Source organism: Nyctereutes procyonoides, unplaced genomic scaffold, assembly GCF_905146905.1.
Source record: "Nyctereutes procyonoides isolate TBG_1078 unplaced genomic scaffold, NYPRO_anot_genome, whole genome shotgun sequence".
Taxonomy (NCBI): Eukaryota; Metazoa; Chordata; class Mammalia; order Carnivora; family Canidae; genus Nyctereutes; species Nyctereutes procyonoides.
In genome coordinates this window covers 20,544,387-21,117,643 of record NW_026575034.1, presented here as the reverse complement: position 1 = coordinate 21,117,643, position 573,257 = coordinate 20,544,387, and the positions used below count along the sequence as shown (strand labels likewise).

Genomic DNA, 573,257 nt, shown 5'->3' with positions numbered 1-573,257 from the left:
TGGGGGAATCTCCAGATCATATCCACCCTAGTCACAACTTTAGCTCCTCCAGGGCCTGGCCAGTCTTTGGTCTAAGCTGTGCCAGGTGGTGTTTTAAAACGTACCTTGGATTTAATTCATCAGTATGACTGAGTGATGACACATAGTGGTCAATGCCACTGAAAGAAGAATTTATTACTTACAGTCCCCAAGAGGAAGGGGCACACCACCATGCAGGGCCACCCAGGGAAGCATTAGGGTGATGAGAAAGCAGAAGGAGCAAGGGAAAAAAAAAAACGGGTAAAAAACTTTTTGCTAGTTCTGGAAAGTTTTTAGGTGGGGACATCCACTTCCTGGGCAGGAAGATTTGGGAGCTTATGGTTGGATAGCTAGTAATACAATTTTCAAAAACCCATGAAAGTGAGACCATAGATCAGGTTGGCCCATGATTACAGAATTTCAAGAATTATTATTACAGGTAGTACAAGAGAATGGAGGGTAGGACCCTTAGTGCTGACAGGGCAGGAGGTGTGGGAGTATCTGCTGATGTTTAGTCATGGAGACATTCCCTCAGAACTGTTGGTGTCCTCAAAACTGAACAACCTTTTGGATATGGTGGATGCAGATAACACAGATGCACCCAGACATGAGAGACTGGGAACAAAGAGGCTGTGGCTGGAGTCCAGGTGTCAGAAGGCACTACAAGAGTCATTGCATTAATTCTTTTAAAAATATGGGGTTATTTGTCATCTCTTCCTCACAAAATATGAAGGCTGGCACTAAGTCTGTCTTGTTCATCTCTGTATCTTCAGGGCCAAAACTGTGCCTGACACATAGTATGTCCACAACTATGTACTTGACAACCAAAGAGATAGGAGTTGAAACAGATAAAGGCCCAAAGTTGGAGAAAGATGCATGTCGATTTCTTAAGAGATGTACCTACCATCTCTGCCCTCAAATTGTGTTGAGCTAGAATGGGTGGATATATTATACAGGCCATTTTCGTGTACCTGATGGATTTAGGGAGCTGAGAATAAGCTTTCCATTGAGACACTACATTATGCACACTTGTCCCAAGAAAAGGAAGGCTCTCTTAGAACAGGTGGCTCCTACCACCCCCCATAGAATCCTGTCTACAGCACGAGGAGGGTGGTAACTGACCATCTTCCCTGTCCCAGATGGAGAAACAAAACTCTTCTGGGGCCAGATGTGCATCTAGCTCTGCCTCTGCTATTTCAGGATGAGGAGGGTTCCTCAGGGTGGAGCCACCATGCCAAAAGACATCTTGAATATCAGCAACTCCAAGCTGGCATCCTCTTAATGCTGGAGTGATTTCCATCACTGCATGACAGACACTGTTTTGACAACTTGGGATCAAACTGGGTTGAATTAGGTCATAACAGACGGAATATTAATATTAGTTACTGTGTATTAGATACCAGGGTAAGAGTATATGTGGCAGGAAACTTTATTGAGATACTCATTTGGGTTTTGTCCATTTCATCCTTCCTCCCATCATAAGAAAGTATCAAAATCTTTGTATCCTCTAGACTTAAAGCTTTTTTTTTAAGTAGGCCCCACGCCTAGCATCGAGCCCAATGCGGGCCTCGAACTCACAACCCCAAGTTGAAGACCTGAGCTGAGACCAAGAGTCGAATGCTTAGCCAAATAAGCCCCCCGGATGCCAAAAGCTTGTTGAATTACAGAGTCAAAAATAGAGATTTTCAGAAACTCCCTGCCATATCTTTTGTTGGTGACAACCAGGATTCTAGGTGAATTGTGCCCAATTGTCTGTGAGACCTTTAGAGTTGAAGAAGCAGGAGCTTCTGAGCCTAAAGAGAGGGGATTCCCCAAGACTAAGAAAAGGAATGGGATTCTTGAGCATTATATTAGTTTTCTTTTGCTGCTATAACATGCTACCATGAGTTGAACAGCTTCAAACAACACTTGTTTATATTTCAAAATTCTGGCACAGTGTGGCTCAACTAGGCCTTCTATTCAGGACCTCCAAGGCAAAATCAAGGTGTTGGGTGAGCTGGTCTCTTTTCTGGAGGCTCTGGGAAAAAATCTGCTTCCTGGATCACTGAGGTTATTAGCAGAATACAATTCCTTTTTGGTTATAAAACTGAGACCTGTTTCTTTGACACATGGCCCCTTCATCTTCAAGCCAACAAAGTTGTTCTTGTAAAACTTCCTCACTCTTCAAATCTCTTACTTCCCCTTCTATTGCAAGGCTGAGAAAGATGTCTGTTTTTTAGAGCTCATATAGTTAGACTAGGTCCACCTAGATAACCTAGGATAATCTCTCTAATTTAAGGTCAGCTGATTATTAATCTTATTTATACCCACAAAGTCCTTTTTTGCCATAAGCCAGGAGTAACACCAGAGGACAAGGAAAGGGAAGCCAAAATTCCACCTATCACAGGGTTTCTGGGGAGGAAAACACCCTGGACCCCACTTTCACCGGGGCCCAGAATAAGGAACAATACAAACTGAGTCCTTGAAACTGGAGAAAGATTACACTGGCTCAGTGGCCCTGGAGCCTCAAAGCAGCACCACCTAGAGGGAACCCAGCCTTGAGCAAGGTACATTCTCTGCATAACCCAGTACGGTCTCTAAGCCCAGGCCTTCCTCTCCCCCAGAGATTCTGTCCAACAGAAAACCCACAGAGACTGTTTGCAAGAAGCTAAACTGTGGGAAAAGAGAGTGGAAAGAAAGTCAGAAAACACAGAGTGAGATTAAAACTTCCATAAGCTGGGTGGTTAAAAGCTTAGATGAGAATTGTCTGATTTGGGGAATCAAGGAAAGATTCAATTTTTTTTACATACTATTATGGAATCATTTGTAACTGCTATCTCATACATTACCTCATTATCTCTTATAACAACGTTAGGAAGCTTAAATTATTATTAGGCTTGTTTTTCCAGATCAGGAAACTGAAGTCCATAGAGCAACTAAAAATATTAGATATGACTTATTGAGAAGCTATTATATTCCAGGTCCTGGATGAAGTGCATTGTCTCAACTAATCCGCACAACTACATGAGAAAGATGAGACTACTGCCACCTCTTAAAATGAGGAAACCAAGGCTCTGGGAGATCAGAAGATCTGCCCAATATCACAGGGGTCCCAAGTCACATGGAATACAAAACCTAGGTCTGCCTTACTGTTTCCTTTAGGGAGATAAGTAAAGGGACCACCTCAGCTGAGACTGAGGCCAGGCAAGCTCCTACCTTTCTTAAGAATGACTACTGCGAGCAGTAGCAGTATTGGGGGTAATCAAGAGAGAAGAAGCCAGTAGTGCAGAGCAAAGCTTGTGAATCACCAACAAGCCTGCCCAATGTGCCGAAGTGTTGGTATCAGGGCTGCAGCCAAAGACAAAGGACCACCCAGTGCTCTGGAGAAGAGCACAGCTCTCGCATCTGCACACATGGAGCTGTGGGAGGAGGGCAGAACTTTTGGAATGGCTGCTAGATTCCTACAAGGGTGAGCTGTAATTCTCCTATACGAACGGTCCAAGGACCTGCTGCTGAGACCCCAGAGGCTTCTTGCTTAGCGCTTGTCTCTCCCACAGAATCTAGGCCTCACCCACTTCTCTCCTGGGATCATGACCTCAGGACACCTTGGCCTGGCTAAGATTTGAAATGTGCACTTCTCCTCAACATTCCCAGTTAGCTACACCTACACCCACCCACCCCACCCACACACACACAGAGGCTTCTTCAGCCTCCCCACTTTATCTTTTTCTTTCTGAGAGCTTGGCTGCTCGCCCAAGAGACAGATGGAAATTAAGTATCAAGCTTGGGAGGAAATCAGATTCATAGGGAAAAGGGCCATCCAACCCAAGGAAAGATCTGGTGCAAACACTAGGTGCCAGGAGCAGAAGGCAAGGTGGGTGGATTCGAGCTTGAGGCTGAAGCTAGGGTTTGGCCTGAATCTCTGATCAGAGAAGGATGGTTAAGCCGAGTTAGAGCTGGGGTCAGAGTCAAGGCTCAAGACAGGACAGGTATTAGGCTGGCCTAAAAGCACAACAGATGGGAAAGAGCTTGGAACCAATCCAAGTCAGATTTTAGTTCTGAAATATCAATTACTTGCTGGGGGACTCAGCCTCCTGCACAATCGTTTAGTGTTGTTGAAAGAAATGCTTGGAGAATTAAAATGTAAATGAGATAATGACTGTAAACTTCCTGCTGATGCCTGACAAATAGCAACTGCTTAATAATGAACAGTGGCTATGATGTTTATTCCTACCCCTCTAGCAGAGGCAAGAGGGGCACACAGGTTGTCTGGCCCGGCTCAGCCCGGGGCCTCTGGCCTGTACTGGCAATGCCAGGTCTGGACAGCAGAGGGCGCAGGGCTCCCCTTCCCTCCCTCCTACCTCCTGCCCTGGCCTCCTAAAGCTGGCAGAACTAGAATCTTAGGGACAGAGAAATGGGATCTTAGGGACAGAATTGTGATCTTAACTGGTTTGTTAAAACTCTTGATTTTTTTTAGCAAAGCCTAAGATGCAGCAGTGATGATGCCGAAAGCCATTACAAAGTTGTGCCAAGGCAGAGGCTGAGGCAGCCCTGCTAGGGGCCGCCCTACTGAATGGCTGAGAGCATTCAGGATGCCCTCTCCTACAGGGTGGAAAATCCTCGTGTTTTTCATCAAACACACATGGGCCCTCTCTGTGTCTGGCATTGTTATTCCAGTTTGAGTATCTTCGCTTGTTGTCCTCAACCTTGCTGTTCACCAACAGGTGTCCGAGGGCCCCACCAGCTAATAACTCAGGTGTGTTCATAGAAGCCCTCTCTCTGGTGAGTGAGCCTTCCTGTGGCTTTTTTTAGCTTTCAAATGAGGCCCTGACCCAAGAGATTCAGGCCCCTCTTGGCCTACTCACGAGAGCCCATGTCTGAAGCCAAGTGTAACCATCAGTGAGAGCCAGCCCCTGTGTGTGCGCTCTGCTCTCCCTAGGACAAGCCCCGGGCTCCAGAAGGGGGTACTTTCTGTCATTTCTTTCCTCTGACCAACATCTCTGCCTCCTCTGGCTCCAGTCGGTCTGTCTTCTCTGCCTGTTCCCTCTTTAATTATCCCAAGAGAAGAGCCTCCTACGTGGGCAGGGAGTGTGTGGGCAGCAGCACAGCACAGAAACATATCTGCACATCACAGAAATGCAGACAAGAGAAGGCCTTGAAAGATGTGGAGAGAAGGCAACTTAATGAGCCACAGAGGGAGGGACTGAGCCAGTGGGCGAGTGGGCATCTCAAGGACTAATCTGTGACTGGTTCCGCTCCTAGCACTGGATTCCAGCTCCGGGCGGGGCCGGGGGGGGGTGCTGCAGTGTGTGTCAAAGCCAGAGGTGCTGGAGGCAGACCTATCCCACCACCCTCACACCACTCTGTGTGTGAATACTGGGTTTCCTGGGTAAAAGCACTGATAAATTTTGTGGGCCTGCAAGATCCCTAGAATAAGCAATACCTTATAAAGCAGGTTATCGGACTGTACATTAGGCTCTATATTCTCCTCTCTTTAGTTGTTTCCCCAGAACATTTACTGAAGTGTTGTTTAAACGTTCCCCTCTTATCTCAATTGTGATATAGAATATTGAAAGAAGGATCATGTGCCCACACTTGAGCCGTGTCGCAGTAGCTAGGTGATTGAGACTTCCCCAAGGGAAAGGTAAATTATTCTAGCTATAAGAGTCAAACTAGGTGGGCCAGCACTCCCCTTCAAAACACACACACACACACACACACACAGAGAGAGAGAGAGAGAAACCAAAAAACCTGACAACGTTGGCAGATCAAGGCTTGAGTCACAATACCAACTTCCCTCAGAACTGATCTTGGCCCTATGTCAGGACATCTTCCACTTGCTTCCTTGACCTCTTAGGTTTCTGACTTGCTCTGGGATAAGGGTCAAGGACTCTTTCCTCTTGGCACCCATGTTGAGTTTGCAGTTCCCTCCTTGCTCTGATCCTGAGCAATCCCAATCTCCCTAAATGCTGACTTAATCCCTGGCATAGATGGAATTTCCCAGTTTCGAGAAATGAACTTCCACCCTCTCAGCACCTCATTTTCATACCCTCCTCTGCACACTTTATTCTCCCTTCTCCACTCTGCCTATCCCTTGGAAGTGTTGTTTTTTTTTTCCTCTAATGAACCATCTTCTTGAAACAATCTATATTCACCACCTCTCCTCCATCACCCATCTGCATTTAGAGGGGACAGTATGAGCGAGGTACAAGGGTGATGAACAACATGGAACACACCATGAAACAATAAGCAATTCAAGGTTCTTTGAGCATAAAGACAGGAAACAAGTAATGAGAATAGTGTGGAGAGTGGTTTGAGAACCTGTTGGAGGAAATGGCAGGAGCCAGGGCCTTGGAATACAGGCAAGCAAAAGGACAATTATAAGACCTGTTTTGGGGATTCCTGGGTGGCTCAGTGGTCTAGTGCCTGCCTTTGGCCCGGGGCGTGATCCTGGAGTCCCAGGATCGAGTCCCACATCCGGCTCTTTGCATGGAGCCTGCTTCTCCCTCTGCCTGTGTCTCTGCCTCACTCTCTCTCTCTCTCTCTCTCTCTCTCTCTGTCTCTCATGAATAAATTAAAAAATAAATAATATAAAAAATAAAAAAATAAAACCTGTCATTGTAAGAATTACCATAATGAGAGGTACAAGGTGTTACAGAAGTCCATAGGAGAGGTGCCTAGCCCCGGAAAGCTTCTCAGAGAATTTTCATCCTCAGTAACCATCTTTCAACATCAGCTTCTTTGGACATTCTCCCAAGTCCCATGTTAACTAAAGACAGCAATCCTCTAAGGGATGGTACACCCTCTACAGAAAGGCGTGGCTCCTCTTCCTTTCACAACCCGGTGCACAGATTTGGGGCCCTCTGCACTCACCGATGCAGCTGCTTCACTCTCAATACACCCCTGCTCCTCGTCACTCCTTGATATGTTCTTTGCACTACTCTCTTTCCTTTCTCACTGCTGACAACTCCAACTTTCTGAAGCCGACTTATTTATTACTCATGCTAGACTTTGTTACTTACTTTATAGTTCTGTCTTTTTAATGTCCCGCTAAGATTTCATGGCCCATCATTGTGCCTTGGTCCCTTTGTTTTTCTATCCCACCCAACTGGCAAAATCTCAACTTTGGATGAACCGAACAATCAACATCCTTCATGCTTGCATCCCTCTGAGCTCTGCTGGAAAAACTGATACCACTAGAAATTCACAGTCACTAACTCTTAGGTCGGTCCTCAATACTTTCCCAGTTATCTTATTATATTCCTCCAGCATCTATTTCTCCTTTCCCATTTTATACAAGTTTCCTAAACCACCTTGACTACTAGAATTTCAGTCCTCTACACACACACAGACACACACACACACACACACACACAAACACACCATACACACACCACTCACTGATAACCAGATCTCCAACTCCACAGAGAAAATAGAAAAATATAAGACAGCAGCTCCCATTAAATCTATGCATCTACTATGTTAATTAAGATGCAGAACAAGTTGTTATGACAAGAAGAGAAAATATGTAGGGCCTTAAGATTGCAGGTTCTTTTTCATACAAGAAAACGTGGGGTAGTAAAATGGCTTGAGTATAGGAGACCCAGGCTCCTACCATCTTATCACTCCGCCATCCCTAGTGTGTCACCCTCATGGCATGACTGAAGATGGCTTGCCCTCACATTCACATTCAACCTACAGGAAAGGACAATGAGGAAGAAGCAGTCCACTCCTCTCCTGTAAAAGCTTGATCTTGAAGCTGTACTTATAACTTTTGCCCATAACCACTGTCCAGAACGTGGTCATAAAGCCACACTTAGCTGCCATGGTGTCTAGAAAATAATAATTGTTAGCTGGTTGGCAGTGACTTATTTTCCATCTATGATTATTCTCTTCTAACTTCCTCTTACAATTGAGTCTTTACCCCTATTGAAAGATAGAACCTTCCACACGTGCTGTGGATTCCATACCTCCCCTGCCTTCTTAGAAATCTTGCATTAAAAATTAATTAACTTCTCATTCTCTCTCCTCCCCTTCCTTTCTCTCTCCATTTCTCTCCTCTTCTCCTTCTCCCTCATCCTTCTTTCTCTTTTATTAGTTTTCCTTTCTTTTTTATGATGGCTGTTCCCCTTCTTTTCCTCCCACCTCTGTCTACTCTGCTTGATCTCTTTCCCAGGCTGGCCTTTCTCAATTCAACCTTTAAATATGGTTTTTTTTCCCAGACTTCTGACCTGGCTTCTCATTTCTTCTTATTTAACACACTATCATTAATTCTATGGTTTGCATTATTTCCTATGCAACCTGTATATTCAGCTTCCTACTGGAATTCCTACTTAGATGTCTAATAAGCATCTGAAACTTACCATGTCCAAAATGGAACAGATTCGCTGGTGGGAGTTGCTGTCTGATAGTTGCTATTTTCTCTGTGAAGTGGGAGGACCGGGTTATTTATTGTGAGTGAAGGATGGTATATGAGCATGGAGGGGTGGGGAGAGGACATGAGAGATTTTACGAGCCCAAAAACATTGGAAAAAAATATTGTGTACAATGAGAGAAAGAAGGTAGTCAGAGAAACTCAGTAAAACTTTTGCTCATTCTTAGAAGCATCATAGTATGAGCACCTGAATTCTAATGCCCCAAATCCCTGGCTTTGAATTGTAACTTTTTCACCTAGTAATTTTGTGGCTTTGGGCAAGTTTCCTAAACCCTCTTAAAGCCACAGTTTTTTCAGCTAAAATAGTGATCAGTCATATTGTACTTAAATGTACAGTGCTTGGTGAGGATTAAAACTAATGTGCTTTGAACAGAGTAGGTGATCATCAAACATTTCCTATCCAGTTACCAGAAAACTTATGCATGTTAAGTGGCATCCTTCTCCTTCACCCTCCACATGGAAGCATCCTCTAAATTCTGCCTACATCCTAAGTAGCTCCTGGGTCCCTCTTATCCACTACTTTCATGACTTTAAACTGAAGCTTTGAAGCTTCATTGAAACTGCTATTATATGTCACCTGAGTTATGTCATGGACTATCAACTGGTCCCACCCCTTATTGTGCCCTCCATCTCAGCTGCCATAGCAGTTACTCCAAGTCTTTCTAAATCCTAACAAATTTCCAGTGCTTCCACTTCTTCCTTGCATCGCTTGCAAATGTGTTAGTTTTCTATTGCGACTATAGCAAATTACCCTGAATCTGGAAGCTTAAAACAACATCAATTTATTAGGTTGCAGACATGTGGGCCAGAAGTCTGGTAGAGTACGGCTGAGGATCCTCTGCTCAGGGCATCACCAGGCTGAAGTCAAAGTGTCAACCAGATGAAATTCTTTTCTGGAGGCTCAGGGATTGGTGGGGGGATACCCTTTTCTAAGCTCATTTTTGTCATTAGCAGAATCTTGTTCCCTGTGGTTGTAAGACTAAAGTGCCTATTTTCTGGCTGGCTGTCAGCCAGAGACTGCTCTCAGCTAGAGGCCACTCTCAGGTACCTGCTCTGCCCCCTGCTCCTTCATCAAGCCAGCCACAGCCCTTTGCATTCCTTGCCGAGTGGCCCCCTCCATCTTCAAACCAGCAACAGTGTGTGAATTCTTCTTCAAATCTCTCTGACCTCCTCTTTTGCTGCATATCAGAGTAAATTCTTGTGATTTGGCTAGGACGAGTTGGATAATCTCTTTACCTTGAGGTCAACTGATTAGTAACATTAATTACATCTGCAAAATCTCTTTTGTCATATAACATAATCATGGAAGTAGCATCTCATCATATTTACAGATTCTACCCACACTCTAGGGAAGAAGATTATACAAAAGTGAAAATCCTTTGGTGCCATTTCATAATTCCACCTACCACAGGAGGGGAAGCCAGGAAAAACATCCCTGAGAAATTCTGATACCTTGAGCTGAGATGAGAAAGATGAGCAGGAGTTAATTAGATAAGGAAGGAAAGTTTTTAGAGACCATGTGCAAAAGTCATATAACTGGCAGACATAAACTCAAAAAAAATGGACTCAAGAAAGGCCAGTGTGTCTACAATGGAGAGAACAAGATGCATAGGGACTTGAAATAAGGTGGTTAGAGAGGTCAGGAGGAGCCAGATCACACAGCCTTCAGGGACTGTGAAAAGATTTTCTCTATCCCCAAGGCAAAGGTCAGAAGAGTGGCACAATCAGATTTGTGCTCTGCACATATCACTCTGGCTATAAGGTGGAGGATGGATGTAAGGAGGCATCTGTAAATGTGGTGGACCACTGAAGAAGCTAGGAAAGCAGTGCAAGAAGCAATGGGATAGTGTCAGCGCAGATATAAGCAGATGGATTCAAGGAACACTCAGTGGCTAAAATCAACAGGACTTCATGATTGATTGACTACGGGAGGGAGGCAGTTATGTTCCCCAGGAAGCAGAGTCTAAGACAGAGATTACTGTGGAGGATGTTTACTAAGGAGTGCTCTTGGAGTCAACACCTGTGCAAGAGCAAGGATGAAAGAAGGACCGGGTGAAGGGAGAAGGGGAGCAGTGACTCAGTCCCCACAATGGCCTAGGTCAAACCCTTGAGGCACTGTGCTGAGCAGTCACTGGATGCAGGATGCTTCAGGAAGGGAACATGACCTCGCCTGAACAGGCTTTTCCTCGGCTCAGCCAACTCCCACAGGGGCTGGAAGGTGCAAGCTGACTTCCCGAAGCACTCTCAGCAGCTGCAGAATAAATCCCTCACATTTGGAGAGGAGTCTGGGCTTTTTGTCATAGCCTCTGCTCCGGTGGAGCATAAGGGAGTAAGGCAGCCAGGCTGATTCCTAAATTTCTGACTGGTGCATCTTCGCAGATGTACATCCAACCATATGTCATAATGGTTGGCTTACCTGTCACTTTCTCCCCCAGGAGAGCTGGAGCTACTGGGGCACAGAATGCAAGAGACAGCTAGTAAACAGCCCTATAGTTGGCACATGCTTTGCTGAATAAGTGAATGCCCATCTCCTCCTATTTCCACTCCTCTCTCCCTCCTACATTTCCTTTACTCCCCGCCCCCACACCCTGCCGTCATCCAATGTGGGAAAAGTCCAGCAGGTTATCTGAGGTGCCACCTGTGCTGGAGCTGAACAAACAGCAAATCAGGCTCTTCTGGTCCAGGGCACTCTGATGGGGAAGGCAACCAGTGCCAGGAGGAGGGGAGTGGGGGGGAGACAGGTGACAACATCCCCACCCACCCCAGGCTTAAATCCTCCTTATAAACTCCGTGCTAGCTGGAACAGGTCCTCTCCAAAATATAGATTGGATAGGGCTCTCTGAATTCCCCAGAAACTCAGACCTCATGCACAGTCTAATCTGCTCTTTGACGGGTGCCCCCACCTCCAACAGATACTGCTGGGAGCCCATGAGTGGAATTTCAAGGTCATATTGGAGTTTCCTTGGAATGAAGAATGGAAAGCCAGCACGCCTGCAATATTAGTGGAGGCAGGTCCTGCCAGAGGAACTGAGGCCACCACCTCAGGCCTGTGCTTGTCCCCTTAAGCTTTGCTCCCGCTGCACCCCAGGGATCTGGCCCCTTTCCGGTCCCCTCTCCTGGGAACCTGACCCCACCCCCACCCCCCCACCCCACCCCACCCCCGCACATGGCTGCTCCACCTGCACTGGGAGCAAACAGGGAGGGCCAGTGTGTCGGTGAGGGTGGGCGAGGGTGGGCGCTGCCTGGAGACCTTGAGAGCCAGCCTCCCCCTTTCCTCTTGTGCCCAGGGCTGGGCCGGGATTGGAACCAAGCCCCACCATGAGCGGCCCCCCCCCCCCCCCCGTTTATTCTAAGCTGTTCTCACTGCTACCCAGGCGGCCCTGACACCCAAGTCAGACTCTTCCTCCGCGCAGCCTTTTTGCGGGCCAAGATTGCCCGAGGACAAGTGCTGCCCGCCAACACCCCCGCACACACCCCGCCCCGCCGGCGTCCTTGCCCCCGGGGCGGAGGGTTCCTTGGGAGCCTGGGTGTTGCGCCCCAAGATAGGAGGCGGAGGGTGTGCGGGCAGATGCAGGGGCAGATGCAGGGGCCGCCCCAGCCCCTTGGCGAAGAGATTCAGGGAACTATGAGAGCGATAGTGTCACGGTCACTGGGGCCACTGCAGCACAGGACAGTAACCCGCGGCTGATGCCACCGTGTTAAGTGCCACCTCCACGTCCCCTGACCCACCAGGGGGAAATGCCGGATCCCACGGCAGCCGCGCCCTAACTCCTCTTACCCTCTCCCCCTCCCGCACCTCCCTCCCCGCCACCCCTCCATCCACCCGTAACCCCCACCGCTACCCTCGTCCATACACGCACACACGCGCACACACACGCGCACACACACACGCACACTCCCAAGAATTCCACCGAGGGACGGTGGCGAAGGGGAGTGGGCGGGAAGGAAATCTCTAGGAGAAAACCCGGGAGCCCGGGGAGGGCGCGAGCCTGAAGGCCAGTCGGGGGGCGGGGAGCGCGAGTCCTGAGCGTGGGAGGGGGGCGGGGAGTCACCTGGCGGGACCGCGGCGGCCGAGCCCGGCGGGGAGGCGAGCCTAGGCGGGGCGCGCAGAGGAGGAGCGGCGGGGCAGGGGCCAAGGCTGGGGGCGGGGACCAGGCGGGGCGGGAGCCTCCGCCCGAGCCGAGGCGCGAGCAGGTGGAGCCGCAGCGGGAGCCCGCCCGGCCGAGCGGAGGGAGGCGGTGGCTGGGCCGGGGCCATGGAGCTGCTAAAGCTGAACCGGAGCGCGCAGGGGTCCGGAGCCGGGCCGGGGGCTTCCCTGTGCCGCGCGGGGGGCGCCCTCCTCAACAGCAGCGGTGCGGGCAATCTCAGCTGCGAGCCGCCTCGCCTCCGCGGAGCCGGGACACGAGGTGGGTGCCTCCCTAAACCCCCTCCACCAGCTCCTTCTCGCTGCACCCCACACCGGTAGAGGCCCCCACTGCCTCCCCGGACGCCTGCACCATCCCCTCAGTACTCCCTCAGTCCCCAAACAGCTCCCCCGACACTTCTGCCCCCCGCCCCGTGCCCTCCCCAGCTCATTAAAAACTCCATCACAGCTTCACACCACCTGATGGGAGCCCCCTCACACCGGGGGCTCCCGGCCGCACCCAACACAGAGCACCCTTCTAGACACAGACGGTCGGGGGCCAGGACCTCCTCTTCCCTCCAGGTCTCTCTTCCTTTTAAATCCAGTTCACAGAGCCACAATGGGGAAGGAAAGAAAAGAAAAGAAGGCAAGACTGGGGAAAGAAGAGGGTTGGAGGAGGGAGGGAGCACTATGGAAGGCTTAAATGGGAAGTCAGAGTTATAATCTCCTGTGTCCCCCACCCCAACCCCCAGCCTCGCCAGAAGAGAGCCTCAAACCTGAGTTAGGCTGGACATTGGGGGCTGCTCCCTAGAGCTGCCTGTCTCCATTTCACTCCTCAAATCCTCCAGCCTCCCAAGGTAGAATTCTAATCAAGACTCTGTCCCCTCTCTCTTCTGTCTCCCAGGCCCTTCCAAGGCCCCTCTCCAGCCTGCCTCTCCTTAGGTCTCATCTTCTTACAGCCTGGCTTCGCCCTTCATCTCCTATCCATTGTGCCACCATCTCTTCCCCACCCCCAGTGGTTCCACTTACTCAGTCCCCAAAATGACTTTCACTCCTCCCACGGGCCAACAGCCGCATTTTCTTGATAACCCAGCTCACAATATATGTTTTCCCTTCCTAAACCTTTTCTCTTTCCTTAAATGTCTCCTGAACACCTGCTGTTGTAGTTGAGCAAGTGCTGGGGACATAGGGATGAAACAGACCCAGTCTAGACCCTCTTCTGTCCACAGTCAAGTGCAAAGGGAGACAAACCAGTGAGAAAAAAACAGCGTGAGAAGTCCCAGGAAAGGGTCTGAATTGTGGGCACCCAAAGGAGATGGAAACCAAGAACTTCATAGACGAGGTGAACCTGGGAGCTTGGTCTTGAAGTCAGCCTCCTGAGAAGTAACTGAATAAAAATTAAAAAGATGAAGGAAAGCCAAACAAGTGAAGGGGCAGGAATGGCAAAAAAAAAAAAAAAAAAAAAAAAAAAAAAAAAAACAGCATTCTAAGCCGAGGAACAATATGATTAAGTGCCCAAAGTTTAAATCTATGGCACGTTCGTTCGCTGTGTCAATTTCTGAGTGCCTGAAACATACACTATAAGAGAGGGAAAATGAGCACTCGGGATGAAGACCAGCCTAGAGGGTTTATGAAGAGCCTCATGGACCAGGCTAAGGAGTGGGGATTTTTTTTTTAAGATTTTATTTATTTATTTATTTATTTATTTATTTATTTATTTATTTGAGAGAATGAGCATGAGCCAGGGGGAGGAGCAAAGGGAAAGGGAGAAGCAGACTCCCCGCTGAGCAGGGAGCCAGTGCAACCAACCTGGGGCTCAATCCCAAGACCCTGGGATCATGACCTGAACTGAAAGCAGATACTTAACCCACTGAGCTGCCAAGGTACCCCAGGAGTGTGGATTTTTTATTATGAGGGTAATGGCAACTACTGAAAGGCTCCACAGTACAGCCAGGATTAGTTCTATAGTGTAGAGGATGGACTGGAGTACAAGATAGGAAAGGTTGGGGCTTGGGACGCCTGGGTGGCTCAGTGGTTAATCGCCTGCCTTCAACCCAGGGCGTGATCCTGGAGTCCTAGGATCGAATCCTGTATCGGACTCCCTGCATGGAGCCTGCCTCTCTCTGCCTCTCTTTCTCTGTCTCTCATGAATAAATTAATAAAAATCTTTTTAAAAAATGAAAGGTGGGGGCTGGGGGACACTTTAGAAGGCTATTATATTACTCTGGTGAAAGATGATGGGGGCTTAGACTAAGGTATTCACAGTGGGGATGGGGAGAAGTGGGTGGATTTGAGAAGCACTTCTGGAAGGAATCAACAGAATTTGGTGATTCATTAGAAATGGAGAGGGAGGAAGAGGTCAGGGGATGACATCTAGGTCTCTGGCTTGGACAAATAGATGGATGTTGGTGCTATATCATGAAGAAAACAAAGGAACAGAAACAAGTTTGAAGGAGAAGATTATAAATTCAGCTTGGAACCCACTGAGTTTAAATGCTGGTGAGATGCCCAGGTGTGGTTAGCCAGTGAACTGTTGAACCTGGTCAGGATCTTAGGGGAGAGGTATCAGCTGAAAATACAGATTTAAAAATGTCTTTGCCTACAGGATTTAATGGAAGCCACGGGAATAGATAAAATCATACAAAGATTATATAGGATAAAAAGAAAAGAGGTCCTGGGGCAGAACCCCAAAGGAAATTGATATTTTTTTCAAGATTTTATTTATTTATTCATGAGAGACACACACACACACAGAGAGAGAGAGAGAGAGAGAGAGAGAGAGAGAGAGGCAGAGACACAGGCAGAGGGAGAAGCAGGCTCCATGCAGGGAGTCTGACGTGGGACTTGATCCCAGGTGTCCAGGATCAGACCCTGGGCCAAAGGTGGCACTAAACCGCTGAGCCACCTGGGCTGCCCAGGAGACTGGTATTTAAAAGCCAAGCAAAGGAAGGAGAGTTCATGATGAAGCCATCAGAGAGATAAGAAGGCAAGGAAAAGAGTTCAAGCAGGGTGGGATACATGATGTCAAATGCTGCTGACGTAAGTCAATAAGGACAGAACAGCATCCTTCAGATCCAGTAAGGAGGAAGTCCTAACAAGGAGGAGTTATGGGTGTTAAGGCCTGACTTACAGTAGGTTGAGGTTTGGGACAGTGGGGGAGGGGCTTATGAGAAATGAACCAGGTATGTAGACAAGACTTCTGGAAGAAATAGGATAGTGTCTAGAAATAGCACGGGGTTGAGGAATGTTGTGTGTAGTAAGGGAATTGTCTTTGTGTGTGTGTGTGTGTGTGTGTGTGTGTGTGTGTACACAGTAAAGGCACGAGTCTTTTTAAAATGTTGATGAAGAATGGGCCAAGAGAGAGAAAGGCTGAAGGTGTAGCAGAGAGCAGGGATAGTCATCAGAGCAGGGGACCCTGAGAAAGCAGAACATGAAGTGATTCAGAGCACAGGTGCAAGAATTGCCCTTCCTCATCTGGATGTTGTCGTCTACACAGAACTGTATGTTACGCAGGCAGTTAGAAGTTACCCACGAAGACCCTTAGCCACTCACTCAGATATTAAATACCCCCACAGATGCATGTTAGCCAGGCTCACTCCAGTGTTACCAGTAGAAATGTGGATGTTACCCACATTAGTCTTATATGTTATCCACACAGACCTGAGTGCTAATGTTCACTTGGATGCTATCCACAGAACAACAGCTGTCACCCACAGTTACTTTAACATTGCCCACAGATATTTAGATGTCAGTCATCCATCAAACACACTTGCTTTCATTTTATTATCCACACATAGATATTGCCCATGCTCACTTAAGCAACCTTTCCAGATATTACTCATAAAATCATAGATGTTACCCGCATACATTCAGATATTCCACAAAGACTCAAATATTACCTGTGTTCGCTCAGGTACTCAGTTATTTTACTCAGTCAGATTAGTATCTCACTTAACATCTTAACATGTTAGCATCTCACATCCATACCCACTTAAATATAGCCCACACATACTTGGATATTACTTCTGCTTTCTCTGCTACTACCATCATACTTAGATATTCCCCCAATTACATTCAGACCTCTGAATGTAATCCACGTTTCCTGAAAGCTGTTATCTACAAAATGAGATGTTATCCACAAACATATCTACAGATATTACCTTTGCTCACTCAGATGTTACAATTGCTCTTGCTCACTTCAGCAGCACCTATACTAAAATTGGAACAAGTGTTACAGCACTTGCTCGGATATTATCTAAATCTACATGTAACCCACACTCAATCAGGCATTGCCTACAGACACATAGCTGTTACCCACCTCAGACCTTGTCCACAAAAAGAAGCATTACTCTCACCCACCCAGATATTATCTCAAAGACTAGTTTTATCCAATTTTCACTCTGATATTGCCTATACATCCTTCTATACTATTCCTGCTCCCTCAGGTAGTGCCCATTAACATTCAGATATCCCCATTTTCCCAGCTATTACCCACAATCAATTGGATGCTATCCACGCTCACCACAGCATTACCTTGACATCTGTGTTCATGAGTGACCAGATCCAATATACCTGTGGAAGGTAGGATTTGAGGCATCAGCAGCTTCAGTGTTATTTCTTATAAAGTACTGATTTTTGTTTTATGGCACATTATCTGGATTTTTGTGCTCATACTTCTCTGTCATCATATGGACAGAACAAATGCAGATCCTCTAGACCCCAGAAGCAGAAATGAACTGCCAAAGTCTTCTGAATTCCCTGGCTCAGCAGGATGATGCCCACAGGTAATCAAGGCACTCATATTAAAAAAAAATGCCTCTCCCATTCTTCTACCCCTACATCAAGTTCCTAGTTGTTGAAGCCACTGTGATCACTCCCGTTACACCATACAAATGCACACAGATGCATACACGTAGACAGAAGCACACACACAAATCTTCATTCCAGTTGCTTTTTTGTGACTTTTGAGAAAACGAATAGACATTTATTTATTTATGTATTTATTTACTTACTTACTTACTTAAGTAGGTTCCATGTCTAGCATGGAGCCACAGGACTTGAACTCATGGCCCTGAGATCAAGACCTGAACTGAAATCAAGAGTCAGATGCTTAACAGACCGAGTCACCCAGGCACCCACTAATAGATTACTTTTACAGTAGTTTCAGATTTACAGAAAAAATGAATGGAAAGCACAGGAAGTTCTCTCTCTCACACACACACTCATTCCCCTATTTTTAATATCTTATATTAATGCAATACATTTGTTACAATTGATAACCCAGTATTGATATATTATTAGCTAAATTCCATAGTTTACATTAGGGCTCATTCTTTTTGTTATATATTCTATGGGTTTTAACAAATATATAATAACATCTATCTACCTTAGTACCATACAGAACAGTTTCACTGCCCTAAAAACCCTGTGATCTACCTTTTCATCTTTCCTCCCTCCCCCCAGACTTCTAGCTCTAAGATTTTTTTTTCACATCTCCTAACTGCTCAACAGTAAAGACTAGGAAAGATAGTGGTGGCTGGAAATAAGGGAATGCCCAGCAAAACAAAAAAGTGATGGGCAATTTTACTGAGACTCTAGTTTTTTGGAGTCCCCATGCAGATTGAGAACTTCGTAAAAGTGGGCATAGTTTCATCTTTGCTCCACCAACTTCAGGGATATACATGGGATACATCTGTTGGATGAATGAATGAGAAATGTGCTTTCCATACTCAGAGTGCTATACCAACTTGAAGTGTGGTTTTTGATTCAAAAACTAGTTAAAGGGGTGCCTGGGTTGCTCAGTTGGTTAAGGGGCCGGCTCTTGATTTCAGCTCAGGTCATGATCTCAGGGTCTTGAGATCAAGCCCCACATCAAGTTTCTTACTCAGTCTGCTTAAGATTTTCTTTCCTTCTCCTTCTGCTCCTCCCCCATTCTCTCTCTCTCTCTTTCTCTCTCAAATAAATAAAACTTTTTTGAAAAAAGAACTAGTTGAAAAGAGACATGCAGAGGAGGATCTGAGAAAAATTGATAGAACTAGAGAGATTAAGAAAAGGGTGGGGGGAGAGGAGACACAAAATGTGCAGAATAGACTACCAGCTCTTTTTCTGGGTCCAAGGACCTCTCTGACAGAGCTCTCCCTCCTAGATGTTCTTTATTTACACACACACACACACACACACACACACACACACACATCAAATTTGCTATGCATAAGCCTTCCTTGCAGAGAAGGAGACATGTGTCTCCAGAGAAACAGAGGGAGAAAGGGGCATGCTGGAGCTTTAGAGGCACAGAGGGGAAGCAAGAATGGGGAAGGACAAAGCAGGTGCATTTGTGTGGAAAGTGACAGAGATTCATTCAAAATTCATTAGCCAGCATGTGTGAACATGGGCACATGTTTTATGGGCAGGGCATTATGCTAAATGCTAGGAATAAGCTGAAGAACAAGATGGGCTTTGCCCCTGTCCTCAAGAAGCTCACAGTCCAGTGGAGGAGATAGAGGGCTAAACATAATACAGTGAGCAATGCCACCCTGGAGTACAGAGAGGCAGAAGGAGGCACAGAGATTGAGATTTGATTGGGAGAAGGAGGCAGCGTGATGAATGACAGAGGGGTGAGGAAGTAGTAGGAGGCAAAGCATTTTAGAGATCTGGAGACTCGGCTGCCATTCTGATTCAGCAGCACCTTACTTGGCTTGTGATCTGAGCAAGTAATGTCTCTGCTGGGTTCTGTTCAGGAATCTTTTGTAAATAGCATTCACTAGATGCCTACACCCATTTCAAATAAATTGGTTATTGTTATGAAAACAGTTTAATTCAGAACCTAAGGCAAAAGTCAATGTATGGGACTGCAGAAGGGGGTTGCCCCTCTGGGCCCTTCCTTCCCCCACAACCTTGAAGGCTCTGTCCCTGCCCTCTCTCCCTTCAAGCTCTGGTCTTCCTCATGCTGAGGCCATGGTTTGGGTGACTGAGACCAGTTTAATTCAATTCAATTTTCCTTTGATCTGCCTGGCTGTGATATAGAGGCCCAAAGACGAATCCATCTCCCAATAGACAATGACACAAATGAATGGGGTCAGCCCTCTGTCTCGCCCAGCAACACTAGTCTTCCTCCTGTGAGCTCCTACAGCACTTTGTATAATCCTCAACTTCACTCCTTATCACACTGTGTGGCAATTATCTGTTTATAAATCCAAGTTTCCCTCTACACTGTGAGCTTTCACATGGCAGAGAATTTGTCATGTTCATCTCTTTGTCCCCAGTGCCTAGCACAAAGGGAGTCCTCTGTAAATGTTTGTTTAGTGAGAATGAATGTTTGGAGATAATTAAAATACAAGGCAGAAAAGAAAAAGCATTCTAATAGATATGTAAGGAACATGCATGGGTCAGAGGAAGAGGAGATTAGCTCCAAATGAGGTGTCTAGAAAAGCCTTACAAAAGGGGGGGCAGTTAATCTGAATCTTGGAGGGCAGTGGTGATTAAGAATTTACCAGATACAGGAAACAAGTTTGTGATGGGGGGAGGGTATTAGTGGGGGATGGTGAAAGAACATTCCAGGCTGAGAAATCAATGTTAGCAAGGGGGGAAGGCATGAGCGTGCATGAAGCCTTCAAGAAACTGAGTCATCCAGTGGCTTAAGTGGGTGCATTGCAAGAGGAGGAGGGAGGTGGAAGAGGACAGTTCGCAGAGAATCTGGAAAACATGCAGAGGGTTGCAGACAGAACAGAGCAGGTAAAGGGGTTGTTGTTGTTGTTGTTGTTTTAGACAAGTAGGACATGACCTCACCTGTGTTTCAAAAGGTAATGGGGTGGTCAACAGTGTCAAATGCTACAGGGGGATCAAGTAGAACAGTCTGAGAAGAGAACTTTGGATTTGGCAGTTAAAGCTTCGTGATCTTGGGGAGAAATGTCCAAATGGTGATGGAGGAGATAGGGCACTGGACTGTCATGGACTTAGGGGTGAATGAGAAGATGTAAATAACCCTTTCAAGAAGTTTAGCTGTAAAGAGAAACAAGAATTTGGAACAAAGCTTGAGAAGAGACAGACTTTCTCAAGAAGAGGAGGAGGCAAGCCAATTTCCCTAAGCCTCAATGGGTTAGCAGCCTGAAGGAGTCAAGTTCACCATCCACTGCGTGGGAGGAGGTGCTCCTGGGATGCAGAGGGATCTAGCTGGGTAGCAGAGGTGAGGAATGAGTGGGCTTGGAGGGTCTGGCTGAGTGGGACCCAGACTCCCTACTGCCACCTCTTCCTTTTCCTACCCAGAATTGGAGCTGGCCATTAGGGTCACCCTTTATGCAGTGATCTTTCTGATGAGTGTTGGAGGAAATGTGCTCATCATCGTGGTCCTGGGACTGAGTCGCCGGCTGAGGACTGTCACCAACGCCTTCCTGCTCTCACTGGCAGTCAGCGACCTCCTGCTGGCTGTGGCTTGCATGCCCTTCACCCTCCTGCCCAATCTCATGGGCACGTTCATCTTTGGCACAGTCGTCTGTAAGGCAGTTTCCTACCTCATGGGTAGGTGAGACACCCCCCCCATCCTAAAGTCCTTGGCGTACATGGGGATCTTTCCCAGTGGGGCCTGAGAAAATCACACTGGTTGAGTGTGTAATACAAGTTTCCTAGGTGACCCCTTCCTCTTCCCTTGCTTAGGGGTGTCTGTGAGTGTGTCCACACTAAGCCTTGTGGCCATCGCCCTGGAGCGATACAGTGCCATCTGCCGGCCGCTACAAGCACGCGTGTGGCAGACGCGTTCCCATGCGGCTCGTGTGATCATCGCCACTTGGATGCTCTCTGGACTGCTCATGGTGCCCTACCCGGTGTACACCGCCGTACAGCCCGCAGGAGGGGCCCGGGCGCTGCAGTGCGTGCATCGTTGGCCCAGTGCGCGTGTCCGCCAAACCTGGTGAGGGTGCCCATTACCTATTCCTGGGAATTCCTTTCTCCATCTCCATCAGGGGTTTACTCCCATTCCCCAGAATCTTCCTCCAATTCCCTTTCCGCACCCACCACCCTGGAATACCCATGTGGGGCTGCTCCCCAGTTCTCTAGCCCTTCCCAGCCGCACCCAAAAAAACCACTTCCTCCTCAGGGGCCTGGTCACCAGCGCTAGAAACAAGCCCTGGCTCTTCCTCCATCTGTGATTATAGGTGGACGGTTACCATGTGATTGATCTGCTCTGTCTCCAGGTCGGTACTGCTGCTCCTGCTTTTGTTCTTCGTCCCAGGCGTGGTTATGGCCGTGGCCTACGGGCTCATCTCCCGCGAGCTCTACTTAGGGCTTCGCTTCGACGAGGACAGTGACAGCGAAGGCCGAGTCCGAAGCCAAGGAGGGCTGCGGAGTGGGGCGGGACCAGGTGGGTGAGATCCAGCCCGCTGCGCCCTCCCCACCCCGGTCCCGGCCCCGCCCCCGCCCCCCCCCGGCCTTGGGAAGGGGCGGGGCCTAGGGTGGGTGGGCCAGGAAGGAGCGTGAGTAGGCGGGGGCTGGAGGCAGGGGGTGTGGTGGGGTGGGGCTGGAGGCCGAGAGGACTCAGCCGGCTCTGACCGCCGGCTCTGTGCTCAGGTCCTGCCCCCCGCAATGGGAGTTGCCGGCCGGAGGGCGGGCTGGCTGGCGAGGATGGCGACGGCTGTTACGTGCAGCTTCCGCGCTCGCGTCAGACCCTGGAGCTGTCCGCGCTGACCGCGCCCACTCCTGGGCCCGGAGGTGGCCCCCGGCCCTACCAGGCCAAGCTGTTGGCCAAGAAGCGCGTGGTGCGGATGTTGCTGGTGATCGTCGTGCTTTTTTTCCTGTGTTGGTTGCCACTGTATAGTGCCAACACGTGGCGTGCCTTCGACAGCTCTGGTGCACACCGCGCACTTTCAGGAGCGCCAATCTCTTTCATCCACTTGCTGAGCTACGCCTCAGCCTGCGTCAACCCCCTGGTCTACTGCTTCATGCACCGTCGCTTCCGCCAGGCCTGCCTTGAGACGTGTGCCCGCTGCTGCCCCAGGCCTCCACGAGCTCGCCCCCGGCCCCTTCCAGACGAGGACCCTCCCACCCCTTCCATTGCTTCACTGTCCAGACTGAGCTACACCACCATCAGCACGCTAGGGCCTGGCTGAGGGGTAGGGGGAGAGTGGAGGCTGAGACGGGACACACCCATTCCTACAGGCAGGGACCCACCCAGACACACAAGAGAGGTAGATCCACTGACAAAGGAGACTACACCCCAAAGCATGGACTAATCCCAAAGCACACACAAACACACACACATATACACAAGTGGCTTACTTGACACAAAAGAAACAAACCAGACTCGCACACAGGAAATAAAGCACACTGTTGATATGGAACTGAGCCTGGCACGTGGAAACATGGCCCTGAACTTAGACACACACACAGCAGCATTCCTAGCAGTGGACTATCCATACATAGTGGAAACTCTAAGAGAATCTGGGCTGCCTCTCATATACACATAGTAATGGCACTGATTCTTTAGGGCTCTGGAGCCTGGCACAGTACTGACTCCTGAGATGCTCCAGGGTGCCCCCAGTTTGACCTCACAGTGCCCTTCCCCATTTCAGCACTGAAAATATTAACTAACCTAATCTCACACCTCCCTGACCAACAGCCTATTTTGCACTGAAAAGGCCCTTAATTCGTTTCCAGTTAAACAGTATGGCCCTGCCCCTCATCCCTCACCCAAACTCAAGAAATAAAAATGACTTGGCTTCCTTCCTGAACTTCCTTTCTGGACTTTTTCTGGGGGGCAGGTGAGGAGTGCAGGATTTTGTAGACTCCTCCCTGCCAGGTCTCTCTTTTCGCTGCTCACTCTTGTGCATGACCTCCTGCCAAAAAGCCCACAGTCTGAGGCTCAATGGGGATGTGGGTATTCTCCTGGGTTGTCATCCTGGACCCACGTAAAGGCCAGGGTCATACTGGGTGCTGGGGATGGGGATGGGGGTGGGAAGTCAGATATCCATGATTCATCACGATTCCTCAGCACATTCTCCTGAAATAGTGCCATTGCTATATTAATAGATACTAAAATTTTATTGAAATGATAAGAGGAAGCACTGTATAAAAAGACCCAGTTTGCAACACCAGGGTTCAGATCATGATAGCTATACAGAAGCTAAAGAGTGGGGCCTCTTTAATGCACTCTTCTCTGGTGTCAGAATCTGGCCAAGCTTCTGCCCCATGGAATCATCTTTACTGGCCAGCAACAAAGGGGGAGGCAAATGCTGGATCTGAATAGGAAGAGTCCCAGAGCCTAACCCCCTTTTGACTGTAACACAGATCCAGCTCCAGAAAGAGGCAGAGACAGCAACATCACCCCTCCCCACACATAATGACAAGCAAGAACAGATGACCTCACCAAGGAACATACTTGGATATTCAGAAGTATGATATGTTGGGAGGCTTTCTTGATACTTCATCTTGTAACAGATGGGAAAACTGAGACTGAGAGAGCAGGAAATAAAGCTGTTCAAGGTCATACAATAAATTAGAACATGACAGGAAAAATCCAAGTGAAGTAGACACAGAGCTGGAGTTGGGAAAAAAGCCATACTCATCAGGAGGCAGACCCAAGTTTTATGGGGCCTGGAGCTTATAAAATTGGGTGCCCTTTTTTTTATGAAAAAGACTACAAAATTACAGATACAAAATTGCCAGGACCTTGGAAGGTGCCTGTGTAGTGAAAATCCCTGAAATTTAACCTCGTTAAGCTCACAGCCAGTACCACCTCTAACTCCACCCGCTAACTGGGCTGGACAAAGTCTGAGTAGAGTGGAGGACAGTGAGAAAGGAGAGTGGTCTTCTGTTTACCAGTGCTGAGGCTGCTCCCATCCATCCTTTCTACAGGGCCCTGGGCTGCAAGAGGCAGGACGCGCAGGAAGAAAAGGAGGGAGAAGGCGTTCCAAGCTGTCAACTACAACAGTACTGGTTAAAAATAGAATCCCAGCTGGTCTGACTTGCTGAAGACAAGATATTGGGCCTTTCTCTCTCATGCCAACTTTTCCAGGGGGTGGAAATAGGGTTGCTCACAGGCTTTGCCACACTCAAAGGGGGATTGCCTTGATGAGGCTGCTCTACTGTCAGCCCCTCCAGCTGGGGCCTGGGCTCCTGATGACCACCAGATGGCAGTGGGAAGCTCCCTGGGGGTAGTGCTCCAAGTCAATTTCAGCCTAGAGTGTGAGCCTAAGTACTGTGGCCCAGCCTAGTCTAGAACCTAGCGTGGCCTGAATAACACTATTTCACACACAGCAGCCCTTTGGTCTATGAGGTACTTACATGTCCATCACCCCCTAACCCCAGCCCTGTCTAGTTACTCGAATGTGGAATCTATGGGACTTCTCATCCATTTTCTATCTCTTGAGATCTGTTGAACATTTCAGGTCTGGATTTAATATTGCTGTCTCCACAAAGTCCTCCTTGGTCATCCTCACAAAGCTTGTTGGCTCCTATAGTACTTACTGCTTTCTCTCTTCTATCATATTTATTTGTGTTCCTGCCCAATTTCCCATACTGGGCTGGGAACAGCATGATGTGGTGGGAAGATGACAGAGCCTGGGCTAGAAGTTGGGGTGATGAGAGGGTGGGAAATTCAGCACTTCTCAATGCCACGTGACAAGCATCTTACAAATACCAATTCACTTCATTCTCAGAGCTCTCCTGCAGCATATTTCTCTTTATTCGACAGAAGAGGAGGGTGAAGCTGAGAAAGCTTAGTGGACATGAGGTCCTACAGTTGTAATGTAGGCAACACTGAGCTCAGGTGCCTGCCCCCAACACCTTTTCTCTCTCCAGGCATGCTGTGTTGTCTTTTAAGCCTTAAAGACCTGGGTTCCGATGGGCCTGACCTGCCTTTTAAAATTTGTGTGATTTTGTACAAGTTATCTCAGTGAACTCAGTCTCAGCTATAAAACAGGAATGATTACATTAACTTCTGTGATATGTGATTTATAGTAAGACATACATATTCGGCCTTTATCCTCTTTCCTGCCACAGAGCCCCTATAACCCATGGAATTTCCTAAGTGATGAAAGCCAAAAAGGTGCCTTTTGACATGTTAATGAGCTGACTTTCCCAGAGCCGATAGGTCACTTTAAGAAAGGGCTGGTTGCAGTGACTATTCTGATAAAGAATTAGTATCCAAAGTCTAAAGAACTTACCAAACTCAACACCCAAAAAATAAATAGTTCAGTTAATGAGCAGAAAACATGAACAGACATTTTTCCAAAGAAGACATACAGATGGCTAACAGACACATGAAAAAGAGGTTCAATATCACTTGTCGTTAGGGAAATACAAATCAAATCCACAATGAGATACCATTTCACACCTGTCAGAATGGCTAAAATTAACAACACAGGAAACAACAGATGTTGGTGAGGATGTGGAGAAAGGGGAATCCTCTTAGACTGTGGGTGGGAATGCAAACTGGTGCAGCCACTATGGAAAACAATGTGGAGATTCCTCAAAAAGTTAAAAATAGAGCTACTCTATTACCCAGCAATTGCACTACTAGCTATTTATCCAAAGGGTACAAAAATACTAATTCAAAGGGGCGCGTAACACCTTGATATTTATAACATTATCAGCAATAGCCAAATTACGGAAAGAGCCCAAATATCCATCAACTGATGAATGGATAAAGAAGATGTGATATATATATATGATATTACTCAGCCATTAAAAAGAATAAAATCTTCCCATTTGCAATGACATGGATGGAGCTAAAGGGTATTATGCTAAGCAAAATAAGTCAGTCAGAGAAAGACAAATACCATATGATTTCACTCATATGTGGAATTTAAGAAATAAAACAAATGAACATAGGGGAAGGGAGAAAAAGAAAGGGGGACGCAAACGATAAGAGACTCAACTATAGAGAACAGTTGATAGAGGGAGGCAGGTGGGGGATGGGCTATATGAGTGATGAGTATTAAGGAGGGCACTTGTGTTGAGCACTGGGTATTATATGTAAGTGATGAATCATCACTAAATTCTACACCTGAAATCAATTTTACCATGTATGTTAACTAACTAGGATTTAAATAAAAACATGGGGAAAAAGTGGGCTCGTTGTCAAGGAACCAATCAGGTGATGGCGGGTTAGACCTTTAAGCCCTAACCCCTCTCCTTCAAGGAGGGGAAAGGGTCTGGGAATTCAGTTCAAGCACCAAAATGGTTTAATCAATCATGCCTACATAATAAGGCCTCCATAAAAACAAAAAGGACAGGTTTTGAAGAGCCTCAAGGTTGGTGAACACATAGAGATTGGGGAGAGTGGCATAGAAAACTTGGAGACATCATGGAAGTTCCATCCCCTTTGCCCACACCTTGCCCTATGCATCTCTTCCACCTGGCTGTTCCAGAGTTATATTCTTTTATAATAAACTGATGATCTAGCAAGTAAAATGTCTCTCTTGAGTTCTGTGAATGCTCTAGCAAATTAACTGAACTCAAGGAAGGGATTTTGGAACCTCCAATCTATAGCCAGTTAGGAGCACAAGTGAAAATTTGGACTCACAATTGGCACCCAAAGTAAGGGGGCCATTGTGTGACTGAGCCCTGAATCTGTGGGATCCAACACTATCTCTAGGTAGATAATGTCACAGTTAAGTTGTAAGATATCTAGCTGGTGTAAGAGCTTTGCTTGGTGGTGTGGGAAAAAATACATCATAACTGGTGTCAGAATCGTAATTCACACTGCCATTTTGAGAATTATATAAAACAATGCTCAAAGTGCTTATCACAGTACCAGGCACATAGCATAAGAAGGGTTAGACTCAAGATTGCTTGAGGATCAGCATGCAGAAGAGCACCAGGAAACAAGGTCCTCTGCAGAGACCACTCCTAACTCAGGGGAGGAGAACACTGGGTCCAATAGGAGGCTCGGGGCCTGCTAAGAGATGGTATTAGAATATGGTGGAGTCAGGCAGAATTTAAATCCTGATCTGCTTGACCCTAAAGCCCACGCATCCTGAGCCCATGCATCATCACTATGAATCCTAACTCTGATGTCCTAGAGGGGTCATTCAGGGATGGGGAGTTAGGAGCAATTGGGAACCACTCAGGACTCTTCTCAGGACTCAAAGTAGAAAAACGGGCAAGTTTATAACTCCCTGCAGACCTAGATCCTTCAGCAAGCCCCACTTCTCACATCACCATTCCTAGAGGAAAGCCCCTGAAGATTCATTTTCCCAAAACAAGAGGGGGGCAACTGTCCTGAAAATCTTACCCCCTCAAACTTTACAAGAAAGCAGGTTTCCTGGCTAACCCTTAGATCTGGGGTCAAACCAGAGAAGAAGAAGCATCACAGTGAACATGAACAAAGGAGGACCTTAGGCAAAAGCTGGCCCCTTTCCTAGACAACTCAAACCAGAGTCTTGGATGATCATACGCTCTAGTTAGTCAGGTCTGATTAGTGAGAAGCAAAGGATGTTTTATGGAAGGACTTTGTTCCTTCAAGTTATTTCTGGGATAAAACAAGTGAGAGGGGAGGAAAGCAAGTACAAAGATTGAAGAAGAAAACAGGCCCCAGCTGTAGTCAAAGTTCTGTTGCTGATATAATGCCTAGAGGAGGGACCTCCTGGAAATGATGCCCCTTGTAGATTCTAGCAACATTCCTTTAGCTGTTTCCTGTTCTCTGAGCTTTACTTACTATCCCCCAACCTACAGAGGCACTTGGTCAGACACATTCTTGGTCCATCACTAGCACCATGCACAAAGATCAGTACCTTCCCCTTAGTAAAGCCTGATCTTTTGGAAACAGAATCTAGCCCAGCCACATAGCCACATTTTGAGGGAAGAAAATAGTTTACCAAATAGGCCTACTGAAGGAGCACTTTGTCTTAATCAAACAGTTTTGAGCCCCAGAACCCACCTAGGCATGTAAGTAATAAAAGATAAGACGTGTAAATATGTATTCGAGGAATATATATTTGAATGATTATGCTGGTTTGAGTGATAAGGCTGTCCAATTTCCGGGGTGAAACAAGTAAGCTTTGAGCAACGTGGGAAAGGCAGAAGCACAGGACATTCCCAGCCATATACATGATCCTATCTATCTACAAGAAGCAGGGCCACATCTTATGTGTAGGCGGGGAGAGGCAGGTGCAAAGGCCCCTCCTGAAGACAGGCAGAGCCTTTGAGGTGGGACTCAGTTTGTGAGCAGGGAGAAAAATCCCTTTTTCTCAAACCAGAAGTAATTCCCCAGTCCTTCCAAATTTAGTAATGGATGACCCTTTGGGGCATTTGAAGGCCAGCCCCAGGCTGCCTAGATGGACCTGTAGGTCAGCCCAGAAAAGGCAAGAGCAAGAGCAATGGGGTGGTTGAAGCAGAAAAGTCTGGCCTTAAGCATGGAATGTTTAGTTACTCCAGCCAGAGAGATGGTGGGCCCTCCACACATGTCAGGGAAGAGCTGCCCCACCAACGTGGAATGGTAATGCTGCAGGTCCAGTGAGAACTAAACAGCAAATATGGGAATCTAACGAGAGGACACCAAAAAGCAGCAACAGTATAGGGAGGTAATGCCTGTTTCCTGGTATGAAAACTGGTCTCACTGGAAGGATCTGGTTATCCAGTCTACCTCAATGCTACTTACTAACTGTGGAACGATTAGTTTTGACTGGTAACTCCCTTTCTGAGCCTCAGTTTCCCTCATCTGCAAGTATCCTTGACCTGGGGATATCTTATGCCTTGCCATGTAGTTGTGAGGGTCACATAAGATGGAGCAGCTATCTCCCCTGGAAAATGTACAAGCCCAGGAAGATTGTTAGAAGCCCTCACACTGAGGTAATTCTAGCACCCACCTCCACGTGTAACCCAAAGTGAAAATAATACTGAATCATATAACATCACATGATGAAGTCCAATAAAATTCTGCCTTCCCCATGATGAGTACTTCAGAGACTTTTATTTGAGATGCCAAAAACGGATTTACTTATAATTTTTTATTAGTCTTATATGCACACAACTTAAAGAGTCAACTAGTTCTACAACATTAAGACAATTAGCAGTCCCTGCCCAGCCCCCTGCCTTGCTCCTTTTCACTACTCTTTCCCCAGAAGGAATCACTGTCAAATCTTTTATCTTTTTTTTTAAGTATTTATCCCCATATCTTTTAATAACATGCTAACATTACTTCTTGGTTCTCCTGGTTGGTAGTATTATCTACTGACTACCCACCATGGAAGATAAGGGTTTCCTACTTCTACCACCAGCCCACCAGAAATATAACACTCCTATACCCCCCTTTCCACCCAATAAAATCATAACTTTTGTTATCGTGATAACTAGCCTCCAAAGTGATCTTGAATGATGCTCACCTCCTTGTATTCACAGTCCTCTCTCACGTAAAGTAGAATTGACTTGCATCACCAACAAAATACCAGAATGTTTAAAAAGGCAGGACCCATACCTGCACTTGTGGGACTTGGCCTCATTCTCCTCACCACAATCACAGTCCTGTTGGGTCCTATCTTTATTTTACATTCTTATGTTTCATTCATCATGGATTTATTTTGCACTAATTTTTATTTTTCTTAATATTGCATTAAAATACTCCTTATCCTAATCACTAAATTTTCTGGTGCCTTTTAAATTTTGCACCCAAGACCAGAAAGCACCTCACTCACTTGACCTTAGTCCCAACCATAACATATTGTAATAGCTTCTAGAGAAAGGATGCCTGGAAGATAAATTGGTTTAAACTTGATTGTCTATATATGCCTAATTCTACCTCACACTAGATTCATAGTTTGGCTAGGTATCTGATTTTAGGTCGGGAATTTTTTTACCAATATTTTGAAGATGGTGTTCTTATGAAGTTCAAAGTCATTTGACTTCTGATCTTTTGCTTTACATAGTGACTGTCAACTTTGGAATTTTGTTGGCTATACATGTCAGTCCTATTCACAGTAGGACAAGATTTAATAGCGAAGGACTAACAGCCAATGGGAAGTTCTAGGCAGTGGATGGAGCTTGTCAAGTTGGAGCTTCATTGAAGGGTGATCTAGTTGGGCTGTTGGAGGACTCTAGATGCTGGGATATTTAATTCTTTCTTCTTGGGCTGGTCAGATCTCCCAGAGAAAATTTTTCATATTTTCTGGATAGAGAATAAAGGTGTGGGTCCCATCATCTGAGGAACCAATGGGAGAAGACAGCAGGGTGGAGTAGGGTGGGCTACAAGGTCTATACTGTGCTCGTGTGCTCTTGAGCATCCAAGTGTTTTGTGGTATCCCTGGCCTTCAGCTGTTCCTGAAGGATCTTCAGTCTTATCTTCTCCAGCCAGATCTCCTGTTTCTGTCTGGTAAGAAAAGCAGTATCTTCTTCTCAAAAGCTTTCAACTAATCTTCTTTTATTTTCCCTCTACCCCCATTTTCAAAGATACCTTGAACATCAATTTCTAGACCTTTTGAGGGTTCTATCATTCAGCTGTGGCAGTTCTTTGCTTACATGTACCTTACATACTGTTGTAGGTTCTATTTAGCCATTAGACACCTGTCCATTTTTCAGGTTCCAAAATGTTGTCATCTCCTCTTTCCTTACCATTTCTGAGGATTTATGCCTTTAAAAATCCCTTTAAAGTCAGTTGCCTGGGTGGCTCACTGGTTGAGCATCTGCCTTCAGCTCAGGACATGATCCCAGGGTCCCAGGATTGAGTCCCACATGGGGTCCCTGATGGGAGCCTGCTTCTCCCTCTGCCTGTCTTGTCTCTCTTCTTCTCTGTGTCTCTCATGAATAAATAAAATCTTTAAAAAATAAATAAAGTCAGTTAAGGGATCAGGCAATGCTCAGCATGGTGCCAGAGAGTAACAAAGCATAGGAAATGGGGGATGTGTTCTACACTTTGGCCTAGGATAGATGAGGAAATCCTATTTCCTAGCTCCTTCTCACTTTCACTCATATTTCAAACAATGCATTAGGAGGGAGGGGAAATCCCTTTACAATAGTTTTAGTGGGATTTAAAAGGATAGCAAAATAGAATGCCTGTGTTCAAAGTATAATGTTTCCTGGGCCTCTGCTTAGTTTTTCTACGGAATTACCCAGCTTGGATGGATTGCTTCTGGAGGTGAAGTCTGGCCTTCAAAGAAGCAAATGCTGCAGGTGCTTATGGAGGTACAATTTCATTATCAGATTTAGTGTGTTCCTCAAATAATCACTTGAATTTTAACAGTTACAATTTAACAGGAAAACAATGACAACATCCATTATTTTATCCAGAGGGCTCCCATGGACCGGTACTGGGTTCTGCTGGTCTGGTCTTTGCCTCGGGTAAGTCTGTAAGTCATCTCAAGGGCAAGGCCTGAAGGAGAGACGGACCCAAGCCAGTTCAGGAGGAGCCGCAGAGATACGAGGTGTGCTTAGGGGACGTGATTCGGTGCCAGGCCCTGCCACACACTTCGGGTTCCCGCATTCCCGTTGTTAAGGGACCTGCAGGTCACTTGGCCCGGCGGCCGGCTGGAGGGATCAAGGCCCCGCCCCCGGACCGCCACCCACCCGCGGGCGCTGGAAAGCGTTGAACTTCCAACGTCTGGAGGTGAGAAGTGGGACCACGCGAGGAAAACGGCTGAGGCCAGGACGGTTGAAAGGAGAGGGAGAGAGGCTGATGCACAGAGGGGTCGCTGGCTGAAACGGGCTTTGGGGACAGGGAAGCAGCAGAAAGGAGAGGAGGGTGAGGGCAAGGAATGGGACCCCAGGAGGGGATGGGGGGGGCGGTGTAAGTGAGTGATCCACAGGGGAGGGGGACAGATGGGCAAGCAGCAGAGGAAAGCCAGAGAATGGGAAGATCTCCTGGGGGCGGGGGGGGGGGGGGGGGGGGGGGGGGCTGGGTAGGATTTAGGAGCTAAGCCACTGTGCTCACTCACTCCAGGGGAGGGGCCCTCACCAGGGACAGGAAAGACACGTGTTGCTGTGGAGTCCAGAAGTAGCTGCCTGGGTAAGTCTTGATTCTAATATGTTTTGATGACTGGCAGGCCTCTCACTCAGCAGGACTTGGAAGACACTGCTGTAACTATTGGGTTGTAATTGTTGGGAGCTGGCAAAATGCAGATAGCTGTAATCATAATCCTACCTCCTAATCACATAATGTGTCCTTAAACCTTTCAAAGTGCTTTACCCTATTCTAATCCCGCCCCTGCAATGACCCTGGTAATGTTAGGGGATGGTTTTGCCTTGTCCCCTTTTTACAGGCAAAGAAGTTAAAACTTGGGTGAAATGATTCGCCCAGAGTCCTAGATCAAGTAAATGACTGAGAAGAAACAACAGATTGGTTGAGATTTTAGTGAAGCCAGTATTGGCCAGTCTGGAATAAAGATAATTATAGCAGGATGTGACTCTGTAACAAAAGGTAACAGAGGTGATAGCTTGATGAGCCCACAAAATAAAGTCCCCAGACTCAAAAATCATCCCCTCCTCACTGGTAAGTCCAGGAAGCAGATGCTCCTCAACCTGGGCCTGAAGTTTCCAGATCCCTCTATAGTATCTCTGAGGTCCCTCTACTGGGCACTGCCTTGACTCAGACTAATAGTCAATTTAGAAATTGGGAACCCTACTCTGTTTGGGCTGCTATACCAGAATACGGTAGACTGGGTGGCATATAAACAACAGAAATTTATTTCTTACAGTTCTGGAGGCCGGGAAGTCCAAGACCAAGGTGCTAACAGGTTTGGTATCTGGTGAGAGCCTGCTTCCTCAATGGCCATCTTTTTCTGTAATGTCACAAGGTGGAAGGGCCAAAGGAGCTTCCTCAAGCTTCTTTAATAAAGGCATTAATTCTATGCATGAGGGTTCTGCCCAAATGATCTAATCACCGTCAAAAGCCCCCCCCCATCTCCTAATACCATCACCTTGGGGGTTAGGTTTCAGCATATGAATTTGGGGGGAACACATTCAGACCATAGTAGACTTAGAAAGGACTCACTTTGGTTGGTAATATCAAATGTGCATAGGCAAAATGGTTACTCCTTTGTTTTTAGGAATGAAGCAGTGCTACAGCCTCCTACCTTGTGTCTCAGACTGGCATGCCTGCCCTCCCTGTTGTTTTATAAAGTGCTTAACCTTTCCTCTGTCTGATGTGCAGGATCTACATAACTTAGATTTTTAATCAATTTAATCTATTGATGCTGAACCCAGGAGAGGATTCGGGGATTCTGGGATGGTGGGTAGAAACCAGCTACAAGAAGGTCTAGAGAAAGAGCTTTCCAGGTAGACTGAATAGAGAAGGAAAGGTTCTAGGGTAGGAATGACCTTGGTAAATTCAGGAGACAGAGGCCCCAGGAGACCAAAGCGCAATAACCAGGGGGAAAAAATGGCTTAAAATGAAGTCAGGGAGTAAGGCAGGTATGCAACTGCCGTTGTAGGGAAGAGAGCTTGGAGTCTAGGGCATTAAATCTGGGGAAGGGTGGGTTCCATCAAGTCTCCAATTAAATACTGCAGAACAGAAGAAGAGGTGAAACAAGAAAAGCCAGGCCAACCTGACTGAGCCACCTAAATGAAGATGATGTGGGGTGAATGGAAGGAAACAGAAAGACCACTAGTCTGCAACACAGTGCCAGTGACCTCAAGAACCGTACTCAGAACCATACCAACTTCTCAAAGCTAGAAAATGAAGGGTGGCTGAGGGGATATTTAAACCACAAATCCAACTCAAAGCTGCAGACCCTTGTTAAGTGACTCCTCTCTGGAGGACTCTGTGGGGCATCCACCTCTGAGGCTGGAGATGCACCTCCCCACTGTACTCTCTATAGAAAAATGGGAAATCTTTTATATTGTCAATGGTGGGACAATATAAAAGTTTATTATTCACTAGCTCAGGGGTTGTCCTCTAAAGAAATTTTTTTTAAGATTTTATTTATTCATGAGAGACACAGAGAGGCAGAAACACAGGCAGAGGGAGAAGCAGGCTCCATGCAGGGAGCCTGACATGGGACTTGATCCTAGGTCTCCAGGATCACACCCTGGGCTGAACGCCGTGCTAAACCGCTGAGCCACCTGGGCTGCTCCCTATAAAAATTTACAACCAGACTATAGAGAGGAGTTTTAACTGATTTTCTGGTGGTAGGTATGGTTGCAGTGGAGTATAATAAGCAGTGGAGGGATAAAAAAAAGGTACTGGAATGTAACACCACCTGGTGATTCCAGAGTCCTGATGAGCTTCTATACAGCCCTCACCTTCAGTTACACTTCAGAGAAAATGATATGACTCTCTTAAATGTTTTTTAAATGTTTGTGTTACCCCTTCTGCCTGAGGTTTCTGTACTGTTACCACCTTATATCAAGCCACCATTCTCTCTCACCTGGGTTATTAAAATAACTATCTTTATGCTTCCACACTTGCATCCTTACAGACAATTCCTCAAACTGCAGTCTGAGTGGATCTTCTAAACACTGAATCAGGACTTCTTTTTCCCAGTAAGGTGGACTAAGTTATTTGGATCAACTCTCTGGCTGAAAATAACTTGAGAGAGAAAAAACTGGACAAAACATAAACATTTTCTTAAAGTCAACGAAGGGATGACAAAACAATAAGGAATTATCAAGCCCAAAGTGAGTGGTAAGAAGGCACGGGAACCCACTTTTGCCTTAAAGGCACTCATACATTCCCCAAATTAGACAGTTTTGACTGCATTGTGAGTCCCACTGTACAAAAATCAAAGGCAGGGATGGGCAAAGTAGGGAGTCTAATAGGAGACTGTGGTCAACAGGTTCTAAGGTATCTCCCACCCCACCCCCAAGTGTAGGGAAAGGGACTTCTGCCTTTAATCTTAACAATAGAATATGGCAAAGTGATGGAATATCATTTCCATGATTATTATGAAAGTATCAGTCTTGAGACATGGACTTCTGTAGACACGTGGAAGGGGACTTAGGGCAGCTTCTAGCAAGAAACTAAAGCTGCAGATTCAAAAAACCCTGTGAATCCCAACAAATAAAAAGGGGATCAATATCTAGTGTCATTGTAATCAAACTAGAAAACCAAAAAAAAAAAAAAAAAAAAGGAGGAGAAAAACTTAAAAGCTGCTAGATAAAAGGATAGACTATGGTTTAAGAAAGGTGCTTTGTATATAGGAGACAAATATTTGTTAAATGAATACACAATCACATGTAATTTGGGAGCTTTTATGCTTACTAGCTGTATGACTTAAACATCCCTTGACCTCTTTGTAACTCGGTCTCTTAATCTGTACAATGTAGATAATAAAACCTACTTAATAAGGACAATTGTGAGGGTTACATTCCTGGTGTAATTAGGTATTCCTGTTCTGCACAGACTCTTTCCCAGATTTTGGTTTCTGGTCTATTCTGTGCAAATTTACTCTCTAATCTTGGTCTCCAGTCCATGTTCTCTTCCCAGTTCCAAACATCCATCCTGAAATACTTCTACATCTAAAACATATTTCCTTCATTCCCTTTTAAAGGGCTAGAGGCTTCAGAAAAACAAGTCCTATTGCAATAACATCTGTTCAGTTACAGGGGGGAAAAAGGTGAATGAACAAACATTTAGCTCAGGGTATATAATTCCCTGACTTAAATAATACACAGTAGTACTTTCCCAAATTCTGTCATGATAAGAATTACCTGTTGCAGTTGTTTGTAATATAATTTTTTTATTCTCTTCCCCCTGAACAATATGACTCGTTAGGTTTAGGGTAGAATCCAGAAATCTGACTTTTTAGCAAGCACCCAGGTGACTCTCACCCTCAGAGAAGAGTGAGAATATAACTAGATGGTGAGGACTTTAAAAAGTAAACAAGCTACTGATTAATATGAACAGGTATTTCCTACCATAAGAAAGAGAAGGAAGCACAAGAGGCTGGGCCTGTCAAGGTATGGATATAATATGGCTCATGTCTGGACAGGCTCACTAACTTTTGGAAGACATAAGTGCGTAAAATATAGTAAGGCAAGCAGACTATACTACCATCAGATGGGCGGTAATGGACAAAATAGGAGCTCTGATTGTAGGGACGTGGGCAAGCTTTGTGAAGGAAGTGCACTCTGAGCTAGACTTCCAGAATTCTTTCAGGTGAATATAAATAGGAAAGGGAATTGCAGGAAAGGAAAAGTTTTAAGCAAAGGAATAAAGGCAGAAAATGCACAAGTTGGTTCCAGTTAAGACAAGAAAACTGAGCTATTCCTTCCATACGTACAGGGGAAATGCCTGGATGGGGAGGTAGAACAGGGCCAGGTGGAAATGAATGGGCAGTCTGAAAACGCAGTGCAGACCTGACCAGAGGAGGGGTTGAAGGGTGGGTGAGAACAGGGAGCAGAAACCTGAGGACTCTACCACGAGACTAGGAGCCTCTGAGACAGAGAAAGCCCAAGATGAGTTCCTGCCTCAGGATCCCTGATCCTCACCCCTTCAGAGAGCACTTTCTGATTCCATATCTGACTAGCAAATCCTGAAGCTTTAGCCCCCAAATGCCAAAACTCTCACATTCATCTATCCCAGTAGTGGATGGAGACTCTGTGATCCGCAAGTGAGACTTGAAATGTGCCCCAGCCTGTTCCAATCCCTACCCCCAAAAAGTCCTGGAATACTTTTTTTTTTTTAAGATTTCTTTATTTATTCATGAAAGACACACACAGAATGAGAGAGGGAGAGAGGCAGAGACACAGCCATGCAGGGAGCCTGACATGGGACTTGATCCCGGGCCTTCAGAATCAGGCCCTGGGCTGAAGGTGGCACTAAACCACTGAGCCACCCGGGCTCCCCCTTTTTTTCACCAGCAATTTCCTCTGCCCAAAAGATTTTTCCTCACTTCATCTGACTAATGTACTCATTTGTCAGGTCTCTGTTTAGACACTTCTTACTCAGAGAACCCTGTTCTCCCTGCTTGGTCTAAATTGTTCTCCACCTGTTACCTTGTAGATGCCCCTTTGGATTTTTCTTCATAGTTTACACAAATATTGAAGATGACATTCTATTTTTTTTTAAGATTTTATTTATTTATCCATGAGAGACACACACACAGAGAGACACAGAGGGAGAAGCAGGCTCCATGCAGGAAGTCTGATGTGGGACTCAATCCTGGGACTCCAGAATCATGCCCTGGGCTGAAGGTGGCGCTAAACCGCTGAGCCACCCGGGCTGCCCAGAAGATGACATTCTTATTTGTGTTTGAGGTTCTCTTCCTTCACACAGTAAGCTCTGTGGGCCCATCTGTCTCCCTCACCACTCTCTGCCCAGTACCTAACCCAAGGCAGTCTCTCACCGTTAATATTTGTTTGGGGGGGGGGGCGGTAAGGGATTGTGGCCTTCTCCAAGATCCTCTGCATTCTCCAGAACCTCATGCCTTTCCTGCATCCTTCTCCAGAGCTTGTGCCTGGATTCAAATCCTGATGTCAGTATTCACCAGCTGGGGTGTACTGAACAAGTGGTCTACACTGCTTAAACCTCAGTTTCCTTTTCCTGTAAATTTGAGACGATGACAGTTCCTACCTCACAGAGTCATGAGGAGGATTATAATAAGAGATTCCATGTAAAACAGCCAACAGAGTATTTGGAAAATAGCAGTTGATAAAGGTTAGCTGCCATCATTATTGTTGCTAATAACGAATCACCTCTCAGATTCAAGGTATCAGGCTTTTTTTCCACAAGAAAGTTCTCATTTTATTAATATACTTAGATCTTATAAATCAAGAAAATGCAGTAGAAACATGGGTTCTAAGGATGAAAATCCACAGAAAACTTTAAAATTTTTCTGAATATCTAAATATGATCAGAGTAGAGAGGAGGAAAGGGGTCACAGTCTGGGTCTCAGGTACTCCCATATCTTCTTCCCTCTAGTGTTAAGGAAGAAGGAAAAGCAAACAGGCAAGTGCCCCTTCCTGGGAGGGGAGGGTTGGGGAGGTGACTTTAGGCTCCCTTCTCTGTGGGAGGTTTCTGCTTCTCTGGCTGACACAGCCTGCCATGACGCCCTCCCTGAATGCCAACTCTTACAGAGCACACGTGTAGTTCTTTGGAGGTCACATATCTATTATCATACCCCTTAACACACCCCTCACCAGAAGTTTTTTTCTGGGACTTAACCAGTGAAGTCTCATGCACGCAGTCCAAGAATTCCTGTGTGGCTCTCGCCATTGTTTCCTCCATTCCACACCTTGGAGTACTTCCCCTGTCCTAGGACACTGCTGTCACTGCTGCTATGGTTTCACTACCTGGGAGCCATGACGTTTTCCTCCAAATGTAAGGGGGACACCCCACTCCCCACTCCATGCCACACAGATCCAAGATAAGTGGGGTGGTACTGTTCTCATACGGGGATTTTACAATGGGATCCTCCAGGGAGATTTAGCTGCTAAAGAATCTAAAGGGCCTCCCCGGAAGTGGTCTCAGAGCATGAGCAGGGGTGAGTATTGGGCTTACGATCCTCTATTCCACAGTCAGTCCCATTTTCCCCCCTCTTTTCTACCTTTTCTTCAATGTATTCCCTTCTTCGGGTGTCAACAGGGCCAACATCCCCTGGAAAGTTGTTAGAAATGAAGACTCTCAGGCCCATCCCCAGACCTTCTAAATCAGAACCGGCATTTTAACAAAATCCCCAGGTAATTACTAAAGTTTGAGAAATACTGATACATAGGACACAATTTTTGAATTCTCCCAAAGGGGAATTTTAGCCAAAGGAGCTGAATTTCCCCCCATTTTACATATGCTGATTATTGTACAGGCATTCGTTGGCATTAGCCCATGGGGTCTGCCACAGTCATTCTGCGGAGATTTCACATAAGCAGCCCCACACCTGTTCTTTAGAGATACCCTAGTAGTTTAAAAAAAAAAAAAAAACCCACCCAGCCCAGAATGATAGGTTATCTTCTTCTTTTTAAAAAAAAAAAAAAAAGATTTTATTTATTCATGAAAGACACACCGAGAGAGAGGCAGAAACACAGAGAGAGAAGCAGGCTCCATGCAGGGAGCCTGATGTGGGACTCGAGCCCAGGACTGTGGGATCACACCTGGGGCTGAAGTCAGGCGCTCAACCGCTAAGCCACGCAGGCGTCCCAATGATAGGTTATCATACACAGGTAAATGGTAAATCTTGAAGGAATGTTGAAATAATTCGATAATGCCTTCTTCACATATGTCTTATGATACTTCAGTATATTAGGGAAGGAAAATTATTGTAATGTACCTGTTTTGTTAGTGATGTACACATTCACTGTGCTTAGAAATACACAGCACAGCTTACACTGAAATTGTAAATTCACATGATCCTTGAAGGTAATTCTCTCCTCGAGAGCTTGTATAACTTGTATCAGAGATTGGTCTGAGGACATGATTGCTCTCCGAAGAAAGGTTGAAAAGGGCTCTAGCTGGTGTCCACCTGCCACCCCAAGGTGCAGTGTTTCTAGAATTCATCCAGAGGTTCTTTGGCATGCTTCCTAGGATATAAGTCTCATAAAATACAAAGAACTGTCTTGTGAATGAGTTCTTAGAATTTGTTGCATCCTCTGGTTTGATTTCTCCCTGATTCTGACCAACTAACTGGATGAGCTGGCATTGTTGTTTTTCCTCCTCTGATAAACCGAGCTCTAGAACTTGCTGTCTGAGGAATCTCGTGGAATATTCAAAACAAGAAGATACCCCCCCCCCAAAAAAAAGAACATGTGAAATCATGCTGTTATTTTCCTGCTTGGCTCCTGTGTCTATGTGGTTGACAAGTTTCTGAAAACCTGCAGGGTCTTTTTCTGGCTTGGATATGCTGGGGATGGAAATTTCTGAAGTCCTGTAGAACTATTTTAGGGCAACAGTGGTTGGCTTACTAGAAAATCCGGAAAGAGGCGGTCTTCTTTGGAGCAAACTGGTTTATCCATTATGTTAAAAAGGGTAGCCTCGATAGGATGTGATCATAAAGCAACTTCATTTCCGTCCCTGCTCCCTCTACTCGGAGGCTGGTTCTTCAGGTGGGTACCTGTAGTTCTTGCAGACACTTAGAAAAAAGATCCTCCAGTCAATTTTAGTCATGAAGTAGTCTCAGTCGTTAAAACGTCCAGTCCCATGTAATAGTTAAAACTCCGAATTTCATTTAAGGCAAGTATTTCTCCTTCCTCCACTTCCCCAGTTCAGGTTGCTTCAGGCTGGAAGCCTGCCGTTGTGGAAAGCGAAGTAGGGGCCAGAGGAGCTGGGTAGCACAGCTGGCTTCTTTGCTTTCCCACCTAATGCTTCTACTGCTCCTTTCCCACTCCCTCTAGGGTGTGGGTCCTACAAGGACTTCCGGGCTTCTGGTGGAGGTGGACTGAGGAAGGAGGGGGAGGTGGAGGGGGCTTCCTTTAGGGGAACTGAAGCGCTTGGTGGTGGTGTTCCAGGACCTCGGTACATGTTCAAAGTGGACTCCTCTTACACCGCTCTTCGGTAGGGGTGGCAAGGTGGAGGGAGGGTTGTGGAGGGGTGAAGGGCTTGGGGATGGCTCCACTGAAAACACTGGACAACAGCACCTCCTCTGCTGGCCACTTGCTCCACTGGCTTCTGCATTTGATTCCAGGCCCCTGTTGCCTAGCAGCCTCTGGCAGGCAGCCCACTTGTGCAGGGGCTCCTTAAAAACAACCCTCACGTTCATTTTCTCCCTTCCCCCATGTGACCCACGGGGTGCATGTGCTTTTCTGTTCTGCATTAAGTAGTGTACACACTCCTCCTCCTACCCTGACTCCAGCCGTGGCCTTCTGCTTTTAATTTTCTCTGGCATGCATCCAGTACCAGTCGATCTGGTCCTCTGGATTCTAAGGAGCACGGTTTGCCAACTAATCTTTGAAAACTCCTTCTGAGACTTGAGAGGAGGAGGAGCTCAGCCTCCCCAAGAGGGAGGAGGTGAGAGGGGAAAGGCCACAGTGCTGCGACTATGTTTCCCAAAGTCTTTTTTCAAATTCCTCAAACCTCACTTGAAGGATTGAGGAGTGAGTGTTAATCTCAGGGTCACAAGGTGTCTCCAACAAGCAACCTTGCAAATCCTCGCAGGTGGTCTCTCAACCTGCCTTTGAAGTAAGGGGAATTGTCACTTACGTTTTCTCCTTTTCTCTGGATCTTGTCTGCGTCCAAGACATCTCTCATTTTAACAGGTGCTTTCTAGCTCCACTATGCACCCATAGGATTTCATTTTAAATCCCCTCTAGGAGAAGGAAGCATCTTTATCTTTTTCAACATATGAATGACAGATTGCCTTCCTTTTTGTCTTTCTGTCCTTATTAACTGTTTATTACACTATATTTTTGTGAGAATGCCTTTTTTCCTTTTTTTTTAGCCGTTTAGAAATGAAATTGGACAATTCACCATAACTCAGAGTCGTGCTTCAGAGAAGTAAGGGAATCCTTCTGTTTTTCTTACTGAAAGTAGTCGAAGGCAAATTCTTTTAGCTTTATGGGTGTTTACATTAGAAACTGAAGTTAGGGAGATTTTTAAACAAATTCAAGCTTAAAATATACTTTTTAATTTTTAGCTTTTCACATCAGGATTCAGACATATTGGAGAAAGGTTGAAACATAGGAGAAAGGTCGTTTTTTTTCCCCATGTGGGTGGCCAAGCTGAGGATAATGTGGATGCTAAGTGGGAGTTCCTGGCTTGATTGGATGAAAGCTGTGGGGCTGGTTGGGCTTAGGGGAAAGAGATAAACATTATCCTGGAGTAATGAATTGGGCCTGGGAGTGGCTGAATTATAGGCAGTTCCAGTAGCACCATATCTTCCTGGCCCAGGGAATGGCACCAGCATCTTCATGATAACCTTATGTAGGAAAAATTTTGAGCTTCAATAACACTATGTATTATCTATAATATCCTCTTCTCATTATCTGATTCTGATTTTCCTAGAACTTATTTTACAGCTCAGAGTTGTAGGTAGCAGCAATGCAAAACACCTGACCCTGACACTACTCCCCACTTTCTACCACATACACAATAAACTAACTTCGGATCCATAATGCATATGCATTTCAGTATTCCTAATCCATAAATATGTCTGTTCTTTAGATTCCCCTTTAAACTGGTTATAACACCTTATCTACTTCCTCATTAGTGAAGATTTTAAATAAAATCTTTTATATGTATATGTGCAGGAGAGTCATGCTTTTTTCTTATTTTGAAAATGACCTTTTTTCAGCTTTAGACTTCTTTCCCCAAGATGCCCAATGGATTTATCTGACAGAGGCAGGTAAACTTTGCCATCAGAGAAGTGCATCTCCTATAGGCTGCTTATACCTGAGTACAGCTCTTGGCACCTGCAGGTGAATCCAAAGTGACAAAGCATCTTTGCTATTTTTCTAATTTTAATTTTCCTCTCTGCTAATTTGATATTTTGGTTTTGGTTCATTTATAGCCACTACTCATTAGTAGCAGCAGTGATGAAGAATTTGCTTTTAGAGTTTGACCCTGTGGTGATCTTTAGAAATGGCTTAATGGATTACAGAGATCTATGCTGAGTGAGAAACAATGGAGAATCCGGATGTTAGTCCTTTTTGTTTGTCTGTTTTGAGCCCAAATCAATTAAGAGTTCTGTGCCCATTGGGAAGGAAACGTTCATACCAGGGCTGGTGGAATTTGGGGTTTCTGGTCCTACTCTTAACTGCAATTGCAGAATTGAAGCAATAAGCTCTCTTTATGTGTCTCTCTGTCTATGTGCCTGTAGTTCAGAAAAGCTTTCAACTCTTTATTTTGTGATTAGATAATATTTTCCTACCACCAGAGGATATTAATACATTTGATTACCAAGAACTCTATTCTGATTGGCTGATAGGAATAAATAAGTGCTTATATATAAAGCAAATATTCCCAAAATTCCCAGAAAGCAATAAAATTGGACTTCTAATATTTTAAATGTGCTACATTATGGGATCCCTGGGTGGCGCAGCGGTTTGGCGCCTGCCTTTGGCCCAGGGCGCGATCCTGGAGACCCGGGATCGAATCCCACATCGGGCTCCCAGTGCATGGAGCCTGCTTCTCCCTCTGCCTGTGTCTCTGCCCCTCTCTCTCTCTCTGTGACTATCATAAATAAATAAAAAAATTTAAAAAAAAATAAATGTGCTACATTAAAAAAAATTCTTACAGAAACCAACTCAATAACATTTTAAGACTTCAAGTACCTAAATTTAATCTTCAGAAAATAAAACTAGTTTAATATTTGGGGTTTAATAATAACAGCTATGTTTTCTCTGATTTATTAGTGTTAAGTATAATTCCTAACAACATTCTACTTTGGTATTCTTTTTTGTAGATCTTACTGATCAAAATAAGTTAACATTCTTCATAATGTTTAAGATTATGAAAAAAATGAAAATTGTGCTTAACTAAATTGAATCATTATTCTTAAAAACTTTTTATTTCAATGGTAATTTTTTTTTATACTATGTCAGCTTAAAGGTAACTTCCAAGTTATCTTTAAGGTAACTTAAAACCTTTGTGTATGTGTATATTGAAAACTGCAAGCTGGGGGAGTGGGGGTCTTAACTCTGACATTTACCATATTAGAAATTGAAATTGAGAAAGGTTTATAATTCTTATTTATTGAATCACTTGAAAATAGCAACAATGAATGCATTGCATATTAATATTCTTAGGAATCTTGTACAACTAGTTCCAACATTGCAAATGCCCTGACATGGGTCTTAGAATAACAGATAAGTTTGTTCCAGAATATAAAATGAAGGACAAAACTTGGAAATAATTTATCATTTTAACATGCACAGTTCAGTAGCATAAAGTATACTCACATTGTTGTGCAACCATGACTACTATCCATCCCCAGAAATGTTTGATCTTCCCAAGCTGAAATTCTGTAATTACCCAATCCCCCCAGTTCCCAAGATCCTAGCAGCCACCATTCCACTTTCTGTCTAGAAATACATTTTAATTGTCTTGGTTTATAAAACCTGAGTCTGTGGGATCCCTGGGTGGCGCAGCGGTTTGGCGCCTGCCTTTGGCCCAGGGTGCGATCCTGGAGACCCGGGATCGAATCCCACATCGGGCTCCCGGTGCGTGGAGCCTGCTTCTCCCTCTGCCTGTGTCTCTGCCTCTCTCTCTCTGTGTGTGTGTAACTATCATAAATAAATTAAAAAAATTAAAAAAAAAAAAACCTGAGTCTGAAAAGCTACAAAATGTGTTAAAGTCTTTGCAAAGTTTGCTTGGTTTTGATGGTCTTGTTTCCTTGGTTTACTGTTTACCCCCTTTTCCTGTAATATGAAGTTCTCTCTTCTGTGTAAACTGTCTAGATTACAAAATATTGTCTAACCAGAATAATTTTATGTGCTTTATGTTAACTTTATTATGCTCTTGATTATTTTTATAAAGCAAACAATGTTTCTTTGCTTATGAAAGAACTAAGGTTCTTTATAGTCCTGCCTATTTTTAGGTGTTTTGTTGTCACTTTCAGATGGAGCCAACCGTTGTTCCTTAGGTACCCATGGTACTATGTCAACTGTTCATATCTCTTGACAACTTTGGGGGTTTACCTTCCTAAAATCCAATGATTTTTTCTTTTACCCTATAAAAGAAAGGTGTTAAAAATAATTAGAGTTTATTTGTTATGTTACTGTTGATGATTTTCATGGAAAGAGTCGTTCAAATTAGAAAAGATGCTCAGCCTTCCCTAAGTTAAATTTATATAGGTAAAATATTATTAATGTAAATATTTTAGAGCCTAAATGCTTATGGGAATACCCTGACAATTTGTCAATGTTTCTAGTTATCAGTGTCCTGATATGCTTCGCCTCATGTTAGCAACAAGAATGTGGTATGACCAATATAAATTTCAGTTATTATTTTAAGTGTTTGCTTGGTTGGAATCTTCTTTAATTTGGACCTTGCATCTTCTTTAATTTGGACCTCTGGTTTTCATTTGGGGATAAACATCAGACTTAAATCTATAGGGTTTTATTAAAATGCTGATGTTTAAGACCTACTCTAAGTCTCTTTACTTGATATTGTCGATATATTTTTGGTATATTCTTAGTATATTAGTATATATATTATACCTCAGGAATTTTGTACATCTCAAGAATTTTTCCTCTGTAAAAAGTGTGCTCATCCATTATTATAAATCAGATTTCATATTCAATGTATTTTTGGAAAATGGCCTTAATTATCTGTATAGACATGTTGACTAAAGCTTTATATTTCTTTTGGATCATCTTTGTTTTGCATGACATAGAAATAACCAAAATTCTTTGTCAGTTGTATCAGTCTTGTTATGAACACTCCAGTAATTGTCACAGTCATTTTAAGTCTCTGGCATCTACAGATAGTGTTGGTATTACTTGGATGTTTCCCCTGAAGGCTCTATAATCATCTACAGGCCAGGGTTCACATCTTCAACAAAGAAGCATGATCCCAGAGTCCATGGAAAAGGACTGTGCCAGATACTTTAAAGAATAGATCTTGGGTACAGGTTTCTGATGTCATTGCCTAAACAACTTTAAGACTGTACAGTGGGCTAAGTCAAGATTTCCAGAAACTTTTTTGATCAAGAAGCCAATGGGTTCATGATACTGCCAACCTAAGATCCAGCTGAACAAGACTTGATTACACAGGACTGAATGAACTGAAGAGAGATTATTGTAGCCATTTGTTTGAATGTTGTTGATGTCATTTTAATGTTCTATTTTCTGGCTATAAAAGGAAACTCTTTCTCTTTCTTATTAAGGTTATCTATAACCCATAACAATTTAGTAGATTCTGGTTATGTGAACTGAAATGGAATATTCTTTTTTTAAACTTTTTAAAAGATTTTATTTATTTATTCATGACAGACAGAGAGAGGCAGAGACATAGGCAAAGGGAGAAGCAGGCTCCCTGCAGGGAGCCTGATGCAGGACTTGATCCCGGGACCTGAGCCAAAGGCAGACGCTCAACCACTGAGCAACCCAGGTGCCCCTGAAATGTAATATTCTTGAATGATATTCTCCCTGCCTGACTGCCCCTCCCAAATTCAGAAACTTTTTTTATGTGTTCTTACTTCTAATTGTAATAGAGTTATTTACATAGGTTCAATAAGAATCTACCTATCTTTTTACTGAATATAATTGGAAAAATTGTTATGCAACCAAGGCCTTGTCTGGAATGTCATACTTGAGAATGATGCTTAGTTAATTGGGTACTGCCAGCCACAATATCTTCCCCAAGAGAATAGTTTAAAATATTGCTTTCAACTGTTCACCCCAAATTATGGAGTACGAACCAGCCATTTACACTTTTTCCTTTGTAAAATGTCTCTCCCTACAAAATATTTTTCTTAATAATATTGTCAACAGACTACTCATTTCCTGTACTTGAGACACAACATTCAAAATTAGTTGTATTCCATCTCTTGATTCTTCTGGATTTCTCCAACTTTCCTCCATGCTTCTTACATAGGAAGCAAAAAACTTTAACCAAAAATACTTTTTTACATTTTAATTAGTCTGTTATTTATGAAGATTAGCTTTTCAAAGCAGTACTGTTATTCCTGTCATCTTTCTTAATATCCATCATTATAGACACAAAGTCCAGTTCTAAATTTAAAACATCTTCCCCATCTCTGCAAACTATATCCCAGGATGGACAAGCTGGACTGAATAATGATTTGTGATACAGTGTGAAGATCTAGTCTATCAAGTGCACATCTGGCTTAAGACCATAACACATTTTTTTGCCTTTATATACTCTTTATTGCCAATAGTTTAAAATGATCAACATAAAAAAGAAATATTTTAATAATAAATATTGATCTTTTGGCTGTAATAGTTTATGCATAAGGAATGCACTTTTCCAGCCACAAGGATCTTCAAAAATTAACAACAACAAAAAATTATAGATGGCCATCGTTCACAGCTGAGCATCCAAAACCTGCTCTGATTACAGCCTTTAAACAACATGGGAGCTTCCTCCCTTCTGCCTCCTCTTTGGGAAGTCTTCTATCTGAAATGCTCTCAACAGAGAGAAGAGACAATGCACCTTTCTGTGAAGTTGTCTGAAAAACCTTTCAAAACAGGTATGTCAAGAAAAACTGCATTCTGGTTCACTCTCAGATTGTCCAACGTTAAGAACTGTATGCCTCAGCCTGGTCTGATTCCATCCAGTCCAGCAGGCCATAGAGGAATTGTTTTCGTACCACCACCGGTCCATTTTTTTCAACATGCCATAAATCATCTGACTGGCTTCCCTGTAGAAAAGAGGAGTCCCATAGGGTCCAAGAAGTCTTTTAGTTACATCTCTGTAAGAGCATTTTCAGAGCATATTCCATTTGATTTTTTGATTCTGATGAACAGCCAGACATCAGCAGAGTTGTCAGTCTGAATGTTGTAGATATCCTGTCCTCATTAATGTAGTGAGCAGATATTCTTCATTTTGGCTACAGATGATTATCTTCGTTTGATCGTGGTAGAAATTCACCTGAAAGGTGCCATCATTGAAGAAACAGTTTGAGGAGACTGTCCTCAAAGAATACTTCAAACGTTCAATATCTTGCTGTAACCTGCACAGAAAAAGGGCAACTGGCATGGCTTAATTCATGAAACATTCAAATGCAATGAAGGCAACTATCTCTTCCAAATTGAGAATGGGCATTGCCTCAGTGAAGGACATCCCTTGGACATAACATCAGGTCTATAACCTGAATATACTCCTAAGGTACTATGTAAAACACGATGACTTGGACTTTCTGAAAGAGGTAGAGGTGGAAATGCATAGGATATGCCTAGCTTAATTCCAGATGAGCATCTGGATTATCAACAGATACACACCTTCTGTATCATGTTTACGGAGAATCTGTTTCACCAAAGCCTTTCCACTGTTCCTTTCCTCTGGAGAGAAATATAAAGTTCAGGAGCAATATTTGGATCACTTCTTACAGCTAGACTCTTTTACCATGAACAGTAGGGGGCAATCTCTATACCCCAACTCTCAAATGTTTCTTTTACTGTGCATTACTTCCCAGTTGGAACAGTATTTCACCAGTCCAAATCACCACTGAATTTGTAATATACTTTTTCTCCTTAAATTGTTCTTTTTCCCTTTTTTTAAAGATTTTATTTATTCATGAGAGACAGACAGAGAGGCAGAGAGACAGAGGGAGGAGCAGACTCCATACAGGGAGCCCAACGTGGGACTGGATTCCAGGTCTCCAGGATCATGACCTGGACTGAAGGTGGCGCTAAACTGCTGAGCCATGGGGGCTGCCCCCGTTGTTTTTTTTTTTTTTTTTTTTTTTTTTTAAGTACTGCTTTACTTGCTCAATTTTGAGATTCAGCCAAATGGTCTAATGTTTTTTTCAAGTAAGGTAAAGCTTACTCCTCCACAGATTTGACAGGAAGATTTCCCTGGAGTATGCAAAGTTTACTAAACAGGACACAAAAGCAATCCTCAATCACATGATGGCCCATACTCAAGAATCAGAATGGTGGAAGAATCAAATTCAAAATTCTCATTTCCTAAAAACTGAAGTGGTTATTTATACGTCCACCCTATTCATGTTTCATATTCCTGCTGAATGATTTTTGGAAATTTTCTGAAGATTCTCTCTGGGAGGGTCCTTACCACACAATTTCCACCAGAACCACTATGGACAACTGATCTGAGCTCCTTTTGTCCTTTTTGGAAAAAGTTTCAGATGACCAGGGGCAGGTGGAGGAGCGCTCTGGCTGGGGACCCTCCTCAGACCCTCTTAAGGCCAACTCCTGGCTGCTCCAAGTCTATGTTTTTGGATCCACAGCCACCAGGCAGCAGTACTATGGAGGACAAGCTGCCTATGTCATCAACCACTGCATTGCCAGGCTCCTTCAGGTGGGCATGACTCCCAGGACAAAGGAGGAGAGGCTCCTTGCTGACCTGGGGAAGTTGTCAGCTCCTGACTCGTCACTTTTATGGAACTAAGGTTGACTTTATGGAAACTGGTTTAAAAGTTCCAGCCTTAAAGCTGGTAAAGGAGGTTACTTTTATGGCAGGGCAGAAACCTATAGATTCTTTAAGTACTTTGAGAAGAGACGAAGTCACCCAGAACAGATGGGTACTGCAGATGTAATCTGGTGGATAAAGTTTCGTGGACTTGGCCTCCTAGCCTCAGGATAGCAAGTAATCAAGGCTTTCAGAAGTCCAACTGAGATTCCTTATGGAAACATCTAGCAGAGCAAAATGTAACAAGGTCTTTTGGTAAACATTCTTACTGCACCTATGTAAATAATTAGGCCAAGAGTAATGAGGCAAACTCACTTTGTAATCAAGAATCTTTGAGGTATTTTTTGATCAGAAGTGGGCAAACTGTAGGGAAAAATTTGTGCTCAGATGGAAAATTATGTGTGGTCATTCTAATTACACCTGGGTTGTCTGATTCTGATTCTGTAAACTATTGAGAACTAATAATAATGCCAATGAATTTTTGTCCATAGACATGCAAACAAATTATGTTCCGGAATTAAAGAACTGTAAAATCAATTTTGGCTCTATTTGCACATCCCTTACAATATCCCAAACCTATAGCTGTGTCTGTCCTCGGGATTCTCCTTTGTCCAGGTTGTAACACATCACTAGTTTATTCATGAATGAGTTAAATAAAAATTTCATATCTGTATGAAAGTCACGATTTTACCCGCTTTTAAAAATTAACTTTTAATGTCTACTTGGAACTAAATTGCCATTTAATGGTTGATCACGTGTGCCTGAGTCTTTGCTTCAACCACAAAGGGCCTAGAGACTTTCAGACAAGTGTCAAGAGACTTTTGAGGCAACCCAGTTTGCTGATTTTGCAAGCAACCTAGCACAGGAACTTTCTAGAAGCTTTATGGTGGCAACCCTGTTCAGAACCCACTTGTTTTTTCTGTTTTACCAGTTAAAGTGGGCTGAGACTTCTTAGCAATCATTGTTCTGGTCATTCAGCTCTTCTTCAAGGGCTGCTCACACTCCAAAAGTATACTTAAGAGGAAAAATACAAATTAAATATCCTCATATTCTCTCAAAGACAAGAGCAAGATAGTGCTGAAGCAACTGCCACATGAAGATTTATAAGCTTGTTTAAATCAAAGTCATGTAAAACTTCATTCTTGTATCCAGATGGCAGGTAGAAAGTATGGTCATATAGTCCTCAAAGAGGGCTGACCTATTCTTTACTACTTTTTGATGACAGAGTACTACTTCCTCACACACTTTGTTAGAGGCTGGCCAAAAATCTCCTGACCTAGAATGCAGCAACAGTCAGCTGGGCCCCGGGAAATCATCACCTACTTAGTTATCTCTTGATCATAAGGGCAACTCTCTTATTTTCCATTTATTTGCTTTTTTTTAGAGACAGAGCAGGAAGGAGCAGAAGGAGAGGAGGAAATCCCAAGCAGGCTCCACATCCAGTACGGAGCTCCAAGTAGGGCTCAATTTTACAACCCTGGGATTATGACCTGAGCTAAAATCAAGAGTCAGATACTTAACCAACTGAGCCACCCAGGGGCCCCTCCATTTTTTAAAAATCAACTCTTGCACTCTCTATAAAACAGTGTATCAAAAGAGAAATATATCCCTTCAGCAACTGAGGAAAATCTTTAAGAACCATAAGTAACATATGGTAAGGACTTTTGTTGTCATGGGGATGGTTTTATAAGTAATTCTAGTAGGTCCAAGTTACTCTACTTCGGTGCTTGACAGCAGTGTCCTGAAATATTACACTCCTTTCATGCTTCCTTGAGTATATGAGATGTGCATAGCCTGCAAAGCATTTGTATAAGACTCCTTCTAAAGCAATACTTGTCAGGGAGGAATTTTTAAGTCTATTAAGATGATATTTTGTAGAGGTTCTTAGTGTTATACTTCTGGAAAAAAAGATGACAGAATGAAGGTATATCCGTTGAGCCAACATGGTTATAATTAGTCATGGTAGTTGTTTAAAAGAACTATTTAGAATTCATAGTTTTATGGTGTGGTTTCTCTTTTCCCTCACAGGACACATTTTGAACAATGTTTACAGAATCCCTTAGGATTCTGGAATTCTTGACATAGAGAGCATTGTTCAATTATACTCTTGTCACAGGCTCTGTCCATTAACACCCACACTCCAATCCATAGGAATTGGTTCATATAATTTTCTATAGCTGTTTCCTAATTTGAACATTAGATAAACTGCATTGCACTCCCTGTACAAAGACTGCCAGAAGTGAGCACTCCCAAGTACAGTTTTATAAAGAAACTTTGATAATAAATATTGGGATATTAGAAGGCCCAAAACATGGCATCTCTTTTCCATGTTTCTTCTAACTTTTGAAGAAGTAAGGCAGATAGAGGTGAAAAGCCACTTTCACTAACAAAACTTGTTTGGAAGTACATGGCTTATGGATGACAAAAGTAAACTTCCCAACCCCAAACTCTAGAATTAGACAAACTTACCTATAGTCCATCCTAAAAATCCACAAGGTTGGAAAGTGGGTGGGAGATGGGCTAGATGGGTGATGGATGGATATTAAAGAGGGCACTTACTGTGATGAGCACTAGGTGTTGTATGTAAGTGATGAATCACTAAATTCTAATTCTGAAACCAATTTTGCACTGTGTCTTCACTGACTAAAATCAACAACATCATCCATGGGGTCAAATACAATCAGCAAGGCTTTCCACCAACAGGCAGGCTCCCAGAGTGAAAGGGATATCAGGGCTGTGTGTACAAGCCCAGAAGGGAGAAATCCTTCTCATGAATACCAGAGGCATGGGAAAGAAATCTTCCCCCACTAACAATATTTTTTTCTCAATTTTCTGGAAGTTTATTTTCCTACTGTGAAATAGCTTTGTCTCAAATTAGATGATCCAGAAACAAAGGACTCAGTCATGATAGGTTGTATGGCAAACTGTTAATGTCATTCTTGCAATACAACTTCTCGTCTTTTTTTCCCATTTATTTTGACTCACCTGTTAGAGAAGCCTTGTGCAAAACACAGATGCTTCAGGGGGTTTCTTCCCTGTGCTATAATTAAATCTTCCAAATTGTGAAAATTGTGTCACCATGCTTTTAGTCTTGACGGTGGATTTGCCAACTGCTGACTTAGGGCTTTATAACTATCAGCCTTTACTTGCTCCCAAGGTAGCATTCACTTGTGGGTTTGCTTGGTAATACTCTGATATTTAAGGACATATTAGGAGGACCCCCGAGGGTTCCAACTCTCTACTGTTAAGAATGCATGTTTTGGTAATGACATTGGTCACACAAGTCCTAAAGACCCAGCGGGGCACATACTGTGGTGAAACTGGTGTGTGAAGATGCAGGTGCTCTGAGCTGTACAGGTATTCTTTTGCATTCTAACAGAAGCCACTATCACATCATCTATGAACTGACATAGCATGTATTAGCCATCTCTAAAGTTGAATGCACACATTTCAAGGGTGGCTCAAGACAGTCTTTTTTTTTTTAAGATTTTATTTATTCATGAGAGACAGACAGACAGAGAGAGAGAGAGAGAGAGAGAGAGAGAGGTAGAAGGAGAAGCAGGCTCCATGCAGGGAGCCCGATGCGGGACTTGATCCCAGGACTCCAGGATCACGCCCTGGGCCGAAGGCAGGCACTAAACTGCTGAGCCACCCAGGGATCCTCCAGTCTTTATTTTCTATTTTTTGTGTATCTGTTTATTAGTACAGTAGAACATGTATATAATTTGTAAATATACAGATATTGAGGTTTCATGTCCAACATTGTTCTTATAGGATGTGCAGTCAAGATGAGAAAATAATAGGATATATCATCAAAATATGAAAATATCTTGCTAATGGGTTTCCCAGGTATCTTCACCAAATTGTTAATAGGCAAGTTTGCCCATTATGCTCACTTATCCTACAATTCATTCAGAAGATGCATGTCAACCTGCTTCTGATTATATGCCTGAAAACTTGTTCTCTGAAAGGACCTTTTTCTGCTTACCTATTTCTAATACTCAGAAAAGTGCTTGGCGTATAGTATGTACTCAATATTTGTTGAATGAATCTTGTAGTGGTTTAATTCAGTATCCTATTTTAAGCAATCATTTCTCACAATATAGCCTTCCATAGTTTAGAAATGTCTCATTTTTATAGCATGGGTTGCTGATGAACATATTCACTTAGAGTTACATGAAAGTTTCTTTAAAATGCAGACCATGCACACACACACACACACACACACACACACACACGAATATTACTCCACCATCAAAAAGAATGAAATCTTGCCATTTGCAACAACATGGATGGAACTAGAGGTATTGTGCTAAGTGAAATAAATCAGAGAAAGACAAATACATGATCTTACTCATATATGGAATTCAAGAAACAAAACGAGCATAGAGGAATGAAAGGAAAAATAAGATGAAAACAGGGAGACAAACTGTAACAGGCTCTTACTATAGGAAACAAACTGAGGGTTGTTGGAGGGGAGGTGGGTGGGGGATGGGATAACAGGGTGATGGGCATTAAGGAGGGCATTTGATGGAATGAGCACTGGGTGTTCTATGCAACTGATGGAATCACTAAACTTTACTTTTGAAATGAATATGATATATGTTAGTTAATTTGAATTTAAAATTAAAAAAATGTTTTTAAAAATGCTAGACCTCATAAATCTTATTGGTTCCATCCACTTTGACCAGAGCCATATTCAGTTTTATTTGTTCAGCATGGGTAACCAACTATCTTGATTTGCCTGAGACTGAAGAGTTTCCTGGGTGAAGACTTTTAGTGTTAAAATAGGCACAGTCCTGGGCAGACCAGGATGAATCAGTCACTTCAGTTCCACTGGACACAAAACCTCTATAAGGACTGTTACTTTACTTTTTTCATACAATGGACAAGACCTGAGCAGGAGCATCTGGACATCAGTTTTCTATGCATCCTAGAAAGCAGGACAAGGCAAAATAGCCCCAGGGTAGGAATACACTTATACTTTCCTCAGTGCAAAATAGCATTGCTTAAAATCAACACTGTCAATCAATTTTCACTAACCCACTACAGCAGTTCACCTTGTTCACAAGGATAATACTTGTGAAGACATGACTGTTTTATCCTCTCCCCAGGCTGAAACAAGGTGTAGGTTAAGCACATGTTTACAACAACCCACCAACAAAAGAGCATCCCAACGGTTCCAGAGGCGATGGGCAAATGCCATATCCGAAAAAGAACTGAAGCAAGAATTGTCCCTTCTTGGTTTTCTTTTTTTGTAATGGGTGACACCCAAATGAACAATATACTCAAGACCTGAGGCCTTCCACAAGGCAGAACTAACCAAAGGTCCACTGCGATGTTGCTCAAAGGTGATTTGTTTCACAAAGTTGTGGTTTCCTTACAGTCATGAGGGGCTGGGAAAGAACAACCATTGAATTCAAAGGCAACTTGGCTCCTCTGATCACGGCAAAGCCATCCAGGAAGTAGTACTTAACAGGACCCTTGGCAGGGATGGCATGCTTGACAACCCTCTACTATAAGCCAAAAAAGCATAATCTTTGATGGAAGAGGAGTGCCAATGAGGGGATGATAGAAGAGCTATTTTTCTGGTTTAAAAGCTTATATAGATCCATAAGGACAGACCAGCCTAGGGACACCTGGGTGGCTCATTGGTTGAGCATCTGACTTTTGTTCAGGCCCTGAACTCAGGGTCCTGGGATCGAGTCCGCATCAGAGTCCCCACAGGGAGCCTGGTTCTCCCTTTATTTCTCTGCCCATCTCTATGTCTCTTATGAATAAAATAAAATATTTTTTTAGAAAAAGGATGGAGCAGCATAACACAATAAAAGGAGTCAGTATCTTATGTTTGTTCTCGTTAGCTCAGGACCATCTTATTAAGAGCTAGCCTAGGACACACATAATATTGACCCAGGGCCTTGTTAAACGATGTGAGTGAGAGGGAGGTTGGGGTGACTGGGTGACGGGCACTGAGGGGGGGCACTTGACAGGATGAGAACTGGGTGATATGCTATATGTTGGCAAATTGAACTCCAATAATAAATAAATAAATAAATAAATAAATAAATAAATAAATAAATAAAAATTAAAAAAAACATGTGAGTGATATCCCCTTATTCACCTGAAAGGTCTTAGCTTTTGGCACCTTCAGTGAAGATTAAGGGTCATATGCCCAACAGCTTCACACTCACACCCTGAGGTAACCTTCACACTAGGTCACATGTTAGCCACCCCTAATCCCCACTCTGGACACAGAGGTGTTTGGTGTTTACTACCTGGCCAAAAAAATATTTTTATTTGTTCTCTGCTCACCCCCATCCTTCCCAACAGTCCCTGCTAAGTTTGAGAACATGTCTGCAACAAGCAATGAGTTACTCTAACATGTTTGAAATGTGTGATGGAGGGCAGCCCGGGTGGCTCAGCGGTTTAGCGCCGCCTTCAGCCCAGGCCATGATTGGAGACCCGGAATCGAGTCCCATGTCAGGCTCCCTGCATGGAGCCTGCTTCTCCTTCTGCCTGTGTCTCTGCCTCTCTCCCTCTCCCTCTCTCTCTCTCTCTCTCTCTCTCTCGCTCTCTCTCTCTCTCTCATTAATAAATAAATAAAATATTTTTAAAAATCTGTGATGGATAAGTTTCCACATGCAGCTCAACTGCCATCCCCACATAAGAACAAAGACTTGTTTGGCCCTCTCCAATCCATTGGAGCTGAATGTAATATTCAGGACTTATTTCCTTGTGGTTTTGTTTTATCTCTACCCCTCTTGGCCATCTTCTGGGAAGTTAAACAGGAAATTCACCGAAATATTCAGTAGCCCCAGTATGATCCATAAGCCTATTCCAGTGCTTAATGCTTTCCAGAAATACATCTACCTCCAGACATCATTCTTTGTAGTCCCAGGCACTAGCAAGCTTCCCCTAAGCATTTCAGTACTTTCCCATCTCAGAAGGCCTCTCTGTTTCCTCCTCTGAGTCTTGGTTGAGCTGGACAATCCAGCAAACCATGCACTGTGACAGTAAGGTGGCTTCTCTGACACAACTATGATTATAAGAAGCACAACTCTCAGGTCGGCATGAGGCTCTGTCTTAAAGTCCTCCTTGTTACAGGGATGCCTGGGTAGCTCAGTCGGCTAAGCATTCGACTTTTTCAGCTCAAGTCATGAATTCAGAGTCATGAAATTGAGCCCTACACAGGGTTCTATGGTCAGCAGAAAGTCTGCTTGAGATTCTCTCTCTCCTTCTCCTTCTGCCTCCCCCCCCCAAAAAAAAATAAATCTTTAAAAAAAATCCTCTTTACAGTCAAACTGCTGACAAACCTGGTCACATACACTGGCCTTAGTGCTCTTTTCTACATCATTAAGCCTCCTTTACCTTCCTGTGATGACGGTTATGTGTATCTGCCCTAGATTTACACGGTCTCCTTCTGCGTACTGTGTAATCACACCTAAATCACAATAAACATTTTAAAATAATTCTTAAATACCTTTGACAATGCATACATATATATATATACATACTCTTGTCCTCTTCCTAAAAACCACTTCTTGCAAATAATCTTATATACATTTGCTCACTTTCTTTTTAAAGATTTTATTTATTTATTCATGAGAGACACAGAGAGATAAGTAGAGACACGGGCAGAGGAAGAAGCAGGCTCCCTGCGGGAGGGGAGCCTGATGCAGGACTCCATCCCAGGACCCCGGGATCACACCCTCAGCTGAAGGCAGATGTTCAACCACTAAGCCACCCAAGGATCACTACATTTGTTTTTATTTTGCCTTGTTGCTGGTTCTGATATTATTTGTTCACTGGTGCCTTTTTGATGACAAATCCCAGAACCCCGTAGCATTATAACAAAGACTCAAAGACCAGGTGTCTTGGTAAAGTGTGCTAGCATTTCTGAAAAGAAAAACAACAAAATTTCCCCCAAATTCTTATGAAAATACTTACACACACTGAGTTTTTTTGTTGTTGTGGTTGTTGTTGTTGTTGTTGTTAACATCACTGGGAGCAAAAGTTTACCCTAAATTAACACATCTTTTCCATCATGCACCATAGGCAGAGAATTAGACAATAGAGTCGTTGCAACTGAAATAGCTGGTTTTGGATTACTGGATGCCAGACTGAGTAAGGGATTCATTATGACTGATATTAAAAACTGTACAGTTAACACTTCAACACAGTCTCTTATATTGAATGTTGTGGAGAAAGAGCCTTAAGGAAAAAAAATAAATAAACCAAACCCTTTCTCTAAAAAACAATTTATCTGAATTATGACATCTTATTATAATGTTTTTGTGAATTCTAGGCAATGTCTTTTCTCTGACTCAAGAATAAGTAAAACTTAAAGTTCCCCCATCTCACCATCACTTATCAGGGGAATGTTTTTCAACCAATTTTTTAAATTAATTTTTTAATAATTTTATTTATTTATTTGAGAGGTGGGAGGGGCAGAAAGAGAGGGAGAGAGAGAATTCCAAGCAGACTACCTGCTGAGCAGGGAGCCAGATGCTGGGCTCAATCTCATGACCCTGAGGTTATAACCTGAGCCCAAACCATGGGTGGAACACTTAACCAACTGAGCTACCTAGGGACCCCTCATCTAACTTTTAATTGTACATACCCATATGAGGAACAGTCTGGGTAAGGCCCAAACCAGGGATCAGTCAACTGTGAAGTTTATCAATCTCAGTACTATTGACACTTTGGACAGGCTAATTCCGTCGTAGGGGGTTTTCCTGTGAATTGTGAGATGTTTAGCAGCATTCCTGACCTCTCTACCTACCCGATGCCAGTTGTGACACTCAAAAGTGTCTCCAGACTTTGCCAAATGTCCCCTGGGGGCAAAATCATGTCTAGTTGAGAACCAGTGGGTCTAGCGAAAGGACTGTGATGGACCCAGCTTGGATGTAAGGCTTAGTCCTAGGCCATTCAGCTGTGACCAGGGAAAACAGGGATCAGTAAGTTAGAACATAATTCTAGCTGGATCTATGTGGCTGCCTCCTTAAGGGGTGCTGAAAGATACAACCACTCAGTGCCTACCACACTGCAGAGATTCCCTCTAGGGTTTGGCTTTTGCAGATTTGGTCTTTGCAAATGTTTGCAGATGGTGTTAAGCTCTTTAATTTATCATTATACTTGCACTTTACTTTTGACTATAGGTACTGAAATTTCTTGTCTTCTTTTGAAAGCTTTTCTTGTTTTGGAAGCTTTTCTTCTGTTTTCAGGTATTTCTAGTATTCTTATAGTTTTTGTATTGTACCATCTTCAAATAAGCTTTAAGTTGACTTTTGTTTCACCTAGTTCAGAGCTCCATTTTTCCTACTCAACTCCCTCTCATTAGTATAGCCTGCAAAGTACTAGGCAAACGGATGGGTCTAATTGTGCCAGTCCTCCAAGAAGGAAAAAAAAAAAAGGACAGAAAGATGGTCATAACTAAAAATCCTGTATTTACTTGCTTATAGCCCTTGGAAGTCTGGGACTATATTAATGGCTAAAAGCAAAAGCTTAGAGGAACAAACGCCCTCACACACACTATGTTAATGTTTAGAGTATTTAATGGTCTGAGTAAATTGCTTGAAAATCAAAGAGCTGGGCACCCCGGTGGCTCAGCAGTTTAGCACCGCCTTCAGCCCAGGGCCTGATCCTGGAGGCTGGGGATCCAGTCCCACGTTGGGCTCCTTGCATGGAGCCTGCTTCTCCCTCTGCCTGTGTCTCTGCCTCTCTCTCTGTCTCTCATGAATAAATAAATAAAACCTTTAAAAAAAAAAAAAGAAAAGAAAATCAAAGAGCCATAAGTCTATTTGAGGCACTCTGTTAGATCCCTCAACTCACTGGCCCAGAGAAAAGATGAAAATCCCAGCCCTTCTCTTGAGAGAAAGGTTGCACTGAGTTTTTCATAGGACAGAAAAATTCTATAACACAGGACCTTCCTTCTGAAATAAGAATACTTAAGTGCTGCCCGGGTGGCTCAGTTGGTTAAGCATCTGACTTTGGCTCAGGGTCATGATCTCAGGGTTCTGGGATCAAACCCCATCTTAGGCTCCTCACCCAGCGAGGAGTCTGCTTCTCCCTTTCCCTCTACCTCTCCCCTCAACCTGTGCTCTCTCTCTCTCTCTCGCTTTCTCCCAAATAAATAAAATATTTGAAAAAAAAAAAGAATACTTGAAAGAATGAGCTTCCAGGGGCATGGTGAGAGCACCCCTAACCATGGCTGGAGCAAAGGCAGAGAGGTTCGACTTTATTGCAGAATACTGGAGCACTGGCAATGGTAGAGTGGAAGAGAGCATGAGGAACAGAGATTCCCAGCAACAGAGCAAAGAGCTTTTAGGAAAGTAGGTAGAGCATCCTTCATGGTGGTGACAGTGTAACAGCAATCAGTCCTGAACTATATGCAATTAAGAACTTGTGTCTATCAAAGTGGAGGAGCTGCATCTACTTGTGCCTAGTAGTAAACACTTTATGGGCAACAATCCCTAACAGAGATAGAGGTGCCAACACCTACCAGCAAACAGGTAGTTGTGGAAAAATGATGATAACCTCAGTATTTTTGACAGACTGCACATTAATGTATTTCCACCACTGACTGAGGATATGGGAGGCAACAGATGCTCAGGAAGTAGTTTTGTGGTTCAGAGAGGAAGCATCAGCCCCATTTCTCTCATCTAAGGCATGCTTTAAGAAGGAGCTCCTTGGAACTGAGGTAAGAGGGTAATGAAGCTAAGTTAATAATTATGTATCAAGGGCCCACGATTATATGAAACAAGCACTGTTATGACTTTTAAATACATGTAGCATTGAGAAGGACTGAAAAATAAATTCAATGTAACCTTGCTCTCAAAAAGTTTACAGTAGAGCAGGGAATGGAACAATTATACAAATAGAATATAACAAAGTATCACACAAGAATGCAACCTTGGCTAAGAGGAAGAAATCAAAAGTTTTTGAGAAAATCAATAATAACATTTTGATCAACCGATTATATCACCTAGATTTGAGTAGGGCATTTAAGAGATAATTTCAAGAGCTCATATGAGAAGCAATGAGATTCTAAGTGAGGATAATGGCAATGTAACAGAAATAAGGTACTAGATTTGTGAAATGTTGCATACTTGTTGCATACTTGTTGAAGATTTGTTGACTAATTGTATATAGGAGATGACTGCAGAGAAGACAAAATGAACATTGGGAATTGGGACAGTGGAGGTCAGGTTAACAGAAGTTTAAATGACAAAGTGAAGCATATTAAAGTTTTCTAAAAGATTTATTTATTTATTTGAGAAAGAGCTAGAAAAAGTGGGTGGGGAGAGAAAGAGAATCTCAAGTGGGATACTCACTGAGCATGGAGCCCTAGGCAAGGCTGTACCTGGAGATTCATGTGGGGTTCCACTCAGGGCTGGAGGCTGAGCTCCATCTCAGACCCTGAGATCTTGACCTGAGCTGAAACCAAGAATCCCAAGGTTCAACCACCTGCACCACCAGGCACCCCAAGTATATTAAAGTTTTTAAGTTTATTTAAGCATTTATTCATTCCAACCAGATAGCACCTAGTAGGAAGTAGCTAGGATCACAGGAATCAGGGTAAAGACTTATACAGAGAGAGTACAGAAGCAAGATAGGGAAATAGACTGGCTATTGCTTAAAGCCTAGCTGGCCATTTGGGACTGGTTGTCCTTATGTTTCAATTTTTTAACTTCAAGGCATTTACAGGTTTAGAGTTCGGTTTGCTTAGATGGGCTGCCCCAGCATTAGAGCTACCTCCGTCTAATGGCCTTCTTTATTTTTATTTTTTTAGATTTTATTTGTTTGAGAGAGAGTGAGTGAGAGAGCACAAGCAGGGGGAGGGGCAGAGTAAGGAGAAGCAGGCTCCCCACCGAAAAGGGAGTCCTAATGCAGGGGTTGATTCCAGGACCTCAGGACCACAGAATCATGAGCTGAGACAAAGGCAAACACTAACCCAACTGACTGAGCTACCCAAGTGTCCCTAATGGCCTCCTTCTTTAATTAACAGAACATAAATAAGGGAGAAAAAAGGAGATGAAATGGATGATGACAAGCTTACTTTTTGAAATGCTGCTTTAAATGCAGTATATATAAGAGGTTGCAAATTATATAGGGTGTGGCCATCTTTTCTTAGTTTTCCCTAGCAAAGACTCCTGTCTTTCCATGCTGTCTGTTCAGTTAACATTCCCAGTTTGTAGATACTCTGTGCACCATAAGTATTTATGCCTTGAAAGCCGTGCTTAGGATCCATGCCATCACCACCCACCTCCACCCTGTCGCCTCTTTTTTTAGCTTTAGCTCCCTATGAGTAACTCAGATGCCTGCAGTTTTATTTTCTTCTATGTGCTGACAAGATGGAGATGAGCCTGCTCAGCTGGACCACAGGAGCACACCACTACTGAAGCTCTGTCAAGAAAGGAATGGCTGCCTGCAGAGATTTGGGCTCTAACGAAAGATTATCTATCCTCTGCATTTTTTTGGCTTCTCAGCACAATATGAAAGTTCCTGATTTGGATACTGAAAAAATAAATGTACAAGATCAAGACACTATTCTCTATAAACCAAATGAGGTCATCTTACTAAATAGAGTCTCTTCAGCTCTTCGTATTCTCCATGTGTCAGCATAGAATTGCTTCTATCTTCCTACTTCTGCTTCACGCTCATAAATTCCATTCTCATTTCTGACAGCTTTTACTTATTTGAATCTATATTTTACTGTTTAACATTTTTAAAGTATTGATTTTTTCCTATTGACAAAAATAAGATGTACTCATTCAACTTGACTTGGAAACTAAAGAAAAAATATAAAGAAGAAAATATGTGACCTGTCCTCTCACCACTGTTAATATTTTGGTCTATCTTCTTCCTCCTAGGCACATTTTAATTTTAAGATGTAGCTGGGATCACGCTGCATAAATTATTTGGTTTTCTCATATTTTAAATCATTGTATTTTGAAATTTTTCTCATATAATTAAAGTTTTAAATTTTTTTTAGATTTTATTTATTTATTTATTTGAGAGAGAAAGAAAACAAGCAGGAAAGAGGGACAGAGAGAGAGAGAGAGAGGGAGGAGCAGACTCCCCGCTGAGCATGGAGCCTGATGTGGGGCTTGATCCCAGGACTCTGAGATCATGACCTGAGCCAAAGATAGATACTTAACTAAATGAGCCACCCAGGCACCCCTAATTAAAATTCTTTTAAGCCATTATTTTGATAACTGCATGAAATTTCATTACTGTGAATGAATCTTCTATGCTGATTCCTTAACTCTTCATAATGGAATTTTCCTGGGTTACAAATATTCCTATTACAAGAGAAAAAGGAAAGAATAAAAGCCAACATTTATATAAAGAAAAAAGTTACAGAACTCTTAATTCAAGATTTCTGCTCATTCTGCTGTGAAAGATATATACAGAGTGTTTAAGAAATACACAAATTTTCTGACAGTGATTGTATGAAATATAGAAAAATAGAAAAGTTAGAAAAATAGAGCTATTTTCCTTGTAGCCTAAGGACTTTTTTTCTTAAGAGAGAAGGTAGGCAGAGGGAGAGAGAGAAAATCTTAAGCAGGCTCCACACCCAGCACAGAGCCCAATGCAGAGCTCAATGTGGGGCTAGACCTAACAACCCTGAGATCATGACCTAACCCAAAATCAAGAGTGAGACACTTAAAAGAAGATGTGGTATTCACACACACACACACACACACAGAGGAATATTACTTAACCATCAAAAAGGATGAATACCTACTATTTACATTGATGTGGATGGAACTGGAGGGTATTATGCTAAGTGAAATAAGTCAATTGGAAAAAGACGATTATCATATTGTTTCACTCGTACGTGCAATATAAGAACTAGTGAAAGGGACCATAAGGGAAGGGAGGGAAACTGAGTGGGGCAAAATTAGAGAGGAAGACAAACCATGAGAGACTCCTAACTCTGGGAAACAAACAAAGGGTTGCAAAAGGGGAGGTGGGTTGAGGGATAGGGTAACAGATGATGAGCCTTAAGGAGGTGCATGATGAGATGAGCACTGGATGTTATACTATATGTTGGCAAATTGAATTTAAATAAAAAAAAGAAAAAGAGTGAGACACTTATCTGGCTGAGCAACCCAGGTACTTCTAGCCTAAGGACCTCTGAATTAGGTAGAGTTTTCCATTTTTATTACCAAAATTAATACACATTCACAAGTGCAAACAATTGAAGACGAATAGAAAACAAAAAAATATAAGTATTGTTACCAAAAAGTAAGTCCTTTTTGTTTTTTTAAGATTTGTTTATTTGAGAGAGAGAGAAAGAGCAAGCACAACTAAGCATAGAGCCCAATGCAGGGCTCAATCTCACAGTACTGAGGTCATGACCTGAACCAAAATCAAGTGTCAGATGCTTACTGACTGAGTCACTCAGGTGCCCCAAAAAGTAAATCATTTTCTTTGATATAATTATACACATATTTTAATGGAATCACACAATTCATATTATCCTACATTTGTTAATATTAATGACATCTTTTTACATTTTATTCTTTTTTCTTATCCTATTACATAGGGTAGAATTCCTAGAATAATTTTGAATCATAACAATCATAATGAACATTTTTGTGTAGATATGCAGAGGGTCCTTTTCACTAGTAGGCACTATAAGTAGTTCATCTGTTCACTGAACTAACAGGAGGATTCTTTGGTAGTGGGAAGCAGTTTCCATTCCCCTCTACAAATGCATCTCATGCCTGCCACAGTTTTCACCATGGCCTCTGTTAAATCTACAGCATCATTTAGGGATCAGCAATTTCCTAGTACCAAAGCTTGTTCTTACATGAGATTGCCCAGTCTTTTACAGGCTTCCCTTAATGGATGCTATTTGGGTTTTTTCCCTTTTGCCAATGCCTCTATCCTCTGATCCTCTTGCATACCCCTGGGCACATCAACTACTTGAGATCCACAAAATGTTCTGCAAGTTTTCAAAGCAAATTCTACTAAATCAAGAAGGTAATAATCCCCACATTATGTAAAATGCCTTCTACATGTCAACTTTACAATAGAGAGGATCTAAAATAATGAAAAATTTTAACTCAGCAAAGTAAATTCAATAGAAGTCAAGGTTTTAAATATATGGATAGATAATAGTGTAGATAGATATAGTCTCCAAATTCATTGACCCTTAAAAGTAGTTATTAAATTTCCATTCACAAATATGAGAAACTCCTTTCTGAAACTTATTTTTGATGAGTATGTTTTCACCAGGATTAATGTATGATTTATATGTGTGAGAAATTGAGAAATTGTAAGTCTTATCAGTTCTCATTAAATGTGTGATTTGCCCGTGAAAGCAATTTTTAAAACTACTAGTTTTGTGTATTCTAGGATGATCAATGGTTCTCAAGTATACTGAAGTAAGGTGGAATCCATTTAAGGAAAGTAAAATGCCACGATGATCTAAATCATCCCTAAAGTCATTACTTTTCCAGAATGAATTTTTCTTGAATTTTTCCTTTCAGCGATAACTATGATCTTGATAGACTGAATCAAGTAACATATCAGGGAGAAAAATACAGGTACTTAAAATGAAATATACCCAGAAAATTATCAAGATGTTTTTCCCATATAGAGATTCTAGAGGGAGAAACAAGGATAGAGGGGGTTCTTTTGAGCCAGTTAATAATTCTGCCTTAAGAGCTGCTTCAGAATCAAGAAGGGAAAGGAATCTATCACAACTCCTACTTTAGTAAAATTCCTTTATGAAGTTTCTTAATTTGCACAACTCCAATTTTGGTAACTTTTATTCTAAATGTTTTGTTTAGCCCAAAAATACCGTGGCAAAAGTATATAACAGAACTGAAAGATGTGTTATCACTCAAGTGGGTATTTATTTGATGTTAATTAAAATAGAAAAATGTTTGTTGGTGAAATAAGTTATCTATGAACCTTAATTCTTAAAGATGGTCACATGCTTTCTCTCTGTCATAATTATGAAAATTACAGAATAATCCACTTGGAGGATATTCCATACAAAGAATCAGTTACGATTTATGCCAGAACTGAAGTGCCTGAAATTTTTTATGACTTCAGTTTTCTAAATGTTCTCTATTTATATAAAAAAATTATAACATCTGGCTTGATACTTGAGAAAAATAAATGTAAATGATATCATGAGATAAAATCTATAATGTCCTTTGTGAATTGATTTTGTTAAAATTAGCTGAATTTACAGATACTGTTCTACACAAACTTGCTTAAAGTCTTCAAAAATGTAATTTTATTTCTTTATTAAGTTTCATTTTATTTTAATGTTATATTAATTTAGTTGTAATTTGGCATTCTTAACTGGTTTTGGAAATTTATGAAATATAATGACATTTTTAAAATATTTATGAAATATTTTATGAGTTAGAAAATATACACATTTGTATATATGTGTTTAATTGTATATATATTTATGATATATAAGTGTATGTGAGTGTATTCATACATACGTATATGGGTATGTATGCACATGGGTATATAGATAGAGAGGTGTTTTCAAAGGTCTTCCAAGAAATTGAATTTAAGGTAAATATTGAAATGTTTTAAAATCTCTATGTAAGTGTGTCTATATGTGTGTATGAAAAAGTAAGTTTCAAGTTTAACTCTAAGGAAAAATTAAGTCCATAATTTAATCCCCCCTCCTAAATTCTAAGGACTGGAAATTTTTAGATAAAATTCCATCAATAAGTGTTTGTATGTGTTATCTATTAATTACTAGTCTCTATTAAATGTAGGAGGACGCTATATGAGAAACTAGGTATTCTAGTTTCTGGAGTAATTAGTAATTCTTGCTTCGTGTTCCCCAGTCTTCCCTGGATGAGTTTCGAGTTTCCTTTAATTTTCAGAAACGTTTGTGTTACGTTCAGATGATTCTAACATCTTCTTTGGATCTATATTCTATAAAATCAATTTTAAGTTTCTTAAACTGTCAGGGGGATGAAATGGTACATACTTATTATACCCATAACTGTTCTACCTATATATTTTTCTTATCATCTTATCACCCTGGAAAAAAATCATAAAGTAGGAAAGAGGAACATAAATGCAAATTCTGTCCATCTTTGATGAAACTAGGAAACATGTGAAAGCCCTAACCACAAATAGGAAGTGCTGCTAAAAGCAGTGAAGATCAAAGTAAGGATGATCCCAACTTCAAATCACAGAAGATACACATGTGCAGAACTAGCAGAATGTAGTTCTCCACGGTGAGCTACATTGCACACCCTCAAGTACAGAAGACACAAAATTTAGTTTATAGCAATGAGACTAGAGTCCATAGGCTGCTGGCCTGAGGAGCTTCCTTAAAATGAGTAGTTTCCTTCTTATAGGAGTAGAGTTTGCAGAGCTGAACACGAAATCAAACAATCATCTTGCAGCAAGTAATTCCAGGAAGCAGAAGAGAAATTTTGCATTGTTAATTGCTAAAGAAAAGGAAAAATCCATACTACCAACTCTGTGGTAGTATGGTAATGTGGTAATAAGAATTCCTGCTAGCCTGGACAACTGCCCTGGCTCATTCACCATGTAATAAGCATCCTCCAAGTATAATCCATAAGAAATCATCTTTTTCAATGATAAGCAAAGTTTAAAAACTTGTACGAAACTTAAATAAAGTTACTTGGAGGGAGGAAAGGGGAGGAAAAGAACTGGCAAAATAAATGGCAGATGAAAAATATTTTTAAAATGTTGCTATATAGAAGATGAAAATTGTGATCTAATATTTCTTCATCAATTTTAAAGACTTGGCAGTTCAAACTACAGCATAGAGATGCAAAACATGGGAATACCAATGTGCTGTGGTACTTCAGGTCTTCCATTAGTTTTTATAGGCTATCAATTATAAACATTTAAAGATCCAGAGGGTCTTGAATTGGGAATTATCTAAATCAATAATCAAATGCAATACATAACTTGTGACATTAGGCCTGATTTTCTTTATTTGTAAAAATGACATGATAGTGATCCCTACTTTATAGGGCCAACATGGAAATCCAATGCAAAAGTTTAGGATAGAGCTTGGCATACAGGAAGTCTTAATAAATGTAACCTATTTGTGACCAGTTCTTGGGGAGTGCAATCTCAGGAAAGCAAGAGTGAGGTCAAAGGAAGAATTGAGACCTCCCCAGAAGAGGAAGGAAATGAGGCCCAAAAAAGGAGGGAAAACAAACACAAGATGGTACTATAGGAGAGCGGACTATAGCGTCTCAAAAAATGTTGATAGATGGACCACATGACACCACTTCAACCTGAGAATAGTCCCTTTGGGCAGCTGCTTGGTTGGACCTGAGTGCTAGACATGCTGCAGGTTGCTCCCACAGTGCCTGGTGCAATGGACCTCAAACCAAAGCCTGGCCCTTGCCCCCAGATAGCCAGATCAGCAGTCAGTCTTAGGTGATGAGACGATGAGACAAATGTGGCAACTCTCAGGGCTTTGCCTCCTCAGCCAAGAAGCCAGGCTGGTGGCTGAGGGCCTGGGGGCAGCATGGGTATGGCTACATGGATCAAGAAAGGACATAAAGCAACAAGCGTTGGCAAGGATGTGGGTAAAAAGGAACCCTAGTGCACTCTTGATGGGAATGCAAACTGGTGTGACCACTTGGAAACCAATATGGAAGTTCCTCAAAAAGTAAAAAATATAACTACCCTATGATCTAGTAATCACACTACTTGGTATTTGCTCAAAAAAGCCCCACAAAAAAACAAATTCAAAGGGATACATGAACCTGTAAATTTATAGCAGCATTATTTATAATAGCAAAGCTATGGAAGCAGCTCAAGTGTTTATCAATTGATGAATGTAAAGATACAATGGAGTATTAGCCAGCAAAAAGAATGAAATCTTGCCATTTGCAACAATATGGATAGAACTATAATGCTAAGTCAGTCAGAGAAAGACAAATATCACATGATTTCACTCATATGCAGAATTTAAGAAACAAAACACAGGAAAATAAAAAGAAAAAAACAAAACAAACTCTTAACTATAGAGAACAGATAGTCATCAGAGAGGAGGTGAGTGGGAGGATGGGTGAAATGGGTGAAATAGGTGAAGGGGATTAAGAGTATACTTATTATGATGAGCACTAAGTAATGTATAGAATTATTGAATCACTGTATTATATACCTAAAACTAATATAAACTGTATGTTAATTATACTGGAATTAAAACTTGATTGATAGATGATAGATAGATAGATAGATAGATAGATAGATAGATAGATAGATAGATGATAGATCTCTCCCTTAAAAAAAAAAAAAGGTCATGGGGTGTCTGGCTGGCTCTGTCAGTAGAGCATGCAACTCTTGGTCTTGGGGTTGTGAGTTTGAGCCCCATACTGAGTGTAGAGATTAGTTAAAAATAAAATCTTTTAGACAGAGGTAAACAAACCAAAAAGGACTCTTAATAATAGAGAACAAACTGAGGGTTGATAGAGGGAGATAGATGGCGGATGGGCTAGATGAGGAATGGGTATTAAGGAGGGTGCTTGTGATGAGCAATGGGTGTTATATGTAAATGATGAGTCACTGTATTCTACTCTTAAAACCAATATTGCACTGCATGTTAACTAATAGAATTTAAATAAAAATTTAAAAATAAATAAATAAATAATAGAGGCACCTGGGTGGCTCATTTGGCTAAAGATTCAACTCTTGGTTTCGGCTCAGGTTGTGATCTCAGGGTCATGAGATTGAACCCCAAGCTGGGCCAGCTCAAGCTCAGCATGGAGTCTCTTTGAGATTTTCTCCCTCTCCCTCAGCCCCTCCCCCTCTTCTCATGTACTCTCTCTCTCTCAAATAAATAAATAATCTTTTAAAAAATAATAAAATAAAATAATTTTTAAAAATAAATAAGGACATAAAGTGGGCCTAGAGTATTTTTAATAAAAAATATTTGACATTAATTATAAATAATAGCCAAAGAACATATAGAAATAATGTGTCAGATCAAAGAGAAAATTAAAATCAAATTAAAGGACTGAGTATGTGAGAATGAGTGTGAAGGGAAAAAAAAATGAAAACTCTAAGGAGAAAGAAGACAAAGAACAGACAAAGGAAGCAAGACTGCATTGTGGCTTCCATGGACTCTAGGCACTTTTGCCTTCATGGACTCCTTCACCCATTAAAAAATAATAATAATGAATAATAATAATAATAATACAAATACATACACACACATATATATTTTATGATTGCATTGGTATAAAAGCCAATATAATATTAAAACATTTCATTTTTTTACCTAAAAGTTCATTTTTTTCTTCTGATTAAAAAAAAATTTTAAATACTCTTATGACCCAGAAAGGATTGTGGGCCCCAGCCATTGTCTCTATTGTGCTTTAATGGGCCCTGAGAGGAAACAACAGAGCTCCAAAAACAATTAACAGGGCTCCCTCCAAAAGCCAACTCCTTCAGGCAGGTTCTTGTTTATCCTTGTGTTCCCAGCACCTCCTGGAATAAATTTGCCTATTTTCCAAGTATTCAGCTAATGCCTACTCCATGCCAGGTGCTGTGCTAGATGCTGGGGATACGAAGAGAAATAAGATGTTGCCCTTGCCTTCTGTGTTGGTTACAGTGTCAATGGGACTATGTCTATGAAGATTTATATATTTCCAGGAGAAAACCAAATATACACACTAAAAAGCTAAAGCTGGGGCTAAACAAAAAGTATGTTTATTAGCTCACATAAATGAAAATGTTTGTGGCAAGTGCTGGATTCCTGCCTGACTGAATTTAAGGATCAAGTGTGATCATAACAAAACCACCATGACCTGTAAGCTCTCATGGGCCTGGCACCATCCTGAGCACTTTACACATATCCACTCATTTAATTCACAACAAACCTACAAAGTAGGTAGTGGGGTTTTTTGGTTCTGCTTTGGTTTGGTTTTTTGGTATATAGCCATGTAATAGAATGTTACTAAGCAGTGAAAAGGAATGTAGTTCTGATACACTGCATAGTGTGGATGAACCTTGACAATAGTGTGCTAAGTGAAAGATGCCCATCACAAAAGGGCGTATATTGTATCATTCACTTTATATGAAATGTCCAGAATAGACAAATCTGTAGAACCATGAAGTACATTAGTGATTGCCAGCCTTGAGGGAGGCAGGAATGGGGTACTGGGTTTCTTTTGAAAGTGATGAAAATGTTCTAGGATTAAGAGTATTGATGCTTGCACAATTTGTGAATAGACAAAAATCATTGAATTGTATACTTTAAAAAGGTGAATTTTATGGTACATGTGTTATATCTCAATAAAGCTGTTATTAAGAAAGAAAAATGTCATCCCAACATTCTGTCAGGTTGGTGGCTTTGGGATGGTGAAGTGAGCAATGGGACCAGTGTATCCTGTGTTCATGTGCCGGCACCTCTTTTGCTATAGTGGGTTCCTTGATCCCATAACAAAGTAGGCAGTGTTATTAACTCCATTTTGGCCAAAAGCAAAGTGTGATACTCAATGTCTCTCCATTTCTCAGCTCTGCCTTCCAGTGGACAGTCTCTTAAGTCTTCATAGTGGCCCAAACTTATTGGTTATTTATGAGAGAAAAATTCACAAGAATTCTTTATAAAGAATCTACAGGATTTGGTAACTCATTGGATGTAGGGATTGGGATGGTGTGGGGGCAAAGAGACAGATCTTTAGTTGTAACACTTTCTAAGGTAAATACAGAAGAGAATCTTGACTTTTGAGAAAAGATGCACACAGTTTGGCATATGTTGGATTTAGCGTTTCAATAAGATACTCAGATGAATATACTTTTTTATTTTTTTTACTATATCTCAGGTCCTTCTAAAAAGTCACTTGAGAAACTTACATAAAAATAAATAATACGGGGCTTCTGGGTGGCTCAGTCGGTCAAGTGTCCAACTCTTGGTTTCAGCTCATGTAATGATCTGCGGTCATGGGACTGAGCCCCACGTCGAGCTCTGTGTTCCATGCAGAATCTGCTTCAGATTCTTTCTCTCTGCCCCTCCCTGCTTGCTCTCTCTCTCTCTTTTATCTCTCTCTCTCTAGCTCTCTCAAATAAATAAAATCTTAAGAAAAAAAAGAGAGATACTACAACAACATAAATAATAAATAGAAATCAGCGGGCACTGGGGTGGCTCAGTTGGTTAATGGACTGACTCTTGATTTTGGCTCAGGTCATGAACTTGGGACTGTGAGATAAAGCCCTGCACTGGGTTCTGCACTGAGCTGGAAATCTGTTTGATATTCTTTCTCTCCATCCACCCCCCCACCCCTCTCTTCCCTCTCTCTCTCAAATAAATAAATAAAATTTAAAAAAATAAATAAATAGAAATTAGGTTGGAGGGAAGATCATTTCTCCTCAGGAAACCTCCCCTATAATTACTACCACCCCTGCTGTGTTAGAAGCCCTATTTGTATGCTCCCATAGCACCTTATATTTCTCTCAGCATAGCATTTATTTAAAACTTTATTATTACTGTCATTTTAATATAAGTTCTATGATGGTTCTATTACAGTCCTATTACATCTCTATCCATGTAATATACCATCCATCTTCATTATGTAGCATAAGAAAGAGAAAATGGATGAATGAATAAATTAAAAATCTTATTTAATCCTTCTAAGACAGCTGGAAAAGGAAATTATCATTCACCAGTAATGAAGGTTGGATGTCTTTGACTATGAAAGCCATGTTTCTTTCCATGTACCTTGACACATCCCTATTCAAAATGGATATGAGTAAACTAAAACAATACACAAAAGAATGGCCAAGATTTGGGGTGCTGGTTAAAGCGTCTACCCTAGGGCATGATTCTGGAGCCCTGGAATCGAGTCCCACTAGGGCTACCTGCATGGAACCTACTTTTCCCTCTGCCTGTGTTTCTGCTTCTCTCTTTCTCTCTCTCTCTCTCTCTCTCTCTGTCTCTTATGAATAAATGAGTAAAATCTTTAAAAAAAAAAAAAAAGAATGGCCAAAATTTGATAACAGATCCCAAGGAATGGCTGGATAAACCAGCAATGTTTGGCCTGAGGAAGATATTATGGAAGAAATTTTAGATGGGCCTGTCTTGTATGTCCTGCTGGAGCTGGACTCCAAAGATATACACATCATAAAAATAAATTTTGTTTTACAGATGTTGCTGAAGGGAAGCCAACCACCACATAGGAGAAACCATAAAGACAGATTTTGATCTTAGTATAAAGAAGTCTCCTATCAATCAAAGTTGCCCAAAAATAGAGATGCCTGAGAGGTAGTGAGTTCCTTGTCATCCAGCTTTTTCAAGCACAGGCCAACTAAGGATAAAGATGGTAGTGGATGTTGTGTTGGAAATGCAGAGGGATTGGATGGCTTTTGGTTCCCTTCAATGCTGAAGTTATGTGATCCAATTTTCAATAAAGAAAAGTCAAAAGGGTCTCCTGTACTTAACAGGGAAAGAAATTTCCTACCATGAACTTATATATTTTTACCCATGTAGGAGGAATGCCACAAAAGAAAATGGTCATCGCAGTTACCTGGATAATCATGTCAATTATCTTCATCCCATTTCCACCATTCTATTTTCTTACACTTTAAGATCTTACTTTGGTTACCCATGTTGCAGAATGGAAAATGTTCTGACTAGCTAGCTAAATTAAATTAAAATTAAATTCATTTAGCATTTGGATTTATCAGGGAAATTAATGAATCCAGCACTTCTGTGTTCAGTTATTGCCTCTCTCAGCCAAATCATGCTGGGACGCATAATAAATGTGTGCTTCTGGTCTGAAGAACTGAGAACCAAACTCTGAATTTTGGTAAGCCACCAGTGTGCCTCCATCCTGCTTAAAGCGGCCATCTAAATGCTACATATGCTAGAAGACAACTTGGTACTTTGTGTCAATCTCCACTACTTTTTTTTTTTTTTTGCCTTTTAAAAAAAGTTTTATTTATTTATTTGAGACAGAGATACAGCAAGAGAGAGCATATGCAAGGGAGAAGGGCAGAGTAAAGGGGAGAAACACAACCCCGCGGAGCAGGGTGCCCAAAGAGGAGATGGAATCCAGGACCTGGGACCTTGGCCTGAGCCAAGGTTTCTCCTCATCCACCAATGAGGATGGCCTAGCAATAGCTCATTTTATGCTTATTATCCAGTAATTACCATCCAGTCTTCCCCTGGATTCATATATACATTGATCTCACTAATATCTGAGAACCACCACTCAGGCAGTGATACTTATTCTGTGTCCTCCTAGATGTTGCCAAGGCTGTGGTGCCAGATTTTGTCCACCAAAACTCAGTGAATGACTCTCCACCCACTTCTATGATAAGCCTGTCCCATTTTCCCTGAATTAGAAATTCTGCTCTCTTGGTTTTCCTCTTTTTGAAGTGAATACATGTAAGGTAATGAACAGTGTATTTTTTTCGGTTAAGGACCATTTTGGTGGAGTGTTGGAAGGGGAGGATGTTAACTGTGCAGTAGGCGACATTACTCAGAAGCACTTTTCTGCCTTGAATTCTGAATTTGGAATTGCTGCTTCAATCAACTAGAGATATCTATCCCCCCAGGAAAAGCTCATGCTTTCTCCATGGGTGCAATATGTGCTTTCTTTGGGGGCCTTTGACACTACTATTGTTGCTCATTGGTACCAGAGGAACCAATGACAAAGTACACACATGAACTGACCTCCATATTATCCTCTTTTATGTAACTGCAGGCCATCTCAGAAAGTACTAAAACTGGTATGTATTCTGGAATCAGTGTCTTGCTTAGGAAAAACTATATATAGTAAGGCATATGGGGCAACCTTGCTGTCCTCAGTCTGGAGAGTCACCTAGATTCCATGTTCCTTAGGCTTGGGAGTGTGTGAGATAGGCAGCTTTTTTCCCAGGTGAGAAAATAGGTCCATGTTACTACACTCCTAGGAAGTCAATGTACTCTCTGTGCAAGGAGTGAGTATGAGTGCAACAGGCTTGGAGGAGGTGACTTGTTGACTCCGTGCAGTGTGTGAGAGTGTGACTGTGTGTGTGTGTCTGTGTGTGAGAGAGAAACAGAGGAAAAGTGAGACAGAGAGAGGATGGAGACAGATAAACAGAGAAATAAGAGAAAATGAGGAGAGACACAGCCTGAGGTAGACCCCCCAGCAGATATGTCCCAATGACACCACAAGACGGACTCAGTCAACATTCTCAAAAGAACAAAAAACCAAAACCTCCTCACACAGTACATTTTAGAGTCCTAAGACCATGGGTGGTCAACAGTGCAGATGCTTGGTAACCAAGAGTCTCCATATTATCTAGGCCTCCATTCATAATAAGCAACAGTTCCAAAATTAGTATTTAGTATGGAGGTAGCTAAAACTTCCAGTTCATTGTGAAACAGAAGTGGTGAAAGCAGTCATCTTTGTCTTCTTCTTGATCTTAAGGGAAAGCTTTCAATCCTTTTTTTTTTCTTTTTTAAGCTTTCAATCCATCATTGAGTATGATTCTATAAGCCTTGGGGGCCTTGAATCTGTCCACTCTGTACCCTCGTTTGTAGTTCTTGCACCTTCTAGCCATTTGCTTGGACCACCACAACCACCTTCTAAAGTGAGTTTCCAGGAACCCTGAGTGGCTCAGTGGATGAACCTCTGCCTTCAGATTAGTACGTGATCCCAGGTCCTGGGATTGAGTCCCGCATCGGGCTTCCTGCTGGGAGCCAGTCTCCACTACTTTTAGTTTATAACATTAATAATAATAGCAATAGTGGTATGATTGAACACGTATGTAACAAAGAGAACTATTAAGCAATTAAGCTAGTTTTAACTTGATGTTTATTATTTCTCCTGTAGAAGCATCAAGAAGGAATAAAAAGTAACACTCACCCCCAAGTTAACCAAGACTTTAGGTTCCTAGAGGTCAGAGTCTAGGCTCTGAGCCTTCACGTGCTACCCAGTGAGTTATCAAGACACTTTATGTAAGAAATGTGCAGTTGGGTTCTTAATTTTGTCTATGAGTTGAAAGGAAATTGGAACTGTGTATACTTCCAAGGATTTGGAAAAAGAACAAGAACTTGTTTTACCTTCGGGATAGAGAACTGAGCCTGCTCAGACCAGCCCCTCTTTGACGGCAAAACCTTGAAAGGAGTCGCTGCCAGGTAACTGATACAGGCTACATACTAAGGCTTAGAAGCCTACAGGGATAAGCCCTGAATTTCTCCAGGAGAAACAGAGCTACCACAGAGCCAGCCTCCAGGGAAGGACCCCTGGGCACAGAGCTGAACAAGGAGACCTCTGGCTTGAGGCGTCAGCCAGGACACCAATACCCCAACAGTGGCATCTTGTGGACATAAGAAGCAATAGCAGCAGAGACATTGAAGGTCTGAGAGACAAGGAGATGGTATGAACTTCCTGGTATAACTGTACAATCTAAGGAAGGAGAGGAGCCCTAAAGTGATTTTTTTAAAAGATTTTATTTATTCATGAGAGACATACAGAGAGAGAGAGAAGCAGAGACACAGGCAGAGGGAGGAGCAGGCTCCATGCACTCGATCCTCGGTCTCCAGGATCACGCCCTGGACCGAAGGTGGTGCTAAACCGCTGAGCCACCAGGGCTGCCCTAAAGTGATTGATAATAGAATTCCTGCCAATCATGGGCAGTGGGGGCTTAGATTCTTCTAGTTGAATCCATTAAAAAAAATTTTTTTTAATTTAAAAAAATTAAGTCAACTATGGAATTCTCCCATTTTTTTTTTAACATTTTTATTCATCTATTTGAGAGAGAGAGAGAGCACATAAGCAGGGGCGGGGGGAAGGCCAGAGGGAGAGGGAGAAATGGACTCCTGGCTGAGTGCAGAGCCCTACACTGGGTGGATCCCAGGACCCCAAGATCATGACCTATCTACTCCCATTTTAAATCCCCTCATCTAAAGTACTCCCCTGCCCCACCACCATCTGTATCCTTACTCCTTTCTTTCCTTCAGAGCCCATTACCAGAAAGCCCTTCTAGTTCATATGTTTGCTTGTTTTTATCTGTCTCATAAGTATACTTATTTATTCCTGGTCTTCCCCTACATAATCCACAAAGGCAGGGATCTTGTATTCCTTATGTGCCACTGTATCCCCAGCTCTTTTTTTTTTTTTTTTTTTTAGATTTTATTTATTCATGAGAGACAGAGAGAAAGAGAGAGCCAAAGACATAAGCAGGCTCCATGCAGGAAGCCCGATGTGGGACTCAATCCCAGGACCACGCCCCAGGCCGAAGGCAGGCGCCAGAGCGCTGAGCCACCCAGGGATCACCTCCGCAGCTCTTAAAACAGTGCCTGGCAAAAACACCAAGTTCAGTAAATTTTTTTTTTTTTTTTTTTTTTTTTAGTTCATGAGAGACACAGAGGCGGAGCCACAGGCAGAAGGAGAAGCAGGCTCCTCGCAGGAAACCCAATGCAGGACTCGATCCTGGGACTCCAGGATCATGCCCTGAGCCGAAGGCAGACGCTCAACCGCTGAACCACCCAGGCGTCCCTAAATTCAGTAAATATTTGTTGAATAATTGGATGAAATGAATTATACCCTTGAAACAAACTCTGCTCCAGGCACTGTGCTAGACATTTATGTAACTTAATCATCACAACTGCCCAATTAATAGGGGCTATCATTATCCCATGTAATAGATGAACAGAGAAATCAAACTAGAACTACTGAACTCTCCTGCCACTCACCATTCCTGTTTTCCATCTCACTATTTACTTTTCCCAAGAATACTGCCTCAAATATCCCCCACTTCTCCTTCAGGTTAGGTTGTGTCCCTTCTGTCTTTCCTCTGAAAATAACATATGTATAACAATTACTACACCTACATCATTCATGTTTGAATCTCCCTAAACTCTGAAGTCCTTGAAGGCTTCAGGATTGTCATTTTGGTGTTCACAAGAGTTCAGCTAGAGCCTGGAATACATTAGATACTCAAAAATGTTTTTGTATGACAACTGAATGAATGGGCTGACGACCATGCTCCCAGCCCTAATGAATTCCCTCACACTTCTCACTTCTTCTGTGATGCTCTTGCTTCATGAGGGCCTACTGTGGGCCAGGCACGGTATGTGGTATGGGAAATACAGAAATTAAAAGAACAATCCCTACAGCAGAAGAGCCACCATCTAATGGAACTGGGTGGGGGGAGTAACTACAATCACAATCAGCAGTTAGTACGGTGTACAGGTGGTGCTTTGGGAGCAAGGAAGAGAAGCAGCTAGCCCTGAAACAGGGGTCCCTTGCTGAGTTTTGCAGGAGAGTAGAGATTAGAAGGACAGCACATAGGTCAGTGTAATTCAACAGAATGACGGGAAGTGGTGCAAGCAGCGAGGCTACAAAAATAGGCAGGAACCAGATCAAGAGAGGTTATAAAGATGTTGAAAGAATAATCAAGAACTCAGACTTTATTCCAAAGGTGATGGATAGGCCTGAATCAGGAGGATGATGGAATCAGATCGGCAGTTCAAATAACAGGGAAGTGAAAGATAAGGCCTAAAGTAGAGCAGCGGTCATGGGTCTTTAAAAAGTAGTCAGACTGCAGAGGACAAAGCAATAGGATAACTGTTTCTGAGTGGGAGTGGGGGAGAGAGAAAGACAGGGAGCAGCCAAGGAGGACTTCCAGGTTTCTGTGCTGATGATGGTGCCATTCCTTGGTAAACAAAACAAAACATATAGTTATCTAGTTTGCATTAAAAAAATAAAAAAATAAAAACAAACAAAACAAGAGGAGGAGCAATTTTTACTGATATACCGTAAGTGCTCAATAAATATCTGTAAAATTGAAATTGGACTTAATTAAAAGGTAGATTGCTTGCTTCGGACAGACTGAGTTGAAGTACATTTCAACTGCAGCTCAGGACAGTGATTTTAGGGTGTGTGTGATTGGTGGGAAATACCTGGAATAAATGTTCACAGAATATCCAGAATGAGAAGAGGGCTGAGAACAAAAGAAAATCCAACTTTTATGAGGTGCAAGAGGAAAGAGAAACTAAGAGGAAAATCACTTGTTGACATTTATTGAGCACCTACGGCAAGAGACTATACTGGATGCTTCTCCACTAATAAAGTACTCAAGAAGCAAGAGGCCAACAGGTGATTTCTATGTACCACTAACCAGAGACCAAGATTCATTGGGAACCTGAGAAATGACACAATAATCTTTTCGAAATTGAGCCACACTGCAGGTTCCAACATTTATCTTATGCCCGGGGAGCCTTTTCCTCCCGCCCCCTTCACATGGGAGTCTGGATTAGGTGACTTTTATTGACGGTGACTGCAAACAGGTGTGAGTGGCAGCTCCTCTTTCAGAGGACACAGGCTGGCCTGAAGGAACTGGGAAAGGCAGGCCAGAGCTGGGCTGTGGATGCAGGATTCACTCCTTATTTGGGCGTGAATGCTGCATTCTGAGAGGGAGATTTATTTTAGGATTAGGCATGGAGTCTGGATTAGGTGACATTACTTTTATTGACGGTGACTGCAAGCAGGTGTGAGTGGTGCTCCTCTTTCAGAGGACACAGGCCAGCCTGAAGGAACTGGGAGAGGCAGGCCAGAGGTGGGCTGTGGATGCAGGATTCACTCCTTATTTGGGCGTGAATGCTGCATTCTGAGAGGGAGATTTCTTTTGGGGTTAGGCATAGATAGGCACAGGAGAGGCGGCCAGCACCAGCCATCAGGCTGCACTCTCTATTTGAAGCACTGCGGCTTCTTCGGCAGCCCCAGGTCTCCCAGGATCTTCCTTGGTGTCCTGTGGGGGTTCTGACTCCGGCTTGGGCTCCAGCGCAGGCCCGGCCTCCGCGGGCTGGCCGTCAGCGCTCCGGCCGGGCCCAAGGCGGGGCGGCTTGACCGGCGTGGGTGTCGGCGCTGCCGGGCCTCTGCGGCCGGACAAGGCCCTTCGCAGGCTCTGTACCTTCTGCAACCCGGTGCGCCGCAGCCGCCGGGCCCGGGACTCCACCGGCTCCTCGTCCGAGCTCTCCCCGGCTGCGGCCTCCGGCTGCTCTGGGGCGGGCTCCGACTGGTCTGCCGCGCCCAAGGGCTCGGGCCCCTTGTGGAAGGCGCTGGCTGGGATTTCAGCCTCGTCCTGCAAGTGATGGACACAGCTCTGACCCCGGCAGCCCTGCCCCGCGGCGGGCGGCCTGGCCCCCACCCCTTCATGACACCGGGGCGGGGGGGGGGGGCCGCCCCACCCCTGGCCTCGGCGGGCCCAGGGCCTAATAGAAAGGGCAGACCGTGGGAAAGTCGGGGGGGGAGAGGGGAGGGGGAAGAGGGGGAGAAGGGGGAGAGGGGGAGAGGGGGGAGGGGGGAGAGGGGGAGAGGGGGGAGAGGGGGAGAGGGGGAGAGGGGGGAGGGGGGAGAGGGGGAGAGGGGGGAGAGCTACCGGGCGAGCTGCACAAGTTGGCAGAGCAGGTGGGGCCTGCTCAGGCAGGGCGGAGGTCGCAGGGGCAAGGACCGGAGGCAGGGTACAGCCGCGCGGGGCGCTTCTGCCGCCGTCACTTCCATTCGGGGACGGGCTGGGACTTGGAGCAGACTCGGCGGACGTGGCCCGAGCTCGAGCGGGGCGAGGGGCGAGGGCGGAGGGCCCGGCCGGCCGGCGCGGCGAGAAGCGGGGGCGGCTGCGCAGTCCGCGCCTCCGGGAGGGGCCAGGAATGCGGGTGTGGCAGGCGGGCGCGGGCCGAGGGAGGCGGGGGGGGGGGCGGAGGGGACCCGGGGGGGGGGGGGGGGCGGGAAGTCACTGACCTTGAAGAGCAGAACGTGGAGCTTCCCGCGCGCCACCAGCAGCCCGTGGTTGGCCTCCAGCCGCTGCACCTGGGCGGCGCGGCGCACGGCGCGCTCCTGGGCGGCATCCGCGTGCGAGCCCACGCGCTCCGCCTTGGCCAGCAGCTGCGCCAGCGCGTCGCTCGTCGTGTCGTGGCTGCGGCTCAGCGCGCCCAGGCCGCTCTGGATGCGGCGCACCGAGCCCGCCAGGCCGCCCTGCCTCCGGGCCAGGCCCCCCTGCCGCTCGCGCAGGGCCTCCAGCATGGTGGCCAGCTTCTCCAGCAGCGTCACCACCGTCACGGCGTGCACCGGGCCCCCCGCCGGCGCGGCGGGCCCAGGCCCAGGCCCCGGCTGCAGAGCGCTCTCCCCCATGAGCCCCGACCGCCCTGCCCTGCTTGCTGTCCCCGCGGCCGCCGGCTGCGCTCTGGGCCGGGGCCTCCCTTCCCGGCTCCTCCCCAGCTCCAGCCGTGACTCAGGCAGGCGGAGCGGGCCCTCCCGGAGGCGGGAAAGAGGGCGGGGGGGGGGGGGTCCTTCGGCGGCGCTGCCCCCTGTGCCGCCCCGCCCCGGGGGCCTCCGCGGGGAAGCAGGCCGGCCTCGTATCCGCCCCCCTTCCCTAAACTCTCTCCCTGGAAGTTTGAGTTCCCCTCCCCCCCGCTGCAGTTCCCTGCTGTGCCTCTTTCTGAACGTACTCCCACCATCGCAAAGGGTGAGCCCTGGAAAATTCTGTCGTGCCCATGGAGTGGGCAGAGAAACTATGTAAGTGCGGCCCAGGGTAACCCGAAGGGCTTCCAGAGCCTCGGCCTTCGGCCTCCCACGCGTCCGAGGACTGTACTTGTGCGCCGGGGCTGGGGGTAGGTAGGCAGAGAGGCTCTGGGATGCGCCGCTCAGGGACCCAAGACTGTTTAGGCCTAAGGCCTCGCTTGCTGACCACACAGACTGCTCAGTGCGCACTTGCAGGCGGCAGGCGGGGCGTCCCCTGGTATTTTCCTGATAGTCATCGCCGGGGTTTAGCCACAGGCCTCCTAGTATTACTGCCTCTCCAGTTCTGACTGTTGGGTAGCATTACCCTGTTTTCTTTCTTCTAGTTCTCTCACCTTCTTTTCTTTATGCTTCAGGGGTAAAGCCCAGCTACACCTAGCTCTTAGACTTTAAGCCTGGAGGGCCGGCAAAACACCTCTTCCTTTGAAACCCTTGAAAGAGTTATTGTAAGTGCTGGTATGTCTTTGTTTCCGCAGAGGTTGGCTGTGGCTCCTGCCTGATTTTTTTTTTTCTAGAAATAGCTGAGAATAACTGCAACGAGTGAGAAAGATTTGAAATTGCTGCTGTAGAGGGGGAAGGAGTGCACATGGAGGGTCCAGTTACTGTGGATCATGATTCTGTAATGTCATCAGTTTGGAAAACGCCTTGTCTTGTCTTTAGCAGTACTTGGTAAACTGATTGTAGGCTCAGGAGTCCAAGCAATCCTTTGATCCTGATCCCTCTCCTCACCCAATCTGTGACGGCCACTTGATAACTGTGGAAGAAACTGTAACTCACTCTGCAAGTTACATGGGAAGGACCCACAGTCTGACACTTAAGTACCTCAGAGGATGGTAGCTATTGCCAGATTTCCGGGGATGCTAAGTTGATGATTGACTTCTACAAACATGAGGCTATGGAGCCTGAGCCCCCCTAACACAGAAGAAAGACTCCCTTGGGACCCTGTTGGAATCACTGTCTTCCATTGGTCTGTATTTGCTCAAAGAGATGCATCAGGATGTGCCAGATAAAATGCTTTCAAACCAAGGTAACAGAAAACCCAATTCAGTTCTTAAAACAAGAAATCCAATCTAAAGGTAATTGTAAAAGACCATAGAGTGATGATAAATTGTGGGTCAGTCACAGCATCAAATCTAGTTCTTTATACTGCTCCAACTGTGCAGCTTCATTCCCAGGTGTCAGCTTCATTCCCAAACCAGGCACAAGGTGGCTAAAATACTTTCAGGCCTCATATAAACACACAAGGTCAAGAGGATAAAATGGACCGTCTTTTTTTTTTATTATAAACTTATTTTTTATTGCTGTTCAATTTGCCAACATACAGTATAACACCAGTGCTCATCCCATCAGGTGCCCTCCTCAGTGCCCGTCACCCAGTCACCCCCACCCCCCACCCACCTCCCCTTCCACCACCCCTAGTTCATTTCCCAGAGTTAGGAGTCTCTCATGTTCTGTCTCCCTTTCTGATATTTCCCACTCATTTTTTCTCCTTTCCCCTTTATTTCCTTTCACTATTTTTTTTATATTCCCCAAATGAATGAGACTATATAATGTTTGTCCTTCTCCGATTGACTTACTTCACTCAGCATAATACCCTCCAGTTCCATCCACGTTGAAGCAAATGGTGGGTATTTGTCGTTTCTAATGGCTGAGTAATATTCCCTTGTATACATAAACCACACCTTCTTTATCCATTCATCTTTCGATGGACACCGAGGCTCCTTCCGCAGTTTGGCTATTGTGGACATTGCTGCTAGAAACGTCAGGGTGCAGGTGTCCTGGCGTTTCATTGCATCTGAATCTTTGGGGTAAATCCCCAGCAGTGCAATGGCTGGGTCTTAGAGCAGTTCTATTTTTAACTCTGAGGAACCTCCACACAGATTTCCAGAGTGGCTGCACTAGTTCACATTCCCACCAACAGTGTAAGAGGGTTCCCTTTTCTCCGCATCCTCTCCAACATTTGTGGTTTCCTGCCTTGTTAATTTTCCCCATTCTCACTGGTGTGAGGTGGTATCTCATTGTGGTTTTGATTTGTATTTCCCTGATGGCAAGTGATGCGGAGCATTTTCTCATGTCCCTGTTGGCCATGTCTGTGTCTTCCTCTGTGAAATTTCTGTTCATGTCTTTTGCCCATTTCATGATTGGATTGTTTGTTTCTTTGGTGTTGAGTTTAATAAGTTCTTTATAGATCTTGGAAGCTAGCCCTTTATCTGATACGTCATTTGCAAATATCTTCTCCCATTCTGTAGGTTGTCTTTGAGTTTTGTTGACTGTATCCTTTGCTGTGCAAAAGCTTCTTATCTTGATGAAGTCCCAGTAGTTCATTTTTGCTTTTGTTGCTTTTGCCTTCGTGGACATATCTTGCAAGAAGTTACTGTGGCCAAGTTCAAAAAGGGTGTTGCCTGTGTTCTCCTCTAGGATTTTGATGGAATCTTGTCTCACATTAAGATCTTTCATCCATTTTGAGTTTATCTTTGTGTATGGTGCAAGAGAGTGGTCTAGTTTCATTCTTCTGCATGTGGATGTCCAATTTTCCCAGCACCACTTATTGAAGGGACTTGTCTTTTTTCCAGTGGATAGTCTTTCCTCCTTTGTCAAATATTAGTTGACCATAAAGTTGAGGGTCCACTTCTGGATTCTCTATTCTGTTCCATTGATCTGTGTCTGTTTTTGTGCCAGTACTACACTGTCTTGATGACCACCGCTTTGTAGTACAACGTGAAATCTGGCATTGTGATGCCCCCAGCTATGGTTTTCTTTTTTAAAATTCCCCTGGCTATTCAGGGTCTTTTCTGATTCCACACAAATCTTAAGATGATTTGTCCTAACTCTCTGAAGAAAGTCCATGGTATTTTGATAGGGATTGCATTAAACATATAAGTTGCCCTGGGTAACATTGACATTTTCACAATATTAATTCTTCCAATCCATGAGCATGGAATAGTTTCCCATCTCTTTGTGTCTTCCTCAATTTCTTTCAGAAGTGTTCTGTAGTTTTTAGGGTATAGATCCTTTACCTCTAAAAGGGACCATCTTAAAATTTAGGACATTTCCCAGAAGTCCCCCGGAATCCACTTGCCTTCCACTGGGTTACATGACCTTTCCAGAACCAAATTCTTGTGCTCACTTCGGCAGTACATATACCAGAACCAAATTCTACGGCTAGGAAATTGTTATGCATTGATAGGCTTTAGCTTCACCCATCTGTGACAAGAGAGCTGATAATTACGTTTTGACAAATTAGGGCCACTTCTTAAGCTTCACCAGAAACATGGATGGTATGGGAAGAAAAGTGGATATCTGTATTAAAAAAAAAAAAATCTCAGCACTGCTAGAATTAGTCAAAATATCTATTAGAGGAAGCGTATGAAAAAAAATGACCAGCTTTGAGGAGTAATGCTAAGGGAGTCCAATGCAGTTGGAAGCAAGATGACATGGGTAGGTTCTCTTATAAGAAGAGAACATAAGGAGAATACCATGTAATGATAGAGGCAGAGATTGGAGCTAAGCTGCCAGAAGCCAAGGAATGCCTGAAGCACCAGAAGCTGAAAGAGGCATGGAAAGGTTCTTCCCTAGAAGCTTTAGAGGGAGCATGGCCCAGGAACACCTTGATTTCAGACTTCCAGCCTCCAGAACTCTGAGAGAATAAGTTTCTGTTGTTTTAAGCCATAGTTTGTGGTAATTTACTTTGATAACTATGGGAAACTAATATATCTATTAATTAATCACCATCATTATCATAGTATCCCTTTACATAGGTTGCCCCCTCAATGACATCACCAGGTAATTCTGTGGAAGTATGAAGTTCTCCGTAGGAAAAATTAATAGAGCTTGAAGACTCCTGGTAGCTCATAAACAAATTAACATTTGCCCAAGTATAATGAATCTTGCAAAAAATAGTGGAATGCTATGGTGATGGAGCCAACACACCCTTTAAAAAACTAAAACAAAGGTATTGCCCACTCTACTTGTCAAGGTTTCCTTTTATACACTGGCCCATCCTCTTCCTAGAATTTCACATACTATGAGGAAAGGTTGGCTTTATTTAAAAAAAAAAAAATCCACTACACCTTTCAACAGGGTTAAATCTGTGGAATATGTCTGCCTAACAAAAGATATGCTCACGGATGGCCCTCTGTCTCTGTTCCCTTTACTTTCAATGAGAGGAGGGTAAAGGAAACCTCTGAGAGAATAGACCAGGTTACAGTGCCTTAGGTGGTATAATTTGTAACCTTGTTTTCTTCCTTCTTTTCTCAGTGGTCAGGTGCCCCACTATATGATGTTGCAAAGATCCTCTGAAACAAAAGTGGCAGTACCACTGCAGTTCTTAACAGCACACCTGAGGGGATGAGTATGGGCCATCAGTTCTGGGGACCAGTGACATGAATCCAGCAGACAGGGGTTAAGAAGTAGTGGTACTTAAGCCTGTGACAGGTAGTGAAGCATATGTAATACCTCCCACCAACAAAGAATAGCTGCAAATGGGGGGTGTTTGGGTTTTAGAGTTGGCATATGCTCCACCCTGGGATTCTTACACATTCCATCTCTTGGATTATCCAGAAGGCCACATACTTTGCATAGGGTTCAGAGGAACCTCAGTGACTGGCCTTGGCCAGGTTACAAATCACATTCTGGTCAGCTCTACCTCTTGTGCCCTATACATCAGAAAGAAAGATATGCCTTGAGATCTCTGTGATTTCTGCCTCTCTCACAGATGATTTGGTGGGGAGGGGAAGAAGGGAAGGGGGCAGATCCTAGCAGGAAAAATACAGCAGAAGTATTCTGGGTTTTAGATTAGGGCAATGCTTCCAGCCTTTGAGAATTATCCTGTTTTTGAAAAAAAAATTGATAGCTAGCTTACCACAAAAGCTAGTGGTGAGATTTCACCAGAGGTTGCAGGGTTGTTTTGCAAATTGGAATGCTCTGTCTCACATAGCAAAACAGACTAACAGTCTTTGATTATTAAATGGCGGCGGCGGGGGGGGGGGGGGGAGGGTCCTAAGAAAACATGAGGTATGGCTATATGAGTTAATTGTACAAGAAGCATCCCTGGCCCTGAACCTCACCTTCAGCTGCCCAGACAAACTGGGGCATCCTCCAGGGACTTAACCCTTGAATCAAAAGTAACAATGTGCAACACAAGCAGAACCGTGCATTTAACAGGGAATAAGCCCCAGTGGACAGGCACTACCTTCCACCTTTTGTCATAGACATCCTGTCTACGGAAGGGGTAAGGCCATTCCACACAATGACAGAGCTCTGTGTCACTGGTGATTAAGAGAGCTGTAAATTTGGGGCAACAGGAAATAAGAATCTGAATTGACTCCAGAAATCAAAATCACCAAATGGATAGAAGATCCTGGAATGGTATGCTATAACCAAGAGGCCTGAGGATGCCTTTTTATAAAAATCAGGCATACTATTAAACCAAACCACTATCTTTTTATCTCATATTTTTAGTGAGTTGAATAGTGTTCCCAAAAAAAGATATGTCCAAATTCTAACCCCTGATACCTGTGAATGTATCTTATCAGATATAATTACGGTAGTAGCGTCTTATCAGATGTAATTCTGTTAAGGACAATGAGATGAGATCATCCTAGTTTAAAATGGGTCCTAAATCCAATGAATGGTGCCCATGTAATGGAGAAAACCGAGACACAGAAAAAGGTGATACACAGATTGAGACAGAGATCAGAGAGTAGCCACGAGACCAGTAATACAGAGGATCACCAGCAGCCTCAGAAGCTAGGAGAGCAGCATGGAATGGATTCTCCTGAACTTTCAATGCAGAAGTGCCTGAGTGGCTCAGTCGGTTAAGCATCTGCCTTTGGCTCAGGTCATGATCTCAGGGTCCTTGGATTGAGCCCCTGAATTGGGCTTCCTGCTCAATGAGGAGCCTGCTTCTCCCTCTGCTGCTCCCCCTGCTTGTGGCCTCTTGTTTGGACTCTGTCTCAAATAAATAAAATAGTAAAAAACAAAAAAAAACAAACAAAAACCTTCCAATGGTGGGTGGCCCTACCAACACTGACTTGTACTTCTGCCCTCCAGAACTGGAAGTGAATAAATCTCTTGTTTTAAGCATTAAATTTATGGCAATTTGTTATGGCAGCCCTAGGAAACCATTACACAGAAAGACACCTACCAAAAGGATTAGGGGGAGAAAAAACTATTTTGACAATGAAGTAAATTAATATTCCATGGATGGACGTTTTGGCTGAGGCACATGGGAGCATCATGTACCTGAGATGAGACCAAGGTTGGCAAGAGCCCACAATTTTGGAGCATGTAATTGTCCCTGGAGCTACCAGTCAAGACGTGGGAGCTGAGTTTTTCTTACAAAAATGTCCTGGGACATTCCAAAAGGCAAAAAGCCTGGAACACTTACTGAATAGACTCTATTGAACCTCCTTCTGTAATCTGAGGAACTCAGTGGACTCTGACATGGAGGGCCTTAGCCTCGCCTGGATTTGAGCTTGCATTCTTAGGCAAATAACCAAGGAGCCACCATCAAAGCCACTGCAGACCTCTACTGTGTGCTAATATGGCATTTCTCAACTACAGCCTCTGATCCAGGACCATATTTTGCCATCCACATAACAAAGGACAGGGCCAATCATTAGGAAATGGTGTGCCCTACCACTCATAGGGCAGCCCCCTGTACGGAGAGACAGAATGGGGCATGGAAGACAGACTTGACCAGGATGCCATGGGCAGTGACTCCAGACCAGTGGTGACTAACGGGAAATTGTATATAGCTAGAGTCCTGCAGCTACATTCATCTTAGTACAAAGAGCCCCCTGTATATCTCAGGCTGGGCCCAAGGAAGGATAAGTTGTTATGAGCCACCCAGTATCTATCACAACTGGGAAATAATGTGACTTATAAGATTTAACACTACATTAGTTGGATGGTATTTAGTTGTAAGATTTTGTTTGAAAAATAACTCATTTGTTTGGTGTCTTAAAAAAAGAGATGGTTGCTAATCAATTCAACTAGAGAAGTGGGGGAAGTAAGCTTTACCCTGGCAGAGAAAAGCTTTGGCTCTGTCATCCCATCCCACTCTCAGGCAATTGGCATGGTTTAGCAATACTGCACAACACAAAATACCGTATTAAATATTTCTTATTCTATTTGAATTCAGTGGATTTTGGAAGCAAAAGAGAAAGCTCTCAGAATCAGACCATATGAATAATCATTCACTAAGCCCGCCAGGTATGGCAGTTGAAAGGCTTTGAAAAGGGTAACAATGTTTTAATAGGTCTGCAAGTTTACCCATTTAATCCAAGATTGAGAATGATCCCTATGACTGATGGAATGGTCCTTGAGTCTGGTACCCCAGCTTTTTAGTATCAGACCCTTTCCCGTCAAATGGGGTGGTATCACATTAATCCACTGAATCTCATGGAAGTAATATACTATATAAAATCAGTCTACTGCAAGCTAGTTAATTTGCTTGTTTGTGGGAGCTGCAGATTAATCATGACTCCTCCTTATTGTGGGGAGTTGGATGAAGGAAGTATTAATTGAAACACTCAAAACATAAGGTTTAAGACACCCTTGCTGTCACCAAGTTGCATCTAAGCCACACAATGATTGGGCCAGAGAGCAATAAACGAGGCACTCCTGCCCCATAGGAGTACACAGGGTTGTTTCCGTGCCTGGACCAAGGAGAAAGACCAGGGGGAGGAGGTGTTGCTGGTCCTGGAGGCATGAGATTCAGGCAAAGGTCAGTTTGCTTGGAAGCTAATGTAGATGGGGGAATGTAGGAGAGAGCTGGAGCCATCCTACTGATGTGGGCTAGAAATTTATGTTAAAAAAAGAGAGAGAGAAAGAAGGGAAGAAGGAAGTCCATGGAGGGGGGGACAGAGAGGAAAGAAGGAAGGAAGGAAAGGAGGGAGGAAGGGAGGAAGAAAATAAAGAAAAAGGAAAAGATAGATATTTACTGATTTATATTTCCACGACTGGAAAATTTGTGCAATACGTTAAGGAAACCATGTACTTACATGGTTCCAATTAGAATATGAAAGCTTATAAAGATAGAAAATTATAATGTCCAGATGCTGCTGAATTTATAAAGGTTGTAAAATTACAACATAAATCCTCAAACAAAGAATGGAAATTACTCTTTGCAATTAAGCTAGGATCCTTGGGAAGTCAGATTACAGTGCTACCTGGTAAAGCCTAATACAAGCGGTGTGATCCAAAACCCAATTTCCTAAATTTGTCTGAGGATTTCTCTAGCCTGACACTGTCCAATAATCATAGCTACTAGCTTGTGGCTATTTAAATTTAAATTACAATTAAAGGGGGCTCCTGGGCAGCTCAGTTGGTTGATAAGCATCCAACTCTTGATCTCAGCTCAGGTCTTTTTTTTTTTTTCCTAAGATTTTATTTATTTATTTATTCACAAGAGACACAGAGAGGCAGAGATATAGGCAGAAAGCAGGCTCCTCATGGGGATCCTGATACAGGACTTAATCCCAGGACCCTGGGATCACAACCTGAGCCGAAGGCAAGACACTCAACCACTAAACCACCCAGATGTCCCTCAACTCAGGTCTTGATCTCAGAGTGGTGAGTTCAAGCCCCACTCCCAGAGTGGAGCCTACTTAAAAATATATACAAAATAAATTATAATTACAATGAAATCCTCATTCACACAATCCACATTTCAAAAGCTTAACAGTCAGGTATGGCAAGTGGCTATCCTACTAACCCACACACCCCTAGTTAATTAACTACTAGTAGTTAATTTGAGCCACCCCAAATGTTAACAATAACAATAACACAGGTTTTTCTGAGAAATGAGACAAAGAAATCTTCCATTTCATCTGAAAGCCACATTTTGACAGGAAATGATCAGTATGAATGAAATCACAAGCAATTAATGAAGAAGTGATTTCTTCCATCAAATTTAAAATTTGTAGATAAGGATACAGGAAAATAGTTTCTAAAATGTTTTAGGACCTGGATCAGCACCCTCTAAAAAATTTATATACCTTCCAACATGATTTACCTTGATTGTGGGAGTATTATTAGGGTTTTTTTAAGATTTTTTTTTTTTTAAGATTTTATTTACTTATTCATGAAAGACACAAAAAGAGGCAGAGACAGGCAGAGGGAGAAGCAGGTTCCCTGCAGGAAGTCTGATGTGGGACTTGATCCCAGGACCCCAGAATCACAACCTGAGCTGAAGGCAGACACTCAACCACTGAGCAACCCAAGTGCCCCCAAGATTGATTGATTGATTGATTTGAGAGAGAGAAAGAAAGAGCATGAGTGGGAGGGGCAGAGGGAGAGAGAACCTCAAGCAGACTCTAGACCTGAGTGTGGAGCCCAACTCAGGGCTTGATCTCATGACCCTGAGATCACGACCTGAGCTGAAACCAAGACTCGGACTTGTAACTTACTGCACCACTCAGGTACCCCTATTATTGTTGATTTTATCCTTTTGGGGAAGTAATGAAGAACTGTCTGTTGAAGTTAATAAGATCTCTTCTGTCTATATAGTAAAAATGATCGAGATGTTCACTGCAAGCCTGCCTCACCCTGGAAGAGGGATGTGAGTGTTATGAGAAGGATGAGCATGTTTAGATTGGAGCATACAGGGGCACCTGGATTCTCAGTGGTTGAGCATCTCCCTTTGGGTCGTGATCCCAGGGTTCTGAGATTGAGTCCCACATCGGGCTCCACGTGGGGAGCCTGCTTCTCCCTCTGCCTATGTTTCTGCCTCTCTCTATGTATTTCTCATGAATAAAGAAATAAAATCTTTAAAAAGAAATAAAATCTTTTAAAAGAAAGATTGAGCATGCAGTTTTGAGTAAAAAAGTAAGTATAACTTTACACCTACCTACAACAGATATTTTAGTTCTTAGTTTTAATAACAAATGTTAAGTACACAAGAGCCTAGAACATGAGGGCACCCAATACAAATTTGTTAATTGAAAAAAAAAAACAAAAAATTTGCTTTGCTAAGCAAGGTAGATCATGCTTACAATGACAGCCTTCGGAGTAAATGTGTTAATAAGAATTAACCCCTGCTTCTGATTGGCAACCTTGGGAGAGAGAGATAGCAAGGATGGGAGTAGGGGAAACACCACACATGAGCTGGGTTTGGTCATGGGCCAGGACTACAATATTTGGAGTAGTGAACCCTGCTAGTGTCACTGAGGCTCCTTAGCTTTCCCTGAAGCCAGCTCACCTGTCAAAGAGGAGTCACCATTATATTCATTGCCAGATGTCCCCACCCTGAAGGAGATCCTGTAGACTATGGTGATATCTTGGCAACAAAAGTTGAGAAAGGAAAGGAAGGAATACACTGCTTTGCTTTGTGTCTATTCCCTTCCCTTAAATAACCCTCTGCTTAGGCTCTTCACAGGACTTGCTTTGTTTTAGCTACACAAATGAGTGAAGGGGAGGCAAAAATAAGCTTTTTGTACAACTGAACAATTTAAGCCCCCCACCCCACCCCATGATCCCAGGCTCGATCTAGGACCTGAGCCTCTATAAGATGCCTCAAGAGGCCAACACATAGTGTATTGGTTGAAACTGAAAGCAATAGCCATAGGGAAACCCTTTGCTTACCTATGTAGTGCACAAACCTTGGGGACCTGGATCTTAGGGAAGGTGCTGCAGAAAGACCTGACACAACTCTCAGAAAGTGGCCTGCACTACAGAGTCCTTGACTGAAGCTTGTGTTTGCCAAGTCAAGGACTCTCTCTCACATCCTTACAGTCAATCAGGGACCATTAGAATGAGAGGGCAAAATAATCTGGGAAGACTTTAAATGTCAAATACTATGAGAAAGAGGGAAAGAAAGAGAGAAGATGAAGTTGGTTAAGACTAGAGTTAAAAGTTCAGAAAACAGATTGAGTTAAACATATACAAGGGCACCTGGATGGCTGAGTCAGGTAAGCGTTAGACTCTTGGTTTTGGCTTAGGTCATGATCTCAGGGTCCTAGGATCGAGCCCAGCATCAGAAGACCATCAAGGGATGCGTGGGTGGCTCAGTGGTTGAGCATCTGCCTTTGGTTCAGGTTGTGATCCCGGGGTCCTGGGATCGAGTCCTGCTTCGGGCTCCCCACAGGAAGCCTGCTTCTCCCTCTGCCCATGTGTCTGCCTTTCTCTGTGTGTCTCTCATGAATAAAAAAATAAAAATCTTTTTAAAAAAAGATCATTGAGCCCAGCATCAGGAAATGAGCTGTGCCTCAGTGTCCATGTTCAGCGGGGAGTCTAGTTCCCTCTCTCTCCGCCCCTCCCCCTGCCGTGCACACACACACACTCTCTCTCTCTCTAAAATAAAAATTTTTTAAATCTTTAAAAAGTATATATAAAATAAAATAAATATAAGCTAAATATAAATTCAAATTAAAATCCATCCCAATTGGATGATAAACTGATGGTTGAATTTTAAAAGTAAAACTGATCTTTATTTTGTCCATCTTCTTCTACATTGCATCTCATGTTGCCTAGGCTCTTAACCAGTACCTACATTGGCTAGAGTTTCTTTACTAGGTGAATTGACCCAAACCTTCATACCAGAAGAGTCTGAACCCTTAATGAATTAGCCTAGAATTGTGCTAATATTTTAATTTGCTTTTACTACCAGACATGGCAGGATAAGAAGTCATGCTAGGTGTTCCTCACATTCTACCCATATTTCTCCAGACTTCTGTTATATTGGATCCTATGCAGGCCTCACCTTTTTTTTTTTTTTTTTCAATAAACAAAAGCCCACTCAAGCTGGCCAGGCTTCACCAAACTGCTCTTCTCAGGATGAAAGAATCTTTACCACTTGACAACATGTGGCAATGCTGGAGACAGTATCCACATTGTTTTGAGGCTCTACCGCTTGCAAACCTACTTGTCAGAACCCCTTTCTCTGGTTGCAAGGAACAGAAACTATCCTGGTTAATTTAAATGAAGGTGGGTTTATTATTTAAAAAAAAAAAAATTGGCAGCTACCCCAGCTCCCAAAGCAGACTATTGAAACAATTTATTGAGTCTGGAGCCCTTCCTGAATTAACAAAAGGGAGGAGCCATTAAAGGATAATATAGCTTATTTATTCTTTCAATAGCTTCCCAGGCAGAGCAGGAAAGAAACCAGACCTCTTTTCTGAACAATAATGGGGCCCACTAACTCTGGGAAAAAGGCGAGATGTCCTTCTAATTGAGGAAATATATCCTTTTTCAATATGAGTCTAGATTGTACTCTCTAAAAATTAATGTCTGTTCCTGGGAGCAGTGGATGAGCTAATATAACAATTCTATTAATCAAATGAACTGACACAATTCCTGCTCACACATGTAGGAATATGGAAAAGGAAATCTGGCAGGAAGATCTAAATCCACAACTAACTACAGACCCAGAAGCTCTTCTGCTCCCCTCCTTCCCCCCGCCCCCACCACCCTGCCACAAGTTCTCCTCCCCTATATGCACAAATTCTGCAAGACCTGGGTGACAGCGGCCATTATTTTGAACTGGCTTAACATCCTAGGGGCTTACCTCAAATTGGCACATTGAGACTTGGGATGTTGGGGGTGGGAGAAGGATGGTGAATTTGGAGAAAGAAAAGATCCAAGAAGTGATTGGATTTTCCTATGATTGGTGTGGAAACTGGTGGGTTTTCAAATGGGACACATTTTAAAAGAAGATCCATGAAGAAGAAAAAGTTGTCCAGCTAAAATTCAGGGAGCCTGAAGGATCTAGATTTGTACATACCATCCCTCTGAGAACTAAAGAAAAAGTTTCATAAAAGGTTCGGAGCAGGGGATCCCTGGGTGGCGCAGCGGTTTGGTGCCTGCCTTTGGCCCAGGGTGTGATCCTGGAGACCCGGGATCGAATCCCACGTTCGGGCTCCCGGTGCATGGAGCCTGCTTCTCCCTCTGCCTGTGTCTCTGCCTCTCTCTCTCTCTCTGTGAGTATCATAAAAAAAAAAAAAAAAAAAAAAAAAAAAAAGGTTCGGAGCACTTTATCCTTCCCCTCTTTAACACTGTCTCTCCCTTCTGAAATTGCTTCAACTCTTCAGTGAAGAAACCTGCATTGAACTATTTATGCTGTTGGTAATTTGGGAGAGATGAGAGGAAAAGATCTGTGAGGGGAAAAAGGGAAAAAGATCTGCCCCAAACACCTCTTCCTTTAATGTACTGGAAAGAGACCTAAAATGGGCTGTAATGAGGAGCTCCTGGTAGTGACAGGCTATGCTGAGGGCAGGGAGAAATAACCATCATGATAGAATAGCCTGGCAGAAATGACAAATTTGAGCAGCAATATGACCAAAGCTCTGGGGTCTTTGTGTAGATTACAGGACTCTGCCCTCTAAAAGAAGTAAAGGAGGCTCACATTCCAAGAGACCCAATATCATCCAGTTACAATCGGTTCTAAACCTTGATTTCAAGCCCAAAGTTCTATACACTCTGATTCACTTCTACCCCCCTACCCTCCCCCCATCTACACACACACAGAGTCAGGGCTCCTACACTCCCTTGTGCTGCCTTGATTCTTCCAAATGACACTGGGTGTCAAGTACAGCCTCTTCATCAATTTTCTTTTTTTTATTATTATTAATTTTTTTAAACTTATTTATGATAGAGAGAGAGAGAGAGAGAGGCAGAGACATAGGCAGAGGGAGAAGCAGGCTCCATGCACTGGGAGCCCGACGCGGGATTCGATCCCGGGTCTCCAGGATCGCGCCCTGGGCCAAAGGCAGGCCCTAAACCGCTGCACCACCCAGGGATCCCTCTTCATCAATTTTCACTATGAACATTGAAAATTCCTATTTCAAAAGATCAGAACTCTGAAGTTTTGGAGGGTTGGTCATGGAAAGTGTCACATCAATGTCACAGACTACCCTCTCCCCCACCACACACACACACACATATGCACTCTTACTCTCTCCAGAGTAAGCAAATGTTCTTCCTAGCTCCAGCAGATGTTTTGTTCATACTGAGACTCCTTGCCTTCTGCCTCAAGTGAGTCTGTCCTGACAGTTCTTCTAGAAAACTACAGTGTTGTCTCTTCAGCAAATCCAATGAGTATAATTCCCTCCATCTCATCAACATAGGGTGAAGTAAACATCTCACAGACTCTAAGAAAAAAAAAAAAAACCTTCAGGACTAGAATCAGGAGGTCAGAGAGCCAGTCTTCTCCCTCTGATTCTCAAAGGTCTCCTGATCTCTTAACCTCCAATCCTCTCTGTGTGCCTACTCCATGCTGCTTCCTTGAAGCTGACTCTCTGTGCCTACTCTCAGCAATGCACAGGGCCAGAAAATGGCTCTCCCAATCCAGCTCGAGTGCCTACTATCAAATTATTAAAGTCACTGTGTCTTAGTAGAATTTCCTGAAAGATAAAGAGAATGAGCATCTAACTGGTAGCTTTGGGTCTGATCCAATCAGCTATTGCCCAAGGGTGAGTAAGATGAATACAGTAAATATAGCCAACACTTATAGGACCTGTGGGCAAGGCAGGCATAAAGCTTGTCTAACACAGGTAGCTAGTCTATTTATCCCTGGTAGTGGTTGTAGATTCTAGAGGTTCCAATAAATAATACCCACCCTGTTCTCTGCCCGAGTTCTGAATCAGTTGAGAAATAATCCAAAAGAATAAGGTAAATGAGAGGTCAAAATAACAACACTACTGATAAAGTTGATACTGACAGATGTGGCTTTATCACTTAGTAATTGGGCTTCTTGATCCTAAACCCCAGGATTAGAGAAACTAGCCCACTCATTCATAGATTGTGCAAGAAAACTATAGCTCTCCCTGCTCCCCACTCCATCCTCCACTCCATCTAAGGAAGACCCCTTTGAATTTCACTTCATGGAAGAGGACAGCAGAATGTATATATCCTGGGGAAGTCTGGCTAAAAAGAGCCAGAGGAGTTGTGTTGAGCATACCCAATTCATTCTTTCCAAATTTACCAGAGAAATGACCACTGTGCCCCAAGGGGTCAAATCAAAAATCAAATCTGAATCTCATCAAGTCTCTAGATCTAACTACTAATTCATCAGCAATATATGAGACAAACATTGCCAATGATACTTAAGCAATTCATGCATACTGTGAGACATTATGCAGGATAAATGACTCAGGTTCCTCAGCCAATAAATTTCAAAGAGAAGAAAGATGGAAGGTAAATACATAGATGAAAAGAGATCTAAGAAACTTATAAACTAATACTAATGATTGGATCTTATTTGGACTCTGATTCTAAAAAGAAGTTAAAAAAGATTATGACATAATCTGGGAAATTTGAACGCTAAATTAATTTTTTAATGCCGGGCAGCCCGGGTGGCTCAGGGGTTTAGCGCTGCCTTCAGCCAAGGGTGTGATCCTGGAGACCCAGGATAAAGTCCCACGCCAGGCTCCTTGCATGGAGCCTGCCTCTCCCTCTGCCTGCCTCTCTCCTTCTCTGTGTCTCTCATGAATAAATAAATAAATAATCTTTAAATAAATAAATAAAAATTTTAATGCTAACTGAACATTAAATAATATCAAAGAAATAAGTTTGAGTGCCATAATGGCATTGTGGTTATGCTGGTTTTTTGTTTCTTTAAAGTGTTTTGAATTCCCATGCAGTTGAGGGTACTATAGTCAAAAACTCATGGAGGTGATTTGGAATATTCTTGGCTACTAATCTCTAGATAAACTGATAAAGTCAATAGAATACTGCCAGCACACAAAAATAGTAAACTACAACTTTATAATTTGCTTATACTATGATCCCTCTCATTTTGAGAAGCTTCCTGTTAATGGTTTCCTAATTTTAGAATCCTTTTGAGGGAGTCCTTCCAGTTAGCTCTGAAATCTAGACTTTTTTCTCTTTCTAGATTTACTTAGGATCTAATCTAATCTAACTTCTGAGCTAATAAAAATTCAGACATCTTACTCTGTTCTTATACCTTCTTTAAGAGTAATTAGACCTAGATGCATCCTCCTTTTCCCATTTTTATTCATCCATTCTGGTCTTCTCAACATGTGGTAAGAGGAGGTTCATCTCTCCATGGTTCCCCTTCTTGGGTGAGACAAGTTCAAAACAGCATTGTTTCGGATCAAGTTTGGAACAGTCTGATAAATAACACAACCAGTAAACAATTGTGCACCCTCCCCATGCCTAAAAGGCTCATATACAGAAGGCCTCTCCACAAATGAAGCTTTGCTTCAGCCACTTCTGTTAAAGCACTGCAGCCCATGAGCATCTCTGCGTGGCCCCTATGTGGCCCATGCACAAATGCTAAGTCTAAAAGCTGTGTAGTTGAAGGGTAAACTGCAACCATTATACCCAAGGCTCTCACTTTTACTGTGGCCATGCCTTTTCTGAGAGCAATGTGGCCAGCACATGCTTGCTAGATTCTGTGTAGCAGGCATCTGCTGAGGCTGGTGTCAGCTGAGCCATTCCCACCTGCCCCACTCCCCTAGCACCCTGGCCCAGGGTGGTGTCTGCCTCAATCTTACCCTTACAAATGTTGAGGCCCACCTACATGCACTGAGACAGAGGCATTTTGGCTGAAGGCAGGAAAGGCCTGCCCCTGTCCTAAAGCCAACCCCCAGCCTTGCATCAATAAAAACAGATCCTCACTTGTGGATAAAGTCCCAAGAGTTGTGAAGATCCACCAAGGAGAAAATCCCCCATACCTAGCACTAAAAACCTGAAGTTGCCTATCCAGTTACAACTGATAAAAACCAATTCCATCCATAAACAAGCCTGCTGCATGTCTCCATGTAAGCCACCACAAATCACGCAGTCACAAATACAAATACATGCTTACTAAGGTCCATACCTAAAGCTATGGATCCTGGCCTCACCAAAAGCCTCTTCACATGTTAGTTGGATCCCCAAATTCTACTCCCTGTTTTTTTCTTTAGGCCTCTGATCCAGTGAATTGGATGTTGAGGTTCTGTGGATCCTAAGTAAATAGCCCCCGCTTTCCCTCTCCTCAGTTCAAAACCAATTAAAAGGTAGAAGTCAATATACTATTTTTATTACAATATAAATATATTGAAGAAGGTGATTTATATAATTGGATAAACTTTCTAATCATGAACCCTAGAAATAGAGGCTTACCTACCCAGTGACATCCTGGAAAACTAAGGTCTCCCTGCTGGGGCAAGTCCCTTGAAAACATCCTACAGAATACACGAGACTGTGGTCAGTCTGATTGTCAAAGAGAAACATGGAGGAGCTGAACCAATGTGCCCAGTTTGTTTTTCTCACATTTTCAGATAAGTTATTGACTTCTCTTCTGTGGAGAGAGACCAAGAGTGTTACTCCAAAGGAACTCCTTCCAGATGAAACAAATGCCTGAGAGGGAGGGAAAACCACTTTTTCTCCAATAGCTATGTTAAAAAGAAAACCATAGGCACACACCACTTGCCTGAGGATTTCTACCCCAGTCCACCTGCTCCACACTTTCATCAATACTTATATACTGGGGAGTACCCTCTGCTCAGCCTCTAGCTCACCTTTCCTGCTGGCTGACCAACTGAGAATATTCTATATCTTGACAGAAGTATATATATATAAAAAAAAAAGAAGTACAGGTTACATAGGTGTGTGCATTTGTCAGAATGCATTGAACTATACACTTTAGATCATTGTTCATGTGTGGATCATGTTCAATCACCACTGTGTTGATGTTTACACAATCCTATGGATTTGCTAAAACCTATATAACTGTATACCATAAAGAGTTAATATTACTGTAAATTTGAAGGGAAAAATTAATACCTCAGGTAGTGAAGTGAATACAAATTAAAATACAAACTGTAGCAAATGAACCTATCAGTTTAACAAATAAATATCATATCTACAATGAAAGAGATGTGAAAGAAACTAAATTTACTTTGGAAAACTCTATTTTGAACAGATACTATAAGACTGAATACAAAAGTACTGTCCATAAATTATTCTATATTTTTTTAAAGATTTTATTTATTTATTTGAGAGAGGAAGAGAGAGCATGGATGGGGGAAGGGTGGATGGAGGGGGAAAAGCAGACTCCCCACTGAGCAGGGAGCCTGAAAATGACCAACCCTAGGGCTCAATCCCAGGACCCTGGGATTATGACCCAAGCTGGAGGCAGATACTCAACCAACTGAGCCACCCATGGGCCCTATTCTGTATTTCTAAGATTTGTTCCTCATAATGATATTGATTACCAGTTCTGAAATGATGTGTATATTAAGGTTGATCAATTATGTATCTATAATGTGGATAACGAGAGCAGTTTCTCCTGTCGAAGAAATATGTTACAAACAAGGAAAAAGAGAAGGATGGATAGAATAAACACTGTGGCATTAGACTGGAGAAAAGAAGAGAAAAAAAAAGAAAAAAGAAAAAAAACCCACAGGACCAAAATGGAGTCACTTAAGCCAAGTCACCAAATCAGGTCTTAACAGTAACCTAATTGTGTTAGCCAGGATGCAATGAGAAGTTACTCAAATAAGAGGGCTGAAAGCTATCAGCAGAAGGGAGGAGGGGAAGGGAAAAAGCAGAGAAAGAACTATTTTGTTTTGCAGAACCTACAGTTTCAGCCAAGGAGGTGCCCAACTAGGTGTTTCACCTGATAACCCCTTGCAAGGTGTGTCTCGCCTGGTATCTCCTTTCTGAGCCAGTTTGAGCCGGATTGGAGCTGAGGACCTGTACAAAAGACCCCCTGAGTTGTCCTGAAGTTGACCTCTAGTTCATTATAATACTAGGATCTCTTTCTACAGCAGTTTTCCACCATTTTTAAAATGTATGTTGTATGATGTACGCACTAGAATGTTGCCATGCTAGGCATGTCCAGTTGAACCAGAAGGGCCTAAGTTCTGTCCTGCCCACTAACACGCTGAATAAAAACTTCCTGTGCTAACCCCACAGGGAGACAGTGCTCTAAGAGCTATCTCCTGTCTCCGTACTTGTAACAAGTAATGAAAAGTTCTTTGCTTACACATTTCCTTGGGTTATGTTCAGTTTGATGCCCCCCAACTGGCAAACCCCTGGAATTCAGTTACAATTGCAATTTCAATCTCCCATAGAAATGTAATTTTAACCAGCCAGCCAGAAATTTTCTGGTCAGCACCAAGGAAATATTGGTCACATGGATTCCCTCAATTCCCCCACATACACCCCCCATGCTCCCACACACAGGAAGACAGCTAATCCACAGGGTAAGACCCCCTGTCATTCCCCCTAAGGGAAGGTGACTCTCCCTAAAACAATCCTTTCTTTTCTTTCTGCTAATAATGTCTTGCCACACCTTCTTTCCTATACAAATCTTGTATTTTTGTACAACTTCTCAGAGGATCTCTCTAACACTTGCTAGATGGGGTACTATGGGATTCATGAATCACTTAATAAGGCCAATTAGATCTTCAGATTCACTCAGTTGAATTTTTGTTCTTTAATGGTCATCAAGATCAATCATCCTAGACAACACTAGGACGCTTTTTGTTCCCTTTCTGTTGTGTGTCATTAGAAATGTAAAATGACCAATTTCCAGTTTCCAATTTAGTGAAATTATTACTACAACTCCCTGGCGGAAATGTTCCTGACTTGGGTAGTAAAAGAATCTTGGTATCAGGAAGCCAACATTTTGAAAATGGTTATTAAAATATAATTATGAGTAAGGACACTCCCATCTTCCAAAGGACATCTGTATCTTTTGCAGAGCTTTCTGCAAGTCAGGCATTTTTGTTGTCACAAAAAAAGCTGCAATTAATTCCTGTTAGGGCCATCCTGTTAAAGAGCCTGAGGGTCTAGTGGAAGAGACTAATATTATATCAATAGTTATGAAAATAATTACTTAATTATCATTGTGATAAATGTTATGAAATGCTGGGACAGGACATTATGCAAGGTCCTAACCTCATGGGGTTGAGGGTGAGTCATAAAAGGCTAAGAAGTCACTAAGGAAGTGACATTTAAGCTGAGACTTGGAGGCTAAGTAGGAGCTGGTCAGGCAACAGGGTAGAGATAGGTACAGATGAGGCAGAGGGTCAGTATACCTTAGGTTTCCATGTGAAGTGTGCACCCCCAACACACCACATATACAAGTGCATATAGGCAAGAGAGGTAGGCCCTTTAGGGAGTTAGTTACCAGCAGCCCAGTCTGCTTGATCCTTAGAATGGGTGTGGAAAGGTTGATGGTGGCCGGGACTGGATAGACAAGGACTTTATATACAACTGTGAAGTGCTTTGTCTAATTTATCCTATACACAGTAGAGGGCTACCAGAGGGTTTTCAGGAAGGATTTTCTGAAGCTCTATCTTGTGGCAGTGTGAAGGGTGGTCTGTAGAGGGACAAGGCTGAAGACAGGAAAACCAGGCTGGGGACATAACCAGCTGTGACCTTCGGCAAATCACATAGCCTCACTGAGTTCATTTCTCCATCTGAAAATGCGGATAATTATTCCTACTTTATGAGCATTGTCATGATGGCTGAGATAGTGTTACATGCTCAGTAAATATTCACACTTATTATTTTCCTAATTCCTCATTCTTCCTAACTTTTCACATCTACTTTGGCACAAAATCTTATTCATCCTCCCTCCTAAATACCCTAAATCTGTTTTCTCCTCCCTATCTCCCTTCTTCACTTAACCCTCATAAATTCTAACTTGGTTGCCTACCTGGATTCCTGCATGCAGTCTTTTCCTCCTCTAAGCCACCCCACATCTTGGCCACTAGGGAATTAAACAGAAACCTGAAATTCATCTGCCTACTTGAAAACTCTCCTGATTCTTCATGCATTGAACAGCCATAACCCATAACTAAATATAGGATATAAGGTTCTTAATGATCCCCCCCACCTATGTATCTGTCATCCCTACTATTTACCACCCTCTCTGCCCATCCTCACCCTGTTTTCTCTACTGTAGAAATTTGGAGTGCACTATGATCCTCAACATCCCATGGTCTTTCACACCTCACGTCTTTATTCACATGTTTGCTTCTACTCCACCAACCTTCCCCCATTGGTGCCTCACAATCAAAAACACTGATCATACTTTGAGACCCTGGTTTAATGTCATTTCTTTATTCCCTTACATTCACAAACTCCCCAAATTCTATATTCTTTCCTTCCCTGGACTTTTACAGCATTGGGTACATTCTTATTGCAGTCCTTATTATATGTGTTACAATTAGTTTGTTTATATTAATGTTTCACTTCCAATATTATGGGTTTCTCAACAAGAGCAATCTGCTTTAATCACCCTTGTATCCTCCCTCAGTGCCCAGCACAAACTCTATCAGGTACTAGACCTGCTGAACAAATGAATGTATAAATGAATCAAATGTAAAAAGTCACAGGGCATTTAGTTGGCCTGGTGATTAAGACGATTTGGCCTCTAGGTGGCCTATGTTTAGGGGATTGCTTGGGCCATCATAGCCTGGTTCCTCCCTGCCTCCAGAGAATGTGGTCAGAGGAGCAACTAATTCCCTGTCTCTTGTCTCACCTGCTTGCACCTGGACCCCACCTTGGGACTCCAGCCACAGCCCTGTCCTCGTGTGAAGCTGCAGTGCCATCTACTGGTGACTGGAAGATCTGCAGATCAAGCTGAAGGAGGAAGGTGAAGAGGAATTAAGGGCCACATTGGCTTAATCTGGCCATAGAAGCTGTTACTGGACCCCACAGTGGGAAGTTTTCCCCTATACAAGTCCATACTTGATTGAGGCCTTATTTATATTTCCTATTGGCCAAAGACACTCAGCTGTATCTCATTAATCAGAGCTCTTTCTTCAAACCTCTCAAAGCCAGGATGCCCAATCCACCGTTGCAGGGCATTGAAGGCAGAGACCCTAATTTCATGACCCAAACATCCTCCTTGGTCCCCTCAGGGAGTAGAGATTCTCACTTAGGGCCCATGGACCACACTCAGGAATTTATGACAGAAGACTCTCCTTTAGGCTCTGGTAACTAGATGCCTGCATCAAAAGCTTCAGTAAGCAGGGCTACTGAGAGACACCTCAGAGATTAGGAACCTTTCCTCAGGTCTTCACTGACCAAGGCACTTTGTTACACCCCTCACTGACTAAAGCCCACCACTGGCACTGTCAGGGACTGGGGACCCTCACTCAGGCCTCAGTGGCAACATCCCAGGCCAACCCCATGGGTGGCTAGAACCCTCAGAGATGTTTCACTCAGTCAAGCTTTTCCTTCCATGCCCTTAGCCCCTTGCTCAGCCTCTCAGTGACAGGCCTCTCTCCCTCACATTCCTCATCAGGGGTGATGTTACTGAAGTAGAACCACCAAAACACGGGCAGCCTGGGTGGCTCAGCGGTTTAGCACTGCCTTTGGCCCAGGGCCTGATCCTAGAGACCCGGGATCGAGTCCCATGTCAGGCTCCCTGCATGGGGCCTGCTTGTGTCTCTGCCTCTCTCTCTCTCTCTCATGAATAAATAAATATTTTTTAAAAAAAGAACCACCAAAACAAAACTGAAAAAAGTTTTTAAAAAGAATTTGATATTTGCAGAAAAGCATCAATATGACCATCACAGGATAAACCTGACCTGTATTACTGAACTTATTTTATGATTTAACTGTTTTACTTTGAATGACATATGGAGACCAACCACAATCTTTAATGTGTTTAGACCTTTCACAGTCTTGATTCAGCTCCATTCCCTTAGGGGCCTAGTGCCCATCACTCAGGGCTCAGAGATCAAGGGGCCTTAATTAAAGTCTAGTAAGCATAGCAAGAGCTAGGCAGTCCCTTCAGACTGCCCATCTACTTTCTGCTTCCCTCTGGTCCCCCGAAGAAGCTGTCAAAGCCCCCCGCCTCTAAGATTTCTGCCTCCTGCTCTGTCCCTGGATCCTTTGTCCAGACAGGGACCACAGCTGGACCAAGGTCTCATGAGGAAGTGTAAGCCTGCTGGGCTAATTGGTAAATCCCAGGTATAATCTCCCCAAAGGCCAACTGTGGCCATCTCTGCCCCAGCCCACATGTATCAGAAGTGATTAGCAATAACCCTCCTTGAAACACTGCCGCCAAACACTAATTCACATGAACAGTGTAACAAATAAACAAACCAACTTCTACTTTTACCCTAGATCTCCTGGGAACATAGTACGTGCTCCAAAGTAAATATGATCATGGAAGACACTGGTGAGATGGATATAGGAAACTGTGACTCACCAATCCCACTCCCATTCCCAACCCTCCCAGAACCTTTTGTTCCCTCTATTTTGGCCCAAGCAGGCTCCCCAGCACTTGGCCAAATTGCCCATGGAGTCACTTTAAGCATTCATCACTGCCCTTCGTCACCAACTGCCCCAAGGCCTGTTTTCCCCTTCCACAAACAGATCCTTCAACAAACATTAAGCCTTCTTTTCAAAGAAACAGAACCATCCCCTGTTTATCAAAGTCATTGTGGGTCAATTCAATTCACTCATTCATTCATTCCTATCATGCATCTTTTTTTTTTTAAGATTGTATTTATTTATTGGGAGGGTGGGGGGACACAGGCAGGGAGGAGAGGGAGAAGCAGGCTTCCCACAAGCAGGGATCCCAGCACAGGTCTTAATTGCAGGACCCCAGGACCATGACCTGAGTATCATGGCCTGATGTTTAACTGAATGAGCCACCCAGGCACCCCCTCTATCATACATCTTTATTGAACTCTACTATGTACTGGGCCTGTGCTAGATGTTCGGGATACAGCAGTGACTAGAACAGTCAGAATTTCTGTCCTTATGGATTTTACCTCCAAATAGGAGACAGAGATGTTAGATAAACTATACAGTTACTTACTTAATAAGCAGTATGATATATACTGCAAAGGGATGGGCCTAACATATATCGAGGCCTGTGCTACACGCTCTGGGTGATCATAAAAGAAGTGGAAAAAGCATAAGTATACGGTCAGTGAGTTAAAATGTAGGTGGAGAGCCAACCTAGAGCTCCTGCTAGGGGAAGAAGGTTAGAGAAATCTTGCACTCTAAATAAAGCCCCTAATAATATCTCCAGGGCTCCTGATGACTGGAAAAGACAAAATGTGGGTAAAGGAGCCCAGGAAATAGGGTCAACAACTCAGGGCTGGAATACAAGACTTGTGCCAACAGGCCAAACAAGAAAGCAAACTAAGTTTAGAAAATGTAGCCCGAGCTGCTGGTAGTACCAGCTGGGTGGGGAGAGAGGAACAAAGGGAAGACTGGGTTTCTTAGAGTCAGGGCAAGAGGACTTCACTTATCTGTTCAATCATTGTGCACCGATCAATGTCATTGTGCTGGGTACAAGGGATACAACAACTAACAAAAAAGTTTAATGTGGAAAATGCACACACAGTGCAACACAAGAATTGCTATAAAATATATGCATGAGGCTCAGTGGTAACCCACTATTAAGGCTAACCCTATAATAATGTCATCCTCACTAATTTGGGAGAAAAAGAGGTGGTGTCACAGCCAGTACCCAGGAATTTCTTCTCCAGGGCCTGTGCCAGATGCACAGTAGCCAGGAGTGGGCAGATTGCTAACATACCAACAGTCATGCCAATTTCAAGTCATCGTATTGCATTGAGATGTAATAGTTATTTTTACCACCAACTTTCATTTCCTGCAAAAATCCTGTCCAGGTTTCGATAAAATTGGGTTTAACCTTTGAGAGCGTGTATGAATATGGATGCCATCCATCACACGTGGTGGGTGGAGAAAAGATTGAGAATGGCTGATGCACATGGCTAAGAATGAGTCTAGTTCCTTAGACTGGGAAGACAGCTGAGTGGGAGGCCAGAGGGAAAGAGCTGCAAGTATGAATCAGGGTTTTGTGTCCTGGAGGAAACAATGACATCAGGAGACCCCTCCCATGTAAAGGAATGGAGGTGCCCAAAGCTAGGCAGGTCTGGAACTGGGAGGAGAGGAAGCCAGCCCAGGTGCCTGGAAAGCCTCATGGCAGAGCAGCATCTCCTTACTGCGGGACCAGCATGCTGTCCTTGGAAATCTAACTGGTGGTGAACTATTTCTGTTTTCTATTTTCTCTTCCCCTTTATTCTTCAGAAGAACTCTCAGAAATGCCAGCTATATTTGTACTTTCTCAAATGAATATGTATTGCCTGCATAATTTTTTAAAATATATTTATTAAAAGTCATATAATGAAAAGACTCTAAAATTATAATGCTAGTTGAGTTATACTCAGAGGAATTAAAGAAAGTTTTGCCTACATTTCCAGAAGAGTTGTAAAAAAACAAAACAAAACCAAAATATCCAAGCCGTTCAACCCCAGTTAGGAGCTGGGGTAGAGGTAAGCAAGCAGCTGGTTTTTAGGTCAGAACGCTCCAAGACTGTAGAGAGGATAGGACAGGACAGAGTCCTTGGCCAGCTCCCTACCCTCATGGACACAGAATTCTCCTTCTAGAACACCCCTCTGCTAGACCTCCCCGAGGTTCCACAGTGGTCTGTCCCCATGAAGAAAGCTGTTTCCATTACAGATGGGTAATGGTGGCTGGAGAGACACTAGGGAGATTATCCAGCTCTAGGTCTCAAAACCCCTGCAAATTAAGAGGGAAGCCAGGATAGTCTAGTGAGCAGGAAATGCCACCCAAATGTGTGGCATCTCTTCCTTCCAGCTCTGACAATCCATATCTGTATGAATAAACCCACACTCCACCTCACCTGTCAAGTTTTCCCAGACTCTTTTGACCACTAAGGACCTCTCCTTCCAGGGGTTGGTGATCTTTAACTATGCAGATTAAGCACCACAGAATGGTGCTTAATCTATCTGCTATATACTCTGTTTATTCACTGGGGCCTCAGTATATTCTTTTAAAATAAATTTATGGAAGTTCTTGTGGCAGCTGACTACGAATATTTCCCTAGTTTGCCTTTTTATTTGGGTTGCCTTTTTTTTTTTTAACATGCGAAAGTTTAAAATACTTCTATAGTCAAGACAATTAACCTTTCCCTTGCTGTTTGCTTCTTTTGCTTCTAAGATGGAAATTTACTTCCTTCCAGAGATGTGATAAATAGTTTAGTGTTTCTGAGGTTTTTAAAGCTCTTCAGTTCATCTGGAAAGTTTTTGTTATACAATGTGAGGAAAAGGTGATTTTTCTTTGATGGTATCCGGTTTTCCCAGACCATGTATAGAATAATCTGTTCCTTTAACTGTGATTCCTGATTCCACCTTTATCGTATATTGAACTCATATGTATCAGAGCCATCTTTTTTCCAGGCAACCTTTTCAATTCCAAGCAACAATTATTTTGACACTCAACAGTGCATTCTCTATTACTCCCTGTTAATTCCGCTTGAAATTGTTTAAAGAAATCACATATTTTCCTCACAATTATTCATTCAACAAATACTGGTCAAATGTTGACTATGGGCCAGCATTTGCTGGGTGCTGGAAACAGAGTGGATAAAAAGACAGGCAGGGTTTCTGCCACTGTTGTTCTCACAATCAAATAAGCAATGATGATAAAGTGTGGAAAGTGGTTAGCAGCAACCCGTGTATATTGGAGGTGATGGAGGGAAGGCATAGAGAGGGCGCCTGGGGGCTTTCTCCTGACACCTGAGAGATGAGTGGTACTAACGCAAAGAGGAGGAGGTAGGAAGAATCTGGGATGTGATTGGACCTGGGCTAGACCACCCCTACTAGAACTTTGATTCCAACTCCTAGAGGAAAAGGAAAAGGTGAAGATAGGAAACTGATGACTCTAGCTGGCTGTGCTGAACAGAGGGAAAAGGGAGCTCCAGCTCCATGCAGGTGTCAAGACATTTCCATTTCCTCTAAGAACCATTTCTCATTTCCTTCTCAGAACCCTCCCAGAGGTTGCATTCTTTATTTACCTCACTGCCTATAAGGGGAGACAAACGCTCAAGTGTTTACCCTTGCTGGGGGCCCAGATCACAACACATTCAGGATGAACGGAGGCCCTGAAGCAAGGGGAAAGCCACTTTGTCCTGGTATCTTCCTTCCTCGGGGGAAATGCAGCCATCCCTGGACCCTTGAGCTTCCTGGTCTCCTGTCATGATCCTACACCTGAGTCTTCCTAACCCTATACAGACTCACCAGAGTCCATAGACTGGCAGGGGCCTGGATCAGACCTTGGAATCCCTGGGACCATACACATCATTGTCTTTTCAAGTCCTACATTCTCTACCCAGACACATTTATAGCTCAGTGAGCTCACACGTAGTCATCAGGACCTGCTGCTTGCTGCAGACATTTACACTGAAGCTTCAGTGCAATGCACAGAAATGCAGAACCACAGCCTTACTGGTCTTTTGGGATTTCTTTCCCAAAAGCATACCATTCCCACCATCTTGTTCAAAGCAGGCCATGCGCAAGGCCCACCTATATGGCTGCCATCTTCCTTTGTACCCTCTGCTCTAACTTCATGCCAGTTGCCTCCTACCCTTCTCACTCCCCTGCTGTGCCACTGTAAATATAGTAACTATTCTTCATACTAGTGCTGTCAAGTGTGGCCTATGGACCAGTGCCATGCCACAGATTCTTTGTACCAGCCCATGAGGAGATAAGTTCAGAAATTAAGAATAAGTGCTTAGAAACTTGTATAGCAATTTGACAGAATGATTATTGAATCCAATAATAAAACGTGCACTAAATGTAGTGTAGTAATATTGGCTTGGATCCTGAAACAGAGAAAGCAGGAAAACTGCTAAAATCTGAAGAGTCTATAGTTTAGTTAATTATACTATACTGATGTTAATTTGTTAATTTTGACAAATGTACCTGGGTTATCCAAGATGGTAGTTTAGCGGAAGCTGGGTGAAGGCTACATAGCATCTACACTCTCTTGGCAACTTTCTGCAAAACTAAAATTATTTCAAAATGAAACTTAGATTTTTTTAAAGTGTGGGCTTACATTTTGTGTTTTTTTCTCCAATTTCATTTTTTGAGCAATTTAACTCTATTTTACAAAAGTGTCTGTCAGTCCACAATAGATCCAAAGTGGAGATTTTAAAAAACAAAACTGGTCTTTCCCCACAGATAGCTGGAGGAGAACTACTTTATCTGTATCCTCCATAGCAATTGTCACCATGATGGCTATGAACGCTGGTCACGAATACTTGCTGACGGTGGCCAAACTCAAAGGTGCAAGTCTGTGGCCTACTTACCATACACCGTGGCTATAGTCACAGCCCAGGGCTCTGTATCACTCAAATTCAGGCACATTTCAGGGCTCAGTCACATACCCAGTACTGTCACAGCTCAAGGCCAAGCATGGGCTGTGACAGGACTGGCAAAGTGCTGACAGGACAGGCTCTGTGTTGTTAACAAGATCCTAGGATGTACCCTTATTCAAAGATGACAAGCCCTGCTCTATTGACTATATCTGAGGTATAACAAAGCCCTGACATGTGACATGGTTCTGGAATGTGACTGGTCCTGGAATATGCAGTACTGATGAGTTCTGGGCTGTGACAAGTCTGGCTATGGCAAGGAACAGACTCTAATTCTCTCTGGGTTTCACAAGGCACCGGATGTTCTGAGAAACAATAGCGCTAATGTTCAGGGTGGATTCTGGTGTGTCTTAGATCTGTGGACTGGGACAGCTTAGCCAATTCAGAGGTGAAAGTGCATCTGAGTGTGTTAGGCCAGATATCAGATTTTTGTTCTGTACTCCAGAACTACTAACCAAGCTTGTCCTGGTTGCTGGGGTTTGGAACAGGCACAGCACGGAATTATTTGCCTCCAGGGGATCTGCCTTGGGCCATCACCCCAGGGAGTTTGGTTGGAATCCACCTAATGCCCCCCCGCCCCCAGGTCTTGCAGCTCCCAAAGCTGGTGGAGGCTGCCGCTGAGCCTGTCTCAGCTGAGCTTCACCCCAAGGACTGCTTGCCAGCTGCCCCTCTCCGAGTCCAGGCTGCATGGGGCCACAGTGCCATCTGCTGGCTACTGTGACTCATGCTCGTCAGACCCAGAACATACAGAGTGCGCTGGGTAGATTGGGGGCACTAGGAAGCCTTCCCCAAGTACCTCAGCTCAAGGTTAATGGAGTGGCCTCCCCCTTAAGAACCCAGCTACCAAAGTCCTCACTAAGACTGCAGTGAGGACCCTTCTCATATCCCTTAATGGCCATGGCCCCCCGGTCCCAGGGATCAAGCCCTTCACTCAACCCCTAATTCCAGTCCCCAGTAACCAGGGCCTTTCACTCAGGCCCCATAATGACTAGAAACCTTCACTTTGGCTTCAATGACCAGAACCTCTTGCTCAAGTCTCACAGTGACCATGGCATCTCACATAGGTTCCCTCAGTGACCTGGCCTTACATTCAGGCTACTCAATGACCAGGACCTATAGCTTATGACTCCCAGAGACCAGGGCCCCTCAGTGACCCAGAACCCCCCCATTCAGGACTCTCTGCATGTCATTATCTAGAGACCCTTACTCAGAGCCCACTGGGCATATCGAGTGGCATTTTGGGAAGCTGCTGGCTCCCCAAAAGCCAGGCAGGTCCTATCTGCTTCCCTCATCTATCTTCCTTCCTTCTGCAGTCTCCAAAACAGAGGCTTCTGGTCACCAGGGCTTTCTATCTTTTTTTTGCCATTGCTCCTGGCCCCTGCTTCAGATGTGGCCACAGCTATGCCCTGGTCTCATGAGGATATTGGACTCTGCAGGGGTAATGAATCCCATCCCAGACACTCAGGCCTGAGAAGACTAGAGTCCATAGCAGGGCAGCCTATCCATTATCACCTGAAGCTCACTTCTACTGGCCCCTCAACACCAGGCCACATATATATGTGTCGCTTCACACACACACACACACACACACACACACACACAGACCCATCATAGACAAGGCCCCCGTCACCTCTGTCACCTCATGGTCCTGCCATAGAGAGGCCAGCATCCCACCAGCCTGACACCTACCCCAGGCTCTAGCACTGACTCTTCCATCCTCCCTTTCTTCCATTCTCCAACACGAGTCAGGCCTTTCCTTCCTTGGTCTTTATCCCACTCAAGTTCATCTCTTCATTCAAACAAGCATTAAATGAGCCTCTACATGTGTTGGGAATCACCTAAAGGAGGGGTTAGGAGTTTGCATGCAGGAGACAGCAGCACAGAAGGGGCATTTGGGCTGAGGTGTGAAGGATAAATAGGAGTCTTCCAGAAGGTCAAAGGATAGGAAGGTATTTGAAAAAGGAACTGATGTATACAGTGCACAGAGAGCCAGGCTATTGAGAGAACTCCATACCCATCTGGTGGGGCACAACACGAACAGTAGGCAAAGACAGGGAGAAAATAGACTTGGACAGAGTTGGCTATAGAAAGTAGACTACGGGGTTGGGGGCAAGGGTGGATGAAGGGAAACCAGTTAGGAAAACTTAAAGTCATCTACACAACAGATGATACAGCTTTGGCTAAAACAGTAACTGCAGAGATGATTAGCAGCACAGCAGGATTTAGGATAGATTTTGGAAGAGAAATAGATGTGACTTGGTGACGAATAAAATTTAGAGATAAGAGAGATGAATGTCAAAGATGACTTCAAGTCTCTGGTACAAATAATTACATAGATTGGGGCACCTAATCCCAAGTTGCGAAGACTGGAGCAGTACCAAATTCAGGAAGAAAGATCTCAAATTCCATTTTAGAGATAGTTAAGTCAGAGATACCTGTGCTTGGAGGTGAGAACTGGAGATATAAATCTGGAACTCATCAACACATAAGAAGTATGTGAGGCTGTGGGCATAGACAAGATCACCTGCCTCTCAGGAGAGGCAGAGATGCCTGGCTCTGGGTCAAGCTGGCTCCCAAAATTCCCAGAATAGCCAGCAGATCTTCCTTATCACTTTGTAGACAGCTAGATTTCCCTTATCTTATTTTTTTCCTCCTTGGTGAGAAGTGAATCTCCACATTCCAGTAAGGCCTTCAGACTTCTATAAGCAAGGCCCCTGCTCTGACCCAACAATTCGGGGGATCAAAGTTTTCTGTGTCCTCTGGTGCCTGGGACTGGCTGGGGTCGGCAGTGCTGCCAGTGGGTCTGTGTCCAGATCCACGTGGCCATGGTCCCTACTTCCTCCCTTCAGAAAAAAAAAAGCACAGAATTTTTGCAAAAAATATCTTGGAGGATGGAAGATCTTTCTAAGTAGGTACCAAAATTCATAACCCATAAAAGAAAAGATCAAAATTTTAACAACAGAAAATTGAGATTCTGCATTTTAAAAAAACTACCAGGAAAGAAAAGACAAACTGGGGGGGAAAAAACATACTCATATTAATGACAAATGCCTAATTTCTCTAATATGTTAAAAACTCCTAGAAATCTATCATAATAATACCAACAGAATAATAATCCAACAGAAAAATGGGCAAGGGAAAGGGTTCCAATAAAAGTATATATGGATGGCCCTAAATATGAAATGATCAACTTTATAAAAAGAAAAAACACAAACTAAAACAACTCTGAAATATCATTTTTTATCTGATCCTATTAGAAAATATAATGCTTTGCTATGGTAATATTGTTAGGAGACAGGCAATCCAAGTATTTATTTTTATATGCACAAAAGATCTCTGGAGAGATACCAGATCTTTGTCTTCAAACTTGCTTGGAATGTACTGCTCCTCTACTCAGCCCATCCAAATCCTATATAAACTGTATGGCCCAGTTCAGGTACTACTTTCCTCTGGAGGCTTTCTTGATCATTTTAGCCCACACTGACCTCTCCCTTCCCTGAACAGTCCCCTTCTATAATCTGAGTCAAGTAAATACAGGTGGTAAAGAACACCAAACTAAAAATTAGAATCCTGAATTCTTATGTAAGCTCTAGCACTAAGTCATTCAACAATTCCACATAGTCTCTGAGCTTCTATGGGGAAGACACTGAACAGGTGAGAGCAAGGAGGGAATGTCAAGATAAGTTTAAGCAGCCCGGGCAGCCCTGGTGGCTGAGCGGATTAACGCTGCCTCCGGCCCAGGGCCTGATCGTGGAGACCCTGGATCGAGTCCCAGGTCAGGCTCCCTGCATGGAGCCTACTTCTCCCTCTGCCTGTGTCTCTCTTTCTGTCTCTAATAAATAAAATCTTTTAAAAAAAATTAAGCAGCCCCGGCACTGAAGGGTTACATATTTAACAGAGACTATAATACTCTGCAAGATCCCTGTTTTCCTCTCCTTCTTTAGTCCACAGACTCCCTGGGCCTCCTCTTTGCCCCACTTTCTGCCAAGGGAATCTAAGCAGTAGCAGCAGGCACTATTCCAGGCTGGTGCCTCATGAAAACTGCTTCCAAGCCTAGATCATCTGCATGATCATCTCTCTCTCTCTCTCTCTCTTCCTACTCCTACTACCCACATCCCCAGCTGCTGCCTGGATTTCAATATCCAGGCAATTCTAGGAGTCATGAGCTGAAAGTAATAGAAACTCTGTCTACCTACATCCCCCTCACCTCTCTTTCACTGCAGATCCACACTGGACAGTGACAAAAGCCAAAAGTAAATCCATATTGGGTTAAGTCGCTGATATTTTAAGACTGTTTCTTAAAGCAGCTAATATTACTTATCCTAATATATAAGTATGGAAATAGAATAATAGTCCTATAAATCCAAAATTGTCCCACATTATTAACTATATTTCTCTAATCAATTGGCTTTTGTGCTGTCCATAGCACAACGTTCTCATTTTCCTCAAATCACCAACTGCCAACCACATTCTTCACGTATGTCTTCATACTACAGTGATAGGGATCTGTCTGAAAAACTGAAACTAAAGTTCCATTTTTAAGCTAAGTTTTCAGACTACCTCCTTTGTCATTTATTACAACTCCAGCTATCTTCTTACCCAGCCAAGGAGTAGAAAAAAAGGCCTTTTTTGTTTGCTTGTATTAATGTTACTCATTTTGTTCTTGGTAGACATTGGAATACCACATACATTTCCCATCTTTTCAATGATGTCCAGTCCCAGGGCACACTCTCTCATAGGTTTACGTGGCATCCTGATATCTACAACTATTTTCTAAATGGGAGGAAAGCTTGACATTTTATGGCCTGTCTCTAGCTGGCAAGATTTTCACAATGGAATATGGACACAGAGAGGCATGCATTAGAACTTTGAGAGCATGGCCAGGGGTTTGGACACCTGGAAGCAAGTCCCAAGTTTTGATTCTACTGGTCAGTTTAAATCTCTCCAAGCCTAAGTTTCCTGGAAACTGGGGATGATAACACTACCTGCCTCAGGGTCGTGTTGTGATAATTTGATTAAATTCTCTACTTTGGGGGATCCCTGGGTGGCTCGGTGGTTTAGCGCCTACCTTTGGCCCATGGTGTGATCCTGGAGTCCCAGGATCGAGTCCCACATCAGGCTCCCTGCATGGAGCCTGCTTGTGTCTCTGCCTCTCTCTCTCTCATAAATAAATAAAATCTTTAAAATAAATAAATAAATTCTCTACTTCAAGGCATCTTCCTTCCATTCTTAGTCGCTAAGATACTAGAGCTCAGCTCCAGAATCTGATTTTACTCCCCACTCCCTCCAAACTGTGTGCATTAAATTCTGACTGCAGTAAGTGAAAATAAGAATTTGAATATTTCCAATCCAAAGAAATGGCATGAGGGACAAAGAAGATTTCAACATAAAGGATATGACAGGCCTGGCAAATTCTAGTCAGTCACCTGCCCTGCCCATACTGCACAGCTGTGCAGGACTTGGAAAGCAACCAACTTTCCAGTGAGGCGGGACATACTGACCTCAGCTCCAGTGATTTCCATGAGTCTTTGAGTAGTTGAAGTATCTACTTTAGCACACAAAAGTTAAAGCAGGAAAGTTAAAGCAGGAGGCTTGCCTTTAGCTGGAGCTCTGCAGCAGATAAAAAGCAAAAGAAAGTCCATTACTGGCTACTGTTAACATTGCATACAGTGTCACAAGGGAGGAATAGATAAGAGGTATTAAAAAAAAAAAAACTTCTTTTAAGAAAGAAGAAAACTGTTGCAGAAAATAATATACTTGCCTTGCCTCTTGGTGTAGATTTAAGCAAGACAAGAAAATAGGGGAAATAAAGGTCTGAGCCAGGCAGGCAGGAGGCCCAGTTATGGGATATATCCTTATGTTAGACAATGACTTCACATACTTTTAGGTGATAGAGGCTGAAATTAGCTGCCTTAGTTAAGAGGAAGCTCCCTCTTGCACCCCCACTAAGGGCAAAATGCGAGTATATTACAGGTTGCTTATGTGTTCTAAGGGGAAAGAGCATAAAGCCAGGAAGGCCATCTCAATAAAGGGCAATACTAGGAACTGAGTGTTCAGATAGGATCTAGAGTTTTTGATGCTATTTGAAGCTAAGAGCAGAACCATGTTTTGCTTTTCAGCCCAGATTACTTTCCTTGCATCTTGAACCCTCTACTGATTGTAGGCTGGGTTAGCAGGTGGCTTCTACAACCAAGCTTCTTCTATCTCTCAGTAATATCAGATAATGGGTGAAAAGCATATGTTACCACATCACTTCATGTTTGCAGCACCTAGAGGAAGTCAACATTGCAAGGGACTGAGAAGGAACAGAGAGAGGGAGGGGTGGGAAAGACCAGCTAAAACTGAAGTGTCAAAGAAGCAAAGAGAAGGGAATGCATGAAGACAGAGTAATCACATAAGTCCAGATCCAGAAAAGAAAGACAGAAAAGTGTCCACTAGATCTATTAATGTGGAGGTCATAAGTGCCTTAGTTGTTCTGGTAGATTGGTGGGGTCAAGACGAGCTAGGAATGTTTTGAAGTACAAATAGGTGAGGAAGTGGAGACAGCACATGTGGAGAGCTCTTTTGAGATGCTCCCTGTTTAAGAGAGCAGAGAAATGGGGATAATTGGACATCAGTTTAGGTCCAGACAGGGGATTGCATTTGTTTTCTCTTGCTTATATTTGCTTCACTTTTAAAGAAGGAGTGTCAATTGGACTTTCAAGTTGAACAGGAGAGGTTGAAGATGCCAGAGAGGGAGAGAACACTAAGATTGTTAATGTCCTCAAATAGCCTTTCTCCCATTTTCTGTGCTAGTTGAATCTATGAATTTCAACTAGGTAAATGGCCTCCTGAGGATAGTAGGAGAGGCTGCTCAGCCACTTGATGCTGACCCTGACATAACAGTTCCCCCCCAGTCTGACTTTCTCCTCCAGACTCCCAGTCCATCTTTTACCACCAACTGCTCACTATCAGAAGTCCCAAAAGTCCTTTTCTGGTTTCTCCAGAGCAAGAAGGGGGGAATTAAATTACCTGCCTTGTTCTGTTCTCTATGACTGTAATGACATAAAGTCTATGCCTTGATTTCCTTTTCCATTTTATTCTCAAAAACTTAATTGAGGGGATCCCTGGGTAGCGCAGCGGTTTGGCGCCTGCCTTTGGCCCAGGGCGCGATCCTGGAGACCCGGGATCGAGTCCCACGTCGGGCTCCCGGTGCATGGAGCCTGCTTCTCCCTCTGCCTGTGTGTGTCTCTCTCTCTCTCTCTCTCTGTGTGTGACTATCATAAATAAATAAATAAACTTTAAAAAAAAACTTAATTGAAAATAAACATATATACCAGATTCAAACATACCACTCTTAACAGCAGCCCTTTACTTCCATTTGCATTCCTACTATTACAACAACCCTAATTTTCCTTGAAATAATATGGCTATTCTCACTGTCTAGCACAGGGCTCAGCAAACATTTCCTGTAAAAGGCCAGATGGCAAATACTTTGGGTTTGAGGGTCATAGGGTTTCTGTTGTGATGACTCAGCTCTACCATTCTGTTGTAACATAAGCCACAGACAATAGATAAATAAGTAAGGGTAGCTGTTTCCCAATAAAACTTTATGGATATTGAAATTTGAATTTCCTATAATTTTCATATGTCCTAATATACCACTCTTCTGTTGGTTTTTCTTTAATCATTTAAAAATGTAAAAAATAATTCTTATCTCATAGTCTGTCCCAATAAAAGGCAACAAGTCAGATTTGCCCACCCCAGTCTAAAGCTGGAACACACAGAAAGGAAAAAAACACATACACAAAAATATTCCCAGATAGCTCACGATAGTGGATACTACACTAACTTTAAGTTTCAAAAGTTGCTTATTACCTCATTCTTTAAGTTTTAAGTTTTCATGGAGAGGAAGGATTCTGCTCCATTCTCCAAGATAAAACTCTACCAGAAGAATACTTCTGGTCTCTTTCTCCCCTCACCGAACTCATAACTCAGTTGGTGAGATGTGATGAAGTGTCTGCCAAACCACAGTCCAGTCTCTTCTCTCCTAGGACTTGCAGGCCCACATGGAGCACACTCCTTCTCCACTTCTGTTTTCAAGTCAGACCTAGATTCTTCTTCTAGGGTAGCAGAGTATACACATCACAGGCCAATCTACTGAGATAGAAGAATAAGATATTAGAACTGTTATTTATTTTTATTTCATTCTCAAATTTATATCTTAAGTTGTTAAAGAAAAACTGACTGTAAGTTTATATGTAATTTGTAATGAAGGAACATTTGAGGATGAGTAATCAAAAATCATTTATTCATAGGGATTTCTAAATAAAAAGCTTGGGTATTATGATTTTAGAGACAGTAATGAAAATGTGTAGATGGGCCTCATGCCAGGCTGTGATCCCGGATGAGGACCCATCCCAGAGTCTAAATCTAACTGAAGGATGGCCAGGGGAGAAGATGCATAGGAAGTCTTGCTGTGGCCTCAGGCCCAAGCATCCTTCTCAGTACAGTACCAAGTTGAAGCAGATGGAGCACCTCAACCCTCATCTGCTTCTGGGCATTTACCCTCCATTCAGAATACAGTGACAAGCCCATGTGACTCATTGGCTCCCTGGAACTCTCCAGAAGTTAGCTCTCTGCCTGTTGATATGAAAAGATACCTTACTAAGCAAAAGAAACAATGTACTGTTTTCTCCTTTGTGAATTTTGCAACTATAGCCTATGAATACAGAAGTAATGGATGATTTACCTAATGAACTGAATTCAGTGGAGCACAAATATGCCTCAGCTTTCTTTCTGAACACAGCCTTCACACATGCTGTACTAAAACCGCTTCTCACACCACCCCTCCCATGATAATCTTGAGCTAATCCCACAGACTGACAGTGTACTTTCAGATAGAAAAACACTTTTGAATTGATCATTACAACTAAGCTCACTTCCGTGTATTAAAATGATTCAGTCTTGCCTAAATCAAACAGAAAAACATTTCCAATTCAAAATTTCCCCCTGAGCCTTGGATATGCAGCTCAGGCCAGCACTGTGGCTTGGGAACTTTTAATAATGAAAGGAGGTGTGAACAGTGCTTCCATTTTCCATCCATCCTCCTTCACCTCTGGTAATTGGCTCCTCTGGAGTTCACATGGGGCGTCTGGGTATGAGTTTATAGGAGTGGTGCTAGCCTGTTGTAACTGAGCTCTATACAGAAGGTATTCTGTATAGAGGTGTCTAAATTTGGCTCTCTCCTGGGGACATGTGCAGATTGCCGAGACCCTGTAGGGATATGGACAATATACAGTTAGTTCCCTGACCTGGAGGATGAGGAAGAAGTAGACAGGAAGGGGTATGCACCCTCCAGCTAATCTCCTGAGTCCCCACCTCCCCACTGAAGTACACTCTATACTCTCTTTTTGCCACTACCAAGTACCCCCCCTTGGACAAGTTTCCTTCAGGTTCAGCTCTCTTCCTTGGTACTCACTTGACTTAGACACATCATACTCTGAGCACACAGACTTCTCTCCTTGCTCTAACACTGAAGCTACTCCAGCCAGCCTCCACCTGAAACTTACATAGGTAGAAAGGAGGCAGCAGGTTCCATGTTCCATATGAAGCTCTTCTCAAGAACTCTCTCCATCATACTTTGCTCTGGTAGCTATCCTGGGATTGTGTTGGGTACATGTATCTGCAACTCCCCAAGCCTTTCTCCCCAGGAAAGATACCAGATTCCCAATCACTCTTAGTGGTTTTCTTAGCAGCCTACCCCCTGTTCCCCCCAAACATGTACACAAACATAAACATACATAGAAAAATCATAGCACTTGCCCCTATTCTTTAAATGCCATAGAAGGGGATCCCTGGGTGGCTCAGCAGTTTAGCGCCTTCCTTTGACCCAGGGCATGATCCTGGAGTCCCAGGATCCAGTCCTGCATCGGGCTCCCCACATGGAGCCTGCTTCTCCCTCTGCCTGAGTCTCTGCCTCTCTCTCTATGTGTCTCTCATGAATAAATAAATAAAATCTTTAAAAATAAACAAACAAACAAACAAATAAATGTCATAGAATTTTTAGACTTTTTTTATACAGACAAAAGGTGGATGTTAGGATGAGGGTCAAAGGATCTGTTCAGCCAACCCTTTTTTTTTTTAAGTGGGCTCCACACCTACCATGGAGTCCAGTGTGGGGCTTGAACTCACAATCACAACCATGAGTTCAAGCCCTGAGCTAAGATCAAGAGTCGGACACGTAAATGACTGAGCCACCCAGGCACTCCTGTTCAGCCAACTTTTAAGTAATCTTTTGGGCATATATATTGTCTAACCTTAGAGCTTTGGTCAAAATATTAAGGCATCAGAAGTCCCATTCCATGTTCTATTATACACACACACACACACACACACACACACTTACTATAGTAGAAACATTCTAGAAATATTCTAAAAACACACAAATAAAGAAGCTATGTTTCTCCAGAGAAAGGCTCAGGAATTTGTAGTAGGAAGAAGCATTCTCTATTTAAAGCATACCTTTTAGGGGCATCTGGGTGGCTCTGTCAGTTGGGCATCTGACTTCTGCTGACTTCGCCTCAGGCCATGATCTCTGTCTGGGTCCGTGGATCCAACCCACATTTGGCTGCCTGCTAAGCAGGGAGCCTGCTTCTCCCTTTTCCTCCACCCCTCCCCCTGCTTGTGCCTTTCCTCTCTCTCTCTCAGAAATAAATAAATAAAATACATACTTTTTAAGCATACCCTTTAAGTACTTGAAAAAAATTTTTAACATGTGCATATAGTACTCTTCTGGTTTTAATAAAACTGGCTTTTTTTAAAATTTATTCATGAGAGACACAGAGAGAGGCAGAGACATGGGCAGAGGGAGAAGCAGGCTTTTGCACGGAACCTGATTCAGGACTCGATCCCAGGACCCTGGGAACACACCCTGAGCCAAAGGCAGATGCTCAACCACGGAGCCACCCAGGTGCCCCAGAAAATTGGCTTTTAAGATGAAATACCTTACTGGGGTGTGGTCCTCACACTGATGTAATAAAAAAGTGTGGGTGTTATTACTCACAAAGAAGCAAAGTAAGGGCTTTGTTAAAGCAACTTAGACAAGTTGATTTCAAACAAGGGTTAAAGTTTTATTTCAAAGTTCCCCTCAAGGAAGCTAAGCTTCCAAGAAAAAATTTCTTTGGGGGAAAGAAGTTTTAAGGGGGGAGAAGGGGTTGTGTATATAAAATTATTAGATTAGATACAAGAACACCACTCCTTTCTCTTTGAACAAATAAACAGTGACAGTGTGCCTTTACTATGCCCCAGATGCTGTGCCAAGGACTGGGGATGAATGGAGACACTGAAGGTCTTGTCCCCTAGCCCCCAGCCCTATCACTCATAATCTGGTGGGGAAATCACTGAGTAATTGTCTAGTGTTAAATGTCAGATGAGTGTGCTGCGGGTGGAGCATGGGGAGGGCGCCCTGTGTGTGCTACAGTGGCTGAGCTGAAACCTGATGGACAAGAAGTTAGCCAGATGGAAGAGGAAGCAGGTCATGAGGGCCCGCATGACCTCAATTCCTGAAAGATCAACTGTCTTTGAAAACCTGTGGTCTTTTATCCTCCTCCTACCCCAAACTTCAGCCTCAGGGGAAGCTATATCCCTTTTCCTGTGCCAGTCCAGCTTTTAACACGTATGCTCCACTTCCTGTCAACTAAACCAGAGACCTTGGTGTCTTTAACTCAAGTGTTCCTTTTGTTCCTCTATTTAGTTAGAGATGTGAGATGGCCACTTGGCAGGTATCAGGGTAGTTCTGTGGACGCTGGTTTTCTTGTATCTCTTCGATCTATTTCCACTGCTGGACACCCGTCATCAATCCCACTTTTCAGAATTCATCTCTAATCTCACCTATTACAAGCTGACATCTCTGGCTCTCCTCACTGAAGCTCCATAGCTGAGTCAAGACGAACTCCAATAAAATCCTTTAATGACTCAGTTGGCCAGATTTGCAACCAAATTCTTCAAGATCTGAGCCCGGCCTACCTCCCTGCATCTCTCCCCACAACAAGCCTTCATTTAAACTTTTGGAAATTCCCCCTTTTGCATAGTGTTTCATGCCTTTGGCCCTTTGCTTATACTCTCACTTCTAATTTATTCAAGTAGCCCATCTTATGGAGGTACTGGCAGACATTGTAGAGAGTACTGGGGACATGATGGGAACAAAACCAGACATGGTCCCCACCCTCATGAAGTATACAGTCTACTGGATAAGTCAAGCATTAATTAAATAAAGACAGAAACAAATACAAAATTATAACTGCAATGAAAAACTATGGTGGGAGATGAAGAAGAAGGAGGAGGAAAAGGATGGGCAGGAGAGGAGGGAAGAAAGATGAGGAGGTGGAGAAGAGGGGAAAGAGGAAGAAAAAGAAAAAATAGATCAGGGAAAATGTCTCCAAGGAAATCACAACTGAGCTAAAGAATGAGTAGCAGTTAATTAAGTGCAAGGAGAGGGAAGATCTTTTTAGGCAGAAAGAACAGCAGGTGCAAAGGCCCTGAGAAAGCCAGGAGCATGTTGTACAGGCTCTAAAAGAATGTTAGTGCATCTCAAGCATTGAAAATGGAGAAACCCCTTCCCAATCTTGTCTTCCAGGCAAATACTAACTCATATTTCAAGACTGGCCCCCTGGAAAAATTTTTCTTATCCCTATCAACCTCTACTCTCAGGCCAGTAGGAATCAACCACTTCTTCTTTGACCCCTACAGTACCAAATAAACATGTCACCGAAAGCCCTTTCCTGTAGGTCTATGTTTCATGTCTGTTTTTCCCCACAGGTCCATGAGTTGTCTGAGGGAGGTGCTGGTGCACAGTCATCTCTGCATCAAGGTCCCTAGCACAACACTTGGCACAGAATAGACTTCTCAGTGTGTGCCATCTGAATGGGTGGGTGGAGGGATGGATAAATGAACAAAATTAATATTAAATGCATCCATTCCTTTGGAGATTAAGACTAAACACTGATATAATCCTCCTACTCTGGCCAGTGCCAGTCTCCAGTCTCAGCCTCATACACCATCCAACTCCCTCCCAGGGTTTCAGGGGTCATACCGTCCTCCCTCAGTCCTCAAACTTGCCAGCCCTTCCCTGCCACAGGATTATGTGTGTAGTCCCCTCTGTGGAGACATTAATCTCACCCCACCTGGGCATTCTTCAAGCCTGGCACAGACATAACTCACTTCCTGGGGAACCTGTGCTAAGGCCCTCAGCTCCAAGTGACATGACTTCTCTCTGCTCCCACAACTGCCCACACATCCCCCATGGAAGTTCCTACTGGACTGATTAGAACTGCTCAGGTACTAGTATAACAATATAGGGAAATTTCTAAATTATATTTCTCTTAGATGTAAAATTTCACTCTTTCCCCTCTAAAGGGAATTGTTGTTATTGAAAGAATCCTTTCATAGGGAATTTTGTGTAGGGAGATGAGGCTGCATGAATAACAGTAGATGACTATAAGGCTTTTCTAGGGACACTGAATTCTGTGAGGGTTTTGTTTAGACAAGTCAGTGTGTGTGTGTGTGTGTGTGTGTGTGTGTGTGTGTGTGTGTGTTGAGCAAATGAATGTATGACTACTTGGCAATAAAAGGAGCCAAGTCGCTGTCTACTAAGTCAATTCTCCACATCTTCCATGGGTGATTAAGGGAGGTGGGTCAGGGAAAAAAATTTTCAGTTTCCCCACATTCTCTCCTTTGGCCCTCACCTCACTACAGTGAATTTCTCTTCCCTGGCAATGGACGCTACGAATGGGACTTGCGGAGCTGGGAGCTCTGGGAGCTGGACCTCATTAAATCAATGATGGTCAATACAGATGGGTGATACATCTTAAAAGGATGGCATCAGATACTAAACACTTCCTCCGCACTACATACTGCCCTAAACATTCTGGATCTCACTGAATCCTCACGATAACCTTGTGCCATTGTTATCTCCATGTCATCTAGGAAGAAAATGAAGCTCAGAAAGTGATGTCTTGTCTAGGTCACGCAACTAGTAAGTGGCAGAGCCAGAATTCTAATACAGGAGGCTGAATCTAATGCCTAACCCCTTAGCCACTGTCCCTACCACTGAGGGTTTGGGACACACTGTTGGAATTGCCTCTCAGAAGATTCAATTTTTTCAGGGTCCATGCCCTTAAATTCATAGATTCCTAGCTCTGGTACTCCCAAAAAAATCCACAAGAGGGGGACCTCTTCCCATCAGTTCTAGACTGCTGCGGGGGAATTATGTATTTAGTTTGTGGTTCCACAGGCAGCTGGGGAGTTGGCTCATTACCTGTATAGAATTTGAACAGGTTTCCTGACAACGATGGAGCATAGGTACCCTAAGTGGGTGCCTGATCCAATCAGCCCAAATTAACTAGGAAGTTCTATGTCCCAACCAGGCAGCCCATATTATGGGCTCTGTCAATCACTCTCCAAGCGTGACACTCAATATTGCTATTGACACAGGAGCTATGTGAGCCTTAGATCTTTAAACCCCAGGCTCCTCTCCCCTTCTCCAAGTTTTACCCATTGTCTAGTAGCCTAGGAGCCTCCAAAATAGGTTTCAGATGTTCTAATATCCAGAGAAAATAAAGAATAAAGTTGTCTTTACCACTCTCCCTCCTAGGCCCACAGAGCTCTGCTCATCATAACTCTTAGGCCAGAGCATACCCAAGTTGTGTCTATGCCCTTTCTTAAGGACCCTAGGAATAGGAGTGCAGTGGACACTGCTCTGGGTCACCCAGGTTCCCTTTAGGAATAAAAGACTTGGTCCCACAGCTACTAGGGGTGCTTCTGGAAAATAGCCCTTAATGATGAGCCCACATAGGAGCCTCTGCCTAAGAAAGCCACCTCTCCCAGGCCCGTACCCTCCTTCTCAGGCCTCCTGTGACTGATCAGTTTGGGAGGAAACAAAGGCCCAGTCCCCTTGAATCAGCCTTGAACACTTCTGAAAGGTCATCTCAGCTTCAGAACTCACTGTAGGGTCAGCTGAGGCCTCTGTGGAGACTGCATTAAAGTTCATCCTCTGCCTCTGCCCAATTCTACATGCTTCTTTTCCTTCACAGATAGCGATCCTGAGAGTACTCCCTAATAAACCTCAGACAAGTTCATCTCCATCTGAAGGTCTGCTTTTGGGTAATGCAACCTGCAGAAGTTGGTGCCAGGCTGCTCTAAGAAAGCAGATGGAAGATAGGGTTTTAGAGCTGGATCCTGTGCCACCCAGTCGACAAGGATACCAGCACCAGTGAGGTAGAGTTGAAGAGTCTCTGGTGAACCGAGATGGTATGCTGGTGGAAAGAAATGCCCTGGCTGGGTCATTGCATAAGGCTTTTGAGAAACATGACAGAAATTGTAACTATAAGAATAAGGGAATTGAGTGATTGTATGAAGTTCAACTGATGCTCTAGAAAAAAGTAATGAAAAGCTTTAAATAATCAGAAATGAGAAGCATGGAAAAAGTGATGGCCTGCACCAAGTGAGGCAGAAAAGCCATAACTGGCAGGAAGGATAAAAAGGCTCAGAAAGTGGGTATCAAGAATGGATATATTATATAAGGCTAGAAAACCCATGAAATAACTGTGTTCCCTGGGATACACAATTTTCCAAAGCAATAAGGAATGGAATAAGAGGAGCACCAGCAACACCAAGAAATTCCATAATGGCTCTCCTTTACATGCCAAGGTGATGGTAGGAAACACTACTGCTGAGCTGGGCTTACTGATAGTAATAGAAATGATAGGACTTTCCTCCCAAAATAGAGGATAGGGGGCCAATAGTGTGGGCTCCATCTACCAAAGCTTGTATAGATTTCTGTCAAATATCAAATGTCTAACCTACTAACAGCAAAAACAGAAGCCAAATCTCCAATATGGCACCACACCTTGATGAGACCAACTAGCCTCTTGGTGGCAAGTTGACTACACTGGATTCCTTCCACTCCTAAAAATGAAGCAATTTGTTTTGTCAGGAATAAACACATACTTCAGGCATGGTTTTGCCTTTCCTGCCCACTGAGACTCAACCATCACCACCCTCCAAGAGCTTACTTACAGTGTTTGAACAACAGGCTTGGGATCCCATCACATCAGACCAAGGATCCAGTCCTTAGCAAAGGAGGTGTAAAGTGAGCACATGACTAGTCACTGGTCACATTACATATCACATCACCCAGAAACTGCCAGCCTGATACAGTGATGGAGTGGGCTGGTAAAGGCACCACTAAAGCATAAACTTGAAAGTGACACCTAGAGAAGACAAGGTGCCTTCTTCCATCATGCAATGTCCACTTTAAAATATCAACCTTTATATGGTGCTATGTGCCCAACAGATAGAACTCATGAGTCCAGAAACAAAGGAGGAGGCAGGAATGGTCTTCTTACCATTACTTCTATGATATACCTGGAAAATCTGTGCTTTCTGCCTCTACAACTCTGGGCTCCCCAGGTTTAGAGGTCCTGATTCCTTAAAAGGAAAATGTATCCAACAGGGGACAGAGTATGGCTCCTACCCAGGAACTTTGGGCTCCTTGTGTGAAAGGACAACTTGGCAAGAAGAGGCATCTTGGTTGGCCACAAAGTGGATCCTGATTACAAGAGCAGAGGAGGCAGGGCAGCTACCACACAAAAGAGATGAAGGGGAAATAGTCTGGCACCAGCTCATCCACTTGAGAGCCTCTTGATACCCTCCTCCTCTATTCCGATGGTAAAATAAAAAATGCAGTAGCAATGGCTTGAGGAAGGCATGGATACCAGGTGCCCCAGGTACCTCTAGAGTAAAAGTCTGGGTCACACCATGAGGTAAACCACTGAAATCAGCACAGGTGCTAGCTGAGCGTGAAAGAAATCTAGAATGTGTAGTAGAAAAGGAAAGTGATGGGTATCTGTTGCTGATACTGTCCTGATATCAGCTACAGTAACTGTAACTCTTCCCACTAGCTTTCCTTTCCTAAGTTTCCACCATGAAGGGAGACTCACCAGAATGCTGAAGGGGCTGCTCCCAGATCTTATATGAAGAAATGGATCCAGGTGGCACATGAGATAGATGGACTGTGGTGGATGCTGTCCTTGCCACCTGGCCTCCCTTCAGGAATGAAGGACTCATTTTCCCATTGTTAGGAGTGCTCTCAACAGAAAGCCCTCAGCTATCACCCCCCTAGAGTGATTTTCCAAATGAAGCAGGTCCCCTCATGCCATTTCAGGACAACTCTAAAGGTCATCCCAGCTTCAGAACTCCCAGAGGGTCCACTGAGGCCTCCACTGAGACAGCATCAAAGCTCAACTTGTCCCTCTGCTCAATCCTGCTACCTTTCCCTTCCTTCCACAGCTGTAGATTCTAAGATCACTTCCTAAGAAATCTCTTGCATGTTCATCTCTATCTCAGAATCTAATTCCTGGAGAACAACATCATCCACATAAGGGAAAGAGGGGCTTTTGATCACCCACCCAGAAGGATACGTGCGTGTGATATGCAGCAACAATGGTGCCACCAAAAGCAACTATATGAAACACTGTGAGAAAGAGAACTGGGCAAATAAGCAAGGAGGGGATGGCAAGAAAGATGTTGTGAAGGAGATGGGATGCAAGCAAAGGAAAGAACCTCCTGGGATAAGGTCTTGGAGAATAGATAGAATTTGGGCCCTGACGATCATCAATGTCCTCTTATATAGGAAGGACAGAGACGGAGAACAGTAACAGTTAGGGAGAAATGGGGCTATTTGAAATGCCCTTCTTAATAACCATCTAAAGATATCCATCCTGCTGTCCATCAAGATGGATCTTGACTCTCCCCTTTGTGTCTCCCCATTCTCTTATTAATCTAATGTTTTTATTAGCATCTATAAGACCCATGAGGGGAAGCTAAGACAACAAATTTGATAAAGCTTCTTGGACTGTTGCTTGATTTTGCAGCAGAAAAGGTGCCTATGACAAGTAAACTCAAAATGGATGAACGATTTAAAATGTGGAGACAAGACTCATCAAAAATTAGAGGAGAACACAGGAACACCCTTTTTTGAACTTGGCACAGTAACTTTCTTGCAAGATACATCCACGCAAAACAAACAAGGACACCAAGCAAAAATGACACTATTGGGGACTTCATCAAGTAAGACGCTTTTGCACAGCAAAGGATACAGTCAACAAAACTCAAAGAAACCTACAGAATGGGAGACGATATGCATAAAAACTTAATCAGATAAAAGGGCTAGTTTCAAAATTCTATAAAGAACTTATTAAATCAACACAAAGAACAAACAATCCAATAGAAATGGGCAAAAGACATGAAGAGAAATCTCACAGAGGAAGACATTAGACATGGCCAACATGCACATGAGAAACTGTTGCATATTGCCCTTCGAAGTCCAAATCAAAACCCAATGAGATAACACCTACACAGAGAGAATGGGAAATTACAATGGCTAGGAACCACAAATGTTGGAGAGGTATGCGGAGAAAAGGGAACCCCTCTTCACTGTTGGTGGGACTGTGAACTGGTGCAGCACTCTGGAAAACTTGTGTGGAGTTCTCAAGAATTAAAAATAGACCTCCTACGACCCAGCAATTGCACGTTAGGGATTTACCGCAAGATCAGATGCAATGAAACGCCGGGGCACCTTGCACCCGAGTTTCTAGCAGCCATTGTATCACCTAGCCAAACTGTGGCAGGAGCCGCGGTGCCCATCGAAAGATGAATGGATAAAGAGATGTGGTTTATGTATACATGGAATATTACTCAGCATTAGAAACAACAAATACACCATTTGCTTCAACGTGGATGGAAACTGGAGGGTATTTATGCTGAGTGAAGTAGTCAATCGGAGGAAGGACAAACAGTGTAGTTCTCACTATTTGGGGAATATTGAATTAATAGTGACGGGGAATATAAGGGAAGGGAGAAGAATGTGTGGGAGATATCAGAAAAAGGGACACGAACCTAAAGACTTTCATTGGAAATGCAACTAGGGTGGTGGAAGGGGAGGAGGGCGGGGTGGGGTGGGACTGGGTGACGGGGGGGGCAGGAGGGGGCCACTTGGCCCCCCCCCCCTCCCCCGAGGATGAGCACTGGGTGTTTTTCTGTATGTTGGTAAATTGAACACCAATAAAAATTAATTTATAAAAATAACAAAAAAAGAAAAGGTGCATGGGCGGTGGGGGGGGGGGGGTATTGTAAAAGTGGTCTGCTTAACCATAGTGCTTACCATGACTTGGGTAATGGGCATAGTCAGTGGGTGAATATAAAGCCAGGGTCATCATAAAACCAGCCCCACCTGGCTTGCATACGAAACAGATCAGCTGCCTGATATAGGGCATTTCACTTGGCATTTTTAGGGATTGTATATAGTCTCCCTTGTCAGGGTAAACAGATCTCACAGTGGCTTTTATCCAATCCAGCAAGCTGGCCATTTTCTCAGGAATAATCCTCTGTCTCTCTGGATCATGTATAGCCATCTGTGGTTGTTCCATAGTAAGCTATGGGTCCTGTAACAACCCACACTGAAGCATGTAAAAACAAAGACACTGCCCCTAAATTAGTCATGCTCACAGTCCATTTCAGTAATAGTTCTTCAGGAAGTTGATGATAGTGATCTACAAAATAAAACAATTCCCTCGCATTATATCTCCTGATTTCAGGAGTCTCTTGGCTTTGTCCTCTCCCCCATGTGTCCTATCTTCTTGTGACCAGAGTCTTAGAAATACTCTCAGTTTTCCCCACAGGGGTAGATTTGAGACTAGTGGCAAAAACTTAAGACCAACCAAAATTTGAGCTTGGTCCAGCATCAAGGTCTCCCCCATCACTCTCCTCCCCTTTCGTTTTAGCTATTACAAATAACAATAACTAAAAGGTTATATAGTTTGCTTTTTTCATATTAGTTTCCATTGCCTTAAGCATCCAGTGAATCAATTCCCCAAGAGTTGGATCCACCTCTAAATTCCATTGGTAAATGTTACCTTTAGTAATTGATTATGGCACAACTACTATTCCATACTTTGAGTGACTCTGTGGCCATGGCCACCCTGGAAGCAAAGGTTCCTCATCCTCTCCTCTGCCCTTTCATCCTCTCTTTTCCCAAACTACATGTTTCCATGAGTTAGGGCCTGGCTAGCAAACCCTAATTTTTTTTTTTTTTTAAGCAAATCCTATTTCTGACATGACTTCTGATGACTTCAGGCAATTCTCCAATTCTCCAAAACAAACTGGCTATACAACAACTCATTTAAATTCTGACACTAGGGGCGCCTGGGTAACTCAGTGGTTGAGCATCTGCCATTGGCTCAGGTCTTGATCCCGCGGATCCCACCCCCCACCCCACCCCACCCCCAGACACAAACACACACATCCGGCTCCCTGTGGGGAGCTTCTTCCTCTGCCTCTGTCTCTGCCTCTCTGTGTCTCTCATGAATAAATAAATGAAAAAATATTTAAAAAAATAAAATAAATTCTGACACTACCCGGAGTTAGCATCAGATCCCACAAATTAAAGGACTCAGTCCCACAAGATTGCCCAGCTTCAGATGCCATTTCAAAGCTCCAGGTTGCTTTCTGTGCTTCTGATCAACCAGCTACAAATTCTGGGGTTCCATGACACTCTCCTCAGGTTTGATATTGGAACACAGAACTTAGAAAATACTTTGCTTACATTTACCAGTTTATCATAAAAGGTACAAATCAGGGATCCTTGGGTGGCTCAGAGGTTTAGTGCCTACCTTTGGCCCAGGGCGTGATCCTGCAGTCCCAGGATCAAGTCCCATGTCGGGCTCCCTGCATGGAGCCTGCTTCTCCCTCTGCCTCTCTCTCCCTCTCTCTGTGTATCTCATGAATGGATAAATAAAATCTTTAAAAAAAAAAAAAAGGTACAAGACAGGAATAGCCAAATGGAGGAAGTACATGGGACAAGGCATAAAGGGGAGTGATGTCATGGAGCTGCCATGTGCTCTCCAGGTGTGCCACCTATTAGCAACTCAACAAACTCACCAACAGGAAACTCTCAAAGAGATAGAGAGTTCAATCTCTAGTCTTCCTCCCTTCCTTGTAGATTGAGGGTGGAGCTGAAATTTCTCACCCTGTAATCATTTAAGTCACCAGCCCCATCCAGAGGCTATCTTGGGGGCCCAGCAGATACCATCCCTCATTAGCATAAATTTAGGTGTGATTGAAAAGGGCTTGTATAAATAACAAGAAAATTTAAAAGATTTTAGGAGCTTTGTGCTGGGAATAGAAACTGGAGACAGGGGATCCCTGGGTGGCTCAGCGGTTTAGCGCCTGCCTTTGGCCCAGGGCGCGATCCTAGAGTCCCGGGATGGAGTCCCGGGATCGAGTCCCGCATCGGGCTCCCGGCATGGAGCCTGCCTCTCCCTCCTCCTGTGTCTCTGCCTCTCTCTCACTGAGTCACTTGAAAGAAATTCTTAAAGAACTGACAAGACTTAGTAGTTCTGCCCCTCCCCCTTGGAGAAGCACGCTAGGAATTAAAGAGCTCAGGTTTTGTGTGTGTGTGTGTGTTTAAGATTTTATTTATTTATTCATGAGAGACAGAGAGAGGCAGAGACACAGGCAGAGGGAGAAGCAGGCTCCTCACAGGGAGCACGACGTGGGGCTCGATCCCTGGACCCTGGGATCAGGCCCTGAGTCAAAGGCAGAGCTCAACCGCTGGGCCACCCAGGCTGCCCCAAGGGACCTGGGTTTTTGTTGTTGTTGTTGTTTTATTCATGAGAGACAGAGAGGCAGAGACACAGGCAGAGGGAGAAGCAGGCTCCATGCAGGGAGCCCGATGCGGGACTGGATTCCGGGTCTCCAGGATCAGGCCCTGGGCTGAAGGTGGCGCTAAACCGCTGGTCCACCCAGGGATCCCCAAGGACCTAGTTTTAATTGCTATTCTGCTACTTAATTTCCCCATGCTTCATTTTCCCCATCTGCAAAATGGACTGTTAGTATTACATACTTACTTCTTAGGGTTGTTCCAACTGAAGATAGTAATATAGTGTCTGGATCCGTGTGGGAACATGAACAGAGCTCAATAAATGTTATTTTCCAGCATCATGGATCCACGGAGATGAGACACCCAAGTTCTAGTCCATGTTCCTGGCCTTCCTGGCTGTTTGACTCTACCCCTCCTTAGTCACTTCACCATCTCTGAGCCAGTGTCCTTATCCGTAGAGTGAATGTGTGACTGTCCGCACAAGTTCAGGGTCCCTTCCATTAGGAAGAGTCCGCGTCAAATGGGACCCAAAGACTCTCAGTCAGGGCGACTCGAGGGTGCCAGTGCCAGTGGCAGAGCGCGGGAGACGTAGGGGCCCAGGTAACAGACGCAGAGACCTGCGGGGCCGTGCCCGTCCCCAGCCAAGTGGAGGGCCAGGTGGGCTTGGCAGTTCAGCTCTTCCAGGAATTGCATCCAGGTGTGGAGAGCGGGGGCGCCTGGGAGCCTCGGCGGGCCTCTCGCCAGCCGCACCAGGGCTGCACCACCACCGGAGAGAGGGCGGCGGCAGCAGGCGTCCGAGGTTAGCACTGCGGGCAACTTCTCCCCGCCGGGCGGGCGGCGCAGTCGCAGTCGGGGGGGGGGGGGCGGGGGGCGGGGCCCGGGGCGGTGGGCGGGGCCCGGGGCGGGGGCGGGGCCCGGGGCCGGGGGCGGGGCCGGGGCGCCCCTCCCACTCCACCTCCCCCGCCCAGACAGGAGGGCTCCTGACAGCAGCCGCGGCGATCAGCTGCTGGCGAACAGAGGAAGAGGAAGGGGCGGAGCTGTCTTGCGGCCAGACGCGGAGCAGTCAGCCGACTGCCGCGGGGGCTAGCCAGCTGTCCCGGGCGCTGTCCGGTCCCTGAGAGCCGGCTCCGAGACGGCGGGGTCCGGGCAGCGAAGCAGCCTGCCTAGGAGCTCGCGCAATGCCCCGCCACGCAGTATCGCCCGGCCAGGGCCACCCCAGGTCCGGACGGGAGCCGGAATCGGACCGGTCCCGGGGCTCCCCCAGACTGAGGCTCCTGTGGATAGGCCTGGCGCTGGCCCTGCCGCACGCCCTGGTTCTCTGGGCCCCCGCCGGGGCGCACCCGCTCCCCCCCCAAAGCCATCCCGCCAGGTTCGGGCGCTTAGTGCCCCAGCTCCGCAACGCCTTTGGGTGGTGGAACCTCACCTGCCCAGTCTGCAAAGGCTTGTTCACCGCCATCGACTTCGGGCTGAAGGTGAGCGCTTACGGGGGCTGCCTTGGAGAAGCCAAGGGGAGCGCTGGCGGGGGCAGGGGCGAGAGAGGGGCTGGGCGTGGAGTCTGGAAGAGCAAACCTGACCGGGAGGCTGGCACCCGCTAGCCTTCACTGGGTTTGCTGCCCTACATGTAGGGACACCCATGACTACAACTCCACCTCTACCTCCATCGTGACCTTGTGAAGAAAGGAGAGCTCAGATTGTTTGCCGGGCACTGTGCTAGCCATTTTATGCTGGTTAAATCAAACCCGTGAGGTGTTTTCATTATGGTTGTTCTCTCCACTTTACGAATGACTAGAGGTTGGGAGAGGTGAAGTCGCTTGCCCAAGGGCAGACAGTTGGCGGCTAGGGGAAGGGCTGGGTCTCCTTTCCTTGTATATCTGACTCTGAACCCCCTTTGCCTTAAACTTGGCATCTCTAGTCCAGAGCACCAGGCCTTGTACCAGGGACTTGAATTCAGAAGCATCCAAGGGTATGGGACTCGATAGGGGTGCCTTGACCCTGATGGATTATGATGAGTGCTAGTTGGTAGGTGAGATTTGCAGTGCTCTCCAGGGCCTGCCCCTGTGTGTGTCCCCAAACTATGGACAGCCAAACTTCCCAGCCCAAGTTTCAGGGCACTGTGCAGAAGCCAGCTGGACAAGCAAAAGACCTGAAATGCCACTGCCTACTGAGCTGAAGAAGTACTGGCCCGCTGCTGCCTGAGTCACTGGGCAATCTCTGTGGGAGGCAGGGAGTGCATTGAGGTCTCTTCACCAGGGTGGCACTGAGTCCAGCCTGGCCCCCCAGTTTAAGATAGAGGCACAAAGGGTGGTAACCAGGGGTTGACTTGGTCTCTGTGGCTATCTCCGACCTCTCTCATCACTGGTTCTTCTCACCACAGAAGGAGCCTAGTGTGGCCTGGGTGGGCTCTATGGCCACCAAGATCTGCAAAGTGCTGAAAATAGCACCGCCCACTGTGTGCCAGTCAGCTGTCCAGCTCTTTGAAGGTGACATGGTGGAAGTGTGGACACGCTCGGTGCTGAGGCCATCTGAGGCCTGTGGTCTGCTCCTGGGCTCCACCTGTGGGCACTGGGACATCTTCTCATCTTGGAACATCTCTTTGCCAGCTGTACCAAAACCTTCCCCACAGCCACCCAAGCCCCCAGCCCCAGGTGCCCCCGTTAGTCGCATCCTCTTCCTCACTGACCTGCACTGGGATCATGACTACCTGGAGGGCACAGACCCTAACTGTGAGAACCCACTGTGTTGCCGCCGGGATTCTGGCCTGCCACCTGCCTCCCGCCCAGGTGCTGGATACTGGGGAGAGTACAGCAAGTGTGACCTGCCCCTGCGGACACTGGAGAGCCTGTTGAGTGGGCTGGGCCCTGCTGGCCCCTTTGATATGGTGTACTGGACAGGAGACATCCCAGCCCACAATGTCTGGCACCAGTCACGTCAGGACCAGCTTCGGGCCCTAACCACCGTCACAGCCCTTGTGAAGAAGTTCTTGGGGCCAGTGCCTGTGTACCCTGCTGTGGGCAACCACGAGACCACCCCTGTCAATGGCTTCCCTCCTCCCTTCATAGAGGGCAATTTCTCTTCCAGCTGGCTCTATGAAGCAATGGCCAAGGCATGGGAGTCCTGGCTGCCTGCTGAAGCCCTTCACACCCTCAGGTAGTTGAGGTCCCTGGAAACTCAGGAAGAGAAAAGGTGGATGATAGTGAAGGGAGCAGGGGACCTGGGCATTACCTGTGACTGTGTTAGTATGAGTCAGCTCTCCTCACTGACCTTCCTGATCGACCCTAACTTCCACCTCTACCCTTATAGCCAGCCACTCTCTCTCACAGGGCTGACAGCATGTCTTCTCCATGCTGGTCTGTGTCTTTGCTCATGTTGGCCCTCTCTAAAATGCACCCCCCACTCTAACATCCCAGCTTTCCCATACCCAGATCATATTCGTTGTGAAGGGCCTTTGCTTCCTGTTCTAGCTCACTTTTATCTTTCCCCTGAACTCCTAGAGCCCTTAGTCTTCTGAGCCATTCACCTCAGTCACACCGGCCCTATAATTAGTGCTGTTTGGTCTTCAGCTAGAATGTGAGCTCCTTGATAGGAGGATGTCCTGTATGCCTCTGCCTCCACCCAAATGCTTAGCACAGGACTGGGCATGCAGGACCAGATTATGAATGAGTGGTGACCCTTCATGTTCACTTTGTTTCAGAATTGGGGGGTTCTATGCCCTCTCCCCACGCCCTGGCCTCCGTCTCATCTCTCTCAATATGAATTTTTGTTCTCGTGAGAACTTCTGGCTCTTGATCAACTCTACAGATCCCGCTGGACAGCTCCAGTGGCTAGTGGGGGAGCTTCAGGCTGCTGAGGATCGAGGAGACAAGGTGAGGGAAGGCAGTGAGAACATGATGGAGTATGCACTGACAGGGGTTGGAGGAGAAGCAGGCCCCTCATGACCAGACTCCTATCTGGAGCCAGAGAAACTTGGTCTTCTGGAGTTTCCAACAACAGTGTTCCCTGGTTGTTCAGCTCCTGGTCCGCCTTTGAAGCCCTTTCATTCACTCCCCCTCTCTGGCCAGCAATGCTGGCCATTGTAGGAGATGAGTACCACCTCTTCCTGGCCAGGCTGTCTGGACCTCTCCTTGTCCTGATACCCTTCCTCTTATTTGTTTTTAAAATTTGAAGCTCTAATTGGCTTTATTGAAAAATTCATTAATCAGGCAGCTTCCCATCTAGCAAATAGAAGGCATTCTATTCTCCCTGATAACATTCCTTAACTCTCCCTGCAGGTACATATAATTGGCCACATACCCCCAGGGCACTGCCTGAAGAGCTGGAGCTGGAATTATTACCGGATTGTAGCCAGGTAGGAGGGAGGTGGGGAGAGGGGTAGATGAAGAGTCTGAAGGTTGGAAATTCCTTTGAGCATCTTATCATTGCTGCCACCCCATTGGGGTAGAGAGGCATTTACTTCAACATGTGGAGAAGGAAAGCATCCCATCTCTCCAGGTTGCCTCTCCCTTCCTAGAACCTTCTGAATAAAATCAGTGTCCTCCAACCAGGTATGAGAACACCTTGGCTGGTCAGTTCTTTGGCCACACCCACATGGATGAGTTTGAGGTCTTCTATGACGAGGAGACCCTGAGCCGGCCGCTATCTGTAGCCTTCCTGGCGCCCAGTGCCACCACCTACATCGGCCTTAATCCTGGTGAGTGAGGTGGGAGGGAGTCATTGGGATAGAGGAAGCTGGTGGGATAGAAGAAGCAGAAACAGAGCCAAGGCTGGCAAGGGGCAGGTAGGACATGTGACCCCTCCCTGGAGTTGCCTTGGCTCCTTCCCTCTCCAGTCAGCCCTCCTTTCTTGCAGGCTACCGTGTCTACGAGATAGATGGCAACTACCCGGGGAGCTCTCATGTGGTCCTGGATCATGAGACCTACATCCTGAATCTGACACAGGCTAATGAACCAGGAGCCGTGCCACGTTGGCAGCGTCTCTACAGGGCTCGAGAAACCTACGGACTGCCCAATGCACTGCCTGCCGCCTGGCATGACCTAGTGTACCGCATGCGGGGTGACACGCAACTATTCCAGACCTTCTGGTTTCTCTACCATAAGGGCCACCCGCCCTCAGAGCCCTGTGGCATGCCCTGTCGCCTGACTACTCTGTGCGCCCAGCTCTCAGCTCGCTCAGACAGCCCTGCTCTATGTCGCCATCTGGTGCCGGATGGAAGCTTCCCTGATGACCAGAGCCTGCAGCCAAGGCCACCTCTCTGTTAGGAGCCCCAGAGCCCACAGTTGGCAAAGTACAAATCTTCAGAAAGGAGCAAAAACCCCAGAGGATAGCTGTGGTAAGAAGAGTGGTGGAAGACCCCACCTCTGGGCCCCAAGAACACCAGGGAAATAGGACCTTCTTTCATGGAGCTCTGTCCGGGGCTCTGCCTCTGCCCAGCATCTAAGCTGCTCTGGGACTACTGTCTTTCATGGCTGTGGAGCAAAGGTCTAAGTTGGTATGCCCCAGCAGACCAGACAGAAGCCGTCACTTCAGGCCTGTGCTGGCCAGCCAGGAACCCTGTACTGCTGCTGTTGCCTGGTTGCCAGGCTGTTAAAATAAAGATAAGAGACTTGGACTCCAGACCCCTCTGTGACTGTCCCACTTTATTAAGCTGGGAGGGTGAGATGCCTGGGTGGCTCAGTTGGTTAAGACTCTGACTCTTGATTTCAGCTGGGGTCACTGATCTCAGGGTCCTGGGATCAAGCCTCGGGTGGGGCTCCATGCTCAGCTCAGAGTCTGCTTGAGATTCTCTTTCTGCCTGCCCCTGCTCTCTCTCGCTCTTGATCTTTCTCTCTCAAATAAATTAATAAAATATTTTTAAAATAATAATAAACAAATCAGGGAGGACAAGGTGGCTTTGTGAATATGATCTGAACGAGGGATCGGGGTACTGCAGGTGATGGTGTGATGTAGGCACAGGAAGGCACACAGCTTAGCAGGGCAGACAGACTTTATTAGTGATATCAGTACAGCAGAGGTGCCCATGGAACAGGGGGGAGGGGACCCATGCCTGAACCAGTCCCCTCCTACTGCCCCTGCCGGACCCTACCAAGATGGGGCCTGGCCTAGACCAGTTCCTCCTGTTCCACCTGAAACATGGGGGTGGAGAGCCCGGGGCTGGCCTTGCTTCTTGCTCCTCTTATCAATCCAGTATTGTCACTTCATTGCAGGGATGAGGTCTCTCTCTCCCCAGCCCCTAGGCAGGGAACCCCAGCTACTGGAGTGGGGCAACTTTGGGGGGGACCTGAGGCCTAATGCTAGCCTCTAGGGCCCCTCCCTGCTCTACACCCTTGAGTTCCCTGGGGCTCAATGCAAGCAGGTGGAGGGAGGACTGAGGGCTTCAAGGGGTATGGGCCCCCAGGCGTTTGGGCTTGAGCGAACCCCACAGCGACTGAACGCCCCTGCGGACAGTCCACCCTACACGCCGGGCAACGGACTCAGCAGGGGGTGCTGGGAGGCAGGAGGTGGAGGCCTGGGAACGTGCATCCAGACACTTCTGATAGCGGAGCTGCAAAGAGGCAGGTGGGGCAGTCAGTCTCCAGCCTGCCCCATGTGGAGTGGGCGTCATCACTCCACCACCCTACATGCTTACCATGCACGCAGCCTGCACAGCCTCTGAAAGGCTGGCAGCATTGGGCTCGCACCAGAACATGTGGCAGCAGAAGGAGGCTGGGCCGGCAGCCATGATGAATGCAAATGTGTGGACATCTCTGCCCACAGCCAGGAAGGAGAGGAAACGCACCCGACATTCCCCCAGCACTGCTTCCGTCTAGAGGGACAGAACCCAGTTAGGAAGGAACAGCCCAACCCTCTCTTCTACTGGCATATCCACTTACTGGCAGCTCTTCCTCAACCACCCCAGGCTCCCCTCCATGGCAAGGCATAGCCAAGCCTTCTCCCACCCTGGTCTTTACCTGCTGATGCAAGATGGTAAGAGTAGCAGGAGCCACGCTGACGTGACTTGGGGTCCACTGCTCACGGCTACTGGAGGACAGGACTGACTCCAGGGCCCCGTTTATCACATCTACCCCTGGAAGATATGGACACAAACATGACACCACTAGGGATGGGGAGAGGATGCCCCAGGGCCTTTGCTCCATCCCCACCTCACCAGTCAACAGCCCTGGATGATGCTGCACAGATACCCCTTCCTGGGTGCCCTCCTCCTTGGCTTCAGTGATTTAGCACTTTCCTGGTTTCTTCCATATTGAATCCTAGGCTTGGTTTTTCTTATTTGACTCTGCCTCTTCCTTCAGCCTCCAAAATAAACTGATTCCCCAAAACTCTGACCTCCCCACATCCTGGCTCTTGGTGTTTGCCCACATTCAGACATTACCCTGCATCATACAACAAGGACTCCCAAATCAGCCCCTATAAGCCACTCCTCTCCCATGACCCAATCTTTGTTTTGTTTTCTATCCACTTATGTTGACTTTTGTATCCCACTGTGCATGCCAGTCATTACAGTGCACAATTTCATTTACACCTTACAACAATCTCCCAACTGATTCTTTAACCACCATTTTAGATAAGGAAACCGAAGCTTACAGTTCCTCTGCTTCTTCTCTATATTTCTAGTTTTCAGAACTAGGACTGTCAAATCTTCGTTAGGTTCAGTAATTTTGGTAATTTCTACAATGTATTAAGAGGACAAGGAACAGAAGGTTCCTAGCTTTTAGATCAATCAATCAATATCCCCCTGTAACACAGTGGTTCCCTCCACTCAAACTGCTATTAAACAGTTCACTCTTGCATCCCACTTTTGCTTGCACTCAGCAGAGATGCAAGGCAGAGGAAGCACACGGCACAGTGGAGGCATGGGTTCCAGTCCCACGCTTCTCATGAATGGGCTGTGATCTACCATGTCTTCACCTTCACAACTAAGAGGTTAAACAGTGCCAACATGAAAGCATGCAGCTCTGCGGCCCACTCCAGGGCCCTCTTGCCCCTTTCAGTGCCTCTGGGTTCCCACAGGAGCAGACCACATGGACCCTTTGTGGGCAGACAAGGAAGAGGACAAATGTCTTCCTTGAAAGTCTTCCCTCATCTTGGCCTTGTTCATCTTACCTTTGGCTGGATCAAGGCCTAATTCCTCTCCTAATTATGTAAGTCCTCCAAAAACTGGCCTCATCTGAGCTGTCAAGCCTCATATTTTACTACTCCCTGAGCTTCAAATGATTTATGTAGCATTTATTAACATCTAATCTTGGCAAATGCCCTGCTAGGCAGATTGGGAATACAAAGTAAGAGAAGAATATGCCCTCAAGGGACACAGGCTGTAACTGTGGAAAAGCCTCTGTCTAGAGTGCCCTTTCCCTCTTGATTGTGTGAGAAACTCCTGATTCTCATCCTTCAAGGTTCACCCAAGACCCATCCAGGAAGCCTTCCCTGCTGCAGGGCAGAGTGAGGATGCTGCTGGGACAACTATTAGCACATCTTGTAACTCCTGGAAAACCTTTTTCCACCCTGGGCTGTGGCCATCTCAAGGAGGGAAGGCAAGTTTAATTCATCTCTGTGTCCCCAATCCTAGCACAGGGCTTATCTATTATCTACTTAAGGAATTCCAGATGCTTGAGCAAATCACCCTCAAGGCAACATGGGCAAATGCAACCAAACTGGTATAACCAAGTAACCTAGGAGCCCACAGAAGGGTGAAAACACAGGCAGTTCCTGAGTGGGTCAGGTCAATTGACAAGGGCTATGGTGTTTTTGCCGTTTATTCCAGTCTATGGAAAAATCTCGAAGACCATGAGTGTGGACAAGATATCAAAGCTCATGGGGCCATGGGGATGGGGCCTGACCTTGGAGTGTGGGGAGAATTGGTGTGGAGGTAGGGAAAATAGTGGAGCAATGTGGCCTACAAACAGTCTTCCATATTTGGTAACAACTCAGGATTAAAACCTATACCCTGTCCCCCAGTCCTGCACTCCCAATCCCCTTTATCCTACTGTGCATTTTTCCCCATATCATGTTGCCTTCCAACATATTACATAATTTCATTATTGTCTGTCTCTCCTGCCTAAATTGTCAGCTACCTGAAGGCAAGAATCTGTCAGTTTGGTTCATTAATGTGAACCAAGAACTGAGAATAGTGCCTCACACAGATAGGCATCCTACAGATACTTGTTAAATAAATGAATGATTTATGAATGAATGCTGCAGCTTTAGGAGGAGCCAATGTTAAACTCCTGGAGGTTAAAAAGGGAGCAAAAGACAAAGCAGGAAGTGAGTTTAGAGAGTTTAGGGAGCTGACCATTGAAGTGACGGGCAGCAGAGGGGCAGTCAAGGATCGTAGACAGTTGCTTCATCGTCGTGAGAACCTATGTAAGGTGGATAGAGAAGGGGGGTAGGGACAGTAACTGGAAGAAGCAACAAGGGTTTGGAAGTTGAGGGTGAAAAACAGAAAGAAATGAAAGCAAAGATTTAGGAGTCAGTCAAGCTTCCTTCCTGCTCCCCACACATTATTTTCTCACCTCTGGCTCCCTGTCTGTGGCACTGCCACTGAATCCAAGTGGAATACCAACTACCCTCTGTAAAGACAGGCCCCCTTTCAAACCCTAGCTCAATTTCCATTCTTTCTAAGAAGGGTTTCCTTATTGGATCTAAGGTGCTCGTCATTAAAGTCAGTATGGTTTGAGGGAAAGAGCAGAGAATTGAAGATGACCAGGTTTGAGCCCTAGGCCTCCCACTTCCTGGCCATGTCATTTGAGGTAAGTCTCATTCATTGTTTCATGTGTTCATTTATCCATTCATCAAACAGTTGAGTTCTTCCTAAGTATCTTTTGATGTGACACTTGACCGCCTCTTGAAGCAGTCTTTTTGCCTCCCACTTCTCTTCTTCTGCTCCCACAATCCTTGTCAATTTCATCCTCCTCTGCCCATTAAATGCTGAGGGTCTAAAAGCTAGGCCTAGCCTCATTTCTCTTTTCACTGTGGGCTGCTTATTTTCAGGGATCAGTCTCCTCTACACTCATGGCTTTGATTACCTCTATAACCCAATAATGCCACATTTGAATCTGCAACCCAGACCTCTCCTCTGTGAATCCAACTGCCAACCTGAGTTTGTCACTCAGCTTCCCCATCAAATTTGGCATATCTGAAACCAAACTCCAATCTCCATACCAAAACTGGCCTCTTCCAATGTCTACTACCTTTACAGAATGGCATCACCATCCAGTTAGTTTCCAAAGCCAGGAAGCCAGGAGTCAGCCTGAATGCCTCTGTCCCTTGTCCTACATTCAGTCAATCACCAAGATCTGTTGATTCTAATTGTTTAAACGTCTCTTCAATCTGCATACTCTTCTTCAGCTCCACCATAGTCCATGATACTCTTCTTACCAGCCATAACTACTCCAAGATCCTCCTAATTGATTCCTCACATCCACCTCCACCTGCTAAACATTTTATTCCATGGTATAACCAAAGCCAACTTTTACAGAATTCAAATTTGATTATGCAAAGTATTTTCCTGAAAATTCAACTATAGCTCCATACTGATTTTAGGATAAAGAACAAATCATTAATGTGGTCCATAAGGTCTGACTTGTGACCCAACTCCCAAGCCTCATCTGGTACCAATGGCCTTCTCTCAATGCCTTTGAAGTACCAAAGTGCCCTCCACTGTGGATCCACTTCTACACTGTTTAACCTGCCTGGAATGATATTCCCCTGCTTTATTCCTATCTCCATCCCACTTTACCACATTAGCCTCAATTGATTTTTTTGATCTCAGTTTAAATGTCACTTTCTCAAGGAAGTCTTTTCTGACTAAATGAAGTTCCTCTCTCACATAGTTTTATAGTACCTTGCTACTTTCTTTCAATGAATGACTCAATTTGTAATTACACATTTATTATTAATATGATTATTTGACTACTTCCTGTTTTGTTTTGTTTTTCTCTGCTGCAACCTTCTGTAACCTCCATGAAAGCTATGATCATTGTTCTCCCAGGACCCAGCACATGGTAAGTTTCATAGGTATTTGTTAAACGAATGAAAAATAAATAACAAGTACTGTGAAAGCACTAGAAATATAAGACAGTATCAGATAGTCTCTACCTCAGTTTCCTTATCTACAAAATGGATATTAACATAATCCCAACCTCATAGGAACATCAAAAATTAAACGACATATAAGGAAGTACTTCATAAGCAATAAAGCATGTCACAATTATGCTCACTGCTTCCTCTTTGGATGCTCACAGCTCATGGTTAGTGCTGTAATACCCAACCCAGCTCCCAGCTGCTATCTGGTATTTCTAGTCATCTAAGACCCACCTCCTAACCCAATCAAAGCTTCTCTGTGAGATGCAAGAGTGGGTCTCCTATGTGCCTAGTTCAATGGTTCAAACTCAGTGAAGGCAGGCCAACTGCTGGTATAAGGCAGGACACAGAATGCAGATAGGACAGAGGTACAGGAGGTGGGATGCATTTTAAAGAGCAGGGGGACATCAAGCATGAGGGAGGTCTGGTAAAAAAAGGTTTTAGAAGGCAGAGGGTGGGGGCATAGCTTTGGGATCAGGATGGTGGTCCCTGGGTGAAGAAGAACATACATACCAACAGGTTTAGCAACAGGCACATTCCCCAGGTAATAGACTTGGAACTTTTGTACCAACTCATTCTTAGGCGCTGGAAATTCCACTGTGGAAAAGAAAAGGAGGATCAGCCATGGTGGCAGACCTTGCTCACTCCCAGGCCCCACCACCAGGGCATAAGCTGGATATGCACCCATCCAAGGCCCTACCTCCAGCCCTTCCCCACCTCCCTTTAACCAAAGTCCCTCCACTTATTTGATCCAAAGAATTTAGTCTCTATGTGCCCATTTTTTTATCATGTCCATGTAGTAGCTTATGCCTCTTCTTGGGTCACCTCACCTTTCTAACAAAGCTGAGCTGGATCTGGCAGGGTTGTGGCACTGACCTTGGAAAGGGACATCCACCAGTTTAGAGTGGTCCAGGGAGAGTCCGTTTACCAAGCAGCGGGCATTACGCCTTTCGGCCATGATCTGAGGAGAGGAGGGGAGGAGCGAGAGAGAGTCCATTAGGGCTTCATTGCCCCAGAGTCCCCCACCCCCATTCAATGACCCCACCCACATCCTTGTAGAGCAAAGGTGCCAACTAGTCCAGGGAGCGGAGGGGGCCGTGCCTTAGAGCAGATCTCATGCAGGCTGGTGGCGATGTTCTTGGCAGGTGCCTCACAGCGAAACACGTGGCACTTGAGCATCTGGGTCAGCTTATCGCGAGCTACGTAGGCAAAGTCCCTGTTGGGGGAGGGGCACCTCAGTGTCTCCCAGTGCCATCCAGTGGGAGGCATCATCCCTACCCCACCCATGCCCTCCCTGTCCATCACAGCTCCTTCAGGGCTTCTGCCCTCAGGATGGTGTCCTGTGGGTGCTGCCTTCTGGCTGGTGGGTAGACAGGCAAGCATGCCGAGGTGGAGGAAAATGGGCGAGCACAGCGGGCAAGAAGGGGCAGGGCGGAATAGGGGAACTTGGGTGCTTTGAGGTATCTGGTCCTGGTGTGGGAGGAGGAATGGTCAGGGTAAATTAGGTATAAGTACCTCTCTCTGGTTCCGGCAGCATAAGAGAGGCAAAGAATAGAGTCAGGAAGGAGGGCCCCCAATCTGACTGCCAGATGAGCCCCCACCCTAGGGTCCCAGGCACAGCTCCCACCTTCCACTGTCCCGCCCGACGCCCCAAACTCGAATGCTGACGATGGGCTGGGCATGCAGTAGGGCCTGACTCTGCGGCTCCACCAGCTTTAGTGTCTCGTCCTCCAGTTGTAGCAGCAAGTCCTTTCCCTGTGGGCCCAGGAAGCAGGCACTCAGTGGAGCCCCAGCTGGGGAGGTGACTCATCTCTGCCACCTCCAGCTCAGGGGAGGTCAGCCACAGCTGTGGGGTCCTGGCCTTGGTGGTGGATCACCCACCTTGCAGGCTTCACTCTAGTAGAGGTCACATCTGTCATCCCTTACATGACTCCCTTTATCATCTGGTCATTGCTAGAAACCATCTCCCAAGGCCCCAACCTGGGATCACACAACAATCTCACTAAGCTGTCACTTGCAAGGGGTTGACACCTCCCTCCCCCAGCCACTGCTCGGGCAGCCCAGCTCTCCTCTCTGTCACAGCTCCCTTCACTTCTCCACTGAACCATACCCACCAGCTCAGCCCTCACCTCCCCCCAACCCCCAGACATGGGGTCGTGCAGATTGTTTTTGTGGTAGGAAAGCTGACGGATGCAGTTGTTGACTGCCACACTGCTGCGTCCAGGGGCCAGCTCCTCCTCGGTCATCTCCACCCAGCCTAGGGAGCGCACGGCGAAACACTGCCAGACAGAGAAGAGGGGGTGGGAGGTATAGGGTCTGAGCTAGAACCAGAGGACCTCCAACACAGGACACTCTCTGCTAAGAGCAGAGGAGTTCCTGACTCAGAACATGGCAGCTGGGAGGATGCTCTGAGCTAAGACTGAAAAGCTCTCCAACAGGATATAGTTGGCGGGAGGGGGATGGTCTCAGAGGAGACCCTGCTAGCCCCTGCTAGCACAAGGAAGCATCTGAGTCAAGCCTGGATGGAGCCCCTGCCAAGCCACTGGGCTGCTTGAGTGAAACACTGATGTGCCTCTGGCTCAGAAACAGGGATCTATGCTAAGACTGGAAAAACTCCTAACTCAGGACCTGGAGAGGTTACTAAGACCAGAGATGCCCCCCAGAACATGACACAGGGGGTCTCCTGCACATAGAGGAGCCCCAGCCTGAGGAATGGGCATTGGTCTTAAACAAACCTTGATCCCTGGGTTGGCATTCCGTGGGGGCAGCTTCTCCTCCTCTTGGGGTAATGGCTCTGGGCTGGAAGAAGATGGTAACATTTGGTACAGGTGCTCAAACGTGGAGCTGTCCTAATGCCCCTCCCAGAGAGGTCTATCCCCCCTGCCAGCCCACTGTATCATGCCTTCCCAGTCACCTGAGGCTCTGAGCTGGGAAGGGCAATGCCCCCTCCTCAGCGTCCTTCAGTCCCAAATCCATAGGAGCCTCCTCACTGGGTTCATCCTTGGAAAGGGGAGAGAGGAGTCAGGACCAAAATGATGCCCCTTCTCCAGCTCCCCCATTGTAGAGCAGGTCCCCTCACCTTCCAAAATTCTCCATCCTCAAAGCCTTCTCTATGGGCAAAGCCTGTCCAAGTGAGCTATGAAGAGGGATAGGAGCAATAAGTGGGTAGCTTGTCTTGTTCTGGCAGCAACACCCCTCCACCCCTGTACAAAAAACAACAGGCCTGTGAGCTTACCTGAGACTCCTCTTGGGGGCTGCTCCCCTGTGAGGGAGAGGCCCGGCCTGGGGGCTCCCACTGGGTGGTCCCTGTTGGGATGTGCCAGTAGTAGGTCCCTGAGGTATCCTGGACCCTCATCCATCCAGCTGGCAGGTCGGAATCCGTCTCGAAGGCGTTGGGGTTCCAGAAGGAATCTGCTGGGTGGGTGGGGGGACTGATGAGGGTCTACCCACCCAACAAGCAGACAGTGGGTACTTATGCCAATCCCTTCGTGGAGATCCCATGGTGGACAGGAAGGGATGGGGGAAGGGTTCCAGCACAAAGTTCCTGCTTCCTCCTAGAGCTTGCAGTCGGGAGCCACAACATGGGGGGACCACCAGCAGGGGACATGACTCAGGTCTCCTCCTGGACCCTGCTCCTGGCTAATGTGCCCACATAGAGGGAAGGAGGAAGACAGAGAGAGAAGGAGGCTGGGTGACCCTAACTGACCTCCTATCATATATGCCCATATCTCAGGCGCACACACACTTGTCAGCTCTTGCACACACACGTGCACTCAAACACACAACACATACAAGCCCTACTACACACCTGTGCAGCCACCACAAACACAAGGGTGTACATACACAGAAAATACCAGCAGAGACGGTGGGTATCACAGGTGCACACACATGTGCAGGGGCAAACACACACACAACCCAACTCCAGCCATACCTTAACGCAATCACCACATACAGAGGTATGCACACACACGGTTATATGTATCAGCTCCTACCACATGTGTACAGAGACCACACCCACAACAACCCCCAACACATGTGTGGGTACCACACAGATAGTGAATGCACAGTCAGTCAACCTCTGCCTCGTGTGTGCAGATACCACACACACTCACACCTTGACCCCTGCTACACACAGATGCAGGCAAACGTCTTATGCACATGCACGTATACCTGTGACATACACCCCTCTTCTTCCAGCAGAGCCACACCACTCCAGCCCTGTAACCCAGCTTATGCCTCCTCTGCCTCTCCTCCCTACCCAGCCCCACCTCATATTCTGCCCAGCCTCATGCTACCCCTCACCTGGGCTGCTGTCCTGAAGGATGATGGCCAGGAAAAAGTCCTGGGAGAACATGGCGCTGGTTCCCAGCCCCTCCTGCCTCCACCCTCCCTCCTCACAGCCCCTCCAGCCCAGCCAGCTGGGCTCACAGCCTGGTGCTGGGCTGCAGAGAAAAGCTCATCCCGCCCCCTTCTCACCAGGGCAGAGCGCCTGCCAGGCAAGATCCTCCCCCGCCTGGCGCTCACTAAGGAGGGGCCAGGACCACCATGGGAGGGGACCTCCGTGGGGGGGGGTGGGGAATAGAGGGTCCTCATAAGACCGTAGCCCTTCCTGCCCACATTTCTTCTTTCTAATCCTGACTCCCCTCCCCCAATTCTGAATCTCCATCCCACCCCGTAATGGGCATCAGAGTGCCACAGTCAAACCCAGTCTGGAGGACACCAGGAAACTCAGCCCCTCAGGAATACCTCAGCCACCTGGGGCCCTGCAAAGACTAGCTCTCAGCACAAAAAGGGTGTGGCTTCAGAGCTCACGGGGATCCCTCCCCTGCCCAGGACCTGCCCTGCAGTTTGAGCCCAAAAGTGGGCCTTGAAGGCTGGGCCCCAGCAAGCTTGAGGCTGGGCTTGGGGCTTCCCTGCACAGCCCCCCTCACCTGCCAGGGCCCAGCTAGGCTGCAGCGTCTCCTCGGCAACCGCAGCACCAGGACGGTTGGGAGCGCCCAGACTGCTGACGTGCTTCCCGTTACCAGGGAAACCAGGAATCCTGACTGGTCCAAGAGGCAGCACAGAGGATACAGGCAGTCCCCAGACCCAGGCTGCTGGGCAACCAGGCACACAGAGGGGCTGGGAGCAGGTGTGGTCACTCAAGGTGGCCGCACACCTGATGCAAACAAGATTCCTCACCACCCTCTTTGCAAATGAGGTAGGCCCATGGAGGAGGGGCTCTTGCCTGTTCAGCCTTCTAGGTAGCCATTATCACCTCTTCTCTCTCCACCCTGCCTTCATCTCAGACCCCAGGGAATTAAAATGCCTGCTCTTCCCCAGGGACCCTCCAGTGCCTTTAGGGCTCTCCTGTGGAACCTTTCAGGAGCACCAACAGCAAGAGCAACCGTGCCCTCCACAGACATACCCTTCTTCATGAAGGGTCACACACCTCTTGAATCTGGGGACCAATTCACCATCTTCTGACTGAGTCACACACCAATCCATCTGCCATCCCTGTTAGCCTGTACCTTCCTGCTTCAAAGAGCTTCATCCTTCCGATCTGTCCTGGAGGGGCGGGCTGCTCTCCCCCTCTGACCATCTGGGAGGCCCTTCTGGAGCCTGGCACATCTCCCTCCAAGCACAGCCCCACTAAGGCCTTTGCCGCACCACATGCACACATTTATTCAGGAATGTACATCTTCACTCCTGCATCGACTCATTCAGGCACTGACGCACGAATTCAAAGGTTTGTGCATCATTCATTCATTCATCCGTGCATGCCGTCATGGTGAAACAGGTATAGCCATTTGCTCGGGAGTCAGTGAGTCACATAATGCTCTTTCCTCTTCTCTATCCCCATGTCACTACAGTAGTTCAAGCTTCTCCCTTTTACCTGGAATTCTTACCTGGATCACAGCAACAGCCTCACAGGTGGGCTCCCTCCTCCAGCCTAGTCTCCTCCAATGTGGACTGCACACTACAGCCCACATGATTGTTTCAAAATGCTGAACTATTCTCTACTTTAGTAATCTTAATTATTTTCTCTTGCCCTCAGGATAGAACTCAAACTCCTCCCGGGGTGTGTGTGCTGTTATGAGCCTCTAACCTTCTGCCTTCGAGCCTTATTTCTGATCACCAGCCCCCACGCCCCTTGTCTCTCTCTCCCTGCTCTTCATGCCCCTCATCCTCTACAAGCCCAGCCTCCTTCCCTCAAGTTTCACCTGACTATCACCCACTCCTTCTTCAGGCCTACATGTAAAGGTCACGTATCAAAACTGACCCACCCCCTCACCCCCATGCACACAGGCTGAATGCCCTCCTGCACATCTTCCATCCCAGTGCTCACCATGCTGATCAGAGCTGCCTGTCTCTCTCTGTACCCCCCTAGACGGTGAGCACCATGAGGACAGGAACCTCTGTCCCTTGTGCTATGCCTTCTCAGCATTTAGGACAAGGTCTGGCACTGAGTATGAACTCAACACAGGTAGTAAATTTCATTCACTCTTCCATTCATTCATTTATTCAATCAACAACTCTGTGGAGATCCTAGGCTGGGAAGGACAAAATAACTTTTGCCCAATGCTACTCCATTCCTACAGGAACCCAGACCTCCTCCATGGCCTTCATGATCACAGCACCACAATTACAAAAGAGTAAGCAGTGACTCAACCCTTTCCGAGGCTGGCCCCACCCCATTCCCTCCACTTTCCATAGCCTCCACCAGAGCTTGATCCTTGGCTGTCCTCTCTCGCTGAGGTTGATGCCCATGCCCAGCAGGCCCTTCCCACTTCTTCGGCAGTTCTGGTCTCCTTCTCCCAGACGGTTCACATGTGCAGCTACTACAGTGACCACCCCAGCAGCCCCTGGACCAATCAGGCTCTCCAGTATCTGGCCTCTGTCTCATACCCCACAGCTAGGGCAGAAGTTCCAAACTAGCAACCTACAGACAAATACAAGACTCAGATTTTGTGTGGCCTGCATGGTACTTTGTAAAAAAACGGAACTGGCTGCTAACATTTAGAAATTGGGCTATTTCACATCAATGTCCAGTTTTTGGTTTTCCTTGAAAAGTGGCATGAACTGACTGGATGACATTTCCCCCCCCATGCAACCCTATAGATAACCGGCTGGAATGAAGTAGCAGCTGCTCCTTTAAAAGGAGGTCCAAGCAATGACCATTGAAGGCTACTAACATCACAGAAAAGAGAAGCAACCAGACTTTGCCTTTGATAAAAGTACTCAATACCACCTATGAAACGTTCTTGCAAAAGCAAAACACACACACACAAAAAAACCTCTCAAATCCAAATCTGATCAAGGCTCTAGAACTCACTACCAAATCTGCAGGAAATCTAAGGGAAGAGAAACCTGCTCAATGCCACCACATGGAGAGTCTACAAATCCAGACTCTGGAAAACCCAAGATAAATAACATGTGTCTCTAATTTAAAACAACACTCTGCAAGCAAAAATAAAGAGAGACAGACGGAGGAATGGAAGCATGACATACAGACCCAAAGAAACTTTAAGATACACATCCACCACGGAAAGGTCTCCAACTAACTGGTTATTGATCCAAATAATCAAAACTTTAAATAGCAGGATGTGTGTGTGTGTGGGGGGGGTCATTTATTAAACAATTAGGAAATTATAAATATTGACTGGATATTTGATAATATTAAGAAGTTATTGCTGAATTTTTGTACTAATGATAATGGTTTTGTGAAAATTTTTAGAAGAATTTTGTTGTTTAGAAATGCATGAGTAAACAAACACTTATGGATTTGAGCATCTGCTTTGAAATAGGCTAGGACCCAAGAGTAGGTCAGGGTATAGATGCAGCAAAATTAGTCATATGTTGGTCACTGTTAAAACGGAGTTATGGATAAATTGGGCTCATTATTCTATTCTCTCTACTTTTCTAGATGTTTGAAAATATCCATGTTAAGTTTTTGGAAAGGGGATGCTGTACTGCCTTTGGCTCACCTGCATGAACTACATGGTCCCCTGCAAAGGCTCCACAGTTTGGGGTCTGGTATGGTGCCTGCTGCCAGGTGCACACCCGAGTCCTTCCTAATCTTTACTTGTCTTCCAATCCAGAAAACTCTGGGCTTGTAGCTACAACCCATTATCTCTATCCTCTGTTGCTCAGCTCTGTCTGCATCTCTATGTGACATCAGGAAATACAGAAATTCAATTTATTTAACTGGGACACATTTAATGATCAGTCCTTGGAGTCCAATACCTATTGTCCCCTCTTGCCCACCCCACAAAGATGGATATATTCATTCTTTCTTCTTTTATTTCCTAACTTTTAGTTAGTATTCTATTCCTGATACAAAGAATACAAAATGGTATCCTTACAACACCCAGAGTAGTGCTCTGCACACAACCGATCTCAGTCTTTCCAAGTAGACATCTGTGGGGAGGTGCTGCTGTTGCCTCCAGATCTGGCCTGTTAAAAGCTGACTTAAGTATACCTGGCTCATCATGCTGTGTGCATCAGTGGCAGGATAAGCAAGGACAAGAGCTCAGGTCTAGACTCAGTTCTACTATGATCCCAGACTGTCTGTGACTTGGGAAAGCTACTTAACCTCTCCAGGCCTACTATGTATGAAGTATGGGCATCATAATAGCATCTAACTCACAGTATGACTCTGAGGATGGAATACAATTAATGATAAGCATAGGGCAGTACCTGGTAAGTGCTCCATAAATGCACCTAAGTCCACCATCCATCAGTGTGTGCATGATGGATGGACCTAGCAACTTGTGCAAACACTCTGAATATCAGGAATGGTTTCATCCAGGAAAACCTGGATATGGCCTGCTGAGGACTATGAGGACACCAGCTCTGTGGCTCATGTCTAGGCTGGCCCTAACATTGATTTGGAGAGGCCTGACCCCTGTCCACTTGCCCTCCCGGATCCCCCATGTCAAGCTCCATAAGGTACCTGTGTCCTCTGGGGAGCCGTAGGAGGGGCTGCCCTGGGATAAGGTAGCCCAGCTGGAGTCCTCGTCACTGGCTGCACTGTTCCGCATGCCAAACAGGAGGCTGGCACTCTTGCTGTGTTCTCGGGGACCGTCTGCAAGGGCCTGGGGTCTGGGGGGCACCTCCACACTCTCCGGGGGCTCGGGCAGCCCTTGGGGAGAAGACAAGTCCTCCTCCTCCTCCTCTTCGTCCTCTTCCTCATCATCCTCCTCAGCCTCCCCTGCCGCCTTCTCCTCTCCTTCATCCGGCCCGTGCTCTTGGGTGCTGATGATCAGGCCAGATCCTCGGAGCCCTCTGTTGGCTGCATTGTGGGCGGAGAGCTCCAGCTCAGAGTACAGGTGCATCAGGCCTTTGGGGCCCAAGGGTGCCATCTCAGGCTCCTGACTGGCCTCCTCTGCCAGGGTCAAGGTCACGTTGCGGTTCTGGTCACGATGGGCTGTGGCAGCCCGCCGGAGCTGGTTCTGGCCCTCCTTTAGCCACTTGGCATTGGCAGGGCCTGGCTCAGGCCCACCACCCTCCCCCATGGCACTGCGCAGGTCCTTGGGTCCCACAGCCGTGGCCTGCAGCTTGGAGTTGAGCAGCTGGTTGTGGGCAGTGTGCAGGGGCAGGGGTAGGCTCAGGGCAGGGCCTCCGTGGCTGTTGGCATTAATGGCCGACTGGCTCAGTGACGATGGAACAGACATGGCCTTGGCAGATCCTGTGGGGTGAGGATAGGAGACTGTGGTTGAGCCTCCAGGTCAAGACAGCAGCACCCCTGCTTCTGCCTGGGGCTGTGCTCCGTACCTCGTCATCTCCCTTATGCTCAGCAGACTAGCACCCACTGCTGTGTCCTGTGAGCTATTTTCCCATGACAATGACTAGGCTCAACTCCTGTCCCCCCACACCACCACCCACTCAACCACCATCTCCACCAAAGGCTAGGGCCAGGCCTACAATCCACCCCAGCCCCAAATCCCCAGCCCTGAGCTTTCTGAGACAGCACAGCCAGCCCCTGCTTTGCCCTCAATCTCAACAGCAGAGCTTCCACACAATGGCTCTCTGTGCATCCCCACCCCCACTTATCTGACCAGGGCTTACTGTGCCAGGGACCCAGCTGGTGTGGGACTGGCTCATGTGTTCTGGGACTGGACACACTCTGCCCCCTTCCTCTTGCCACGTTGCTATCCACAACTTCCTACTGTGAGCTCCCTAGGCAATGTTCCTATCATCAACCAGCCCTGAAGCCCAGGCCTACTAGGGACTGTGAGAATAGGAGAGAATGAGCTATAGACCATCAAGGGCATGGACCTGGGAAGGAAGGTCACAAAGGAAAGACCTTCAGCCTCAGTTCATGAATTGAATTGGCCAGTTGAAGCTACATCTTGATGACTGTTACTATAAAATATCTTACTTTGGACACCACTCCATCTGCCAGGCCCTATAATGCCTCATGCCTCAATCAACAGGAGCTTTTGACCTGTACCCTCCAGCCCTTTATGTCTTGATCCAAATGTCATCTTCTCAGTGAGGCTTTCCCTGACACCCTTTTAAAACTGCAAGCCACCATGCCCTCTCTCAGCAACACGCAAACCTTCCCTAGTGCCTAGCACCATCTGTCAAGCTATTTATCAATATTATTTCCACTATTTGTTTAATCATTGTCTCCCCATGACTGCAATTTCAGTTCCATGGTGGAAGATTTTGGTTTTTTTTTTTTTTCTTTTCAATACAATATGCCTAGACGGTAACAAACCCTGACACAGAACAGGAATTCAATAAATATTTGTTGAATGAATGTGTAAGTCTGCTCTCCTATCTCCTCCAGGCCCGATTTTAGCATCTCCTCTGCCAGTTGCAGGAAACACATTTTGGTCATGTCACTGTGTCTCAACCACTGCTCGTGGTGGCCCAAACAAATCCCACCTGCCGCAGGTGAGGGGATCTCCTTTTCCACAGTGACAGCCCTCCCCCACTTCCTGCCCCTTGACCCCTCTCTCATTACAACCTCTTTGTGGAACACCTTCACTGCCTAAATATCCTTACCCAGTGATCCCATCAAGGCCTCCTTCCATCCTCACCTTCTACTGCTCTAGTGTCCTCCTTCCCTGACCACCACTATAAAGTGCTTACTCCCTGGACCCTCACTGTCACCACTTCACAGGCCATCCTCCCTGACCAAGTCTTTCTCATCCTGGCCCTCTTAGCTCCGTGTCGCCTTCCACTTCCCCCATCCCCTCTCTGAGTCCTCTCTTCCTCCTCAACCCTTCTCTTCAGCACACAACTCTGTCTCACTGGCTGCCCCTCACTGCATACCTCTCTCTCTGACTCCCACCGTGTGGTTCCTTCTCCCCCATTTCTCACCTGAGCGTTCTCTCTCCCCCCTAGCCCCCACTGAAGAGTTCCATCTCCCCTGACCCCCTGTCCTGGTTCTCCCTGCACCTCGGGGTAGCTCTCAGTTCTGAACACACATTGCCAGTGAGGTGCTTTAGGCTGTCTGACCAAGGCTCTGCTGTGCCTCAGGTACAGCACATGGTCCTGGGGCAGGAGCCATAGCTTGCTTTTCCATCATGCCTAGCTCCTCAAACCCTAGCACAACACTGTGCACACATCGTGACCTGGATGAAAAAATGTTCCTGTGTGTCTGCCTCATGTGGAACTGCAGACCTGCCTGGTGTGGCTCCACCTGGGTAATAAGCAAACTCATGGTCACTGGCATAAACAAGAAAAATAAACAGCTCTGCCACTACCTAGAACCACAGTAATCTTCCAAAAATGGAAACCAGATTGTGTCACTCCCCAGTTGGAAAGTTTAGATGGCTCACTGCTACCTTCAGAATAAGATCTGTGCTCACTAGCAGGACATCGAGAGCCTCCTTGAGCCAATCCCTATGACCTCTCAGACCTCCTCCCCCTTCCCTGCCTCTTTCACACTTTACATTTCAGCTTCACAAAATATGGCAGATTCTAGAACATGTCACACCCTGACAGCCCTGGCTCTTTGTTTACAGTGCTCCCCCCGCTTGGAATCCTGTCTCCCTGAGTGAGAACCTCTGCTCATGTTTCAAAACTTGGCTCGGCAGGCACAGCTCCTGAGCAGTGAGGCTTTCCTGTTCCGTTCTCTTTTTTGCTCAGAGGACCATTCCCTCCTCCATGTCTCATGATACCCAATGCCCCATTCCATCCAAACACCCGAGACTGTCTTATTCGACTTCACGTTCCCATTACCAAGGAGTGTGCGTGGTGTGTGTGCCACACAGTGGAGCCTCGATGTGGACAGAAGGGAAGGATGGAGGGAACAGACAACGTGTGCCTAGAGCTGAGAGCTACCCTGAGGTGCTCTCAGGGGGTAAGAGGGATTTGGAGGCTGAGGCTAGTGGGAGCAGACACTGAGACAAACCTTGTGCAGCCCCATGGGCTGCAAGTGGGCAATAGGAGTATTAGAGAGGCTTCTGGAGAATGATGAAGGGTACCTGAGAAGGCAGGAGGTCCCAGAGCAGTGAGGACCAAGATCTGGGACAAAGGGAGGGAGGGAATTAGTGTACACTGACGTCTTGACTTGAAGGCTGTTCCACAGTGGCATCCTCACTCAGTTTCAGGACCCTGTGACTATGGCAAGCTGAGAGGATCACAGAGACGATGAGTCCTTCTCTGAAGCAGCAGTGTATGGAGCCAGGTTTTTAAGAGGTCAGCATGGTATTGACCTCCTTAGCACTTGGAGGTGTGATCTGGGAAAGGCACATACACTGTGAGGCTGGGACAGTGAAGAGCCAGATCAACTCCAAGGCAGCCCTGTCCCTCTGGTCAGCAGGGCAGAAAGTACTGGGGGAGAAATGCAGAAGCTCTGTTGTGAACAAGCACTGAAACCTAAGCTCCTGGTTCAAGGCATTCTATGGCACCATCACCTAACTTTTTGAGATCAAAGGATAACCAGCGACCCAGGATCCTCAAGAAGGGGCACACATTTTGGGGTTAGGTGTACCTGAAGCCTCTCAAAGGACGGAAAGAGCCACATGGATTCTGGCTCAAGGCAAGGAGCTAAGAGTGGCCACTAAGTGTGAAGGGGCTCAGATTGACTACAGGGATGGGGGTACATCCTACTCAAGGTCAAGAGTCCTCTAACCTGACAGCTTACTATTTGCAAGGCACTGTGCTAGGCATGGGGAAGAGTGACGAATTATGAAGAAATGGTCCCTCCCCAGTGGAGCACACAGTATAGCAGGGAAACCACCCCTTACAATGCAGTGCAGTGCCAGGGTCTGGACGGTCCCTGGCACCGATAAGCACTCCCTATTTGTTGAATAAATGATGGAGTATGATGGGGGGAGGAACAGAGCACTACAGGAGTCTGAGTTGTACTCTAGCCCAGACATCAGCAAGGAGCTGCTCAAGGAAAGACTTTTAAGTTGAGACAAGAGCACAACTCTCCTTGGACCACCTGGTGCACCACCCCTCCCTCCCAGAGGAAGATCTCCCCCTCCTCCTTCCCAGAGGAAATGGAATGGATTGGGGAATGTCCACAAACATTAATTTGCTGACCTCGGCACCTATCCTTTTATCCTTCTTCCTAAGACCAACTGCTTCATCTCTTAATTGGTTCCTTCCTTTCATGCCTTTCCAGGAATTTTATACCACTGTTCACCCATTTTCTCTTCTAAATAATCAACCTCTCCTTCTCAATGGGATCTACTATCTACCAACTTAAAAGCAGAATGTGTCTTGACCAATGGTCTTCCAGGGCCACTAGCTGCTCTTTCTCTCTCCCCATCCAGCTCAAGCAAACCTCTTGAAAGAGCTGTCTCTACTCACTGTTGTCATTTCCTCACCTCGCACTCAATGCTCAACCTCTCCAATCCTGCTTTCACTCCCAGAATGTCTCAGCAACAGCTCTCGCCAAGGTCAGCAGGACCCTGTGTCATCTAATCCAACCCGCACATCATCTTGGTTCTACTCTCAGCACTACTTGACAGCCTGCCTCCCATCCAACTTTCACTCGTGGCTTCCCGGTTTTCTACATCTCCCGGTTTTCTTCCTACATACTCTAGTTCCTGTCCAGTGGCTTCTTAGACCCTTATGCTGGCTCACCTTCCTCTATCAGCTGTTACATGCTGATATTTCTCATGGCTTGTTCTTAGGCCCTTTTCTCTTTCTCATTGAATATTCAAGATAAATATTTATTTGTGCCCACAGCTTCCGGTGCCGCCTATACACTGCTTATTTCAAAATTTACATCTCCATTTCAGACCCCTCATCCAAGCTCCAGACGTGTACATTCAACTTCCTATTCAGCATCTCCGCCTGGATGTCTCAAAGGCCTCTCAAACAAACATGCCTGCTTATGTTTCTCTCTCCCCATACATTTACTGGTCCTCTTTCAGGATCCTGGTTTATGGACTAATATAACCACCCATCCCGTTGTGCAAAACAGAAGCAGGGGGTAGCATCCTTAACGCTACTGCCTCCCTGCCTCCCTCACTCCCCACATTTAATCCATCCCCAGATACTGAAAATTTCCTCTCTGAGGAAAACGTCTGAACTTCATCTATTCTCCACATCCACTACCATCACAATCTTCACCAAGGACAAAGATCTTAAGATCAAAATTATTAACATGGCCTAAACTGTCATGCTCAGTGTGGCCTCTGCCAGCTCCAGCACTCTGCTCTCCAGCCTTACTGGCCTTCTCTTGATTCCTAGAAGACATCACGCTCTCTCCTTCCACAAGGCGTTTTGCAGGTGATTCTTTTCCCTTCTGCCTTTTTCCCTTCTGCTCTTCCCTTCTGCTAACCCGCAGAAATAACTCGAACTTACCCTTTACATCTTAGTTCAAATGTCAGGTTCTCAGAGAAGCTTTCCCTGGCCCTCTCTCTCTACACCTCCCAGACCAATTTAGCTTGTGCTCTTATGTAGTCTCAAGGCACTATTCACCATCCGCTTCATGGTATTTATTACACTTGTCATTTTATTCTTATCTGATTCCCTCCTGGATTATGGGACAAGATCTCAGTCTATTTTGTTCATAGTTATATCTTCAGTGCCTAGCACAGTATCTAGTATATGAAAGGTGCTCAAAGTATATTCGTTGAATGAATAAATGGTCAGATAGAAGCATTTTTTTTTTTAAAAAAAGATCACATTGTGTTGAGAGTATTTAAGGGGAGGTAGACAAGAGAGTATGATGTTAGAGCAATGAGGGAAAAAAAGAATTTTGGCTTAGGTTAAATTTGGTAGCAGTCAGGATGGAGCACAACGAATGGATTTGAAAAATACTTAGGTAGCGGATGTGACAAAATTTGGTGACATGAGATGGAGAGTGTGAGGGAGAGAGGTTAATCTAAAATGTTGCCCAGGATTCCAGCTTGGATAACTGATTGGAAAGTAGCCATTTCCGAGAGCTGAAGGAAGAACAGATTTGGAAGGGTAGGGAGGGAATGCAGGGACGGTAATTCAGCTTGGGATCTGTAGGTATGGAATTTCTGTTGAACTTCAATGGAGATGTCATGAGGGCAGCTGAATCTGGAGTTCAGAAAAGAGGTCTGAGCCAGATATATACATATACATATACATTACATATACATATACATATACATATACACGTATATATACATGTATATATATGTATATATATCTGAGAATCACTAACAGGTATATATGAAATTTGAAGGCTTGGGAGTGAACAAAATACCAGAGGAGAAAGTACAGAATGAAAGAGCACAGCTCAGGATGGAAATAAGAGCTTTACCAACATCTAAAGGGAGGGGAAGGAGGTAGCAAATGAGACCACGAAGGAGCAGACAATGCCAATGCCGGACAAGAGAAACCAGAAAAAATGCTTCCAGGAGCGTTAACACACACCACCGAATACTACTAAAAGGAAAGGGGGATACCAGGAAGGTGTCCATTGGAGTCGGACACATGGAGGTCTCCGGTGACCTTGGCTCCAGCAGTGTCAGTGGGTGTCAGGGACAGAGACCAAATGAAGTGGTTTCAAGAATGAATGGGAAGTGAGGACATGACAGCAAGTGCAGGCAAGGTCTGGGCTTTGAAAGAGTAGAGGGAGATGGGACTATGCTGGGGAGGCTGGGAATGCGAGAAATGCACAGGCAGATGCAAAACGGGATTCGGAATAACCTCTGAATTGGCGGTTGGAAAACTGCTCTCCAGGAGTGCTTCTGCTAGCGCTGGGCCTCCTGGCTAGGCCGGGGACACAGTGGGCCCCAGGGCACACCCCTCGGTCGCCGAGGGCAACTGAATGCGGCAACTGGACGGATTGATTCCAGGCCCGGGACCCTGCAGAAATCCGCGAGGGCCCTGCCTACCCCACCCCACGTCCCACTGCCAGCCCCTGCCCCCTCCCCCATCGCCCCTCGCTGCGTGGCCCCCAGACTCGCCCCGCTCCAGCCCCGAGGGGCAAGAGGTAAATAAAGGTCGGGGAGGGGGTCTTGTGAGGACCGAGGTGGCGCCTACAAGGTGGGGGGTGGGGGCCTGGGCGACGGTCCGAACGCGCGCGGCGGGAGCACCGCCCGCGGGGATGTGGCCTGACCAGGGGCCCCCCAGGCCGCCGCGGGGAAGGGGCTGCGGGGTCCGCTGCCCGCAGAGGGGGGTCGGGATCGGCCTCCGGGGCTAGCCCCGGGGCTGGGGCAGCTCCTACCTGCGCGGGGAGGCCCCAGGCCCAGGTGGCGGAGGTGGCTCAGGCTGCGGGGCTCCGGCTCCGCGGCGCCTTCTCCATCACAACATCCCCCGCCCTGGAGCGCGCGGGCCGCGGGGCCGCGCCCCGAGCCGCGGAGGCGCGCGCCGGGCGGCGGCGGCGGGGGGGGGAGGGGGGCGGGGAGGGGGCGGAGGGCCGCCATCTTGGGCCGCGCGCGGGCGCGAGCGCGCGAGCCCGTCGCAGAGGGCGCTTGCCGCAGCTCCCCCGAGGGCCCCACCCTGCGGGACCCCGGCCCTCAGCCCCCGGTGCCAGAGCGCGGCCGCCGCCCGGCCCGGCCCGGCCCCGCCCTCCGCCGCGAGGCCGCGGACTGAGCGAGCGCGCCCCGCAGGGCCCTGGGCCCGCACCCCGGCGCGCGCGCCGCAGCGGCGGGGCTGGACGGAGCGCGAGCGGCTGTGGCGGTGGCCGGGCCGGGCCGCGGCCGCGTGAGGAGGGGCTCTGAGGCGGCGGCCGCAGTCCCCGGCGGCCTGCTGGAGAGGCGAGGACGCCGCGAGGCTGACTGACGGTAGTAGAGCGAGCCTACTGCCCGCTCGCGCTGTGCCCGGCTCCGTGTTAAACCGTCTGCAGGCACCGTCCTCACATCAGCCGTGTGGGTGGAGACGCCACCGTTCCCCTTATTTTTTTTCAGAGACAGATGCTGAGATTCAGAAAGGTAAAGCGACTTGCCTGCAGTCACAAGTAAGTGGCGAAAGCAGACCGAGACCCCGAGGTTTCGTAGCCCTCTACCCCTGCCGCTGGAGGCGAAGCTGTGTGACACCAGGGTCTCTCGTCCGTGCCTAGAATAAATCCTCCCCTGGTGGAATTCACCAGACGGGAGGAAAAAGGGAAAGTGTGGAGGAAGAGTGTGAAGGAGGGAGTGGAGGGGCGCCATGCTGCGCAGACTACTCCCCGGATGGTGTGGATGGTGTGTTAATTCCCAGGGGTCGGCTCAGTGGATGAGAGGCCATCCAGGTTATGAGGGGAAGTGTGTTCCCATCCAGAAACCTTCTAGTGGTTCACGCCTCTAAGACAGAGGTTTCAATTTATTGTAAATGCTAACCGTGGAGCAACTGACTGGAGAAGCCCTCAAAGTACCCAAAACTAAAGGTGTCCAAATCTAAATTCCTTATTTCATCTGTTTTATTTGGCCTCCTAAGAAGTTTCACTGGGATGAAAAAGAATCCTCCCAACACACACACACACACACACACACACACTGCGCTGGATGCAAGTCCACTTTGTCCATGGCACTATCACCTACTGGATTACCCAAGCCAGAAGCCTCAAGCTCATCCTTGACTACGCTTTCACTTAACTTGAGGTGAATATAAATGTTTTAAGTTTATTTATTATGGAAAACTTCAGTATATATAAAAGGACACTGACAGTTTAATGAACCTTCATATACCCATCATTCATTTTCAATAATTATCAACTCCTGGCCAAGAGTTTATTAGGATTTGACAAACATCTATGATGTGGGAACCATGTACGAGGTCCCAACCTAGAATCGAAGGAATCAAAGATAAATCAGATTTAACTGTAACCCAACCTGAAGGATATAACATCTGACCTTCATTCTTTAAAGATGAGTAATTACCCAAAAGTGGAAAGGTATCTTCATTCATCCATTAATTTTCTTTCAACAAATTGTTATTAAGTGTGAGGCACTGTCCTTGGTACTAGGAACAGGTAAAGAAACAAGATTCAGTCCCTATCTTCATGAAACTTGAATAACAGGGGAGAGATATTAAACATGGGGTTAGAAATGTGGTGAGTATCTTGAGAGATGCTATGGGTGGACTAAAATTGACCTGGGAGGTTTGGAAAGGCTTTCATAAGGAAATGGCACTTATGTGAGGGGAAGGGGTAAAGGAGGTGGAGGTCAGCCAGAAGAAGAGATTATTCCAACTCCAAGGAGAAGTACAAGAAGGCCGGTATGGATGTGATTATGGCAAATTATTCTTATTTGAAGTATTTTCATCACATTAGATGAGCTGGAAAGGTGGGTAAGTACCAAAACAAAGAGGGCCTTATGTATTACATTATTTTAAGGGGAATGGAAAACCACCAAAGTGTTTGAGGCAGAAGAGTGGCATGTTCCCCCTTGAGTTTTAGATCACTTCCAGCTGCTAATGGAGAATAGATAAGAGAAGAGCAAAATTGGTAGTGTGGGGGCCAGTTAGGAGGTAATTGATGTAGTCTAGGTAGCAGATGATTGTAGTGGTAGGAATAGGGATGGAGAAAGTTGCATAGGTTTAATAAATATTCAATAGGTGGAATTCACAAAAAAATAGTGATCATTTGATTGATTGGCTGTGGAAGTATGAATAAAGAGATGACTTCCAGATTTCTTCAGGAGCAAATGAAAAATAAATCCAGAAATATCACCTATTTACAAAGTAGATACTTGTCTTCCCAACCCCATTGAGTAGGGTGTCTTCAATATTCAGGGAAATCTCTTCTGATAATCAAAAGCACACATTGGGGGAGGGGTGAGGAAAGAAGTCTAATTAGCTAAGATGTAAGAAGGAAATTGTGCAGTTCACATGTAGTGCAGTTTGACCCACACGCAGTCTTCTTGAATCCCTGACCTCTTCCTAGGTCTGCAAAGCTTTCTGATCAAGGGGAGTCAACCTGTGCCCTTCATCCATCCTCTCTCTAGTGTATCTCTTTCCCCTTTCTGATGTTCTCCATGGCCTAGGAGCAAAAAATAACCTAAGAACTGCCTCAGATGTTCAATGTGTGGTTCTGACCAATGTAGGTCCCTCTGAGGCAACAATCTTTTAAAATTATTACCTTGAACCTATTTAGGAAAAACCTGAATTGGAAGCAAATCTATCCAGAATCATTTACCAAGAGTACTGGCTTTACACTATTTGGATTAATAGATCAGCCATTTAGCATTACCGGGCAGTTGGCACCATATATGGGAGAATAGATCTTTCATCTCTATTAGCAACGAAGACAGTAAAGCAAAGCAGCCTTTTCTACCACTATCTTGATACTGCAGTCTTTCTTGTAGTCAATCCAACAAATCTCCTTCCTTCTGGGTGTTATCATTTGAAAATCTGTAAGGAGTAAAATCTTTCCAAGTATTATATGGAGTAGAATTCATAAGTCCCATGGTAGACCTGGCAAGGGCTTGCTCAACACCCTTCTTCAACAGGACTATTCTAATACATTCCCAGGATGAGCATATAGGATGAGAAGAGAAAAAGACTGAGGCCTGAATCTACTGGAAGTACCAGCATTTCGGATGCCAGCAAAGAGGAAGACAGCTAAGAAGAAAATTGAGAAGAAACAGTAAGAGAAGAATCAGCAGAGAGTAATGTCATGGAAGAAATCCAGGGGAGGAAAGACTTTCAAGGAGGAAGAAGTGGTCAACAGCACCAAATGCAGCAAAGATTTCCAATAAGTTCAAGGCAAAAAAAAAAAAAGTATCCTTTGAGTTTGGCAACATTGAATGCCTAGATCCCCATGATATGGTCTGTGTCAGCAGAAAACAAGGGCAGATGCCACAATGCAGTGAATTGAACAAATGAAAATGAAGAAGTAGAATGAAAAAGTGCAGACCCCCTCTTTTGAAAAATTTGGAGGGAGGAATAGACTATAGCTGAAGAGTGATAGTAAGTTAAAGATTCTGATTTTGTCTTTTTAAAGATGATAGAGACTTAAACATAGGTATAAACTACAAAAAGATACCTGTAGAGAAGATGAATTTAAAAGTAAAGAAAAAAGGTGATGAGAGATGGAGGGAGATCTGGGAGGCAACAAGTGGAAGTAGGACCAAGGACTCATGGAGAAGAATCAGACCCCTTAACTTTATAGGCTGAAGGGATAGGGGTGAGGCCAAGGATATAGGTAGGGTAATTAATAAAGTGGAACAGGCAAGAGCTTGTGGGATTTCATGCCTAGTAATAGCAACATTGTCAACGTCTTTAGCTAAGGAAGAGAAGAAGTTTGGAGGGAGAACAACAACAAAAACATGCAAGGGATTATCCTGTTATGAATATATAATTGCCTTTGTTGTCTGCACAACATGCACCCACCCCCTTCTTATTGGTAACAGCACATCAGTGTTCTTTGAAGGTCCAGCCCACCCCATTCTAAATCTATGAGCTTCAGACAGGAATCATCCTAGTCCCATACCCACATCAGTGCTGGGTTCCTAACCCACAATCAGGTCAAAGTGACAAATTCAGAAATGGGAACATGTTGAAATTCGATCCAGGAATTTTCCTGCAACTGTTGAGCAAGAGGTGCTCATAGAAGGCAAACCTGGTGGACATCTTGCCACAGGGAAGAATGAGCCTGCCTGAGAACAAAGCTAACTCAAAGAAAGCAGAGCTCAGGGTTGGAGAGAGACTGATCCCTGGTAACATCAATTTAACGTGTATATTTACCTCTGCCTGAAGTCAAATATGTCAGTAAACTTCCTTTGTGCTTAACACTAATTTGAGTTGAGTTTTATTACTTGCAACCAAGAGTTATGATGAATCTGTGTTGGAGATATTGCCTGCTGGAACTCATCCGCACACCCATTCTTCTATAATCTCCCCTATACCAACAGGACTAGAAGTCTGAAAACCACATTTCTCAGATGCCTTTGTCACTTAATTCCAGCTAGGTTCTACCAGTGGGAACCCTCACATGAGGAAGGTGAGAGGAAGGCAGACATCCTCCTGCTCTTGTCAGTGCTTCTGGCAACATCAGCAGCAGCGGTTCCTGCCTAGCAAAAGTGGAAGTAGTTCCAGTAGCATCAGCAATATAAACTCCAGGTGCATCAACAGCTAGTGCAGATTTGTAGATTCCAGCTCCTTGATCTTTGGGCAGTAACTTTTCTCCGTTTTGCTCCTCTAAACCAAGATTGGTGGTAGTTTCCTGGTCTCTGGGTAACTGCTTTTGTTTTTATGCTTCTCCAGGCTTCCCTTACAACGTTGTTGTTGTTGTTGTTGTTGTTGTTGTTGTTGTTGTTTTTAAGTAAACTCTGTGCCCAACACGAGGCTTAACCTCACAACCCTGACATCAAGAGTTGCATTCTCTACCAACTAAACCAGCCAGGCACTCCCCTCCATTACAACTTTGTAGCAAATTCTTTGCATTAAACTCTTCTCTGCTTGGAATATCTGGAGTGATTTCTGTATGCTTACTGAACAGTCATTGATACAATACACATTCCTATTTTGATTACATGCATGAATGTACACATACCTACACCACCACAAGGCTCAGAGAGGCTAAATTTCTCAAACATACTAAATTAGTAAGTGACCTAGCTGGGATTGGAATTCAAACATGTCTGATTCTAAAGTTCCCACTCTTTCTCTATCTAACAATGGTTTTTCTATTTCTTTTTTTTTTAAGATTTTATTTATTTATTCATGACAGAGAGAGAGAGGCAGAGACACAGGCAGAGGGAGAAGCAGGATCCATGCAAAGAGCCGGATGTGGAACTCATTAGCCAGGACTCTGGGATCACACCCTCAGCTGAAGGCTGATATTCAACCATTGAGCCACCCAGGCGTCCCTGTATTTCTTTTCTTTCTTTATGGCTTGATTAAATAGAAGTTAAAGGAGACAAAGACATAAAAGTATTGTTAAGGAAGTTGATTGACCTTGATGTTTAATTTGGATAGGAAGAGAATGGCTTTGAGGGAATGGAGGACTGGGAGATAATATAGGGATCAGGCGTTTCTAAACCCAAGGAGCAAGAGAAGATTGAAGTTGTGCAAGAAGCAGAAGGATAAGAAGTTGTCACAAATGGATGGGATGGTGGAACTTAAGGAAATTTTTCAAAGATGGAGCAATTGTGAATAATGGCTAGGGTCAGAGTTTGGCCATACTAATTGGATGGCTTTACCAATTGAGAGGACATAGGCAGGAGGTTGGTAGACAATGGCCATAAGAATGGTATGGCTCTGGATGCCTAGGTGGCTCAGTGGTTGAATGTCTGCCTTTGGCTCAGGTCGTGATCCCGGAGTCCTGAGATTGAGTCCAGTATCAGGCTCCTTGCGGGGAGGCCTGCTTCTCCCTCTGCCTGTGTCTCTGCCTCTCTTTCTGTGTCTGTCTCTCATGAATAAATAGGTAAATAATCTTTTTTAAAAAAATGGTATGGCTCACTTGCATGATGCCAAAGAAGGAGAAATTTAATCTGCATAGAAAGAGGAAGAGAAATGGTACAGATGTGTATGGGAGTCATCCTAATGCTAATACTGTTGTTCATCTATTGGGACAGCTATAGGGAAAGGAGGAGGGACCATAGGGGTAGAGCCTGATTTCGGTTAAAGCTGAAGATAAAGAGATAGAGATGTGTACTAACTATGGAGTGTGTAAAGAATATAGAGAAACGTATTAACCATGGAGTGAATTACAAGAGGGTGCCATGGAAAATTCCCAAAATTTCCAAACAAACATGCAATTATGAATAGGGAAAAGGGGCAATGGAGCAGTTTGGAGGAGATATCTCACTTTCCCCCACCCCTCTATCCAATCTATCAGCAAGTCTTGTAGACTGTCTTCTAGATATTTTTAATCTGCCTATTTCTCTTCTTCTTCATTGCCATCCAGTTTCCAGGCTGATGTGGTTTCCCACCTAAGCCACAGCATCAACCTCCTCAGTGGTCTCCTCACATCCACTGTGACCTCCTTTTACTCAGTATCCTCTCTGTCACAGAGTGATCTCTCTAAAATGCAAACCTCAGCAAGCCATGCCCATGTCTAAAATCCCTTAGGTCTTCATTGCCCCAAAGACAGACAAAATCCATGTTTCTTAGTCTGACATGAGCTGACAAGCCCCTGCCTCCTTCTCCAACCTCACCTCCCACCAGCCCCTCATTCAGCCCTCCTGAGTAGCTGTGGTTCCCAATCCTGGCTATTTCTTCTACTCTGGCTTTTCTTTGCTCATGTTGCCTCCTCTACCTATAATGTTCCTGGCATGATAGTACATAGTAGGTAGTGTGTATAAAGGACTTCCATACATTCTACTCATCCATTAAAATTCAGATTAGGGAAACCTGGGTGGCTCAGTGGTTGAGCGTCTGCCTTTGGCTCAGCGCATCATCCCGGAGTCCTGGAATCGAGTCCCGCATCTGGCTTCCTGCATGGAGCCTGCTTCTCCCTCTGCCTATGTTTCTGCACCTCTCTCTCTCTCTCTCTCTCTCTCTCTCTTTCTCTCTGTCTTTCATAAATAAATAAATAAAATATTGAAAAAAAATCAGATTAAGTGTTACATATGAAGCCTTTCCTAACCCCTCCAACCTCCACTCTCCTTTGTATATAGGCTCTTCCATCTTAATATCTATCTCACTTTACTGCATTTATCTAATGCCTTGTCTGGGGTCCCCTGTTGTTGGTTTTTTTTTTTTAAGATTTTATTTATTTATTTATTTATTTGTTTGTTTGTTTGTTTGTTTATTTATTCATGAGAGACACACCCCAAGTGCCCCTAGGGTCCCCTCTTGATTGTAATATAGAGTTGGAGATTCTTGAGGGGAGAGATTGTGTGATTCACTGAATGACACATTGTTCTACACATTATGAGGTGCTAAGTGAATGGATGAAAGAAGCATGAGTGGGACCTTTTCTGGGAGTTCCTTGAAGACTCTGTCAGAGCAGGTGGGAGAAGAGAAGACAAATTTACTCCTTCGATAGAGAGGAAGAGATTAATCTTGAGTGCCAGAGTTGCTGGATTACTGTATAAACACCTTCAAGCTCTCTGGCATGATGCATTGATGGCTCCAGATGTAGCACATCAACTATATAAGGCCCAGATCTGAGACTCTGGCCTTATACCTACCTCTCAGACTGAAGGAGAGGCACCCAGCCCTATGTGAATCATCCAGACACATTAAAAAAAAAAAATCCAGACACCATCCAGAATGAAGGGGAAAGCTCAGGATACTTCTTGAGAGTAGACCCCACAGCTCTGGTGCCTCACCCCTGACCTCTGTTCCCAGCCCCAGCCAATCTCAAACCCTGGGTACATCCTGATCTAAGAAGCCGAGATTCATCTCCTTCCCTCCTTCCCAGCCAGTGAGATGGGTGAAGGAATCTTAGGCAGTTCTCCTGGTCCAGTGGAACCTGGAGCCTGTCAGGAGCCACTCTATGGCCTGGCCTTCCATTACAAAGCCCTGTGTAGCAGTTGGAGCTTGTCAGTCTACTCTTCTACCCATCAAATTCCCACAAAGCAAGGTGCCAACACGTCAGGATAAGTTGGCCTTAAACTAGATGAGGCCATGGTGCAGAGTATGGGTCTACAGGGAAATTTTCCCTCAGCCCTCCCCTCCCTTGCTTCTTGCAGCCTCATCTGAACTTGACACCCTCCAAAGAGGCTCTCAATTCAAAGAAAGAAATGAGACTCTTCCACAACCAGGGCACCTTAAGTCCAGCAAAGTAGCACTGTGGTTTTTATTGTGAGGAAAACAGAGAGAAGGGGCTGGGCCAGAATCATCTCAAGAGCCCTCCTCTCAATGATTGCAGCCCAGGAGGCTCTTCACTCTCTGGGGCTGTGGAAGGGACTTGGCTGTGCTCAGTTTCTCCACATCACTGTAGCAGTACAAATCGGAGCCATGGATGAGATATAAGCCGGGACCATTGGCAGAACATGAGTTGGGGCCGAGGGACTTTTCTACACACAGGGCCCCGTCAACCTTCTCATGTGGCCAAGGAACCTCCGTCCATGTGGCTTGAGCTCCTAACTTCAGGTCCAGCCACCACAGATGTCGTCCTGGGAAGAAGGTACCAAACAAAACATGGCTTCTACATCATGGGATCCTGGCCTTGCCCTTCTCAAACCCTGATGGGAATCTATGCCATGGAGAAGTAGCAGAACAAGCCACCCTTTAGTACCCAGATGCCCCTCACCTGCTGCAATGTGGAGCCGAGAAGTCCCAGGACAAGTAAAGGCTGCATCCACAGTCTCAAGGTTGATCCCATGAGGGCTCCCAAATTCCTTCTCCAGCCTCTTCGGATAACCATCTACTAGAGTATAGCCTCCCTTTGTCAGGAAGATATATACCTGAGTGCCCTGGAGAACAAAAGACATTAATCAGCATAGAGTTGGATATTCTCCTAGTTTCCATTTCAAGCCTCTCTTCCAACACATACTTGGATTAGGTAGACTTTATTGTCCCAGGAAAAGGCAGCATCCACTGTTGAAGGACCCTGGGGCCACTGATGGACAATGGGCCAGCTGTGCCACCCATCCCGACTGGTGTCCAGACGCCAGTAGTGGGACCCTGTGGGATATGAGATAACTCTAGTGCTGACGGAAAAGGCCAGACAATGAATAGGAAAGGAACATGTGCAGGGATAGGTCTTGAGAGGGAGAGGAGAATACATCCAGAGGCCAAGAGGGAAGAGACCAGGTGAGAGGAGATAGGGCAGGACTTGATCAGTGGTGACCTGGTCATGGTAACCTGCTTCTAGAGTTGGAGTTACTAGGGCCCTGGCAGAAGGGCAGGCATGGAGAACAGTGGCTAACGTGCCAAGGGAGGCTAATGTCATGCGGTTTGACAGGGGCTCCCTATGCATCTCAGACATCCATATGCAGAGATACTAAAAATAATGAGGGATAGTGACCAGAAGTTAAAAGGGAAGCACCACAGCATGCTCCCACCAAGTGTTCTCACCTAGCTGTGTTCTCTAATCCCTGGAAGTGGCAGGAGAATGAGAGTAGCCAGACAAGCCCTGACCTTCTTCTCCCCTTCTCATAACAATTTATTAAAGGAATTGTCTATGTTCCCACTTACCTTTCCTTCCCCAACCCATTCCACTTATACTTGTTTCCCTCCCATTGAAACTGTCCTTTTCAAGGTCATCAGTGTCCTCCAACTTGCCAGATCTAATCATCAATTCTCTCCATCCTGCTCTACCTCTCAGCTGCATTGGATTGCTCACAACTCTCTTCTTGAAATATCTGCTTTTTGGACCTTGGCTCCTGTGATACCAGCCTCTTCCAGTGTTCCTCTTATTTTTAAATTTTTATTTATTTTTTTACTACTCTTCTCTTCAGCGTGATATCTTATATCAAAATCCTCTAGTTTGGACCTCTTCACTACCTATACTTACTCTCTTGATGATTTCACCTAGTCTGGGGCTTTAAATATCATTTACATGCTAATGACTTTATATCTGTTCTCTTCAGCTTTCATGGACCTCTCCTTTGAGTATCAGGCTCAAAGGAGAGGCTTAATTGCCTACCCAACATGTTCATTTGGGGCCATTAGGCACCAAAGCTTACAGTGTCCAAGCTGATTTCTGCCCCTTGCCATACACAGACACATACACAGACACACACAAATACTCTTTTCCTGATTTTAGAAAAAAGAACCACCAATCACCCAGTTGCCTAGTCCCCAAAAGCTAAGTCATTCTTAAAAACCTTTCTTTTCCCTTCCCCACTCCAACCAGTATTCAATCTATTGGTTAATGCTGTCACTTTGACCTCCAAAATGTATCAAGATGACTCCTCACCATTTCTGCTGCTATTATCTTAGTCTAAGCTATCATTGTCCCTAATCCAGACAACTGCAAGAACTACTAGCTGGATTCCTTGCTTACACAATTGTGTTTCCTATAGTTAGGAATCTCTTATGGTTTGTCTCCCTCTCTGATTTCATCTTATTTTTTTTATTTCATCTTATTTTTTTTACCTAATGCCTTTTTATTATTGAAATCTCAGCTCTAATAGCATCTCTTCAAAGATGCTTTTTTTTAGAGCAACAGAAGATCTTTTATTAACCATGTGAGCAAAAATACAGAATATATTTATTAATTAATTTTCCCCTAAAGAGAATATACTTTGTATTTAGAGAAGTAAAAGATTAGTTGTCAGGGTTTGCTTTTGGAGAATAATCAATCAGGACCTTCTCAACAGCTGGATACTAATAGCAGGGACCATCACCTCTCGCACAGCTCATTTTCCTCACCTCTATCTCATTATCCTGTCTTAATTTCGTCACAGCTTTTTTGGACAGCTAACATTTTTATTTTATATTTTAAAACATGAATAATTTTTAAATCCATTTATACTACCTCCAAATGCTGTTTGAGGATAAGAAACATTCTGATATTCCCAGAACACTTCACAATGACCTAAAAGTACTCTCTTCTTTCTCTAGATTACAGTCCTCTTTCCCTCTGTCAGGCTTTATGAGGGCATGTGTCTCATCTGCCACATTGGCTACTGTATCCCAGTGCCTAGAACTATGTCCATTGTTTCTCAGATGCTCAATAAATATGTGTTACATAAACAGCCAATGTTCTCACTATAGCCACAAATTCTATAGTTGTTTACTGGGCATGTTATAGTGACTACATATAGAACTTCACCTCCTGCTGAAATTGCCCTGCTATGACCCCTGTTTTAAGAATGAGCTGTGGTGGGGATCCCTGGGTGCCTCAGCAGTTTGGCACCTGCCTTTGGCCCAGGGTGTGATCCTGGGGTCCCGGGATCAAGTCCCACGTCAGGCTCCTGGCATGGAGCCTGCTTCTCCCTCTGCCTTGTGTCTCTGCCTCTCTCCCTCTCTATGTCTATCGTGAATAAATAAATAAAATCTTTAAAAAAAAAAGAATGAGCTGTGGTTCTCTTTGTGCAGAGGAAATAAGTGATGGGTCCCTAATGCATCACTAGGAAATGCACAGAGTGCAGAGTACACTTCAGTGTGGTCTAGAATACAAATAAGAGCTGGGTCTGTCAGATTTCCTCTCTGGCAACCCAGTTGGAAAAAGAGAACAACTGAGGCAGTCTCCCGTTGGAACTGAGGCTGAAAGATCATGAATATGGAGAAGGGCCAGGGCATGATGGGCCTTGTGCAAGCCAACATTGTGAAAAAGCAGAAAGAATGGGTAAGAAATTAGGAGGCAGAGAAAAAAAGAAAGATCTACCAGAAAAAGTAGAAGACCAGCCCTATGCTGAGGACCTGGTCACACTAGTTTTTTCATCAAGAGACTGAGCTCTCACCTCAGCTGGAGAATTTTAGCAAAACAGTGTTCCTCCATATCTGAGTGCTCTTTCATCAGCTAAGGAACGTAGCTAACATTTTTTATTTAGGAGTTCAGTTGCATTCTATTCATGGCCATGTTGCCTGCAAGTTCTGTGATCTCTCCATGGCTGGGTATTCTCTCTACATCTCTGTGTGGTCCCCTTTGACCCTGTTTTCTCAATATCTCTACCTATCTACATACCTACCTCTATCTCTGTCTCACCTTTTCTGTCTATCCTCCTGATGGTCCCATGCACTCACCATCGCTGCATGTTCTGGTAATTATGTGTTCTTACTATGGCATATATTCAGTACAAGTCTATATTTGCACTACAAGTGTGTGTGTTTCATCATGGATGAATGCTCTCCTTCAGCATGCATTCTTGTTGTGTAGATATACTCTCCTCATGACTGTGTCTTTTTCATTATAGTTTGATAGTCATATCTGATCAGATTTGTCCAGGGGTTAGGAGCAAAAAAAGATTTTCACTGTTCTACGTTCTCACTCCTATTTTACATTTGTATCTGATCATATGTATGTCTTAAACTGAGTATTGTTTACTCCTTCTCTTGGGGTTATTCTCAAGTGTGGATCAAGACTCATCACTTGGAAGGGGAGGAGGGTGGGGGGTGGGGGTGAATGGGTGACGGGCACTGAGGGGGGCACTTGACGGGATGAGCACTGGGTGTTATTCTGTATGTTGGCAAATTGAACACCAATAAAAAATAAATTTATTATTAAAAAAAAAGACTCATCACTGTCTGCCTGACTAATGCCAGAACATCCCGAGGTATCATTACATGACTTCTACCTATTAATGCCACAGGTCTGGAGAAAAGTGTCTCTCTGGTCACTAAAAGAAGAAACCTCAAACCAGCAAAGCTATCTCCTAAAGTTCTAAGGGACCCAAAATTTATTGGCTTATTCTCAGCAATAGGAACATCTTATCCCCAGGTAATTCTTTTTTTTTTAAGATTTTTAAAAAATTTATTCGTTGAGAGACACACAGAGAGAGGCAGAGACACAGGCAGAGGGAGAGAAGCAGGCTCCCTGTGGAGAGCCTGATGTAGGACTCAATCCCAGGACTCTGGGCTCACGCCCTGAGCCTAAGGCAGACACTCAACCATTGAGCCACCCAGGTATCCCTTCCCAGGTAATTCTGTATCCAAAGCCTGAACTAAGAACCAGGCACTTGGAAAAATATGGAGCTCCTGAGAATATGCTTAAGGGGAGCTAGAGGACCTGGCAAGACATGCAAGAGCAAAAGGAATATGAGGAGTCATAGAGATCCAAAGAGGGCACAGACCTGAGAGTAGATGGTATTATAGGACAGACAGATAAATGAAGTTAGAGGCCTGGGGAATGAGAGACAAGGTTGAACAATATGAATCAGAGGAGATGAGAGATAAAAAACCACATGCCAATGATGCTAAGCATAGGGCCCAAGGGGACAAAAGAAGGGATGCAGTGATGAAAATAGAGGAAGTATATCAGAGATGGGAGACACATGAAAGAGATGGGAGGTATGAAGGGCAGAGATGGGGAGTCAGGGAGGCATCTCTCACCACTGAAGGCATATGTGGCACCATGGTTGTCAGTCAGCAGTGCAGACAAGACTGGAAATGTGCTACAGCGCATATCCTCATGGCCATGATGGGTATCATTCCCATGGCCTGTCCCATTCCTGTGTCCATGACCTGGGGAGAGAATTAGGTGAGGGGGAAAACAGAGGGAAGCAGAATGAAGTCTGATTGGAATGAAGTCTGAGGTGGAAGAGATGGCTATGGTTAGTGGGGATGTGGACTTCTCCCTTAGGAGGACAACTGGGAAGGTCCAGAATGGAGATGGGGCTAGGGCAAGGGCCAAGGTGCTATACCACAGAATTAAGGTAGGAGCTGGGGTATGTGGGGTCTGCAAACTCAGGGAAGGTAGATGAATTCTAGTAGATTTCAGGGGCTCAGACTTTCTCACCTCTGCCAGGGCAGGGTATGAAGTAGTCTCGAACATCCAGAGGGTACTTTGGAAGCACCTCTCCTGTGACAGGGTTGAACCGCAGGAATTGGTTACCCCGGAAGCAGTAGTAACGGCTGAGCCATCGTAAGGCAGAGGAGCAGTGCCCAACAGCTGGCCAGGAACGTTCCTTTTTGGTTCCCGTTGTCAAGTCCCAGAACCATGTTTGGTTACCTTTGTCCAGTCAATCAACAAGCATTCAGTGAGGCCAGGCTATGCCCTCTCTTTTGCTAGCACTGGGCCCCAGGATGGGCCAGGTATGATCCTGGCCACATGGAGCTCACACCCAGCAGGGACACAGGTGAAGAGAGTGATCATATAATAAAATTCAGCAGCAAAATGCACATGATTGGCTCAGCAAGTGCAGTGAGGAAAGACAGGGAAAGGTTTCCAGAGAAAGTAATATTTAAACTAATACCTGAAGCCGGAGTTTCAAGGCAGAAAAGGGGAGGAGATGGAACTTAAAAGAAAGGAAAGTCTGAAGCATGAAGCAAATGGGGTGTACAAGGAACATCATAGAGTTTTAGGAGCTTCATATTCAAGGTAAAGGCATGATGAATGTTGAGGCTGGAGGGTCAGTAGGAATTTGGTGATGGAAAACTTTGTATATAAGACTAAGGGACATAGATTTATCCTAAAGATCATGGGGAGCAGTGAAGAACTTTTAGCAGAATTACACCCAGTTACCTCACCCAGGATGACTTCCTCTCCTTACCCTATTTGACCTCTAGACCATAACTGACTTCTCTATTTCTTCCCTTCCTTGGGAAGCCACATGGTGTTCCCTCACCACCATCATCCTTGCCACAACCTCAATCACCACCAACCCATCATGACTCCAGGCTCTCTTATTCCAGCCTGGGCTGACCTTTGAAGAAGAGGACACCTTCATCTTGGCATTCCCCACGGTGACATTCTACAGCTGCATCCACAGGGGATGGGATTCCAGGAAACTCTTCTTGGAGCAACTTTGGATATCCTTGTTCTTTCTTCTCAGGAGGATACACCCAGACTTTGTCTCCCTGCATACAAATCACTCAATTTTTTTAACTGTTTACCCACATACTGCCACCTGCATTCACACACAACATCTTTGATCTATTGCATGTATACAGTATTCCCCCTGTGGCCCTACACACTTTTGATCTACCTGTGGACAGCAATGTGTTACCCCTTGCACAAGTACATACCTTAGTTTGTGCAAATCCCACCACCGTTACTATAACATTTGCACACATCTGACTATGTACAACCAGACACTCTTATGACACACTTATCTATAATACTATTAGTCTTGGCAAACATATCCACAAATAAAATAGTCATCCTGCAATCATCCATCCATTCATATATTCATTTGGTCATCTATCTATTTATTGATTCATCTATTCACTCGAGAAATAGTTGCTGACTACTATATACCAGATATTGTGAAAAGCACTGAGGATAAAGGGATGATAAGAGTGTCTCTGCCTTCAAGAAGTTCAGTGTAGAAAAGCAGAAAATCCTACAGTCCTAGCCATGCAACCACCAAAGTGGAAACACGTGAAGTGCATTGGAATACAGGGGAAATGCTTAAGCCTACCTAGAGAATTCCTGAAAGGCTTCACAGAGGAGGAAGCATTGGGGCCAAGAGTTGAAAACTGAGTAGGAATTCAGTAGGACAATTGTGGAAAGGGTGTTACCAGCAGAGGGAGCAACAGATACAGAGCATGCTCAGAGTACTATATTTGGTCTCATGTAACTGACACACAGTGAGTGTGATGGGGGAGAAGATAAGCCCAGAAAGATCACCAGAGGCCAAATCTTGAAATTCATGTGTACCTGTCTTGCAGGAAATGGGACAGGGTGGTGCCACTTAATGAAATAGGGGACACAACAGGATGGGTGGGTTGGGTTTGTGAGAAAGATACTAAGTTCAGTTTGAGGGATACTGGATTTGAGGTGCCCACAAAACATCTAAGCCAAAGATGTCTGCCAGGAAATGGGAAAGAGATGTCTGGAGCTCTGGGAGAGATACAGATCTGGTGTCCACAATAGAGTCCTCAGAGCCAACCACTAGTTAAGATCACCCAGGGAAGGTGTATTGAAATGGCTGGAGCAGCTCTCCAAGGAACATTCAGGGACTGGCTGAGGATGGGAAGCTGGAAACGAGCAGGAAAGAGGCAAGAAGGGAAATAAAGCTGGCAGTGAGGGCCACCCCCAGGACACATGGCCTTGTGCAAGTTAGAAGATTCCCTTCCTCCAAGTGGACACAGCCTTGGCCAGAGCATGGGACTCAGTGAGCACAGCAGGCTGGATTTCATCTTCCCCTCACCCCTCAGCCAGGTGCCATTGTTATGAACAGCCTGGCCACCATATGAAAAGTACATGATGCAGAGTCTTGGAGACCAAGGGAAGAGATTACCAAAAAGGATGGCCAAAGGCATGAGGGGTAGCAGAGAGGTCTGGACAAAGATTGGGCCTGAAGAATAGCCACTGGATGCTGGGCCTGCTAGGCCCACATGCACATACACTCCCTTAGCATAAGCTTTTTCAGGAAAGGAAGGCACAGGGGAAGGAAACCTGGAACCTATTGTAAGGGGTCCATGCTAGGGCCACCCAAGGGAGTGTCTAACGTGTCCATTCCAGCACTTCCTGGCCCAGCCCTGACCTTGACCAAGCAGTACCTTGAGGAGGAAGACACTGTTGTGACCACGGCGGAAGGCTGCATCCACGGGGCTGGTTAAATTCTTCCACCTCTCTGAGATTAGCTCCCGGACCCATCTGTGACTCTTCCACACAAACTCCCCTGAAAAACACATACTCACTGAGGGACCCAGAATAAACTTTTGGCCTACTGAGATAGTTACAGAGAAACTGTGGGTGGTGCCCTCAGATAATTCCTAAGATCTCCCACAGATAGATACACCCTCAGAGAATGGGACCAAGTCTGAAGTCCCAAACGGCCCAACACCAGCACCTCCTACCTTTAAAAAACAGCATGGCCCCATGTTCATCCAGGGTGGTAGCATCAAAGCTCCAGCCATCCAAGCAGAGTTCTGGGGTGGAGGTGGGGGATGCAAGTAAAAGACCAGTCAGGTAATACAGTGCAGAGACACAGCCAGACAGACAGACTCAAGAAGTCAGGGCCTCACCGGTCACATCTGGCTTCACTCTGGCCCCACTCCCACCTTCAGTTCCATTCCCATGGGTACCGTCCCTAGAGAGAAGACAGACAGTTGCTGGATCCACTGGGCCCACTGCCTCTCCCTTAGCTCCTATCTTCAAACTTGCCCAGGCCTAAAAAATGTCCCTAGCCCACTCTAGCCCATTCCCTAGTCCTTCCCCAGCTCCAGTTTTACTCACGGAGAAAGAGGGTGGGCAACAACCAGAGACCAGCACAGGCCCAACAACCCCAGTGCCCAAGCCATGTTGAGATGCCACAGGAGAGCTCTGGATGCCTGGCTGAGTTCCCTATATAGAGATGGCAGCAGCAGCACCACCCCCACCACGAGGCTGCTGAACCTCCAAGTCCTGTCTCTCAGAACTATGCCAATATTTGCTGATTACATCACTGCAAATAAGGTCAGGGTCTGGACAGAAATCTGAGTCCAAGACTAACTCTTCCCGGCAAGAGGCTCCATCCCCCTTCGAGGACTTTTGAGCAGTAACTAGCCCAATGCCATTGATGCTCAGTTCATCAACTTGGTGATGGGTCCAGGTGCCCATAAGGTCAAGGAAGGATGTAGATTGATTGAGGATCACCTTTTGTGGTTGGATTTATCTCTACAATGGGGGGAAAAAGGTAGAGGAAACTATCATTTTTGTGTAATGACTGTCAAGCCCTGCTCTAAGACAGCTAAAGACACCAATACTCCTATCTATTTAGCAAACACACTTAGAACTACTCAGAGAAAAGCTCTTTCCAAGCTTCTTCAAGGGTCTTCCTGGGGCATTCCCAAACCTGTTCAGCTTTGCCCTTGATGGGTCAATAATATATCACTGTCACCAAATGTCAAAGTCCCACCCACAACACCACTCCTGCTGGCAAAGTGCTTAGATAAATCACCTGGGAGGGAAGGGCTGAATGGGGCAGAAAGAGGTGTCTCTCTCGCAGATTGCATTTCCAGTAATTAATCTTTCTTGGTACTTTCCACCTTAAGGGAAAAGTGCTTTATTTACCCATCACAGGATAAACAGAACTATAACTGGGGTTTCACAATATTTATTGCTGAGTCTTGCCTAAATGCTAACTTCCCAATCAAGCCTTTCTTGACCACCTTATCTAGCCATTTCAGACACTTTCGTATTTCCTTCCTGTTTCTTATCAAAACATGAAATCATTTCACCTATCTGTTTATTTGTTGCTTTTTTTCTTTGTTTTGCCCATCTTGTTTACTATTACATTCTCTCCACCTAAAATAGTACCTCACACATAACAGGTGCTCAATAACAGTTTGTTGAATGAAAAAAAAAGTGGATTTCAACTACTGACTGGTGTTGCTAATGTTGCAGTTGAATTCCTTATAACCTTCTTTCCCTCTGGGGTGAGGGGAATATTAGGAATTGGGGGTGTGTCAATGATGGGAGACATATTGTGATCTAGGGGTCACTGGTCCCCTTGTCATTGCCCTTCATCTGATAGTCTTGTTTTTCTCTCCAGTGTCCCACCTGCACATCCCTTTCTTCCTCCAGCCCTGGGATCTTACCTGCTATCACTAGTATCTGCTATCTTCAGTACTCCCCAAATCTGCCTCATCTCCATCTCAGAAGACAGATGTGTGCAGTCAGCAATGGGCCAGGTTGAGATTCTAGGACACCTAATCCCCAGCCTAGCCCTAAAGGGCCCTGATCCCTCTCAGATGGCTCCATGCCCCTGGCATTCCCCTATACAACCTTAGCAAGAGTCTCAGATTTGTTTTCTATTCTGCAAAGTTTCCTTCTAACAGGAAAACAAAGATTTGTGGGACCTCTGGAACATGTCACTGGGTCTTTGCCATCAAGACCAATGTTCTTCCTTGATTTACAAATAAAAATGTGCCTCTTTAATATCTTTCCTCCCAGTTGGTTAGTGGGCAAAGCTGGACTCCCTAAGCCCTTGGCAGCATGGGCAAATGCCAGGGCTCCTGTGGCAGATACCTGACACCCACTTTCTTCCCACCGCAGGGCATCCCTGACTGACCTTGCCCCACTCCAGTTTCTGGGCACCAGGAGCACCACCCTCAGACTCACTCTCACCTGCTTTTTTGCCTCTCAGTCTCTAAACCCTGATATAACCTTCCTGGGGTTCTTCCTATTGAGCACATAGTAACTACCTCAACCACTGTCTCTAGCTCCAGACCTGCACTAAGCCTGCCGGGGGAGATGCAGATTTTCACACTGAGTCACAAACACGGCTCAAGAAATCCACAGTGAGCATCTTCGACAGCTGTAGTATCAGGAGGCTGCATGGCTCTGCTGGTCCAGGGAAGCAGCCTCCTCTGGCCTAGCAGGACTCCGAGCACATATACTAGTGGTCAGTTTTCAGCTTAGCCTCTTTTTTCTCCACATAGCACTGGTTCCCTCCACTGCACCCCTGAGTCTATCTATCCTAGAAGAGTGATTTGTGCCATGTTTTCACTATTGTTTCCTAATCCTCTTTTCTACCCTAAGGGAACTTAAATAGCATGATAGGAGACTTCCCCTTCCCTCCCTGCTCCCCAACCTCCCCATCAGGCCCTCCATCCCTATCCCCGCCCCCCCCCCCCATATCCCCTGCTCTACTTTCCCAAGGAGTAGACTAGCAGTCATCTGCATGGTACACAGTGCTGTTGAAGCTCAAGTTCTGAGCAAGAGCTAAGAGGTAGAGGACTAGGTCCATTTGGCAACCCAGGCTGTGGATATGTTGGCCATTCTGGTGCTGGTGATGGCACAAGCCACCTCTTCTCAGGGGACCCAATAAGGCTGGCCTTTCCTCTCTGCTTCCTTGAGGTGGCCATTTCTGCTTCTCCAGAGTCGTCCCACCCCGCTGGCCTAGGCTGAGAAAGTTCTTGTCCATACTTGATCCTGAGCGCCCCCTGGAGGCCACAGGGCTCAGTGCGCACCCACCTTTCAACCAGAGGCCAGAGTTTTTCCTCCTGGAAACTGGCTCTCCATAGCCTTTCCTCACTCCTCTCAGCCTGGCTATGGGCTTTAGTGGTACCCCTTCCTCTGCAAACCTCTGCTGTCCAGAGCAGGTTTGGGGATCTCAGTCTCTTGCCTGATTTCCTGAGGAATTCAACCCCAGAAAAAGCCAACTATCCCTTTTCCTGTGGTCTTCTCTCAATCCTATCCAGCAACTTTCCACCTTCCTCCCAAGGGGGTCTGAATGTCTTCATGGACAGAGCTTCCTCTTGCATTGCTATGGACTACATTTAAACGACACTGACTCACTGTCCCTTGGAATGGCTGTGTCCAGCCCCCTGACACTCACCCCCCATCCCTGGTCTGAGTTCTCTGATCTCAGTCATTTCTCCTGGGGCCCACTGAGTGCTGGATGTGCTACGCTTGCAGCCTGTAGCTATGAACTTCCAGGAGCAGAGCCTGGGTTCCTTTTCTGTGACTTAGAAGGCTTGGGGTAAAGCTCCAGGCACCAAAAAGAGCTAGCTGCTCCCAATTGACTCCTCCAACATGCACATTTGCTTTTGTTCTGCCTATAATGGGCCTTCCTGCATAGTCCATGCTTGCTTCTCTATGAATATACTAATAATTTGCTCATATCTATTGGGCACTTGTATATGCCTGGCACTATGCTTAATATGGATTATCTTATTAATTCATAAATAAATATTATGTGTGTATATATGTATATGTGTGTATATATATATTATCTATATTATTAGTCTCATTTTACAAATGAGGAAACTGATATTAGGTATCATAACCAAATCCCATTGTTAGCAAGGGGTAGAACTATGATTAAGTTCTGGCTATCTGACTTCTAGGGGTGTGCTCATTACACTATAAAGGGTACATTTTTAACAGCCAGCACTCCAGAAGGGAAAAAGCCCCAATTTGTAGCATTTGCTAATTTCTGTGGTGTAAATCTTCTATTATGACCATTATCAAGCTACAAACAACACATAATCAAAGTGGAACCAGGAAGAAATATACAGTAATGTACTACTTACTATATGGTATTTCTACCACGCAGATACTCAAGAACACAGGTAATAGTAAAATGCAGTAAAAGAATTAAGAAGTGATGAGTTTTGAGTATTTACTATATTTGATTTTAATAAAATGTACTTAACTTCAAATTTACATAACTTATTTTTTAATAAAGGCTGAATTTCAAGAACCAGCTATCAAAAATCCTGAAAACTTAACCATGAGCCCTTGTGAGCCAGTATGAACCAGCTCCTGCACCCCATTGCCCACCAGACTGCCTTAGTGAATGGAACAAGGATGTCATCTGCTTTATTCACCACTATCTCTACAGTTCTTCAAGCAGTGCCTGAAATGTTGTGTGTTAATATTGACCTCTTTTGTTCCTACTTTCTAGTTAGACCTAAAATTTATCCACTTTTCTCTGCCTCCTGCAAAATGCAAACCCATCATCTCCTTTGGCCACTGAAATAGGCTCTCCTTCCCTGCTTCTCCTGCCCCTCTGCAATACATTCTTTATAGCAAGTCCAGTTTTCGAAAATGTGTCTGAAACCACTGTAAGCTCCTGCTTAAAAGTTTTTTTTCCTTGAAAGACAAAAATCAACTTTAATTCTACTAACCAGAGAGCACCACTATTAACATTTTATCTATTCCAGCCTTTTTCTATTCTTCCAACATCCCTTCTGAAACAGGGAATTTTATAAAAACTTTTCCTTCCTTAGTGTATCTCAGATATTGGCATTTTAAAAGGATGCCTATAATTCTATTAAATATTTAAGCAAAACTTATAGAGCTATTCTCTGCTGAGGGATACTTTGGGTTTTCTAGGATTATTTTTTCCTATTATGAATAAAGCTGTGAGAAACATTGGTGCTTACACCTCTTTGAGCCTTTACCCAGTTTTTTTTTTCTTTTTTTTTTAAGCTTTTATTTATGATAGTCACACAGATAGAGAGAGAGAGACAGAGACACAGGCAGAGGGAGAAGCAGGCTCCATGCACTGGGAGCCCGACGTGGGACTCGATTCCGGGTCTCCAGGATCATGCCCTGGGCCAAAGGCAGGCGCCAAACCGCTGCACCACCCAGGGATCCCTGCCCAGTTTTTTTCTTAGAAAACATCCCTAGAACTGAAAGACTAGATGATTTTAAGATGTCTATGGTCTTCAAGGAGAGCAGTTTAGAGATGCTGGATTTTCTTTTTATTCTCACTTTTCTTTTCACTCTACGGAATCACTGTCCAGCTGCCAGTTCATCCCATAAAGCATCCTCTCTGGCACTTCAACCTTTCTGTGGTTTACTAGGAGAGTTCAGATCAAATCCAAACTCTGATTTAAATGATCCAATGCAGGCCTGACTCTCCAAACTTGTTTCTTTCCTCTCCCCCTCTGCCTTCCTTCCTCCCCATCGCCCAGGCCTTCTTTCAGGTTTTCCAATACACTGAGATCTTGACCCCTCAGGAAATTTGTACCTGCTCTTCCTTTGTCTGGAAATCTCTAACTCCTCTGCTTAACACAAATGGTTCCCCACTTACTTCCTCATCCCAGCCTGCAGGTCACTGCTCAAGAGGCCTTCCTTGCCCACCCTATTTAACATTGTATTCTTCTATTTATTGCTTTCTATTCATTTCCATCACAGCTTTAACACAAACTGTCATTACACACTTACGTCCTTGTGTTTACTTGTTTGCCTGCCTTCCACAATAAACTATAAGCTCCATAAGGGCAAAGAACATTTCTGTCTGTATTTCCAGGGCCCACCACTCTGACCAAAAGTGTGCAGAAGTACTTGTCGAATGAATAAATGAGCCAGCTGGCCATATATGGCCACAGGGCTGTTCTGATCACCTGAATGCCCTATATAAACCAGGTGTGAGCCCTTGTGGGACCACAAAATAACTTTCCAACCTGCCCCAGTAGGGCTCCTGCTGTAATCTCCAAGTCTGTAAAGATTAGTTAAGATTGATGCCAACTAAGTCAAGGCATAGCCTCTACTGCCAGGTACCACTTCCACCTACTTCTGGGCCTGAGGCCTGAATTGGAGGAAAAAGGCCCACTGTGATCAGGTCAAGAGGAAGTGAATAACCCCACCTTGAGACACCTTCTGCATGACTTAGGCAGACAACCTAAACTGGTATCTATGGAAATCAGCCCAGCAACCTGTTCTCCATCTGGTAGGAAAGCCATCTGGGGCTTCCCACCCAAGGAAGTTTATTTTTATTGCCATTTTATTCCCCTGCTACTTTTAGATGTCAAGAACGTGAGTGTGTGAGAAGCTGAGGGCTGGGAACTTTGAGCTTGCATCCTCAGAGCCACTGTTTGTGCTCTGTCACAAAGGGAGTACATATCCCTTAAATTAATTTAACATTATGTGTCAGCCATACTTCAATAAAAAACTAAATATAAAGAAGGGAGTGCAGGGAAGGAATAGACTACCCACCTGTGAGCTCCCAAGGATAATTGAGCATACCCATCTCTGGTGCCCAGGGCATGGGTTTAGGCAATCCTACTCATAATTGGAGCCAGAAGTGCAGACCCTATAAAAACACCTGCCCTAGAATTTCAGGGAATTCATCTGTCCCTACATCTGCCTACCAGATCCCAAACAGTGGAAACAGAGGATCAGGGAGGTGAATATTACCAAGACTTCCAGTGGTCCACGTGGTGCCTCCTTGATTTCTGCACGGTCCTCCATAGGTCTGTGGACAGGCCCTCCCATCCTAGCTCCAGGAATCATGCCACACAAGGACAATGTCTTGAGCTTTCCCATGACCTCTCATAACTAACTTTCCCAGATCCATCATTCCCCAGATCTTGTTGAGTGCCTTCTCTGCCAGTTACCATGCCAGGTGCAAAAGGTATAATGAGTAAGGTGCAACAACTTTCAGATTAGGAGTACGACAGCTATAGATTCAAGTCCAGGCTCTGCTTTTTATCAGTCATATGCCCTATTCATCTGAGCCTTAGCCTTTTGTAGAGGGAGAAGTCATAGACCCTGCTTTCCAAATCACTGAGTGCTGGTTGTAATTATCTCTGGAATTGGCAGTCAAACCCTGGCCCACTAGAACTCAGGAGGGATGCTAGGACCCCCATTCCACTGTGGAGAATGGGCAACTGTAGAATGGAAAACAGGAGGATTAAGTGGGGCTCCAGGGCTTCAGCACTGAGCTTTAAAATTGGCTACAGAGTCTCTCACATGTGGCTTCCATCTGGGCTTAGCCCCAAGGTACCTTACCTGGGCTTCAAGGATTGCTATCATATCCTCAAACTGTTGTCCCTGCAGCTACTGGTTGTATTCTGGGCAAGGGTCATTTTTTCCCCAGGCTCCTTCTTAGCTGTAGGGCAATCTGCCAAAGGACTTACTATTTCTGCAGGAAATGAGGGCCTAGGGACAGGGATCTGGCAGGTGGCTAAGAGTCCCAGGGGTTCACCCTTTTTTGCACTCCACTCCTGAAACTTTAACGTATCAGGGCTCTTTGGGAATCTGGATTCTCTGCCTACCTCCTTGCTCATCTTTTAGTTCAGAATGAGTCCCAAACTCTGGTACCCTCACAGCCCCTCCCCACAAGAAAGCAACAAAACCATCTTGGTGAACACATTTACTTAATATGGGGGGTGGGGTATTGCTGTCTCTGTCACTGTGTATAGGGTGGTAGGGAGACAACCAGAGGGACTTCTGCCCTGGAGTAAGAGGCTGTTCTGGCCCCAGGATGGGGGGTGGGGAGCAGACTGAGGGGACCGGGCAGGTGTGTATGGGGTGGGGGGTAGGGTGAAGCTCTGCACACATCCTTGGGACCACAGTCCAGGCCCACCCAGTCACCAAAGCAAGAACCGAATAAATAAAGTGCAACCGTGGGGTTGGGAGACAGGGAGAGGGAGGGCACTGGGCACACCCATGCCCACGGCCCACATTCAGTGCTGCCAGGTCTGGCCTGCCTCCTGGCCAGACCCTCTTGTCCAATCCCCCCATGTCTGTGCCTCCATGAGCCAGGCAGGGCCCCGATGCAGCTACTGGAGGTAGCGATAAGCTTTAAAGCAGTGGTTGCCAGCATCGGCCACCACCACGTGTCCATCTGAGGTCAGTGCCAGGCCCTGGGGGCCATACAGTGGCTCTGCAGACGTGTTGATGTAGGACAGGAAGGAGCCAGAGCTGTCGAATACCTGGGGAATGAGTGGACAATGGAGGGAGAGGTGAGACGGGGCAGATAGCAGGCATTTGCAGGGGGGAAGGGGAAGGGTGCATGGAGCACAGCAAGCAGCCTCACCCCCATGCCATCCCTGGGCCTCACCTGGATGCGGCTGTTGCCCCAGTCAGCCACGATGATGTTCCCATTGGAGTCCACTGCTACTCCCGTGGGGGCGTTGAACTGCCCATTGCCCTCACCGTGGGAGCCAAACTTGAAGAGGAACTCTCCGTCGGCACTGTACACCTGGCAGGGGAAAGGGCTGGGGGCTGGGGACCCGGCCTCAGGCACAGGGCAGGGCCTTAGAGGAGGCGGGGTGAAGCCCCAGGGCTGAGGACCCCCCAGATCTGCAGCTCCAGCCCCCTTCTTCCCTTCACATCCATGCTTCCCACCGCCTACAAAACATCTCCAGCTGATGTCCCCTGGGCTTATCAAGCCTAACAGCTCTACTTCCCCAAGCTCTCTTTCTCGGTGAATGGCAACACCCATTTGGCCCAGGAGGCATCCTCAACTCCACCTCCTCCTCTGCATGACAACCAGCAAATTCACACAACCAGCTGATTCTATCTCAAATCTGCACCCTCCTGTATCTATGGCCACTGTAGTGGTCCTCAACATTTCTCATCTAGATTACTACAAAAGACTGATCTTCCTGACACTAATCTCGCCCCAGCCAGAGTGATCTTTCCAAGACACAGGACTGCACTGCCCTGCTCCTTGCAACCCTTCGGTGATTCCTCACGGCTCTCAGGAAGAAAGCAAGTCCCCTAACAGGGCACCAAGGCTCATCAGTACTGGAACCACTCCCCTCTTCAAACACAGTCAGAACTACTTGTGGTTTCTTGAGCATGCTGAAGGGTTTCTGCTTCCAGTTCTTGGCTGCTCTGGTCCCCCTTGCCTCAAATCCTTTCCTTCTCTCCCTCCTAGTTAATTCCCCTGCTCCTTTAGGTGGTTCTCCTCTCACCTGAATCAAATGTTTCAGCTATGCCCTCACACAGTTCCCTGCACTTCCCTACCACATAACTGTAACATAATAATACACTGTAATATGCTCCTTTACCTCTTCCCTACTAGACTATTAGCAAAAAGACAGTGTATTTGCCTTATTCATCACCGTATCCCCAGCTTCTAGCATAGTGCCCAGGACAAAGTAGCCATGCCATAAATGTTTATTATTCCAATGAATGATCTCAAGGAGGGGGAAAATGTGAGAGAGAGAGGAGTCTTGTGAAAGAGAAAAGGATGTTGGGACAGCTGTCATGGAGGAAAGGAGGACACTGACCTTCACTGAATGGTTATGGAAATCCGTCACTACAATCTCGTTCTTGTTGTTCACAGCCACAAAATGAGGCCCTGAAAATACAAAGTGGTCTCTAGGGCAGTGAGCTGGGATACTGACTGGGATGGAGAAGAGTGTCTGGGATGACAGAGCTGGGGTGTTAGAAAAGAGGTGGGGTCTCAGAGGCTGACAGGTTATCTCTGGGATAATGGTCCTAAGGTATAGTGAAGGCAGGGCATCCTTTAAGGCTCAGATCTAGGAGGAGGGGTGGTTAAGTCTGGGGTGCCCAAGGTAGTTCTCTGGGGCTGGGGTGTCAGGATAGATCTCTGAATTGTTCTGCAATACCTGCAAAGTGGCGGTCAGTGGCCCCACGGCCCCCAAAACGGCCAACCAGCTTGCCATTGGGCTGGAAGGTAAAGACGCAGCAAGACTTGTTGTCTACCACAATGATATGTCCGTTCCGGTCTACGGCTACTCCTTTGGGGCCCATGAGGCGGCCAGCTCCGATCTTGGTCTGGAGGAAGAGGATATCATTAGGGGCTTTCTCCTGCCTTGTGGGGAGAGTAGTCCCAGCCTGCCACTAAAGGAGAACATGGGGCTAGGGATGGACCATTCTGGGCCCTGACCACCAGGAGGCGCTAAAATGGTCACCTCGGCAGGCCATCTGAAGTACAGAGCACAGTGACAGCAGTAGGCCTCTTACCTTGAATTTGCCCTCAGGGGAGAAGATGCTGACCCAACGGTTGTCATAGTCTGCCACAATAATGTCTCCATTGGTGTCCACTGCCACACCTGTGGGACGCTGCAGCTGCCCTGGTGAGCGCCCTCGGACCCCAAAGCGGAATTTGAACTGGCCTTCATTGGAGAAAACCTGGAGCAGAGGAGCAAGGGAAGGAGCGGGAAGGAGGGGAGAGACTGTGGGCACAGAGGGAAGGGAGCAAGATCCTGAGGGAGGAAACCCCCCCCCCATTCATTCAGTCATTCAATGAGCACTTACTGACACCATGCTGGGGGGCACAGGGAAGAATCAGACACAGCTGCAGACCTGAGGTCACATGCAGCACAGATATGAAGGAGAGAGACTGTAGGAAGAGGACAGGGGTGAGGGGGAATGGCCAGGGAAGGTTCCAAGAGAGGTATGTCTGAGTTAGCCTAATAAGGAGGCCAAGAGACAAACCAACACTGGCCAGTAAAGGAGGAGGAAAGGCATTTAGGCAGAGTGAACAGTAGGTAAAAGGCACAGGGTGCAGTATGGGCACTGCTCATCCAGTGTGGCTGGACTGCAGGGAGCACTCCCATGAACAGAAGGAACAAGGTTTTCTCCTGGGTGTAATGAGGATTCACTGAAAATTTCTGGGCAGGGGAGTGACAAGATGAGATCTGCTTTTGTGGTATAACAAGAAATATACTTGGTCTTTGTCCCTAGTGCCTGACACAGAGCTCCTCAAAGCCTTGGAATTTCCTGATTAATAGGAGTGTCTTTTGCCATTCACAAGGAGCCCCTTTTGAGCTCATGATAATGAGGTGACTCAGGATGGGGCCCCTACACGGCTTCAGGATGGGGCTGGTCACCAGAAAGACCAAATCATTAAAGGGTTGGAGCTTTCAGCCCCACCCACTCATCTCTGGGAAGAAGAGAAGAATGGTACAGATTTGATGTGCTTCCAGGTTGGTGCTAGGAGGGTGGTATGCCCCAGTTCTACAGGGACCAAGTTCCTACATTAGAGATTCTTCTAGACCTCACCCTATGTACTTCTTCATCTGGCTGTTCATCTGTATCCTTTATAGTAAACTGGTAAACATAATTAAATGTTCCTCTGAATTCTATGAGTCACTGTAGCAAATTAACCAAACCTGAGGAGGGGGTCGTATGACCCTCCAATTTATAGCTGGTCAGTCAGAAGCACAAGGAACAACCTGGACTTGTGACTGGCATCTGAGGTGGGGACAGTCTTATGGGAAGTGATGCTATCTCTAGGTAGACAGTGTCAAAATTCAGTTAAATCTGCAGGGCACCTGGTTAGTGTCCACTGATAGTTGCTTGGTACTGTTGGAAAAAACACATGGGAGCTTTTAGGAAAGAATACTCAGGCTGCAGGGAGGAGTCTAAACTGGACACTAGCTGGGCAGTTAGAGGTGATGTATTAGTCCAGGTGAGAAGTGATGACGGCTTGTTCCAGGGTAGTTGCTGGTGCAAAGATAGACTCAGGAGACATAGGAGGAAGACAATAATACTTGACAGCAGACAAGAAAAGGTGGGGTGGTGGACAAGGGTGAGTATGTCCAGGCTAAGAGGCTGACAAGGAGCCTTCTTCCCAGACAGAGCAATCCTTCCAAACTTTTCCCCTCTCCTACCTCCTCCTTTAGGTGTGCAACATGCTCAGGTCTCCCCATCCTAAAAGCACCTCCTTTAATGCTCCTTCCCTCTATAGCCAAGCCTTCTTATTTCTCCTTCACAGCCAAAATATCACTCACATACTCGGCTTTGTTACAGGCTCTAGGGACAGAAGATGAGCCAGGAGCAGCCTTGGGGAGCTCAAGTTCTGGGTCTTGGCTTTGCTCCTTCCTTAGTGGCCTAGGCCCCCTGCCCCTGCCCCATCCCCATCTCTTAGGCCTGCAGGGCTATTTGAACTGGACCCACCAGCAGACCTCAATCCCTCCTGATGTGGACTTCCAGCATGCCCTCAGCTGGCTGGCCAGCCCAGCGGCTGGGGTCTGCCCTGGTCTCTTGTGGCAGGCCAGCATTAGCCAGCATGACAGGGAGGCACCGCGAGTGGAAGAGTTGATGTCAGAGGGGCTAAAAGGTCCTGCTAGATCAGCAGCAAGGCTGCAATTCTTCCCCCTCTGGTCTAGGCAGCTTGGTCCAACTCAACACTGAGGCTTGGTGGAGGTGATGGTGTCTCGCTCTTCCCTTCCTATCCTATCCACCTCTGACACCTGGCCAACTCCTACTCATCTTTTGATTCTCAGACATTTCCAGGTCACTTCTTCAGAGAAATTTCTCTTGACCAACTCCAGCTCTTGAGTCAATATATACACATAAAGGTAAGCCTATGCCATATGCTTCACAGTTCTCCTATTAACAACTGTCACTCCTGCAAACTAACTGCTAAATACCCTTGTCTCCCAAGGAGGTAAGCTTCAGGTGGGACAGAGACCGTCTGCCTGGCTTGCTGCTGCATTTGCACTGCTGGCACAGCAACGGGCACACAGCAGTCAGTCAACAAATGTACAAATTCCTTGGCTCAGCCTCACACAGAACTGGGCATCTCCAGTCCTGCTGCACAGCCGCTCAACATGTACAGAAGGGAAATCACCAATTGATACCCAGGCCTGCTCCTGAATGGCAGCACCAGCTATGTAGGGCACCAAGTCTTGCTATTCTTGATCTCTTCTTCTCTCTTGACATCTGATGGCTCATCAAAACCTGCCATATTTGCTTTCTTTTTTTTTTTTTTTTAGATTTTATTTATTTGACAGAGAGAGAGAGAGAGAATGAGCACAAGCATGAGGAGGAGGAGCAGCAGCAGGCAGAGGGAGAGAGAGAAGTAAGCTCCCCTATGAGCAAGAAACCCAACATGGGGCTTGATCCTAGGACCCTGGGATCATGACCTGAGCTGAAAGCAGACACTTAACCAACTGAGCCATGCAGGTGCCTCCATATTTGCCCTCTTAACGTCTCCAGAATCTGCTGGTGCCTTAGTTTGGTCCTTAACACCTCTCTCCTACACGATAGTAGCACTAAGTAACTTCAGGATCTGAGTCTAGAGGCAAGGTGGGGGTGGGGCAGAGAGACTAAAAAGAAACAACAGGACAAACCAATGATTCTAATAAAGAATGAAAAGTGCTGTAGCAAAGGCCGAGGGAACTCAGAGAAGAATGTGATTAATCTTCTGCCTGAAGGAAATGAGGAAGTTTTCACAGAAAAGCTGATAACATTTCTGGACTAAAACTATTACACAGGAATATAATATATACAAATAAAATTCTTCATTCAAAAATCACAAAATGTTTTTCCTCTTTTGTCAGCTGATGCTGATTAGGCACTACGAGGGGATTTGCCTCGGCTGTCACCATAGACAGGCCAAAGGAGGAAAAGTTCACAAGGTCACCAAACGTCATGAACAGGGTGGGGAGGCAACATCTATATGGGAGCCTGGCCCATATGAAGCTGGAGGACCCCAAAATAAAAGAAACCCCAGTAACTCAGCTCTGGAATCTGAGAGCCCAGGTCCTAGCAGTTATGAATTTGGGGTACAGGTGGAGTAGGAGCAAGGAGGCCTGCTGTAGGAGTAGCAGGTGTCTGGAGAGGAAAGGGGGCTGCCCCAGGCCCTCTCTCTCAACTCCTCAGTCCTTCATTAAGGAGACAAAGTAGCAAACATCTTTGTGTGCATGTGAACGTCCATGTGTGTGCACATCAGGGACAGTTTCCCAAATTTCAGCTTTTGGGGCCAGAAGGCATCTCTGGCATAAGGAGGAGAAAAGGAGTTGGAAGGTGGAGGGTGGGACTGAGTAGGGCCTTGGCACCACCTCCACCCCCCATCCCCTCACTATCTTGGCTGGACCCAAAAGCTTCCATGTGCTGCCCTGCACCTCTCCATTCCTCTCCCCTCAAGAATAAGGTAGGAATAAAAGCAAGCTGGACAGGACTGGGACAATGGTTGTTGAAGAGTTCCTGGCACCTTCAGCCTGCTAACCTGGAAGGCAGGGAGTGGGAGGAGCTGACACTGAGGTGACAGACCTGTGGCACGGGTATTCAGGCAGGGTGAGGAAGAGCTTTAAATTTATAGGTGTTGTGAAGCAAGGATCTTCAAGAAAGGTTTGGTCACCTGATAAAATGTTTCCAAGAACTGAAGTGCCTGGTAGTTAGAAACAATCCTGCACAGGATAAAATAAAAATTCCACAGCACCCTCTCCAAAACTGTTTACAATATAACCTCAGCTACTCGGCTCCTAATAGTAATCCACCTCCAGCTGGCTAGGATTCTTCCAGTTCCCTGAACAACCCCCCTCCGGCACTTTCCTACCTCCTGGCTTTTGTTTACTGTCTCCACCTGGACAATGATATTTTTAACAATACCTAACATTAGAAGAAGGTTCACCAGGTGTCAGGTAACGTGCATTATGTCATTTTAATGCTCCCAGCAACTCCACAAGGTATTCTTTTCCCAATTTTAACATGAGCTAACTGAAGCTCAGAGAGGTCACATGACTTGTCAGTAAGTGGCAGACTAGGATTCAAGCCCAGGTGTCTGGTTTCAGAGCCTAAGCTTTTAACTGCTATCTGCTCTATCAAGCTGATGCCTGTCACTAGGCTCTGGGCTCACTACAAGGAATACAGAGAGAAAATCATGCTTCCTGGCTTTAAGGAGCTCAAAGTGCAGAGTGAGGCCACGCCCACTGGTGTAGCAGATGTTTTCATCAGGCATGTGAGGGGCTGGGAGTGCTGGGTGCAGGACCATGTTTGAGGCTGCACTATAGTTTAGCCTCTGGAAGACACCTCTCTTCATCAGTCGCTCCCACTTGACTATCTAGCCAACCAGATGTTTGCAGAGACCAGCATGGACAAGAGACACTCTAGGGCCAGGCTGGTATGATGAAAGAAAGCAGGAGAGGGCAATGCCTGCATCCTGACCACGTGGGGATAGGGGAGCAAGTAAGCCAGTCAGGTGGATGCTCCAATGGAGACAGAGGGGTATGCAGAATCAGCCAGATCCTTGGAGTCCAGGAGCTCACATGGACAGAGGCTCCGCCTGGGAGATAGAGGCTGCAAGCACAGGAAAACGCTGGCGCCTAACTGCGAAGGTGCTGGATAGAGTTGTGGCCACTGGAAGTGGATGGCAAGTGGGTGGGTGAGGGATGGTGCTGCGATTCATTGCTCTTTAAGGACTGGTACTATCTTCAGGTCCAGATTGGCTCATCTTTCAAGAGGTGACTGGTACACTCTGTTTTTTTTTTTCAGGCGCTCTAGTTTGAGAACCTTCACCGGTGTCAGGGGAGAACTGGCAGGGCGCTTACCTGGATACATTGGTTGTTGCTGTCTGCTACCACTATGCGGCCGCTGCTAGCTGCCGACACTCCCTGTAAATTGGTGAATTCGCCCTTCTCCCTTCCTCGACTGCCTGTGGGGAGGGCAGGAGGAAAACGGAACAACTGGCTGAGGTCATTTTGAGTGGTGCTGGAGAACCGCCCAGCCCACTGCCCGCCCCCGCCCCCGCCTGGCTGGGCCCTCCACCCTCCACCCTCCACCCCCGCGTACCAACGCGGAAGACAAGCTCGTCCTCGATGGGGTTGTCCTTCCGTTTGCCACCGGTGCTGTACATGGAGCTGGGCCTCCGCACTGCCTTCTGGCGCACGTGGCTGCCGGGGCCGCCGGGGGACTTGACGCGGCGCTTGACGTCGTCGGGGGAAGGGGGCAGGTCCCCGGGGCGCAGGGCCCGCACGCGGAAGGGGCTGCCGCGCACCGGCTGTCCGTAGAGCAGCACCGAGAGGAGCAGCTCGCCCTCCGCGCGAGCCGTATACACGAGCTCGTACGTGCCGTTCTTGTGGTCCACCACCGGCACCGGGAGGCGCGTGCCGTCGGGGCCCGTGATCTCGGCGCGCAGCTCGGCGCTGCCCGTGCGCACCAGCCTCCCGTCCTTGTCTTTGGTAGTGACGGTGAGCGAGGCGGGCTGGCCCACAAGAGCCTGGCGCAGGCCCTCGCCCGTGGCCACGGTCTCGTGGGCCGTGGCGCTCGTGGTGAGCAGCGCGCCGAGATTGAGCACCGAGCGCCGCAGCCCGTCGACCTCGAGGACCAGTTCCAGCTGCGCGTTCTCGTGCGGCCGCTCGGGGAAGGCCTGCGCCGCCAACGCGGCCAGCCGCTCTCGCATGTGCTTGCGCACTAACAGCACCTCCGGGGCCGAGCCCAGGCGCAGCGCCTGCTCCGCGAAGCTGCAGCTGCTGCCGATGTGCTCCTGACCCTGGCGCAGTGTGTCTAACTGGGTCTGCAACACCTGAGGAGGGGTGAGGGGCGGGTTGGGTGCGCAGACTGGCACGGAAGGGGTCTCTGTGATTCCTTACGAACTTATAGTACTACAGCATGAAAGAAATGCAAGAGGCTGAGTATGGACAAGGGACACGGGTATTGCCCTCCCTACGGGGCCAGGTCAGAAGGCAGAAAGGGTGCCCAGACGTGGAAAGCAGGGAAGGCACGGTGGTAACAAAGCCATCTCACAAGGGACAGTGGTAGGGAAGGGTGAACAGACGCACCTTCTGCTTGGCCCCACAAATGGCCTCCAGGTCGCTGACCAGAGCCTGCTTGCGCTGCTGCAGCGCTTGCTCCAGGTCCTCGAAGGCTGCGCTGATCTGGGCCAGGGCCTCTGCTTTGCGCTCCTGCAGCTGCTGGCTGATGCCCCCCACTAAGGCGATAGCTGCAGACAGCTGTGGCAGTCTAGGGAGGGGAAACATCTCATACCGCGGTTGCTTGAGGATGCTTTCACCAAACCATTCCTTCTCAGGGGGTCTCCACTGTGCCCTCGAGGAGATCCCCTACCTGAGACCTCCCCGCCCTCCCTAAAAATTTTATTTCTAAGCCTCCCCAGGGTCCCTCCCCTGCCCCACCAGCCCAGGCCCCGCCAGCCCCGGTTCCCACCAGGCTCCTACCGGCCGCGCACCGCCTCGAGCTGGCGCTGCAGGGCCGCCTTGTGCTGCTCCACCACGTCGCGCAGCAGCACGGTGCCGTGCTCGCGGTGCTCCCCCGCGCGGCACTCGCCGCACATGGCCGTCTCACAGGCCTCACAGTAAAACTCCATCGTCTGGCGGCAGAAGCACTTCAGTCAGGCAATGGCTAGACACCAGACTTCTTTGTCTCCTCCCCGCCAGCTCTGCCCTCCTCGCCCCTCACCTTCCAAGTGCATCCCCCTACCTGGACCACTTATCCAACAAAACGCCCTCTCACCCTCAGCCCCTCAGCCCCTCTCCCAGCCTCTCCTTGCCCTCCACCCCAAGTCCTGGCCTCACTGGGCCTGCTTGGGCCCACCTTGCCTTCATGGTTGGGGCAGGAGAGGGGGCGGCCAGCCACTGCGCTGAGGGGGTGGGGGTCCTCGGGGTCGTGGGCCCCATCAGGTGCCTGTTGCATCGCCTCCATGAGGCTGCTGATGAAGAAGTTGTTCTGCAGTGCAGAGACGCCCTGCTCCGGGAGGATGGACGTCTGCCGACATACTGGACATGACAGAGTCAGGCTCTGGGCAGGGATGTAGTTCTGGAGGCATCTGGCCAGGGAGGAGGGGGAGTCAAAAGGATGAGGGGTGGGCAAAATCAGTGCACCCCTCCTCACGTCTTCCAGGGATGCCAATCCTTCTCACAGGTGTACACTTCATTTTGAAATCTCTCTGGTTGGCACACAAATCTTGTCCTGCCAGCAGGTGTAAAAGGCCTCACCTTTCACAAGTGAGTAAAACACATCCCTGATCTCTCTCAGAAAAGCAGACAGATCTGCATTCTTCACAGTGTGTACAAACACAGGCTCACCTTTCAAGGTGTTTACAAACCGTTCTCATAGAAAATGTGCAACTAGCCCCATTAATTCATTAAACATTTACCGACTGCCTACTCTTGCCAAATTTGTGCCAAGCTCTTGGGATAAACAGATAAAGCGCAGTACCCATCACTAAAATACTTCCAAGTCTACAGAGGAAAAAAGTCAGAGTTTATAGAAGTAAATAGTATAATGATAAGGGCATGGGTCTGGAGTTAGGCTGCCTGGGTTCAATTTCTAGGTCAGTCATCTATTATACTATGTGACCCCTGATAAGTTACTTAACTTTTATGAGCCAAGTGTCCTTCCTGTGTAAAATGGAGACAGCACAGACTTCACAGGGTTTTGGAGGGAGGATTAAATGTAAAGTGCTTTGGGGAGCCCTGGGTGGTTCAGCAGTTTAGTGCCTGCCTTTGGCCCAGGGCATTACCCTGGAGTTCCGGGATCGAGTCCCACATCCGGCTCCCTGCATTGAGCCTGCTTCTTCCTCTGCCTGTGTCTCTGCCTCTCTCTCTCTCTGTGCCTCTCATGAATAAATAAATAAAATCTTAAAAAAAAAAAAAAGTAAAGAGCTTACATGCCAACTCAGAGCAAGCATTATATATTGTAGGGTATTAGTATTATTTATTACTAGCAAAAGACTACTATACATACAGTGATAAGGAAATGCATAGAAAGGGCATCTGGCCCCAGGTGCAAGTGGAGAGAAAAGCCAGGAAAAGCTTCAGAGGGTGTAGGCTAAATCTTCCTGGATAAATCATTGTTAGCCTAACCAAAGAAAAGTGCAGGGAGAAGAGGAAGGGTGTTCCAGACATAGAAGGTAGCCAGAAACAGCATCATGTAAGCAGGGAAGCAGTCTGGGGTGGGTGGAGATCAAGTCCAAGGCAAGAAATGGTAAGAGAAGTCTAAGAGAGAGACAGGGGCCAGTTATGCAAGGTAACATGGCCCACACTAGGAGCTTTGAAATGATCCCAGGGGTGCCTGGGTGGCTCAGTTGGTTAAGCGTCTATCTTGAGCTCAGGTCATGGTCTCAGGGCCCTAGGATTGGCCCCTGCTTCAGGCTCCCTGCTCAGCAGGAAGTCGGCTTCTCCTTCTACCTCTGCCCCTCCCCCACCTCCACTTGCTCTTTCTCTTACTTGCTCTTTCTTTCCCAAATAAATTAAAATCGAAAGAAAGAAAGAAAGAAAGAAAGAAAGAAAGAAAGAAAGAAAGAAAGAAAGAAAAAGAAAGAAAGAAAAAGAAATTATCCCAATAGCAACAGGGAACACTGGGAGCATGGTATAGCCACTTTTACATTTTATCCTCTTCATTGCCTCTGTGTGGAACATGAATTTGAATGTGATGAGACAGCAGATAGCAGCAGCAGCAGCATCCAGCTACTGTTTATTAAGTACTATGTGCCAGGTGCCTTGCTCTGTGCCTTATGTTTATGTTAATGGACTCAGAAAGGGTAAGTCATCCAAGGTAACAGGCTAGTGAGCACTGGAGCCTGGACTCAAATCCAAGGCAAAACATGTGCTTAGCCAAGATGCTCTCACAATAGTCTTGTAAGAGATCTTGCAGTGGATGAGAAGAACCTGGAATTAGGCAGTAGCAATGTAGACTAGGAGCTGGAACAAATTTGAGAAGCATTTAAGAAGTACAGCAGTGGGAGGTGTTAGGTCTGAGTAGATATGGGGAGTGAGAGATGAGTCTTGGTTGACTCCCAGATTCCTAGCTTAGATGATGGATTGGATGGTGGTGACAGTCACTAAGATGAGAAACACAGACAGAGGAGTGGTTTATAAAGGCGTTCAGCTTTGACCTGGCTGAGTTTACTGGAACAGCAGGACATCTGGGTAGTAGGACAGGTGGGGAACAGGCAGAGAGAGATGGGGTACCATCAACATTGAGGTAGCCTCTGTAGCCACAGGGGAGGATATCAACCCAAAAGGCATAGTCAGTGACAAGAGCAGGGCAGAACAAATACTGAATGAGGAGAGCAAAGAGGAACCAGCAGAGAAGTAGGAGGAGAGGCACTGATAAGGCATCAAAGTAAGTAGTGCATTTCCAGAAGGAGGTGAAGGATCCTGATCAGTGTGAAAGCGCCTGAGGAGTCAGGGGAGGTAAGGACTGGGGAAAGGCCCCCTGAACTTGCCCAGTGTGAGAGTAGTTTTGTCTGTAAGGAAAATTGTGTGTGTGTGTGTGGTGGGGAGGCGGTGCCACAGGAAAGAAAGCTTGACTGCTGCTGGTTGAAGAGTGAATGGGAGGTTGGGGGTTTGAGGAAGAAGGGGCTTGGCATGAGGGACTGCATGGCAGCTCGCAGGAGATGAAGGGACACAGGAGAGTTCTTATCTGTTTGTAATGGGAGCCTGAACATGTTTATAAATTGAGGAGCCAGCAGAGACAAGAAGAAACACGGACAGGACTCTGGGAGGGGGTAATGGCTCCAGGTGGCCTGAGGAGAAGGAGTGGACCCCATTCTCTGCGTGGGGGAAGGGGGAAAGAGAGATGGATGTACCTGAGCGCAGGGGTGAAGTTAGAGAGGATGCCTCGCTTCCCTCAGGCAAGATTGGCTGCCAAGAGCAAAGGAGGGGTTCCGGAGACTGGTAAAGGCTGGGATTAGTCACTGAAGGGAGGAGGAGATGAAGCTTTCTAGAAACACAACCCCTGGCTGTGTTTGGAGACCATGAATCTATAGAGGGGAGATCTATCTGCATGGTGTATACTTTCCCATATCCTCAATTTCTTCTCTTAATGTTCTCTACACCTCTGGATCTGCATTAATTAATTTTTATTTATTTAATAAACACTGTGTGCCAGGCACGATTCTAAGTGCTTCACAAATATTAACTAATTTGTGACCTAGTTTTGCCAGCAGTCGTGTCAAGTAGAGAGTGGTTTTGTCTCACACTCCACATTCCTTAGGGCCAGAAGGTGGGGTTGAATTCTCCTCGCTCACAGCTGGAACATTTCTGTTCTTCTACAGCTCCTTGGAAGCTCATGTGTTCTGTCTATACCACCCTCCTGTTATCATCTCCAGTGGCCTCATGGTGGCTTGCCCAATGACTTTCTTCTGGCTCACTCTCTTCTTCTGTTACTGCCACCCAAGACCGCCCCCACCAGCACTACCCTACCCCACCCCACCCCCCTATGCGTGCGCCTACGTGCACACACACACACATACACACAAACTCCTGTTGTCACTCTCAAGGGCTCTGACATCCGCAAGGTGACCCATCCACCATCAGAATCTCAATTCTTTGACCTTCGCACAACCAGTGATCTTTTCTTCCACTTCACCTCAGCTGTCCTCTCCCATGCTACCCCTACTCCCGTTTCTCATTGCCAATCTCTGCATCAACCCTACTATCTGAATTTCAGCCATTAAAATCTGTCTCCCTGCAGCTCTCTGCCCAGCTCACTGAATCTGGGGTTTCCTCAGCAAAATACTTGCAAACTCATCGAGATCTCCTTCCTATGTGTTGAGCATACCTGGCTTATACTACCTTCCTAACTGGTTTCCTCTTTCCATTCTTGCACCTCTGTAATCCATTCTCCACACAGCAGCCACAGGGAGCTTTAAAATCTAATTTATGTCATGTTATTTCCTTGCCTAAACAAAAAACAAAAACAAAAACCCTCCTCCAATGGTTTCCCGTTGTGTTTAGAATAAAATCTAAACACTTTCCTAAAACCACCAAGTTCCTCTACAAACTATCCTGATGCTTTTGGACCTCACTTCATCCTCCTCATTCAGCTATACTCCCTTCTTTTGAGTATAGCCCAGATCTCTACCCCTTCCCAAAGGCCTTGGCACGGGCTTTTCCCATTACATGGGCCAATCTGCAAGTGTATCTCCTCATCCTCAGGCCTCAGGTCAAATGTCACCTCCTCAGGGAAGCCTTCCCTGATGATTCTATGTAGAGTAGCCCCTGGCCCAACCATCCCCACTCAATCCCTCTTTATTTCCTGCAAAGAACTTTGCTGCACCTCTCCTGTTTGATTATTTGCTTGCTTACTGTCAGTCACCACCCACTAGAGTAAAGCTCTTTGACAGCAGGGCCTGAGGGATAAATGAATGAGTAGTAGTTAAGAGTGAAGACCCTGAAGTCAAACCTGGATTCAGACATTCAGACCTCAGCTATTTACTTACTGTGGAGCCTCAGAAACATTTCTAATTACTCAGTGACTCTTAACCCTAGTTTACTCCCCTCTAAAATGAGGATAACAAAGTATCTATTGTGAGGATTAAGCAGTTCAATACATGTATTTCACTTAGCCAGTCCCTGGCAGATACTAAGCAATTGATATATTGTAGTTACTGTTATAATTTCTCAGGCACTTATTTTCTCCATGAGAGCTCAGTGAACTGGGCCTAGGAGGAGGTACAGAGATGTCCAATTACAGTTCTGATCCAGGGTTGAGCATCGGCTGCGGCTGCGTGGGTTCAGAAAAGAACAAAGACCTGAGGAAATTATGGCAGCCAGTCAGGTGGTCAGCCACAGGGCCTGGCATGGGTAAGAAAGGATGGAGCTGGTGGCTGGGAGAGGGAGCAGTTGAGGGGGCTGGGCATCTATACCCAGTCAAAGCTGCTAGAGTGGGAATGGGGTAATGGGAGCAGGAAGGGGATACCAGAGTTTATGACCACAGAGGTGATATTATTCTGGGTAATGGCAAGTTCCAGACACAGTTGGGAGAGAGTAGACTGAGGTGGTCTGGAGGATGTCCCTGGAGAAACAGTCGAGAACCAAGAGGCCTAAGTGAGTAGTGAAGTCATCAGGTTGATGGAAGAGCTTGGAATAGACCAGAAGGCTGAGACTGTTTCCAGTTGATGATGGGGTGAGAGAGTAGAGCTGAAATCTTAAAGAGCAGTGGGGTTGGAAGAAAAGCGTGTCCCTGTGACAGAGGCAGCTTTCAGTGAAGGCAGGAGGCAGTGGGAAGGCTTGGGTGGAGGCAATGGCAAGAAGACCCAGGGGCCAAAGGCTTCATGGGGACCTCAGGGTAAAGGCAAAATTCTCTAACATGTCTACCAAGCCTCCTGTGGTGAGGGCCTCACCTGCCTCTCTAGCTTCACCCCTACCACCTCAATCACAAAGCTCTGCTCCAGCCTCAGCAGACTTCCTCCAGGCCCTCTTACCTGACACACTCCCTCATTCCACATGCCTTTTCCCATTTCTGCCTAGAATGCTTGTACCACTTGTTAACTTGCTAACATCACTTACTGCATCCTCCAGGTCGCATCTCAGGGAAGCCTTCCCTCATTCTCTAAACCATAAACTCTTGTAGCTTACCATTTTATTTGCAGCCTTATGAAGGGGGCAATATTTATCTGCAGTCTGGCTGTAGGACCGTTTGATAACTCTTTCTCCTTAACTACACTGTAAACTGTCTAAGAGCAAGTATTACATCAGTGTGCTTAACATACCCAATGCCTGGGACAGTCTGGAACATAGTAGATGCTCAATAAATAAATATCTGTAGAATGAATAAATAACGGATAAAAGCCTAAAGGTGGGGAGTGATGCCTTTCATTCAGGGCCTCAGAACAACCATGAAGACAAGCAGGGAAGGAAAGACCCTCATCTGTCCTCCCACGGGTGCTGCAGCTCGTGGAGAGTCTCCTCCGCTCTGTCTGATTTCTCTGGCAGTGTTGAAAGCTGCCTTGAGGTCTGGCAAAGGGCAGGTACTATGACCCAGGGTCAGCAGCTTCTGGCCTCTCACACATTCTTGCACCAAAACCTCATCTCCTGCAGGTTAGGGTCCATCTGCTCCCCTCCATGTGTATGCACTTCCCTTATCTCCTATAGGTTTACACATGCCACCCCTCTTAGGGGGGCCTGCAAGGTCCTCATCCCTCCCCAGTACACACACACCCTCACCTCTCACAAAAGGTATGCAGGCAAGGCAGAACCTTGGGGCACCGGTACCGATCCAGACAGATGCTGCACACCAGGAACTGCTTGTCCATCGGCTGGACCTCTGGGCCAGGGCTGTCCTCCCTCTTCGCCATGGTGCCCACGGAGGGTTCCTGCCACTCACACCAGCCTGCATACAGAGAGATGGTCAGCCCCAGAGAAGCCCACGCTCCCTCTCCCCACCCGATCCCCACCACTCAAATCCCCCTGCAGAGAACTAACCCCTTTTCTTCCCTGCCAGAGGCAGGACAGGCAGAGATCAGGAGGGAACAGGGTGAAGTAGGTGGGCCCAGTGACCTCCGAGCATGGTGCTCTGGTTAAAACCAGACTTAGGGTTAGATTGTGTTTCAAAGCCTCTTACCAGGTATGTAACCTCAGACAATTCATATAACCTCTCTGAGCCTCAGTTTCCTAATTTGCAATTGTGGGAATAGTGCATACCTCAAACGGATGTTTTGAGAATTTGCAATAGTGCACGCTGACTGCACAGTACAGGGATGCCCATTTTGAAGGACACCCACCCTTCACTTCCTCTGCCTTCCCCAAATCTTCCTCCAGGGGGCTCTCTTCATGGAGGGTCTCTCCCGCAGCTCTTCTTCCTAAGCTCTGACCCAGCCCTCAGCAGGACTGCCTGGGATCACATTCAATATCAGTATCCACATCCAGTCAGTATCAGGTCTTGTGGAGTCTGCCTCCCGAATATCTTATGCCCTTTTTTCCAACCACACATCTCCTGCCCTCAGTTCAGGTTGCCACCAAATCTGTCCTGTGATATAGTGACAGCCTTCTAACTGGTACCCTTGTTTCTTCACTTGTGCCTCTTATCCATCTAATATCCATCTCCCTCGCAACTAAACTGAGGCTCCTAAGACACAGGTTCCACCTTGTCACCTCCTCCCTATTAAAATCCTTCAATGGTTCTTTTCTATTGTCCAGGGGACAATGTCCAAACTCGTTGGAGTGGCCAACAAGGCTTAGCTGTGTCTGGCCCATACCTCCCTCTACTACCTCATGTCTCATGATTCTATAATCAGTCACACTGGTGTCTCTTCAGTTCCCAGAAAACTCCTTGTTCTCTTTTGCTTCTGGGCAGTCACACATTCTGTTCTCTTTGCCTGAGATCCTCTTCCAAGCTCCCCTTTGCCTAGCTGGCTCCCACTTACCTTTCAGGTCTCCACATAAATGTCACTTCCTCCAGAAGGCCCTCCCTAATTTCCTGAAGTCTGGGTTAGGTATCCCACCTTTAAGTCCCTCTGCACCCTGTACTCTTCCATTCTAGCCTGGTTATGCTCTACTGCAATTTCCTTGTTACTTCTCTGTTTTCCTCCACTACATGCAGAGTTCTTGAAGGCAGACATTATATCTTATTCTTTTAATCCTAACACTTAGTACAGAGCCCAACATAAGGATTGATCAATATTTACTGAATTAATTCCATAATTCAACAAATATTTGTTAAGTGCCTACTTTGTGTAGGCGCTGGGGAAAGAGTGATAAACAAAACAGATATGGTCACTGTCCTTGCGGTGGGGAGGTGGTGACATTTATTTTATTGTTTATTTATTTGTTAAACGTTTATTTATCTTAGAGAGAGACAGCGACAGCATAAACTAGCAGGAGAGACAGAGGGAGAGGGAAAGAGAAAATCCCAAGCAGACTCCATGCTGAGCAAGAAGCCCAAAGTGGGGCTTGATCTCACCACCATGAGACCACAATCTGAGCTGAAACCAACTGTTGGATGCTTAACTGAATGCACCACACAGATGCCCTGACATATATTTTAAAAGTAAATTTTAAAACTACATATTTACAAATTGTAGGGGAGGAGAGTGCGCTATAAAGAAGAAAGGATCCTATGAGGAAGAATATTTTTTTTTTGTTTGGGTAATCAGAGAGGGCCTCTCCCAGCAAGGTAACTTTTAAGCTGAGCTCTGAAGAATGGAAGTCAAATGGTAGGGATGAGGATGGGGCATCAAAGACTGATGGAGGGGAATCATTCTGGGCTGAAGGAATGGCAGGAATGAAAGTTCTTATGTAGAAGGTTCACTGGGAACCCAAAAGGACTATTTGGTCAGTGCAAAGTGAATAAAAGGCAAGAGGTGAATTAGGGAAGGTAGGATAAAATGAGAGCACCAAGAACCTTGACTTTAAAATTTTGGACTTTACACTAGGGGAGGAAGGGGGATGGTGTAATTTACAAAAAAAAAAATAATAATAATAATAAAATAAATTTAAAAGCTCCTCTGGTAGCTAAGAGGATTGAGGAGGAGCCAGAGTGGAATCAGGGAGACCAGTGAGGAAGCTACCTCAGTTCTTCCTGTCAGATGATGTTTGGTATTAGCAGAGATATAGGCAAAAAGGTAGACTAATTTGAGAAATACTCATGAGGCTGAATCAAAAAGACCTCATGAAGGGGTGCCTGGGTGGCTCAGTTGTTGAGTATCTGCCTTTGGCTCAGGGTATGATCCCAGGGTCCTGGGATAGAGTCCTGCATTGGGCTCTCCACCAGGAGCCTGCTTCTCCCTCTGCCTATGTCTCTGCCTCTCTCTCTCTCATGAATAAATAAATATTTTTTTAAAAAGACATCACGATGGATTGGGTGTGAGAGGGAAAAAAGAATGCCAATAATGACTCCCTTGAGCAAATGGTGGGCCATGCTCAGAGACAGTGAAAGCTGAGGAACTGTTGTGGAGCACTCTGCTTTCAGCATGTGAAGTTTGACGTTCTATATGATGTCCAGGTAGAGATGTCAAGTAAGGAATAGAATATAAGCTGAGTAGAACAGAATCTGGCTGGTTACCATTTGAGAAGGATTGGCATATTAATGACACTTAAAACGATGAGAACAGATGAGGCCACCTAGGGACAGAGAGTAGAGTGGAGAGTGAAGAACCCAAAGGGGTGGAAGAAAACCAAGAGACTGTGGAACCAAATAAATCCAAGGAAGAGAGTGATTCAAGAATGAAGGGATGATGAAGGCAGATGAAGACTGGGATGCCCACCAGTTTGGCTACATGGCACAGTAGGGGAAGCAATGGCATTAGAGTAGCTGAGTGATGAGTAAAGATGAAGACTTGAACAATAGTGGCTGTAGACAATTCACGAGAGAAACGTGGCCATGAAGGGAGGCAGAACTGGACTACTTCAAAACAGGCAGTGGCTACGATCATAACAACTATCTGTGCCCAGCTAGATGCATCATGGGCTTCTGTAAGGACAAGTGAGTGAGTGAATGAATGAATGAATGAATGCATGTCTGTCTGCTGTGGGGGCCAGTCCAGAACCCTCTTCAGGTTTGGGGAGGAGCAGAAGAAGGGCTGAACTGCATATGTCTTATATTTGTATAAGGGTGGGCATGAGTAGGATTGGAATAGGAAGGGCATCCCTGAGAGCATCCTCTCCTGATGTGAGCACTGGGATTCTGAGGTTCTCTCTCCAGAGAGACCTAACACCAGGACAACAGAGCAGGAGGAGGACAGACTGAGGGTTGGTGGAAGGTTAGGAGGTGGGAGCCAAGCTGAAGCTTCTGTCTGGTGAAGGGGAGGGCTAGGAGAAAAAGTAGGAGTGGCTGGGAGGAAGAGTAGGAGTAGCCTACTGGGTACTGCTGGGGCAGCTGGACAGCAGGCTCCGCCTCTCTCCAATCCCAAAGGGCTCTCTCAGCCTGTCACACAGGGGCGGGGACTGGGCTACATCCAAGGACAGGCAGCTCCTCCCTCCCTTCCCCTTCCTGCTTCAGTTCCCCACCCAGCCTTGCTGGGCATGCAACTGCTAAGGCCATACCCCAGCCTGAATCACTAAGATTCCCTTCTTGTCTTGGGTTCCCACTCCCACCTCTCCCATCCCACCATGTCTTAGAGATCTGCCCCCAAAGTCCTTCATGTAATGGTTTAGGTGGACTGTTTTTCACAGTGGAAAGTTGGAAGATCTTGAACTCAGAGCTGAGGGTTCACACTCCTTCCTCAGGCTGCCCACTGCCATCCCTGCATCCTTTACCCCACCCATCTTTTATGGCTCAGTTCTAAAGGCACCTCATTTCCTCATTCAGCATTCACTCAACAACTCTGCTAGGACTGGGAATACAAAGATAAATAGTCACAGTGCAGCCTTCATGGATTCTGCAATCTAATAAATAGATTACTGCAATGCAACATAGAAGACTATGTGGGAAAGCAGTTTGCTACAGGAGCACAGAACTCACCCAATCTAGAGCTGGGGCAGGGGAAGGGGGTTTCTGGAGGTTGGGGGTCAAGAGAGTTCTCCTAAAGAAAGTGACACTCACACTGAGAGCTCCAGGATGAGTAAGTTACAGAGGATGGTGCCTTCTACATCAGGAGACTGAGTCACATACTGTGACAGAGGAGGGCTAACAAATGAGGTAGAGGGCACCTGGGTGGGTCAGTCAGTTAAGCATCTACCTTCAGCTCAGGTCATGATCCCGGGGTCCTGGGATCGAGTCCCACATTAGGCTCCCTCTTCGGTGGAGAGCCTACTTCTCCCTCTTCCTCTGCCTGCCGTTTCCCCCTGCTTGTGCTCTCCCTTTCTCTCAAATTAATAAATGAAATCTTAAAAAAAAAAAAAAAAGAAATGAGGTGGAGTGGTAGGCAGGGGCTAGATCACACAATGCTTGGTTGGCCTTACTAAGGAGTTTAGACTTTACTCTTCCCTGCTTGGGAATTAAGGCTTTATCCAAAGAGCAAAGGAAATGTTGGGTTACGTGGGTTGGGAAAGATGAGTAGAGAGGGTTTACATATAAAGTGATAGAGGCACAAGAGTCACTTTTTTTTACTTCTGTGTGAAAATTAGTTTAGGGGCGTCACCAGGACAAAGGTGAGACTGCATGATATTCCACTGGAGAGCTGATGGTGGCCTTGACTAGGGGAGTAGCCAAGGGGAGATGCAGAGAAGTTGATTTCATAGGGAAGAATCAACAGAACTTGGCGACTGATTGGTGTCATGTGAAAAGTAGATGGACAAGAAAGAATTAGAGATGATTTCTTGTTTTCTGGCTTGGAAATTCTGGAAGAGGAGCCGCTGAATGAAAGGATGATAAGTTCAGTGTTTCCCTAAGACAAATCTGAGGTGCCTATGGAACATTTGAATGGAGAAGTTCAGCTGGCGGTGGGAAAGATAGGCCGGAGCCTAGGAAAGAGATCCGCCCCGAGATAGAGATTCTGGAGTCACTGGTGTAGAGATGGTGCCTAAAGCCATGGAATTGGCTGACATCACTCAGAGTATAAGGAGAGAAAGGAGAGCCTGGGACCGTGCCCCGAGGAATCTCAACATTTAAGGGATAGGCCCAGAAAACAAAGCTTGTTTGTAAAGAAACTGAAAAGGTGTGGCCAGAGAAACTAGGAGAAACAGGAAGGAGAGATATCATGAAGACCAAGGGAGAAGAAGCTTCATGGATAAGGCAACAGTGAAATGCTGCAGAGAGGCCCTAGGATCTAAAGCCAAAAAGAAACTGTCATTAGCTTTAAGGATTATGGTTTCCAGAGGCTGGAGGAGAGGAAGCCAGATCCAGAGGGCTGAGAAGGAAGTTAACTGTGAGTAAATGAAGAAAGCCAGTGCTGACTCCACCAGATCCTTGGCATCTGCAAAGGATACGTTTCAAGGCTTTTCAGTTTCTCCAAATTCTCAAACAGCATCCAATTTTCCCGATGACTTTCTCCTACAACCTCACGAGAGTCCCAGTACACATGATTTACACAGCTGTGGCTAGAGGTAGGTGACCAAGGCATTGTTAAAAAAAAAAAAAAATGATGCAAGAGGTCAGCGAGGCTCACTTGCTTCTTAAAATGACTCACTCCTGTACACTAGCCCCCAAGTGTATTTGATCATTTGAGACCTCAACAAAATGACAATGACTGCAGGTTACAGTTTTGGGGGTTTCTCAGGAACAGATAAAGCTCTGGAGGAAGTAAAGTCCTGAAAACCAAGGAATCCTTTCAGTAAGATTGGCAGGGATGGAAAGTGATGAAATCCACAGTGCCATCACCCCCACAACTGCCAGACGGAGCAGGTGGGTGAACGGTCCAATCAGCTGATCAACCTATCAAAGAATCAGACTTCCCTGGGCATACTCTGGACCAGGTTCCTAAACTGGAAACTGGAGACACAAAACTGAAACAGATGCCCTCCTTGTCCCTCACAAGTCTCAGACTGTGTGGGAAAGAGACACGGAAATACATGACTATAATGTGGTGTCATGATACTGACATATTCAAACTGTTATGGCCAGAAAAAGGAGGAAGTATCTAACTCTGAAAGTGGTGAAGGAGAATAAAAAAGGCTTCCAGAGGAAGGGATATATGAGCAGACTCTTGTAGCAGCTTGATAGGTACACTGGGAAAACAGTGAGTAAAGGAACAGAAACATGAAAAATTAAGAAACATGGACCAGTTGGGGCAAGATAGCAAGACTCAAAAGGGCAGAGGTTATACTAGATGTTTTCATGATCCACTTGATACACGTTCTCCAACTGCCTCTCGGGCTGTGCCTTCACTGCCCATTCCTTAAATGTCTAACTCCCCAGGGCTTTGATCCAGGACCTCTTCTCTTAGTTTCATACTCTGCCTGGGAAATATCACCTCCCATGGTTTCAGCTACTATCCTCTTGACTCCCAAAACTTTATCTCCTGTGGAGAAAACTGTCTTGAACACCAGGCCCATATATCAAACATAGCTTGGACATCTCTACATAGATGATGGGAATCTTCTCCATTCTCCCCGTTCTTTTACCTTTCAGATACCTATACCTACCTTTCAGATAACTATATCCTTGATTCTGCCTCTAAAATCTATCTCAGTTAAAAGGTCAGGAGATTTAGGAGCTAGTCTTGACTCTGTTACTAATGTCACTAATGCCAAGGTTAGACTCTGGGCAAGTTTCTATTCCATCTCCTTACTTGTAAATTGGGATGGGGGGCGATGTCTTTTTGTTTCCCAAATCTGCGATTCCCAAGGTTCTCTTTCTAGCCAAAGGTCCCTACAGACTATAATATGTGCCATGATTAAATCCCGTCTTCAGGATTTGATTGCTGATTCCTATGGTACGGCTAGCTGTGTTGGAGGGTGATTGCAGTTGCCCCCACCTCCCTTCCAAAACAAATGTTTGCTAAGTTTAGGGCACCCATAACACTCCCCCTGGGCACCCTATACCCTAGCCATATGGTTTTGCTCTGTTTTTCTGAACCCAGGCTGTGTTCACTATGGGCCTTTACTCAAGCTCTTCTCTCAGCAAGAATGTCATTGTCCCCTAAGTGGCTGAGGCAGCACCTGGCACACAGAGGGTGCTCAGTATATGTTGGTGACAGGAGAGCCATGTTTAAATCACTGCAGTTCCCTCTCACCAGACAGAGAGGCAAAAGCACAGGCAATAACAAGACAAGTAAACAAAGTTCCAAGGAAAAAGACCTCTACTTAACATAAAGAAGCTCTTCCACAGCAGAAGGTAGTTAAGTGCTCTGTCACTGGAGGCATGCAAGCCAAGAGAGGCAGGGCACCTGTCAGGCCTGCAGCTCTGACTCCAATTCTGCAGCAAACCAGAGCCCTACTTAGGGGATGAATGGGCCGTGGCGAGCTGGACAGACAAACAGGGAAAGACCTGTGAAAAAGACCTCTGCACCCACTCCAGCCTCCCAGATCTCACCTTCCTACTGGTGCTAGTCCTGGGTTTATGCTGTCCACATCAGAGACCCCCACACCAGGAACAAGCCCAGGACCTGCCCGCAGTCAGACCGACCTCCCTGGGTGTAGCCTGCCCCTCCAACCTGCAACCATCTGTCCCTGCAGGTTTGCAGCCCAAGATCTGAAGCCAAGTCCAGAAGGGAGGAGGCTAGGACCAGGGAGGGGCCTGGGGTCCTCCTAGCGGGGCCCAGGCTGAAGGGGAACCAGAGGGGTCCTTTCCTACAACAAGCAGCCTCCGGATGAGGCTTCCCGTCCAGGGACCAGTGCTAGAGGAGGAAGAGTGTCCTCCACCCTGGCTGGTGGGCTTCTTGGTGCCTGAGGAGGATGGAGCGGGGAGCCAGGGGCGGAGGTGTCTGCACCAGGGAGAAAGGAACCCTTCAGTCGAGCTGGGCCACAAGATTCCAGAGTCCCATTCAGCAACCCCACCCGCCACACCGCCGCCACCCTCGGCCGCAGCCTCCGACACCCTCCGCCAACACACACAAGCTCCCAAACCCCGCGCCCCAAGGAGCCATCACCCATCCACCCGCGCCTCCCCCTAACACGGACCTCACGTGAGCAGCCACAGCCCGAGGAATCCCCCGCTGCTCGCGCGGACGCGGACACGGACACGCCTCACGTGGACCGAGACAGACACAGCTTCTGAAAAGCATCTGTGCCCCCACCCACAGACGCTCGGACAGACACACCGCCGCTCGGGCTCGGACCCGGGGCCGGGCAGACAGGGACACAAACGCACCCCGGGGGCCGCCGTCGCACTCACCGCGGCGGAGCAGGAAGGGAGGACCGAGGCCCAGACTGCGGCCACTCGGAGCGGCCCGCGGCGCTGCCCCCGCTGCCAGCGCCCGACCGCCCGGCCCTGCCCGCGGCGCCGCCCCACGCCCCGCGCCTCCGCCTGTCCCCGCGCCGGCGCCGCCGCCGGACCCGCCGCACAGGCCGGAGGGAGGGGCCGGGGCGGGGCTGCGGACCCGCCGGGGGAGGGGGCGGTCCGCCGGGGGAGGGGGCGGCTCGCGCGCCGAGGCCCCACCCACGCCCCGCCCGCCGCCGCCGAGGCCCCGCCCGCCCCTGCCCGCCGCCTCCCCCCCCCCGCCCCCCCCCGGGGCGCCTGCGGGAGCTGCCGCGGCCGGCGGGCTGGGGAGCGCGAGAGCCGGATCCCGGATCCCGACCCGGATCCCCGACCCCGGATCCCCGGCCCCGGCCAGCGGCTCCTGGGGCCCGGGCGGCGTAGTAGGGCTCGGGGCTGGGCTGAGGCTCGGCCAAGGCGCCGCCGCCGCCGGACGGCAGAGATTGCGGACTCGGGGAGCCGGTCCGGGCCCTCCCGGGGGCTCCCTCGGAATCCGTAGTGGGCCCTCCACTGCGCGGGGCGGCGGGGCGGCGGGGCGGCGGGGCGGCGGGGCGGCGGGGCGGCGGGGCGGCGGGCACGGGCCCTCGGGCGGCCAGAGGCCCCCCAGGTGGAAGGGCAGTCAGTACCCGAGCGCTAGAGGGGGCGCGGGGCGAAAGGGGGCAGGACCTGACTTGGCTCTGTGCGCCCGACTCTCCCTCAGGAGCCCCCTCGCGAGCCCCCTCGCGAGGAGATTATGGCTCAGACCGTCCAGCAATTCCCCTCCACACTCCAAAAACCAGAGCAATTCAGGATCATCACATTGTGGAAAAGCAGCCCCAGTGGAAAATTATAATAACAGTTAACGGGGACTGAGTGCTTATTATGTGCCAGAAACCTAACGAATCACTTTACATATATTGTCTCCTTTAATACTCATGATCTTAATAGGTATCTTCTTTTATTAGCTGTTTTACGGAGGAAGCACTGAGGGCCCCTGGCTTCCCAGACATGAGCCCTGATCAGCTAACTCGGCTAGGAAGTGGTGTAACCAGGGTTTGGGCTCTGCTTCAGCGCCTGCCTCCAGTCACCTGGAGATTCAGTACCTTTCTGGTTGAAAGTCCCCTGGGTGGGGGGAATCTATCTGTATGTGAACCACCCAATCTAATAATCAAGCTCCAGTCCGACGGCTGCAGGCTGACTGAAACCCAGAAAGCCTGCCTGGGAGCTGCAGTATCTGTGACAAAGAGCAAAATCAGGCTGCAGGGATCTCAGTGCTAGGAGAACCTGCTGACTGGGTTGTCCTCCTCCTCCAGTCCTCCAGAGAGGTAGCAGAGAATTTTGAAAGATTCTGGAACTCTCCTCCTCCAGGGAGCACAGAAGTGACGGTACCTGGGCGCGGACTGAATCAAAGTGCTGTTAGGGAGCTTTCTTGCCTCAAACAAGGTTGATATGGGCTCAACATCTGGGTGTACCCTCAAGCTCTCATGCACCTGAGGAGCTCTGGGACCCAGTACAGGTGCTCCAATGCTTGTGAATAAGCTCGCTTTGGGGTTTGGGGCCAGGGTTACTTACTAGACTACTGGCCAATGTGAGGGAGCTCAGGTCTGTGCAACACTATTTCAAGCCTGAGGATGACTTTCCTCAACTTCAGATTTCTCCCACGCTACAAAACTCGTGCTTGAAAAAGCTTTACAGCTCCCTTTCTCCTAAGGGCAGAAGTCCTTCATCATAAGCCTGAACAGCCCAGTGTGACCCAGGGCTGCCTCAGCTCTGTAGTCCTTCTCTAAGCCACTCCCCTTCCACTTTTCATTCCAAACTGAATTCCTCACAAGTCCTCTCAGGGCTTTCCACAAATGCTGGCCTCTCTGCCTAGCTAGCTCTTCTCCCTATTTTTTGCCTGCCTGTTTCTACTTGCCATTCCAGTCTTGGTTTTCAGGGTGATAGCCCATCTCCACTCCAGTCTGGGCTAGATGCCCCTCCTCTGGATTCCCATAGCTCCCTGAACTTCTGTATCCTAGTACTCATCACTGCATTGTAGTTGCCTGGTTACTTGTCTCTATCCCCCACTAGGCCATAAGCAATGTGGGAAGGGACTGTGTTTTATTCACTGATGTATCCCCAGGGTCTAGAGCAGTGCCTGGCAAATAAAAGCACTCAGTAAATATTTGCTGTATGAATGAATGGATGATGAAGGCCAGGGGGCCCAACCCCCTCCAGGTCCTGGGCTCTTAAGATCATAGCTATCTCGAGTGCTGGCCTAAAGAGCAAATAAGCTTTGGCTCCAGCTGGGGCTGGGGGAGGAGCAGGCTCTCAGACTGCTCCTGAAACCTGTAACTTTGGTTATCTGGCCTCTGCTCTTCTGGCTTGATAGGATTTGGGTGTATGATTAGACTGAGCATTTCTCCACCCAGCCCACCCTCCTAGAGCCCCCCACAAATTGACCTCACTGGGCCTGCTTTTATGAAAGGTTTATTCCTAGTGCTAGGTCCCAATCTTCCAGGGCTCTAAGCACGATTAAACTGGGTGGGTAGGAGAGGGGAAGCCCATTCAGATGCAGGGCCAGAAATGGGGCTCCCCATTCTCCCCACCCCTTTGGTCCCAGTCCCCCCTTCTCTGCAATGGGGACGCATAGAGGAGGGACAAAGGGTACTGGAGGCAACGTCATTGGCCCAGGGGAGCCCGAGAAGAGCTGCCATTGGCTGACAGGGCCTTTGAGGCTCTGCCATTGGTCAGGGAGCACACCCCAGGAGCTGGGGACAGGCCTGAGGAGTGATGCCATTGGCCAGGGAGTGGTTTTGTCATAGCCTTTGGCTGTGGAGTGGAAGGAAAAGATCTGGGAATGAAGCCCAGAGGCCAGGAAGATAAAGGACAGGGCAACAGCTGCTGGCCCTGCAAGCCCCCTCCCTACCCACAGCAGTGTGGGCAAAACTGGGTGTCAGGCCCCAGCCAGGGAAACGGAACCCAAGCCAGAGGGCAGGTGGCAAGGGAGGTCCCATGTCCAATCTCCCCCACCCTGGGACTGCCTCTCCCAATGTCCTTCTTGATAGCCAGGGTTGGTTAGGAGCAGCTCACTGCTCCTCTAGCCAGGAGGGCTTCTCAGCTCCTGGAGGCCGCAGCTTGATGTTGAACTGCTGCAGGGTCTGCTCCAGTTGTTTCTGATTCCCAGCAAAGTAGGCTGACACGGCATTGTGGAAGAGCAGCAGCTGCTTGTGCATCACCTTGATCTGGGGGTCCAGCAGGGTCAGCTGAGACTGAACTCAGATGCCCTTCTTGAGCCTGAGCCCAGACCAGGGGTAAATGGACTCTGCTCTGATGGTGCTTTAAGGGTGGGGGCTGACCTCCACTCAGGGAGTCAAAGGATAAGGGTCAGTCTGATGGGAGAAACCTGATTTGATTTGCCCGGGCCTGGGGTTCTGGTACCTCAGCTCAAGGGACGATTTTTTCCCAGTTATGTTCCTGGGACCAGCAGTAAAATCCTCCAACAGAAAAGGGCCAGGGACTAGAGGGTGGGTAACTAGAAAGGTCCAGGAATTAAAGGGGTTGGGGGAAGATCCCACCCGTAAGCCAGGCTGCATTTCCCCATCCAGTGACGGGGAGGGTCTTAGGGGTAGAAGGTCAGAGTTACAAATGGGAAGGCGGGCTAGGGTCAAAGGGGTGGGGTTGGCACCTTGTTTTCTTCCAGGAACTTGAGCTTGATGGCCACATCTCCCCGCAGCTTCTCGTATTTGTCCCGATGGGCCTGGAAAGTGGCCTGGGCACTCTCGAGTCGACCACGCGTCCCTGCATCCCGGGGGCCTAGGCTCAGCTCCTCTAAGTCTGTTCGGTAGGCATCATATTCCAGCCTGGGGAAGGGGTGATACAGGCTGGTCTCCACCCCTGTGTCCTCCACACATACTCTCCTTTCCTTCCACAATTCTTATGACCTCAAACTTCCACCCATGCCAGCCAACTCCCAAAACCCTGGGTCCTGCTGGTGCCCACACCTGGCAGCCTCATACTGTTTGACAGTCATGAGAGTGTCTTCCATGGTCTTGGTGACCAAAGTGTTGATGCTAGAGACAAAGAAGTTCACAGCCCCTAGCAGTGTCTCTCCATTCTTGCACAGCAGCTTCTGTGTCTCTGCATTGTAGCCAAATTCCTCCTGAGGGCAGAAGGGGAGGACAGGCCTTGAGCAACAATTCCTACCTAACTAAAGCTATAGGGCCCTCGTTCCCCTCCTCCCCCAGGAGGAAAGAGCCATCAAAACTGGAACAACCAAGGACTGCTCCAGCAAGGCTCTCTTAGCCAGAAAGTTATTGGGGCCACCCCGGGGATGGCTGGGGTAGGAGTATGGGAGTGGGTTCTCAGATAAGTTCACAGGACGAGAACAGGGAAAGCTAGTGCAGCAGGCAAGGGGCGGGGAGGGGGGCTCTGATTAGGCCGAGCACCGATGCAGAGAAGGGTTACTTGTGAGGCATCTAGTGTGCCGCCTCCCCCACCCCTCCAACTTCTGAACCTCCGTACAAACCCTTAGGCTGCCTCCACAGGTGAGTGCTGCTGGGGGTAGGGCTGGGCCTACCCTGGAGGGGTTCTCCCTCTGGGCTGCAGGAGGGAGGGAGGGAGGCTGAGGGCTGACTGCCTGGGAGGGCCCGGGCCCAGTCCCCCCACCCTCTTTGGCCTGACCAAGGCACCTGAAGCTCTGGGGACTTCTGGCTGAGGTCAGCAAAGGCGTCACCTAGTGCATGCTGGGTCTGCAGCAGGCTGTAGAGGTGGGCTGTCAGTGCCCGGCCCAGCTGCAGGACACTCTCATACTTGCGCTTCGTCTCACGCAGCAACTCAATCTGCAGCTCTAGCTCCAGGTCCACAGTCCGGGAGCCTCGGCCAAATCGCTCTGATAACAGCTGCTTTGTGCACTGATTGGGAAGTGGGGGAATAGGTCAGAGACCCTAGCACCCTGCCCCCCCAACAGGTATCTACCCTAGCATCCCAAGGCTCCTCATCTCAGACAAGGATGGGAGAGTGGAATCTGGAAGATGGGGAAAAGGTACCCAGGGGAAGTCTGGGGAAAGGGAAAGGTGCTTAAATCCCACCTTATATGTGTTGATGCCCCATTTCTTGACGATGTCAAACTTTTCTCCAGCGATGCCCCGAGCCACCTCATCTCCCGGGCCAGCAGGAGTGGTACTGTGAGATGGATGGCGGCCAGACCCTAAAGAACCAAGTTCTTTGACACCAGCCTCTCTGATATAACCAGACGTCTCTGTGGCTCCACCCATACTTCCCACCGACCCCACCATGAAATGACTTTCCACCGACTTCCCACCATGAAAATGACTTCTCTGAAGTAGCAGAAACTAGAAATTCTCCTACTCACTAGGAAGAACTCATACCTTGTGCCCTGAAACCCAAATCCCAATATACATCTGGCCTCTTTCTGAGGTGGTGATGGGGGCTGGAGTGGGGGGAGGGAGGGAGTTGCTGATGTACAGGGGCAGAGAAAACAGAAGAAAATATGCTGAGTATTGGGTGGCAGGTCAAGGATGGTGGGTCCTGACAATAGGAAATCTCACTGACGTTCTCATGTGGAATCCTAGTCAGTGTGAAATTCAGGGCTATTTGCTTCTCTGAACTTGAGAGTCTGAAGCAAAACTCTGAGAAGCTTCAGAGTTCCAAATAAATCTCAAGCTCCAAAGCAGGAGAACTTCTGCAAAACAGTTCTTAATGTGATTCATGTGGTGGCAGCAGAGAAAGGACAAATGGACACATCTCAGGGCTAAATGGCAAACAGGAACAGTTGGACAGCCCTAGGCTCTAGCCTTGGGCTGAGTAGAGTCCATTGGGCTCGTACTAGCAAGAGTTCCCAAAATCTCCAGACATAGTTCAAGCTATCTTAGGCATATCCTATACTCCCCAGAACCATTCCACTCCCTCTGTCCATTCAAGCTTCCTGTCCTGTTCTGATCATTCATACCTGTGGGGATGAGTCCATCACCAGAGCCCCCATAGCCACCAGACACAATGCTGGTTTCATTGAGGTTGGGTCCTGACACCATCACCTGCTGGAGGTCCTATAGGCCAGAGAAGAGGGGGGCTTCAGGAACATTGGGGCAGCTGAAGCATTTGGGGGGTGAGAACAAGCTTGGATTGAAGCATCACAGAGAGAGCACACAAGGGAAGTCTGCATAGAATCAGAATGAAGATATGTAAAGATTGGAGGGAGTTAGATAAGTTAGGGGAAAACTCCTGGAATGGGGTGAGAGCCCAGGACTTATGATTTTGGACTCCTAAATTGAAACAATATGGAGAAGAATCAAACAGAAGCACCTGCTCCAGCCCATCATCCTCAGGAAGCTGCCCAGCTTCACCGTTCCCGTGGATGGGGATCTCCATTGTGGCTGCCTTCCCTAGGATCCCGTCCGTCATGGCTAGGGAAGGGATTGGAGTCAAAGTCTCCACCCCAGCGCCCTGCAAAGCCCAACACAGACAGTTCTGGAAACTAGCCAGTACTCCCGAAAGAAAGGTCTCCCCCACCATTTCAGAGATTTTAGAGGTTGTCCCAAGACTTGAGTATCCTGGGGTTCGGCCACCACTCCTTTCTTCTCATGGATATGTATTTCTCCCCTCCATGGTGTGTATCTTTCCACATGCACACCCAGGTCCCCAGTATCTTCTCACGGACCCCCAACCCCACCAGGACTCAGGTGAGCACGCATGCATTCAACAGACTACTATTTGAGGTCACAGCAGAGGCCAAGGGAGAGAAAGTCTGCCCTGTTTTGGAACTTACCCCCATGCAGCTGTTTCCTCCCATCAGATTAACCCCTTTCCAGGGCTCAGGAGCCTACTCCTCCCGCTCTGGTATGTTCTCCATTGCTTGGCCTCTCACACTCCCTTAGGGCTGCTTCCCCTTTCCTTCAGGTGGTCTCTCCCTCCTCCATCCCATGCACCCCCTCCTCCTGAAGCCCTCCCCCTGAAGGCCCTAGTTGAATCAGTTGGTGTCCGTTCTTGGCCTCTGGGAAAAGCCTCATTTTCCCAGCACATAGTGATCCCTTCCAAAGTCAGTTATGTCCCCCAGGTGTGTTAGTCCCCGCCCCCCCCCCCACACCTGGGCATCAGGTGTGTCCTCATCCTTCCCCAGGGCTCTGTAGCATCTTTCCCTCGGGGCAGGCTCGTGCATTCAACTTCCCCTTGCCCAAGTATGTCCTTCTCACCTCGGGCCGGGCCGCTCTTCCCCTCAGGGCGCCAGGCCCGGGCCGCGCGGGGACCTCGGGCTCCAGTTCCCGTCGCGATCCTAGCAGCAGGTCAGGGACTCGGCGGAAGTGACGTCCCCTCCCGGGCAGAAGAAGCCGGCCACGTCGCAGACTATAAGGGCGGAGATGACGTTAAAGCCAGGGGCGGGGCGATCTTTGAGTCAACCCCTCAGTCCCCGGGGAGCCAGGAGAAGTCACTTCCGGGGCGTTACCAAGAGGCTGTGCGGAAGTGACGTGCGTGCGCCGGTGGCGCGATGGAGCCCCAGCAGCAGCAGCAGCAGCAGCAGCAGCTGAGGAACGTGAGTGGGTGCTAAGTCGCGACGGGGCCGTCAGTTCAGCTGGCATCCTTGTCCGTTTGGCTGGAGGGCGGAGGGCTGGGAACGTCGCGCTGTGGCGCGCCGTCCTGGGAAACCTCGGGGGCGCGGCCTCGAGGTGCCCCCTTATCGCTGGGCTCTTTGTCCCCTTCTGTCCTAGCTGCGGGACTTCCTGTTGGTCTACAATCGGATGACGGAACTCTGCTTCCAGCGCTGCGTGCCCAGCTTGCACCACCGAGCTCTGGACGCCGAAGAGGTTAGGTGGGGAACCCTGTAGGGAGGTTCGCCGTAGACTGTCCCCAACCTCCACCAACCCCTACCTCTGGCCCGGGCCTTTCCATGACCCTTGCCCCTGGGCTAGGGATGGGACGGACACCAATGGACACCAATGCATCACCCTGTCTTCCTTCCAGGAGGCCTGTCTGCACAGCTGTGCTGGGAAGCTGATCCATTCCAACCACCGCCTCATGGCCGCTTACGTGCAGCTCATGCCGGCTCTGGTACAGCGCCGCATCGCAGACTACGAGGCTGCCTCAGCTGGGCCAGGTGTTGCTGCAGAACAGCCCGGAACCTCACCATCAGGCAGCTAGGGAGGGAGGCGCTGGATGGACCCTCAAACTGAAGGAGCCAGTGGACCTTGGGCTGGATGCAGCCCATATATAGAGTGAGGGGTTGTCTGACAGCTGGGTACTATTGCTCCTTTTCTTGGAGCCAATAAACCCACTTTTGCACTGTTTGATTTATGTTCTGGGCAAGGAAGCTTTGCCCGCTTTATTGGCCCCATCCTTTATCCTGTCAGCGCATATCTGTTGGCTTCAGCCCTGGCAGTGGAGAAATTGGCTTCTATGTGTAGAAGGAAAACCTCAACATTTCCTGGCACCTGGTTAAAACAAGGCCTGTGGGTACAATTTTTTCTTTTTTAAAGAGTTTATTTATTCACGAGACACACAGAGAGCGGCAGAGACCTAGGCAGAGGGAGAAGCAGAGGCTCCCTGTGGGGAGCCCGATGCTGGACTTGATCCCAGAACCCCAGGATCCTGCCCTGAGCCAAAAGCAGACGCTCAATGGCTGAGCCACCCAGGTGCATCTTATTTAATTCTTTTTTTTTTTTTTTTAAGATTTTGTTTATTTATTTATTTGAGAGAGAGAGAATGAGCAGGGGGAGGTGCAGAGGGAAAAGCAGACTCCAGGCCAAGCAGGGAGCCAGATGCAGGGCTTGATCCCAGGGCCCTGGGATTGACTTGAGCCAAAGACAGACGCTTAACCAACTGCACCCAGGCACCCCTGTGGTACAATTTTAATGTTAGTAATAGCAATAGGAAGTTGGTTCCTGCCCAGATGGCAGAGAAAATAAGAGCTCTTCTTGTTGTCCTTCACTTAAATCTGATTTAATGGTTTATTTGTGAGCTGGGTGTGCATTCATTTATAACTCTTTTCATGGGCTCTAAAGAATTCTACTAAATTTAGGGGAAGGAGGAGATACCCAAGAATAACAGATCAAGAAATCACAGGGTTTTTGTATGCGGTGCCTCCTGGAAAGTCAGTAGCCCCATAACTGAAATGAAACCTGTAAGATTTCGGGGTGTTCTGGAACTTCAGCCATTTTCCCAAGTTGTTATTTTCTTATTATTTTCTGTCTTCCCCAGGATGAGCAGTAAAGCTTTTACACAAGAAGGTCTGTGTGCTTGTCTTCAGGAGCAGTCAGAAAGGGGGAACTTGGAGGACCATATTCTACAATATAGCCAGACCCAAGGAACAAAAGCTCAGGGGAGAAATAGATGATGATGGTTATGGGGAAAAAGATAAAGCAAATCCTTGGGACCTCTTTATTGTTACCTGCAAGTCTATAATCTAATTCCAGCTCTTCTGTCCTCTACCCTACATTGTTTTCATTGTCCCGATTTTGTTATTTCCATGCTGAGCCTCTCTATCTTTCTCTCATTTATTGCCCTCATAAAATTTACTTGTGTCCAGCATTCTAAATGGCCTATCACCCCATCACCAGATTTTCTTGCTTCCCTTGTGTCCTTTTTGTATCATTCCAGCTATTTTACCTTTTCTGTTCTTCCGTTCAGACTGCTAGACAAAAACACAGCTGTGTAATGAGCGGCACTAACCATTCAAGGTCTCCAGCGTCAACCAACAAGCAACCCTTTGTGGCTTTCTGGTATATTTTGTCTCCTAATCACCAAGGCAGTTAGTTTACACCTTCACTGCTCTTATCCCCCATTTCACATTCAGCTACCCCCATCAGGGGACCGTGTTTCATTTTTTACAGAAATGGAAGCTCTTAGACATTGGCTCCCATAAAACTCCTTACAACTACCCACAAAGCAGACATTTTTTCCCCTATGTGGATCAGGAAGTTGAAATTCTCTAGTAGCAGACCCTGTATTAAGATACAGATCTGACTTTAAAATCCATGCACTTTTGGGCAGCCCCAGGGGCTCAGTGGTTTAGTGCCACCTTCAGTCCAGGGCGTGATCCTGGAGACTGGGGATCGAGTCCTGCGTCAGGCTCCCTGTGTGGAGCCTGCTTCTCCCTCTGCCTGTGTCTCTGCCTCTCTCTCTCTTTGTCTCTCATGAATGAATGAATGAATGAATGAATGAATAAATAAATAAATAATCTTTTTAAAAAAAATAAATCCATGCACTTTTTATTACACCAGGCTGCCTCTCCAAATATCCATTGAGCCATCCGATTTGTATGGGTTCCAGTGCTGGTATATGTCCTGCTTTATCTCAGCCTTTTTTTTTTTTTTTTTAAGATTTTATTTATTCATGAGAGATGCAGAGACAGAAGAGAAGCAGGCTCCCTAGGCTGCTGCAGGACCCTGGGGTCACACCCTGAGCTGAAGGCAAATGCTCAACCACTGAGTCACCCAGGCATCCCTATTTTAATCTATAGCAAAACTACAAGTAAGAGATATTATCCCCCGCTTAATGGATGAGGAAGCAAGAATCCAGAATGTATCAGAGCCCCGTGTTTACATAGTTACCTCTTGAGAAAAGTTGCTCCAAATAGCTTTTCATCTCTTTAGTTCCTATATCTTCAACAGATGGTTGCTAGGAATGTACAAGCTGCTGACCAGGAACTTCCCTACTGAATGGGTTTGTGTCTACCCATTAAAATTTTCTCCTTGGAACGTAAAACTTCAGCTAAAGCAGTTTGTGAACTTAACCAGTTCCAAGACAGGAATGGAGACCTTGAATACTGTGCTGCTGGTGGAAGGACTCTTCCGTGGACATTTACGTGTATCCTTGCAGTAAATTTCCATTGCGAATCATCTGTTTCCATGTCACATAATTACTACTTGCTGGAGAAGGGCTGAGAACAAGATCTGTCTTGACTCTAGAGGCTATGTTCTTTGAATTTCCAGAATTTATATTTGTTTGCTCATGTGCACCCAGCCTGTCCCTAGGGATGAAAAAACAAGTATCCATCAATTAATCCCTTAAGTTTTTAACCTCTTCTTTCCTCTCTGTTTATAAATACGTTCAGTACGTAGAAGAACTCTACTGTTGCTACCTATCTCCTGTAGTCATCGACATCTTCCTCAGGTCTCATCATAAAGTGACGTCCATTGGTGTAATGAAAGCAGTGTGATGTTACAAGCATAACACAAGAATTTTTTTTTTTAAGATTTTATTTATTTATTCATGAGAGACACAGAGAGGGAGAGGCAGAGACACAGGCAGAGGGAGAAACAGGCTCCATGCAGGGAGCCTGACATGGGACTTGATCTCGGGTCTCCAGGATCAGGCCCTGGGCTGAAGGCGGCACTAAACTGCTGAGCCACCCAGGTTGCCCACGACACAAGAATGTTAACAAAGCTTTATCCCTTATCACATCATTTTGGAGACAGAGTTGATGTTCTTGCCATTGTGACTTCAGAACTTAACTGCCTATTCCTTTGCAAAATCAGATTCCTTTGAGCCTATTGAAATATACTACCCTTTCTCATTACTGGTCCTTAGGAACCACTGCTCTCCTACTATCTTCAAAATGGCTAGCCCTTGGTTTTCCTATCAGCCCCTTGGTACTTTAATGTTACTGGATAGTCCATTAAGTATTTTGGTTTCTCAGTCCCTTTTCTCAGTCTTCAATAATTTCCACTCTGTCTTATCCACCCACTCCCTTAGCTATGTCCTAGCCATTGTCATTTCCCCCAAACTGCTCCATCTTTAATACACTATTTACTGACTATTCCTTCCACTTTGTTTATTGATTTATTCCTTTACTATTATTCTTTGGTTTTGCTGGAGCATTCAAACCATTGATTCTACCTTCATTCCATTAACACCTCTGTCTTTAGATTCCTATCCAGCTTAAATTCCAATCATTCTCTTGGAACAGGCTACTCCTGTTTTTTTGTCATCTCTTTGTTGGACTCAGATAAAATGAGGTATTTGTCTGCCTGCATTTGGACAGCTAAAAGCCCAAGGAAATCACTACAGAGCAGATTTATGTCACTGAATTTATGGTTACCAGCATCAAATGGAGTCTCAACCCCTATAATCCCACTAGATTTTTCCAGTCTCCGCTGCTCCCTGCAATGACTTTTTTGAATCAATATTCTTAAGCCTCTTATTACCCTAACTATTCTCTTCAGTTTTGTGCAGGTAACTTTATTTTTTAATTCATAGGTTAAAAAAAAAAAAAGCTGTCAGTTGGGAGCTACCACAAAATCTCACAACAAAACTTGGTCACCCACCTGTATCTGCATCTTTCTCTCATTCCCTCCATCTAAGCAGGGCAAACATGCCAATGCCTATTCCTGCTCTGAATTCTAGTCCTTCCTTCTTTGGGAATCTCTGACTTTTTCCTATTTCACTCTATTCTCACCATCGTTCAAACATGCTAAAAACTCCCCTGTTACAACAAACAAACCACTTCCTTTATTCCTCTCTAGGTACTATCTATTATTTTCCACCTTACAGTTTAACTTCCTAAAACAGTTGGATACTGTGGCTCTTCCCATTCCCATTCCTCCACCCAGTCTATTTTGACATCAATTTTTATTCTATTGAAATTGTTCTTGATGAGGTCACCCTGGCCCACCAAATGACTTTCATATCCCTGAATTCAGTGATGATTTCCCAGTCCTCACTTCATTTCTCAGTAGCATCTGGTACAATGGACTAGTTCCATTGTCAGTCTTTCACTGGCGTCTGATTCCACTCATGGTTCTAGTACTTTCACCACAGCTTTATAGCCTCCTTTGAGGATCACCTGCTTCCAGCCTTTACATCTAAAGGTTTCTCTAGGGCCTGTTAGACGTTTTTCTAGGACAGTGTCCTCCCCACTCAGCTTCAGTTATTCATGCCTCCCAGATCTCTCCTCTGAGCAACTTGATTGACATCCCCACTTAGATATCTCAAAAACATCCCCAACTCAAAGGTTTTCCTCATCAGCTTTCCTCCAATACCTAGTACTTTTCCAGTTGCAGAAGGTAGAAACCTCACTCAGTTGCCAAATTCCATCTGTTTACATTTTACATTTCTAAATATCCCCCTTAATTTGGTCTGCTTCTCCCCATTTTTATAATCTTCCAACAGGGTCACTGCAATTGCTACTTTACCTCACATCCACTTCTGTGTCTCTCCAATTTATTCTCCAAACATAGGTCAGAAAACTGATGCTTAAAACCTCACAGTAGCTTCCCATTCTTAAGATAAAAATACATTCTACACATGATCTTTGAGACCCTGCATGATCCGGCCCCTGCCCACCTCAGCTTTATCTCATCATTGATTATCAAACACGAGACTCTCAGTACTGTTTGTTGTACTGAATTGCACCACACCTCACTTGCTCCCTCCCTCTCTGTGCTCTAACCACATTGCCTCCAAAGTTCTTCTGTCACGTACTAATCATTCTCAGGGCCTTCGCACCATTTCCTGGCTTGCAGTGCTTTCCCCTCACTTTACCTACTTAACTTCTAACGCATTCTTAATGAGTACTTAGTGTGAATGCTCTTTCCTCAAATAACTTCTCAGACTCCAGATCCCATAATTCCTCATGTTTGTGGCAGGTAGCAGTTCTAACAGTTGATAGTTACATACCTCATGAGGTCACAGTTCATGGCTGAATTGCTCACTGTTGTATCCTTATCACAGTGGCAGCACATAATATGTGCTTGGCAAATATTTATTGAATGAACATCTTTCAGTTTCCTCCCAGCTCAGTCTGGGAGGAAGAGAAAGGCTTTATATTGGAATAGACAGAAATGATTCTGCATTTAACTTTTGACCGTTTGCCAATGATTTAGAAGTTTTTCATTCCTAGTCTTACTGGTTGATATCTTCTGTCCTTAACATTCACAGATCAAAGAAAGGGATATTATCTGGGTTGGTCTAACCTAACCACATGAACTTTTTAAAAGCAGAGAGATTTCTCTGGCTGGTTGCAGAAAGAGTCCAAGCTTGAGGGGCACCTGGGTGGGTGGCTCAGTCAGTTAAGTATCTGCCTTCAGCTCAGGTCATGATCCCAGTGTCCTGGGATTGAGTCCCATATTAGGCTCCCTCTTCCTGGAGAGCCTGCTTCTCCCTCTCCTTCCCACTTGTGCTCTCTCATGATCTCTCTTTCAAATAAATAAATAAAATCTAAAAAAATATATATTCCAAGCTTGAGAAGGTTTTGATTCACTGTTGATGGCCTGAGGATGAATGTGCCATATGGCCAGGAAGGTGGGTGGCTTCTAGGGCCTGAACATGGCCCCCAGTTGATGGCCAGGAAATAAACCAGGACCTAGTCCTACAACTGCAATGACTCGAATCCTGCCATCAAGAATAATCTTGGAAGAGGATTCTTCTCCAGGGTCTCCCAATAAGAACTCAACCCAGCCAACACCTCGATTTCAGGTTTATGATATCCTGAGCAGAGAACCCAACCAAGCCATGCTGGACATCGATCTACAGAACTGTGATAAATTGGTGTTTGTTTTTAAGCTGCTTTGTTTATGGTAATTTGTTACACAAGCACAGAAAACTTGTATGTGTCCAACTTTGGCTTTTATATGAGGGAATGAGATGTAAGGCATTAGTGAGTTTTGAGCAGAGGAGTGACAAGAGCTGCCTATATTTGAAAAGGGTCACTGGCTGCTCTGAAAAGAGCAGATAGGAGGGGCAAGGGTGGAAGGAAGGAGTTCAGTTAGAAGGCTATGGAATAATCCAGGTGAGAAGTGATACTGACAGGCAAAGGTGATGAGAAATAGTTGGATTCCACATAGATTTTGAAGCTATAAGCCAACAGAATTTGCTAAAGGATTCAACATGGGATATAGGGTGAAGTGGGAAGGAAGAGAGGGAGAGAGAAATCTAAGATGACTCTAAGGTTTGACCCCAGTAACTAGAAAAATGGACTTGTCATTTTGGGGGACGCAGTGAAAGCAGATTTAATTTGCCCTGGGGAGAGGGGTGGTAGTTAGGAGGCTGGTTTGGATATTTTAAGATTTTAAGTTTGAGATATTTATCAGATATCCAAGTAGAGCCAATAACCAGGCAGATGGGTATACAAATCTGAATTGCATGGGGATCCCCCGGTGGCTCAGTGGTTTAGCGCCTGCCTTCAGCCCAGGTCATGGTCCTGGAGTCCCGGGATGGAGTCCCACATCGGGTTCCAGTCCCACATTGGGCTCCCTGCATGGAACCTCCTTTTCCCTCTGCCTGTGTCTCTGTCTCTCATGAATAAGTAAATAAAATCTTAAAAAAACAAGGCTGGATTGCAAAACAGAGGTAAGACCCTATCATACACTGAATTTTTTCCCTTTTTCTTTACCTCTCTCCCTCCCTTCCTTCCTCTTTCTTTTCCTTGTTTCATCATTCAGACCTTCCCACCCCCGATTTTGGCTTCCTATGATCAAGGATTTTGTCTTATTGTGGGTTTTCTTGAGGGGGACAGTGAGGTGGGGTTGGTGGATATGTGGATGGCGTTTGGGTAGGGTCCCAAAGACTTAGCTTGTTGGTACCTGGTGCTAGCGTAGACGCTCAATGAATAGATAGGCACATGGATTATATCTTCCCACGATGCCCTCAGGGTTGTTACTTCCCCAAATCAACCGTGTCATTCGTTTTCATACCCCGCCAGGCTGATCGCCTATGCCCAAGTTGAGTGGGCAGCCAGCGGGTTTGGCCGCGCCGCCGCCCTTCCCTGCCTCCGCCCTAGCCCCTCGCCCCGCCTGTGTGTGACCCCCGCCAACAAGGATGCCGATCCCTCCCCTTTCCGGCTCCTCGGGTGTCCCAGCGGCTGTTGGTGGGTAGAGGCTCGGGCCTTTCCGGACCGGACCGGTCGGTCTAACCGTTCTAACAGCCGTAAAGGGATGATGGAGCTGCGGGTGAGTCCACAGCTTGCAATCCGCTTCTCTTTGCCTGGAGACCACCCTTGCCACCGCTGCCAGAAGATCCTCTCCTCCCACACTCCCATGCCCCCCCTTCCCCCTCTCCTCCCATTCCTCCTACCCTACCTCCTCCTCCTCCCAGTTTTGTTTGTCCTTTGCCACTTTTTCCTCTCGGCACTTCCCCCAACCTCATCTCGACCAAATAGTCCTCAACAGCCCCCCACAGCCCATGGGCAGATGGGACAGGGCTTTGTTGCCTCTGAGTGACGACCTGTTTCTCCCCTTCAGGCCATTGCCAGGCTCCACTCCCAGTGATGGCTCCTTGCTGTTACAAGGTTGTTTGAGTGAGCCCTTTCTGGGTGCTTGTCACTTTGTCTCTGCAAGTGATCACTCCTATGAATGCCAGTCTCTGTGTGGGCAGCTGTGAGTAGAGTGAGCCTCTGCTGGGGACCCAAGTCCTGGTTCACCAATTTCTCCAACAGGCAATTGGGATGAAACCTCACCAGCACCTCAGTCTCTCTTCATTTCCATTGCCTACTGTACCCCTTAGGCCAGGTGAGAGGGATTGTATCCTGGGTGGCGGGAAGGAACTCTTGCGCAAAGTGGGCTGCCACCTCTGCCCTGGGCCTGCTTCTTGCCAGTCTTTGGGGAAGCTGTAGGGAGAGTTGTCTTCGCTGTTCTGGCTCTGCCTGCAGCTCCATCCATTTTCCCGTCCTAAGTCACTCCCTCCCCCTTTCTCCTTCCCCCTAACCCCTTAAACCCTGACCATCCCTGGTCCAGAGCCTAAGGCCCCTTCTCTTACTCCTTTCCTGGGCTGGGCCAAGCAGGTGAGACCCAGCAGCCAGGAGCCTGGAACTGGCAATCAGAGCCTGAGCAGTGGGCAAGGTCAGTTCGACAGCAGTTGAATGCCCAGCTCCTCTTGGCCTCAGAGCCAAAGAGAGGTTCATCTCCTGAAGAGGCATTATCTGAAGACCTTGAATCCCAGCATTCCATCTATGTTCCAGACGAAGAAAAGCAGCCCTGGGACGGTCAGAGGAAACAGAGGCAGTTCTTAAAGGCAGTGACCCAGTCACAGCAGCCCACAGTGCTGGAGCTCCTGGTAGCTGAGCTCCAAAATCTGTTCTCAGCTGTGCTGAAGGATGGCAGTCCTGCAGCTTGGCACTACCTGCATGCAGTGTTGCGTCTACTGCCTCCATATCGTGCATTACTTGTTGGTCGCCTTGATTTGCTGCCCTTCCTGGAACAGTTGTCCCACTGGGCCCCCTGGGTCCAATCCCAGCTCCAGCTAGACCTGCTAGATGCCATAGAGCAGGCCTTTCCCCCAGATACCTCTTTGTTAGAAAGTGCCTCTCATATTGAGTGCTGTCCCCAGAAGCAGAAGTTCCATCATGGGCCCCCACACCCAGCCTGCCCTTTTGTACAGGCCCGGTGGGGTGGGCAGCAAGTAGGGGAGGAGTTGGCTACGTGGCTGCGACCATTGACACTGCCTGAACTACAGCACAGCCTGGGTATTGTTGGTGCTCAGGTGGCCCTGACAGAGACCTGGTGGCTAGATGGCCTAAGCCTTCTGCCCTTGGCACTGGCAACAGACATCCCTGTACAGTATGAAAGCCAAGGCACTGACAACACATCGGAGGAACCTGTTGGAAGAAAAGAGACTAAGTAAGTGAGGGGCCCAGACTGGGGCTTTAAGCAGAGGATAAAAAGAAGTCAGTGTATGGGTGTTTCTAGGACTTGGATGTCCAGAACCAGCTCAGCTCCCTGTTGATTTAAGCATTAGCCTGACCACAAGCCATGCTGGTTGAAGCTGCTTCTCTCTTCCTTTTTGTCTGCTAATAAACCGAGTGATCTTAGTGTTCATCCCCATTGGGCAGTGCAGAAATTTATGAAAATCAAAAGTCAGCAATAAGGAAGCCAAGCTTCAGAAAACAGCTTGAGTTTCCAGAGTGTCATTCTTTCTCAGATGGTGCTAGAAGCTTCCTGAGTTCTTTCTCTTTCATAAACACTGAGCCTTGTCTCTGGGCCTGCCTAATGTTGGGTGCTGGCTTTTGGGTACAGGTCCTTCTCTCAGGGTGCCTTTAGGTGATTGGTGATCTAAAGGCCTTCCCACTCATGTCTATGTGAGGTAAGCCGGCCCCAAAGCAGATTAGAGTTGGCAACACTGCCAAATGGGACTTTCATTCTGACCCTTCCAGAGTCTTCCTGCTGTGCCAGTGTAGGTATCCTGGCCCCTTGAATGCTGATTGTTTCCCCCAATCTGGCTCTTGTCACTCCTTTCAGAATTTCAGAATGCCTGCAGAGACCTCCTCTTCTGAGAGTTCTAAACTCTAGCATGAGACTTTCCCCCCATCCTCTGGCCTGATTTTCTAAGTGCTTTCCAGCTTGTCTAGGACATTCATTGTCTGGGAAGAATGGTAGCTTTACCTTTAAACTAGGTTGGCTTCCTCAGTTTTTGCTTTAAGTTTATGTATGGGTCAAAGTTTTCCTAAAGACTTGGAGCCATAATGGTAGACAGATAGATAGGCTCCTAAGGCCCTGATGGAACAATTTATCTCTTCAATACTATCAGCAGACTCTTTAAAAAGACCTGCCATGTGCTCTGAGTATGGTTCCTTTCCTGGGAGAATGTAAGTAAAATGATAATGGGCTGAGATGTTGAGAGGGGTTAAGTTCTAAGCCTTCTCTTTGGACTTGGTGATAGGCCTCTGAGGCCCAGCTAATGTGGCTTAATTTGCACAAAGTTCTCCAGGCCTGTTCCCCTAGGCATCTGTTCATTCAATAAGTATTATTGGATCCCCAGTATATTTCAGGAACCGCAAGATGCTGGAGATACAGAAGTGAACAAGACAGACTCAATCTCTTTCTTTGGGGGTTTTACAGTTTAGTTAGGGGAACAGATATTAAGTAAGTTGGTACCAGGAAAATATAATTACAAATTGTAATAAGTGCTGTAAAACAGAGAACACTGCCTTTCCCCTGGCTGCTCCTCCGGGTGCATGCATGCATGTGTGTGTGTGTGTGTGTGCGCGCGCGCGCGTGTGTACAGGTAGGGGAAAGCACATCAGAAGTGTTTGAGTTTAGATTGGAGTTGTTAACAAAATATTATGCAGGTTATAAGGTGAAATAAGAGGAAAATTTCAAGAAAAGGAAGCAGTCAGTAGTATTAAATGCTACTGAGGCAAGTAAGACAAATCTGAAAAATGTTCATTTGTTTTAGTAACAAGAAGTTGATGAGAGTGATTTATTTCAGGGGAGTTTTTTGAGGCAGAAGCCAGATTTTAGTGTATTCAGGAGCAAATGAGAGATGAGGAAGTAGAAATCACATATTATTCTTTCATGAAGCTTGGCTTGAAAGGGAGAGAGATAATAGGATAATAGTGGTGTCTGGATAGGACTCTTAAAAAAAATGGAGAGATGTTCATAGCCCTTCAGGCAGTGCTTGAGAAGTGGGTGTTCAATCATTATTTGTACAGTGAATGAGTAAATATAAGCTAATAGTAAGAAAAGGAAGAGATTGAAATACATCATGAAGAGGTGATCAGAGATCCATAGCACAAATGGAGGAATAAGTCTCGGAGGGAAGAAAGGACATTGTTTCCTCTCAGGTTGATTAGGATGGGATTAGGATGGGAGTCTGTGCAGATAAATGTGTGGGAAGGCAGCTGAATTGAAGGATGTTAGTTCATGGCCAAGAGCCTCAGTTTTCTCTGGGCAGAGAAGGAGGCAGAAAAGGGGATAGAAAGAGGCCTGGCAGGGCTGGGCATGAGGGTAGGTAGAAGCCTGGAATAGCAGCCGAGGAGTCTGAAAGAGAAAGCTGCCTGAGGACTCATATGAAGACATCAGAGCAGAGTAAGCCCATAGTTGAGATTAGATACCAGGAATCCATAGAGGCGCTGATATTTCTGGTTCATCAGTCTTCTGAGCCAATTTAGACCATGTAGCACTTTAATTGTTGAGGAAATGAAGCTTTAGTAGCTATTATCCATTAAAATATCCTGATCTAACATCAAAGGTAAAAACCCTATCATTGATATGAATTTTAAAATAGGATTACACTGTTATCCCCGGGGTTACTTGTTCTGTTGCTCTAAGTTTGAGTCACATTGTTATACTTGACTAGTTAATTCTAAGTTTAATTATGCAGATTTTTTGTTTGTTTGTTTTGTTCTCTGAGGTCACTCCAACCGAAATTATTAGTCTAGGTGATTGGTTTTTGGTTTCTTGGATAATTAATTTTCATACCAGTTTTGTTGGCTGGTATTGTGGAAAGGTGAGAAGATTGAGAGTACTGGTGCAGGCTTGAAAGGGTCAAAGGATGCATCATTGGATTCTAGCTAGAAAGCAAAAGATGTGAAACTAGAAGTTAGGTGGTGATGAGGGAAGAGCAAGAGTCACAAGCATGGGGATCATGCAGAATTGGAAAGCAGGCATAATAGGGGCAAAGATAGATCTAGAAGGTTAGGAAGGTTGCCACTGAGGAGAAATCCAGAACTGTGGGCTTGGAAGGTAAGGAGTTGGGAAAACAAAGTATTCCCATTACTTTTACTTAGTATTAAGTAATACTGACTTCATAGTTATTACAATAAATCCAGAATGATTATTCACTTATCAGAAAGGGAAGGGTTGCTCATATATATAAAGGGAAGGGTTGTGTGAATGTAGCTGTTTGACTATATTTGCTCAGTATGTGAACACCTTTGGGTATAGATGGTAGACAGGCTCTGAGAATACCACATCATATCCTCTTAGGTACCTGATCTAGCTCCTCTTTTCACCACTAACAGTGGCAACTTGGTCTCTTTTCTCCTGATTTTTTATTGTACAGGTCTCAGCTTGATCCAGAAGTTCCTGGGAAGAAGACCTTCCAGAAGAGAAGCACTGGCTTCTCACTTCAGACTTCCCTCCTGGGTAGCCAGGTGATGACCATTCTGAAGACTGAGAGATACCTGAAGAAGATCCACTTCCTCTATCTCAATGTAGCTCCCAGCCGGTACTTTAGGTAAGAGCCTATGTCAGACCCTTCCTTCTCTGGCCACTCCCTGGTTTCTGCCTGTGCTCTCTTCCCACACATTTATCTGCACAGACTCCCATCCTAATCAACCTGAGAGGAAGCAGTGTCCTCCTCTCCATACGAATTCCTCTCTGGCTGCTTCTCTGTCTTCTAGTTTCCCTCTTTCTTCCCTTCTCAGCCTCCTCCTTTCCATTCTGCACCTCTGCTTTGCTCCCCTTTGCCTTCACGGTCTTTGGTCTTAGTCATCCTCTTCTACTTTTGGCTCTGTCTTCTTTATTCTGTCCTAAAATGATAGAAACATTTGGTCATTGCCTCCGGAGGGAGTTTAATGGTGCTCTCTTCCAACTCCAATGCAGGAATCAGGTGTTTGAATCTTTACAGTGAGGGGAAGCTTTGAGTTTGCCAAGGTATCTCATTCCTTAGACTGAACCAAAATCTGCTTTCTTTTAACTTCTATCTTCTGGTCCTAGTTTTATCTCTGGGACTATAAAAACAAGTCTCCTTCCATATGACTCAGGAGGCATTAATTTTCTTCTGTTAGTTCTAAAATTTATATATTTTTAAAAGCCCTATTCAAGTCCCATCTCTTCCCAGGAATAATAATAATAATTACCATTAAGTAAGTTTTCCAGGCATTGTGCTAATAAATACATGATGTATTGTTTAACCTTCACCTACCAGGTAGATGCTATTATTATTTCCATGCATGAGATGAGTACCCTGATGCATCAAGAGGTTAAATAACTTGTCACATAGTAAGTGGTAGAAACAGGCAAACCTAGGACTATCTTAACCCAAAAGTCCACGGTCTTTTTTTTTTAATAATAAATTTATTTTTTATTGGTGTTTAATTTGCCAACATACAGAATAACACCCAGTGCTCATCCCGTCAAGTGCCCCTCTCAGTGCCCGCCACCCAGTCACCCCCACCCCCCGCCCTCCTCCCCTTCCACCACCCCTAGTTCGTTTCCCAGAGTTAGGAGTCTTTATGTTCTGTCTCCCTATCTGATATTTCCTACCCATTTCTTCTCCCTTCCCTTCTATTCCCTTTCACTATTATTTCTATTCCCCAAATGCATGAGACCATATACTGTTTGTCCTTCTCCAATTGACTTATTTCACTCAGCATAATACCCTCCAGTTCCATCCACTTTGAAGCAAATGGTGGGTATTTGTCATTTCTAATGGCTGAGTAATATTCCATTGTATACATAGACCACATCTTCTTTATCCATTCATCTTTCGATGGACACTGAAACTCCTTCCACAGTTTGGCTATTGTGGACATTGCTGCTAGAAACATCGGGGTGCAGGTGTCCCAGCGTTTCATTGCATCTGTATCTTTGGGGTAAATCCCCAACAGTGCAATTGCTGGGTGGTAGGGCAGGTCTATTTTTCACTCTTTGAGGAACCTCCACACAGTTTTCCAGAGTGGCTGCACCAGTTCACATTCTCAACGGTGTAAGAGGGTTCCCTTTTCTCCACATCCTCTCCAACATTTGTGGTTTCCTGCCTTGTTAATTTTCCCCATTCTCACTGGTGTGAGGTGGTATCTCATTGTGGTTTTGATTTGTATTTCCCTGATGGCAAGTGATGCAGAGGATTTTCTCATGTGCTTGTTGGCCATGTCTATGTCTTCCTCTGTGAGATTTCTCTTCATGTCTTTTGCCCATTTCATGATTGGATTGTTTGTTTCTTTGCTCTTGAGTTTAATAAGTTCTTTATAGATCTTGGAAACTAGCCCTTTATCTGATACGTCATTCGCAAATATCTTCTCCCATTCTGTAGGTTTTCTTTTAGTTTTGTTGAAAAGTCCACAGTCTTAAGCAGTATGTCATATATCCTCCCAGAAAGCTTTATTTCCTGCGTACACTGCTCTCTTTCTCCTGAGCATTTATTAATGTAGCACTAATGATCCATATCATCCATGCATTTACTGATCAATTAATTAACACATTTTCACTGAGAGCACTGTGCCAGTTATTAATCAATTGTCTTTTGGCTCTAACTCTCCTCTCTCTGCATGGTATTGGGGCTGAGACTTTTTGGTCTGGCCTCCTATTAGATTTGATTAGTAGGGGGTGCTAGAAGGAGACTGGGTAGCAAGATAAAAGAAGGACATTTCTCTTCCCCTTTCTTCCTCTGTCAGCATTGGTTCTTTACCTTGGCGGCTGCAGGCACCTTCTGAATTAGCTTCTTCATGATTCTGAGCTGGGTGGCACCTTCCCATCAGAGTTCTGCATCTTGACTACACGGCCCTTCCTCCAAACTCAGTAGCAGCCTAGCTGTGTCTCTTAAAAAGTCCAGGTCCACACTCTACAAGCCCTTTTTCCAGGCTCAGAGCTTCTGAGAATCCAGTTACCTTCCCTTTGTTTCTTTAGTTCTGGGACTGGCATCCATTATTGTATGTGTGCTGTCTTAGTGTTCCCTTTTGGTTTTTCATTTCTTTGACATCTTAAAAAATATATATATACTCTCTATTAAATTCACTTTGTTGAAATGCCCAGTTTGGTTTCTGTTTTCCTGACTGGACCCTTACTGGTATCATGAAAGAAACTGAGCCTCAAATATGGGATTCTGATATTGATTTGGTAATGTCATTGGCTTTGAACAGTACTGAGCTCTCTGCTGATGGGATATAGGATACTAGTAATCCATGACACATAGTGACATAACGATTAATTTTTTTAATATATTTTTTATTTATTTATGAGAGACACAGAGACAGAGAGGTAGAGACCCCGGCAGAGGGAGAAGCAGGCCCCACACAGGGAGCCCGATGCAGGACTTGATCCCGGGTCCCCAGGATCAGGCCCTGGGCCGAAGGCGGTGCTAAACAGCCGAGCCACTGGGGCTGCCCGACATAACGATTAATTAAACTATCACTTGTGGCTGAATGTGATGAACTACCTACTGATACCCAGTGGCCACCACACTTGATTGACTGGCAGGAATGGTAGTAATGGTGGCAGTGTGGGATGGGACACTTACTGACTGTGGCAGAGAGCTTACACAAAGAAAATTAGAATCTTCGAACTTAAAAAACTATCAGCTCAGAGAACCAGCACAAACAAAAATAATTAGGCACATAGAGAGACAAGAAGCCATAATCAAGAGAACTAAAAAGGCAGTGAATAATTATAGAATCAACATCTGCCAAAGAAGGGAACTGACTGAAGTGAGCTTAGCATTTGGTGGTGCTTTTCCCCAAACAGAGATGCATGTCGATTCCAGTATCAGCAATTGTGTGTCAGTCTTACTATCTGTTCCTAAAAGACTGAGAAGAGGAGCTGAGCTTTTTGGACAGGTGCAGACAGCCAAAGGATCAGGAGGTGGTGGTTTGGGGTACACACCCAGGAGGGGCATGTTTTCTGCTTCAACCTATAATGTGGCCAGGGTCCCAACCCAGAGCCTGGGGCATTTAACTTTTAGTTCTCTGATGTGTTCATACAGATTATTTTCCTATATTATCCACTTATTTTGCCTTTTTCTAGTTGTCCTCAAGTAAGAGTGTTACTTCCAAACTTCTAGTGCACCATCAATAAAAGTAGAACTCTGGCATTTATTGTTTCATTTTGTTTATTTGTCATGTAACAGGTTTTTTTTTTTTCCAATGGTTTGAATTTATCAAATTTTTCTTGCACTTATCCTAGAATTTTTAAAATTCTAATATATTTAAGATACAGTGTCATATGGGTTTTTGTCCTAAGTGTTGATTCATACTCAGAAAGGAATTTATTCCTTCACTTCCTTAGAGCCTTTGCTCAATTGTCACTTCTTCACCCTTTGTCCTCCCCTGGCACTGCCATTCTCCTTTTCCTGTGCTTTTCTTCCCCTCTCATTTATTGCATTTATCATTTTTCTTCTTTAGTATAATGAAAGCTCTAACATGGCAGAGATGTTTGTTTGTTTTGTTTAACAATGTACCCCAAGGGTGTAGAACAGTTTGGTGTAGAGACTCAATGTTTGTTGAATGAATGAATGAATTATCCAGAGTAGGAACAGATTTAGAGGCAGTAAATTATGAGTTCAGTATAGAACTTGCTGTTTCATTAAGGCATAGAGTTTGAGATGTTTTGGAAGTAGTTAAATACTCTCTAGCATCATTTAATACTCTGATCCAAGCCCTTTGAGAGCAAAAATTATGAAGTAGTTATTTCTATGTCCTCATCTCCAATCACAGTACTTGGACAGAAGGGAAACATGATCAATGGTTTAACTAAACTCCATGAAGGCATTAAAAAAGGGGAAGGAGAAGGAACTTTTAAAGAAAGGAAAAAAGAAAGAGAAGCATTCATTAAGAAGGTCATAGGGGAAGGAATGACTCCTTGGGAGAGCCCGGGATCAGTTAGGATAGGAGGCTATTCTATGGGAAGCTAAGCAGCCCAGTGGTTAAAAGGGGTGGCTTCAATCAGATAGATTTTGCTTTAAATCCTATATTTTTCCCTTAACTACCTTAGGTGAAGTTATAACTACTCTTTGTTTAAGAAGAAATAGTTTGGGAGAAAGAATACTTGGGAAAATCAAATCACTTTGTCAGAAAAGAAACAAAGTTTTTATATAACTTGATTTAGTGAGTTCATTCTGAAATCTATCTAAATGCTCTTTTTTTTTTTTTTGCTTGTTTTAAAGATTTTATTTATTTTTACGAGAGAGAATGAGCAAGCATGAGGTAGGGGGAGCAGGAAAAGGAGAAGCAGACTCCCGGCTGATCAGGAAGCCCAATGAGGGACTCATCCCAGGACCCTAGGATCATGATCTGAGCAGAAGGCAGACGCTTGGGATCCCTGGGTGGCTCAGCAGTTTAGCATCTGCCTTCAGCCCAGGGCGTGGTCCTGGAGACCCGGGATCGAGTCCCACATTGGGCTTCCTGAGTGGAGCCTGCTTCTCCCTCTGCCTGTGTCTCTGCCTCTCTCTCTCTCTCTCTCTCTCGTGTGTCTCTCATGAATAAATAAATAAAATCTTAAAAAAAAAAAAGGCAGACACTTAACCGACTGAGCCAGGAGCCCTAAATGCTTTTTTTTTTTAATAGATTTTATTTATTTATTTTGGGAGAGAGAGAGGGTACATGAGAGAGTGTGAGCCAGGGGAGGCATAGAGGAAGAGGGAGAGAGAGAGGATCCTCAAGCAGACTCTCCGCTAAGCTGAGAGCCTGACATAGGGCTTGGTCACACAATTCTTGAGATCATGACCTGAGCTGAAATCAAGAATTGGATTCTTAACTGACTGAGCCACCCAAGCACTTCTCTAAGTTCCCTTAAGTCATTTGCTTAATAATATATTCTAGAAAATTGAGAGAAGAGATAGAAGAGGGCCATTTTATCTCTTAGACATTATAGGCGTAGGACTTGGGACATAATAGCTTTTAAAGGATTCTAAAATATATTTAATGCTTAAAAATGTTATTGGTTCCAAGTTATGAAAATAAAACTGTAAAATAAAAACTTATAAATGCTCTACTGAATGTGCCCAAACATAGCATTATGCTAACTAGTCTCCTGCAACTAGATACAACTATTGTATAGTTCCATATAAATGGCATTTAGTGTGGGATGTAGATGCATTGCACTGAAGTAAGAGAACTTAGTAGGATTTTAAGATGACTCTGGAGGTACTTGTCCAGTGCTCTAGGGTACAGTTTTCCTCTTAATTTGCATGTGTCTAGTCTTCTAGTTGCCCCCTGCTTTTCCCCATTCTCAGTTACTCCAAACAGCACCCCCTAATGATCTCTCTGTGTTATTTCAGTACCTAGAGATAAACATGTTTTATCATTTCCAGGATGTACTTTTTTTCATATTTTAACATCTCTGAAGTTGTGATGCATCTTACAAATTCATGAAGTATCACATTGGCAGCATTTTAAATTTTAGTGTTTAATTTTTTTTTAAATGCTGGAGCTTACAACTAATGGAATCTTAGATTTGATGGTATGTAAAGTATCTGGATCTGGAGATATGAACTCCTTAGAACTGGCTAGGTGCCTTTTTATTTTTTTCTTCTCTATCTTTGGCTTCCATTTCTTCTTTTTTTTTTAAGAATTATTTATTTATTTGAGAGAGAAAGAAAGAGAGCAGGCATGCACATGAGTGAATGACAAAGGGGAGGGGTAGAGGGAAAGGGAGAGTGAAACTCAAGTGGTCTCCACATTGAGAAAAGAGCCCATGCTGAGGCTCGATGCTGGACTCCATCTCAACCCAGAGATCAGGACCTGAGCCAAAACCAAGAATTGGGCACTTAACCGACTCTGCCACCCAGGTGCCCTTGGCTTCCATTTATTCTTAATAATATTTGTTTCCTCTTTTTAGTTTGAACATCATTCTACTGTTTCCCCTCTTCCAACCTTCCTCTGCCTTCATTTCTGCTTCCATGTTTTCCATCTCCAACCTTCTTTTGTCCCTTCCTGAAGCCTGCACAAGTTCCCAGGGCTCCTGCTGATCAGAGCTCTTTTTAAAAGGCCCTATAACCTGGTCGTGGTGCCACCAAAGAAGGTGAACCCTGAGCACTACATCTTCTCTCCCTTTGGGATCCTGCATATACATCCTGTGGAGGGCAGTGAGACAATAACGCTGGGTACCTGGCACCGCCACTCCGTCCTCTGGCAGCAGCTCCAGTTCATTCCATTCTTCAAATATTGCCTCTTATACAAGGCCTTGGCTCGGTAGGTGATGATGGTCTGGGATTTGGGGACCAGTGTTGCAGGGAGCAAGAGCATGTTATCACTGCCCTCTGATTTGTAGTTGGAAGAGGAGTGTGAAGTTACAGGGACTGCAGCGGTGTCGAACTTTCCTAGAGAAGCATCTGCTCTTGGCTGTGCCCCACTTTGGAGCTGGGCTTCTGCATATTAGCAGGTAAGGTCTGCAAACACAATGTCAATGAATGTTTTGAAATTATTTTTACAAAAAGTAGTAACATGGTCCTTGTAGAAATTTTGGAAAATACAAAAAGACACAAAGGGACAAAATCTTTAATCTGACCACGTATAAATAACCAAGACAAACATTTTGTTAGTCTTTTTTTCTATCACATATACAAATTTAGTCATACTTGACATATTGTTAAGTAACCAGTTTTTTTCTGAATAATGTATTCTAAGCATATCTTCATATAATTATGTATTCCTACATCAACTTGCCCCAGATCATACAATTATTAAGTATTGCATCTGGGGATATAACTCAGGTATTTGAATTCAAATTCTTTGCTTTTTCCATACTCTCTTTTCTCTTGGAATCTTTCTCTTTCTTTCTTTCTTTCTTTTTCTTTCTTTCTTTCTTTCTTTCTTTCTTTCTTTCTTTCTTTCTTTTTTGGAGTGGGGGGGGGACTTAGTGATTCCTATTTTCAGTACTTTTTTCTTTTTCCTGTACTTCTTAGCCCCTTCTAATTATTTTCTGTGAGAGAAGTTGTAAATTCAAACATCTACAGGGCCCAAACAAAGGCTTTGGAAGAAAGACAGTGGATTAGGTGCAAGACATTAGGGGGTGTGGGGAATGCAATCTGGAGACTACATCTAAATAGGACAATCACTACTCAGTTCCAGTTCACTGTTGCCTCTGGGAATATGGGTATAGCATGCCAGCCACCTTATCTTTTTTAGGATTTCCTGGAAATCCACATTTTGTTTTAAAGTGTCTTAATTTTACCTAATTAACTCAGATTTTTATTAAAACAGTGTGCTGGACAACTCTTAGTGGAATATATGAAAGCATGTTCAGTCTGAATTTGACCCATGGGCTACCAGTTTACAACCTTAACTCTAGGAATCCTCTAGTCTAGCCTAATTATCATGGTATACTTAAAAGCATGATGGCTTGGAGGCTGGACAGATCTGAATTTAAATCTTGAATACTAGCAAGGGACTTTATTCTCTGAGCCTCATTTCCTGATATGAAAACTAGGGATGAAGATTTCTTCAATGCCTCTAAATAGGTACTAAATAAAATGACACCCATTATGATCATCCTCTGCTTATTGGGTGTCTTTTGGCTTGAGGTATTTTTAGAGATGTGAAGTTTTTGGGGAGTGTGGGGAGAGTAGATAACAGAGGCAGATTTTTCTCAGGGATGCTCAGTCCATGTTAGATAAGTTGGAGGTTCATCACCTTTGATCCTAAAACTCATCTGTCCATCTAGACTTTTAGAGCCCTTAGCTTCCTCTATTCTAAGGAAGAAGCCTCTGTGGTTTCTCCTTCTAAGTCAGACCTTGGGATCTATCTGACCCTCTCCTAGCAGAAAGGTCACTTAGTACAAACATTTGCACAAATCCCAGGCCTTTCCCAAAGAATTCCCTAGCCAGCAACTTCCTCAGCTTGAATTCTTCCAAAGAACAATCAAGAGGAAGCTGTCACTGTAGGTCACTAGGAATATTATAATCTTTCTAAACTTTTGCTTATTCTAAAGTGGGCTAGGCTGGAAAGAAGTCAAAGGTGTTCAAGGAAAGAGGGCTGAGGGGGGCAGCTGGGTGGCTCAGTGGTTGAGCATCTGCCTTTAGCTCAGGTTATGGTCCCAGAGTCCTGGGATCAAGGTCTGCATCAGGCTCCTTGCAGGGAGCCTGCTTCTCCCTCTGCCTATGTCTCTGCCTTTCTCTGTGTCTCTCATGAATAAATAAATAAAATCTTTAAAAAAAAAAAAAAAGGTAAGAGGGCTGAGATGCTGGCTCTGACCAGCTTAGCCCTTGATCCCAGGCTTCTGCAGGAGCTGCGCTCTGTACCGTGGCTTCCCCAAGAGCCCAATCGAAGCTACAAGCTGCTGGACCTGCAGCAGGCTCTAGCCAAGGAGAACCACAAGGCTCTGCGGCTGCTCCATCGCTGCCTGCACCTCTGCACATCCATCCTTCAACTGGTAAGAGGCTCCAACTTATTGTGAACCTTTTCTCCAAGGTAAGCTTGTCAGAATTTCAGCGTCGTCTTGGCTTAAACTTCTCCTGGGATCCCATGTGTGGCCTGGATGTTGCATTTGGCTCAGAGCCATTGTCCTGTCCAGCAGGACAGCGGAGTGGATGGATCAGTTATATAGATGGGCAAAGGCTTGGACTCAACCTTTTCTCTAAGGGTTGGTCATGGCCTTGAGCAGGGAGGGAGGGAACATAACAATAATTTTTCTTCAGTTGTTTGTGCCAGGGGCATTAGGGAATTTGAAAGTTGAAATCTGGATCTTTTGTGCTGCTGGGCTTATCTTTGAACCCATCTTGAACCTTTGGCAGGCCACTGTGGCTGTTAGTGGCTGTTAGAAGCATCCAGTGATGATGTCCTTCCTAATTATGCCTACTTTGCATTTTTGGGACATGCCCCCCGCTTAGGGTTCCTGGAGGTCCTGGTGTGTTTGTTTTCATCACTATAGTTTGTTGTCTGTCAGGTGGGCCTGGATATTTTCACAGTTCTCTGGTTGATCCCCACCTGCAGTTAGTCTAGTTCTGAGAGAAGGGGCCCAGCCAGATTTTGTGAACATGGGAAATAATGGAAAGAAGGCCCCCTGTAGATTGATACAGGGAGATGGCTTTTAGCCTCCGGACAATAACAGGCTGACCTGCCATTGCACTAAGCTCAAGGGGACAGAACATGGGGGCGAACTGTTCCATGGCCTTTCTCTATCTCCTAGTTCCTAAATCCCACCTTTGTTTTAATGTCACAAAACTATAATTTTTGTAATGGTCAGTAGTTTTTGTTAATTAAGGTATAATTTACATGCACTAAGGAAAACAAATTTTAAGAGTTCAGTTTGTTGAAATATTTGCATATATATATCTCCATGTAACCAAACCCAGATCAAGATATAGAATATTTCCAGCACCTCAGCAAGCTCCCTGGTACTTCTCCTGTCAATAACCCCACAAAGGTAACCACTACTATCATCTCTGTCACCATAGATGCATTTAGTCTGATTTTGAGTTCAATATAAATGAAATCAGCATGTCTGGCTTTTTTTTCCACTCAACATTTTGTTAGTGGGATTTATCCATAATCTTCTAGGTAACAGTGGTTCACTTTTTTGTATGCTATGTAATATTTCCCTCTATGAATGTACCACAATTTATTCTTCTATTGATGGACATTGGAGTTTGTTCCAGTTTTTGCCATCATGGGTAATGCTGATAAGAACATTCTTGGACATGTCTTGATGGACATAAGCATCCATTAGTTTGGAGCATGTATTCCAGGAGTAAAATTTCTGGAATAATATATATGTTTTGCAGTACCAGACGGTTTTCTAGAATTGTTTTACCAGGTTTATATTCTCCAATGTAGGAGATTTCCAGTTGCCCTATGTTCTCATAAACTCTTGGTATTACCAGGGGTTTTGATTTTAGCCATACTGGCATACAGTGGTATCTCACAGTAGTTTTAATTTGTATTTCTATGATCACCAAGGTTGTTAAGCGTCTTTTCATGTATATTGGTTGTTTTGGTACCCACTTCTGTGAAGTGTCTTAATTCTCTTGCTCATTTTTAATTGGGTTATCTTTTTTTCCTATTAATATGTAGGAGTTCTTAATATATTCTAGATGAGTCCCATATCAAATATATGTATTATAGATATTTTCTCCCAGTCTGTGGCTTGCCCTTTTCCTATTTTAATGTTATCTTTTGATTAACAGTTCTTAATTTATTTGAAGTTCATTTTATCAATCTTTTCTGAGTGGTGCTTTTGAGTCCTGGTTTAAGGAATCTTTGCCCACCCCAAAGTCATGTAGATATTTTCCTGTTTTCTTCTAGAACTTTTATTATCTTTTCTTTCACATTAGGTTTTTGGTACATTTCAAATTAATTTTTATGTATGGTGTGAGGTAAGAATCAAGTTTTATTTTTCCCATTTATTGAAAAAACTATCCTTTATTCACTTAATTACAATAGTGTCTTCTTTTTTTTTTATTTATGATAGTCACAGAGAGAGAGAGAGAGAGAGAGAGAGAGAGAGAGAGAGGCAGAGACACAGGCAGAGGGAGAAGCAGACTCCATGCACCGGGAGCCCGACGTGGGATTCGATCCCGGGTCTCCAGGATCGCTCCCTGGGCCAAAGGCAGGCGCCAAACCGCTGCGCCACCCAGGGATCTCACAATAGTGTCTTCTTAAATAAAAGACTATATGTGTGGATCTGTTTCTAGACTCTCTTCTGTCCCATTAATCTATTTATCTGTCTTTTTAAAAATTATTTTAATTTAAATTCAATTTAGTTAACATACACTTATTAATAAATTCAGGGGTAAAATTTAGTGATTCATCAGTTGCATATAGCACCCAGTGCTCATTACATCACATGCCCTCCCTAATGTCCATCACCCAGTTACCCCATCCCCCCCACCCATCTCTCCTCCAGTAACTCTGTTTATTTCCTAGAGTTAAGAGACTCTTATGGTTTGCCTCCTTCTCTCTTTTCATCTTATTTCATTTTTCCTTCCCTTCTCCTATGATCTCTTTTTGTTTCTTAAATTCCACATGATTGGAATCATATGATACTTGTCTTTCTCTGACTTATTTCGCTTAGCATAATTCCCTCTAGTTCCATTCACATTGTTGCAGATGTCTTTTTGTCAGTGTCACATCATCTTAATTATTGTAGCTTTATGGTATGTCTTGATATCTGGTATTATAAGTCCCATTACTTTTTATTATACAAGATTTCCCTGGCTATGCTAGGTTCTTTAAATTTCCATATAAAGTTTAGAATCGGCTTATTAATTTCCACAAAATAATTTTGCTGGGATTTTTTTATTGCCTTGCTTTTTTAAAAAAGATTTTATTTATTTATTTGACAGAACACACACACAAGCAGAGGGAGTGGTGGGCAGAGGGAGAAGCAGGCTCGCTGATGAACAGGAAACCCGAATGGGGCTCTATCCTGGGACCCTGGGATCATGACTTGAGCCGAAGGCAGCCGCTTCACCCACTGAGCCACCTTGGTGCCCCTATTACTTTGCTTTAAATTTGTAGGTCAATTTGAAGGAGAATTGATATCTTAATAATATTTTGATTTCCAAGTCATAAACATGGATTTCTTCATTTATTTTGATTTCTTTAATTTCTTCTACTAAGGTTTTATAGGTTTCCTGTAGAGGTCTTGAACATATGTCATTAAATGTATTACTAGATATTTGATATTTTTTGTTGCTATTATAAATGTTTTAAAATATTATTGTTTCTGGGATCTCTGGGTGGCTCACTGGTTTGGTGCCTGCCTTTGGCCCAGGGCGCGATCCTGGAGTCCCGGGATCAAGTCCCACGACGCGCTCCCGGCATGGAGCCTGCTTCTCCCTCCTCCTGTGTTTCTCCTTTCTCTCTCTCTACGTCTATCATAAATAAATAAATAAATCTTTTAAAAAATATATTATTGTTTTTAATAGTTGCTACACCATACACAAAAATTGATTCATGATTGATAAAAGACATAAGCGTGAAAAGAAAATCCAGAAAGCCTTCAGGGATCCCTGGGTGGCTCAGCAGTTTGGCGCCTGCCTTCGGCCCGGGGCGTGATCCCGGAGTTCTGGGATCGAGTCCCACATCAGGCTCCCTGCATGGAGCCTGCTTCTCCCTCTGCCTGTGTCTCTGCCTCTCTCTCTCTCTCTCTCTCTCTCTCTCTCTCTCTCTCAATCTCATTCTCTCTCTCTCTCTCTCATAAATAGATAAATAAATTCTTAAAAAAAAAGCCTTAAGAAGGCAATTTTTATTAATAATTTTTATTATCTCAGGGCTTCTTAAACAAAATATAAAAATGTAAACCATAAAAGAGTCAAGACATTTATCTATATTAAAATTAACTTTTTAAAAAGCACCATAGAATGAAAAGACAAGCAAAGGTAGAATGTAGAGCCACTTCCTATGCTGCTGTGTGGAATGGAGTGGAACTTGTCCCTGTTGGCAGTCACCCCAGAAAGGGGGGGTGATATAGGGGAAGGGAGGATGGGTCATCATCCCAACTGGTAACTGAATTGTTTCAGAAGCAGGCTTGTACTCTGTGCTCAATAAAAGCATGCTGCTGCCCATTAAATTGTAGCATTACTAAATAACTAAAATAGATTTGAAACATTAAATAATGATATAAAATATGAGCATTTGGTGGATAACCTTTATCAATTTTTAAGGATGTTTCCATCAATTTTTTGTGTGCTAAGAGGTTTTATCATGAATAGATCTTGAAATTTGTCCAGTGATTGTTTTTCTGCTTCTATTTAAATGATGAGAATTATTCTCCTTTAGTCTAGTATGCTGAACTGTCAGTGTTAGACAACCTCTGTATTATTGGGATAAACCTATTTTCTTTCTCTCCTATATAACTTTTTATTTCGATGTAAATTCAAATATATTAGGAGAGTTGCAAGGATAGTATAATAAACTCTCATCTACTTTTTACCCAGATAGTTTGTCTCATTTATCATTTATGCTTTTTCTTTCTCTATGAATGAATACATTGTTTTCCTGAACCATTTGAGAGTTTTAGGTTGGAGATACTGAGTTCCTCTACCCTTAAATATGACAGTGTGTTTCTCTGAAGAGCAAGGACATTTTTTTTCCATAACTCTAGTCTGATGCTCAAAAAATAGGAAATTTCACTTTGATACAATTTTGTTATCTAACCCACAGTCCTTGTTAAAAATCTGCAAATTATTCCAAGAATGTCCTTTATTACTATTTTTTTTTCTTGCTTCAGGATTCAGAATCCATGTAGTGGTCATTCCCCCTTAGCCTGTTTCATACGTTACAATTTCTCTGCCTGCTTTTTGGTTCCTTGTCTCTTAGTGGGACAGCTCTTCAATAGGGTCTTCATTCCAAAGCTGCTTCTCTCACCACGTCAGACCAAGAAAAGCCTTAGCCTTTTTCTGGGCAATTTCCTCTTTTCTCTTTTGCTTCCCTCTCTCCCTTAGATGTTTGTTTCCTGAAGATCATTCCTCCAGTAAACCACATTTTCCTAAATTCCTGATCTGGGGAACCTAGTCTAAGAAAATTATATTAGATCAAGTTCTTTCATCCTTTTATGCAAATATTCTACAGCCACAATAACTTTTCTTATCTACTTTATCTTTCAGTTTCAGAGAAATACATGTTAAAACGCCCTCCTGTGACTATAGATTTGTTAATTACTCCTTGATATTCTTTTGCTTTGCAACATGTATTTCAAAATCATGTTATTGTGCATGCAGGTTCATAAAGATATTTTTTGGTGACTTTATTGTTATGAAAAGGTCTTCATTCTTGTTATTTCTTTTCTAGTAGAGTTCTCTTTTGTTTGATGTTAGCAGTATCAAATTTTTGCTACATCTCTTTGTTTCAACCTTTGTTATTTTATGTGGATCTTTTAAAAATAGTTGGAAAACATTTAGTCTGAGAGTCTATGTCTTGCAATAGGTTTATCTCATTTATTATGATTACTGATAGGCTTGACTTATTTTTCCCATTTTTTAAAAAGATTTTATTTATTTATTCATGAGAGACACACAGAAAGAGGCAGAGACACAGGCAGAGGGAGAAGCAGGCTCCATGCAGGGAGCCTGATGTGGGACTCGATCCTGGGCCTCCAGGATCAGGCCCTTGGCCTCCAGGATCAGGCCTTTGGTTGGAGGTGGCGCTAAACTGCTGAGCTACCCGGGCTGCCCTATTTTTCCCCATCTTATTTTGGTGTTTTCTACCTTCTATGGTTTCTGGTTAATTCTTCCTTATGTTTCTTGTCGTTTGTTGGATTGCTTATGTTTTTGTTGTCATCTAATTGTTTCAATGTTAGACATTTCATTTCTCTCATGGTCACCCAGGAACCCCTCAATGCCTATTGATTCTCCTTAGTTTTAGAATCTTGACTTTGTTTCTTTTTGTAGACTGGTAGCTGGAGGAAGCCATGTAACTCAGTTCTGGGCAATGAAACATAAGTGAAAGTCACCGTGAAAACTTTTCAAAAGAGGCAGATATCTAATTGGAATGTCTTTTTGGGCATTTACTTTTGTCTTATTGCCTGACCCTTGGATGAAATTTCTGGTGTTAGAGCAGCTATAAAACTATCACACCACAAAAGGACAAAAGTCATATTTAAAAAGATGGAGGAGCAGGACCATAAAAAGAGCTTTGTTCTGATTGATACTGTTGGGCCAATATGTCATCCACGGATTTCTTATTGCATTAAATAAATCAATAAATCTTTTACTTGCTTAAACTATACTGCATATGTAAGATATTTAAACTAATGCATATGTACGATGTTTATACACCTGCCCAACAGGTGTAGCTGTTCTACTTACATTTTTTTAAAGATCTTATTTATTTACTCATGAGACAGGCACAGAGAGAGGCAGAAACATAGGCAGAGAAGCAGGCTCCCTGTGGGGATCCTGATGTGGGACTGGATCCCAGAACCCGGGGATCATGACCTGAGCCAAAGGCAGACGCTCAACCCCTGAGTAACCCAGGTGCCCTTGCTCCACTTACATTTTTATAACAATGTTTTTTTCATCTCTTTTTCTAAAAACTCTTAATTGTAAACCCCCACTATGACCAACATACCTGGTCTCTTTTTCCCTACTCTGTGTTTTTTTTCCCTATAGCCCTTATCATCTTTTTACATACAATATACATTACTTATTTATTAAGTTTATTGTATTTCTCCCACCCCACTCCCGCCTCCAAAAGTATAGGGATATTTATTTGTTTCATTCACTGCTCTACCTCTAGTGCTCATTACAAGTTATGCCATATAGTAGGAGCTCAGTGAGTGTTTTGAGTGAATGAATGTCAAGTGTAGATTTGCGTCCATGTCTTTCTCCCAAGCAAAATAAGAACCTTACCACTCTTCTGGCTTCCTTTCTCACCTCTCTTCCTTTCCTCAGCCTCCACCTCTCCTAGTATGCTTATGTTAAGATTTCCTAGAATTTAATTCTGAATTGTTGTGAACATTCTTGTTTCCCAGCCTACTCATTTAGACTTGACAATATGTTTTACAAATGTCTTTGCTCATCAAAGCTTCTTGTACTTCTGGTATTCATTTTCCTTTCTCAGAGATATACTCTTGATGGGTTTTTTTTGTTTTGTTTTGTTTTGTTTTGTTTTTTTACAGAGAGAATCTGTGTAGGCTAAATTTTTGGAGTCTTTGTATATCTTAAAATGTCTTTATTCATCTCCAAAACTTCTATAATATACTGTGGCTAGATACAGAATTCCAGGTTTAAAAAATTTCCTCAGAACTTTGAAGATATTGCCCCTTCGTGGTGAGGTTTTAAAAATGTATACTGATTATATCCTGGTGTAGTAATTATTGTTGTTTGTATGATTTTATTCTAACTGGCACTCATAAGCCCTTTCAGTGTGAGTGATACATTCTTTTTATAAACAGTTGCTGTGGAACTACCTGTACCAGACACGGTGTTAAGCAAAGAGAAATGAAATAACATGTGCCAGAGGCCTCTTCCTCAAAGAATTTACAGTGTAGTGGAAGAGTCACATGAGTAAGCAGATAGTGGTGATGCACTGGACTAAGGGCTATGAAGTGGGAAGCACTGAGTATGGAGGGTATTTCTAGAGCATGGAAGCAAGTCAGAGGGCAAGTTTGTGCATGATGTATAGTGTAGTCCTCAAGTGCCTTATGTCTGGATTTCAGAAGACTGGGATTTGAACTCAGAGTGAGTAGAATATAATCCACGTGCCCCAGTTCTAATCACAGGCTCTACCAAACATCAGAAAGGATAGGAGAGCATCAGGGACAGTAGGTCCATCTGGCAAACCATATCTTCCTGGTGTCTCCCCTCTGTTGTTGTTGTTCTTCTTCTTCTTTTTAAGATTTTATTTATTTTTTTCATGAGAGACACAGAGAGAGAGGCAGAGACACAGGCAAAGGGAGATGCAGGCTCCTTGTGGGGAGCTCAGTATGGGACTCGATCTCAGGACCCTGGGTTCACGACCTGAGCCAAAGGCAGACGCTCAACCCCTGAGCCGCCCAGGTACCCTCCTCTCTGTTCTTCAACAGGACAAGTCCAGAGAGGTGGCAACTCTCAGCACCCCATGTAGGCTCAGAAGCCTCCCAGATGTGAGAAGGACCCACAAAGAGGCTCTTAGACTTTTATCCCACATTCCCCACCCCTGATAGAAAGTGTCAGTACCGAGACAGCTTCCACTGTCACATAAGGAGTATTATGCTAGTCAGCAGGCCATGCCTCCCAGGCCTAGTGATTGGAATCCATGTCCTGGAATTATTGCTGGGCCTTACTTAGCCAATCCTTCTCTTTCTCTGTGTGATTTCTGCATTGTGAACCTCTCCATTGACACATGCATAAATTTTCTATTTGAGTTCTACCCTGGGGGCTTTTGGTACACAGGCCTGGCTTATCAAATTAGCAGTGTAGCCTCTCAATGTGTGTTCTCCATTTTACAACTTCTCTGGGCACTAAAAGATTTCAGAGGCTAATCTAAAAAGCATCCCTCCATGTGTATATCTAGGTACTAGTTTTCATGCTCTGAGACCTGAAAGTTTTACACAGGCCAGTAGGTGGCCAGTTTGTTCTCCATCCCCCTTCAGTTAGTTGTCCATTCTCTGTTCCGACAGGTTCACGAGGATATGTATCACATGCAACAGGGCCTACAGGAGCGAGTGAAAAACTGCAAGAGGATAAGGACAGACCAGCGCTCCATATACCTTCAGAGGGTACAGTGCCAGCAGCTGGAGCAGAAGCTGAAGCAGGCAGAGTCCTGGTTGCTGCGGCTGGGACATTTGGCCCGCCTAGTAGACTACATGATTTGCCAGAGCCTTGTGTCTATCATAGAGGAGGAGATAACCTCCTTTGTGGCCAACATCCTACAAGTGAGGTGGTGGGTGGCATGTGTGGAGGTGGGCAGGCAGTCAAGGCCAGGTGGCTGGCAGCAGATACTGACATGTAGCCCCACAACCTCTCCTGACCCTTCTTTACAGGCCCCAAGGCAGAAACCCTTTCTCTCAGCCCGGCTGGTCTTTGACAATTGTGGCCAGCTGTCCCATGAGCCATGTATTGAAAATATGATTCAGATTCTAACTGGGGGCCTGCAATCTGTCAAGGCCTCTGTCCTGAAGGTATTCTGGATTGGGCAGGGGGCTGGATGTAGGAATTCCCAGTTCCTATCTGTGTAATTAGACATTCTCAATCTGGTCTGAACCCTCACTGGTTTCCATTTCTGCCTCCTCTACATACCTTGGCATGAAGGTAATGCAGTCTACAGACCTGAAGACCCCCTGGGACTCCTTGTATTCTGAAGGTATTTAAGTAAAGAGACTTAGGCAGGGGGGTAGGAAGAGTGGAAGGAGGGGGAAGGGCATGTGCAGAGTGCCAATGGCATGGGCCATCAAGTCAAGCCTTGGGTGTAGATGGAACAGCTGTAACCTGGGTAGTACACACAGGTATTGGGGGCGGGGGTTAGAGGTGCGGGTATGTGTCTTTGCTCACTCATGCATGTGCCTGTGTGTATGTGTATGCATGCAACTGAGTGGAATGAGAGGTGTATGAAAGAATGTGAGTGAGTGCATTGTCCTTCTTCTGGTTCATCCAGACTCTGTGAGGCTTTTCTCTAATGTAATGGCATTTTGTTTCCTGTTAAATTTGATTTCTAAGTTAATTTTGTACTTGGTTGAAGAACTCTGCTCATTTGATATTTGCTTTATTTCATACAACTCTTTTTCATTTCGTATAGGATAATCCATTAATATTATTGAGCCATTACGGTTACCAGTTATTACTGGTTATCAGTCCTCAAACTTGTTAACCATCAGGAAGGAAATACATCTTCACATTTCCTTTATTTGGAATACTAACCCAGTTATAAACAAAATCATTATATGCATTCAGTCACATCTGACATGTAGGTGGTCCCCCGGCCCCTTGATTCAACTAGCGTTTTCATTAAGATGATTAAAAGACATGAAGTCAATTTTAGGAAGTAGATGACAAGGGCAAAAAAGGTTCATTGAAAGGAGCCCATGTCTTTTACAGAATACACCAGTTGGGGCACATTATTTTCTCATATGAATCTATGTAAATTAATGCAGACTACTGATATTTGTTTTTCATGGTACAATGGAAAGAGAAAGGGCTCTGGAACCAAACACATTAGTTTGCTAACCTGTAAAATGGGAATAACAAAGTCACTTAACTTGCAGGATTAAAAGAGGTAAATTGTCTAGTATAGTGCTCAACACATAATGATACATGCAATAGATAGTAACTTCTTATTGTTACTAGTATTAAAGACTGAGACGAATGAGATATTTCACATTATTCTCTCATTTTATACTAATTTATATCTTGGTATGCTGTAGTATTTTCTTTTGATCGGCAAAATAAACAAAAACCTTAAAACTTTTATTCTAAATTCTAATGAAAGTAAAAAATGTTTACCTGCAGTGTCTTGGGTTGTCCCTTCTACTTTTAAAAGAGCACCATGACTAATGTATTTGAGGTAAAATGTCCTGATGCTTGTAATCTTATTTTCAAATGTTTTAGGGGATAGAGAGAAGGAAAAACAAAGTAATGTGGCAAAATGCCAATAATTATTGAATCAAAGTGGATGGATAAAGGGGTTTGTAATTCTTTTAAACTTTTCTACATATTTGAATTTTTTCAATATCAAAATTTGAAGGGAAAAAAAAGATTAGCACAGAAAATCAGAGTAATGGTTCATGGAAGAACCAGAACCAAAGTTCTGATTTAATGTTTTTCATAAGTTTTTTTTAATGAAAACGGTGTACTATTTAATAAAAGCAAATATCTAGCAGTTAAAACACAACAAATAGTTTTTACGAAATGTGCATCTATCTGAGAAATCCTATATGAGGCAAAATTTGTATGGCATTTTAACCAAATTACAAAACAATTTCAGTGCCTTTATATATACACCAAAATATGAGAAATCAGCCCCTTACAGTAGAAACTTACACACTGACTAGATTTTGGTCCCTAGAAGAAGACCCAATCTATTACTAACAAAACAGTTGCAGCATATTCTGCAGTCTTAGGCTGCATTCTCCAACATTTTCCAGAGAATGGTCTTAGTACTAGAACATTTTGTACCCAAAAAGAGATGATCAGTATTGTTACCTGATGGCCTTACAATCTTATCAGGAATTTTCTGCAGTTTAAAACTGGGAAATCACAATCAGATAATGATTTTTCTCATCTGGCAGGCGTCAAGTTCAGGAATTTAAAGGTCTTACATTAACTTTACCAAGATCAGTGTATCTTTTTGATATTTGTGTTACATTGAGAAGGAACAAAGGATTGCCCCATAAACTCTTTTGTGTATATTTTGGTTGAGATGGTGTTGAAGTTAGCTGAGAGATATAATGCAGAGAAGGAAACTGTCATTACTTTTTTTTTTGCCAGGGGGCTGCATGTGGCAGGGAGGGTGTATTGGCAGTGTGAGGTATGAACAGTATGACCAACAAGAGGAAGAATAGAGGTAAGCAGTATAACAGTGAGTGGATTCATAGATGAAGGAGAAGAAAGACTTTTTCTTGCCGCCCTGTGAATAAGAAATTCTCAAGAGATGAAAAGTTGTATAAATATGTCTGACAAGAAACTTTGCTACTCTAGGTAAAATGTCTGAGCAACCCATTCAAGGAAACCTACAGTAAAGGTCTATATTATTTGGTTTTTCACAGTTAGGTCAGTACTTAAATATGCAGCTCCAGGGATGCCTGGGTGGCTCAGTGGTTTAGCGCCTGCCTTCAGCCCAGGACGTTATCCTGGAGACCCGGGATTGAGTCCTGCATTGGGCTCCCTGCATGGAGCCTGCTTCTCCCTCTGCCTGTGTCTCTGCCTCTCTCTCTCTCTCTCTGTTTCTCATGAATAAATAGATAAATAAATCTTTTAAAAAATGCAGCTCCAGTTGACTTTTATGTTTCTTTGATTTAGTTGATACCAAACTTCTTATCATAAACAAGGTTTATTTTACTCTTACGTTGGCTATGAAGTTAATTAGCGATTTCTGTTTTGCTTTGTTGGGATATTACAGTCACCAAGTTGCATTAAAAATATGCCAGGTTAAAAAATACATATACCAGGTTTTCTTTCCATTGCTCAGAATCACACATGAATCGACTGTACTGCATCATATTGCTTGAGTGTTCCTGTAGGTCTTGGCGCCTTGAATCACAGTTCTTCAACCTCATCTTGTGTTTAGGAGCTCACAAACCAGAAAGTTACCAAATTCAAAGGCAGCAAAGATGTAGCAGCACCACGCTTCACTGAAATGGAAACTAGAAAGTCAGGGGCCTTGCCTCTCAAATTGCTGCCTATCCTTTTATCTCTACTTCTCTCTCTGTTGCTTCCCAGTTTCCCTAATTCACTCCTAAAACTAGCTGTCTCTGTTTCCTTTGATCTTTCTGCTCCCTTATAGCTTGCTTCCAAATGACTTTCTATATGGTACTAACTCCATCCTTGACTCTATGTGATCTTTTAGTTAAGTTTTCCTATATATGTGACTGACTTATTTCAAATTTTCGAGATGAGGAATATGATTGATTCAGCCTGTCCTCTGGAGAGAACCACATATCCATAAGCTCTGGCAAGGGGAATGGGTGATGGTACAGATTACTTGGTTTTAGCCATAGGTAAAAGCAGATCCTCTTAGAAGGTCATGTGTGGTGGAGGAGGCTCCAATCTTCAGTTATGCTTGTATTGGCTATAAACATTATGTAAGCCTAAGTGTGCAAGTTGGCTTTGGATAACATTTCTAACTCAGAACTAGCAAGCAAAAGTGAGAACTGACTGACTCTCATAACTAAGAAATACATGGATGCAGATGGATTTAGGGTTAGCTGATTTAAGGCTCAGGAGATGTCTGTCATCAAGGCCTTATTACTCTTTTGTAGTCTTTTGACCTTGCTTGTGTATTTGAATTCTGAGTCACTGAGAATGCTTTCAGCTGGAAGTAAGAAGACCTAAAAGTAGCCTAACAACAACAACAACAACAATAAAACAATTATCTCCCATAACAAGAAGTTTCCAGATAGACGCTCCCAGGGTTCATTCAGTGGCTCAAAAATGTCTTCAAGAACCAGGCTCCTTACATACTTCCCCAAATCCTTTCTGGGTTTAGCTGTAGGTAAAGGCAGATTCTCTTAGAGGTATGTGTATGGTAGGGGAGGCTGAATAGAAAGGTTTTTTTCATCCCAAGGCTTATTGCCTCATACTTGTAAGACAGGCTCTGGCTCCAAGCATCCAATTCTTAAGGAAGATCAAGGAAAAGGGGAGGAACATTGGAGGGAGCGCTCTCCTTGCCTGACTCTTACATTTTATCAGGAAAGGAAATCTTCCAGAAACTCTCCCAGCAGACTCACTTTTACATCTCACTGTAAACATCTAGGTCATGTGGCTACCTCCAGAAGCAAGAAGGGCTTAGAAATCAAATGGCAAACATTTCTAGTTTCTCACAGAAGATGGGCTCTACCACTGAGAAGAAGGGAGAAGGGAATAGCTATTGAGTAGTCAGCAATACGCCTTCCCTGGTGCCTTCTTCCATTCTCAAAACCTGGCAAGCAAGAGAATTACCAGCATTCTTTACAGCATCATTTCACACTATATTCTTTCCCTTCTAAAAATTTATATTTAAAAAAACCTTATTTAATTATAGTTCTACAAATGACAATATATTTAAGCTAACCAGCAGTCTTTATGTTGATCAGTCTCTCAGCAATTTTGTCTGAAGCTCATTCTCTATTTAGATTCTTTAGGAAGGGCTTGTGGGAGCAAAATTTTATTTCCCTTTTTTCCTGGATGACTGAAACATTTTTTTCTTTTTTTCCTAAATTCAGTAATTTCAGTAGACTATGTCTTGTTATTGAACACTGTTAGCAGTATTCTCAAGTATGCTGTCTCAAAATGTAGTTTTTGTTTTTGTCTTTTAAAGATTGTTTGAGAGAGAGAGAGAGCTTGCACATGAGTAGGGGGAGGGACAGGGGGAGAGAATCTCAAGCCGGCTCCCTGCTGAGCTCAGAGCTCAGATGAGCAGGGCTCCATCCCAGGACTCCGAGATCATGACCTGAGCTGAAATCAAGAGTCAGCTGCTTAACCGACTGTGCTACCCAGGCACTCCTCAAAATGTAGTTTTATGTCTTTTATTGCAGGAAAGTTTTCTTTAATTGAAGTTTTTTAGTATTGATCTCTTCCCTTGTCTTGGATTTTTCTTCAGGGATTCCTGTTATATGTATACATCCTTACCATCTATACCAAATATTCATCCCTTTATCTTGAAAGTTTTAAAAAAATGCCTTTTTCCTTTTTATTTTATAGTTTTACTTTTTTTTGCCTTTTATTTCTATTAAGGCATTAACTGTTAAATTTATTTGCTCTTAAATTCCTTTTTAGTTACGTTTCATTCTGAAATGATTTTTTTCTTTTATTTCTAATTCCTTCCTGAATTCTATCAAAAGATTTCTGAATTTTTTAATTTTTCTAATGTGTTCTACTTTCATGACTTCCATAATTTTTCTAGTGTCTTTTACCTTGTTTTGCAGTGGGCTTGTTTTGATCTTGTTTCTTGACATGATCTCATTGTCCCTAACGGTGTTATTCTGTCCTTATTCTTTTTCCTTATAAAGATTTCCTATGGGTTTGATGTTGGTACTTTTCTGTTTCTCACCTTTGGAAAACACATGAGCTTTTCAAAACTTTTCTAAAATAAAAAATTTGAACTTTTTAAAACTTTTCTACACTTTTAGGAGGAGGTGAGGTTCAAAATGACTTTCTAACCTCTCAGTTTCCTTTTCAATTGTTTTTTTTTTTAAGATTTATTTGTTTATTCATGAGAGAGAGAGAGAGAGAGAGAGAGAGAGAGAGAGCAGAGACACAGACACAGGCAGAGGGAGAAGCAGGCTCCATGCAGGGAGCCTGACGTGGGACTCGATCCCAGGAGTCCAGGATCACGCCCTGGGCTGAAGGCGGTGCTAAACCACTGAACCACCTGGGCTGCCCCTCCTTTTTAATTGTTTTTCGGTAGTGTTCAAAAACTAGTGGCCAGCTTTCTTTCTTTTTAAAGATTTTCTTTCTTTCTTTCTTTCTTTCTTTCTTTCTTTCTTTCTTTCTTTCTTTCTTTCCTTATTTGAGGGAGAAAGAGAGAGAGTGAGCAGCAGAGGGAGAGGGAGATGCAGACTCCCCTCTAAGCAGGAAGCCTGATGCAGGGACTTGATCCCAGGACCCTGAGATCATGACCCAAGCCAAAGGCAGACACTTTACCGACTGAGCCACCCAGGCACCCAGTGGCCAGCTTTCAGATTTCCTGGTTCCTGTTTTGCTCTCCCACTTTTGTCTGGACTCTTCTTTTTCTCTCTTGCTTCCATTCTGCTCAGTTGTAATTTCACCCCCAGCAGTTTTTTCTTAGTGTCAAGCTCTGTCCCAGAAGGGAGCCCTGGCCAGTTGGTTTCAGGAGTTTCGGGCATAGACTGCTTCAGCTCCTATAGACTTTACATCACCAGCTTTTGAAGTGGACACATTCCCTCCACTCTTACCTTCTGTTCTCAGACTGGCCTTCTGCCTTCCAGGAAATGCGCATGGAGTATTCCAATACAAACTGTTTTCCTAGTCTTAGTTCTGTCAGTTGTCTCATTGCTCCCCTCTGCTTCCTTCCCTACAAACAGCGATGCCATGTAAGTCTTGAGTGTGTAGGTGCTTTGTCCCCATTTACTTGTGTTTTGGGATTTGTAAAGACCTCCTGCTTCCATTTTCACTAAAATGTTGTTGGGTCTGGGATTTTATTGTCTAATTGTCACTTTTATGTCGTTTTACATAGGAACTTGGGAAAGATTTCAAAACAACACTGTCACTTCCACCATTTCTCCAGAATCTCTCTTTTTTTTAAAAATTTCTTTTATTAGAGTTCAATTTGCTAACATATAGCATAACACCCAGTGCTCATCCCATCAAGTGCCCCCCTCAGTGCCTGTCACCCAGTCACCCCAACCACCCCACACCTACCTTTCCACCACCCCTTGTTTGTTTCCCAGTGTTAGGAGTCTCTCGTGTTTCCAGAATCTCTTCTGGCATTATTTTTTAAATTTTATTTATTTTATTTTTTATCTTTTTTAAAAGATTTTATTTATTTATTCATGAGATCTCTGTCAAACGAAGAGAGAGAGAGAGAGAGGCAGAGACATAGGCAGAGGGAGAAGCAGGCTCCATGCAGGGAGCCCGACGTGGGACTCGATCCAGGGTCTCCAGGATCAGGACCTGGGCTGAAGGCAGACGCTCAACCGCTGCGCCACCCGGGTGCCCCTCTGGCATTATTTTTAAAGGATCATTCTTGATGTTATGGAGGGCAGAGACTATAAAGCTTTGGAGGCAAGAGCCCAAAGCAGGGAGACAAGTCAGAAGCATATTGCAGCAATGCAGCGAGATCTGCTGATAGCTTGGAGTAGAGCAAGGGGGTAGGTGATGGTGGAGGTGATGAGAGTTGGTTGGATTCTGGATATGTTTTGAATATAGACTCAATGGATTTTGTGTTGTGTGTGTGGGGGGGTAAGAGTCAAAGATAACTCAAGTTTTTGACTGGAACAACTGGAAAGATTCAGTTTGCATTTGCTGAAGTTGGAAGACTGTAGGAGGAGCAATTTGGGGTAAGGGAGAAATCAGAGCTCTTTTTGAGGTGCATGTTAGACATCCAAGTAGAGATATGGAATAGGCAGTTGTTTAAATGAGATTGGAATTCAGGGAGAGATGCGAACCAAATATAAATTTGAGAGCAAATAGATGGTATTTAAAAACATGAAACTGGATGAGTTCTACTAGAAAGTAAATACAGATGGAGAAGAGATGAGATCTGAGGACTGAGCCTTGGTGGGGGAGCACTTTATTTTTAGGTGTTGGTACTGTGCATCTAATTTCTGAACATTTCGATGCTTTTCCCCCATTTTGCACAAAGTTTTAACACAAATAGTGAAATTGGCAATTAACCAGTTTCTAAGAAGTTAAAGGGGAAGCCAGCCTCAAAGATATTCCTTGAGGCAGGTACTGAGGACTGCCATGCGCACCATCTTTGTTATCTCCTCTGTTCTGCAGAGGCTAGAGTTCTATGAACTACATTTCCCAGACCTCCTTGCAGCTAAGTGTTGTTTGTGATTTAGATCTGAATGAGACTTCAATTCAGAACTAAGGTAAGAATGGGAAAGAGACAGCATATATGCCAACCATTCTGCTGGAGGAGGTCATAACAGAGGTAGTATGCTTTTGTAGCTGGTAGTGTGGCAGTGACATCCCAATTGCCAGGCAGCACAGAGCCATAGATGCTCAGCCTAGAGTATTTTTGTTTTTCAGTTCTTCCAACTATTTGCAAACCATTTAATATTCTATAATAATTCCCTTACTACTTATACTAACTAAAGTAAATTCTGTTTTCTGAACTTGAACCCTAAATAATAAATTCCCTCAGTGGGTCTGTGTTTGTGGAAGTATGTGTGTGTGTAATGTGGAAGATGTATGTGTAAACTCAGGAGCAAGGAGTGTGTGTGCATATGTGTGTGTGTGTTTATATGTGTGTGTGTAATGTATACACTCACATAGAGAGAGAGGTTGTGTGGAGGCCCTGCAGGGTACTCATGGACGATTATGGCATGTGCCCCACTAGAAAAAGAAGAGGAAGAGGAAGAGGGAGAGGAAGAGGAAGAGGAAGAAGAAGAAGAAGGAGATTCGAACACAGAATTCGTGATGCCCAAACTTCAGGGCCAGCCCAGTGAGGCTGTGCACATCTTCTGTGGCCCAAATATAGGATTGGTGTGGCCCTGGAAGTCTCACACAGTTACTCAAGCCTTGGAAGTCCGTGGGTACCAGCTGGGGGGCCAGTTCTTCCCCTTCAACTTTAAGCAGCTGCAAGAGGACCTGGACAACAGTCCCCGAATCCAGCAGGCACTGACTATGCAACAGACCTTGCTGGAGGTGAGAACAGAGGTTTAAGGAGGGCAGTGATAGGCACCCACCTCTGCCCTAAGCACCTTGTCTGTGCCTAGGGCATGCTGCGGGAGGTGAAGGAATTCTGCAGGGAACATCACTGGATGACAGGCATTCATGAGTTCCTGGAAGCCTGGGGGCCTCAGAAGCTGGAGTCCATGAGAGGTTGTCCTATCAAGAACTACGTAATGCTGGTGAGCTGCCTGAACGTTTGGCAGACCCGTGTCTCCAATATACCTAACAAGTTAGTCACAAAAGGCAGATTGATGCTGCTGAGCTGCCATCATGTACAGTTAGAGATGGGTGAGTGCTTTTTATCTTCTCTCCTTCCACCTTCCTTATCTTATCCACGTGGCCCTCCTTGGGCTTGGAATGTCCTCCAGGGACTTTTGGTGAAGGCCCCTCATTGGACCTATAGAACCTCCAAAAAGCCAGGTCTCAGGCCCTTCCCTTTGCAATTAAAGGTATGATTATTACAGAAGATAGGCTCTGCTCATTTCCCATACTTTTTAGGAGTTACATTTCTGTCACCTGACACCTTCTATTTTTTCTTGGCATGAAAGTAGTTCCAACCAAATATGACTAAGAAAAATCTTAACCTAATCCTTAGGCTAGTGTGCTCAGTTTCTTTGCAGATATTCTTGGGAATCAAGAGTGCCCCTCTCCACATGGAGCAGTCAGAATTGACACTATAATCTGCATGTATAAAAAGTTATTCTCTTTCATTGTTATTGTACTACTCTGTAGTCCCAACTTCTGCAGATGACGGAAGAATGTATTCCAATTGAAAGTGAATTCAGGCTATTTTGGGTATTTGGTCAATTCAAAATTCATTCTACAGATCTAGGTTGTTTTTATTCTCAAGTGCGCTCTGCTCCTCTTCCCCTGCAAGGTGGCATCTGGCATTGGAGAGAGCTGCTGGACTGTAGGCTCTTCTTTGCTGGCTTCTGTCAACCGTCGCTGAGATGTAGTACATCCTGCCTGGTCTCTGGCCTCCTTTTAACATTGCTGCTTCTGGTGCGGCTGTGGCCTAAGCTGGTGTAACTATGTGTGTTCTCTTGGCTAGTAGCAGCCCAGAGTGTCTGCTTTGGTGACTTTGCCCTGCATTGGCTCCTGATGGCTTTGCAGATCCTTGTGATTTTAGTGAACCCTTCACCTAGTCTTCATCTTAGGCTGGCCGGCCCCATAGCTTCTGCTTCAGGAACCTACATAGGAACCCATCACTCCTCTACATAGGAATTCATCAGGCCCACTGGTTATTAACTCTCCTTGTCTTCTGTATCCCCTCCCATTTGGGAATTGTGGAGGACTTGGGAGCAGCATTGTATTTGGTCCTCTTTTTGCCACAATGCATTAACACACAGACACTCTGAAAAGTGGTATCTTCCCAAACTTCCACATGGAAAGTGGAGCTCAAGCCCACTGTGCCATCTGTTTCCTCTTCAACCTATCTCAGTTTCCCTCTTGTCTCTATGTACCCATGCTAGGCTAGGGCCCAGTTGTTGGTCTCCCTGGGTTTCTGAGAAATCTGGTTTAAGACCTAGTTTCATTCCTTTGTTTTTTTCCTTTCTTCCCAAAGGAAGGCTGTCTCGGGCTACTAGTAAAGTGTCTCATTGCTTACTAGTAAAGCGTCTCTGCCTAGAAGCTGGCCTTAGAAAGTCTCACAGTAGGGTAGAGGCCATTGATTTGTTCTTCTAGAAAACATTGATTTGTTTTCTCACCTAGCTCGCAATGACCAATAGTGTTGGCTTCCTGCAAAGAGTAGATGCTATCAAACCCATGGCCCATGCTTACTTTCCTTATGAAGGTGGGTGGCCTTGGGTGGCCCGAAAGAGCTTGCTTGAAAATGCTTGCCTGCCTTGCCCTCCTTGTCTTTGCTCTTCAGCAGATGAAAGCACATGCCTAATTATACATCGTTTGGGCCGAAGAAATTCCCCATACTTCCCTCAACCCCACCTAAATGTACAGGGGGTTTGGGCTGGCATGGCAGGAATAGAGAGGGCCTATGACTGGCCTACTTGGCTTCTGACCTGTTTTGGGCAGGCTTTGCTCCAGTGTTATTTAGGAAGTCTCTGTTCTTTCTAGTTTGTTAGATTCTTGGCCCTTAAGTCCAAGATCAACTGGCCTCTTCAAGAAGAACAGATGGAGAGAGAGCAACATGGGGTTCAGAATCCTGGGTCTGCTTTTCACTGGTTTATGTGACCTCAGATCACTGAGCTTCCGTTCATTTGTTTGTAACATGGACATAATAATGTCGTCACTCACAAGATTATGACAAGGAAGAGTAAATGAGGTGTTATTTGCAATGTTTCTAGCATTGAAACAGGCATGCAGTAGATGCTTAATTTTTTCACTTAACCTTATTCCCCTCTGCCAACCTCATCCTTCTTGTGATCTAATCTTGTCTGCTTATCCTCCACGCTGTTCCTCTTCTGCCTGGACTTCCTTAACTGTGAATGACATAATTACTCACTTTTGTGAGTTAGTGTTCATCCTTTAGTCTTCCCTCTTCCGTACTCCACCACATCCCACCTGTCACCAAATTCCTTCCTTCCTTCTGCTTCCTAAATACCACTCAAATCTGCTTTTCCATCCATCTCCAATTTCTGCCCCCCAGCAGCCCTGGTATTTTCGATCTATTGCTGACTTACACCATACGATGTCGCTGTTGAGCTCCTCTCTGCCGTCACCTGCCCTGACACTGCTGGTGATAGCAATAGCCTAGCTACCGTGATAGGTCACAGGGCTAGTTTGGAAAGGGATAAGTTCTCTTCCTTGTGTTCTACTCAACCTCAGGTGCCCCTCTAGGGGCTCCCTCTCTCTCGGTTTTCTCAGTCTCAGCTCTTGGTATTGAGTCCCATTGGTTATTTCCTTCAAGGCTCCAGAAGGGTCATGCCCAGTGTATTTCCATGATCCGTGGAACCAGGCTGTCTGAGTTTGAATCTTTGCTCTGCCACTGTGTGATTTTTTTTAAAGATTTTATTTATTTATTTGAGAGAGACAGAGACAGAGCATGAGCAGAGGAGAGGAGACAGAGGGAGAAGGAGAAGCAGACACTCCAGCAATTGGGGAGCCCAGTGTGGGGCTCAATCCCAGGACTTTGAGATCATGACCTGAGCCAAAGGTAGATGCTTAACCTACTGAGCCACCCAGGAGCCCCACTTTTTTAAGCTATTATTTAAATCCCAGTTAGTTAACATACAGTGTACTATTAGTTTCAGGTATACAATATAGTGATTCATCACTTACGTACATCACCCAGTGTTCATCACTACAACTGTGCTCTTTCATCCCCATCACCTGTTTCACTCATCCCCCCACCCCCCACCCACCTCCCTCTGGTAACCATCAGTTTGCTCTCTATAGTTAAGAGCCTGTTTCTTGGTTTGCCTCTCTCTGTCTTTTTTCCCCTTTGCTCAGTTGTTTTGTTTCTTAAATTCTACATATGAGTGAAAGCATATAGTATTTGTCTGTCTCTGTCTGACTTATTTTGCTTAGCATAATACTCTCTAGCTCCATCAGTTTTGCAAATGACAGGATTTCGTTCTTTTTATGGCTGAATAATATTCCATTGTGTATATATACCACAGCTTCTTTGTCCATTCATCAGTCAGGTACTTGGGTTGCTTCCATAATTTGGCTATTGTAGATAATTCTGCTATAAACATTTGGGTGCATGTATCCCTTTGAATTAGTATTTTTTGTATTCTTTGGGTAAATACCTAGTAGTGCAATTGCTGGATCATAGGGTAGTTCTATTTTTAACTTTTTGAGAAACTCCATATTGTTTTCCAGAGGCTGTACAGTCTGTATTCCCACCAACGATGCAAGAGGTTCCTCTTTTTCCACATCCTTGCCAAGACTTGTTTCTTTTTTTTTAAGATTTTATTTATTTATTCATGAGAAACACAGAGAGAGAGAGTCAGAGACATAGGCAGAGGGAGAAGCAGGCTCCCCTCAGAGAGCCCGATGTGGGACTCAATCTCAGGACCCCAGGATCACAATCTAAGCTAAAGGCAGATGCTCAACCACTTGAGCCATCCAGGTGTCCCAAGATTTGTTGTTTTTAATGTTATTAATTTTAACCATTCTGACATGTGTGAGGTGATATGTTATTATAGTTTCGCTGATGATGAGTGATATTGAGCATCTTTTCATGTGCCTGTTGGCTATCTATATGTCTGATTTGGAAAAGTATTCCTGTCATCTGCCCATTTCCTTTTTTTTTTTAAGATTTTATTTATTTATTCATGAGAGACAGAGAGAGAAAGAGGCAGAGACACCGGCAGAGGGAGAAGCAGGCTCCATGCAGGGAGCCCGATGCGGGACTCGATCCCGGGACCCCGGGGTCATGCCCTGGGCCAAAGGCAGGTGCCAAACTGCTGAGCCACCCAGGGATCCCCATCTGAACTTTTTTTTTTAAGAGTTTTATTTATTTATTCATGAGAGACACACACACACACAGAGAAAGAGAGAGAGAGAGAGGCAGAGACACAGGCCCCATCTGCCCATTTCTTAATTGGATTATTCATTTTTGGAGCGTTGAGTTTTATAAGCTCTTTATATATTTCCGATACTAATCCTTTATCAGATATATCACATGCAGATATCTTCTCCCATTCTGTAGGTTGCCTTTTAGTTTTGCTTATTGTATCCTTTACTGTGCAGAAGCTTTTTATTTTGGTGAAGTCCCAATAGTTCATTTTTGCTTTTGTTTCTCTTGCCTCAGGAGACATTTTTAGAAAGAAATTGCTATGGCCAATGTCAAAGAGGTTACTGCCTGAGTTCTCTTCTAGGATTTTTATGGTTTCAGTTCTCACATTTAGGTCTTTAATCCATTTTGAATCTATTTGTGGGTGTGGTATAAAAAAGTAGCCCAGTTTCATTCTTTTGCATGTGGCTGTCTAGTTTTCCCAATACTATTTGTTGAAGAAACATGTAGAATGAATTTAAAAGTTTTCCTTCCTTTTCTATTTCTTGGAATAGTTTGAGAAGAATAGGTATTTTTTTTTAAAAGATTTTATTTATTTATTCATGAGAGGCACAGAGAGAGAGAGAGAGGCAGAGACATAGGCAAAGAGAGAAGCAGGGAACCTGATGTGGGACTCGATCCTGGGCCTCCAGGTTCACACCCCAGGCTGAAGGCAGGCACTAAACCACTGAGCCATCCAGGGATTCCCAAGAAGAATAGGTATTGACTCTTCTTTAAATGCTTGGTAGAATTTGCCTGTGAAGCCAACCAGTCCTGGACTTTTGTTGCCACTATTTGATATTGATAATATTGTTGAACCTCTATGAGGATCAGTTTGCTTATCTATAAAAAACATGGACAAAAATATTATCTACCTCAAAGGGTTTTTGTGAGAAGAGTTCTGGAACTCTGTATTAAAAGGGTTAATACAGGCAAAGTAGTTGACATTCTTTTTTTTTTTTTTAGTAGTTGACATTCTATATGGAATGCAGTAAGCAAACATACTATACTGTATTTCATGCTATACTCCATATCATACTACTTTTTTTTTTGTAAGTAAGCTCTATGCTGGACGCAGGGCTTGAACTCATGATCCTGAGATCAAGACCTGAGACCTGAGCTGAGATCAAGAATTGGACACTTAACTGATTGGGTCAAGCAGGCATCCCTGCATATCATATTTCTATATTGTATTTTGCTGTTCTTTGCATATTTTAACATCTCTGAACTTAAAAGGTGTGTTATAATTGATGGCATGCTAGAGTTTAGATGGCATCGCTTTTTTCTTTTGGTGTGGTGCTTCTTTTTTTTTAATCTTTTTTTAAAGATTTTATTTTTATTTTATTTACTCATGAGAGATACAGAGTGAGAGAGAGAGAAGCAGAGACACAGGCAGAGGGAGAAGCAGGCTCCATGCAGAGAGCCTGACGTGGGACTCTATCCAAGGTCTCCAGGATCATGCCCTGGGCTGTAGGCAGCGCTAAACCGCTGCGCCACTGGGGCTGCCCAGGTGTGGTGCTTCTTATAATCAATAATATCTTAGTGGTGTCAGTGATTTGGTGTTATTCCTGCCCTTAGAAACAGTGGAGATGTTCATATCACCAAAGGCAGCCTCCAAGATAACCTTCTAGCCCCATATGCACCTGACAGCTTCTTTCTGTTAACCCTTAAAAACAAAAAAGGCAGATTACACATTGTCCTTGGTACCTCTTCTCCCAGAGTAGAGTCACTAAGACTCCCCAAACAGAAAACTTTGATCCCAATAGGGCATTCTGCCATTCATGAACTTGTCATTCCCATGCCTTTGCAAGGTGTGCTATTTCATCTGCTTGATGTGCCTTTGCTCTTTGGAGCATTACCTACTTGACACACTCAACTCCATTGTTTCCTCCCAGAGGAGGCCTTTCCCAGACTCCTCAGGCCTCCTCTCCTTTCACTATGTCAGGCTGAGGGCTCTTGAGCCCTCACAGAGCCTTTATCACACTGGTTTGTGATTGTTCATTTGTCTGTCTCTGCCACCATACTGTCAACTCCTTTTTTTTTTAATTTTTATTTACTTATGATAGTCACACACAGAGAGAGAGAGAGAGAGAGAGAGAGAGAGAGAGCAGAGGCAGAGACACAGGCATAGGGAGAAGCAGGCTCCATGCACCGGGAGCCTGACATGGGATTCGATCCCGGGACTCCAGGATCGTGCCCTGGGCCAAAGGCAGGTGCTAAACCGCTGCGCCACCCAAGGATCCCCATACTGTCAACTTCTGAGGGTGGGAACACTTCCTGTCTCACCCACTCACCCTGATCTCCTGGTGCCCAGCACAGCCTTTAGTAGGTGTGGAGAGCTATGGACACACCAGTGAATAGCAGCCCTGACCGGACACTAGGCAGGGGTCCAGTAAGTGCTCACTGAATGAGGGAATGATTTCATGGTCTGACTTCCCTTTCCCCCTTCCCCACTCTGGACCCACAGCACTTCCCCAGCACCCCTTCCCTTTCAATAAACCCCAAAGACCTAACTCTCTCTTTTCTTCAGAATCCAAGCTGGATAGCATCAGGAAGGACATTCTTACACATGTGCAGAATGAGTGCTGGACCCGCAGTCAGCAACTAATAACAGAGCTCAGGGATTTCACGGAGGTCTTCCAGGGCATCAATTCAGACATTCATGCCATTGCACGGTGCTCCCAAAAGGTAGGCTCCTCGCATCTTTCTTTTCCATCTTGCTCACCTGCTCAGCACACATTCTTCAGGTCTCTGGTGAGCTCCCAGTGGGCCCCGATGCTCATGTATGTGATCTGCCCTTACTAACCCTCACCCTGTTCTCATGGCCGTCAGTTTCCTCAAGTCAGGCAGAGGCCCTGGCATAAAGAGAGACGTGATTCTGCTCTCTGTGATGGTCAGCAAGGGATCTATTGCCCTGTCAACAGAGTAATGATTTGGTTGGGAAGAGCTGTGCTGTCTTCACAGAGACCTGGGTCAGATGGGATCTGATCCCATTATGCCCCTGATCCCAGTTGGGTAAAAGGAGGCTGCTAGGGTCTGGAGCCTCTAGAAGGTAGGAGTGCCCTCAGGGATAAGCCCAAACTGGTGCGCAGGGTTGTGGGGGTCCTGGTCTCATGCTGTAGCCCCTGCAGTTAAACGAAGCCAACGAGCAGTACAACATGCTGGAGGAGCGAATGGAATACATACGGTCACTCCACGAAGTCATCCGCAACCACTTTAGCCTCTTTAGTGATGAGAATGAGGCCCTGGACATCTCGGTGAGAAGGCAATTCCTGAAGTCACCCATACCTCCCACCCTCCGCCCCGATGCCCGCTTCTTGACTGCACTCTGCTTGCCCCACAGCTCCTGGATGTGTGGGAGGCATTTCAATTCGAGAAAAGCCAGGCCTCAGAGTTCCTGCTCAGCAAGCGATATGCTATTGTGCCCAAGCTGCAGCAGCTGATAGCAGCAGCATTGGTGGAGCTGGAAGGCCTGATTGACAAGGCCCTATCTGGCCCCTTCATGGACCCAACACAAGAGCAGAGGAGCACTGAGCGCCAGCTCATCTCCCTGGAGCGTCAGTTCCAGAACACAGCCAGCCACCTCAGTGAGCTGCACCATGCCTATGCCACCTTCACTGGTACTGAGGATCCCTGCCCTGCCCCCACCACTCTGTGATAGACCCTCCAATTGAGATAAGGGTCCTGTGTCCTGAGAGTCCCTAGGAAAGTCTTGGGAATCACATAGCTTCATTTTATTTAGTCTCACTTATAAATGAAAGTTGCAGGACAAAATCTTCATACATTGGCTTTGTCGAGGGTTGTACTTAGGGCAGGGGATCAGGGGGCTTACAGTCTGGTAGGGGAGGCAAATAAGTGAACATTCCATTAGAATGTGATGGGGTTAGAGGGCTAGAAGCCTGTGCAAGAGAAATGTAAAGGTGCCCTCATTGTAGTTCTTAGCCTATTCAGCCCAGTTCTGTACTAGCTGACAGGGCCTAGAAAAAAGGGTCTTAATAAGCCCTTAATAAGCCATAGCCACTTTTTCCAGCCAATGTGGTGTAGAGGGGCAGCTGCTGAGATTCTCGCCCATAGGAAGAGACCAGGACAGAACTATTGGTCTTAGCCCTCTCCTAGATTAGTTCCCTTCTGCACACAAAGAACTTCGTGGGCTTGAGTTTCTTTTCTTAGGTGCAGTCACTTTGATCAGTTACTTTTATCCCCTGGAAGGTCACATTGCTTCTGAGTTGCCTCTTGGCCAACTACCAACTATTATCAACTCTGCCTGTGGGCATCCCCAGCCCCAGGGCCATTAGGCCAAATGTAAAGTAGAGGACACCCTGAACCATCCTCAAGCAAAGGGCATTTTCTTTGGCCAAGTATGGAGAGTATCCCCTGGTCCCATACTCTAATTGACATAGACCCCAGACCTTGAACTTTCCTCTAGGGACTGGGGATGTTGGTGAAAAAGCAGAGTGGGGGCTCAGGCCTTGTGATGCCAGGCCCAGGAAACCCCATAGGACTGCTGTTAGTTCTTTCTTCCATCCCTGGCTCTTCACCAAACTCTCAGTTTTTGTTAAAAGAATCCAGGATCTTAGAGCTAGGTTATTAATACTACTCATTATTTTCCATTATGTATGTTTTATTTTACTCAAACTTTTGACCTTTGCTTAGTTTGATAACAAAGCTAACAACTATTTTGACCTCTAAGGTTTACTGGTTTTGTTTACCCACTACCATTTTTGTTTTAATTGAAGTAGAGTTGACAACCAATGTTACAGTAGTTTCAGGGGTACAATATAATGATTTGAGAAGTGATTCTGTACATTATGCTGTGATGACCACAAGTGTAGCTACCATCTGTCACCATACAATTCTATTACAGTACCATTGTTTATACCCCTATGCTGTCCCTTTCATCCCTGTGACTTCTTCATTCCATAACTAGAGCTGAATCTTCCACTCTCCGTCACCCATTTTGCCCAGCCCCTTACCCCCTCCCTTCTGGCAACTCTCAGTTTGTTCTCTATATTTATGGGTCTATTTCTGCTTTTTGTTTGATTATTCATTGGTTTTGGTTTTTTAGATTCCATATATAAGTGAAATATGGTATTTGTCTTTATCTGACTTATTTCACTTAGCATAAAACCCTCTAAGTCCATCCATGTTGTCACATTACTATTTTTAGAAATATTGCATCTTTTCATTATTTTCATTCTTAAGTGGCTGTAATATTTCTTTTGAGTATTTTTTCTAAGAAGGAAGTTTGAGGTGTTAAAAATTTTAAGCTCTTTATGCCTAGAATGACTTTATAAGGTCCTTATATCACAGCTTGGCTAAATATTGCATTCTGTAGTCACAAAATTTTTTCTCCAAACTGCATCATTGCCTTCTGATAGTTGGCACTATGGGCAAATATGATACCAATCTAATTTTTTTCCTGGCTAGGTAATCTGTTTATCAGTTATTTGATAATGGTTCTTATTATCTTTTCTCTGGTTTCCTTCCAGAATTCATACTAATATGTTGGATTTTCTGGATCTCTTCTCCATTTCTTTAATCTTCATCATTATTCATTCCTTTATTCTGAATTCTGGAGAAAAATTATGAGCTGGTCTTATAAACTTCTACTCTTTGTAATTTCCATTGCATTTAAAAATGTGCACATGTATGTATTTAAGATTTTATTTATTTATTCATGAAAGACACAGAGACAGAGGCAGAGACAGAGGCAGGGAGAGAAGCAGGCTTCCTATGGGAGCCTGATGTGGGACTCAATCCCAGGACTCCAGGATCATGTCCTGCCGGAAGGCAGACACTAAACCACTGAGCCACCTAGGCGTCCCATGCACACATATTGTTTGTGTATGCATGCTTATATGCATGTGTATATGTACATGAATGTGTGTATATGTGTATATAAACCTGAGTAGAAAAAAAAATAAACCTGAGTAGATCTTAGTTGCTAAGATCATTGCTTACTAGGGCTCCTCAGAGAGTGGATGATTCCAGGGCTACCACAGGATAGATATAAGATAAGCCTAGGATATTTTTTTAATCCAGAAAGTAAGAGAGTAATAAATTCCTTTAATAAGTGATGGGAGCATGTCACAAGGACACAGAAGGGATGTCAACTGGCCAAATCTGGGACAGTTTGAGCACCAAAGTACAAAGTAAACTATTGGGAAAATAGGAATATATGAGTTTATTATCCATGCTAATAATAAATAAATACATAAATCAATGAGGGAGAAATGAGGACTTGCACTTAGAGTAGAATGGCAGGAGTCAGCTGGTAAATGGGAAGGAGAAAATCTGGAGGGAAAAATCATCATTTTGCAAACATTCTGGTAAATATTGAATCAGGTAAGGATCATCAGTGGATGTCAAATCTGAGGGCAGATTTGATGAGGAGTAGAACATTTGCACATTCTTAGAGATTTCCTACAGAGAGTACTTATTAGTTGGAAGGGAGGAGAAAAAAAACTAGCAATTATTTAGTGGAGAAATTGGGCAACATTTTGACCAGGTGATCAAAGGTTAACATCACCAATGAGGGAGAGATGGAAATCATGTTCCTCCAAGACATGGTACCCAGAAGACACAATACCTATTCAATAGTCCAGCTGAGAATGTATAACTTCAGTTGTGAAGAAAATCAGGAAAGCACAACATTATGAACTTTCTGCTAACAAAAAAAGGAGAAGGGGGTCTATATACTTAAAAATATCTATTAGAAAATATAAAGGATGTGAAGATTGTTCTAGATGAAAGACGTTAAAGAGACATGACAAGTGAATGTGGTACTTGATCTTGGACAGATACTATACTTGAGGGGAAAAAATGCTATATAGGACATTATTAGGTGAACTGATAACATTGGAAAGGACTGTATTAAAGTATATCAATGTAATACATATCCCTGTTCTTAGTAAATACACATCTGGGTGTTTGGGGATAAACAGGGCCATGAAATATGTAATTTACCTTTAAATAGTTCCGAAAAGAATTATGTGTTTGTGTATACATATGCCCATACACACACAGAGCATGTAAACACAAATGATAAAGAGAACGGGCAAAATGTTAGCAAAAGGTGAATCTGAAGAAATGGTATGTAGATATTCTTTTTACTGCTTTTGCTTGCAACTTAAAAAAATTTGAAATCACGTAGTGTCTGGGTGGCTCAGTCAATTAAGTGTTGGACTCTTGATTTTGGCTCGAATCATGATCTCAGGGTTGTGAGACTGAGCTCTTTGTCAGGTTCTGCATTCAGTGTGGAATTTGCTTAAGATTCTCTCCCTCTGCCACTCCCCTCGTCCCCTCCACTCCCATGGTCTCTTTCTCAAAAAAAAAAAAAAATTGGAATCACTTCCAAATAAAAAGTTTTAAAATGCAGTGGAATTTACTGTGTAGATACCACAGCAAATGTCTGTCAGAGGATATTTGCTATTAATCCTCAAGATTGTCTTTCTCATGTGTCTGGAGATATAGTGCCTGTTCTTTCTTACAAAGGAAGTTCTTCACTTGTCCAGTATTTGATGTTGAGACAACTGCTATCAAAGATTTTTTTTAAATAAATTTTTATTTATTTATGATAGTCACACACACACACACACACACAGAGAGAGAGAGAGAGAGAGAGAGGCAGAGACACAGGCAGAGGGAGAAGCAGGCTCCATGCACCGGGAGCCCGACGTGGGATTTGATCCAGGGTCTCCAGGATCACGCCCTGGGCCAAAGGCAGGCGTCAAACTGCTGCACCACCCAGGGATCCCGCTATCAAAGATTATATGAGTCTGTAGTCAGATCTTTTGAGTTTAGACAAAGGAAGATTGGAAGAGTTTAAAATTACTATTTTTTTTTTTTTTGGTCAGATGAGAGCTCTGATAGCCTGATAGTGATTCTAAGCCTCTCAGTATTCTGATCTCCACAATGGATGATGCTTACACATGTAAGATGCATAATTCCCAGCATTTGGGTGTTATCATTTTTTCTCTCAAGAAAGTATATTAGAATTCAAATGAATGAGAATGACAATTTTACTGCAATATCCTTGAATCTTGTCTGATGTCTCTTAAGTAAGTTACAAACCTCAGTACTATCATAATTATGATTATTTTAAAAGATTTATTTGAGAGGGAGAGCATATACCTGTGTGGGGGTGGGGTGGGAGCAGAGGGAGAGATTCCCCAAGCAGACTCCCCACTGAGTGCGGAGCTGACACAGAGCTCCATCTCACTACTGATGAAATCATGACCTGAGCCGAAACCAAGAGTTGGACACCCAACCAACTGAGCCACCTAGGTGCCTTCTCAGTACTAGAATTATTAACTGCAAATTACATTTGACACCTGTCTCACAACTGAATATAAATTATTGGTCAAGAATTAATGCAGCAGCTTATGAGATGAAGGGAGGGAATAATGACAAGAAATACACAAAATAGGAAAGTGTCACCATTTATCCTTTATGGTCCTCTATGGGACAAATCATTTTCATATGCCTCTCACTGGACTTACTCATCTGTCTAACATATTTGTTGTGCCTATACTGTGCACTGGGTTTGCAGTATATCAATGGGCAGATAACAAATCACCTGCCCTCACAGGCCCAACATTGTAGCTGGAAGAGAAAGACAACAAATAGTAAACGTAAAATACAACCAAATTATGGAGTATTTTAGAAAGTGACAGGTGGCATAGAAAAAAGAATAGAGCAGGGGAGAGGTGTTGAGAATGCCAGAGAGGGTAGATAGTTTGTAAAGGCTTGGGCTACACAGGCCTCAAGCAGAAGGACTTGAATTTGGTGAGGGAATGAAGTATATGATTCTCTGAGGAAGAGTGTTCCAGAAATAATGAACTGCAAGTCAGAGGCCCTCAGCAGGAGGGAGCATGCCTGGTGCACCCGAGAAACTGGAGAGAGCCTGGTGTTGCTGGAGCGGAGTCAGTGAGATGGAGGCTAACAGAAGAAGAACCCTTCTCTTTTGCTGCCATCACATTTTCCCAGATAGTCTTTCCTTGGAAAAACTGTATTTGGATGGTCCCCACCTACATTGGATTGAACAATTTTGGCTACCCCACCCCTGGCACTTTCAAGACCTTCATTTTGGCCATTAGGAGCTCTTGACTGACCACTCCCCATCATGCCCCTTCTCCACACACAGCTCAGGCCTCAACCAACCCTATCCCACAGGGGACGAGAGTCCTGTGCCCTTGCCAGTCTGTGGGACCCGTCCGATTGTGCAGCAGCAGCGCATCTGGCACCTGTACCGAGTCATCTCTGAAAACATCAGCGAATGGAAGTGCATGGCTTTTGCCAAGGTGCTGACGCCCTTCCTTGGAGTTCCTGCCTGAGGGTGGAGTCTGTGGGGACAGATGGGGAAGGGTCTCCAGCTGACAGTGAGCCTTTCTCCCTACAGTTCAGCATGACTATGGCCCAGGAGAAGACTGATGGCTGGCTGACAGAGGCAGCCCGGATGAGTACAACCCTGGGGCTGCACAGCCCAGTTCTGCTGCACTGCATGCGCATGCTGGAGGAGTTTTGCAGCTACCTGCCATTACTGACCAAGCTCGGCAGCCTCCAACTCCAGAACTTTCAAGCCCTTCTTCAAGGTGTGTTTTGGGTAGAGCCAGGGAGGGGAAGGGAAGGACTTGGGGATTAGAACAGTGTAGCACCTGGATTCCCTGCTGCTGCTGGAGGCAACACCTGTCCTCCCTGGATTCCTCCTTGTCTTACCCCCACAGGGACTAACATTTCTAGTCTCCTGCACCATCATGTGGGTCCTCTCTGCTGACTTGGACTAGACTAAGGCTAGAGTCTTTGCTCTGGGCTCTGTGTTGTGCTCTGGACCCTCCGTTCTGGATTCTTAGCTCTATGTTGTACTTTCAGATCTGCTGTCTAGGAGCTGGGCTGGGCTGGGCTGGGCTCAGGGTTGCAGATCTGGGACTCTGGGATATAGACTGGACTCTGCCATACACTGGGTGTTGCTCTGACTTCTCCCCTTTACCTCCAGCCCTAGGGCTAGGCAGTCTCCACAACATGGAACTCCTAACACTGGGCCAGCTGCTCAGTTGCCCGCTGCTGGAATTTGCAGATCGAATCAATCAGGTGGGGCCCTAAGGAATTGGTCAAAGCCCAGGACCTATTTGCTAAGCTCTAATAGATCCAGTTAAGTCCCAGCAGCCCCTTGTGACAGGGGACCGAGGATACTGGCTTATGGGTGGGAACGTGGGAGGTTGAGTTTGCTGTCCTGTTTGGAGGGTGTGGGCAATCTGATGGGTGGTTTCAGATGCTGAGTGTGTGCCCCACCCCCAGAAAGAACTGAGTGGCAGCCCCAAAGTTGTGGGCACACAGGATAGCAGATGTTCCCTGAACACCTGCCCTGTTCCAACTTGAATTGGTTAAGGTAGTGTCTCCTTAGCTGAAACCTTGCAAAAGAGTGAGTTTCAAGGCAGCAGCTTTAGGTCAAAGTATGCTGCTGCTGACCTGTCTGAAGCCAAGCGGGCCTGCTCTCCATCTCTGACACTTCCACTCCCCTGAGCCTTGGCCTTTGAGTCCCAGCTTCAAGGCTAGCCCCTGAGCCATTATCAGCCAGGGCTGGTTCCTGAGACCCAGCTGTTCCAGATCTGGCAGTGTGAAAATGAAAGAGTCCATGCCCAAGAAACCCTCCGGCAGCTGCAGCGGGGCTGGGAGACACGCCAGCTGCGACTGATCAACTTCATCCTGCACGTGCCCTATGAGCCCCCAACATCGGAGCGCTCCAAGAAGCACGAGGTCCGCAGCCCCCAGTGGGAGGTGGTGAGCCAGGACAGCGGCACCTTCATCCTCTCAGGTGAGAGCCAGCCATTGGGGCCCAGTGATAGCCCACTGCCAGGGGCCAGATTCATCCACCATGTCCACCAAGCTCTGTGGAGCTTCTCCAGCTAGCGGCCCATCCTTATCGGGCAGCAGGAGACCTCAGTCTGTCCTGAGACAGTGTCTTCCATGGAGCTTCTTTTAAGTCTTGATCTAGGGAGCTCCCTGCTCCCTCCCTCCTGCCCAATACCTGGCCTCTTCAGCAAAGGTCCTCCCCTTTCTGGGTGTACTGAGCAGTACCTCATGGTCACGTCTTTCCATTTTCTAGTGCTCTTTCCTCTAAATTGCATCCTGCTGTCTGATCTTTTTGCCCCACTCATTCACTCTTCTGTCATTCCTACATCAAGCTTCCCTGCCTTCTCTGAGTCAAACGCAGGAGATGCTGAGGTCCACAGGCAAAAGTCCTGTCTTCAGGAGCTCCCCAGTCCAGTGAGAGAGGACAATGGAATAGAGATGAGTGCATGATGGAGAATCTACTGAAGGCAGTAGAATCTCAAAAAGAGGACCAGCTTCAAAGGACCAAGGAGAGTCAAGAGGAATCTTCCCTTCCCATAGGCAAAGTCCTCATGTTGACTCCCAAACTCCCAAAGGAGTTTGCCAAACTTACAGGGAGAGGAGGGCATTCCAGGCAGAGGGAACAGCACAAGCCCAGCCACTTGAGATGGTACAGTTAGGGAATTGCCAGTAGAGGAGAAATTCTCTCACCCAACTCACTTGAAACCCGACTGGCAAATTCAAAGTTAGTTAATAGGGAGATCATAAAATATGATATATATATTTTTTTACTTTAGCTTAAAACATACAAACATACATTTATTTACTAACCTTTTAGCCTAAAGACAAGACCTTTACTTTGATTTGCAGGCAACTAATACAAGTTCCTCGCTGCTTTTCTTGCATTAATGCAATGTCTACTGTTTCCACTTTCAGTTTCTATAAAATCGAGCAGTGATGAAGACACTTGTGATGTTGCTGGAGTCCAGAATTTTTCTAGATTTTATTATAATTTCCCATTTTTAAAAATCGGCTGGCTTATACCTAATTTAATACCATGTTTTTATCACTCACCTTTACTGAAGGCTTTCCATTGTTTCCATAGAATCAGCAACTCTTGAGGTGCCTGGGTGGCTCAGTTGCCTAAGCATCTGCTTTCAGCTCAGATTGTGATCTCAGGGCCCTGGGATCAAGCCCTGCATCATCGGCTTCCCTGCGCAGTGGGCAGTCTGCTTCTCCCTCTCCCTCTGCCCCTCTCCTCTGCTCATGCTCACTCTCTGTTTCAAATAAATAAAATATTTTAAATATTTTTAAAAAGAACTAGCAACATATTTCAGTGGTTAACAGATTAAATTGTGTAATTATGATTATAACTTACTGAATAGGCTTGTAAACACACTCTGATTCTAGGTGAGCATATTTTTCAACTAGCAGAAAAAATATGTTTGGGTCTTCTAGAGAATACCTGGGAACTGTGAGTTTCAGTGTAATTTGGGTAATAGTAACCCCTGCCCTTGCCCCATCTGACTACTAGCTCAGGAATCCACTTCCTTAGATTACAGCAGCCTGCAGGATTCTATCCAGGAAAGTCTTCAGATGTTGTTCAAGATCCTGGCCATCCAAAAGTCAGGAGACTTAAACAAAATAGCTTTGGAGTGGGTGACCATCATGCATAGCTTGAGTGAGTATAGGCCTCTAAGCTGGGGGAATGGATGGGACCTGAGGTGGAATGGCCTGGAGGTTTGGGATGAGAGGTGGGGGTTGCGTAGGAGAAGACCAGAACAGAGTGAAGATATTCTTCAGAGCCACTTCCTGGGCTCAGATGACCAGGCGAAAGTTTATTCATGGTGAAAGTTTGCTGTTTTCCAAACAAGGTCCCTGGGTTCTACTGAGTATTTTTTGGGGGGGCACCCTGAGAGGTTAGGCCCAGCTAGACCCCTTTTTAGAAGCTAGAACCCCAGTCTCCCTCCAGTGTTCCTCTGGCTGCTCATACAGGTGCTCTGCTGAAGGTGTGGGTGATTTTTCAGCAGAAGTGGATTTTTCTGAATAAAGTTCTGCACGAGATGAAGATTGAGTTTCCTAATCCTGACCTGGTAGGGAAGAAGGGTGAGGCAGGTGGACAAGGGCTACTGCATAATGGGGCTCAGGGTAAGGAGGGAGAGCTGACTTTACTCTTATTCCCTCTCTCACCGCAGAACTCCCGGTTCAAGGCCATGGATGATCAGTATCGGACCCTGATGTTGATCTCTGTAGGTGACCCCTTGGTTCTGTCACTTATAGTGCCGAGTGTCAAACGGAGCCCTCATTTTCAAGGCCAGCAGCTGCAACAACTTCTGCAAGCAGGCTCAGTGGAGCTGGAGGGCATCATTATGGCTCTGAAAAGTGTGCTCTATCGGGTGTGTACTCATTTCCCCCGCCTCTTCTTCCTCAGTGATAGTGAGCTGGTGGCACTGCTGGCTTCCCCACTGGAGTCGTGTGAGGCCCAGCTGTGGGTACGACGCTGCTTTCCTCATGTGCATGCTGTGAACTTCAAGTCCAGCCCAACCGATAGAAACACAGATGACCAAGAGTCAAGCCCAAACACATCCACTCAGATGGAGGCAGTGGCAGTGCTTGGGGCAGGTGGGGAGGAGGTGAAGCTGCCGGTGTCCATTCCTCTGCATCCAGATCTCCCCAAATGGCTGGCCTTTCTGGAGAATTGCCTGCGTTCGGCACTGGTGCACATGTTGCAGGACTGTGTGGCATCCCGTCTTGCTCTGGGCCCATCCCTAGATGAGACCTTCAAGCAGCTGCCCCAGAAAGGCCAGCTGCCCCCACAGCTATATGTCCACCCCTGGCTCGACCTAGTCCAGGCCTTCCCATGGCAGTGTGTGCTGGTGGCAGAGGAAGTGGTATGGTGGGCGGAGATGGAGGAGGCTTTGCTTGAGGGGAGGACCCTGGCCATGGTCCCCATGCATGTCTGCAAGCTTGAGGCACTGGTACATTTTATACGGGCCCAGAGGGCCTCCCAGGGTGAGCAGCCCCTGCCTTCTGTCCGCCAGACCAGCCTGCTCAGTGCCCTGCTAGTCATGGCAGTCACTCACCGAGATATAGCACAGCTGCTGCAGGAGCACCAGGTCAGTGATCTGAGAGATTTCCACTGGGCTCGCCAACTCAAATACCACCTGGGTTCTGACGTCATCCCCCAGAGCCCTCTGCAGAGTCTCAAGACTATTGCATCTACTGAGACTTCTGCATCGCCAGCTGCATGTTGGATAGACGTGCTAGGCCGGTCCTTCCTGTACAATTATGAGTACCTCGGTCCCAGACTAGGGTCTCTGCCCAGCCTGCTGCCCGAGCGGCCAGCCCTGGTACTGTTATTAGCCTTGGAGGAGGTGGCCTGTGGAACTCTACTGGGTCCTGATGGAGTGGGCAAGGCAGCCATGGTGAAGAGCCTGGCACAGGCCCTGGGGCGCCAGCTGGTGACGATGCCTTGCCTGCCTCAGATAGAGGCCCAAAGTCTGAGCAACTACCTGAATGGTGCCTTGCAGGGTGGTGCCTGGCTGCTGTTGGAAGCAGCTCAACGCCTGCCCCTTGGCTTGCTCTCTGCCCTGGGCCAGCGCCTAGCTGAACTGCAACACCTCTATGCTCCACTGTATCAGGAAGCCTCCAGAAGCACCAGCACTGTCGACCCCACGCAACCCCAGCTCCTTGGCAGTGGCTTATTTGAGAAACATCATGTATATATACGCCTTGGCTATGGTTCTCTCCTGACGCTGCGTTCCCTGAGCCCTGCTGTGCCTGCCAACCTGCACTTGCTACTGCGGCCTGTGGCATTGACACTGCCTGACCTGCAACAAGTGGCAGAGCTGACCCTACTGGGTGCAGGGATGCGGGATGCCTCCCGCATGGCTTCCCGCCTATCTAAATTCTTCTCCCTAGAGCGTGAGCTGGTGGCTGCACCTCTGCCTTGCCGCCTGCCACTGCTCAAGCAGGTACTAGAAGACATGATACAGGATTTAAATGCAACCAAGGATGAGTCCAAGTCCCTAGCTGTGATCGAGGAGGCTGCCCTACTGCGAGCTCTGCTACGTTCACCACTGTTCAGCATCCTCAAGGGTACCCATCTGCACAACCTCCAAGAGCTGCTCTGTGGGCTCTTCCCTAATGCCAGACAGGTGCTGGCGGAGCCTGTAGCACATACACTGAGGAAGCCACTGCTGCTGGAGGAACTGCAGCAGATAGGCCTCCATCCCAGCCCTGAAATTTTGGGATCCCTGGAGCAGCTGAGACAGGCTCTGGGCCAAGCTCTGGGGGTTTTGCTCCTGGGCCCTGCAGGCAGTGGCAAGACCACTTGTTGGCACAGCTTATTTAAGATCCAGAATCGGCTGGCAGCCAGGGAGGACACCTCAACCCAGGGCTGCCAGTCTGTGGAGATCACACACCTGTATCCCAATGTCCTCAGCCCCCAGGAATTCCTGGGATGGCTAGAAGGTCCCTGCTGGCACCATGGCATCTTCCCTAGGCTGCTTCGTACAGCCAGTCCGTGTCAGACTGTGGGCCCAAAGGAGCCACCACAGGAATCAGGTGGGATCCAGCACTGGATAATATGTGACGGGGTTGCCAGTGCCGCTTGGATGGACTCCATCACTTGCCTCCTGGGCGAAGTCCCCCAGCTCAGCCTCCCCAATGGTCAACAGATAGCACGACCCCCAGGTACTTTTCTCCTGATGGAGGTGGGAGATGTAACAGGCATGTCTCCCGCAGTGGTCGGCCAGTGTGCCCTAGTCTGGTGTGGTGGGGAGCAGACTTGGAAGGGTATGCTTAGTGTCCTGATGGCAGCCCTGCCCCATGAGTACCACCTGCAGCTCCAGACAGTCACTGAGCTCAACCACCTGGCTGAAGTGCTGGTGCCAGCAACATTCGGATTCCTCACCCACCAGGGTGCCAGCTCCCTGCTGCAGGTACATGGGCAGCAGGCCATTTGCCCAGGCGTGGCTGAAGTCACCAGCCTGGCCCGTGTCTTACGTTGTCTTCTTGACCCCCACCTGCGCATAGATGAGAAGGAGAAGGCACACATCTCAGGTGAAGGGAAGGGAAAATAAGGGATGGTTTGGAGAGAAGGGGCTTTAAAGACAGCTGGCATATAGCCAGCACCTACAGCATGGCTTCTTTGGTGGACTTGGGCCTGGGGATTGAAAGTTGACAGTGACAGAGCCAGTCTTTATGTCTTCCCTCACCCCCAACCCACTTTTTCCTACCTCGGCTCCTATTCTGACCATCGTGACCTTTGCAGAGGACCTCAGCTTTAGCGATCCTATGGCCCAAAGCTGCAAGTCCTCCAAAAGCAGCTCTCTGAACCTGCCTCAGGTTGACAGTGATGATGTACCTAATCAGCACAAGGAGCACTTGCTGGCTGTCAGCAGCTTTCTTTTTGCATTGATCTGGGGCTTTGGAGCCCACCTTCCCTCCAGGTATCTGCGGGGGTGGGGGTGGGTGATACAGGAGGGCTGAGATGGACTGGCACATGGAAGTTAAAAGCCAGGTGACATCACTGTCGGGGGAGGATGGAATTGTGTGAGTGTGTCACAAATGGAACTGTTGCAACTGTCTGACATTTTTGCCTGTACATCCCTCTGAACAGGCTCTGGCCCCTCTTTGATACCTTCTTGAGAGATTCTATTAGTTGCCTCTCCGGCTACCCTGAGCCACCACCTTCAGCCTTGGTGTTTGATCTACATGTATGCCCTGAGACTGGGACTCTGGTCCCCTTCACTGGCCATTACCTGGGCAGCCGCATCAGGGGAACTCTGGGCACGTTTAGCCCTTCTCCACAGGTGTGAAGACAGCGGGGCAGCAGATGGGGTCAGGGCTCAAGGAGATATCCTGGGGAAATCCATGTTCTAGGCCCACCTGAGGCCCACCTGCTCCCGTTCTTTGATATGTTTTCACAATCACAAGAATATGTGAAGCGCTCTGCAAGTGCAGCTCTAAAACAAAACCCCTAGACTTTGCTTTCAGCTAGATTACTGTCCTAAACTGGCACTGCCCCAGTAAGCCCTGCTCCTGTCCTACAGACTGAACGGCTCTTATATGTGGTGGACCTGCTTCTGTCAGAGGGACATCCAGTGATGCTGGCTGGAGAGGCAGCAACAGGGAAGTCCACCTTTGTGGAGATGCTAGTGGAGCCACATCATTCTTACACGTGCAGCCCCATCCACTCTGCCTTCACTCCCCTCCACCTTCGCCTGCTGCTGAGTCAAGGGGTCCAGGGCCAACCACAAGCTGCCCCACGGCCTGGGCAGCACCCAGATTCTAAAGGCTCCCTCCTCTTCCTGCTGGAGGATCTGCATCTGGCCGCTTCTGGTAAGGAGCTGAATAGAGGGAAAGACAGAGTCATTGTGATCTCTTGAGACTGTAAAATCTCAAGCAATATTTACTGACTCCCAATTAGACACCTACAGACCAAATCTCAGCATCCCATTCTTAATATCTTTTCATTGTACATATGCTCCCGAACAATCCTACTCCTCTCATGGCCTTATCCACCATCTCTGTGCTTTGACTGCTAAATCTTTATCCCCAGGTCAAGCTTTTCTTCTAAGCACTAGACCTGCTTATCCAACTACTTACTATATATCTCTACCTTGTTGTCCCATTGGCACTTCAGATTCAACTGTGAACTCATCATCTTACCCCTAAACCCTGCTCCTGTCCTCTGAGTCACTAGTACAACCATCTATCCAGTCACTTAAGCCAGAAATTTTGTTGACATCCCCCCATTTCTTACCAAAGTCCTTTCACCATGTCTCTCAATTTGGCATTCCAAATCTCTCTCAAATATTTCCACTTATTTCCATTCCATCTTCCCTGGTTCAGACAGTCATTAACTGGAACATCAGTGAATTCTCTTGCAAGGTTCCTTGCAGTGAGGCTTTCTTCTCTAGGCTCTTACACTCTGTACTCTAACTGAACTCAACTATGTACAGGCATTCAGTAAGTCAAGCTCTCTCTAGCTTCTGGGATAGCTGTCCTCTCTGTTTTCCCTACTCTACTAATCTGGCAAAGTCTTTGTTCTTTACAAATAATCCTAGTATCTTCAGAAAACCTGAGCCTTAGGTTAGATACTCATCTTGTGTTCTGTACAAAAATCTGTGACAACCATGGTTCTACTATTATATATTTGTTGATCCTTTCCATGATACTCTGAGCTTCATGAGAAGAGAGATTTGTCTCATTCATTTTGATTGACTCAACAGGAAGTAAGTGCTCAGTAAGAGTTTGTAGAAGCAAAAATTAGAAAGGAAAGGAGAAGTTGTGATAAAAGTTTGGGATATTGAAGTTTAAAGTTTCTCAAGTGGTGGGCTTCTAGATAATGACAGGTTTGAATATGGCCATGGGAATGGGCAGAAATGAAGTACAGGTACAGGATAATGGAGTCAAGGAAGTCAGTGGATTAAAGCATTAGCTGGATTGTCCAGTTAAACACAAGTCTTGTATGGGATGTAGAAAACTTGAATCAGGATATACGTACTTAATAATAGTAGGTACAATTAATTGAGGACTATGTTCTACATGCTTTATCTAGGTCATCTTTAGTGTTCATAAAAGCCTAGTAAGATGGAGATTTGTTATGATCATTTCAGAGATGAAGAAATGAAATATTTTATAACTTGTCCAAGACACTTTAGTCAGTAAAGTGTCAGAACCAAGATTAAAATTTAGGTCTGCTTAGCACCAACATGTAATTTTCTACAACTATATGATTTGGGCCTTTCAGTGAATTTGCACAAATAATCAGATTGTCAGTGGAAAATAGAAAGGGTGAATTCAGATCTGTGAAGAGCAGCTGAGAAGAGATTTCAACAGGAAGGTTGCAAACATTGTAAGCAGTGTTGTGAAATGGCAGTGTTACACAGCTGGCAGTGTAAAAGATATCCCAGGGTGACAGCCACCAAAACATCTAGTATAAAATTAAAAATTAATAAACATACAACAAACAAAAAACTGTGACCCACTATCTAGAGAAAACAGTCAAATAAAAACTGACTTTGAAATGTTTTAGAAGTAGAATCTAGCAAATATTTACAGCAGCTATTACAGCTAATTATAAAAGTACTAGGGATCCCTGGGTGGTGCAGCGGTTTGGCCCAGGGCGCGATCCTGGAGACCCGGGATCGAATCCCACATCGGGCTCCCGGTGCATGGAGCCTGCTTCTCCCTCTGCCTGTGTCTCTGCCTGTCTCTCTCTCTCTGTATGTCTATCATAAATAAATAAAAATTAAAAAAAAATGTTTATAAAAGTACTAAGCTACTTAAAGAAAAATATGATCTTAATGAATAAACACATAGTAATCTCTGCAAAGAAATGAAAACTATTAAAAATAACTAAACAGAAATTTTAGAACTGGAAAATGTAATAACTGAAATGAAAAATTCACTGCATGGTTTAATAGATTGAAGATAACAAAAGAGTCAGTGAATCCTGAAGAACAGAAATATACTGAATATGAATAGAGCTTCATACACACACACACACACACACACACACACACACACACACACACACCAGGAGTTCCAAAAGAAAAGGAGAGAGAATAGGGCAGATCCACCTTTGGGGAGCAGTGAGTAAAAATTATACTACTATAAGGTTCTTACACTCATGAAATGTGAAATAGGAAGTGGGAAAGGTCAGGTATTGTGTGAAGTGGCACAATATTACTTATAATTATCAATATATTGAGGAGGCATATTATAATCCTAGAAAAATCACTAAAATTAACAAAGTATAATTTTAAAAATATATTTTAAATGTAAAAATACTTGTTATATAAAAGGAATCAGAAAATGAACAATAGAGGAATTAAAAATAAAAGACGATTAGAAGACAAATGGCAACATTATGTGGGGACACCTGGGTGGCTCAGCGGTTGAGCGTTTGCCTTCAGCTCAGGGTGTGATCCTGGAGTCCCAAGATTGAGTCCCACATCAGGATCCCTGCATGGAGCCTGCTTCTCCCTCTGCCTACGTCTCTGCCTCTGTGTGTCCCTCATGAACAAATAAATAAAATCTAAAAACAAAACAAAACAAAACAAAAAACCCGGCAATATGATGGACTTTATTTTTTTTTAAGATTTTTATTTATTTGAGAGAGAGAGCATGCACAAGTGGGGGGAGGGGCAGAGAGAGAAGCGAACTCCCCACTGAGCAGGGAGCCTGATTTGGGGCTCCATCCCATGACTCTGAGATCATGACTAAGCCAAAGGCAGACATTTCTTTTTTTTTTTTTTAATAAATTATTTTTTATTCGTGTTCAATTTACCAACATACAAAATAACACCCAGTGCTCATCCCGTCAAGTGTCCCCTCAGTGCCGGTCACCCATTCACCCCCACCCCCCGCCCTCCTCCCCCTCCACCACCCCTAGTTCGTTTCCCAGAGTTAGGAGTCTTTATGTTCGGTCTCCCTTTTGATATTGCCCACACATTTCTTCTCCCTTCCCTTATATTCCCTTTCACTATTATTCATATTCCCCAAATGAATGAGAACATACCCTGTTTGTCCTTCTCCGATTGACTTACTTCACTCAGCATAATACCCTCCAGTTCCATCCACTTTGAAGCAAATGGTGGGTATTTGTCGTTTCTAATGGCTGAGTAATATTCCATTGTATACAGAAACCACAGCTTCTTTATCCATTCATCTTTCGATGGACACCGAGGCTCCTTCCACAGTTTGGCTATTGTGGACATGGCTGCTAGAAACATCGGGGTGCAGGTGTCCCAGCGTTTCATTGCATCTGAATCTTTGGGGTAAATCCCTAACAGTGCAATTGCTGGGTCGTAGGGCAGGTCTATTTTTAACTCTTTGAGGAACCTCCACACAGTTTTCCAGAGTGGCTGCACCAGTTCACATTCCCACCAACAGTGTAAGAGGGTTCCCTTTTCTCCGCATCCTCTCCAACATTTGTTGTTTCCTGCCTTGTTAATTTTCCCCGTTCTCACTGGTGTGAGGTGGTATCTCATTGTGGTTTTGATTTGTATTTCCCTGATGGCAAGTGATGCAGAGCATTTTCTCATGTGCATGTTGGCCATGTCTGTCTTCCTCTGTGAGATTTCTCTTCATGTCTTTTGCCCATTTCATGATTGGATTGTTTGTTTCTTTGGTGTTGAGTTTAATAAGTTCTTTATAGATCTTGGAAACTAGCCCTTTATCTGATATGTTATTTGCAAATATCCTCTCCCATTCTGTAGGTTGTCTTTGAGTTCTGTTGACTGTATCCTTTGCTGTGCAAAAGCGTCTTATCTTGAAGTCCCAGTAGTTCATTTTTGCTTTTGTTTCTTTTGCTTTCGTGGATGTATCTTGCAAGAAGTTACTGTGGCCAAGTTCAAAAAGGGTGTTGCCTGTGTTCTCCTCTAGGATTTTGATGGAATCTTGTCTCACATTTAGATCTTTCATCCATTTTGAGTTTATCTTTGTGTATGGTGCAAGAGAGTGGTCTAGTTTCATTCTTCTGCATGTGGATGTCCAATTTTCCCAGCGCCATTTATTGAAGAGACTGTCTTTCTTCCAGTGGATCGTCTTTCCTCCTTTATCGAATATTAGTTGACCATAAAGTTCAGGGTCCATTTCTGGGTTCTCTATTCTGTTCCATTGATCTATGTGTCTGTTTTTGTGCCAGTACCACTGTCTTGATGACCACAGCTTTGTAGTACAACCCGAAATCTGGCATTGTGATGCCCCCAGCTATGGTTTTCTTTTTTAAAATTCCCCTGGCTATTTGGGGTCTTTTCTGATTCCACACAAATCTTAAAATAATTTGTTCTAACTCTCTGAAGAAAGTCCATGGTATTTTGATAGGGATTGCATTAAACATGTAAATTGCCCTGGGTAACATTGACATTTTCACAATATTAATTCTGCCAATCCATGAGCATGGAATATTTTTCCATCTCTTTGTGTCTTCCTCAATTTCTTTCAGAAGTGTTCTATAGTTTTTAGGGTATAGATCCTTTACCTCTTTGGTTAGGTTTATTCCTAGGTATCTTATGCTTTTGGGTGCAATTGTAAATGGGATTGACTCCTTCATTTCTCTTTCTTCAGTCTCATTGTTAGAGTATAGAAATGCCATTGATTTCTGGGCATTGATTTTGTATCCTGCCACACTACCAAATTGCTGTATGAGTTCTAGCAATCTTGGGGTGGAGGTTTTTGGGTTTTCTATGTAGAGTATCATGTCATCGGCGAAGAGGGAGAGTTTGACTTCTTCTTTGCCAATTTGAATGCCTTTAATGTCTTTTTGTTGTCTGATTGCTGAGGCTAGGACTTCCAATACTATGTTGAATAGCAGTGGTGAGAGTGGACATCCCTGTCTTGTTCCTCATCTTAGGGGAAAGGCTCCCAGTGCTTCCCCATTGAGAATGATATTTGCTGTGGGCTTTTCGTAGATGGCTTTTAAGATGTCGAGGAAAGTTCCCTCTATCCCTACACTCTGAAGAGTTTTGATCAGGAATGGAATCTGTATTTTGTCAAATGCTTTCTCTGCATCTAATGAGAGGATCATATGGTTCTTGGTTTTTCTCTTGCTGATATGATGAATCACATTGATTGTTTTACGAGTGTTGAACCAGCCTTGTGTCCCGGAGATAAATCCTACTTGGTCATGGTGAATAATTTTCTTAATGTGTTGTTGGATCCTATTGGCTAGTATCTTGTTGAGAATTTTTACATCCATGTTCTTCAGGGATATTGGTCTGTAATTCTCCTTTTTGATGGGGTCTTTGTCTGGTTTTGGAATTAAGGTGATGCTGGCCTCATAGAATGAGTTTGGAAGTACTCCATCTCTTTCTATCTTTCCAAACAGCTTTAGTAGAATAGGTATGATTTCTTCTTTAAACGTTTGATAGAATTCCCCTGAGAAGCCATCTGGCCCTGGACTCTTGTGTCTTGGGAGGTTTTTGATGACTGCTTCAATTTCCTCCCTGGTTATTGGCCTGTTCAGGTTTTCTATTTCTTCCTGTTCCAGTTTTGGTAGTTTGTGGCTTTCCAGGAATGCGTCCATTTCTTCTAGATTGCCTAATTTATTGGCGTAGACAAAGGCAGACATTTCTGACAGCCAACCCAGGTGCCCAGAATGTTGGGTTTTAAACCAACCATATGAATAATGACATTAAATGGAAAATCCTAAGCACTCCAAAAAGTCCTTCAAGACAAAGGGTATTACCAGAGATAGAGAACTGGACATCTCCTAATTAAAAGATTTAATTGAAAAAACCCACAAAAGTCCTAAATGTGTATGTACCTGAAACAGCTTAAAAGTATATAAAGAAAAAAATGTATAGAAATTAGAAACAGCAAGACCAAAAATCATAGTAGGAGATTGAACATTCCTCTCAATAATTGATAGGAGAGAGGAAATAAGGATATAGATCTACATACTACTATCAACTGTTACAGAACATCATAGTCAGCAACTACAAAATGCACTTTCTTTTCAGGTGTACATGGAACATTCTCCAAGACTGATGATATGCTGGGCTATAAAATAGTCTCAAGAAATTGCAAAGGGTTAAAATTTATAGAATATTTTCTCTGACAACAATAAAACTCAACAGTAAACCTAGAAAATTCCCAAATTCTTTGAAATCAACACACTTCAAGAGGTGCCTGGATACCTTAGTTAAGCGTCCAACTCTTGATTTCAGGTCATGATCTCAGGGTCCTGAGATTGAGCCCCCATTAGGCTTTGTGCTGGGCATGGAGACTGCGTAAGATTTTCTCTCTCCCTCTCCCTTTGTGCCCTACACCCACTCTCACTCACTCTAAAAAATAAAGTAAAATACACTTCTAAATAACCATTCCAGAAACTACATGATAAATTAAAAATATTTTGAGCTTAATAATAATGAAAACAAAATGTTATCAAAATCTGTGGACTGTAGCTTAAGCAGTATATCCCCAGGATGCAAAGTTGACTCAACATTCAAAAATCACTATAATTCATGACATTAACAGAATAAATGAGGAAAAGTGTAGGATCATCTAAGTAGATAAGAGAAAGCACTTGATAAAATTCAACACTATTCATGGTAACGTTCAACAAACTAGGAATAGAAGGGAGCTTTCAGTTTGATGAAGAACATCTATTAAAACCTACAGCTAAAATAAATAAATAAATAAATAAATAAATAAACCTACAGCTACTTACTTAATTGGTGAAATATCACACATTTTCAAAGATCAGTCACAAGGCAACAATGTCCACTTTCACTGCTTCTATTCAATATTGCAGCAGAGACCCACATCAGTGCAATAAGAAAAAGAAATAAAAGCCTTTAAAATTGGAAAAGACAAAGTAATACTGTCTCTACTGGTGTACAACATGATTTTCTACATAGAGAATCCTAAGGTAACAACAATAACAAAAAACAACCCTATGAAACTGCTAAAAGTGAATTTAATTTAGCAGGGTCAGGGTATCTGGGTGGCTCAGTCAGTTAAGCATCTGCTTTCGGCTCAGGTCATGATCCTGGGGTCCTGGAATTGAGCCCTGCATTGGGCTTGCTGCTCCGTGGGGAGTCTGTTTCTTCCTCTCACTCTGCCCCTTCCCCACCTTGTGTGCTCTCTCTCTTTCTCAAATAAATAAAATCTTTAAAAAATAATTTAGCAGGGTCATAGGATGCAAAGTCAATCTATGAAATCATTAGTATTTCTATAGCCTAGTAACATTTTATTTTTATTTTTTAAAGATTTTATTTATTTATTCATGAGAGGCACATAGGGAGAGAGGCAGAGACTTAGGGAGAGAGCCTGATGTGGGACTCAATCCCAGGACCCCAGGATCATCCCCAGAGTCACAGGCAGACGCTCAACTGCTGAGCCACCCATGCGTTCCCTAGTAACACAATTTTAAAATACAGTTTAAGATATCATCTGAAAGCTTAGAATATTTAGGAATAAACTTATTAGAGATATACACTGAAAATTACTAAATCTTGCTAAGATAAAGGAGACTCAAATTAATGGAGAGATATACCATGTTCATGGGTCAGAGGAGTCAATATCATTAAGGCGCTTACTCTCCCCAACTGATGTATAGATTCAATGCAATGTCAATCTAAACCTGAGCAGGTTGGTTTTTGTTTGTTTTGTAGAAAATGACAGGATTGATAAACTCATTATGAGACTTACGGAAACACAAAAGGCCTAGAAGAGCCAAGACAACTTTGAAAAAGAAGAACAACGTGGAAGGGCTTACAGTAGTTATTTTAAAGGCTTATTATACAGCTATAGTAATCAAGAGAGGGGGGTATTGGTATAAGGACATAGATATAGACAGACTAATGGAAAAGAGAACCTGATATATGATATATGATGGTATATGGTCAATTGGTTTTCAACAGTTGTGTCAAGATAATTCAATGGGGGAAAGGATAGTCCTTTCAATGAATGGTGTTGAAACAACTACCTATCTACGGGGAAAAAAAGGGAACCTTGAATTCTACCCCATGATATACACAAAAATTAATTATAAATCAATTAAAGGCCTAAATGTAAAAGCTAAAATTATAAAACTTAACAACAAAATGTTACAGAAAAATCCGTGTGACCTTAGTTAAAAGCAATGATTTCTTAGGACACAAAAATTGGATTTTAGGAAAATTAAAAACCTATGCCCTTCAAAAGACACTGTTAAGGAAATGAAAAAATAAGCCACAGACAGAAATATGATACACATATCTATCTGACAAAGGACTTATACCCAGATTGCATTAAAAAGCTCTTAACTCAATAATAAACTCCATTTTTAAAAATGGATAAAAGAATTGATACTTCACAAAAGAAAGATTTGTGAGTGGCCAATAGCATATGTTGAACAGTATTATTCTGCATAGTCAAAACCTGGAAACAACCTAAATTCCCATCAGTATGTCAGTGGTTCTACAAATTGTGGTATTTTTATAATGGAATATCACTCCAATAAAATGAAACACACTGATGCACACAAAACATGGGTGAATCTCAAAATCATGCCAAGTAAGAGAAGCTAGACGTGGTAAACTACATACTATATGATGCCCTTTATGTGAAGCTCTAGAACAGGCTATGGGGCACCTGGGTGGCTCAGTCGGTTGAGCATCCAACTCTTAGTTTTAGCTCAGGTCACGGTCTTGGGGTCATTGGATCAAGCCCTGCTGTCCAGCTCTGGGCTCAGCTCAGCTTGGAGTTGGCTTGGGATTCTCCCTCTCCCTCTGCCCCAACCCCTGCTCATGCTTTTTATCTAAAATAAATAAAATAAGGGACACCTGGGTGGCTCAGTCTGTTAAACATCTGCCTTTGGCTCAGGTCATGATCCCAGGTCCTGGGGTTGAGCTCTGCCTTGCATTGGGCTCCCTGCTCAGCAGAGAGTCTGCTTCTCCCTCTCCCTTTGCCCCTCCCCTTGCTTGTGGTCTCTCTCTCTCTCTCTCTCTCTCTCTCTCTCTCTGTCAAATAAATCCTTTTATAAAATAAAAACTTAAAAAAACAGGCAAAGGTAATTGATAGTGATAGACATCAGATGAGATAGTTCCTGAGACAATGTAGTGGGGGGATTGACCGCAAAGGGTCACGAGGAAACTTTCTGAGATGATGAAAATGTTCTAAGTATTATGAGAAGAGCAGTTACATAGGTGTATACATTTGTCAAAACTCACTGAACTGGAGATCCTTGGGTGGCTCAGCAGTTTAGCGCCGCCTTCAGCCCAGGGCGTGATCCTGGAGACCCGGGATCGAGTCCCACATCAGGCTCCCTGCATGGAGCCTGCTTCTCCCTCTGCCTGTGTCTCTGCCTCTCTCTGTCTCTCATGAATAAGTAAAATCTTAAAAAAAAACTCACTGAACTAATACATTTAAAATGTGTACATTTTATTTTATATCAATCATATCTTAACATCGACTTTATAGAAGTACACATGTGATAACTCCTCCCTCTGATTATGATGACTTCACTTTCCCCCTATTGTGGTCAGATCAGGTTTCCATCCATCTCAGCTTCCAAACCCTTCTTCTGTTGATGAATAATTAGTCACAGAGGTGGGATTTGTGGGGAGAAGAAAGAAGAAATTACTCACTTTAAGGGAGAGTGTGGGGGAAAGAGATCAATTTACTCAGACATGACCACGTCCCAACACATCAGGTGTACAGAATTCCTGTAGAAGCCTGTGTGTACCAGAAGTAAAGCCAGTGGAGCAGGGATAGGAGGAACAGAGTAACACTGTCACGTGCACCCCTGCGTGTCCTTACTGTTGGTCTTCATGTCCCACAGACCCAGAGAAGAGCTGCCAGCCAGTGTTGGAGACTCTGCGCCAGGCCATAGATGGCACGGTCTATGCCCACCACACCCTGGAATTGCAGACTCTGCAGCCCGCAGTCAACTTCCTTGCCACTGCCACAGTGCCAGGCTTCTGTGAGCGCCCGCTGTGCCCACGTCTGTTTAGACTCTTCACAGTGCTGGCCCTGGGTAGCATGACCCAGGCCATGCTGCTGAGCAGGCACACACCTAGCATCCAGGCCTGGCTTGAGCGCTTTCCATCTGTGGAACGGGAGGGGGTTCTAGCAAAAGCTCTGGTCCGGGCCTCCGTGGAGGCCTGGGAGGCTGTGCGCAACTGCTTTCTGCCTTCCCCCCTCCACCCACATTACCGCTTCTCCCTGCACTCTGTGAGCCAACTACTGGGCAGCTTGCAGCTGCTACCAACCAGGATGGGTTCCCGGGGGTTTCTGGATTGTCCCAACCATCAGGAGCACTTGCGCCGGGTGTCAGGCTTGCGTGGCACCCGCCTGACAATTATGATGGCCATGCGCAACATGGTACGTCTTTGGTTGCATGAGGCACAGAGAACGTTTTGTGACCGGCTGGACAGCCCTAGGGAACGCTCCTACTGTGCCAACCTGCTCCTAGAAGTAGCTCAGAGTGTCTTCTGCTGCAGGCCGGCACCCCAGAACAGGGGCAAAGGCTATGAGGAGGAGGATGAAGAAGAGGAGGAGGAGAAGGTACCTGAAGTGGAATCTGAGGGGGAGTTGGCCCAGTGGGAAGACTTAAGCAACAGCGGCAGTGAGACAGAGGAGGAGGAGGACCCTTATGGCCTTCAGGTCACCACAGGCTCCCCCTCCAATGATCCAGGTCTAGCACCTTCCATAGTACCGGTAAAGAGGGAGACTACAGAAGGTATAAACCAGGAGGAAGACACAAAGTCTTCTGGCTACAAACTACAGTTAAACAGAAACAAGAATTGGTGGCAGAAAACATCCCAGATAGACCTGGCCTCACCCCTTTTGCTACCAGTGCTGCTACTACGCCCCCAGGAAAGGCCCTCAGACCTAGTCTTCAGTCAGGAGCTGATACTAGGATCCAACTCTGAGAGGCCCAGCTTGTACCTGGAACGGCAGTGGGAGAGCCTGGAGGAGCAGCTGTCCACTTCAGCAGCTCAGCTGAAGCTGAGCGCCCACCTTGCCCGATGCCACTCCATGGCCGAGCACGTGGCCCGCCTGGTCCGGGTGCTGGCCAGGCCCCGGCAGCATGGCCTATTGCTCTCAAGGGCTCTGGGTACTGGGCGCCATACTGCCATCACTCTGGCAGCTAGCATTTATCAGGCCCACCTCTTCCATCTGCCGTCTGGCTCAGAGGAGGCCATTCTCCAGTGTCTACGGGATGCCAGCTGGCATGCTGGCATGTTAGGCCAGCCAGTGGCCCTGCTGGTACCCAAGGGTGTGGATCTTACTACCCTTCATCGTCTGCTGGCCCTGGCAACCTCAGGCAGTTTCCCTGACCAGTATACAGAGGCAGATCTGGACAGCATTGAAGAACATCTCCCCAGGGAGAACCTTAGTGTCAAGCAGAACATCAAGAAGGAAATGCTGTTGCAGAGGTGAGGCCAAGAACGCCATGCTAGGGGCTGTTCTGCTCTTGCTCTATGCTGGCCAAAAGGCCAAGATGAAATCTGTGAGGGCTCAGAAGATCAGGGCTAAAGGGGTCAGGTTTGGGACTGGGGCCTAGATGGGCAAATCGGGATCTAAAGGGAGGACAGTATCTGAACCCTTGGCCCACAGGTTCTATCAGCAAGTCTGCAACCACCTGCACATGTTCATCCTGATTGGAGATGACCAGGCCCATAAACAGTTGCCCTCCACCCTTTTCCTGAGGCTTCTTCAATTGGCCATTGCTAGCATTGACCGCTATGAACCCTGGGACCAAGACTCCCTGATTAGTGTGGTCCAGCACTACCTGGAGAGTGATCATAATCTATCCGTTGATGGTGGTGAGCCCTTTTTACCTGTTCTCACTACTCCTCTCAACCAGGTTTTATTGAAGATTCAGGTCAGTCTCTCTCTCTCTCTTCCAAGAACCTAGTGATCCCCTTCACCTTTTCTCCCCACCTTCCTGAATCAGAAAAGGGTCCCTTTTCTTTCCCATTCTCTCACAAGTTCACATGCTAAAACCATGCCCATTTCAGACTCCTTGAAGTACCCAGACCTCCAGGCATCAGTTCCCAGTGTGGCCAAAGCCATGGCTCTCATCCATCTCTCGGCTGCCAGCTACCATGGACACCTATGCCCTGAGTTGCCACTCATCACCCCCAAGACCTTCCTAGACTTTCTGGACACCTTCATGCTGTTGCAGCAACAGATGACTCTGCAAATTAAGAACAAGGCCCAGCGGTGAGTGGCCCCATTTCCTGCACTGTACCTCCTGCTTCCTTGGGCCCACTTACGTTGTAGGTACATTGTATCTCCAGGATCCAGAATGCCTTGGACAATCTGAGAATGCTGATTGAGAAGCACAATGCCTACACCAACTTTGTCTTCAACCTGGAACAGTTGCTGAAAGGCTCCCACAAGGTAAAGGGGAGAAGATTATGAGGTATGCACACTAGGGTCAAAGCAGGAGCCCAGAGGGGGACTTTGGAGGAGCCAACCAGCCTGAACCTTAGTTCTTATCTCCCTAGAGTACCCCTTTCCCCAGGGAAGCTCTTTAATTCCTGCTACCTCTTCCTTTAGATCTTAGGCTCAAAGTTCCCCATGGCACAGCTGAGACCAGACTGATTCTTCTAAACACATGAAACCCCAATGTCTGCTTCTGCTGTCCTTAGTATGTACTTTGACTATGGGAAGTCCAATATACTTCCCAAGATCTCCACAGGTTCCCATCAGGGACAGAGCAGAGATTACACTCTCGTGGTTGCCTCTACCCTTACCCATTTTTCTCCTGGATTCTCTATCATGGCTCATTGGCACACCTCTTATAGCCATCCTCTTTGCCTGTACAGCTTTATCCTTGTACCTCTTCCTACCACAAAAGCAACAACTATACAAGGCCCACATATACACTGGGGAAATGTGGATGGGTGATGGAAGTCAGGCAATTTTTATTTTAGACCAAAACCAGAAAGATGTTGGAATGGTACACTAGACCTCAATGTCCTGAACTTCATTAGTCACCCTCCTCTACAGGGCATTCCCTAGCAACCAGTTCTCTTTTTCTCACCTCTTCCTGTGCCCACTTCACCGTATTATTCAGCTACCCCACCTTTTCTTTAGAGCTCCTCCAATACAGTTCTCATGTAACAAGAGAGAATTTTTCTAGTCTAAATCTAAGTCCCATTTTGTTTTTAGTAAGAGGAATTCTGAAATAGCTCTTCTTTTCCTTCCTGCTACATAAGGCTTTGATGAAGATTCAGGGATAACTTCAGAGAACTGAACTAGTGGGCAACTCATACACAGACAAATGCTTCCCTTCTGCTGGGCTTTCAGCCTATAGAGCTCCCAATGCCTAGCCTGTCAGGGCTATCACCTAGTACTGCACAACTCTAGAAGCATGGCTTCCGTTGTATCTACATGCATGGCTGTCATCGTGTTCTCTGTAAATGCTGTTCCCTGGAGTTCTCATAGTAATGGTGCCCTCCTACCATCCACCACCAAGGATCATTAGCTTAGACAGAACCTCAAGACTCACTTGAGGTTAAAAAAAAAGTTCACAGAGGGACAGGATTGCCCTCTCCCATGTTTTCCAAATTCCAGTTTCTTGTCTTGGGTCCTACTATTTCCCAGGATAATTAATAACAGGAATTATTTATCTGGTTTAAAGATGCTATTATTTTAAAAAAAATGCTATTATTATTTGATCCCATGGTCAGTTATATCAAAGGACAACAACAACAAAAAAAAAGCCCAAAATCTAGATAAGAGATGTTCATAGTAGGGGCACCTGAGTGGCTCAGTAGGAAGAGCATGTGGACTCTTGACCTTGGGGTTGTGAGTTCAAGCCCTGTGTTGGGTTTTAGAGATAACTTAAAAATAAAATCTTAAGAAAAAAAATGAGGAAGAGATGTTTATAGTGTCAGAGGCATTCAGTGTCAGATCCCTTGGCTGTTCACTCAACAGCCATAAAGTGTATACTTCTTTCAGTGTTCCCCACCCCAGGAAATGGCATCACCGCCCACTTAGTTAAGCTAAATCCCAGGAGTTGTTCTGGAGTCATCCATCTCTCGTTTCTCTCATATTCAACTGGTTCATTTATTCATTACTGTACTCTACAGAAGTTAATTGAACTCCACTCTTTTTGTCTACTCACTCATCAGTATTTATGTCCATGCCTACATCTAGATAGATAGATAGGTTGATAGAATCCTTGCTACAACTTTCTGAGGTGGCTCTCCTTTTCCTCATTTTGCAGATGAGAAGACTAAGATCCAGAGAGATTAGGATGAGGATTAAATGAAATCTTACATGGACAGCATTTAAAAGTGTTAGAACATAGTAAGAGCTCAATAATGATAGTTCCTTCTAATAAGAAAGATAAGGCACTGTACTTGCCTTCATGGTACCTAGTTTACTGGAACATATAGTCTCATCCAGGCAATTACAAAACAGTATGTTATGACAGAGAAAGTCCAGGGCACTCTGAATTATCAAGACTTTCTGGAGAAAGCAAAGTGCCACAATGAGTAATGTGTAGAATATGGCAAGCACTAAAAAACATTCCTTAAATATGGAAACAAAATGTAGTGCACCAAAGTTGATACCTGGAGGTTAGCGAAGATTTCGCATAAAAGGGGGGTGGGTCTGGGGAGGGTGTCACAGGCTGAAGTAAAAGCACGGACAAAGGCCCAGAAGCATGGGAACATGTGCCACATTGGAGGAGCTAGAAGTCAGGAATGGCTGGAGAGTAGGGTGTTGGGGGAGGAGAGAAATGAGGTTGGAAAGTGGAGTCCAGGCCTCCTGGGCACAAAGGCCTCATAAACCAACTGGGAGAGTGGCGAGTGTTCAGGAACATGATGATGATGGACTTGATGATGGCTGGGGCATGGAGAACGGAGTAGAGGAAGGGGCTTACGGGCAGAAGCTGAGACAGCCATGAGGGAGCACAGGCTCAGGCAGAGGAGCAGACAGGACAGACATGTTGGAAGTAGAACTGAAAGGCCTTGAAGACAGGATGGGTTCAGGGGAATAGAAGGAATGGAGTCATGGTAATAATGGGTTTTCTTCTTTGGGAAACTTAGATGTGTTTTGCCACAGTTCTCTGAGACGAACAGGTGAGGAGGTGAAGAAGATTGCAAGAGATCTGATGGGGCATAGCCAAGACACTGTTCATTTGTGGACACGTGAAGTCCAAGAGGTCTGTGAGGCATCAAAGAGGAGATTGCCACTAAGTAGATGGATATATGGACGTGGAGCTCAGGAAAAAAAATCTGACTTGAGATAGCAATTTGAGAGTTGTTAAAATATAAGTAGTAATCAAAGCCATGAGATTAGGGAGAGCATGTAGATGTGCAGAATGAGAAGATGAGGAGGCCCTGAAACATTGCTGAGGAATATTTAAGGGATGGTAGAGGAAGAAAGAGCAGCCACAGTAGTTGGAGAAAGCCAAAGGATAACATGGGGTCATGAAAGTCAAGGGAAGGGGTGCCTGGGTGTCTCAGTGGTTGAGTGTCTGCCTTCGGCTCAGGGCATGATCCCAGGGTCCTGGAATCGAGTCCTGCATCGGGCTCCCTGGAGGGAGCCTGCTTCTCTGCGTATGTCTCTGCCTCTCTGTCTCTGTCTCTCTCTCTCTCTCTGTGTCTCTCATGAATAAATAAATAAAATCTTTAAAAAAGAAGAAGGAAAGTCAAAGGAAGACAGTGCTTCAGGAGGTGGGGAACTGTCTTCTGTGACAAATGCTACTAATGGGTTAAGTAAGAGTATACCAAATAGTTGAGCACATAGGCCTTGGAGTCAGACTTCCTGGGCCTGTGTGGCAGATCAGGAGAAGCAATCATCCCCTTGGAGCTGCATTGCCAGGTATATAACTTATAGACCAGTAAGGGACAGTCCCAGGGCTCAGTCTTTATCTGGGGCATATATGGAGTTCAACTTGGTCATCCTGCCTATCAAATGAGGAGTATGCTGGAGTCCCAAGTCCCCAGGGCTCCCTTTGGGGTATTTCCACCTGGCCCAGGATCTGGAGCTGCATAACCTGGATCTCTATTTACAGAACCTCCGAATACTTCAGCAGCAGCTAGACAAAGGCAAGCTGCTATTCAGGCAGCAGCTGGCAGAGTGTCAGCAGCAGGAGAACCTCATTGAGAACCTGACCAAGCAGCGGGATGCCCTCCGGGCTCAGCATGAGGCTTTCCTGGAGCAGGTGGGCTCTTCCTGCTGCCTGCCCTGCACTGCTCCTCCCTTTGGGTGGGGACCACCTTTCACAGGATGATACCCAGAGGAGGGAAGGGGATGACTTGTCATGGCGTCTTCTGGGAGAGGGGACATAGGTAGTAAGATGGTTTGGGGAATTGTCCCTCATGGGAACTCCTAGGAAGAAGTGATCCCCCCTGGCAACACCTGGAAGGAAGAAGACACTCTGGGAACTCACTTCAAGAGTGCATATCTCCTCATTTAGATGGGCAAGGCATTCCTGGGGCCTCTGAGCCAGCTGCAGGTGGCTGACTTTGAGGAGATACGGAGCTATCGAGCACCACCAGAATCTGTGGTCCAAGTGACAGATGCACTGTGTGACCTGTTCCACTGTGAAACAGGCTGGGCCAGCGCCAAGCAGCTCTTGTGCAGTGAAGATTTTTATCAGGTAGGGAATGTGGAGCACAATGGAAGAGGAGAGTGGAGGCCAAAAGGGGAGACTCAGCAGAGGGAGGCTGTTGGGGCAAGGTCCATAACACCTGTGTCTGCCCTTACCCCTCTGACCACTTCTCCAGGAGCTGGTGTTCTTCCCCAAGGAGAAGATGACGGACTCAGAGATGATCAAGTTAACCCAAGCTCTGAAGGCTCCAGGTATGACTGATGCAGCTCTGCGGGCAGTAAGCGTACCTGCGGCCAGGCTGGCAGCCTGGCTCTGGGCTGTTCTGCGCTATGGGCTGGCACAGCGCCGAGGACTGCCCACAGGCCTGCTGCTGCGGCAGATAGAGGCCACCCTGGCTCGGGAGCAGACCCGCCTGGGCCACTACCAGTTCCAGGCCCAGGAGATCTTAGAGCACAATTTGGATCTGGCCAAAAAGCTAGAAGATGCCCAGACTTCACACAACCATTTGATGGAGAAGCTCAGTCAGGCTCAGTGTGACCAGTATCACAAGTGGCCCATCAAGGCTGCCCTGCTCACACCCATGCATTCCTGGACTACAGAGCTCCAGGTAAGGAGCCCCTCCTGGATTTCCCTCCAGAGTCCATGTATGTACCACTGCCCCCAAACCCTCTGATTCTCCCTGGGCCCTCCCTGCCATGCTTTCTTACATGCCCTGCCTTGCTCCCTCTCTGCCTGTATCCTCCTCGCTGGCCTCCATGCTCTCTGCTCTCCCTTTCCATGCTAGAAGTTGAAGGGGCACTGTGCCACTGTGTCTGGAGACGCCCTTCTGTGTTCGGCTGCCATCGTCTACCTGGGTCCTTTCCCGCCACTGCGGCGCCAGGAGCTACTAGACAAGTGGCTGGCTCTGTGTAGGGGCTCTCAGGAGCCCCTGAACCCAGATGATGTGGCCCAGGTACTGAAGCAGAAGCAGAGATCAGTTGTCATGCCACCAAAGAACCCCCTGCTCCCCACACGCTCTCCCTTCAGCCTTCTGTCCTTGCTGAGCTCCGGATCTGAACAGTGCCAGTGGGACCGGGGCCTGAAGCCCCAGGCGAAGTCCGCCCGCTTGGCAGGCCTGCTTCTGCGGAGTCGCACCCACTACTCCAGTTGTCGTTGGCCTCTGCTGCTTGACCCCAGCAACCAGGCCCTCATCTGGCTGAACCCACTACCTCTGCAGGAGACCAGATGCTTGGCCCCAGGTCGCACTGAGTGCAGAGGTAAAGCCAGAGATAAAGAACACAATATTTCGCGGGCATCTGAACTGCAAGCACTCTCAGCCACATGTGGTCTTCTCTTTCCTAATGAAGACACTAAGTTTTTGTGGCCAGGGTATCCTAGACTTCATTGGCCTGTGTGATATTAATAAATTAGGTCACATTTACATCTTGGGGCCTATATTGCAATGATTCTGAATCTACATGGCTGATGTAGATGTCCATGATCTTCCACTTCCCTGGTCTGCCAAGCACTCTTAGAAACTTGGCCTATAACTCAGAGCCTTCCTTACTATCCAAATTTATTCTCAGTTCAAGAATTCTGAGGAAATATCTTTTTTAAGATTTTATTTATTTATTCATGAGAGACATGGAGAGAGAGAGGCAGAGACACAGGCAGAGGGAGAAGCAGGCTCCACGCTGGGAGCCTGATGTGGGACTCCATCCCGGTACTCCAGGATCACACCCTGAGCTGAAGACAGATGCTCAACTGCTGAGCCACCCAGGTGTCCCGAGGGGAAATATTTCTATTAGCTCTGCCTGGAGCAGAGACCCACTTGGGTAGAGTGTCAGAAAGAGGTGTTTCTTAGGGGAAGGAAGCAAGTGTGGCGTGTAGGGGAGGGGGAAACGGGTGTTTATTTCCCAGAAGGAGGGGTTGAGAGTTGCACTGGGGAAAATAATAGACATCTACAATGGAAGGTATATAACATGGCCTCTTAAATCAGACTGTTTGGGTCAAATATCTGTTCTTGACTAGCTGTGCAAAATGAGGCAAAGTACTTAATCTCTCTAAGCCTAAATTTATTTGCCAATAAAATGAGCCATCCTAATTATATACATCTCATTAAACATTGTATTAAGTAAGATAATTCCTGTACAAGGGGTTCACAGAGTGCCTAAAAATAATAATTCCTCAAAAATGTTAGTATCACTAACATATTACTACATCCATTATTCCATTCCATCCCTTGGCTAGCAAAACTCTCCATTTTGCCCATACCCCATTACAAAAATGCCCACTATACAACTATCACATGTGTAACTATAAGTGAATTTACCCCCTCTCTAGTAAGAGACACTCTGAAGAAACATCCAGCTGCAACATCCAATTCTGAGTCTACAAACTTTGAACGATGTTCATGTTCTTGATCAGATCTAGATGTGGCTCTTTGTGATTCTATAACCTAAGACAGAGTACATGCTAAATCTCATCCTAGTAACTCACCTTCTATGCAAAGTGATGCAAAATCAAATGGAGATAACTACAGTAAACTTCCTGTTTAGAAACTGGGTAAGGGTGAGAAACCCATACTTGTATATTAGCTTTAAGCTTGTACTGTTTAATGCCAGACAGCGATAGTAAGGTAAATGATTAGCATCACTTCATTGGCTATAGAGTAAGTTCTTGGACAGCCACTTTGACTGTCCTGGGTTCTGATGAACAGCATAATTTTCCTTGTCATTGTCCCCAGGGCTATCTACAAAAGGAATATTGGGCAAGAGTCCCCTATTTGTAGCTGTTCTGCCTTACATATCCACTTCCTATTGGAATGAGATGGGGGCTTAGGATTTGCCTTAAAATTAAGCAAACGCTGATCACTTGTTACCAGATGGTGGATTTTCTAGCTAATTTCTTTAAATCTCTTATCTTTTCCCTTCAGATTTCATTTATAAGGATTTTATTAGCTATTAACCAATGCCAGAAATCTTGGTATATTCGCATTCTTGAATTTAAGCCCCATTTTTTTTGTCTTCTCTCTTAACACTGGTTCTGGGGGCTCTAAGAATGCCACTGAGTCTTGATGTAATTGTCATCTATCTAAACCTTGGCCTTCACCTCAGAGCTGTAGTAATAAAATAGTCTAAGTCGTGAGCTGAGGCTAATCGGCCATGGAATATAACCCCTATTACTGGGAGCTGTATCCAAATCAAAAGGGAGAGATACTATTATGTTTGTCAAGCAGGGAATGCAAAGAGAAAAGTGCTTGGGATGGACCTGGAGAATTAGGCTTCCCTGATTTTCCAGGCTCTTCCAATAGCCAATAATTTCCTATTCCATGCAATATAATGTAGAAAATCATTTTTATAAACCAGTAAGATTCATGAGTATCTGATAATCGGTGTCTGAAATTGCTTGATATGATCAGAAAGGAATTTTCTTTAAGTTTTTTTTCTGGAGATTGTTCCTCTCATCTAAGTGGAGAAGTAGCCAGCATGCGTTCTACTAAATCCACTGAAGTGGATATGGTCCAAGTCCCATGAGATAAACCAACTTCTTACCTACCACATAGTCTAGTGAGGAGAAGAAAAATCCTCATTGTCCCTCGCCACCACTAACTCACTGTATCAGTTAGTAATGCTATCACTATCACTAACAAAAGCCCAACTTACCATGGCTTAAGAAATAAAGAGTTTAGGGACACCTGGGTGACTCAGTGGATGAGCAGCTGCCTTTGGCTCAGGGTGTGATCCTAGAGTCCTGGGATGGAGTCCCATATCGGGCTCCCTGTGAGGAGTCTGCTTCTTTCTTTGTGTCTCATGAGTAAATAAATAAAATGTTTTTTTAAAACAAAGAAAGATTTATTGGGGCACCTGGGTGGCTCAATTAGTTAAGCGGTCAACTCTTGATCTCAGCTCAGGTCTGGATCTCAGGGTTGTGAGTTCAGGCTCCACAATGGGCTCCACACTGGGTGTGGAGCCTATTTTTAAAAAAGACAAAGAAGAAAAGAAAGAAGGATTTATTTATCTCACGTTGAGATAAGCAGGCACAAGGCTTCAGTGTTGACTTTAGGTCCCAGATTGTTCTTTCTGCTCAACGATCCTTAGCATGCTGGCTTATCAAATTATAGTTGGTTGAATGTAGTGGGTTGACTCCTAATCCGCAGAACTTATTAATATGAACTTATTTGGAAATAAGTTCGTAGGTGTAATAAGTTCAATAGGTATAATTAAGAACCTTGAAATGAGGTCACCCTAGATTATCTGGGTTGGCCCTAAATCCAATGACAATTTTCCTTATAAGAGAAAAAAAGAGAAGGCACAGGTACACAGAGGGAAGGCCTCATGAAGATGGAGACAGATAGTGCTGTTATGTGGCCACAAACCAAGAAACTTCTGGAACGACCAGAAGCTGGAGAAGGCAAGGAAGGAGTCTCCCATAAAGCCATCAGAGGGAGTGCAGGTTTCCCAACACCTTGATTTTGGACTTCTGGCCTCCAGAACTCTGCAGAAATAAGTTTCTGGTTTTTCTAGCCACCATATTTGTGGTAATTTGCTGCCATATTGGCTGCTATGCCTATCATCGTGTCAGAGTTGCTGCTAGCCATTTCTGTCCCTTTTATCAGGAAAACAAAAGATCTTCCAGAAATCTGAATAGTCAAATGTGGTGGGCAGAGTTTTGGCCCCCCCATTACCTTTGTCGTCTGTTGCTATTCCTGTAATTATGTTCCATGACATGAAAGACTCTGCAGAGGTAATTAATATTACTAGACTGTTGACCTTAAGATAGAGATGTCCTGGATTATCTGGGTGGGCCCAGTGTGATCACATGTGCCCTTCAAAGACACAAGAAGGAAAGAAGAGGCAGGAAGATTTCAATCATGAGAAGAATTCAAGGAACTGTTGCTGGCTTTGAAAATGGAGTGGACTACTGGGAAACTGTGAGATGGAAATGAGTTCTGTCAAAAACCAGTAAACCTGAAAGAAGACCCGAGTCCCAGATGAAAACTACAGCCCCAGTTGATGCCTTGATTAGCTCCGTGTAACCCTAAGCAGAGCATCCAGTCCTGCTTTCCTGGGCTTCTAACCACCTGAACTCAGACATTATAAGTGGATGTTGTTTTAAGCTGCTAAGTGGTAATTTGTTAAGCAATAGGAAACAAATCTACCAAACTGTGGACCTGGGAACCTCCACTCGCCTACTTCTTAATGCTCTCTCCCTGTCAAATAAATATATAAAATCTTTCTTTTTTTAAGTATTAAGCATTAAGAAGGGGGCAGGGCAGGGGGAGAGGGAGAAGCAGACTCCCTGCTGAGCAGGGAGCCAAACATGGGGCTCCATCCCAGGACCCTAGGATCACGACCTGAGCCGGAGGCAGACACTTAACTGACTGAGCCACCCAGGTGCCCCAATGCTTAATACTTTTTAAAAACTTCTTAAAATTCTTGAATTTCTTAATACTTAAAAAAATGTTTACCTTTCCCAGTTGCTGCAGGACAGGAGGCAAAGGAGAAAGGGCCTGGGGAGGCAGCCATCTGTGTCCACCATACCACTGTGACTTGGCTAATTCTAGTTTATGGCCTTTCACTTACAAGTTGCTACTTCCAGGCACTGATTTCCATATTAGTAACAATTCTTTTCGTTATGATAGAATTAGCTTGGGCAAAAAGGGAAATACACAGACTCTTCTAACCAATCTGCTGAGAAGCAGAAATGGAGCTGATTTCAGGGATACCTAGAACATTTCCCTGGAGGTTTAGAGAAATAATAGTGACAGCTAACATTTGGTGAGTGCTTACGAGGGCCAGTGGAATGCTTTCTATATGTCATGTCATCCTCAACAGTAACCCTGTGTGGTACCCACTAATATCAATCCCATGTTTGGGATAAGGAAATTGAGTCAGAAAGCACTTAAGTCACTTTCCTAAGATGTCTTCCTGTGGGCCTTCCGTCATGAGATGGAGCTCTTGGGTGAATAGTGCTCCCTAGGAGCCTGGTTCATCCTCTGAGAGGAGCTCCTCTGCATCTTCCTGCCACAGGGGAGGGCTTTGTGAGAAATCAAGAAAAAGAAGAGGCTATGGAAGAAGATGATGATGACAGTAGTGAAGAGTCTAATAAGGCTGAGGACAAGGCAAAAGAGAAGACTGAGGACAAGGCAAATGAGGACGAAGAGGGAAAAAAGGAACAGGAGCAAGAGCACAAGGAGGAGGAGGAGACAGAGAGGGAGGAGTCAAGGCCAGCCTCTGAGACTGGGTCTCTGCCTCTTCCCTGCCTTCATGTGCTCTCAGGCACTGACCCAGAGTTGGGTCCTCAGCTTCAGGAGGCAGCTGCCAGTGGTGAGAACTGGTCCCCATGGTCCCCACCATGCCCCCGTTCTGTGGCCTCTCACCCCCAGCCTGACTTCAGCTCCCATCCTTAAGCCAGGCACTAACTGTGGAAGAGCCCTGAGGAAATCTCCTAATGGCCAGTGTGGAGCTGGTCAGAGCCAGATTTTGTGCGGGGGAGGGGTGGAGTGCTGGCATGGTGGGTAGGGTGTCCTTGTCTTCCCCTTGCAGGCCTGCCCGTGCTACTAACCAACGTGGAGCTGGGCCTAGGCTGCCAGGAACTGCAATGGCTACTTCGGCGGGAGGAGCTGACTGCTCCTGTGGTGCAGCCTGGCTTCTGTCTCTATCTGAGCACTACTCTCCCCCTCAGTGCCTTGGGAAAAGGTGAGCCCCAGTTGGTAAGTTGCCACCACAGCCTTGTGGACACACTAGGCCTCCTGCTTCACTCAGTCTGGCCCAGAGCAGGCTCAGGACTGTGGTCGGGAGCCATACGCCCTGTACAGCCCACCCACTGGCTTTGCCAAGGGTTAAGAGTTAAGCGTCTCCCATGTGACCCCCAAGTGCTAGGTTATGAAGTGTTGAAGGGGCTGAATGTGCTGGATCTGAGCCTGAACATGGATATCCTAGAAGAACAGATGCTGCATGAAATCTTGTGCATAGAGTGTCCCGAGCTCAAGAACCGCTGGCAGGACCTAAAGACCAGAATCCTAGACAGCTGTGAAGCTGTGGAGGCTGCTGAGGTGCCTGGGGGTCCTGGCCCTGGTGGGCGGCTGAGCTTTGGAGGGCCCGGGTTTGGGGGCAGAGATGAGTGTGGATGGTTGAGGGCTGTGTGGGAAAGGGTCAGACCATGGAACAAGTGACTGTTTGTAGGAGCGGCTGCTGCTGCTGCTGCTCCAGAACCCAAATCATCAGAAACCAGCTAAATTCCTGCGGGGCTTGGTGAGGGCCCAGGCAGAGCTGTGTCAGCTACGTGCCCACTCGGAGGACCTAGAAGACATGAGACTGCAGGAGGTGGCATTGTGGGCACCCTATCGCCGTGTGGTCTGGCATGGAATGGCCATTATAAAGGCCCTTAGCCCACTGCAGAACCTGCTGCCACCTTTCCGTATGAGCCCAGACAACTGGCTGGCAGCCACCAAGCGGGCTCTGAACAGCATGAAGCAGCATGAGACTCATCAGGGGGAGGACTTGCCCAGCCATCTGCTGCATCTGAGAAAACAGCTGACCCGCCAGCTACTGGGCAGTGCTGTGGCTGCACTGGGCCTGACCCAAGTACCGCTGGTGGGTGCCTTGGGTGCTTTGGCTCTGCTGCGAGTGACAAGGAAAGCACCAGAGCTGGAGAGGCTGGCATTTTGGCCTGGCCTGGCAGCCTCTCCTAGCACAGGCTACAGCAAGCCAGGTGTGGCACGGCCAGCCTGGCTAGGACTGAGAGCCTGGCATGAATGCAGGATGCTGGAGCTGCTGCCCCCATTTGCTGGGCTGTGTGCATCCCTGGCAAGCCACTCCAGTGTCTGGAAGACCTACCTGTCACTGTCATCCACAGTGCTGGGTCCTGCGCCTGGGCCTGGGCCTGGGCCTGATCCACTCAGCCTCTTCCAGAAGCTGGTTCTGTGGCGTGTGCTACGACCTGAGTGCCTGACAAGGGCCTTGGCCGACTTTACCACCAGCCTCCTGGGGCAGCCCCTGGATGGAAACCTGGGTGCCTCCAGCATACCCTTCGAACACAGCCAGGCTACTAAGCCCATGCTGATCTTGTTGCCGCCACCTGGCCACCCCACAGCCACCTTGCATCCCCTCACTGTCCTCCAGAGGCTGGCTGCCAAGCATGAGCAGGTTTGAACCTAGTCTCGTGGCCACAGAGATACCAGATCCCTGTGGGCTAAGATGGGGTGTGGTGCCCTCCCCCCAGCATTCTCATAGATCTTTCTGGCTTACTTAGGGCTTTCTGGGGTCATTTGTGCCATTATGTTGGGTCCTCTGGGTCACCCTAGGATAACACTAAGTTCTCTGCCACCTCTCTGTTGGTCTTCAGGGGCAGAAGCATCTGGAGGTGATTGCCCTGGGCTCTGATGCCTGGGACCCGGTCTCAGTAGTGGTCAGCACTCTCTGCCAGGCCATGCATAAAGGGCACTGGCTGGTGCTGGAGAACTGTCATCTGATGCCTCACTGGCCGAAGGAGCTGCTACAGCCCTTGCTGGGACTGTTGGATGGAGCCAGGGGTGCGTTTGCTATCCAAAGACAGCTTCTATCACTCTGTCTGGTACTGGGCCTGAGCTTGAACTCTCAGGCCTCATGGCTGATCTCCTCACTCCAAGTCTGTCCCTTGTATCTCACTCCTGACCCCTGAGTCTCAAGTCTGATCCCTGAACTGGTGTCTGACCCTTTACCCAGTGATTGATCTTAGCCCCATATCTAACCCCACCCCTAGTGGTCTCGGACCTGGAGTTAGAACTGCTTCCAGCCCAGCCGGCAAGCAGGAGTGTGACGACCGTCCACAGAGACTTCCGTCTCTGGCTTATCTTGTCTGCAGAGGCTGTTGGTTCCTTACCAGGTGAGGAGCTTCACACTATAGGCTCTTAGATTGGGGGAGGAGGGCAACTGTGCTTTGTTGACCCAGAGCTCTCCTTCTGCTCCAGCTGTGCTGACTCACTACTCCATGCCTGTGTTCTGGGATCAGTCCCTGGAGCTGGGCCACGTCTTGATTGACAGTCTGGAGCTAGCCCAGCAAGGACTCTCTGTGCAACCCCCCGCCAGGACCCTGCCTCTGCTCCTCTTACACGGCCTCCTGCTACACAGGCAGCTCTACGGAATGAAGCTGCAGGCACACAGGGGGCGCTGGTAGGGGACCCATATCCATCTTGCTCAGTCAGTCGTTCAGCAAACACTGAGCATTTTCCACATCCTGGAGGAATAGGGCTAATTCTTGTTTGGGCAGCACCAAAGTGTGAGGGGAAGGGGAAGTCAAGAAAGGCTCCTCCAAGGACTTTGAGATCTTGCCTTGAATTGAGTCTTAGAAGCAGAGGCAGATCAGGTGGAGATGCAGCGTTTCTGGGCAGAGGGAACTAAACTCAGCAGGAGGAGATTTCAGTGTGGCTGAGGTGGACATGCTGGGAGGTGAGTGGGGAGAGGAGGTAAGGGGCCTGATTTTATCCAGAGGACAGTGGGAAGCCACTGGAAGGTTTTAGGTAGAAGAAATGTGATCCTGATTTGTTGGAAAGATCACTCTGGCTGCAGTGTGGAGAATGGATCAGATGGGACAGGGCTGGAGGCAAGCAGAGCCGTTTTAGAAGCAGTCTCAGGGGACAAGACCATGGCATGTGTGGAAGGGACTAGTGTAGTCCCAGTAGGGATAGAAAGTACATATGGAGCGAGGAAGAAGGAGTCCAGGGCAGTTGTCCTAGGACAACTGGGTGGCTTATATGGAAGGAAACGATGATTTCTGTTGAAAGCAAGTTGGATTTGAAGTGCTAAGTGGCAATGACTAGTGAGCCCTCATGAGTCAGGAGCTTGGGAGCTTGGGCCAGAAAGATCAGAGTCCTCAGCATACAGAGGTTCTGAAACCCTACCTCCTGTTACCTTCCTCCAGGAGTCAAGTGACCCTGACCCAGGTCCTTCAGATTCAAGACCAGCTGTGGGCCAGCCTTAGCAATCCCAGTGTTGCCATGCAGGAGCTGGCTGGTGAGACCCTTCCTGTCCCCATGTAGTCATCAGCCCCCAAGGGAGCCCTGAAAGGGGTGAGGGTGGGAGTACTTGGGACAGGGACGTAATTCCCAGCTTTGGTTTTGGTTTGGGAGGTGGTGGGAACTGGAGCGGTGAGAATTGAGGGGGCTCTGACCTTGTTCTCAGCTTCAGTTTTCTATGGGGGTCCTGTGGGAGACAAGAAGGACAGGGAGGCCTTGATTAGCCTCACACGAGCTTGCCTGGACCCCAGCAACAGGAGCCGGGCTCATCCACACACACCCCAGTATCTGCTGTCTACTCTGTTGCCCAGCCCAGGTAAGTTGCAGCCAGGTCACTGTGTGGGGGTGGGGAGGAGCAGTCTGAGTAAGCACCCCCCTCAGGAATGAGCACACCGGTACTAAGGTGTAGCGGGGGGCAGTATTCACAGTTGTGGGATGGGGCTTCAAGTGTCACCCCTCCCCTCCACCTCCCAGAGCTAGGGGAGCTGGATGCTTTGGCAGAGTGCAAGGCCCAGATGCACCTGTTGCCCACTCCTCCCGAGCCCCAGAGCTGCGGACTGAGCGCCAGCCCCGAGGCCTGGCTGTTGCGACGCCGGAGTCACGCTCTCCGGAGCGCGCTGCAGCGGACTTCACCCACTTGGGTTCCTGCGCCTCGCGGAGGCGCCCGACTCGCGGAAAGGCGGCTGCGGCAGCGCCTAGCGCAGGCCAGGCGGAGGCTGGAGGCCCTGCAGGCTCTGCTGACGGAGACCGCCCGCCGGAGAGAGTCGGCCGCGGGGCGGGTGGTGCTGGGGCTGAGCTCGCGGCTGCCCCTGCAGGCCTTCCTCCAGGCCGAGGTGCTGGGGCTGAGCCAGCTGGCGGGCGCGCTGCTGCGGGACCTTGGCTGCCTGGCTCGGCAGCTGAAGGGCGCGCCCCCGTGCGCCTCCCCGCGCTGTGCCGCGGTGGCCCAGGCTCTCGGGACTGGCCGCCTACCCACCCCTTGGCGTCCCCATGCGCCTGCCGGCCCACAGCCGCCCTGGCACTGGCTGCGACAGCTGTCGCGCCGTGGGCAGCTGTTGGTTCGCTACCTGGGCGTGGACGCCAGAGTACCAGAGCGCATCTTTCACCTATCAGCCTTTGGCCACCCACGCCGCCTGCTGCTGTCACTGCGTTGGGAGGCCACCTTTGCCACGGCCGCCCGAAACCAGCGTGCGCCTAGTTCGAATGTCCCTGGTTGCCAAGGGTCTAGCTCCAATGAGCTCCCCGCAAAACGTCCGGAGCTGAACAGCAGCCCTTTGCACCTCCAGGTATCTTCATGCCGTCCCTTCGTCTACACTTCGCCCCTTCAAATCCCTGATTACACCTTACAGTTACCCCCATCTTGCCTCTTCGTGATCCTGCCCCCTCAGGAACCCCATCTCCTCTAATCCCCCTCCACCGTCCTAGCCTTGCCTGATCAGCTTCTGGCGCCCCCAGGTGGTGAACGGTCCAAATCCTACTGTTCCAGAGATGGGGCTGCTGCTGATTGGGCTCCAGCTTCACAACGCAGAGTGGGACCCCTTAACAGGGGCCCTGCAGGACAGCACCTCCAGCCAGCCCAGCCCTCTGCCTCCCGTCAGCGTCAGCGCCCAGGTCCGGGGCCCCAGTGACTTGCCACCCCCAGCCGGCCTGGCTGTGTATTCCTGTCCTGTGTATATGGAAGGGGCCCTAGGTATCACCAGGCTGCACAGCAGAAACATCCTGATGCACCTGCCCCTGCCCACAAAGCTCAGCCCCGCCACTTGTGACCAACGGAGAGTCCATGTGTGTAGCCCACCCTTGCTGTGAGCCCTCAAACAAAATAAAGTTGGGGTGATTCGATGAAGGATTTCTGAGATTTAGTAGTGCAGGGTGTCTGCACATGGAGAACTGACATGCTGAGGGGAAAACCCAGTGTGTACCAACTGAGAGGGGAATGTTGGTATCCTGTGGGGAGATGGGCCTGGTGTGGTCATGCATCCAAGGGGCTTGGCAGATGGGGATGGCGAATACACCGGATCCTGAAAGCTGTGCCCAGCTTTCTACTGTGTTCTCAGTACTTGCGTTAAATCCACAAAATATACATACATATATATATTTTTCACAACGGATATTTTTAAAGAGAGAGTATTAGAACTGAAAATGATTTTTCAAAGCCTTAATTGTATATCAAGAATGCCTCAGTCGGGGATCCCTGGTGGCTCAGCGGTTTAGCACCTGCCTTTGGCCCGGGGCGCAGTCCTGGGGTCCTGGGATCGAGTCCCGCATCGGGCTCCCTGCATGGAGCCTGTTTCTCCTTCTGCCTGTGTCTCTGCCTCTCTCTCTCTCTCTCTCTCTCTATCATGAATGGATAAAAAAAATCTTTTTTAAAAAAAAGAATGCCTCAGTCTTTCCCTACCAGTCATCTTCTCCCCTCTGATGGATTCTCCAAGTGAGTCATATACATGAAAAACAAAAGCCAAATAAGATACAAGGTTTTATGTGCATTCAACAATTATTATTTTAAATATTTTTTTTTGAGAGAGAGAGAGAGAGAGATAGAGAGAGTGCACGTGCAACTGGAGGAAGGGGCAGAGGGAGATGGAGAAGCAGACTCTCCGCTGAGCATGGAATCCAATGTGGGGCTGGATCCCAGGACCCCAGGATCATGAACTGAGCCAAAGGTGCTTAACAGATGATGCTTAACAGACTCAGCCACCCAGGCACCTGGGAGAGAGAATCTCAAGCAGACTCCCCACTGAGTGGGAGCCCCACACTGGGCTTGACAAACTCACCACCCTGAGATCATGACTTGAGCCAAAATCGTGAGTTAGACACTTAAACTGACTGAGCCTCTCAGCAATTATTTATTGAGCACTCCTTTGAACCAGGTGCTTTTCCTGGCACCGATGACGTTGTTCCAGAGCAGGGAGACAGACAAGAAAAGGTCAACATATGGGTAAGTTAAATTTGATTTTATGTGCTATAAAGAAAATAAAGAGGCTGATGTGTTAGAGCATGACCAGAAGGGAGCAGTTACTATCTTTTAGGTGGTCAGGTGATGCTTCCTGAATATTATTAGAAAGAGAGCTATTTGAAGATCTAGGAGGAGTGTTTCTGGGTGGAGCCCTCAGTAGGCTCAAAGGTCTTGAGGCAGGACAGAAAATGTAGCGGGAGGGACACCTGGGTGGCTCAGCAGTTGGGCGTCTGCCTTCAGCCCAGGGCATGATCCTGGAGACCCGGGATCGAGTCCCACATCAGGCTCCCTGCATGGAGCCAGCCTCTCCCTCTGCCTATGTCTCTGCCTCTCTCTCTCTGTCTCTCATGAATAAATAAAATCTTAAAAAAAAAAAAGAAAGAAAATGTAGTGAGAGTATGGTGAATAAGAGGTAGGATGATACAAAATGATTTAAGGGTATAGACGGGTAGATTGCATAGAGCCTTTTCATGATAATGATCTTCTATTTTATTTTTAAAAGCAAAAGAAGGAATCTAGTGCAGAGTATTAGGTATGAGAGGACATGATCTAATTTGCATTTTGCAAAGATCACTCTGGCTGTTCTATGGTGGACGGGTGGAAGAAAATCCAGAGTAACAGAAGGAACATTTGTTTGGGGCCTTGAAGTAATTCTAGAGGGAGATGATGGAGTTAGGATGAGGGTCCTAACAGCGGGCATGGAGAATTGATGGATTTAGGAAATATTTTGGAGGTAAAGCTAACAGGACTAGCTGATCGGTTGCATGTCAAGTGCGAAGGAAGAGAACAAATCTAAGATGACCCCAAGATTTTACGCTTGAACAACTGAGTCATCATGGTGTCATTAACCGAGATGGGAAATTTGAGGGAGACAAGCTGGGGATGGGGAATCAAGAGTTCTGCCTTGATATGTTGTTGTTATTAACTGAACTGCATGCTATGCCACGACAAACCTCCCTGATAAATGCTGGGTTCGTGTGTAGTTGAGCTCAAGGCCTACACAGGCTCTTCTCCTTGCCCTGAAGCACCAACACCTACTATGTATAACCTACTTCCTTCACTGTACAGCCAGGTGTAAGCTCTGTGGTGAGATTGGTAACGCAAGTGGCAGGGTATACTGAATGCTGGCAAACGACCTCTTCAATCACCCCCTCACCAGTGACTGTGGCATAGATGTCCTTTAACAGAAGGCTGAGAGGAGGTGTAAAACTCCACTTTCTCAGAAGCCCTTTCCTTCTCTTTGCCACGGTCAATCAGTGACATGGCTGTTTCTTTAGGAGAGGAGATTAGCAGAGTATTAAAGTCCTTTTGGATAAAGGAGCTCCACCCTCTATCCACATACACCATCACTGCTTTCTTTCTTTTTTTTTTTTTAACTTTTATTTATTTTATGATAGTCACACACAGAGAGAGAGAGAGAGAGAGGCAGAGACATAGGCAGAGGGAGAAGCAGGCTCCATGCACCGGGAGCTCGACGTGGGATTCGATCCTGGGTCTCCAGGATCGCGCCCCGGGCCAAAGGCAGGCACTAAACCGCTGTGCCACCCAGGGATCCCAGCAGTTTCCTTTTAAAGTCTTAGTAGGGAAAAGGGGAAAAGCTGCTTTACCCACAGTACCTCAGTTTACTACTTCATCCCAAAGCCCCAGATGAGGTTGATATTGTCATACACGTCCCTCTTCTCTCTACTTCATTTACCCCCATCCATCAGGACTGGATGGGACTTGTTTATCCCTTTTTTTATAAAGATTTTATTTATTCATGAGAAACTCAGAGGCAGAGACACAGGCAGAGCGAGAAGCAGGCCTCATGCAGGGGGCCTGATGTGGGACTCGATCCCAGGACTCCAGGATCACACCCTGGGCCAAAGGCAGGCGCTAAACCACTGAGCCACCCAGGAATCCCTGTTTCTCCCTTTTGTCATGTGTCTTACTTCTTTCCTTTCATTGTTTGGGACTCTGATTTGCTTGTTAGGATTTTAATTTATATGATAGACAGTAGTGAAATTGTCTGGTCTGGAACATCTGTGTTCCAGAAGAATCTGTGTCTTTCATGAATAAATAAAATCTTAAAAAAATAATCTTAAAATAAATAAAATCTTAAAAAAATAAAATCCTCATTCAGAAATAGGATATATAGGGGGAAATGTCTGAAATAGAAAAAATAGTTGCTAGTTTCACCCATTAATGCCTAAGAAGCTCTGGTATCTAAAAGGGACTGTTTTACAGATTCAGTAAATTAGCCAAGGTCATGAAATCAGAAAATGGTGGGGCGTTTTTGAATCCAGACATTTGTCCCCAGAATCTATTCTCCTTACAGCTTTCTCTTTCCTCTTCCATACCAAATGTTGAGGATATAGTGGAAAACAAGCATTCTCATGCACTGTTGGTAGATGGCTATCCTGGTGTAGTTATTCTGGGGAGCAATCTGGCAGCACTTGGTGAAATTAATTAACTATACTATGTTCTGCTCCCAGGTATATATATTAGTGGGTCACATACAAAATGAGTTGGCATGTGCTCTCCTACTCTACTTTCTAAAAGAATTTGTGTTGGATTAACATTTCTTTCTTCCTTAAATGACTGACAGAATTTGCCAGTAAAACCATCTGGGCCTGGAATTAGTTTTGTTTTTGTAGGGGAAGTCTTAAATTACAAATTCAATTTATTTAATAGATTGAAGGCTAGTAGGTTTTTTACTCCTGAATTTTGAGAGTTCTTTATATATTCTAGCTACTAATCCTTTGTCAGATATGTAGTTTGCAAATATGGCCTCCCAGTCTAAAGCATTCTCTTAATCAGATCTTTCAGAGCAAAAGTTCTTAGCTTGGATGAAGTCCAGTTTATCAGTTTTCTTTCATGGATTATGCTTTGATGTCATGTTTAAAACTTTGTCTCACTATAAATAGTAAAGATTTTTCTCCTGTGTTTCTTTTCTAAAGTTCTTTTATGGTCTTGTACTTTACATTTAAGCCAATGATCTATTTTGAGTTAATTTTTATCTAAGGTGTGAAACTAGGTCAAGGTTTATTTTTTGCGTAAGGATGTCCAAGTTCTCCAGCTCTATTTGTTTTTCAGGCTTTCTCGCACCCAATTGCTTTTGCGCCTTTGTCAAAAATCAGCTTGGCATAGTTGTGTTAGTCTATTTCTGAGTTTTCTATTCTGTTCTACTGATTTATATACCTAGCCCACCTTCCACCAATACCACACTTTTTTTTAAAACGATTTTATTTATTTATTCATGACACACACACACACACACACACAGAGAGAGAGAGAGAGAGGAGAGAGAGAGGCAGAGACACAGGCAGAGGGAGAAGCAGGCTCCATGCAGGGAGCCCGACGTGGGACTCGATCCCGGGTCTCCAGGATCACGCCCTGGGCTGAAGGTGGCGCTAAACCGCTGAGCCCCGCCGGGCTGCCCAATACCACAGTCTTGATTATTGTAGTTATATAGTAAGTCTTGAAACTGGGTAGGTTCATTCCTCCTACTTTAAGTTTACTGTTTAGCTTCTGAATGTTTGGAGGTTTTCCTGCTACTGATTTCTAGTTTGACTTTGTTATGGCTAGAAAACACACTCTATATGATTTCAGTTCTTCTAAATTTTTCAAAATTTATTTTATGGCCCAAGATAGAACTTTTCTTCATATATGTTCCATGAGTACTTGAAGATAATTTCCTTGGGTATTCTAATTTCCTTGGATATTCTATAAATGTCAATTAGACCCTATTGGTTGAAGATGTTGAGTCCTTTTTTTTTTAATAATAAATTTATTTTTTATTGGTGTTCAATTTGCCAACATACAGAATAACACCCAGTGCTCTGTATACTTGTTGATTTTCTGTCTTAGTTGTTTGAGAGGGGTGAAGAAGTCTCCAACTGCAATTGAGGTTTGGTTTTATTTCTCCTTTCTGTTACATCAGTTTTACTTCACATGTTTTGCACAAGGTTGTTATATACACATGTAAGACTGTTATGTCTTCTTGCTGCATTCTTTTTTTTTTTTTTTTTAAAGATTTTATTTATTTATTCATGAGAGACACAGAAAGAGAGAAGCTTGCAGGGAGCCCGATGCAAGACTTGATCCTGGGACTTCAGGAGCACACCCGGGCCGAAGGCTGGTGCTAAACCGCTGAGCTACCCAGGGATCCCCTGAATTCTTTTATCAATATATAATGTCCCTCCCTGTCTTTGTCAAATTCCCCTTTGAAGTCTACCTTATTTGATATTAGTATCACCACTCCTGCTTTAATTTTTGCATGATAAATCGTTTTCATCCTCTTTCAATTTGCCTGTACTGTTACATTTAAAGTGAGTTTGTCACAAAGTATGGTTGAGTCATTTTTTTTTTTTACCACTCTGCCCATCTCTGCTGTTTAATTGGTGTATTCAGTTCATTAATATATAACGTAATTATTGATGTTAGGGAGTAAAGTTGCCACTTTTTTTCAGATTGCTGCTGTTTTTTTTTTTTTTTTTTTTTTTTTTTTTTTTGCCTGTTTTCTTTTATATGGCTTCCATGGGTTCACTGGGTACTTTTTAGAGTTTCATTTTGAGCGATCTATAGTGATTTTGAGCTTGTATCTTTGTATAACTTCTCAGTTGTTGCTGTACCTATTGCAATTTAAATGTGTTACTTAACATGGTCTACTGGTGTTGTGATTTTACCAGTTCAAGTGAAGTATTGAAACTTTACCTCCCTTTATACTTTCCTGTTTATAATTATCTTAAATATTTCTCCCACATATGAACATTAGTTCTCCCACATTACAGCACCAGACGGCATCATAATTTTTGCTTCTACCAGTACAAAAAAATTCAGAGAACTCAAGAGAAGGAAAGCTAGTTCAACTGGCACATATTTTTATTTACCATGATCTTTCATCTTTCTCGATGTTCCCCGATTTCTTCTTTTATCATTTCCTTTCTGTTCAAGTAACTTCTTTTAACCATTCATTTAGGGTAGGTCTGCTGGTGACAAATTCTCATTTTCCTTCCTCTGAGAATGTCCATATTTCTCCTTCATTCCGTAAGAATATTTTCACTGGGTATATTGAGTTAATGTTTTTTTTCTTTCAACCTGAAAAATATACTACTCCCTATAGCTTCCATGGTTGATGAGAAATCTACTGTTATTCAAACTGTTTTCCCCCTTTAGATGTCACTTTCAATATTTTAATTTTTTTTAAATTTAGTTTTCAGAAGTTTAATTATGATATGTTTGATAACTGATTTTTTTTTTCATGTTTATCCTGTTTGGGGTTCACTCTGTCTCGCCAAATTTTGGGGAGTTTTCAGCTATTTTTCATCAAGTACTTTCTTAGCTCCTTCTAGGATTCTGATGACACAATCCTGGATTGTGTTGGATCTTTTGTTATCATCCCACAGTTTCCTGAGGCCCTGTCCATTTCTTTCAGTCTATTTTCTGTGTTACTCAAACTGAGTTATTTATATTATCTTTTCCTTCCTCTTAGTTATTTATACTTTTCAGTCCTAGAATTTCCATTTGGTTCCTTTTTGTAGTTTCTGTCTCTGGCAAGGTTCCCCATCTGTATATTTACTGAGGCCATACTTTCCTTTAGTTTCTTATACGTATTTTCCTTTCATAGTTTGAACACACTAATAACAGCTACTTTGAAGTATTTGACAGCTAAATCCAATATGTGAGCTCCCTAGAGTCAATTTCTATCGAGTGTCTTTTACTCTGAGTATAAATTACTGTTTATAATTTCATGCTTTTATAACAGGGTTATAATTTCTTGTTTATTTGTATGCCTGGTAATTTTGGTTGAAAGCTGGTTGTTGTGGATAATATGTTGTAGTAAGTTTTCCTTCTGTCATATTCTGAAGATGTGTTGTTGGTGTTCTAGCAGGCATTTTGGGGTGCGGGTGGGCTTAAATTGCAAATATTTTATTTCCTGGGTTATGCAACAGCAGATATCTTTATTTCTTCCAGCTTCTAGCAACAGCTTGCCTTTTTTTTTTTTTTTTTTTTTAAGAGCCTGGTCTCAGGGCATCTCTGCATTTTACATAGTTTAGTCACTGGCCAAGGATCTGAGCAGATTTTGGCTCAGATTTTGGAGCTCACCTCTTCTACAGTGCTTTTGCTTCTGGGATTTTTTTAAATTTCCAGCTGCTTTCCATTACCAAACCCATCCCCTGACACTTCCTTCAGTTGCCACCTAAGCTGGACATGAATTGAGGAAGGCACTGTCAAAAGAGCAGCAAAATGGGACACCTGGGTGGCTCAGTGGCTGAACGTCTGCCTTTGGCTCAGAGCATGATCCTGGAGTCCTGGGATCGAGTCCCATATCAGGCTTCCTACATGGAGCCTGCTTCTCCCTCTGCCTATGTCTCTGCCTCTCTCATAAATAAATAAATAAAATCTTAAAAAAAAAAAAGCAAATTTGCACATCTCAGCTAGTGCACTTCTGTCATTCAAAGGCAGATTCTTCACTGGACTCTGTCAGCTTTATTTGCTAGGCCCCCTGAGTCTCCTCTGTGCATGTATACTTTAGCAGTCATGCAAAGATTTGGGCAGTTCATGTTAGTATTTTGGTTTCACACCTCATGCCACTTCCAGGATTTCTGCTCTTAAATTTCCAGCTGCTTTACCATCCTGAACTATGTCTTCTGCTATTCTGGGCCAGTGAGGCTCTGGTTTTCTGCCTTTAGAACTGGTGGATAGGGTGGGGTTGGGAAGGACCTTCAGGCAAAGACCACAAAATCATAATTTTTATCCATTGCAGTTGAAGTCTTTTAAAGGTAAACTGTCCTCTAGTTTTGCCTGCTTTTGTTTACTTTTCAGTGTCTTCAAATAATTGCCTTTTGGTTTACATTTTAGTTAGATTTTTATTGTTAATTTTGTTATATTTTATAGGGGAATAAATGGCCTCACAAATGGACTTAAAATCTGGAAACAACACCCACACATATATTTTTAAGAGAACATTTATAAGAAAATTCTTTACTTAGTTTTTTGTGGTGACAAAGATTTATATAATCTAAATTCCTTAACTAGGAGAATGGATATGTTAAATGTTCTAAATAGGCACTCTGGGTGGCTCGATCAGTTAAGAGTCTTCAGCACATGTCATGATCCTGGGGTTCTGGGATAGAGCCCCACATCAGACTCCCTGCTCATTGGGGAACCTACTTTTTCCTCTGCCTCTCCCCTCTGCTGATGCTTTCTTATTCTGTCTCAAATAAATAAATAAATGGAAACTCTAGAAAACTAAAGACATTGGAGGCAAGTAAGTCTTAGATCCTAGGGGTACAGTATTGAATAAAATAGATCAAGTGCCTGTTGTCTTGGAATTTATATTTTGGTGTGGAGAAATACACAATAATCATATAAACAAAAATGCAATTGGAAAGGTGATAAGTTCCTTGAAGAAAAATTAAGCATGGATGGCAGTAGAGAGGAGGGGACTACAAAAATTGACATGAAAAGAGACCTGAATGAAGTGCATAAGTGAGTCATGTATATATCATGGAAATAACAATCTACATAGATGGAATAATAAGTACAGTGGCCTGCAGCAGGGGTATGCCTAGACTTTTCAATAAATAGCATAGTGGACCATGTAGCTGAAAAAACATGAGTAAAAGGAGTGAATGTTAGATAACTGGAATCCAGAAAATACAGAGCCTTTTAGGTCACTGTAAGAAATCTAGATTATGCTATGAGAGAGATGGGAGGCCAATAGAGCATTTGAAGAAAAAGAAACATGAGTTAAAAGTACATATAGCAACAGGTATAGCACTCAGTGTTGAGAAAAGGAAGATTTGTAGGAAAACATTTATGTTCATTCATGAGCACAGCTGCAAAAGTCCTATGCAAAATATTACCAAATTGATTTCAGCAATATATGAAAAAGGATAATAATCAACTAAAGTGATTATACTCTAAAAATTCAAGGTTGATCATACATATGGAAGTGAATCTATTACTTGCTACACTGACAGAACTTTTTTTTTCTTTCAAGATGTTATTTATTCATGAGAGACAAAGAAAGAGAGAGGCAGAAACACAGGCAGATGGAGAAGCAGGCTCCATGCAGGATGCCTGATGTGGGACTTGATCTTGGAACTCTGGGATCACTCCCTGAGTCAAAGGCAGACGCTCAACCACTGAGCCACCCAGGTGTCCTGACAAAACTTTTTAAAAAATATTTTTATTTGAGAGAGAGAGAGAGAGAGAGCATGTGCGCACAAACGCAGGAAAGGGAGAGAGAGAGGGGGGGGGAGAGTCTCAAGATGCAGGGCTCAATCTCACAACCCTGAGATCACAACCTGAGCCAAAACCAAGAGTCAGATGCTCAACGGACTGCACCACCCAGACATGCCTACACTGACAGAACTCTTAAAAATATATATGATCATCTCAATTCAAAGCATTTGACAAAATTTGAAATCCAATTCACAATAAAAGTAATAGCAAACAGAAAGGCACCTCATTAATCTGACGACCATTAATCAGAGCCTTGCTGCAAATATCACACCCAATGATGAAATACTAAGCACTGTTTTTTCAAGCTTGAGAGTGAGACAAGGACTTTCACCAACATCACTTCTCTTGAACACAAAGATCTGGCCGGGTGTTCAAAGCAGCCACCTGGGTGGCTCAGTGGCTGAGCTTTCAAGGTCATATGTGCAAATGCATTAAGTTGGCCATTGTGGATACAACCGCTACCATCTAACTGGCTAGGTTCAATCCTGTGGCCATACTAAGGGGTCAGGGAAGCTGGGAAAGAGTCCAGCTGATTTCCCAGGAAGGAGAAAATGGGTGTGAGGAACAGCTGGTGCGTCTCTTCCACAACATATATATATACCCAAACCATATGTGTGGCCAAAGATACATATGTATCTAGGGACACACAACAACATGTTGTGGGGGTGATGAACAGAAGAGCAAGAATCAGGAATAAAGGAAACAAAGAATAAGAGGGAGCTTTCGTGGGCCAATCCTAAAACAGGGCCATAAATGTAGGAGGCTTAACTCAATTCTTAACATCAACCTATGCAGTAATAAAGAAAAAGTCCAGCAGCCATGCTAACAAGACTGACTCTGACATGTGACCTTAGTTTTTATAGCTGTCCATCCTCTCTTGGTCCAGGTGTTTTCTAGGCCTCACTGCTTGGACTTCTCATAAGTTTTGTGAATTACTTATTGACATCTTTCCAGTACCTTCTCTTCTTAACCACACTTTGTTATAGCAAAACTCAAAGTGTCACAGAGTAGATGGTATTTTACCTGTTGAACCTCCATCCCATGTGGAGCTCCAGCCATTACAGTAGGCATCCTTACTTCATCCTTGGTGTTAGTGTGAAAGCAGCTGCAGAAAGCCAAACATCTAGATAAACCTGCTTTCCAGTAGCAACAGCCAAGCACAGGAAGAGGACCCTTGCCTCCCAAATCTCATGACTGAATCTAATTGATGTAACATAGTTTTTACTGAGGATCCTAGCTCCAAGGATTTTAATTTCTCCAGGTGGCAAAGAATTTGAAGCAACCAGGTAAATGGACATATTTACTATGGTGGATGTATACCCTGGAACACTGCATGGCTGACAGAAGCGACAAAGTACCTGTATAAGTAGCTACACAGATGATATCCCTTATTTACCTATTTGGGCTCCTAGCCACCAGACTATCTCCCTCTGCAGCACAACCTCCCACTCCACCCTACTCCCCACCCCCTTACACACACTCCGGTTGTCTTGCTGCAGCAGAGATTCTGCAAACTCTATTTCCCAGAATCTACTGCCAGCTGGTTCCATCAGGTCCTTCCTATCAATGGGACTTCCTAAAGGGAAACTCAAAATGAAAGACAGCAGGAAGGCCCTTCATTCCTGTTCTCCAGCTGCTGTCACACTACTTCAGCTGCAGGCAACTGTCCAGCTACGAGCTGCTGCTGCATTTAGCAGCACCTTTGCCTCACTTGTTATAGAGATTTTAGCAGTAGATAGGCAGTCATGCCCTTGCTCAGAAGTCTAAGCCCTAGGTACGAGGAAGAAGCTTCCCCTACAGAGCTCCAAGAACCAGTCAAAAGGGGCTCGTTCTCTGAGCAACCAGTTTCCGGTGATTATATCACTTCTTCCTGTTTGTTTTCCCAGGACTTGGGATGTTCTGATTTCTCCAGTTACTAATTTTTGAATTACATCAGCAACTTCTTCCTATTCTTCCAGCCTTCTAACATTTGCAATTAATTCTCTGAGTTAAATGCTGTCACTTAAGTACTTAGTGTGGTTTGCATTTCCCTGACAGGGCCCTGATTGATATGTGAATGGATATTAAAAACACAGCTGAGTGAGGGAGAGGGATGGCAAAGTAAAAATAAATTGTCAGTAACACTCTATATAAAAGCACATGCACACAAACAGCTCACATTCTCTAAGAATATGAACATAAGAAAGAGGATGTTAAATGAGTTTTTCAGTTGTAGAAGATCTTTGGAAAATACACCAAAACTGAACACAGTAGATAACAGGTACTGACACGTTCTAAATAAAGATGCTGGATATATCCAAAGAGAATTTACTCTAAGATAATCAAAGCTGATCCAGAGACTCTCAACTCAACTTTCTACTATATAAAAAGGGGGAAATGAAAGATGCATTGATGGAAATTTTTAAGATGAGAACTTTTCCTCCTTGCAAGGCAAAGGAGCAGTGCTGTTCCCTCCATCCTAAACCAAGTAAGGAAGGCTCCAACAGAACCATTTATAGTCCTTTTGTGTTCCCACAAGGGACAGGCTTTATATTCACTCAGATTACATTCTCTAGCTAGAGGCTTGCCACACTCAGGAATCTCCATACGACCACTGAGGTGGAGCCTGGTGCAGAGGCTTCTTGGGAGAATAGAACCTGAATTACTTATTTTGGAGTCATGTCATATACAAGTTGGTGCTTATTTCTCACATGGAGAAGTCCATCGGGCTTGCTGGGGCAAGCAAGGGGAGAGGAATCAGCTGCTGGCTGGCCTGCACTTTTAGTGTTTGGTGGGACAAAAACATGCATGAGTTTCTGGTGGGCTTCATAAAAGGGAACCAGTCGTGAGGTGTTTGTTGGGACCTCTCCCAGAAGGGCTGCCCAGGGGAAGTGCAGGCTGTGTATCATAAAGAGAGAAGCAAAGCCAGTCAGTGCACAAGTCCCCATGGAGCCTCCAGAGAGAGCCAATACCCCACATGAGAGCCAATATTTAAATGTCTTGGTAGAGCACACTGATGGAGTTTAGCTTTTTCTCCTCCAATGTGCCCTCCTCACCCCAATCCTAAGTAACAGAGAAGGTAAAGAACGAGTGAAAGAAACAATGTGTCCCCCATCCCACTGAGCTGGAGGAAGAATAGCTTTGAATTGGATAGGTTGCTGACAGGTCACTGAGGTATGGGAAAGGGTAGGGGAGACAAACATATTTAAAATGTTAATATTTTAGATTGGCCTCAGTTATGTTGTAGGGAATAACGGAAGAGGGACGCCTGGGTGGCTCAGCAGTTGAGCATCTGGGTCAGGGCGTGATCCTGGGGTCCTGGGATAGAGTCCCACATTAGGCTCCCCACAGGGAGTCTGCTTCTCCCTCTGCCTATGTCTCTGCCTCTCTCTGGGCGTCTCTCATGAATAAATAAAATCTTAAAAAAAAATAATGGAACATATTTACAGCAGGGTATTAACAATGCAGAAGGACCCTTGAAGTAAGGCCAAAAAGATAGGGGCTGTGGTAATCAGCAAGACTCCAAAAAGAAAAACAGTTAAGTAGGGCATCCCTGCTTAATCAAGAACACATCCATCATCTTGCGACCATCAGAATCAAGAGACCAAGGAATAACAGCCTAACGGTTAACATCCTTGAGTTCCTAAACCAACGCGAACAGCCCCTACCTTCAGGTTTCTAATTACACTAGAAAAAAAATCTAATGTGTTTAGGACATTCTTCAGTGGGATATTTTCTTCTGATCACAATCAAAACACAACTGATAAAATGAGTATTTCAACTTCCTCATGTGATTGTTTTTCTCTCCATTAATAGTTATAGAACAGGCAGGAGTGTTGACTGGCACCTGGTAAAATTCTACGTTTGAAGCACCCTGAAGGAAACAGAAAGGGTTTTGTGATCTAGAGTGAGGTCAACAGGATGCCCAGAAAAGATATATTAACCAGGGTATATAATGCTGGTTTTTTTTTTTTTTTAAGATTTTATTTTATTTACTCATGAGAGATACAGAGCAGGAGAGAGAGAGGCAGAGACACAGGCAGAGGGAGAAGCAGGCTCCATGCAGGGAGCCTGATGTGGGACTCGATCCCGGATCTCCAGGATCACGCCCTGGGCTACAGGCAGCACTAAACCGCTGCGCCACCCGGGCTGCCCTATAATGCTGGTTTCTGTAACCTTCCTAAAGCTCAGGAACTTAATGTAATAGATGTTTATTTTTGTTTAAAGTCCAATGTGGATGTTCTTGGTCAAAGAGCTTTCCTCTAAGCAGTGACTCAGACTCTATGTTCTGGGTCTTCAAAACATGGGCTTCAACATTACTGAGGAAGGCAAGAGTAGGTGGAAGAATGTGGAGAAGGCTGATCCACTCTTTAATTGTCTTGGTCTGGTAGTAAAACATCATTTCTACTTGCTTTCCAGTGGTGAGGCCTATTCACATAGGAGCTGGGAAATGGAATTTAACTGTGTGTCCATGAGATGGACATTTTTTTTTTTTAAGATTTTATTTATTCATGAGAGACACACAGAGAGAGAGAGAGGCAGAGACACAGGCAAGCGAGAAGCAGGCTCCATGCAGGGAGCCCGACGCAGGACTTGATCCTGGGTCTCCAGGATCACACCTCAGGCCAAAGGCGGCGCCAAACCACTGAGCCACCGGGGCTGCCTGAGATGGACATTTTGGTAAGCATCTAGCCAGTTTCTTCTACAGAAGATATTGATGTGAAGACCTGGAAGATGAAAATGAGCTCATCACAAAAAAAGGGGATGTGATGTGAAGACCTGGAAGATGAAAATGAGCTCATCACAAAAAAAGTATTGTAGGAAGATGAACCAGCATGTCTGAAAACCCAGCAGAACAGGTTGGGATGTGTGAGGAATGACAAAGCCCATGTGGCTGGAGCCTCATGAGGAAGGAGTGGGTTAAGACGCATTCGGGAGAGCGAGGCCTGGGGCAAGATCACAGAGGGCCTGGGAACGGGTCTGTCTTTTGTCTCAAAGCACTGAGAACCCATTGAAGGATTTTAAAAAGAGAAATGACATATCTGATTTACATTTTAAAAACATCACTTGGCTGTGTGGAAATGAATCGCTTTGGGGGCAGAAGTGGAAATAGTTAAACCAGTAAGGCAGTTGCTACAGTGGTTGACCGTCCTAGAACCAGGTGCCATCCTAGAACCAGGTGGCTGGTCTGAGAAGTCACTTGGGAAGGAGGATGACCTGTGGATACAAAGCTCTAATTGCGGGTCTCCGCCTGTGAAAAGCTGTAAAGGGCTTTGTGCAAATATGTAAATGGCTGAGTGTTTGGAGCTGAGCTGTGTCTCTGCCAAGACCATGTTGTTTCCTTTGGAACTATGTTCCCATACGGCTGTGTTACAGGAATAAAGGCTGGAGCACACCAAACACTGCAGCAGCAAGAGACCTCTCAAAGCACGCTGAACAAGCACAAGGCACAGGCTACCATCCAAACCCAACCGGATTCTTGTCTCTCACTAACCCTGCAGGCTTTTTTCATTTGGGGGCACTCTTCCCCTGCTGTGGAGAGAAACTGCAGCAAGCCTGGGACGTTTCAGCTCATTCTTAGTTAATAGTCCTAAGTAACCACAAGCAATTAGAATAACCCTATGTAACAGTAAATAATCTGTACTTACTGTAGCTCTAACTACTTCCCCTCCCAGCCCTGCCCCACTTAAGTCTAGTCTCCAGGAGCCTGAGCTGGGGAGGGGAAGAATAATCTGAGTGCTCTTTGTTCTTCTTACTTCCAAACTACCTAACAGCTGCTGACTGCTCTGGGCCCAGCTGCATAGGAGTAAGGGGTAAGAGTGGTCAGAAGGTTCTTGCTAGACTGGATGCTTTTGTGCCCTATGGGCCTGGCAGATACTTAAAGGGGATATCCCTGCTGTCCCCTTGACCCTGGTAGAGGCAGCATTAGTGTGTGGTCTCTTGCATCTCCCTCCTCAGCCCACATGGCACATTCCTAGCTTCTTTGTGCTAAGGTCTCCTTGCTTCCTCAAATGGTCCTACTGGACAGGACCCAAGACCACCTCATGCTTCCCTCTTTCCTGCAAGATGCACAGGATACGTGACACCTGCATCACTTGCCACAGCCAATTCTGGGAATGCAGGTCTATGCAAAAGCAGCAGCACTCCCCCAGCTCCACCACTGAAACAGTTAGTGAGTCTCTGCTTGCCCTCTACATTCCCAGGGCAGGAGTCAGACTCCAGCCTCATCATTCCTCAGCTGTAGGAATAAATTCTTCAAGCTTCCTGAATGGTCCCAGTGGAGTCCGCAGTTAGGTTTAAGGTGAAGGGGGTGGGTCCCCACAGTCCAGCTGTGCCGTCTCACAACAGCAAGCTCTCTACAAAGCCATCCTGCACAGCCTCTTCCCATGCATCCTCTTTCTGACCTTGAACCTCAAGCATGCTATTAATACCACCAGCAATCATACTCAATTTTCCTTATTCATTCATTCCGTCTTACTCTCTTGAGGATATTCACGTTCTCCTTGCCTCAAAACTCCAACCCCTTCTCTGCTACTCTCTCAACCCTGCTTCCTACTTCACTGTGAAAAACCAAAGCAACCAGAATAAAACTTCTCAAACCCTATCCTGATCTCCTGAATCAGAAACTGGGGGAGGGCTTGGTAATCACCGGGTGATTCTAATGCGCTGCCTTGCACAGTAGAGCAACCCCCTCCCACTTACCTTTTACTACTCTTGCCCTTCTTTCAACCTGTTCTCAAATTGTCTTCAAACTAGTTTGCTTAGCTGTCATGCTGTTATTTCTTAAGGAAATATACTGTTCTCTCTCCAACCTAGGCTCTCAACATTAAACACTGAGGTCTAGGAACTTCGGCTTGCCCAAGAGTTTATCTGGGAGCTAATAATGGAGCCGGGAGGCCCCAGATCAGGCTCAGAGGAGTCCCGCTTTCAGAATCAGAGCAACCGATGGAGATACCAGTGGGCCTGAGCTGAGTCCAAGCCAGAGAAATATTTACTTGGGTGGACTGAGCCAGAACAGGTAAAGGAAGAATCCAAATGGTAAGTAAGGAGAACAAAAAAAAAAAAGCAGATCCTAGCTGTCTTGCTGAAAATTAAAAAAAAAAAAAAAAAAAGGGAAAATTAACCAAGATCTAGGAATATGAACATCTGTGAAAGAACAGAAACAGGAACCTGGGATCCCTGGGTGGTGCAGCGGTTTGGCACCTGCCTTTGGCCCAGGGCGCGATCCTGGAGACCCAGGATCGAATCCCACGTCAGGCTCCAGGTGCATGGAGCCTGCTTCTCCCTCTGCCTATGTCTCTGCCTCTCTCTTTCTCTGTGTGTGACTATCATAAATAAATAAAAATTTAAAAAATTATATATAAAAAAAGAAAGAAACAGGAACCTATCAAAGGTAAAGTGTGTCCCACAATGACATGCCTGCTACTCCAACACCTCCCTTGGACTTTGTGGCCTGCCTCCCCTTACTCCTGGAGGCTCCTGTCCCATGCAGCTGCCATAATAATAATTTCCCCAGTGAATCCTGACAAGCTGGAGAGGACTGTGAGGGTGTTTTATCCCAGTAGCCAGCTCCACTCATCAGCCTCACATTGCTCCCAAAATGGCAGTCTCTCTAGTAGGCAGCCCAAACCCCTTGCACTTCTGAAATTCGTGCCATCTAGCTTCCCTGTCACTTTCTCTGCATATCTCCTGGATCAGCCTCCTCCCTCAAGAGGTTGGCACCTGTTCTGTGCCAACTTCTATCATCATCCTGGAGAACTTCAAAATCCAATCAGACAAGACCTCCCCATAATACCAGAGCCCTCAGTCCATTATCCAGTGTACAGGCATCTCCCTCACACGCCTCTCAGGGACTGACCCCTGTGGCTTCACTCTAGGCTCAGCCATTGCCTGGAGCTGCTATGCTTCCAACACTAAGAATTCAGGCACTCTAATTTCTGACCACCAGTTCTCATCTGCCCAGGTTGCTTGTTTAATGATTCCTAGTGCAACAACCCATTCCTCGTCTTCACTCTCCTACCACTTCTACAACATTGCCCAATCCCACATGGTGATGTTACTTCTAAATGGTGTGAAATGCCTTTGTTTGCTTTCCTTTCATTTGCATCGCATGGCAAGATTTCAGCTCTGGATGATCCTTTACTGTTCATTTTCCCCACAGCTACACCTAGATTCCTGAATAGGCAGAGATAACCACACCACTGGGCTGGCTGGTGTAACCATAAAGTCATGAGTAATACCAATATAAATTCAAAGAAGCCCTCAACATTATTTAGCAATTTTTACCTTACTGCAATCTGACTTCACTCTGAATTTTAACAGACCTTGCAACAGCATTTGACAGCTGACGACTTCCCCATCCCTTCCTTCCATATTGAAAGCACTCACTCTCTTGGTTTTACTCCTCCATTTCTTGACCAACCTTCTCACATTGTCACCCTGATGGGTCCATTTGCTTTTCCTTATCCATTACATGCTCCTCAGAATTTTATTGAGCCGTTTTCTCTATATATATTATTCTGGATACCTTCTCTGTTCCCATGACTTTAATTACCACCTCTGGATGGCTTATTCCCAAATCCCAGCAAAGATCTCTCCTGGCATTTTTACATCCCTCTTCCAAATGAACATCAAACAGGTACCTAAAACCCAACATTCTCAATGACAGCACCAGCCCAACCTGTTGCTCAAGCAAGAAGACACTTACTTCAGATTCCTTCCTCTCACCAACCTTCAATATCCCACCTGCTCAACTTCTCCCATCTGCTTACTTGCATTGTCCCTGTCCCTGGTGCTCACATCTTGAACTGTGAACCTGGGTTCCTGCAACACCCTCCTCTCATCAGTCCCACTCAACTAGACCCTGTTTTTCCACCACCTCAGTGACAAGCTCTGAGAATATGAAGATAAATACGAGTCAAAAAGACCGCAGCCTAGGGATCCCTGGGTGGTTCAGTGGTGTAGTGCTTGCCTTCGGCCCAGGGCATGATCCTGGAGTGCTGGGATTGATTCCCACATCGGGCTCCCTACATGGAGACTGCTTCTCCCTCTGCCTGTGTCTCTGCTTCTCTCTCTCTCTCATGAATAAATGAATAAAAATCTTTAAAAAAAAGAAAAGAAAAGAAAAGACCGCAGCCTAATGCACAAAGCAATCAGTGCAATTTGAAGAAAGCAGATGAGCAGATGAAGAAGTTAATTCTGCTTTGGGAGGGGTGCAGCAGGGAACAACTAAGCTATGTGGAAGGATGAATAAGACTCCATCAGTCAGTATTCAGCAGACAGAAGAGCACATTCAAAGACACTGGGGGACACAGCCTAGCCTCCAAACATGCTCTCTGGCCTACAGCATACCTCAAAGCCTCCATCTCCTCACTGGAGGTATCTGACTGGCTTAGAGCCCTGGAAGCTGTGTCCCAGTGGGCACTGTCAGTTTTTGCCCTTCACAACAGGTAAGAGGCTGCGTCTTTATACCTAGACCCATAGCAGATACCTTCGAAGAGAGGGCAAGGGTCTATCATCCCAGTTCATCTTTTTCCAATACCAGCCTTCCTTTCCCATAACTTTCCTAGGCATGCTGATATGGGCCCGCTGCAAGGTGAAAACAACACAGACCCTTGTGCCAATGGACAGCCCAATGCTCCACACTACCATGGCATCAACTAGTTATTTATGAAGAGACCCAGCTCCCTTACCATCCTCCTCCAAGAACTTATCAACAATCTCTGAATACCCTGTGAAATGAAGCCCATTAGAAGGCCTACCTTGAACTCTCTCTCAGTCTTCCCCAGTCAACAAATCCATTCTTTACTCTTCAACCTTCAACCCTAAGGAAGGGCTTTAGAAAATAGTAAGGCTTACAACACATCACAGCCATAGCTGAAGTTTATTGTGCACTTATGTACCCGGCCTTGGCTGTAGATTTCCTCAGCAGATGGAAATCAGAAGAGAGTAGAGATGACAGGACAGAAAGTCCATGTGGCTCCTGAGAGATGGAAAGAAGAGCCAAACCCAGAGATGCCTGGAATTCCAAACCAGCTAGTTCCCACATCTGGAAGACTCATAATTCCCCGATACACTTGTATTTTAACAATAAACTCCTTATTCTTTAGCTAGCCCAAGTGACTTTATGCCTCTCACAACCAAGAAGCCTCCCTTAGAGTTGGGCTGAATCAGGGGGTTTCATTATACTTTGGTCTTGGGACAGAGGAAGGGATGTACCAGTTCCTGAGTCAGAGCTTGGCTGGATACAGTCTTCAGAGTTCTGAGCCTGGAGTTCAAGACTTGCTTCCCCTTTCAAGGTGGGCCCAGAGGTCACCTGCGCTTGTAGAGACATGGCTGAAGCTTCAGGCCTGTGAGCTGAGCCTTGGGCCCTACCCGGGGAGGCCCAGTCTTTTCAAAGTCAAACAAGAAGAAGTGGCTGTTGGTAAGGTCCTAGGGATGGAAAAGACCTAGTGAGCTCCAAATCCTCACCCCAGGTCCTCAAGGCATTTCTGTCCATGTCCCGCCCTTGCTCAGAAAGCTTCCCAGGGCTCTCCCATGCATCCTGCCTTCAAAGAGCAAATGTCGGTGTCTGTGCCTATAGCTTCCTTCCTAAACACCATTACCCTAAAAAAGACCATATGAGACAAAAATGGGGAGACTTCTTGGGACCCTTACCTTGGAGATGACCTTGAAGCCCAGTTTGGTCACAGCCCCCAGAAAGGTCCGAACGTCTTCAAAGCGGCTACTGACTTCAGCCACTTTCAAGAGACCCCTGCGTAGAGGGGAGAAGTTCTATGTAAATGCACAGACATATGCCTGTGTACATATATACATGCGTCTGTGTCCCGGGAACTCCTACCCTTGCTTCAGCACTCGATTTGCCTCCTCTAGGAAGTCCCTGATGTTGGTTCCCATCAGTGAAAGGCAGAACACTGCGACATCCACGGACTCATCCTCCAGAGGCACCTGTGGAGAGTGGGAGTACTGTATAGAGCACACAACATGGGAGCAGAAATCCAGCACGGGCTGCTAGCCCTAGACACCAGGATGCAGGGTGTGGAGGAAGGGAGCATTAGAGATTAGCACGTGGAGGCTGGGTCTAGAGCACAGGCCAGATCCACGGAGAGATAGGAGGGCTTACCTGAGCCATGTCACACACAGTGACCCTGGGGTCCAGAGACGCCAAGTCAAAGCAGTGCACAGTGTTCCGGATACTTGAAGCCAGGCGGCAGTCCCCGCAGCCGAAGTCAGCTACCACCAGGGACGCAGGCCTGGGAGTGGAGGGGAGGGATCATTCACTGGTCTAGTCTGAGCCATGACTGACCCACATCGCTTCTCGCAGTGCCCAACCCCCATTCACCGCTGGCGAAGATCCCTGGCGATGCGGTCCACTGGCTGCAGTGGCCACTTCTTGACTTGGCTCTGGAAGCCGCGGTGGTAGAGGAGAAAAGCCTCAGGGTCTTCCTGAAAGAGGCGCTGTGCGGCACTGCTAGGCTTTGAGTATAGCTGTTCGTTGAGGTAGCGAAATCGGGCACCATCCAGCCTCTGGGCCATGCGGGCTCGCAGAGCCCCGGCCCGATCCTCATGGTTATCTGGACTGGGGGCAGGAGGCACCTCTGCCTCCTCTGTTGGGGCTGTGGCTGGAGCCTGGTCCAACGGCTGAGGTGGCCGAAACTTGTTCTTATGTCTCCGTTTGTTCTTTTGCCGGTTCCGCCACTGCTTACGGCTCAAGGTCTGGGGAGGGTTAGAAGTGGTTCCAGGACTTGGCTTGGATAGGTCACTCATAGCGCTACTCTTCCAAGCTTTGGGACCTGCAAAGAGGGAGATAAGAAAGCATATTTGGGGCAAGATCCCCTGAATTCAGAGGATTGGTGATCATCCTGGCCGTATCCCCGTCCTTAGGAAAGAGACTGTGCCCGGATGAAATACTTCTTACTGCCGAACCCCAAGCCTAGTGGTGGCAGGTAACCTCTGTCATATACAGGATCAGCTGATCTCCCCTTCCTGTCCCACACACATACACATCCATTAGTACCTGTTTGGTTATCATCATCCAGGTGCTGGGTAGGGCTTGAGGGGACCTGCTTCTGGCATTTCTTCTTTCTTTTCTGTTCTTTGGCAGAATCATTGGCATTAAAAACCCCTTTGAGGCACTTTTTCTTCCTTTCTACTTCCTTTTCTTCATACTCACTGCCAGGCGGGCCCTGTTTTTGACATCTCTTCCTCTTCTTTACTTCAATAGAAGTGCTGGCAGATGACGCCTTTTTGGGGCGTTTCTTCTTCCTTTCCACCACATCCTCTTCGGAGTCACTGCTGGGCAGGCTAGGGGGTTGCTGGGGAAGAGATGCTGCTTCCAGGGCCCGTAATGTGGCCAACAGCTGCCGGTGCTTGGAGCCCTGGGGAAAACAAGGAAAGAGAGGAGGGGTGAGGTGAATAGACGGGGCCTGCAGAATCAGAAAGCAAAGGTGGAAACCTTTCAGATGCTGGCAGAAGCATCTGGATTATTCCTAGTTAACTCCACTACTTTTCATAATGTCGGCCAGCCCCTGACCAACCTTTAAGTCACCATCTCAGCCTTTGGGAGGTTGGAAAGAAGAGAAACCACCCACCTCACTTCTTCAATTTGCAAATGAGAACATGGAAGTTCCCCAGAGGAATGTGGTAAGGCCACAAGTAACAGGACCAAGGCCAGAGAACAGAAGTTCCAACCCTCCATCTCAGGCTTTTGCCTCTAGGTGGTATCCTTCTATAAAAGCTAGGGAGGTTTCTGAAAACAAGAGTGACACAATCACAGGTGTGTATTTCACATGAATCTAGCTGTAGTGTAGAGAATAAACTGAAAGGGACAGGCTGTAGACCGAGAGACCAGGGGTGTTGATTATAGCAATGGGTTGAGGGGATGAAAAGGAATAAAGCAGGCTGATTCCATGCTGGACGCTGACTGAAAGGTAGGAAAGGCCTGCGGAAGTACAGCAGCTTTCACATATGCAAAGGCTTATAGGAGAAGGTCTCCTGTCCAGGAGGCCTTCTGGATTGAAGTCCTGCGGGGAGGCCCCAGCGCAGGCATTTAACCTGGAGGTTTTCAGGACCCACGGCCGCACCACTCCTTTAGAATGGTAGTGCTGGTAATCCTTCATGGTCATTCACTCTTGCTCTCTCCAATCCAGTCTCCACACCGCAACCAATGGCTTTTCCAAAATGCAAATCTTAAGAAATCATTCCTCTGCTAAAACCATTTCATTGGCTTTTACCGTTAAAATATGCAAAACTTCTACTCGGTCTCTCCAACTTCAATGGCATACCGTCTCAGCTCTCTGCTCCAACCGCGCGGACTAGTGTGCGTGTGACCCGAACAACCCAGGACACGCTTCCCTGCCCCAGAGCCTTTGCACGTGCTTTCCCCGTCCAGACGACCGTGTTCATAACTTCTGCTCAACAGCTCTCACTGAGTCGGATCTCGCGCCGGCCGCAGGCGCCCCGCCGCCCCGACACGCTCACCCACACACGGCGTGACCCAAAGCTCGGATCCACCTGCGTGGGCTTCTCGGCCGCTCACCTTGATCTGCGAGGCTGCGGCGGGCGGAGGCCGTGGAGCTCCAGGCCGCAAGCCCGCCCCTGCTGGGGCCTCGTCGGCCCACTCTGGCTCCTCAAACATGCGGCTGGGGTGGGGGAGGCCGCGGGGTCCACACGCCTCTGCCCGCGCAGGACGCGTCTCCAGCAATCGCAGCGCGCGAACCGCCGGAACCGAGCCGGAGACCAAAGAGTGAGAGTCTGCGGGGCTAGAGCGGCCGGAGCGGCGCCGGAAACCATCGAGTTTAGGCGCTGCTGGCTAGAAGGGCAAGGGCAGGGGAGGCGGGAGGCGGGAGGCGGGAGGCGGGAGGCGGGAGGGAGGGAGGAATGGGCCCGCGCCGGCCGGAGAGGGCCAGGGGCGGGGCTGCGCGGCTGGCGCGGCCAGACGGGAGTTCCCCGAAGAAGGCTCCTCCAGCCCGAGTCCCGGTGAGTGCGGGAGCACCCGTACCCCTGCCCGAGGCCTGACCCCGGCCAGCTCGCCGGCCTCCGCGCGGCCCGGATACCGAGCAGGGAAGGAGGGCCCCCCCGGGAAGGACCCCCATCGCCTCTCCCAGGGTACCGGGCGCCCGAACTCCCCTCCCCCCAGCTCAGTTCGCGGGAGGGTCCCAGAGCCCGTTCGCCGACACCCCTCCGTCAGGGGACTCTACCCCCGAACCACCCCCTACGCCGCGCGGACCCGCCTTTCTCTGGCGCCCAGGGGACACAGCCAGGGACCATCCCGCCTCCCTGAACTGCTTCCCTGATCTCCAGGAGCCGGGGAGGCAGCGGGAGACCCCCACCCCCTACACGAACACTTCTCTCCGGTAGGGGACAAAGCTCGGGGTTCACCCCCCTGCCCTGACTCTCCCCAGTCCCCAGGCTTCCCCAGTCTAGGGCGCTCAGCGCCGGGACGCTGCTATGGACGACATTTTCACCCAGTGCCGGGAGGGCAACGCGGTGGCCGTTCGCCTGTGGCTGGACAACACGGAGAACGACCTCAACCAGGGGTGAGCTGACGTGGCTGGTGGGTGAGAAGAAGGGCAGAGACAAGCTCCTCTCCGCAATGTGGGGCGCTCACGTCGGCTGGGGGCGGCTGGCTTTCCTACCCTGTGCGACCAGTGCAAAGCACAGCCTGTGGGGGGCAGAGGGTTTCCACAGAGGAAGCTGTGTTTCTGCTGAATTTTGACTGCTCAACAAGAGTTTTTCAGGCGCAGGGTGCAGAGAGCTTTCCAACCTCAGTGAACTGCATCGGCAAAATATAGGAGGCAAGACAGTGAGCAGAGAATCTGGAAATTGTCCACCGGTCCATATGCCCGGAGGATAGAAGACTTCTGTGAGCTTCTATGGATTGAAGCTTTGGGTACAAGTGGTAAACCACCGAAGATAAGACTGGAGGGGTCAGCTGCAAGGGTCAGCCAGATCATGCAAGGATATTTACACTATGATAAGGTCATTAACGTTAAGAGCTAGGGTTTAAAGCCCCTCTGTGATATGATGAGATTGTCCACTTAAGTGTCCTCTTGGATACCTTTTAAAGAGCAGGTGGCCATGTGGAGAGGCAATTGCTAAGTCTGTCCCAGGAGCGGTGATGCCTTAGACTAGAATGGGGGCAGATGAAAAACAAGTGCTTGGATTCCTGAAATCTTTAGTGTAAAGAATTGATAAGACTTGGTGTGGGGAGTGAGGAAGGTCAAAGATGATGACCAGGGTTCTGGCTCAGACACTTGGGTAGATGGTTGCTTTTACTGAGTTGGACAAGGCTGAAGGATGATGAGTGCTGCTGTGACATGGTAAAGTAACTGTACAGCAAAGTGGAAATGTTGAGTAGGTTGTTGGTTATGCAGATTTGCAGTTCAGGAGAAATCTGACTTGGAGACACAGATTTGGGAGATGTTAGCATATAGATGATACCTGAAGACATGGGTGTGAAGGAGAGGGAATGAGAACCCTGCAAGGCTAAAAAGGTGCCATTGGAGGTTGCAGAAGAAACAGGAAAATGTTAGTAAAGCTCAGAGAAGTGAGTGTTTCAATGAAGGGGGAGTGGTCAACAGTAGTTTAGGCTGTTGAGAAGTCAAAAAACTTGAGCACTTTAAAGTAACTGTTGAATTTACAATTAATAATGAGAATTTGATGATCTTTGTGAAGGCTGCTTAGAGGAAAATGGATGAAGAAATCAAATAACACTGGGTTCCTTCTTTAAAGTGCTGGTTAAACACCTCCCATGCTAGAGGCCCAGACATACTGCCAGCCCTCAAGGCAGCAAGCAGCCTGGAGGCAAGTTGAATGGAAGGTGAGGAAATAGAGTGAATGTAGACAAGTTCTTCAAGGTTGGCTGAGGCGAGGAGGCTTTAGGAAAAGCAGTAGTGATGTTGATGATTCAGGATGGTGGGTTTTCAGGGTTTTTTGTTTTAAAATTTTATTCAGTTTTTAGGTTTGAGGAGTAAGGATCACCTGTCATCTTCATCCAGCTTTCACAGGTTCTCAGTAGGCTCTATGCTATTCCTCATAATTCTTGGTCACTTTTCCATTTTTCATATTCTTACATAATTTCCATAATTCTTTCATAATTCTTCAAAGGGTGCTTAGATGAAGACTGAGCACTCTTACTATTTTGTTGGTAGGGTCATACAGGTTTAGGTGAAGTTGTCCTGGGGGACTTGCATTGTATAAAACCCTGGTGCCAAAGGGTGAATGGGTGGCATTACTGAAACTGGAAGGCTTTGGTGCTGGTTTGCGGGGGATAGGCTTTGGGGGCCCAAGCACCCTATCTGCAGGATATTAAGTGTGGTGAACTCCTTGCAGGGCTTTCAGGATTATAGTCTGTGGTCCTGAGGTGACAGGCAGCCTAACAGCAGAAACCTTGTGCTCATACTTTTGCCCTCAGGCTCTGGCCTGTCCTGCCACACAAACTTCAGGCTGATAAACCAGGGCACAAATTAGAGCTGGGAGGCAAAACTCACTGATTAAGTAGGGGAGGATAGTTGCTTCAGAGAGGGGGAGGTGGGGATAATCCACCTCTGGGAAAGCTTTGGACTATCTCTAAAGTGAACAGATGAGGGCAGCTGTGGAGGAAAGTCATTAAAAGCCACGCCCCCCACTCTCATCCCCCAGGAGAGGGGGACATCTGGGTGGCCTGCAAGTGGCCAGACCCCTAATCTGCTTTAGGCCATGCCTTGAGCCCCCACAAGGGAAGTGACCGCAGCACTAAGGCATCCGGAGGCAGCCATCTCAGACCACGGACCACCCCCTGCCCCGCCCCTTACATCTTCACACACACCAGGCCAGAGGGAATTTCCTTTTATGGCCCCAGGCTGTCAGGCCCTGATCCCACCAAGTGTTTTTCTCTTTTTTCTTTTGTACAGTTCTTTTACTTTAAAAAATACATGTCCTTGGGGGGGAAAAGTCAGATACTTTTCTTTCCAAAGAAGCCATTCTCATTTTCCTCTATTTTCTGGAACCAGGATTGCTTGAGTAGAGGAATCCTGTTTTACCAAAACAAATCCTGGTTTGTATCTGCCTCATTACTAATGACTTATTAAAAGCATTTGTCTTTTTTCATTATAAACCCTTCCGAAACGTTATTTTAATTCCAGTGCATTTTTAGATCTTAGGTTTCGGTACCAGATCCGATCAGTAAGCTTGCTCCCTCTCCCGTGAGTTGTGACCTACCTTCTCCAAGACACTCCACCCTTGTATCAACGTGCACTAAACACCTGCTGTCAATCCATTCTCTCAGAAAGCTCACAGTCTAGCAGACATGACAGCCCATTAAGATTTTTACAATCTAGGGCCACAAGTTAGCATCCTAGGAGGCTGTGAAATGCAGTGAATACAGAAAGGACCAGCAGATGTTGCAAAGGAATGCAAAGGAAACCAGATGAAAAATGTTACCATTTAATGAGATAGGGCATGCTAGGAAAGAAAGGCTGGTGGGAGATGGTGATGAAGACAGTCAATCATATGGATTTGTTGAGATTGCAGGTGGTGGTTGGTTAGGTTTGAAGCTCAGGGGAAAATCTTAATTGGATGGCTTTGGGAGTTGCTGGCATGAATGAGAAATCAGAATCCTGAGGAGGTAAAGGTTCCCTGGGAGCTTGTTCAGAATGACTATCAGTTTTTTTCCATAGCAAAGCCTTCGCCCCCATTCCCCCTCCCAATCAATGATCATTGTTCCTTCCTAAGGGATGATCATGGCTTCTCCCCCTTGCACTGGGCCTGCCGAGAGGGCCGTTCTGCTGTGGTTGAGATGCTGATAATGCGGGGGGCACGAATCAATGTGATGAACCGCGGGGATGACACCCCCCTGCACCTGGCGGCCAGTCACGGACACCGTGATATTGTGCAGAAGGTATGCATGAATGCTCCCTCTCACCTACATTACACGCATCTGGAAGTCAGTCATAAGCACTGTAACACGTGTACTCTTCTCCCTCCTCGCATGCCTCAATTCCCGTCTCTCATTTGACTGTCTTCTGCCTCTTCTACTTGGCCATGGGGACCAGCTGCTGCAGTATAAAGCTGACATCAACGCAGTGAACGAGCATGGAAATGTGCCCCTGCACTATGCGTGTTTTTGGGGCCAAGATCAGGTTGCAGAGGTGAGTGCTCAGGCCCTGAGCCCTGGGATGGATGGGAAGCCAAGTCTGAGCCTGAAGGGGAGATTCTAGAACAGTTAACCTATCCTGGAAGTGCTGCCGAATGGATGACCCTCAAGCTGGTGCTGCATCTGTATTCACGGTTGGTTGGGATGGTCAGGGAGGCAGCAAAGCCCTTCAACACAGCCACTGTTTCATTCCAGGACCTGGTGGCTAATGGGGCCCTTGTCAGCATTTGTAACAAGTATGGAGAGATGCCTGTGGACAAAGCCAAGGCTCCCCTGAGAGAGCTCCTCCGAGGTCTGTCCCCCAACCTGTTTGTATTCTCTCGTCTTGTCCCTGTCTATCTTCTCACTCCATACTACAGCTAGGTCCAAAGCTGTTTTTCTTCCCCAGAGCGGGCAGAGAAGATGGGCCAGAACCTGAACCGTATTCCATACAAGGACACATTCTGGAAGGGAACCACCCGTACTCGGCCCCGTGAGTCAGCTGTAAGGGGGAGGGGTGGTCGAGGGAATAACCCTGGGCTGCTGGGGCTGGGTTAGGTAGGGTGAAGCTTGGGTACCTGACCTGCCCACACTCTCAGGAAATGGGACTCTGAACAAACACTCCGGCATTGACTTCAAACAGCTCAACTTTCTGGCGAAGCTCAACGAGAATCACTCTGGAGAGGTGACCCTGCCTTTCTTGCCCCTCCCTCCCCAGTCCCCTACAAATTACTGGCTCTTGCACCTGTTTTTTAAGTTTCTCCTCCAGTTATTGGACACGAAAGCAGTGGCTTTAATTAAAGCTTCCTAACCCTTACCTGTCTCTCAGCTATGGAAGGGCCGTTGGCAGGGCAATGACATCGTCGTGAAGGTGCTAAAGGTTCGAGACTGGAGTACAAGGAAAAGCAGGGACTTCAATGAGGAGTGTCCCCGTCTCAGGTGGGGAAAGGGCCTAAATGGGAAGGTGCTAGTTCCAAGGAACCCTGACTAGCTCCCAGAGGGAGATCTTTTATGCTGATCTCAGCTAGGGATACTCTCCCTCTTCCAGAATTTTCTCGCATCCGAATGTGCTCCCAGTGCTAGGTGCCTGTCAGTCTCCACCTGCTCCTCACCCCACCCTCATCACACACTGGATGCCATATGGATCCCTGTACAACGTATTACATGAAGGCACCAGTGAGTAGAGGATACCAAATCTCATGGGATGGGGCAGGGTGTGTGAGCCTCTCCAAACTATTTGACTCTTGCCTCCTTAGATTTCGTTGTGGACCAGAGCCAAGCTGTGAAGTTTGCACTGGACATGGCAAGGGGCATGGCCTTCCTGCACACATTAGAGCCCCTCATCCCACGACATGCACTCAATAGCCGTAGTGTAATGGTGAGGTCACACTTCACTCCTGCCCCATGCCCCAGAGCCCTTTCCATCTAGAATAGGACTTACCTCCTTGCACATATCTATCTTCTCTTCCTCAGATAGATGAGGACATGACTGCCCGAATCAGCATGGCCGACGTCAAGTTCTCCTTCCAATGCCCTGGGCGCATGTATGCACCTGCCTGGGTGGCCCCTGAAGGTGAGTGAGGGCCTCATGTTGGGAGGTAGAGAAGGGCCAGCTCAGTAGCAATGGAAGGGGGCAGAGACAGGACAGGCAGCTGGAACAGTTAAGTTCTGTTCCTCCAGCTCTGCAGAAGAAGCCTGAAGATACAAACAGACGCTCAGCAGATATGTGGAGTTTTGCAGTGCTTCTGTGGGAACTGGTGACGAGGGAGGTACCCTTTGCTGACCTCTCCAACATGGAGATTGGAATGAAGGTGAGAAAACAACTGTATGCACTTATGTTGAAGGAATGGTAGTGGTGGTGACAACAACTATAGCAGGGCTGGGCTCTTCCCATATTTGTTCAAATATATGGTAATCCTTTCCTGAGGACTAGAGGCCTCTCCCCACAGGATATTAGAAGTTCTGAGACCCATTTTGTTTTTTCCTGTATCTGCAGGTGGCACTGGAAGGCCTTCGGCCTACCATCCCACCAGGCATTTCCCCCCATGTGTGTAAGCTCATGAAGATCTGCATGAATGAAGACCCTGCTAAGCGGCCCAAGTTTGACATGATTGTGCCTATCCTGGAGAAGATGCAGGACAAGTAGAGCTGGAAAGCCCTTGCCTAAACTCCAGAGGTGTCAGGACACGGTTAGGGGAGTGTGTCTCCCCAAAGCAGCAGGCCTCTGGTTGCCTCCCCTGCCTCCAGTCATGGTACTACCCCAGCCATGGGGCCCATCCCCTGCCCCCATCCCTACCACTGCAGCCCCCAAAGGGGCTAGGCTCAGAGCTTTGTCACTTGCCACACGGTATCTCCCAGCATGGGAGGGACCAGCCCTGCCTGTCACAATAAAGTTTATTATGAAAACAGGCTGGTGTGGGGACAGGGGGACAGACAAGTACATTTAGGTTGGGTGGCTCAGGTGAAGTAGTGCGGCTTCTTCACATTGATGCCATATTCGCTGAGGGCAGGGGTCAAGTCCTCCATGGTTAGAGTGTACTTGCGGTCCTGAGGGAAGAGGGAAGAGCACCAGCTGAGGAGGGGAATTCCGGATTTCAATCCCAGGTGGGTGACCCTGAGTAGGTCTTTCACCTCCCCTAGGGCTTAGTTTCCCCAAAGGGGTTTCAGGACAAATTAGCCTCCGATGCTGTGGGAGATAATTACTGATTCAATGAGCCTCCCCTCACACCTTGCTCTTGCTTCGGGAGCTGCCAGAAGCTGTGCCCTTCATTTTGCAGTGCTGCAGGGCATCGTTGGCAATATCTGAGATGAATTTCTGGGCAGCTAGGGAGATGAGCCGAATTCTAGAGAGAAAAAACTGGGGTGAGAAGGAGAGGAGACAAGAAACTCCACACAAGCACCCAAGGCTCTAACCTACCCAAGCTGTACTCACATGCGTGGGTCCGAGGCCTCAAAGCCAGCACGGTTCAGGTAGTAACCAGTCACTGCATCTGGGATCTGAGAGATCAACGAGAGGGCTGTCAGTCAGTGTTTGCCCTGTGCACTGCTGGGCTGAGAGGATGAGGGAAATGGAGGACAGGCCCGGCTTTCAGGAAGCCCACGGTTTGGGTGGGCAGAGGGGATAAACCAAAGAGCTAGTAGGGGAGCAAGTAGGAAAGAAAGCTGGAAATCCAGGTGGTGTAGCGGAAGGTTGGCCTGACAGCGCCCCAATAGCCCGTTCAGGCAGGAAGCCCACCGTAGGCGTATAGTCCTCCAGCTGCATCAGGAAGTCCACCAGAGGCGTGCTGGACACCACCGGCTTCACGTCTCCGTTGGCGGCGCTCGGCAGCACGTAAACCCCGTTAGACATGGCCCCCTCCGGGGGCGCCGCGCCGCCCGCCGACACGGGAGCTGGAGGAAAAGCAGCAAATAGACATGGAGGCGGAAGACGCGCAGCCCCGCTTAGGTCGGCCTCAAACCCCCTGCCCTCACCCGCCGCTGGGCCCAGCCCCAGGCGCTGCCTCGCCCTCACCCGGCCCGGCCCTCACCCGCCCCGCGCCGCTCGGCCGGCTCCCCGGCCCGCGCCGCCACGGGTCCCGTGCCCCCTGCCGCAGCTCCAGCCCCGGGTCCCCCCGCTGTCCCCGCGGGGCTGGCCTTGTTCTCCGCAGCGGTGCCGGCGGGCAGCGCTGCGGGGGCCGAGACCGTGGGCGCCGGGCCCGGGGCCGAGGCGGCGGAACCCGGCGCCGCCTCGGGGTCCGCGCCGGAGCCGCTGCAGCTCATCGGGCCGGTGGGAGAGGCGGCGAACAGAGCCGCTTCCGCTTCCGCTCACGTTACGCACACTCCAGGGTGACGTCACACGCCCCGCGCTTCGCCCCGCCCGCGCCATGTTTGTCGTCTGTGTCGGGTCTCCCGCCTCCTGGTTGTCGGCTTGCCAGAGAGATGCCGCCGCCGCCAGGCTGCCTCCCCCCCCTTCTCCCCCCCCCCCCCCCCCCCCGGCGTAGTCCTAGGCCCTGCCGCGGGGCTGGGAACCGTGGATGTCTAGGACGCTCTTCTGCGGGTCCGGGGCCCCTCTTGCCCCTCCTGCAACCTGGCACTTAAAGACCTTGCTTAGGGACACCCCCCTCGGCCACGGGTGCCTGCCAGTCTGTATCCTTTCCAGTTCCCTTACTCAGCCTTTTAAGGGTTGTAAGTTCCCCCCCACCCCCCACCCCCACCCCCGCAACTGCCCCGGGAATGGAGGGCAGTAGGAATGTGCAGTGTTGCCATAGTTGGGGAAGGAGGTATTTCAGCCTGAATAAACAACATACGCAAAATCACAGCGAGTGTGTGGGGGGGGTGTTCAACGCAACACACATTTATTTGATTCCTATTTGCCCATCCTGAGCGAGGCCTGGGAGTACAAAGTTAAGCAGGACGAGACTCTAGTCCTCTGGGCACTGACAGTCTTGGGGAGGCAAACAGGTTAGCTGGCATTTTCAGTACTACATTGGAGTCACAATACTAGAGGTAGACACAGGATGCAGTGCAAAGGAGGAAGGGGACTAACATCTGCCGCCTACTTCTTTGTGTCAGGCCCTCTATCAACTTTATTCCACTTAATTATTCCCTGATTATTGTGAGACGCAGGTATTGATATCCCCCCTTAACAGAGGAGGGAAAAGACTCGGGGAGATGTACCTGTCCAAGGCTCTGTCCTAGTCTACATCAGAACCAAGTATCAAATAGGTCTGTTTTTAAAAACCTAGGATTTTTCTGCTACACAAAAATGAGCTACCTTCAGGGAGTCAGAAGGTTCACAGGAGGATATGACTTCTGAGTTTTTAAAGAGAACTCGAAGTGAACCAGGTAAAGGGAGTCGAGGGACATGTTAAGGGCATAGACTACCTTGAGGAAAAGTGAAAGTGTGTGCAGAGCAGGGAGGGAGAACAAGAGAAGATAAACAATTTGGTACTCAGGAACAAATGGCAAGGAAAGAATCAGGTTTGTGAGTCATAGCAAAAAGCCAGAATTGCATCAGTAACCTTTGAAGGGTCTTAAGTAAATGACCTGATGGGATTTGCATTTTACTCTGAAAAAACGATTTTGTGGATGGGCAGGAAGTAAGGACACCTTTGGCAAGGGCCTCCTACAATTCAGAGGAGAGAAGATACAGTCCTAAGCTAATGTAGTAGCAGTAGAGATGAAAAGAAGTAAATGAGGGCTAGATATATTTAGGAAATAACAATTGGCAGGACTTATGGATTGATAAAGATGTATTTAAAAGGGGAAGTCGGTAGGACTTATTGACAGTGGTAATGGGGAGGGGGAGGTGAAGGAAAGTGAGTCTAGGCTAACACTTAGGCTTCTGGCTTGTTCAGAAAAAGCACAGTATCACTTACCAAGACGGAACACAAGAAAAAGGTCTGGCATTGGGAAGGAGGGAGATGAAGTATTGAGTATCACACATCTTGCACTTGAGGTATCAATCATTGTCAGATAGAAAGTCTGATTTAGTGAGATGGTGATGGCTGTAGATACGGGTGACTGATTTGTTCCAGGCAATATCGGGTAGACTGAGAAGAGCAAAAGACTAAAGATGAAGTAATGGTACAAACATTCAGTGAGGAAGAAAAGAGGAAGGGGGAATGAAGGAGGAAGTGGGAATGGTCAGAAAAGAGGTTAAGCCCTGAAGGCTAAGGAAGGAGAGGAAATGGATAGCTGGGACAGAGAGACCATAAAGCAAAGATTAGCAAGTGTGCACTGGATGATGCAGCAGGACGGCCAATGTTTGTCATAGTCAGGGGAGGAAAGAGTGAAAATGTGAGAGCAGAGGTCTCACTGCAATGAACTGAGAAGAGAACATCAAGTGAAATAGTGTGCACAGACAGCAGAGACAACTATTTGAAAAAGCCTGGTTGAAGAGAGAAAGGAGAAATGGAGGAGGAGGAGGAGTTAGGGGAGGCGAGGCTCCCAATCAGTACTGGTTATAGCATCTGTAGAGGAACATGAGGCTGGAGTAGGAAGACCTGAGCATGATGGAGCAGGGTAGGGTTAGGAGTCAAGTCAAGCTCACAGCATTTCAGGGTTAGGGATATAAGCTGTCTGTAGCAGTCTATGGTTGAGGGTTCAACAGGCCTTCCAACAGTGCAGAATTAGAGACAAAGCCACCACCTATGGGGCAGGGGACCAGTTCACTCTCCAGGCAGGAAAGGGTCAAGGTTTGATTAGTGCCTTCAGCAGAGCTGGGAAGTTGGGTGTTCCCCAGCCTGTCACAGGATCCCAGCCAGGGCCAGAGCAGAACCCCTGACCCTGCACCTCTTCATTCAGACAGGATTCATGGCAGCCACGGGTTACCTAGGGAGAAGGTGGGCATCAGATCTGGGGCTGCCTGTCTGTACCAGTACTTACAGACTAAGCCCCCTGTATTCATATTTCAGGACCCAATGAGAACTCCCCTCAAGTTCATGTTTGCACTCCCCATATTCATGAAAATGTCCACACCTTCCCTTCCCTTCCATACTCACATCAAAGAGTCCTGCCCCACGCTGCTGGTAGAGCCTTGGGTTGAGAAAGCCAAGAGGAGGGAGGCCACTGAGGAGTCTATGTTCATTTATCAGGGATAGGATCCCACCAAACACTGGAGTAGAAGCCTGCAAGAGTAAGAGTGTAAGTAGAGGTTAGGGGTTCAAAGTATTGGCTTTGGGGGATGGATTTTTTTTTTTTAAGATTTTATTTATTTATTCATGAGAGATGCAGAGTGAGAGAGAGAGAGAGAGGCAGAGACACAGGCAGAGGGAGAAGCAGGCTTCATGCAGGGAGCCTGATGTGGGATTCGATCCCAGGCCTCTAGAATCACAACCTGGGCCGAAGGTGGCACTAAACCGCTGAGCCACTCGGGCTGCCCCTCGGGGACAGGGACGGATGTTTAAAAGGATCATAGGTCTTGGAGGAGGCAGGGGTTCTGGGTGCAAGGTCTTAGTAGAGGATGAGGATAGTTCCTGAGGGGAGTTTGGAGCCAGGCTGATTCTTACCGAGGTGCCAGACACCCATGGAATGGGCACGCTGTTACTGACCACCCAGTAGCCATCGGAGAGTGCAGCCACATCTGGATAGGCACGGCCACTGGCATTGAAATAACTAGATGGTGGTAGGTGGGGACTGGAGCTCAGGAACTGGGCCACAGCTTCCTCCTGAAAGGTGTTGTTGAGTGAGTATGGTCTGCTTAACTGAGGATCCCTCCTACCATCTATCCCCATAAATACACATACATACCTGGTATGAAGGCTGTGGGAACACATTGCTGAAGCCGCCACCACTGATATAGTCAACAATCTCAGTTGTGACTCGAAATGGATTCTGGAAGGATGTGCCTCCCACCGTGGTGACATAGGGGCTGAGAGCAGAAAACAGCATTCAGATTGTGGTGGTCCCAAGGGGACCTCCAAAATACGTGGAGATGGGGGGGTATGGGCTAGGTCTTGCTAGAGGGGCTGGACTCTGTGGGGAAGCAGGTACATGGGGAAGATGAAGCCCTCAAGGCGTGGGCCTGAGGTGACAGTGCATACTTTTCTCTATAGAACATTCACCAAATCTTCTACTCTAATGCCTGGGAACTAAGGAAGAGGAATACTGGGAACTTTGTTCTACTTAGAGGCCATGGGACCTAGATCTATAGGAAGAAGAGGGGAATGCAGCAACCAGAGCCAGTTAAACTGAGGTCTTAAGCTACAGGAGCATCTGGTGGGGTCAAGACAAAGGTTCCAGATCATGAGGTCATAGATGAAAGATTGGCGGTCACAGGTAAGAGGTGGGCTGGAGTACTTACCTGGAGGCAGGGAAGCTGGGACGGAACTGGTGTCTTCTAGAGACAGACCAACACCCAGCCCCACTGTCACCTGGGAGAAAGACCAAGTTTAGCATTCAGATCAATGGGTCAGAGCTTGATATGTGGGTTCGGATGTCAGAGAAGAAATTAAACAGTCATTGCTGCAAGAGGTCAGAGTTTAGAGGTCAGATCCGGGTCCCTGGTGAGTTCAGATTATAAGTCAGAGATCACAAGGGTCTCTGTGGGGTCAAACTGCCTGGATTCCAGAAGGGTCTAAGTTTAGAGTAGGAGGTCACCTGAGGCAAAGAGCAGGGTCAGACCCCGAGCAGCTGCCTTCATGAACTCAGTGTTGACCCGCTGGATGTAGGCACTGCTGAGGGAGTCCTCGTCATCTCCATAGCTCACAGTGTGCACATGTGGCAGGGCTGACTCATTACTGAGCAGCAGGAGCCACTGCAGGAAGGGCTCCTGTGACTCATGCCGGCCTGGATTTAGGGGAAGGGGAGGAACACAAGGACGTTGTCAGGATCTCTGTCTAGCTCATGGGATTCCCTTGCGGGAGCAGTAATCACCACTCACCACCAACCCCTTTCCCCACCCACCAGTCCCCTTGGCAGTACCAGGGCTACTGTAGACCCAGGTGGAGATGTTGGCACCGGCACTCATCAGGTACTCCACATCTAGACTGGCCTCGATCCCAGCCCGGCCCCGGCCCTGCTGTCCAACTACACGGGCTACCGATGCCTGGTGTGCAAAGTTCCCACCAAAGAGGCGCATGAATTCAGCCAGGTCTGACGCATGGAAATACTGCTCCAGGAACTACAAAAGGAATCAGAGCAGATATCATGGGTCAGAGGATGCAGCCCCAAAGTCAGGGCAGGGGATGCTGTTCCAGTTAGAGGGTGAGAACCCAGGGGAGGAGTCAGAGAGCAAGCCCAACCTGGGGAGACATGTAGGGTGTTAGGACCCTGGAGTTCTCTGCCTGGCTCACCTGGGCACAGGCTTGGCTGTTGTTGGTTGTGCCAGAGCCCACGTCTTGTGCTGTCAAGTTGTATCGCTGACGGATCACAGATGGGGTCACCCCCAGGTGCAGGCCAACAGTCCCTGACACCTGTGGCTCAGGGCGTTGCCTCAGGGATGATGTGGGGGGGAAGCGGTGCAGCCCGCCCACTGTGGGGAGAGGTCAGGCTTGAGGAGGAGATCTTTTCGACTCCAATTCCCACTCTACCATTGATCCCACCCCAAGCCCCCCATGGCACCTAAATTTTTCCAGCCCCTGACTCTGTCTGCTTCAACCCCCACCAACCCCATTGGGTGTTACCAAAGTCCACATGAGGGGCCAAGGCCTTCGGGAGCTGGTATGGACGTAGGGACCTTATAACATGGATCTCTGCAGGTGTCCCCACATAGCGATGAAACTCAGCCCCAGAGAGGAGCAGTTCTGCCTGTCTGGAGGTCAGAAATCAGAGAACAGAGGTCAGAGAGCAGTACAGACCAGAGCTGAGGCCACCTGAGCATCACTGCTCATCCTCGTCTCCCCGTGTGTTAGCTCTCACCCACAAGCTCCCACCAGCTCTCAGCCATCTCCCATTGGAGTGACTTGTCTCCCTGATGGGATGATTGGTACCCTCCATGGGGCAATCATTCCCTCTCACCGGACACTCAGCCAGCAAGTCAGAAAGTCTTGTGTGGTCACCGAGTGGCAGTTCCGGGCTCCAGCTGCTGAGAGCCATTTTTGGACTGTGTGGAAGGTCAGTGGTGATGGCCGGACCAGTTCAGCCACATCCTCTAGGGTCAGGTATTTTCCTGCAGGGATTCAGTAGAGAGGATCTTGCTTTTCCAGGTTGCCCATTTTGGACCTCAACCAGGAGACATTGGGACTTCCCAGAGAACCTGGAACAGGGTCTCAAGGGATAGGTGGGAACTTTCTAGCAAAAAGGCAGGCTATGCAGGTGCAAGCTACATTTGGGGGCCAGGGAAAGAAAAGGCTGAGGAGACTTGGAATGCCATGGCCAGAAATACTGATTTACCTTAAAGGCCAGAACATTGCAAATGCTGCATTAAAGCGTGTATTTTCATGATCATAAACAACACATGAAGTTAAGAAATTAAAATTTTCCATATTAAGTTTATTTCCAGTAAAAGTTTTCAAAACTTTCAGAACCAATTATAAGATGACATCTAATTCAGTTCCAGTTTTCATACTTGTTGATTTTAAGCTAAACATGACAGTGAGTCACTACTTTCCTGCACAGTGCCATGCACACAGCTCCGGGGTGAATCTGAGACTGCCCCCCCCCCCAACCATGAAGGGCTTCGTGCCAGGGAGGGACACTATCCAGCATGACCACTGGAGCAGAACACTGTTTTGGAGTAGAGTAGGGAGCAGGGTGGGGAGTGAGGTGGAGCGGATGAGACTATGGACCCCTGAGGGGCCTGGGCAGCAGTCTGGATGCAAGAATAAACAAATGAGTTGGCGGTAACAAGCAATGGTAAAGAGTGGATGACTCCAAAGGCTCTTTCAGAGCTTCAGAACTGGAAATGACAGCCCTAGAGTCTGACTGGAGGAGGACATGGGCGTGGGTTGGACTGAGGGTGGCGAAGGAATTGAGCTGATAAGCACCTGTCTGTACTCGACACTACCACTTCTCCATCTGTCTGGTGGCTGATAAGGAGTAGAGTCAGAATTTGAATCCAGATTTGATCACACAGCCTGGGCTCCTAACTTTCAGGTTTCTAGCCTGATAAACACAGGTGGAAAGTTTTGGGGAAAAGAATTTGAGTGAATTTTGGACAGTTTATTTCTAGTTCACTTTTTTTTTAATTCAGAAACTTCAACGAGAGCCACTAACCACTGCTATTCAACTTCCCTATATCACTGCCTCCCCAGGCACGAAGAGCATGACCCTGACATTATGTGCACCATCCCACACTCAGCCCAGCCCTGAGTCCCTCCACTGCATCCCGCATCCCAGCCCCAGTCCCTCTCCCGATAGGCACCATAATGAGGAGAGCCAGGATCCGACACAGCCTGTACCAGCTTGGACAATCTTTCCACGTTCTGCTGTCTCAGGGCAAAGGTGAGACTCAGCTCTTCCTCAGAATCTACACGGCCCAGGGACACCCAGCCTGGGGGCAGCCTGCAGGGTCAGAGGTCAGGAAGATGGCCTTTGTTAGTGGGGGGGATGGGAAGTATCAGTCATGGAAGGTTCAGGATCAGGGGCTGAGACCTGGGGTAGGATCCCAGAGGCAGATATGACTCACAGGAGGTGAATGCTTGGAGACTGAGCCTGGGAATAAGACTACAGAGGGGGTACCAGGAGCTGGTAATGGGGTGAAGGAGGCTGGAGCCAAGGCAGTGGGCACAGGACAGGGCACAGGGGAGGGGGCAGTCTGTGCTGAGTCAACTCACGTCCGCTGCTGGTCTGGCTCCGGGCTGTAACTGCATTTGCTGGCGACACAGAGAGCAAGGAGCCCTAGGAGGCTGCAGAGGCAGCAGGCGGGTTTCAGCGGGAGCCGGACTGCCAGGGTATCCCCACCCTCCAACAAACATAATCCCCTCCTCCCGGAGCCCCCTCATTTCTCACCAGGTTCGGAGTCTCATTTTGCCTTTCTGGAGATCCACTGTCATGTGACAGATCACATGAACCCTATGTTCCATCGCCACACCACGCGCCGCCTGGAAACTACTGCCCGTGCTGGCTCCTCCTTCAAGTGGGTGGTCCTAAGTGCTGCCACCCAGATCCTTCCTCTGGCGGTGAGCTCTGGATTAGTCCAGGGCTCCCCCCTGCTGCGAGTCCAGCCAGAGGGGTAAAGGGCAGTGCTTGAGGACGGGCTCCCAGGCACACAGACCCACGGTCGGGATTCATCGTTCGCTGTAGGTATGGGGAGAGCCACCCAACCTCTCAGAGCCTAGGTTTCCTTTAGAACACGGAAGCTGTTGTATTTAAAGTGCTCTGCCTCCTAGGGTTGCGGTGAACGCGGACAGAAATAAAGCAGGCACAATGCTCAGAAGGGAGCCCCGTGCGCCTTCCGTGAGCTCTTACTACACGTAGACCCTCGGGGCTAAAGCTGGTCATCTTTCCCCACCCAGCCAATCCCTCTCTAGATCCCAGCCACAAGGAAGCCGCTGTCTGCCTCCTGGACCTTGTGAGAGGGAAAGGCCCGCTGCAGAGATGTGAGGTCAGCCTCAGGCTAGGCTCCCAGGGCCATCCCCACCCTAGAGGCCCCGTGCCCACCACCCCTCTGTGCCTCTCTAGGGTGTCCACAATACATCAGGTGCCTTGCAATCGTCCCCCATCCCAATGGCCCCCACAGAATACAGCCAGACACTAGATACAAACTGCAGTTTATTAAGGCTCCAGAGTGAGAATTGGCACTTGGTTCTGTGCAGGGGCAGGGGTGTTAGTGGAACCCAAAGGAGCTGGGCCCAAACAGGTTGGAGGGGCCTCCCCCATCCCCCCTACCCCCCAATAAATAAAGTCTCAGCTCCACCTCAGGGTGCTGGCACGAGGCAGGAAGCCCTCACTGAGGAGAACCCAGAGCTGCTGCCTCCTTCATATTTCTCCCCACATTGGACCTGGCCCCAGGTCAGTGCCCAATAGGACCTCTATTTGACTGGTGCTCTGACAGGACCAGGGTGAGATGTGGGACCTGCCCCCACTGGAGTTTAGGATGGGGAGCTGGCCTCCCCTGTGGTCAATCATGGTCCGAGGCTGCCCAGGGCAGGCTCAGATGGGGCCTGCATTGGGGACACTGTGCGCATCCCAGGTCGGGGCCCAGCCTGGGCCACAGCTAGATGTGCAGCTCCGTGTCATCAGGTGGCTCCAGGCCGGACTCTGCGCTGAGTGCTGAGGCTGAGGGGCCCTGGGCCACCCCAAATGGTGAGACAACGGGTGAGCGAGCAGCCAGAGGAGACAGTGAAGGGGAGAAGCTGGGGGACATGGCGGCTGAGGATAGGGAGCCTTCGTGGCTGATGGGGGAGCGGTGAGAGGCTGGTGGGAAGATGGCCCGGGTTGCTGCTGTGCTGGCTGGCTTAGGGGGCACAGACTTGGCTCCTGGGTGGGCCACAGCAGTGATGAGGGGGGGTGGATCAATACGGGGAGCTGGGGGACATGGCCGAGCTTCATCCTTGAGCCGGGCAATCTCTGTGAAGACACTGGCCAGTGGCTGGAACTGAGGGCACCAGCTCAGCAGGTAGTCCCAGTTATAGCTGCCACGGAGCTCCTCCTCACCAGCCACAATGGCTGTCAGTGCACCTGCCACACATGGCTTGCCATCTGCTGGGAAGCCATAGTCCCCGGTGGGTGCAGGGCTCAGGCCACAGCCCCCTAGGAAGGCTGTGGCAGTGGCTGGTGGGCCCTCTTCTCGGTACAGAGTGGCTCCTGCACCTGGCAGCAGCAGCCCTGCCTTGCGGCCCTTATACCAGGTGTCAGGGGCAGGTGGCTCGCAGGATGTGTCACTCAGTCCATCTGCATCCTGTTGGATGCCTGAGTCGGGGCCACGGGCAGCCAAGGAAGAAGCCACACTGGCCACTCTTGGGAATTCATTGATCATGCGGATCTCGTCATCCTCTGCAGCCTCTGCTGAGCCTCGGCCACTTGAGTGTGAAGGGTCCAAAGAGCCACCACGGGGGTAGGGTCCTCCAGCTCCTGGCCCACCATAGCTAGGGAGAGTCTGGTGATAGAGGTGCTCTGAGGGTGGTGGGCTGGGTGGCTCTCGGCCTAGCTTCTGCAGAGAGCCACTGGACAGGGGTGCTGCCTGTGACATTGGACCAGGTGCTGCCTCAGCCTTGCGGCTACGGGCCCGCACCAGGCCTAGGACCAGGGCTGCTAGTGCAAGCACAACCACAACTCCCAGGGAGGCTGCCACAGCCCCCACCAAGAGCAGGTTGAGGTCGGGTGCCAGGCCCAGTGCAGTGTGGGTGATATCCACGGTCACAGGCACTGTGGCACTCCGGGAACCAGGCAGAGGCCCCCGTGCCACCACCTCCAGCCTCAGCTCCCGTGGTGCCTCACGCCGTGTCCGGCCTCCACTCCCAGAAGTGCCTGTTCCGCTGCCTGGTGCCCGGCTGTCCACTCGAAGGTACAGGGCACCTGTAGTCTGGTTGATACCAAAATAGGGGGAAGACGTGGCAAGGGAATAGAGCACCAGGCCATCGGCACCTCCATCCTCATCTGTGGCCTGCACATGACCCAGGCTGTAGCCACGCCGGGCACCTTCTGGCACTTGGAAGTGGAAAGCTGGAGCCAGGAACACTGGGTCATACTCATCCTCCCCTGTCACCAGCACTGACACAGTGACTGAGGCTGAGAGATTCCCAGCATCAGCAGCACCCACCAGCAGCTGGAAGCTTCCTGTGTGCTCATAGTCAAAGGCCACTCGTGCCCGCAACTCCCCTGTTGAGCTGTTCAGTGCAAATGCCTCTCGGCCCTCAGGCCCTGGCCCAGCCTCCAACAGGGTATAGCGGAGCCTCCCAAAAGCTCCTGCATCACCATCAATCGCATGCAGAGTGGTCACAAGAGTGCCTGGAGGCTGGTTCTCTGCCAGGCTGGTGCTGAGCAAGCTCAGTGGGAAGACTGGGCCATGGTCATTCACATCCTGGACCTCGATGGTCACTGGTGCCAGAGCAAAGTGTGCCCCAGCAGGGTCAGCAGCCTGCACTACAAGCTGATGTCGAGCCTGGGTCTCACAGTCCAGGGGGCGGGCGAGTCGCAAGGCACCTGAGTTCTCATCCAGTTCAAAGAGCCCAGACGGATCGCCTGAGCTAAGGGTGAAACGCACAAGGCCATGAGGACCCGGGTCAGCATCAGAGGCCTCCACATGCAGCAGCTCAGCTCCAACAGGTGTGTCCTCGGGAACTGCCATGCGGTATGACGCTCGAGTGAAGACAGGTGGGTTGTCATTGACATCCAGCACAGTGACGGTGACAGGCACAGCTGAACTGCGAGGTGGCTGCCCCCGGTCAGCTGCAGCCACAGTTAAATTATACTGGGTTAGGCTTTCAAAGTCTAGAGACTCAAGTAGCACCAGGCAGCCCAGTGCCCGGGGGCCTAGTCCACCACCTTCCCCAGTCTCAGCCAGCCGGGGTTCCAGCTGGAAGACTCGGCCCCGGTTACCACTGACAATGCTATAGTCCACGGTGGCATGAGTGCGGCTTCCGTCGGCATCTGTGGCCTCCAAGGTGAGCAGGGTGGAACCAGGGGGCAGATCTTCAGTTACAGCCACACGGTAGTGTGGCAATGTGAAGCTAGGGGTGTGGTCATTCTGGTCCTGCAGCTGCACATGCACTGTGGCTCGTGCTGCCCGGCCTGGCATCCCATGATCTCGTGCTTCCAGTACTACGTCCACCACTCCTGGCCCCTCATGGCCCAAGGCCACTGTTCCCACTGTTGTGAACAAGGTGCCTGCGATGAGAAGGGAATGGAGAGAAATATGCATTCAGCAGAAGCTATTGGTGAGCATAGGGTGATCCTTCGGGGCCTAGGAAATGGCCTTGGAAGTCTGATTCTAGGGGATGGCCTGTGTGCTGGGACTTTATGAAATGGTCTCCAAGATTCATGAAATGGCTTCTAGATATGCAGTCAGGATGGGGCTTAAAATAGAGACAAAGCAGGGGAAATGTTCTCACTGGGTCAGAGATCCAGGAGTTAAGGGTTCAGGCAAGAGATTCTAGGAATGAGGTAAAAATATGGCCCATTGCTGTCAAAGATAAGGGATCAGATCCTGGGAAGAACATACCATTGTTGGGGTCAACACTGAAACCCTCAGCAGGGGAAGCCAGGTGGTAGGAAATGTGACCATTGGCACCCGAATCCTGGTCAGTGGCAGAGACGGAGAGAATGGCACTGCCTGGAGGTGTGTGTTCGAGCAGTGTCACCTGAGGGGTGAGGACAAATGTTTATGGCCAAATTTCCCAGCTGCCCTACTGTCCACTTAGCTTATTTCTGGAGCTTGATCCCATGAACCCTGCTTGGCATCCATGCCAGCCTGAAGCCCATACTTGGTGTTCAAACTGCCCACCTTCCTCCATTTCTGGGCAGAGGATGAAGAACCTAGACACAGTTCCTAGGACTCAGACAGCTGACTTAGAGATGGGACCCTCCCATCCCCAGGTCATTTCCAACATCCATCCCACCTCAGACCCTTCTGGCCTTGGCACTTCCTTCCGACGTGAACAACCCTGGGCCCAGGTGTGGGGTCACCTAGGGGCATCAGTACCTGGTAGAGGCTCTGCGAGAAGGCAGGTGCATTGTCATTGACATCCTCCACAAACACTGTGAGGTTAGCATGGCCCTCGTGAGGCCCGTCATGTGCCAGCAGTTGCAGGTGGTAGCGGTCACGCTGCTCAAAGTCCAGGGGGCCCGTGAGCGAGAGGCGGCCTCCATAGCGACCTATGCTGAAGGGATCCTGGGGTCCAGATGGGCTCAGCACATACCACAGCACCGGTCCTGAGTCCACATCATTCCCTGTTACCTGTGCAATCTCTGAGCCCAAGAGTGCATCTGTAATACAGGGGATAAGTATTTGGCGTGGTCCGAGACACCCCTGGAGCCCCAAGGAGGGGGATGTGCTGCTCCACCACCCTTTGTACCTCTCGCTTTACTGAGTCCTCACCTTCTGACACTCGGAGCTCCCAGGGCTGGGGGATGGTGGGACGATTATCATTAGTATCGATGACCATCACTGTCAGGGTAGCTGAGCCCACCAGGGCTGGACTTCCTCTGTCTGTGGCCATCAGTACCAGCCTGGACACAGAAAACAATCAGGGGTGGGGCCTGGGGATAAGGGAGAACCACAGGCAGGGCTGGAAGGACTCACGACAGACCTGAGAATGTAGCCTAGGGATTGAGAGGGATTCAGGGCAGGCCTTGAAACTGCATGGACCCATGATGGGATCTTGCAATCTACCAAGCCAGGCCTTACCGTGTTTCAGCCCAGATCTCACGGTCCAGGATGGCTGTGGTAGTAATAGTGCCTGTGGCTGGGTCTACGTGGAACAATCCGCGTGCCGGTTGGGATGCAGCCAGGCTGTAGGAGATCTGTCCGCTGGGACCTTGGTCCAAGTCATCTGCCTCCACCTGGTAGGAAAAGGAGGCTGCTGGCACTGGGCTGGCCACATGCAAGTCCGGCAGCCGGCCCTGCCCCTCATCTTCCCATCACGTCCCACACCTGCAGCAGGGGTCCCTCCAAGGGCCTAGACTCAGGCAGGAAGGCCACGTAGTGGGGCCGCAGGAAGCGGGGAGCATTGTCATTTGCATCTTGCAGCGTTAGGGTCAGCACGGAGAAGGCAAAGGCTCCCCCGCTCTCTGCCTGTAGCACCAGTCGCAGTCGTGGGCTCGCCTCAAAGTCCAGCCCCTCTGCCGAGCGAACTGTGATGGCTCCTGCGGCAGGGGGTGAGGGGAAGCAAAAAGCATCACAGACAACCCTTGCTTGCCCTGGAGCCTCCCTCTCTGATGCCCCTTCCTCAAGGGCAGCCTCTCCCCAACCAGGGCCTTCTCGGGCCCAGTGAGGAGCTCCCCCAGGAGCTGTCCCCTCACAGGGCCCCTGCTCCTGCCCCTTACCTGTACTAGGCTGAATGGAGAATGTCCCTTTCTCATTCCCACTGAGAATGCTGTAGATGATGGGTCCATTTGAGCCCCCTGCATGGACAGCCTTAGGGGAGATAATGGGAGTCCCTGCAGAGAGGATGGTATTGGTTGGACTGCTAGCACTAGACTGAGGGAGTTTATGACACATTTTTAGCAAGTAACCCCAGCCCATTCAAGGATACAAAGCTGGTCTCCCACCAAGTACTAACCAGGCCCAACCCTGCTTAGCTTCCCAGATCAGAGGAGATCGGGTGCTTTCAGGATGGTATTATGTTGAGTACAGTAAGTCAATCGGAGGACAATCATTATGGTTTCACTCATATGGCGAATATAAAAAAATAGTGAAAGGGATTATAGGGGAAAGGAGAGAAAATGAGTGGGAAAAGTCAGAGAGGGTGACAAACCATGAGAGACTCCTACCTCTGGAAAACGAACAAGGGGTAGTGGAAGGGGAGGTGTGCGGGGGAATGGGGTGACTGGGTGATGGGTACTGAGGGGGGCACTTGACAGGATGAGCAATGGGTGTTATACTATATGCTGGCAAACTGAACTCCAATAAAAAATACACAAAAAGAAAAAAGAAAAAAAATAAATTTAGAAATGCTTTTGAAGTGAAAAAAAAAAAAAAGATACAAAGCCGGGAGACATGGGAAGGGACCCACCTGGGGGTGCATTCTCACGGAGCATGGCTTCACTAGTAGCCCGAGGAAAACGGGGTCCACGCTCGGACTCCCCCTGCAGCCCAACAATGACCACACCGGTGGCAGAACGAGCTGGACGGCCGAGATCAGTGGCTACGACGAAAAGGACACGATCCCGGGGGCCCAGGGCTACAGGGGAGCGGGCCACACGTATTTCACCGGTGTAAGAGTCCACAGTGGTGCCGGGAGGTGGCGTGCCTGCCAGCCGGTATAGGATGGAGGCATTAGCACCAGCATCACGGTCTTCAGCTCGCAGAGTGGCCAGAGCCAGAGTCGGGGTGCTGAGGCTGGGGCCTGGGCGGGGCAGGCGCAGCCTCAGAGGACTGGTGGGGAAGGTGGGTGCATGGTCATTGACATCACGCACTGTGATGGTGACAGGTACTGTGGTGCTCAGGGGCCCAGCAGCTGCACCATCCACTGCACTCACAGAAAACGCATAGCTGGAACACTGCTCCCTGTCTAGGGCTATGGCTGTGCGTAATTCCCCGGAGCTGGGCTCCAGCAAGAAGGCTCCTGCTGCACCTGTACCCAGATAGTAGGTCACACGGCCATTGGCCCCAGCATCAGGGTCGTGAGCCTGTAATTGCAGCAACAGGGTCCCTGCAGGTGCATCCTCAGGCACCTCCACAGAGTAGGCAGGCACAGGGAAGGCAGGGGCATGGTCATTGGCATCCAGCACTGTCACTGTCACAAGCAGGGTGGCACTGAGAGCTGGCTGGCCTCCATCCCGGGCCTCTATCCGCAGCTGGAATGCTGGCTCCACCTCTCGGTCTAGTGGCCTCATGGTGCCAAACTCCCCAGACGCTAGGTCTAGGACAAAGGCTCCTGATGAGTCCCCATCTGCAGAGAAGTACATGTGCACATAGACAAAGATGTGTCAGCCCACGGGAGGGAGAGTGATTTACAGGCAAGAGGAAATGGGAAGGGGTAGAGGGAAGAGAAACTGGGATAAAAGCAGAGAAGAGAACCACAGACAGTAAAGGAGGATACTGTAAAGCAGCTGTTCTCAGAGTGTGGCCTGGGGACTCAGGGAGTAAATAAGATCAAAACTGGTTTCATAGCAATACTAAAACATTATATGCCATTTTAATTCTCAGAATCTCAGAAACGTAGAGTCCAAATACTGCATGACATGTGATATCAACTTGGATGGTTAACGGCAAGTGTGTTTATTAATGCTTATGTCTTCTAGAATGTAGGTAGAGGGACGCCTGGGTGGCTCAGCAGTTGAGTGCCTGCCTCCCGCCCAGGGCGTGATCCTGGAGTCCTGGGATCGAGTCCCACATTGGGCTCCCTGCAGGGGCCTGCTTTTCTCTCTGCGTAAGTCTCTGCCTCTCTCTCTCTGTGTCTCTCATGAATAAATAAAATCTTAAAAAAATAGAATGTAGGTAGAAAATTTAGAGTGTGAACATGTATTTTCAGAGACTCATTCAGTTTTTGCTGGCTTCCTTTTAGTTACACCTGCTATAATCTTTGCAATCTTAGTACTCTCCAACAAGTTATTTGAAGCCCTAATATTTCTTTGTACCTATGCGGAAATACCGTAAGCAGTGTACTTCACTGGCTGTTTTATAATGGTGTTTTAAAATTTTTCTCAGCTTTAATATCTAATATAATAAATATGGATTTAATGTGTTTATTATAAATATGAATTCATATTACATATTTGTTATATCACGTTATTATATCAATAAATATTGATATCGTTTAAACAAATCTCTTTAAGGTTCTCAAAAATTTAGAATATTATGGGTTATTAAAACCAAAAAGTTTGAGAACAAGTGCTCTATAGGGAGAAACAAGAAAGAAAAAAAAAAGTAACAGGAAAATAAAAACAGAGACACAGAGGGACATCATCAGCTAAAGAGGCAGAGAAAAAAAAAACACTCAGAAACACACACATGCATGAATGAAAACGTAGAAGACAGAGACAAGAGAAAGGAAACCCAGACACACTGAGGCTGACATAAGACCACAAGAAGTAGAACTGGGCAAGTGGATGCTGGGTTAGTGAGTGTGGGGACAGTTCTCACCCAAGATGCGGTACTGCAGCTGCCCGTTGGCTCCCACATCTGGGTCAGAGGCCCGCAGCACCGTAAGGGTCTGGGGATCCTGGCCCTCGGGCACCTCCAGGGAGAGGTGGGCACTCCCAAAGGTTGGGGCATGGTCATTCTCATCCTCCACAGCCACTCGCACTGTGACATGGGTCAACAAGGGGGGCGAGCCCCTATCCCGGGCATACACTATGGGGAAGCAAAATCAGTAAGATATACAGCCTGCTCCCATCCATGGAGAAACCAACACACACGGCACTCAACATGTTCCCCAGGTGCGTGTATGAACCAGAGAATGTCCATCTCTCCCTGCTCCACAAGCATGTGTGTGCTTACGTGTGTACGTGTACACATAAATATACTTGTCAGTAGACTTTTTACTTCCCACTTCTCATACTTAGTACATGCAAGATGTATCTTAGATTAGTGGTAGTGTGACAGAAAAGGCAGTAAATGAGGTATCAAAAGATGTGGGTTCAAGTCCCAGCTCTACCACTGCCAAGCTGTACTGGCTTGCACAAGTCACTTAACCTCTGTGGTACTATCAATATGCTTCTCTGTTAGATGGCCACGGTCTGATCTGAGGGGATCCTACAGGACACAACTGTGGCATTATGTATTTCAGAGTTTGTGTGATCACAATGGCAACAGCCAGGGAGTCCGATCACCTTGCAATCCACCCAACTCTTGCTTCCCCCAAAGGATCCAAAAATATAACAAGCTGTTCTCTAATAGGTGGAAGCTTCTAGAAGGTATTTTGGGGGTTCTACCCGTGTAACGCTGGTGCTTACAACACCTCAGGCTTTTGGGGTCCTGTCAGTGCGTACCTGTCAGGTTGATCTCCTCCTGCTCCTCCCGATCCAGGGCCCGAAGAGTCGTCAGAACTCCAGTGTCTGGGTCCAGGGAGAAGCTTTCTCCAGAGATCCCTCCATAAGTCACTTGCCCATTGGCCCCTGAGGAGGGGCAGCATGGAGGGAGATCAGAGGGTAGCTATAGCCCTTCTTGCCCAGGGACCCTCTCCACTCATCCCCTCAGGTCTTACCCAGGTCTGGGTCGGTGGCCCGCAGCGTGAGCAGAGAAGTGCCAGGAGGGCTGTTCTCACGCAAGAGGACGCTGTACTCCTGCTGCTGGAAAGCGGGTGCCTCGTCGTTGACGTCGGCGACACTGACAGTGAGGAGCTGCGTGGCCGAGCGCGGTGGGGAGCCGTGGTCCGAGGCCACCACGGTCAGCAAGTGCTCAGCTCGCCGTTCCCGGTCCAGGGGCCGCACCACGGAGAGCGCGCCTACGCGGCGGCAGGGCAGGTTGGAAGGACGCCGCAGTACTCCCCGCACATCCCCCCCGCCCCCACCCTCCTCCGCGTCCCACTCACCGGTGCCCGAGTGGAGCCGGAAGTAGCCGTCCCCGCCGGCTGCCAGGCGATAGGACACGCGCGCGGCCTCGCCGAGGTCCGGGTCCCGCGCTACCACGTGCAGCGCCACGGGCCCGGGCGGCTGATCCTCGGGGATGCGCACACGGGACGGCGAGGCGAAGACCGGGGCGTTGTCATTCTCGTCCGTGACAAAGACGCGCGCCGAGACGCGCGCGGCGCGGCGGCGGCTGGCGTTGGCGGGCCGGTCGGCGGCTTCCACGAGCAGCAGCAGGGCGGGCGTGGTCTCCCGGTCCAGGCCTCGCGGTGCGCTGAGCGCCCCGGTGCGCGCGTCCAAGCGGAGCGCGGGCACGGGCGGCTCCTGGCGCAGCAGGCGGTAGCGCACGTCGCTGTTGGGGCCCGGGCCGTCGGCGTCCGACGCGCGGAAGGTGTACAGCGCCGCGCCCGGATCCGGGTTCTCCGGCAGCGCCAGCGCCAGCGGGTCGCGCGCGAAGGCCGGCGCGTGCTCGTTCTCGTCCTGCACGCGCACCTGCACGCGCAGCAGCCGCGCGCCCGCGCCCCCCGGGCCCTCGGCGCGCACAGTGAGCGCGCGCCACGCCGGGCCCGCCTCGAAGTCCAGGGGCCGCGCCAGGTACAAGCGCCCCGAGGACGCGTCCAGCGCGAAGGTGCCCTCCGGGTCGGCGCCGCCCACCAGCGTGTAGGTGAGGGCGCCCACCCCCGCCGGCTCTGGCGACGGCGACGGCGATGGCGACGCCACCGAGCCCAGCAGGGAGCCGGGCTGCAGCCCCTCCGCCGCTGTCACCGTCAGCACGACGGGCACCGGGGCCGCTGGGTCTGGCTCTGAGGGATCCGGGGCGGGCTCGGCCGAGCGGACGGAGGGAAGCACCTGTTGTGGACCGAGGAGGAAGGACAGAATCAGGAGGACCGGGTAAAAGGGGTCTGGGCTGGCCCGCTGGGTAGCTGAAAGGGTAGTGAGAGCTGCCCGGCTGGAGGGCACGAGGCCTCCGTGAAAGTGTAGCTCTTGGAGGGGCCCACAGCGGTGGCCTAGGAGAAGTGGGTAGATTAATAAGCAAGGGCAGCCGTACCTGCACCAGCAGCTGGAGACTGGAGCTCCGAGGGGGGCTGCCTTGGTCATGAGCACTCAAAGTGAGCACATAGTGTGGCCGCTCCGCTCGGACCAAGGGTGCCGCGGTGAGCAGCTCCCCGGAGTGAGGGTGGAGAGAGAAGAGCTCTGAGCCAGGACCTGGGGACAGGCAGAGGAAGAGGGGTTGAGGGCATGTGTCCCAGAGAGGGCAGGTCATGCTGTCACTCACCAACCCCCTTCTCTCCACACCACCCCCCCCCATACCAGTTAGCGTGTACAGGATAGTGCCGTTCTCCCCCTCATCTGGATCCTTGGCCTGCAGAGTCGTCACCAGTGTTCCTGGAGGCACTCGATCTGGTACCTGGTAGGGACATGCAAGTCACCTACAGCTGTGTCCCTCCTGTTCTTGAGACATCTCAGGGTCAAGTTCCCCTCACCACCACCACCCTTTTTTTGCTCTCACACCTGTTCCAAGGGTCAATCTCACTTACATCTACAGCTCTATGGGGAGATCCCTATTGCCTCTCACACTTTTTCAGGACAGGGTCCTGCCACTTCACATACCTGTACAGGGAGGCCCCCGCCAGCAGCCCCGGAAGCTTGCAGGAAGCTGGGGCTGTTGTCGTTGAGGTCGAGTACTGCGATGTGCACAGTGCCTGTGGTACTACGGGGTGGGCTCCCCCCATCCTGAACCTGCACCAGGAGTTGGTAGCTGCTCTGCCGCTCTCGGTCCAGGGTTTGGAGTGTGGTCATTTCTCCTGGGAGTGCAGGATAGGGATCATGTGTGGGGCAGCTAGGGTTTAGGTATGAGGAGCTGGGGTTTAGGGAATGTGGGAGGGAATGCCAGGGTGAAAGTCCAGGCTCAGTCCTGGTCCTCAAGGCTGGGGTCTGGGGATTCTATCTGGGTATTCACCAGTCTGAGGATGAGGCTATGAGGTCTCAGATTTCAGGCCCCAGTGCTCACCAGTCTGGGGGTGGATGCGGAAGGCCTTGCTGTCTTCTGACAGTGGTCGCAGGCTGTAGGTCAGACGTCCATTGGGTCCTGAGTCTCGGTCAGTGGCAAAGACCCGGCCCACGCTGGTCCCTGGGGGCTGGTTCTCAGCCACAGCCAGGAAGGTGGGCTCCTCAGACAAGCGGGGACTGTGGTCATTCTGGTTGAGGATGCTGACCCTCACAGTGGCTGTGCCTGTCTGCTGCCCCAACTCAGCTTTGGATCCAGACACTGCCATTACCTTCAGGGTGTACAGCTCCTGGGCCTCGCGGTCCAGTGCGGCCCGCACCCATAGCCAACCAGTCTGTGGTTCCAGGCCAAAGGGGCTGCTTGGCCCATCTGCTGCAAGATGGTAGGTGATGGGGCCCCCGTCTGGTGCCTGAGCTCGCACTTGCAGGACTTGAGTTCCAGGGGTGGTGCCCGAGGGCAGGTCCACACGGTAGGTAGGGCTGTCAAAGTGAGGAGCCAGCCCACGGGTCCCCAAGTCCTGTACCACCACCCGCAGTCGAAAGTGGCTGGTACGGGGTGGGGAGCCTCCATCCCGGGCCTCCAGCTCCAGCTCATGGGCTGGTCCCCCTGGGGGCCCCAGAGGTCCCATAAGCCGTACATGGCCTGTAGTGGGGTCCACGGTGAAGGCCCCGCCACCTCCAGCAAGCAGGGTAAAGGTGACTCGACTGTTAATGCCTGCATCAGGGTCCAGAGCCCGAAGTGTATAAATGGGGGTCCCTGGGGCAGTGTTTGGTGGCAGCAACACTGTGTCTTCAGGTGCAGGGAAGGCAGGGGAGTTGTCATTCACATCATCCAGCAGCACACGCACCCGAGCTACAGCAAAAGCCGGGGGCACTCCGCTGCCTGCCCGCACCTCCAGCTCCAGCACTGGTCCCAGAAGCTCCCGGTCCAGGGGGCGAAGTGTTTGTAATAGCCCTGAGGCCCCATCTAAGGAGAAGAGTCCTCGGGGATCCCCACCTGATAGGGCAAGGGTCACAGACCCCAAGCGACCTAGGGAGATGAGAGAGCAGTCAAGAAAGAGATGGGGGCACCTACTGGGTTGGGGGTCTGTTTTCTGACAGTCCACGGAGGGCTAAGCACTGTCCACACCCATATCTGTCAAACTATTAGGGGAAGGGGCAGGTGTTGGCAGAGGATGCTGGGTGGCACTAGGGTGATAATTTATGTGCCTGGGGATGAACAGAGTGCCTGTACTGTGCCTACAGAGGTGTTGGGGATTGGAACCTGCATGTTTTGTACTGGGGCTACCTATGGTGTGATACTCTAGGGTACTTTGAGAGGGTTACGTTGGGGTATCTGGGTAGAGCACCAAATGGGGATAAACGATACCTGGTGGATTGCGTGCCTGGACTATGCCCACACTGGTGCCTGGTGCCACATCCTCTGGTACAGAGAAAACATACTGGAGTTGCTCAAATACAGGTGGCACAGGGGTTCCAGGCACAATGCTGACATTGACTCGGGCACTGGGCTCTGCCTGCAGGCCACCTCCATCCTGAGCCCCAATCTCCAGCTGCACCACAGAGTTGGCCCGTCTGGCCAAGGGCCAGGCCACTGTCAACAGCCCTGGGAGAAAGGATAAAAGCACAGATATATAAGGAGACAGCACGGAGGTAGAAAGGTTATGGAAAGGGAGGCGGGGGGTGTCTTTCATTTCAGTAGGTGGGAAGAGGCAAGCCCTGGGAATGGGAGGATCCTCACCTGAGTGCTCATCCAAGGCAAAGAGTGGGGGGTTATTGCCAGCCAGGATGTGGTAGGAGAGTCGCCCATGGGGCCCTTGATCAGGGTCATGGGCTCGCACCCTCAGCACAGCTGTGCCTGGTGTACTCTGGGCACTCAGACTGGCAGCATACTCCCATGGATAAAACTGAGGTGGGTTGTCATTCTCGTCTGACACAAACACCTTCACGTATACCATGGACTTGAGGCCTCCCTAGGAAGACAGGCAGCCATAAGTCAGGTGGGCCATGTCTGGCTCTGGTGAGCACCTGATCCCAACACCCCAACCGGCCCACGGTCTCCCCACTCACCCCATCCACAGCTGTCACTGTGAAGTCGAAGCTTGAGGGTCCCTGATCTCGGTCCAGGGTCCGGGTCGTACACACATCACCAGTGTGGGCATCAATGCGGAACGGGGGAGACCCTGGGGCCCCAAGTCCGGCGCCCAAGGAATAGGAGAGGAGGCCAAATGGACCACTGTCTGCATCTGTGGCTGTCACCTGGGGAGAGGCTGGGGTGAGTGATGCCCCATCGTTTTGACCAGAAGAGCCAGAGCTAAGTGGCAATTAGAAGGAGCAGGCCCTGGGCCACCTGGGTGCCAGAGTCTCTGGATGGTGGAGGACACACAGAGGGGACCAGTAGGACGTGGGCCAAAACCCAATCATAGGTCAGACCTCACCACCTGCTTTAGGTTCCTGTGAGCATCTGGTCACAACATTTTTGTCAGTTGGTCAATACATAACCTTGTTTTATGTACGTTTCTGTTTAAAGATACCTTATGTAACATGTATTATCGATTCATTAACGTTGAATGCACAGCTGATGGCACTATAAATCATATCTGAATGAAGCTTATCTAACACATACATTGTCTTTAGAAGGCACATCACAGCCATCTTGGGTTTAGGAACACTAGGCAGTGCTTCAGCACCACACTTGGAGACCATTTTAAAGGAGCAAAATCACCAAACAAAAGGGACAAAAATGCAAAAAATGTGGCACTAAATAGACCGCGAAAAGGACCCTTGTTTACAGCATGAGCCGAAGTATGAAAGAGAGCGTTGCCTGGAATGTGCACATCAGTCCACTTAAACTTTTCATCATTCTGCACATGTTCAGGAATGATTGCAAAAGCTCCAGGAGTATTGATTTGGGGAGGGGGGGGCAGTTACACTATATTTTCGAGAGTCGGCAAACTTACAAATACAGAATCTGCATATGGTAACTACCTGCACTTACAGAGGAGAGTGACTGCAAATTCAGGTGGGCTGCAAGGAGTTAGTAACCACCACCAGATCTCATAAGATAACCAATGAAATTACTGGGACTGATGTTCTAGCCCCACTTTTTCCTGAGTTTGGCCATTCCAGAGAGGGATCTGATTGATATCAGGATCTAATCACTGGAGTGATCCGGGTCTGTTCTATGGATTTATAGATGTGGCTCATGCACCTGTAGCATCCCTTGCCTCTCAAGCCAACCTCACTGGAAGTGACAGAGAGAGAATGGCAGGTTTACAGGATGTCAAGGTCATGAAGTCCAGGGGGTTCCTCGAAACTAGAGGTAGAGGAAGGCTTTCCTGGTTAATTCGTGGGTATCCCCCAGATTGGTTCAGGAAAAGTTGAACTATTGGACACCAATGTCCAGAGCCTCTGAACATTACAGAGCCAGAACAGCAGGATACACCATTCTAAGAGCTTCTGAGCCTAGGACAGGGCCAGGTACACAGTAAGTACTCTATGTATATTTGTTAAATGAGTAAATGGACATTCTGATTGTCCTTACAACAAAAACTTCCTTCAAACTAAGTTTTATACCTTGGGTGCACATTGGACCTCCAACAGTGTGTTAGCTGGTATTGACTGCTGTAGACTGTGACAAAGTACTCTTTGTGGATACAAGGGTCCTAGGGTCATGACATGCTGTATGAGCAGCCTGGAGGGTTCCCTCTTCTTAGCCAGAAAATGTTCCTCAGAGAGAAGGCGAGCCAAGGACTTCTGCTTGTTGCCCAGGTCCTTGACAGAAGTGATTTGTGGCACTGTTTACCCTCCAGAGAGACACTAAGACCCTGTCATGGCTGAACCCTGGAAACAACTCCTGCTCCAACTCTGTACTATGGCTGTGGGCCCAGATGTCCCGGGAGACAAACATCCCCCTGCATCAATCCAGGCAGGCTGTGACACAGCTGCAGCGCCATCTCCAGAAGCTGTTAAAGACCTTTGCCCTCTGACTCGCGGCAGGAAGAAAAGCAATAAATAGTGGTCAGGGGAAGTTGTCAGGAAGTGACCCCAAAAGGCATAGGGGCCACTGCCTGGAAATGACCAAGGCAGAAGTGAAATTCCCAGCCTGTGCGGCTCCTGCTCAGAGGTTGCACTGCATATGCTCCGTCTCCCTTTCCAGCAGGCTCTCAGCCCTACTGCCCAGCCCAACATTGGTCAGCTTCCTCTCCTGCTCATCTGTCTCCTTTTGTCCCCATCCACCCCTAGTTCTCATCGAATGTGCTATTTCAAGGAGAAAATAAAGACCGTTATCTGTGAATTTTCTTAAGTTCCTACCAGACCACAAACTTAATGCATCCACCCCATCCTGACCTTCCCAGATGTCTCCTGCTTCTCCTCCTGTTACCTCCCCCTCTACAGATTCCTCTGCCTCCTCTTTCCCTGCCTGTTCTCACACACTGTTGCTCCTTGGAATCTCTCCTTGGCCCCTTTCACTCTATACAGTCCCTCAGGACCTTCTCTTCCATTTCCATGACTTTGACCATTATCTGCACTTTGACCTACACCACTCCTCTGAGCTCCAAACCTGTATATCCAGATGCCTGCTCAACATCTCCACTTGGATATCCCACAAGCACCTTAAATCCAACCTGTCCAAAACTAAACTCATGATCATTCCAATCCTTCTCTAATGACTCTTCCATCCACGTAGTTGCTCAAGCCAGAAATCTGTTCTTCCCTTTTCCTCTCCCGGTATATCAATCAACTAGGGACTAAGTAAATCCTCATTATCTTTCCTATTTGTCTATTCCTCTCCATCACCATTATCACTGTCTTGATTTAGGCCTGAGCCATGTCTCCCCTGGACTATTGTGATTCCCTTCTCACAGGTATCTGACCCTCCAATCTGTCCTCTACACCACGATTTCTGATCCTTGGCACGACAGACAATTTGGACCAGATAATTCTTTGCTGTGGTGCTGTTGTGTGCATTATAGGATGTTTGACAGCATCCCTGCCCTCCATGCACTAGATGCCAGTAGCATCCCACCAGTTGTGACAATCAGAAGTCTCTAGACGTTGCCTAATGTCTCATCCAGAGGGCAAAACACTCCCAGTTATGAATCACTGCTCTACGCTACCAAAAGCATCTTTTGAGAAAGCAAATATGATCATATTACTCTTCTACTCGAAAATCTTCCATGTTCTCTAAAGAAAAGTGCTCAAATGCTTTGGTTTGGCTTGATTCCTCACTGTGTGGCCTACCTGCACAGTCTCACCACCCACTCTCCCATCACACACCTTAAATTTCAGAGACACTGAGCCACTTGTAGGCCCCTAAACAAGTCAGGCTCTCTTACTGCTCTCTGAGTGTCACTTGTGCCTGGACCCCCTTCCCTACCCCAGTCTGGCCCCTCACAAACTCCTGCTCAGCCTGTAAGTCTCAGCCTAAAGGTCACCTCTTTGGGGATGCATTCATACTGCCTATAAGTACCTCACATAGTCCCCACCATGTAAGTTGTTTTTACTGCAGTACAATTATTTCTTTGCACAAAAATCTCCTCTGTAGACTATAAACTCCATGAAGCAGGGTGGGGGGGGGTGGGGGAGGATGACTCATTCATTACTGTATTCTTTGTTCCTAATACGATGACTAGCACATGGTAGATACTTGATAAATGTATACTGAATGAATCCAATATTAAGACTTCTTCTAACAGGTATGAACACCCAGTGGTCAATTTTACTTCTGCTTCCCTGTAGTTACTAAGAGTAAAAACTCCAGGAAACCTGGAGAATTATTCTCTTGCTTCATGTGCTAGTGAGGAAGAAAAGGTTTGGAAGTCATCACCCATTGGTCCTGGGCCAAGAGGGAGAGTAAACACAGTGGCGAGAGCTGGACAGCAGCAGGCAGGCAAATGCCCAGAGTGTAGCCAGAAAGCAAGGCGTCAGCTGGGCCCAGGCACTGCCTGAAGTCTAGACCAGAGGTCTAGATGCTCAGGGGTCTGGTGGACTTCTGAGATGTAGAGACATCAAGCACTAGTCTCCTCAGAGGCCTCCCTTCCTCCTGTTTTCTATCCTGCATCCCTACTCCATGATGCAGCCAAAGCAATCTTCCCAAATGACATATCAATTTTGCTTAGAGTCCCTCATTGGACCCCTATGATTTTTTTTAATTTTTTATTTATTTATGATAGTCACAGAGAGAGAAAGAGAGAGAGGCAGAGACACAGGCAGAGGGAGAAGCAGGCTCCATGCCGGGAGCCCGACGTGGGATTCGATCCCGGGTCTCCAGGATCGCGCCCTGGGCCAAAGGCAGGCGCCAAACCGCTGCGCCACCCAGGGATCCTGGACCCTTATGATTTTTAAGACAAAGTCAAATCCTGTAATCTGGTCTCTGTCTACTATTTTGTCTCATCTCTCTGCAATTCTTAGCAGCACAGTTGAGGCCAACCTGAACAATGCAGTCACCTGAATTCGCCTGAAAGTCACAGTTTTCTGCAGCTCTTTCTGGAGGCCTGGAATCCCCATCCATATACTCTATATAATCCATTTGGCAAAGTCTCCTTGGTTCTTCAAAGGTCCCCTCCTCTGAGCTTCCACAGTGCTTCATGTGCTATCTGATGTAGCACTACTTACTGGTGTGTCTCCCTGTCTAGACTGGGACCTGCCTGGGAACAAGACCATGTCCTTTCTTCATTCTCTGAGACCAGCACAGTGCCAAGCTTATGGTGGGTAAGTTAATTCTTGAATATATCACTTACCCACTGATCTAATCCATCCTTCACCCCTAAGGCAAGTTGCTTCCTAAAAAAACAATCTGTAGGAAGGAGGGAGGGATGAATAGGTAGAGCAAAGAAGATTTTTAGGATGGTGAACTGACTGTGTATAATACTGTAATGCATGTCATTACACATATCCATTATACATGGCCATATACATTATACCTTTGTCCAGACCTATACAATGTACGATATCAGGAGTGAGCCCTAATGTAAACTATTTTTTGGGATTTGTGGTAATTATGTGTCATTGTAGGTTCATTGGTTGTAACAAATGAACCCCTCTGGGAGGGATGCTGATAACAGGTAGGGTCGGAAGTAGATACATGAATTGGGACAAGGGGTATGTTGGGAAATCTTTATCCTCAACTCAATTTTGCTGTGAACCTAAAACTTTCAAAAACATAGCCTTTAGGGATCCCTGGGTGGCGCAGCGGTTTGGCGCCTGCCTTTGGCCCAGGGCGCGATCCTGGAGACCCGGGATCGAATCCCACATTGGGCTCCCGGTGCATGGAGCCTGCTTCTCCCTCTGCCTATGTCTCTGCCTCTCTCTCTCTCTGTGACTATCATAAAATTAAAAAAAAAAAATGAAACAATCTGATCATGCCCTTTTCTGGCTCAAAGAAGTTCAGTGACCTCCTCTGTCTTCCAAGGAAAGTCCTTGGAAGCTTGGTGTCCAAGGACTTCTGTAATCTGGCCTTGGCCTGTCTCTTCAGTTTCATGCCCCCTCTGTCTCCTTCAGGCCTGACTTGCAGGCCCTCTGTGGTTCCCAGAGTCTATCCAGGGGTCCCACCTCCTCCTCGGAAAGGCCTTTTTGCTCTGGACATTGGGATCTCACTAATAGTTCTTGTTATCTCTTATCCTTGTGCCATAGCCCAAATGTCTCATCGAGGCTCAGGTCCATGGAGGGATGGGGGTTTCTTCCAGCAGAGCCCAGCACTGGATGAGGGCCCCATAAATGCTGGCATCTCTCTTAGGGAGCAGGAGCCACATGGGTGTACAGAATCTCCATTTCCGCCTTTCAGAACAGCTTTGAGATTTTATAGAGTCTCTCTCACTTCTTGACATCACAGGACACTTTTCCCTCTAGATTCAGTCTTCCCTCAATTGCCTTACCTGATCCAGCTCTTACACCTTGCTTTCTTATCTTGTCATTAGCCCTCACCCTCTGCACAGACTTTGGAGCTCACAGGATAAGATCAAACCCTCTGACATAAGTCACCATAAACAAATACACTTGCAAGGCTTGGTTTCTATTCTGACTTAGAGTGACTCTTTAATTCACTCCTGCCCACAGCAGTATCCCACTGTGTGCAGGACTTACCCACCTGCAAGAAGCATGTTCCAGGCTGGGTGCCCTCAGGCAGTGAGGCATTGTAGAAAGTCCTCTGGAACTGGGGTTCATTATCATTCACATCTTGCAGGGCCACACTGACTGTGGCAGACGAGGCAAGAGGAGGCAAGCCCCCATCTGTGGCCACCACAATCAGCTGTGGCTGAGGTTCCAATTCATAGTCCAGCGAGGCAGCTGTGGTAATGATGCCTGAAGTGGGGTCGATGGAGAACCAGCGGGTGTGGGCACCGGGGGCCAGGCTATACGTGACCTGACCATTACTGCCCTGGTCAGGATCCCGGGCCATCACACGCACCACAAAGCTGCCAGGTAGTGCAACCTCAGGAAGGGGCTCAGGGCGGTAGAGCTGACGGTCAAAGGTAGGAGCATTGTCATTGACATCAGTGACATGCAACACAAAGGTAGCCTCAGCCCGCAGTGGGGGCGAGCCTGAGTCTGTGGCGGTAACCCGCAAGTTATAGGCATCCCGCTCCTCTCGATCCAGCTGCCGAGCCACGCACACCAGGTAGATGACACTGTCCTGAGTGCTTAAGGCAAAATGGCCCTCTCCACCCTCCAGAGAAACGTTGACATGAGCAAAATCACCATCATCTGGGTCTGACACAGAGATGCGAGCGACAAGCTGGCCAGGTGGGGCAGCCTCGGACACTCGCGGGGAGCCATCTGCACTCAGGAAGATGACAGTCATGGAAGGCTGATTGTCATTGGCATCCCGCACATTCACAGTCACAAAGGCTGACCCCAGCTCTGGGTGAGCCCCACCATCCCGCGCCTGCACCACCAGTTCATGGACCCGCCGTTGTTCAAAGTCCAGTGGCCGCTCCAGCCGCAGCAGTCCTGTGTGTGCATCAATGGAGAAGGGCCCATCACCCTCACTCTGCCTCCGGTTGATCTCATAAGTCACAGCCCCATTGGCACCAGCATCAGCATCAGATGCATACACCTGCAGGACTGGACTGCCAGGGGCCAGGCTCTCAGACACCACAGCGTGATAGCGACTCTGATTGAAAGCTGGGGCATGGTCATTGATGTCCAGTAGTGTCACATCCAGCAGGGCCTGGGCCCTCCGGGGGGTGAACCACCATCATAGGCCTCCAGTTGCAGCATGTAGTGTGAACGGTTCTCTCGATCCAGCTCTCCGGTAACTACCAGTTCTGGCACTGGGGCCCCATCTGGACCAGGACGTGTCTCGAGCCGGAAGGTCTCTCCAGCCCCATCACCAGATAGTGCATAGCCCTGGGTTCCTAGACGGCCAGCATCTGCATCACGAGCAGGCTCCAGTGGGTAGCGGGTGCCAAGAGCTGTATGCTCAGGTATCTGCAGGGCAGCCCGAGCCTGTGGGAAGGCTGGAGCATGGTCATTGATGTCAGCCACTCGCACAGTCACTTCTACGGTGGCACCGTCAGGAGTGACTGCAGTAAATCGGTAGCGATCTCGCCGCTCACGGTCCAAGACGCGGGCCGTACGGACCACTCCACTGTGTTCATCGATGGCCAGGTCTGTGCCCACCCCGCTGCCCTCTTGGGCGGAGATGAAATACATGGGAGGTGCTGCCGTGCCTGGTGGAAGCCCTGCGCTGATGTCACCAATCAGTGTGCCTGCCGGCTGTTCCTCATCAATCTGTAGGTCCAGGCTCCCAGCCTGGCCCCAGGCACCTGATACCCCGGTCCCCAGCAGCAACAGCAGCAGTGGCAGTAAGGCGAGGGGCCTGGAGCTCTGCATGCCAGTGCAGGAAGGCACAATGCCCGCCTCCTTCTGCATGACAAGGGCAGTCCAGTTATGACTTGGGCTCCAGCTCCGGGCCAGGCTCCCGGCCCAGCTTGAACTCAGGCTTCGGATCAGGTCCAGCTTGGGCCCTGGCTCCAGTTCAGCCTTCCTGACCTGGGACAAAAGCAGAAAGAAAAAGGTCATGATAGTGGTGGTGGAGGAGTGGAATCAATGGTCCAGGGAGACTAGGATCTAAGCCACAGCAAGACTCCGGCATCTTCAGCCCATCCCTAGGGCATTTGTGCTGCCGCTCACCCATCTTGGACCCAAGAAGCCCCTGCTTCAGAATTCCTCAGGACCCACTCCAGTCTTTCCCTGGCAGGTCCTCATCCCACCCCAGCCACCCCCTACTCCAGCAGATTGTTTTGTTCCTATTGTTCAAGTCTCAGTGCCATTGGAATCCCTTCTTTCATGTCTGGAGTTAAAAATATGGACAATCCTTTCTCATTTCTCTTCTCATTCAGGACCAGTATCTCAATAACCATGTGCTTTTGCTAACCTCACCTGAATCATCAACCTTCACCTTTAACTATCATCTTCTTGAGCTTTCTGTCAGCATTTAAATATGCTGAAAACTTTCCTAATTTATATATATAAATATATATGTATAATATAAAAAATTCATATATATTCCCTCAGCCCCACTTCCCTCTCCATTTAGAAAGAGATTGGTCACATCAGTGACTAAAGGAAACAGTCCTTGGCTTCAGGGGCTCACAGTTCAGGGATTAGACAAGTAATTACAAGTGTGATAAGGGCTGTAAGAGGTATAGGCAGCTCTGAGGGCACATGTATAGGAGCGGCTTGCCATAGTTAGGGAGTCAGGGAGAGCTTCTCAGAGGAGGTGACCTTCAAGTCAGTATCTACCTAATGAGTAGTTAGCTAGGCAATGGTGGGCAGAAAAGGGAGTTATAGAAAGCAGAGAACAGTCAGAAGAGGGAACAGACAGTGGGAAGGCTTAGAGTCTACAGTCAAGAAAGGGCTGAGAGTGTTTGGAAGTGAGTAGGGGGCAATGTGTGTGAGGTGTAGAGGTGTAAAATGCTAGGGGATGGGGGAATGAGGTGGGATGGGGACTCATAAGCCATATGGATGATTTGGATTTACTTTTAAGGGCAAATGGAAGCCACTGTGCCATGATATGACTTACATTTTATGCTGATCACTATAGATAACTGCTCTTTGGAAAACGAAAGACACGCACATGAGACAGTTATCTTAGAAAAGATCCTACTACAGACTTCTGAGTCCAGGTGATGGCAGTGCTTTGATGGTGACTTAGATGAGTGTTAGCAGTGAAACTGGTGAGAAGTGGATAGGTCTATAGAAGGCTTAGGAGATAGAACAGGCAGGGCTTGATGACTGCTTGAAAGCAGGAGATGAAGGATTATGAGAAGTCAAGGAAGATGGGCAGATTTCTGGCCTTAACCATCAACTAGAGAAAGGCATCCTTAACTAGCTAGAGAGGGAGACAGAAAGAAACCCAGAGAGGAGCAGTGCCTCTGAGATGAAGGGGAGCGAGAGTTTCAAAAGAGGCCTCGGGCCCCATATGAAGGTGTTGGTGACTGAGTGAAAGCAGAATCTGTGCGAAGTTGCCCACTCTGAGAGGTTGGTTCGTTTCCCCCAGTTTCTCACTTCTCACATCCGTGAGGCTTCCTCTCCTGTGACAGCGCTCTCACTAGGCTTCCAATTATCTCCATGCTCTACATCCAATCAACTTTTTTTTTAATCTTCCTCTTACTGGGTCATTCTGGAACACTGGATCGCTGATCATTGGCTTTTTGAAGCCCACTCCTCCTGGCTTCACATGGGGACACCCCACCTCTTGCTTCTACCTTACTTCTCTATCTGCCCCCCAATTTCCTATACAAGTTCTTCTTCCTCTGCCCATCCCTTAGAAATTGGTGCTCTGCAGGACTAAATCCTGAGCCATATCCTTTTCCACTCTCCTCCACATTCTGCCTGGGTGATCTTATCCATTCCTGTGCCTTCAATTCAGTTGCATCAATAATTTTTTTGTGTGCTATTTGCTGATGCCTTTCCAATCCAGGTCTGGAGAGCTCTGGAGACATGTGGCCAGCTATATACTGGACTTCCTTCACAACACATCCCTAACCTCCTGAAGTTGATTTTCTTCCTCCATTCTCTATCCCATGAGCAGCACCACCACTCAGAAGCTTTCCTTGTTTCCTTGATTTTCTTCAGTCTGATTTCCAGTTAGTCATCAAAACTTGACCAACACAATGAAACAGGTCTCAAATTGGTCCTTTCTTCTCTATTTGCACTGCTACTGTCCCAGTCTGAGCACTGTCATCTATCCTTTTGATTCCTACAGTAGCCCCTAACTGCTCCCCCTGCTTCCTGGCTTGGACCCTCTGACCTATCTTCACCTGACTAGAGCAATCCATATAGCTTTCCCGAAATCACTACTGAAGATAGGATTCTATGCATTCCCCACTACTAACAGCAAAAAACTGCTGCCCCGCTCCAGAAAAAAGTGCAGATACACATACACACAAACTGTGTCTGCAGTTTCTGGGGGGTTCATGGACAGTAGGGATAAAACTTTTGGCCTGAAAGATAAAGTACAGCTTCCTTACTATATGAAGCTACTTACTTACTTACTGATCTGAGCCCTGCTGCCTCTCTAGTGCACCTTTACTTTCTTCCACCACACCCTGCATCCCAACACTAAAGCCATCCCCATGTTCCTTCCCACTCCTTGTCCTATATGCACTCTCTTGTCCTGATATCTCCTTTAAACAGTCTTCCCAAGTGGCCATCTCCTACTCAAGCTTCAAGATTTGGTCCAAATGTCCTATCTTCTGTGGAATGTTCTGTGGCTTCTCTCTCCACCCACCTGCAGGAGCCCCTTGTACCCTCTGCTGGGCTCCCACTGCCATTGGTCACACTGACAGTAAACTGCACAGCAGCCCTGAATCGCAGGCTCCTCAAGGGCAGCGAGTTCAGAGTCTTAGCTGGTCTTTGTCCAACACAGTGTGAGCAGGCACTTGGTGCTGAATGCATGGTCAGAGCCTCATAATTCTACACCATCACACTCACATGCTGACACAGATAGAAATGTCTGTGAACTTGCCAACTCAAGACGATGGACACAGACAGTGTGAGCCTGTGCTCCTGATGCACTGTAGTCAGGCCCGTGGCTACAGAAGTGTGTCCTCCAGTTTGATATATGAGCTCTGCTACTTAGGACTTCCTGTCCTCCCAAGGGAGTTTCTGACCTCTCACTAACACTTCCAACCCCCATCTCTCCCACCTGTGTGAGGCAATAAAAAGAGCAGGGATTCTAGAGTTTCAGTTATTTTCCTAATCCATATGATTCTGTGAGAATTAGAGACAATGGAAGCAGAGAGCCCAGAGCTGAGCATCTGGTAGATGCTTCTTCAGCAGCTCCCAACACCATCTCTGATGAATCCCTTCATCCTGGCTTCAGAATTCTGGGGTTCTCTGTGTGCACTAAGGCCCCTGTCCTTGGAGACTGCAGTCTGAGGAGCTCATGGAACTGCCACATGGGATAGCAGGTCAGAGGAATTCAGAACAAGGAGGTCTGAGTGAACATAGCTCTGACTGGGGGGATGGGGGTAGAGGCTGAGTGTACAGGGATGGCCCAGGGGCCCAGGTCAGGGATCTAGGTCTAGAGACTGGTTAGGGGTCAAGGGTTAAGAGTCAGTCCTATTCATTTAGTCAATCAGTGAAGAGCAATCTATTATGGTTGGTGAGGAAAGAACTAATAGTGGGATCAACATATTTATTACTGTTATTATAGTTTTCTGTCTGCCCATCTAGAGACGGAATGTCAGCTATGTTGAGGGCCAGGATTGTATCTCATTCACCTTTGTGTGTAGCACAGAGCATGGCATGTGATCGATACATTTTCTGAATTAAAGGATGTATGAATGGTATGAGATAAAAGCTCAGATGAATGAACAGCCTTGAATAGGAGGGATTCAGGCCCAGACAGATGCCCCTTCTCCAACCTGTGTAGACCCTGCCCTCCTCAGCACACAGCCAATGCAAACTCCCCCTGTACAGTCTCACAGTGGGCACACAAAGGTACATGCTCACAAAGTCACAGATCCACACACAGCCAGATCCACAGGTGCACAGACTCACATGCAGACACTCAACACACTTATACCTATGTAGACAGGGGCTACTTTAACATATATGCTGCCAATACAGATACCTCTCCTTACAGAGAAGCATATTTTCATACACACAGATAGGGATATTCATTCCCATGGAACCTATCCCCCTCCCCCCCACACACACACATGCAGGCATACAGACACACATAGGCATGCTTTTTGCACACAGAAAGACAAATTTCTCACAGGCCTCACATGGACCGGCACATTCACATGATACTTGCTCCCCCTACCCCACACAAATACACAGGCATACTCACATACCCTCTCCCTCCCACATACACAGACAGATGCATTTTCATGTGTGCACAGACACACCGGCAGGCACGTGCACACACACTCACAGACCCACCCACACACAGGCATGCTCTCACACATGCTGCTGGGGCACTCGTGGTCAGCTCTGTGGCTGCAGCTGTGACCTTTAGGTCCCTGGGGCCTCTGTCTGGACTGTGCCTCACCACTTCCTGCTCCAGAGCTTCCAGTTCCAAACTCGCACTCCAGACTCTCTCCAGAGACCGTCTCATCCTCTCTCCAACTCTCCTCTCAGCACCATCTCCCCATCTGTCCAGTGCTTCTCACTGCCTCTTCCCCAGCACTTGCTCCCCCTCCCTGTTCCTGTCTTTTTCCCTGTCCAGGCCTATCCTGTCCCTTTCTCCAGATCTGGCTTTAGGTGTCCACCTGTCTCCTGCCCAGACCTATCTTCTTTCTGCCCCCAGATCAGTCACTTCTCTTCCACCCAGTTCTGCCTTGCTGCATGCCCTCACTGTCCCGGTCCTGTTGCTCTGTCCTCTGGTTCCATCCTGCTCTCCCCCTCTAGCCCCACATCTGGGCCTCTGGAACCACAGCTGGTTCTCATTAGGAGGGGGAGGGGCGAGGCTGTTCATTGGGGCCTGCAGTGTGATGTCAGTCCTCCCCCCACCACAGCCCCTGTGTCTACAGGACCCGGGAGCAGGGGGAACATGGGAGAGGAAAGAGAGGTGGGTTGGAGGGAGTGGTAGGGGGGCCATAAGGGAAGGGGGTGCTGCTCCAGGAGGAAGCAGGGGAGTGGCGGAGGTACAGAAGGGAAGCAGGCTAGGGGAGCTGGCACCGCCCAAGCCTCCACCCTCAACTTCCTGTCCTAGGGCCAGGGAGGGGCAGGGACCAGAAAGACAACAGGGTGGGGGGGGTGGTACTAGAAAGGCAGATTGGTGCAGAAATGGCAGAAGAGGAGGGTAGCCTTGGTAAGCAAAGGGAGGGCCAGGCATAAAGGGGAGAGGACGAGACTGAGAATGCTGGTGTGGGGGGCAAGACTGCAGGAGAGTGCGCTAGTGTGACAAAGGAGAGAGCATGTGTGGCAAAGGGCAAAGGAGAGAATGATCCAGTTACTACGGAGATGGGAGCTAAGTCAGAGTCAGGCAGAGCTAACTTGGAGAGGTGTGGGGAGGCAGATAGAGGTGGGAGGCAGAGCTGTGCTGGGGGGCAGAGAGGAGAGGAGGGTGAAGCAGAAAGGGAGGAGGAGGGAGGAGAAAGCACACAAACTGGCTTTCAGGGTATCCCCGAGATAACATAAAACATAAAACGCATGGGAGGGCTGTGTCCTTCAGTTCCTAGGAGCCACTTCAGGGAGAGGCTGGGGACAGATCTGAGTGGAGGTAAAGTCTCTTCCCTGAATTTTTATGGTGTGCTGGGCTCTATGCCAGGGAGTTCACAGACAGTATCTCATTTAATCATATCAACCCTGCCTTCCACTGAGGAAACAGGCTTTGCATGAAACAACTTTCCCGGGTTAACATAATCCCAGTTTGATCGGAAAGCTATGCACTCCATGCTGCCTGGGATGCAGGGAGAAGGGAGAGATGGAGAAAGGGAGAAATGACAGGGGAGCTGGAGGGAGGGAATCCTAGTAAGACAATAGAGACCTGAGGAAGAGAACCCATGGGAGGAGGGAAACCAGGTATGAGGTGTCTGTGACAGCCTAGGTCAGTACCAGTGGGACCAAGAAGACACAGATAAAAGAGGTGAGACTGACAAGACTTGGCCACTAATGCTTCGGGAAAGGTGAGGGAATCGAAGGGCCCAGACTGACTTCCAGGGTTATGGGCCTGGTTACTACAGTGGTGCCATTAGGATACCACAGAGGAGAGAAGCCACTTCTAAGGTGCCCATCGGGAACCCCACATGGTGATGTCCCAGGCACAGGTGGATTTGCAGGTCTGCAGCTTAGGAGAAAGGTCTGGGTTGGAGATAGGGATTTGGACAAATCCAGGGGTGATGAAAAGCATGGGTATAGAGACCCATCAGCTAGGATGTACAGAGGAAGAAGAGTCTGGGGCAGTACCCTAAGAAGGAGTCACATTAGGGGGCAGATTGAGAAGACTTTTCTTCTTCTTGGAGGAGAAAAAGGGAGGCAGTATCACAGAAGTTAATGGAGGAAATATTTCAACAATATTAAAAGGGAGGGATCGATAGTGTCCAGGACTGCTGAGACTTCATATAGGATGAGGGCTGAAAAGTGGCCATTGATTTTAGCAGTAAGGAGTTCACTGGAGATTTGGGGAGAATAGTTTCAGGAGAGTCCGAAGGGTGCAAGCCTCCTGCAGTGGGGAATGATAGAGAATAAATCAACTAAACAACTCACCATAGACCAGACGTCAGCATAGATTGATTCATCAATACACACCACACTTCTATAATAGGGAGCCAATATATCACAGTAGGGCAGGACAGGATAGTGGTGAAGATGTGGACTCAGGGGCCAACCAAATTTTTTTTGCCCAGCTTCACACTTGCAAACCACTCAAATTTCTCAGTGCTTCTAGTTCTTCATTTATAAAATAAGGGCAATAAGAGTACTCACCACACTGTGTTTGCAGTTAGAACAGTGTCTGGCACACAGTTCCTGCTTTGTAAGTGCACAGGCATGATTAAGAAGATGGGATCTGCTGTGAGGTGGACTTCAGCGCAAATTCTGACTCTGCCACTGACAGTGTCGCCCTGGGTGAGTTGTTCAGCCTTTCTTAGTTTCCTCCTCTGTAATGTGGGGATTAAAATGCCCACTTTATATGGTTGACAGGAGAGTTAAATGAAAGAATGCTACCAAAACCTCAGCACTCATCTGGCACAGAGTGAGGGCTCAGTAAATATCAGCTGCTACTGTTGTATGCCAGTCACACAGAAAAACCATCAGGTAAGTGTTATTTCACAGATGAGGAAACTGAGGCTCAACGGGTAGCAGAGAGATGTGGGACACGGCTCCAAAGCTAGTGCCTGGTTACCCTGGATTGCTTCCCCGCTGGAAGGCTCCGAATGCTCTGATGAAGGACAACAGGAAGAATTCTGCCATAGGAGAGGAACTCTGGCAGTGGGCATGGAAGGTCAGGTGGGCATGGAGCCAGGTGGTGAGACAGGAGGAGGACCAGAGGATGCTTGAAGGTCTCTAGGAGACAAAGAGAAAATGGGGAGAGGCAAGCTCAGGGCATGCATGTGAAATGATTCATTAATTGATTGATTCAACAAGTATCTATTGAAGAGGGGTCAAGCATCAAACTAAGCAGTAGAGATAAAGCAGTGACTTGGACAGATTGGACTCCTTGCCTTTGTGGTGTTCACAAGTAAGGCAGGGAAAGGCACAGAAGGATGAGGGAACAAGGGATGTTAGTGACGGGCAGCAAGGGCCTATTCCAAAGGTCTGACCCTGACAATCAGAGTCTGGGCTGATGAGGAGGCTGGTGAGGCTGGAGTAAGCAGAGGAAGTGAGAAAATAGCAGCAACCCAGAGAAATCAAGAGGGAAGCACAAGTTTAGAGAAGTGGGAGGCTGAGGGCAGGAGAACACAGTAGAGGGATGGAGATGTCGGGAGTAAAATTAACTAAGTTAACAGTTGAACACTTAACAGTAGTTTTCTTTCTGAATTCTCAAACAGCTCTCTTAATGTTGCCTCCATTTTCACCCAAGAAAAGGGGAGTAGATGTAGAGGGGTAGATCAGAGGGGTAGCCTCTATCCTTCTCCTTTCCTCCTTCCCCTCCTCCTTCCTCACCAACCAAATGAGTGGTGCTATCTAGGCTCTGAGAGAAAACAGCTCCTTCTATGAGCAGCTTAGAGAGAGAAAAAGACATTCCAGTGTGCCAAGCGAACACAGAGGGGCATCCTGACTCAAGCTTGGGGGTTCCAGATTGACTGATGAGAGGAGGTGCCCTCTCACAGGAGGACACAGGAACCGAGTAGTAACCCCTCCCAAATGTCAGTAGTTGAAATGCCTGGGAGTCAGAGGGTTACCCAGGAGACATGGACCCTGGAGCCCAAGGAAAGGCAGGCAGTGGGAAACCAGGATGAAGATGGGATCCAACAGCATAAACCTCTGGGAGGGGCTTTTGTTTGCAGGTCCCAGGGCATCAGAGAGTCCAGTCTTGCTTCTGTTACCTCTGATAGGCTGGATAGGGAAGAGGAAGTGGGCACAAGTGTCTGGGAACCTGATATGGGGAGGGGCAGGGCCAAGGGTGCTATGATTTGGGAGGGCCCAGCATGGGTGTGTGTGAGGAGTGTTGGAAGGAGAAGCAGCCTATGGCACCACGCAAGGAAGGGGGCCTGGTGGAGCAGAGCAGAAGGTGGCCACTATAGTGCCTTGTGATCTAACAGCAGGTCACAGCTTCCTCATTTTCCTCTCCCTCTAGGAACCTCAGTAGGCACCTAGCCCAAAATATTTGGATCTGCGAATTTCTGGTGCTCCTTGAATAATTTGCCAACTGAATAAAAGAGAAATAAAGTACAGAGAGGGAGAGGAAGAAGAGCCAGGAAAAGAGAAGCTCAGGTGCAAGGCAGAGAGGAGGGCATAGGGTGAGGAAGGATAGTTTGTGGGAGAGGGGAGTGGCAGTGTCTCCAGTGGGATAAGTGGGTATGTGTGGAAATGTCTCGACTATGTAGGCTGCTGAGACCAGATGTCAGTGTTCTAAAGAGTGAATGAGGGTGAGGCATGTGCAGTGAGAGGCCTCAGTTATTCATTTATTTGTTTATTGCCATGAATGTGAATGTGGAGGGCCCCTGGGGACATCAGGAATATAATACACAACTCTGCCATCAAGAGGCCCCAGCCCAGTCAGAGAGACAGAACACGGAAGAGGCAATGATAACTGGGAGACAAGAGGATCCCAAGTCTGCATGGTGGAGTCAGGAAAGGCAGGGTTTGAGACTAGATCTGAGGATGGGAAGGGGCTAGCCAGAGGAAGAGGGGAGTGAAGGGCTTTTGGGTCAGAGAGCAGAATGTGCTAAGGGCCAGAAGCATGGAAGAATCCAGTATCTCTGAGGAACTACAAGGAATTCAGTATGGCTAGAACTTGGGATGTGAGGAAGGTAGGGAAATGAAGATGAGGCTGGGGAGTCTGGGGGGAGCCAGATCATGAGGGATCTCGTAAGCCTCAATAAAGTAGAGAGTTTACCCAAGACAATGGAAAGACACTGCAGAATGCTGAGCAGGGAATGCATGGCTGGACTCGCACTTGAGAGAGAGCCCTCTTGCTACAATGAAAAGAACAGATTGGAAGAGGGAAGAATAGAAGTCTAGGGAGACGATTTAGGAAGCTCTTGCAGTAGTTTATGTGGAAAGATGGTGAGGTGGGTTCAGCAGCTAGGCCATGGAGCAAAGGGAATGGGATGCCAGAGAGAGCTGGAAAGGCGGTAAGACAGGCAGGTTCCAGTGACTTTCTGGGTTGGGAAAAAAGACACGTGGAGAAGGGATTGGCTGCAGTTAATTTCTGGATTTGTAGCTTGATAATGAGTAGAGATGGTGATTTGGGGGAGGAAGGAGTGAGTTCAGATTTGGACATTTAGGGGCTTGTGAGCTATATAGCAAAGATCAGGTAGGAAGCAGATATAGAGTTCTGGAGGTGAGAAGAGAGGTCTGGAAGAGGTAGATATTTGGGAGTCATCAACCTATATAGGTGATAATTATAGCTTTGGGAATTAATGAGATGGATCACCTAGAGGAGTGTAGACAGTGAGATAATGAGAAGATCCAAGCCAGAACTGTAAGAACGGTACATATAGGGGCTCCCCAAAGGAGCCTTCAAAGCAGAATGAGAAGGAACAGTGAGGAGGAGCTCTGGGAGAGAGATACATGGACCTCATCCTACTGTAATTATCTGTTTATCTGCCTGTCTTTTCCACCGAGGTTTAAACTTCCTGAAGGTAGGAGTAGTGTCTTCTCTCATAGTATCCCCATCACCTAGCAGTGTCATTGGCACTTGAGAGCTAGAATAAAACGGTGGCTAAGGAGCTATAAAACAAGAATGGCTCAAAGAGAAAGGAATGGTCAACTATGTCAGACCATGCCAAGGGGTCAAGCAGTTGAGGACTTGTGAAAAGAACCTCTAGATTTGGCAGGTGAGACGTCACTTGCTCTTAGGAGAGCCAGTATCCTGGGAGGACAGGAGTAAAGGGGAAGTGAGAACAGCTCCACGCAGAAGACCCTTTCACAATGAAGCAAAGTGAGAGATCACTTTTCAGACACTCCTTAGCCAATCTTTGTCCCATTTTCCTTGAGCCCACCCATCCCACAAAGTCTCAACACAAATTCTCAACCACACCAAGTGGTTGGTAATCCCCAATGAGCACTTAGCACATAGGGGATTACCAAGTTAAGGAAGGCAGGGGAGACTGGAGGCTCTGTGTGTGCTCACAGGAAGAACAGATATAAAGGGAGAAACTGGAGACATGGATAAGACATAGCATAATTAGTTGAGTGAGGTCAACATGGAGGCAGGAGGGGATGGATGAAGTAGTTTTATATAGAAGAGACACCTCTTTGTAATTATAGGAGAGAGGGAGAAAAGATTGAGGAGAATGCAGATAAAATTTGAAGGAGGAGGCAGGAAGCTGAGGGAATTCAAACTGGATGGCCTCACTTTTCTCAGTGAGTGAGACCAGATTGTCTATTCGTATTGCCTCCCTTTCCTTTAACCTCCATACCCCTTCTGCCACCGAGCCCTGCTGACTCCGCTGCCTACACAACTCTTGAAACCACCTTCTTCTCCTTCTCTGCTGCCACCAGTCCAGTTCAGTTAGCATTCTCCCTTCCTGGCTTCCTGCAACAGCCAACCATCCTCCTTTTCAGATCCTGCCCTTCAGTCTCCACAGGGTCAGACTGGTAGTTCTAAACCAAATCAGATCGTATCAAATGATTGGGCGATTTTCCATTATTTTGGGGTCAGACAGTCTTTTTCCTATGACCGACAAGAACTGCATGATCTAACTCTCTATCTACTTCTCTTGGACTTTCTCACCTCTCCTCACATCATGCTACTAGTGCCAGGCTCACTGGGTTGCTTTACCTCTCAGACATACAATACTTGTTGCAAGTGACTTTTCCATGCTTGCTCCCATGGCTTGGAATATTCCCTACCCAATCCACCTCGTCTCTACCTCTCCTCTGCGTGGCTGACTCCCTACTTATCCATCAAGTTTAAGCTTAAACTTAAATGTCACTTCCAGAAAGCCTCTTCTGTCCCTCCTACATTGGCTTAGTTTTCCTTGCTGTGTGCTGCCATGTTACAGCACTCACTTGATAGCCTGTAAGCTCCATAAGGGCAAAGAGCATTCACCCTTGTAATGCCAGCACCCACACTGCCTGGCACAGGGGAAGTACTTAATATGGGTTTGCTGAATGAATGAACCAGTGGACTAATTAGTCTGCTGTAAACAATAGAGTGAGGGATGTGAGGTTAAGGGGTACGAAGAAAACAGAAAATTTGTCACCTTTTTATTTATGGAGAGCCAGTTGAGGGTGGAATTTATATTAGTATCACCTGGTGTGGTTGAGAATTTGGGATAAGACTTTATGGGATGGATGGGCTCAAGGACAATGGGACAGAATGGCCAAGGAGCGTCTGAAGGGATACTCCTGGGTGTGTAAACTGGAAGGAAAGCGCAAAGCCAGAAAGGGGAAGATCAGGAGAAAGCAAAGACGTCAAGGGCAAGAGGCCATTGTGAGGCTGAAGGGTAAGTATAAGTATGAGTGAGGGCATCTATCTGAGAGCTGGAAGGACATAGGAAGCTATGGGCAGAGAGTGGAATGGAGGAGTTTACAATTTTAAAGACGGACCAGTTCCAGAGTGGTCTGGGAGGGAAGAAGATAACAAGAGTTAAGGAGCTCAAGAAATGGTGAGGCTGGGATATTAGGACACTTAGAATCATGGCAGCTTATAGGGTGAGGGGAAGACTGATCAGGTCTCCAGTTTTCAGGGAATAAGAGGTTAAACCTGGGAAGTCTGTGGATGCGAAGGACTAGTGGTGTGAGCATCACAAGTTAATGGGAACTTGTCCAGGAATTGCAGCTCGCTCCTGGTGCATTCATGTCACCTGAGAGTGTGTCTCCTATGGGTTGTACAAGCGAGTGTGTGGTAAGGGTGATTGCAGCATAGCCTCCTGTTAGTGTCAGGTCTCTGGGGCACCTGCTATATACAGGCAGCTTTGGTGAAGTATAATCTAGGTGACGGGTTGGCCGGGAAGGTGTATCCACTGGATGTGCATTGCTGTGCCAGTGTCTCCAGGGAGGTAATAAGTCTGGCAGTAATAAGTCTCCCGACAGTGATCCTGTGGGAATATGTTGGCTGCACCAATTCTGCCGTGAGCGTGTGTTTTCCTGAAAGCATCATCTGTAGGTGTATGTTGTTAGCTCTGACAGTGCTTCCTGGGGGTGTGTGAAGGCATCTCTTGTGGATGTGTGTTGCCTAGGACTGTGTCCCTTGTGGGTTGAGTGGGGCTATGACTGTGTCCCCTGTGAGTATTTGAGGAGTTGACATAAGTAACAATATTTTTCTGGCCTATGACCCCATGGCTGCTGTCCCAACCCACGCCACACTGAGTTCATTGTGCTTCTGGAGCTCTCTGTCCCCACCCCCTCCACGTGGGACCAGGCCTGTGGTGACCTCCCTCTGTCCCCTGAACAAGACTGTGATCTACGCATGGTGGACACAAACTCGGAGCACCAGCCCGGGTGACCCACCTCCACTTCAGGCTTTGCCTGCATCTCCTCTGTTTCTCTTTACTTCTCCTCCTTAGTTTCTTTGTCTCTGTCTCACTTCATCTCTGTCACACACCCATCCTCCACATTCTGACACATGGCTCCCACAGAGGCGGGCAACACACACACACACACACACACACACACACACACACACACACACCCAGACTGGGACGTGCTCACCATGACACACGCTCATCCTGACCCTCACACCCTCGGAGTGACACGCACATACACACACAACCAGACAGACAGCGCGGACACACAACCTCGCGGTGACACGCCCCGACTCCCACCCGGAGTGGCACACACGCACTCCCTGCCCGCTCCCCGCACCCACACCCCGTCCACACTTGCGCGCCGCCAGGCACCCGACTCGATGACACACGCACACAAAGACCCCCGGGCCCTGCCCCCACGCTCCCGCTCACGCTCACGCTCGCCTCGTCCCGCAGGCCCAGGCCCCCCCTCCCCCATTGTCTCCGGCTCAGAACAAAGCCCCCGGCTCCAGCGCCGCCGCCGCCGCCCCGGAGAGGCCACGGGCCGGGCGGGCGCGGCCGGACGGGCCGGGCGGGCGCGGGCACTGACCTCCGCGCGGCGCAGGCTCCCTCGCCCGGTCCTGGGGCGCCGTCCGGCCGCGGTCAGCCCCCCGGGCAGCGCCCGCCCGCGCGGGGCCTGGGGCCGCGCATCGTCCGCCGCCGCCGCCGCCTCCGGGCCCGCGATCAGCTCCGGGCAGCCGGCCGTCGGTCCGTGCGCCCCGGGCCGTCGGTCCGTCCTTCCCCGCCGCCGCCGCCGCCGCCGCCGCCGCCGGGGCGCCGCCTCCTACACAGCCGCCCCGCGGAGGATGCGAGATTCGCCGCCGCGGCCCCGCGCCCCCTCCCCTCCCCTCCCCTCCCCTCCCCCGCCCTCCGCGCGGTAACCCGAGCCCCCGCCCCCCCGCCCCCCCGCCCGCGGAGCCCCCGCCCCCGCCCCCACCCGCGCTCCGCGCTCCGCGCTCCCGGCTCCGCGCCGCGGCAGCCCCAGCGCCCGCCTGGCCTCCCTCCGCCCCTCGACTTCCCGGCCCGGGTCCGCCGCTCCGGATCCGGCCCCAGCGCCGCGCGGTCCTCGCGTCCCGGTTCTCGAGCCTTCTCCGGGTCACTTCGCCCGGCCCCCTCCTCCCATCCCGATCTCGACATCCTCTCCGTAGTCCCCTCCTTCCATTTTCCTTCCCAGCCCCTGCTCCCCCGTCGTCCGCTCTTCTCCCTCACCGTCCTGCTCTCTCTGGCTCGGCCCTCCTCCCTCCCACCCTCTTCTCTCCGTCTCTTCTCCCTCTCCCCCATCCTCTTCTTCTCACCCCTTTCTCTCCACCCGCCCCCCGATTCCCATCCCCTGCCGTCGGTCCTCCCCCCCCCCCCAGCCTCCTGTCTATCAAATTCTCCATCTCCTTCCTCATCCCTTCTCTTCCACCGGCTTCCTTCTCCGCCTCCCCGCCTCCCTGTCCCCTTCTGCCCTTCTCATCTCCTTTCCTTTCTCCCTGTCCTCCCACCTTCTCCCCATGCCCTCTGTCATCCGTCTTTTCTCTAGCCTCTTCTTTCCCCATCCTCTCCTCCCATCTTAACCTTTCCATCCCCTCCTAGTTACTTCTGCTGATCTCACGCTCTATCCCTGTCCCCGTCTTCGTGCCTTAGCTCTCTTTCCCTCTCATCCTTCTTTCATCCTGAGCTTGAGGCTAGAGAGTGGAAGGCAGGTATTGAAAGGAAGAGTTTGCGGCTGGTGGTCTAACTCAGGGTATAGTCCCCAGACAAGGAAAAATGAGATGGAAGCTGGGCAGGGAATGGGGAAGGGGCTTGCGAGTCAACTCGGGAGAGAAAATGGGAAGACCTGCAATCAGAGCTGGGGAGTTTCCAGGAACTGGAAAGGTTTTGCCCCCCCCCTTTCTGTCCTCCCTTATGACTGTAAGTAGGTCGTGAGTCCAAAGGTATTCTGAATTTGAGAAGTGTATAAATGGTACCAAGAAATCAGGAAATCAGGAACTTCTGGGAAAAGAAGACAAAGGTTCAGTTAAAGCAGAAGGGGGTGTGATTTTTGAAAGGAAGGAGTGAAAGAGGCTGGAGTCCTTGGAAGCATCCAGGTTTCCGACTTGGGTAGGTGGGTGGATGGTAGTAACTTTCACTGCACTAGACAAAAGGAGCAGGAGTAGCTTGCAGGGAGGTTATGTAGAAAGATGATGACTTTTGACTTGGGCTGCTGACTTTGAAGTGCCTGTTGGGTAGGTAGGTTTGTAGCTTAGAAGAGTGGTCTGGGATGGGCATAAATATTTGGGAGTCATCTGCAAATACCGTATAAGCTTGAATATAGGGTGAGGTTTTGCTTTTTTGTTTTTCCAAAATCTTCCCTGAGGAAAGAGGGAGTAACCTTATATTTGAGTCCTTACAAAGTTTCTCATATTACAGGGTTTGCTCTCATTTATTTTGAACAACAAACCACTGGATAGGGCAGTATGGTATGGTGACTAAGCTTGTGGACTCTGGAGCCAGACTGCCTGGTTTGGGGTCCAGACTCTGCCATTTACAAGCTTTGTGGCTTTTGAAAATTTTCTTGTCTCTGCCTCAGTTTTCTCATCTATAAAGTGGGGTTAAAGGATTAAATTATTTAATATATATATAAAGTACTATGTACCCGGCACATAGATAGTGCTCAGTAAGTGCTATCTTTACTTTTTGGGCAAGATGGATTAATCTGAAATGTCCTCAACAATGCTATCTTGGATGCTTGTGTAGGTTACTTGCCACAGAATCCATTGTCAAAGAAATTTAACACAGCTTTGGTAACTATTCCTGGTAGTATGACCTCATAACTGCATGTGCTGGATGTCTCTAAATATCCTTTTTAAAGATTGCTTTAAAAAGTAATACAGTGTACTTGGGAGGGGCTTCTAGGGTGCTGGAAGTGTTCTATTTCCTGACCCTAGTGATGTTATATGAGTGTTTCACTTTATGACAATTTATTGAGCCAAACACTTATGTCTGTATGAATGTTATGCTGTATGAATGTTATCCTTTAGTATAACACCATTTTAAGGGGTACCTGGGTGGCTCAGTTGGTTAAGCATTTACCTTCTGCTCAGGTCATGATCCCAGGGTCTTGGGACTGAGCCCCGCATTAGGCTCCCTGCTCAGTGATGGGGAGCTTGCTGCTCCCTCTCCCTCTGCCCACTCACTTGTCCAGTCTCTTCTCTGGCTTTCTCTCAAATTCCTAAATAAAATCATTAAAAGAATAAAATAAAATTATTTTTAAAAGGCAATAATACATTAAGTGATTTTTTGAGGTCATGAGCATACTCCTGCATGCAGGATGCAGGCCAAAAACCAAATGGCCCTTGTGACTTGGGATAAAGTTTCCAGTGACTGAATCATATGTGGATTCAAATTGTGCTGTGTCCTATCCCAAACTCTTCACTTGGACTGGAGAGAAGGTTATCCATTCTGGGAAAATAGGTAAGATGGCTAAAAGTGACACTGTTTTGGAGACGCATGTTAAGATGAAAAGACACTGATGCATGTTAAGAGTATGCATAAAATTGTTTACTGAATTATGAGAATGGAATAAAGCAAATTTATAAATCAATATTTATTTTATATGATAATGAATTTAAATATATGAATATATGTATAGTAAATTAATAGAAATAGACTTTTGACTATTTCAAACCTATCCCTGAAGGTATAAGTTTTCAGGTTAGTCAAAAACTTTTTGAATTTTCTCATTGGGAAAATGAGGTATTACTTCAGGTTTGGGTTGCCTTATATGGTAAATGTGACAAATGGTAAGAGAATGTAAGGGAGTGCATATGATTGCTCAGGGGCAGCATGTACATTGGGAAGGGAGGGGTGTTTAGGACAGATCCTGAGAAGCTCCAACACTTTATGGTTGGAAACAGGAGGAACAGCCTTTAAAGAAAAGTGAGGAATGGCCAGAAAGGAAGAGGAAGAAAGGTAGGCAAGTGGAACCACTGAAGCCAAGGGAATAACCAAGAAAGAAGTCACAAAGCAAGGAGTGGTCATAAAGGTTGATTGACACAGAGGAGGCCAGAGGGGTAAGGACTGGAAAGTATCTACTGGACTTGGCCAGAGGTAGGCTGCTGGTGACTTTGAGGACAATGGAGTAGGTGGAGTGGTAGGTATGGAAACTAGTCAGCACTCAGTAAAAGAATGAGCAAGGGCTGAAGGACTGAAGACTTAGAGTGCAGGCTGCTCTTTTTTTTTTTTTTTTTTTTCAGGCTGCTCTTTAAAGAGACTTAACATAGGTAAGCAGAGAGAGCCATAGCAGGGGGAGGGTAGACAGGTATTTTAGGAGGCCAGAGTTTTTCAAATGGGAGAACCTAATGTATTTTCTTGCTTCCTTTATCTACTGAAGACATATGCAAATGCCCACTATATGCCAGTTTTATATTTCAGATACATAGTTAAGATATGACTAAAAAGTAAGCTGTGAAGACAGATCTGCAAATTGGCACTGGGGAGTATAATGACAGAGGAAAGTATGGGATTATGGACATAGAGGGGATTCCTCATCCAGCCCAGGGTTGGGATGTCAGCCAATGGTGTCACAGAGATGACACTGGAACTGGATCTTGTAGGATGAGAAGAAGCATAGCACATGAAGAGGCTGGAGAAAAGACTTACAGGAAGAATAAACAGCAGCACCACATTCAAAAATCACAACAACATGAAATAAAATAGTTTTGGTCATGGAGGTTGGTATATAGGTGGTAGTTGTGGTGGTCCTGAGTAGATAGAGTTAGCTGGAGTATAGAGCATATGGGCTAGTGTGAAAGGAGAAACCAGGAAAAGTAAATGGGGCCAAATCATGGAGGGTATGATACATTGTACAAAGAGTCCAGGCTCTGAGAAGCCATGGAAAGCTTTATTTGATACAGAAAATGAAATGGTCAGGTTATGTGACATCAACATCATTAAGGCTGTAATATTGAGGATCAAAGGAGACCAAATAGAAGTTAGTTTCAATTGCCCAGCTTGGTAATAGGATTAGAAAAGAGGAGTAAGATGTGAGAGAGATTACGGACTGACTAGAAGGAGTAGTGACATAGGAGGATTCTAAGATGCTTTCCATGTTCTTGGGTCATATAGTAGTGATGTTATTCATACAGTTGGGGAAACAAAGGAAGAGCAGGTTTGTGATGAGAGATAAGATCATGAATTTGGTTTTGGAAATGATGTGTTTAAGATAGATGTGAAATAGCCAAATGAAGATGTCTAGTAGGTGGCTGAATATAAAATTTGGAACTGAGAAAAGACTATTGAGCTGAGGATAAATATTTCAGAGCCACCAGACTAAGGAAGGATGTTGTGTGGAGCCATGAGAATGGATGTGGTTACCTATGGAGAACATGTAGTGAGAAGTGGGTCTGTCAAGGGGTGAGTGATAGAAGAAGATTCACAAGAGAGATTGGGAAGAAGCAACTGACAAGGTAAGGATTGAACCAAGAGAACATTGTCTAATGTATTATCATATAAGTCAAGGAAGAAAGTAATTATTATTTTTTTAAAGATTTGTTTATTTATGATAGACATAGAGAGAGAGAGAGAGGCAGAGACACAAGAGGAGGGAGAAGCCGGCTCCATGCCGGGAGCCTGACGTGGGACTCGATCCCGGGACTCCAGGATCGTGCCCTGGGCCAAAGACAGGCGCTAAACCGCTGAGCCACCCAGGGATCACCAGAAGGAGGTAATTATAAGAACAAGAATTGTCAGCAGAGTAAAAATACCACAATAAGATGTGGTATGACAGTTTTGCACTAGATTTTTGGAATTAGGACATAGCTGATGATCTCAGTGATCAAAAGAGAAGAGGTGTAGAACAAATCTGGAGGCACAACACTTCCTGATATCAAACTATACTACAAAGCTTAGTAATAAAAACAGTAAGGTATTGACATGAAAACAGACAGATAGATCAGTGGACAGAATAAAGAGCCCAGAAATAAACCCATGCATATATTGTCAATTAATTTTCAACAAAGGTGCCAAGAATATATATACAAAGGAATGATAGTGTCTTTAATAAATGGTAGTGGGGAAACTGGATGTCCACATGCAAGAGAATGAAACTGGACCACTATCTTACACTCTACACAGAAATCAACTCAAAATGAGCTACAGACTTGAATGAAAGACCTGAAAACCTTAAATTCCTAGAAGAACTTCAACACAGAGAGTAAGCTCCTTGACCTTGGTCTCAGCAATGATCTTCTGGATTTGACACCAAAAGCCCAGGCAACAAAAGCAAAAACAAACAGCAAGGGGAACCATCAACAAAATGAAAAGGCAGCCTATGGAATGGGAAAAAATATTTGCAAAACACTTATCTGGTAATGGGTTGATATCCAAAACATACAAGAAGCTCATAGAACTTAAAAGCAAAAAACCTATAACCTAATTTAAAAATGGGCAAAGGACCTTAATAGATATTTTTCCAAAGAAGATACAATGACACAGATGCTCAACGTCCCAGGACGTCTGGATCCCAGGACTCCAGAATCAAAAGATGCTCAACGTCACTAATCATCAGAGAAACACAAATCAAAATCACAGTGAAATATCACCTCACACCTGTTAGGATGTGTATTATCAAAAAACAAAAGAAAAAAGAGATAACAAATGCTGGTGAGGATGTGGAGAAACAACGAATCCTGTGTGCTGTTGGTGGGAATGTAAACTAGTATGGCCACTATGGAAAACATATGGAGGTTCCTCAAGAAATAAAAAATACAACTGTCACATTATCCAGCAATTCCACTTCTGAAGGAAATGAAATTATTATTTCAAAGAAATGTCTGCACCCCATGTTCACTGCAGCAATATTGACAAAAGCAAAGACGCAGAAACAATCTAAGTGTCTGTCAACGGATGAATGGAAAAAGAAAATGTGGTATAGGTAGATAATAAAAAAGTTATTTAGCTTTAAAAATGAAGGGAATCCTGCCATTAATGACAATATAGCTGAAACTGGAGGGCATAATTCTAAGAGAAATAGGCCTGACAGAGAAAGACAAATACCACACTGTGGAAAAACAAACAAAACAAAATCTCATAGAAACTTGTAGGATGATGGTTACCAGGGGGTGGGGATGGGAGAAATGAGGAGAGATTGGTCAAAGGGTGCAAACTTTCAGTTAGAAGATGAGTAAGGTCTGAGGATCTAATGTACAACTTGGTGACTATAGTTGATGATACTGTATTGTATAAATGAAATTTGCTAAGAGGAAAGAAAGAGAGAAGAGGAGGAAGAAACCAGGCCACAGAGAGAGGAGGAGAGAGTGGAGGTAAAACTGTAAAGATAGTGGGAGAGCTAAAATGTAATGGCATGTGAAAGAAACCCAGTTGAATCCACTGAGGAAAGAAGGGTAGATTTTTTTGGCCCAGGATACCAAACCTCGGAGACGACTGACAAATGGAATTGGGAACTCAAATACCATCAAGAGTTTCTCTGTGTCTCTAGTTTCTGTTTTTCATTTTATTTTATTTTGCTTCATTTTTGCCTACTGATTTAATTTTTTTAAATTTTGGAGTAATTATAGATTTATTTTTTTAAAGATTTTATTCATTCATGAGAGACACAGAAAGAGAGGCAGAGACAGAGGCAGAGGGAGAAGCAGGCTCCATGCCAGAAACCTGATGTGGGACCCGATCCTAGGACTCCAGAATCACGCCCTGAGCCAAAGGCACACGGTCAACCACTAAGCCACCCAGACGTCCCTGATTTTAGATTTATAGAAAAGTTGCAAAGATAATATTGAGAGTTCCCATATACCATTCATCCAGTTTCCTCTAGTGATAACATTCTATATAATTATGATACATTTGTCAAAAATAAGAGGTTAGCATTGGTACATCACTTTTCACTGAACTCCAGACTTTATTCTGATTTTGCCAGTTTTTTTCACAAATGTTCTTCTATCCCAAGATTCAATTCAGGATACCACATTACATTTAATCTTCATGTTTAGTTTACTCTGGTCAAAGACAGTTTCTCTGTCTTTGTTTTTGTTTTGTTTTGTTTTCATGACTTTGACAGTTTTGAAGAGTACTGACAAGGCATTTTGAAGAACATCCCTCAGTTTGGGTTTCTCTTATGCTTTCCTTGTGATTAAACTGGAAAAGGGTACCATGGAGGTGAAGTGCCCTGCTCATTCCATTATATTAAGGAGTACATAACAACATGAATTATTACAGGTGATGTTAACTTCGATCACTGGGCTAAGATTGTGTCTGCCCAGGTCTTTCTACTTTTTTTTTTCTCTTTCCATATTCTGTTCCTTGAAAGTGAGTTTATTTTTCTTTTTTACATTTTTTAAAGTTTTATTTATTCATGAGAGACACACAGAGAGAGACAGAGACATAGGCAGAGGGAGAAGCAGTCTCCTTGCAGTGAGCCTGATGCAGGACTCAATCCCAGGACCCCCAGGAGTATGACCAGAGCCAAAGGCAGATGCTCAACCACTGAGTCACCCAGGTGCCCCTCTTTTTCTTTTTTAAAAACGATTATTTATTTCAGAGAGAAAGAGAGAGGGAGCATGAGTGCAAGCCGGGGGTGGGGAGGAGCAGAAGGAGAGGGAAAGAGAATCTTTAGCAGATTCCATGCTGAGTTTGCAACCCCACGTGGGGCTTGATGCAGGAGCTGGATGTGGGGCTCAGTCCCATGACCCTGAGATCATGACTTGAGCCGAAAACAAAAGTTAGACACTTAACCAACTGTGCCACCCAGGCGCCCCTGAAAGTGAATTTCTGAGTCCCATAGTCAGAGAGGAGGAAATTAAGCTCCACCTCCTGGAGGAGGGGAATGTCTGATATATGTTACAATATGTAGTAATTACTATGTTTGGAAGATTCCTTTTACTTCCTGATGTTTTAAACCAATTTTTAAAAAAGATTTTATTTATTTATTCATGAGAGAAAGAGAGAGAGAGAGAGGCAGAGACACAGGCAGAGGGAGAAGCAGGCTCCATGCAGGGAGCCTGATGTGGGACTTGATCCCAGGACCATGCCCTGGCTGAAGGCAGGTGCTAAACCATTGAGCCACCCAAGGATCCCCTTAAACCAATTTTAAAATTAGTATTATATGTATGATTAGTCCAAAAAATAGGTAGGCCTTCTTAAACACACACAAAAAATTAAGAAATCCTGAAAAAAGACTTGAGATGGCCTGGGCTGACTCACATGCCCATCTAGATCAATATTGGGAGCAGAGGCAAGAACACTTAAGAGTATTGCAGTTCCCATTTAGAGTGATTGTTTAAAATGCTTTGGCACAAACTTGTCCATTTGCCCAGGGCATGCTTTGGTTCTTTCCTTGGTTAAGTGACCTCTCATTTAACTTTCAGATCTCATCTGAAGCATCACTTAGTCACAGACCTCTTCCCTGACTAGATCAGTCCATATGATGGATTCCCATGGTGCTTGGTACTCCTCCTTGGCAGCGGTTATCACAGTTGCAAGTTTCTGGTGTTTGAATACTTGATTAAATGTCTAAAGACTCCACCAAATAGTCAATCTGGTATGTTCACCATTGTAGCAATGCATGCTATGCCTGCACATAGGTGATGTTCAATCTGTATTTGTTAAGTGTATGCCTGACATGATGGGAACTGCTATTCCACAATTAAGAAAGGATGTTACTGAGGTAGCAGAATCAGGGACCCACCACTCTGTGAGTACAGTAAGGAGAGAGGGGCAGATAACAGGAGACTGGGAGGAAGAGTGAGGGAAGGGAAGGACTAAGGGACAGTTACTTAGAAGAAAGCACCAGGACCATGTTTGATACTGTAGGTGAGGAGCTAATGAAGAGGCATTGGCTGGTGGAGCGGGCCCCCAAGAGAGAGGAGGGACTGAAGAAATAACCATGAGTACAAGCAGCAATTGATCTTTAACAGAAGAGACAGGAAGGGAAGATAGGGAGGATGCAGAATGTGCATGTGTGACAGAATTATGGCAGTGGGGAAGAGGGTTGACAGGGCGGGAATTTGAGACCACCAAATGATCTCATTCTTTCTGGAGGGGAGCTGGGGCATGAGAGAGGCAATATGTTAGAGACCTTCAGGAGAGTATTAAAAGAGTGGAAGCACTGTGAAGGGGACTGATGGCTGGTGACCTGTGAAGGGACTGATGGCGGTGACCTAAAGGACAAAGGAGTTGAGGATGCTAGTGAGAGGGTAGAGGATGCAGGCACAGCCACTACATACAGTCCTTGCTGAAGAAGAGGGGAGGTCATTTTGTGACAACACTGAGGAATGTAGTCTTGTATGACAAGATGGTATGATTCTCAAAGGCTGGTGCATGAATGGAGAAGTGGTTGTCTGCATTTGGACTTAGGAGAGGCCTGAGGCTGGAGACTCCTTCCCTCTTTTCTCCAGACATGTGGAAGGTTGTGCAGAAGTGAGTAAGTGCTTAAACAAAGCCAGGCTCTTGCACAGGAAGTGGAGGCTCAGAGATATATACAGGGGCTGAGAATTTAGGAGGTTGTCATCATGAAATGGAGGTTTCAGAACAGAAAACCTTGGGATGTTGGTCCACCATGGGAAGGGTTAAATGGCAGGGAAACAGTGGAAGGAAAAGCTAACTAGTAGCAAGGAAGGACAGATCAGTGTGGGGATGACCCAGTGAGAAAGGGAAGATGACCCAGAAGGCCTGCCTTGTGAATGATGATTCTTAATGACAGAATGGGAGGCTGACAATTCTTGCTGGCTCTGTTATTCATTTGTTTCTTTTTAGTGCCAGAAGAAGCGTGGGGTAGCATCAGTGTTGGTTTCAGACTGCTCCAAGCCTTAGCTCCCTGTTCAAATGCTCATGAGAAGCTGCAATCATCTGAGCTTTTCAGTACAGCCCAGCCCTGGAGAAACTGAGCAGCGGTATTAAAAACTGGCCAGAGTCCAGGATGGTCTGAGTTGGGATCTTCCAAGACCAAGTATATTTTCCAGGCTCTGAAGGACTTCAGTTCCCCATAGAGACTCTAGGAAAGAGAAAAAGGAAACTCCTGATTCCCTCCACAGAGCAAGAGCCAGGGGAAACAGAAAGGGAATGGGATCTAGAACACAGGTGTAGGGATTTCGTGTGGTCTCCTGTCCTCTGGAATGGGAAGTAAAGAAAGCCAATTCTCTGAATTTCAATTCCCGGTGATCAATTTGCCTAAATTTACCAATTTTGTCAATTTAACAAAATTTTATTTATTTTAATTATATGTAGAGCTTACAACAATTTGCATGGTTGGGCAGATTTTAATTGCTTTTGAAGATTTCTACAATGTGTCCGTTGACTCATTTGAAGTTTAGCTTAGTTTTAGTTTTAATTTATTTGCAGCTGTTTCACTGAAGTCATTTTGGCATGGCTGGCCAAAGTTCAGTGTATTCTAACTTTTTCCTTACTTCAAATCTGTGACTTTTGGGAATGAGAACTTCTTGTGTATTTTGCTCTGCAAGTGTTATGCAATGACTCAAATGTAAAACATTTTATAAACAGTCATAGTGGATGGGTTCTATCTTTTAAAATATTTTCAACTCCATGATTTGCCTTTTTAAAAACTTTTTTTTTTGTTCATTGCAATTTTAGTAGATATACAGATATGGGCTGAAGTAGGACTATACTGTATTTTCATACTAGTTGGTAGATGGTATTAATAGTTACTATAATAAGTGACAAAATTAATTACATAAATTCTATTATAAATTCATTAGTTCAAGATAATTATATTAAGATATCATGATGACCATTGATAAATGAATCTCATGCTGCAATAGTGATATCTAAGAAACGTTTGTAGAATTTCTCCCAGTTTCATTCATATCACAATAGGAAGACTGTGCTTTAGAAAAATCTCTGCTTATCTTTATCCTTGAATATAGAGTTGTTATTACCTCTGAATAGTTTTTACTTTGATTTTTTTAAGTAATTTTTATGTTAAGTAATTACATATGTTAAGTAATTCTTTAAAGATTTTATTTATTTATACATGACACACACACACACACACAGAGAGAGAGACAGAGACAGAGGCAGAGGGAGAAGCAGGCTCCATGCAGGGAGCCCCATGTGGGACTCGATCACGGGACCACAGGATCATGCCCTGAGCTGAGGGCAGATGGTCAACCGCTAAGCCACTCAGGCGCCCCTATGTTTAAGTAGTTTTATTGCAGTACAACTTATATGCCATTAAGTTCATCTTTGAAAGTGTACAATTCACAGTGGTTTTTAGCATATTCACAGAATTGTTTAGTATATTCACAGTGAATTTAGTAATTCACAGAGTATATTTATCACCATAGATTCTAGAGTATTTTCATTGCCCCAAATGAAACCCCATATTCACTAGGAGTTACTCCCCATTCTTTCCTCCCCTCAACCCCAAGCAACCAATAATTTATTTTCTGTATCTGTGGATTTGCCTATTCTGGATATTTCATATAAATGGAACTATGCAATATGTAGTCTTTTGTGTCTGACTTCTTTCATTAAGCGTGTTTTCAACATTCATCTATATTTTAGCATGTATCGGTACTTCATTCCTTTTAATGACTGAATAATATTCCATTGCGTGGGTATATCATATTTTGTTTATCCACTCATCAGTTGATAGACATTTGGATTTTTTTCCACCTTTTGGCTATTAGGAATAATGGTATGAACATGTATATACAAGTTTTGGTGAGTATGTAGCTTTTCAGTTCCCTTGGGTATATACCTAGGAATGAATTGCTGGCATGGCTCATATTGTAAACTAATGGTTAACATTTTGAGGAAGTATTTGAGGAAATGTCAAACTTTTCTACAGCAGCTGCACCACTTTACATTTCCACTAGGAATGTATGAGGGTTCCGATTTCCCTACAACCTCTCCAACACTTATTATTGTTCATCTTTTTTATTATAATCATCCTAGTGGGCATGAGGTGGTATCTCATTGTGGTTTTGATTTGCACTTCTCTAATGACTAATGATTCAGCATCTTTTTTTTAAAATATTTTATTTATTTATTCATGAGAGATACAGAGAAAGAGGCAGAGGGAGAGGCAGGCTCCTGCAGGGAGACTGATGTGGGACTTGATCCTAGGACCCCAGGATCACCACCTGAACCGAAGGCAGATGCTCAACCACTGAGCCACTCAGGCATCCCTGTCCCATGGTTTTTGAATATTCTATTCTTTTTACCCCCACACTTTTTTCTCATTGCTTTTTAGTTTGGGAAGTTTGTATTAAACATATATTCAAGCTCAATGATTCTTCCCTTGGCTCTGTCTAGTCTATATAAGTCCATCAAAGGCATTCTTCATTTCCATTATGATGACTGATTGATTGATTGATCTATTTTATTTTTTTAAAGATTTTATTTATTCATAGAGACAGAGAGAGAGGCAAAGACACAGGCAGAGGGAGAAGCAGGCTCCATATAGGACACCCCACGTGGGACTCGATCCCGGGTCTCCAGGATCACACCCCAGGCTGCAGGAGGCGCCAAACCGCTGTGCCACCGGGGCTATGCCTTATTTATTTATTTATTTTTAAAGATTTTATTCATGAGAGACAGAGAGAGGTAGAGACAAAGGCAGAGGGAGAAGCAGGCTCCTCGTGTGGAGCTTGATGCGGGACTCGATCCCAGGACCCTGGGATCACGCCCTGGGCCAAAGGCAGACGTTCAACCACTGAGCCACCCAGGCATTCCAAGATGTTTTATTTTTTAAAAAAGATTTTATTTATTTGCTTGAGAGAGAGAGAGAGAGAGAGAGAGAGAGAGAGAGAGAGAGAATGCGTGTGAGAAAGCAAATAATCAGGGGAGGGACAGAGAGAGAGGAAGCAGAGAGGGGCAGAGAGAGAGGCAGCAGCAGGCTCCCACTGAGCAGGGAGCCTGGGGTTTAGGGCTTCATCCCAGTACCCTGAGATCATGACCTGAGCCAAAGGCAGATGCTTAACTGGCTGAGCCACCCAGGTGCCCCTCATTATGATGTTTTAAATTTCTAGCATTTCCTTTCAATTCTTTCTCAGAGTTTCCTTCTTTCTGCTTACATCATCTATCTCTTCTTGCATGCTGCACTTTTTTTCCATTAGCACCCTTAGCACATAAGCCATTTATTTAAAATTTCCAGTCCCATAATTCCAAAATTTGTCCCATATTGAGTGTGGTTCTGATGCTTGCTTTGTCTTTTCAAACTTTGTTGCCTTTTATCATGTCTTGTAATTTTTTGCTGAAACTGGACATGATGTAGAAGGAACTGAGGTAGATAGGTCTTCCGTGTGAAGTTTTATTTTATTTTTAAAAGATTTTATTTATTTATTCATGAGAGACACACAAAGAGGCAGAGAGAGAAGCAGGCTCCATGCAGGGTCTCCAGGATCATGCCCTGGGCCGAAGGCAGGCGCTTAACCGCTGAGCCACCCAGGCGTCCCTATGTTTATTTGGCTTAGGAGTTAGGCAGTATTTACTATGTACTGCAGCTGTGGTATTGGAGGTTAGAACTTCCTCTAGTATTCTTGTTTTTGTCTTCCCTGTTGTCTTTGGGTTTCTCTACAAACTCTTTAAATAGGGCCTGAGGCTTGCAGTTCTTTTAGCTCTGATTCCTGTTATTGTAGAAGAGCCCTATTGATGTGATGATAAGGTATGAGGGGAGAAGAACTATTCCATAGTCTTTTTAGTGAGTTGTGTCCTTGGGCTGTGACTTTCACAAGTGCTTCTGAACTTTTCTTCCCCACTTCCCACTTCCCACTTTAGGCTTAAGACAGGAAGGCTAGAAATAGCTGAAGTTGGTTATTTCCCTTCCTCCACATCAGTTAGGTTTTGGTAAACCCAAGTTAGTTCGGCTCTAGGAAAATAGTTTCCCTGGAGAGCAAGACTTGCTAAGGAGAACAGACAGCTCTGAGCATCACGCAGATTGGTTGTTTTTTGCTCTCCTGCTGGAAGCAGGAGGAAATTTTCTCTGATCTTTGCAGTGAGAACCTGGTGGGATTCCAGGTTTTCTCCAAATGAGAAAGCGGCTAATGTACCTTCTTTGGTATATCTGTTCACATATTTTCTCCATTTTAAAATTGGGTTGTCTTTTTATTTTTGAGTTGGTGAGAATCCTTGATATATTCTGGGTAAAAGTTCCTTATCAGATATATGATTTTCTCCCATTCTGTAGATTGTCTTTTCATTTACTTAATGGTGTGCTTTGGACCATGACAATTTTACATTTTGATGATGTTTAATTTTCCTTTTGGTGTGTATGCCTTTGGCATCATATCTAAGAAACCATTGTCTAATCCAAGGACAAATTTCCTGCTATGTTTTCTTCTGATAGTTTTTTAGTTCTAGCTCTTATATTTAGGTCTACAATCTGTTTGAGTTAGTTTTCATATATAGCATGAGATAGGGGTCCAACTTTATTCTTTTACACATAAATATCTAGTCCTAGCATCATTTGTTGAAAAGACTTATCTTTCCTCATTTAATTTTCTTGCCATCCTTGTCAAAAAATAAATTGACCCTAAGTGTAGGTTTATTTCTGGCCTCTCAGTTCTATTCTCAGTTCTATTGAACTATATTCTTATGCCAGTACCACACAGACTTGGTTACATTGTAGAATTTTTAAAATCAGGACGTAAAGTCCTCCAGCTTTATTCTTCTTTTTCAAGATGATTTTGGCTATTCTGAGTTCCTTAAATCAGTTTGAGGAGTATTTCCATCTTAACAATATTAAGTCTTCATATTCATATCCATGAATATGTGATATCTTTACATTTATTTAGGCATTTGATATTTCTCTCCATGTTTTGTAGTTTTCAATATATAAGTCTTACACTTCTTTGGTTAAATCTATTTCTAAGCATTTTTTTTCTTTTCAATGTTATAAACAGAATTGTTTTCTAAATTTCTTTTTTAAATTTTTTATTTTATTTATTTATTTCAAAAACAATTCCATAAGCATTTATTAGGCAGTTAACTATAGTTACTACATTTTACACTTTGGGGAATAGTTTGCTATTTATAAGCAGATTAAAGTTAGCTGGAATAGTTTCTCTTTTTTATGTAAATTTATTTTTTATTGGTGTTCAATTTGCCAACACATAGAATAACACCCAGTGCTCATCCCATCAAGTACCCCCCTCAGTGCCCGTCACCCAGTCACCCCTACCCCCCGCCCACCTCTCTTTCTACCACCCCTAGTTGGTTTCCCAGAGTTAGGAGTCTCTCATGTTCTGTCTCCCTTTCTGATATTTCCCACTTATTTTTTCTCCTTTCCCCTTTATTCCCTTTCACTATTTTTTATATTCCCCGAATGAATGAGACCATATCCATTTATTCATGGGAGACACTGAGACAGAGGCAGAGACAGGTAGAGGGAGAAGCAGGCTCCCTATTGGGAGCCTGATGTGGGACTTGATCCTAGGATCCTAGGATCACAACCTGAGCCAAAGGCAGATGCTCAACCACTCAGGTGCCCCTGTTTTCTTAATTTCTTATTTAGATTTTCCTTGATAGTGTGTAGAAATATAATTGATTTTTGCATACAATTAATCTTTGTATACCAATCTTGTATCTTGGTAACTTTGCTGAATTCGTATTTATTAGTTTCAATTTTTTTGGGGGGGGGTGGATTCCTTGAGAATTTCTATGTATTAGATCATGTTACTGCAAATAGAGATAGTATTCCTACTTCTTCCTTTCCAATACAATGCCCTTTTTTTCTTTTCCTTGCCTAATTACAATGCAATGTTGAATAGAAGTAGTAAGAATAGACATTCTTATCCTGTTCCTGTTTTTAGAGACAAAGCATCCAATATCTTATTTTATTTTTTTAAAGATGTATTATTTGAGAAAGAGAGAGGATGAATGGGAGGGGCAAATGAAGAGGGAGAGGAAGAAACCCAAGCAGACTCCATGCTGAGTGCAGAACCTGACTTGGGGCTCCATTTCGCAACCCTGAGATCATGACCTGAGCCAAAACCGAGTCAGATGCCCAGCTGACTGGGCCACCCATGCACCCCACATCCAGTCTTTTAATACTAAGTATGATGTAAGCTTTGAGTTTTTCATACATGTTCTTTATTATGTTGAGAAAATTCCCTTTATTCCTAGTTTATTGAATGTTTTTATGATGAAAATATGTTAGCTTTTGTCTAATGCATTTTGTGTGTCTACTGAGGTAACTTTGTGTTTTTTTTTTTCATTCTATTGAGATGATATGTTGTATTACATTACTTGCTTTTAGAAAGACCAACCAACCTTATGTTCCTGGGATAAACACCACTTGGTAATAATGTATAGTTCTTTTCTTATGTTATTAGATATAGTTTGCTAGTATTTTGTTGAGGAATTTTGCATCTAAATTCTTAAAGGATATTGGTTTGTGTTTATTTTTTTTTTCTTTTCTTGTGAGGTCTTTTCTTGGTTTTAGAATCAGGAATAATACTGACCTCACGAAATGAGTTAGAAAGTGCTATTTTTAACTGTCTTAATTCATAGATTGGTTTATCAACTTGCTCAAATGAGTATTTTCTATTTGTTTTAGGTATCTGAATCCTAAGTGTCTGATATGAGAACCACACAAAAGTGACATTCAATAGACTTCAATTGCAATTTGGTACACAACAGATCTATTAAAAAGACTTTGGTAAAACTAAAAGTAAACTAAGTCAAACTGAAATGAATTGAAACTTAAAAACGGAAAGAATTCACAAAGCTATTACATTTTTCCGTGTAACATAATTTCTATAAATTTTATAAATTATTGAAACATATTTTTAGTGAATTGGTAATTTTATCGAATTGGATTTTGGTGTCAAACTGTATGTGTGATAAATTTGAAAAATTTAATGAATTGACTTTTGAGCAGCTTGGTCATTGGATTGTCTTCAGTAAAAAGATTTTCAACTAATTGCCTAGTTCCTGGGTGCAGATAAGGGTCAGGAAGGTATGAAATTGAGAAGACCATGCCTGTTAGTTAACTGCCCCTTTTTTTCTTTTCCAATAAGTGTGAGGTGAAGTTAAGTGCTGTTAGTGAGAGATGAAGGTTTTCAAAGAGTTTAAGAAAAGCAGAGAAAGTTTGCAGGAGTCAAAGACATGACAGGATTGAGCAATCCAGGTTTGTTGAGTTGTGTTTCGGGTCCACTTCTGTTGATTCCAGTTCCAAGAGCTGTATGGTATTTTTTTCTAAGAGCTCTCAGTGATGTGATTTCTCCTGAAGAGAAATCTGGATTAATAGGTAGGTAGGAGAGAAAGACATGGGATTGTATAGGAACTGTCATGAGAACAGATGAAGTATTAGAGCATGATATCCAGGCTGGATTGAAAAGGAAGGTCTTGTTATACAAAGAGAGAGAGTGCTCAAAGGACTAGAGTTATAAGAAGTTGAAAGTTTGATATATGTACAAGGGGATGAGAGAGCCAGAGGCAAGAAGCAGATCTAGATTGTGAGCTTCTGGAGGGTAAAATATCAGAGGTAAAGTAGATCTGGTCATGAAAGGGTCAAAGGCCTGGAAGGATGTGTTTCAGGCAAGAACAATGAAGAACTGTGGGGTCAGTCTCAGATGGGGCATCCAATGGATAGAATGGTAGTAGGTCTTGGGATGGTGAGCAAGACTCTGAATCCAAGGCTTCACTAAATGTGAGTGATCAGAAGTTGTCTTCCCTCAATTCCACCCCCAGTCAGCCCAGCATGAATGATCCAGCCTGTCATAAAAAAAGGTGGGGGGAGCTGGTTCCCAGTGTCTGCAGAACTCCTCCAGAGATGCTTTTGACCTTCCTGTATTTGCCTCTGTCTTTAGTAGTATTTGCTTCAGTCGTATTTTGAATTTATGATACTCTTTCTGGTCTAACCCATCATGTTATGTCTCTGAATGACTGAATTTAACAATTCATTTGTCCTAGCATATTTCCTCCTCAAAGGCCTACATGGCCAAACTGCAGGCTTGCCAACTGACTTCCTGTAGTTGTTGGGTCAGCAGGTGCCTTAGCAGCCAAGACCACCGGAAGACCATCAGAAAAAGTGGTACAACCAATGCTTTGAGTCCCAAAAAAGAAGGAGCTTTCAATAAAGGTAGAGGAGCCAAGGAAGCCACAATGGGGCATGAGAAAGCTCTCTCCCTCCCCTTTTGCCCTCAACCCAAGATTTTTTACTTTTCTCCAATTAATACATATACCCTTAAGTGTCACCATACCTTAGACTTGGCAGAAGTGCTTATCATAAAATTGTCTTAGTCTGCTCAGGCTCCTATGATAAAATACACAGAGTAGGTAGTTTATAAAAAACAAAAATTTATTTCTTACAGTTCTGGAGGCTGGGAAGTCCAAGATCAGGGTGCTAGTAGAGTCGAGTTCTGGTGAGGACCCTCTTCCTGGTTCATAGCTGGTGCCTTCTCAGTGTTTGTTTGTTTGTTTTTAAAGATTTTATTTATTTATTCATGAGAGACACACAGAAAGAGGCAGAGACACAGGGAGAGGGAGAAGCAGGCTCCCTGCAGGGAGCATGATGTGGGACTCAATCCCGGGACCCTGGGATCACAACCCAGGCCAAAGGCAGATGCTCAACCACTGAGCCACAAAGGCGTCCCTTCTCAGTATGTTTTCACATGGTAGAAGGGGCAAGGGATCTCTGTGAGGTCTTCTTTATAAGAACACTAATCTACTGAGAGAGATAAACACAAAGGGATATTTTTGACACTCCAATGTTCTAGTTGTAGTCCTTCTTATCACCCTCCTCAGATGGTTTCTCTTTCTGTCGGGCCTTTGAATGTCAGCTATCTTAGGCTTTCTTCTTTCTTTCTTCTTTCTTTTTCTTTCTTCCTTTCTTCCTTTCTTCCTTTCTTTCTTTCTTTCTTTCTTTCTTTCTTTCTTTCTTTCTTTCTTTCTTTTTCTTTCTTCTTTTTCTCCTTCCTTCCTTCCTTCCTTCCTTCCTTCCTTCCTTCCTTCCTTCCTCTCTCTCACTCACATTTATTTGTGTGTGTGTGTTTGTGTGAGAGAGAGAGAGCAGGTGAAGGGGTAGAGGGAGAGGAAGAGGGAGAGAATCTCCAGCAGACTGCCCACTGAGTGTGGAGCCAGATGTGAAGCTCTACCTCATGACCTTAAGATCATGACCTGAGCTGAAGCCAAGAGTTGGATGCTTAATTGACTGAGCCATCCAGCCATCCCTCTTCTAGGCCTTCTTTTTCTCTTACTATGTATTTTTCTGACTGAGAAATCTCATCTAGTATAATTGATTCAACTCCCATGTTTGTGAGTGACTCTCACGTATGTTTTGTTAGCTTACACATGTCCTCTGATCTCCAGAATAACTGTTTACAACATAGCTCCTTAACACAAATATGTCTACCAAAAGTTCAGCACAGTGATCTCAAATCTGCTTTTCCTCTACTATCCTTGTTCTCTGTGAATGTAATTACTCCACCTAATTGCCCAGGTAGAAACCTGGTGTCATCCTGGACTCTTACCCTCTTCCTCTACCTCATGTAATCACACACAATGTCTAGTCTGTTCTGTCTCCTCTATAGCTGTCTGGTCTGTTAGCCTCTCTCCATCCCCCCTGCCTCTGGCCTCATCTAGTCTTCCATCAACTCCCTCTGGATTCCTTAACTAGCCCCCTATTTGTTTTCCTTGCTTCTAGTCTTGCCCCTCTAACCCATCTTCCACTCTGATGCACAAATGATCTTTCTGAAATGTAAATCTGATCCCTTTTCTCCCCATTTAAAAATCCTTCAGTGGCTTTCTCTGGTCTTCAGTATAAAAACTAAGCACTTTATCATGTCTTACAGGGCCCTTTGTAACCTGATCTTGCTTGGCCTTCCTGCTTCATTTCCTCCACTTCTTCCTCAAATACTAAATCCCAGCTGTACCAAATAACTTACTTGGAATTTCTCAAGCACTCCATGCCGTTTCATAATTCAGTGCATCTATACCTTCAGGTCTCTGCCTGTAATATCCTCCCAACTGACTTCTCTCCCCCATGTTTAATGAATACCTACCTATTCATTCTTTAAGATTTAGCCCTTGCATTACTTCCTCTGAAAAGTTCCACTCACCTTCTTTCTTGGTGTTATGCCTGTGTGCATCACTTTCATACTACCTATCTTACTATGTTATATTTTTCATGATCTTGTCCCTCTGATTGGCCTGTTAGGTCCCTTGTATTTTCTATATTCGATAGTGCTTTGAATGGAGAAAGATTATACTTGCTAAATTGATTTGATAATTATTTTTTGAGTGCCTCCTATGCACAAGGCAATTTTTCAGTCTTCTTCATAGCTTCTGTATCCTGTCTGTCTCATAATGTCTGATCTCAGCCTCCTTTCCTTCTACGTATACACTCTGAGTCACCCCATCCATTTCCTTAGCTTTAATTGCCAACAACTCCCAAAATCTCTTCTCCCAGTGAAGAGCTATTGCCCAAGCTCCAGATGCTTTCAGGCATCTAACTCAGCACATACAAAAACTAAACTATTTTTCCTTCTGGGACAAAAGAAAAAGATAACTGTAAGAAAGATTCTGGGATCATATTAAGGAAAAGCAATTAGAAATTAAGTCAGAACAATGGCAGAAAGTTTACAGTGAGAGCTCTAGGTACGGCTTTTGTATTTTGTATTTCTTCTTGAAGTGAACAGCAGTTAAATTTTAATGCTATGCTTCTCATGCTGGGCTGCACACTAGTGTGTCAAGATATATGTGAAGCCACAGTGTAAACAGGCTTACCTTCCTAGAGCATTGACTGTGACAGAAAGCTTGTATGTTTGTAATTAACTTTTAAGAACATAAACCACTTTTTTAAAAATATTAAACAGATATGATATTGTGGAACAGAGTGTCAGAAAAGTTTAAACTTTTTCCCTTAAAATATGAGCACACAGACCATTTCTATTATTAGGGCATCTCAAATATAACTATCAAATTCATGTCCCAGAGTGAGAGGAGAGTTATAATATGCCCATGAATTTAAGGGCAAGGAGAGGAAAAGCCTAAGGGTACAGACATTACCCAGCAGTGAACAATGGACATTCAGCTTTGTAGGAAGTTCTTTTTCAGATGAAGTGAGAGGAAACTGGGGAAGGGAGGAATTACTGAGCCTAACCAAAATGCAGAGCTAGGCTGACAAACTTAGTACCACACACTGATTCAGTCAATAGACATTTATAGATGCTCATTTTGTCCCATGTTCTCTATTGTGTGGCACCAGAGTAACTTAGATATGTCCTCTTACCCCTAAGGAGTTCACTGTCTTACTAATTGGTGCTGAACAATGTAATTGTGCCATTGCTACAATGAAGGGTGTACAGCGTGAAACTGGACCACTGGAAACATGCCTAGCTTTGCTTGGGGGAATTCAGTGAATACTCACAAAAGAGGCATCGTTTCAGCTTCTGGCTAAAACTTGGAAAATGTATAGGTGTCGTCTGCTGGTAGGTTGGTTAGAAATATTTCAGGAAGTTGGAATATGAAATGTGTGGGAAATGAATTAGACACACACATTCTTGACAGTCATTATGAGCATGTAAATCCCTAGAGAGGAAGGAACCCATTTTTTTTATTTTTTTTATTTATGATAGTCACACACACACACACACACACAGAGAGAGAGAGAGAGAGAGAGAGAGAGAGAGAGAGAGAGGCAGAGACACAGGCAGAGGGAGAAGCAGGCTCCATGCACCAGGAGCCCGACGTGGGATTCGATCCCAGGTCTCCAGGATCGCGCCCTGGTCCAAAGGCAGGCGCTAAACCGCTGTGCCACCCAGGGATCCCGGAACCCATTTTTTTAGTCTTGGTATACTCAGCAATGTAGCTTAGCACTATCCCTGCATAGTACCATAGTACTGTTAATTGATTTTGTAAAGCTCAGCTAGAAAGTTGAATATGTCATGGACAGCATGTGGCTTACTCCTCCTCACTTAATAAACATATATTGTGCACCTATTATGAATCAGGTCCTATGGGAGGAATAGTTATCCAGAAAATTGAGTCCTTTTGTTCCTGGCTTTGGGAGATTACCTGGAGTCAATGAAGCAGTTAGGCCCTTATAGGACAATGTGATGAATGTTTTAATAGGCATATACCTAGAGGACTGAAACTGCACACAGGGAGGGACCTGGCTCTGGAGGGTTGTGTGAAGTTTCGAGGTAGCCTCAAAAAAGTGACTTCTGAGGAAAGAATCAAATGATAAGAGGTAATGTGACATAGGGCAACTATACAACAGGCAATCCATGCACAAAGGTCTGATATATTTACAGAGCAAGTATTTCCTAAAAAAGGTGACAGCCAATAATGGTAGAAGAGGCTGAGAGGTGGCTGGGCCAGGCCATAGAATGCCTTTGTGTCATGAGAAAAGTCTAGATTTTATCTAGCAAAGGCAGCGGTGAGTCACTAATAATGGTTCAGATCAGTATTTTTTCAAAGAGCAGGTTGTAATCCACTAGTCAGTTGTAAGATTATTTATTGAATTGAGATCAGCATTTTAAAAAAAGTAACTAGAAAAAAACTGACAGCATTCATGTACATATATTTGTTAAGGTAATGTTTTGTGATGCTTTTACTTCAATTACACGTCTGTGAATAGTGTTCTGATGTAAAACATTTTTGAGAAACACTAAAGGTTCAGTGGCACAAATTAATTGCTACTTTTAGTAGCAATTAACAGAAAATCCTGTGCAAGTAAGAATAATCACTAAAGATTACTATATAGTTTCTTCTAGTTGTTCTGACCTGACATTGTCATCTTCATACTAAAGCCAGTTCCCCATGGCACTCAGAATAACATGCTACCTTTACACTTTTCCAGTAGAGACCAGATTCTCATTGCCTCAAATTAGTTTAGGCCGACCCATTCCTGAACCTGTTAATAGTAAGGGGATGGAAATACTAGAACTACCTTAAACTAATGAATGTTTGGGAACCAACTGCTGCAGCTGTAGGGAATTATAATGCAATGTGGCAAATTCAGTGTATTATGGAGATACTGTAGCAGCACCCAGGTTTACAAAGTAATGAACTTAGGTGGAGATGGTCAGAGGAGCCTCCCAGATGCCTGTGTATGTGTACAAATCAGCTAGGTAAAAGGAGAGTTCTCTGGGTGGAAGATACTGCATGAACACAAGATGATAAGGGGAGCTGTGCATAAGAAAAGTCAAAATAAGGACTTTCAGCCTTCCTGGGCATAAAATTAGAGGCAAGGGAAGTAAATGGAGTAGTGAATGTTTGGTTACCAAGGGGATCAGGTAAGGAAACCGGACTCTTTCCCCATAGGAAAGGAGGCACTGGAGATCATCAGGGAATTAGGACATCAGGTGTTTTTTTACTTCATTTGCAGTGTGGAGGGAGGCTTTTGCAGTAATCTGGGATAGAGAGGTTTTGGATTTTAGCTAGGGAGAGGTGACTGCAGATTTGAGAAACATGGAAATAAAACCAACAAGACTTGTTCAATTTTTAAATTGACGGTAGAATGTTTAAGCAGTGCCTGGCCATTTGTAGTTGTGTCTCCTTTGGATATTGGGCTTATATTGTGTCACTGATTTGTTGAGGCTAGAGTTAAGTCTGTTATTTTTTGGAGGAAGTGCACATAGCTGTCAGCCCTGCTGTAAAGAACTAGAGCCCGAGACAGAGAATCTCTGAAAGTAGGGAGGGAACTCCAATGTATCTGGGCCTGTCTTGTGGGTTTGGAGTTTATTAAAAAGGTGCTTAGAGGGCAGCCCCAGTGGCCCAGTGGTTTAGCGCCGCCTTCAGCCCAGGGAGTGATCCTGGAGACCTGGGATTGAGTCCCACGTCGGGCTCCCTGCATGGAGCCTGCTTCTCCCTCTGCCTCTCTCTATCTCTCATGAATAAATAAATAAATAAAATCTTTTTAAAAAAAGAAGTGCTTAGATGGATGAGGGCATGGTCCACCCAGGTGAAAAGTTACCATTTATAGGTCAGATTAGAAAATGGACATTGTTATTTATTTCTCTTGTTATCCGTGAGCCTCTAGTAAGCATTCTAGACTCATGTATTTTTTTTTAAAGGTTTTATTTATTTATTCATGAGACACAGAGAGAGGCAGAGACATAGGTGGAGGGAGAAGCAGGTGGGGAGCCTGATGCGGGACTCGATCCCAAGACCCCAGGATCATGATCTGAGCCAAAGGCAGAGGCTCAACCACTGAGCCACCCAGGTGCCTGCATGTACTCTTTTATGGGCCAAAATATTAAAGATGTAGTGTCCCTTAAAGCCATCATGGCAGCAGACGCGATGCTTTAGGTTGTGAGCTCCTTGATGGCAAAGGTGGTTTCTTCTCATCTCTACATTCTTAGTATCTAGCCTAGGGCTTGACATACGGCAAACACTTGATAAAGACTATATTCCTAGTGACTAAAATGATGGAAAGTAGCACATGCTTATTAAGCACTTAAGGAATTGTTGAAAACCCCCAAGGGAGGTCTGTTTCTGGGGACTAAGAGGAAAAGCTGAGATTTGAATCATAACCCACCTATGGTAATACTTAACAGATGTAGTTTTAATTTTTTTAAATGATTTATTTATTCATAAGAGACACAGAGAGAGGCAGAGACATAGGCAGAGGGAGAAGCAGGCTCCCTGCAGGAAGCCTGATGTGGGACTTGATCCTGGAACTCTGGTATCACGCCCTGAGCTAAAGGCAGATGCTCAGTCACTGAGCCACCCAGGCATTTCGTAGTTTTAATTTTAAAGGATGTACTTCTAGGAGTCAGGGATGATGACTCCAAGATATCTAGTTGAGGTTCATGCCAAGGACAGGAAGGAGGTGAATTTTGGGGAAACATTCAGAATTGTAGGTTTATTGACTAAATGCTTTTGAGTGTCTACCATGTCACTCAAAATGTCAGAAGGAGCTTTCTGGCAATACTGTGAAGGACAAATTAGAGGGAGATGGGAGAACCCTGTTGGGAACAGATGAATCTTAAGACTAGAGCAGCTGCAGTGAAATAGCACAGAATAGCTCTGTCCATGAAGCTAGTATCTTCTAGACCAGTGACCCCTTCCACCCTCACCCTTACTTGCTGATGATGGTTGGGTTTAGCAGGCCAAATACACTGTGAAGTTCCAGTCTGAGATAAAAATATCTTCTTTTTCACTGTACTAGCGATATGAAAACTGTTAGGCCTTGCTGTCAAGTGTACAGGCAGGGATAATAGTTCCAAGTCTTCCCACAGCTACTATCCTAGTCAAATCTCTGAGCCTGAGGAATGGGCAGCCTGGCTAGGCTAAGTCTGGCTTCACAATAATTAGTGGGTATAAAGGAGCTTCCTACTTCTCATACGCTTTGGCCATTCTGAAGCCGGATTTCCCTTTTCTGAGTTCCCAGAGAAGCCCAAATTTGACAACAATAAAAACTTCCAGGAAATTCCCAGCACATTTAACTTCCTAACCCTCCTCCCACCTCAACCCTCTCTTTATTCCCCCACCTCCTACCCCGTCACTCCAAGAGGAAGGAGCTTATCCTTTACTGAGTGCTTCTACCCACTTGGCCAGAAAGGTGGTGCATCTGAGTTCTCAGGTCCTCTCCTCTAAGGCCTATTCAGGGCTGAGAGGAGCACATGAGGGTAATATGTGATCCTGCTTAGAAACAGAGGAATAGGGGAACCCTGGGTGGCGCAGCGGTTTGGCGCCTGCCTATGGCCCAGGGCGCGATCCTGGAGACCGGGGATCGAGTCCCACGTCGGACTCCCGGTGCATGGAGTCTGTTTCTCCCTCTGCCTATGTCTCTGCCTCTCTCTCTCTGTGTGTGTGTGTGTGACTATCATAAATAAATAAAAAATTTAAAAAAAAAATTTAAGAAACAGAGGAATAGTTGTAGTGTTCTTCAAGTTTCCTAAGGTACCAGATTATTATGGAAGATTCAATTCTACATGTTCACTCTCCTATCCTGTCAGGACTTAAGTTTTCTCTAAGAAATCCCAGGGGTTCAGTCTCTATGCTAGATGTCAAAATTCAATCACCTTTGGAGGCCAGTTTGGAATAATAAGATACAAGCCCCATAAAAACTGGCATTAAGAAAAACAAAACTGTGCTAACCAAACACAACTCAGATCAAGAGCCAGAAACATAAGCAATGAATTTACTAACCCATGGAGACTGAGCCTTTGATTAGTTCTCATTCTCCAAAAATCTCAAGAGGAGAAAAAAAAACCCACCCTTATACATTCATATATTCACACAAGGAATTTTATCTATTCTGCAAAGAGATGATTATCTGGCTCCCCAGAAGCTTCTTGGCTCCATTAAGACTGTCCATTAACAACTCTAGCTCCAGTTCTTCTTAGAGATTAAAAGAGCTCCAAAATGATCATAGGCATTGATGAGTATGACACACACCCGTTTGGCTCCTGTTAAATCCCTGGTGTTTGAGCTGTGTGGGAGCCGTGGATGCTTGCTTTCTGGTCCTGCTGCAACCCCTGAAGCAGCTGGTTTAGAAGAGTAAGGTTGCTGTCTCTGCGAGGCAAGGGCAGGGGTGGGAGGCAGTTCCCTTTATACTCGATCACTGCCATCTTGGCCCGATCCTGCTTACTCCGATTTGGGATCTGCAGCATTCTCGTGTAGCCCCCATTCTGACCTTGGTAGCGAGGGGCCAGTACTTGAAACAGCTTTGGGATCAAGTCTTTCTCCTAGAGGGGGAGAGTTATCAGGGAGAGACAGAGTCAGGCACCACTGCTGAGACACAGTTAACTTTTAGCACTTGGAAAAAGTAGGGTCCAAACACATTCACACCGAACTCTTCCACCTCCCAATGTGGTCGAGTCACAGTTAACACTGAGGGGTTAGAGGCAATTGTGCAGGTTGTTGATTCACGTAACATTCAACTAGGTTAAGTCACACGTTTCTCATTTAGTTCACAGCATTTGTCCCTAAGTATCTTAGCTTAATTCCGTCCAGTTCCCCCTTCCTCTTACAGCCCCCTCCCACACAGGGAGCAAAGGCTGGGACGTGGGAGGCAGACAGGACGTACTCACCGTAAGCCAGAAGTCAGCCATGCGCATGGCCTGTTCGTTGGTGTCTCCCAGCTTCCCATAGTCGATGAGCTGCGAGGACATAACATTACTGATCCAACCCGGGCAAGAATGGAGGCGCCAATCTTACTGCTCTAATGCCCCAGGGCAACCCATTCGTTTGACCTCTAATTCGGGCCACCCCTAACTCCGCGGCTCTGTGCAGTCGTCCATTTGAGGGCCTGGAGGAAGAAGGCTCAACTCGGGGTACTAGGGGGCTCAGGCTTCGGGCAGCGATCGCCAGGGTACCCTCCTCCTCCCCCAGGGCAGCCACAGCTCCCGCCAGAAGCTCGCGGGGCAGAGAAGGGCCCGCCCCCGCCCCCGCCCGGCGCGGCCCCGCCCCTCACCTTCTCGGCGTAGCCTCTCATTTCGTCCACGCGCGCCCATGAGGCCTCTATGCGTTCGTGTCGCACGAGTCCTGTAAGCAAGTTCCGCAGCAGGTGGATACGGGACTCTGGACCAAGGCCCAGACGGCGAAATACACGACCGTGAGAGATGGCTGCTGCCGCCGACAGCCGCATATTCCCCACCTTCTGTCCGTCCCTGTGAGGCCGGAACTGGAAATTCGAACGGGGGGGGCGGGGCGGGGCGGGGCGGAGATGCCTCGGAAACGGCCTTGAGAGGACGCATGCGCCGTGCCTCCGTGCGTGGTGGACGTGTTTGCGCATGAGCATCGGAGCCTGCCTCGCTGGCAGCCTGGGGGAGGGCGGGGAGGAGGTGTTGGCTTCTTCCAGGGGAGGGCAGGGGAGGGCAGGGTTGGGGAGCGGGGCGGGCCGCAGGCGCTGCTGGTCGGGCCGGGGAGCCGCGCGCCCTCTAGCGTGGGACAAAGCGGCCGTCGAGTTTCTCGCGGGCTGCGTCAGTCTTGCGGCCTCCAGGGCGAGGGGAAGCTCCGCCGTGGAGCCTGCCGGGAAAGTGAGTATCCCAGCGGGAGCGCTCCCCGCCCCCCCGCCCCCCCGGAGCCCGGAGCCCGGAGCCGCACCCGCACCGGCCGGCGGACCCGGGTCGAGCTCGGGCGTCTGACCCCCCGAGCGTGTCTTTGGGTCACAAAATTATTTTTCGTAATAACGGGGAAGCGAAACCAATAGCAGTGATGCTCAGAGAAGCGCAGATACTGAACATTTTCTTTCGTCGGAGTACAATGTAATAACCCAGTTAAAGTACAGCAAAGGCAAAAGTAATGGGTTAATACTTCTTAATTGCATCCATTGTGGGTTTTTTTTTTGAAAAGGTGAGAAACATACCTGTGCATTGGTGTTAATGTTCAGTGACGTTCTAGTTTCTGTTTCTGAACAGTCCTAATGTCTGCAAATTCGCAATTATTTTGTCAAAATTATTCCTTGTTGTGGGTTGAATGGGGTCTCCCCCTCCCCCCACCAAGGAAGATCCTTAAGCCCCAACGCCTCCCAACCTCCACCGCACTCCCCGCAGAATAGGACCTTTTTTGGAAATAGGGTTATTGGAGTTGCAATTAATTATTAAGATGAGGTCATACCGCAGTGGAGTGCGCATCTAATCCAAGTGACTGGTGTCCTCAAGAAACAAAACAAGTGGAGAGACAGACATTTGGCATGAAGACAGCCATGTGAAGACTGGAGACCCACGGGGAATGAGAATGCCACCGGACCAAGAAGTCAGAGATGCCAGTTAGGCATCTGGGAGCCCAGGACCACCAAGGATTTCTGGCAAACACCTGAAACTAAGAGGAAGACGTGGAACAAAATTATCCCTAGATCCTTGAAACAATTATCCCTAGGAGACTCATACACTGGTCTTCACATATTCATGTTTAGTAGCTAGCACGCTTAGACTTATCACTCTGTCATCACTCATGGGTGACCACAGAACGCTTCTTGTTAATTTTAATTTTGGAAAGTTTCATCTGAAGTAGTCAGGAGAAGTCTCATATGGATCCATGGCATAGATTTATACAAAGCCTATATCACAATAAATTCCTGAAATTAGAATATTTATTACTATTTACAATATCTGTGTCTTATTTTTTTGGGGGGGGGTCAATTCTTGCAGCTTTCAGGATTTCCACAATTGAAAATTCGTCATAAATTTCTATTGGTAAAGTCTTATGAAGAGTTTCTTCTGAAAAAGTTCAAGAGAAGATGAACGGACATGTTATTTAATCCTTTGCTTTAGAAGGAGTGTCCACTTTGTGAAAATGTTTCTTATTTTTGGCCATGAAAGCCATCATCTCTTGTCTCTTCTGGTAGTCCTCAAATTTTGATTCCTTTGTCAATTTTTTTAAAATTTTGTTGTTGCATAGTTCGTAGCTTTCTCCACAATTTCTGTGAGCTGGTATTCATGGAACAATTTCACTTTATTTAAAGATTTTATTTATTTATTCATGAGAGACACAGAGAGAGAGAGAGAGAGGCAGAGACACGAGCAGAGGGAGAAGCAGGCTCCATGCAGGGAGCCCAACATGGGACTCCATGGTCTCCTGGATCACACCCTGGGCTGAAGGTGGCACTAAGCCGCTGAGCCACCCAGGCTGCCCTCATGGAACAATTTTAAACCTCAGTGTTTTACTATATGTTGTTCAAGGCTTATTCTGGTGGTTTGCAGATAGTTTTATGTCTTGTTGACCTCATACAAAACGTTACCTTATTAAAAAGAAACTTGGAAAAATCTTGTGCAACTAAAATTGTTTAAATTAACTTTTAAAAATAGGGCTATGTTCTACTAAAAGGGTTGGAGTCCAAAATGTGCCAGAAGTGAATTTGGAAGATCATAAATTCTTATGAATTTACTTGAAAAGTAACACATGTGGCCAGGTTTGACTGTAATTGATAGTTCCTTAAATTAACTTTCATGTAGAATAAAATATTTATTACTGAATTAGTTTTAAAAAGTGATAATTTGGGGTGCCTGGGTGGCTCAGTCGGTTAGGCATCTGTTTTTGGTTCAGGTCATGATCCCAGCGTCCTGGGATCGGGGCCCCAGGTCAGGCTCCTTTCTCAGTGGGGGCATCTGCTTCTCCTTCACCCTTTACCCCTCCTCCCTGCTTGTGTTCTCTCTCTTTCAAATAAATACATAAAATCTTAAAAAAAAAGTGATAATTTGAAGCCTACATAGATATTATTATAACTCAGCAGTAAGTATAACAACTGTTTAGAATTCAGGCTAACAGATTTTTATGTGAGGGTTAGTGTATCTCTCTCTCTTTTTTTTTAAAGATTTTATTTATTTATTCATGAGAGACAGAGAGAGGCAGAGACACAGGCAGAGGGAGAAGCAGACTCCCTGTGGGGAACCCGATGTGGGACTCGACCCCCGGACCCTGGGATCATGACCTGAGCCAAAGGCAGACGCTCAACCACTGAGCCACCCAGGAGTCCCGGTTAGTGTATCTCTGACACTGTTTAGTATTGTCACATAAGGTGATAAAAATCAGGTTGACTATTGGTTAGTTTTATTACTATTAATACGATCCTTTATAGATAGTTTACCTCCTTATGGAAGGGCAGATTGCTCCTACCTCCCCATGAGATAACAAATGGCTCTGAGTGTCCAGCTGAGCCTCCAAGGAAGGTATTCAGATAAATCTGAGTGTTCTGGGTGATCCAGGACTTGGAATAACTCTCCTGAGAGTCCAAGTTGAGCCCCTGAAGTGGCGTTGGTAGTGACTGCAGCTAGTCTGGCAGAGGTGAGGAGAGTAGTCCCAAGCAGTGTTCTGCAGTGCTCTGCAGCAGCTGAAGAAGAAAGACCCCAGTCTGTAGAAAATTGTTATACATGACATTTCATAGCTTATGCTGGAAGAAGAATCTGGCCGTGGCCTTGGCCCTTGGACCTGCCCACACTACTGCAGAGAACCTGAGTGTAATGTTGTGATATAATGTGTGTGTGTGTGTGTGTGTGTGTGTGTGTGTTTAGTCTTTGTCCAGGTTCCTCTCACAGAGCAATAGCTCTTAGAATTTCCTAAGTGATGGGAGTGAAAGAGTGTCTTTTATTATTCATAAAAGCCCCTTTCAACCATACGTGAGTTCATGCTAATGAGGTGACTCTAGAAGGATGGGGGCTGGTTAACAGAGAAACTAATCATGTGATTAGAGTGATTAGAGGGTTGGTGCTTTCCCTTCCTTCTGGAGAGGCTGGAGATTGACCTAATCGCCAATCTCCAATGATCTAGTCAGTTGTGCCTGTATAAGACCCTTAAACAGTGGGGTTTGGGGAGCTTCTGGTTTGGGGAGCACACTGAAGTGCTGGGAGATTTATCATGCCCAAAGAGGGCATGGAAGCTCTGCACCCCTTCTTATATACCTTGCCCTATACATCTTTCCATTTGGCTGTTCCTGAGTTATACCTTTTATATAAACCAGTAATAGTAAGTAAAAGTGCTTTCCTGCCATTCTAGCAAATTATCAAATTTGAGGAGGTGATCATGAGAATCCCCATTTTATATATAGCTGGTTAATTAGAAACATAGGTGACAACATGGGATTTGGCAATTGGCATTTGAAGTGAGGTGACTGAGCCCTTAACCTGTGGGGGTCTATGCTAACTCTGGGTAGTTCCTATCAGAATTGGCTTGTGGAACTGCCACTTGGTATCTATAAGGAATTTGATAATTGCTTGGTGTGGAAACATACATATTTGGTATCTGAAGTGTTTTAAGTAGAGAAATAATCTTTTTCCTGTACTCTGAATAACTACATCCTGTTTTTTTTTTTTTTTTTAAAGGTTTTATTTGCTCATGAGAAACACAGAGCAAGAGAGAGAGAGAGAGAGAGGGACTCCATGCAGGGAGCCCAACAAGGGACTGGATCCCAGGTCCCCAGGATTACAAACTGGGCTGAAGGAGGCACTAAACTACTGAGCCACCCAGGCTGCCCAACTGCATCCTATTCTGTTGAAGCTTCTATGAAGCAATGTCTTGGGAGCCAGTATAGGGAGTTTAGCAAGGAATGTGGTGATGATAGTGGGAAGCAATTGTCAGACCCTAGGCCAACTTGTGGTTCTATCCCTGGAATCCTGAATGTCTAGAGTTGTACTCAATCATGAAGTGTCCTCATTTATGATATGTGTTTTGCTTTCAGGTGAGGATCTTAAAACTGCTTTTGATCCAATGTTCTGGTAAGGATTAGACAATGACAGACCCGGTTTCTGGTATCAGAATTGTGATCATATTAAAATCAGTTAAAATGAGTTTTCCATAATTAGAGTCATCAGAATATTGAGGAAAACTGTAAATCAAACACATTCCAAATGGAAACAAGAAACTATAAGCAGTTGAATTTAGGAAAATAAGTTACTGACATATGGATCTAAAGTTGAGGTGGTCCAGGGCTGTAGAGAGACATAGAGTTTGGATGGAAATCAGCATAATTGTCTGTGGTGATAGTTCCCTTTCAAAATGATGACTAGTTGTTTCCAGCTTGGCTTACTTGCTTTATGTGGAGTTCTTTCCCCCTCCCTGCTTCATTTCCTTCTATTATTAGTGAGATGAACTGCCTGCTATTGAGATTATAAGGTCCTTCAAGGTCAGGAAAGGACTCTGACTCAGGCATCTCCTCTCCCAATCATGCTTTTCAACCTCCAGCATAGTTCTGTGCTTTTTTTTTTTCTTTTTTAAGTCTTTTCAATATGTTTGTAAAAAAGAGAACTTTGATTTTTTTTTTTTTTGTCTGTGTCCCTGGATGATTTCACCTTCACTTAGAACAATTATTTATCCCTCTTTTTGTCTTTCACTTGATAGGTACTTATTGAGGATTTACTATGTGGGCTAGGTACATTGCTTGTGTTAAAAAGCAAAATTCAGTTGAGTAAATTTGAAGATCCAATTGGCTTTATTCAATAATTCATGAATATAGCAGGATCCTATCTAGCAAGTAGAAAGGAGCTCTGAAGAGTTGTGTAAAATGGAAGGTTTTTATAGGCAGAAGGAGGGTGAGGCAAGGAAGTTTAAAAAAATGGATTAGTTCAGGCAAGAAGCCCAGTGTCGGGATATATACTGTGACAGAGAAGGTTGGAAAGTATATCCAGGGAGACAAACAGAAAATATCCAACACAAGCAGTGAAAAAACAAAATAAAACAAAACACCAAGTTCCTGCATTCATAGCATTCATATACTAGGAAAGCTATCTTTAAAAGGAGTTACGTACACTCCTGGGGGTACACAGTGACTTTGCAGGAGGTACACATGTATGAATAATTTTTTTAAAGGATTTTATTTATTTGAGTGAGAGCATGCATGTGCACATGCACGAGCAGGGGTGAGGATGCGGAGGTAGAGGGGGAGAGGGCGAAGCAGACTCCCAGCCCAGCAAGGAGCCTAACACAAGGCTTGATCCCAGGACCCTGAGATCATGACCTGAGCCGAAGATAGACCCTTAACTGACTGAGCCACTCAGGCGCCCCCATGAATGGATAATTTTAAGGTAATTTCTACCAGGTCCTAAACCTCCATATATTGCTTCTAAAATTGATCTGCCTAGGAATATGTTTGTAGTAGAAATAGCATTTTGATTCTTTTTCCCCACCTTATTCTCATGTCAACTCTTCTCTCATTTTTTTAAAAATAAAGCCATTCCTTTTGCCCATCTTGAATCTTATTATGGCACATTGTTCCATGAGTAAAAAGTCTATCTAATTTATTTAGAGGGGCAGCCCAGTGGCTCAGTGGTTTTAGCACCGCCTTCAGCCCAGGGCATGATCCTGGAAACCCAGGATTAAGTCCCATGTCAGACTCCCTGCATGGAGTCTGCTTCTCCCTCTGCCTGTGTCTCTGCTTCTCTCTCTCTCTCTCTCTCTCTCTCTCTGTGTGTGTGTCTCTCATAAATAAATAAATAAAATCTGGAAAAACATATTAATCTATCTTAGAATATTCAAGATTTATAAAAATCATGCTGGGGGGTTGCTTGGCTCAGTTGGTTAAGTGTCTCTCTCTTGATTTTGGTTCAGGTCATGATCTCAGGGTCATGAGATTGAGTCCTGCATTGGGCTCTGTACTGAGGGTGGAGCCTGCTTTAGATTCTCTCTTCCCCTCTCCCTCTGCCCCTCCTCCTGCTCATGTGTTTATGCAGGTGCATGCTCTCTCTCACACATAAAATCATCCTGGGAAATAACCTACAAAATGTGTTTTGTATTTTCATTAATTTTAGTAATAAAAAAACTTAATGAGTATCTTTATTCACTTATGTCTCAGGTGTGAAGGTATTCAGGACAGATGCCCCCTGTCTTCATGTGCCACTTTGGCATGTGAATTATTTTTAGCTGAAGGCACTTGAGACCCTGTGGACTCAGGAAAAAGCTTTGTCCCTCTTTTGACCATGCAGAAGAATCTAAATTGGAGGTCTTGGGATCCCTGGGTGGCGCAGCGGTTTGGCGCCTGCCTTTGGCCCAGGGTGCGATCCTGGAGACCCAGGATCGAATCCCACATCGGGCTCCCGGTGCATGGAGCCTGCTTCTCCCTCTGCCTGTGTCTCTGCCTCTCTCTCTCTCTCTGTGTGTGACTATCATAAATAAATAAAAATTAAAAAAAAAAAATAAATTGGAGGTCTTTCCCAGAGTAAGGATTACTAACAGTGATAAAATTTTTTTAAAAGATTTTATTTATTCATGAGAGAGACAGAGACAGAGACAGACGTAGAAGCAGGCTCCATGCAGGTAGTCTGATGTGGGATTTGATTCCAGGTCTCCAGGATCAGGCCCTGGGGTGAAGGCGGCACTAAACCACTGAGCCACCAGGGCTGCCCAATAAATTTTATCTGAATGATCCATCTCTATGGTAGAACAAACATCGCATTACAAACATCTGCTCTTTTTATTTTAATTTCAGTATAGTTAATATACAGTGTTATATTAGTTTCAGGTGTGCAATATAGTGATTCGGTAATTCCATCTGCTGAAAAATCCACTGATAGCCTTATGGGGTTTCCCTTACATGTAACTATCTTTTGTCGTGCTGCTTTAAAATTTTTTCTTTATCACTATATTTTGCCATTTTAGTTACAAAATATATTGGTGTGGATCTGCTTCTGTTGATTTTGTTGGGGGTTCTCTTTACCTCCTGGATCTGGATATGTTTCCTTCCCCAGATTAAGGAAGTTTTCAGCTATTATCTCTTCAAATAAATTTTCTGTTCCTTTTTCTCTCTTCTCCTGGGACTCCTATAATAGGAATGTTATTACATTTGATGGAGCACTGAATTCCCTAAGTCAATTTCATTTTGCATAATTCTTTTTTCTCTCTTTTGTTCAGCTTGATATCGTTCAGTTACTCTTTTAGGTCTTTAATGTGTTCCTCTGCTTCTTCAAGCCTGCTGTTCATTCCATCAAGCATGTTTCTCATTTCATTTATTGAGCCCTTTATCTCTGCTCTGTTATTCTGTATCTCTCTGTTAATGGTCTCACTTATGTCCTCCACTCTTGTCTCAAATCCAGTAAGTATCCTTATGATCATTGCTTTAAATTCTCCATTAGGCATGTTACTTATATCATTTTATTTAGATCTCTGGCTATGACCTTATCCTGTTTTTTCATTTGGGACAAATTCCTCTGTCTTCTCATTTTGTCTAAGTCTCTCTCCCTTTTTCTCTGTGTTAGGAAAGTCAGCTACATCTTCTGTTCTTGAGGGTAATGTCTTTATAAAGAAGTCCTGTAGTGCCTGGCAGTGTAGTGTATCCTGTTTCCTAAGGCCTAGTGCTGCAGGAATGCCCCCAGTGTGTGCTGCCAGGCATATGCTCTGCTGTTGTGTCCTGGTTGCTCTGTCCTTCAGGCCAGTCATCTGCAGAGGCTCTCCTTGCCTGCTGGGGTCAATGTTTGGTGTCTGGCCTGAGTATGGTGAGTTTTAACTAGGTATGCTCTCGTCTACTTGTGAAATGAGACCTGACTGGTGCTGCCAAAAGAACCAAGGCCTCACAAAACTCCCATGTTGGGAGACAAGGTGTTGGCAGGGGTTGGGCCAATCTTATGGGGGAACCTCTTCCCTCCCGCTGGTACTGAGGCAAACATCCTGGGAAGGACAATTCCATTAGAGAGCAAGGGGTACTATGCTGGTTCCCACTGGTGGCCCTGTGTCTTTTCTGAGGGCTAGGAGACAGAAAGGGCAGCTGCCAGTTCCTTTGTTATTGGAGGAGTTTCTGTTAACACTGCCTCTCTGGGACATGGGAGGTAAACAAATAATCTCCCCACTGTGTGCTCTACGTACTCTTTATTTTTTTTAAAGGTTTATTTATTTATTCATGAGAGACAGAGAGAAACAGACACACACACACACACACAGAGAGAGAGAGAGAGAGAGAGAGAGAGAGAGAGAGACAGGTAGAGGGAGAAGCAGGCTCCCCATAGGGAGCCCGATGCAGATTTGAGCCCTAATCCCAGGATCACTCCCTGAGCCGAAGGGCAGAAGCTCAAACTCAACCGCTGAGCCACCCAGGCGTCCCTCTAGGTACTCTTTAGATTGCTGTTTCCAGGCTGTATGTCTGCAGGCTATTTGCCTGTCTTCTCTTTAGGAGGAGTCCCAGTGCCTTTGGGCTCTCCTGAGCCAAGTTCCCTGACCTTTACAACAACAGGCTTTAAGCCCCAACAGCCTTCTCAGCTCCAAATTTCCCATTTCTAGTGATAAGGATATCTCTTTACCTCCTGGTACAGGGAGGCACCCTTCACATGGGAGATGTGTTTCCTGCTTTTAGTGGAACAGAGGAGCGTCTGAGTGTTTTTCTTGTACAGGCTCTCAAGTAACTTTTGTTTATAATAATCATTATGCCAAATTGGTTCATCTTGGGGCAGCCTGCCCCTGGCCCTACAGAAGCTGTGTCTGCAACACATAAAAGTGACAAAGGGCTTGTGTGCAAAATATGCAAAACAACAACAACAAAAAAAAAACATAAAATTCTCACAAAATAAAAATGGACAAAAGACTTGAGCAGGTACTTTATAAAAGTGAATATCCAAATAGTCAATAAAGCATGAAAAAATGCACATATCAAAACTAGAATGAAGTAGAATTACATATCCAAAATGGCTAAAATTAAAACGACTGATAATACTAAGGGTTAGTAAATAATGAAAAGCAACTGGAACTCTTTTATACATTGCTAGTAGGGATATAAACTGGCACAGCCACTTAAAAAATTGGTTGGTGTTCTTTACTGAAATTGAAGCTGTATATAGGATATAGATAGATTTCTACTATGATCTAACAATTCTTCTCCTATTATATAGCGAATGTAAATGTGTATAGATATACAGCAAAATGTGTATAGATATACAGCAAAAGACATATGCAAGAATGCTTATAGCAGTATTTTAAAAAATATGCCCCATCTGGAAACAACCGAAATGTACATCAGTAGTAAATGGATAAATAAATTGCAATATTGTCATATGGGATATTACACAGTGATGAAAATGAATGAACTACAGCTCCATTTAGCACCATAAATAAATCTCATCATACTGAGTGAAGGAAGTTAGGCACAAAACATATACACTATATCATTCAAACTGACTATTCAAAACCAGAATTAATCTATAGTTGACCCTCTGGAGTAGAGAGGGTATAGTGACTACAAGAGGGTATGATTGAGCATCATTGACTGGGTGAGTATGGATTCTGGGATGTTGGTAATGTTCCATAACTTGATCTGGATGGATGTGGGTGGCAGTTACCTGAGTGTTTGTTTTGTGATAATTGACTGAGCTGTACACATATAACCTGTGTATTTTTTTTTAGTATAACTGTTACATTTTAGTTAAAAAAAAGAAAGGCAGAAGAGCTACTTTTTTAATAGCCTTCTGACTCACTAAGGGTTATTTCTCCCTGATAGGTGTCCTATTGATGAATAAAGGTCCCTCAACTATGTCCATGCCTTAATCCTCAGAACCTGCAAACATGTTGACTTACATAACATAAAGAATTTTGCAGCTGTGATTAAAGATTTTGAGGTGGGGAGCATAGCTTGGATTATACAGGTGGATCCATTGTAATCACAGTGTCTTTATAAGAGGGAGGCAAGAGGGTCAAAGGTAGAATGAAGTGTCATGAGAAAAACTTGGCTGGTCACTGCTGGCTTTGATGATGGAAGTGGGTAATAGCCTAGGATTGTGGGCAGCCTCTAGAAGCTGGAAAATGCAAGAAAATGGACTTTCCCTTAGAATGTTCACAAGGAATGTGGCCCTATCACTAACTCAGTAAATTAGCCCTATAAGACAATTTTGTACCTTACCCCTCCAGAACTATAAGAGAATTGATCTGTTGTTTTAAGCCACGAAGTCTGGTAATTTGTCACAGCAGCAATAGGAAAGTTACAGTGGGTTATATACATTGTCGGAGTATGTTACAGTTAATAGGTGCTCTGTGAATGTGTATTGAATGAATGGTCAAGCATCCAAAATGTCTGATTCTTGATTACAATAAGGGATTTTAACAGTAAATATGGATGTTTCTGTGGGAATTCAAGACCAGTATGATGATGTGATGTGATCAGATAGTTTTCTTCCAGTCTGCCTTCTCCTAATTTTCAGACCGTCTTAAACTTACCAGGCTAAAGGTCTGGAGGTGACAAAAAGAGCACAGGCTTTGTAGTAATCAGATGCAACAAAATTAGGGATGAGGGTATGGATGAAGGTGGCGTGATTACGGCTTTTCTTTAGTCCATCCAGAGGCATTTATTTGTCAGGAGGGCGATTAGAATTTTTTACAAAAGAAATATAGAAGGAAATAAATCTGAAGTAATATTAGTCTTTGATGTCCAAAATGGATTTTGCCATATATTAACTTTAGGGCTCAGTCACAGAAATGTAGTATGTGGTCATATGATCAGGTAGGAGGAGGCCCTGGGGTTTAACTTTATAAAGATGCCCTGAGTTTTTATGTGCTATGGGTGCTTAGTTGAACCCCGGTGGGCTTTCATATGCTTACCATAACAGAGTGAGTTGACTCAACCTTGAACTGGACTGCTGGGCCAACTTTTGGGGTGGAAGATGTGTTCTGCAGCCAGAAGAATCTTTAGTACAGCATCAGTAGCTCAGGAACATTGTCCCTGCAAAAAGTCTAGATTCTGTGTTAAGTAGCCAATTCAGCGGTAGAATCCTGCAAAATGTTCAGCAGTTAGGTGCACAAAGGACAGTGCTCCAAATACCAGCAGGTGGCAGCCACTACAGCAAGAAAAACCAGCCTGAAGCTAGAGTTTCTTCTCAATGCCAGGGGATTATAGGAGCATAGTTTCATACTTTTTGGGGAGTGATACAGGAAAAGGGGAGGCTAAGGGATCAAGCATTATTTTATCCAATAAAGATCAATCACTTCCTAAGGGTATATTTAAAATGTCAGATTGGATTAAATTTAAACTAGATTGAAACTAATTAATTATTTTCTCTTGGTAACCAGTGGATGGGGATTTGGGAGGGGTATTAAAGTATAGAATAAAATAAGGAGAGTAAAATAAGTAAAATAAGGAGATGTGTATTTCTCCACATCATTTGAGTTGTAGTCTACAACTTAGGATTCATTCCAAATTGCCCTTCTATAAGGCCATTCAGATTTCTTCTTGGATGAGCTTTTCAGAAGAGGAAAGAACACTAGAGAAGTGCACACCAACTTCTCTTTCTCTCTTCTTTTTTCCATCCCTCTTTCCTGGCCTATCTTTGAATTTGGGAAGTTGGGAGGGAATTTAAACTTATATCCATAGCCCACTTGCTCCTATGTGATTCTTCCTTCTTTCTCTTTAGAAGAATGCTCTTCAGGCAGGAAAATTAAAAAAAAAAAATATCCCCATTCAACAAGATGTTACTGAAGATTGAATAAGTATAGGCTCTGTGATAAATACAGGATATATATGAAGAAAAAGTTGACTCTAGCCTGCACACAGGGATCAGGGGAAATAGGGAAATAAACATTTAAACAAATGGTTGTTATAAACAAGCACTTGAAGAAAAACAAGCTGAGACTATTTTTTATTAAGGTCTTAATTTTTTTTAAATTTTTATTTATTTATGATAGTCACACACACACACACAGAGAGAGAGAGAGAGAGAGAGAGAGAGAGAGGCAGAGACACAGGCAGAGGGAGAAGCAGGCTCCATGCACCGGGAGCCCGATGTGGGATTCAATCCTGGGTCTCCAGGATCGCGCCCTGGGCCAAAGGCAGGTGCCAAACCGCTGCGCCACCCAGGGATCCCCAAGGTCTTAAATTTTAATTTCACTATGGTTTACATACAATGTTATATTAGTTTCAGGTGTACAACATAGTGATTCGGCAATTCTATACATTACTCTGTGCTCATTATGGTTAGTGTACTTGTTAATCCCCCATTACCTATTTCACCCCTACCCCTCACCTCCCCTCTGGTAACCAACAGTTTATTCTCTATAGTTAAGAGTCTCTTTCTTGGTTCTCTCTTTCTCTCTTTTGTTTTTTTAAAATTCCACATATGTGTGAAATAATTTGGTGTTTGTCTTTTTGACTGGCTTATTTATCTTAGCATTATTCTCTCTAGCTCCATCCATGTTTTTGTGAATGGCAAGATTTCATTTTTTATGGTTGAGTAATATTCCATTATATATATGTGTGTGTACACACACACACATCTTATTTATCCATTCACCTGTTGATGGACAGTTGTACTGCTTCCATATTTTGCCTATTGTAAGTAACACTACTATAAATAATGGGATGCATATATCCCTTTGAATTAGTGTTTTTGTATTTTTTTTTGGTAAATGCTCAGTAGTGTGATTGCTGGATCGTAGGGTAGTTCTATTTTTAACTTTTTGAGGAGCCTCCATACTGTTTTCCACAGTGGCTGCAATAGTTTGCATTCCTGCCAGCAGTGCATGAGAGTTCCTTTCTCTCTACATCCTCACCAATACTTGTTCCTTGTGTTGTTGAGTTCAGCCATTCTGACAGGTGTGAGATGATATCTCATTGTAGTTTGGATTTGCTTTTCCCTAGTGATGAGTGGCATTGAGCATCTTTTCATGTGTCTGCTGGTCAACTCTATGTCTTCTTTGGAGAAATGTCTGTTCATGGCTTCTGCCTATTCTTAATTAGATTATTTATTTTGGGGATATTGAGTTTTATAAATTCTTTACATATTTCGGAACTAACCCTTTATTGGACATGTCACTTGCAAATATCGTCTCCCACTCAGTAGGTTGTCTTTTAGTTTTGTTCATTATTTTTTTTAAATATTTTATTTATTTATTCACAAGAGACACACACAAAGAGAGGCAGAGACATGGGCAGAGGGAGGAGAAGAAGCAGGCTCCATGCACGGAGCCCAATGTGGGACCTGATCCCGGGCCTCTGGGATCATGCCCTGCCTGAGCCTAAGGCAAACACTCAACCACTGAGCCATCCAGGTGTCCCTTGTTCATTATTTCCTTTGCTGTGCATAATCTCTTTATTTTGATGTAGTTTATTTTTGTGTATTGTGAGAGAAAGTGGTCCAATTTCATTCTTATGTATGCTGCTGTCCAGTTTTCCCAATACCATTTGTGACTGTTGTGTGCGACTCTTTATCCCATTGTATATTCATTCCACCTTTGTTGAAGATTAATTGATCATTTAATTGTGGGTTTATTTCTGAGTTTTCAGTTCTGTTCCATTGACTTATGTGTCTTTGTTTGTGCCAGTACCACACTGTCTTGATGTCTACAGCTTTGTATTAGAGTCCAGAGTTGTGATGCCTCCAGCTTTGCTTTTCTTTTTCAAGGTTGCTTTGGCTATTCAGTCTTTTGTGGTTCCATACGAATTTTAGGATTGTTTGTTCTAGGTCTGTGAAAAATGCTGTTGGTATTTTGATAGGGATTGCATTAAATATGTAATAGATTGTTTTGGGTAGCATAGACATTTTAACAATAATTGTTTTTCTTATCTATGAGCATGGAATGTCTTTCCATTTGTTTGTGTCATCTTGAATTTGTTTCATTAATGTTTTATAGTTTTCAGAGTTTAGGTCTTTTACCTCTTTGGCTCACTTTATTACTAAATATTTTATTGTTTTTGGTGCAATTATAATTTTTTATTTTTATTTTATGATAGTCACACAGAGAGAGAGAGAGAAAGAGGCAGAGACACAGGCAGAGGGAGAAGCAGGCCCGATGCACCAGGAGCCCGACGTGGGATTCGATCCGGGGGCTCCAGGATCGCGCCCTGGGCCAAAGGCAGGCACCAAACCGCTGCGCCACCCAGGGATCCCCTGTTTTCTTACTCTCACTTTCTGTTGCTTCATTATTAGTGTATAGGAATGCAGCAGATTTCTGTTTGTATCTTGTGACTTTACTGAAATTATCATTTTTAATAATGAGGGGGAATAACGAGTGCACTAATTAATTTTTTGGTGGAGTCTTTAGGGTTTTCTGTATATAGTATTGAGAGGCTGAAACTAACCTTTTTTTTAAAGATTTTTTATTTATGTATTTATTCATGAGAAACACAGAGAAAGAGGCAGAGACATAGGCAGAGGGAGAAGCAGGCTCCATGCAGGGAGCCCGATGTAGGACTTGATCCTGGAGTCCCAGGGCCTGGGCCTGGGCCGAAGGCAGGCACCAAACTGCTGAGCCACCCAGGCATCCTAAGACTAACTTTTATACTGACTTTCTGGGCCCGTGTCTGTGTGAAAACATCCCAAATGCACACTTGCATTCTCTTCATTTGTGTCAACATTTCCACCTTGCATTTCTATCCCATTGATCACATTTTTTAATTTATTTTTTTATTGGAGTTCAATTTGCCAACATATAGCGTATCACCTAGTGCTCATCCCATCAAGTGCCCCCCTCAGTGCCCGTCACCCAGTCACCTCAACGCCTCGCACACCTCCCTTTCCACCACCCCATGTTCATTTCCCAGAGTTAAGCATCTCTCAGACCACATTTTATTTTGTCCTGTGTTTATTTTTCCCTACCTGTCTGTGTATATCCTTGGAATAAGATTTATGTGTAACTCACTTTGTAAAGCTCTCAGTCCTGGCAAAATTCTAGATACACAGAAATACTAAGTGTGAAACTGTCATTCTCAGGCTGTGCAAAAATGTGTATGCTCAAGGATATTAATTGCAATTGTATTTATAATAGCGAATATTTAGAAACCTGGTTGCCTACCAGTAGAGACATGGTTAATTACCTACAAAGAGATATGGGGCATTAAAATAGGGCATTTTTTGGTATATTTTTTATTGGAGTTCTAGTTGCCAACATATAGTATATCACCCAGTGTTCATCCTGTCAAGTGCCCCCCTCAGTGCCTGTCACCCAGTCACTCCATTCCCCACCCACCTCCCCCTCCACTATCCCTTATTCATTTTAAGGCATATTGTTGATCTTGAAAGGTGTCCATAGTAGATTTTGAGTGCAAAAGATTATAGAAGAGTATGTGTACTATACATTACCATGCATGACAAATTGTATGTATTTAAATATGTGTCCATATGCTTTGAAGGATGATTATTTAAATGTTCACAGAAGTTAATCTGAGTGGTGGGATTTTGTGTGTTTTAAATTTACTTTTGAAATATTTTTCCACAAATTTGAAATTTTTTCAATGAATAAGTATTATTTTTTAAAAACCAACAGTACTTTAAAAAATTTTCATCAGTATCTGATTCTTTTTCTTTTATTTAAAACCCTTCAGGATCCTATTGCATAGTGGTTCTCAACCAAAGAATCCAAATATTCCAGGGACATTTGACAATGTCTGAACAAATATTTGGTTGTCATGACTGCAGGGACTGCTACTAGCATCTAATGGGTAAAGGACAGGGATGCTGCTAAACATCCTAAAATCTGTAAGACAGACCTGCACCCCCCAACAAAGAATTAATAGGCCGAAACGTCAACAGTGCAGAAGCTGAGAAATTCATTAGAATTATCCTGACAAGGCTCATTACTGCCATCTGGCGGTAACTGAAGGGCCTACAACTATGTAGCTTCAGTAGGAATTCCATGATTGAACTAGGGCCTCAGGAATAAAATGGGAGGGACGCTTGGGTGGCTCTGCCCTTGAGTGTTTCTTCAGCTCAGGGTGTAATCCTGGTCCAGGGATTGAGTCCTGCATCGGGCTCCCTGCAAGGAGCCTGCTCTGTGTCTCTGCCTTTCATGAAAAAATAAATAAAATCTTAAAAAAAAAGGAATAAAATAGGGGGGCTATAAGAAGGATGGTTACAGTTAGAATGAGAAGGAAGGGAAGAGCAAGGAAAATTCATGGTTTACAGTGTCTATGATGTCCTTACTAAGACCAGTAGTTGCTTGTGAGGTGAGTATTGTGTATTTGTGAGGTGAGTATTGTGTATTTGTGAACCCCACATTGATTCCCAGTTTCATTGTGATCTCTGAGACCTCAAATAACTAGGTGCTGAGGCAAGAAAGGCATTGTGTAGGAAATCTTTTTAGATTTATTTAACTTGACTGATAGAAGGGAGGTGAGGTGATGGTGGGGATCTGCAATTGGACCAGTAGGTACCCCCCTACCCCCACAGTACACAGGATGATAAATCTGTTTCTTCCAGGAATAATTCCAGCTCAGAGCACATGAAGCCAAGGTAAGCCTCCTTGTTTTGGCTCAACTTAACTATCACCTCTGATTCCTCCTCGGGAATTCATTGTTAAGGCCTAGGCTTCTTTATTTGACCCAATCCTTCTCAACCTCACCTCCCAGACCATGTAGAAAACATATCTATTCTTGCTCTGCTTATCAATTTTACCTCTCTCTTTTTATCCTCCATTTTTTTTTTGTTTTCTAATTATCATTTACTAATGAGTTGCTCATCTGGCAGCTATGTCTCATGTTCCTCTTTACTGCTCTCAGCAAGGCTGTAGGTCCAGCCTGCTGGTCACTACTGGAAAGCCTATGTTCTCCCACCCTTGGAAAGGATGCTGCTCTCTTCTGACCAGTGTAGGAATGTTATGCTGCCCTTACTTCTTTTATGCACTGTTGCTTTATTTTCCACAACCTCATTATTCAAATCTGTTTAGATGTAGCCATCTTTACCATGGCCTTAAGGATGTTGCAGGAGGTACCTGAGTGGCTCAGTTGGTTAAGCGTCCAACTCTTGATTTTGGCTCAGGTCATGAGATTGAGCCCACGTCAGGCCCTATGCTGAGCCCCTCCACTTATGCTCTCTCTCTCTCTCAAAAAAAAAAAATGTTGCAGATTGGTTTCTCCAGAAGCAGATGCTGAAGCAGTGTGTTTATTAGGGGTGCTCACCCAGAAAGGGGGCAGAAGAAGAAGTTAAGCTGTGATACAAGTCTCACAAACCTTCATCAGCCAGGTGGGGAACTCTGGAGCTAATGTAGCCCATCAGACCATCCTATGTCAGGTTACACTGGCCAGATATTTTATATAGTCTGTCTCACTTAGTCACTGGATGTAGGCTACGCCAGGAAGGTTAGGAACCCAGATGAAGGGACTCTGTGGTTGAGGCAGATTTGGAAGATCTGGCAGCTGAAGAATAGCTGCTTGTACTTCTTTATTCCTCTCAGCTAGGCAGCAAGTGCTTCCTTCAAGAAAAATCTGGGTGGCACATTTCTGTGCTTACCACAGCAATATTGATGGGAATCACAATGTAAACTGCAGGATGTACACTTGTTCTCCTGGGTCAAAGGAAAAGCACTAAAGACAATTAAACTAGTAGGGAGGTTGTTCCCAGGAGAACATGCCCTGGTTCACAACTTTTCCAATCTTGAATAAATGCAAATCCCTTAGATTGCATTAGAAATAATAATGGCATTGGGCGCTATGAGGGAGCTGTTGCCAAGGAACCCGAAAATGCTCTAATTCTGCTGTGGCCTAGCTGCCTTCACCCCCATCTCCAGCACTCATCCCCCTTTTGAGGTTTGTATCTTTAATTCTATTTTATTTTTGTAACCTTATTTAAAGAAAATAAAAGACAAATACAGGAGCCAATAAGGCAAATACATTTGTGACCATTGCTAAGTCAAACTGTAGATTTCACTAGTTACCTCTCTGTGCTTACGTGCCCCTTCCCAAGTTTAATCCTTAATTTGCCTTCCCTCAATAGTAATTACTCTCTTGACTTTTATATTGATTGCTTGTTTTTCTTTATAGTTTTGTCTCCCAAGCATTCATTTCTAGTCCCTAAGGTTTAATCCTGCCTATTAAAAACCAATGTGATGTGTCTTCTAATTTTCTATTATTATACATGATTTCCCCTCTCTTCCTTTCTTTTCTTTATAGTTTTCCTTATGAACTTCCTTACGAACATTTGACCTATTCCTACAGTTTGCATTTTTCTGGGTACATATTGTTGGTGCAGTTCAACATGCTCCTATCTTCTGTATTTTCTATAAATTGGCAGCTTGATCCAGAGACTGGATTAGATTTATGTATGCTCCTTTTGGTGTTTTGTGTTTTTCCAGTTAGGAGGTAGTCTGATTGTTTCTATTTTTGTGATAGTGGCTGTTGATGCTCAGAGGTTGGATGCAGTTATTCAGTGGAGTATGCAAAATTCATAATTTTCATTTATTTATAAATGAGAATCCTTTCATAAGGAAATGCTTCTCCTCGTCTACTACTTTGTAGCGCAGTGGTAAAGATCAAATAGGAAAGGAAGGATAAATGGTTGATTGATTTTTTTTTCTTTTTACCATATTAATTAATAGTGATTTAATTCTTTTTAAAAAAGATTTTTGTTTATTTGAAGGAGTGAGAGTGAGAGCGCGAGAGATCACAGAGGCAGAGAGGGAGGGAGAAGCAGACTCACCACTGAGCAGGGAGCCTGATGTGGGGCTCGATCCCAGAACCCTGGGATCATGGCCTCATCCAAAGGCAGATGCTTAACTGAGCCACCCAGGCACCCCAATAATTTAATTCTTAAATAGTTTATTGTGATGTTTTCAAAACAGTGAATTGGTTTCCTAATATTTTCTGAAAATGATCAATTTTAAATATATTTGATGGATTTCAAGAAATTATAATTTTCATTCTTTTGAAATTCAGATTATCCAATCTTTAATTAATGAGACCCCTTTCTGGTTGGCTCCTGAGTTCTTTTGACATGACCCTAGTAGTCTTTGATAGCTTTTTTGCTGTCTAGTGTGCAAAGAATTTCTAGGCCCTTCTGTACATTTTCTGCTCTGGACGTGGAATCAGATATTTCTTGAAAAAGCCCTCGTATCTTTTAGTGGAAATTTGTATTACAAGACCACAATACAGGTGCTATGCAATGTGAACAGTTGTATGGTGCTGGCACTAGAAAAGTATTAGTGAAAAAGAAACAAGATTTGAAATATATAGAGCCAAAAGCTGATCTCTGGAAAATTCTTCCAATGTGTAAGATTTGTAAGCACAGAATTTGATTTTCATTGATACTTAGTCAAAATGGAAGTTCTCTAATGTCACAAATATACTCGATAAAGTAGCATATACCATTTTAAATGCATCAATCTCCCCCCTACCTTTTTAGCAGGAATCATGTGAAAGAGAATGCTTTTGAATTTTTGTATTTTGGGGCACACACATGTAAGCACTACAAATAGCACAGCTCTGTGAAAATATATGCTTTTATATATTCCAACTGTCAATAATAACACATTTAGATAACATGTTAGAAGAAAGACTGAGTTATTTTTCTATCCTTACTACAGAAAATAATACAGTCATTGACATATGGAAAGTATACTGCCAAAAACAAAGGAAAAAAATAAAAAAATTGATATACCTCAATCAGTTAATTAATACAACTATGTTGGTTTTGGATTTTGTGTTTATAGTTGTCAACTTTTAAAATTTGTAATTTGTTACATTTCTTTTCTTCTAAAAGTTTTCATTTTTAAAACATTTCTTTTGCACTTTTGGATTTATTATCATGTTTTCTTTTTCTTTTTAAAAATTTTTATTTATTTGAGAGAGAGAATGAGAGAGAGAGAGAGAGAGAGCGCGTGTACATGTGTAGGGGGCGGGGCAAAGGGAGAGAGAAACAGACTGCTTGCTGAGCAGGGCACCTGACACAGGGCTCAGTCCCAGGAGCCTGGGATCATGACCTGAACTGAAGATGCTTCAGTGTAAGATGCTTAGTCAACTGAGCCACTCAGGTGCCCATGTTTTCTTTTTCTTGAAGAGAGCCTTCCAGATTGTATAAGCTTCAGGCACCTGGATCTGCTCCCGCACAGAGGCCTAAGTCTTGGCATCTCAGCCTTTTCTCCCAGTATCTTTGCCTGTATCTGCAGCCTTATTTCTTTTCCTGCTGTTCCTCACTGTCCATGTGTCTGTGACACTGAATTGTCATTCCTGACCTGGAAATATCTGGCTGCTTCATGACCTTCCTTAACCACCCCTATTAACCTGGAAATCATTTCATACCTGTTATCTTTCTTAACTCCCTCATCCTACGGGTCCTATCAGTCATTTCTCCCTTTGAGTCCCCAATGTTCCTTCTCATTCTTCAGTCAGAAACACTATTAATATTACTACATCAAACTTATATATCAGTTGGTGTAAAACCCTTGAAGGTGGTGGCAGCAGCTGCTGCTTTTCCTTCTATTCTTCTTCCTCCTTCCAAAATATCTAATATTAACCCTCTAGTTCAGAGCCAGGAATGATTCTTCTTGATTTTACAGATTTTATCTGATTCAATTTTCCCAGCAACTTTCTATTATAATCCCAATTTTATAGTTGAGGAAATACATAGTTAGAGATACAACTTGCCCATATCACAAGACTGGTAAGTGGAAAAGCCAGAATTCAATCCCAGACAACCTGATACCAGATTCTCTGCTTTTGACCACTACCATGCTGGTGCTTTTCCTTAATAAATATTGACTGAATAAATACCAGGCACTGGAATAGGTGTTTTACCTTTATTTCATTTTCTTGAAACCCCTTTTAATTCACATTAGATGTATGATATAGATCATACAGTCTATGAGCACTAACATCATAAGGACACTTACAAGTAATTTTATTTTTATTAGACAGGACTATAATGATCATTATTATTATTAAGATCTGCTTCTATCCACAAAACACTTCTGACTCCAAATGTGTGGATTTTTCCATACCAAGCAATTCTTTAATTCTTTGCGGACACCAGCTACGTGTCCTTTAATTTTTTCCTTTAATTTAATTTTATTCTGACTCCACAGTTTAGGGGTTCAGTCCCGCAAGACTGCCTCCCATTTCAGATGCCAGTCACAAGTGGTAGGTCCCTGGTTACTCACTCATCTGTCCAACTTGGCTTTAAATCGGATATTCCCATAACCCCATCCTCTGGTTCAATAATTTGCTATAATGGCTCACAGAACTCTGGAGTTTTACTTACTTCATTATAAAAGATATTAGAAAGGATACAAATGAATAGCCAGATGAAGAGGTATATAGGGCAAGTTTGGAAGAATCCCAAATACAGAAGCTTCAGTCTCTGTGGAGTTTGGGGTGCACCGCTGTCCTAGCCTGTGAATATGTTTATCAAGCCAGAAGCTCTCTGAACCTCTTCATTTAGGGCTTTTAATGGAGGTTCCATGAATAGGCACGATTGATTAAATCACTGGCCATTGGCAATTAACTCTTATCTCCAGCTTTTCTCTTTTCCCTGGAGGTGGGGAGGGGTCAGTGGGGTTGAAAGTTCCAAACATTTTATCCCATAGGTGGTTTCTCTGGCAACAAGTCCCTATCCTGGAGATATCTAGAGGTCAATCCAGAGTTACCTCATTAGCATAAACTTAGCTGTACTTGAAAAGGACTTACTATGAATAACAAAGGATAGTGCTCTCACCCCAGCACACATGAAATTACAAGACTTTGGGGATCCCTGGGTGGCGCAGCGGTTTGGCGCCTGCCTTTGGCCCAGGGCAGGATCCTGGAGACCCGTTATCGAATCCCATGTCAGGCTCCTGGTGCTTGGAGCCTGCTTCTCCCTCTGCCTATGTCTCTGCCTCTCTCTCTCTCTCTCTCACTCTCTCTCTGTGACTATCATAAATAAAATTTAAAAAAATGTTTAAATAAAAAGAAATTACAAGACTTTTAGGAGCACTGGGCCAGAAACCTGGACAAAGACCAAATATATATTTCTTATTATGTCACAATATCTCACTATTTAATAATTAGAAATAATTGGAGGCTTCTCCTGAGAGAAGCCTAGGAGGCACCTCAAATGTCCCCTCTTATTTCCAGAGGGGATTCATCTGTGTTATCAGTCTTGTCTGTCTTCCCCCTTTTCTTTCTTCATCTGTGTAGAGGCTATTTTTTAGGCAAACAGGGTTGCGCAGTGGAATGTAGAGAGAGCCACAGTGATCACCTGGCTGAATATGGACAGGCCTATCAGGCAACCCACCTCAAAATACCTGTTGACTAACTGACCAGTGGTCTACTTACAAGTAGGCACAGTTACCAAAAAGGGAAAATTCACCATACCTTCTCACCTTCCCTCTTTAAAAACAGCCCCAACTCACTGCCTCCTGGCAAGCAGCCTTTCCTCTGTTGTCCTGCCTGCCCCTCCCCTAAAGTGTATTCAATAAACTTCTATGTCCTGTATTCTGGCTCAGGTGAATTCTTTAACCACTTTGCCACAGGCCTTAATCCCATCATCACTCGACATTTGGGGGCCCCCACCCAATCAGACAGACACCACAATCTGTGTATAACTTGTTCATTGAATGAGCTGGACTCAGTGGTGTACAATTAGGCTCTTCCTTTATTTATTTTCAGCCTCTGCCTGCTACCATGCTATTTTGGACCTCCTTTCTCCATTCCTGAAACTGTTCTTGGGAAGTGGCATGAACTTTTGTAGTCATTTTTGGGTATTAGAATATGTGATATCTTAGGCATTAAAGAGTACAGCCCAGTCAAAAAATCAATCTAAAAATCTCTCATCAAATTCTTGGCTACCCCTCAGTCATCAAATTCAGGCCTGATTCATAATTTTATAGGGCAGAGAGGGGATGTCATCACCTGCTTACTTTTTCTCACTGCCCTATTTCCTTTCTTCTTCCCATTCTCATTATTTGATTAGAGGGATGAGAGGTAAAGGGTAGCTGGTGCTGTTTATGATATTCTCTTAGTTGTCGAATACTCTGTGCCATGGATATTTAAAATCTGCCCCTTATGCTGTGCTTTTGTGGAATCTTCAGAAAATACCTGCTTAATGACCTGACAGTTCACTGTTGCTTATGATTTTACCTTACCTCCCACTTCTGGCAGTAGATTTCCATCCTCTTTCTGCTGGAGTCATTTCACCTCACACCTGGTAACTCTATTGGGCAGGAGTTTTCAAAAGGATGCCATCTATATCCCACGGACCTATGAGTAAACCAAATATCTGCCAAGGAAATTTATGAAAGGGTGTGTTTCTCCCTATAACTTGTTCACCCTCCTTGCTGGTAGCAACACAGAACTTGTGAGTTTCTGTTGTTCAGAAGCACAGGAGAGGAAAGAATGTTTTTCCCTCTTCAAAAAACCCCCCAATCTGTATGAATGGTTCTTTTGAAGTCCCTTTCACTTGACGAGAATATGGAGGAAAATACTCCCTTTCCCACTTTGGAGTAGGAGGAGGAATACTCTAGCAAAATTGAGAATCCATCTCATTCTATAAAAAAAAAAAAAAGCCACCTGTATTTTGTTGACATGATTAGCTGTTAAGCGGACTCCATCCCATTTTAAAATCTTATTTTATGTAACATTGTTTAATAAATAGAAGATTGAGGAGAGTGATCTCACAGGGCCACTTTCACTATCTCCTAGTAAGTCCTATGAATGTGCTAGCAACTGCCCTTGGAATATTGGAGTATTTGTCACCTGTTGTTTTCAGTGATGAAGTTCTTCAGGGAAGGGCTAACTTTTTCTATTTTCACTGTACCCTGAATGTCTGGGAGCTTTGTTTAAGAACATCAAAGTATCTATATTTTCTCTCTTACCTGTATACCTTGTCTTAAAAGATTTGCCAATGAGTACCAACCCCTCAGTGCTGAGTAGACTGAACTCTATGACTCCCTCTTATTAGCACAATAGGTAGATATAGGTAATTTCAGTTACCTGTGGGCAAGGAGTTTACCTGACAGGATTCACATGAGTTAAGAATAGGGATTTTCTTAAAAGCAAACCAACCAACAAACCTGCTTAGAATTTCACATTAAATAGTAAACCTTTGTGTCAGTATTCTTCATTTCGAGCAGTAGAAACTGACTAGATAATTAAAGTGAATAAGAAATCTATTGACTGGATCTTGAGAAACTCAAAGAATCTTCAAGGAGTCTGGGAAAAGAAGTGGGCAGAAAAATGGGTGGTCATGTGTCCAGAATCACAGTGAAATCTGCAAAAACAGCTCTACTCTAGTGATGACAGTGCTTGTACTTACTGCTGATTATGAGACTCGTAACTTGCTCTGGGGATATTGCCTTTGCTACCACTGCAAGAGGCTGGTCCAGAAAATTGGATGTGGCTGCCACTGTTGATAATCTTTTTTTTTTTTAAACATTTATTTATTAATGAGAGACACACAGAGAGAGGCAGAGACATAGGCAGAGGGAGAAGCAGGCTCTTCGCAGGAGCCTAAGGTGGGACTTGATCCCAGGATCACAACCTGAGCTGAAGGCAGCCGCCCAACTGCTGAACTACCCAGGTGGCTACTGCCTCTGCTTCTTTGAGTTACTGGATCCTGATACAAAAATCCCAGGTGACAGTGGACATTCCTGTTGTGTTCCTGATCTTACGGGAAAGGCTCTCGTTTTTCCCCATTGAGAATGATATTTGCTGTGGGCTTTTCGTAGATGGCTTTTAAGATACTGAGGAATGTTCCCTCTATCCCTACACTCTGAAGAGTTTTGATCAAGAATGAATACTGTATTTTGTCAAATGCTTTCTCTGCATCTATTGAGAGGATCATATGGTTCTTTTTTTTTTCTTGTTGATGTGATCTATCACGATTATTTTACGAGTGTTGAAACAACCTTGTATTCCAGGGATAAATCCCATTTGGTCATGGTGCATAATCTTTTTAATGTATTGTTGGATCCTATTGGCTAGTATCTTGTTGAGAATTTTTGCATTTGTGTTCATCAGGGATATTGGTCTATAATTTTCCTTTTTGGTGGGGTCTTTCTCTGGTTTTGGAACTAAGGTGATGCTGGCCTCATAGAACAAGTTTGGAAGTATTCCATCTCTTTCTATCTTTCCGAGCAGCTTTAGTAGAAGAGGTATGGTTTCTTCTTTAAACGTTTGATAGAATTCCCCAGGGAAGCCATCTGGCCCTGGACTCTTGTGTTGGGAGGTTTTTGATGACTGCTTCAATTTCCTCCCCGGTTATTTGCCTGTTCAGGTTTTCTGTTTCTTCCTGTTGCAGTTTTTGTAGTTTGTGGTTTTACAAAAATGCATCCATTTCTTCTAGATTGCCTAATTTATTGGAGTAAAGTTGCTCATAATAAATTTTTAAGATCATTTGTATTTCCTTGGTATTGGTGGTGATCTCTCCTTTCTCATTCATGATTTTATTAATTTGAGTCTTTTCTCTCTTCTTTTTAATAAGGCTGGCTAATGGTTTATCTATTTTATTAATTCTTTCAAAGAACCATATTCTGGTTTTGTTAATCTGTTCCACAGTTTTTCTGGTCTCTATTGCATTGAGTTCTGCTTGAATCTTTATTACTTCTCTTCTTCTGCTAAGTGTACAATCTATTTGCTCTTTTTTCTCCAGCTCCTTTAGGTGGAAGTTTAGCAAAAGTATTTGAGTTCTTTCCAGTTTTTGGATGGGTACTGGTATTGTGATGTATTTCCCTCTCAGGACTGCTTTTGCTGTATCCCAAACATTATGAACAGTTGTATCTTCATTCTCATTAGTTTCCATGAATCTTTTTAATTCTTCTCTAATTTCCTGGTTGACCCTTTCTTCTTTTAGCAGGCTGGTCCTTTACCTCCATGTGTTTGAAATCCTTCCAAACTTCTTCTTGTGATTTAGTTCTAATTTCAAAGCATTATGGTCTGAAAATAATGCAGGGACGATCCCAATCTTTTGGTATCGGTTAAAAGCTGATTTGTGACCCAGTATGTGGTCTATTCTGGAGAAAGTTCCATGTGCACTTAAGAAGAATGTGTATTCAGTTACATTTGGATGTAAAATTCTGTAAATATCTGTGAAATCCATCTGGTCCAGTGTATCATTTAAAACTCTTGTTTCTTTGGAGATGTTGTGCTTATAATACCTGTCAATTGTAGAAAGTGCTATATTGAAGTCACCAAGTATAAGTGTATTATTATCTAAGTATGTCTTAACTTTGGTTATTAATTGATTGATATATTTGGCAACTCCCACATTCGGGGCATAAATATTCATGGTTGTTAGGTTCTCTTTTTGGATAGATCCTTTAAGTATGATATAGTCTCCCTCTTCATCTCTCACTACAGTCTTCGGGGTAAATTTTAGTTTATCTGGTATAAGGATGGCTACCCCTGCTTTCTTTTGAGTACCATTTGAATGGTAAATGGTTCTCCAACCTTTTGTTTTCAGCCCATAAGTGTTCTTATGTCTAAAATGAGTCTCTTGTAGACAGCAAATAGATGGGTCTCTTTTTTTTAATCCAGTCTGAAACCCTGTGCCTTTTGATAGGGTCATTAAGCCCATTCACATTCAGAGTTACTATTGAAAGATATGAATTTAGTGTCATCATGATACCTATGCAGTCTCTGTTTTTGTGGATTGCTTCATTGGACTTCCTCTTTCTTTTACAGGGTCCCCCTTAATATTTCTTGGAGAGCCGGCTTGGTGGTCACATATTCTTTCAGTTTCTGCCTATCTTGGAAGCTCTTTATCTCTCCTTCTATTCTATTCTGAATGAGAGCCTTGCTGGATAAAGTATTCTTAGCTATAGGTTCTTCTCATTTAGGACCCCGAATATATCCTGCCAGCCCTTCCTGGCCTGCCAGGTCTCTGTGGAGAGGTCTGCTGTTAATCTAATATTTCTCCCCATAAAAGTTAAAGATTTCTTGTCTCTTGCTGCTTTAAGGATCTTCTCTTTATCTTTGGAATTTGCAAGTTTCACTATTAAATGTTGAGATGTTGAGCGGTTTTTATTGTTTTTAGGGGGGGGGTGAATCTCTCTATGTCCTGGATCTGACTGTCTGTCTCCCTTCCCAAGTAGGAAAGTTCTCAGCTATGGTTTGTTCAAAGACATATTCTGGACCTCTGTCCCTTTTGGCGCCATGGGGAACCCCAATTAAATGTAGATTTTTCCTTCTGAGGTTGTCATTTATTTCCCTTAACCTATCCTCGTGATCTTTTAATTGTTTTTCTCTTTTTTCCTGTTTTCCTCCTTGCCATCAACTTGTCTTCTGTGTCACTCACTCGTGCTTAGACCTCGTTAACCCTCGTCATTAGGACCTCTTGTTTGGATTGCATCTCATTTAATTGATTTTTAATTTCGGCCTGATTAGATCTAAATTCTGCAGTCATGAAGTCTCTTGAATCCTTTATTCTTTTTTCTTGAGCCACCAGTAGCTTTATAATTGTGGTTCTGAATTGGCTTTCTGACATTGAATTGTAACCCAAATTTTGTAACTCTGTGGGAGAGAGGCATGTTTCTGATTCTCTCTTTTGAGGTGAGTTTTTCCTTCTAGTCATTTTGCTCAGTGCAGAGTGGCCAAAAGCAAGTTGTACTGGAAAAAGGAGAAAGAGAGAGAGAGAGAGAGAAAAAGAAGAACAAAAGAAAAAAAAGGGGGGGGGAGAGCAAACATAAAACAAAAAACAAGGGGCAGTATCCTCTGATTCTATATACTGTAAATCCCTCGACTTCCCCTGGAACTTTTCAGTGTTGCTTGGTCAATAACTTGCTTTTCCCCTGTCCTTCTAGCTGGTCTTCTGGGGGAGGGACCTGCACCCTGGCCAGGTGCACGTCTCAGTGGGAATTGTTTATCCTGTGAGGCCCCTGCTCAGTCCCAGGTACAAGGTGACACCAGGAGGAACAACAACAGTGGCCGCGGCCAGCTCTCTACCCCTGGATTCAGCTCCCGCAGTACCTACCACAGCTCCCAGTCTGCAGGGGCCTGGATGCTCCGGGGATTGGGGGCGCCAATCTGCACAGCTCTGCGCAACCCTGCGGTGGTAGGAGTGTCCTTGCTGTCCTGTGTCCTCCCGGCCTTTGCCTGTCCTGGGGGAGCGCTGGATCCTGGGCTGTGTCCCCCAGTGCCCTGGGCTCTGGGGCCTGAGCCACTGGAATCGTAATCCCTGGGCACGCAGCCCACTCTGCACGGAGCCGCCCCTGAGCTGCTCCCAGGCCCTGCAGGGCATGCTGCAGCCCTTTAGGGAGCTCGACTATGGGGTGCAGCGAGCTCTCTCCCGGGGCGCAGGTCCTCTGTTAGTGCCCCTGGGAGCCTGGGGGCATCCCCGCCCCTCCTGGGATTCTGCTCCAACTCCCTGCGAGTGCCTTTCCATCAGGGAAGGTTGGTGAAGCTCCTGCTTCTCCGGGCGGGAGCTTTCCTGTCCTGGGGGGCACTCGCCACACGGCCTAGCCCGGCTCCTCATGGGTCCCTCCCCCTTGCTTTTTAATTTCTTTATTATTTTTTTTTCTGTCTTCCTACCTTGATAGAAGCACGAACTCTTCTCACTGTAGCATTCCAGCTGTTCTTTCTTTAAATCTCAGTCGAATTAGTAGGTTTTCAGGATGATTTGAAAGTTATCTAGGTAAGTTGGTGGGGACAGGTGACTTGGGGACCCTACTCTTCCGCCATCTTGCCCACTTCTCTGAGTCAGTCTCAGCAAATTTAAGAAGATTGAAATTATATCAAGTATTCTGACCCCAATGGTATGAAACTAGAAATCAACAATAGGGGAGCTTAAAAATTTATACATATGTGGAAATTAAGCAACACACTCCTTTTTTTTTTTTTTTAAGATTTTATTTATTAATGAGAGACACAGGTAGAGGGAGAAGCAGGCTCCATGCAGGGAGCCCAATGTGGAACTCGATCCCGGGACTCCAGGATCATGCCCCGGGCGGAAGGCAGGCGCCAAACCGCTGAGCCACCCAGGGATTCCCCAAGCAACACACTCCTGACCAATGAATGACTGGAAGAAAAATTGAAAGGGAAATAAAAAAACTTTCAAAACAAGTGAAAGAGGAAACACTACATACCATCACATATAGGATGCTTCAAAATAGTTCTTTTTAAAAAAGATTTTATTTATTTATTCATGAAAGACACAGAGACATAGGCAGAGGGAGAAGCAGGCTCCCTGTGGGGAGCCCGATGTAGGACTCAATCCCAGGACCCCAGGATTACCCCTGAGCTAAAGACAGATGCTGAACCACTGAGCCATGCAGGCGTTACTTCAAAAGTAGTTCTGAGAGGGAACTTTATAGCTATCAATAGATATTTTAGGGAAATATAAACATTTCAAATAAAAAAAAACCTAACTTTACACCTCAAGGAACTAGAAAAAGAATAAACAAAGCCCAAAGTTAGTAGAAGGAGGGAAATAATAAAGATCAGAGTGGAAATAAATGAAATAGCAGAAAAATAATAGAATGAATTAACTGAACTTCTGGTTTTTCCAAAAGACAAAATTGACAAACCTTTAGTTAGACTAAGATAAAAAAGACTTGAATAAAATCAGAAATAGGGACACCTGGGTGGCTTAACGGTTGGGCATCTGTCTTCAGCTCAGGGCGTGAATCTGGAGTCCTGGGATGGAGTCCCACATTGGGTTCCCTGCATGGAGCCTGCTTCTCCCTCTGCCTGTGTCTCTGCTTCTCTCACTGTGTCTCTCATGAATAAATAAAATATTTTTTAAAAATCAGAAATAAACGAGACCAAAACTACAGAAATGCAAAGAATCATGAGACTATATGAACAATTACATGCCAATGAATTTGATAACCTGTAAGAAATGGATATATATATTTTTTGAAATGGATATATTTTTAGAAACATACCAACTACCAAGACTAAGTCAAAAAGAAATAGAAAATTTGAATAGACAAATAAGAAGTAAGGAGTTTGTATTGGTAACTAAGCTCTCTAGACACAGGACATCTCAGGACAAAATGGGCTTCACTGGTAAATTCTACCAAATATTTATTTTTTTTAAGATATGCAAAATTATTTTATTTATAAATGGAAAATCAAGATGGACTTAATATCCTGAATCTTTTTTTAAATAATAAATTTATTTTTTATTGGTATTCAATTTGCCAACATACAGAATAACACCCAGTGCTCATCCCATCAAGTGCCCCCCTCTGTGCCCATCACCCATTCACTCCCAACCCCCGCCCTCCTCCCCTTCCACCACCCCTAGTTCATTTCCCAGAGTTAGGAGTCTTCATGTTCTGTCTCCCTTTCTGATATTTCCTACCCATTTCTTCTCCCTTCCCTTCTATTCTCTTTCACTATTATTTATATTCCCCAAATGAATGAGAACATACAATGTTTGTCCTTCTCCGATTGACTTACTTCACTCAGCATAATACCCTCCAGTTCCATCCACATCGAAGCAAACGGTGGGTATTTGTCATTTCTAATGGCTGAGTAATATTCCATTGTATACATAAACCACATCTTTATCCATTCATCTTTTGATGGACACCGAGGCTCCAGTTTGGCTATTGTGGACATGGCTGCTAGAAACATTGGGTTGCAGGTGTCCCGGCGTTTCATTGCATCTGTATCTTTGGGGTAAATCCCCAGCAGTGCAATTGCTGGGTTGTAGGGCAGGTCTATTTTTAACTCTTTGAGGAACCTCCACACAGTTTTCCAGAGTGTCTGCACCAGTTCACATTCCCACCAACAGTGCAAGAGGTTTCTCCGCATCCTCTCCGACATTTGTGGTTTTCTGCCTTGTTAATTTTCCCTATTCTCACTGGTGTGAGGTGGTAGGTATCTCATTGTGGTTTTGATTTGTATTTTCCTGATGGCAAGTGATGCAGAGCATTTTCTCATGTGCGTGTTGGCCATGTCTATGTCTTCCTCTGTGAGATTTCTGTTCATGTCTTTTGCCCATTTCATGATTGGATTGTTTCTTTGGTGTTGAATGATAATATTTTTATTTTAATTTGTTTCTTGCTGTTTTTTTTAAAATGTCCTCTTTGATTTCTTCATTGAACTATTGGTTGTTTAGTAGCATATTATTTGGCCTCCACTTGTTTATCTTTCTTCCAGATTTTTTTCCTTGTAATTGATTTTTATTTTCATACCATTATGGTCAGAATAGATGCTTGATATGATTTTAAATTTATTGAGACTTGTTTTGTCACCTATCATGTGACCTATTTTGGAAAATATTCCATGTGCCCTTGAAAAGAATGCTGTTTTGGGGTGAAATGTTTGGCATGTATCTGTTAGGTCCATCTGGTATAAGGTTTTCAAGGCCAATTTTTAATTTATTTCCTGTCTGGATGATCCTCTTTAATGTAAGTGGGATGTTAATGATCCCTACTATTATTTATTATTGTAAATTTCTCCCTTTATGTTTGTTCATATTTATATGTTTAAAACAGTGCCCCTATCTTGGGTGTATTGATATTTACAGGTATATCTCTTTGTTGGATTGATCCCTTTATCATATGTAATAACCTTTTTTTGCCTCTTGTTACAGTTTGTTGTTGTTGTTTTTTAAAGATTTTATTTATTGAGATAGAGAGAGAGCAAGAGAGAACACATGAGTGGGGGGAAGGGGCAGAGGGACAGGGGGAGGCAGGCTCCCCACTGAGCAGGTAGCTTGATATGGGGCTAGATCCCAGAACCTGAGATCATGACCTGAGCTGAAGGCAGACCCTTAACCAACTGAGCCACCCAGGTGTCCCTATAGTTTGTTTTAATGTGTTTTTTTCTGAGATAAATATTGCTGTCCCATCTTTTGTTTTCTTTTCTTTTTTCATTTTCATTTGCATAGAATGCCTTTTTTCGTCCCTTTACTTTCAGCCTATATTTATCTTTAGGTCTGAGATGAGTCGTCTAAGGAACATGTAGATGTGATATTTTTTATCCATTCAGTTACCTATATATTTTTATTGGAGTCCATTTACATTTAAAGTAATTTTGATAGGTATGTAATTATTGCTATTTTGTTAATTGTTTTCTAGTTGTTTCTGTAGTCCTTCTCTGTGCCTTTCTTCTCTTGATTTTCTTCTCTTTCCTTCTACTTTATGGACTTTTCTTTCCACTTTAACATTTTTTTGGAAGGCTGGTGTAGTCATGATTAACTTCTTTAACTTTTGTTTGGGAAACACTTTCTCTCTCCTTCAGTTCTGAATGTCAGTCTTGCTGGGTAGAGAGTTTAGTTTTGTAAGTTTCTTTCCTTTCAGCATTTTGAGTATATTATGCCACTATATTCTGGTCTGCTAAGTTCCTGCTAAATAATCAGCTGATAGCCTTATAGGTTTCTCTTGTACATAACTACTTGCTTTTCTCTTGCTGGTTTTGAGATTCTCTCTTTATTTTTAATTTTTGCCATTTTAATTATTATGTCTTGGTGTGGACATTGATTCCTGAAAGTGGATATGTTTTCTTCCCCAGGTTAGGAAATATTTTAGCTATTATTTCTTCAAATATATTTTCTGCCCCATTATCTTCCTCTTCTCCTTCTTGGACCCCTATAATGCAAATATTTTTATGTTTGGTAATATTGAAGAGGTCCCTTAACATGTCCTCATTTTTTATTCTTTGTTTTTGTTGTTGTTGAGTTTCATTGCTTTCCATTTTCCTGTCTTCCAGACCATGATCTGTTCTGCATCTGCTAGTCTGCTGTTGATTCCCTATAGTGTATTTTTCATTTTAGTTATTGAATTCTTAGACTCTGACCAGTTCTTTCTTCTATTTTCTATATATTTTTTGAAGTTCTCACAGAATTTATTCACTCTTCTTTCAAGTCCAGGATTATCTTTATGAGCATAACTTTGAACTCTCTATCAGGCATATTGCTTATCTCTATTTCTTTTCTTTTTTTTTAGATTTTATTGATTTATTCATGAGAGACAGAGGGAGGTGCAGAGACATAGGCAATCAGAGAAGCAGGCTTCAGGCAGGGAGCCCAATGTGGGACTCAATCCCAGGACTCCAGGATCATGCCCGTAGCCGAAGGCAGGCACTTAACCACTGAGCCACCCAAGCATCCCTGCTTACCTCTATTTCATTTAGCTCTTTTTCTGTAGTTTTGTCTTGTTCTTTTATTTAGGACATAGTCCTCTGTCTCTTCATTTTGTGTAACTCTGTGTTGGTTTCTATCTATTAAATGGACCAGTTACATCGCCTGGTCTTGAAAATGTTAGCCTTATGTAGAAGTTTCCTGGGGGGTGCAGTAGTTGAATCTTCCTTGGTCATCAGTACCAGGTGCTCCAGAGGTGTCCCCTGTGTGGACTGCAGATACCATCTTGTGTGGCTGAGCTGCAACTGCTGTGTGTGCACTGGGTGGCAGGGATTGCTCCCTGTGTGGAAAGCTGTGAAGCCTAGTTGCAGCCAGTACAGGTGCAATTGTAGGGTTTGCCCTCTAGTGGGTAGGACTGGCTCTCAGCCTGGCTCTTTGCAACTGGCTGCTATGACTGCTGTTAGGTAGGGTTTGTTCCCTTCCTCTTCAGGGAAGTAATTGCTTTGGAGGAGAGCTGGTCCCAGCTGGGGCTTCCTACCAGGGGTGGTAGTGTGGGAGATGTTTTGGAAGGGTGCCTATTGGAGTAGGTGGGTTGGATGGAGTGAATCTGCAGGGGAGCATTAGTGTGAGGGTGCTACCAAGGTAGATGGAAGATGTCAGAACTGGCTGCTGAAAGCCTCCAGCTATTTAGGCTTGGAGAGACCAAGAAAAATGTCATTTGGCAGCACCTTCATTCCCAGAAAAAACTCTTGCAGATCTTTGTCCTTTTAGCACAGGCCCTAAAATTAGTCAGTAAATCTCCTTTATGTATACCCCAGGTACTTCTTTCCAAATTATTGCTGCTGCCCTGTGTCTTGGGTTGAATTATTCAGTGTGCTGGGTCTTTAAAGGAGAGACTTGGTTTCCCCTCTGGCTCTCCTGGAGTTAAGGCCCCACTGATTTTCAAAGTCATTTGTTATAGGGATGCATCTTCCCGTTGGGGATCTCCAGGGCTGGAGGTGCCCATTGTGGGATTTGATCACCTTGCTCCTCCATGATTATAATATCCCTCCTGTTTACCGGTAGTACCACTCAGCGTTCGGTTCCCAATGGCATCTCTATCCCTCATTTTGTTTTTGATGTGGCCTTCTCTCTGTGCCTAGCTGTGGAATATCTGTTCTGCCAGTCTTCAGGTCATTTTCAGAGTTGCAGTACTGCAGTTGTTGCCTTGGTGTGTCTGTAGGAGGAGGTGAACTCAGACTTCTCCTAGTTGGCCATCTTGTCTATCTTACTCCCCCAGTTATCATCATAAGATGCATGCCACAGAAATAACCAAATTTCTTTTTCAATTGCTTTCCAACGAATTCTCATCAGATCTTTAACTGTGGGCATTCTTAAGTCTTTTGTCATTTACAGACACTTATTGTTTCATGCTAATGGTTTGCAAAATTGTTCCTATGAAAGTACTTCATCTTTAAGGAAACTAATGGAAAGGCCTCTAACAAGTACAGGTCTCTCAAACCTTTCAGATCATACCATTGAACTTGGTGAGAATTCATAGAGGTCTAATGAAGAAACTAATGACTTAGAAAACTATTAACAAAAGATCAAAATCAAGAAGAATTAATTACATGGAACTGAATGAATGGATGAGGGTTGTTAGAATTTTTATGTTTTTTTTTGAAATAAAAAAAATTTTATCCCTTTTGTTTGAAATGAAACAAAACATTTGTTTCTTTGAAATGTTGCTTGTGTTTTTTTTTCCAGGTTTAAGGACCTTTTCTCTTTTCTCCGAAGCTATCAACAGTTTGGTAAAATATACCTTTGTGAACAAAGGTGAAACATTTATCTCTTTCTCCCTTCTGATACCTTCAGAATTTAGAAGCTCTCAGTATAGTCTTAAGTATACACTTAAATATTCCCATTTCATGGCAGTATAGTTATGTGTAAGTTCAGTAAGAATCTGTGGAAGGAGCCTCGGTGTCCAATGAAAGATGAACGGATAAAGAAGATGTGGTTTATGTATACAACAGAATATTACTCAGCCATTAGAAACGACAAATACCCACCATTTGCTTCAACGTGGCTAGAACTGGAGGGTATTATGCTGAGTGAAATGAGTCAATCAGAGAAGGACAAACATTATATGGTCTCATTCATTTGGGGAATATAAATAATAGTGAAAGAGAATAGAAGGGAAGGGAGAAGAAATGGGTAGGAAATATCAGAAAGGGAGACAGAACATAAAGACTCCTAACTCTGGGAAATGAACTAGAGGTGGTGGAACGGGAGGAGGGCGGGGGTGGGGGTGAATGGGTGACGGGCACAGAGGGGGGCACTTGACGGGATGAGCACTGGGTGTTATTCTGTATGTTGGCAAATTGAACACCAATAAAAAATAAATTTATAAAGAAAAGTCAATATGTGTATTCAACAAAACAGGAAAGAATATTCAATAGAAAAAAGACATTTTTGGGCAGCATGGGTGGCTCAGCGGTTTAGCGCCGTCTTCAGCCCAGGGCACGATCCTGGAGACCTGGGATCGAGTCCCACATCAGGCTCCCTGCATGGAGCCTGCTTCTCCCTGCCTGTGTCTCTGCCTCTCTCTCTCTCTCTCTCTCTCTCTCTGTGTGTGTGTGTGTCTCATGAATAAATAAACAAAATCTTAAAAAAAAGACATTTTTGTCACTTCAACAAATGGTGCTGGGAAAATTGGACAGCCACAAGCAGGAGAATGAAACTGGACCATTTCCTTACACCATACACAAAAATAGACTCAAAATGGATGAAAGACCTAAATGTGAGATAGGAATCCATCAAAATCTTACAGGAGAACACAGGCAGCAACCTCTATGACCGGGGCCACAGCAACTTCTTGTTAGACACGTCTTCAAATGCAAGGGAAACAAAGGCAAAAATGAACTACTGGGATTTCATCAAGATAAAATTTTGCACAGCAAAGGAAACAGTCAACAAAACCAAAAGTCAACCTTGAAATGGGAGAAGATATTTGCACATGTCCTATCACGTAAAGGGCTAGTATCTAAGATCTATAAAGAAATTATCAAACTCAACACCCAAAACACAAATAATCCAGTCAAGAAATGGGTAGAAGACATGAACATACATTTCTCCAAAGAAGACATACAAATGGCCAACAGACACATGAAAAGATGCTCAATATCATTCAGCATCAGGGAAATACAAATCAAAACCACAATGAGACACCACCTCACACCAGTCAGAATGGCTAAGATTAAAACTCAGGAAACAATAGCTGTTGTCAAGGATGTGGAGAAAGCAGAACTCTTTTACATTGTTGGTGGGAATGCAAACTGATGTTTTCTGGAAAACAGTATGGAGGTTCTTAAAAAAGTTGAAAATAGAGCTACGCTATGACCCAGCAATTGCACTACTAGGTATTTATCCCCAAAACACAAATGTGATCTGAAGGGGCATCTGCATCCCGATATTTATAGGAGCAATGTCCACAATAGCCAAACTATGGAAAGAGCTCAGATATCCATCAACAGATGAATGTCTATCAACAGATGAATGGATACACACACACACACATACACACACACACACTCAGCCATCAAAAAATGAAATCTTGCAATTTGAAACAATATGGATGAAACTAGATGGCATTATGCTAAGCGAAATAAGTCAGTCCGAGAAAGACAATTATCATATGATCTCACTCATATGTGGAATTTAAGAAACAAAACAGGATCACAGAGGAGGAGAGGAAAAAAATAAAACAAGACAAATCAGGGAGGGAGATAAACCATAAGAGACTCTTAATCATAGGAAAGAAACTGAGGGTTGCTGAAAGAGAGGGGGTTGCAGGGGATGGAGTAACTTGGTGATGAACATTAAGGAGGGCACATGATGTAATGAGTACTGGATATCACTGACCTCTATCTCTGAAACTAATATTACATTATATGTTATTTAATTGAAACTAAATTTTAAAAATTTAAAAAGGAAGGGTAGACACTGAGGCTCCTTCCACAGTTTGGCTATTGAAAGATGAATGGATAAAGAAGATGTGGTCTATGTATACAATGGAATATTACTCAGCCATTAGAAACGACAAATACCCACCATTTGCTTCAACGTGGATGGAACTGGAGGGTATTATGCTGAGTGAAGTAAGTCAATCAGAGAAGGACAAACATTATATGGTCTCATTCATTTGGGGAATATAAAAAATAGTGAAAGGGAATAAAGGGAAAAGGAGAAAAAATGAGTGGGAAATATCAGGGAGGGAGACAAAACATGAAAGACTCCTAACTCTGGGAAACGAACAAGGGATGGTGGAAGGGGAGGTGGGTGGGGGGTAGGGGTGACTGGGTGATGGGCACTGAGGGGGGCACAAAAAATTAAAAAAATAAAAAATAAATAAAAAGGAAGGATAATGAATTTCTATGAAGGACTTTATTTACAGTGTCCTAGCCAAGGGCAAACTTCCACGCACATTATTGAGATGATCATTACTCAACAATGTCCATCTCAAAATTCTACTCCTCTAGCACCTGAGCAATAGCAATGACACCCAGCTTCTGAAAAACCTGACCTTTTTCACACTCTAGGATAAACAGAATTTTCAAGGAAAGGAATTGGGGATGGCATACAACCTTAATGTTCATGTATAAAACTATATTTGATTAAATCATTTTCTTTTCTGGAAAAAAAAATCAACATATCAGAATGATTGGTTCCTTCTGTAGGCTCCAGAGGAGAATATGTTTCCTTGCCTTTTCTAGCTTTCAGAGGCCACATACATTCTTTGGTCCTTTCTTCCATATTCAAAACCAGCAGTATAGAACTATTTAAGCTATCCATTTTATGTGGTAGTTTGGGTCTTTCAATGAGTTTGTTCAAATAATCTTAATTGTTGAGTTTATCGAGATGTTTTCCATAAGATTTATTAGAATTTATATCTGTAGAATCTGAAGTGATATTACCTCTCTCCTTCCTGATATTTGTAATTCATGTCATTTGCTTTTCTTTGATCTTTTTGGATAGATGTTTGGAAGATGTAATTCATCTTCATTATTTCTTTTCTTACTTTTATTTGTAAATAATTTGTTCCTTTTCTAGTTTCTCTTTCTTTTTTTTCAAATTGGGAGCTGAGATTACTGATTTGAGATTTTACCTCTTTTCTAGTAGTGGCATTTGGTGTTATAAATTTATACCTAAATACTGCTTTGGTAGCATCCCAGAAAATTTCATATATTGTGTTTTTATTTTTATTTCACTTCAATGCCTTATATTTCCCTATGGATATGTGGGTTATTTAGAATTATGTTATTTACTTTGAAAATATTTGAAGATTTTTCAGACATCTTTCTGATATTGATTTCTGGTTTACTTCCATGATGATTAGAGATCATCCTTTGTGTGATTTTAACCACAAAATCATATAGAAACATTTTTAAGCATCCATTTTCAAAAATTATTTCTTTTTTTACTATGACTTTATTTAGAGGACTAGTTTCATTTTTCCTTAGTGCCAAAACATAATTGAATAAGTCAATAACCTAGCAGGAAACTTAGATGCTTCAAGAAACTTTTGATGAAATGATTGTTTGTAGAGGTAAGGACAGAATTAAGGGAACTACCAAGGGAAATTGAGATACCCAGAGATGCAACAGCTGGAAGCCATCTCTACCCTACACTTGAAGGGGGAAAGGAGGAAGTCATTACTATTATGTTCTAGAGAGAGATTCAGGCTGGTGGAGGAGCTTTCTACAGGAGTTGGGACATGATACTCTCAGGAAACTGAGCCCAAAACAGAAAGCAAGTAGGGAAGAAATACTCAACCTCTGTTTCTCCTGCTATCGTGTCCCCTGCTGGTACTTCCCACTGTCTATATCCAATTAGTAGCTAGCTAGCAAAGGGACCCCGTGATATATTCCTTAGTGACCAGCCTCCTAGACTATCAGAGCATAGAAGGGTATAGAATGTTTCCGTGTAAGAAGGTGAAGGGCAAAAACCAATGTTACAGCTATTTATTTATTATTACAACTACTTAAAAATCTCTTATCCCGTTTTAGTGGCATCCACTTATCAACAAAGCAAAAGTCATCAAATTTGGATTTTTGTTTTTGTACTTTGCACCCCAGTTACCAATGTCTCTGTGTTGTGCAAATATTTTTAAGGTTGCTTACCATTACATTATAAATACTTGTAAAGGTTCTATAATATGCTAATGGTTTATATTTCTAAAAATGCTCATATTTATAACATATTATGGAAATCTGTACCCTCTGACCTCAGCACATTTGGTTCAATAACTTTGTTATGAATGATTCACTGAATGAATTTCATATGATTTGCTATTTTCATAACATTTCTGAATTCTCCCTATCTTTGGCATACAGATTAGATTTTTAAAAATAAAATTTATAGATATACAAGTTTTTTTATTTGAGTATAGTTGACAATGTTACATTAGTTTCAGTTTCAGTTATTCAGCTTCTTTGTATGTTATGATATGCTCATCACAAGTGCAATTACCATGTCACCATACTATGCTACAGTATCATTGACTATATATTTCCTATGTCTTTTATTCCTATGACATATTAATTCCAAAACTGAAAAAACATGTGTTTCCCACACTCTTCCATCCATTTTGTTCATCCTCCTACCCCCTGCCTTATGCAGCCATCAGTTTGTTCTTTGTATTTATAGGTCTGATTCTACTTTTTATTTGATTTTTTGTGTTTTTGTTTTTTGTTTGTTTTTTAGATTCCACATATGATTAATATCATTTTTCTTTCTCTAACTGGCTTATTTCACTTAGCATAATAGCTTCTAGGTCCATCCGTGTTGTCACAAATGGTACAATCTCATCTTTTTCTTAAAAAAATACACATAATTATTTGGGGATTACTGTTCTTTTTTTCATCTTTGTAATGTGTTTTAATTATTTTTAAAATAAAAATTATAATTAAAAAGTAAATCCTCCTGCATACAAAACTTCACTCCCCACCCTACAAAGAGAAATTTAGATATCGGAAATTATGGAATTACAACAAGAAGAAAATAAAAAGGCTAAGTAACATCTCATTGTGTGTGTGTGTGTGTGTGTATACACATCTTTATTATCCATTTTTCTACTGATAGACACTTCAGTTGCTTCCATATCTTGGCTATTGTAAATAATGCTGAAATAAACATAGGGGTGCATGTATCTTTTCAAGTTAGTATTCTCATTTTCTTTGGGTCAATACCCAGTAGTGGAATTATTGGATCATATGGTAATTGTATTTGTAAGCTTTTGAAGAACCTTTATACTGTTTTCCACAGTGCCTGTGCAAATTTACATTTATGGATTTAAAACTTCAATATAATAAAACACATCAATTTAAGAAACACAGTTAAATTATTTTTTTTCTTTTTTAGTTAAATTATTTTTGACAAACACCTGCCCCTATGTAACTAGATCTACAGTCAAGACATACAATATTTCTTTTGCATCAGAAAACTTTTTGTGTCCCTTTTCTGTCAATTCCTATACACTGGTCCCCAGATAATTACTGTCCTAATTGATAAAACTACCACACCAATCCCCAAGTAACTCCTGGCTCTAGAATTTCATAAAAATGGAATCATACAGTATGAACTCTTTTTTTTGTCTAGTTCTTTTGTTCAGCACAGTGTTTTTGGGATTCAACCTTAATGGTGCCATTTATCAGCAGTTCATTTGAAAATATCTTGAGTAGTATCCTATTAAATGGACGGACCACATAGCCACATAGGCTACACCACAGTTTTTTTTTGTACATTTATCTGTTGATACACACTTGATTTTTTTCAAAGTTTTTGACTAGTTTGAGTAAAGCTGATAAGAACAATTATAAATATTTTGCAGATAAAATTTTTCATTTCTCCTGGGAACCTGGAAATTGAATTGCCAGCTTGTATAACAAATGTACATTGGATTCCATAAACCTATTTAAAATTCTCTCTTTTTGGGATCCCTGGGTGGCGCAGCGGTTTGGCGCCTGCCTTTGGCCCAGGGCGCGATTCTGGAGACCCCGGATCAAATCCCACGTCGGGCTCCCGGTGCATGGAGCCTGCTTCTCCCTCTGCCTATGTCTCTGCCTCTTTCTCTCTCTCTCTGTGTGACTATCATAAAATAAATAAAAATTAAAAAAAATAAAATTCTCTCTTTTTAATAGAGGTTGAATCAAGGGAGACCCAGAGATTGTAATCTGTGTCTAGAAGCATAATACAAAAGGCTTCAGAGAATTTTATGAAGTCAGACTCTTGGGAATGCATTGCTTACCTCAACTCTCAGGACTTTCATTATTAATAACTTTCTCTTAGGAAAATCCATTGTTCAGGCCCTTAGAGACTTTAGGTTTGTGTTTTTGACAAACGGTTGGCAAGGTTTAGGATAGAGAAATATTTTGAGTTTCTAGGAATAAAAATTCATTGAAAACTGCCAAGTAGGATTTGGATCTTCAGGCTGCAGATTTCACTATCCTATACTCAGCCCTTGGCCCCTTTACCAGTGACTTTGCTGTTTTATGTTTATCTCAGCCCAGCAGGTAAGAGTAGGAAATTGTCCACGGGACTACATCTCTTCAGGAACTTCCATGAAGTTGTGAAGAATTAATTGGTCTTTCCTATTCAATACCATCTTTCCTTTTTTTGGTGTGTGTGGTGGGAGAGGCATTTATCTTTAACTCTCCTTGCAAGAATGTGGTACAGAAATTCTGCTCCAAAGTGTCTGCAGGGATCAGATTCTGCACAGGAGATAAAATTAGGATTTTTACCCTAAAATCTCTAGGGTAATAGCCTTCGCATTGACCTCAGTTTCTAACAACTGGACCCTGGCAGACACTTCTCTGCCCTTTGCTGACTCTGTTCTCATCACCTTGAACTTTTCCCATTGCTACAGGCAGAAGGCTACATGGAAACCTGGTATTTTGGCTTTGAAAATCTCTAAATCTAGAAATTGAGATGAATATGACAGCTTTTGAGGACTTCTGTTACTGTAACACCCAATACCTTGCTTTTTCATCTCTGTCACAGTATTCATCCTTGTCTCTTATCTCAAGCAGAAGGTAAAGTATTTGGTTTATTTATTTATTATTTTTAGTATTTGGCCAATTTATTATCTTTGCTTCTTCTGGAGCTTAAGGTAGAGAGGTAAAGAGCCCATTATTTCTGCAATTTTACCTACTCCCAAGCCCAGGTGAACATGTCTTATTTTTCCTGCTGGTCATCTGTGGGTATCCATGCTAATAGATATCATTTTTATTATTAACTCATGCTTTGCTATTCCTGATTGTATAAGTGTGTTTGGGAATATAATTTAAAAATATATAAATTTGTGTGATAAAATGTGCATAGGATATACACTTATTGATTTGTTAAATAGGTATTTATGGAAAAACTTGGGGCACCTGGGTGACCTAGTGGTTGAGTGTCTGCCTTTGGCTCAGGTTGTGATCCTGGGGTCCTGGAATCAAGTCCTGCATCAGACTCCCCATAGGGAGCCTGCTTCTCCCTCTGCCTATGTCTCTGCTTCTCTCTGCCTGTCTCTCATGAATAAATAAATAAAATTTTTTTAAAGAATGAAAAACTTCCCTGTGTCAAGAGATGGGGATAAAAATTACTGATGATCTTTGTCTTTTAAGAATTCATAAAATAGAAAAAAACAGTATTGAAAATAAATATACTTATATGATAGAAAATATGTGTTAATAGTGGTAGGTGTAAAACCTAGATAATCAGAGAGATGGAAAATAACAACTCAGCTTAGTGGACTTCTTGAAAACTCAGGTGAAGAAGTGACATCGAGTAGAGTACTAAGGGTGACTAGGAGTTTATCTAGCTGATAAAGCAGAAGTGAACTTCCACAGAGGAAATGACAAAGGCCAAAGGCACAGGTTCATGTACCTTAGGGTATGGAAGGAGCATGAGTTAAGAGTTAGGAAGTGGGGAAAGATGGCCTTGCGGACATTTGCAGTCGGGCAGAGTTGCTGTAGAATTTGTTCATGTGTTTGGACTTCAGTTTATAAACAATGAATAGTCATTGAATTGGTTTAATGGGGAGTTGGAAATGATACAATTATCATTTCCTAAGGATTATTCTATTATTCTATTTTTTGAAAGAACCATATAGCAGGCAGAGAGATCATAGAGGTATAAGAAATAGAAAGTATAGGGTCAGAAAATAGGTTGGTGATAACTGAGAATAGAGAGGAGAAGAGAGATTTGAGATCTGAGATACAATCTCGTGACTATATAAACTGTCCAATAGGTAGAAAGGAAAGGAAGGAAGAGAAAATAGCTCCCCTTTCCAAACTTAGTTGTGTTAGTATTTGTGTCAGCATAAGAAAGAAAGGGTGTATTATGAGGAAAATAAATTATGGAAAAAATAGAGAGATATAATAGTTTCAATTTTGGTTGTGCTGAATTGAAATTTAAATGATAAAATGTAAAAAAAAAAGATAAAATGTGTGTCGAGTGGTCCATATGTGTGCATTAAGTTATACATACTTGTTATTATTATAGATAACTAAAATGTATCATGTAGAAAATAATTACTGTGTTTATAGAAATTATTTACATTTAATTTTCACAGCAAATGGATAAACTGGATACTTATATCCTCATCTGATAGATGTGGAAACTAAGGCTTATGCATTTAATTTCTTACTCAAGATGCTCTATATATTAATTCATAGAGCTCAGATTCAAAACAAGATGTCTGTCCTCAAAACTTATGGTATCATCATCATCATCATCATCATCATCATTTCTATTATATACATAAGGGCATTGTCAGCGAGGTCCACTAAGATGTTTGATATGTGAATGAGAACTTTGAAAAAAAAAAGCCTCAGTTGCTTACAGAGATTTAGAATTCATCAACAATTGAAAGATAGCTGGGGATCCCTGGGTGGCGCAGCGGTTTGGCGCCTGCCTTTGGCCCAGGGCACGATCCTGGAGACCCGGGATCGAATCCCACGTCGGGCTCCCGGTGTATGGAGCCTGCTTCTCCCTCTGCCTATGTCTCTGCCTCTCTCTCTCTCACTGTGTGCCTATCATAAATAAATAAAAAAACAAAAAAAAAAATTTAAAAAAAAAAAAAAAAGAAAGATAGCTGAAGTCAGAAGAGATAAGGTCATTCAGAGAGAATGTGGAGACTCAGAAAGTGAAAAGAGGAAAATGTCAATTTAATGATGAGCAGAAGGAAAAAGAGGATAAAGGAGATGTTGTGGGGGGGGAAGGAGTAAGAGAAGGCAAGGGAGAAAACATCTTTAAGAGAATCTATAAAAAATAAAAAATAAAAATAATAATAAAAAATAAAAAAGAGCATCTATAGTTTTAATTATGACTGAGGGATCAAGTAAGCTAAACAAAAGCTAAATTAATATGTTTGGTCATTGAAAGCTCCCTTTGAGGGCAGCCCTGTTGGCGCAGCGGTTTAGCGCCGCCTGCAGCCCAGGGCGTGATCCTGGAGACCTTGGATAGAGTCCCATGTCAGGCTCTCTGCATGGAGCCTGCTTCTCCCTCTGCCTGTGTCTCTGCCTCTCTCTCTCTCTGTCTCTATGAATAAATAAATAAAATCTTAAAAAAATAAAAAAGAATTCCTATCCTAACAGGTAGGAAAATATTTTTCAAAAAAAAAAAAGCTCCCTTTGAATGGTGCAGAGTAGATTCATTGAAAAGATGAAAAACACATTATATGGAGACGCTTAGAGTGAAGGGGAATATGACAAATATATTTATTCTTTATTAGCAGGAAAAGCAATGTAGCAGATAGGAAAGATAAAGGGGAAAAAGAGGTTATAATTGTTAGAGACATAACCAGAGAAGTAGTATGTGGAGTTGAGCACAAGGGAATACCCTTATTATAGTGAAGACAACTCTTTTTTTTTTTTTTTAAGACAATTCTTCCCTATGAAGAAAGGATGGATTGCTTCAGGTTTGTAGGCATGTGTGTTTGGAGAGGTGCGTGGTTGAACTTATTTTTGTTGAGGCTTTTAATTTCTCTGGTATGATCAGAAAGACAAAATCCTGAGAGTGATGAGATGGAACTGGGTTGGGTTAGGGTAGGGACTAGAAAAGAATAATATTTCCTCAGCTAGAGAAGGGATATCAGAAAGACACAAGGAAAAAATAAAGAGAGGAGGCCAGTGTTTGCAGAAGAAACTTTTGTATTTGTTGTAATTATTCTCTAGTTAATCTAAGTGGCTGGAATATATATGAGGCAAAATCAAATATTAAATGACTTCAAGTTCAGGAAGTTAGATTTGAAAGAACCATATTGTTTCCATACAAATTTTAGGATTATTTGTTCTGGCTCTGTCAGAATGTCGATGGTATTTTGATAGGAATTTCATTGGAAAAAAAAAAAGGAATTTCATTGAATGTGGAGATTGCTCTGGATAGCATAGAGATTCTTTACCATATTTATTCTTCCAACCCATGAGTATGGAATGTTTTTCCATTTCTTTTTGTCTTCCTCAAATTCTTTCATAAGTGTTCTGTAGTTTTTAGAGTATCCTCTTTGGTTAGGTTGATTCCTAGGTATCTTATGGTTTGTGGTGCAATTGTAAATGGGATCGATTCCTTAATTTCTCTTTCTCCTGTCTTCTTGTTAGTGTATAGAAATGCAACTGATTTCTATGTATTGATTTTATATCCTGCTACATTTCTGAATTCCTATATGAGTTCTAGCAATTTTGGGGTGGAGTCCTTTGGGTTTTACACATAAAGTATTATGTCTCAGTGAAGAGTGAGAGTTTGACTTCTTTGTTAATTTAAATATCTTTTATTTCTTTTTGTTGTCTGGTTGCTGAGGCTAGGACTTCTAGTGCTATGTTGAACAGCAGTGGTGAGAGTGAACATCCCTGTTGTATTACTGACTTAGGGGAAAAAGCTGTCAGTTCTTTCCCATTGAGAATGATATTCACTGTGGCTTTTTGTAGATGACTTTTATGGTATTGAGGTATGTTCCCTCTATCCCTATACTGTGGAAAGTTTTAATCAAGAAAGGATGCTGTAAAAAAAAATAAAGGATGCTGTATTTTGTCAAATGCTTTCTCTGCATCAATCTGGAGGATCATATGGTTCTTGTTCTTTCTTTTATTAATGCCATATGCAAATCACGCTGAATGATTTGTGAATGTTGAACCACCCTTGCAGCCCAGGATTAGATCCCACTTGGTTTTGGTACATAATTCTTTTAATGTACTGCTGGATACTATTGGCTAGTATCCTGATGAGAACTTTGGCATCCATATTCATCAGGGATATTCGTTTATAATTCTCCTTTTTGATCGCGTCTTTGTCTTTGTCGGGTTTGGGGATCAAGATAATGCTGGCCCCATAGAACAAGTTTGGAAATTTCCTTTCCATTTCTAGTTTATGAAACAGCTTCAGGGCCTGAGTGGCTCAGTGATTGAGCATCTGCCTTCAGCTCAGGGTGTCATCCTGGACCTTGGAATTGAGTCCCACATAGGGCTCTCTGCAGGAAGCCTGCTTCTCCCTCTGCCTGTCTCTGACTCTCTCTGTGTCTCTCATGAATAAATAAATAAATAAATCTTAAAAAAGAAATAGCTTCAGAATAATAGATATTATTTCTTCTTAAAATGTTTGGTAGAACTCCCCTGGGAAGCCATCTGGCCCTGGACTCTTGTTTTTTTGGGAGGTTTTTGATGACTGCTTCAATTTCCTTGCTGGTTGACAGTCTGTTCAGGTTTTCTATTTCTTCCTGTTTCAGCTTTAGTAGTTTATATGTTTCCAGGAATGCATCCATTTCTTCCAACTTGCATTTTTCACAGAGCTGGAATAAATAATCCTAAAATTTGTATGGAACCAGAAAAGACCCTGAATAGCCAGAGGAACGTTGAAAAAGAAAACCAAAGCTGGTGGCATCACAATTCCAGACTTCATGCTCTATTACAAACCTGTAATCATCAAGACAATATGGTACTGACACAAAAAACAAATAGATCAATGAAACAGAATAGAGAACCTAGAAATGAACCCTCAACTCTGTGGCCAACTAATCTTCGGCAAAGCAGGAAAGACTATCAATGGAAAAAAGACAGTCTCTTTAACAAATGGTGCTGGGAAAATTGGACAGCAATATGCAGAAGAATGAAACTGGACCCTTAAACCGTACACAAAGATAAACTCAAAATGGATGAAGGACCTAAACATGAGATGAGAATCCATCAAAATCCTAAAGGAGAACATAGGCAGCAACCTCTCTGACCCCAGCTGCTGCAACTTCTTGCTAGACACATTTTCAAAGGCAAGGGAAACAAAAGCAAAAATAAACTATTGGGACTTCATCAAGATTAAAAGCTATTGCAAAGCAAAGCAAAGGAAACAGTCTACAAAACCAAAAGTCAACCTACAGAATGGGAAGAAGATATTTGCAAATGACGTATGAGATAAAGGGCTAGTATCCAAGATGTATAAAGAAGTGATCAAACTCAACACCCAAAAACAAATATTCCAGTCAAGAAATGGGCAGAAGAAACGAACAGACATTTCTCCAAAGTAGACACACACATGACCAAAAGACACATGAAAAAATGCTCCCCATTACTTGGCATCAGGGAACTACAAATCAAAATTACAGTGAGATACCACCTTACAGCAATCAGAATGGCTAAAATTAACATGACAGGAAACAAGAAATGTTGACAAGGATGTGGAGAAAGGGGAACCCTCTTACACTGTTGGTGGGAATGCAAGCTAGTGCAGCCACTCTGGAGAACAGTATGGAGTTTCCTCAAGCAGTTATAAATAGAGCTACCCGGTGACCCAGCAATTGCACTATTAGGTATTTACCCCAAAGAGACAAATATAGTGATCCAAAGGGGCACCTGCACCCCAATGTTCATGGCAGCAATGTCCACCATAGCCAAATTGTGGATAGAGCCAAAATGGCTATTGACAGGAATGGATAAAGATGTGAGATATGTATATATATACAAATATAAATGGAATATTACTTAGTCATCAGAAAGGACAAATACTTATCTTTTGCATCAATGTGGATGGAACTGGAGGGTATTATGCTTAGTGAAATAGTTCAATTGGAGAAAGACAATTATCATAAGGTTTCACTCATTTGTGGAATATAAGAAACTGTGCAGAATATCATAGGGGAAGGGAGGGAAAACTGAATGAGAAATCACCAGAGAGGGAGGAAAACCATGAAAGACTCTTAACTACAGGAAACAAACTAAAGGTTGCTGGAGGGGAGGTGGGTGAGGGTTGGGGTAATTTGGTGATGGGCACTAAGTTGGGCACATAATGTGATGAGCACTGGATGTTATACATAACTGATAAATTATTGAATACTACATATGAAACTAAGTATGTTCTGTATTTTGGTTAACTGAATTTAAATTAAAAAAAGAGTAGAACCAAATAAAAAACCAAACAGAAAAGAGTTTTGAGGAGTGTCAAACTGCCAGAAATCCTAACTAACTAACTTACCAACTAATTAGAATGTAGTCAGGAAAAGTGTCATATTTGATGAGTAGCAAATTAGGAAGATTTAGGAAAGGCAGTTTCAGTAGAGTCATGGTAAAAATTGAAAAATGGTAAAGTGGTAAAAAGGGAAAAATGGATGAAAATTTTCAGCATGAATATATTTGATAATGAAAGAAGACAGAGTGATTGGAACATTTGACACGTAATGAAAAAATGTAGTCAGTGGCTAGAAAGGGTAGCAGCACTAAAGAAAGTCTCTGTGTGTGTGTGTGTGTGTGTGCGTGCATGCGCACATGCACATGCATATATTTTAATACAGAGGATAATATATTTGAAGTAAAATAAATGGAGGGAAAAAGATAAATATAACAAAAGAATGTCAACTTGTATTGATATCTCTGAATGACAACAAAGAAGCTTCCTGCTTTTGCTATTAATTCTTTAAAAGTAATGTGGACTTATTGAAGACTACATCAGAAACTAAGTATGTACTATATGTTGTCTAATTGAATTTAAACTAAAAAAATGAAAAAATAAAAGTAAAGTGGACTTATTCTTCAACTATATGGTCATTTAATCTTCAACAAAGCAGAAAAGAATATCCAATGGGGAAAAAGACAGTCTCTACAAATGTTGGGAAAGTGGACGGCAACATGCAGAAGAATGAAACTGGACCATTTTCTTTCACCATACAAAAAATACATTTGAAATGAATTGAAGAGCTAAATTAAGAACTGAAACAATGAGAAACTTAGAGGTGAACACCATCAGTAACCTTTTTGACATCAGCCATAGCAACGTCTTAGTAGATATGTCTCCTGAGACAAGAGAAGCAAAAGCAAAAATAAACCAGTGTGACTTCATAAAAATAAAAAGCTTCTACACAGCAAAGAAAACAATCAACAAAACTAAAAGGCAACCTATGTAATAGGAGAAGATATTTGCAAATTACATATCTGATAAAGGGTTAGTATCCAAAAATCTATAAAGAACTTATGAAACTTAACACCCAAATAATCCAGTTGAAAAGTGGGCAGAAGACATGAATAGACATTTTTCCAGTAGAGGCATAGAAATGTCCAACAGACACATGAAAAGATGCCCAACATCACTCATCATCAGGGAAATACAAATCAACACTACAATGAGATATTAGCTCACACCAGTCAGAATGGCTAAAATCAACAACACAAGAAACAACAGATGTTGGTGAGGATGTGGGGAAAGGAGAACCCTCCTGCACTGTTGGTGAGAATCCAAACTGGTGCAGCTGCTATGGAAAACAGAATGCAAGTTCCTCAAAAGTTAAAAATAGAACTACCCTATGACCTAGCAGTGCCACTACTAGGTATTTACCCAAAGAATACAAAACTAATAATTCAAAGGGATACATGCACTCAAATATTTATAGCAGCATTATCTACAACAGCCAGACTATAGAAACAGCCCAAGTGTCCACCGACAGATGAATGGGTAAAGAAATATATATATATATATATATATATATATATATATATATATATACAACACACACACACACACACACACACCATGGGATATTACTCAGCTATCAAAAAGAGTTAAATATTGCCATTTGCAACAACATGGATGGGGCTATAGAAGTCAGTCAGAGAAAGACAAATACCGGATGATCTCACTCACATGTGGCATGTAAGAAACAAATGAGTATACGGAAAGAAAAGAGAGAGAAGCAAACTAAGGAACAGACTCAACTACAGAGAACAAACTGATGGTTCCTAAAGGGGATATGGATGGGGGTGGAATAAATAGGTGATAGGGATTAAGGAGTGCACTTGTGATGAGCACCAGGTGTTGTATGGAAGTTTTGAAATGGTAAATTTACACCTGAAACTAATATTACACTGTATATTAACTAATTGGAATTTAAATAGAAAGTTTAAAAAATTAAAGTAATGTGGATTTCCTGAGGAATTTGATTCTAGAATATGACTTGATGATTATTTGTTGAATGAATAGAGCAATGAATAATAGATACCTATTTTCTTTATAGCTAGTGGATTTGGTGTCATAGTTTCTTCTTATTCCAAGACCAAAACAGAATTCTTTTATTTACTCTTAAAGTTTTATATTGTCTTTGTTTTTTGAGAATTACTCCATCTGTAATATATTTTGTCTATATTATGAGGTAGTGATGTAAATTTTATTTTTATGAAAGAACAGTAAAATACAGGTATTTATTTAATAATCTTTCCTTTCTCAGCTGAATTGAAATACCAACATAGTTATTTATTATGTTTTCTTATCCATTAATATGACTTATTATCTTAATGAGATTCTTGATATAGAACCATCCTTGCATTCATGAAATACAACCCATTTTGTAATGATGTATTATTTTCTTAATGTGGTATTGTTTTCACTCATTAATATTTTTCAACAATAACAGTATTTGTAATTATTTTCTATAAATTCAGTCTATAGATTTGGGATGGTTTCCTTTTAAAAAATATGCAAGGGTAATTAAGTAAAATTTCTGTAATGGATGGTTTTGTTTTTGTTTGGGTGAAGTGGAGAGAGATTGTGTGCCATTTGATTTTTAGTCCTCTTTTGTCTTACAGATACCCTACATTTTCTGCTTTTACTTCTTTATCCTTTTCCTAATTCCCAAGGTTGCTTCTCTCCTAGAAATCATGCCTTTCCAAGACTGTTACTTTGAATCACACTCATTCTTAAACTCTTTCCTGTGGTAAGTGCTCTGATCTTTCAGGTTTGTGTGTGTGTGTGTGTGTGTGTTTCTATTGAAAAAGGACTTTCTCTTTCACGTGAGGATTATAGATAAGTCTTGATTTTTCTATTAGCATCTCTTTTCTTTTTTCCACTCAATTTTCATTGAACTGTTATAGCTTTCTGAAAATATTTATATTAGGAATATGAGAGATAGTTTTCTGGGATCTGGTGGGATTTTTTCCTCCCTAATTCAGGTAATTTAAAGCTTAGGCATTGTCTGTCTTCTAGTTATAAGTTTGTCATTTTTATATAGTTTAATTATTTTTATTGTTTTTATTTATTTCCATCAAAAGATATGTTATGAGATTGAAATTTACACAGCCATCATTTAGCTTCACATTGTCACATTTCTTAAACATATAACTTGATGTTTTTTAATCAATTTTGAAAAATTCTCAACTATTACCTCTTAAATATTCCTTTCAACCTATTTTCTCTTTTCTCTCCCTCTGAGACTTCACTTATACTTGGTGGACTTTTTTCCACATATTCCACATGTCTCATTTTTATTTCTTATCTTTTGTCTTTCCATCCTTTGATCTGGATATTTTCTTCTGTTCACCTTCCTGTTCACTGGTCCTATCTTGTCCACGTCTAATATGCTGTTAAACCATCTTTTGGGGATCCCTGGGTGGCGCAGTGGTTTGGCGCCTGCCTTTGGCCCAGGGCGCGATTCTGCAGGCCTCGGATCGAATTCCACGTCGGGCTCCCGGTGCATGGAGCCTGCTTCTCCCTCTGCCTATGTCTCTGCCTCTCTCTCTCTCTGTGTGTGACTATCATAAAATAAGAAAAAATTTAACCATATTTTGTCTTCTCATTTTAGTAATTTTATTTTTTAGATTTAAAAATTCTTTATTTTTTCAAAATGTTTTAAATTCTCTGATTAAATTATTTAACCTCTTATCTAATATAAATATTTTTTAACTGACAGTATTTGAAAGATATCTGATAACACAAATATTTGAATTTCCCATGTTGGCTCATGTTATTTATCTCCCTCATTCTCTCCGTATCCTTCACTTTCTTCCTTTCTTCTTCACTTCTCCCTCTCCCTTTATCTTCATCTTTTCTTTTAAGAAGTAGTTCCAGTTTTCATATTTTATTTTGCTTAGTCTAGGACATTGTGCATGGAAGTTAAAAAGCTAATTTGAGATTCTGAATATGTTACTTTCTCCAAGAGACAGTTTATTTTGCTTTTGTCAGGGATCTAGGAGAAGAGATGTCTTATGCAAATCAGATTGCGTTGATTAAATGAGATGGTTCATTTATTTCCATTTCACTCTCCATTCTAAAGGTATAGCTCTTCACGTATCCCAAGTAAAATGTGGGAGTATTTATTGGTTCACATTTGGTAAGCCTTAAGCTCTGATTTTTACTTCCCTCACCCCCACTATTTTAAGACTGCTGAAAAATTTTCCTCAACTTTTCAGCTCTTCAGGCCCCAGTTTCTGTTGAGTTTATCAGACTCTTAGCTACTTCTTTAGAATCCACAAATGCTTCATGGGAAAAAATAATGCTGTCAGCTCCACCATACTGTGCTTCTTCTTTCCCAAGATTTTTGTCTCATGGATTTATAATTGTTTTCAGTGGAAATGTTGGTCTAAAATAGGTATCCGACAATTATTAGAATTGGAAAACCAACTAGGGGTGGTGGAAGGGGAGGTGGGTGGGGGGTGGGGTTGACTGGGTGACGGGCCCTGAAGTGGGCACTTGACAGGATGAGCACTGGGTGTTACTCTATATGTTGACAAATTGAACACCAATAAAAATAAATTTATAATAAAAAAAGAATTGGAAATCTATATTTGTGTTTTTATATTCCTCAATTGATGTTATTATTTGCCTCTTATCCCTTAAAGTTAAAAAATACCTATGTTCCTTGGTAAAACTACATAGGTATCATATATTTCTCATTAATACACTTCTATTTATCATTTGTTATTATATTTGTAATTTTTGCATCCATAATTGAACGTGAAATTTTTGTCACTGTATATGTTCTCTTTACCAGACTTTTGCATTTGAATTTGACATGTATTATAAAATAAAATAGAAAATATAGAGCTGAATTAGATATTTGATAGTTATGTTTTTAATATCATTTTTCCTATGCTCAAAATTTGCCGATGTTTTGTGGATCCATATTTTTGTAGAGAATATGATTCTATGCTATATTAGATTTTATCTTAGTACCTAAGATACCAAAGTACCTTTGGTGGGAATGCCTATTGCAAAGAAACTTTATTTTTATTTTTAGATGTGGGCAAGAAAGCATGTATCCAGGGCACCTTGGTGGCTCAGTTGGTTAATTATCTGCCTTCAGCTCAGGTCATGATCCCAGGGTCCTGGGATAGAGCCCTGCATCCTGCTTCTTCCTCAGTGAGGAGACTGCATCTCCTTCTTCTCATTGCTGGTGCTCTCTGTCACTATCTCTGTCTCTGTCTCTCTCTCTCATATAAATAAGTAAAATCTTTTTTTAAGAGAGCATGTAGCCCTCATAACTGAGGATGAGGGTGACAATGATAAGGACTATGTGGAAAGCTGTAAAGAAACATCTTGAGTGTCTGGATAAAACCTCACGTGATTTTAGGTAATTAAAATCTATACATTGTCATTGTTTTTATAAGTATTTTGTAGAAACTCTTTTTTGTAAGCATGCTGGGTTTATTTTTACTTACAAATAACACAGTCTAATAATAATTTGATATCAAAAGTGGGGTGTTGAAAATAGCAGTAAAATATAGAATTAACTGAGTCAAGTAGATGGGCTTGAGGAAAGAAAGAACTCACTCTTATTGCTAAGTTAGGATTTTTTTTAAGTTTAGCTATTAGTATAACTACTTTGCTACATGTATCTGGAGATTATCTTCTAAGTCTACTTTCTGAGGCTACTAAATTATGGGAAATGTTAGAAAAATACACTATGTTGAATTGTGTTGGTAACATTTTATAATTTTCATGAAGATCTTTTCTCTCCTCCTCTCTGTTCTTTTCTTCTTCCCTTCCTCCCCCTCCTCTTTCTTCTTCTTCTCCTCCACTCTCTCCTTCTCTTTTTCTTCTTCTTCTCTTCATTCTCCTCTTCCTCTTTCTATTCTTTTTAAGATTTTGAATCCAGAAATTTTTAAGAAATAATATAAAATCTTAAACCACAGTTAATTCATTTAGGTAATATATTGTGGTTCAATTATCTTAAAAGAGTGCTCTTTTCTAAGACAACATAATTATACTTCCCAAATGTTCTTTTTAAAAATAAACTTATATATTAAAGCATAACAGATCTGCATAGAAGTACACAACTTATATGTGTATGGCCCAGTGAATTTTCATATCATAAGCATAGCCGTGTGATCAGCATCCATTTTAAGAAAGAAAATTATCAGGCAGGGATCCCTGGGTGGTGCAGCAGTTTGGCGCCTGCCTGTGGCCCGGGGCGTGATCCTGGAGATCCAGGATCGAGTCCCATGTCAGGCTCCCGGTGCATGGAGCCTGCTTCTCCCTCTGCCTGTGTCTCTGCCTCTCTCTCTCTCTCTCTCTGTGTGACTATCATAAATTAAAAAAAAATAAAAAAATAAAAAAGAAAAGAAAATTATCAGCATCCTTGAAACTCATTCCTTGTCTTTTCTCATCCCTACACACCTTTAAGGTAACTACTTTATGAGATAGTTTATTTTCTTCAAAGCATATACAAAGATTAAAGGGAAGAAAACATTAAAGAGAGTTCTGGTAGTTGGTACATAACTCTATGCTAGTTGCCAGAACTTGACCTAGACTGAATTAATTTCTCCTTCCCTCACCTCCACTGCTAAAATGAGAGTTTCTTTTTTTTAAAAAAAGATTTTATTTATTTATTCATGAGAGACACAGACACAGAAGGGGGCTGCTGAGACACAGGCAGAGGGAGAAGCAGGCTTCATGCAGAAAGCCCAATGTGGGACTCAATCCCGGGACTCCAGGATCACTACCTGAGCTGGAGGCAGATGCTTAACCACAGAGCCACCCAGGCATCCCTAAAATGAAAAGTCCTAATCTGGCTGAATATCAACTTTTGGCAGCAGTCTTGGTTAAATATGTTTTGACTTTCCTTTTTTTTTTTTCTTATTTGAGCAAGGCAATAACACTGGAAGCTTTTTGTAATCATCTTAAGATCATAAGTGGAGTCTTTCTCAAGATAAGGGTGACACTTAGAATAACAGAATTTAAGATGAAAGAAAACTCAGGCTTCTTGTCATATTAAACCACTGGATAAATCATATTCTGAATCTAGCCCTTATCAGTTACAAAAGCAATATATTTCAAAAAGTTTGAGATGGATTTTGTTACTTGAAACTGTCAACATCCTATTTTTTTATCCCCTATATAATTTAAATTTAAGAATTATCTATAAGCACCTGGGTGACTTAGTTAAATATCTGCCTTCCACTCAGGTCTTGACCTCAGGGTCCTGGGATCCAGCCCCATGTGGTGGACTCACTGCTCAGCAGGGAATCTGCTTCTCCTCTCCCTCTGCCCTCCCCCCACTCCCCAGTTTGTGCTCTTTTTCTCTCTCAAATAAATAAATAATAAAAGAGTTATCTATTCCTTGATGTTTATATAGAATACATCTGTAAAACTATATGTGCCAGAGCCTTATCAATTATAAATATTTAAAAGCCAGTATAGTATTTCCTATGGTTTTCAGTTTCTTTATATTATTGCTTTTAAAAAAATTGGTAACTCAGAACTTTTTAAAAATTGTTTTTTTGTGGGATGCCTGGGTGGCTCAGTGGTTGAGCATCTGCCTTCAGCTCAGGGCTAGATCCTGGGGTTCTAGGATTGACACTGGGCTCCCTGTGAGGAGCCTGCTTTTCCCTCTGCCTATGTCTCTGCCTTCTCTCTGTGTCTCTCATAAATAAATAAATAAAATCTTTAAAAAATTGTTTTTTTGCCTCTAGAAATTCAACAGTTTTTCTAAATGAGCACATATATTCTCTTATAATTTTTAAACCACTCTCTGTTAACAGATATATGAGCTGTTTTTGTTATGTTTTTTTCTACTTTACCAAGCTCTTAGAATCTGATATCAGTAATTAATTAGCAATTTGATATCACTGAAGCAAAGACAGTTCTAAGGAAAACGGGACGGATATTGGGACAAACATAAGGTAGGCTTTAAATAAATATTCATCTAGAGTATTTGGAGTTTATTTAATTGGATATAGGAAACCATTTACTTTGGAGGAGTCATCAGTGGAGTACAAGATGTATTTGATTCTAGGGTGTGAAAACAAGTTAGAAGGGTATTGAAGTGATACAAGCAGAATTGAATGACATACTAGACTAGCCAGAATGATAATGGCAATGAAAAGTTAGAGATTTGAGAGATGACTGAAAAGATGAACTTGATGATTGATCAACTTGAGAGAACAAGGAGGATAAAAGAAGTCAAAGCTGATTTTATATTTTTTGGTCATGATGTGTAGGTAAAAATGGCAGTGGTATTTCCAGGAATGGGGTCCCTTAAGTTAATAATTATTTATGGAGTAAAATTAAATTCCAAATATGTTGATTTTGAGGCAGAAGCAAAACATTCTATTGCAAATATTGCAGTGATGTGCATGGAGCTAGACTATGTTAAGTGAAATAAGTCGGTTTGATAAAGACAAATAACATATGACTCATATGTGGAATTTAAGAAACAAAACAGAGGAACATAGGAGAAGGGGAAATAAAAAGAGAGAGAGAAGTAAGTCATAAGACACTCTTAAATATAGAGAACAAACAGAGTCGATGGAGAAAGGTGGGCAGGGAATGGGTTAAATGGATAATGGGCATTAAGGAAGGCACTTGTAATGTGCAGTATGTGTTATATATAAGTGACGAATCACTAAATTCTATACCTGAAACCAATTTTACTATATATGTTAACTAACTAGGATTTAAATAAAAACTTGAAAAAAATATCCAGAAAAAATTGAAAATGTAGAATTCAAGCTTAGAAATAGTGGTCAGTTGTCAGATAACCTTTGAGGCAGTCTAGATATAAGTGATAGTTGAGCCAAAGGACTTAAATCAGATCCGTAAAGAATAATATATAAAGAAGGAGAGCAGCAAACCAACTTTCAGGAATTCTAAGATATTGCAGATATTTGCACTCATACTGCTTAGCCTCCTGTCCACTTGATTCCACACTATGGAAAGGTAGCATATTTGTTTCTTTTCTGTGTAATACGATTAGCCTCTGCCTTACATTTTCCCAAATCCTAAGTCAGTGGTACATTCCATTTATGCCTTTTTCTGTGGACTCAGACAGAGTCTGGTTCCAGACTGTCTCTCTAAAAATAGAATCTGTACTCCTATTCAGTAGGACAATATCAGGTTTGGGTTCTAGAATTAGATTTACCTGGGACTGAATCATGATTCAATTATTTACTAGCTCTGTAGCCTTGAAAGTTTTTTATATATATTCACTTAACCTTAGAACCTGTATTTATAAAATGGGACTAGTAGTAGTCTACCTCTTTGAGTCTCTTCTGAGGGGTAAGTAAGTTAATAAATATTAAATGCTTATAAGGGTGCCTGAAGCATGTTAAGTGGCATGTATGTAAGCTTTTTAGTCTGGGTTGTTATTACTATGATTACATTAATGGTGGTGGTAGTATAGTCATAGTATGCTCTGCTACCCAATGTACAAGATCCTATACAGGATACCTAGGTTCCTTTATCTCTTACTAAATATTCTACATTATACATATAATCTAGTAATCCGAGTGATAATGATAAATTTAGGGCAACCATATAGTCAGCAGTAGCACCAGAATCAAATTGACTTTTGTACCATGTTTGCCCTGCTAGCAGATCTGTTACATGCCCCTTAAATCTGATTGGTTGTTCTACTTGAATTTTGAACACTCTCTTTTATTACAAATATCCTCCTTAAACTTAAAAAGTGTAGCTGGGGCCTTACTACAAGGCTTAGTTCTTTTCAGTTTATTTTCTAACTAAAAGTGGTGTGAAAACCTTCACTTCAGCCTATTTTAGGACCATGCCATTTATGAACATGTTTGGAATTGAGGATAATTTCCTTTGTCTCTTGAGCATTGCACCAAGATTTCTCTGTGCCAAGTTCATCTACATGATTGGATTTTTCAGTGCTGTAGCTGGAATTTTGACTGAAATAAGATTGAAGATGTAAAAGCTCAGATGCTAGAACAAAACTCTAGAGCTTTAGATTCCAATTCTGACAATTGATATCTGAGTGACTAGTAGTTACTGAGCACGTCTACCCTTAATTCCCCCAGCTGTAAAATAGAGATTGAAAATACTTCCTCAAAGGAGAGAAAATGAGTGAAAACATCAGTGAGGGTGACAAAACATGAGAGACACCTAGCTCTGGGAAATGAACATGGGGTAGTGGAAGGGGAGGTGGGCAGGGATTGGGGTGACTGGGTAATGGGCACTGAGGGGGGCACTTAACAGGATGAGCACTGGGTGTTATGCTGTATGTTGGCAAATTGAACTCCAATACAAAAAAAAATAAAGAAAATATTTCCTCATAGGAATATCATGATGATTAAATAAGCTAACACAGATAAAGCATTTAGAACTGTGCCAGACATGTAGTAAGCACTCAGTAAGTGTTAGTCATTATCATCAGGCACAGCTGAGACTCCCTGGTTGAAGAAGGCAGCCTTCTTCATTTTGCCTTCATCAAGTCTCCATCTCAGGAGACTTTTCTTTTCTTTTTTTTTAATAAATTAATTTTTATTGGTGTTCAATTTACCAACATACAGAATAACACCCAGTGCTCATCCCGTCAAGTGTCCCCCTCAGTGCCCGTCACCCATTCACCCCCACCCCCCGCCCTCCTCCCCCTCCACCACCCCTAGTTCGTTTCCCAGAGTTAGGAGTCTTTATGTTCTGTGTCCCTTTCTCATATTTCCCACACATTTCTTCTTCAGGAGACTTTTCTTAGTATAGGTTCCTGAAAGCACAGCCTAAGAAAAGAACTTTGGCGCAGATAGCTTATTTGACAAGTGATTCCAGAAGTGGTGTAAGGAAGCAGTAAGACAAGATACAATTAAATACCAATGAAGTTGGATTGATGAAGTTGTTACTCTAGGCCAGGCATTCTCTACGGGGACAAAACAGATGCCAAAGTTCTTAGAAGAGAGAAATCTTAAATATACCAATGGTTTGTGGCCCTCTAGAGAGTTGCAGTATATAAATAGATGTACAATATACCTGTGCTGTTAAAATTTCATGAGGATTGATGATTAAGAAAAAGATTCTGAAAAAGCTGCTTAGGAGATATAATAATAGTAATAGTAATAGTAATAAATAGTGACAAACATGGCATAGACAATGGGGACTTAACTCCCTAGAGCTCAATGTGTAAGAAGCATACAAAGTGCCTCCCAGAAATATTTGGTGCCTTTATTCATTAGTTTCCATTGCCCTCTGGTGAAAGATTGCCCCTGGGCATTGACTTGGTCATACTTCCAACATCTTGGGGAGAATGCCAAAAGACAGGCAGGAGGTCCTTAAAGTAGAATGTCAGCAGTGCCAAGCAAGTCAGAATTGTCCACTTCAGCTGACATGGAGGTCAGAGATAAGCTGAGATTGGGTGTTACGGAGCTGTAAAATTCACTAATATCCAGTTCAGAAGTTCAAGCTCCTGCTTAGTACTGGCTTTTAGTTGTTGTTGTTGTTGTTGTTGTTGTTGATGTTGAACAGGGCACTGGACACTCAAGTATCGTTATGTTACATTTATGAATGTCAAATTTTTTCATGTACCTTTTCCTCTTTGTCATGTGACATATTTGTACCAGGGACAGGATTATGATCCATGGATATAAATTTTTATTCTCTTTGTTTATCCTGTTTGAATTGATACTTAAGAAGCCTCTTTAAAAGTACTATTGAAAAAAACAAGAACTAGTAGGTACAACTTATCTGTTGATCCTCTAGCCATATTTGAACCTCCTACTCTATTATAAACAAATTTGTCATTGATCTCTATGTTTTGATTTTGAATTACAAAAGCAAAAGTGGTTTTTATTGATTAAACAAGCTCACCTCATTCTCAGACTGCTAATCCAGGTAAATAGAAAATATTTTTTGAGAAGAAAAAAATTAAATTGAACCAAAGACAATTCCTCTGAAAACTTAATAGTAATTTAGCAATATGTAAATACATTGACATCAAATTGATTGAGAAGCCATATTGAGTATGATAGCCTTACTGAATGGATCAAGCAAGGAAAAAATGTGCTTAAAAACTATGTAATAACAATATGCACCTTAATACTAACTGGCACACCTATTGGGAAGCATCTGAGAGCTGATAGTCTAACAAGGTACACTGTTTATTATTGCACTCATTTATAAAGTTTGTGAAATTGAACATTCAGAATGCATGTGTTTTCTTTCTGATAACAGGTAAACAGGAATAAACATCAATGGGAGAAGGAAACCAAACTACTGTGGCTGAATTTATCTTGCTGGGTCTTTCACAGGATCCAAAGATCCAGATCTTGCTGTTCTGTGTTTTCCTGATCATTTACCTCCTCTCTATGTTTGGAAACCTGCTCATAATAATCCTTATTCAGACTGACTCTCGACTTCACACTCCCATGTACTTCTTCCTCAAAAACTTGTCCTTTGCTGACCTCTGTTTCTCTACAAGCATTGTGCCTCAGATGTTGGTCCACTTCCTTGTAGAAAGGAAAAGCATTTCCTTCGCTGGATGCTCACTACAGATCATTGTCTTCCTTCTTGCAGGGTGTACAGAGTGTGCACTTCTGGCAGTGATGTCTTATGACCGCTATGTGGCTGTCTGCAAGCCCCTGCATTATTCCACTGTCATGACCCAAAAAGTTTGTGTCCAGTTTGCTATAGTGTCTTGGGTCAGTGGAGCATTTGTATGTTCAGTGGACAGTGCATTTACACTGTGTCTCCCTTACCAGGGACAGAATGTAATTAATCATTATTTTTGTGAACCTCCTGCACTCCTGAAGCTGGCTTCAGCAGACACCTACAAGGCTGAGATGGCCCTCTTTTCAATGGGTGTCATTATCCTCTTAGCACCTCTCTCCCTCATCCTTGTCTCCTACTGGCATATTATCTCCACAGTGATTCAGATGCAGTCTGTAGAAGGGAGGCTCAAGGTCTTCTCTACTTGTGGCTCCCATCTCACTGTTGTGGTTCTCTACTATGGGTCTGGGATATTTGCCTACATGAGACCGAATTCCAAGACAATGAATGAAAAGGATCAGGTCATCTCTGTGTTCTATTCAGTTATGACTTCCATGTTGAACCCCATCATTTACAGCTTGAGGAACAAGGATGTGAAGGGGGCTCTCAGGAACCTGGTTAGAAGATAGTCTACCTTCAGAGGCAGTGATTTTTGACATTTTTCTTAAGTACTTGGAAGATTGTGATTGACAACAATATCTCTACTATCTTTATCCTTTCTTGCTCTCACTTTATATGCCTCAGTTGATTTTCTTCTCCACAAATATTCATTAAATGCCTATTCTGTGCAAGCACTGTCTCCAGAACATCACAATATGAGTAAAACTTTGTGCCTTCCTTAAAAGGTTTCATTATCTCTGGGACAAGAGACAGCCATGCTCTGTCCTAAGGGGAGGTTGCACTCTTTCATTGTCCAGTGGTCTCTTTCTGCCATTTAGTCCCTGGGGGAAATATTTTCCTAGCAGAGTACACTCACCCTTAAAATGTTGGACCAAGAAAAAAAATTTGATTGATCTCCCTGAACCTATTTCTAGCATCCTTTACCCACTAAATGAGCTGGGAAGTCCAAGTTGTCACCTATGGGCTTGCTGAGGTTCTGTTTCCACATCCTGACTCAATCAACAGTAACTGTTAAAAGGCCAGCATTGAAGTCAGACATAAGGTATCTTATGGGATCTGTGGAATTCTACCCATAGATGGGCTACCTCCAGTTGCCTTATTTCTGATTAAGTGATGGAACACTATAGTGTTTCTGTAACTCTCAAGTCCTTGCTGCAATGAATTTAACTGTACTGCATCATTACTCTTTCTAAAGCATTCATTTCTTCTTTCTCTTATCTCTGTCCTCCATTTTTTGGTGGATGATTTTATGCATAGCATGTGCAAGTGTGAAATAGTAGGCAAGTATGTACAATTGTCTGTGTGGATAAGTGTCTGTTGTCAGTGACAAGTAAGCTTGACCATGTAGAATTCTTTACCAATAGTGTTGAATCTGGTTGCTTCTCCACCCTTTGCTAAGTACTACTTTATCTTAGGCCAATTTCATATGTCAATTAATTGTTTTCCATACCCTCCTCATCTCTGTAGCTGTCTGCAATCTCTCATACCAATCAGTTTGAGAGTGCTTTCAAATTTATCTTTGTTTTAGAGGAAGTGGAGAGGATAGGTGAATTCAACCTCAGAAAATAAAATTAAATGTTTCCTTTTCGGATTATGTATGGAATAATTCAAGAGGTATTAAAAAAAATAAATCACATGTATTTCCTCCTCCAGGAATAAGACTGGCCAACATTTCAATTTTATCCTCTCAGAATTCTCTCTCTCTCTCTCTCTTTCTCAAGAGGGCATGCAGTGGTGATAAGATTATACAAATTTATATTGCTTCGTGTACATGAGGAACTTTAACATCTCATTGCTTTGAATGGTGTTTCTGTTTCCTTATGTATTTCACCAACCCCTAGTGAAAGGAATCTGAATAAAATTGCTACAAATCTTCTTCTTAGTGGATATGTACCTATAGAAGGCTGTCAGCCCAAGAAGCTTGGAGGACAATAGCAAATATATAAATCAATTATAGAAACTTTTGGGTTTGTTGATAGGAATAAGAACTCCAAAACATTATTATAAGATTTGGTACTGAAAGTGATTGGTATGAACAACCACTGAAATATTTTTGGATAAGAAAAATTAATCACTTTTAATTGGGGTGAGATTGGCAAATGGGGGGTAGATGGAAAGAAGGGGAAGAGAGAAAAGAGAAAGTAAAAGGCATAAGGCCAAGATCAAGATATTAATAAGTTTGGTTTCTCTTGAGTCCTCTCTACTTGGTTTGCATATGGCCGCCTTCTCTCTGTGTCCTCACAGGGCCTTTCTTCCATGTACATGTACCCCAAAAGTCTCTTTGTGTGTCTAAATTTCCTTTTCTAATAAAGATGCCACTCAGATTAGACTAGGGCCCACCATGAGCAAATTTACTTAATCACCTCTTTAAAAGCCCTATCTCTTTTAGCTGGTCACATAGGACTCCTCCTTAATAGTTTACCTGCCCCCCCACTCCCTGCCATTGGGAGGTCACCTAAACCTACCAGGAAGTTCTATTGGCCTGAGTCACCTTTATCAAGAGTCTTAGCTAATTCTCTCCTATAGGATTCACATATGGCTAAGTGCAGTCATGCTTAATTCTATTTTTTTAAGTTCTGGGAGCATGGAATGCTGTCTCTTCTCTTCAACTAGGGAAACTATGCCAATCCGTAATTGACCTTTAGATTTTTTAATTTGGGAAGAAAGTACTTGTTCTAACATTCATCAAATTCCAAATGAGACACATGAAGTTCTCCAGTAGTACTTTTGAAGTTCTTGTCCCTTAAGGTGAGGGGAAGCACCTTATTTTCTCATGGATGGAAGAGTAAACGACTACCCTGAAAAATATCTTCAGGATATTCTTCTCCACCAGTTTCCAACTATCTCTCTTTCATACCCTAGAAGGGCTTAAGATTTAATGACTATAAATCATTTACTGATCACCTCTATGTAAGTAAGTCCTCCCTAATGTTTAGAATTTGGACGTATATGGCAAATATTGTCTTATTTTTTATTTCAAATAATATTTCTATTCCATTGCATTAGTGTAGATGCAGTATCTACCTGAAGTTCCAGGAAATTCAGTCAAGTAGTACAATTTAAAAATAATAATATACCATGTTATATTTACTTATTCTCCATTAGACTCATCATTTAACCATTTTTTATTTTTCTTTTTTTATTGGAGTTCAATTTGCCAACATATAGCATAACACCCAGTGCTCATCCCATCAAGTGCCCCCCTCAGTGCCCATCACCCAGTCACCCCCACCCCCGCCCACCTCCCTTTCCACCACCCCTTGTTCATTTCCCAGAGTTAGGAGTCTCTCATGTTCTGTCTCCCTCTCTGATATTTCCCACTCATTTTCTCTCCTTTCCCCTTTATTCCCTTTCACTATTTTTTATATTTCCAAATGAATGAGACCATATAATGTTTGTCCTTCTCTGATTGGCTTATTTCACTCAGCATAATACCCTCTGGTTCCATCCACGTCGAAGCAAATGGTGGGTATTTGTCATTTCTAATAGCTGAGGAATATTCCATTGTATACATAGACCATATCTTCTTTATCCATTCATCTTTCGATGGACACCGAGTCTCCTTCCACAGTTTGGCTATTGTGGACATTGCTGCTAGAAACATCGGGATGCAGGTGTCTCGGCGTTTCACTGCATCTGTATCTTTGGGGTAAATCCCCAGCAGTGCAATTGCTGGGTTGTAGGGCAGATCTATTTTTAACTCTTTGAGGAACCTCCACACAGTTTTCCAGAGTGGCTGCACCAGTTGACATTCCGACCAACAGTGTAAGAGGGTTCCCCTTTCTCCACATCCTCTCCGACATTTGTTGTTTCCTGCCTCGTTAATTTTCCCCATTCTCACTGGTGTGAGGTGGTATCTCATTTTTAAAATCTCTTCATCATTTTTACATTCTAGTAAACTTAAGACTATACCTCTGAATACTCATTTATCTTAAATATTATTGTCTTATGATATAGCAATTAGGGCAATGCCCTCTACATATCCTTTGACCCTTATCACTTCAGAGCAGCTTGACTTCCAAGAGCCATTATCTGCATCTTTTGCATTGGGACTTTCTTTGGCTGGTATGTCAATTCATGCATAGAGGGCCGGAATGGCCCAGGGAATTAATATTCCCTGTAGCAAATAGGCCTTAATTGATGATTGATGAGAGTTGGTGTACAAATCACCCAGATCCCTCACACCTTAGGAGTGATATGCCTCTGAGACACTTGTTATACTCTCATTCTCAGAGTTCCCAAGGAGAATTAAGATCCTGTTGCCCACAGTAACTTGATGACAGAACCTTTATTTGCTCTTTTGCTTTTCTGTTCCACTTCCCCATCCTACTAATTTTTCCTGAAATCACTTCCTAAATAAACTATTTTTCACTCACATCTTTGCTCAGGGTCAACTTCTGAGGGATCTCATTGTTTATAATTATGTTTTCCTTGCTACAAATTGTCTCAAATGCATACTATCTGCCTTATCCATTGATGTTCATTGAAAAATGTGTCCTTTGGGGATCTGAGTGAGGGAGGTAGAAATGGAGGGAGGGAGAAACTGGGGAAAGCTCTGACTTGGACTAGCTTCTGTACCATTAGATGATATTTTTCCATTTTTCTGGTCCAGGGAGTCTTTTTTAGTCAGGAATTAGTTGTAAATAAAACTTAGTCTATCTAAATTCTTTGGATATGTCAAATTTTAAGTTTCCAAATTTAAAGTAAAACTTATTTTTAAACATATTCTTTGTTAAATTATACAGTTGGTGGACATTTTATCTAAATATTGTTCTAAAACCTTTGTTATCTCTAGTTTACTGACCTGAAGTCAATTTTAAAAAATACTTATATTTTCATGGATATTTATTTATTTATTTGTTTAATGACTTACTTAGTGATTTCCAGATCAAATATTTAACAACAATTACAGAAGGTAAAGGTATTATGTAGAGATGAAATTGGATTATAGATCATTGTTACTATTTACTGTTATTTTAAAATTTTACATTTTTACTATTCAAGTATAGTTGACATACAATGTCAGTTGACATACAATGTCTTTTTTATGGCAAAAAAGAGGCTATTTAGAGATATGATTTAAAAATTAAAGAAAAACATAGTAATCCAACAATTCTATAGATTACTCAGTATTCATCACAATAAGTATATTCACCATCTGTTACCATAAAATGTTATTAAAATATTATTGACTATATTCTCTATGCTATACTTTCCATCTCCCGGACTTATTTTACAACTGAAAGTCTGTACCTCTTAATTTCTTCACCTATTCCCTGTGTACCCCCCCAACTCCCAACTCCTCTGAATCAGTTTGTTCTCTGTATTTATGTTTCTGTTTTTTTGTTTGTTCATCTGTTTTGATTTTTAGATTCCATATACAGATCATAGGGTATTTGTCGTGTTCTTGTCTGACATATTTCACTTAGCAGAATACCCTCTAGGTCTATCCATGTTGTTGCAAATTGCAAGATATCATTCTTTTTTATGGCTGAATAATATTTTATTTTATATATGTCAAATATTTTTTATCCATTCATTTATGGATGGACACTTGGATTGCTTCTATTATCTTAGCTATTATAAATAGTGTTGCAATAAAAAAGGAACATATATGTCTGTTCAGGTTAGTGTTTTCATTTATTTGGATAAATAGCCCTACTGGAATTACTGGATCATATGATATTTCTATTTTTAATTTTTTGAGAAACCTCCATATTGTTTTCCATAGCGGTTGTACCCATTTTCATTCCCACCAATAGTGCATGAGGGTTCTCTTTCTCCACATCCTCACCAATTACTTGTTATTTCTTGTCATTTTAATACTGGACCTTTTGACAAATGTGAGGTGATATCTTTTTGTGGTATTTTTCTGATATTTTGTGATAATAACCATCTTTTCATGTGTCTGTTGGCTCTCTGTATGTCTTCTTGTGAAAAATGTCAAACACAGCTGGAGGTATCACAATCCTAGACTTCAAGATATACTACAAAGATGTAGTAACCAAAGCAGTATGGTTCTGGCACAAAAATAAACACATAGATCAATGAAACAGAATAGAGAGCCCAGAAATAAACCCACGTGATTAATCTATGACAAATGAGGCATGAATATATAAAGGGGAAAAGATAATCTTTTCATTTAATGGTGCTGGGAAAACTGGGTAGCTATATGCAAAAGAATGAAACTGGACCACTTTCTTTTACCAAGCACAGAAATACACTCAAAATAGATTAGAGACTTAAATGTGAGACCTGGCCATAAAACTCTTAAAAGAAACATAGGCACTAATCTCTTGGACATCAGCCTGAGCAACATATTTATGGATATGTCTCCTCAGGCAAAGGAAACAAAAGCAAAAATAAATATTGGGACTACAAAATAAAAAGCTTCTTCACCGTGGCAGAAACTATCAACAAAACCAAAAGGTAACCTGGTGAATAGGAGAAGATACTTGCAGATGATATATTCAACAGGGGGTAATATCAAATATATATAAAGAACTTATACAGCTCAAGAGCAAAAAAGCAAACAATCCAATTAAAAAGTGGGTAGAAACCTGAATAGACATTTTTTCATGGATCATTTAGTTGGAATTTGAGAGCAGCTGTGATAGAAATTTTCATTCATTCACTCATTTATTAATTTAGTAAACATTTATTGAGTACCAACCATGTGCAGTTACCATGCTAGAAGCTAGAAATGTGATTGGGAATAAAACAGGCTTAGTTCTTGTCCTTCTGAACTTTATATGCTAATGTAGTATGCTACCAGATTAACCCTGAGCTCAGAAGAAAAAGAAACTACTCATGTTAGTAGTGAGAAACAGAACAGAAAAAGCTTTAGTCTTTTTGCACCAAAGAAGGAAGAATATTGGGATTTAGTGAGTTTAAAACACACCCAGTAAGACAAAATAATACACACTACTGGATTTTGCAAAGAGGTCTTTGGTGATTTTGGGACCAAGTATATCAATTCAGCTCATGTAGGGTACTTGGCAGGAGATGACACATGGGCAGAAGAGTATAATGAAGAACTGAAGTGTGCCATGAAGTGAAACCTGAGCCATAAGAAACACCTATGCTTGATACAGCAGCATCTCTTTCTTTTCAGACTACACCAGAATGGAGAGTATTCTTGTCAACCTGGGAATCACCTATTGAAAATGTTGATTGGCTCCACCAATGGAAACAGCCTGGGTGTCCAAACCACCCCATTAAGGGGATCAGTTAAGGACAACTCCCTAAATAAGAAATATGCACTGAACAGCTAATGAGTGAGAAATACAATTTTGTTGGGTTATGCTACTATTATTTCTGGGTTCTCTGACTGAGTTATGATACTGTTATTTCTGGGATTTCTGATGTAGCAGGTGGCAAGTCTTACCTTCACATACAGTGAATGAGCAATTGAAAGTAGAAGTAGATCCAGTTATTATAAATGCTTTTTGAAAAAATTATGGCAAAAAAGAGGCTATTTAGAGATTTGGTTTAAAAAAGAAAGAAAAAGAGTATTGTTTGTTTGAAAAGAGAAATCTTTATCATATTTGGAGGTTGACTAATGTTGGAGGGGGAACTTTTTTTTCTGTATATTTTTTTATTGGAGTTCGTTTTGTCAACATATAGCCTAACACCCAGTGCTCATCCTGTCAAGAGCCCCCCTCAGTACCTGTCACCGGGTCACCCCATCCCCCACCCCCCTCCCCTTCCCCATGCCTTCTTCATTTCCCAGAGTTAAGAGTCTCTCATGTGTTGTCACAGAGGAAGAACTTATAACACAAGAAGAGCATACAAATGACAGGGCAAACAGACAGAAAATGACCATGAGAAATAGAATCTTGGTAATAACTATAAGGCCAACTTCATAAAAGAAACTGTGGGACTGTCCTACAACTGACACAAAACCCACCTTAAGATCTGGGGGCAGAGCAAGGACCATGGAAAGAATCCTTGCTTCCTGGTCTATCCAGTCAGCAATTTAGAAATGGGCTATCAGTGCCTCCTTAAGGTAGGATAGAATCCTGGATCTGGACTCATTTAGTGAGAGAACAGAGCAGGAAACCCAGGCCAGGAAACATGCCCAAGAGGACTCATTAACATCCTGTTTCCAGGACCAGCATTTCCAGGGGAGACCATATCAGCTGAGAAGATAAGTCCCTGGGAATGTAGGAGTGGAATAAAGTAGAGAGAGTGGGGTCACGGGATAAGGAGCCAAGCCTCCCCAAGGACAGGCACAGCAAGGTCTCCCTTGGGTAGCTCTTCCCATATCTACTTCCTCCAGATTCCTACTGCTTTCATCTTTGCTCCAGACCCCAGCAAGAGTAAAGGACAGTCTGAGCATCTGGACCCAAGCACTGAGTCTGACAACTTCTCCAGAAGAGCTGGATGGGTTCTCACCTGGAGAACTGAGTGATGGAAGCAGTTTCTCCTAATTCTCCACAGCTGTGAGAACAGGAAATCCATCTCTGAAGGAAGAGCTCCACGGAAACTGCCCAAGGACTGTATTTGCCCTCTGACTCTATTACATCTCCAGAGAAGACTTCTAAAGGAACAAAAGGACCAGAAACAGGCCTGACACCTGCCTTGCTCAGACTCCTCAGGCTCTTAACTTGTCAAAATTTAAACTAGTTGGACACTGCTGAAAAAGCTCACTCTTTCCCCATTTCTACAGGACAATCTTTGACTCTCCACCCCCAGGGCAGTTTCCATGGTTAGGCAGCTCAGCTTCTCACTACCTGAGGTAAAAACTTTCTCTCTCTTTCAGGGAAGTAAGTATCCTCTAGACATGTTGATTTGAGAAACAGGGCCCAAAGCAGACCCTAAGAACTTAAGCTACTCTGTCTTCCAGGTTCTCTGTACTCTGTCCTAAGGCCCCGTAGTCTTGGTTTTCTAAACATGAAGACAAATGAATGAAAATGAAGAAACAGTCTATGCTACATCCCAGGTCTGAGTGTCTGCTTCCTGGTGGGAGTATCAGTACCTGTCCTTAGAGCCCAGACTTTGCTGGCCTTTGATAGGGGACTTTTGCACCTCTCTGGTAATAAATGCCTCCAAATCAAAGGGCCAGCTAAAAATCAATGATCTGCCTGTCATATGCTCTAAAACTTTTCCACCATTAAAGTCCAGTGAACCCAGAAGAGACCAGTAAACGAACCTGTGAAATGTCCTAATATAGAAGCCACAATATAGGAGAAAGACTTACAGAATGATTTGCTTCCCTTACAGGTTCTTTGATGCATGGTCAAATTGGACTATCGGGCTAGTTCCCATGATGCATGACCTTGATAGTTGTTAAACCCAGGTCCCTGTTTTTTCTGACTTTTCTTTGGGGGTGGGTGCCACACCCTAATGGCAGCTTTCCAGAAGAGCAGTTCATCCTCCTTATCCCTGTGGCTCTTCAATCCAGTGTAGATATTCTGTCCCAGCAGGAGGAAGAGCAGGGATCTGGGTCAGGTGCAAGAGAAGGAGGGTAGGCTTATTGAGCCTGATTACAGCATCTAGCACATGCTCTTTTGCTGCCAGCGCCTTTCAGTCATTTCTCCCAAAGACAAACATTCTGATCTTCCTGGGCACGGCCTCCTCTTCACAGAGTTTAGAGTCCTTCCAGGCTCGCATGTTTTCATAACCTGTAATAAAACACCTATGTGGTCATTGAGCCTAAAGGTTTAGCTCATAAAATCAACACCACATCAAGCACACCAAACCTGTGTCTCAGTCTAGAATCCCTTCTGCACATGGAGAGTGTGGAGGTTATTGGTCCAGAGGGGTGACCGAGGTGGACATACTTTAGGTCTTCCTGTGAGGCTTACATCTACAGCCTTGAGTGCTACAAACAAATGTAGACCTAAGGTATATGGACAATAAAGTAGAAGTGCTTTGTTGAAGTCACACCTCTGTACCTGCTTTAGGATTTTCTATTCAGAACAGGTCTGTTAGGACACTAACTGGGGTTTAAATCATGAGACAAATATTATACTTAAAACATAGTTAAAAAGTAATCAAGGGCTTGGGTGCCAGGATATTGCTTTCTATTGAGAGAGAGAAATGATTTAATCATTCTGGAAAGATGCATATCGAGACTTGATGTCCTGCATGATATTTTCATGTAGTGACCTATTAATATTTAGCTATTGCTGTGATGATTGCTCTCCATTCAGATGCTTCTTTCCTCAAGATACAATTAAAAGTATCAGAACCTGAGAGATCAAGAGGTCAAATCCATGTCCAGTAGGAAAGACATCACCTCACTGGATTCACATTGGTCGTCATCAGGAGCCTGTGATGTTACAAACGAGGGGCCACCTTAGCCAACATTCACTGAGAATGTGTTTGCTTCTAGGCAACTAAAGAAACAACACAGAATGGAGTACTGGAACTCCACCTTGGGCAGTGGCTTTATATTGATGGGGATTCTGAATGCCAGTGGGTCTCCTGAACTGCTCTGTGCCACAATCACTGTCCTATACATGTTGGCTCTGACCAGCAATGGCCTGCTGCTCTTGGTCATCACAGTGGATTCCCGGCTCCACGTGCCCATGTACTTCCTGCTCGGCCAGCTCTCACTCATGGACCTCCTCTTCACATCTGTTGTCACTCCCAAGGCCCTCGTGGATTTTCTGCACAGTGAATACACGATCTCCTTTGGAGGCTGTGCCCTTCAGATGTTTCTGGTATTGACGCTGGGTAGTGCAGAGGACTTGCTGCTGGCCTTCATGGCCTATGACAGATATGTGGCCATATGTCATCCTCTGAACTACATGGTCTTCATGAGGCCAAGGGTCTGCTGGCTCATGGTGGCCATGGCCTGGATCCTGGCATTTCTGAGTGCTCTAGGCCATACCTTGTATACCATGCACTACCCTTTCTGTAAAGTTCGGAAGATCAGGCACCTGTTCTGTGAGATCCCACCTTTGCTGAAGTTGGCCTGTGCAGATACCTCCCGATATGAACTCTTGGTGTGTGTGACAGCAGTGACTTTCCTTTTGATGCCTCTTTCTGCCATTGTTGCCTCCTATACACTAATCCTGTGTACTGTGCTTCACATGCCCGCTAATGAAGGGAAGCAGAAAGCCCTAGTCACCTGCTCCTCCCACCTGACAGTCGTTGGGATGTTCTATGGAACTGCCACATTCATGTATGTCCTGCCCAGTTCCCTCCACAGCCCCAAGCAGGACAACGTCATTTCTCTTTTCTATACGGTTGTCACTCCAGCACTGAACCCCCTTATCTATAGCCTGAGGAATCAGGAGGTCATGGGGGCCTTGAGAAGGGTCCTGGGAAAATATATGTTGCCAACACACTGTACCTTCTAAAGAGGATTCATAGCTTGTCTCTCACCATTTCTTTTCCCGATCAAAAGTTGTACACAACTGGTCTTTATGTGGTACTCTGTTCAAGTAGATACAAACACTTAAAAAATTTATATTTCAATATAGTTGTGAGCATTGACCCCTTAAGCTGTACTTACACGGGACACACCACCCTGACCTTGTAAAAGGAACTAGATGTCCATATTGTAAAAGATACTAGAAGAAGTAAAGCATGAAATGAGTATCATCGACTCACTTCATGGTAGGGCATCATCCTGACATGGTTAGCAAGTAAGTAGACGTGGTTAGGGGACCAAGTTTCAGTTTCAATATCATGCAGCAGTGAGAAACAGCATTAGTTTTAGGGTGACCAAAGTGCAGTAACCTCTAAATAACAGAGGAGGACTGCTCTCTTAGATGATTAAAGTTTGAAATAAATACCCTCATAAGATAAAGTGGCCTTCTTTATTAGGTTTTTCAAGCAATTATTTAGAAATAGTAATAATTTTGTAACTGCATTTGTACTCAAGACTTAAGAAGTAGTCCATATTGAATAGATAAAGATAATACCTATGTTGAGATAGTGAATAATGAAAATAGTGCATTGTTATAGTGTTTAAAAATAAACAAGAGATGAATAATATAGAATGTGAAGGTACCAGATTTGATTCAATATAGACACAGTAACAGAGGCATCTGTTGCATAGAATACTTGAATTAAAAAAATGTGATCTAAAAAATGTGATTTTACATGTGTAAAGATATATTTGAAACATCAAAACAGTTGCAAGAAGCTCATATTCTTTTTTTTATTGGAGTTCTATTTGCCAACATAGAGCATAACACCCAGTGCTTATCCCATCAAGTGCCCGCCTCAGTGCCCGTCGCCCAGTCATCCCCACCACCCACCCACCTCCCTTCCACCACCCCTTGTTCGTTTCCCAGAGTTAGGAGTCTCTCATGTTCTGTCTCCCTCTCTGATATTTCCCACTCATTTTCTCTCCTTTCCCCTTTATTCCCTTTCACTATTTTTTATATTCCCCAAATGAATGAGACCATACAATGTTTGTCCTTCTCTGATTGACTTATTTCTTTCAGCATAATACCCTCCAGGTCCATCCACGTCAAAGCAAATGGTGGGTATTTGTTGTTTCTAATGGCTGAGTAATGCTCCATTGTATACATATGCCACATCTTTTTTTAAAATTTTTATTTTAATTTGTCTCTTTTTTTTATGGTTTTTTTTTATTTTTTTTATAAATTAATTTTTATTGGTGTTCAATTTACCAACATACAGAATAACACCCAGTGCTCATCCCGTCAGGTGTCCCCCTCAGTGCCTGTCACCCAGTCACCCCCACCCCCTGCCCTCCTCCCCTTCCACCACCCCTAGTTCGATTCCCAGAGTTAGGAGTCTTTATGTTCTGTCTCCCTTTCTGATATTTCCCACACATTTCTTCTCCCTTCCCTTATATTCCCTTTCACTATTATTTATATTCCCCAAGTGAATGAGACCATATAATGTTTGTCCTTCTCCGAATGACTTATTTCACTCCGCATAATACCCTCCAGTTCCATCCACATCGAAGCAAATGGTGGGTATTTGTCGTTTCTAATGGCTGAGTAATATTCCATTGTATACATAAACCACATCTTCTTTATCCATTCATCTTTCGATGGACACCGAGGCTATTCCACAGTTTGGCTATTTTGGACATTGCTGCTATAAACATCGGGGTACTGGTGTCCTGGCGTCTCACTGCATTCGTATGTTTGGGGTAAATCCCCAGCAGTGCAATTGCTGGGTCATAGGGCAGTCATATTGGGACTTCATCAAGATAAGAAGCTTTTGCACAGCAAAAGAAACAGTCAAGAAAACTAAAAGACAACCTACAGAATGGGAGAAGATATATGCAAATGACGTATGAGATAAAGGGCTAGTATCCAAGATCTATAAAGAATTTATTAAACTCAACAGCAAAAAAACAAACAATCCAATCATGAAATGGGCAAAAGACATGAACAGAAATCTCACAGTGGAAGACATAGACATGGCCAACAAACACATGAGAAAATGCTCTGCATCACTGGCCATCAGGGAAATACAAATCAAAACCACAATGAGATCCCACCTCACACCAGTGAGAATGGGGAAAATTAACAAGGCAGGAAACCACAAATGTTGGAGAGGATGCGGAGAAAAGGGAACCCTCTTACCCTGTTGGTGGGAATGTGAACTGGTGCAGCCACTCTGGAAAACTGTGTGGAGGTTCCTCAAAGAGGTAAAAATAGATCTGCCCTAAGACCCAGCATTTGCACTGTTGGGGATTTACCCCAAAGATCCAGATGCAATGAGACGCCGGGACACCTGCACCCCGATGTTTCTAGCAGCAATGTCCACAATAGCCAAACTGTGGAAGGAGCCTCGGTGTCCATCGAAAGATGAATGGATAAAGAAGATGTGGTTTATGTATACAATGGAATATTACTCAGCCATTAGAAATGGCAAATACCCACCATTTGCTTCGACGTGGATGGAACTGGAGGGAATGATGCTGAGTGAAATAAGTCAATCAGAGAAGGACAAACATTATATGGTCTTATTCATTTGGGGAATATAAAAAATAGTGAAAGGGAATAAAGGGGAAAGGAGAGAAAATGAGTGGGAAATATCAGAAAGGGAGACAGAACAGGGAAGACTCCTAACTCTGGGAATCGAACTAGGGGTGGTGGAAGGGGAGGAGGGCGGGGGTTGGGGGTGACTGGGTGATGGGCACTGAGGTGGGCACTTGATGGGATGAGCACTGGGTTTTATTCTGTATGTTGGCAAATTGAACTCCAATAAAAAATAAATTTATAAAAAAAGAAAGAAATGGGGTCTTGAAATTGAAGAGGCCTAGGACGAGGGTGGGGGGGTGAGAATAGGTGTTATGGGCCCCCCCTTACAGGGCAACCAGAACTAACCTCCACCCTAGTTACCTACCCTCAGTGTATTCAGCCTCAGCTTCCTCACCAACCCTTATAGAATGCCGTCCAGGTCCAGGTTCCTGGACCACTGCCCCAAGCCACTTTCACTTGAGGGTATAGTAATTTGTGGTCACAAAGAGCATCTTGTTGACCACAGCCATTTGCTGCTTTTGCCATACCTCTATCAGTAGTGGGGTACCTGGCCGACTGTACTCAGAGGGCATATAACCCATGGCCACATTCTTCTTTAGGAAGGGAGAGGGGCAGCCACTGGTCACTGTACCAATCACGGTGCCCTCCATATTCAGGATGGGGCTGTGTACCCACACAGGTGCCCCCTCGCATGTTAACCCCACACGTCTCTGCCGCACCTTGCCCTTCAGCAGGCCAATGATGACCGAGGCTCCAGGGAAGTCCATGGCAGTTTGGTGGCGCTTCCCCAGTGTCCAACTAAGGCTGCCTTCCACAGGCGTGGTGTGCTCATCGATGTCACTCCCATACAGGCAGAGGCCTGCCTCTAGGCGCAGGCTGTCCCGAGCTGCCAGCCCTGCCAGCTTCACCTCTGGGTTTTCCAGCAGAGCTGCAGCCAGGTGGACTGCCGCTGCTGCTGGCACCAAGATTCCCACACCATTCTCTCCTGTGTGGCCATAGTGGGTCACGCTTCAGCCGGACACACCAAACACCTCCATCACAGCACTGGTTATGAAGGGCAATTTCTTCAGGTCATCTGCCACGCCGGCCTGCAACACCTGGGCCGCAGTGGGGCCTTGCAGGGCTAGCAAGGCATTATCCACTACCTCCAGGCTCACATCATTGCCCATGTTTTGAAGCTCCCTGACTTTGCCCTGCATGAGGGCCAAGTCCTTGTCCCAGCAGCAAGCGTTGGACAACACATACAGGTGCCCCTCAGAGGTGCTGGTCACAATCAAGTCATCTTCGATGCCTCCAGCCTCATTGGTAAACTGCGACAGTGTCCCCTGGTTTGGCCTTAGCTCTGCAATATCTCCAACCACTAGACTCTCCATCAGCTTCACCCAATCACAACCAAGTATCTTGGTCTGCACCATGTGAGACACGTCAAAGAATGAGCAGTGCGGGAGTGTATGCAGGTGTGAATCAACGTGACTGTCCCGGTACTGTACAGGCAGACTCCAGCCTGCAAACGCCACCATCTTCCTGCCATGAGCTGGGTGGAAGTCATAAAGCTGGGTGGAAGTCATGTGCCTTCAGAGCACATCCTGCGGGTGGCTGGGTTCAGGTCCACCAGTGTCCTGCCCTCCACCCTTCTCCCTCGCCCACCTCCAAAATCAGCACCATGCTCCAGCACCCTCTACCCAACCTGTGCCCAACTGAGCCTCTTGTTTGTTCTTGAAACATTTGATAGAATTCCCCTGGGAAGCAATCTGGCCCTGGACTTTTGTGTCTTGGGAGGTTTTTGATGACTGCTTCAATTTCCTCCCTGGTTATCGGCCTGTTCAGATTTTCTATTTCTTCCTGTTCCAGTTTTGGTCATTTGGGGTTTTCCAGAAATGCGTCCATTTCTTCTAGATTGCCTAATTTATTGGCGTATAGCTGCTCATAATATGTTTTTAAAAGTGTTTGTATTTCCTTGGTATTGGTGGTGATCTCTCCTTTTTCATTTGTGATTTTATTAATTTGAGTCTTTTCTCTTGGCTTTTAATAAGGCTGGCTAATGGTTTATCTACTTATTAATTCTTTCAGAGACCCAACTCCTGGTTTTGTTGATCTGTTCCACAGTTCTTCTGGTCTCGATTTTGTTCAGTTCTGCTCGAGTCTTTATTAACTCCCTTCTTCTGCTGGGTGTAGGATCTATTTGCTGTGTTTCTCCAGTTCCTTTAGGTGCAAGTTTAGCTTGTGTATTTGAGTTTTTTCCAATTTTTTGAGGGATGCTTGTATTGCGATGTATTTCCCTCTCAGGACTGCTTTTTCTGTATCCCAAAAATTTTGAATGGTTGTATCTTCATTCTCATTAGTTTCCACAAATCTTTTTAATTCTTCCTTAATTTCCTGGTTGGCCCTTTCATCTTTTAGCAGGATGGTCTTTAACCTCCACGTGTTTGAATTTCTTCCAAACTTCTTCTTGTGATTTAGTTCTAGTTTCAAAGCATTATGGTCTGAAAATATGCAGGGGACAATCCCAATCTTTTGGTATCAGTTAACACCTGATTTGTGACCCAGTATGTGGTCTATTCTGGAGAAAGTTCCATGTGCACTTGAGAAGAATGTGTATTCAATTGTGTTTGGATGTAATGTTCTGTAAATATCTGTGAAATCCATCTGGTCCAGTGTATCATTTAAAACTCTTGTTTCTTTGGAGATGTTGTGCTTAGAAGACCTGTCGATTGTAGAAAGCGCTAGATTGAAGTCACGAAGTGTGTTATTATCTAAGTATGTCTTAACTTTGGTCATTAATTGATTGATATACTTGGCAGCTCCCACATTCAGGGCATAAATATTCATGATTGTTAGGTCCTCTTGTTGGATAGACCCTTTAAGTATGATAGAGTGTCCCTCTTCATCTTTTACTGCAGTCTCTGGGATAAACTTTAATTTATCTGATATAAGGATGGCTACCCCTGCTTTCTTTTGAGGACCATTTGAATGGTAAATGGTTCTCCAACCCTTGATTTTCAGGCTGTAGGTGTCCTTAGGTGTAAAATGAGTCTCTTGTAGACAGCAAATAGATGGGCCCTGCTTTTTTATCCAGTTTGACACCCTGTGCCTTTTGATGGGGTCATTAAGCCCATTCACGTTCAGAGTTACTATGGAAATATATGAGTTTAGTGTCATCATGATATCTATTCAGTCCCTGTTTTTGTGGATTGTTTCATTGGACTTCCTCTTTCTTTTACAGAGTCCTCCTTAATATTTCTTGTAGGGCCGGTTTGGTGGTCACATATTCTTTCAGTTTCTGCCTATCTTGGAAGCTATTTACCTCTCCTTCTATTCTGAATGAAAGCCTTGCTGGATAGAGTATTCTTGGCTGCAGGTTCTTCTCATTTAGGACCCTATATATATACTGCCAGCCCTTTCTGGCCTGCCAGGTCTCTATGGAGAGGTCTGCTGTCATCCTAATGCATCTCCCCATAAAAGTTAGGAATTTCTTGTCTCTTGCTGCTTTAAGGATCTTCTCATTTTTCAATTTGCAAGTTTCACTATTAAATGTCAAGGTGTTGAGTGGTTTTTATTGATTTTAGTGGGAGGGGGGGATCTCTGTACCTCTGGACCTGAATGTCTTGTTCCCTTCCCAAGTTAGGGAAATTCTCAGCTATTATTAGTTCAAAAACACTTTCTGGTTCTCTGTCCCTTTCCGTGCCCTCTGGAACCCCAATTAAATGTAGATTTTTCCTTCTGAGACTGTCATTTATTTCCCTTAACCTTTCCTCATGGTCTTTTAATTGCTTTTTTCTTTTTTCCTCAACTTCCTTCCTTGCCATGAACTTGTCTTCTATGTCACTCACTCTTTCTTCCACCTCATTAACTACTGTCTTTAGGACCTCCAGTTTGTATTGCATCTCATTTAATTGATTTTTAATTTCGGCCTGATTAGATCTAAATTCTGCAGTCATGAAGTCTCTTGAATCTTTTATGCTCTTTTCCAGAACCACCAGTAGCTTTACAATTGTGCTTCTGAATTGGCTTTCTGACATCGAATTGTAATCCAAATTCTGTAACTCTGTGGCAGAGAGTACTGTTTCTGATTCTTTCTTTTGTGGTAAGTTCTTCTTTCTAGTCATTTTGCTCAGTGCAGAGTGGCTAAAAACAAGCTGTACTGGAAAAAGGAAGAAAGGAAAGAAAAAGCAAAGAGAAAACAAAAACAAAAACAAAACAAGGATGGGTGTCCTCTGGTTCTATATACTGTAAGTCCCTCAACTTCCCCTGGAGCTTTCCAGGGCTGCTTGGTTAAGAACTTGCTCTTCCCCTGTCCGTCCAGCTGGTCCTCTGGGGGAGGGGCCTGCTGTACTGACTCTCAGGTGTGTTCACCTGGGGGAGCTGCCCCCCCCCACCCACACCGGGTGCCTGGCTCAGCGGGAGCTGTTTACCCCATGAGGCCTCTGTTCCCTGGTGCCCCCCGATCCGTCCCAGGCACAGGGTGACACCAGGAGGGACACCACCACTGGCAGTGGCCAGCTCTCCGCCCTGAAGTCAGCTCCCCCAGTAAGCACCCAGAGTGTCCCAGTCCACACTGGCCTGGATGCTCTGAGACTGAGGGTGGGGGTGGGGCTCCGATCTGCACAGCTTGGGGGCACCCAGTGGCAGGAACGACCTCACTGTCCTGTGCCCTCCCTGCTTCCATCTACCCCTGGGGGATCACCGGATCTTGGTCTGTGCCCTGCACCCTGGGATCCAGGGCCTGAGCTCCTGGAATCACGCTCCCGGGCCCGCGGCTCCCGAAGGCAGCAGGGTGCAGCCCCCTCCCGGAGCCCCCGCCTGAGCTGCTCCCGAGGCCCCGCCGGGCGCTCCAGCCCTTTACCCGCTGGGCCCGCGGTGTGGGGCGCTCTCCTCTGGGGCGCGCTTCCTCTGTTGGTGACCCCGGGGACCTGGGGGCCCCACTGCCCCTCCTGCGGTTCTGCCCGAGTTCCCTGCGAGCGCCTTTCCCTCCGGGAAGAATCCAGTGTGGATTTTTAAAGTTCCTGCTTCTCCAGGGCGGGGCTGTCCTGTCCTGGAGGCCCTCGCCACCGGCCTTAGCCCGGCTCCTGGCGGGGGCCCCTCCGCCACAGGATTCTTTTTTATTTTATTTTATTTCCCATCTTCCTACCTTGTTAGAAGACCAAACTCTTCTCACTGTAGCGTTCCAGCTGCTCTCTCTTTAAATCTCAGGCCAAATTCGAAGGTTTTTCAGGATGATTTGAAAATTATCTAGGTAAGTTGGTGGGCACAGGTGACTTGGGGACCCTAATACTCTGCTATCTTGCCCTCTAAATGAACAGTTTTGGCCAATTTAGTAAACATCAAAGAGATGTAGCAGATATTTTCCTTATAGTACTTATTTTATCCTAATGATTTTTGTAGCCCTTTAGAGGTGAAGATTATGAACAATTTGATAGTAATGTGTGTGTTAACCTTGTATTCAGTTTCCTTTTAAAAACCTGACAGGACTTGTTGGCTAGGGAAGTGTTTACACAGTTGGTGTAAATCCATCTTTTTCCTTTGTATTCTTCAGAAGATCATATCCTTATAATTGTCATTCTTAATTCAGAATATATTTACATATATTTCTTTTAGTTTTCCTTAATAATTTCATAAGTGATATTTAAGTTTTCAATTTTTGTGCAAATTATTTTGGTACATGAAGTATGGTGAGGCTTTAAGTTAATTGTGCTTCCAAATAGCTGATTTTCCTATTAACATTCTTAATAATCCTGAAATCTTATTAATTTATTGTTATTATTACTTTTACAATTGTTTGGCTACATAGTATCTTCTTATAACTAGAAAGAGTATCTCTAGGCTAGTTCTCTAGTTGGAGTAGTCTATTAAGACTTTCCTCTAAAAAAAAAAAAACGACATTTCTCTCTCATTTTTCCTCATCAACTTTTTTTTTTTAGTTTTATTATCTATTTAATCTTCCTGGGTAACTTTCGAATCATTAGCTATATGTCCCCAAAATTCCATTGGTATATTCATTGCAACTGTATTTAACTCAAATCGATTGGAGATTTTGACTTTTTTGCAATATAGTCTTACCATGCCATTACATTACCCTAATACAACCTGTGACTCTCTGAAAATACCATTTCAAAACACCTTCACTCTCAGCTTAGGACTTTGTATCATACATCCTTAAGAAAAGAGGAGTCATACAGGAGTTCCTCATCTTTACACTAACAAATTACCAGCACATCTGCACATAGCTTTTAGTTTTTTAAAAAAGCTTGTTTGAGGACAAACATTCCAGTTGTGCTTTTGATACCTAGCTCTCTTACTACTCGAAGAAATTGGTCTTGGAATTACTTGTTCTCCTCTGGATCATCTCCATCTCTATTGGAACATTTGTTATAGGTTACAGACATGCACTAAGGTGCATGCCTACCCCCTAGCCCCTGCATTACAGTTGTGCTTGTCAACAAAGCAAAGGTTTATGACTCAGCTCTTTGACAAAAAAAGTTGATACATTTTATAAAATGGTAAATGTGAATTTTTATATCATTACCTATGAGGACCAATGAGCACGAAAGGGCTTAGAGATTAAACACTACATTCCAATGGTATACAGTAAATTTTTATAATCCTCATACTTCAAACATTTGAAAACAATTTTGTGAGAATACTTCCAACAGGACTAACTAAACAGGATTTGTCGTTAATGTTCCTATTCTGCAGCTCTTTGTGTGTCTTTCCCGAGATGACTTTCTGACTTGAATTGTGCTTCCTTCTTAACTTGCCTTAATCATCCTGCTCACTTTTCCAAACTCATTTTTCCCTCTTTAAATGCTAAGTAGGAAGACTTGCAATTCAAGGCCTCAGGCGATATGTCATTCATTTTTTTTTATGTCATTCATTTTGAATTAAAATTTAAAGAGCATGTATTTTACAGCTTAATAAAATGAAAAAATAGAATAAAATTGGGAATGCAAAATGGTTCAGTCATGGTGGAAAACAGTTTGCCGGTTTCTTATAAACTTAAGCATACATGTATACAACTGAGCAAGTTCACTGTGAGGTATTTACCACAGTGAACAGTCAATTTATACTCATTCGAAAATCTTTCCATGGATGTTTATAATGTGTTTTTATGATTCGCGGGTGGAAACATCACAAATGTCCCTCAACTGATGAATGGATAAGAAATTATGATACATCCATACAACTGGATACTACTCAAGTAAATGGGAATGGTGAGAATCAACTGCAATGTAGGAATATGGTTAAATCTCAAGCATATTATGCAAAGAGGAAGAAGCTAGACTCAAAATTTATGATACCATTTTCTTGACACTGTGGAAAAGGCCAGACACTGGTGATAGTCAATGGATCAGACAGTTGGCAGGGTTTAGGTGAGCGCTAAGTGAGAATTTAGGGGTTCATGAAATTGATACTTGGATTTGATAGTGGTTAAATAATATACAAATTTGTCAAAACTTGCAGAACCGTGTACTAAAAAAGGTCAATTTTACTGCATGCAAATTTTGCCTCAATAAAAATTTTTAAAATAGGAAATGATATCTGTGTAAATGAATGAGGCTTTTATTTTATTTTATTTTATTTTTTGAATGAGGCTTTTAATACTCTGCTTCCATAGCTTTCTTTTAGCACCCACAGAAAAATGCCACTTCCGTCAAATTATTATTTTTTTAAAATTTTATATTGGAGTTCAATTTTCCAACATGTAGCATAACACCCAGTGCTCATCCTGCCAAGTGTCCAGCTCAGTGCCCATCACCCAGTCACCCCAACCCCCCGCCCACCTTCCCTTCCACTACCTCTTGTTCATTTCTCAGAGTTAGGTGTCTCTCATGTTTTGTCACCCTCAATGATATTTTCACTCCTCTCCCTTTATTCCCTTTCACCTATTTTTATATTCCCCAAATGAATGAGACCACATAATGTTTGTCCTTTTCCCATTGATTTCCTTCACTCAGCCTAATACCCTCCAGGTCCCTCCACGTCGATGCAAAAGGTGGTGGGTATTTGTCGCATCAAATTATTTTTGTCAAGAATTTAGTTTTACTATTTTAATATATTGGATACTAACCCTTTATCAAGTATGTCACTTGCAAATACCTTCTCCCATTCCATTGGTTGCTTTTTAGTTCTGTTGGTTGTTCACTTTGCTGTGCAGAAGCTTTTACTTTGATGAAGCCCAATAGTTTATTTTTGCTCTTGTTTCCCTTGCCTCAGGAGACATATCTAGAAACAAATTGCCCCAGCTAATGTCAAAGTTGTTACTGCCTCTGTTCTTCTCTAGGATTTTTATGGTTTCCCGTCTCACATTCAGGTCTTTAATCCACTCAGAATTTATTTTTGTGTATGGTGTAAGAAGTGATCCAGTTTCATTCTTTTGCATGTTGTTGTCCAGTTTTCCCAACACCATTTATGGAAGAGACTGTTTTTTTTTCCATTGGATATTCTTTTTTGCCAGTTAAAGATTAACTTACCATATAGTTGTGGGTCCGTTTCTGTTGTGGTTCTGTTCTATTGATCTTTGTGTCTATGTGTGTGCTTGTAGCATACTGTTTTGGTCATTACAGCTTTGTAATATAACTTATAGTCCAGAAGTGTGATGCCTCCAGCGTTGCTTTTCTTTTTGAAGACTGTTTTACCTATTTATTGCTTTTTGTGATTCGATACCAATTTTGGGATTATTTGTTCTAGCTCTGTGAAAAATGTTGTTAGTATTTTGATAGGGATTGCATGAAATGTGTAGGTTGCTTTGGGTAGTATAGACATTTTAACAGTATTTGTTCTTCTAATCCATGAGCATGGAATGCCTTTGCACCTTTGTGTGATCTTCATTTGCTTCCAACAGCATTTTAAAATGCAAATATATATATTTCAATTAATGAAGTTTACCAATTTCTTTAGTAAATCAATTTCTTTCTTTACCATGCACCCTGTATTGTATAATTCCCTAGGCATGATGTTTTTCTTGCTGAAATTACAGATTTTATTGGGTGAATCTTTGGCAATACATTTTTTATTGTTTGTTATTAATTTGTCTTCCGTCTTTTTTGTTAAGATTTTATTTATATATGAGAGACACACACAGATACACAGATACACACACACACACACACACACACAGAGAGAGAGAGAGAGAGAGAGAGAGAGAGAGAGGGAGGCAGAACCATAGAAAGGGAGAAGAAGGCTCTCTGCAGGAGTCTGCTGTGGGAGTCGATTCCGGATCCCAGGATCATGCCCTGAGTCAAAGGCAAGCGCTCAACCTCTGAGCCACCCAAGTGCCCCGCAAGTAAATATTTTAATTGACATTGACATTCTGCAGTTTCTTTTTTTTTATTTTTTTAATTTTTTAATTTTTTAAAATAAATTAATTTTTTATTGGTGTTCAATTTTCTTTTTTTATTTTAATAAATTTATTTTTTATTCGTGTTCAATTCCCGTCAAGTGCCCACATCAGTGCCTGCCACCCAGTGACCCCCATCCCCCGTGCACCTCCCCTTCCATCACTCCTAGTTCGTTTCCCAGAGTTAGGAGTCTTTCATGTTGTCTCCCTTTCTGATATTTCCCACTTATTTTTTCTCCTTTACTCTTTATTCCCGTTCACTATTTTTTATATTCCCCAAATGGACATTCTGCAGCTTCAATACTGTGTGTATTTATTTTTCTTTATTCCTTTTTGGCTCAATGCTTACAACCTGATTCACTCTCTTTTGAAATATCACTGAGGCAGAAAACATTAACACCAAGACTCACATGCCATGCACAGGCCAAATAAAAAGCCAAGGTAAATGAAGGGAAGATTCCATAACTATAGGCTCCATAGGACACATCTTAAGGACTGGAAATAAATCCAGGTAGGGAGGAACACAAAGGAAGTGGTGGGGGTGGTGGGTGGAGAAAGATCTAGGAGTATCCTACATTGACACAAAACCCACCTTAAGATCTTGGGACTGAGCAATGACCATGAAAAGAAGCCTTGCTTCTTGGTCTATGCAGTCAGCAATTTAGAAATAGTCCATCAGTGCCTCATTAGGGTAGCATAGAATCCTGGAGTTTCTGGGCTCATTTAGTGAGAGATCAGAGCAGAGATACCAGGCCAGGAAACATGCCCAAGAGGACTCATTAACATCCTGTTTCCAGGACCAGCATTTGCAGGGGAGACCATTTCAGCTGAGAAGATAAGTCCCTGGGAATGTAGGAGTGGAATAAAGTAGAGAGAGTGGGGTCACGGGATAAGGAGCCAAGCCTCCCCAAGGACAGGCACAGCAAGGTCTCCCTTGGGTAGCTCTTCCCATATCTACTTCTTCCAGATCCTACTGCTTTCATCTTTGCTCCAGACCCCAGCAAGAGTAAAGGACAGTCTGAGCATCTGGACCCAAGCACTGAGTCTGACAACTTCTCCAGAAGAGCTGGATGGGTTCTCACCTGGAGAACTGAGTGATGGAAGCAGTTTCTCCTAATTCTCCACAGCTGTGAGAACAAGAAACCCAAGGACTGTATTTGCCCCCTGCCACTCTTACATCTCCAGACAAGACCTCTAGAGGAACAGAAGGGCCAGAAGCAGCCCTGATGCCTCCCTTGCTCAGATTCCTCAGACTCTTAACTCAACTTGGCAAAATATAAACCAGTTGGACACTGCTAGAAAAGCTCACTCTTTCCCCATTTCGTTTTTTTTCTTTCTTTCCCCATTTCTACAGGACAATCTTGACCCTCAACACCCCAGGGCAGTTTGCATGGTTGGGCAGCTCAGCTTCTCACTACCTGAGGTAAAAACTTTCTCTCTCTTTCAGGGAAGTATGCATCCTCTAGATATGTTGAGTTGAGAAACAGGGCCCAAAGCAGACCCTAAGAACTTAAGCTACTCTGTCTTCCAGGTTGTCTGTACTCTGTCCTAAGGCCCTATAGTCTTGTTTTTCTAAATATGAAGAAAAGTGAATGAAATGAAGAAAGAGTTTATGCTACATCCCAGGTTTGAGTGTCTGCTTCCTGGTGGGAGTATCAGTACCTGTCCTTAGAGCGCAGGCTTTGCTGGCCTCTGATAGGGGACTATTGCACCTCTCTGGTAATAAATGCCTCCAAATCAAGGGCCATCTAGTAATCAATGGTCCTCCTGTCATGCTCTAAAACCTTTTTGCCATTAAAATCCTGTAAGCCAAGAAGAGACCAGTAAAAGAACCAGTGAAATATCCTAATTAGAAGCCACAATGTAGGGGAAAGACTTAGAGATATGTTTCCCTTACAGATTCTTTGATGCATGGTCAAATTGGACTATTGGGCTAGTTCCCATGATGCATGACCTTGATAGTTGTTAATCCCAGGTCCTTGTCTCTTCTAACTTTTCTCTGGGGGTGGGTGCAATACAGTAATGGTTGCTCTCCAGAACAGAAGTTTATCCTCATTATCTCTGTGGCTCTTCAATCCAGTGTAGATATTCTGTCCCAGCAGGAGGGAGAACAGGGATCTGGGTCAGGTGCAGGAGAAGGAGGGTAGGCTTATTGAGCCTGATTACAGCATCTAGCACATGCTCTTTTGTTGCCAGCGCCTTTCAGTCATTTCTCCCAAAGACAAACATTCTGGTCTTTCTGGGCAGGGCCTCCTCTTCAGAGTTTTGAGTCCTCCGAGGCTTGCATGTTTTCATAACCTGTAATAAAACACATATGTGGTCATTGAGCCTAAAGGTTTAGCTCATAAAAGCAACACCACATCAAACACACCAAACCGTCGTCTCAGTCTAGAATCCCTTCTGCACAAAGAGAGCGTGGAGGTTATTGGTCCAGAGGGGTGACTGAGGTAGACATATTTTAGGTCTTCCTGTGAGGCTTCCAACTACAGCCTTGAGTGCTACAAACAAATGTGGACCTAAGGTATATGGACAATGAAGTGGAAGTGTTTTGTTGAAGTCACACTTCTGTACCTGCTTTAGGATTTTCTATTCAGAACAGGTCTGTTAGGACACTAACTGGGGATTTAAATCATGAGACAAACATTATACTTAAAACATAGGTACAAAAATAACCAAGGGCTTGGGTGCCAGGATGTTGCTTTCTATTGAGAGAGAGAGATGATTTAATCATTCTGGAAAGATGCATATCGAGACTTGATGTCCTGCATGATATTTTCTTGTAGTGACCTCTTAATATTCAGCTATTGCTGTGATGATTGCTCTCCATTCAGATGCTTCTTTCCTCAAGATACAATTAAAAGTATCAAAACCTGAGAGATCAAGAGGTCAAGTCCATGTCCAGTAGGAAAGACATCGCCTCACTGGATTCACATTGGTCGTCATCAGGAGCCTGTGATGTTACAAACGAGGGGCCACCTTAGCCAACATTCACTGAGAATGTGTTTGCTTCTAGGCAACTAAAGAAACAACACAGAATGGAGTACTGGAACTCCACCTTGGGCAGTGGCTTTATACTGATGGGGATTCTGAATGACAGTGGGTCTCCTGAACTGCTGTGTGCCACAATCACTGTCCTATACATGTTGGCTCTGACCAGCAATGGCCTGCTGCTCTTGGTCATCACAGTGGATTCCCGGCTCCACGTGCCCATGTACTTCCTGCTCGGCCAGCTCTCACTCATGGACCTCCTCTTCACATCTGTTGTCACTCCCAAGGCCCTCGTGGATTTTCTGCACAGTGAAAACAGGATCTCCTTTGGAGGCTGTGCCCTTCAGATGTTTCTGGCATTGACGCTGGGTGGTGCAGAGGACTTGCTGCTGGCCTTCATGGCCTATGACAGATATGTGGCCATATGTCATCCTCTGAGCTACATGGTCTTCATGAGGCCAAGGGTCTGCTGGCTCATGGTGGCCATGGCCTGGATCCTGGCATTTCTGAGTGCTCTAGGCCATACCTTGTATACCATGCACTACCCTTTCTGTAAAGTTCGGAAGATCAGGCACCTGCTCTGTGAGATCCCACCTTTGCTGAAGTTGGCCTGTGCAGATACCTCCCGATATGAACTCTTGGTGTATGTGACAGGAGTGACTTTCCTTTTGCTGCCTCTTTCTGCCATTGTTGCCTCCTATGCACTAATCCTGTGTACTGTGCTTCACATGCCCTCTAATGAAGGGAAGCAGAAAGCCCTAGTCACCTGCTCCTCTCACCTGACAGTGGTTGTGATGTACTATGGAGCTGCCACGTTCATGTATGTCCTGCCCAGTTCCCTCCACAGCCCAAGGCAGGACAACATCATCTCTCTTTTCTACACGGTTGTCACTCCAGCGCTGAACCCCCTTATCTATAGCCTGAGGAATCAGGAGGTCATGGGAGCCTTGAGAAGGGTCCTGGGAAAATATATGTTGCCAACACACTGTACCTTCTAAAGAGGATTCATAGCTTGTCTCTCACCATTTCTTTTCCCGATCAAAAGTTGTACACAACTGGTCTTTATGTGGTACTCTGTTCAAGTAGATACAAACACTTAAAAAATTTCTATTTCAGTATAGTTGTGAGCATTGATCCCTTAAGCTGTACTTACACGGGACACACCACCCTGACCTTGTAAAACGAACTAGATGTCCATATTGTAAAAGATACTAGAAGAAGTAAAGCATGAAATGAGTATCATCGACTCACTTCATGGTAGGGCATCATCCTGACATGATTAGAAAGGAAGTAGACGTGGTTAGGGGACCAAGTTTCAGTTTCAATATTATGCAGCAGTGAGAAACAGCATTAGTTTTAGGGTGACCAAAGTGCAGTAACCTCTAAATAACAGAGGAGGACTGCTGTCTTAGATGATTAAAGTTAGAAATAAATATCCTCATAAGATAAAGTGGCCTTTTTTTATTAGGTTTTTTAATCAACTATTTAGAAATAGTAGTAGTTTTGTAACTGCATTTGTACTCAAGACTTAAGAAGTAGTCCATATTGAAAAGATAAAGATAATACCTATGTTGAGATAGTGAAGAAGGAAAATGGGGCATTGTCATACTGTTTAAAAATAAAAAGGAGAGGGCAGCCCTGGGTCCTGGCTGTTTAGTGCTGCCTTTGGCCCGGGACGTGATCCTGGCAACCCGGGATCGAGTCCCATGTCAGGCTCCCTGCGTGGAGCCTGCATCTCTTTCTGACTGGGTCTCTGTCTGTTTGTCTCTCTCTCTTTCCTCTCTATCTGTCTCTCTTGAATGAATTAATAAATTCTTAAAAAAATAAAAATATAGATGAATATATAGAATGTGAAAGTTCCATTTTGATACAATGTAGACATGCAGTAACAGAGACATCTGTTGCATACAATACTTGAATTTAAAAAAATGTGACTTTAAATGAGTAGAGACATGTTTGAAACATCAAAACAGTTGCAAGAAGCTCATATTCTTAAAATGAGTATATATATGTCTGTGTCCATAGGAAAGGTGGGATAATATATATAATTGACTTTCTAGCTAGCTTAAGTATGCTTTATTTTGTCATTTGATATTGATGTGGGAAGATTAGTAACATAAGTTGGGAACTGAAATCTGTTCAGTTAAGAGGTTCCAAAATCCCCTGGCTCAAATAGATGGAATTTTGTTTTTTTGAGGATAGTGCTTTGTGAAAACTCAGAAATGTTTTTTTTCTTTATAGGAATAATGCTAAATTGCCAAATCTACAAAGCTAATCATAGGAGCTAAAGCTAATTTTAAAAACTAAACCAAGTTCATAATAAAAAAGGAACATTCAAAAACTTAGAATTAAGGTGAAATTAAAGTTGTCCTTTCAGTTTTTTGTTATCCATATGTGTATTTTACTTAATTGTTATACACACAATGATTAATATCCTGTTTTCTTTTTGTCTGTAATATAAAATTTAGTGAACCTTATTTCTTGCTAAGAGGGGACATTGTAGTATAGGGGTAGGGACTGAGTGGCAGAGAAGGATGAGCTAGATTATGTGAGTGTGACTCTCCACTCTCACTTTATTATCTGTGCATTTTGGCACAAAATTAAATCTGTGCCTCAGTTTGCTTATCTTAAAAGTCGTGATAATAAGAGGACTCAGGATGATCTCATATGTTTTTAGGATGATTGGGTAAGATAATATCAGGCACTGAGACCAGAGCCTGGAAAATAGTGCTTAAAACAAGAAATAGTAAGTAGTTTTGAAAAAACTTAATTTTAAATGACCACATAATAATATTCCATTATATAAATAAATCTTCTGTAAAATGGGCAATTGACTATATTGAGTTTTAGTCCCCCAAATTTTCTTATGTGAGGGTCTGATTTTAGGTCAAATTTCTAGGAGTGAAATTACTGAAAAATGGCAAAGATACTATTTAAATTACTGTTGCAGTTATACGGTTTCATTCATATGGGGAATATACAAAATAGTGAAAGGGATTATGGGGGAAAGGAGAGAAAATGAGTGGGAAAAATCAGAGAGGATGACAGACCATGAGAGACTCCTAACTCTGGGAAATGAACAAGGGGTAGTGGAAAGGGAGGTGGGCGGGGGGTTGGGGTGACTGGGTGACGGTCACTGAGGGGGGCACTTGATGGGATGAGCACTATAACTGGGTGTTATGCTATATGTTGGCAAATCGAACTCCAATAAAAGAAAAAACAAAAAACCCCAACCAACCAAACAAAATAAATAAAATTGAAGTAAAATTGGAAGGGGAAAAAAATTACTGTTGCAAAGAGCCAAACTGCTTTTCAGGAAGTTAGAAACCCTTTGCATTCTGTCTGGTGTTAAGCAGAAGTACCTGCCTCACTATAGTCTTTCTAGTGCTGTCTTATCAAATGAACTGTTTTTGCCAATCTAGTAAACATCAAAGAGATGTAGCAGATGTTTTCCTTTATATTACTTATTTTGTCCTAATGATTTTTGTAGCTCTTTAGAGGTAAAGATTATGAACAGTTTGATAGTAATGTGTGTGATAACCTTTGTTTTCAGTTTCTTTTTAAATACCTGACAGGATTTGTTGAGTAGGGAAGTGTTCACACAGTTGGTGTAAATCCATCTTTTTCCTTTGTATTCTTCAGAAGATCATACTCTTATAATTCTCATTCTTAATTCAGAATATATTTACATATATTTCCTTTAGATTTCCTTAATAATTTCATAAGTGATATTTAAGTTTTTAATTTCTGTGCAACGTATTTTGGTACATGAGGTATGGTGAGGCTTTAAGTTAATTATGCTTCCAAATAGCTGATTTTCCTATTAGCATTCTTAATAATCCTGAAATGTTATTAATTTATTGTTATTATTACTTTTACAATTGTTTGGCTATATACTATCTTCTTATAAATATAACAATAAAGAGAAACTCTAGGCTAGTTCTCTAGTTGCAACGGTCTATTAAGACTTTTCTCTCTCATTTTTCCTCATCAACTTATTTTTAAGTTTTATTATCTATTTAATCTTCCTGGGTAACTTTCGAATCATTAGCTATATGTCCCCAAAATTCCATTGGTATATTCATTGCAACTGTATTTAACTCAAATCGATTGGAGATTTTGACTTTTTTACAATATAGTCTTACCATGCCATTACATCACCCTAATACAACCTGTGGTTCTCTGAAAATACCATTTCAAAACACCTTCACTCTCAGCTTAGGGCTGTGTATCATACATCCTTGAGAAAGGAGGAGTCATACAGGACTTCCTCATCTTTCCACTAACAAATTTACCAGCACATCTGCACACAGCTTTTGGTTTTTTATTTTTTATGTTTTTTAAATATAAATTTATTTTTATTGGTGTTCAATTTGCCAACATATAGAATAACACCCAGTGCTCATCCTGTCAAGTGCCCCCTTCAGTGCCTGCCACCCAGTCACCCCCACCCCCTGTCCTCCTCCCCTTCCACCACCCCTAGTTCATTTCCCAGAGTTAGGAGTCTTCATGTTCTGTCTCCCTTTCTGATATTTCCTACCCATTTCTTCTCCCTTCCCCTCTATTCCCTTTCACTATTATTTATGCTGAGTGAAATAAGCTTTTGGTTTTTTAAAAAGCCTGTTTGAGGACAAACATTCCTGTTGTGCTTTTGATACCTAGCTCTCTTACTACTCGAAGAAATTGGTCTTGGAATTACTTGTTATCCTCTGGATCATCTCCATCTCTATTGGAACATTTGCTATAGGTTACAAACATGCACTAAGGTAGATGCCTGCCCCCTAACCCCTGCATTACAGTTGTGCTTGTCAACAAAGCAAAGGTTTATGACTCAGCTCTTTGACAAAAAAAGTTGATACATTTTATAAAATGGTAAATGTGAATTTTTATATCATTACCTATGAGGACCAATGAGCACGAAAGGGCTTAGAGACTAAACACTACATTCCAATGGTATACAATAAATTTTTATAATACTCATATCTCAAACAGTTGAAAACAATTTTGTGAGAATACTTCCAATAGTGCTAACTAAACAGGATTTGTCATTAATGTTCTTTTTTTTTGTTTTGTTTTTCTTTTTAACTCTGTCTTTTATTGGCATATTATTCTTTTTTTATTTTTTTTATTTTTTATAAATTAATTTTTATTGGTGTTCAATTTACCAACATACAGAATAACACCCAGTGCTCATCCCGTCAAGTGTCCCCCTCAGTGCCCGTCACCCATTCACCCCCACCCCCCACCCTCCTCCCCCTCCACCACCCCTAGTTCATTTCCCAGAGTTAGAAGTCTTTATGTTCTGTCTCCCTTTCTGATATTTCTCACACATTTCTTCTCCCTTCCCTTATATTCCCTTTCACTATTATTCATATTCCCCAAATGAATGAGAACATACACTGTTTGTCCTTTTCCGGTTACTGTGGCCAAGTTCAAAAAGGGTGTTGCCTGAGTTCTCCTCTGGGATTTTGATGGAATCTTGTCTCACATTTAGATCTTTCATCTATTTTGAGTTTATCTTTGAGTATGGTGCAAGAGAGTGGTCCAGTTTCATTCTTCTGCATGTGGATGTCCAATTTTCCCAGCACCATTTATTGAAGAGAGTGTCTTTCTTCCAGTGGATCGTCTTTCCTCCTTTATCGTTTATTAGTTGAACATAAAGTTCAGGGTCCACTTCTGGGTTCTCTGTTCTGTTCCATTGATCTATATGTCTGTTTTTGTGCCAGTACCACACTGTCTTGATGAACACAGCTTTGAGGTATAACCTGAAATCTGGCATTGTGATGCCCCCAGATATGGTTTTCTTTTTTTAAAATTCCCCTGGCTGTTTGGGGTCTTTTCTGATTCCACACAAATCTTAAAATAATTTGTTCTAAGTCTCTGAAGAAAGTCCATGGTATTTTGATAGGGATTGCATTATACGTGTAAATTGTCCTGGGTAACATTGACATTTTCACAATATTAATTCTGCCAATCCATGAGCATGGAATATTTTTCCATCTCTTTGTGTCTTCCTCAATTTCTTTCAGAAGTGTTCTGTAGTTTTTAGGGTATATTTTGAGAACCATTTGAATGGTAAATGGTTCTCCAACCTTTTATTTTCAGGTTGTAGGTGTCCTTCTGTCTAAAATGAGTCTCTTGTAGACAGCAAATAGATGGGTCCTGTTTTTTTATCCAGTCTGAAACTCCGCGCCTTTTGATGGGGTCATTAAGCCCATTCACGTTCAGAGTTACTATTGAAAGACATGAGTTTAGTGTCATCATGATATCTATTTAGTCCTTGTTTTTGTGGATTGTTCCACTGAACTTCTTCTTAAAGGGGAGTTTTAAGAGTCCCCCTTAAAATTTCTTGCAGAGCTGGTTTGGAGGTCACATATTCTTTCAGTTCCTGCCTGTCTTGGAAGCTCTTTATCTCTCCTTCCATTTTGAATGAGAGCCTTGCTGGATAAAGTATTCTTGGTTGCATGTTCTTCTCATTTAGGACCCTGAATATATCCTGCCAGCCCTTTCTGGCCTGCCACGTCTCTGTGGAGAGGTCTGCTGTTACCCTAATATTCTTCCCCATGAAAGTCAGGGACTTCTTGTCTCTTGCTGCTTTAAGGATCTTCTCTTTATCTTTGGAATTTGCAAGCTTCACTATTAGATGTCGAGGTGTTGAACGGTTTTTATTGATTTTAGGGGGGGATCTCTCTATTTCCTGGATCTGAATGCCTGTTTCCCTTCCCAGATTGGGAAAGTTTTCAGCTAGGATTTGTTCAAATACATATTCTGGCCCTCTGTCCCTTTCGGCGCCCTCGGGAACCCCAATTAAACGTAGGTTTTTCTTCCTCAGACTGTCATTTATTTCCCTTAATCTGTCTTCATGGTCCCTTAATTGATTGTCTCTTTTTTCCTCAGTTTCCCTCTTTGCCATTAACTTGTCTTCTATGTCACTCACTCGTTCTTCCACCTCGTTAACCCTCGTCGTTAGGACTTCTAGTTTGGATTGCATCTCATTCAATTGATTTTTAATTTCTGCCTGATTGGATCTAAATTCTGCAGTCATGAAGTCTCGTGAGGCCTTAATGCTTTTTTCTAGAGCCACCAGTAGCTGTAGAATAGTGCTTCTGAATTGGCTTTCTGACATTGAAGTGTAATCCAGATTTTGTAACTCTGTGGGAGAGAGGGCTGTTTCTGATTCTTTCTTTTGAGTTGAGGTTTTCCTTCTAGTCATTTTGCTTAGTGCAGAGTGGCCAAAAACAAGTTGTATTGGAACACGGGGGAGTATCACTGGTCCGTCCAGCTGGTCTTCTGGGGGAGGGGCCTGCTGTGCTGATTTTCAGGTGTTAGCACTTGGGGGAGCTGCTCTGCCCCTGCCTGCTGCAGGGCTCAGCGGGGGTTGTTTACCCCGTGGGGCCCCAGGAAGAACAGCAGCAGTTGCTATGGCAACTCTGGAAGCCTGGATTCAGCCTCCGGAGGAACTACGGGCTCGGGCTCGGGGCTCTCGGTTCTCCGTCTGCAGGGCCTGGAGGCTCCGGGGCGGGGCCGCTGATCTGCTCAGCTCGGGGCAGGAGCGTCCTTGCTGTCCTGGGCCCTCCCGGCCTCTGCCTGTCCCGGGGGAGGCCGGATCCTGGGCTGTGTCCCGGCGCCCTGTGCTCCGGGGCCTGCGCTGGTGGATTCGCGCTCCCGCCCCGCAGCCCCCTCCGCGGAGCCGCCGCCCGAGCCCCTCCGAGCTGCTCCGGTCCCTCCGTGCGCGCTGCAGCCCTTAGGGAGCTCGGCGCACTCTCCCGGGGCGCAGGTGTCTGTTAGTGTCCCCGGGAGCCCGAGGGCATCCCCGCCCTCCTGGGTCCTGCTCTAACTCCCTGCGGGCCCCTTTCTGCCCGGGAAGGTTGGTGCAGCTCCTGCTCCTCCGGGACGGGGCTCTCCTGTCCTGGGGACACTCGCCCCGGCCTCAGCCCGGCTCCTCGCGGGGCCCCTCCCCCTCGGAGGCCTTTTGTTTCTTTATTTCTTTTTCCCCGTCTTCCTACCTGGATAGAAGCGCGGACTCTTCTCACTGTAGCATTCCAGCTGGTCTCTCTTTACATCTCAGACCGAATTCGTAGATTTTCAGGATGGTTTGAAGGTTATCTAGGTAATTTGGTGGGGACAGGTGACTTGGGGACCCTGCTCTTCCGCCATCTTGCCCCTCCCCCTGTCATTAATGTTCTTATTCTTCAGCTCTATGTGTATCTTTCCCGAGATGACTTTCTGTCTTGAATTGTGCTTCCTTCTTAACTTGCCTTAATCATCCTGCTCACTCTTCCAAACTCATTTTTTTCTCCCTTTAAATGCTATCTAGGAAGACTGCAATTCAAGGCTTCAGGCGATATGTCATTCATCTTGAATTAAAATTTAAAGAGCATGTATTTTACAGCTTAATAAAATGAAAAAAAAATAGAATAAAATTGGGAATGAAAAATGGTTCAGTCATGGTGGAAGACAGTTTGCCGGTTTCTTATAAACCTAAGCATACATGTATACAACTGAGCAAGTTCACTCTGAGGTATTTACCACAGTGAACAGACTGTTTATACTCATTCTAAAAACTTTCCATGGATGTTTATAATGTTTTTTATGATTCACAGGTGGAAACATCACAAATGTCCCTCAAATAATAAATGGATAAGAAATTATGATACATCCATACAATTGGATACTACTCAAATAAATGGGAATGGTGAGAATCAACTGCAATGTAGGAATATGGTTAAATCTCAAGCATATTACGCTAAGTGGAAGTAGCTAGACTCAAAACGTATGATACCATTTTCTTGACACTGTGGAAAAGGCCAGACACTGGTGACAGTCAAGGATCAGACAGTGGCAGGGCGTAGGTGAGTGCTTAGTGAGTATTTAGGGGTTGATGAAATTTGATACTTGGATTTGATAGTGGTTACATAATATAGAAATTTATCAAAATTTGCAGATCCCTGTACTAAAAAAGGTGAATTTTACTGCATGCAAATTTTACCTCAATAAAAATGTTTAAAATCGGAAATGAGGGGATCCCTGGGTGGCGCAGCGGTTTGGCGCCTGCCTTTGGCCCAGGGCGCGATCCTGGAGACCCTGGATCGAATCCCATATCGGGCTCCCGGTGCATGGAGCCTGCTTCTCCCTCTGCCTGTGTCTCTGCCTCTCTCTCTCTCTCTGTGACTATCGTAAATTAAAAAAAAATCGGAAATGATATCTGTGTAAATGAATGAGGCTTTTAATACTCTGCTTCCATAGTTTTCTTTAAGCACCCACAGAAAAATGCCACTTCCATCAGATTATTTTTGTTAAGATTTTAGTTTTACTATTTTAATATATTGGATATAAACCTTTAACAAATATGTCGCTTGCAAATACCTTCTCCTATTCCATAGGTTGCTTTTCAGTTCTGTTGATTGTTCACTTGCTGTGCAGAAGCTTTTACTTTGATGAAGCCCAATAGTTTATTTTTGCTTTTGTTTCCATTGCCTCAGGAGACATATCTAGAAACAAATTGCCCCAGCTGATGTCACAGTTGTTACTGCCTCTGTGCTTCTCTAGGATTTTTATGGTTTCCTGTCTCATGTTCAGGTCTTTAATCCACTCAGAATTTATTTTTGTGTATGGTGTAAGAAGTGATCCAGTTTCATTCTTTTGCATGTTGTTGTCCAGTTTTCCCAACACCATTTATGGAAGAGACTGTCTTTTTTTCCATTGGATATTCTTTTTTGCTTGTTAAAGATGATTTTCCATATAGTTGTGGGTCCATTTCTGAAGTTACTATCCTGTTCTGTTGATCTTTGTGTCTATGTGTGTGCTTCTAGCATAGTGTTTTGGTCATTACAGCTTTGTAATATGTCTTGAAGTCCAGAAGTGTGATGCCTCCAGCATTGCTTTTCTATTTCAAAGACTGTTTTGCTTATTTATTGCCTTTTGTGGTTCCATACCAATTTTGGGATTATTTGTTGTAGCTCTGTGAAGAATGTTGTTAGTATTTTGATAGGGATTGCATGAAATGTGTAGGTTGCTTTGGGTAGTATAGACATTTTAACAGTATTTGTTCTTCTAATCCATGAGCATGGAATGCCTTTGCACCTTTGTGTGATCTTCATTTGCTTCCAACAGCATTTTAAAATGCAAAAATATATATATCAATTAATGAAGTTTACCAATTCATTTAGTAAATCAATTTCTTTCTTTACCATGTACCCTGTATTGTATAGTTCCCTAGGCATCATGTTTTTCTTGCTGAAATTACAATTTTATTGGGTGAATCATTGGCAATACATATTCTATTGTTTGTTTTTAACTTGTCTTCTGTCTTTTTTGTTAAGATTTTATTTATTCAAGAGAGACACACACAGACACACACACACACACACACACAGAGAGAGAGAGAGAGAGAGAGAGAGAGAGAGAGAGAGGCAGAGCCATAGGCAGAGGGAGAAGCAGGCTCTCTGCAGGAGCCCGATGTGGGAGTTGATTCCGGATCCCGGGATCATGCCCTGAGTCAAAGGCAAATGCTCAACCTCTGAGCCACCCAAGTGTACCACAAGTAAAGATTTGAAGAGACATTGACATCCTGCCAGTTCAATGCTGTGTGTATTTCTTTTTTCTTTTTTTGCTCAATGCTTACACCCTGATTCACTCTCTTTTGAAGTATCACTGGCAGACAACAGCAACACCAATATACACATTCCATGCACAAGCCAACTTAGAAAGCCAAGATAAATGAAGGGAAGATTTCATAACTATAGGCTCCGCAGGACACAGCCTTAATGACTGGAAATAATAGTCCAGATAGCGAGGATCATAAAGGAAGTGGTGGGGTTGGAGAGTGGGGAAAGATCTAGAAGGAGTATGTTACACTGACACAAAACCCACCTTAAGATCTGGGTGCAGAGCAATGACCATGAAAAGAAGCCTTGCTTCTTGGTCTATGCAGTCAGCAATTTAGAAATAGGCCATCAGTGACTCATTAGGGTAGCATAGAATCCTGGAGTATCTGAGCTCATTTAGTGAGAGATCAGAGCAGGGATACCAGGCCAGGAAACATGCCCAAGAGGACTCATTAAAATCCTGTTTCCAGGACCAGCATTTGCAGAGGAGACCATTTCAGCTGAGAAGATATGTCCCTGGGAATGTAGGAGTGGAATAAAGTAGAGAGAGTGGGGTCACGGGATAAGGAGCCAGAACAGCCTCCCCAAGGACAGGCACAGCAAGGTCTCCCTTGGGTAGCTCTTCCCATATCTACTTCCTCCAGATTCCTACTGCTTTCATCTTTGCTCCAGACCCCAGCAAGAGTAAAGGACAGTCTGAGCATCTGGACCCAAGCGCTGAATTTGACAACTTTTCCAGAAGAGTTGGATGGGTTCTCACCTGGAGAACGGAGTGATGGAAGCAGTTTCTCCTAATTCTCCACAGCTGTGAGAACAGGAAATCCATCTCTGAAGGAAGAACTCCATGGAAACTGCCCAAGGACTGTATTTGCCCCCTGTCTCTATTACATCTCCAGACAAGACCTGTAGAAGAACAGAAGGACCAGAAGTGGCCCTGACTCCTGCCTTGGTCAGACGCCTCAGACTCTTAACTCAACTTGGCAAAATTTAAACCAGTTGGACCCTGCTGGAAAAGCTCAATCTTTCCCCATTTCTTTTTTTTTCTTTCTTTCCCCATTTCTACAGGACAATCTTGACCCTCAACCCCCAGGGCAATTTCATGGTTGGGCAGCTCAGCTTCTCACTACCTGAGGTAAAAATTTTCTCTCTCTTTCAGGCAAGTATGCATCCTCTAGACATGTTGAGTTGAGAAACAGGGCTCAAAGCAGACCCTAAGAACTTAAGCTACTCTGTCTTCCAGGTTCTCTGTACTCTGTCCTAAGGCCCCGTAGTCTTGGTTTTCTAAACATGAAGAAAAATGAATGAAAATGAAGAAAGACATGCTACATCCCAGGTCTGAGTGTCTGCTTCCTGGTGGGAGTATCAGTACCTGTCCTTAGAGCACAGGCTTTGCCGGCCTCTGATAGGGGACTATTGCACCTCTCTGGTAATAAATGCCTCCAAATCAAAGGGCCAGCTAATAATCAATGATCTGCCTGTCACATGCTCTAAAACTTTTCCACCATTAAAGTCCTGTGAAACCAGAAGAGACCAGTAAAAGAACCAGTGAAGTGTCCAAAAATAGAAGCCACAATATAGGGGAAAGACTTAGAGAAAGATATGTTTCCCTTACAGATTTTTTGATACATGGTCAGAATTCGACAATTGGTCTAGTTCCCATGATGCATGACCTTGATAGTTGTTAATCCCAGGTCCCTGTCTCTTCTGAATTTTCTCTGGGGGTGGGTGTCATACACTAACATCTGCTTTCCAGAACAGGAATTCATCTTCCTTATCCCTGTGGGTCTTCAATCCAGTGTAGATATTCTGTCCCAGCAGGAGGAAGAGCAGGGATCTTGGTCAGGTGCAAGAGAAGGAGGGTAGGCTTATTGAGCCTGATTACAGCATCTAGAACATGCTCTTTTGCTGCCAGCGCCTTTCAGTCATTTCTCCCAAAGACAAACATTCTGATCTTCCTGGGCACGGCCTCCTCTTCACAGAGTTTTGAGTCCTCCCAGGCTTGCATGTTTTCATAACCTGTAATAAAACACATATGTGGGCATTGAGCCTAAAGGTTTAGCTCATAAAATCAACACCACATCAAACACACCAAACCCTTGTCTCAGTCTAGAATCCCTTCTGCACATGGAGAGTGTGGAGGTTATTGGTCCAGAGGAATGACTGAGGTGGACATACTTTAGGTCTTCCTGTGAGGCTTACATCTACAGCCTTGAGTGCTACAAACAAATGTAGACCTAAGGTATATGGACAATAAAGTAGAAGTGCTTTGTTGAAGTCACACTTCTGTACCTGCTTTAGGATTTTCTATTCAGAACAGGTCTGTTAGGACACTAACTGGGGATTTAAATCATGAGACAAACATTATACTTAAAACATAGGTACAGAAATAACCAAGGGCTTGGGTGCCAGGATATTGCTTTCTATTGAGAGAGAGAGGAAAGATGCATTCTGGAAAGATGCATATTGAGACTTGATGTCCTGCATGATATTTTCATGTAGTGACCTCTTAATATTTAGCTATTGCTGTGATGATTGCTCTCCATTCGGATGGTTCTTTCCTCAAGATACAATTAAAAGTACCAGAACCTGAGAGATCAAGAGGTCAAATCCATGTCCAGTAGGAAAGACCTCACCTCACTGGATTCACATTGGCCGCCATCAGGAGTCTGTGATGTTACAAACGAGGGGCCACCTTAGCCAACATTCACTGAGAATGTGTTTGCTTCTAGGCAACTAAAGAAACAACACAGAATGGAGTACTGGAACTCCACCTTGGGCAGTGGCTTTATATTGATGGGGATTCTGAATGACAGTGGGTCTCCTGAACTGCTGTGTGCCACAATCACTGTCCTATACATGTTGGCTCTGACCAGCAATGGCCTGCTGCTCTTGGTCATCACAGTGGATTCCCGGCTCCACGTGCCCATGTACTTCCTGCTCGGCCAGCTCTCACTCATGGACCTCCTCTTCACATCTGTTGTCACTCCCAAGGCCCTCGTGGATTTTCTGCACAGTGAAAACACGATCTCCTTTGGAGGCTGTGCCCTTCAGATGTTTCTGGCATTGACGCTGGGTGGTGCAGAGGACTTGCTGCTGGCCTTCATGGCCTATGACAGATATGTGGCCATATGTCATCCTCTGAACTACATGGTCTTCATGAGGCCAAGGGTCTGCTGGCTCATGGTGGCCACGGCCTGGATCCTGGCATCCCTAAGTGCCTTTGTTTATACCACATATACCATGCACTACCCTTTCTGTAAAGTTCGGAAGATCAGGCACCTGCTCTGTGAGATCCCACCTTTACTGAAGTTGGCCTGTGCAGATACATCCCGATATGAACTCTTGGTGTATGTGATGGGTGTGACCTTCCTGATGCCCCCTCTTTTTACTATCATTTCTTCATATACACTAATCCTGTGTACTGTGCTTCACATGCCCTCAAATGAGGGGAAGCAGAAAGCCCTAGTCACCTGCTCCTCTCACCTGACAGTGGTTGGGATGTTCTATGGAGCTGCCACATTCATGTATGTCCTGCCCAGTTCCCTCCACAGCCCCAGGCAGGACAACATCATCTCTCTTTTCTACACGGTTGTCACTCCAGCACTGAACCCCCTTATCTATAGCCTGCGAAATAAGGAGGTCATGGGGGCCTTCAAAAGAGTCCTGGCAAAATACATGGCCTGACACACTCCATAATCGAGGGAGTTTATGGCTGGCCTTCAAAATTTCTCTTAAAGTCATAAGATTTCTGGTAAAATACTGGTGAAAACACCATATTGCATAGAGTACCTTTTAATAGTAAAATGAAGGAATGTAATTTGACTTGGCAAATGAATTTGTCTGTTTTACCATTTTATTTTTTAAAGTATAGTTGACTTGAAAAAAAAAGAAAAAAAAGAAAAAAAAAGTATAGTTGACTTGGAATATTATGTTAGTTTCAGGTGTGCAACATTGTGTTTTGACAGAGCTATACTTTATGCTATGGTCACTACAAATGTAGCTACTGTCTGTTACCATACAACACCTTTATAGTATCATGGACTATATTTGCCTTTTATCCCCCCTCTACCTTTTAATCTGATGATTTATTTAGTTTATAACTGACATCTGTATCTCCTACTGCCCTTAAACCATTTTCACCATCCTTCCTTCCATCCCCATCCCTGCTCTGGTAACCGCCAGTTATTCTTTGTATTTATGGTCTGCTCCTGTTGTTTGTTTGTTCTTTGGTTTTGTTTTTTAAATTATACATATAAGTGAAATAATAATGGTATTTGTCTTACTCTGACTGATTTCATTTAGCCTTATTATGCCTTAAGGTCCATCCATGTTTTCATAAATGACAAGATTTCATTTTTTTTAATGGCTGATTAATATGGTAGTGTATATACCTATATCACATCTTCTTTATCCAGTGATGTATCAATGGTACTTGGGTTGCTTTCGTATCTTGGCTATTGTAAATAATGCAGCAATAAACACAGGGACATTTAAAACTTTATGAATTAGTGTTTTCATTTTCTTTGACTAAGTACCGAGTAGTGCAACTACTGGATCATATGATATTTCTATTTTACGTTTTTGAGGAATCTCCATACTGTTTCCACAGTGTCTGCCACCCATTTACATTCCCACCAACATTGCACAAGGGATTCTTTTTCTCTACATCCTCATCAATATTTATTCCTTTCTTTTTGATTCTAGCTATTCTGATGTATTTAAGGTGGTATTTTATTATCAAATGCTCTTTTAAATCTTTTTTCCATCAGATAATTTATTTAGAAAAATGCTTCACACTCCTTTTAAAATTTGCTATTATCCCATGTAGCTACTGAGTTAAATGAGGCTAGGGGCTTTTAGCAATTTTGGACATGATCTCTGACTGGGGAGTCCATACTGGACCAACATATGAACCAAAAAAAGAAGAGTTTCAAGTAGGACACTTAAGCAAGGCCATTATCAGGGGAGCAGACCTTGAGATTTACACAAATTTTAGACTATTGACCATGTTCAAAGATCATATGAGCAGCCTAATTAATGCCCAAACTACTAGTAGTTTATATCTTTTTATAGTATGTTATCGCTTCCTTTTTCCGAACAGCCATTAGAAAACACCTGGGCCCTCCAACAGGTGTTTTTGTTTGTCTTTGTTTTTGACATGGAGATTTTTTATACTGCCTAAAAGCCAAATATTACTGAAATAAATGAAATAGAAAGGGCATCTCATTAGCAAGGTCCATGGGAAACAACTATGCTTATTCCTTGGCAATAAACAAACAAAACAAACAAAAAGAACTGGTTTCTGTCTTGACATGTCCCTACAATTGCAAAGGGCTCATATGCCTGGTAAGTGTGGATGTGTGAGACTATGGATATGTGTTTGTGCTGAAAATGATGGGATAACATATCAATTAATTTTCCAGGGACTTAAATATGCTGTACTACCACCATTTGTTTGTAAGTCTGGAAATACTTTAAACCAGCAAGTTGTTTTGAAGCTTCAAAATGACATGGTTCATCTGAGTGCCACTATTTTGGGGAATATTGTCCTTTTTTGAAAATTTGCTAATGCTTTCTTTAAAAAAAAGTACTGTTTCATCTGTAACACTAGGAGGTTTAAAAAAAAATTAATAAAATTAGGAATACTAAAAAAAGACAAAACTAAAATCTCATCCAGATTTAACCTTCACAACATTTTGATGCATTTTCTTTCATTTTTAATGCATGCATGCATTTTACTGAGTTGATATGTGTGTGTAAAATAGAGAATTTTTAAAAAGATTTTATTTATTTGTTCATGAGAGACACAGACACACAGAGGCAGAGACATAGGCAGAGGGAGAAGCAGGCTCCATGCAGGGAGCACGATGTAGGACTCCATCTGGGGACTCCAGGGTCACGCCCTAGGCTGAAGGCAGATGCCCTAACTGCTGAGCCACCAGCATCCTCAGAATTTTTTCACTTATTAATACATAGTGAAATTTCCCCCTGCATTATATAGCAGCTCTATAGAGCAGTGACAGAGAATCTGGGGTCAATTGTCAGAGTAACAAGATTTGAATTCAATACACCCCACTTATATAACTTTGAACCTATTTCTTAACCTCTCTGTACCTGTCTGCACATCTCTAAACTGTAAATTGGCAGTAATAGACCTACTTCATAGGCATTGTGAGGATTAAATAAATTAGCAAATATGAACATGGGACATTTAGAATTGCATCTGGCATATAATGAGTATTTAATAAATCTTAATTCTTACATGAATAAATAGCCTTGAAAATATTTTTATGGGACGACATAATACTACATATATGGATGCTTTGTAATACAATTGGCTATTTTATCACTGTTTTACATTTAATTGTATGTGTGTCTGTGTAAAAACAGCAGTATTGATCTCTGTGTATGTGACTGATTTTTTCCTTTAGAATAAATTCTTGTGAGTGGAATTACTAAAACCAAAGTAAAAAATCTATCTAATATTGTTGATATAAAAAGATGAGTTGATGTTTAATACCTAAACATTTTGCATTTTTAACAGCAAGATACATTACACTTTTTTCATGTTTAGTTTAATACATAAACAGTTTTACTAATTTATTAGGTATAACACTTAAATATATAACTTTAATTTACATAACTAATGAATTTATATTTTTATTTTTGAGTTGTTGGAATTCTTTTTTTTAAAAGATTTTATTTATTTATTCATGAGACACACACACACACACAGAAAGAGATAGAGAGAGAGAGAGAGAGAGAGAGAGAGAGAGAGAGAGAGGCAGAGGAGAAGCAGCCTCCCTCTTGGGAGCCTGGTGTGGGACTTGATCATAGGACTCTGGGATCATGACCTGAGCCAAAGGTAGATGCTCAACCACTGAGCCACCCATGTGTCCTCAATCTGTTATTTTTTAATATCTCCATGGTAAGGATTTTTAGACAGAGAAGTACTGAAAATATTTTTATTGTGAAATCTAGCTTTTCTCTTCTGTTTTCTTTCAGTGATTTTACTGCTAGGATATAATTTTCTACTCTCTCTTTAGGTAATAAGTTATGTAGATTTTTTTTCTTCAGAATTTTATAATTTGCATTTAACTTTTAGAATAAAGTTCTAAATTACCTTGATATGGTGAAGTTTTAACTTTTTTTCAAAGTTGGCACTTTCTTAATAATATTTTAAAATAATTCTTCTCCATTAATATCTTTTTAAAAAACCTTATATTATGCCTTATAAATGTAGTATTAAGCTACATTTCTTGGCTATCTGTTCAGTTCTAGCTTCTTTCTGTCCTTACTCTTTCTGAAGTTATTTGCTTCTGTCATCTACATCTTAAAAACCCACTGGTAATTTGATCATGAATATATCCACCTAGTAAATTTTAATTTAGGTAATTTTTGCAATACTCAGCCATGCCTTCCAGAACATAGTATACCATTGGACTTTCTGAACCAGTCTTATTTCCTTTTTGAAAATGACTATTGCACACCTGCAGTCTCAGCTGACCACATTACCCCATATGTACTTCACCTGGAACAGAAAGTGAAGTTATGTGGTAAGAAGGGGAAGGGAAGTAAGAAAGGGCAGCTCCTCAGGTTCCCCTCCTCAAACCTTCCACCCACCTGTCTGAACCTGCACGTTCATGTCTGATTTCTCCCCTTTATAACTATTATTATTATTTTTAAAGGTTTTATTTATTTATTATGAGAGAGAGAGAGGGAGAGAGAGAGAGGCAGAGACACAGGCAGAGAGAGAAGGCTTCATGCAGGGAGCCCGACGTGGACCTCTATCCCGGGTCTCCAGGATCAGGCCCTGGACTGAAGGTGGCACTAAACCGCTGAGCCACCCGGGCTGGCCTATAACTGTCTATTAAAGGCTGACACCTTCACTAGTATTCTGAATCCTAGTCTCATTCACCCACCGAAAATTTTGCTCCTGTAGAATCTATTTAATCTGAAACCACTTTATTCTTCTTTTCTGGGTGATAACCACAAGGATACAAATATTCTCTGATAATCCCATTATAAAGAACCCTTTCTATAGCCCCACATTCCCTTCAGCTAACTGACCCATTTTTTCAGCTTCCTTTCAGGGGAAAAAAGGATCTTAAAAAGTGTGTCTTTGCCCATGTCCTCCTCTGCTGATTTTCTAGTCACATATTAGCTCACTTCCAATCAAGCTCTGATTTCTTTTTCATCGGCCTGTTCTTTCTCAAAGTCATCATTGCTGTTTCAAATAGAGTGGTCATTAAAAAAAATGATTTGTTATTTATTTTAGAGAGTGAGAGAGCACAAGTGGGGGGGGCAGAGGGAGACAATCCACATGCAGATTCCCTGCTGAGTGCAGAACCCAATGTGGGGCTCAGTCCCACGATCCTGAGATCATAATCTGAGCCAAAATCAAGAATTGGATACTTAACTGACTGAGCCATCCAGGTGTCCCTGAAGTGGTCATTTCTATATCTTTCTACTTGGCCTTTCAGCAACATCAACACAGTTGACTACTTCCTTCCTCTTGAAAATGTTTCTACTCTTGGCTTCCAGATTCCACACACACCTGGTCTTCTTCCTTCTTCCCTTGACTCTCTTCACCTTATTGTATCCCCTTCTCTATCTGAATTTAGAACTCCCCTTGGTACTAATACACGGACCTCTCTTCTCACTCAATAATCTCTTCCTGAGTAGATCAATCTGTTTGCATAGGTTTAAGCACCATCTACATACTGTTGACAGCCAAAGACCTATTTCCATAAACCACAGGCTCATATATCTAATTGCCTTGCATATCTAATAGGAATTTCAAAGTTCATCTAAAACATAACTCTTGATACATTCTCCTGCCAATCTGTTCTTCCCTCACTCTTTTTTTTTTAAATTTTTTTTATTTAGTTATGTTAGTCACAGAGAGAGAGAGAGAGAGGCAGAGACACAGGCAGAGGGAGAAGCAGGCTCCATGCACCGGAAACCCGACGTGGGACTGGATCCTGGGTCTCCAGGATCGCGCCCTGGGCCAAAGGCAGGCGCCAAACCGCTGCGCCACCCAGGGATCCCTCCCTCACTCTTTTTAAACTAAGTCAATAAACACCATCCACGCAGCTGATCAAACTAAAACTTAAATACATTGCTTTCATTTTCTGCCTTACTGCCCCAATAAGTAAGTAAATTCTATTGGCTTCATCTATACTGTATATTCCAAATATGTGCACTTCTTTTGGTGTCCCCTAGAAGTATCTTAGTCCATGTCACAATAATCTGTTGCCTCTTGCTCTATCTACAATAGCTTCCTAACAGGTATTTCCCTTTCAGTTTTGTCCCACAATAATCTGTTTTCTTCCTAATATACAGATTGACCTTCATAAATATAAGTCAGATTATGACACTTTTTAAATTTAGAGTCAATTAGCCAACACATAGTACATCATTAGTTTCAGATGTAGAGTTCAATAATTCATCAGTTGCATATAACACCCAGTGTTTGTCACATCCCATGCCCTCTTTAATACCAATCACCCAATTACCTCATCCCCCAACTCACCTCCCCTCCAGCAACCCTAAGTTTGTTTTCTATAGTTAAGAGTCTCTCATGGTTTGTCTCTTTCTCTGATTTCTTTCAGATTATGTCACTTTTTGACAAGTGTGCACATGATTTTGGCCCTGCCTACCTTTCAGTCCATCTTTAAAACTGTGCTCACTTATAATCCCTTTAACTCCATTGACCTTCTTGTTTGCCATCACATGGTTCAAAATTGTTTCTGATTTAGGGCCAATTAGTATATATTCTCCTTCCCTGTGATGTTTTGTCATCAAATCTTCTTGGCTTAGTAAAGTTCCATCTTAAAAATGTTAACTTCTCACAGAGATTAGCAATTGACATGGCATGTATTCAAACCAAAAGGCACTATTACACTGTGTTTATTGTCTCCATTGCACTTATCATTATGTGAAACTGTCTTATCTATACTTTAGTTTGCTGGTTACTCTCTCTCTCCTTTTCAAAATGAAAACTTCTTGAGAGGATGAACTATGCAGTGTGTGTCATAGCTGCTTCTCCATAAAATCTAGGAATATATAAAGCACAGTCTCTACAATGCAATGTGAAAAGATATGCACACATGTATATCTTTGCTGAAGAACTAGAGGAATAAGCCATGTTCCTGGGTGAAAAGGCTTAACATTTTTGTTTAAATATGTTTTTTGCTAAATAATCTGTAAATTAAGTGTAATAACCATCAAACTTCTAAAGGTATTTTTATCTTTTATGTATTTTTTATTGGAGTTCGATTTGCTAATGGCATGTTTAAAAGTGGATTTTGACAAGCTACGAAGTAGAAAGTTTATGAGCTATCAAGAAAGCCATGAAACAGAAGAAAAATAAGAGTTCTATCTTGCTAGCTAAATCTGCAGTAATTAAAATACAGCAAAACAAGTGCAGTAATTGGCAAATATGCCAATATCCATATTGAAATTTAGTATATATTATGGCAGCATTTGAAATTAATGGGGAAAGAATGACTTACATTGGTATTAGAACAAAGGGCTAAATATTTAGAAAAAAGTGCCATATTAACTCACATACATAAATTGTCATAAAATAAATTCCAGACATTTTAAATATCTAATGATAAAAAGCAAAATCCTGTGTCAGACTTCCCATCCTAGATTCATGTCCTACTTGTTTCCCAGCATTTATGTGGGGCCATATGATTTTCAATGAGTAGAATGTGAGCAGATGTGCTGTGCTCCTTGTAACCTACAATACCTACCAGTGAACAACTTTTTTATCTTCATTTTTATGGATAGTGACATGCAGGTTGATCTTGACAGCCCCAGATTAAAGAGCTCTATCAACTTGGGTCCATATACTTGCTACTTCATCCCTAAATTGGAATTTATGTAAGTGAAAAATAAACTTCTACCTGTTAAGCCACTGCGATTTGGGATTTATCTGTTAAAGCAGTGTTCAGCAAATATGTCCCTGGGGCAACATCTGAACTGCCTGGTTTTACAGAGTTTTATTGTAGTACATTCGTTTTTTAGTTATAACCATTTTCCTGCTATAGTGGCATAGTTGAGTAGTTATGATAGGGATAGTATGGCCTATAAAGACTAAAATATGTATTATGTGGCCCTTTATACAAAAAGTTTACTAAAAAAAAAAGTTTACTGATCCCTACATTTAGAGTGACGTCACCTTATATAAAGAAGAACTAGAACTAGAGCATAACAGGAGACTAGGTTTATTACATTAGGGGTAATTAAAGCCTCTTTTAGTAGAAAGTGAAATCTATGTCTCTTTCCCCTGCTTTTTCTCTGCCTTCCTACCTCTTACCCCCTACTACACATGTACCTGATTAACTCTTTCATCCTTCGGTTTTCAACTCAAAAATCATCTCCTGAGGAATTATTCTGTATGCTTTTCAGAAGTCTATAACTATGTGGAAATTCAATAGCCTTTTATCAAAACATACAAGTCTGAGACATTTGAGAAATCATTCCTGGAAGGCCCCTCCTCTTTCCACTTCTGACACACCTTTATTCAGCTTCTCTTTCTGTCTCTCTGATTCTTGATCTTCCGGGCCCGATTTGCTACACTTCGTCAACCTTGCAATGTTGGTAACTCCAAAGTTCTGTCTTGAATTCTTCACTGTTATCTGTCTCCAACACCACATCTCATCCAGCATTGTGCTTCAGAATTTCCTTGGGATATTTTTACAAAACATAAGTATTGCTAAAACCTTTGGCACACATGTTGGGTGTGTCAAACAAACTTCACTTCCGTTTATGTGCAGTACATTTCTAAATCTGTTCTCTAGTCCATATGTCTCTCCTAAGCTCCAGATTTATTTATTCATTCAAAATGATATTTCTTGAGCAACAGCAATGGCTGGGCACTTCTCTACAAGTGATAATGTAGAGATCAACAAAGCAGTCTCAGTCTTTACTGCCGTGGAATTTACACACTAATGGAGGATTCAGACATTAAGCAGATAATCATGCAATTCTTTTAAATAAAAGCCATCCTATTGCCTACAAAGCAGCATACAATTTTACGGTGCTGAAGAATCACGTGGAGCTTGTTACAGATGGAGGTTCCTGAGACCGGCTAACCTACTCAATTCTATGCTGCAAAATATTTTCCACTTCAACTCAGGGACCAATTTAAGTCATGATATGCAAAACAATGGTCTACATTATAAATGCCTTACTAAGGCATAAAACAGGTGTCCCTGTTCTCCTTTTCTTAACTTTATCCTCATTTTCCATCGCTGTCCCATAAATTCCCCAATCTTCAGCATTTTCAGGATTACATATGGGGCAAATTCTTTAGTATTGCATTCAAAGCATTTCTCAATCTGGACTCTTTGTCTTACTTTTCAACTTATAACTATTTTCCTAATGTTACACGTATTCTTAGAAAAATTCCACCATTTGTTATTCCTTAAATGTATTTTCTTTTACATTTCAGAAATTATTAAATTAGAATTTAAGGCCATGTTAGAATTAAACACCATGAAGACCTTACTTTTCATGTCTATATCCCTCGCTTCTAGAAATGCTCCTGCTCAAAATCTCTTTGATGAATGCATGCAAGAATGAAGGAGATAGGGATGCCTGGGTGGCTCAGTGGTTTAGTCCCTGCCTTTGGCCCAGGGCATGATCCTGGGGTCTCTGGATTGAGTCCTGCGTTGGGCTCCCTGCATGGAGCCTGCTTCTCCCTATGCCTATGTCTCTGCCTCTCTCTCTCTCTTTCTCTCTCTCTCTCTCATTAATAGATAGATAAAATCTTTTTAAAAAATGAAGGAGATACTTCCATTTGCAAGGATGTATTCTTATATTTGTATTTATTTTATTTATTTGGTTCCTGGTGGGTTCCCCCCCTCCATATAGTTGTATGTGCAGTTGTTTTAATTTCCATATTAGCTTGTATGGACCTAGAAAGTAGACTGTCTCCTTACCCAACTTTCATTTTTCCCCACTTCGTGGTTCCCCCCTCCTCTCCTTTCCCTCTCAATACTTTCTCCCTTCCTTCCCTTCCTTTCCCCCCTTTTATTATTATTTAAGTACAATTGACATACAATGTTATATTAGTTTCAGGTGTACAGCATATTGATTCAACAATTTATACATTACTTAGTGCTTTTCATAATTATAGTCACCATTTGTCACATTTGACTCATGTTATCATAATATTACTGACTATATCCCCATGCTGTACTTTTCATTGTTGTGACTTGTTTATTTCATAACTGGAAATTTGTACCACTTTTTAAAAAAGTTTTTATTTATATTCCAGTTGGTGCTCATCACAAGTGCACTCCTTAATCACATCCTCCCATCCACTTCCCCTTCTATATTTCTTTTCTGTGTCTATCAAGATTTCTTGCTTTGACTAGACAATTTACTGAATTTAGAAGAGACATAGGAAAATAGGAGAATGAAAAGAAATGGAGGAATGGGATGAAAGTGGGAAAAGTTTATAAGAAAATAACTTCTTTCTACATCTCTAGAAATGTCATTATGCTTAAAGATCCCCATCTTCAAAAAGACAATTTTGCAGTCACTCTCCTGAGAGCACCTTTGACATCCTTGTTTCTCAGACTATAAATGATGGGGTTCAACATGGGTGTCACTGCTGAGTAGAACACAGAGATCATTTTATCCCTTTCGTTCATTATCTTGGAGTTTGGCCTCATGTAGGCAAATATTGCTGACCCATAGAAGAGGACAACAACAATGAGATGGGTACCACAGGTAGAGAAAGCCTTGAGCCTCCCCTCTCCAGACTGCATCTGGATCACAGTGGAGATAATATTCCAGTAGGAGACCAGAATCAGGCACACAGGAGCTAAGAGGATGACCACACCCATTGCAAAGATGGCCATTTCTGTGCTGTAAGTATCTGCTGAAGCCAGCTTCAGGAGGGCAGGAGGTTCACAAAAAAAATGGTTAATGATATTGTTCCCTCTGTAGGGCAGGCGTAGTGTGAATGTGGTGTCCACCAGTGACACAAATGTTCCACTGACCCAGGACCCTATGGCCAGCTGGACACATAACCAACGTGTCATGATGGTGGAGTAGTGCAGGGGCTTGCAGACAGCCACATATCGGTCATAGGACATCACTGCCAGCAGTGCACACTCTGTACACCCAACTAGAAGTAAAACAAATATCTGTGTTGAGCATCCAGCAAAAGAAATGGTTTTACTCTTTACCAAGAAGTGGACCAGCACCTGGGGCACTGTGGTGGTAGAAAAACAGAGATCAGCAAAGGACAAGTTTCCAAGGAAAAAGTACATCGGTGTGTGAAGTCTAGAGTCTACATGAACAAGCACAATGATAAGCAGATTTCCCAGTACAGTCAGCAGGTAGATGATCTGAAAAAGGAAAAAGAGCAGGACTTGTGTCTCTGGATTCTGTGAGAGGCCCAGGAAGACAAATTCAGTCACATAGGTTTGGTTTTCTTCTCCCATGAAAATTTATTGCTGTTTATAAATCAGCAAAGAAACATATTGTTCAGTGGTAAAATATATATATACATCTGAGTAACAGTTATTTTGTTAATCAGCATCAGAACAAGTCTATTGATTTCTACCTCTTAACAGATTCCATATATCAGAAGATAGAATTCTCTTTTTGCTCAGTAGTTTTGACAGATGAGAGTCATTTCTAATTTTCTCACCTATTGAGTCTTTTAGTAGCACCAGAAGGGAGGAAATCATCCTGACTATGCTACATGACCAAACCTTAGCAAGACTACATGTAGTCCTGATAAGACTATAGTTCTTCTCATAGTGCATCCTTGCTTTTATGTAGGTTTGGGAAGCAAACAAATTGGTGTTGCTTTAAAATAGTTGGATTTTTATGCTATAAACAGTCTAATAGCATTTATGAAGGCTGATTTTTTTCATTATTTTTGCAAAATAATCCTAAAGAAGCACTCTGAGCAAGGAATGGGAAATTACAGGATGATGTAGTAGTCTGTGATCCTAGCCCTTAAATAAATTTTTCCCTCATTTGTTTTCAGTGTGAAAAGGGTGCTGAAGATCAGTAAAAAAAGGCTGCCTCATTGACTGTTGCTCTCAGTAGCATTCTTTAAACATGCCTTAATCTGTCTTCCACACTTTCTCTCTCTTTGCACAAAGTCCTTTGGCAATAATAATAATGATTTTTATGTGTTGTGCCTGGCCTGGTGTAATTATTTGTTTACACTTATTTTAAGTCTTATGTTCATCTGAGATAGATATTATCATCCTCAGTATATACATGATGAAACAAAGATTCAAAAAAATTGAAAACTTTCTCACTCTTTCTGTACCCTGCAATTTATCTGTCTTACTCAAAAATTCATTCATAGAGAAGATTCAACGTTTTCCCAATTGTATCTGCCTATTCCCCACATCTAGTCCTTGAAAACAAATTCATAGCCCTCCATTTTATGGGTTTTAGGGCCAATCCACTATGACAGATTTATTTGTAGGCACAAAAACAGGCATATATGAACAGATATTTTAAAATAATTTTGGAAAGTCTTGGCCAACAGACAAATGAATAAATGTTCATTGGCATCAGGGAAATACAAATCAAAACCATAATGAGATACCACCTCACACCAATCAGAATAGCTAAAATTAATAACTCAAAACCCACAAATATTGGTGAGGATGAGGAGAAAGGGAACCCTCTTAAACTGCTGGTGGGAATGCAAGCTGATACAGCCATTCTGGAAAACAGAATGGAGGTTCCTCAAAAAGTTAAATATAGAGCCACTCTACCACCAGTAATTGCACTACTAGATATTTATCCAAAAGATACAATCATAGTGATTTGAAGGGGCACCTGTACTCCAATGTTTATAGCAGTAACATCCACCATAGCCAAAATACAGAAAAGCCCAGGAGTCCATCAACAGATGAATGGATAAAGAAGATGTTGTATATATATATATATATATATACCCACACAATGGAATATTACTCAACCATCAAAAATGAAATCTTACCGTTTGCAATGATGTGGATAGAACTAGAGAGTATTATGCTAGGTGAAAAAGGTCAATCAGAGGAAGACAATTATCACATGATTTCACTTATATGTGGAATTTAAGAAACAAAACAAGATCATAGGGAAAGGGGGGAAATAAAATAAGATGAAATCAGAAAGGGAGACAAACCATAAGAGACTCTTAATCATAGGAAACATACTGAGGGTTACTGGAGGGGAGGTGGGTAAGGGGATGTGATAACTGGATGATGGGAATTAAGGAGGGCACTTGATGTAATGAGCATTAGGTGTTTTATAAGATTAATGAATCATTGAACTCTGCCTCTGAAATTAATAATACACTACATGTTAATTTAATTTAAATAAAAAAAATAATTTGGGGAGCATTGCCCAAAGGACAATAGAAAGAAACAAATCTTGAGAAAAGTAATAAAGATTATTTATAGAGAAGTTGATTACATACCTTTAAAAAATCAAAAAGACTAATTCAAGCTTCTGATAATTGATAAGAAATATGCTCCTGTACAACACGAGTAACTAAACAGTCTTATGTTATATACCAAAAATAAACAAGTAGAAATTTTAGCAAAAAAATTCCTCCACAGTTGCTTAAAACTTATTCAACTCTACACATAAGAAGCATTCATGATCTATTTGAAGAAAATTATGAAACATGATATCTGAATACGCAGTAATTTTATGAATAGAACAACACAGTCTTATAAAGATACTCATTTCACTGACATTAATTCATAAATTCACTGAAATTCCAACCAAGTTCACAGATTTTTGTAAGGGAATTTAATAATTTTCTTCTAAATTTTATCTAGATGAGTAACTCTATGTTAGAAAATGAAGTGTGGAAAAGAAAAATGAGGGAATAGAGGAAACATATTCTACCAGATGTAAAATATATAGTAAATTTTACCTCCCTTATTAATATAGTGTATACTGAGCAGGTATAAAGTATTTGACCAATAAATATAGAACTGAAACATATCCAAATATGTATGAAAATTTAATATATGGTGAAGGTGTCATCTTAAATAAGTGTATTACTTAGCAAAGGGCATGGGACCAATGGCTATTGTGTTTAGAACATTATGTATACATGTTTATATATATATTTAAACATACATATAATGTAAGTATAAGCAATAATTAATTCCAGATGCATTAATGGGGGCGCCTGGGTAGCTCAGTTGGTTAAGTATCCAACTCTTGATTTCAGCTCAGGTCATAATCTCAAGGTCCTGGTATCATGCTTGTCCCTCTCCCTCTGGTCCTCCCTCACCCTCTTCTCCTCCCTCAGCTCAAGCGCTCTCTCTCTCTCTCTCAAATAAATAAATAAATAAAATCTTAAAAAAATACAAATACATTAATGATCTAATTTTTAAAAAACATTTAGTTTTTTAATGAAAATTGGTAGTCTATCTACCTATCATTTTTCTATCCATCAATCTAATCATTGGGCGATAAAATCTTTCCTAAACATGCGCCGAAAGAAACAGACAGAGGGGAAAAAAAAAAAAAGGAAACAAAAAAAACGGAAGGAAAGGAAAAGAAAGGAATGGAAGGAAGATTAAAAAGAGAAAGAAAGAAGAAAGAAAGAAAGAAAGAAAGAAAGAAAGAAAGAAAGATCATAAAGGAAACTGTTAACAAAACGATTTTTAAAATTTTTGAAAAGATTTATTTATTTATTTGAGAAAAACAGAAGAGGAAGAGGAGAAGAAGGAGAGGGAGACTCCACGCCAAGCCTGTACCCCAATGTGGCACTCAATTTCATGACCCTGAGATCATGACCTGAGCGGACATCAAGTCAGTTAACTAAGCACCCAGTGCCTATTTTTCCTCATCCGTGAAACGGTGATATAAATAAGACATATCTTATAGTATTTATGTAAGGATTAAATAAAATATAAGCCATTTAAAGAGTTTAGGATGATAAACAAAGCTAGCTCAGTATATTATATAATATCCTATTATAATAATGGGATCATGATCTATAAGTAACTGCTAGATTAGGAAAACAGCTATTGAAGAGAAAGCATAGTAACACCTGGCTGCTGTGTTTAATTGAGGAGTATGCTTATTCTTATCGTTTTTTACTCTTTGGATTCTTTTTTTCCCCTTAGTTGTGATCAGGTAGTTTTACATATGTTATATAAATTTGCCCATTTTGGAAAAATCCCAAAAAAAATTCTACTTCAGCATATGGAGAGTCTATGGTAGACAGCCATGGGTCATTAAAGAAAAGAAAGAAAGAAGAAAGAAAGACAAAAGAAAGGAAAAAAAGAAAAGGAGTAAGACAAATTAGATAAATCTAAATCTATTGAGAATTTTTTATAGGAAAACCTCTGAATATAGAAATATATACATGTGTATATACATATACATAATAGTTTTCTCATGATATATGCAATTTTGGTTTCTCTTGTAACTGTCACTATGGTCACATAGTGAACAGAGTGGTCCCTTTGTTTCCATTTATTTTCTGTAACCATTACCATGATATAAACAAATTAATAATAATGATGTATCAAATATGGTGATAGATCAAACAAATAAATAAAAGCAAAGAATACAAGAGTATACACCTGCCATGACAGCATAGAGTTTGAAAAGACAAAGTTCCAGCTAATTTTATAATTTTATTAGCATGAAAATATCCTTTGCATTCTTTTGCTCTTTGTTCATCCTTTGGGACTGGAACTGTGTTGCTCTAAAATTCAATGTCAAGGCCAAATGTGATAGGGAATAACGAGAGCCTTCTGAGGTATATGGAATGAAGCCCAAAAACAAGAATTGGTTTAATCTGATGATGTTCACAACAATGTGAATATAGGTAACTCAACTGAACTACACATAAAGATGGCTAAGATGGTAAATTTTTATGTTACTTATTTTTTCACCACAATTCTAAAAAGTGATTTTTCCTTAGCAAAGAAGGAGAAAAGCAGCACAACCTCCCTTCCTTGTACTATGCTTTTAATCTATTATGTAACTTATGTATATGCTTTTATTACTAAATTTATCAAGTACATGTTCAGCACTTACTACTTCTATTTTATATTACCATTGACTTTTCAAATCTTTTCAGTCTTGTGAAAAGCGATGACTTTTCCTCATCACATATACTTGTCAGTCTCTATGGCATTTGGCATAATTTAACAATAAATATGTCTTAAAACCTCACCTTGCTGTTATTTTAAGACTATCTCACTGCCTTTTTTTTGTATTCTACTGTATCTTTTTTATTTTTTATTTTTATTTTTTATAAATTTATTTTTTATTGGTGTTCAATTTGCCAACATCTAGAATAACACCCAGTGCTCATCTCATCAAGTGCCCACCTTAGTGCCCGTCACCCAGTCACCTCCACCCCTGCCCACCTCCCCTTCTACCACCCCTTGTTTGTTTTCCAGAGTTAGGAGTCTTTCATGTTTTGTCTCCCTTTCTGATATTTCCCACTCATTTTTCTCCTTTCCCCTTTATTCCCTTTCACTATATTTTATATTCTCGAAATGAATGAGACCATATAATGTTTGTCCTTCTCTGATTGACTTATTTCATTCAGCATAATACCCTCCAGTTCCATCCATGTCAAAGCAAATGGTGGGTATTCTACTACATCTTAATTATGTACTCTAAACTCCATCCTCAAGTTCTTATTTTTGATTTTTTCTTGTTATCTACATCCCATGTGGGAAAACAAATCGCACACAAAAAATGCAAATAATACTAGCATAAAATTTTGACTCTCATCTCAGCTTCTTATAATTCTTTTCAAATTCAGAGTGCTCTGTCTCCTGCCAACAGACACATCATTAATTTTACCTTTTCCTTAACTTTTTATCTTTAGGTTTCAGCCAAAACAACAACAACAACAACAACAACAGCAACAACAACAACAACAAAAACTTCAAATTCCTTCACAGGACCATTCTGGTCCCTCTGACTTTAACCATCCAAAATTGTCTAAAGTAAGCTGTAATGTAATTACTTTCTTAAAGTTCTTTACTCAGTCTAGATGTAGACTTAGCCATTATATTTACAATGTTGAAATTTGTACATCTTTTCATGCCATTGTTACATCGTTTTTTAAGTATTTGATTAAATGTTCGTCTCCCTGGACTGTTTTTCTTCAAGATGGTAAAACATATGTCACTTATCTTTATTATCTGTATATTAATAGCATCTGAAAGACGGAGGTTTAAAAGTAAGTTGCGGGGAGTGCCTGGCTGGCTCAGTCAGTAGAGCAAGTGACTCTTGATCTTAGGGTTGTGATTTTGAGCCCACTTTGGGCATAGAGTATTTAAAAATAAAATCTTAAAAAAAAGTAAGTTGAATGAGTGAACAGAATCATGCTAATACTCCACACCAACACATTAGCACACCAACATATTCACTCTCTCAAGAGAAATATAAGTGAGAAGAGGGAACTATGTTGACTGTTGAGATGTTGAACTCTGACCTGGTATTGAGATGATCTTGGTTTCTAAGATCCCAAGATTGGTCACCAGGTTAAAGAGAGTGAATGAAATATTACCCACATCCAAAGAAGGGTGAGTTCATTGTGACAGGGGACAAGATACCTGGATTTGTATATGCCTGCACATACAAATTAGCATACTCACACAGTCTTGTGTGCCATCCAGGGATGTCTGACCACAAGAAGATGCTGCCTGTGTGCCCTAGGGCAGGTGGTCTGGGTTCCATCCTGATCCTGCCTACTCCTACTGTCCAAACCCTGTGGCTAAATGGAACAATGAAGGAATCCTTGAAAAGAGAACATTATGATGGCAAGGGGCAGAGGAGAATCTGGCAGATTAGTTTTCAGTGCAAAAGGAGAGGCAGTGGGTTTCACAGCCCTTGCAGTCTCTCAAGTATCCTTGGTCAGTAGCTTAATCCCGTCCAGAGGAGTTGTGAAACAGGATTCATGAGGCTATCACTCAAGAGGATCAGTATAAAAGAAGAGCATTATTCTCTAGAGAGGCCAGATGAAAAAAAGAGAGGGGTGTAAAAGGCAGAGCCCACCCCAAAGAACAGAATAAAAATTTCAGACTCTCTAAAGGGATTGATTCCCCCCGATCACCTTATCGGCTCTCACCTGGAGGACTGGCATGAGACAAACACAGGACACTGGGGTCAGTGATGAAGAGAAAGTAAATTAATGAAGGAAGTTATGGTTTCTGCAGTCTGCTAATCCATAGCCTAATAGGTAACTTGCAAATTGCTATTTACCACATATTCTGAAGTTTGGAACATCATCTGGACTAGGAGTACAATTCTACCCCAAGCCAAGGAGCACCATTTTGTTAAAATCTCCAATTCACCAAGGCTTAAGGATATTCCTGGGAGTAAATCTTTAAGCCTGAGGTCCTAAGAGCTATTGTAAACAGAGCATTCCCTGGAGCAATTTGTGCTATTAACTTTTTAAAATCTTTCTACAATAAGAGATACCCTGGGGCATTTTTCATTATAATCACAAACTGAAATACCTGAATCTTATCTGATAATCAGGTACTACCTTACTGTTTCTCAAACCAATATAAGGACCGCTTGCTTCTCTAAATTCTGTCAGAATTTTTTAAATGGGGGTTTCAATAATGATGGTAATATAAAAGACACCTGACAAAAGTATATCTTACATCATCAATAATGATGGTAATATAAAGGACAGCTGGCAAAAGTATATTTTACGTCATCTGTATGATACTCACCAAACTACTACCAGGGACTTCAGAACTTGTGTAATTGTAGCCAAAATGCTTTAAAAATAAAGTCTTCGGCTAATGTGGGCGGGGGAGAGAGGGCGACCCTAAACTAGAGGTAGGTGATGCAGCTTAAATGTCATGACTGTTTAAAATGAAGGCTTCATCGTGGCTATTCAAATACAGGAAGGTGGTGTGAGAACAAAGTTAGCATATAACAAAGGTCCATATAAACAAGTCCAGAAGAAAATTCTTGATTTCCTTACCAGACTCCTCCCTTTTTGAGTCTTCCCCATCATCCACAGCATTGCTCAGGCCAAAGACTTAGGGATATTTCATTACTCTTTTTTCATCTTGTGCATCCTATCTAACCACATGTCTTACCATCTCCTTTGGCCCTCCATTGCTACAACCCTAGTTAATCCCAGCATCTCTCCTCTGAACTACTGCAATAAAGCGGTCTTACTGATTGCTTTTCTTGTTTTCATGTTGTCCACTTATAATACATACTCCATAAACACTCAAAGTGACCTTGTAAAAGAATATCAAGATGATTTTCTGTGGAACCTAAAATAAAATCAATCACTTTTTTAGGACTTCAAAGAGTGTAATGGGTTGAATTGTGTCATCCAAAGCGGTATGTCCACTTGGAAACTCATAACCTTTATTTGGAATAAAGATGTTTGCCAATGTAGTTAAGGGAAAGTTCAAATGAAATTATCCTGGATTGGGGTGAACCCTAGGCTGTGAAGATATCTTTTTAAGAAAAGGGGAAGATAGAGGCATGTGGGTGTTTCAGTTGGTTGAGCATCTGACTCTTGGTTTCAGCTCAGGTCATGATCTCAGGGTTATGATCTCAGGGTCATAAGATTAAGCCCTGAAAGGAGTTGGGCTCTGAACTCAGCAGGAAGAGTGCTTGAGATTCTTTCTTTCCCCTTAACCCTTCCCCCCTGCTCATGTGCTCTCTTTATTTCTCCCTCTCATAAATAAATAAATAAATAAATAAATAAATAAATAAATCTTTTAAAAATAAGAAACAGGGAAGACACAGAGACAGAGGGAAGGCCATATGAGGACAGAGGCAGAGGTTGAAGTTATGCTGCCACAAACCAGTGAACACCTTAGCACCAAAAGCTGGAAGAGAGACAGAAGGCCTGTCCCCTAGCACCTTCTGTGGGAGCATCTATAGATGTCTTGATTTTAGACTTCTGGCCTCCAGAGCTATGAATTTCTGCTGTTTAAGCTACAAAGGTTATGATAATTCATTATGGTAGCCCAAAACGAATACAACAGCCCTACCAATCTTGCTTCTGCCTATTTCTGTGATTTCATTCATTGCCACTCTTCCTATCACTTATCAGCCTCCACTCACTCCGACTTCTTGTTCTGATCTCAAAAAACTTAGTCCCATTCAAATCCTTCAGACTCTCCATTCTCTCTGATGGAATCCTCTTCTCCAAAAAGTACCTTGGTTTTTTTCTTTTCAACAGTCTGGTCACAGCACAAATATTGATTGCTCTAAGATGTAAGGTGTCTTTTAACTGAAATGTCATATTCTCAGAAAGGCCTTTCCTGACTACCTGTTTAAAACTGCAATCAACCCTTCCTTGCTTTTATTTTTCATAACAACTTTTACCATCAGACATATATTTTACTTTTTTACTTTATCATCATATTCTAAAATATAAGTTCTATAAGAATAGGAAGTTTGAACTTCATTTATTGATGTATATTCAGCACATAGAAGTAGTCTCAATAAACATTAAGTTAATAAATGAGTTAAAAAATAAATGAGTTAGATGGTCATTGAATAACTAAACTCAAACTGTGCAACTGAAATCAAAGTTGTATGGATTGATTAATTAAAATATAAAAGTAGCAATCATAAAACTATGGGATAAATGAAAGAAAATTAATTTCTTTAAAAAACTGAAAAAATTTGGGGTAAATCCCCAGCAGTGCAATAGCTGGGTTGTAGGGCAGTGGAAGGAGCCTCGGCTTCCATCGAAAGATGAATGGATAAAGAAGATGTGTTTTATGTATACAATGGAATATTACTCAGCCATTAGAAATGACAAATACCCACCATTTGCTTCAACGTGGATGGAACTGGAGGGTATTATGCTGAGTGAAATAAGTCATTCGGAGAAGGACAAACATTATGTGGTCTCATTCATTTGGGGAATATAAAAAATAGTGAAAGGGAATAACGGGGAAAGGAGAAAAAATGAGGGAAATATCAGAAAAGGAGACAGAACAGGAGAGACTCCTAACTCTGGGAAACAAACTAGGGGTGGTGGAAGGGGAGGTTGGTGGGGGGTGGCGGTGACTGGGTGACAGGCACTGAGGGGTGCACTTGATGGGATGAACACTGGGTGTTATTCTATATATTGGCAAATTGAACACCAATAAAAAATAAATTTATAAAAAAAATAAAGCTGGCTTCAAGGTATAAAAAAAATAAATAAAAACTGAAAAACTATTTGCCCTAGAAGACAAGGGTAGTTCCCAGAATATGGTGACTTTAGTAGCTTGTTAGTTTCTCACACGCTATTAATTGCTTAGCTGCTCCTGCAAAGTCGTTGGTAGTCTGGCCGACATTTTCATTTAAAAATGTTTAATATTTAAAAATATATATCAGTATCTGTGTTTTATTACTCTGTTGATGCTACCAGTTCTCTGGTGAGGTCAATTATGTAGTTTTTATATAACTTAAGTGATCCATGGCCACTTTTTCAATAATCATTCCAATTATGTGATATAATCTCCCTTTTATTTAATGGCAAGTAAAGAGGAAGTAGTAAAGTGAGCTTTTGAATGGCATGAAGCAACAGCATACTAAAAGTAGATGTCATTTAATTCCATTTCTGGGTAGTTAAATGAAGAAAATGAAAACACTAATTTGAAAAGATATATGCACCCCTATGTTCATTGTAGCATTATTTACAATAGCCATGATATGGAAGCAACCTAACTGTCCATCAGTAGATTAATTGATAAAGAAGATGTAGTGTATATATATAATAGAATATTACTCAGCCATAAACAAGAACAGAATCTTGCCATTTGCTGTAACATGGATGGACTTAGAGTATATTACACTAACTCAAATAAGTTAGACAGAAAAAGACAGATACCATATGATTTAAGAAACAAAAATTTCTTTAAGTAACAAAATTTAAGAAATTTTGAAAGAATTTAAGAATTTATAGAAACAAAAGAAAGAATTTAAGAAACAAAAAAAATTCCATTGTATACATATACCACATCTTCTTTATCCATTCATCTTTTGATGGACACCGAGGCTCCTTCCACAGTTTGGCTATTGAGGACATTGCTGCTATAAACATCGGGGTGCTCATCCATTAGAAATGACAAATACCCACCATTTGCTTCGATGTGGATGGACCTGGAGGGTATTATGCTGAGTGAAATAAGTCAATCAGAAAAGGACAAACATTATATGGTCTCATTCATTTGGGGAATATAAAAAATAGTGAAAGGGAATAAAGGCAAAGGAGATAAAATGAGTGAAAACATCAGTGAGGGTGACAAAACATGAGAGACTCCAAACTCTGGGAAATGAACAAAGGGTAGTAGAAGGGGAGGTGGGTGGGGGTTTGGGGTGACTGGGTGATGGGCACTGAGGGGGGCACTTGGCGGGATGAGCACTGGGTGTTATGCTGTATGTTGGCAAATTGAACTCCAATAAAAAATTTTAAAAAAACAAACAAAACAAATAAACAAAATAAGACAGAAGAAACAGACTCATAAATACAGAGAACAAAATGGTGATTGCCAGATGAAAGGGATTAAGAGGTACAAACATTAAGTTATAAAATAAAAAAGTCACAAGATGTAAAGTACAGCATACGGAATATAGTCTACAACATAATAACTTTGTCAGGTGGCACATGATAGCTACATTTATTGTGGTGAGCATTATTAATGTATGTAAATATCAAATCACTATGTTGTACACCTGAAACTAATATAATATTATACTTCACTTATACTTCAATTTAAAAAAGCAAATGCTGGGTATCCTTGGGTGGCTCAGTGGCTTAGCGCCTGCCTTTGGCCAAGGGTGCAGTCCTGGAGTCCAGGGATCGAGTCCCACATCGGGCTCCTGGCATGGAGCCTGCTTCTCCCTCCTCCTGTGTCTCTGCCTCTCTCTCTCTCTCTCTGTCTATCATAAACAAATAAATAAATCTTTAAAAAATGCAAATGCTATTATTTATAACTTCTCAAAGACTCTAGTGCAAGACCAGTTTTTGTTTCCTTATATATGATCATGCTAGTACACACACTCTGAAACAACTCATGCAGGCCTAGTGAATCTGTTATTGCACACATTTATTTTCCCATGCAGAATCATTCTGCACACAATGCATTCAATTCAGCAAGAACATCATGACACGGAGTGAACAGCATTGGATACTCAAGATAGACCATGGACATTGAACCTGGAACAGCCAGACTTCAATGTGGCAAGCTTGATTTTCATCAAGGTCTTCTCATTTCCTCTGGATCTGCCATTTTTCATCCATAATTACTTTGTTTATAGATGGTCGTGAAGTGAGAGCAGAACTCCATGTTGAAATTGCTCCTGGTAAAAGATACAATTTTCCATATTCTTCCCATTGTGTGAAAAAAGGGTTTGGCTATGGTTAACAGCACTGTTTTCCATATGACAAGATCCCTACTAACAACTCCATGGCAGATGGGGTGGGACAGTGAGAGGGTATTTGTAAGTCTGGGAAATGAAGTACAAAGTAATGGTATATGTTTATGTCATAGGATTTCTGCTGGGAGAAATAGTAGACAATTATGAAGGAGAAATGGGCAGAACTTGGTGGTCCCCAGATATGTTTTTTCTGTGAGATATGGCTCACAGGCCTGCAATCAGGGATGAAAATTGGTAGTGTTTCTACATGCCAGTGAAGTATTGGGTCAATTTTACTTAATACCTGCAGTTAGAGCTTTAGCTGAGGGTAGAGGACAATAGTGGATTTTCTTCCAAGGGAGGGGCAGTGTGCATGCTGAACATCAGTGAATAGCTACAAGTATCACCAGTGGCCCTTCTGCTATAAGAGATTGTAATAGTTGTTTTAAAAAAAGGCTAAAAATATTATGCTGAGTGAAATAAGTCAATCGGAGAAGGACAAACATTATATGTTCTCATTCATTTGGGGAATATAAATAATTGTGAAAGAGAATAGAAGGGAAGGGAGAAGAAATGGGTAGGAAATATCAGAAAGGGAGACAGAACATGGAGACTCCTAACTCTGGGAAACGAACTAGGGGTGATGGAAGGGGAGGAGGGCAGGGGGTGGGGGTGAATGGGTGATGGGCACTGAGGGGGGCACTTGATGGGATGAGCACTGGGTGTTATTCTGTATGTTGGCAAATTGAACACCAATAAAAATAAATTTATTATTAAAAAAAAAGCTAAAGGAGCCATTTAATCCCACAGAACAATCTACATCTTCTGGGATATCTTCTAATATGTCAGCCATCCTTTTCCACGTCCCCAAAAGGATAACTTAATGGGTACAGGCACAATGAAACCTGCAGAAGAGGGAAGAGCACGTCTGAGGGACAGTTGTGGTATATTGGTGTCACAGACATTTCTTATGTAGACACATTGCTTCTTAATTCTAGGTCCTTCAACCCAGCAATTGTCCTTGAAGGGAAGGAGTGTGTGATATATGAAAGACGTTTGTTGGAATATGAGATCCCAGACATTATTGTCTAGGCCTGTAGCTCCTCCATGTATAATTGAATTGACTACAGCAGTATTTTGAGAATCTGCAGCAAACCAACATATCCCTCCAACAAAACAAAACAAAAACAGGGTTCTATTTCAGAGCTTTAAGGTAAAACAATTTTGATATTTTTCTCACAGGAAATTGCAGAGTCTAGCATGTTGACATCAGGTAGGATTCTAAGATCTGTCCATGGCTGTAGATGATGTTAGTGTGGGATGAGTTGATAAGAGGCTATGGAGCTTAGAACCAAAAGGTACTATCTCTGGGCAAAAATGGATTAGTGAACCAGTAATGGAGATAAATGAAGATCCTGTTTGATGTATAAAAAGACTTATATTAACACATAACTTATATTATAATATGTAATATAATAGCAAAAAAGCTGCTATGAGGTAAACAAGCTATAATCACAGAGAAGAAGCTTGAGCAAGGTGCAGCTTATAAACTTGAAAATATCCTAGGTACAAAAGTACATATATGGCCCTTATTGATGTATCAGCTTATAGATAGTTCAGAGAAAAAGCTATTAAAAATGTTGAAATGGTTTGGAATGTCTTCATTCCTACCGTAGTATATCTATATAAAGATCGTTGCCTCTGAGATGGCCTATCTTCCAAATACTTTCCTAAATGCCTTCTTCACATCCTTGTTTCTCAGGCTATAAATGAATGGGTTCATCATGGATGTTATGACTGAATAGAACACAGAGATCACTTTATCCCCTTCATTTATTTTCTTGGAATTTGGACGCATGTAGGTAAATATTGTTGAGCCATAGAAGAAGACAACAACGATGAGATGAGAACCACAGGTAGAAAAGACCTTGAGCCTCCCCTCACCTGACTGTATCTGAATCACAGTAGAGATAATATTCCAATAGGAGAAAAGGATGAGGGAGACAGGACCAAGGAGAATTACCACACCCATGGCAAAGATGGCCATCTCAGCTTTGTAGGTTTCTTCTGAAGCCAACTTCAAGAGTGCAGGAGGTTCACAAAAATAATGATTAATTATGTTCTGCCCATGGTATGAGAGACATAAAGTAAATGTTGTGTCTACTAGAGACACAAATATTCCAGTGGCCCAGGACCCTATGGTCAGCTGTACACACACCTTCTGGGTCATGAGGGTGGAGTAGTGAAGGGGCTTGCAGACAGCCACGTAGCGATCATAGGACATCACTGCTAGGAGGGAACTTTCTGTACACCCAGCTACTAGGAAAAAAATCATCTGAATTGAACATCCAGCAAAGGAAATGGTCTTTCTCATTACCAGCAAATGGAATAACATCTGGGGGATGATCGTTGTAGAGAAGCAGAGATCAGTAAATGACAGGTTTTTAAGGAAGAAGTACATTGGTGTATGAAGTCGAGAGTCAATATGAATTAGCACTATGATGATAAGATTCCCAAACAGAGTTAGTAGGTAGATGATGAGAAACACCACAAACAGTAGGATCTGGATCTGCCAATCTGAAGAAAGGCCCAGCAAAATAAATTCAGTCAGATAGGTTCGGTTTTCTGCGCCCATTGATGTTTATTTCTATTTATACAGTAGCATAAATAGAGCAATCAGAAGTTGACATGATGGAAAACCAAATCCTGAAAGTGAAAACCTCATTGGAAGAACAAACATATTTTCTTGGAAGCATTTAAGACACTTGATTTTCTCAAATTTCCATCCATAATTTTTATTGAAATTATTTGAAAAAAGATGCTGACATATTATATGGATTTGAAAAAAATAGGAAGAACTCTGCTTTTAATAGAAAGCCCAGGTTTTTCTTTCTTCCCATTTACTTTTCAGTCAGCAGATTTTGACTTTCATTTCATCAAGGAACAGAACCAATAATTATCTTTTCCTTTGTGTTTCCAAGGGATCATTTATCATCCTTACAAGTAGGAAGGGAATTTTAAGAAAACATTTAGATCACATTATAATCCATAGTCCTTCTTCTTTTCTAAATTCTTTACTGGATCAGAGAATCAAGGCTTGATGGCAGTGTTGAAGATTCAGGCATGATCGGCTCTCATCATGATTGAGCCAAGACGTTGGAGACAAGGCCAGACTTAGGTGTAGCACCACACACTATGGAAGCAGGGACAGCCCTTTGTGGAAACCAAATGCCACCACGATAGGTATCTGCACAGTTGCAGTCTCTTCTGGTGTGACAGTGTTTGACTTTATTCATGCTGCAGTTTGTTTCAGAGTATCCAATCAGTTGGATAGGTACATCAGTATGAAATCAGTAGGCACTGGTCCGGTGCTTTGCAGTCAAGCAGAAATACTATTCAATCTTTATATTACTGTACATCAGGAACAAGTAAGGAATAACATGGCTGGGTATAAACTATTAGAGAAGGAAATTAGGAAGAGGGAAGGTAGTTGGAGAAATGGGCAAATGGATGGCATTTAGGGCTGGACTCTTCTATCCCTGAGAAGTGTTGAAGTACTAGTCTTAGAATTGACCTTTAGAACAAAGATGTCAGAATAGATGGCCCATCTGGCAGGGCCATCTTGAGATAGACAGAAATCAAAGCCTGCAAACATATAAAGGTTTGTTTTCACACATAAGACTCTATATCTAGCTGACAGAAAAGGAAAAATGTGGTCAGGTCAGCTATGGCTGGACCAATGACTCATAGGCTGCCCAGTAGGACTTGATTTCAGAACCAAGTTGACAGTGAGGTTTCTATTCATGAATTTTCTTCCAGATGGAAATGAAATGGGTCCAGTCTGAATATGTAGTAGAGCCCATTGGTCTTTATGAAACCTGGAAGGCAATCAGGGAATGATTCAAGGAATTGGCAAAATTAAGTGAGAAATATCTTTTCTTAAGATACAGTGTATAAAGAATACACAAAAGGATCACTGATAAAGTCTATAACCTCAGTAGCCAAAATAACACATACTGAACTCATTTTCCAGTAATTTTTGATAAGTACATTTTTTCACTGCTTAATCATTGTAAATTTACATGCAATGAACTATGCATATTTCATGTGTACAGTTTACTGAGTTTTGATATATAATTATAATAATACACCTTTAAAATGTTTTTATTAATTTAAACATGATTGTTTATTTGCAATATTGTCTTCTTCCTGGGCTATAAGTTTCTTCAGGGTAGAAAATCTGTCTCAATCCCTATGTCTGCATTGCCTGGCATTTAGTAAATTTTTAAGAAATGTTCACTGACTGAATGGATCAGTGAATGAATAACTGAAGGCATGCAGCAATGAACAAACTCCTCCTCACACACAGTCCCTGTCACACACAAATGCACTCAAACACTCCTAAGTGCTAGTTGTCCTATCAAAAGCATAGTATGAAATTCAGAAGGCATAGCTGATACTAGTCCAGCTATGTGGTCCAGCTTGGAATGGGGATATTCTGTGAATAATAGAAGGAGAAACACAAAGATTGATCACCTGGACTACTGGTATGGGTGAGAGTACGTCAGTGGTAGTTCTTCCAGTGGAATAGATCCTCAATATCCAATCCTGTTTTCTTTCTTCTTAGCCCCTGAGAGGATATATGCAATGTGGTAGCAGCCTGAGTACTGGGGCAGGGAGTGACCACACACCCAACATTAGCACTAACTGAACCCTGGCTCCTTCTCACCTCCTAAACAATGAGCAGCCCATTGTAAGAATCTCTTCGTGCATCCTAGGCAGTACCCTGTGAGTCCAGTGGGTATCACCCCAGAAGAGTGTGGGAAAACTAACAGAGGAAAAGAATATCTATAACAACAGGGATAAAAGGTCAGAGTAAGGAAGATTCTGAGAGTAGAAAGGGGTAGCTAGTTTGAGAGACAATAGATCTTTTGTTCCTTGCATCTCTCAGCACACAAACTGACCCCTTCAAAAAGAGTCTAGCAGCAAGATTTCTAAAACTGAGAATTCTAAGAGAAGAGAAAAAAGAAAAATCACCTCTCACAAATAGGCTGTGGGTTATAAAAATAGAGATGTGACCCTTCTCTCAAGATAGACACAAAATTTCTGGTTCTGGAGACTTTATTCCTTCAATATCTTCTTTCTTGCCTGAGACATGGAATGAGTTTGTTTTGGAGATGGGGAACTACATGGGAGTGTATCTCACGCAAAGTACAGAAGAATGAGATCCAGAAATCCAAGGTGCAGATATAGAGTTGGGTATTAGATCCCAGTGATTCTCAGCCCTCTCTCCCAACAGCTGGATATGAGATGGACTTTTCAGTGGATTCCATTCCAAACTCTGGCTGTATTCTTGGATGAATTAAATACTTTCTTTTTGAGCATCAACAGTGAAATGAATCTTATGCTGAAAGGATTCTTGAAAAATGAGGCCCTGAGAAATGATGCACATGGGATAGTCCCTAGGGTTCTCCTTGGGCACAGCTTCCTCTATTATCTCTACACACAATAAGATACCATGGGACTTTTTTTTTTTTTTGATACTCATATGGAATTCTGTGACTCTCTTTTAATTTCCAATCTTTCTCTAAGAAAAAAAATTAATATATTCAGGGCCTGAGGAGAACTCAAAAAGCCATTGATACCATTCCTATTTTCTTCTTGGGAGCAGAATCTAGAGTGTAAGGTACATACATGGAGTCATAGCTTTACATTCTTTACTTTAAAATGAGAAAAGTGGAAAATTGCCCTCTGCCAGTATTTTTCTAATGAGTTTAAAACTATCGCTTATTTGAGGATGTAGTTAAATAATTTTGAGCATAAATAATTTTATGTTAAATAATTTTAGCTGGTCCTAAAAAACAACAGATTTTAGAAAATCTCTGTAAAAATCAAATGTTTGAGCCAATATGCCAAATACAATATTTTTCTGAGGGATTCTAGATGAAATTACTCAATGGTGTACTTTCCTGTCAATGTTTATTTCTTTTTATATGAAAAATATTGTAACCCTTCATATATGTGTTACTAAATTTCCCCATTTACTTCTTTAATGGCATCATTAATATGATTATTTATTTATTGCTCAATAGTACTTATACATTTTATCAGTCAAATATTTTCATATTTCCATTGTGGTATTTATTTATTTATTTATTTATTTATTTATTTATTTATCCATGAGAGACACAGAGAGAGAGGCAGAGACATAGGCAGAGGGAGAAGCAGGCTCCCCATAGGGAGCCTGATGCGGGACTCCATCCCAGGACCTCAAGGTCGTGACCTGAGCCAAAGGCAGCTACTCAACCCTTGAGCTACCCAGGTGTCCTTGTTTTTTAATTTACTCCAAATTTCATTACTTCAATTATAGAGGTTCTATTAAATTTTTCTCTTCCTTACTTTTGACAATTTTTTCCATCCTTGGCTTTTCAATGAAGTTGTTATTTATTCTGGTTTGTGGTATCTCATGATGATTTCATACATGCTTACAACTCCCCAGAGGAATGGTACTAATTTACCCTTTCAGATTCTCTCTACTACATCCCTGTTGACTTTTCTTTATTTAAATCAGCTTGGTATGAATATGTTTTCAATCTTTCAGAATGTGGTAAGAAAATTTTGTATTTTTATATTTTCCATTTAATACGATTCAAATGTTATTAATTTCTAATTACTTAACTCTTTAATCATTATTAGACTTTTCTGTAGAATTTATAGGATCTGAAAACTTGTCTATTGAATGGGATGGGTAAGGAAAAAAAAATCAAGATTTGAGATTTAGTTTAGAAGACAGTAGATGTTTGTGATATTTGTCCTGATAAAGGATATGTGAAAGAATTAGTATGAAATAGTAGTTATCATTACTAGTTATTATTACTGTTATCATATTATAGAAAAGGACATTGAAAGTCATATAGATTAAGTGACTAGTCCAAGATCAATCACAGTTGAAATAAGCTAAAACTCTAATCTTTAACTTTAAGACTAGTCTTAAGGCTATTTCTCTTACCTCATGCTATACCACGTCCTAATATTTCATATCCTTTAGCAAGCATAAGGTTCATACACTAGTTTTAAGGCCAATATGTGTTATCTGGGTTATCTCAAATTTTGGGACAAGCATGGGAAAGCATGTCTGCATAGAGGTAGAAAAATGCCTGCGTCTCCAGAGAGCCCTTGTGTCTACTACCCAACAATGACATGGACCAAGATGAATAATCCATCCCTATGGGCCAGGACCTGTGTACTTACCACGTGGATGTATGAAATGAAGAGAAGAAATGGTCAATTTTCCCAGAAGTCTCAGTATCTTTTCACCTTCCCATTCATGTTCAGTAGTGCAAAAAAGGATATGGAGTTTAAACTTGGCCCTCTTAGGTAACATAGGTATCCTGGTCACCAGTAAATACATGCCCAAATTCATGTCCTGTTTATTCCCTATAATATTACCATATATATTTTTTTCTTGTACAGGAGCTAGCAAATATGCTGAGAATAGTAAAAAATTAGAGTAGAATAGTTTTCCTCTTTTGCATAGGCAGAGGAAGAAATACGAGTGACATGAAATATTCTACCCTCTTCAACACTGCCCCCCAACGGTCTCAGTCTACGTCAAAGAGCAATGATAATTAATGTGTCTGTGGCCTCATATTTATGAGTTTACCTGCTTCCACTCTTTTTACCCCTCAAGAGGAAGAAACATACTTCTGTTTGACACATGATTGTCTGTTAAATCCACTGGGGAAACAGGAAGAGTGTATGTGATAGATCAACCATATCTCCTCATGTATTACTGGTGCAGAACTCAGAAAACAAGGGGACTGCTCACTGTCGCTCCTTCAAGGTAGTGGGTATGACCTAGACATTGCTAGTTGCCTGCATACAATTCATACATAGCACAAGTATAATAATTATTATACCGTTAAATTCTCTCCTTAAGCTGTAACAAATCAGGCACCAAGTTCTATCATTCCTAATTCATAAATAACTCTGAAAAATATCATTTTCTCTTTATTTCTTCAGGTTATCTTAGTTCAGTCATGACTACAATTTCATGACTGTATTGTGGCTATACCTTACTAACTGTTTTTGCTGTCTTCTGTGTTAAGAGTATTTGAGAGGTGGGACCCTGGATTTGATTAATTATACTTTGTTAAATTCTACTTTGTTTTTTGATTGATATTTCTATGGATGGAGAGAAATTTATATTTTCCTACATAGTAGGATGAATATTTACATATCTGGCTAGTTAAACTACACTTAATTATTTGAAGAAATTATCCAATTTATTTTATTTATTTACTTTTTTCTTTTTTATATTTTTTATTGGAGTTCAATTTGCCAACATATGGCATAACACCCAGTGCTCATCCCGTCAACTGCCCCCCTCAGTGCCCGTCACTCCGTCACCCCATCCCCTTGCCCACCTCCCATTCCACTACCCCCCTTGTTTGTTTCCCAGAGTTAGGAGTCTCTCATGTTCTGTCACCCTCTCTGATTATATTCCACTCATTTTATCTCCTTTTCCCTTTATTCCCTTTCACTATTTTTTATATTCCCCGAATGAATGAAACCATATAATGCTTGTCCTTCTCCAATTGACTTACTTCATTCAGCATAATGCTCTCCAGTTCCATCAACGTTGAAGCAAATGGTGGGTATTCTTCATTTCTAATGGCTGAGTAATATTCCATTGTATATATAAACCACAACTTCTTTATCCATTCATCTTTCGATGGACACCGAGTCTCCTTCCACAGTTTGGCTATTGTGAACATTGCTGCTATAAACACTGGGGTGCAGGAGTCTCAGTCTTTCACTCCATCTGTGTCTTTGGGGTAAATCCCCAGCAGTGCAATTGCTGGGTCATAGGGTAGCTCTGTTTTTAACTCTTTGAGGAACTTCCACACAGGAGGTTTGTTTTCTGGTCCTCTGTCCCTTTCGGCGTCCTCTGGAACCCCAATTAAATGTACATTTTTCCTTCTGAGGCTGTCATTTATTTCCCTTAACCTATCCTCATGATCTTTTAATAGTTTGTCTCTTTTTTCCTCAGCTTCCTTCCTTGCCATCAATTTATCTTCTAAATCACTCACTGGTTTTTCTACCTCATTAAACTTCATCATTAGTACCTCCAGTTTGGATTGCATCTTATTTAATTGATTTTTAATTTCAACCTGATTAGATCTATTTTTTTGATTTTTATTATTTTTTTAATAATAAATTTATTTTTTATTGGTGTTCAATTTGCCAACATACAGAATAACACCCAGTGCTCATCCCGTCAAGTGCTCCCCTCAGTGCCCGTCACCCATTTACCCCCACCCCTTGCCCTCCTCCCCTTCCACCACCCCTAGTTCATTTCCCAGAGTTAGGAGTCTTCATGTTCTGCCTCCCTTTCTGATATTTCCTACCCATTTCTTCTCCCTTCCCTTCTATTCCCTTTTACTATTATTTATATTCCCCAAAAGAATGAGACCATATAATGTTTGTCCTTCTCCGATTGACTTATTTCACTCAGCATAATACCCTCCAGTTCCATCCACGTTGAAGCAAATGGTGGGTATTTGTCGTTTCTAATGGCTGAGTAATATTCCATTGTATACATAAACCACATCTTTTTTTATCCATTCATCTTTCGATTTACCTCAAAGATACAGATGCAATGAAACACCTGCACCCCGATGTTTCTAGCAGCAAAGTCCACAATAGCCAAACTGTGGAAGGAGCCTCGGTGTTCATCGAAAGATGAATGGATAAAGAAGATGTGGTTTATGTATACAATGGAATATTACTCAGCCATTAGAAATGACAACTATTTATTTACTTTTAATTTCAGTTTAATTATCATACAATGTTATATTGGCTTCAGGTGTATAATTATCCCACAATTCTTTTTTTTAAAGATTTTATTTATTTGTTCATGAGAGAGGCAGAGACACAGGCACAGGGAGAAGCAGGCTCCATGCAGAAAGCCTGATATGGGACTTGATCCCAGGACTCCGGGATCATGCCCTGAGCCAAAGGCAGAAGCTCAACCACTAAGCCACCCAGGTGTCCCTATCCAACAATTCTTTACATTACTCAGTGCTCATCAAGATAAGTGTACTCTTAATCTGTCTCACCTATTTCACCTGTCCCCCCACCTACCTCACTTCTGGTAACCATCAGTCTGTTCTTTATAGTTAAGAGTCTATTTTTTTGCTTGTCTCCTGAAATTACCCAATTTATTAACCCCAGAAGCCAAACAAATTAAACTACTCTGAATTATATTCATTTGAAGATTTGGAAACTAAAAATAAAAAAAAATTGATTAATTTAGAGCCTTATTAAATTTTTTATTTGTGTTTTTTCCAAGGCATTGCAGAAAGATTAATCTGCCCCACTTGAAATGGCCTACAGTTATATCTTTATAGAGTTGTAATTTATTTTTGGAAGGAATATAAATCAAATCCCATGGATTACTATTCAAATAATTGAGTCCTATATAGATGTATCTAAGTAATGGATGAAACACACATGTGATCTGAGCTCAAAGTCTGATAAATCCAGATTAAAGTTGGTTGGGAAGAAGTGAGATGGCCTGTGGAAGTGTCCTTTTGAATTGGTGGAGTGAGTTTCAGTCCTTTGGTTGTCAAAAGACATATCAATAGAGGTGATAGTTAGCACAGTGAGTTGTCAAAAGACATATCAATAGAGGTGATAGTTACCACATAGGAAAATGAAATGAAATCTCATTGTATAATAGGGAGGCTTCTTGACATAGGAATATCAACTTGAAGTAATCCATCCAAAAAAAATGAAGTAAACCAGGTGCAATAAAGCAATAGTGGTTGATGTAAGATCTTCATTACTTTTTCCATATTTACTGGGTCTTGTCAGAGAGAAAAAATCACTAAGGTAAAATGAAGGTATATTGTAGAGTTACCTACTATGACAAAATATAGTAAGAATTCAAAGCTACTACTCAGATGGGACTCACCAAGCATAATTGTGCTATACATTCCCACACCTTCTCTCCACCCCATAAGAAGATTAGGCCTTGGGGTGTTTGGGTGTCTCAGTCAGTTGAGCAGCCAACTCTTGATTTTGGCTCAGGTTGTGATCTCGGGGTAGTGAGATTAAGCCCCAAATTGGGCTCTGCACTGGGAGTGGAACCTGCTTGGGACACTCTCTCTCTCCCTCTCCCTCTCCCCCTCCCACTTGTGCTCATTCTCTCTAAAACAAATAAGTAAATCTTTTTAGAAAATGAGGCCGGGTGAAAAGATGAATGAAAGTTCATATTTTAAGTCTACATTTTGGATCATTATGAGTTTAAGTTGGCAATTGAAAGCATGAAATTGCCAAATTTCAAGAAGAAAGTATGGAAGATAAAGATACTTTCTCAGCCTGTACTTGCACCAACCGCTCTATGATAGGTCTCCCAGAATTTATTACTTCATCTCTTCCTCTCTTTCCTAGTCTGGAGTCTCCAGGTGGGAGTAGGACCAAAAGTCTGTCAATGAGTGTATTTAATAAATTTCAGTTTTATGCTTGTTTGAATAGAAAATTACCTATTGGAAAATCTTATCCCTAGAGCAAATGGGTGAAAGAAAGTCTTTTATGGCAGTTTCTACAGCAATCAAGGTTCAAGGACTTTTAGTCAGGATTTATTTATTTCGCACACAAATTATTTACATTCCAGGTGGGAGCAAAAGCTCTTGCTGGTTTTTTTTAATAAATTAATTTTTATTGGTGTTCAATTTACCAACATACAGAATAACACCCAGTGCTCATCCCGTCAAGTGTCCCCCTCGCTCTTGCTGTTTAAAACTTGGGATACACACCTACACACACTCATAGGCACATGTATGTGTCTTATTCACTTACTGATATATCTATTTCTTCTTTTAATATGTATCTCCTATTAGTTATAGATCTTCAACAATATGATCACAATTTTATTACAGTGTCTAAGTACTTTTTCTGTCCATAATTATCTCACTGATTTTACTTTACTTTTACTTTTGTACAAGCAGCAATAAGAAATTCTTACCATAATCTGACAGAGTAATTGAATGGTAGTATTCACAATCATTTCTCTGTCTAAGACAGCAAAAAGTCAGCAGAGGAATGAATATACACTCAGCACTGAATAAAAATCCTTTTTTCAGCAGAAGCAAAGGAAAAACTCCCTTTGATTAGAGATGACATGTAATGGTTGTATGAATATAGATTAGGAGAGAACATTTAATAGCTGTGTGGATATGGATAAGCCACCAGATATTTCTGGGAATTAGTCATTTTATTTATGGAACAGAATAGTATTTTTCCTGCTTACATCTTTATAGTCCTGAAGTCTAAAAGTAACAGTTATTAGTATTTATACATACAATAATAATATTCACAAAACAGACTCTGCAAGAGATGCAATGAAGTACACACAGAAGTACCTGAAAAGGGCAGCCCAGGTGGCTCAGCGGTTTAGCGCCACCTTCAGCCCAGGGCGTGATCCCGGAGACCTGGAATCGAGTCCCACGTTGGGCTCCCTGCATGGAGCCTGCTTCTCCCTCTGCCTCTCTCTCTCTGTCTCTCATAAATAAATAAAATATTAAAAAAAAGAAATACGTGAATAGAGAATATTTTAATATACCTTTTTAGTTCAAGACAGATCAAAAGGACAAAAATAGCAAGACTAAAAACACTTAAAAATATAACCAATAAAATAGACAATGTAAGTATATATCAAACTGTAAACCATCATAATAGAAATTATATCTTTTTTCTAATGTACCTGAAACATTGTAAATATTTTTACAAACCCAATCTCAATAAATTTCAATGAATAGTTTTAGTACAAACAGCATACATATATAGTTACCCATAGGGAGTAAGAGTGAATAAATTGGACAAGACTGAGATATCAGGTAGACATCTCTGGTTAGACATTGTCTTATAGGTTGATTTTTTTAATTTTTTTTTTACTTTTTATTTATTTATGATAGTCACAGAGATAGAGAGAGGCAAGGCAGAGACACAGGCAGAGGGAGAAGCAGGCTCCATGCACCGGGAGCCCGATGTGGGATTCGATCCCGGGTCTCCAGGATCGCGCCCTAGGCCAAAGGCAGGCGCTAAACCGCTGCACCACCCAGGGTTCCCGGTTGATTTTTTAAAACCAGGTAAGGGGGATCCCTGGGTGGCGCAGCGGTTTAGCGCCTGCCTTTGGCCTAGGGCGCGATCCTGGAGACCCGGGATCGAATCCCACATCGGGCTCCCGGTGCATGGAGCCTGCTTCTCCCTCTGCCTGTGTCTCTGGCTTTCTCTCTCTCTGTGTGTGTGTGTGACTATCATAAATACATAAATAAAATTTAAAAGAAAATAAAACCAGGTAAGTATTTTACATAATTACAAAATGAAATTAAAAATTAAAAGCAATCCCTAAAAATGGAAAGAAAAATGAAATAAATCTAGCTATGTATCCAGTGTATGATGTGTATATTGTAAAATAAAACAACTGAGTAGTTTGTTGTTGCCATGAGGAACTGGGATATTTGATGAAAGGCAAGGAATAATAGGCAGAAGACTTTGATGATATTGCTAACACTAGATAGTGGTATTTGGGAGACCAGTTGGTAAGCTGCTATAGTAAAAAAGCTCAGGACAGAGGTGATGGTAATTTGGACCAGAGTGGAACATTTATGTGTTGATAACTGGTATAATCTGGGATGTATTCAGAGGGATAAAAATACAACCAAGGGCTTGCTGACAGATTGTATATTAGTTGTGGGAGAAAAGAAAAAATTATGAATGATTTCTGAGATTTTTGGCTTGAGTAAGTATATCTCTTCCCTTCATGAGCATTAATTTTGGTATCTGTCCTGCCTTTTTTCTTTGTTTTTAAACTCTTGTCCAAAAGAAATATTAATTATGTTTGTGTGTGGAAAGGTACTTTTAATTTTTTTCATTGTGAGTCAGCATTACAGAGTGACTGATTTAGTTGGCTTTCAGGCAAGGGACTTGAAATAAAGCAGAGTCTCTTTTTTTAAATTTAAATTTTTAGTTTGTGGAATGGTTTATTTTGTTTCATTGGATCTAGGTCTTCTAGATTAATAGTACCAGATAGGAACATTTTTTGAGTTTCTGAAACATATCTCAGTACTAAACACATGGAAGATGTTTGATAAATGCTTTTGGAAACATAAGGAAATAAGAGATGCAACAGATGCAAACATTAAGTCCATGAGAGATAGATGGCTGAGCAGGAGGTATATGGGCACATAGAGTCAAGTATCCATTATAATGACCAAGAGCAGAAGGCCATTGCTGGTTAGGGCCAACATGTACAGGACAACAATTGTGGCATAGAGAAGTTTAGGAGCTTCATTATCATTCAGAATCCCCACTAAGATGAAGCCATTTCCCAAATTGGAGTTCCAGAGCTCCATTCTGTGGTTTCTTTACTTATCTAAAATTATGTAAGATCTAGGTAAAGTAGTTCTGATGTGGTACCTGGGGACTCTCTGGCTTTACAATGTTATAGCCCTTGATCAGCAGGATTGGTTGCTCAGCTTATCATATCATATTACACTTTTTCATTCATGAATTAACTCACCAAATATGTACTGATCACATATTGTTATAAGAACATTTCTTCCCCACTTCTGATGTTTTCTCCAGTATTAGGGGAATCCCACTCTGCAATAATTCTGGGCTTATCCTTTCCTTTCATTGCATTTTCTTTTTCTAAGAAATGTTGGGCAACTTAATGGGAAAGATTAAAGAGAAAATCTGGACACATACTATCCAGTCTTCTTTTAAGGAGATACAGGGTCTTTGAGAGGGCCTAATATATATCCCTCTTTATCCCACCCAGGTTTTGAACCAATTGAGAAAGAAGGTATTTATGCGGGCCAAAGTACTACCTCTATTTTTCATAAAGCAGAAATTCAAGAATGAAGCTTAGATGTCTGTGGGCAGTGGGCTTATCCAAATGAACATAACTACCTTTGCAATCACAGACAATATAGGAATAAGTTCTTATTCCCACAAGAAAGGAATAGTGGGAAAGGGAACAGGATAGATCAAGTACTAGCCTTTGTATATTCTAAGAAAAATTTATTCCAGTCCATTCTCCAATTTGATTATGTTCCTCATTTCCTTGAGAAGAAATGAGGAGGGAGTAAAGAATAGGTATCTTACATTACTATTCCCTTGACATAAAGGCAATTTTGAGAGAGTGAAAGAACCATTCCCTTCCATGGTCTTGTGTGCCAGGCATTGTAATAGCTCTGAGGTATAGAGGAGAGTACATAACATATAAAATACCTGACCATATTCAGTTACATCATTTTTAAAAAATAATCTCTGATTTTTTAATAATCTCTGATTTTACTTTGTTTTTTAAAATTTTAATTCTAGCATAATTATCATACAGTGTTAAATTAGTTTCATCTGTACAATACAGTGATTCAACAATTCTATGTATTTACCCAATGCTTATCAAGATAAGTTACACTTACCTTGAGAGGTACACTTATCTTCAGTTATATTCTTGTGGAAAGCATTTAAAGATAGGAGTCATTACATATGTGAAAACTATCATAAAGGTAAAGAATAGATAGTGGTTATCATGTAGATTGGTAATTAAGGAAATATCTCTCTGAGACTATGAATTTCAGGTTCAGTTTTAAAAGATGAGCATAAATTATTCAAATGAAGAGTAGTGAAGAGGTACCTGAGCAGAGGATATACTACAAGCAGAGTTTCTGAAAAAGAAAGGAGCTTACAATTTCTGAGGAGCTAAATAAAGACTGATGAGGTAGGTACTAACTGAGATAAATTTGGAGAGATACACATGTTCCAAATCATACTCGGCCTTCTAGAGGATATGGACTACAGTGCACACACAGATGTGACACCAGGAAATTTATATTTTTAAAAGATAACTCTTATAGTTGTACAAAGGAGTAATAGGTAGAAGATGGCAGTTATGATGTAGAAAAGAAAGTTAGGGTTTGAAGCCAATGGCCAAGAAAGAATTCTTGAGACATCTTTGATGCAAAAAGTGATTTTATTAAAACATAAGGACAAGACCTGTGGGCAGAAAGAGCTTCACTGGGATCATGAGGAGTGGCCCATTATATACTTTCAAGTTGGGAAGGGTTAGGGGTAGGGTAAGTCCCTAAGGAATTTTGGAAATAGGGTGTCCAGGGCCTTGAGGGGGCTTGCTATTGTTGAGAAAAGGTCATTTATTATTGTCTAATAAAACTTTAGTCATGAGAACCTTCAGATGTATATTGGTGGGCCATATGCTTGGGGATGATTGCCAACACATATCTTGGGGGATTTAGAGATAAAGGAAATTTCTAAAGGAATTTTTATATGCTAAAGTAGACTTACAGGGTCCTGGGGATTGGGCAAAGATTGCCTTTTGCCCTCAGCAAAGTGTTAACATTGAGGCAGCTGAGTCCCTAGAGGAATGTCACTCTGCCTTTCTAAGGACTTGTCAATGGTCTATAGGTAGTAAGGAAATTTAATAATTTTTCCTCTGCCTTTGTTTCCCACATCAGATATATGTAATTTATATGGGTGATGAATCACTAAATTCTACTCTTGAGAGTATATGGTACACTATATGGTAACTAAAATTTAAATAAAAACTTGGAACAACCACAAAAAAGATATGTGCAGAAGTGATTGTGGTCGTACAAGTAAGATGAGTCAGGGAAATAGTACGAGTATAGATTCAAGATACATGTTGGAAGCAGAAACAACAATAATTGGTGATTGGCTAGATATTTGCAATGGAAATAAGTCAAGAAAAACCAGTTTGGGAGGTGATAAATAGAAGAATTACAAGTACTTAAGGAACCAGAAATTCCCATGAGAATGAAGTCTATTTGCTCAGTGTGTATAAATGAATGAGACGGATGGAAGAAAAATAGATATTGACTTAGTGGGAAAACTTGGAACTCAGGGACTGTCTTCTCTGGCAAGATCTATAATGTTAGCATCACTAGAATAAAAGTGATTCATGCATCACAATGACAGTATTACAATATTCTGTATTGCCTACATATTTGCCTTTGTCAGCTAAATTACATTATCCAGCTCAACATGTTTCAGACCCTAATTCAATATTCCTAGTCCTTAATTAATTTTTATTTATTTTTTCAATGGCCTGGAGAGACTTTGCTCTTATTGCTACTGGTGCCAGCCCCACTCATCCTGAAGAGACTTAGTACGTTTTATTGACGCATATGCAAAAGGCAGGAAATGTGCTTATACAAGACTACTTCAAAGACACATATTCAAAAAAAGTAACTCTAATTTAAAATATCTTTACCAGGATCCCTGGGTGGCGCAGCGGTTTAGCGCCCGCCTTTGGGCCAGGGCGCGATACTGGAGACCCAGAATCGAATCCCACGTCGGGCTCCCGGTGCATGGAGCCTGCTTCTCCATCTGCCTGTGTCTCTGCCTCTCTCTCTCTCTCTCTCTCTCTCTCTCTCTCTCTGTGACTATCGTAAGTAAATAAAAATTTAAAAAAATAAAATATCTTTGCCAATTCTTTTCCATTGTTGTCACCTCCAAATCAGCATGACAAATCCTAAAAGACAAGTGGTAACTGAAGAGTTGTCTAAGGCTATTCTTGGAGTCCTATACCTTATATATCATAGGTTATGGCCATGCTCCAAAGAATTAATGTCAGAATAGTAGGCAAAATATATTAAACTCTCATTATGTGCCAGATTTATTCTGAGAGCTTTTTTCCTTCAATCCTATGAAATGGATAAATTATTAAGTCTACTTTACTGATAAGAGAACTGAGGCACAGAGATATTACTTGGCTTTCTATGATTACATGGTTACTAAATGACAGAGTCAGAATTTGAAGCCAGACAATCTTCTTAACTGCCATGTTATTCAGACCATCTCATAAAGAATTTTAAATAACATCATATTACTTTTCCTTAAGACAAAAAACCTCTAAGCTACATACATCTTGTGTATCAGTAGAGGAAACCCATTCTTTTAAAATAATTTTTTTAAAAAGGACTCAAAAAAATTAAAAAAAATAAAAAAGGACTCAATTTCATTTTAAGCAAACAAAATGTTCTAGATCATGAATGGGGTATTCCAAACCTATTTACAGGCAATGAAATATGTAATATATATAATATGTTAATGTATACTGTTAAGCTGTTCAGCCCTTATGGTGTCAAATTCCTTAAGTATAATGATCAATTCAAAAATTTCCCCACATATCTATTGTTTACTGGTTCACTCTGATTCTTTCTATATAATAGGATTTCTAATTAATATTAGGTCTGCATAACACTGAGCCTCCAAAAATTTACCTTAATTTTCCAAATGCCTTCAAACCACCAACTTAGGGGGGATATATATATATGACACATCATTTAATTTAATTCCCCTTTAAGGGCTATTTTGAGAGCTTTTGAAAAATCTTTCAGGAGTCAGCAAACCGCAGGGAGACTTTGGATCTTCAAGAACCAATAATCCCAAGCAGCATATATGAAATAATATCCAAGCCTAACAAAATTAATACAACATTGAAACTTGCCATTCATTCAATGTTCAAAAAGCATTTAAACATTTATCTGGTGAAATATATGTTTGGTGCCTAGTAGTAACCTAGTACTTGATGAGCAAAAATTCTTGGTCAGTATCCTCAGGAATTTCACAGTCTAAAAGGAAAAGTATATTTTTAATAAACAGATATTGACAATACAATGTGGAAGATGTGTAAGTAAAGGATAGAGATTTTGTAGGACATCTAAACCCACAGGACAGGAAAGAAAAAGTGAAGAAATATCTCACCCATTGGGATGGATGGCTAAATTATCTAAACATGTAAGTTATTTGAATTTTAAACATATGGAATTAAATGGGTCATTCTCATGGACACTAAAATAATCCAAAATAAATGACAACTAGAGAATGAACAGAAGGCCATAATCTAAGTCCCTGGGGTAGCACTGAGGATGGATTTTAAATTTAAACATACTTTGACAAAGAGAACTGAGAAGACAATCAGGACATTTCAGGAGGAGGAAACAGCATGAGCAAAGAAGGTAAGAGAGAGTATCCAGAACCATTAAATATATTTGCTTCTGGAAGAGAGATGAGGCTAAGAAAGCAGGCAGAAACCATATTGTGAAGGATTTGAAAGCCATGTAAGAAGAGTTCAGACTTTTTCCTGAGTAGGGATGTCACCAAAGGAACCCAGGGCCATAGAAAATAGGCATGTCCTGTTAACTTGCAGAGGTGTTTGGGGAGATCCTTGCCAAAGTGTATGGCAGATATTTTTTATACAAACCAAAAGCTCCTGGAAAAGGTATAGGCTGAAGTTTGTTTTTTTTTTTCTTTTTTTGAGAGAGAGAATGTGTGCACTAGGCAGGGCTTTCCAAGATCTCACGTCCCTAAGATCATGACCTGAGTTGAAATCAAGAATTGGGTGCTCAATTTAAATCTCCAGAGCTCCTCTGGAGATTTAAAAGAATTTACAATTATTTACAAATCCATAGTGATTGAAATGATCAAACGAGCTTATATGGGCAAAGTATGTAGAATAGAGAAGATGGGTAAGCCAAGGAATTAAATATAAGAAACATTAAAGTCTAAAAAGAAGAAATGCCAGTAAGTGGTTCAAGGAAAGGCAAGAGCAAAGAAACAGATAAACTTATCAGTAGAACTTGTGGAAGGCAATGAAGAGACAATTTCAAAAAGGGAGTGTTCTGTCAAATGTTGTGCAGAGATCCAGTAAATATGAATAGAATAAAAGCCCATGAAATTTGGAGATATTGTTGCTAAGTCCGTATATAGAAGTTTCAGTAGAAGGTGAGAGATTCTTCTCTCAAGACTGCTGAGATTTGAGGAGTAAAGAAGAGATGGGAAGTTGAAATAGTGGGTATAAATTATACTTCTATAGTTTTGAATATAAAAGGTAGAAAGTTTGGAAAGTAGCGAGGGGGAAGGGAAGTCAAGGTAAGTTTTTATATTTTTATTATTTTCAGGATAGGGGTGATTTTAGTATATTTATAAAATGTAAAAGAGGAGCCAGTAGACAGTAGTCAAAGTTAAAGGAGATAAAGATAGACCAAGGTCCAAGGAAGACAGGAGGGATGAGTTCAAGGAGAGCAATTGAGAAGCTGGCCTTAGAATTACAGGAACTTTATCTTCTTAAACTGGAAGCAAAGAGGTGAGGATGAATGTGAATACTTATAGAATTAATAGAAGGAGGAAGAGGATCAGGAGATGTTAGTATGGCAGGGCTAGAGGATTTGAGAGTGATTACATCTGAACTCAATATTCTCAGTTAAGAAAACAATTATCTGTTAAGGGTGAGGAAGCTAGGCTTGAGAGTGAGCTTTTGAGTGCTTGGCAAGAAGAATAGGAAATATTGATGAATTAAGTAAAATCAAAAGGATTTCTTGATGGGATTGAGGGGTTAGTTAAGGTTGAAGGGCAGGAAATATCACAAATTTCTGGGTTGTGTGCAAATATTTTGTATCCATCCTAGGTATAGAATTAGAGAAAGTGAGTGGCACTGATGTACAATTGGAGACTTTTAAAAGAGATGGTGTGAGAAATTAGGGTTCCAATAGAACTGAGAGAATTTGTAGTAGAAGCTTTAAACGCAACTGTGGAATTCCGGCTGAATATGGTTGAAGAATGGTCTAGAGAGGATTGAGTAAAAGAAAAATAATAAAAGGATCAAGACATGTAGTTTCTTTGAGGTTGAAAACTGTTATGAAAGCAGAGTGCCTTGCTGGCTCAGTCAGTTAAGCATCTGTCATCAGCTCAGGTCATGATCAAAATAGTGAATCATTGGAATGTGTGGCTAAAATTGTCTAACATATAAGTTATTTGAATTTGAAAAATATGGAACTAAGGTCATTCCTATGGACACTAAATTCATCCAAGGCAATGGCAGAATTAAGGAATTAGGAAACTATGATCTAAGTGCTGAAGTCTACAAAAAGTGTGAAAGGATGACCAGGAAGGTGGGAAATAAAAATGACAAGGAATGGAATAGCCTCGAGTAGTAGATACTGTTATATGAGAATAGAGATATAATGCTTTGGAAAGTGCTGCTGGGAAACAAAGAGAATGCTAACCTCACCTCTGAACTCACAGATAAATGGGGTGTTGAAGAGTGATCAGAATCCACCAAAAAGAGTAGAGCAGGAGTACAGGTTTCTTAGGGAAGAGTCAGGATTATTGTAGTCAAGGAAGTGGAAGGAGAATGCTGTAGATTAAGAAATGTGGGAATATTTCTAGAAGAAGGACCAAAGGATTCAGGGAACATAAAGTATTATTCTTGGATAAGAGGGTGAAAGGGGTACAGTAAAAAGTAGGGTCAGGGGAGGGCAAACTCAGAAATATGAAGAGTAGCTGAAATTATAGCCATTTATAATTTAGATGGTGACCAAGGATATCAGGAATGTGAAGCCTAGTAAATTAGGTGTCCTTGAGGTCATGACTTCCTATTGATTTGAGCTTCTTACTATCCAATTTAGGCCTTATCTCTTCCAAAGCCTTATCAATTTCACTGGAAATTACCCGCATCTTGATCTCCCTGGATTCAGTTTTATCCTCTGCAATCCATTTATACACTGTTATAAAAATCTTAATATTATAACTTTGATGTTACTCTGTTGCTTAACATACTTTAATGACTGCCCTCAAGATCCACTCCAATCTTCTTGGCATGTTATGCAACATAGCTCATAATCTGGCTAGGCTGAACTCTCTTACGTCATTCCTTACAGTGGCCATTAGCCTCCCCTCCTTCTTCCATCCCTATCCAGACACAACTTCCCTCCATACTGATCAACTTGGAGTTCCCCAAGAAACTGTTTTCTCTTGTCTCTAGGCCTTTGGACCTGCATGTCCCTCTGCCTTGAATGCTTCATTTTCTTTCCTTCATACCCTTGATCTTTTTTCTTGGTTACAGCTTCCTGGTACTCCAGAACATTTGCTGTCACTATTTCCTAGAAGCTTGCCTTTCTTCTCAGAGTAAGGAGGTACTCTGACTATTTAAATATTCTTATACAGATCCTTAAATATAGGGTTTGTATCTTATTCATAGTGTTTGCTCAATATATAGCACAGTGTCTGAATTATAGAATATCCTTAATTGCTATTTGTTGAATGAATGAATGAATGAATGAATGGAGACCAACATTACTAGAGATGTTCATTACTGAGACCAACATTACTGAGATGGCCTAAGGTATAGATAACAGTTTGTAACCAGTCACATTTCCTAGCTAGGATCCTTCCCATTTCATAATTACTCACAGACACCTACCTCATAATATTCCCTGAAACATAGATAAAATTCTTACCTCAGATGGATTAGACACACTACTGATAGATTTTACTGTAAGATGTAGTAGCTTGTTTGAGGGAGCCAAGGAGTGCAAATACAAATTGGTAATAAAGTAGCTTTTTGCCAGTAATGGGGAAGGTACCAGCTGTGAGGATTTATGTGAGAACAGTGAGTCAAGGCCCTTCCATTCTTCTGGCTTTGCAGATCCTCTCTGGGAATGGGCAGCCTTGTGTCTGAATGGCAAACACTACCAAGAGAAGAGGCACATAGAACAAGAGATTGCCTGTCTCCTCTTGTGGGAGGAGTTAGGACAGACTACTTCTCTGACCGGGTCACCCTGTGAAAGAATTTTTCTTTTTTTCTTTTCTTTTTTTATATAAATTTATTTTTTTATTGGTGTTCAATTTGCCAACATATAGAATAGAATTTTTCTAGCCACCAAGCAATTGTCAGGATAAGATCACTGCTTAGTCCTTTAAAAAACACATTTTCACTCTTACTGGGCTCTGAAGGAAAAGCTGAATAAAGGAAAAATCCAAGAAAGAAGATATGAGATGGTTTCACTCATAAGTGGAATATAAGAAACAGCATAGAGTATCATAGAGAAAGGAAGGAAAATTGAATGGGAAGAAAACAGAGATGGAGACAAACTATGAGAGACTCTTAAGTTTGCGAAACAAGCTGAGGGTGCTGGAGGGGAAGTGGGTGGGGGGATGGGGTAATTGAGTGATGGGCATTAGGGAAGGCTCTTAATGTGATGAGCACTGGGTATTATGTGCAACTGACAAATTATTGAACACAACATCTGAAACTAATGTCACGCTATATGTTGAGTAATTGGGAGAAGAAATGGGTAGGAAATATCAGAAAGGGAGACAGAACATGAAGACTCCTAACTCTAGGAAATGAACTAGGGGTGGTGGAAGGGGAGGAGGGGGGAGGGTGGGGGGGTGAATGGGTGATGGGCACTGAGGGGGGCACTTGACGGGATGCGCACTGGGTGTTATTCTGTATGTTGGCAAATTGAACACCAAGAAAAAATAAATTTATTGTTAAAAAAAAACAAAGGAAACTAAAAAAAAATAAATAAATTCATTTTAAAAAGAGGAAAAAGTGATGCCTGGGCGGCTCAGTGGTTGAGCATCTGCCTTTGACTCAGGGCATAATCCTGGGGTCCAGGATCGAGTCCCACCTCGGGTTCTTGTGGAGAGCCTGCTTCTCCCTCTGCCTGTGTCTCTGCCTCTTTCTCTGTCTCTCATGAATAAATAAAATCTTTGAAAAAAAAAAAAAAAGAGGAAAAAGTGAGTGTGAGAAGAAGACCCAAAAGAAGAACTTACAATGCCTGGCCTTGCTTTCCCTGGAGGCCACAGTGAGCTGGGGCCCTGTCTTTGAGGGTGGTTCTTCTGCCTTCTTGTGTGATGACAATGACTTTGACCTTCCACTGATTTATTTTTTTTAAGATTTTATTTATTTATTCATGAGAGAGAGAGAGAGAGAGAGAGAGAGAGAGAGATACAGGCAGAGGGAGAAACAGGCTCTACACAGGGAGCCCAATGTGGGACTCGATCCGACGTGGGACTTAATCCCGGGACTCCGGGATCAAGCCCTGGGCCGAAGGCAGGTGCTAAACTGCTGAGCCACCCAGGGATCCCTTCCTTCCACTGATTTAAAGAGAAATTTCTCCCCAGCTGACATGTTCCCTTGCTGAAAATACTAGTCTAAGAGAAGGGATTTTAAATTCCCTAGGTGTGATTCCTGACCCTCCACTTCTGCTTTCTCCTCTCAGTAAATGAGCTATGTTTGTCCAGAGGGAACCCTCCACCTGAAAAGGAAACATGAAGGACCATTCTCACGTCTCTGGCTGTGTACTTAGTGACCATGCCTTGGGCTAGTACTGCCAATCTGCCCCAAGTCCCAGGGTATAGTGAAGACCCCACATGGTCTCAGAAAAGCTGTGGAAGCAAGACTGTCTTAATCTTTCTCCAAAATGTAATCCTCTTACCGAACATAAGTGAGTATCTTAAAGTAAATTAACTGGAACAAATACATATAGAGTTTCCTGCTTTGTTTTCCCTCCACAGCTATTTTCTTTTTAAATTTCTCTCATTCATTATTTATTGAACTCCTATGTGCTAGATGCAAGAGGCTAAATTATATAGCAATGAAAAAAATAAACAACTACTCCTCTGTTCTGGATCTTATATTGGAACACTTGGAACATGGAAGAGACAGAACTATGTTCTCATTGGGAGAGACATTAACTCTGGATATAGATTTGCTTTTTAAATGCAATGCTTCCATCAAAACTACCATCTGTGGGCTTACATAATGACTTTATGTACTGTCATGCTATTTCACATAGCATTGCTTCTGATCAATAAAGAAGTACACTTCACAATAAATGAGCTATAGCAATGGCTCCATCCTCATGGAATTCACTGATCTTATCATGTTCCCCACCTACTTATCACTGAAGTAGCTGGTTAGATTGTATGGTAGAAAGCCCTTTTAAAGATTTAGTTACATTACCAGCTAAATGGCAATGTTTTGTAGGGCTGGAGCAGTGTCCTCTAAGATGCTGTCTATGATCTGAATTAGCATCCAAAAGATATTGCTGTTTCTCCTACTACCAATATTCATATGTCCAGGAATCAAGGGGTAAAAATGGAAGTGGCTCCATTCCTTATTACCCCAAGTAAGTCTTAGTAAAAATTTTGCTTCCTGTCTCTGTGGCTTTTGTGGCCTACATGTCCTAGTTCCAAAGGAAGGGCTATTTCCACTAGGAGATATAATAATTTCATTGAACTGGAATTTGAGACTGCCACCTGGCCACTTTGGTCTCCTTGTGTCTCTCAATCCATAGGTGACTGATCCTGATCCAAGGGGAAATTGGTTGCTACTATATAACAGAGGTAAGGAAGAGTATGTCCGGGTTACAAGAGAGCTTTTTAGGTATCTCTCAGAACCACCATGACTGTGATTATTGTTAATAGAAAATTCTAACAATCTAGTTCAGGCAGTGCTTCTAATGGTTCAGACTTTTCAGAAATGAAGGTTTGGGTTACCCTGCCTGGCAAAGAACTATGAAACACTGAGATGCTTTTTGAGAGCAAAAAAATATGGCATGGGTACTTGAAGAAAGCACTCACAAATAGTAGTTACGACCCTATGAGCAGTTGCAGAAATGAAATGAGATTTGTAATAGTTTAATAGTTATTCATATTTCTTCTATTATGAATACACACATAATATTTGGTATATGAATATACATATATCTAAATAACAAATATGTTTTCATTTTCTAATCTCCTTTATCCCTGTACCATCTAATATAAGATATCTAATAAGTTAACTTTATATCATAGTATTTAAGTTATAGCATATCAAAGGAGAAGAGCACACATTCTCCAAGGACTTTGCATCTTCTGGGGCAAGGGCGAGGATATTTTTAGTTTTACACAGGATAGTTGTATTGTGGTAGGTGAAAGTATGACTTTGTTGTTGTCTTGATTTACAGATTTTGTGGTTTAAAGAGATGTGAATGAGTGCCAAGAGTTGGACCCTGGTGGTCAGTTTTATGTGTCAACTTGGCTGGGCTTTAGTCCCCAGTTTTTCCATCAAACATTAATCTAGGTGTTGCTGGGAAGGTATTTTGTAGATGTGATTAAAATCTATAATCAGTTCACTTTAAGTACGGAAGATTATTCTAGATAATCTAGAGGAGCCTGATTCAACCAATTGAAAGGCTATAAGCGCAGAACTGAGACTTCCCTGAGGAAAAAGAAATTTTATTTGTGGCAAGCAGCTTCAGCCCATGCGTGAGACTTCCAGGCTGCCCTTCCTGACAGCCTACCTTATACATTTCAGATTTGCCTTGCCACTCCCCACAACTGCATAAGCCAGCTCCGTGTAATAAATATTTTAATCTCCTACTGGTTTTCTCTTTGGTTGAACTCTTGTACATCCAGTACAAATTTTTCTGCAACAAAGGGGAATTTTTACCAACTTAGTCATCTGGAAAACTTCCTGCTACTCTCAGTTTTGACAATTTATCTATTACTTTCTTGCTGGTTCATTACCTGATAGATGTCCAGGAAAATCATAGCCTTTTCCTAGCCACCTCCTCTGCAGACTTCTATTCAGCTACAGATCATTCTGTCTTTCCTTTTTTTGAATGCCACTCTTCCAGTTTTGAATAACGTAATGTAGTTGTAATTGGAGTACAATATTAAATATGCAGCATAATTATACAATCTATATACAGCTTTTGGTCTTCAATTTTAAAAATCTGAGTTGTGGATGAAGTTGTTAATTTTACTATTTTTCTACTTTCTGAGTGTTCCAAACATATAAAAGTAAAATATTTTAAGTGTCAACATAAAAGAAACATAAGCAAACACATCATAAATGGAGAAAGAAACTTTCTTAGAAATCAAGTTCATTTGGGACGCCTGGGTGGCTCAGCAGTTAAAAGTCTGCCTTGGCTCAGGGTGTGATCCTGGCATCCTGGGATCAAGTCCCACATTGGGCTCCCTGCGTAGAGCCTGCTTCTCCTTCTATCTGTGTCTCTGTCTCTTTCTCTTTTTCTATGTGTCTCTCATGAATAAATAAATAAAATATTCAAGCAAAAAAAAAAAAAGGAATCGAGTTCATCAAATAAAGCAGAAGATAAGTAAGTGCAGAGGATTTGTATAACAAATGATCTAATGGCTATATAGAAAACTTTAAAAGTCAGACGTATAGACCAGACCAGTGTAGACCAGAAAAGGAATGTCAGGTTATATAAATATAGGTGATAGTTGAGGTTATAATAATAAATGACCACAGAGCTGCTTAACCAACATTGAAAAGAATTTTAAGAATGAAAATTAAACTTGTGAGATTTCAAAATAACATTAATTGTCTATTAGGAATTAACAAAGATTTTTGAGCAGAAATATATATAGCGTAACACTGCTTTTTCTTGGAAAAAAAGACTAGAAAATTCTAACACAGGGGTAAGAAATTCTATGATTCAAAATAGAGCATCTTATATTATTTTTAGTGCCTGTGTGAGGGCCTTGGACCATAATGCTTCTTTTTACTAAAGAAAAATAGTACATATTATTATGAATATACAATTGTTAGGCTAAAAGTAATGAAGGCCAGGAGAATGTAACAAGTTTAGATAAATTGGAAACTATCACAGTCTATAAAATATAATAATCTATATAAAATAAAACAATCTCATGTGACCTTATACAAAAACTTAATACAAAATCAGAAGACTATGTAGTTACATTGTAAATAAAGTTAAAGCAAAGCAAATATGGTATTTAAGTCAATAACCTGATTAAAACTTGTGAAATGTAATTTCCAAAGTGTTGGGGTGAAATAGTATGCCTGCAAACCTTAAACTCTTGGCAGACTATATTTCATTAATTCACTCATTCAATATTGTTGCTGAGCCAGACAGAATCCATGTCTTTTCTATAATTTCATAATAGTTGAATGAAAGCACATACTAGGGTACTGCATCCACCTTTCCAAAATCAAAAGGAAAACAAATAAGAGAGGGATGTTTTGGAAACCTTAGAAAATCCTGCATATCCAGGCCAAGTACCATCTAAACAAGGGCACTCTTGTGACCTCTTGTCAATGTCAATGCTTCTTTTACGTGAAAAGGAATGGGCTTTAATTAATTGCTACCAGTTTTTCTGAGGGTCTAGCTCATGGCTTTCAAGAGTTATTTATGTAAAAATTATTTATGTAGAAATTCCAACAAAGGAAGAAAATTCAAACATGAAATTATATATTATATTTATAATACATACGTATTTGCTGGAACTTCTACATTATGTATACATTTTATATTATAAAATTATATAAATTATATATTTTTATGTATAAATAATATATAACTTTATATAATAATATATGACTATATATACATACACACATATATATTAATCTTGTTTTCTTTCTGCCATAAGTTTTTTTTTTTTTTTTAATGATAGTCACACAAAGAGAGAGAGAGAGAGAGAAAGGCAGAGACACAGGCAGAGGGAGAAGCAGGCTCCATGCACCGGGAGCCCGATGTGGGATTCGATCCCGGGTCTCCAGGATCACGCCCTGGGCCAAAGGCAGGCGCCAAACCGCTGCGCCACCCAGGGATTCCCTGCCATGATAAGTTTTGCATGCTGTCTACCTTATGGTGTTTTTATTACATCCTAAAAGGAATTCATATTTTCTTAAATTTGAAGAAGTAATTAAAATGGAATATCACCAATTGATTATAAAAGGAACCAAGGTCCTAACCCTCTAGGGAGCAATAAACAGGTCCTAGCCATGAAATTGATGATAGCAGAATCTCCTTCTGTGTACTCCTCGTAAGACAAAGAGATTTTTAAAACAAAACAAAATCAAAATGAAGAAGTCTCACCAATAGAACTCTAAAAACTAGTTGGATAATAACTATTACTTAGCATCTTCATAAAAATAAAATTATTTTATAACTCCAGTACCAATATATGTCTCATAAAGTTCTGGTTATTTCACTTACTGCATTATAAAAGGAAGCATTTAATTAAAGCCCGAAAGAAGAGAAAAGGAGCTTTTATATATATATATATATATATATATATATATATATATATATATATATATCTGGCCTCTTCTCCTTTAATTGTGTATTCAGTCAGTATGTTTATAATTGCAGGCTTTTACCTAATGTCAGTGTTTTTGAGATTAAGTCGAATGAAAAGAGAAGGAATGTCTGAATCTTTTTAGCAAAAAGAATCTCTCAAAAAAAGGGCTTGGCCACTTGACATGGTTTTTCTGATGGCATCTTTGACTTCCTTGTTCCTCAGGCAGTAGATAATAGGGTTGAGCATGGGAGTAAAAACTGCATATATGGCTGAGATCAACTTGTTAGAATTGAATGAAGCAATGGCCCGAGGTCGGACATACATGAAGATCACAGCTGTATAGAAGATGATTACCACTGTGAGGTGAGAGGCACAGGTGGAGAAGGCCTTCTGCTGCCCAGTGGCTGAGGGAATGTGCAGGATGGTAGAAACAATGAAGCCATAGGAAAGAACAGTGGCTGAGAGAGGAAACACAAGGATGAGAATGGCTAGCACAAAGTCTACCATCTCAGCCATAGAAAAGTCCATGCAGGCCAGTTTGAGGATGGGGGAAACATCACAGAAAAAATGATTCAAGATATTATTGCCACAGAAGGCAACTTGGGAAATGAAGTATACCTTTGCCATGGAGATGCCGAAACCACTCACCCAGGAACTTATGGTCAGCTGCACACAAAATTCTGTGGTCATCATAGCTGGATAACGAAGAGGACAACATATAGCCACGTAACGGTCATAGGCCATGGCAGCCAAGAGCACACATTCAGTACAGGCAAGTGAGATGAAAAAATAGAGTTGGATCATGCATCCCAGGAAGGAGATGGTATTGGGATGAAGTAGGAATCCAGCCAACATCTTAGGGACTGTGACAGATACATACCAAGTCTCCAGAAAGGACATAGTGCCCAGAAAATAGTACATGGGCTTGTGCAGGGACCCAGTGACCCACACAGTGAGAATGATGATCATATTCTCCAACAGGACAAACAGGTAGGTGATGAGGAAGAGGAGGAAAAGCAGAACCTGTAGCCAAGGGGAAGTAGGGAAGCCCACCAGGATGAATTCACGAATATGGGTGATATTTTCCTTTGACATGGCTAGGACACCAAAAGACAAAGTATTTAATGAAAATAACACAAATTGAAGAGTGAGATCCACATTAGCAGCAAGGGACCCTTGGGCTACAGGTACTTTATCATTAAACTTAACCCTAGTGCCTCAATCTGGTCCTAGGGTGTGATGTGGGAGTCACGTGACACTACAAGATCCTCTCCAGAAAATCAGACATCAGAATAGGACCTGAAAACAAATACACTAAAGATGCAAAGTTAAGAATCTCAAAGCAGAATCAAGAGGTCAGATTCAGGACTTAGGCCTTCAGATCTTGTTCTGAAAGAGGTCTTCAGGTAGTACGAGGAGTAAATACTTTCCTTATTGGTGTATTTCCAGCTTTCACAGACTGCTATAAATCAGGAAACCATCATGATTGGAATAAGAGCCAAGGACAGTCTAGAGCAGGACAGGGAAGCAGGTAGTTCAAATTCTGGAGGAAATAAAAGCAGAATATCAACTGGAAAACACTCTCCTGACAGGAGAATTGCGGGCTTTGCCCTACTCCTCAGTTATATTTTACGTCTTTTGAAGATGCTGGCAAAAGTAATTAACAATTACTTGCCTATTTTTAGGGTCATGGCTTAAAAAGTTGAATGAAGAAATGTCTGCTCTCTTGAGCAGTTTAATACATTTTGATTTTTTTAGACAGCTCCTAACAATAATAATGATTTTATATATCTATAAAACATTTGATCCTAAATTAATTTGTACAGTTATATCCTCCTCAAGGACTGGCTCAAAATTTTTATACTGCCAAAAGAAGTGTTACCTGATTAATTGTATCTTCTCCTTGACTCTGAGACTCATCAATATGGACACTGCTGAGCACAAGTTGCATTTAAGGAGCTGCCTTGAGAGTGGGGAGTCGGGAACTTCCACAACTCAGAAGGGTTCTGGGCTTCCTAGGCCACAATAGGATCTGAGGAGAGAATTGAAATTTAAAAATGCTTTCTTCACAAGTAGGGATAGAAGAAAGAGAAAAGTAGAGATAAAAGTTGGCTTGACATTTTAAATAAAATTAATCTGAAAAGAGAAACATATTTTTCAAGGAGTCCAGTAGAGATGACCTGGAAAGGGAAAGACAGAATTAAGGAACCAGAAAAGGACAAGACATGGAATTTCCTAGATGTTTAGTGGTGATTTCTGATTAATTATGTACTGTGTGGGGGATCCCTGGGTGGCGCAGCGGTTTGGCGCCTGCCTTTGGCCTAGGGCACGATCCTGGAGACCCGGGATCGAATCCCACATCGGGCTCCCGGTGCATGGAGCCTGCTTCTCCCTCTGCCTGTGTCTATGCCTCTCTCTCTCTGTGTGACTATCATAAATAAAAATAAAAAAAAATTAAAAAAAAACACAAAAAGTTTAAAAAAAATTATGTACTGTGTGGGCCAAACCCCTAGATCTCCAATAAAGTAGTTGGTTATATGTGTTGGAAAAATTACCACAGTAAGACAATACTCAAATTTGACTTCTTTCTCTACTAAAAAGAATTATCCTTTAATTTTAACAACTCTCTCAGGGAGGTAATTTTTGCCCATTGCAAGGCTGTATGGAAGCACCTAGACTAAATTGGAACAATTACAGAACCAGACTGTAATGGAATTTTTCCATGTGAATGTACACTCATTCATGTCTGAGATTTTAGGAATCACAGAAAACAAAGGAGTAGCATGAGAGACTTGGCATTGGCAGAAGGAGCCCCAATACTCAAAGTGAATAAAGCATGAAGAAAACTACAGGCCACTGGAACAAGTAATTTTAAGACCTAAGTTCTAGTCCATAATCTATGTCATCCTAACTTTATACTCTGAAGTAAACCCCAGGTTATCTAAATTTTAATTCCCTTGAGAGTGAAAAAAGGATAAAATATTTAAAAATTCAATAAACCATGAATGCAGAAAATTTACAGCATTTGTAAGTGGTTAAGAGAAAGATCTATTGAGTACTTATTGGGGGCCTGGTCCCACGTTGCATTTTGAAAATATAAAGATGAAAAGATCAGATTTCCCTATTCAAAGTCTTGAGAGATAAAATAAGTAAACAAGCCATTATAGTCCAGTATGTTACAGCCATAAGAAAGACACACACTCAAGTAGCCCATATGAGGAAGGTCCTAATATTGCCTTTAGAAGTGGCCTTCAAAGAAAGCAATGGGGCTTTCTTATCTGCACTTAGGCAGCTGAGCCCTGCTAGAGAAAAATCACAAAAGAAGACAAATGATACTGCCATAAACTTATGGTCATAGAACTCAACTGGTTCACAAACAATAGCTGGCTACCCTACACTATATTTTAAATTAATTCACTCTCCATACTTCCCAAAGACTCTTGCTTCTGCTCTCCAATCTGCCACCCCTACTCTCTTTTCTAATTCTTAGCTGACAATTTTAGCTTTTATTTTACAAATGAGGTTATAGGATGCATATTTCTTCAGCTTCCCACTATCAAATCATCATGCTCACCTTCTGACATCTTTGCTCATTCCTTTTTCTTATCTAAAACCAGATCTTCCATCTGCTCTATACATCCTATTTTTCAGGAAAATCACCTATCAGAGATATTTTTTTTGACATTAAATTCATACTTTTTCACAAAAAATCATTGAATACCTACTGTGTGACAGGCATTATTCTAGATACTTGAAATAGCTCACTGCACAAAACAGACAACAAACCCTTATATCTTAGTGAGGGATACAGGTAGTAAAACACAGTCCTTCTCAAAACTTTGAATAAATACGATGAGGATGTAAATATAAGAATTGATAATATTTCTGTGGAGAAATAGAGCACGGTAAGGAAAATTAGGAGTATATATAGTTGACCAGCTTCATATTTCAAATAGAATGATAGGGATAAGCCTCAGTGAGCAGAATCATGACGAAGGTGACAGCCATTTGGCTGTCTGATAGAAGAGGTTTTCAGGCAAAGGGAAAAGGTCAAAGACTCTAAAGTGAGATGAAATGTGAGAACAGCAAGTCTAATATGATTGGAGGAGAGTGAGTGGAAGAGAGAAATGAAATCAGAGAAGTAAGGGGTAGGAGAGCTGATGATGAGCAGATCACCATAGGTCTTTTAAGCAATTGTACTCATGTTGGCTTTTACTCTGAATAGACTGGGGACACTTGGAAAGGTTTAGAGCAGTTGAACGACCTGATCTTATTGATGTTTTAAGGATTCTTTTTTTTATAAATTAATTTTTATTGGTGTTCAATTTACCAACATACAGAATAACACCCAGTGCTCATCCCGTCAAGTGTCCCCCTCAGTGCCCGTCACCCATTCACCCCCACCCCCCGCCCTCCTCCCCTTCCACCACCCCTAGTTCGTTTCCCAGAGTTAGGAGTCTTTATGTTCTGTCTCCCTTTCTGATATTTCCCACACATTTCTTCTCCCTTCCTTTATATTCCCTTTCACTATTATTCATATTCCCCAAATGAATGAGAACATACACTGTTTGTCCTTCTCCGATTGACTTACTTCACTCAGCATAATACCCTCCAGTTCCATCCACGTTGAAGCAAATGGTGGGTATTTGTCGTTTCTAATGGCTGAGTAATATTCCATTGTATACATAAACCACATCTTCTTTATCCATTCATCTTTCGATGGGCACCGAGGCTCCTTCCACAGTTTGGCTATTGTGGACATGGCTGCTAGAAACATCGGGGTGCAGGTGTCCCGGCGTTTCATTGCATCTGAATCTTTGGGGTAAATCCCTAACAGTGCAATTGCTGGGTCGTAGGGCAGGTCTATTTTTAATTCTTTGAGGAACCTCCACAGTTTTCCTGTTTTAAGGATTCTTCTGGAAGGTTCTTCATATCTGAATCATTTCCCAAAACTTTTAGGTGTTTAATGATTATCTCTCTTTCTAAAAATAATCCTTCTTTACTGGTCATATTTCCACATTTGCTTAAAAACACTGTACCATTAATTAATCCCTCTCCTTCCTCTCCTTGGATTTCCTTCGATTTCTACTGCTACTGCCTCTCTGGTAATGTTAGTATTTTAAAAATGCTTGCTTTAGTTTCCCATTCCTTATCTCCTCACTAACCATGGTATGCCTAGGAGGCTCAGGAGTTGAGAGTCTGCCTTTCGCCCAGGTTGTGATCCTGGAGTCCCAGGATTGAGTACCCACATTGGGCTCCCTGGGTGGAGGCTGCTTCTCTATCTGCCTATGTCTCTGTCTCTCTCTCTCTGTGTCTCTCATGAATAAATAAATAAATAAACAAACAAATAAATAAATCTAAAAAAACCTCCTCCCTAACCTTAGTCCCCACACCTTCAACCCTACTGTGACAGTTCTATGTACTGAGAACACTAAGACAAATAGACATTGGAGCTATTTAGTAAGGGAGAAAGAGAAGAGAACAGAGAATTAGAATATAATATGATAAACATTGAAATAGAATATTGAGTGTTCTAATTCTCAATAGAATACTAAGTATTGGGAGCCCAGGGTAAAGAATAACTTTTTGTCAGCCTAGACAGCCTTCACCAAGGAGGTACCAACATGAGTACAAAGTGAAATGAAGCTTGCACGGTTTTGGAGAGGAGAAGAAATATCAAGGAGACACAATAAAAGGCACAGAATAGAGATAAAAAGTTAAGGAAGGAATAAGTTGCATTTTGATTAGAAAGAAAAAGAATTGGTGGTGGGGCACCTGGGTGTCTCAGTGGTTGAGTGTCTGTTTTTGGCTCAGGTTTTGATCCCAAGGACCTCGGATCAAGTCCTGCATCGGACTCCTCACAAGGAGCCTGCTTCTCCCTCTGCCTATGTCTCTGCTTCTCTCTTCTCTGTATGTCTCTCATGAATAAGTAAATTAAAAAAAAAGAAAGAATTGGTGGCATGGAGGAGGGAAATGGATTAAAATAAGGCTGGAGCATGAGGTTATATATGATTAGTCCTCTTCACACTTTTTTCTATAACTTTTTACTATCCCTCCCCATTTTGAGCACACTGAGTCTTACAACATCTCACAAAATACCTTGTGTCACACTGACCACATGTGGAAAACAAGATGAGTCTCATTTGTATATTCTCTAATTTTAGCCTGAACTCCCTTGATTTTTAAGATTTGTATTTTATTCCTGAAACTTGAGTAAGTTGATATTATTATATTTCCTCCAGCATGACCCAGATCTCTGCATACACCCCCTTTCTGAGTACATGAATGAGGGGCACATGGGACTCCTGTCATTCACTTTCTCCCAGTTTTCCTACTTGGCCTTCATCACTCCTCATCTCTGCCTTCCCCAACATAATCTAGTAATAAAAATGTTAATCATTTACTGGGTATCTATCATATGGCAGAATTTGTACTAGATTCTTTCTGTATTTTAACTCATTTAATTCTCATTACAACCTAATAAGGTAGACATTTTTGGTCCCACATTACACATAATAGGGTAAATAATTTGACTAAACTCATACAAGTAAAAAGTGGTGGAGAAGGAATTATAACCTAAAACTGTTAGTGCCCAAAGATCATACTCTTTCTACTGAGCAACAATCCACCTTCTTTAAGTGTTGCCTCCCACCTCTCTCTCTTCCCACTACCACACTTACAGTTCACACCCCAATATTGTGAATCCACAATCTGCTCTTTCCTTTATTTCTTTACCATCTCACCCAATCTTCCATCTTCAGTCTTGACCCTCATACTGAACCCAACATTCCTTTTTTTTTTTTTAAGATTTTATTTATTTATTCATCAGAGACAGAGAGAGGGAGAAGCAGACTCCATGCAGAGAGCCCAACGCGGGACTCCATCCCAGGTCTCCAGGACCACACCCTCGGCTGAAGGTGGCGCTAAACCGCTGAGCCACCGGGGCTACCCCCAATATTCCTTTTTAATCAAGTCTTCCATGTCCAAGCTCCTCATAGCTCTTACACCAATGTGAGCCTTTGTGATCAGTCTGAAGTTCCAAAACTGGATTTATTGAAACATTTCCCATAGTAACTTACCTCCTAAGTATGTGTAACATTCAAGACCTCCTAGTTCTCATGATGCTTTTCAGCTAATCCCCAGTTAGACCTCCATATGTATCTGCATCTATGTGGCTTTTCCCACTGCACATTGACCTCTAATCCAGCCATTGACCCGGTATGATCCACCTAGTCACTCTTTCCTAACTCTGAAGGTCTTTATTAGGAAAAGAGTGGCTCAGTCTGAGGAGAGGATTACTGGCTGAGTCAAAGGAATAGATTCACGTATATATTTTTAAAGATTTTATTTATTTGAGAGAGAGAGAGCACAAGTTGGGTGGGGGAAGGGCAGAGGGAGAGGGAGAAGCAGACTCCTCATAGAGCAGAGAGCCTGATGTGGGGCTCAATCCCCAGACCCTGGGATCATGACCTGAGCCAAAGGTAGATGTTTACAGACATAGGCACCCAAGTACCCTTAGATTGATGTGTATTTCTTGAAAGATGCTACAGGTGGGAAATAGAAGGAAGGGGAAGTTAGATGAGAACTAGGAGAAAAGTGCAAATAGAGGGAGGTGGTGTGTGTAGTTGGGGTGGAAGGTAGGATGGAAAGAAAAATTGGAAGTTCAGGTCTTAGCAGAGGTAGAGTGGGCATGCATTGAAAAGGGCTAGAACCCATATAGAGGCTAGCAAAAAGGACTGTTGTCCACTTAAGACAAAACATATAGATACTAAACAGTATTCCTGTCTTCAGACTGATTTTGCTAAAATAAACATGATCGGGTGATATTAACAAGTGTACATTTGAACTCTTTACATTGCATAGCAAGTCTTTCACCATCTGACCCCCACATTCCTCATATCTAATTCCTTTGTTAGATACTCAACTGAAGCTCAAGCCACACTAAAGAATTTGTGATTTTCAGGGCAACATCCTTCTTTAAGACTGTGCACTTGTATATAGTCTATCCTCTACCTGAAATTCTTTTAGCTCTTGCCATCTGGCAAATGCCTACTCAGATTCATTTTCTGTATACTCTCCTTCCTCACTATCACTACCTACTTCCTATAATCCCTAGCTACCTGGTTTTGTAACATTTTGGACCTAAGAGCATTATATCATGATAACATGTATTACTGTGCTTACCTTTAACCACTACTAGATTTGTTAACTCCTTGAAACTACCAATTTTATCCTGTTTTTGTCTTGTCTTTTTATGTCTCGTGTCCAGCATAGTTCCTGATGCATGGTTGGCACTCAATAAACAAATAATTTGTGATATTTAATTAAGAAAGGTGTCTCACCATAGTGCATTCTGTTTACTTCTCTTTAGGGATCTGGGTGAAGTAGGTTGTCTTGGTTGAGTCTGGTATGGAGACCTTGGTTCGGTTGCCCAGTGGTCAGATCTGTGGAGGGTACTCAGAAAATACGGCCAATCTCTCTACCTGAAAGTTCTTGCAGATTCATTACAGAAAGGAAAAGAGAAAAGGGAATAAAAAAGAACCTTTGGTTAGCCTGATATAAATCCTGGAAAATTGTTTCTCTATGAAACTCAAGAGTTCTATGACTTTGTGATTCTCTTTGCCTGAGAAAGACTCTGGGGTCCAGATGAATTATAAAGAAATGAAAAATTATTCTGCTATTAATTCAAAGAAAATGCAGCAGCCAAAATGCAAAGATTACTTCTGGGTCTGTTGGATGCCTCTGTTGAATGATAGTCCAAATGAGAAGAGATTTTTCTGTTTTGTATGTTTTTCTCTGTAGCTATTTTGATGTGTATCTTTTCCCATTCCTCCCTCTTGCTCTCATTCTCTTTATCTGCCATTAAACTTGGGCTGGCTTTGCATGTGAATTCTTCCCACAGACCTCATTCAGGCAGAACCTAGAGATGAATAGGTCAAGGATGCAATGAGCCCACTGCTTAGTAGAGACAACCATTCTTTAAAGACACATCCTTGGGGATCTGGTTCACAATTGCTATAGGATTTTCAAGAGCAACAGTGAGAAAGAAATTAGAGAAATTTCCCTAGTGATCTCCCAAGGTCAACTGAGAGGATGCTAGATGATTATCAGATGGAGAAACTGAACAGCAACAGCTTCATAGCAGATCAGCCAAGTGATTGATCCTAATCCTGACCCCAATCCTTGGTTTTCCTTCTTCTCTCTGGTTGTTTGGGAAATAATTATTACTCATGATCTAGGACTTTAAGGCATTAATATTAATCAGCGGGGTGCTGGTTAGAGGCTCAAATACACAAAATATGATTAAATAGTGTTAATAGTACAAGCTAAACTCTAGGGAGAAGCACAGCTTTCTCTCTATTCCTTTCACTCAAGAAAAGAATACTCCAAAGCATCCAAAACAAACAACTATACATAGTGCTAGGGATCAAGCTTTGCGGGGGGGGGGGGGGGGGGCGGAGGGGGGTAAAGCAAACATAGAAGTAGCCAATTTTGTCCCTTATCTTTTTTTAAAGATTTTATTTATTTATTAATGAGAAACACACACACACAGAGAGAGAGAGAGAGAGAGAGAGAGACAGGCAGAGGGAGAAGCAGGCTCCACACAGGGAGCCCGACGTGGGACTCGATCCTGGATCCCAGAATCACAGCCTGAGCCAAAGGCAGACACTCAGCCGCGGCTGAGCCACGCAGGCATCCCCTGTCCCTTATCTTTTTTTTTAAAAAAGATTTTATTTATTTATTCATAGAAACACAGAGAGAGAATGAGAGGCAGAGACACAGGCAGAGGGAGAAGGAGGCTCCATGCAGAGAGCCTGACATGGGACTCGATCCAGGGTCTCCAGGATCACACCCTGGGCTGCAGGTGGTGCTAAACCGCTGCGCCACCAGGGCTGCCCTGTCCCTTATCTTCTAAGGAAACTTCTCTCATCTTGGCTCTTCCTTTTGGAAGGTTTTATATTACTCTTTTCTTCTGTATTTTATGTAAAACATAAATTTATTTATTTGTTTATTTATTTATTTATTTATTTATTTGGTATATTTTCATGAATAATTATTAAGAATAGCCTGAGGAAGAGGTTTTAGCTGGGATCCAAAGCAAAGGAGAACAGGAGGCAAGGCAAAGGGCACATGAAACAGGCAGCTGATAACATCTCTGCTCTAACCTTTAAGATTGAAACCTTCTCCTTGCTCATTTAAACTTGCCATGTCTCCTTTAACCACCATAGTGTCAAGACCTTGAGGGCCATGAGTAGACTGTGGGCCTAGGGGGAAAGTACAAAGAGGCTGCTCAGGCTTTTACTAGGAGTTAGATCAGCAGGACAAGAAATGACCTTGTGTCTCAAATCTGGTTCAGGCCTGCTCACCAATTAAGAGGCTGAGGACACATATCTAACATACAACAGAATGTGTCTTTACCTGCAATATCCCTTCTGCATATATCTCTCCTTGAAAACAAGAAGTGTGGTAGCAGTAGCTGAAGGTTATTGTCCAATATTTGAAAATTTTGTTAGTTCCTTGTTAAATACTTCTCGATTAGAGATAGGACCATCAAGCATAAGTAGAATTTTGGTGCCATCTATACAGCATTCATGTGAACATATTTTCTGGGCTAAAATTCATGAGCAAGAACAAAGATGATTTTTTAATGTGTGGATTTATTTTTATACAAACACATAATTATATATGTCAATTTATATAATAATGTATCAATTTATCCATTCAATTAATATCCTTTATTAAAAGTAAATTTAGGTGAAATAATTATGAAATTCAACAGGAAGGGGCACTTGGATGACTCAGTCAGATAAGTGTCTGCCTTCAGCTCAGGTCATGATCTCAGGGTCCTGGGATCAAGACCTGTGTCACAGTCTCTGCTCTGTGGGAAGCCTGCTTTTCCCTCTCCCTCTGCCTGCTACTCCCTCTGCTTGTGCTCTCTCTCTGTCAAATAAATAAACAAAATCTTTAAGAAATAATAAATTCAACAGAGAAATAGTTATTACTATATTTATGTGGTTATTTTCATCATTCATCTACTGTGAAGGCTTACATGATATTGTTCCATTTATGTTTGTAAGGAACTCTGCTTCTGTTAATATTCATAAATTTTACTGATTTGGTTAATTTGACTATCCAATAGCTGAAACACTGGAATTCTAGAATAATTTCAGATTCC

General features: G+C 44.1%; 23 protein-coding genes and 1 long non-coding RNA gene across 32 annotated transcripts; 9 read left to right on the top strand and 15 right to left on the bottom strand.

Moving 5' to 3' along the window:
• Nucleotides 1-12,610: 12,610 nt before the first annotated feature.
• CCKBR (cholecystokinin B receptor) lies at nt 12,611-23,272 on the top strand. 2 transcript variants are annotated; one of them, XM_055318077.1, is made up of 5 exons: nt 12,611-12,837; nt 20,817-21,068; nt 21,204-21,456; nt 21,740-21,906; nt 22,113-23,272. In XM_055318077.1, exons 1-5 carry the CDS (start codon nt 12,687-12,689, stop codon nt 22,649-22,651), a joined length of 1,362 nt encoding a protein of 453 aa, XP_055174052.1. In that variant the 5' UTR covers nt 12,611-12,686; the 3' UTR covers nt 22,652-23,272. The 2 variants fall into 2 exon arrangements, with proteins under 2 accessions (XP_055174052.1, XP_055174053.1); XM_055318078.1 differs by lacking the exon at nt 20,817-21,068.
• Nucleotides 23,273-78,820: 55,548 nt separating this feature from the next.
• Nucleotides 78,821-80,611, bottom strand: CAVIN3 (caveolae associated protein 3). The gene is made up of 2 exons (XM_055318080.1): nt 80,109-80,611; nt 78,821-79,452 (listed from the first exon to the last, which is right to left on the bottom strand). The coding sequence occupies exons 1-2, from the start codon at nt 80,496-80,498 to the stop codon at nt 79,045-79,047; spliced, it is 798 nt and encodes a 265-aa protein (XP_055174055.1). The 5' UTR covers nt 80,499-80,611; the 3' UTR covers nt 78,821-79,044.
• Nucleotides 80,612-82,304: 1,693 nt separating this feature from the next.
• Nucleotides 82,305-131,516, bottom strand: LOC129504797 (uncharacterized). Its single transcript, XR_008663423.1, has 3 exons — nt 130,959-131,516; nt 116,872-117,153; nt 82,305-84,185 (listed from the first exon to the last, which is right to left on the bottom strand). It is a non-coding gene; the product is annotated as an uncharacterized LOC129504797 (long non-coding RNA).
• A 192-nt stretch (nt 131,517-131,708) lies between these two features.
• On the top strand, nt 131,709-136,323 carry SMPD1 (sphingomyelin phosphodiesterase 1). Its single transcript, XM_055317676.1, has 6 exons — nt 131,709-132,183; nt 133,086-133,858; nt 134,403-134,574; nt 134,980-135,056; nt 135,253-135,398; nt 135,557-136,323. Exons 1-6 carry the CDS (start codon nt 131,890-131,892, stop codon nt 135,964-135,966), a joined length of 1,872 nt encoding a protein of 623 aa, XP_055173651.1. The 5' UTR covers nt 131,709-131,889; the 3' UTR covers nt 135,967-136,323.
• Nucleotides 136,324-136,673: 350 nt separating this feature from the next.
• Nucleotides 136,674-158,525, bottom strand: APBB1 (amyloid beta precursor protein binding family B member 1). 2 transcript variants are annotated; one of them, XM_055318062.1, is made up of 14 exons: nt 158,385-158,525; nt 150,720-151,454; nt 145,020-145,198; nt 144,864-144,920; nt 144,699-144,784; nt 144,520-144,583; nt 143,914-144,063; nt 143,412-143,539; nt 142,886-143,000; nt 142,661-142,745; nt 142,298-142,381; nt 137,656-137,771; nt 137,334-137,510; nt 136,674-137,249 (listed from the first exon to the last, which is right to left on the bottom strand). In XM_055318062.1, the coding sequence occupies exons 2-14, from the start codon at nt 151,438-151,440 to the stop codon at nt 137,082-137,084; spliced, it is 2,130 nt and encodes a 709-aa protein (XP_055174037.1). In that variant the 5' UTR covers nt 151,441-151,454; nt 158,385-158,525; the 3' UTR covers nt 136,674-137,081. The 2 variants fall into 2 exon arrangements, with proteins under 2 accessions (XP_055174037.1, XP_055174038.1); XM_055318063.1 differs by having other exon boundaries at nt 145,020-145,195.
• An 8,267-nt stretch (nt 158,526-166,792) lies between these two features.
• Nucleotides 166,793-175,878, bottom strand: HPX (hemopexin). The gene is made up of 10 exons (XM_055317572.1): nt 175,764-175,878; nt 175,553-175,617; nt 175,385-175,456; nt 175,085-175,206; nt 173,284-173,437; nt 172,377-172,589; nt 171,971-172,102; nt 167,526-167,656; nt 167,283-167,445; nt 166,793-167,145 (listed from the first exon to the last, which is right to left on the bottom strand). Exons 1-10 carry the CDS (start codon nt 175,826-175,828, stop codon nt 166,886-166,888), a joined length of 1,377 nt encoding a protein of 458 aa, XP_055173547.1. The 5' UTR covers nt 175,829-175,878; the 3' UTR covers nt 166,793-166,885.
• A 7,224-nt stretch (nt 175,879-183,102) lies between these two features.
• TRIM3 (tripartite motif containing 3) lies at nt 183,103-207,971 on the bottom strand. 2 transcript variants are annotated; one of them, XM_055317925.1, is made up of 12 exons: nt 207,843-207,971; nt 199,358-199,523; nt 192,999-193,230; nt 192,623-192,774; nt 192,230-192,410; nt 191,241-191,973; nt 191,000-191,103; nt 185,685-185,852; nt 185,327-185,495; nt 184,985-185,055; nt 183,808-183,948; nt 183,103-183,679 (listed from the first exon to the last, which is right to left on the bottom strand). In XM_055317925.1, exons 2-12 carry the CDS (start codon nt 199,486-199,488, stop codon nt 183,527-183,529), a joined length of 2,235 nt encoding a protein of 744 aa, XP_055173900.1. In that variant the 5' UTR covers nt 199,489-199,523; nt 207,843-207,971; the 3' UTR covers nt 183,103-183,526. The 2 variants fall into 2 exon arrangements, with proteins under 2 accessions (XP_055173900.1, XP_055173901.1); XM_055317926.1 differs by lacking the exon at nt 207,843-207,971 and adding an exon at nt 207,629-207,820.
• A 2,389-nt stretch (nt 207,972-210,360) lies between these two features.
• Nucleotides 210,361-215,205, bottom strand: ARFIP2 (ADP ribosylation factor interacting protein 2). Of its 3 annotated transcripts, XM_055318106.1 has the most exons (8): nt 215,093-215,205; nt 214,206-214,346; nt 213,853-213,949; nt 212,972-213,090; nt 212,573-212,794; nt 211,886-212,043; nt 211,570-211,744; nt 210,361-211,126 (listed from the first exon to the last, which is right to left on the bottom strand). In XM_055318106.1, the coding sequence occupies exons 2-8, from the start codon at nt 214,302-214,304 to the stop codon at nt 210,971-210,973; spliced, it is 1,026 nt and encodes a 341-aa protein (XP_055174081.1). In that variant the 5' UTR covers nt 214,305-214,346; nt 215,093-215,205; the 3' UTR covers nt 210,361-210,970. The 3 variants fall into 3 exon arrangements, with proteins under 3 accessions (XP_055174081.1, XP_055174082.1, XP_055174083.1); XM_055318107.1 differs by lacking the exon at nt 212,573-212,794; XM_055318108.1 differs by lacking the exons at nt 214,206-214,346; nt 215,093-215,205 and having other exon boundaries at nt 212,972-213,139; nt 213,853-213,912.
• Nucleotides 215,206-215,370: 165 nt separating this feature from the next.
• Nucleotides 215,371-216,181, top strand: TIMM10B (translocase of inner mitochondrial membrane 10B). Its single transcript, XM_055317848.1, has 3 exons — nt 215,371-215,430; nt 215,606-215,701; nt 215,859-216,181. The coding sequence occupies exons 1-3, from the start codon at nt 215,386-215,388 to the stop codon at nt 216,033-216,035; spliced, it is 318 nt and encodes a 105-aa protein (XP_055173823.1). The 5' UTR covers nt 215,371-215,385; the 3' UTR covers nt 216,036-216,181.
• Nucleotides 216,182-223,366: 7,185 nt separating this feature from the next.
• Nucleotides 223,367-305,762, top strand: DNHD1 (dynein heavy chain domain 1). The gene is given in 44 exon segments (XM_055317712.1): nt 223,367-223,383; nt 223,534-223,780; nt 224,715-225,445; nt 228,609-228,782; nt 235,249-235,452; nt 235,532-235,642; nt 237,475-237,631; nt 246,302-246,556; nt 246,665-246,802; nt 246,933-246,984; nt 255,379-255,647; nt 255,719-255,962; nt 262,661-262,818; nt 263,262-263,421; nt 263,424-263,750; nt 269,305-269,432; nt 269,531-269,723; nt 270,125-270,219; nt 270,736-270,943; nt 272,516-272,641; nt 272,956-273,053; nt 273,156-276,024; nt 276,236-276,413; nt 276,584-276,776; nt 277,017-277,305; nt 287,243-288,842; nt 289,024-289,232; nt 289,428-289,632; nt 289,710-289,812; nt 293,444-293,593; nt 293,849-294,031; nt 294,159-294,590; nt 294,768-295,239; nt 299,995-300,291; nt 300,511-300,663; nt 300,841-301,019; nt 301,150-302,112; nt 302,312-302,498; nt 302,708-302,830; nt 302,916-303,117; nt 303,866-303,957; nt 304,126-304,275; nt 304,434-305,242; nt 305,412-305,762. Coding segments are annotated over 44 exon segments (14,481 nt in total).
• An 8,081-nt stretch (nt 305,763-313,843) lies between these two features.
• Nucleotides 313,844-328,882, bottom strand: RRP8 (ribosomal RNA processing 8). Its single transcript, XM_055317668.1, has 7 exons — nt 328,658-328,882; nt 327,137-327,497; nt 326,462-326,912; nt 326,243-326,372; nt 325,961-326,067; nt 325,777-325,873; nt 313,844-325,551 (listed from the first exon to the last, which is right to left on the bottom strand). Exons 1-7 carry the CDS (start codon nt 328,754-328,756, stop codon nt 325,432-325,434), a joined length of 1,365 nt encoding a protein of 454 aa, XP_055173643.1. The 5' UTR covers nt 328,757-328,882; the 3' UTR covers nt 313,844-325,431.
• Nucleotides 328,883-329,003: 121 nt separating this feature from the next.
• ILK (integrin linked kinase) lies at nt 329,004-335,640 on the top strand. 3 transcript variants are annotated; one of them, XM_055317664.1, is made up of 13 exons: nt 329,004-329,097; nt 329,523-329,657; nt 332,833-332,998; nt 333,153-333,248; nt 333,449-333,545; nt 333,642-333,725; nt 333,832-333,917; nt 334,062-334,171; nt 334,281-334,408; nt 334,489-334,610; nt 334,706-334,805; nt 334,913-335,043; nt 335,229-335,640. In XM_055317664.1, the coding sequence occupies exons 2-13, from the start codon at nt 329,569-329,571 to the stop codon at nt 335,376-335,378; spliced, it is 1,359 nt and encodes a 452-aa protein (XP_055173639.1). In that variant the 5' UTR covers nt 329,004-329,097; nt 329,523-329,568; the 3' UTR covers nt 335,379-335,640. The 3 variants fall into 3 exon arrangements, with proteins under 3 accessions (XP_055173639.1, XP_055173641.1, XP_055173638.1); XM_055317666.1 differs by having other exon boundaries at nt 329,030-329,097; nt 329,530-329,657; XM_055317663.1 differs by lacking the exon at nt 329,004-329,097 and adding an exon at nt 329,113-329,226.
• Nucleotides 335,609-337,018, bottom strand: TAF10 (TATA-box binding protein associated factor 10). The gene is made up of 5 exons (XM_055317667.1): nt 336,760-337,018; nt 336,468-336,622; nt 336,165-336,229; nt 335,961-336,075; nt 335,609-335,779 (listed from the first exon to the last, which is right to left on the bottom strand). The coding sequence occupies exons 1-5, from the start codon at nt 336,989-336,991 to the stop codon at nt 335,690-335,692; spliced, it is 657 nt and encodes a 218-aa protein (XP_055173642.1). The 5' UTR covers nt 336,992-337,018; the 3' UTR covers nt 335,609-335,689.
• Nucleotides 337,019-337,534: 516 nt separating this feature from the next.
• Nucleotides 337,535-344,705, bottom strand: TPP1 (tripeptidyl peptidase 1). Its single transcript, XM_055318081.1, has 13 exons — nt 344,603-344,705; nt 344,428-344,499; nt 344,016-344,155; nt 342,671-342,821; nt 342,337-342,464; nt 342,007-342,185; nt 341,636-341,834; nt 341,312-341,500; nt 341,016-341,085; nt 340,463-340,583; nt 340,222-340,380; nt 339,715-339,840; nt 337,535-339,544 (listed from the first exon to the last, which is right to left on the bottom strand). The coding sequence occupies exons 1-13, from the start codon at nt 344,674-344,676 to the stop codon at nt 339,404-339,406; spliced, it is 1,749 nt and encodes a 582-aa protein (XP_055174056.1). The 5' UTR covers nt 344,677-344,705; the 3' UTR covers nt 337,535-339,403.
• Nucleotides 344,706-345,346: 641 nt separating this feature from the next.
• On the bottom strand, nt 345,347-380,599 carry DCHS1 (dachsous cadherin-related 1). The gene is given in 22 exon segments (XM_055317655.1): nt 345,347-348,421; nt 348,756-348,894; nt 349,236-349,519; nt 349,632-349,762; nt 349,941-350,095; nt 350,187-350,398; nt 350,579-350,692; nt 351,268-352,146; nt 353,340-353,549; nt 354,188-354,313; nt 354,403-354,642; nt 354,730-355,612; nt 355,812-355,969; nt 356,075-356,171; nt 356,375-356,568; nt 356,775-357,800; nt 358,140-358,376; nt 358,512-358,743; nt 358,841-359,029; nt 364,860-365,953; nt 365,956-366,766; nt 380,402-380,599. Coding segments are annotated over 21 exon segments (9,903 nt in total). The 5' UTR covers nt 366,647-366,766; nt 380,402-380,599; the 3' UTR covers nt 345,347-345,809.
• LOC129504787 (olfactory receptor 2AG2-like) lies at nt 372,021-481,195 on the top strand. Of its 2 annotated transcripts, XM_055317657.1 has the most exons (3): nt 372,021-372,041; nt 373,674-373,798; nt 480,223-481,195. In XM_055317657.1, the coding sequence occupies exon 3, from the start codon at nt 480,245-480,247 to the stop codon at nt 481,193-481,195; it is 951 nt and encodes a 316-aa protein (XP_055173632.1). In that variant the 5' UTR covers nt 372,021-372,041; nt 373,674-373,798; nt 480,223-480,244. The 2 variants fall into 2 exon arrangements, with proteins under 2 accessions (XP_055173632.1, XP_055173633.1); XM_055317658.1 differs by lacking the exons at nt 372,021-372,041; nt 373,674-373,798 and adding an exon at nt 478,609-478,623.
• Nucleotides 406,869-408,379, bottom strand: MRPL17 (mitochondrial ribosomal protein L17). The gene is made up of 3 exons (XM_055317659.1): nt 408,158-408,379; nt 407,775-407,843; nt 406,869-407,429 (listed from the first exon to the last, which is right to left on the bottom strand). The coding sequence occupies exons 1-3, from the start codon at nt 408,329-408,331 to the stop codon at nt 407,154-407,156; spliced, it is 519 nt and encodes a 172-aa protein (XP_055173634.1). The 5' UTR covers nt 408,332-408,379; the 3' UTR covers nt 406,869-407,153.
• LOC129504789 (olfactory receptor 2D3-like) lies at nt 469,439-470,392 on the top strand. Its single transcript, XM_055317660.1, has one exon. The coding sequence runs from the start codon at nt 469,469-469,471 to the stop codon at nt 470,390-470,392; it is 924 nt and encodes a 307-aa protein (XP_055173635.1). The 5' UTR covers nt 469,439-469,468.
• A 3,068-nt stretch (nt 481,196-484,263) lies between the features above and the next one.
• On the bottom strand, nt 484,264-485,379 carry LOC129504828 (aminomethyltransferase, mitochondrial-like). Its single transcript, XM_055317711.1, is given in 1 exon segment — nt 484,264-485,379. A coding segment is annotated over 1 exon segment (1,116 nt).
• A 10,801-nt stretch (nt 485,380-496,180) lies between these two features.
• On the top strand, nt 496,181-497,131 carry LOC129504980 (olfactory receptor 2AG2-like). Its single transcript, XM_055317894.1, has one exon. The coding sequence runs from the start codon at nt 496,181-496,183 to the stop codon at nt 497,129-497,131; it is 951 nt and encodes a 316-aa protein (XP_055173869.1).
• Nucleotides 497,132-507,857: 10,726 nt separating this feature from the next.
• Nucleotides 507,858-510,424, top strand: LOC129504981 (olfactory receptor 2AG1-like). The gene is made up of 2 exons (XM_055317896.1): nt 507,858-507,872; nt 509,470-510,424. The coding sequence occupies exon 2, from the start codon at nt 509,492-509,494 to the stop codon at nt 510,422-510,424; it is 933 nt and encodes a 310-aa protein (XP_055173871.1). The 5' UTR covers nt 507,858-507,872; nt 509,470-509,491.
• Nucleotides 510,425-520,278: 9,854 nt separating this feature from the next.
• On the bottom strand, nt 520,279-521,211 carry LOC129504827 (olfactory receptor 2D3-like). Its single transcript, XM_055317710.1, has one exon. The coding sequence runs from the start codon at nt 521,209-521,211 to the stop codon at nt 520,279-520,281; it is 933 nt and encodes a 310-aa protein (XP_055173685.1).
• Nucleotides 521,212-534,833: 13,622 nt separating this feature from the next.
• Nucleotides 534,834-535,757, bottom strand: LOC129505065 (olfactory receptor 2D3-like). The gene has a single exon (XM_055317995.1). The coding sequence runs from the start codon at nt 535,755-535,757 to the stop codon at nt 534,834-534,836; it is 924 nt and encodes a 307-aa protein (XP_055173970.1).
• Nucleotides 535,758-562,219: 26,462 nt separating this feature from the next.
• Nucleotides 562,220-563,176, bottom strand: LOC129504826 (olfactory receptor 6). The gene has a single exon (XM_055317709.1). It carries the CDS (start codon nt 563,174-563,176, stop codon nt 562,220-562,222), a length of 957 nt encoding a protein of 318 aa, XP_055173684.1.
• Between the last annotated feature and the right edge of the window lie 10,081 nt (nt 563,177-573,257).

What these genes read in the sequence shown, in the direction of transcription:
- TAF10 (XM_055317667.1), bottom strand. Translation starts at nt 336,991, where the DNA reads ATGAGCTGCAGCGGCTCCGGCGCGGACCCCGAGGCGGCGCCGGGTTCC. An exon ending in GGCCGAGCGGCGCGGGGCGG is followed by an intron (nt 336,623 to 336,759) that starts GTGAGGGCCGGG and finishes CTTTTCCTCCAG; the next exon opens with CTCCCGTGTCGGCGGGCGGC. An exon ending in TGGAGGACTATACGCCTACG is followed by an intron (nt 336,230 to 336,467) that starts GTGGGCTTCCTG and finishes TTGATCTCTCAG; the next exon opens with ATCCCAGATGCAGTGACTGG.
- LOC129504980 (XM_055317894.1), top strand. Translation starts at nt 496,181, where the DNA reads ATGGAGTACTGGAACTCCACCTTGGGCAGTGGCTTTATACTGATGGGG.
- APBB1 (XM_055318062.1), bottom strand. Translation starts at nt 151,440, where the DNA reads ATGTCTGTTCCATCGTCACTGAGCCAGTCGGCCATTAATGCCAACAGC. An exon ending in TGCATGAGATCTGCTCTAAG is followed by an intron (nt 142,746 to 142,885) that starts GCACGGCCCCCT and finishes TCCTCTCCTCAG; the next exon opens with ATCATGGCCGAAAGGCGTAA. An exon ending in GCCTGTTGCTAAACCTGTTG is followed by an intron (nt 137,772 to 142,297) that starts GTATGTATGTTC and finishes CATATCTTCCAG; the next exon opens with GGGTAGATGTGATAAACGGG.
- TPP1 (XM_055318081.1), bottom strand. Translation starts at nt 344,676, where the DNA reads ATGGAACATAGGGTTCATGTGATCTGTCACATGACAGTGGATCTCCAG. An exon ending in CCCAGCTTCCCTGCCTCCAG is followed by an intron (nt 340,584 to 341,015) that starts GTAAGTACTCCA and finishes TTCTGCTCTCAG; the next exon opens with CCCCTATGTCACCACGGTGG. An exon ending in TCCCACAGCCTTCATACCAG is followed by an intron (nt 340,381 to 340,462) that starts GTATGTATGTGT and finishes AACACCTTTCAG; the next exon opens with GAGGAAGCTGTGGCCCAGTT.
- LOC129504826 (XM_055317709.1), bottom strand. Translation starts at nt 563,176, where the DNA reads ATGTCAAAGGAAAATATCACCCATATTCGTGAATTCATCCTGGTGGGC.
- HPX (XM_055317572.1), bottom strand. Translation starts at nt 175,828, where the DNA reads ATGGCTTGGGCACTGGGGTTGTTGGGCCTGTGCTGGTCTCTGGTTGTT. An exon ending in AGGTGTCCTCTTCTTCAAAG is followed by an intron (nt 172,590 to 173,283) that starts GTCAGCCCAGGC and finishes GACTGGACAAAG; the next exon opens with GTAACCAAACATGGTTCTGG. An exon ending in TCGGCTCCACATTGCAGCAG is followed by an intron (nt 167,146 to 167,282) that starts GTGAGGGGCATC and finishes CCTTCTTCCCAG; the next exon opens with GACGACATCTGTGGTGGCTG.
- LOC129504789 (XM_055317660.1), top strand. Translation starts at nt 469,469, where the DNA reads ATGGGAGAAGGAAACCAAACTACTGTGGCTGAATTTATCTTGCTGGGT.
- LOC129504787 (XM_055317657.1), top strand. Translation starts at nt 480,245, where the DNA reads ATGGAGTACTGGAACTCCACCTTGGGCAGTGGCTTTATATTGATGGGG.
- LOC129504827 (XM_055317710.1), bottom strand. Translation starts at nt 521,211, where the DNA reads ATGGGAGAAGAAAACCAAACCTATGTGACTGAATTTGTCTTCCTGGGC.
- ARFIP2 (XM_055318106.1), bottom strand. Translation starts at nt 214,304, where the DNA reads ATGACGGACGGGATCCTAGGGAAGGCAGCCACAATGGAGATCCCCATC. An exon ending in AGGATGATGGGCTGGAGCAG is followed by an intron (nt 213,950 to 214,205) that starts GTGCTTCTGTTT and finishes TCTGGCCTATAG; the next exon opens with GACCTCCAGCAGGTGATGGT. An exon ending in AAACAGTATGAGGCTGCCAG is followed by an intron (nt 211,745 to 211,885) that starts GTGTGGGCACCA and finishes CCCCTTCCCCAG; the next exon opens with GCTGGAATATGATGCCTACC.
- CCKBR (XM_055318077.1), top strand. Translation starts at nt 12,687, where the DNA reads ATGGAGCTGCTAAAGCTGAACCGGAGCGCGCAGGGGTCCGGAGCCGGG. An exon ending in GGCAGTTTCCTACCTCATGG is followed by an intron (nt 21,069 to 21,203) that starts GTAGGTGAGACA and finishes TCCCTTGCTTAG; the next exon opens with GGGTGTCTGTGAGTGTGTCC. An exon ending in GCGGAGTGGGGCGGGACCAG is followed by an intron (nt 21,907 to 22,112) that starts GTGGGTGAGATC and finishes CTCTGTGCTCAG; the next exon opens with GTCCTGCCCCCCGCAATGGG.
- LOC129505065 (XM_055317995.1), bottom strand. Translation starts at nt 535,757, where the DNA reads ATGGGCGCAGAAAACCGAACCTATCTGACTGAATTTATTTTGCTGGGC.
- CAVIN3 (XM_055318080.1), bottom strand. Translation starts at nt 80,498, where the DNA reads ATGGGGGAGAGCGCTCTGCAGCCGGGGCCTGGGCCTGGGCCCGCCGCG. An exon ending in TCCACGTTCTGCTCTTCAAG is followed by an intron (nt 79,453 to 80,108) that starts GTCAGTGACTTC and finishes CATCACTTGCAG; the next exon opens with GACGAGGCTGAAATCCCAGC.
- SMPD1 (XM_055317676.1), top strand. Translation starts at nt 131,890, where the DNA reads ATGCCCCGCCACGCAGTATCGCCCGGCCAGGGCCACCCCAGGTCCGGA. An exon ending in CCATCGACTTCGGGCTGAAG is followed by an intron (nt 132,184 to 133,085) that starts GTGAGCGCTTAC and finishes TTCTCACCACAG; the next exon opens with AAGGAGCCTAGTGTGGCCTG. An exon ending in CTGAGGATCGAGGAGACAAG is followed by an intron (nt 134,575 to 134,979) that starts GTGAGGGAAGGC and finishes CTCTCCCTGCAG; the next exon opens with GTACATATAATTGGCCACAT.
- MRPL17 (XM_055317659.1), bottom strand. Translation starts at nt 408,331, where the DNA reads ATGCGGCTGTCGGCGGCAGCAGCCATCTCTCACGGTCGTGTATTTCGC. An exon ending in TGAGAGGCTACGCCGAGAAG is followed by an intron (nt 407,844 to 408,157) that starts GTGAGGGGCGGG and finishes ATGTCCTCGCAG; the next exon opens with CTCATCGACTATGGGAAGCT. An exon ending in TGGCTGACTTCTGGCTTACG is followed by an intron (nt 407,430 to 407,774) that starts GTGAGTACGTCC and finishes CTCCCCCTCTAG; the next exon opens with GAGAAAGACTTGATCCCAAA.
- TRIM3 (XM_055317925.1), bottom strand. Translation starts at nt 199,488, where the DNA reads ATGGCGAAGAGGGAGGACAGCCCTGGCCCAGAGGTCCAGCCGATGGAC. An exon ending in CGAGCTTGTCTTCCGCGTTG is followed by an intron (nt 191,104 to 191,240) that starts GTACGCGGGGGT and finishes CCCTCCCCACAG; the next exon opens with GCAGTCGAGGAAGGGAGAAG. An exon ending in CCCCTGAGGGCAAATTCAAG is followed by an intron (nt 185,496 to 185,684) that starts GTAAGAGGCCTA and finishes CTCTTCCTCCAG; the next exon opens with ACCAAGATCGGAGCTGGCCG.
- TIMM10B (XM_055317848.1), top strand. Translation starts at nt 215,386, where the DNA reads ATGGAGCCCCAGCAGCAGCAGCAGCAGCAGCAGCAGCTGAGGAAC. An exon ending in AGCAGCAGCAGCTGAGGAAC is followed by an intron (nt 215,431 to 215,605) that starts GTGAGTGGGTGC and finishes CTTCTGTCCTAG; the next exon opens with CTGCGGGACTTCCTGTTGGT. An exon ending in GAGCTCTGGACGCCGAAGAG is followed by an intron (nt 215,702 to 215,858) that starts GTTAGGTGGGGA and finishes TCTTCCTTCCAG; the next exon opens with GAGGCCTGTCTGCACAGCTG.
- LOC129504981 (XM_055317896.1), top strand. Translation starts at nt 509,492, where the DNA reads ATGGAGTACTGGAACTCCACCTTGGGCAGTGGCTTTATATTGATGGGG.
- RRP8 (XM_055317668.1), bottom strand. Translation starts at nt 328,756, where the DNA reads ATGTTTGAGGAGCCAGAGTGGGCCGACGAGGCCCCAGCAGGGGCGGGC. An exon ending in CCGCAGCCTCGCAGATCAAG is followed by an intron (nt 327,498 to 328,657) that starts GTGAGCGGCCGA and finishes TGTTTTCCCCAG; the next exon opens with GGCTCCAAGCACCGGCAGCT. An exon ending in GCCAGGGATCTTCGCCAGCG is followed by an intron (nt 326,373 to 326,461) that starts GTGAATGGGGGT and finishes CTCCACTCCCAG; the next exon opens with GCCTGCGTCCCTGGTGGTAG.
- ILK (XM_055317664.1), top strand. Translation starts at nt 329,569, where the DNA reads ATGGACGACATTTTCACCCAGTGCCGGGAGGGCAACGCGGTGGCCGTT. An exon ending in AACCACCCGTACTCGGCCCC is followed by an intron (nt 333,726 to 333,831) that starts GTGAGTCAGCTG and finishes CCACACTCTCAG; the next exon opens with GAAATGGGACTCTGAACAAA. An exon ending in TGCCTGGGTGGCCCCTGAAG is followed by an intron (nt 334,806 to 334,912) that starts GTGAGTGAGGGC and finishes CTGTTCCTCCAG; the next exon opens with CTCTGCAGAAGAAGCCTGAA.